Source organism: Leucoraja erinacea, chromosome 5, assembly GCF_028641065.1.
Source record: "Leucoraja erinacea ecotype New England chromosome 5, Leri_hhj_1, whole genome shotgun sequence".
In the NCBI taxonomy this organism is placed as follows: domain Eukaryota; kingdom Metazoa; phylum Chordata; class Chondrichthyes; order Rajiformes; family Rajidae; genus Leucoraja; species Leucoraja erinaceus.
In genome coordinates, this window is record NC_073381.1 from 74,424,092 (window position 1) to 74,983,467 (window position 559,376).

At 43.0% G+C, this 559,376-nt stretch overlaps 7 protein-coding genes across 23 annotated transcripts in view; 4 read left to right on the top strand and 3 right to left on the bottom strand.

Moving 5' to 3' along the window:
• Positions 1-19,731: 19,731 nt before the first annotated feature.
• Positions 19,732-25,776, bottom strand: slc35d3 (solute carrier family 35 member D3). Its single transcript, XM_055635925.1, has 2 exons — positions 23,155-25,776; positions 19,732-21,094 (listed from the first exon to the last, which is right to left on the bottom strand). The coding sequence occupies exons 1-2, from the start codon at positions 23,588-23,590 to the stop codon at positions 20,358-20,360; spliced, it is 1,173 nt and encodes a 390-aa protein (XP_055491900.1). The 5' UTR covers positions 23,591-25,776; the 3' UTR covers positions 19,732-20,357.
• A 12,346-nt stretch (positions 25,777-38,122) lies between these two features.
• On the bottom strand, positions 38,123-114,219 carry pex7 (peroxisomal biogenesis factor 7). 2 transcript variants are annotated; one of them, XM_055635922.1, is made up of 11 exons: positions 113,303-114,219; positions 106,972-107,029; positions 104,834-104,984; positions 95,754-95,831; positions 90,500-90,608; positions 71,399-71,505; positions 71,164-71,277; positions 62,103-62,158; positions 44,756-44,855; positions 39,079-39,185; positions 38,123-38,610 (listed from the first exon to the last, which is right to left on the bottom strand). In XM_055635922.1, exons 1-10 carry the CDS (start codon positions 113,424-113,426, stop codon positions 39,117-39,119), a joined length of 966 nt encoding a protein of 321 aa, XP_055491897.1. In that variant the 5' UTR covers positions 113,427-114,219; the 3' UTR covers positions 38,123-38,610; positions 39,079-39,116. The 2 variants fall into 2 exon arrangements, with proteins under 2 accessions (XP_055491897.1, XP_055491896.1); XM_055635921.1 differs by having other exon boundaries at positions 38,123-39,185.
• Positions 114,220-130,554: 16,335 nt separating this feature from the next.
• On the top strand, positions 130,555-290,925 carry LOC129697414 (mitogen-activated protein kinase kinase kinase 5-like). Its single transcript, XM_055635926.1, is given in 30 exon segments — positions 130,555-131,013; positions 131,015-131,327; positions 157,450-157,589; positions 162,125-162,148; positions 165,316-165,509; positions 172,490-172,658; positions 174,753-174,859; positions 193,460-193,630; positions 197,326-197,438; positions 203,696-203,855; positions 205,516-205,669; positions 207,088-207,195; positions 207,316-207,365; positions 208,871-208,966; positions 210,186-210,267; positions 223,365-223,498; positions 230,461-230,588; positions 232,929-233,065; positions 235,965-236,070; positions 243,671-243,828; positions 246,428-246,605; positions 247,957-248,134; positions 250,779-250,947; positions 268,025-268,210; positions 270,018-270,123; positions 272,018-272,276; positions 275,486-275,598; positions 277,271-277,383; positions 288,744-288,820; positions 290,017-290,925. Coding segments are annotated over 30 exon segments (4,062 nt in total). The 5' UTR covers positions 130,555-130,968; the 3' UTR covers positions 290,111-290,925.
• A 14,201-nt stretch (positions 290,926-305,126) lies between these two features.
• On the top strand, positions 305,127-410,086 carry LOC129697415 (ensconsin-like). 8 transcript variants are annotated; one of them, XM_055635929.1, is made up of 20 exons: positions 305,127-305,336; positions 364,024-364,113; positions 367,161-367,235; positions 371,358-371,521; positions 374,891-375,008; positions 375,697-375,783; positions 377,010-377,120; positions 379,232-379,321; positions 380,958-381,080; positions 384,063-384,211; positions 390,313-390,449; positions 390,800-390,978; positions 395,478-395,637; positions 398,131-398,314; positions 400,679-400,780; positions 401,925-401,975; positions 402,055-402,121; positions 406,239-406,380; positions 407,554-407,786; positions 408,094-410,086. In XM_055635929.1, the coding sequence occupies exons 1-20, from the start codon at positions 305,285-305,287 to the stop codon at positions 408,102-408,104; spliced, it is 2,325 nt and encodes a 774-aa protein (XP_055491904.1). In that variant the 5' UTR covers positions 305,127-305,284; the 3' UTR covers positions 408,105-410,086. The 8 variants fall into 8 exon arrangements, with proteins under 8 accessions (XP_055491904.1, XP_055491909.1, XP_055491902.1 ...); XM_055635927.1 differs by lacking the exon at positions 305,127-305,336 and adding an exon at positions 338,178-338,548; XM_055635928.1 differs by lacking the exon at positions 305,127-305,336 and adding an exon at positions 338,185-338,548 and having other exon boundaries at positions 384,087-384,211.
• LOC129697417 (uncharacterized) lies at positions 410,082-452,905 on the bottom strand. 3 transcript variants are annotated; one of them, XM_055635938.1, is made up of 14 exons: positions 452,677-452,904; positions 449,566-449,685; positions 442,446-442,565; positions 434,599-434,718; positions 431,949-432,071; positions 428,206-428,288; positions 424,967-425,092; positions 424,627-424,672; positions 422,574-422,707; positions 420,956-421,084; positions 418,984-419,098; positions 417,527-417,661; positions 413,732-413,857; positions 410,082-412,316 (listed from the first exon to the last, which is right to left on the bottom strand). In XM_055635938.1, the coding sequence occupies exons 2-14, from the start codon at positions 449,660-449,662 to the stop codon at positions 412,159-412,161; spliced, it is 1,512 nt and encodes a 503-aa protein (XP_055491913.1). In that variant the 5' UTR covers positions 449,663-449,685; positions 452,677-452,904; the 3' UTR covers positions 410,082-412,158. The 3 variants fall into 3 exon arrangements, with proteins under 3 accessions (XP_055491913.1, XP_055491911.1, XP_055491912.1); XM_055635936.1 differs by having other exon boundaries at positions 452,348-452,903; XM_055635937.1 differs by lacking the exon at positions 417,527-417,661 and having other exon boundaries at positions 452,348-452,905.
• Positions 452,906-467,607: 14,702 nt separating this feature from the next.
• Positions 467,608-511,097, top strand: LOC129697418 (bcl-2-associated transcription factor 1-like). 4 transcript variants are annotated; one of them, XM_055635940.1, is made up of 14 exons: positions 467,696-467,751; positions 469,578-469,641; positions 480,682-480,829; positions 484,279-485,190; positions 486,068-486,796; positions 492,835-493,007; positions 494,915-495,019; positions 499,085-499,190; positions 499,412-499,496; positions 501,747-501,928; positions 504,063-504,246; positions 505,359-505,514; positions 506,401-506,613; positions 510,669-511,097. In XM_055635940.1, exons 3-14 carry the CDS (start codon positions 480,720-480,722, stop codon positions 510,678-510,680), a joined length of 2,967 nt encoding a protein of 988 aa, XP_055491915.1. In that variant the 5' UTR covers positions 467,696-467,751; positions 469,578-469,641; positions 480,682-480,719; the 3' UTR covers positions 510,681-511,097. The 4 variants fall into 4 exon arrangements, with proteins under 4 accessions (XP_055491914.1, XP_055491917.1, XP_055491916.1 ...); XM_055635939.1 differs by lacking the exon at positions 469,578-469,641 and having other exon boundaries at positions 467,608-467,751; XM_055635942.1 differs by lacking the exons at positions 469,578-469,641; positions 506,401-506,613 and having other exon boundaries at positions 467,608-467,751.
• A 16,447-nt stretch (positions 511,098-527,544) lies between these two features.
• Positions 527,545-559,376, top strand: part of mtfr2 (mitochondrial fission regulator 2) — a 95,526-nt gene continuing 63,694 nt past the window's right edge. The window contains exons 1-7 of one of the 4 annotated variants that reach the window (XM_055635945.1): positions 527,545-527,675; positions 533,544-533,680; positions 534,108-534,212; positions 538,217-538,335; positions 538,910-539,130; positions 539,552-539,879; positions 539,958-540,138. In XM_055635945.1, the coding sequence (XP_055491920.1) occupies positions 533,618-533,680; positions 534,108-534,212; positions 538,217-538,335; positions 538,910-539,130; positions 539,552-539,879; positions 539,958-540,138 (1,017 nt within the window). In that variant the 5' untranslated portion in view covers positions 527,545-527,675; positions 533,544-533,617. Of the gene's footprint in view, positions 527,699-528,607; positions 528,650-529,167; positions 529,404-533,543; positions 533,681-534,107; positions 534,213-538,216; positions 538,336-538,909; positions 539,131-539,551; positions 539,880-539,957; positions 540,139-559,376 lie in introns of those variants that run through there. The other 3 variants (XM_055635943.1, XM_055635944.1, XM_055635946.1) reach the window with 3 other exon arrangements.

A 559,376-nucleotide genomic window follows, 5' to 3' on the forward strand; every position in this document is an offset into this window, starting at 1 on the left:
AAGGTTTCCGTGCGGTTCCCGGAGGTTGCAGGTGGTTGCCAGAGGTTACAGGTAGTGGAAGCAGGTAGGGAGACTGACAAAAACCTCCGGGAACCTCCGGGAACCGCACGGAAACCTTGGGTGGGGCACAAAGTCTCCAGAGGTTTCCGTTCAGGTTTCCTAAGTGGGACAGGGGCATAAGGGTCTGTAGTATAATTGGCTTTGGTAAAATTGGAAATTATAACTTGTCCCTAGTGTGTAGGATAGTGATAAATTGCAGGGATCGCTGGTCGGCGCAGACTCTGTGGGCCGAAGGGTCTGAAGAAGGTATCGACCCGAAACGTCCCCCATTCCTTCTCTCCAGAGATGCTGCCTGTCCCGCTGAGTTACTCCAGCGTTTTGTGTCCATCTTCGGTGGGCCGAATGGCCTGTTTTCGAACTGTATCTCTAAACGAAATGAAACTAAACTAAACTAAAGTCGATATAACACCCAATTCTTCTTTTTGAATCTTCCCTGTATTGCCTGGCTATCTGTGTGCTGATTGCATTACTTCTCAGAGATGTTTCTAAGAGCTTGATACTCTCTGTGAACCAAATAACATCTATGGAAATCATTTATCACCAAGTCTGCTTAAACATGCGCTTTTCCATTGGACACTTAGAAGACACACCATGCCTATACCACAGAGAGGCTAAACAAAGGATTTAAGAGACACCCCTTGGCATTGTTAGTACAATCTATGTTGGTACCAACATTCGGAAGCAGGCAACTGTGGTATTTATATTCAATAAGAACAATTGGACTGAGATAGACAACTGTGCATTCATCTGTCTTAATTTAAAAAGTATGAAACATCAGGTTAAAGCTGCACGTCAGCAACTATTAAACCATTTTCATGAAGGCTTTACACAGGAAATGTCCCACACTACCACCCTTTCCTCGACCGCATCCCAGCTGCCTCATGATGCCAGAAACCAGGGTTCGATCCTGACCTCACATCCTGCCTTCATCCCACAGATTTGCAGGACGATTAGCCTCTGCAAATTGCCCCGGGTATGTGGGGAGAGGATGAGAGTGGGATAACATAGATCTAGTGTGAACGAGTGATCGATGCTCAGTGTGATTTCGACAGGCCCACGCTGTACCTCTAAACAGAAAAAAACAAAGCTCTTGCTTGGATCAACAAGACAATTTTTTTGAAGCTGTTGTGGCTTAAGCAGACAGTGAATCTAAAACAAAAAATTATGGAAGCACTGAGGTCAGGCAGCATCCATGGGAGAGAGACAAATTCAATATTTCAGGTGAAGGATTCTTCACCAGAACTGAGAAGTGAAAAAAACAAGAACATTTTAAGCGCAGTGAGGGAAATTGGTGGAGAAAACAAAGGGTACAAATTGAAGTTTCCAATGTAAGAATTACTTTTGACAGTTAGAGACAAAAGGGAAAAAAACAACATAGAAAAGTACATATTTTCACAGTCTGAAGAAGGGTCTCGACCCAAACATCACCAATCCATGTTCTCCAGAGATGCTGCCTGACCTGTGGACTTACTCCAGCACTTTGTGTCATTTTGTGTAAACCAGCATCTGCAGTTTAATTTTTCTACATTTTGACTAAATCTCGCTGGATCAAGAATCGATTCTGGAGTTCAAAAGGGTGGTTTGGCCAGAGACTTGACCAGAGATGAAGTAGGGTTAGGTTCTTCCCTGAAATTTGGCCCTGACACAGTTTCCAAGTTGATAAACTGGATTCGTCAACTGTTGATGCTGGAAGTCGAGAACAAAAACAAAAAATCCTGGAAATACTTGGTTATTCAGACAACATCCATGATCAAACAGAGTAAATGGTTAATGTTAAGAGCTGAGCAATAAATCTGGAGAGGGTAAGAAGCTGGTATTAAAGAGTATTAACTGTCAGGGGTTATGGAGCTAAGGCAGGAGAATGGAGTTGAGAGGGAAAATTGTTTGAGATGAGCCATGACTGAATGCCGGCGTAGACTTGATGGGCCGAATGACCTTATTCTGTTCCTAGAATTTATGAATTTATGAATTATAAGGAGTGGTTGGACAAACTTAGATTGCTTTGTCTGGAGTTTCAGAGGCTGAGAAGTAACTTCATACATGTTTATAAAATTATGAGGCATAGATAGGATGGATAATCAGAAACAAGGGTAGAAATGTCAAAAGCGAGAGGGTATAGCTTTAAAATGAGAAGGGGAAAGTGTAAAGGAGATTGTGGGGCGAGCTTTTTTACACAGAGAATGGTGGGTGTGTGGAACGTGCTGCAATAATGAGTGGTGAAAGTAGATACAATAGTGGCATTTTAAGAGGCTTTTAGATAGGCACATCACTCTCAGGGAATGGAGGGATATGGATCACATACAGACAGAGGGGATTAGTTTAACTTGGCATCATATTTGGTACAGACATTATGTGCCACAAGGTCTATTGCTGTGCTGTACTGTCCTATATTCTATGTTCAGTTAATAATGTTGAATATTGCTGACAGTTGTTTATTTTCATTACTAATGTGTCCATTCTGAGATTTTGAAAAGATTATACAGAATTGTTCATGATTTTATACGATACTAATGCCTCAAGTCCCTTTGCTCTCTGGTAATAATTACGTGCCCATTATGATAATTGATGTAGCAACGATTCCGCCTTTGATTCCCACAAGATCAGTGTCCATCATGTTTTGTGATGTCCCTTGAAACCCTCTTTTAATACAACAGGTAATGTGTGACAGAACATAGAACAGAACAGCACAGGAACAGGCCCTTCAGCCCACAATGTCCATGCCTAACATGATGCCACTTGAAACTAATCTCTGCTTGCACATGAACGTCATTGACATCATGCAATGATTGCTTCACAGGGCAAATTTGATGTTAAAAATATTAACAGGAAAGATGCATTTCTTATAGAATTTGAATCAGAAAATAAAGTCAAACAAAACCTTTCACATGTTGTGACCATTTGTTCTGCACACCACAGTTGGCAGTGCCAATTCTACAGTCTCTCCTTTTTAACAATAAAATCTCTTTTTTTTTTGTTCAAAACACTATTCTTTCTGGACCACATTTTTAGTTGCTTCCCCAACAAAAGCTTCATTGTCCTATCTATGTTGCTGACTCCGAATGGACCAAGACATTTAGATCTTTCCTTTCCTACCCCGGACCCTCTCCAGTTACAAAGACAGCAACAACGGGAAGGAAACATACCCTCCAGGTCTCATGCTCAAAGCAACAGTGAACAGTATCTGTTCCCACAATATCGTCTCACTTTACATGTACATCTCTAAACATTCCCTTTCACTCCTACACTTGAATAGCCACCTCGCCCATGATGCTATTGTCAGTTTGTCCATATTTCCTGCAGTCATTGCATTAATATACAATTAAAATAGCAGCACCCAGTGGAAACGCACACAATCACAGAGAGGATGTATAAACCCCAGCCCAGCACACAAGGTCAGGAAAAATGCAAGAGCAGTGATGATTGCAATGTTATATTCTGAATCTCCTCACCTTTAGTTTAGTTTAGAGATACTGCGTGGAAACAGGCCTTTTGGCCCACCGAGTCTGCGCCGATGAGCGATCTTTGCACACTAACACTGTCCTACACACACTAGGGACAATTTACAATTATACCAAGCCAATTAACCTACAAACTTTTATGTCTTTGAAGTGTGGGAGGAAACTGGAGATCCCGATGAAAGCTCACAGGAGAACATACAAACTCCGTACAGATGGCACCCATAGTCAGGTTCGAACCCGGGTCTCTGGAGCTGTAAGGTAGTAGCTCTACCTCTGCGCCACCGTGCTGCCCTCAATCACCTGCCTCACTCAGAGATGCACACTGACTGACCAACACACTTTCTTCATGCCCCTTATTTGATCTGCACCCAGATCAATTGCAATCTATCTGCAAAACAACTGACAGGTGCATGACATTCTTTCTTTAAAGGAAGAAAGATATGTACCATTATTATCTACTGATAATTATATGGTCCCATTTCCGAGATTCAGTAAGAGTTTGTGATGAACCCCGGGCAATTTCAGGTGACGAAATCCATAAGATATCAGCGAGAAAAATAAGCAAGATTCCACAACCTCGCTATCAATGGAAAATAACAAATTTAAATGATTTTTTAACAAAAAGTCAGGTGATGTGTGATTTTTAAAACTGCAACACAGTAAACACTAATATAATAGTTCAGGTGATGTGTGATTTTTAAAACTGCAACACAGTAAACTATTAGTGTTTTTTGACCTAAAAATCTCTGCTTTTTTTTGGATCCTTCAGTATTAAAAAAGTCCTTGGCCATTTTCATATTCTCTGAAATTAGGGCATCTTGGGACCCGATATGCCTTTGCATCCATGACTCAACTCACAAAGCTGTGCATCGAGGACAGTCAATTTAATCAGATAAAGCCCAAAAGAAGTAAACTTTCTTAAAAATTAAGAGATTGAATGAAATTTTTCAGTTTTGCATTATAGATCAAAAGCTGAAGGACATTCGGAAACAATTATTGAAGCATTCGAAACAATCTTACTTGGATGACCTGAAATTAAAGCATATAATTAGTTAGTTACCTAATTGTAGCTAAATACAAAATTCAATTATTAGATCTAAACATCTATCCATTTCTTAAGAAAAGGTTAACATTTTTAAATAGCCTATGTGTCCAAATAACATTCACACAATAATTCACAATATAACATGATTTTTAAATCTCATTGTCATGAATATATAGGCCAAATGGAAGGAATTTAGTGTTTAATTCCCGTAAATTAATGACAATTTTTTAATCATCTTGTGAGCGAGATTTTGTGGAAAACGATGGATTGGAACGTTGCGGTTTACGGTGAATTTAAACCCCATATCAGCAGGAAAAACACTGCTGGTTCGTATATTTACATAATCACCTTTTCGCTGATGAAAATTTGATTAAAGTAATCCTAAGAAGCAAGTTTATATTTAAAATAAACGACTTACCTTATGTTTTGTCCCGTATGTGAGATCCGTCCCGTTGTCGGCGTTGACGGCGTTAGAAGTCGCATTTATATTTTACTCCAGCGATTTAATTTCCCGCGGTTTAAAAAAAAATTCACAGAACGGCAGTTGGAACGATTATTCAGCATTAGGTAGTAGCTCGAGAAGAAATATATTGGACAGGCAGGAGAAAACGGCATTATAACCCCGCCCACCCTCTCAAAGGCGCCAAAGTCGCACACACGGCCAGTGACAGAACTGCAGCGCCGCTGAAGGTAAGTTTTGTAACATACCTACTCTATGTTATCCCACTTTCTCATCCACTCCCTACACACCGGGGGCAAGTTACAGAGGCCAATTAACCTACAAACCCATAGTTCTTTGATAGATATAGATAGATATGCCATTTATTGTCACTATACATGTACAATGAGATTAAAAGCAGCTTGTACTCAGTGCATACATATAATTTAGTACAAAAAACAAGAAACAGAAAACAAAACAAAAGTGGGAGGGGGGGAGATAGGTGCACAATTCTGCGGCACTATATACATATCTATAAAGGCAAAATGGTGAAGAATGAATAGGTAGTATTCTTAGGCAGATGTTTAAAGATTATATTAAATATTAAAAAAAAATTAAAAACATATTAAAAATTAGTTACAATACACATTACAGTTCCAAATTTCAGTACGTGGATAGAATAGATGGAAGTCCGGGTGTTGGGCTGTGAAGTCAGTGCATGTGTGAATTAAGAGTAGTTATGACTTTCGGAAAACAACTATTCCTGAGTCTATTTGTCCTAGATTTGATGCACCTATAGCGCCTTCCAGAGGGCAGCAGGTCGAACAGTCCAAACGCAGGATGGGAGCTGTCCTTGATGATATTCTTTGCCCTGCTAAGGCAGCGGGAGGTGTAAATATCCATCAGGGAGGGGAGAGGGCAACCAATGATCTTCTGTGCTGTCCTAGTTACCCTCTGAAGCCTCTCCCTGTCTGCCATGGTGCAGCTGCCGTACCATGCTGTAATGCAGTATGTCAGCAGGCTCTCGATGGACGAGCGGTAGAAGGTCAGCAGCAGGTAAGAGTCCAGGTTGTGCTTCCTGAGAACCCTCAGGAAGTGCAGCCGCTGCTGAGCCTTCTTGATGACCGCTGTTGTTGTCTGTCCAGGAGATATCAGCAGAGATAAGGACGCCGAGAAACCGGAAGGTGTTGACCCTCTCCACACACTCGCCGTTGATATGTAGGGGGACTAAGTCGGTGCTGTGCCTCCTGAAGTCGACAATGAGCTCTTTTGTTTTCCTGGTGTTCAGAGCCAGATTGTTTTCTGAGCACCAGGTTGTCAACTTCAGGACTTCCTCTCTGTAGGCTGCCTCGTCTCCCTTTGAAATAAGTCCGACTACAGTAGTGTCGTCAGCAAATTTGACGATGCGGTTGTTGTTGTGGGCCGGACTACAGTCGTAGGTGTAGAGACAGTATAGGAGGGGGCTTAGCACACAGCCCTGTGGGGAGCCGGTACTAAACCTGTGAGTGGAGGAGAGGTGGGGGCCGAGTCTCACAGTCTGGGGCCGGTTGGTGAGGAAATATTTTATCCAGGCACATATGAGAGTGGGGAGGCCAAGAGTGACCAGTTTATCAATGAGAATGTCCGGAATGATTGTGTTGAAAGATGAGCTATAATCCACAAAGAGCATCCGGACGTAGTTCTGCCCCTGCTCCAGATGGCTCAGCATAGAAGGATAGGGAAGGAACCCGGAGCACCCGGAGGAAACCCATGTGGTCACAGGGAGAACATGCAAATGCCAAACAGACAGCACCGGAGGTCAGGATAGAACCTGGGTCACTGGCACTGTGAGGCAGCAACTCTACCATCTGTGCCGCTGTGCAGCCCACAATAATAACACAAGATCTGACCTTGGTGCACTTTGAAGTTCATGGATCCAAGATGGTGGTGATGGAAGGTAATGGGTAATGTCAGCGGCACTGAAGGTCAGTGAATTCACTTCCCGCTCTCTCAGAAAGCGTTCTGTGATCAGGTTGGGAGGCTGAGTACAACGGCCTCAGTGCCCGGTAGTGGACGGGCACCCGCGGCAGCCGATGGACGGCATGATGTTGGCGATCACGGATCATGATGTTGGCGATCACGGGTCGTGATGTTGGCGATCACGGGTCATGATGTTGGCGATACACGAATTCCACACGAGGATCCATTTAACTCGTGAGTAATATGATTTGTGGGAAGGGACTGCAGATGCTGGTTTATACCGAAGATAGACACAAATTGCTGGAGTAACTCAGGCGGTTAGTCAGTATCTCTGAAGAAAAGGAATAGGTGACGTTTCAGATCAGAAACCTTCTTCAGACTGAAAGATAGAGAAGGCCAGAGCAAAACAGGACCGGCAACAAAGCTAGTATTTTTGCCAGCAACAATACCTCAGGAAGGGTGGCGATCATAATGGTCCATTGTTGGCTGGGGAAGATGTGATAAGGACCAAAGATCCTATAGCAAGCAAGATAGTGCACGCGATGAAAAAGACGTAGTACGGTCATGGGTAGGTTCATGGGTAATCTTCGGCACCATTTCCATAACCGCCTTCCGTCTCCGCCATAGCGGAGCAAAGATACTAGTGCGTAGACGGAAGCCGTTTACGGAAACATCCTCGTAAAAATCAAAGATCTTTGCTAAAAATCTTCTCCTCATTTTCTCTCTGCCTCTCTGCCCCGTTAAAGAGACTCACTGACGGGGGATAGAGTGCGGGCATGAGATCCGAAGCTACGGTTTCTTCCCCCATCACGCTCGCTGCCCGCCGCCCAAACTCCGGACCGGTCTGCTCTTTTTGCGGAAAAAATAACCAACTAATTTTGAAAAGGCACAGCGGAGACAGGAAGAGGGAAGCGTGGATTGGAAAGGTCTTCCCTTGTACACTGCCGTGTGGCCACAGCCTCTTGGCCCTCAGTGCCCCCTCTACCCTTGCACAGTCCGATCCCAATCCCGGGGCTTTGAATCCAAAACATTAAAAAAGAAAATTAACAGAATTATAATTTTTTAACATATTAATCATTAACAAAAAGTAACAGAATTATGAATCATGAATCTAACACTAGTTGGAACTTGCTTACACTTTGTGGGATTCCGTACCACAGAGGGCAGTGGAGGCCAAGTCACTGGATGGATTTAAGAGAGAGTTAGATAGAGGTCTAGGGGCTAGTGGAATCAAGGGATATGGGGAGAAGGCAGGCACGGGTTGTTGATTGGGGATGATCAGCCATGATCACAATGAATGGCGGTGCTGGCTCGAAGTGCCGAATGGCTTCCTCCTGCACCTATTTTCTATGTAACTCTATGTAACTATATCACACACACAAACTGTTCCCCCCACAAAGCTGATTACACTGCGAGAGGGATATACAAAGTCGAGTCGGGTCGGGTTTACTGAAATGGCCGTTGAAAAGGCTGATGTTCCGCTCCGTTGCGTACTACACATCAGCCCAATGGTTTTAGCATGAGTGCACTATCTTGCTTCCTTTAGGATCTTTGATAATGACAGGAATACAAGGATGCGAACAGTGGAACTGGTAGGATAACTAGGGTGGGGAGGTGGAGTGAGAAAAAAAGAGAGAATGCAGGAATTACTTGAAATTAGAGAAAGCAGTGTTCATACCGCAGCTTTGTAAGCTGCCCAAGCAAAATATGAGATGCTATAATATGATTTGACTGGATAACATACAGACCAAGCTATTCACGGTTCTTAGTACACATAACAACAATACATTAAACTAGCTATGCTGATTGTAAATTTAAAAAAGGAACTGTAGATGCCGGTTTACAAAAAGATTGTGAATTTTGTGTAAATATTGCCGTGTAATTGTAGTGTACGTCCGGGATCACTAGAGGGAGCACTGTGGCCTGTTTCTATTCTATTCTAGGTGTAAAAAGGAACTGTAGATGCTGGTTTAAACCAAAGATAGACACAAAAAGCTGGAGTAACTCAGTGGGACAGGCAGCATCTCTGGAGAGAAGGAATGGGTGACGTTTCGGGTCGAGACTGGAAGAAGGCTCTCGACCCGAAACGTCACTCGTTCCTCTCTCCAGAGATGCTGCTTGTCCCGCTGAGATAATCCAGCTTTTTGTGTTTATCTTCTATACTTTTCTAATTGTCAATCAGCACCCTAACTTGCAGCTACAGATTGTATTGTTCTTTAACATTCTCTTCACAACTTGCAGGGTCAGTTGTCCGTGAGCTATTTTCCATCTATACAACGTTACAGGCCGATGCTGTGGCAAAATTCAGAAGTGTAGCCTGAGATTACATGTAAAACTGTGTTAATAATAATAATAATAATAATAATAATATTTATTTATATAGCACTTTTCAACAAAACCAGTATTTGAACCAAAGTGCTTTACAGAGATTGATTAGATTAATTGAACAGATCAATGCAATAAATCCATACAAATCAAAAAAAGAGAAAAAAGAGAAAAAGAAAAAAGACATAGAAACAGTACACTATAGAAATCAACATGAAACGTCCCCCCACAGCAGAATTCACTGTGAGGGAAGGCACCAAAAATATCCAGCTCTCCCCCTCATAGTCCACCCGAGGTCGGGGCCTATATCTGGCCTCCTCAGCCAGCCCAGTGTCTTCAGGCCCTCTTGCCGTGAAGCTGGATCATCGGCGTCGGTGAACATCCATCAGCGGCCAGGACTGAAGCGGCCGCTTCCCCCCCGAAGACTGCAACGACCAAAGTTCACAGGCCGCGCCGGCCGAACCCCCGACACTGGCGATCTCGGATCCCAGGCTCCGCGGTGCTGTCAACGGTCACAGTGCCCCGGAGATTACCGCAAGGCGACCCGGTAAGGCATCGCCCGCTCCTTGTAGATGTCCCAGCATCTACACCGCCGTCGAAGCTGCAGTCCCCGCAGGAAACGCCGCTCAGCGCTGCTCCAGTTCGACTAGGCCGCACAGAGAGGACGAAGATGCGGTTCGGAGAAAAACCGCATCTCCGACCAGGTAGGACTGGGATTAAAAATAATTTCCCCCTTCCCCTCCCCCACCCACCACATAAAATAAGACCTCCAATAAACACCTGATATGAACAGGACTAAAAATAAAAATAAATAAGGGTGAAAGGACGGACAGCAGGAGGAGCGGCCATACACAACGGCGCATCACCCCCGCTGTCCGCCATCTTAACACTCGGATTCGGTCACCATTTGTGATGAAAACTTTCCCAGACTGCCAAAGATATTGTACTAGTGTGGAATAAGTGGCGTCACGGTTAATATTGTGGTCAAAAGGCTTATGGAACATTGACCTTCGTTAGTCAGAGTATTGAGTATAGAAATTGTGAGATCATGTTGCAGTTATATAAGATGTTGGTGAGGGAGTATTTAGAGTAGTGTGTTCAGTTCTGGGCACCATGTTACAAGAAAGATGTAGTCAAGCAGGAAAGAGTGCAGAGAAGATTTACGAGGATGTTGCCAGGCCTCTGGGGCCTGAGCTATAGTGAGAGGTCAAGCAGGCTGGGACTCTATTCCTTGGAGCGCAGAAAGATGAGACTTATGGAGGTGTATAAAATCATGAAAGGAATAGATTGCGTAAATGCACAGAGCCTCTTGCCTAAAGTTGGGGAATTGAGAACCAGAGGACATGGGTTTAAGGCGATGATTTAATAGAAACCTGAGGAGTAACTTTTTCACACAAAAGGTGGTGTGTGTGGGACGAGCTGTCGGGGGAGATAGTTGAGGCAGGGACTATCACAACATTTAAGAAACATTTAGACAGGTACATGAATAAGATAGGTTTAGAGAGTCATGGGCAAATGCAGACAGGTGGGACTAGTGTAGATGGAACACGTTGGTTGGTGTGGGCAAGTTGAGCCGAAGGACCTGTTTCCAGTACCAACCCCCCACTCCCTGTAACCCCCCCCCCTTTACTCTAACTCTATGTCCTCTAGTTGTATCTACCTCCAATAGGGGGGAGATTTTTCTTCAGTATTCAACGAGCTGACGAATGCCTACAATAATGGTCAATTGTTTCATTTAATTCTTGCTTTATGCATGAAAACCTGTCTCGTGGACCAGCTTCTGTTGTGGAGCGAAATGTGTAGCTTTTACTCCTTCACATATAACCATTGCTCATAGGAGATAGTGGTTATGTAATTCTTCACCACCAAGGCTTAGAATGGCTCGGAATACATGTGATCAGCATGCAGTCAAGGTATAGTCAACCACTTTGTTGAGTGGTGTGGGCTGAATCACCTGTAGCTCAACACCGATAAGACTAGGAGTTAGTGTACCAAGGAGTACAAATACCTTGGAGTGTACCTGGACAGTAAACTGGACTGATCAAGGAACGTTGAGGCCCTGTACAAGAAGGGACAAAGACGGCTGTACATTTTGAGAAAGCTCTATTCCTTCAACATCTGCAGCACTCTTTTACTAAAAGATCACCTATTTAAGTCAGAGATGAGGTAAAACATTTTCTCTGAGAGGGTCTGATAAGGACAAGGGCAGCAGGTGCATGGAAACTCTATAATCTGCATGTTTTTTAAAGGTCACATACTATCCTACTTTAGAAATATCTCATTGGTCCTTCATTGTCACAGGGCAAAGATCATGTGAGTTCCCACAGCAGCAGTGGAGTTGCTGCCACACAGAGCCAGAGTCCCAGGTTCGATCCTGACTATGTCTGTATGGTGTTGGTACATTCTCCCCATGACCTGTGTGGGTTTTCTCCTGGAGCTCTAGTTTCCTCCCACATTCCTAAGACATACAGGTTTGTAGGCTGATTGGCTGAATATGATTGTAAATTTCCCCCAGTTTGTGTAGGATAGTGTTAGTGCGCGGGGATCGCTGGTCGGCACGGACTCGTTGGGCCGAAGGGCCTGTTTCCTTGTTCTATCTCTAAACTAAACTAAACTAAACAGTTCTGTTGGACTACCGTAGTTCCCGAAGATGGTTTTCAAAGAGTGATTAGGGATGGCCAATAAATGTTAGCCTGGACATCCCAAAAATAAATTAGAAAATCTCTTTGCAATTCCCTTTTTCACAAAGTGGCAGAAGCCGTGTCTTTGAATAATATTGAGACAGCTAGATAACTATTTGATAAGCAAAGGTCTTAAATGTGCTGGGCCAGACCTCATAAAAAGTTGAGGCTAAAACTAAATGGTGGAGTTGGCTACTTGGCCTACTCCCATTCCAATTTGTATCTTTTATATTTGTGCAAATGTACTGCTCCATGTAGTTTACATCATCCTACTCTCTGTTCTCCTGTTTGTAATAAACACCAATCCTCTTCCCCAAGCTGGCATACACTAGTTGGCCTTTGATGGCTTCCACTTTAGCAATGTCATGATTTTAAAATTCTCATCCCTGTTTTCAAATCCCTCACAATCTCTGGAAACTCTTCCATCCTGTTCAATGTCTGAAGGGGATGGGGACAATGAATGTGACCTTACTTGGTTGTACCAAGGACACTGGCCCTCAGTAGAAATAGTTAGAATCTCTCCATTGAGTTACCATTGACACACGGCTGTGCCAGACAACGGGAAGAAAGATACACACAAAATGCTGGAGTAACTCAGTGGGCCAGGCAGCATCTCTGGAGAGAAGGAATGGGTGACGTTTCGGGTCAAGACCTGAGAAGGAGGTGTGAGGATTATGTGTCTGGGCTCAAAGTAAACATTCCATCTTACTGCTGTCAATTAGCCTCCGAAAGGGTGTTTAAATACAGCAGGAAGTAGAAATTTTGACAGAAACTACACATCATGTCCATAGAGAAATATAGAAATATTCACCAGGAATGGACAATAATAACCATATATCGAAGAAGAGTCCCGACCTGAAACGTTACCTTTTCATGTTCTCCAGAGATGCTGCCTGGCCTACTGAGTTACTCCAGCACTTTGTGGGGTTTTTTTGTAAACCAGCATCTGCAGTTCCCTGGACCTACAATTTAAGTGCATCGGCAATGTGTTTGACAGGCTAGATCGACTGTGAAATTATCCCACACTTGGAATTCCTGTATGCTTCCTGTATGCAATCTTTCACAAAACATTTCACTTGCAAAGCAAGACTCAAGAGAAACAAACAAGCAAAGCAAAAGTATATTTTATTTATTTTGCCAAAAGGTTTGACCCTCTTAATGCATAGAAAAGGAATTGTGGACCTGAAATTACTTTTCTCACAGCAGATGTAAAGAATACAGGTGTTAAACACAAACAATACATAGTGAAACCAAAATGGCCTGAGCAACTTAATGGCAAAGTTTTAACAGGACAATTTAACCTATGAATAATTTGTATTCAATAATAAAGCAATGGAGACAGTTTGTTTCACAAACACCATGATTGCAAACGCCCTAACTCGAAATATTTCATTTTGAGACAAAATCCATTGTAAAGAATATAAAATATTTTAAAAGATTAAAATTGAGAACATGTACAAATAAACGTTTTTGTAAAGGCTAGTGTATTTGCCAATATGCTTTGTATTTAGAAATATCGCATAATATAATTTATATTCAACTGAATCAAGCTCACGGCTGCACACACATATCTCCATTTTTGCATGCTTAATTGTACACACACACTCTCACTCACTAATTTTATTTCGCTCCACATTAACATAAAGCCCTCCCTTTAATTCATTTGTGCATGCAAGCATACAGTGCAGACAGAAAGTGATTAAATAACTTCAACGTTCCTTTTGTATCATATAATGACGGAACAATGATACCTGGCAGTGAGCACCATTTCCCCGAATTCACACAATACTACATATTTGTTCATTTCGCAGATGAGATGGCTTGGAATTATGGCTGGAGGCACAAGAGACTCCGGCACTGGGATCTTGACTCCAAACCCTTCTTCTGCACTGAGAGAGTGGAATGGTGATAACCCGTTCAAAGAAGGAGCAAGTTGGACAATACTTGGCATGTTATGGCTGAAGATAGACACAAAATGCTGGAATAACTCACCGGGACAGGGGGCATCTCTGGATAGAAGGAATGGGTGACGATTCAGGTCAAGACCCTTCTTCGGACTATAGACCAGGTATAGATGAATGCAGGTGAGGATGGGTGGATGGGTGGATGGGTGGCTGGGGTCAGGTATGGGAAAGAATGGTGGAGATAACAACAGAAGCTGGGATGTGATAGACGGAGGTAACCAGGGATTGCAGGTGCTCAAATCCGATGGGAAAAGAAGAGAGAGTTTGGGACCAAATAAGGGAGGAGGTGAAACGCGGATGGGAAATGTGGATAAGGAACCTGGTGAAAGGAGTGTGGGGGTGATAGGCAGATGATGTGCATGAAGAAGAAATTGGGCGAAGGATGGAAGCATATATTGAGAGAACATTCTTCAGCGGTCGCCCAGAGCTATATGGATAGAACTTCGAAATAGGAAGAGCATGATTACATTGATGGTACTGTATTGTAGGCCTCCCAATAGTCAATGTGAATTAGGTAAACAGATGTGTACGGAGATTACAGATGGTTGCAAAAATAATAGGATGGTTTTAGAGAGAGATATTGGCTTCCTTTATAATGAAGGAGCTGGTTATCAACTTGAGGAAGCAGGGTGGAGTATGTGCCCCTATCAGCATCAATGGGGCCAAAGTGAAAATGATGGAGAGCTTTAGGTTCCTTGGAGTGAATATTACCAATGTCTGCCGTGGTCCAAACATATATTGAAGTGGAGGAAGAAGGCACGTCGACGCCTCTACTACCTCAGGAGACTGATGAAATTTGGCATATCTCCATTGAACTCTTATAAAGTTCTACGGATGCACCATAGAAGGCATATAGTCAGGTTGCGTCATGGCTTAGTTTGGGCACAGCTCCATACTTAACTGCAAGAAGTTAAAGACATTTGTGAAAATTGCCCAATCTATCACACTGACCAGACTCCCCACCATCAACTCCATCTAGATATCATACTGCTTCAAGAATGCAGGCAAAACAAAGACTTTTCCCAACCCTGTCATTTATTTTTCTCCGCACTTCTACCGGGCAGAAGAGACAGAAGCTTGCACCACCAGATTCAGGAACAGCTTCTTCCCTTGTGTTATCAGACTTCTGAACTGTCCTTCTATAACCTAGGGTACAGTCAGATACTCCTCTACCTCATTGCAGACATTGGGATTTATCTTTTTTCACCACAATGGTGAGAACCATATGGCCTAAGATAGACACAAAATGCTGGAGTAACTCAGCAGGACAGGCAGCATCACTGGAGAGAAGGAATGGGTGATGTTTCGGGTCGATACCCTTCATCAGACCACTCTCCTTCACTACCTATTGTATTTGTATTTGGCTTGGTTCTATTTGGGTGTAGTATTATTTGATTTGATTGCGTGCAAAACAAAGCTTTTCTTTGAATCTTGGTGCACGTGACAATAATAAACCGAAGCCTAAATCTAAATCTTGATCAACTACATTGCATCGGGCTTGATCAGAATGAAATAGACACAAGCTCGCAGAGGTCCAGTAGGAGAGTCTGTTTGCAGGTAAGGGGGTCGCGAACAAAAGTGAGAGGATTTCAAAAGTAGGATAGCAAGAGTACAGGGGCAGCATGTTCCTGTTGGAGTGGAGGGCAAGGCTGGCAAGTTTTGGGGACCCTTGGTAACGAGAGATGTTCAAGCTCTGGTCAGGAAAAAGGTGACATATTTTAGGCAGGTTTAGGTTCAAGTCATTTATCAGTTTAAGAGGTGTAGGAGTCCACGTAAGGAAGGAATCAGGAGGGCAAAAAGAGGCATGAAATGGGGCTGGCAGGCAAGATAAAAGAAACTCCCAAGAGATTCTACGGGTATATTAAGAATAAAAGTGTGACGAGGGAGAGAATGGGTCCTATATAGATCAGCTGGGCTGTCTTTGTGCAGAAGCTCAAGAAATGGGGGAGATATTAAATGAATATTTCTCATCTGTTTTTTATTGAGAAGATTATGAAAACTAAGGAATCGAGGCATAGCAGTTGTAGTGTCTTCGATTATTTACAAGGAGATATTAGTGACTTAAGGTGGACACATTCCCATGGCTTGATCAAGACATCTGTGAGTATAGGTAGACACAAAATGCTGCAGTAACTCAGCGGGCAGCAGCATCTCTGGAGAGAAGGAATGGGCGATGTTTCGGGTCGAGACCTTTCGTCAGACTGTGAGTACAGGTGCGTGGTTCCATGGAACCATGTGAATCAGGTGGATGGTATGGTAACGAAGGCTTTTGGCATGCTTGCCTTTATTTGGAAGAGTATTGATGCTGCTGGTCAAGTCATTCATGAGACTTATTTCATTGGAGCATAGGAGGCTGAGTGGTGACCTTATTGAGGTTACAAGATCATGGGAGGCATGGATAAAGAGAATGCTCACCTCTTTTCCCCAGGGTAGACGATTCTAAAACTAAAGGTTATAGGATTAAGGCAAGAGAGGAGGAACATAAGAGGGACCTCAGGGTCACCTTTTTTACTCAATACCTGGAGTATACTGACAGAGGAAGCTATAGAAACAGATAGAGTTATGAGGACATCTAAGCAGATGTATGGATAGCAAGGGTTAGAGGGCTCTGAGCAATCTGAATGCAAATGGGGCTAGCCCAGTATGCTGACTTGGTTGGCATGGACAAGGTGAGCTGAAGGCCCTTTTTCAATGCTGTACAGCTCCATGGTGGTTTGTGGGAGGGTCCAGAATGGGTAGGGGGACTGAGGAGGGCACAGGTTATCTAAAATTGGAGAATGTAGTTTATACCATTGCGTTGTCGGCTACCAAGACTACCTGATGGCATGAACACTGCGTTCTCTAATTTTAGGCAACCTGCCCTCTCCACACCCCCTCCTCAGTCCCTCTGTCCACTCAGATCCTTCCACACGTACCTTGCTCTTGCCCCCTCTCACCCACTCCCTCACCCACACCATACGCCCATCAACTCTACACACCTCCCATTGAGTGTGCAGGAAGGAACTGCAGATGCTGGTTTATACCAATGATAGACACAAAGTGCTGGAGTAACTCAATGGGTCAGGCAGCATCTTTGGAGAAAAAGGACGGGTTGAAGAAGGGTTCTGACCCGAAACGTCACCCATCGCCCATCGTTTTTCTCCAGAGATGCTGCCTGACCTGTTGAGTTACTCCAGCACTCTGTGTGTACCTACACGTCTCATTGACCACCCCCCCCCCCCCCCCCCCATTCCAACCAAATCCCCTTTCCTGTTCCAATCTATCCACGGCATCTCCCATATTTGATCCCATACTCCATCAGTATGGATATCAATACTCCATCAAACATTCCTATCAGATTCCATCATCTGTAATCCTTTAGTTACCTCCATCTATCAGGTCTCTGTTGTTATCCCCACCCTTCTCTCCCCCTTCCTGACTCTATCCACCCCTCCTCACCTGGTGTCTGCCATCTTTAGCTTGCCAGCTCCCCACCACCACCACCTTAACACTGTAATCTTCCCTTCACCCTTTCAATCCTGAGGAACGGTCTGGACGTGGGAAGGTCATTTCCCTCATCGGAAAATTGACAGACACAAAATGCTGGAGTAACTTAGCGGGACAGGCAGCATCTCTGGAGAGAAGGGACTAGGCCCTTCTTCAGACTGGTCTCCCATTCCTTCTCTCCAGAGCTGCTGCCTGTCCCGCTGAGTTACTCCAGCATGTTGTGTCTATCTTCGGTTTAAACCAGCATCTGCAGTTCCTTCCTACAACATCCCTCCTCGGAAATGCAGCTGTCTGATTATTAGCGGGATAATGCACGGCGTGAACTAGCTGATCCGGGTGCAATCTCGCCCCCTGTGCATTCACAAAGGAGTCGCAATCTGATAATTACCTTCAGGAGAGAGATCCAAGCTCCCAAAGAGCAAAATAACACACAAGAGTTACATTGCAAAAGTAAAAGTCGTTTTTTCAGCCAATGTTTAACACCAGACAAGCAAGACAAGGAGAGACTGCATCAAATGATAAACACTGGGAATAGTAACTAAAGACAAAAGACCAAATAGATACTTGTCTCCTACTCCCCATAAATCTTCGGGTTGGTGTTGGCCCCTTGTCAAAGGCGAGTGTGACAGAAATTGCATTGGGAAGTTCAGACGGCATTAGATTCGAATTTCAGGATGAAATTTGCTGCCTTTGCAGACATTCACGTGCATTATTCATTTTATTTTTGCATTTCGCATAAGCTCCGTGGGTTAAGGGGGAGTCACCACCAAGGAGAATGTTTGTTGGACTCTTGAACCGCTGCTGTGTAGATGATGGATATTCTCTCACTAAATGCCAGGGCAGAGGGCGGGGGAGTTGTGTATCATGTCACCTGCTTGGGCAAGTATCTCGAAGCGGTCGGGCTGGAATCTTGCCCGGACTGATCTGACCCCCGGCGAGTAAGATTCAGCATAATCATGAAGATATATTACATTCATATCCCTATTCCGAGTATAAATTGCACTTTACGTTGGGTTTACACCTCTGAGAAAGCACAGTGCGGAATCCGTGCTTGGTGCTATTCTGTCAGGGGCTAGGTCATTCTCACGTTACGAGCTGACGCAAGAGGTAAATTCGTGGTTGAGCACTTTGAAAGATCAAGAGTTTAACCGAGTTTTACACCTTTACTGAGAAATGCACCCAGTGCGAGTTACTCTTTAGCTAATCCTGTTGAAGTTTGTTTTAATAAGCAACAGTATGTTTTAATAAGCTGTTAAAGGGGCTTTGTTTTAAAGATAGAATTCCGGCCGCATCTATTGATGTGACCTCACGTTTGATATGTTTTAGCTGAATTTACGCATGTGCACACACACGGGAGATGAAATCTTTGAATGAGAGGATGTGCACACGGATGGGGGGGGGTGGGGGGGGGAATGCGCGGGCGTCATTAATCTGTCTGGGGTGACATGGCTCATGGGTTAGGCTGGGATCATTCTCTGCGGGGTGATCTTAGTGCGGGAGACAAGTGCAGGAGAGGTGCACTGACTGTGTGGGCAGAACTTTGGAAGTGATTGCCCACCAGTCTCAAAAACCGCTGTGTCTCCCTGTCCCTGGGATAGTAGGGGGCGATCAAACAGCACAATACCCCCCCTCCCCCTCCAACTCCAGAGGAATCCGCTCCCCGATGGGCCGCTACGGCGACAAGTGGCAGTTCGCCCACAGCCCGAGCTGCGCCCCCTCATCCGCCACCCCAAGAACAAGACGTACATTGCACACCATCAGCTTCTGCCCCTACGGGGAGCATGTTCCCCTGGAGTTGGAGCGGGGCTGGGCTGGAGTTGCTGCTGACTGTGGGTCTCTGGGATCTCCGTGCTTGCAGTGGGCCTGGGGGTCGGTGTCCCGTTGGTCCTGACGTCTCCGGCCACCCCCCTGGACAGGAGCTGAGACTGGGGACTGTACCGCCCTTGCCCCCTCCCTCTGCAACTGCGAACAACCCCACTCTCCTGCTCACCTGCAAGGGCGGTACAGTTCCCAGTCTCAGCTCCTGTACCGGAGACGTCAGGACCAACAGGAACCCGCTCCCCGATGGGCCGCTACGGTGACAAGTGGCAGTTCGCCCACAGCCCGAGCTGCGCCCCATCATCCGCAACCCGGGTTCCTCTGGAGTTGGAGCGGGGCTGGGCTGGAGTTGCTGTTGGATGTGGGTCTCTGGGATCTCCGTGCTTGCAGTGGGCCTGGTGGGCCTGGGGGTCGATGTTCCATTGGTCCTGACGTCTCCGGTGACTGGCATAGCTCTGCTGGCATCGCCGGCGTGAAGACAGTGCAAAGCCCCCGCGCCGGTGCAATGGGCGGGGAACTGGAGAGGGGAGGAAAGGGGTCACACACATGGCCGGGAAGCAGAGGGGTGTAGGTGGGGGTGGTGACAGATAGGGCCAACAATGAGTGGAGAAAGGCAGAAACACCGACGTGCAAAGGAGACCTACAACAGTGCATGATCTCTCTCGCGTTATGGCAGGTGACTATCGCTGGGAAACTGAAGGGAGCGACAATCTGCTGCTGCCTGCCCGCTGAGTTAAAGAGTTCCCACGGTAGACTCACGATACACTGAGGTAAACGCACGGGCCACTACGCTCTTAAATCGAGTTAAAATGTTTCAATTATTAACCACAAGAGTAAAAATTGACGCGTGGAAAATTTCAAACACGTTTGATTTTTTGCAAGAGTAGACAAGTTACACGAGAACCTGCCATTAGCGTCACGATGCACTACGTTGCGTCCACTAATGCCGTACGTTAATCGTACGTTGTTACCACGAGGTTTAACCCGGTTACTTCTTGTGTCAGCTCGTAACGTGAGCATGGCCTTTTATAGGCAGCAGGAGCTACTCGTGTCAGCACAGGTATCAATGGTCTGTATTTGGCTCTTCACAAAGCAACGGAAAGTGAGGTCCTGGTGATTGATTTACTGGGGATCCTGAGCTGAAAGGTCCTTTTTGAATACCCGTAAATGTCTTAATAACCTCCAGACGCCGACGTAGTTTTCCGTCAGCTGGTCGCGCTGGTGTCCCGGCGCTTCTGTGGACTCGCTCCCATTCTCCCTGGGCTCTGTCTCGGCATCTCCCCGAAGTTCAAACTCCTGGGCTGCCCCTGCGGGAGATGCTGTCTCTTCCACCTCGTCCCCTTTGATCAGTTCTTCCAAGTCGTCGTACTTGGCCTGCTGCCTGGTGTCGAAGTATTTGGCCGCGCAGTAGGTGACGGAGCCCACCGTGTTGACCACCACGCCGGCGATGAACAGGGAGGTGGGCTCCACCTCTTTGAAAGCCAGCATGCCCACCGTGATGGTTGCGACGCTCTTCACCACGCCGACGAAGCTGGTGGTGACGGCCGAGTTGATGTAGGTGCAGTGCAGGGTGGTGAAGTTCATCAGGCAGCCGAGCAGGATGCAAGAGGCGAAGGTGCAGCCGACCGCAGGATCCTGCCAGCCCGGGTACGACCAGATGTGGATGACATCCATGCTGGCGAAGCTGCATAGTAGCAGGATGGGCGAGGCGGTGACGGCGATGGTGTACTGGGCGGTCAGGGGCCCGTGGGCGTGCTCACCGCTAGTCTTCTGTATCACCACCAGGTAGGCAGCGTGAACCAGCACCGCCAACACCCCGGTCACGTAGCCAATGGGCTCTCCCGTGAGATCACCGGCCCCTAGGGGAAACGACAGGCTGGTGAGGGAAAAATATCTAATAGACTCCGGCCTTTGGGTAGGGAGGAACTGCAGGTGCTGCTTTAAACCGAAGACAAGACACAAAATACTGGAGTACCTCAGCGGGGCAGGCAGCATCTCTGGAGAAAGGGAATAGGGTCGAGACCCTTCTTCTGAAGATTGGGTTCCGACCAGAATTGTCACCTATTCCTTTACTTCTGAAGAAGGGTCTAGACTTGAAACGTCACGTATTCCTTCTCTCCAGAGATGCTGCCTGACCCGGTAAGTTACTACAGTATTTTGTGTCTATCCAACTTCTGGCCTTGGTTCCAACCCTCGACAGTCCCCCCTGTAACCTGCCACGTTGCTCCGCCCCTCTTCTCTCCCAGCCCACCCCCTACAATCAGTCTGAAGAAGGGTCCCCACCCGAAATGTCACCTATCCATGTTCACCAAAGATGCTGCCTGATCCGCTAGGTTATTCCAGCACCGCTCACAATAAATGTCACCGGCTGCATTTCAGCGCACTGGCGTCTCAGTACGGAACATGCATAGCGAGAATAGACACAAAATGCTGGAGTAGATCAGCGGTGCAGGCAGCATCTCTGGAGAAAAGGAATAGCTGACGTTTTGGGTCGGAACCCTTCTCTCTCCAGGGTCTGAAGAAGGGTTCCGACCCGAAACGTCGCGTATTCCTTTTCCCCAGAGAGAGATGCTGCCTGTCCCACTGAACTACTCCAGCATTCTGTGTCTATCTTCGGTGTAAAACAGCATCTGCAGTTGCTTCCCACACACGCATGGCGAGGAACGGCAGATGCTGGAATCTCAAGCGCATCACAGTGCAAGAGGAACTCAGCGGGTGGGGTTAGGCAGCATCTATGGAGGGTGTTGGTGTTCCCGATGTGTCGTCTGTCCATTTTCATCCACAGATCCTCCCGGACCCGCCGAGTTCCTTCAACACCTAATGTTTTGCGCAAGCACCAGTCGAACCAGTAACTGGGGCAGTGTTTAATTTATCTAAGCTTACTTTAGAGATATATCATGGAAATTAGCCCTTCGGTCCACCAAGTCCACATTGACCATGGATCGATCATCCGTTCATACTTGTTCCATGTTATTCCACTTTCTCACCCACTCCCAACACACCAGGGGCAATATACAGAGACCAATTAACCTACAAACTCACGCGTCTTTGAGATGTGAGAGGACCGGGAGGAAATCCACGCATTCACAGGGAGAACGTGCAAACTCCACACAGACAGCAGCCGAGATCAGGGTCGAGCCCGGGTTTCTGACGCCGTGAGCCCTACCAGCCGCACCACTATAATAATGATGGGCAAATGGATAAATGTATCTATATATAATGTCGATTTCTCTCCGTTTTAGTCCTGGATGTCTCTGGGAATGTGTTCATGCAACTAGAGGTGTTCTCCAAAGATGCTGCCTCGCCCGCTGAGTTACTCCAGCACTTTGTGGTTTTTTTTGTAAACCAGCATCTGCAGGTCATTGATTCTACCAGTTGAACTATTCGATCTAGTTGATAAGTCTGATTTATTTGATATGTTCCGTTATCCTGGAGCTATACAAGAATGTCTATCCAAAGTTTTGGCGCAACTCTCGCGATTGCAAATTAACCTTCTCTAACGCTCACTTTCATGAATAAACTGAACGACACGCGTCTTCTGCAAAGTCAACGGCGAGAGAATAGACACGGAATGCTGGAGTAACAGCGGGATAGGCAGCATCTCTGGCTAGAAGGAATGGGTGACGTTTCGGGTCGACACCCTTCAGGCTGAGGGAGACACAGAGATAAGGAAGTGCAAGAGATCAAAAGAGATGCAGACCAAGGAAAATGTAGAATAGACCACTGTTAGCTAGGAGAAAGTGGCAACAAACAACAGATATACCATGTAATCAGGTGACAGTCAGACCGGTCGGATAACTGGGAATGGGGAGGGATGGAGAGAGGGAAAGCAAGGGTTATTTGAAGTTGGAGAAGTCAATATTCATACAGCTAGGGTGTAAGCCAGGGAGGGTGGGGAGATTGCCACGGGGTTACTGACCTGCCAGCGCGGCTCCGCAGGTAGTGAGCAGGACCGCTGCACTGACGCCGATGGAGGGAACGCCATTCTTGAGAAGGCAAACTCCGATGATGAGAGTGACGAGGGGTAGGCAGCGCTTGAAGACAACGTACATGGGGAGGCTGAGTCCCCGGAGTGACCACAGTGTCAAGCAAGACTGCAGGGTGGAGAGCAGCGTGACGCTGGCGAAGACCTTGGCCAGGCTCAGGCTGAAAGGCGGCACATCTATCTTGCCCAGTCTTCTGAGGATCTCCAGGGTCAGGGCGGCCGTGCTGCTGGTCAGACACTGGACTAGAGTCAAAAAGATAAAATCGTACCGAGAAATCAGAATTTTCAGCAGAATGTTCAAAGATCCGGAAAACACTCCATGGGCAACAGCCACCGAGATCCCCAGAGTCCGGCCTTTACAGGGCGGCATGATGCTTCGGCTGTGAAACCAATTTGGAAAAGGGTCTCTCTCGGCAGTACTTTAGCCTTTGGGCACCGATCGCCACGGACACTGAGCTCTGGCACCGCCTACCTTCTCTCTGCCTCCATTCATTCAACTAAAGGCGGGGGCGGGAGGATTTACCGGACTGGGGTTGAAACTGAGCTGGGGTTGAACACTTTATTAATGACCGCCCATTCAAAAATGCTGCAAAGTCAAACGCAAACGATCCGGAGTGCTGACGCGTGGAAACCAGTTGCATGTGCACTTTTCCCCCATTTATTTAATTAAGTGAGTAGCATTTTTTTCCTCTGCATTTCGTTTCGTCGCTGTATGGTACGACTAGCGGTGAGTCACTGCCCAAGGGTCGCCTCCTGTCAACTAAATGCAGAAATCATTCACCACTCTTAAAACCCCCCGTCCATAAAAAAAATCGACGCAGAATTCGATGTTTGGTTGAAATAAAACATAGCTCTAAGTGCACAAGATGTCAGGCGCTGGTCAGAATCCAGCCTCTGACAACTGGTTAGCATAAATGATTATCTCACATTAGCTGAGTAGATTTTCTCCACGCGAAGGTAACACCCTGCGGGGCGTTAAACAGGGGTCTGAGCCACATAGACTGGAGGCGCGTTAGAGCAGATTCTCCTGCAATCGGACATTAGTGCCGCTTATTTCCATCAACTTCTGTATTTTGTAACAAAACGTTGAAGTAGTGTAAAGCGCTGTATGTTATAAACGTTCTCCCAAATGTGTGCATATATGTATAATTGATTTATAGAATGAATGGAGGATTTTGTATAAGCATCATGTAGAGAAATATGGAGGAAGGAACTGCAGATGCTGGTTTAGACACAAATGCTGGAGTAACTGACCCGCTGAGTTACTCCAGCATTTTGTGTCTACTATTATGCAGAGAAATCTACCCAACACAATATCTGACTTCGATCATTAGATGAAGGAAAAGCAAAAGTGAAATGTACACATTTAAGAATGATTTTGCACATGATTTGGAATCCAGAAATTACATTATTGGAGTCAAATATCCCTTTACTGAAATTGTTTTTTTTATTTTGGCGGTGACTATCTATCTCAGTTCCTTTAAGTGGGAGCCCATGTTACCACATTTGCTAACCTACCGTCGCAGCTTCTGGATGAACAGATAGAAGGGAAGATCTGCACTGCGAATTCAACAGCTCTCATTAGATTTCCACGTTGCTTCCTGACGTATGCGTTGGACATTAACGGAGTGGTGATGTTAATGGTCACTGCCTCTGCCGAGCTTTATTTCTTAGCATCATTAATCACCAAGGCAATTTGGCTAGTCTTGCCTCTGCTGATTTTTAAGGAAGGCTATCAAATTATTAGCATTGCGCACCCAGACTCCATGGCCGCATCTGGGTTCAAACCGCTTCAAACCACCTTCGCTTCTCCTGAGAAACTTTTCAAAATGCCACAATTTTCAAGCAAATTCCCAAATTTAACCCGAATATTTATTCTGTAACAACGGCTTGGTACTCATTTGTGGTCGTAGTACTTATTAGGGGCAGCCCTAAAACTAAAATTGTTTTGGTGCAGAAGATTATTTAACCCATAGAGTGCATGGTTGTTCCAAGGAGAAAATTTCTCAACCCTTTGAGTAAATCTCCATTGCATTTATCGGACCCTCACAAGCTTCCTGAAGTGCAGAAGACACTTATTGACTAGTACGGGTGTCAGGGGTTATGGGGAGAAGGCAGGAGAATGGGATTGAGAGGGAGAGATAAACCAGCCAAGATTGAATGGCAGAGTAGACTTGAAGGGCCGAATGGCCTAATTCTGCTCCTATAACTTATGAATTAATGAAGTTAAATTTGAAAGCAATATAGTAGTGTAGTTGTGATCTAATGTTGTTTATACAAATTCACCGATGCCTGGGTGAGGGTGTCTGATGTTTAAAGACCCAAAACACCCAATGACCCCAGGTTACATCACTGATGATGTGTTCAAGAGACGTATACATCAAGAGATGTCTTTTTTTATCAATCAGTGTGCTGGCTAAACCAGTGGCGTCCAGGAATAGACTGGTTGACAACCAAGAATAGGGTGGTGACGACTGGAGGGACAGTGAACAGCTCGGAAAGGGGGTGGCAGCCCAAACCGCATCCTCTGAGAGGAGGAGACCCAATCAATCTACAGATCAACTCATGAAAAAATATCCCCAGGGGTGCCTGGGGGGGGGGGGGGGGGGGGGGGGGGGGGGTTGGGATGAGCACCCCAACTTGATGGATCAAAGGTTAACGACTAATGGCAATGGACAACCGACTATGTGTATGAAATGCAGATATGGTAAGGTCTGCAAAAGCAGCCGAGGCCTGAAGATTCACCAGACCTGGATGAAGTGTTTGGAGGGACTGGGAGTGTCACATTGCACAGGTATTTTACCTGGAGAGACGCAGGAGGAGCCAGGCCCGGAAGCACCCCATAGAGCCTGAAGCCTCCAAGTGGCACAACTAGTCCCTCAGAACAGACCTCCAGAGAAGGTTGGAGTCAAATGGCCTCAGGCCTGCAAGACGGCAGTCTGGCATCAGTTCGACGAGGACGTCGACAAGGTGCTAGTAGCAACAGTGAAGGGAGGCGTGGACCGAAGGCTGCGGACGATGACGACAATCATCATCAGCCTAGCTGTGGAAAGGTTTGGAGCAGTGGAGAAGAAGCCGGCCAGAACACTTTTCACCATGAACCAACGAGCAACAAAGATCCACAAGATCTGACAGGAGCTGAAGTCCCTCAAGAAGCAAAGAGGCCAGCGAAGAGCAACGTCCCCCCCTTGGTTGAACTGCAAACCACTCTGAGGAAGAAGCTGATGACCCTCCGTAGAGCTGAGTGGCACCGAAGACGCCAGAAGGAAAGAGCCAGGAAGCGAGCATCCTTCATAGGAGTTTGGCTTGGTCTAAGGAGGAGATTGACCGGCACATCCAGACGACCTACAGTGACCCCATCAGGGAGCAGGAGCTGGGCCAGTGCAACATCCTGATAAAACCACCTCCACCCATCAAGGAGTTTGATAGTAGAGAGCCACTCCTAAAAGAGGTCCAGGATGTTGTGAAGAGAGCATGATTTGGCTCAGCCCCTGACCCAAGCAGAGTCCCCTACAGGGTCTACAAGAACTGCCCTTTGTTACTAAACGGCTGTGGAAGATCCTGAAAGTCATCTGGAGGAGAGGGAAAGTGGAGCAACAGTGGCAATTCGCTGAAGGAGCATGGATCTCAAAGGAAGATTCCAAGAAGATCGATCAGTTCAGGATCATCTCCTTGCTAAGCGTTGAAGGCAAGATCTTCTTCAGCATAGTGGCGAGGCGGCTGACCAACTTCCTCTCCAACAATGGCTACATCGACAGCTCAGTGCAAAAGGGAGGCTTATCTGGAGTGCCGGGGTGTCTAGAGCACACGGGAGTGGTGACCCAGCTCATCAGAGAAGCCAGTGAGAACAAGGGAGACCTGACAGTGCTCTGGCTTGACCTGGCCAACGCCTACGGCTCCATCCCGCACAAGCTGATCCAGACAGTCATGACCAAGCATCATGTGCCGGGCCAAGTGGCAGATCTCATCCTGGACTATTACAAGCAGTTCAGCATGAGAGTCTCATCAGGGTCAGTAACATCAGAGTGGCACAGACTGGAGGTTGGGATCATCACAGGCTGTACCATCTCTGTGATCCTTTTTGCCTTGGCGATGAACATGATCGTCAAGTCTGCTGAGCCAGAGTGCCGGGGCCCTCGGACCAAGTCAGGAGTGCGCCAACCACCAATCAGAGCCTTCATGGACGACCTGGCTGTCACCACTGAGTCAGTGCCAGGAGGTAGGTGGATTCTGCAGGGGTTGGATAAACTGATTGGATGGGCAAGGATGAGGTTTAAGCCAGGAAAATCAAGGTCACTGGTGCTGAAGAAAGGCAAAGTCATGGACAGGTTCCGCTTCAGCATCGAAGGGACACCAATCCCAACTGTCTCTGAAAGGCCAGTGAAGAGTCTTGGCAAGGTGTTTAACAGCAGCCTGAAGGATACAACATCTGTCCAGGCAACCTGTCAGGAGATGGAGAGTTGGTTGAAAGCAGTGGACCGGTCGGGGCTTCCCAGCAAGTTCAAGGCATGGATTTACCAGCATGGTATCCTGCCAAGGATACTCTGGCCACTGCTTGTCTACGAAGTCCCAATCTCCATCGTAGAGAGGTTGGAGAGGAATGTCAGCATCTTTCTCAGGAGGTGGCTGGGATTGCCCAGGAACCTTAGCAGCATCGCCCTTTACGGAAATAACACCAAGCTCCAGCTGCCCCTGAAGTCCCTGGAGGAGGAGTTTAAGGTGACTCGGGCCAGAGAGGTGATGCTGTACAGGGACTCCAGCGACCCCAAGGTGGCTCAGGCAGGGCTGGAGGAGAAAACTGGGAGGAAGTGGAGAGCCGGCGAAGCCGTGCTGCAAACAAGAGTCTCGGATACGCCAGAGTCCTGGTGGGAGCAGTGACTCGGGGAAGAGCGGGCCTGGGAATCTTCCCAACTCCCCAGTTTGACAAGGCCAAGGGGAAGGAGAGGCGCAGGCTGGTCCAGGAGGAAGTGAGGGCAGTGGTGGAGGAGGAGAGGTGTACCAGAGCAGTTAGATTGGGGCAGCAGGGGGCCTGGACAAGGTGGGAGCAGGCCATGGACCGAAAAGTCACATGGACTGAGCTCTGGCAGGCTGAACCACAGTGCATCAACTTCCTGGTTCAGTCAGTGGATGATGTCCTGCCCAGCCCATCGAACCTCTTCATTTGGGGCAAAGCGGAATCTCCAGATTGCCCGCAATGCTCAGGCAAGGGGGCGTTGGAACACATCCTGAGCTGCTGCCCAAAGACTCTTGGGCAGGGCCGGTACACATGGCGTCACGACCAGGTTCTTAAACCCCTTGCAGAAGCCATCAGCATGGGAATCAGCAGCTGCAGACGAGAACGGCCCACCACCCAGATGATCACCTTTGTGAAGGCCAGAGTGCAGCTGCCAAGAATCACAGCAGCCAGGAATCCGTCAGCAATCCTGGCGACTGCGCAGGACTGGCAGCTTTCCGTAGACCTGGTGAAACAGCTGACGTTCCCACAGCACATTGCCACGACCACCCTGAGGCCAGACATCCTCCTGGTCTCAGAGGCGACCAAAAACATCGTCTTGTTGGAACTGACAGTGCCGTGGGAGGACCGTCTGGAAGAGGCCCACGAGAGGAAGATGGCCAAGGCAAGGTGTATGCCCATCGAGGTTGGCTGCAGAGATCTTGCAGGGCCTTGAATGCATTCGGCATCAACGGAATGGAGAGAAGAGCCATCAAGAACACCACAGTGGCAGCGGAGAAAACCTCGAGATGGTTCTGGATCAGGAGAGGAGGTCCATGGGAAAGAGTGAATGCCACCTGAACACAAGCTGTGGTTTGATCAACCACGGCTGGGTCGCCTGGGTGAGGGTGTCTGATGTTGAAAGACATGAAACACCCAATGACCCCACGTTACATCACTGATGATGTGTTCAGGACCATCAAGAGATGTATTTTTTTTTAATCAATCTCACTTGTAGTCCATTTATTTTATTATTTTATTCTTATGGTCCATTTGTAGATGTCTATTTCTGAAATCTCGAATCCCATTTGATTTGCTAACTGTTATCTCAACATGTCCCATTTCCAAGGAAATGTGTATATAGGAGACACGGGAAACTGTAGATGCTGGAAACCTGAGCAAAACACAGTGCTGGAGTAACTCAATGGGTCAGACAGCATCTGGGGAGGGAATGGAAAATAGATGATTCAGTCTGGTATATACACACAATTCCTGCAAGTTCTTTAAAACTGTTCTATCTATATACTCTCATTTTGTTTCCTGCCAAAATGTTTCACTTCTGCAAACGGCCTGCTGTTGCTGTCAGCCTGTGTTATCTCGCAATAATCCAATACAACATTTCTATTGAGTTTTATTTCTTGATGCATGGTGCACATTGTCAAAGGCTAGACAAAGGCTACAATGCAACAGGATGGATTGGACGCTCTACTGGGGCAGCTCAGACAGGAATGAGACAACCTTTTGGCGAAGATACTATCTCACACTGGGAACACTCAATTAGCATCAGTGGAGAAACAGAATTAGTTACAGATCAATGATCCCTCGTTGGAACCTTTTCTAATGAATGATCGTCAAACAGAACTATCCCTCGGCATAGCTGCTGCTTGACCTGCTGGGGATGGTTCAGCATTATTCTGTTTTACAACAATTGTCTTTTCAGCTGGGTCATTACCTAGTTTCTAAAATGATAATACTATTCAAGTCCATGTCTTATTTAGTTTAGAACATAGAACATTACAGCACAAGAACAGGCCGATTCTAGCCTGTCCAAACCCTTAACAATCTATGTGCCGATTCAAAAGTCCCTTAAATGCCATTATTGTAGCTGCCTCCACAACCACCCCTAAAATCGCATTCCAGGGGCTCAGTGCCCTCTGTGTAAAAAAATGGCCCCGTTCAGCTCCTTTAAACTTTGCTCCTCTCACCTTAAAGCTATGCTCTCTAGTATTTGATTTTTACATTCAAGGAAAAAGGTTCTGACTGGCTACCCTATCTATGCCGCACAGAATTTTATATACTTCTATCAGGTCTCTCCACGACAATAGACAATAGGTGCAGGAGTAGACCAATTGGCCCTTCAAGCCAGCACCGCCATTCAATGTGATCATGGCAGATCATCCCCAATCAGTACCCCGTTCCTGCCTTCTCCCCATACCCCCTGACTCCGCTATTTTTAAGACCCCAATCTAGCTCTCTCTTGAAAGCATCCAGAGAACCCATCTCCACTGCCCTCAGAGGCAGAGAATTTCACAGACTCACCACTCTCTGTTAGAAAAAGTGTTTCCTCGTCTCCGTTCTAAATGGCTTACTCCTTATTCTTAAACTGTGGCCCCTGGTTCTGGACTCCCCCAACATCGGGAACATGTTTCCTGCCTCTAGCCTGTCCAAACCCTTAACAATCTTTCAATGAGATATCCTCTCATCCTTCTAAACTCCAGAGTGTACAAGCCCGGCTGCTCCATTCTCTCAGCATATGACAGTCCCGCCATCCTGGGAATTAACCTTGTAAACCTACGCTGCACTCCCTCAATAGCAAGAATGTCCTTCCTCAAATTAGGAACGACCTCCAGTGTTCCAGTGAAAACAACCCAAATCTGTCCAAATTTTTCCTGGAGCTAATACTCATTAATCTATGCAAAATTTTGGTAAACCTCCTCTGCACCCTTTCCAAAGCCTCCACATCCTATCCTTAATGGGGTGACCAGAACTGCACACAAGACTCCAAATCCAGCCTATTCAGTCCTATAAAGCTGCATCACTACTTCCTGACTCTTGTACTCAATGCCTTACTATAGACCTTCTTTACAACTCTATCTATTTGCACTTGCACTTTCAAGGAGTTATGCACTTGGACCCCAAGATCCCTCTGTACAACAATGCAGTTAAGGGTCATGCCATTTATTGCATCTTTTCCCTTTGCATTTGATCTCATTGAAGACCAGTATCCTGTGTGCAACACCTCACGTTCGGATTCAATCCATCTGCCATTTCTCCACCCATTTCTGTAGCTGATGTACATCCCGCTGCATACCTTGAAAGCCTTCCTCACAGTCCATGACCCTAGAAATATTAGTCATTTGCAAACTTACTAAACAACCCATCTACATTTGCATCCAAGTCATTAACAAATACCACAAAGAGCAGAGGTACTAGCACAGACCCCCACGGAACTTCAGTTAACAAACCGTCACTTTGAGGCATTCTTCAAGATGCAACATGTGTAAAACTCAAAAACGTTTATATTTAATATTTTGAAGTGTTATCTTTAATCAACAGGTGAGAGGGTGATAGTCGACGTTTGCTGTTACAATTGGATTTTAATTAGAGATATAGTGCCGAAACAGGCCCTTCGGCCCACCAAGTCCGTGCCGCTCAGCGATCCCTGCATATAAACACTATCCTCAGGACAATTTTTCCATTTCCAAAGACGTACATACCTGTACGTCTTTCAAGTGTGGGAGGACACCAAAGATCTCGGAGAAACCCCACATGGTCGCAGGGAGAACACACAAACTCCGTACAGACGCACCTGTGGTCGGGATCATACTCGGGTCTCCAGTGCTGCAAGCGCTGTAAGGCAGCAACTCTATCGCCGGTGCTGAGGACATCCGTGTTTGTAATATGTATGGATGACTGGAACGTGGGTGGCAAGGTCAGTAAATGTTTGGGTGACGCAAAGGTTGGCAGCATTGTTGATGGTCTTAGTGCTGCAGAGAAATATCAATGCGTTGGTGAAATGGGTTGAATATGGAAGATACAGTTTAATTGAATCAAATGTAAGATTACATATTTTGGGAGCACAATGAGGCTTGGACATGCACCATGACCAGTAAGGTCTTAGTGAAAAATTCAGAAGTGAGGGACCTTGGAGTGCAAGTCTATAGATCTGCGAAGAAGGCAACATGGATTGATAACGTGAATGGGAAGACAAACGGGATACTGGTCTTCATTGGTGGGGTCTACCCACAGGCAGGTCATGCTCCAACTTTATAAAATCTTGAGGTGGAGTATTGCATTTAGTTCTGGTCAATAAGGCACAGGAGGGGTGCTGGAGAGGGTGCAGAGGAGATTCATCAGCATGTTGCCTGGGATGGAGCACATCAATTATGAGGGGACGCAAGGGAAACCAGGTCTGTTCTTCCTGACTGCAGGAGGTTAAGAGAAGAGATGTAGAAAATTGCAAAGGGTATACACAGGCACGCTCCAAGAAACTTTTCCCCTAATCAGAGGTAGCTAAAATAGGGAACACAGGTTTAGTGGGGAGATATAGAGACCTTTCTTCACCATGACAGTAGCAAGTACCAATAATGCAATGTCTGAGAGAATGGTTGGAGCTGGATGCCAAGGTGGATAGTTCTGTCCTCCACCATGCACTGACATGAAACCTGCTGGAATCAAGTCTCCTTCTGCATCAAACTCCTCCAGAAACCACCCTCTATGGTCAGATCATCCTTCCATCAAGTTACAGCACAGTAGCGGAATCGAGAACCAGAGGAAATAGGTTTAAGGTGAGGGAGAAACAATTTAATAGGAACATTTTTCTATTAGGGGTAACCTTTACCACACATAGGATGGTGGGTGTATGGAACGAGCTGCCGGAGGAGGAAGTTGAGGCAGGTACTATCCAGGGCCAGATTTAGATGAAGAGTGGGTGTATTCCACATGAGGCCCCTCCCAATCCCTCACCCCCACGACGCGAGGAAGGTGGAAGAGTCCACCAGATTGACACAGATGTGCAGCCGAGCGTGGCCAATGAGATAAGGGCTGGAAAGCTGCGCTTTTTATATATTGGCAGTGCTAGTGTCGAGTTATCGGTTTAAAACACTATTATTCAGAAATTGAGGGCAAGGAGAATTACTGAGGTGTTGTTTAGAGACTACAGTGCGTTGTGACAGCATATGTCAGAAAGGCCTATGACAGCGTCAAAAATATTAAACACCAGGCCCGTACAAATCTTTTCAAAAAGGGGAGCGGCATGGCAGGATTACAAAAATGTTATGTGAAATAAGTGCACGCAGTGCATATCACAAGCGCAGACACTTGCGGCCCTGTAGCGGGCCCTGGAAGCTCTGGGGTTTTAGATGCTCCCTGGTGCATTTTTGCACCAAATTTATGGCCAATATTTCAGAAATAATTTTGGTTGAGTCAAAAGAGTAATGAGTGGATGGAATGGGATGATTGAGGTCATTGTTGTATACATTTTTTAAAATCAAGAATTGAAGCTGTCCTTGGTTTAATAATCAAGATGTACTGTAAAATGTTATGTAAAATGTTATAAAGGAGCATGCAAACATTGCAAATATAATACTGTAAGTTTTTGCAGTAAATAAAACCTTTTTTTAGAAAATGTTTCTTTGTTGATTTGATTGCCTGTTACTGTTCGACTGTGTTAGTGTATGCACATTAAAAATGATGCAAAATGAAAGTCGAAAGCTATGGAATACATATTTTTCAGTATTATCAAGGAAAAGAAAGCAGTTCCAATTGTTTGATATTATTCATATGGAGAGGAAATATAATTGCTCCAAAACCTACCTTAATTTTGCAATCTCACTAAAGATAATCCCCCTTTCCCTCTCGCCCTCCCCCTCTCTCTCTCCCCCCTTTGTCCCAACCCCCCCTTTTCCCCACTCACAACCCCCCCTCTCTTTCCCTCCCTCCCCCTCTCTCTCCCTCCCACGCAGAGAGGCTCCGACTCCGCGATGCAGACACAGCAGCCCGCCACCCAGCCCGGAGAAACGGGCACTCCCGCAACGCAACATACCACTACTTACCTGGAGTAGACACCTAGGATCTTTGGTAGACACGAGGCATCGAGGTGATTGTATGGAGTGCAAATGGAGATCTGAACCCGCCCGGGCCCACTGCGCACGCGCGGAGAGACAGCGTCAGGTGCGGATGGTCGCAATTTTTTCACCCACAACTTCCAGCGGGCCGGAACCAGAATTTCGGGTAATTTCCGTCAAAGTGGAAACGCTGATAGCGCTCCAATTATTTTTTTTCTCAGGATTTTTTTTACTCTGGGAACAAAACACCTTGGCCGGAGGCCCCCTAGATTTTGAGGCCCTAGGCTTCAGCCTATAGGTAAATCCGGCCCTGCCGAGGCCCCCCTAGATCTCGAGGCCCTATGCTTAAGCTTGTGAAGCTTATACATAAATCCGGCCCTGGTACAATCGCAACGTTTAAGAAACATTTGGACAGATACATGAATAGGACAGGTTTTGAAGGATATGGGCCAGGCGGAGTAGATGGGAGACATTGGCCAGTGTGGGCAAGTTAGGCCAAAGGGCATGTTTCCACACCGCAAGGCTCTATGACACAGGAGGCTAGTTGACCCATTAATCCCTTGTTGGCTTTCTGAAAAATCTCTGCAAGCACAATCTGTTCAATCCTATTCTCCAGCACTACAATTATTAAGTACCAATCCAATTCCCTCACATTGCCCTGGTTCTTTTACCAGATGTGTGCCCATTTTCTTGATGCTTCAGGCACCTTGTCCAGAACCTCCACGATTTTAAACACCTCAACGAAATTAAAATATAAATTTTGCCGTTCAGTGACAGTTCTAACATCCTGCACTAATAACTATTTCACAGTCCTGACTGGAATCCTCTCCCACAAGTCCAAAATAAAACAAGCTCAAAATGCAAGTTATACAGAGCACATTTCCAGACCTAGATCATATTTCTATTGTGTTTTCGTCTTTGCAATTAATATTCAAAGCTGCTGTGATTTTTTTTTTTTAATTCGTATTCATATTGTGCTATTCAAATCCACTTCCTTTCGTTACAATTTTACATGTCAAATCTTGTAATAGCTGATTCCAGCTTTACTGGAATGGTTCTATTATAACGAGTTTTGATATCATTATCTTACTTAGACCAGTGCTCCTAATTGGCCAGGATAGAAAAGATTATGGTCTCTACTGACAAAGAAATGTCAGCCAAGTTAATGTTTGGTGAACATGCAGTTCAATTGGGTCTACTTCCTGCATGAAAAGGCCGAGCTCTTCTAATGGTTAATTTCCATTGCAACCTAAAACATCCCCAAATGGACAGACTAAGGAACAGGTGCAGGATGTAAAAGACATTAGGCATGTTGCCTGGGATGGAGCACATCAATTATGAGGGGACGCCAGGGAAACCAGGTCTGTCCTCCTTGACTGGAGGAGGTTAAGAGGAGACATGTATAAAATTGCAAAGGGTACGATCCAAGAAACTTTTCAGAGGTAGCTCAAATAGGGAACATAGGTTTAGTGGGGAGATATAGAGACCTTCTTCACCATGATAGTGGCAAGTACCAATAATGCACTGTCTGGGAGAATGGTTGGAGCTGGATGACAAATATTTAAGAAGGTTTAAGTCCAAGTGCTGGGCAATGGGACTAAAGTGTGTGTGTGGGGGGGCACTAGTCAGCGTGGATGAGTGGGGCTGAATGGCTTTATTTCATACTGTACAACTCAATGATGATATAAATTAATCAATCTATTCATTGCAATCGATCTTAAATTCTGTTTCTTCACTCACAGTTCATGTTCACATTTATTGTCACATGCACCGATTAAGGTACAGTGATATTTGAGTCACCATACAAGTAAAAAAAGAATGCAATACACAATAATTTTAACATAAACATCCACCACTGTGGAATCAACATTCCTCACTGTGATGGAAGGCAATAAAGTTCAGTCACCTTCCTCCCTTGTTCGCCCGTGGTGGTCAGGGCCTTGAACCCTCAGCACTGCCTCAGCTGACGGTCCGCTGTTCAACCCCTCGCATTGGGATAATGGAGACTCCAGCATCGGGACAGAACGGAAACACATGGAGCTCTCCTTTTTCATACTTCACGGTTAAATTCCACAAGTCCCCCCGGTCGGAGAACTTCCACGGCGATCCTCGGCAAAAGATCGCAGCTCCGCGATGATAAGTCCGCGCCGCGCTTGTGGCTTGAAGCTCCAGGCCGGTCTCCAGGAAAGGCCGCACCGATCAAGTTGTTAGGCCGCGTGGAGGGGATGGAGACGTGACACGGAGAAAGATCACATGTCCATCGAGGTAAGTGACTGAAAACGGTTTCCCCCTATCCCTACTCCCCCCCCCCCCCCCCCACACATAAAAACATACCGAGAAACATTAAAACATACATTTTGGACACACTAAAAATAACAAAAAAGTCGAAATAACACACAGGCTGCTGGCGAGGCTGCCATCTTGGCGCCACCCGATGACGAATATTTCTAAATAAACGAAAAAAAGCATGAGTTTTGACTGGATACTGTGGGGTGCGGATGAGCAAATCTTAAGCAATTTGTGGAACAAAAGCTAAGAATCTGAGAGATAGATAAACTGAGAGATGCCATTTAAATGCAAAATCTAGCTCCATGTAGGTATGTTACAAAACCTACCTGAATCGTCATTGGGAATCTGCCCAAAGCCATGTCCGCGATTTTGGCGCTGTTTGGAGGGGGCGGGTTTAAAACGCGATTTTTACTAGGCTGTTCTAATCGCAGATGTTCAGCCTAGTAAATCATTAACGAAAAATCGCTGCAAGACCCGGTCGCAAAAGCTATTATTAGTTTTATAGGCCTCGAATAATAATTATAATAGTTTTAAAAGCTCTCTTTCACTCCGCAACCTCTCGCAGCCCCAGGGTTTTATAAAGCAAACAATTAAAGGTATGTACCTTATTTTTACATTAAATGGGGCATGTATATAACCCTGTATATAAAATTTTCTATAGCGAGTAGTTCATTTTGGGCTTTTTATATCCCGCAGTATTTTTCTCGGCATTTGAGGGCACAAATCCAGCGCGATGTGAACGTTCTAAACCAGCGCGTTCACAGGAACCCACTAGAAAGCCGATTTAAATGGGCATTTATTTACAGCAATTGAACACTAAATTCCTTCCATTTGTCCTAAAAATTAATGTAAATTAGATATAAAAATCATGTTATATTGTGAATTATTTGTGAATAATCTTTGGACACTTAGGCTATTTAAGAAATGGATAGATGTTTATATCTAGTAATTGAATTTTGATTAAACATGATTTTCTTTTTTAGTATTTACTATTTGTTTTAGCGTTTAACTTTATAATCTCTACCTTTTTTTCTAAAATTGAAAAATTGAGGAAAAACAACGTGTACAGAGTTGCTTATTGGTTGCAGTCTGAGGAGTATGATGATGCTACTGATTATGATATGCCAATGTACCAGCTAGCAGCTGATCTTCTCCATAAAGACTTGGTCTTTTGCTAGAAATTGTAATTTATTTACCTATCCATAGCTGACTTACAGCATATTATACAATAATATTAAAGTTCTGATCTTGAGAATATCACATTTTTGAATTTTCAAGGCAGTCTGGTTGTTTATTACCATTTCTGTCACATCGGTCAATTTTGTAATTAGCTACAATTAGGTAATTAGCTAATTATATGCTTTAATTTCATGTCATCCAAGTAAGATTGTTTTATATTTTTTCAGAATGCTTCAATCTATGATAGGTGAAAATTTCATTCAGTTCTCTTAATTCTTAAGAAAGTTACGGCCTTTTGACTATCCAAGATCACAGCTTTTTTGTAATGTCCATTGAAAATCAATAGGGAACAAGATGCTAATTTCCGAGTATGAAAATGGCCATAACTTTTTTAATACTTGAGATATGAAAGTGAATTTGGTGTCAAATTAAACTTGTTGTTATGCTTTATCTGATGGGATAAATTGCAGACTTGATTTTTAAAATCTCAAAATTTTGTAACATTGCTACTCCATGCTGCCTCCTTTGGCAAAACATCTATCTTTATAATTACACCTCAGAATTGCCTCAATGTATTTTCCTTTTTGAAGATACTTTATAAATGTGAATTGTTGTTTCTAATAATTAGAAAAATATGGACAAGTTAGTCTGAAAATGTGAGTCACCTTGATTCTTATTAACATATATCCACTTCACGTCAGTGTTAACGATCACAACATCTGTAAATGGAACGGGACAGGACAGGACAAAATCATTTCTGAATAACAAAAAGTTCTTATTCAGGCAAGAGTTTAAATTAAGATTTTTTTTCTCCATTCAATCATAATGAAAAAGTGTTGATAAAATCCCAGATCATAACAGTTCCAAATCAATTTCTATTGAACATCAGACAAAGTGCTTGAAGAACTCGGTGGCAGGCAGCATCTATGGAGGTATGGACAGACAACATTTCAGATCGGGAACCTTCTTCAGACTGAGACAGATGACGTTTTGGTCGGGACCTTTCTTCAAACTGAGCAGATTCTTGTGGCCCCATTTTCTATTAAAACTAATCTTGAATCGCAACCACACATCCCTCCATGCACCAAAGCCTGAAAGGAATCCGGTCACAGTAATCTTAAGGCAGTGTGTTATCTTCACCGTCTGGATCAAGTCCCAAAGAAAAAAGAATAACAATTTTACCCTTGGTTGGCCCAAGCATTAGGGAGAAATATACAAATTGAAGTACAAAATATATGTTCAGATTGCCATATACTTTCAAAAACTTAGCAATGGCTGGCCACTAATAAATTCACACAAGAAATAAATAGATGAACTAACAATGTTGAATTTTATCCACCATTTCCTCAAATAATCTGAATGATGGGCAGATTAAATGGAAATTTGTAGATCACATTGCTTAATCTTTATAGTAATTTAAATTACAAGGTATTAAAATGCAAGAAAAAATATATTTCTTCTAAGTGCTACTCAGCACATGCCCGAGACATGAAACTGTACATTTAGCTGAATATATATTATATTACTTTAGAACTTTTCAAATTCACTAAATAGCTAATGCCCTCTCTGAGTTTCAAACAACTGCATACAAAGAAATACATCAAACAGTACTTTTGGGAAACAGAACATGATGTCCAGTGATGCCAAATTTAATGATCAACTGAAAGGCAAGATGGAATATAGATCTTCACGGTCTCATCCCACGCACAATCAGCAACCTGCAAGTGCGAGAGAACTCCCAGTTAGACATTTTTCTAACGATTGGCATTACCAATCAAAGAATGGTTAATAAAAGAACAAATCAAACTATGATGATGGCAACAACAAACTGAAATTTGAGATGTATCATGTCCAGTTGGAGTTATTCATAAATAAAACTGAAAATAGACTTTGGAAAAAAATTGACAAATTAGTCAACCAGCTCAGTTGCTTATGAATCTAATTGCCATGAGCTCTACTGGATTAGCACAATAGCAGCAAATATCACCAACACTGATTTCATGCTGATTTATATCCTTGCACAAACAAACAGAAGGATGCAACAGATTGACTTAAAAAAGAAAAGGTAGACAAAAATGCTGGAGAAACTCAGCGGGTGAGGCAGCATTTATGGAGCGAAGGAAATAGGCGACGTTTCGGGTCGAGACCCTTCTTCAGACTGTCTGAAGCAATGAAAACAGTTATGAATGAGAAGGATTAATGTAATTGAGCAAGCCTTTGATCACATTAAATCCAGCCATGTTCCTTGCCTGATATATACATATGTTGATTGCGATCAATATTTTCCTTGCTTACTATCTTGTGAATCCCATTACTGTATTAAACATGCTACAAAAAGGAAATTATTGCAGGAGGCCACAGCCAGATATATCAGTGGCAGTGGGAGGAAAATATAAGTTGCAGGCAACAGTATGCTCAGATCACAAGTATCACAGCTGCCCCACAAAGTGCTTCACTCCTCGTTTTTTTCTCTCCATACTAAGGAAACCAAGTTGTGGATATAAAATGCAGTACACTAGATTGGAAGAATGAATCACTGCCTCAATTCAGCCCCGGGACATTAGGAAGAGGAAAAACTAAAAAAGGTGCAGCATCCCCTGTATTGCATGGGGAAGTGCCTCAATGAAGGAGTGGTTAACGAGGACAGAAGAGGGGGTGAGGAGGATATGAAGAGAATGATCCCTTCCGAAAAATGAAGGAGTAGGTGAGGGGGAGGAAGTTTCTGAAGGTGGAACCTTGTTGATGATGGATCTTTGGAAGGATGATCTGCTAAATGCAGAGCCTGGAGAGGCAGAAGTTGAAGAATGGGGAAACTCATCATCCATCTTGGAGAACTAGTGACAACGGAGGTGAGGGGGAAGAAAAAGGAGATGGAGGGGGTCAAAGAGCTATCTCATCTATGGCAGCGAGGAAGCCACTGTGCAGGGAAAAGGGAAGATACCAAAGAGGCACATGTATGGAAAGCGTCATCACTGGAGATTGAGGAAGTGGGAGGATGTAATGGAGTTCTTACAGGGGAGGGGACAAGGGAGAAGTATATTCAAGATAGCTGTGGAAGTTCTGTGGGCTTGTAATGGAAGTTTTCCCTAAACTATCCCTTGAAATGGGAGACAGAGAGATCCAGGACAGGAATTAGAGTTGTGAAGCTGAGAACAGGGTAGTCATTAGCAGCCAAACCATGGCATTTTAATTTATGTGCACATGCACGCAGGAACATTGACGCAATTACAAGTGTACCAGAAAGAAGTTGAGGGAGAGAGGACAAATAAGAGTAAAGCAAATACTGTTCCACATATCCCATATAAAGGCGACACGGTGGCGCAGGGGTAGAGTTGTTGCCTTACAGTGCTTGCAGCACCAGAGACCCGGGGTCGATCCCAACTACGGTACTGTCTGTAGATTGGTTGGTACGTTCTCCCCGTGACCGTGTGGGTTTTCTCCGGGATCTTCGGTTTCCTCCCACACTCCAAAGGCGTACAGGTTTATCAAGAACAGTCTAAAGAAATTCCACATCACATCGAGCAACTGGCAACACATTGTACTGGACAGGCGCTCCTAGAGGAAATCCATGCAGGAAGGAGCTGCACGTCACAAAATTCTGCCGTGTCACAGAAACAAAGTGACAGCACTGTAAGGAGAGAGAGAAGGGGGCCTGACAACTACCAACCACTGCCAGTCTCCACTGCCCACGTTGCACCAATGTGTGTGGATCGCGGATCAGCCTCTACAGACTGCAGACACAAGTAGACAACCCTATGGAGAGGGCAGTCATACTCATTTCGAGTGACAGCCGATGATGATATAAAGACAAGACACAGCTTGAGCCTAAACGTGTTCTGTGAGTGACATGTTAAATGAAAGTCGTATAATTAAAATTTTTAATTGAACATATTGTCCATCTGTACATTTTCATTTGAGGGATCCTTTGAATTGGAGGTCTTTATAATAATAATAATAATAATAATAATAATAATAATTTTTATAGGCGCCTTTCAAGAGTCTCAAGGACACCTTACAAAAATTTAGCAGGTAGAGGAAAAACATGTAAGGGGAATGAAATAAATAGTAGAGACATGATTAGTACACAAAGTAAAGACAGAATTCAATTCAAAACACAATATGAGGCAATTAATGCACAGATGAAAAGGGAGGGGGACGTGGGGCTAAGGATAGGCAGAGGTGAAGAGATGGGTCGTGAGGCGGGACTGGAAGATGGTCAGTTGGGGGAGGGAGTTCCAGAGCCTGGGAGCTGCCCTGGAGAAGATTCTGTCCCCAAATCTGCGGAGGTTGGACGTGGATGGAGAGGAGACCGGCTGATGTGGATCTGAGGGACCGTGAGGGTTGGTAGGGGGAGGGGAGGTCAGTGAGATATGGGGGGGGCAGATGGTGGAGGGCTTTGTAGGTGAGGATAAGGATTTTGTAGGTGATCCGGTGGGAGATGGGAAGCCAGTGAAGTTGTTTGAGGACTGGAGTGATGTGATGCCAGGATTTGGTGTGGGTGATGAGTCGGGCGGCTGCGTTCTGGACCAGTTGGAGTCGGTTGATGTAGGTGGAGCTGATGCCAAGGAGAAGTGAGTTGCAATAGTCCAGTCGGGAGGAGATAAAGGCATGGATGAGTCTTTCAGCAGCAGGAGGTGTGAGAGAGGGTCTGAGTTTGGCGATGTTGCGGAGATGAAAGAAGGAGGTTTTAATGTCATGGCGGATGTGAGGCTCAAGGGAGAGGGTGGAATCAAAGATCACGCCAAGGTTGCGGGTCTGGGGAGATGGGGAGACAGTGGTGCCGTCGATGGTGAGAGTGGGGTTATTGATTTTGCTGAGTGTGGCTTTGGAGCCTATGAGGAGGAATTCTGTCTTATCCCTGTTGAGTTTGAGAAAATTATGTTGCATCCAGTTTTTAAAGCTGACAAACAGGAGTTGATATGGGAGAGGGGGGTTGTGGGGGGATTTGGTGCCGAGGTAGATCTGGGTGTCATATGCGTAACAGTGGAAGTCCAGGTTGAAGTGGCTTTAGTCCATTTATAAGCATCCATCAGTGTATAGGCATTATGAAGTATACATCCAAAGCATGTAACAATCTGCAAGTTAACACTTCTTGAAACCTGAACATTCACACCCAAATCTAATCTTTCATTCGGACATTAGTAGATTGGAATCAGTCTGGTGCTAACTTCCTTCTAAACATTAGCCCAAATTAATATCTGAATTGGAACATGTACCTATTTCATGTTAATTGAGTACCACTCTGCTGATTTTTTGATAACGAGCAATTTCCTTCTATCACAGAATATGTTTCAGCAGGGTGACAAACTCCTGCACCCAATTCCTCGTCCAGTGACACAATGAATGCAAAACATAACAAGAAATAACCTGGGAAAATATTTAAAACATTGAAGTATTACAACCAGGCAACTCCTAATCTACATTCCTAATAATTTCCCAGCTATATCACAAACGCTCTGTTTTTCTTCACTTATCATTTTACTGCCTTACAAAATGTGCCAGTGGAATCTAACCACCTACACTTATCTTAATCATGTTTGTTCATTTTGATAAGTCTGCAGTGACTGTTGCCAACAGTTAGATCTCCATTAATTAATTCAGGAGCACTACAACTGATCCATTAACTGATTTAATTCTGCTTCCACGGCTGCTGTCTCCAATTCATCAGCATTCTTTATCCTCAGCCCCTAGGGAGCTTTCACAGCACTCTTGGGACAATCTGATGAAAAAAATAATCTCTAGATTATGGAGCTAATTCACTAACTTTGTGTTCTTTCCTCGTTTTGAAGAACAGGAAAAGGCTTTAAAAAACAAAAAGTGCTGGAGTAACATAGAGTGCAGGTACTATCATAACATTTATGAGAAATTTGGAGAAGTACATGGATAGGATAGGTTTAGAGGGTTATGGGCAAAGCGTAGGCAGGTGGGACTAGTGCAGATGGGGAATGTTGGTCAGCATGGGCAAGGTGGGCTGAAGGGTCTATTTCCAGACTATATGACTAGAACTGAGAGGGTCAGGCAGTATCTCTGAAGAATATGTGTAGGAAGGAATTGCAGATGCTGGTTTGCACCCAAGAGAAACACAAAATGCTGGAGTAACTCTGAGGTACAGACAGCATCGCTGGAGAGAAGGAATAGGTGACGTTTCGGGTCAAAACGCTTTCTTCAGACTGGACCCGAAACGTCACCCATTCCTTCTCTCCAGAGATGCTGCCTGTCCCGCTGAGTTACTCCAGCATTTTGTGTCTACCTCTGGATAATATGGATAGGCCACAATTTATGTCGGGACTCCTATTCAGACTGATTGTAGTAGTGTGAAGAAAACTGGGAGAGAGGCAGGGGGCAGGACAAAGCTTGGTAAGCGATAGGTGGATACACGTGAGGGCGGGTTTTGATAGGCAGATGGTTGGACAAAGGCCAGAGATGAAATGACAAAAAGTGTGAGATAAGGATAGGAGAGGCGTTACAATTCTGTTTTCTGTGCACACAGACTTCACTTCCAACTAGGCACAACGTTTGATGTGATTGTTATTCTTGTCATGTTGTCAAGCAAATACTCAAGTGTATCTACAATTTCTTTGTGGTAATAGCGATAACATCTTACACACAATTGTACATCAACATTAACGTGCAAACAGCCCAACACCTATTGAGGTCTTTGTATTCACTATGAGACCGTTCAGGTGATGCATGACTAGTTATAGCTTTCCAGAATTGAGCAGCTGTTCCAAATTGTAGAGATTGTTTATTTCAAGCAGTCAACTATATGTTCTAAAGCTCATTATTAAGTGACGTTTTGTAAAGTATATCATTAATGGCTTTATTTTTTCAGTTTCCTCCTGTGAAAGCTAAGTCCCTTGCTCAAATAGTAAATGCCCAACATGTGCCTTATGAGCTAATAACAACAGGTTGATATCGAAGGCTTCATAGCCAACAACTGTTGTGTTATGCTCCATGATATTCCACTAGGAACATGATGGAAACACATCTGGGGTGGAAACCATGAATCATTCTCCCACTGCCTCGGAGTATCGCTCCAATTGGCCAAACCACACGGGCAAATCCAAATCGACGTGTAGCCCACCAAGATATGACGGAAACCAAATTTAACTGTGAAGTCACAGAAGGCATTCAAGCTGAAAATATGTGCTGTTTTCTTTCGGCTCAATATGTTGTTTCCCTTCAACATTTTGGCTCTGCTATTTGTTTCAAACCAGGGATCTGGAGCTTGTTTATGGGTTTTAGATTAATTCATTCTGATCATCCATAGAAGCAATTAGTCACGTACCTGACCAGGGATATGCATGCTGAAATCAAGCCCACATACAAACTCTGTGTGGTGCTCCAGTGTTTCAAGCACTGAGTCAGGCTTGGAAAGGTCCCAAAACCTATGAATGAAAACAAATAAACGCAATTAAAGTAATTGAATGGACTTAAAACTGTTTTTCAAAGTTATGACGCAGTTAGTATTCCATCGAACAATCTGATTTATGTGACATGCAACTGGACTGCAACTATTGAATAAACTGATATAATGGGTGCAACTGGTAGAGCGGCTGCCTCCCTGTGCCAGACACCCAGATTAGATCCTGACATTAAGTGGAGTTTAAATGTTCTCCCTGTGTCCGTGTGGGTTTCCTCCAGGTGCCCCGGTTTCCTCCCACAACCCAAAGGCATGGGGGCTTGTAGGTTCATTGGCATCTGTAAAATTGCCCTGAGTGCACAGTGAAAGAGAAAGTGGTATAACATAGAACTAGTGTGAACAGGTAATTAATGGTCGACTTGGACTTAGTGGGCTGAAGGCTCGGTTTCCATGCAGTATATCTAATGAACACAGGCACCGTACATGGCAGCTGCGCCAACAGCCCGCCTCGTCTTTTTCTACGTTTGTTCTTTTGGTCAGTGTTTACTTGTATGTTTTAGTGTATCTTTATTTCTTGTATTATGTGTGTGTGTGTGTGGGCGGGGGGGGACTTTTTAAATGCGACATTTTCATCTGGCGGTCCTTTTGTTAGGGATCGACTGCGGGAGCTCAAACTGCAGGAGCTGTAACCGGCCTGATCGTGGAAGCTTCGATCGCTCCAATGTGGGAGCTTCGATCGCCGACTGCGGGAGCTGCTCTCGCCCCGACTGTGGAAGTTTCGATTGTCCCGACCGCGAAAGAAAAGGAGGAAAGAAAGTATAAGTTTTGCCTTCCATCGCAGTGGGGATGCGAGTTGGACGTGCTGCCTGCACTGGTGAGGACTCGGAGGGAGTGCTGTGAGTGCAATGATCTCGGTGTTTTGCAGGGACATCTCTCCATGAGGACATCCCGGAGACTAGTGCGAGTGTGGACGGCTTTCTGATTGTTCGGGCTGACAGCGACTGCAGAGAGAGTGACAGCGGTCGGTACAACTCTGGTCACACCACAGGTGAAAGACCATGTGTGTGGCCCGGACATTGAACTGATGGCTGTGGGTTTCCGCTTATGTTGTGTGCCCTGGGGCCATTTATGTTTAATTTTTATGTATCATGTTGATTTTTTGGTACGACTGTTGGCAAATTAAATTCCTTTTTATGTTTACATACTTGGCTAATAAATTAATTACAATACAATGTGTTGACCCCCTCAGAGATAAGAGCAGAAATGATTATATTTCCGATCTATCCCATTAAAATGTTTTAAGACGTATGTTTTCTTATACAACAATGAAAGGCACCAATATCTGTTCCTTAAGTTGAATCTATAGCCACATCCAAGTCTTACTACATTGACTTGCATACTGAAAAAACATTTAAAAAATATTTTCAATTATAAATTGGCGTGATAAGATGTTACTGTTAATTATATCATTCAGTACTCATCCGCAGTTGCATAGTGGTGTGTTGGTGGATCTTCCTCTTGACTCACAGTTAGTAGCATTATGTGACTTAGTGTCCTAGTAGAACACTTCAGAAAGATTATTTTGTGTAGATTGTTGAGTAAAGGGGCTGTCCCACTTGCGTGTCCTTGGCACGCAAATTACGTGACCTCGTCATCGCGTTGAGGCGCACGGGCATCGTATGGCCGCGCTGGACCGGTCCCACTGAGAAGTGCGGAGGGATATGTAGTTGTGCGCGATATCGCGCGGGGCTCCAAAAACTTTGTACAAACAAAATCTTTGCACGCCAACGGCATGTCGCGTAACTGACGGCCAAAGTGGGACAGGCCCAAGATCCTGGCTCGACGCAAATTATCACCTCCAACAGCAGCAGAAGCAGGCAAACGATTGCCGAACTCGACCTGGGGCTCACGGCCATTGCAGTTCGGATCCGCCCCCATTCTACTCCCAGAGCGGGGCCAGAAAAATCGAAGATAGACGCAAAATGCTGGAGTAACTCAGCGGGACAGGCAGCATCTCTGGAGAGAAGCAATGGGTGACGTTTCGGGTCAAGACCCTTCTTTCAGACTGAAGAGTCTCGACATAAAACGTCACCCATTCCTTCTCACCAGAGATGCTGCCGGTCCTGCTGAGTTACGCCTGCATTTTGTGTCCATCTTCAAATGATGTCACGCGCTCCAGCTGTGCGGGCGCAGGAAATCGCTCGCAACCTTCGCGCCTCAACACGACCGCGGGGTCGCATAATTAGCGTGCCAAGAACACGCAAGTGGGACAGGGGCTTAAGATTATTTTGGCATTTGATGAATTCACTCAAGTAAAGAGCAGGTTGCTTACTTTTCTGGTCATTAATTAGACTGGATAACATGCAACAAAAGCTTTTCACTGTACCTCGGTACACGTGACGTCAGCAGATATATTTAAGGCAGGGATAGATACATTTTTGACTAGTACAGGTGTCAGAGAATATGGCAGGAGAATGGGGTTAGGAGGGAGAGACAGATCAGCCATGATTGAATGGCGGAGTAGACTTAATGGGCCTGAATGGCCTAATTCTATTCCTATCAATTATGATCTTATGAATACACTTTTTTTAAATCAATGTAAATTTACAGCTGTATTTCCAGATTTTCTAAAAAAATCTAAAGATATAAATTGCCCTGATGGGAATTGAATTTGCATGCTCAAGAGTATCTTAAGGGCTCTAGAAGCAAGATGGTTTTGGAACACAGATACTATAAAGAGCCACCTCCCAGCTGATGATACTGCAACCATTTTAGATATTTTTCCAAAATCTTTGCAGAAAGTATGTTCACAATTCATTTCTATTCTGATAAAAAATTTAATATAATAATAAATATAATAATTAGCAGATGCAGTTGGATCTGTAATATTCACAACCATGAACACATTAAGCATAATTTTAGACTTTCTTGTAGTGTACTTTGAAACTAATAAAATAACGATTACACAGCTGGCAAGGAATTGTTAATTAGTAGACCAAGCCCATTTACTTCCATTTCCACAATATTGCCTGACTTGATCCTTGCCTCAGTTCAGTAGCTGCTAAAGTACACAATCATCATTTTGTTATTTCTAGATTTAACCATTTTAATGCAAAATGGTCTGGCTTGATTGATTCTACCCTTTGCAGACTTGATGTCATTCAAAGTTACTGCCCATGCTAAATCATGGTATATATATATATATATATATATCACCCTGGTGTTCATTGATAAGTGGCTAATCAATACCCAAGTTATGGCATTCAAATCTCTCATCATTGTTTCTCTGCAATCTCCTCTAAATAGTTTAGATGAATGCCCTGAACAGCCGGGCAAGTGGGCTGAAGAATGGATAATGGAGTTTGATGCAGGTAAGTGCAAGGTGTTGCAGTTTGGGATGTCAAACCATGTTGGGGCCTTCATTGTGAATGGTAGGCCACTGGGGTGTGTTGTAGAGCAGCAGGAGTACAGGTCCATAGTTCCCTGAAAATGACTGGAGGTAGATAGGATGGGGAAATAAGGCTTTTGGTACGTTGGTTCTGAGTGTCGAAGTTGGGACGTTATGTTATATTTATACAAGGTGTGGTGAGATATTGGTGAATTCTGGAGGCTGAAGGTTGATGTTAAAGAGGTGTACAAAATCATGAGGGGGATCTCCGAATACAGATTTGAAAAATTCTCTTTTAAGGGGCCTTCTCTTCTATTTCTACTTTCCACTTTTTATTTATTTATTTATTTTTTATATACACACTTCACGTTTTTCTACTCTCTACCATCTATTTTTCCACTTTTTCCTCTTTCTATTGTTTTCTTTTTCTTGTCTTGCTTACTTCCTTTTCATAACATAAAACTAGAGGTTGTACATAGAATGGATTACGGTATGACATAGTTGGCACTTAAAATTAGGTTCCACTGTACTGTTTTGTACTGTATTAACTTCTAATAAAATAAACAAAAAAACAAAAAAATCATGAGGGGGAATAGATGAGGTGAACATACAGTTTTTAATCCAGGGTGGGGTAATTAAGAACTAGAGGACATATGTTAAGGTAAGAGGGGAAAGGGAGGAACATTTTTTTCACTCAGAGGGTTATGGGTATATGGAATGAGGTGCCAGAGGAAAGAGTTAACACAGATACTCTGAACCACATTTAAAAGACACTTGTACATATACCTGGGCAGAAAGGTTTAGAGGGATATGTGCAAACGTGGGCGGAAAAGACGAGCTTAGATCGGCCATTTTGATCAGCAAGGACAAGTTGAGCCGAAGGGGGCATTTCCAGTGCTGCAGGACTATGACTTCAATTGTCCTTTTTCGATTATCTCTAAATTTAACTGCTCTATAATTGCAGTCAGACACTCAACTTTATAGCCCAGAGCTCTGGTATGTTTTCCCACAAACCTCTTGTTTTCACTTCTACAATATGATGCTCCAAAAAAACAATGGTTTACACCAAACTTTTGGTCATTTTACCAAATATGTATTGTGGGGTTTATGTCAAATTTTATCTAATAATGTTCCAGGTAAACGGATCTGGATATTTTGCGATGTTAAAATAAACACAAGCTGTTTTGCACTTTACATTTGTTTACTTGAACAGATGTGGGGTGTTCCTCAAATATCTAGATTTAAACCGATCCCAAGATAATAATAATAATAATAATACGTTTTATTTGTATAGCGCTTTTCAAGGACTCAAAGTCGCTTTACATTGTGAGTCAAGAACAAAACAAAATGGAGCAGTAAGACAGAGATGCAAAGGGGAGGGGGACATGGGACTAAGGGTATGCAGAGGTGAAGAGATGGGTCTTGAGGCGGGACTGGAAGATGGTGAGGGACTCAGAAGTTCTGATCAATTGTGGGAGGGAGTTCCAGAGCCTGGGAGCTGCCCTGGAGAAGGCTCTGTCTCCAAAAGTGCAGAGGTTGGATTTCAGAATGGAGAGGAGACCGGCTGAAATGGATCTGAGGGACCGTGAGGGTTGGTAGGGGAGAGGTCAGGAGGTCAGTGAGATAAGGGGGGGGGGGGGGGGGGGGGGGGGGGTGGTGGAGGGCTTTGTAGGTGAGGACCAGGATTTTGTAGATGATCCGGTGGGAGATGGGAAGCCAGTGAAGTTCTTTGAGGACTGGGGTGATGTGGTGCCAGGATTTGGTGTGGATGATGAGTCGGGCGGCTGCATTCTGGACCAGTTGGAGTCGGTTGATGTTGCTGGAATTGATGCCATAGAGAAGAGAGTTACAGTAGTCCAGTCGGGAGGAGATGAAGGCATGGATGAGTCTTTCAGCAGCGGGGGGTGTGAGAGAGGGTCTGATTTTGGCGATGTTGCGGAGGTGAAAAAAAATGATTTTTTGACAACATGGCAGATGTGAGGCTCAAGGGAGAGGGTTAAGTCAAAGATCACGCCAAGGTCGCGGGCCTGAGAGAGATGGGGAGACCGTGGTGCCGTCAATAGTGAGAGTGACATTGTTAATTTTGGTAAGTGTTGATTTGGAGCCAATGAGGAGAAATTCTGTTTTGTTACTGTTTAATTTAAGGAAGTTGAGTTGCATCCAAGATTTGATGGCTGACAGGCAGGAGTTGATATGGGAGAGAGGGGGGTTGTGGGGGGGACTTGGTGCTGAGATAGATCTGGGTGTCATCAGCATAGCAATGGAAGTCCAGTTTGAAGTGACGGAGTATATGACCAAGGGGGAGGATGTAGATGATGAAGAGGAGGGGACCGAGAACAGAGCCTTGGGGAACACCTTGAGTGACTGTGGCTGTAGCAGAGGTGTGGTTGTGGAGAGAGATGAAGTGGGATCTGTTGGAAAGGTAGGAACGGAGCCAGCTGAGTGCAGAATCTTCAATGCCAAGGTCTTTAAGTCTGGTAAGCAGGATGTTATGGTTCACGGTATCGAAGGCCGCACTCAGGTCGAGGAGGATGAGGATGTTGAGGGAACCAGTGTCAGCAGAGGTGAGGAGGTCGTTGAGGACTTTGAGGAGAGCAGTTTATGTGCTATGGAGGGGGCGAAATCCAGATCGGAGGGGTTCGAATAGGTTATACGCGAGGAGGTGGGAATGAAGTTGCGACGCAACGATACGCTCCAGGGTTTTTGAAAGAAAGGGGAGGTTTGAGATTGGGCGGTAGTTAATGAGAGAGGAGGGATCAAGACCAGGTTTCTTTAAGATTGGTGTGACAGCAGCAGTTTTGAAAGCGGAGGGGACCATTCCTTGAGACAATGAGGAGTTGAAGAGATTAATGAGGTAGGGGCAGAGAACGGAGAGGCAGGACTTCAGCAGGGGAGTGGGGAGTGGGGAGAGGGTCGAGGGAGCAGGTAGTGGGTTTGGAAGAGCTAATGAGTTTGGAGATTTCAATAGGGGTGACCAGGTCAAACTGGGAGAGGAAACAGTGTGGAGGAGGGGTAAGGAGGTCAGTGGAGATGTTGAAAGGAGGGGCCTTGGTAGGTGGTGGAGTAGATGCTGGGGAGTCGGGTACAGGGGATAAAGATTGATAGATGGTGCTGATTTTGTCAGCGAAAAAGTGGAGGAATGAGTTGCAGAGATCCGGAGTAGAGGTAGGGAGAGTGTTGGCTCGAGGCTTGAGGAGGTTGCCCACTGTGGAGAAGAGGGTTCTATGGTTAAGGCAGGGATCAGTGAATATGGAGGAGAGGTAGGCAGATTTTGCAGCAATGAGGGCATCTTTGTAGTCAGTGAGGTGGAGTTTGTAAGCTTCATGGTGGACTGTGAGAGATGATTTATTTGTGAGTCGTTCAAGTCGGCGACCAGCCTGTTTCAGTTTACGAAGTGCAGGTGTGTACCAAGGTGAAGATGTGTTAAAAGTTACGGTTCTTGTTTTGAGGGGGGCCAGAGTGTTAAAGGAGGTAGACAAGGTGGAGTTGAGATGGTTTGTGAGATCATCAGGTGAGATGTGGGTTGAGTCCAGGGGGAGAGTGGTGGAGAGCAGGTCAGAGAGATGGTGGGGATCGATGGATTTTAGATTACGGAAGATGATTTCCCGGAGGAAGCGGGGGCGAGGTGTCGGAGAAGGGATATCCAAGGTAGCCAAAAATGCAGGAGAAACTCAGCAGGTGAGGCAGCATCTATGGAGCGAAGGAATAGGTGACGTTTCGGGTCGAGACCCTTCTTCAGATATCCAAAGCATCTTCAAACATTAGCTTCAGATTTCAGGGTATAATATGAATCCGATAATCCAGCACTGTTGAGTCTTTGGCAAGTTTTAAACCCCATTGGATATTAGGCACATTTCCATTTCACTTTTTTTTATACTACACGTGAAACATCTAAAACGTATTTTATATTTTCTTGTGGACCCAGTGAGTTTAAAGGAAGCAGAAAAATATTCAAGAATTTTCTACCCTCTTTCCCATCGCAATCCAACTTACTTACTTGTAGGGGGGGGGACGGACAAGTTCTAGAGCCCATTCCTGGCTCCTGAAGTACATCCTGACTCTGACTACATTCCAGACTCCCAGCTCAGGCCACGCACGCTGCTGTTAGTTTAGTTTATTGTCACCTGCACCGAGGTACAGTGAAAAGCTTTTGTTGGGTGCTAACCAGCCAGCAGAAAGAGAATACACGATTACAATCAAGCCACTCACAGTGTACAGATACATGATAAGGGAATAACGTTTAGTGCAAGGTAAAGCTAATAAAGTCCAATGTAAGATAGTCTTCTAGTGGAAACAAAGAACTGCAGATGCTGGTTAATACTCAAAAAGATACTAAGTGCTGGAGTAACTCAGCAGGTCTGGAGAACATGGATAGGTGACGTTTCAGCCCCTGACCTTTATTCAGATTGGAGAAGGGTCTCGCCCCAAAACGTCACTGATCCATGTTCTCCAGAGATGCTGCCTGACCCGCTGCGTAACACCAGCAATTTGTGTCGTTTCATGCTGCTTTCTAGTCCTCCAAGCTCACATTCGTGAGCAATGAGTGAAACAAATGCTATTTCATTAGGATTCCTGAACAACTAGATGCCAGATTATTGGAGTTTACCTATCACTGCCTCCACTGAACTGAGACTAAAATAGTAATGTTTATCATTTAACAGTGCAATAAGCTTTGGGACTTTATGAACAAGAACTGGAATACAAAATGTTGACATGTTATGAGATTCATTGCCTTTTTCTCTTTGTGCATTTGGCTAATTTATTTTCCTTCCTCCATTGATTTATTTCCGTATTGAACACAGCCAGCTGGATAAGCACTTTTTTTCAATTGAGTTAAGTACAAGAGCATATTATGGATTTTCTTACATGGAGTAGGTCCAAAAATCCACAATTTGCTGTGCAGCATAGGACAAGACAGCTTTTCAGAGCTCCCCAAGTGAAACTTTTACAACCATGAGATATTTAAGCACCTGTCACCACTGAATATTGAATGTTCTATGCTGAAGAATTTAACTCATGCACCCCAGCTGACTGGAGCCATCATCAAAATGTGTAAAGACGCTTTTGTCTTGAGCATTATTAAGTTTTTATCAGTTCTTTTCTTCAAAATTATCAATTAAAAGTTAACTGCACTGTAAAATATAAATAAATCCTTGCACTCTGCATGTTAATTAATTCAGCCTATGTGATATCAAGGAAGGCAGAGTATTGAATACAGCAAAGGCTGTAGAATGAGTGTGTACTGACATCTTGTGTTCTGGAGTCAGCTCCCCTCAACCCAATCTGTTCTACAGTTGCAATACTGGCACCCACCCTACTAAGTGGATAATTGCCCAGGTATATGCCCTGTTCACAAAAAGGTGGAAGACATTTAACCCAGCTAATTACCAGTGAAACAGTCAACTATCAATCTTTTACATGAGGGTTCGGAGATAGAGCATGGAAACAGACCCTTCAGACCACCGAGACCGCGCCGACCAATGATCACCCCGTACACTAACACTATCCCACACACTAGGGACAATTTACAATTTTACCCAAGCCAATTAACCTGCATCTTTGAAGTGTGGGAGGAACCCAGAGTACCAGGAGAAAACCCACAGGCAGAACATACAAACTCCGTACAGACATCACACGTAGTCAGGATCGAACCTGGGCCTCTGGCACTGTAAGGCAGCAGCTCTACCGCTGCTCCACCCTATGCAAAGTAATGAAGGCTGTTTTAATGGTGCAATCAAGTAGCAGGGGTGCAGCAATAATGAGACGAGAGCAGGTCAGAGGCTAGAAATCCTACAACGAGTAAATCGCACCCTAACTCACCTCACTAAGCATTTAGTCCGTCACCCATAAGTGCACCATTTACAAAGCGTACAGCAGTAGCTCTCCCCCGCTGATCTGATAGCATCTCTCAAGCCCATGAGCTCTCCCATGCAGGAGGACATGGGGAGCAGGTGTACAGGAACATCACCACCCGCAGGTTTCCCTTGAAGTCAAACACCACCCTGACTTGCAAATCTCTCTCTGCTGGGAAAGGTTCAGGAAGGCAATTGACCACGATCTTCTCAAGGTTAATTTGGATTACGCAAGGAATGCTGGCCTTGCCAGCAACATTCAGATCCATGAATTACAATTAAAACATGATTGAGAGGAATTTCTTTTGAATGAATGAATACTTTGTCACAAGTCACAGTTAAATTCTTTGCCAGGTATGCAAATAGTTGCCACATAGAGGGCGTTTACAAAGTTACAAAGTACCCCTGTGCCAGGTCCTCATTTGTTCTCTCACCCTCCCTCAAGTCGGTCCCGCCATGCTGGCAAGAAAAAGTTTTTGCAAGAAAAGTATCAGAACCTTTTGCTGCATCTCATGCCCTCGCGTAACCTGCACCTGACATTGTAATGGTCTCGATTGTACAGGCAGCCACATTGGGAACACATGAAGTAAGACGAGGTGCACGTGAACAGCGACAAGACCAATCGTAGACTTGGCAACCATTTCACTGAACACTTGCGATCGGCCCGCCGAGGCCTGCTGTATCTACCAGTTGCTAACTTCTTAAACTCCTCTTCCCATTCCCATACTGACCTTTCTGCCCTGGACACCCTCTGTTGCAAGAGTGAGGCTACAGGCAAACTTGAGGAACAACACCTCATATTTTGCTTTGGTAGCGTGCAACCCAATGATATGAACACCGAAATACCCAATTTTAGGTAACTGTAAAACCTTCCACCTCTCCCATCCTCCCACACATTCCCCCTTCTTCCCCCTTCCCCCCCCACCCTCTCTTGTGCCCTACCTAGACTCACACCTATTTCTCACCTCCCTCTCTGCCTCTGCTTACATTCCTTCCTCAAGCTTCACAATTTGCAACCCTTCAATCCCCCTGTCTCACACCTATCCTAGAATCTATCTGTACACTGTGAATGTTTAGATTGTAATCACGTATTGTCTTTCTGCTGACTGGTTAGCACGCAACGAAAACTTTTCATTGTACCTCAGCACATGTGACAATAAACTAAACTGAACTGAAGAACATGGAAACAAGCTCTTTGGTCCAACATGCCCACACCGGCAAACATGCCCCACTTGACAAACCTGCCTGCTTTTGGCCCATTTCACTCTAAACTTATCCCATCCTTGTCTAAATGTTTCTTAAACGTTGCAATAGTACCAGCCTCAACTACCTCCTCCGGCAGCTCATTCCATACACCCACCAGTCTTTGTGTGAAAAAGTTACCCCTCAGATTCTTATTCAATTCCACCCCCCCATCATCTTAAATCTATTGGTTCTGGAGGCCCAGGACACAAAGAGCAGTAAGGGAATGATGGGGAGTTAAAATGGGCCTCCTCCACTATCAGAGTGCCTAACTTTGGTGTAAATCAGCATCTGCAGGTCCTTCTTACACTAAACATTGAAGAATTTGAAGCTCTAGATAAAATGTTGGAAATGAATATGCTTGTGTACAATGGTGCATGGTCATAATGGGAATGATGAATGAACAGGCCATATAGGAATAGGATTAGTGCTGCTAAATTCCGGATTCAGTGAATAATGTAAAGAATGAAAATCAATATACAACTAAAAGAACGGAAGTTAAACAAAATTTATTTTATTAAGATCAATTTTTTAAAAATCGGTTTGCACAAAATAAAACATGAATTTGAAACAAAGGTAGACACAAAATGCTGGAGTAACTCAGCGAGTCTCTCTTCTTCAGATTGAGGAAGGGTCTCGACCCGAAACGTCAACACATTCCTTCTCTCCAGAGATGCTGCCTGGCCCGCGGAGTTACTCCATCATCTTGTGTCTACCTTCGATTTAAACCAGCATCTTCAGTTCTTTCATACATATTACAGGTGCACAACCTTTTATCCGGAGTTCCGGAAACCGAAAAACTCCGAAAACCGGCCATTTTTTCCAGGATGTCTTCTGCACACCAAAGCTCGCGTTTGGCGCCAAACTTGACCCGAAACGACCCACGGTCAACCCAGGTCTGTACTACTGTAGCGGCTGCCTCCTCCCCGGAGACCGGGGAGACACTTAAACATCTGTAAATCATTGCTTAAATGTTAGTCAGTTAGTTTGGAGGGCTTTTATGTGAAGGGGGGGTGAAGGGGTAAACTTTAATTCTTAGTCCCCTACCTGGTCGGAGAGGTGGGGAGCGGTCAATGCCTTACCGGGTCGCCGTGCAGTAAGCTCCGCAGCGCTGGGGCTGCGGGCGTCCGGCCGCGGGCGGCGCCGGTTGTAGCTCCGACCCCGGCAACTCTACCCCTGGCTGCGAGGCGCTCCAAATCCAGCGCCGCCCGCGGCCGGACGCCCGCAGCCCCAGCTCTGCGAATGTTGGGAGTCGGCGGCGTCGCAGCGCTGGGATACCAGCGGGGAGCGGGCAATGCCTTACCGGGTCGCCGTGCGGTAAGCTCCGGAGCGCTGTGGCCGCCGACGCCCAACATTCGCGGAGCTGGGGCTGTGGGCGTCCGGCCGCGGGCGGCGCTGGATTTGGAGCGCCTCGCAGCCAGGGGTAGAGTTGCCGGGGTCGGAGCTCCAACCGGCGCCGCCCGCGGCCGGACGGAGCAGCCCCAGCTCCGCGATGTTGTGAGTCGCCGACCAGGTAGGGGACTAAGAATCAAAGTTTCCCCTTTACCCCCCCCCCCCCCCCCCCCCCCCACCACCACCACATCAAATCCCTCCAAACTAACTGACTAACATTTAAGCAATGATTTACAATGATTCCCCGGTCTCCGGGGAGGAGGCAGCCGCTCCAGACTTTTCATGCTGCCCGCGCTACCTTCCTAATCTACGCTAAAAATCTTCCATTCGGAAATCCGAAAATGTCCGAAATCCGACAAGTGTCTGGTCCCAAGGCTTTCGGATAAAAGGTTGTGCACCTGTAATTTGAAACAGTTGGTAACTTTTTCGCACAAAGCGTGGTGGGTGTATGGAATGAGCTGCCGGAGGATGTAGTTGAGGCTGGTACTATTGTAATATTTAAGAATGGGTTTATGCTAATCTACCAGCACCGTGAAGGTGCTTTAAAATATCAAACAATAATATACTGCATCCAGTACTGCCTCTCTTTATGAGGCTACCATTTAAAAACTGATGTGGAAAAAATGACTAAGTTAAATATTTGGCATTGGTTTTACACAATATCTATTTGCTCGCACCCTTGTCCCTGTCCTGGATATCATGATGTCGCAATTCACTCTAAATGTACCATTTTCCTCCCTTCAATTTCCCTCTACCACAAGTTCCTTCTGAAACACACTGATCTCCTAAGAAGCTGATGTGAAATGCCTCTGAAACCCGTGAAGTTTAATAAGAAATACAAGTAATTCTTCAGCAGATCAATTACAATAGTGAAACAAACATACATGTCCATAATAGGAGTTGATGACTTGCTCTCTTAAGTCTGCCCCACCATTCAATATAATCATATAAATCTCACTGAAACTTTTGATAGACACAGCATGCTGGAGTAACTCAGCAGGACAGGCAGCATCTCTGGAGAAAAAAAATGGTTGGTTTCAGGTTGGGACCTTTCAACTCCACATTCCCATCCATTTATAGTATCAATTTTATCCTTTTTTTATTGTATCCATTTAAATCAACTTAAAACTAGGTAGAAATAACGAACTGCAAATGCTGATTAATGCACAAAATGACACAAAGTGCTAGAGCAACTCCCGCAGGATCTCTGGAGAACATGGATAGGTGACGCTTCGGGTCGGGACCCTTCTTCAGATCTGTACAGTTACTCCAGCACTTTGTGTCGTGTTCCCTTAAAGCTAGGTGCCGATGCCACTGGTCTGCGAGCTATTCTTCACCGGCTGCAACACCGTCCAGTTGATGCAGCTACTGCTGCGGCTCACGTAGTAGTCCCTGGCCGACTGTGCTTTCTCAAGGCTGCCACAACTGACAGGACCCATTCGGTCACTGTGGGGCTCCCTCCGGAGATGCTGCCAAGTACTCATTCAGTTATTCCATTGTTGTGCTTTAGTTTTTTTTGCACTACTTCAGATTGTACAAACAATCTTTGTACCATTCTGCAATTTTGCATTTGTCATTGTGTTTATTGTTGTATCTACCATTACTATCTATACTGTGTACTCTAGAGATTCTTGCAAACAGAATTTCTATGCACCTGGTAATATGACAATAATCTAACGTGAAACTGAATCAGATGTTGGCGTAGATTGCTCCTGCTGTTTACAGGTACAAGAATGATTTAAGAATAATGATGCCAAACTGAATTCAGATTTATAATCCAAGTTTATTTGCTAAGAAATATTTGGAGCAGAAAATGTAGAAATAATGAGATCATAATGCTAACATTAATGATGTGTTGTCAATTTAAGATGGCTGCTAGAGTGCATAACACATCTTGTAGCATAGCTTGTTGCAATTCCTACTCTGCATGTCAGCACTTCTGTGTTTCTACATGTTTTACATCTAGCTTCACCACTTAGATGCCAAACTTCTACAATATTTGTTTTTTTAGAGTCACAGTCCCAGTCACGTTCATATTATCATAAGTTTAAGCTATGCCTCAGTCATCAAACAGCATAATTCCATGTAGAATATCAAGATTGCATACATATAAATCATCAAACAACAATCATAAATGATTTCAGGAAGCTAAATCATGCAAAGAATAGTCTTTAGAAGATAAAACTCTAAGCATTTCAAAGGGTCTGTGGAAGCTGGAAGTTATGTTAATTTCATACTCTTTTCTTAATCTTTAGTAATTGTCTAAATTAAATTTCTGACCTGAATGAGGCTATATAGACGGAGCTGAGAAATAAAAAGGGGATTTTCACCTTGTTGGCCCCAAAATAACTAATAGGAATTAGAAGAACAAATATGCCGGGAGATTGCAGGCAGCTGAAGGACTAATAAGGTTGTCATAGTAGGGGATTCTAACTTTCCCAATATAAACTGCAACTGTCATAGTGCCACAACCTTAGACAGGGTGGAATTTATCAAATGTTTTCACAAAGGTTTCCTCAGCCAATAAGGGCCGTACAAGGGAGAGGGCAAAGCTTGATTTACTCTTAGGAAATTATGAAAGGCAAGTGACTGAAGTGACTTTTGGCACCAGGGACCACTTTATTAGCCCTAAAATAGTCGAGGTTAGTTTAGTTCAGAAATACAGCACAGAGACCCACCGAGACCACGCTGACCAGAGATCCTGGGACACTAACGCTATCCTACACACACTAGAGACAATTTACAAATTTACCAAGCCAATTAGCCTACGCTATAGTTATGGATAAAACAGGGCAGGTCCACAAGTTAAAATTCTACAATGGACCAAGGCCAACTTTGGTGGTATTAGACAGGAAATTGCTAAAGGTACACAAAAAAGCTGGAGAAACTCAGTGGGTGCAGCAGCATCTATGGAGCGAAGGAAATAGGCAACGTTTCAGGCCAAAACCCTTCTTCAGACTGATGGGGGGTGGGGGGCGGGGAGAAGATAAGAAAAAGGAGGAGCCCGAAGGCTGGGGGATGGGAGGAGACAGCAGGAGGGCTGAGGAAGGGGAGGAGACAGCAAGGACTAACAAAATTGGGAGAATTCAATGTTCATGCCCCCAGGATGCAGACTCCCCAAGCGGAATATGAGGTGCTGTTCCTCCAATTTCCGGTGTTGCTCGCTCTGGCCATGGAGGAGACCCAGGACAGAGAGGTCGGATACGGAGTGGGAGGGGGAGTTGAAGTGCTGAGCCACCAGGAGGTCAGGTTGGTTATTGCGGACCGAGCGGAGGTGTTCGGCGAAACGATCGCCCAACCTCCGCTTGGTCTCACCGATATAGATCTGCTGACATTTAGAGCAGCAGATGCAATAGATGAGGTTGGAGGAGATGCAGGTAAACCTCTGTCGCACCTGGTAGGAAATTGTTAAAGTTGATTGGAGAAGGTTGATTGGGGTTAAAGGGTCCAGAATCTGGGATGCATTGACAAGTGTGATGACAGAAGTTCAGCGCTTGCATGTTTGTGTTCGAGTGAAGGGCAAGGTAGGTTGGAGAAAGCAAGCTTGGATAACAAGAAAAATTGAGGCTCTGGTCAGGAAAAAGGAAGCAGCATTGGACAGGTATAGGCAGCTGGGATTAAGCTCATCACCAGAGGATATTTGGGAACTAAGGAGCATGCTTACAAAGGAAATTAAGAAGGACAAAATATTGGCGGGAGCTAGCTGTGGCAGACAATAAGAAAGAAAATCCAAAGAGATTTTATGTTCATTAAGTGAAATAGGGTAACTGTAGAGAGAACAGGACCTGACCTACTGAGTTACTTCAGCGATGTGTTTTGACCATTAGGACATGGATCAGATAACTATTTATCTTTATCCAAATGGTATATTATTCTTGCATACATCAGTTCCTAAATCAGTCCATTTGGAAGATGTTGATTGTGCACAAATCATTCTTTAGTAATCTTGTTCCCAACATAACAGAACAAAGACAGTCTAATCATGCCCACCACTGCCAGCCACTCCGATTGTTCAGTTATTCAGAAGACTGACTCAAGATTACAAGATTACACTGTGAAAATTGCTCCTTTGTCAGAGTAGAACCTAAGATACCAAATATTTCAATGGGGATTTATAAGGACATAAAATGTATGTCACTTTAAAATGTTAATTATTGCTGTTTTTAGTTAACTTCATTTTTATGTAATACAATTTTTTATTTTAATTATCTATTCCAATATTTTTCAAATATTTGTTAATGTTGGAAACAGTTAAAACCTATCAACGTCACTCCAGCTTTAACATCTGAAAACGCCTGTTCCCACCTTTGCTGGCTATCAAAGGCATTGTGGAGGCAAGTTTTCTCTTTGAGCTACCCAAGGCTCTGCTGCCATCTTGACCATAGAGGGCCAGTGGGATTACTGATGCCCATCCAAACTGGCCAGTGTGGACACAGATGCAGAGAGAGATTCTGGACCCGAGCATTCCAGCCCAATATATAATGTTCCCATAACCTTTGACATCCTTACTAATCAAGAAACTATCAATTTACACTTTAAAATTACCCAATTATATTCTTTGAACCTGTTATTGACCCATTAAAAAGTCAACCACTTTGTTTTGCCTGGGGTCACTCATTGATCAGAGCAGGTAAGGATGAGACATTTCCTTCACAGATATTATTACTGAGACTAGCCTTTGATTCCAAATCTATTTACTTGAATCCAAATTCTCCAATTGCCATGGTGGGATTCAAACTAGTCTCCAGATCATGTGATTTGGAGATCAAATGATTAAGGGTGGCGCAGCGGTAGTGCTACTGCCTTACAGCGCCAGAGACCCCGGTTCGATCCTGACTACGGGTGCTTGTCTGTACGGAGGTTGTACGTTCTCCCCGTGAGCGTGAGGGTTTTCTCTGAGATCTTCGGTTTCCTCCTACACTCCAAAGATGTACAGGTTTGTAGGTTAATTGGCTTGATGCAAATGTAACAATTGTCCCTAGTGCGTGTAGGGTAGTGTTAATGTACGGGGATCGCTGGTCGGCACGGACTCGGTGGGCCAAAGGGCCTGTTTCCGCGCTGTATTTCTAAAACTAAAAACTAAAATCGAAAGGTCAGGCATTGGAATAATAGTCCTGTAACTTAACTGCTGTGCTAAGGTATCCTTAGATTCCATTCATGAAAATCACAAAGGAGCAAAATATTGCTTGCAACAATGTCCTGGAAAACCTTTCGAAATTTAGTTTTAACTTGAGATGTTCATCAAAAAAATCACATTCATAAACAAAGAAGCAAATACTAACTAAAGTCGATGAACAGTATTCAACAAATTGCCATTGCTTTCACTGAAGAGGACTGAATTGGGATTAGAGTGAGGGAACAAGAAAATAGATGAAGAAAAAAAATGAATGTCACTTACCTGACGCTGAAATCATATGAGCAGGATGCTAATATGTTTGCATGGAAGGGTGAAAACTGCAAAGGGAAAAACTACTATTAGTGTAATGTTGCAATATTTTTGAAATTTCTGACCATATACTGACATTTAAAATTTATGTGCACAATTTTATCCTGCAATATTTAAGCATTTTACATCTAAAATTCTTAATTTGTTGATATTTCTGCTGTACCCTTTCCTCTATTTAGTTTAGCTTAGAGATACAACATGGAAACAGGCCCTTTCTGCACACTGTTTCCGCACCGACCTGCATTCCCCACACATTAACACTATCCTATACCCACTAGGGACAATTTTTATATTTACCAAGCCAAATAGCCTACATACCTGTTCGTCTTTATAGTGTGGGAGGAAACAGAAGATCACGGAGAAAACCCACACAGGTCACGGGGAGAACATACAAACTCCGTACAGACAGCACCCGTAGTCGGGATCGAACCCGGATCTCTGGCGCTGCATTCGCAGCAACTCTACCACTGCACTACCGTGCCGTAATATCAGTATCAGTATCAGTATATCTTTATTGTCATTTCCTGAGTACTCACATACCCAGAGGAAACAAAAAAACGTTGCTCAACCAGTGTCCATTCAGTGTGCAGTACAAATAACAACAAGTAAATAGAAATAAAAATACATATATCATGAACAAATTAAATTAGACACTCTATTCTCTACTAAACATCAACAGGCGTTCCGATCGACAGCTGCTGCAGTGTGTCCAGGTTGATGGTTGGTACGCGATACTTTGGCAGGGGGCTAAGTCCGTTTATCAGTCTTATAGCCTGCGGGAAGAAGCTGAGGAGCATCCTGCTGGTTTTGCAGCTAATGCTTCTGTACCTCTTCCCAGATGGCAGGATGGAGAATATGTGATGCGATGGGTGGTAGGGGTCTTTGATGATGGAGATGGCTCTGTTGATACATCTCTTCCTGTATATGTCCAGCAAGAAAGGGAGCACCAATAATCCTGCTGGCGGTCTTCACAATCCTGTCAAGTTGGTGCCGTTCGTACGCCTTGCAGCTCCCGAACCAGGAAGTGATGCCGTTGGTTAATGTGCTCTCGACTGTCCCCCTATAAAAAGTTCGTAGATGTGTAGTGGGGAGACCTGCTTTACGTAGTCTTCGGAGAGGGTGTAGTCGCTGCTGGGCTCTCTTGACATATATAAAATGTTACAGTTCACAACATTCATACATTGAACATGATTACCATGTTCTATAAACCACTGGAGAGAAAAATTACTTTGAAAAATGTTCCATTACAATCCATGAAAAATGCATTCACGCTTTGAAATTCCTTATCACTTACTTTCTTCCCTCGAGCCATATCCAAGCTCCATCACTCTCTCTGTGAAAGTAGCAACGCTTAGCCATCATTGGAAGTGATGCCTATATATCCTGGGATTGTACACTGGTACCTTACTAAACACACACTATGTAATAATACAAACAAGAATGCTTGTGGAACTGGTGTTGAAAGGGGCAAATTGTTGCAGTACCAATTGCGTGATGCATCATTGTTAGAGCTAATGTCCCAAAAGCATCACAGTTTGCACTTGCTCAGCTGGGAGCCTAGTGCTAACACCTGCCTTCCCCACTGTGCTGTGCAAGATGGCGGGGGAAATCCCTGCCCTCTGCTGTGCTTCAGCAGCAATGAATCGCCTATGGCTCAGTGCAAACAAGCGGCTGACAGGTTTAGGGGAGATGGCAGGCACCCACCACCCTTTATGTGGAAAAGGTTACCCCTCAGATTCCTATTAAATCCTTTCCCCTTCATCTTAAACCTATGTCCTCTTGTCCTCGATTCAACTACTCTGGGCAAGAGACTTTGGCATCTACCCGATCTATTCCTTTCATGATATTTTCTATGATTTCATTACTTGAAAGGAACCTCTGCCTCATCTCCCTATGTTTGCCTGCACAGCACTCCCCTGCAATGGCTCTCAATGTTGAACTGCTGTCTGCCTGCCCAATACCAGCTCCACACCAACCATGTGATTCATTGCTGTGGGAGCACTAACAGTAAGCGGGGGTTCACACCAAGTTCCCAACAAAGAAACCTGTATTAGCTGGCAATGCAGGAATTTGTGCTGGGGTCCTGGCACTGGAGGGGAATAACAGAGGGAGATCAGGATGCCATCTCAACGGCACTTCACTCCGCCCTCTCCCACCTCGACAACAGAGACACTTACGTAAGAATGCTGTTCATCGATTACAGCTCAGCATTCAACACCATTATTCTATCAAAACTGATCACCAAACTCGGTAACCTGGGCACCGACCCCTCCCTCTGCAACTGGATACTGGACTTTCTAACCAACAGACCCCAGTCTGTGAGGTTAGACAAGCACACCTCTTCAACCCTCACCCTGAACACCGGCGTTCCTCAGGGCTGTGTGCTGAGCCCCCTCCTCTACTCCCTCTTCACCTATGACTGCACACCTGTACATGGTACTATCATCAAGTATGCAGATGATACAACGGTGATTGGCCTCATCAGCAACAACGATGAGCTGGCCTACAGGGAAGAGGTCCAGCACTTAGCAGCATGGTGCGCTGACAACAACCTGGCCCTTAACTCCAAGAAGACCAAGGAGCTCATTGTAGACTTCAGGAAGTCCAGAGGCGGCACGCACACCCCCATCCACATTAACGGGACGGAGGTGGAACGTGTTTCTAGCTTCAGGTTCCTGGGAGTCAACATCTCCGATGACCTCTCTTGGACCCACAATACCTCTACTCTGATCAAGAAGGCTCATCAGCGTCTCTTCTTCCTGAGGAGACTGAAGAAGGTCCATCTGTCTCCTCAGATCCTGGTGAACTTCTACCGCTGCACCATCGAGAGCATCCTTACCAACTGCATCACAGTATGGTATGGCAACTGCTCTGTCTCCGACCGGAAGGCATTGCAGAGGGTGGTGAAAATTGCCCAACGCATCACCGGTTCCACGCTCCCCTCCATTGAGTCTGTCCAAAGCAAGCGCTGTCTGCGGAGGGCGCTCAGCATCGCCAAAGACTGCTCTCACCCCAACCATGGACTGTTTACCCTCCTACCATCCGGGAGGCGCTACAGGTCTCTCCGTTGCCGAACCAGCAGGTCGAGGAACAGCTTCCTTCCGGCGGCTGTCACTCTACTCAACAACGTACCTCGGTGACTGCCAATCACCACACCCCGCCCCCGGCCCCCCCCCGGACACTTATTATTTTTTATTCAAATCGTTTGCTATGTCGCTCTTCAAGGGAGATGCTAAATGCATTTCGTTGTCTCTGTACTGTACACTGACAATGACAATTAAAAATTGAATCTGAATCCGAATCTGAATGTGAATGTGCACTGGGATCTCAACACACCGCAAGTCAATGTCTTTTTAAAGAACAGGGAATTCACAGTATGAGTGTTCACACTGGAACAGCACTTGCAGCGCTGGAGACCTGGGTTCGATCCTGACTACGGGTGCTCTCTGAACGGAGTTTGGATGTTCTCCCTGTGACCTGCGTCGGTTTTCTCCGAAATCTTCGGTTTCCTCCCACAGTCCTGGTAGGCTTGTGTCAATGTGCGGGGATTGCTGGTCCGTGTGGACTCGATGTGCCGAAGGACCTATTTCCGCACTGTATCTCTAAACTACCTGGTAAACTACACTGGCAGACCAAGAGCACTGTAACACCTCAGCATACTGTGGAATCGTGTAAAATACATTTCTGGCACAAATGCTCTTGATATTCCATTATGATTAACAACTTCATTAATTAACACAAATTGAACTCTTATGTTCCATTATTTTTAAAATTTTCAAATATGCTCACCTAATTTGCCTTTAAATTTCCTTGTGTAGATAATAGGCATATTTTATTCTAATGCTGGAGTTCAGTCACATCATTAAGACAGGATGAAGGGACCATTACTTAGCATTTGACATAATATGCGTCACAGTCTTGCAACGTGTGAACAGGCTCTTTGGCCCAACTTGCCCATGTCGACCAACATGTCCCATATACAATAATCCCACCTGCCACCGTTTGGTCCATATGTCTCTAAACCTATCCTATCCATGTACCTGGCTAAATGTTTCTTAAACGTTGAGATAGTACTTGCCTCAACTACCACCAACAGTAACTCGATCCATACCACCCACCACGCTTTGTGCTTTTTAAAGAATGGAGTTCCTAGACTATGGTTCTGGACAACATCAGGGATAAGACCCAACATTAGGAGAAACAAAAAACGATTGCTAGATGATTTCCACTCTATCTTAAATCAATAGCAATAACGTGTGGATTTTAAAAAGCTATTGATCATAAATTTCCAGTTAAAATGACAAAGAGAAATTTGGATGTAAGGGGAGAGGAAAACAAGAACTGACCCAATCATACAGCTCATTCTCATCTTCTATCCAGAAGGCTTGACAAGATGACTTAAATTTACACATCAAGGCTCACAACTCAGACTATCAAGTTCATAACTTTGTAAGACTTAGTAACTTGATATTCTGAGCTGAAAAGTGTGCTGTGTAAGTTTAAGTCATCTTGCATATTTCAGATAGAAGATGAGAAAGAGGTCTATGGTTGGATCTCATGAGAGTTGGAACAAAAATGTCAAGTGGAAAAGTTGTCTTTTATTCTTGGGACAAACTTGTGCTATTTGGAGTTACGAGATGTGTTGGAAAGAACTGCAGATGCTGGTTTAAATCGAAGATAGACACAAAATGCTGGAGTAACTCAGTGGGACAGGCAGCTTCTCCGGTGACAAGGAGTGGGTGACGTTTCGGGTCGAGACACCCATTCCTTCGCTAACCCTAAGCGACAGTCTTGCCACTGCTACATGGGTGGTTTTAAACTGAATAAGGGGGGGGTGGGGTGTCGAATGGGATAGTGGAGGATGGAGTTAAAGGGAAAGGGTTTCTTAAATGTGTGAGCGTAGAGACAGAGGGGTGTAAAATGAGGGTAGAAGCAATAGGTAGCAAGGTGAAAAGTAAAAGTGGCAGGCAGACAAAACCAGGGCAAAAATCAAAAAGGGCCACTTTTCAACATAATTGTATAAGGGGTAAGAGTGTTGTAAAAACAAGCCTGAAGGCTTTGTGTCTCAATGCAAGGAGCATTCGTAATAAGGTGGATGAGTTGAATGTGCAGATAGCTATTAATGACTATGATATAGTTGGGATCACGGAGACATGGCTCCAGGGTGACCAAGGCTGGGAGCTGAACATCCAGGGATATTCAATATTCAGGAGGGATAGAGAGAAAGGAAAAGGAGGTGGGGTAGCGTTGCTGATTAGAGAGGAGATTAACGCAATGGAAAGGAAGGACATTAGTTTGGAGGATGTGGAATCGGTATGGGTAGAGCTGCGAAACACTAAGGGACAGAAAACGCTGGTGGGTGTTGTGTACAGGCCACCTAACAGTAGTAGTGAAGTTGGAGATGGTATCAAACAGGAAATTAGAAATGCGTGCGACAAAGGCAAAACAGTTATAATGGGTGACTTCAATCTACATATAGATTGGGTGAATCAAATTGGCAGGGGTGCTGAGGAAGAGGATTTCTTGGAATGTATGTGGGATAGTTATCTAAATCAACATGTAGAGGAACCAACGAGAGAGCAGGCTATTTTAGACTGGGTATTGAGTAATGAGGAAGGGTTAGTTAGCAGTCTTGTTGTACGTGCCCCCTTGGGCAAGAGTGACCATAATATGGTTGAGTTCTTCATTAGGATGGAGAGTGACATTGTTAATTCAGAAACAATGGTTCTGAACTTAAAGAAAGGTAACTTTGAGGGTATGAGACGTGAATTGGCCAAGATTGACTGGCAATTAATTCTAAAAGGGTTGACGGTGGATATGCAATGGAAGACATTTAAAGACTGCATGGATGAACTACAAAAATTGTTCATCCCAGTTTGGCAAAAGAATAAATCAGGGAAGTTAGTACATCCGTGGATAACAAGGCGAAATCAGGGATAGTATCAAAGCGAAGGATGATGCGTACAAATTATCCAGAAAAAGCAGCACTGGGAGAAATTCAGAGACCAGCAGAGGAGGACAAAGGGCTTAATTAGGAAAGGAAAAATAGATTATGAAAGAAAACTGGCAGGGAACATAAAAACTGACTGCAAAAGCTTTTATAGATATGTGAAAAGAAAGAGATTAGTTAAAACAAATGTAGGTCCCTTGTAGTCAGAAACAGGTGAGCTGATAATGGGGAACAAGGATATGGCGGACCAATTGAATAACTACTTTGGTTCCGTCTTCACTAAGGAAGACATAAATAATCTGCCGGAAATAGCAGGGGACCGCGGGTCAAAGGAGATGGAGGAATTGAGTGAAATGCAGGTTAGCCGGGAAGTGGTGTTGGGTAAATTGAATGGATTAAAGGCCGATAAATCCCCAGGGCCAGATAGGCTGCATCCCAGAGTACTTAAGGAAGTAGCTCCAGAAATAGTGGATGCATTAGTAATAATCTTTCAAAACTCTTTAGATTCTGGAGTAGTTCCTGAGGTTTGGCGGGTAGAAAACGTAACCCCACTTTTTAAGAAGGGAGGGAGAGAGAAAACGGGGAATTACAGACCAGTTAGTCTAACATCGGTAGTGGGGAAACTGCTAGAGTCAGTTATTATTAAAGATGGGATAGCAGCACATTTGGAAAGTGGTGAAATCATTGGACAAAGTCAGCATGGATTTACGAAAGGTAAATCATGTCTGACGAATCTTATAGAACTTTTCGAGGATGTAACTAGTAGCGTGGATAGGGGAGAACCAGTGGATGTGGTGTATCTGGACTTCCAGAAGGCTTTCGACAAGGTCCCACATAAGAGATTAGTATACAAACTTAGAGCACACGGCATTGGGGGTTCAGTATTGAAGTGGATAGAGAACTGACTGGCAAACAGGAAGCAAAGAGTAGGAGTAAACGGGTCCTTTTCACAATGGCAGGCAGTGACTAGTGGGGGTACCGCAAGGCTCAGTGCTGGGACCCCAGCTATTTACAATATATATTAAAGATCGGGATGAGGGAATTGAAGTTAATATCTCCAAGTTAGCAGATGACACTAAGCTGGGGGGCAGTGTTAGCTGTGAGGAGGATGCTAGGACACTGCAAGGTGACTTGGATAGGCTGGATGAGTGGGCAAATGTTTGGCAGATGCAGTATAATGTGGATAAATGTGAGGTTATCCATTTTGGTGGCAAAAACAGGAAAGCAGACTATTATCTAAATGGTGGCCGATTGGGAAAGGGGGAGATGCAGCGAGACCTGGGTGTCATGGTACACCAGTCATTGAAAGTAGGCATGCAGGTGCAGCAGGCAGTGAAGAAAGCAAATGGTATGTTAGCTTTCATAGCAAAAGGATTTGAGTATAGGAGCAGGGAGGTTCTACTGCAGTTGTACAGGGTCTTGGTGAGACCACACCTGGAGTATTGCGTACAGTTTTGGTCTCCAAATCTGAGGAAGGACATTATTGCCATAGAGGGAGTGCAGAGAAGGTTCACCAGACTGATTCCTGGGATGTCAGGACTGTCTTATGAAGAAAGACTGGATAGACTTGGTTTATACTCTCTAGAATTTAGGAGATTGAGAGGGGATCTTATAGAAACTTACAAAATTCTTAAGGGGTTGGACAGGCTAGATGCAGGAAGATTGCTCCCGATGTTGGGGAAGTCCAGGACAAGGGGTCACAGCTTAAGGATAAGGGGGAAATCCTTTAAAACTGAGATGAGAAGAACTTTTTTCACACAGAGAGTGGTGAATCTCTGGAACTCTCTGCCGCAGAGGGTAGTCGAGGCCAGTTCATTGGCTATATTTAAGAGGGAGTTAGATGTGGCCCTTGTGGCTAAGGGGATCAGAGGGTATGGAGAGAAGGCAGGTACTGGATACTGAGTTGGATGATCAGCCATGATCATATTGAATGGAGGTGCAGGCTCGAAGGGCCGAATGGCCTACTCCTGCACCTATTTTCTATGTTTCTAACTATAAAATATATAACCATTGTTCGCAAAAGGAGATCAAAAGAGACTGCAGATGTTGGCACCTGGAAAAAATAATAATGCTGGAAGAACTCAACAGGTCAATAAGCATCTGTGGAGAGTTACAATGGCCTCCATAGTGTTTGGGCCAAAGACCCATCATTTATTTAATAAAATCTGACAATGTGCACTTTAAGCACATGTGATTTTTTTCTATCACAAATCTCAAATTGTGGAGTACAGAAGCAAATAAAGAAATGATGGGTCTTTGTCCCAAACATTATGGAGGGCACTGTATGCGGGATATTTGCTTCCAGTAAAACTCTTTCTGTTCGTGTGTATAATTTCAAAATAATAGTCTAAAGCAGTGATCCCCGTACAGGGCCGGTCCCACCAGCATGCGCCTGCACGCGGCGAGCGCAACCAAACCGGAAGCGGGGGCCGCGCGGAGGTCGAGTGAGTGACGTGAAGTTCGAGCGAAGCCCGCGGGAAGTTCGCGCGTGACGTAAGACGTCAAGACGCTGTGTACTGCGTCGAGACGCTGCGCACGCCCGTCGAGGCGGTGCGTAAGGTGTCGAGGCGGCTGCAGACCGGCAGGCCGTTACCACGCGGAATTTTTCGGAGCCCAGCGTGATGTCGGGACCAGCTCCGCACAACTCCATACGGCTCCGGCGATCGAAGTGGGACCAGCCCCGCGAGGACGTATGGCTCAAGCGACCATGTTAGGTCGCACTTGCCGCATGGAGTCGCATGCTCGTGGGACAGGCCCTTTAATGTTTACAAAATGGAAACGGGTGACAATCTGCAATGAGAAAACAAGTCATAATATCAGCATCATACCCTTCAAATAGGGTCTCGACCCGAAACGTCACCTATTCCTCCATTGATGCTGCCTCACCAGCTGAGATTCTCCAGCATTTTTGTCTACATTCAAATAATCCAAATCTCTTTAACTGCTGATTCTCAAATCACTGTACACATAATTAAATTAAAAAACACCCGTAGAAAATTCATTCATCAGTGACAACTTATCGTGGTTCACCCGAGTATGCAGAACAAAAATAAATGTACTTACTTTGACTCTTCGTATGGCATAGGAATGGCCAGCAAGGTGATGTACTGGCTGCCGGATATTTCTGAGGTCCCAACACCGTAAAGTGCAATCAACTGCTCCAGTAACAATCAAGTTCTGGGTTAAACAGAATATTCATATTCTTTAGACCAATTTTACATTGCTATCTTGACTAACAATTTTGGCAACTAGCAAAGTACAATTGGTTTATTTAATTAAATGAACTCTACAATCTTACCTGATCATATTTATTCCAGTCACAGGTCAAGATCTCTGCTTGGTGAGCTGGAATTATTATTCTGGCTCCTCCTGTATTTATATCCCAGATTCGGAGAGTATGATCACCTAAGATTATAAATTCATAAATTATGGGAGAATTAGGTCATTCTGCCCATCAAGTTTATTCTGCCATTCAATCATGGCTGATCTATCTTTCTCTCTCCACCCCATTCTCCTGCCTTAACCCCTGACATTCAAACTAATCAAGACTCTGTCAATCTCTGCCTTACAAAATATACAAATATACAGTGTTTTTTCATTTTACTTCCAATCAAATCAAAATTAGATTTAGGTTCAGGTTTATTATTGGCACTTGTACCGAGGTACAGCAAAAAGCTTTGTTTGCATGCTATCCAATCAGATCAGATAATACCATCCATACACTCAGGTCAAACCAAAGAACAATAGGTAGAGCAAAGGGTCAACATAGTGTAGAATATAGTTCACAGCATTTTAGTGCAACGGTTACATGCACAAAGTCCAATATTTGCAATGAGGTAGAGGTGATATTGGGCAGTACAGTAGCTATTGAAGTACCGTTCAGAAGCCCGATAACTGAGGAAAGAAGCTATTCCTGAGTCTGATGGTGAGTGCTCTCAAACCTCTGTACCTTCTGCCTGATGGGAGCAGGGAGGAGGCATGACTGGGGAGGGACAAGTTTGAAGCATTTGAAGAATTGCCATTCCCAATGGCAACATCTTTAAACTCATCCTTAACCTGTTCACTGTTAATTTTTTCTTCACTATTTGGCTATGACCCATGTATTCTCGTGGGTGGCACTGAACAGGATAAACAAACAAAAGTAAAGTGCAGAAGATGTCTGTGCAAATAGTGATAGCACTACAGCTGATAAATTCTACATTCATACCAAGAAAAACAAGTCTGACTTGGAATTTTTCAACAAGAATTACTGATTCTGAGAATCTTACAACTACAGATGCTGGAAATCTCAAATAAAGACAGGACATGCTGGAAACATACAGATTACGCCCAGTCTGCAAGAAGAGAAACAGTTGTCATTTCAGTTCTGGGATCCTTCTCAGCACTCGGGTAGAGAGACAACATGCTAGTTTTAGGCAGCAATGGGAGGAATGGGTAATGGGGAAAAAAAGGACATTTGTTTAAATATAAGACCTCCACAGCTGATGACAGAAGAATTCTCTTGATAATAAAGAAAAAATCCCAAACACCTGTCCGACAGATCAGAAACACTCTTCAGGAGTCAGATGTGGATTTGTCAATGATCATTGTTCGCAGAAGACTTCATGAACAGAAATAGAGAGGCTACACTGAAAGATGCAAACCGCTGGTTAGCTGCAAAAATAGGATGGCCGGGTTACAGTTTGCCAAGAAATACTTAAAAGAGCAACCACACTTCTGGAAATAGGTCTTGTGGACAGATGAGATGAAGATTAACTTATATCAGAGTGATGGCAAGAGCAAAGTATGGAGGAGAGAAGGAACTGCCCAAGATCCAAAGTATATCACCTCATCTGTGAAACATAGTGGTGGGGGTGTTATGGCCTGGGCATGTTTGGCTGCTGATGGTAGTAGCAAAATGAATTCTGAAGTATATAGACACATCCTATCTGCTCAAGTTTAAACACCTCCAAGACCAAGGAGCTGATTATTGACTTCTGGAGGTCCCATAATGGAGAATACGCCCCAATCTCCATCTACGGGGACAGTGTGGAGAGAGTGTCCAGCTTTAAGTTTCTGGGCACTCACATTTCAGAGGACCTCACATGGTCCACCAACACCGCTGCGCTGGTCAAGAAGGCACAGCAACGACTGTTCTTCCTGAGGACATTAAAAAAGACTGGTCTGCCCCAACAGCTGCTGACAACCTTCTACCGCTGCACCACAGAGAGCATATTAACGTATGGCATCTCTGTGTGGTATCTCAGCTGCATGGAGAGGAGAGCTCTTCAGCGCGTCGTCCACAGAGCGCAGAGGATTATTGGGACACAGCTACCAGCCTTGGAGGGCATCTACCACACACGGTGCCTCAGGAAGGCCGTCAGCATCCATAAAGACTCCTCACACCCTTGTAATGGACTGTTCAAACTACTTCCCTCCGGCAGACGTTACAAGGCCTTCTACGCCCGAACCTCCAGACTCAGGAACAGCTTCATTCCCAGAGCTATAGTGGCTCTGAACCGGCCCTGCTGAGTGCCCCCCATCCCCCCTGGACTGTCTCCTTCGGATGGTCACGTCGCACAGACACATCTGCACTTTAGTCTGTTGAACAGTTTTGACTATTTTACAGTTCTTTTTACAATCCATGTTCTCGGGGTATCTAAATCTAAATTTTATTAGTTATTTATGTTATGACATCGGATGGAAGCTGCATACCAAATCTCGTTGCTCTTATGTGCAATGACAATAAAATATATTATTATTATTATTATTAAAACTTATTGGCTGGTGGTTTATTCCACAGCAAGACAATGATCCCAAACATACTGCTAAAGCAACAAAGGAGTTTTTCAAAGCTAAAAAATGGTCAATTCTTGAGAGGCCAAGTCAATCACCCGATCTGAACCCAGTTGAGCACGACCTTTATGCAACAAAATACTAAACGTGACTACTTTCATTTACATAACATTGCTGTGTCCCAAATATTATGGTGCCCTGAAATTGGGGTCTATGTATAAACACCGCTGTAATTTCTACATGGTGATGTGCACTTTAACCACGTGTTATTTTTTCTATTACAAATCTCAAATTGTGGAGTACAGAGGCAAATAAATAAATGATGGGACTTTGTCCCAAACATTATGGAGGATGTCCTCTGGCCCTCGATTCGCCTACTCTGGGCAAGAGATGTTTATATCTCACCTTTACAACTCAGTATTAAATTTTCTAACTTTTGGTAGCTCACTCTTTCTGCCTGTAATGGAATACCCATTTCGAACTGTGATCATTTTGGCTCAGTTTTTCTTTTTTGTTCACAAGTTATAGGAGCAGAATTAGACCATTTGGCCCATCGAGTCTACTCCGCCATTCAATCATGGCCGATCTCTGTCTCCTAATTCAATTTTCCTGCCTTCTCACCATAACCCTTGACACCGGTTCTAATCAAGAATGTGCCTATCAATCAAGAATTTGTCTATTTGGTTGGACATGTCCAATGGATTTACCAATAGCACTCCATCACACAGACAATTAAGCTTAATTTGAACGCAAGTATATTTAATTGCCATATTAACTCATGTAAGGAACTGCAGATGCTGGTTTAAACCGAAGATAGACACAAAAAGCTGGGGTAACTGAGCGGGACAGGCAGCATCTTTGGAGAGAATGAATGAGTGACGTTTTGGGTCGTTTGAAGAAGGGTCTCGACCCAAAACGTCAACCATTCCTTCTCTCCAGAGATGCTGCCTGTCCTGCTGAGTTACTCCAGCATTTTGTTTCTACCTTCAATTTAAACCAACATCTGCAGTTCTTTCCTACCTATTAATTTGAAACGGTTGTATGGGTTTATGCTAATCTACCATCATCGTGAAGGTACTTTAAAATATCGAACAATAATATACTGCATCCAGTACTGCCTCTTTGTGAGGCTACCATTTAAAAACTGATGTGGAAAAAATGACAAAGTTAAATATTTGGCATTGGTTTTACATAATATCTATTTGCTCTCACCCTTGTCCCTGTCCTAGATATCATGATGTCGCAATTCACTCTAAATGTACCATTTTCCTCCCTTCAATTTCCCTCTTACACAGTTCCTTCTGAAACACACTGATCTCCTAAGAAGGTGATGCGAAATTCCTCTGAAACCCGTGAAGTTTAATAAGAAATACAAGTAATTCTTCAGCAGATCAATTACAATAGATTAAACGAACATACATGTCCATAATAGTTGATGACTTGCTCTCTTAAGTCTGCCCCACCATTCAATATATGGATCTCACTGAAACCTTTGATAGACACAATGTGCTGGAGTAACTCAGCAGGACAGGCAGCATCTCTGGAGAGAAGGAATTGGTGACGTTTTGGGTCATTTGAAGAAGGGTCTCGACCTGAAACGTCACTTCTCTCCAGAGATGCTGCCTGTCCCACTGAGTTGCTCCAGTGTTTTGTGTCTATCTTTGCCATATCTGGTTTCACCCTTGAGATATTCCTATTCTAACCCTAGCCAATCCCTCTCTAATACCTAAAACAAACTTCCTAAATGTCAAACCAAATACAACTGCAGATGTTGGAAATCTCAAATAGAAATAGGAAATGCTGAAAAAACACAGCAGGTCTAGATAGCAAATGCAGATGAAGAATCAGTCTGTGTTTTATATCTATGGCCAATGTCAGAACTGAGAAAATGGACAGATAAAATGTAAAGACAAGGAAGTGCAGATGCTGGTTTATACAAGGTGCTGGAATAATTCAGCAGGTCAGGCAGCATCTCTGGGGGAATAGGATAGGGACAGTGGACTGTAAATATTTAACGGGCAGCTCATCAAAGGACTCTGACACTGCCTGGCTTTAGGTTTCTCCAATGTACTATCAAATTATCCCATCACTGAACACTTAAAAGATAGTTTTCTATCAGTGCTAAAGTGTACAAAACTCCTGTTAGGATTTTGCTTCTGTAAATCTCTGGATGTGGTAACAGATCAAACACAAAAGGATAGATATTAGTTTGGTGATAAATTGCCAAGAGGTTTGACAATTCATTCAGGCCAAGGCAAGATCCATTTATGAGGATAGTGAAAACAAAATGTTGGTGACATTTTGTGATAGAGTGAGAATTGAAGGAACCAATACAAGATAAATTACTTTAGAAACAGAAAACAACAAAGTTAGAGATTAAAGATAAACACAAAGTGCTGAAGTAACTCTTCAAATGGGCAGCATCTCTGGACAGAATGGATAGGTGATATTTCAGGTCAGAACACTTCTTCAATCTGAAGTCTGATGAAGGGTTCCAAGCCAAAACCTTTTTCTCCACTGATGCTGCCTGACTAGCCGAGTTACTCCAGAACTTTGTGTCTATCTTTGGTAATAACCAGCAGCTGCACTTCCTTCTCAGAGTTTGGGATTAACCCGCAAAAGTCCAATCATAGGTCCCACCTTTCTTGTACTTTTTCACACATCAATCTTTTAACCTGCGCAGTGAAACCGAGTGTCATCCCTTGGATGCTATCCCATCTACACGTCTGACATCATTATGTTGCTCATTGGTGCGTACATGTTGCATTTGTCAAGGCTACATTGCGTATGAGATCTTTATCACCAATTCAGAGGGAGCTTGGCAGCATTGTACATTCAAGAGAGCTGCAGTTGTAGATCAACTTCCTTGGCATGGCTATACAGTAAATAAAGGTCCTGAAATGAATCTAATCCGCAGGGTGAAATTTGTTATTCCTTCCATTGTTTCACAATGTTTATCCAGTTTAAACTTCTCCCCTCCTCTATTGCTCTTTCAGATATGTGAACACGTCATCTATATCACAAGATTGTCAACGAGATTAAGAAATGCTAATTTATAAAGGAGTACAAAATATTTGAGGGTCCAATCAACTGACAGGGGCTTACAGCTCCTAACAGTGCATTTATCAGATATCTCAAGAAAACAAATATTCTGGGAAAACAGCTTTTCACCTAGGTTTCATCTGGAAACAATAATTTAACATATGCCTACATGTGCTGCAAGATGTGCACTTGTTATGAAAAGCTACTGGTGGCAGCTTTGATTGTAGCTGTGAGGAGAAAAAATACACCACACACATTGTCAAAGCTGAACCAATGATCAATTTAGTCCAAGTGGTGCAATAACGAACACGGCAGTACTCCAATCTGCTTTTTAACCATTTACATGCTGGTAAACAATCAAGGAGGGGGAGGGCATTGGCAGAATGCATTTTAGAACTTGCCATTATCAGAAAATACTGAAGGATATTCTTGATTTTCAATAGAAGGCAATTCAAACTGAAGGAGGGTGATTTATTGATGCAATGATGATGTTATTGCTATAATGGAGGTAAGCGCTGGTAAGGGAGAATCCAAGAAACAGATTCACGATAACTATGAGCGTAAACTGCAATTGCTGGTTTAGTCAAAAGAACACAGAGTGGTGGAGTAACTCAAAGGGTCTCTGGAGCATATAGATAGGTGACGTTTCAGGTCAGTGCCCTTCTTCAGACTGTTGCCTGTTCTGTCTGAAAGGTCTCGACCCAAAACGGTATCCATCCGTGTTCTCTAGAGATGCTGGCTGACCCACTGAGTAACTCCAGCATTTTGTGTCCTCAGAGTAACTATGACTTTAATTTATATATCTAACGAAATGCAAAAGGTCAAAGAGCAACAGGCAGCATTGTAGCAGAGACACTGCACAAATGTTAACTTCAGCCCATCCACACGTGTTGGCACTGGGTGGATGGGAATGGATCTAATGTCCCATTTAGTGAAGACATTTCAAAATTAACTTTTTTTTATTGTGCAAGCACTATCATTATAATCTCAAAGATTTAAGTTATCCAGCAAAGCCTAATTAGTTGTGGTCTATCAGAAAGTGTCAGTACATTCATTTTCATTTAACGAATATGGATCAATGATGTTTTATTGTCACGTACGCACTGCAGGACGTACTCAGAATGTCACCAGAATGTGCACCTAAGATAGCAATGACATGGCAACCTGACGGAAGAAGGAAAAGAGGCCGATCAAAACTCACATGGAGGCGAACATTCCAGAAGGATTTGGAAGCCCGGGACGCAAATGGTGGAAGACGTCGCACATAACCGAACAGAATGGCAAAAGCTTGCTGTGCAACGCACTCAGTGTGGGAGGAACTAAGTCTAAGTCTAAGTGCACTGCACAGTGAAATTCTTTTTGCAGATATCACACATGCACAAGTCACCATATTTTGGTATCATTTATAATAATCCCACGTGCTTCATCTCAAGTTAAACCTGTCATTTTATTTTTCAAGTCGTCCTGCTTGTTCTGCTATCCAGTGGGGCGGAACATTTGTAGCCCGTCTGCCCTGGACCATGATGTTTATTACTACTACAGGATTCTGGTTCACAAGTACATAAAAACATGGGCTGCAACATGGCGCAGCTGGTAGAGCTGCTGCTCCACAACGCCAGCAAGCAAGGTTCAATCCTTACCTCGGGTGCTGTGTGGAGTTTGCATGTTCTGCTGGTTGCTCTGGTTTCTTCGCACACCACAAAGATATGCAGGTTACTGGGTTAATTGGCCACTGTAAATTGCTGCTAGTGTGTCGGTATAAACCACCAACTGTAGTTCCTTCCTGCAAATATTTATTGCTGAGCAAAATGGCATGATACACATAAAGCTGCAAAAGGCAAAGGGCCTGTCCCACTTTCACAACCTAATTCACAACCTTTTTTACTCGTGGACATTTTTCATCAGGCTAGAAAAACGCCCCAACCTACTTGATGCCACGAGTACCTACAACTAGCATCACGACCTACCTACGACCTACCTACGACCTCGTGACAACCATGCTGCGAGTACGAGTCAAGGGCAAACTCGGCAAAGGTCGTGAATTAGGTCGTGAAAGTGGGACAGGCCCTTAACTTTCTGCATAATAAACATATTTTGAGTGACATGCAGGCACTTTTGTATTTGAAGCTATTTCATTAGATGAAACGTCAGGGTGTTGGAAAAATTGAACGTGACCAGACACAAAGTAAAAGATATTTAAGGAGAGAAGTCTCTTTCAAATTTCATTCTTCTACCATATTCTTCAGGTGAAATTCAAAAGAGAAAATCGTGAGCATTGAAACAGACTTTAAACAGGCGTCAGGCTGTGAATGGAAAACAGATTTACAAATGGATTAATACTATGCTTAAGGGAATAATATTATTCCCTTAAGCGCGGTCACTGATTCAAATGTCAGATGGAAATTGTGATGATCCTCAGAACTTACAGACGCAATTCGACATAATTTTTTTAAGCACGTATAAAAAAAGGTAGATATATTTCATACCAACAGAACACACGTAGCTTCGACAGCTGCAGGCTAAAAAACGAGTGGACTACCAAATAGGTTACTCAGTAGAACAAGGAACAGCAATGTTAACATACCAACAAAAGACACAAAATGCTGGAGTAACTCAGCGGGTCAGGCAACATCCTTGGATAACATGGGTGGGTAGTAACTCAGCAGGTCAGGCAACATCCTTGGATAACATGGATGGGTATCATTTGGAGACAGGATCGTTCTTCAGATCCACTTGCTCCAGCCAGGGCAGTCTGCAGGTCCCCTATAACTGAGCAACTTTTTCCACACAGAGGGTGGTGGGTATATGGCATGAGCTGTCAGAGGAGTTTGTTGAGGCAGATACTATAACAACATTTAAAAGACTTTTGGACAGGTACATGGATAAGAAAGGTTTAGAGGGAAATAGGCCAAATATGAACAGGTGGGATATGTAGATGGAGCATGTGTGGGATAGAACTACAGTCGTGTAGGAAAGAACTGCAGATGCTGGTTTAAATCGAAGGTAGACAAGAGTCTCAACCCGAAAGGTCACCCATTCCTATTCTCCTGAGATGCTGCCTGTCCTGCTTAGTTACTCCAGCATTTTGTGTCTACCATGGAACTACAGATGCTGGTTTAACCGAAGATAGACACAAAATGCTGGAATAACTAAGCAGGACAGGCAGCATCTCTGGAGAGAGGCATGGGTGACATTTTGGGTCGAGACCCTTCTTTAGACGTGGGTATCGACGCAAAACGGCACCCATTTATTGTCTCTAGTGAAGTTGGGGCATCTTAGTTGGCATGGGCAAGTTGGGCCAAAGGGCCCGTTTCCATGCTGTATAACTCTATGGCTCTGTGAGACACAAGGGACTGCAGATGCTGGAAGTTTGTGCAAAAAGCAAATGCAGGAAGTCAGCAGGTCAGGCAACAACTGTGGAGTGAAATGTACAGACGTTTTCAGGTTGGGACCCATCTTCAGGACTGGATTCATAGCTTGGCCTCAGATAGACAATAATCGATAACCATATGAAGGTGTAGTTTCTGGTGGTCAAGCCTTGTTTGAAAACCATGCAAAAAATAAAATAAGAAAAGGGTTCAACCCAAAACCTCACCTTTCAAGAGTCTGAAGAAGTGTCCTGACCTGAAACATCACCTGTCCATTTTCTCCACAGTTCCTGTCTGACCTGCTGGGTTACTCCCATCACTCTGTGTCTTAAAAAAACCCCATGCAGCTTGACTTTGGAAGATTGTTTTAATAAATCAACATTAACACCAGACAAGTCCATGTTCGAACAGTAGCTGAAATTAAATTTACTGAGTATCACCTATTTCGAATGATTAATTAATAAGGGGAAAAAAACTTAGAACTAGGGTTGATCGTTACTAATTCATTCATCACACCAACACAGAATTAAACCATTACTCGTGATATTTTAGATTAAGCAGTTTACAGAATCTATTTAACAAAGCGTGAAAGCTGAAACTGAAACCAATAGAAAAGGTACAACATCAGGAGCATGATGAAAAGCAGATGGGAGTGAAATTCATGACCTGGGGCAAACTCAGACAATTTGCAAAGACAATTCTCCTGTATCCTCAGCTTTGATGCCACTCAGAGTTCAACTATATCTTTATAACATATGTTTTTCCACAGTGCACAATGGATTAAGGGGCAGGCAGTTACAGGTCATGTTACAATCAAGCCCTTAAGCCGCACATCCACACCTTTGTCTCCTCTTCATTAATAAATAATACCATAAACTGTGACAAGAGGATGATTATTATTTTTTAAACATAGAACCACAGATAATAGGTGCAGGAGTAGGCCATTCGGCCCCAAGCCATCAGCGCCATTCTATATGATCATGGTTGATCATCCAAAAATCAGTATGCCATTCCTGCTTTCTCCCCATAGCCATTGATTCATGTAGCCCTAAGAGCTAAATCTAACTCTTTCTTGAAAACATCCAGTGAATTGGCCTCCACTACCTTCTGTGGCAGAGAATTCAACAGATACACAACTCTCTGGGTGAAAGTTTTTCCTCATCTCAGTCCTAAATGGCCTACCCCTTATTCGTAAAATCACCATAACACGTACAGTTCCAGTCAGATTTGTCTAAAATTGTCCAATAGTCTACCCCAGTTACAATACAATAATACAATACAATACCATTTATTTGTCATTTGACCCTCACATGAGGTTCAAACGAAATTTGGTTTCTGCAGTCATACAAGAAAAGAACCAAGACACACACCAACACAATTTACACAAACATCCATCACAGTGAATCTCCTCACTGTGATGGAAGGCAAAGTCTTGTCTCTCCCCTGCACTCCATTCTTCTCCCGACGTCAAAGTCAAAGCCCCCGGCGGGCGCTAGCAAGTCTGCAGCCATTTAAAGCCACGCCGGGCGATGTAGGGCCCTGCTCCGTGTATTGATGTTGGAGCCCCCGGCGGGCGCTAACAAGTCCGCGGCAATTTAAAGCCGCGCCGGGCGATGTAAGGCCCTGCTACAGGTCACTCTCAACCCCGCAATTCGAGCGGGAGAAGTCGCCGTTGTCGGTGCCCCGCAAAGCGGTCTCCCAGCGGGGACTCGCGAGCTCCCGGTGTCACCATCCACCGGAGTCGGGTCGCAGCCGCGCGCCACCACAGCTCTCCACGCTCCGAAGCCGGGCAGCTCCACGATGGTAGGTCCGCAGCTCCGCAGGCTCCGTGACTTGAGCCCCCAGGTCGTTCTGGTTGGAGGCCGCTCCACGGTGCTAGGCCCCAACGACAACGGAGACCCGACAGAGAAAAAGTCGGGTCTCCGTGCAGGGAAGAGATTTTAAAGTTCCCCCCACACATACACATTTAAAAGCCCACTACAAACTATACCCTTAACGGGACAAAAAAAAAAAAACACAGACAGACTGCAGAGGCCGCTGCGACGTCGGTCGCGCCGCCCACAACAACAAGTGATATTAACTACTAACTCGTATTATCAGCGGCAATTAATAGATGGTGCAGAATATGTAGGAAATTCATTAATACTGCTGGACTATTTCTGTCCAATAACTTCCATAAATATACATACAATAAATTTGTACCATGTAACGTGATACCTTCTCACATTCAATCAGATTTGAAAAATAAAGCATTGGGAAATTACAATAAAATATGGGTAGATAATCCTCAGATGCAAAACTGCTGGAAAAGATCTCAAGGTCTAATACATCATTGTAGAAAAACATCCAAATGTTGCAGTGGTAGAGTTGCTGTTTTACAGCGCCAGAGACCTGGGCTCAATCCTGATAACAGGTGCTGTTTGTATGGAATTTGTGACCACATGGGTGCTCCAGTTTCCTCCCACACTCCAGAGACGTGCAGGTTTGTAGGTTAATTGGCTTTGGTAAATATTGTAAATTATCCCTAGTGTGTCGGATAGTGCTGGTTTTCGGGGTGATCACTGGTCGACATGGATTCAATGGGCCCAATGACCAGTTTCCACAATGCATCGCTAAAGTCTAAAACAAAGTCTAGTCTAATCCAATAACCATTGGGCTAGAGTTTTATCATCAGTAGGGCAAAAGAATAATAGAAGAGTTCATAAGTTCATCAGTTCTAGGAGCAGAATTAGGCCATTCAGTTCATCAAATCTACTCCGCCATTCAATCATAGGTGATCTACCTTTCCTTCTCAACCCCATTATCCTGCCTTCTCCCCATAACCCCTGACACCCGTATTAATCAAGCATCTATCAATCTCCACCTTAAAAATATCCATTGATTTGGCTAGAAATTCCTCCTCATCTCCTTTCTAAAGATACTTCCTTTTACTCTGAGACTATGCTCTCTGGTCCTGGACTCTCGCACTAGTGGAAACATCTTCTCCACTTCCACTCTATCCAGGCCTTTCACTATTCGAGAATGGGGAATAAGAGAAAGGGGAGATCGAGAAGGGTTTAAGAAGGAACTGCAGATGCTGGAAAATTGAAGGTAGACAAAAAAGCTGGAGAAACTCAGCGGGTGCAGCAGCATCTATGGAGCAAAGGAAATAGGCAACGTTTCGGGCCGAAACCCTTCTTCAGACGGATCGAAAAGGGTATTTGAAGCCTTTGTGAATATTAGGAAGGATGACCGTTTTGCGATTTAGAAGCATTAAGGAAATCATGAAAGTGTGCTTTGAAGGACTGCTGGAGTTCAATACGAAAGCTAAAGATATAATTGTTGGGGTTTGGGAGGGCTGGCAGGAGATACTTCCCACAAGGATGCACCGATTTAGAGTGGCCTCAGTTATAATATACGTAATCTCCAGTACATCCAAGATCCACTTGCACCATGCACAATTTAATTTACATTACCTCTAATCAAGGAGATCTATACGTTTTCAATCTATGGACAATTTGTCAGGCCACATATTTTTGCCAAAAAGTATTTTGTTTCGTTTAGTTTAGAGAGACAGCGCGGGAACAGGCCGATCCTCGCACATTAACACTATCCTATACACAATAGGGACAATTTACATTTATACCAAGCCAACTAACTTACAAACCTGTACATCTTTGGAGTGTGGGAGGAAACCAAAGATCTCGGAGAAAAACCCATGTGGTCACGGGGAGAACGTACAGCAAACGCTGTAAGGCAGCGACTCTACCGCTGCATCACTATGCCCCCCTAAATATTTTATTTCTAAAATATATTTAAATTCCAAAAGTTTAAAGGAAGTTAGAGTTGCAGAGAACCTTATGTTTATCACACTTATATACGTCATTGGAAAACCCTGACTTTGCAGAAGAATTTCAAATGCCTTAAAATCCATATTCAATTAATCATCCTTTCCTTTCAAGAAATCAAAGCAAATATGAGGTTGATTGTATTCTTGTATGCTTGTATTCACTGGAGTTTAGAAGGATGCGGGGGGGGGGGGCTAATTGAAACATATACAATTATAAAAGGACTGGACAAGCTAGACGCAGGAAAAATGTTCCCAATGTTGGGTGAGTCCAGAACCAGGGGCCACAGTCTTAGAATAAAGGGGAGGCCATTTAAGACTGAGGTGAGAAAAAAACTTTTTCACCCAGATAGTTGTGAATTTGTGGAATTCCCTGCCACAGAGGACAGTGGAGGCCAAATCACTGGATGGATTTAAGAGAGTTAGATAGAGCTCTAAGGGCTAGTGGAATCAAGGGTTATTGATTGGGGGCGATCAGCCATGATTGCAATGAATGGCGGTGCAGGCTCGAAGGGCCGAATGGCCTTCTCCTGCACCTATTTTCTATGTCTATGTTTGTATGATTAATTTTTAACAAACTCATAACAATTAATATTTTGTTCTTCAAAAACACTTCAGAGAAGCCTGACAGATGGATAATCTAAAGCTTGTTCATACTCACAAAAATATTTGGCTGAAACAAAGAATGCACATTTGAGATAGATATTTGTTTCTGAAACAGCAACTCTGCAAACCTGGCGCCATCATGTGGTATAAGCCAAGCAATGCATCCCAAAAGCAAAGTTGTGAGATTTAGCAACTTACATTTGTTATTCACCATCAAGTCAATTGAATTTTGAGTGTAGAGGCCTTTATCCTGCCTAGATAAAAGATCAGTTCCTATTCCTCAAGCTTTCGATGTGTAACATAACAGGAACAGCACTTATTTCCTGTCTGGGCATATCGAAGTGGTGTGGCCTCAATATTGAATTAAATCATTTCAGAATAACCTGCTTTTCATATTACAGGTGCACAACCTTTTATACGGTGTTCCGGAAACCGAAAACCTCCGAAAACCGGCCATTTTTTCCAGGATGTCATCGGCACACCAAAGCTCGCGTTTGGCGCCAAACTTGACCCGAAACGACCCACGGTCAACCCAGGTCTGTACTACTGTAGCGGCTGCCTCCTCCCCGGAGACCGGGGAGACACTTAAACATCTGTAAATCATTGCTTAAATGTTAGTCAGTTAGTTTGGAGGGCTTTTATGTGAAGGGGGGGTTGAAGGGGTAAACTTTAATTTTAGTCCCCTACCTGGTCGGAGAGACGGGGAGCGGTCAATGCCTTACCGGGTCGCCGTGCAGTAAGCTCCGCAGCGCTGTGGCCGCTCAACATACAGCTGGGGCTGCGGGCGGCGCCGGTTGTAGCTCCGACCCCGGCAACTCTACCCCTGGCTGCGAGGCGCTCCAAATCCACCGCCGCCCGCGGCCGGACGCCCCCCACCCCAGCTCCGCAAATGTTGGGAGTCGGCGGCGTCGCAGCGCTGGGATACCAGCGGGGAGCGGGCAATGCCTTACCGGGTCGCTGTGCGGTAAGCTCCAGGGCGCGGAGGCCGCCTTCTCCCAACATTCGCGGAGCTGGGGCCGCGGGCGGCGCTGGATTTGGAGCGCCTCGCAGCCAGGGGTAGAGTTGCCGGGGTCGGAGCTACAACCGACGCCGCCCGCGACCGGACGGAGCCCCCAGCTCCGCGATGTTGGGAGTCGCCGACCAGTTAGGGGACTAAGAATTAAAGTTTCCCCCTAAAGTTTCTCCCACCCCACCACCACCACATAAAATCCCTCCAAACTAACTGACTAACATTTATGCAATGATTTACAATGATTCCCCGGTCTCCGGGGAGGAGGCAGTCGCTCCAGACTTTTCAAGCCGCCCGCGCTACCTACCTAATCTACGCTAAAAATCTTCCATTCAGAAATCCGAAAATGTCCGAAATCCGACAAGTGTCTGGTCCCAAGGCTTTCGGATAAAAGGTTGTGCACCTGTAGTGCCTTGTCTAGCCAGATCCAATGCGTTCATCCACATTAACTCAGTCTTTCTCTCTCCACCGATGTTTAGTCATTTCTTGGGTCTCTCTGCACTCTCTTTTGATTCAGATTTCCAGCAACAGCTCGATTCAGCTACTGTTCAAATATATTGTTATTGTTTTTAATTCAATAACCATGTTATCTATTAACTAGATGGCTTAGAAAGCATTGACGGTCCTGGTTTTAACCCAATGACAGAGATCGAGTCTCTCTACCTCATACTCTCTCTGCAACTTCCAATGAAGGGTCAACGACTTGAAACATCAATGTCATCGATTGCTCTTACAGAAAGCATATGGCCAACAGACACTCTATCTTTCCCATCCCACCATCAGTCCAAACCAGTTATATAATTCCATACAACGCCTCCACTGGTACTTGTGAATAGACACAAAATGCTGGAGTAACTCAGCGGGACAGGAAGTGATTCTGGAGAGAAGGAATGGGTGACGTTTCTGTCTGCGCTCAGCGGCACCGCCATTGCGGCTCCCAGCGCGGGCCACCTTGCGTCACCACGCCTGGGCGCCGCAGCCATGGGCCCGGGAGGTACCGGAGATGAAGGAAGTGCAGGCCGGTTGATTATGGGGGAAAAAAATACGCCTGCGGGCCAGATGATTTCGGGCTACGGGCCGCATCCACCCAGAGGCCATAGGTTGCCAACCCCTGCTCTACAGAATGCTGCATGATCTGCTCAGTATTTCTATCCTCTGTTGCTTTTTGATATTAATAGTAAGATTAAACGAGTACTTACCAGTGCGAAGTTTGATCTGTATTTTATGAGGAGTTACGATGAGGGATTACGTGAAGAACCCGCTCAGTGCGCAGGTGCGGCATACTTCGAAGCAGCGGTGTGGAATCACAGATAGACACAATATTTGAAGTAAACATAGTAAAGATTAAGGAGACATCAGTTTACTAGTTTGATCTATGTAATGAGGGTGGGAGCGGAGGGCACGTAATCCCTCATCGTAACTCCTCATAAAATACAGATCAAACTTCGCACTGGTAAGTACTCGTTTAATCTTACTATTTTACTTCGGAGTCACGTGAGTGACTACGTGAAGATTTCAAAGGTCTGTGATTTCAAACCGTGTAACAGTTTTATTTCACTCACTGCCGAAGTTCTTGAGGGAGGAAGTGTTATCGTAATCAACCAATGGATCTGCTTTCACAAGAAACAGAAAGGTATTTATTAACAATAACAACATAAATAGCTCCCCTGAGCTTAAATTAAATGTTTGCAGTTTGTAATATTCTGTCTGCAATTAAGTCAGGCTTTATCAACGGTTTACAATAAAAATATTCTGAACGTCGTTTCCCTCGACCATCCTGCCGTATTGAGAATGTGGTCAACCGGGACGTCCATTCGTTCAGCTGCCGATATCGATGCTGCCCTAATGGAATGGGATTTAAATGTATTATTGTCTATTGCGGCAGCTTTCAGTACCTGTTTGAGCCACCTTGAAGTGGTTTGGCTCGTTACCCCGTCTTGGGGTTTCTTGTGGTTGATCCATAGGGCTTTTTCTCTCCCTCTGAGATTGTGGGTTGTGTCTATATATTGTTGTAGATGGGTCACCACACTCAACCTAGACTCTGGTGAACTGGCGGTAATATGCCCAATTTGAATTCAATTTTGTATCCACTAATACTGTTGAGTATATATTTGTTATTTGTGACAGTACCCCATGCTTTTTTAAAACAAGTGTAAATGCCCCCCAGTTAGTAGAGCACCCTTATTTTGTGTAAGCTGGCAGGAACCAGACTACCTACCTCCATGTTCATTGTTTCTTCATGAAGGCTCTGTTTTGCTGGTATGCTGGTGCTGTCGGTGGGGCGGCGCATTTTCCCTGGGGTCCGCTCCGGGCCCATGTCTTAAAAAAGACCTTTGGGGGTAATAAGCAGCGGTCCCCGAGCTTTCACCAGTCCTTGGATGTGGGTGTTGACTGGTGGATGCCGAGGGGTGCTGCCAGCTGGGTGTTGGATGAGATGTCCTGCTCGTTCCCGGGCCTGCCCTCATGAGGCCCACAGGTTTAGCTGCCTCTCTTTCCGCTGCAGCGGTTTTGCATAGCCCCGCATATTTGGGGTTGAGGGCAGGTCTTATATTGTCCTGCCTTAGATTGTTGATCTCATATTGTGTATTGCACATTAGTGCTAATACTCCTGTTGGCAGGTGGTCATGTTAGTATGTTCCGTGGAAACGAGCAAAGGCGGTGATTTCGATGTTAGGAGCTTCAGAATTCGCTGCTTTTTTAGCTCTTGACTGCGAATCTGCTGACCCAGCTGCCTCCAGATTTGACCGTTGACACTCTTTACTTTTAGTGCCTCTCAATTCTCTGGCGCTGTACTCTTCTAAAGCTTCTAGAAAGGCCGTCTCCTGCAGGGCTTTGTTGGAAAGATGGTTGATACTGGCTGCCATCTGGGTTCCAGTAGTCTTCCTGCGCGTGGAGGTGCCATATAGTGGCCCACGACACCCAGCAGCTCTTCATGATCCTGCTCCCCTGGCATACTCCTGCTCTCGTCCGCCTGCCCTTATTGTAGACCAGCCCAGCCCTGGTCTCCCTTGCTAGCCTCAAAAGAGGGAGCAGAGGGGTACTGTAAATATTGTGGAGGAGGCATATGCCCTACCTCCGTGAGATCGTTTTTCCTGAGGTTTGGTCTTATACCCCTCCTCTTTGACCAGCCTAGCTCTGGTCCCATCAATCCCTCGACAAGGGAGATGGCTAGTGCAATAGCACTGGGGTGGGAGTGTTAGCTCCCTTGGCATTCAGCCAGTGACCCCTCGTCTTTCTGGAGTTTGTTAGCTCCATGACCTCCTCTGTCTTGGGGAGACAGACATACTTGTTTTTTGCTGTCTCCAGCCTGTTTCCAGAGCTTGAGGAAAGTTGGTTCTGTAGAACCTGTATTTTTGGTAAGGTTTGTCTTACCTGTTGATAGAGGCTGCCTGCCGTTTTCGGGCGGCATTCTAGCGGTTCCCGGGCGGCGATTCTCCTTGTCGGGAGTCTGCAGGGGTTGCCGGTCGGGTTTTAAATTTCCCTCCGGTCCGCTGCTGTTAATCAAACAGCTGTTCAGCGGACCGGCATCAGCGCAGCTCCCTGTCAGAGGTCCGCAGCGTGTGCGGTCCCGTTTACGCCTATCCACCTCCACTGTCGGCTCCTTCGCTGGAGTCGAACGGGGGCCGCTTCCTCTGCTGCTTTGCTCCCCCTGGAGCAAAAAACCACAAGGCCCGATTAAGGTAAGTACTTACCTAACGTTCCTTATTTCAGGCTAGTTGCAGGAGCGCCCGACTCCCGTCTAGGCCGCCGTTGCACAGCTGGACGTAATGCCGCACCTGCGCACTGAGCGGGTTCTTCACGTAGTCACTCACGTGACTCCGAAGTAAAATTAATGTTCGGGCTCTAATCATGTTTAAAATAGCATCAAAAGCCTATTCTTGTTAAACCTATTGTGTTCCCGATGTTAGGGAAGTCCAGGACAAGGGGTCACAGCTTAAGGATAAGGGGGAAATCCTTTAAAACCGAGATGAGAAGAACTTTTTTCACACAGAGAGTGGTGAATCTCTGGAACTCTCTGCCACAGAGGGTAGTTGAGGCCAGTTCATTGGCTATATTTAAGAGGGCGTTAGATGTGGCCTTTGTGGCTAAGGGGATCAGAGGGTATGGAGAGAAGGCAGGTACAGGATACTGAGTTGGATGATCAGCCATGATCATATTGAATGGCGGTGCAGGCTCGAAGGGCCGAATGGCCTACTCCTGCACCTAATTTCTATGTTTCTATGTATTGGTGTGCAAAAGGATTACGGCATTAAAAAAAGTAAAGAATTCAAGGATGTAATAAAAATTAGATTATGTTCAAACAGTTTTGTCTCCTTGAAACCCAAAGAAATGTAACCAACTTTGAACACAGCTACATTGGCGAATAATTTCCCATTTTAAATAAAATATGCAAGTAAAAAGTTTAATTCCAAATAAGTAGTAGATCTTCTTCAGAGTCTGAAGAAGGATCCCGACCAGAAACATCACCTATCCCTGTCCTTCTAAAATGCTGTCTAACCCGCTGAGTTACTCCAGCACTTTGTTTTAGCTGATCGTCATTATTGATACTAGCACATTGTATTGCAGTGACATTACACATGATTTATACTACACAAAATTGCTGCAACTACAACTTACATATCATCTATATTATAATATCATATTTCAACAGATAAACACTTTCTTTAAACATTTCCAAACATTTTTCCAGAGGGGTGAAGTGTTGGGATCCGGAATCCGAGTTGCATATCATATAAATATTTAAATATATATACGTAATGAACAAATATGTACCTGCAGCTGAGGCAAAGCAGCCTGGTATATGCGGTGACCAGATCGTGCTGTAAATCACACTTTCATGTCCCCGAAATGTAGAAAGAGATTCTTTTACCAATGGGTCCCACTACAGAAAATAAAAGCACTGATCAATTTCTCCATACCAGACATAATTAAGACAAATGTACAATTCCCACACTCTATATATGTACAATGTCAGAGAATCTGAGGCTAGAGTTCAAATGAAAGGCCTTTATTTGGTAAAATGAGTTTAGCAATTGTTTTTGGACCATTTTGAAACAAGAATGACAGGAAATCCATGTGTGATAAACAACTTTAGAAATGGAAGCTTCTTTAAAATGTATAATGACGGTCCACAACAAATCTTCAAGGAAAGGTATTGAACGGATCTTTCAGCCAAACGGCTGTCTTGTTTAATAAAGCAACTATTAGCTTTGGAAAGAAACATAGAAAGTAAGTGCAGGAGTAGGCCATTCGGCCCTTCGAGCCAACAACGCCATTCAATATGATCATGGCTGAGCATCCAAAATCAGTATCCCGTCCCTGCTTTTTCCCCATATCCCTTGATACCGTTATCCCTAAGAGCTAAATCTTGAAAACATCTAGTGAATTGGCCCCCACTGCCTTCTGTGGCAAAGAATTCCACAGATTCACAACTGGGTGAAAAAGTTTTTCCTCATCTCAGTACAAGATAAATTCTAGTTATAGCCAGTAAAGCTTATTTTACCAATTTATTTGCTGTAGCTAGAATTCATCTTGTACTAAATATAAGCTTCTTTTACCAACTATGTTTAGGAAGAAATCTAATGTCTGTGTTCAGGATTGTGGTGAATCGTACATCACTTTCGGTTATGTTGCTTTTTCGTTGTTCCATCTCAAATAAACCCACATAATGGTCCAAAGCCAATGCTTTCTGAAATCAAGAGGAGTTCATGTGGTAGCACATGGCACAATCCTATTACCTGCTAACTGAGTGTAGGTTCCTTTATATTATATAGGTTTAAATTTATTATTGTCACATATATTGAAATACGGTGAAAACCTTTTAGTTTAGTTTATACAGCACAATAACAGGCCCTTCGGCCCAACGAATCTGCGCCAACCAGCGATTCCCGTACACTAGCACAATCCTATGCACTTGCTGAAATTTACAGAAGCTAATTAACCTATAAACCTGTACGTCTTTGGAATGTCGGAGGAAACCGGAGTACATGGAGAAAACTCATGCGGTCACGGGGAGAACACACAATCTCCATACAGACGGCACCCGTAGTTAGGCTCAAACTCAGGTCTCTGGAGCTGTAGAGGAGCAATTCTACTGCTGTGCACCGTGCCGAATATTATGCAAACAGATTAGACAATACTACACATGAATATAAGTATAAAAGGTAGAGCAAAGAGTACAGAATATAGTATCTCGACATTAAAGTGTAACAACTCCATAGGAAAAAGTCCAACATCTGAAATGAGGTGGGTTGGTAAATCGGGACTGCCCTGGCTTAGAGAATCTTACTAGACTAAGTGGGACCCGTTGGGTCCCAGCATCACACGGGATGGCTGGTCCCCCAACGTAATATTCCAACTATCCACCAATTCCAATATTGGTGGCCAGTGGGAGGGGAGGCTTTCTGAGGGGCTAGTATGGGTGTTGTGCGCTGAAGGGACTGTTTTCCAGAGGGCTAGTATGGACATTCAAGCAGGGTGCAAGGGCACCAAATTCAAGTACAGTTTCATACCATTTCAAGCAGGGTGCAAGGCCACTAAAGAAAGCAAGTTGTGACCTCACCCTCCCACATCTTGCAGAGACCGAGTCACTTCCGGGTTTTATAGTACCTCCCCCCTCCCAGCAGAAGGGGCGTGGCTTTCATGGCGTGAATGACAGGAGAGAGAATCTCAACATTTTTTAAACACTAATAACTCTTTTATTTTTCATCGATGGGAAAAATCCTCGGCACCTGATGAGCGGAGGGGGACTCTGAGTAAGATGGCCAAAAATCACAGCCGTACGTAGTAGCGCTTTTTCTAAAATCAATATAAAGCGCAAACAGGAAGTGGTCAAGATTAGACTTTTGATTATATAGAAGGCAAGGCAGCTCTAATTGGGCAAGGCAGTCTAATTGGGCAAGGCAGCTCTAATTGGGCAAGGCAGCTCTAATTGGGCAAGGCAGCTCTAATTAGGCAAGGCAGCTCTAATTGGGCAAGGCAGCTCTAATTGGGCAAGGCAGCTCTAATTGGGCAAGGCAGCTCTAATTGGGCAAGACAGCTCTAATTGGGCAAGGCAGCTCTAATTTGGCAAGGCAGCTCTAATTGGGCAAGGCAGCTCTAATTGGGCAAGGCAGCTCTAATTGGGCAAGGCAGCTCTAATTGGGCAAGGCAGCTCTAATTGGGCAAGGCAGCTCTAATTAGACAAGGCAGCTCTAATTGGGCAAGGCAGCTCTAGTTGGGCAAGGCAGCTCTAGTTGGGCAAGGCAGCTCTAATTTGGCAAGGCAGCTCTAGTTAGGCAAGGCAGCTCTAGTTAGGCAAGGCAGCTTAGGCAAGGCAGCTCTAGTTAGGCAAGGCAACTCTCATTAGGCAAGGCAGCTCTAATTAGGCAAGGCAGCTCTAATTAGGCAAGGCAGCTCTAATTAGGCAAGGCAGCTCTAATTAGGCAAGGCAGCTCGCTTTAGCACTTTCAAAACCGAAGGCAAGGCAGCTTGCTTTAGCACTTTCAAAACCAAAGGCAAGGCAGCTTGCTTTAGCACTTTCAAAACCAAAGGCAAGGCAACTCGCTTTAGCAATTTCAAAACCAAAGGCAACACAGCTTTAGCACTTTCAAATCAAAACACACTTTTGCATTTCCAAACTACATTTTCAAACCACATTAAGGGCAATGACAGGTCAGTAAAACCACTCACAGTTTAGTAAACATGTGTTCAGTGTTATTCACAGCTAAGACTGAGAATTGTGACCTCTCGCTCCCCCATCTTGCAGAGGCACCTCTACACTTCCAGGTTTTATAGTCCCTCCGGAAGGGGCGTGAACATCAGGAGAGAGAATCTCAATATTTTTTAAACACTAATAACTTATTTTTTTTATCAATGGCAAAAATCCGCTTGTCCTGCGCAGCGGAGGGGGACTTTGAGTAAGATGGCCACAAATCACAGCCATAAGTGGCAGCGTTTTATCTAAAATCAATATACAGAGCAACAGGAAGTGGTCAAGATCAGACTTTTAGTAATATAGATAGATTGTAACAAGATCAAATTGTTGAGGTCCTTCTGCAGTTGTACATGGCTCTGGTGAGACCACACTTGGAATATTGCATGCAGTTTTGGTCTCCTAATTGGAGGAAGGTCAATCTTGCTATTGAGGGACTGCAGCATACGTTCACCAGGTTAATTCCCAGGATGGCGGGACTGACATGATGAAAGAATGGGTCAACTGAGCTTGTATTCACTGGAATTTACAAGGATAAGAAGGGATCTTATAGAAACTAAAAATTCTTAAGGAATTGAGAGTAAGGAATAGCACCTTTGCAAGAAGCAGGGTGGGATGAAGTGTAGACCAGATAACTGTGAGAGTCCATAGGTTTGTAGTGGACGTCAGTCGATAGTCTGCCCCGTGATGGAGACATGGATCAAAAAAGTTGAGAAGTCTGACGAGGTAATTGATTTACTCCAGCACTTTGTCCATTAAAGTCGGAATGGGTATCAAGGAGAGGGGTGGGGGGGTAGGAACAGTGGTTGTGGTGGGATTAGAACGTGGAGGTGCTGGTATACCCATTAACCTCCTGCCCTTGCTTACAGCAATGGTCATGACTTGAAGTTCTGAAGTATCTTGTAAAAAGCAGACAATACCTTTTTTCCCTTTCTATTCTGCAGAAATGAACCCCTAAACAGCTAAAACATTTCCAGTAAATTAGTTTAGCAATGTCCGACCCTTCATGTACAATGAAATTATAAAATTTGATGCTCAACAAATTCAAAACTAGATTGCAACTAATCATTCCACTGGCACTCTGTTGATGGTAGTATTTTTAAAAATCAAGGCAACTTCAGTTAGATGATCAAACTTTGTGAGATAGTTTCCTAAATGCAGAGGACACCAACATCAATCACCCATCCTCACTAGTTCTATGTTATCTCACTTTCTTATCCACTTCCTACAAATTAGGGGCAATATTACAGAGGCCAATTAACGTACAAACCCACGTCTTTGGTATATTGGAGGAAGTCGGAGCACCCGGACAAAACGTAAATGTCACAGGGAGAACAAATAAACCACACAGACAGCACCCAAGGTCAGGGTCGACCTGGGCCTCAGGTGCAGTCAGTCTGCAGCTCTACCACCAGTGCCATTGGGCCAGAGTTTGTATGTTTTCCCTGTGACTGCTTGGGTTTCCTCCATATTATGCTCCGGTGGTGTCCTCTGAAACTAAAACCAATGGCAAGATCTTTTGACAATTCAAATTGCTACAAGGTCCATAAGGCTGTGCATGGGCAAAGCCTCTGCCTGCATTACCCGAGGCATAAGGGCCTGTCCCACTTGCATGCGATTGCATGCGTTTGGTGTGACCAAACGGAGGCGGAGTTCACGCAAAGTTCGCGCTAAGTTCACGCGTGACGTCATTTGCGTCATGCTTACCAATTAGGTGGGCAGGAGGTGGGCCGAATGAATTTGGGCGTCGCACAGCGTCGGGCAGTGACGTCTTAACGCAGTGCCACGCCAGGCGGTGACGTCATCGCGCAACGCCACGTGCTAGGCGTACGCCGTCAAGATTTCTGACACTGACAGATTTTCGGAGCCCCGCGCGATGTCGGGACCAGCCCCGACCAACTCGGCGTTTCTAAGTGGGACCGGCCCCGCGCGGCTATACGGTGCCCGTATGCCTCAAGCGACCACGAGGTCGCGCAATTTGCGAGCCAAGGTCGCGTAAGTGGGACAGGCCCTTTACTCTCTGCTCGTCCACCTCGCATAACTGTAGCAACAAAGACTCAAGGTTACTGAGAGTCAAGCAACCATAAGAGGTCAGTGCAGCTCAGGGCTACCACTGGGTGGGGGAGCTCATGAGCTGGTTCAGTCCATCTGTCTGACTGCGTGTCAATTATTGTGGGCACTCCTCTCTCCGACAAAGTATGGCTTTGTTACATTTGTTTTTGAAGAGTTACTTGAATGTAATTTTCATTTTTGGTATGTTCAAAATAAAAACCCTGGAAGAAAACCAACATGTCCCCATTTTTATCAGAATAAAAAAAATCAGAATATACTTACTAATTTGATAGTTTGATCCCACGATCCAGAAACAACCAGATGCTCTCCTCGTGTTTGACTCCAATCCACACAGTAAACCTGCGACAGCAGAGGGGAAAAAACCCACCAAATAGTTAAATAAGCAAAATGAAATCATTAGTAAGTGTATCAGCAGTTATGGGTCCAGTGGGTTTCCTTCACGTGCTCCAGTTTCTATTTGCTACTGGATATATTCAGTGTATACAGAATTTTCTGTTTTATTTCAGGTTGACTACATCTGCGTTTTTTTGCTTTTGCCAAAAAACACTGATCAGAATGGCCTCAACAGCAACAACACAGGTGGACAGAGCAGCAATCAAAGAGGATGATCATTCTATGCCCTTTGATCATAGAGGATATTCCACTATGATATTATGAGAACTTGAGAGATTAATTCACAAAACTTATTTGGGAAATTAGTTTACCAATGGATAAGTAATGATAAACTGAAAATATTTCCCAATACAATACACATTTCATTTTGCATAGAATTATTTTTAATGTTCTGAAAGAATAACAGCAGAGAAAACAGGTTCAAAATTCACTGCACTTAGAAGGTTGTAAATATGAAATGTTTTATTTGAAAGGTAAAACATATAGCTATAGGTGAGTTAACCTACATCTGCTGTTGGCCGTCTAAAGCTGTTCTTCAAGTGAATAAAGTTTCCACTATACTGCACTTAGCCAGGATTAAGGTCAAGGAACCAGGTTTCCGACAAAATACTACATGGGCCACATTAGAACATGTCCTAGCCCTTGTGAACAGCAATTTCAAAACAACAGTAGATGTGCCTCATTGGCAAGGACAGAGGACTGGTTAGGTACTGGTAGAAGCAATTGTTTAGGTACTGATTTAAGTCATTTTCAGAATGGCAAATTATTACTAGTGTGATACTGTGGGGATCAGAACTGGACCCTCCGTTTTCAATATTTCTATTAATGATTTGGATAATAAGATAAAAGACTAACATCCCAGTTGCCTGATAATACAGCTAGGCGAGAAGGTAAGTTTGAGGATACAAAGAGTCTGGAGAGAGATAAAGCCAGCTTAAGCTGTGAGCAACAATTTATAAATATGAAGTATAAAAAGAGGTTATTGACATAGGAAAAATATTAAAGGATAACACAGTGAGAAACTAGTAAATTGAGAGTGATCGAGAAATACAAGTTCATGATGTGCAGGTTTGCAAGTATTAAAGGCAGTAAAATGTACTCTTTGGTGGTCGGAATGCAAAAGCAAGGAACTCTTGCTCGGTTTCCCAGGGATTTGGCAAATCCACATCTGGAGTAGAGGGTAAAGTTTTGGTCTCCATTTCTGAAGAATAATTCTGTGTTTTTGGAAGTTTTTAAAAATGTTTCAGTGCAGTACAAATTTACTGGATTGATGTCTAGGATTAGGGAATTTATCAGAAGAAAAGAAACTGAGGAAGGTTGGCCAAAATTTGCTGGGGTTTTGGAGAATGAGATGTGACTTCACTGAGAAATGCATGATCCAAGAGGAATTGTTGGGGATGAATCAAGGAACTGTTTCCTCCAGCTGGAGAAACTTGAACAAAGGAGCATGTTATCATGATAGGGATCAGCCATTTGGAAATGCAACAAGGAGAAAGCTCCTTTAAGCAGAGGAGCAATAATCTGCAGAATTTTCTGCAGGGGTCTGAAGAAGGGTCCAGTCTGAAACGTCACCCATCCCTCTTCTCCAGAGATGCTGCTTGACCCACTAAGTTACTCCAGCACTTTGTATTTATCTGCAATAATTTTATCACTGTTATGGTTATTCAATCATTGAATATATTCAAGATTTTGATAAGTAGATTTCTGTGCACCAAGTTTATCGGTTAGGCATATGGACTTAAGATATGGAATCAGCCGCAGTTTTATGAAGGTCAAGGCAGGCTCACAAGGGCCAAATGACCAACTCATGGTTCACTGTCTTCCTGCGAACATTTGTTTACCATTTCCTGCCATCCAAAATGACCTACATATTCTTGTTGTTTCTTTTTATTAACAAAACCTCAATTCACACTAATACATTACCACAAACTGTAATTTTGTGAAACAACTTGTGCGTCATATGATCACGCATTACGAAAATCCAAATACGTTACACCAACTGGTTCCAATTTAACTAGTGTGCCATGTACGTTCTCAGAAAGTTAATAGATTTGTCATACACAACTAGCCTTTCATAAGGCTGACAGCCTCATTATATTGTGATTTTCCACTTTCCACTTTCCCTTATCGTGTCCTAAATAACAGATTGTAGTATTTTCCCTATTACTAACAAGCCCAGTTTTTCTCCTTTCTTTCTTGCCAGCTTCGAAGCCACAAGAGCCACATTAAAATCTAGTGAATTCTGCACAATCAAAATAAATGTATCTATAACACCTGCAGCTATCTATTATAAAACCTCAAGAAATGGCCATTAAAGTTAAATAACTGAAGAGTATCTTTTCCTTTTATTTTACCAACTGAATATTTCTTCCTGATTCTCATCAGTCTCATGATCCTTACAATGTACCTTATCTTCATGTCTCCTCATGGAATGACAGGATGCAAAATACTTATTTGATAGAACAAAGAATCCCTCCCCTGTGACCTACACCATCAATATCTTGGAAGGGCTCATGCTAAATTTCAGTCACCTTCAGTAACCTGTCTTTTCTTCTTTCTTCTTTACTTTACAATTCTAATTTCTCTCTCTCTCAATTTATGGGTCGGCTTTTGCCGAGTTTTCAAACTTTCCAAATTCTCAGTGTTACCATCTGAGTACCAACATTGTTTGCCTATTCTAATCTAATACCTTGTCTTCGCCAGTTGGCCACATTGAACACTTACTGCAAGTGGAGCTTTTATTCCAAGAGAAGACACAAAATGCTGGAGTAGCTCAGCGGCTCAAACAGTATCTCGGGATAGGTGACGTTTCAGGTCAGACAGAGTTCTTATTCCTGATGGGAATGTATATTAAAGATGGACACAAAATGCTGGAGTAACTCAGGGGACAGACAGCATCTCTGGAGAGAAGGAATGGGTGACGTTCCGAGTCGAGACTCTTCTTCAGACTGATGTCAGGAGAGTGGGCGGAACAAAGATAGAATGTAGTCGGAGACTGGTAGGAAAACTGTGAAGGGGAGGGGATGGAGAAAGAGGGTTACTTGAAGTTAGAGAAGTCAATGTTCATACCGCTGGGGTGTAAGCAGCCCAAGTGAAATATGAGGTGCTGTTCCTCCAATTTGCGCTGGGCCTCACTCTGACAATGGAGGAGACCCGGGACAGAAAGGTCTGTGTGGGAATGGGAGGGGGAGTTAAAGTGTTCAGCATCCGGGAGATCAGGTTGGTTTAGGTGGACTGAGCGGAGGTGTTCAGCGAAACGATCGCTGAGCCTGCGCTTGGTCTCGCTGATATACAAGAGTCCACACCTGGAACAGCGGATACAGTAGATGAAGTTGGAGGAGATGCAAGTGATCCTCTGCCTCACCTGAAAAGACTGTCTTGGACAGAGTCGAGGGGGGAGGTATAGGGACAGGTTCCATCTCCTGCGGTTGCTGGGGAAAGTACCTGGGGAGGGGGTAGTTTGGGTTGGAAGGGACAAGTTGACCAGGGAGTTGCAGAGGGAACAGTCTCTGCGGAAAGCAGAAAGTGGTGGAGATGGGAAGATGTGACTAGTTGTGGGATCTCGTTGGAGATGGCAAAAATGTCGGAGGATTATATGCTGTATGCGATGGCTGATGGGGTGAAAGGTGAGGACAAGGGGGACTCTGTCATTGTTACGAATGGGGGAGGGGAAGCAAGAGCAGAGCTGCATGATATCGAGGAGACCCTAGTGAGAGCCTCATATATATTGGAAGAGGGAAACCCCCGTTCCCTAAAGAATGATGATCTGGTGTGGAACACCTCATCCTGGGCACTGATGCGTTGTAGAGGGAGGAATTGGGATTAGGGGATAGAGTCTTTACAGGAAGCAGGGTGGGAAGAAGAGTAGTCTAGATAGCCATGGGAGTCAGTGGGTTTGTAATAGGAGTCAGTGGGTTTGTAATAGTCTGGCTCCTGTGATGCAGACGGTTTCTGCAGTTCTTGCCTACACATTTTGTCAGTTACAATATCCCCTTTTTTGCTTTATTTGGGGAGATTTTATATTCTGTTCATCTTTTTAATACTTTTCATTTATCCTGTTTTCTTCCCTTATTGTGTTCTGTTTAACTCCCTCACTATTCCTCTTTCATTTGAACCTACATTCCCTTATTTCTTTTGTCATTGTCTACTATTTTTCTCTTCGTATTTCTTTCATTGGTTCACAAACTCAACAATTGGACATGGGCATCCCTTGCGGTCTCCTATTTGACAATACTTTGTTAACAAATCCACATGCAGCAAATTTCAGCATAATGGAATGATTATGATTATTTCGCGTCAATCAAAGCCAAACCAGCCGTTACAACAATTTCTGGCTCGCTTAAGTGAAACCATTTCAAACGTCTCTACACCGAGAGAGTTCAGGAATAAATAGTAGTAGTATATATTTTATTTCAAACATGTAAAACAAAAACATTTAAAAACAAAGCAAAATAACAAAAAATGAAATGATTAAAACTATACACAACCCATTGAATAACTTCTCATAAACAACACAAATTAAACCGTACATATTCGAAAAGGAGTAGGAGAAAGTAGACACTTATTTATTCCTACCCCTTCTCCGCTACTCATCAATTAATTCACAAACTTTATCTCATCTACATACATACATATACATAATTGTGATGTGGAAGGAAAATGATACATGGTTTTTAAATGTTTTTACAAATAAAGAACTGAAAAGTGTGGCGTGCAAAAGTATTCAGCCTCCTTTACTCTGATACCCCTAAATAAAATCCAGTGCAACCAATTGCCTTCAGAAGTCACCTAATTAGTAAATAGAGTCCACTTGTGTGTAATCTAATCTCAGTATAAATACAGCTGTTCTGTGAAGGCCTCAGAGGTTTGTTAGAGAACATTAGTGAAAAAACAGCATCATGAAGCCCAAGGAACACACCAGACAGGTCATGGATAAAGTTGTGGAGAAGTTTAAAGCAGGGTTAGGTTATAAAAAAATATCCCAAGCTTTGAACATCTCACGGAGCACTGTTCAATCCATCATCCGAAAATGGAAAGAGTATGGCACAACTGCAAACCTACCAAGACATGGCCGTCCACCTAAACTGACAGGCCGGGCAAGGAGAGCATTGATCAGAGAAGCAGCCAATGGTAACTCTGGAGGAGCTGCAGAGATCCACAGCTCAGGTGGGAGAATCTGTCCACAGGACAACTATTAGTCGTGCACTCCACAAATCGAGCCTTTATGGAAGTGTGGCAAGAAGAAAGCCATTGGTGAAAAAAAGCCATAAGAAGTCCCATTTGCAGTTTGCCACAAGCCATGTAGGAGACACAGCAAACATGTGGAGGAAGGTGCTCTGGTCAGATGAGACCAAAATTGAAGTTTTTGGCCTAAATGCAAAACGCTATGTGTGGCGGAAAACTAACACTGCACATCACCCTGAACACACCATCCTCACTGTGAAACATGGTGGTGGCAGCATCATGCTGTGGGGATGCTTGTCTTCAGCAGGGACAGGTAAGCTGGTCAGAGTTGATGGGAAGATGGATGGAGCCAAATACAGGGCAATCTTGGAAGAAAACCTGTTAAGAGTCTGCAAAAGACTTGAGATTGGGGCGGAGGTTCACCTTCCAGCAGGACAACGACCCTAAACATACAGCCAGAGCTACAATGGAATGGTTTAGATCAAAGCATATTCATGTGTTAGAATGGCCCAGTCAAAGTCCAGACCTAAATCCAATTGAGAACCTCTGGCAAGACTTGAAAATTGCTGTTCACAGACACTCTCCATCCAATCTGAGCTTGAGCTATTTTGCAAAGAAGAATGGGCAAAAATTTCAGTCTCTAGATGTGCAAAGCTGGTAGAGACATACCCCAAAAGACTTGCAGCTGTAATTGCAGCGAATGGTGGTTCTACAAAGTATTGACTCAGGGGGGCTAAATACTTTTGCACGCCACACTTTTCAGTATTTAATTTGTAAAAAAATTTGAAAACCATGTATCATTTTCCTTCCACTTCACAATTATGCACCACTTTGTGTTGGTCTATCACATAAAATCCCAATAAAATACATTTACGTTTGTGGTTGTAACGTGACAAAATGTGGAAAAGTTCAAGGGGTATGAAAACTTTTGCAAGCCACTGTATATTTACAAATCTATATATTTATACTCATATAATATGTATATATATATACACATATACATATATATACATTTACATATATACCAGGCACGTGCCGTCAGGGTAGGGAAGGTAGGCACTGCCTACCCTGACTAAAATTATAAAATGGCAATTACTAAATATAAATAGTAAAGGCATGGGAGAATTATGCCTAAAATTATAAAATGGCAATTACTAAATATAAATAGTAAAGGCATCGGAGAATTATGCCTATCTAAGAGATCGATTTTAGGTAGGCATAATTCTCTGTGCCTTTCAACTGCAGCACTTGTAACCCTTGAAGGTCTGTGCAGCCCATGTGCTGTCAGCGCTGCTTCAAGCTGTCATTTTCAAGCGGGACTGAAGGCAGCTGAAATTCTGCTTTTGCAGCCCTGCGCAGGCGCAGCTGCCTACAGCGCAGGTGCAGCAACAGTTTCTTGGCGGGATTTTCAAATATGGATTGTCATTATTTTAAGTCATTATTTTAAGTGTATCTTAGGAAACAAAGAGAGAAGAACGGAGTTTGTGTGCCGATAATGTGGTAAGTACATTTGTTGGTGCTTTATGTTTTTAAATACCGTATTTCCCGGGGTGTGGGGGGGAAAGAGTTCCTTTCACAGCGTTTGGGGAGTCTGGCTCGGGGTAAAGTTGTGGGGAGGGCACGAATGTTGTGAAGGAGGGGGGCGGGATCAAGCCACTTGCGATGCTCCTTGCACGGAGCCACTACATTGAGACCGGGGGGAGGGGAGGGAGAAGTAGTTTGGGTGGCTGTGAGCAGCCGCCGGGCCGGACAGCGGAACCAGCCGTCACCTCAGCTCCTTCTGCCGGCCTCTGGCAGCTCTCCGTCTAAAAACCTCTCTCCAGCCGCTCGCTGGCCTCACTCATGTCAGATGCTTCCCGCAAATTCTTAAATTCAGACAGCGGGATTGAGGTTACTCAGCTGTGGGAATTTAAGGATTTGCGGGAAGGGGCTGACATGAGTGAAGTCGGCGAGCCGCAGGTGAGAGGTGTTCAGATGGAGAGCACTGCCAGAGGTGAGCGGGCCGGCAGAAGGCGCTGAAGTGGCGGCCAGTTCTGCTGTCGGGTCCCGGCGGCTGCTCGCAGCTACCCAAGCTGCCTCTATACCCGGCTACAATGCGGTGGCTCCGCGCCCGGAGCGCCACAGCAGCGGTGAGTGAGTGAGTTACTGGCATTATCCCCGACCCCCTCCTTCTCAACACTCCTGCTCTCCCCGCAACTTTACCCCTGGCCAGACTCTCTCTGAAAGGAACTGTCCCCCCAATTGGTCCCTCGAACAAGTGTTGTCATTCAATAAGATGACAACTGATTCAACTATGCTCCCGTTTTTCCCACCATCTCTCTACCTGCCATCACCCTTCACCCCCCCACCCATTCAGTAATTCAGAATAAAGGAAACTTGGAAGCCTTGGGCAAATTAAATTGTTACCGTCTTTATTTTTTATTTTTACTGAGAGAACAATCTGCTCTGGCACGGTTTAATTAAAAAAAAAAAGCCAACTGACTGCCTACCCCGAGTAATCACTCACGGCACGTGCCTGATATATACATATACACACACACACATATATATATATGTACCGTTAAAAGTCTCGACTTGTGTGTCTGTCTGTCTGTCTGTGATCTTCAGGAGCTACACCAAACGATACACAATAGCGCAACATTTTTTGCGGAATCTTACTCTGCCTTTTCCCGTCGTCGGTTTAATCAGGTTTTCTTCAGATTTAAAGTTATATTTCACGTTATTGATATTTCAAGGTTTAAAAAAAGCTAACTTTAACAAGATTTTTACTGTTAAAATCCTTGCTACACCAGCTTCCAACAGACTTCGATACAAAGTTGCAATACAGGAACACTCTGCTGCCACCAAGTTTTCACCTGAATGGGATATCACAGTCCTCCACCTTTTGCAACAATGTTGCCATCATGCAACACTTACTCCAGCATCTGGCAGCAGGTGCTTCAACAGGAGGGGGAGGGTGAATTCCTATTGCAGTTGGCAGACAGGGGAAGTGCAATTGGAACTTACTCCAGCACCTGGCAGGACAGGAGGGGGAGGGTGAAATACTATTGCAATTGGAGGCATGCAATTGCAATGTTTTTTAAGTCCAGTACTGGGGGAGGCAGGGGAGTGCTGGAATCTTACGTTCAGCAACGGGTTGAGTTGAAAGACCACGCCCGTGGGGGCTACGGGTTAGTGGTGCAATATTGTGTTGGGGGACCAGGCCTTCTCCCGTGTGACAGGGATCCAAACGGGGGGGGGGGGGGGGGGGGTGTGTGTGTGTGTGTGCGTGTGTGCGTGTGTGCGTGCGTGCGTGCGTGCGTGTGTGTGTGCGTGCGTGTCCCCATATATATAAACTTAACCGTCATCACAGCCCTTCCTCATTCTTTTACCTCTGGAAATTATTTTTTTTGCACTTCTTAAACTGTGTAATGTTCATGCTTTGCATGAGTTCGACATCCAAATCATTCCACAATTTAACCCCACAGATTGAAATACACATACTCTTCATAGTTGTACGAACACAAAGTTTCTTTAAATTAAATTTTCCTTTCAAATTATAACCACCCTCACTGTTAAAGAACATTTTTTGTATATTACCTGGGAGTAAATCATTTCTTGCTTTGTACATTATTTGGGCGATTTTAAATTCTACTATATAGGGTAGCAACACATAACCTATAGGGTAGGCTACATAGAACCTTTTACCCAGAGAATTCCGGTTAAGACAACAATTCATTCAAACTGGAAGTTCACCAGATCTACTTTAAAAATTTCACGTTTACCTCTTGAGTATGTTCTTTGAAGACTTGTAGGGGTTCAGAAGGGCCTGCTGTGTCCCATATTTGCAGCGATCCATCACCACTACCAGTGACCAGGACATGTTCATTGTTCTCGCTCCACGTAACATCAAAAAGACTATCATTCCAGTCAAAACTAAACAGAAGGATAATTTATTTACATCTGGCTCTATAAAGATCATTTTATTTCTTTGTGAAAGTTCTGAATAACAGGGTTAATGCACTCAGAAGGACTGATTATCTATATTACTAAAAGTCTGATCTTGACCTCTTCCTGTTGTTCTGTATATTGATTTTAGAAAATACGCTGCCACTTACGGCTGTGATTTTTGGCCATCTTACTCAGAGTCCCCCTCCGCTGCGCAGGGCAAGAGGATTTTTCCCATTGATGAAAAATAAAAGAGTTATTAGTGTTTAAAAAATGTTGAGATTCTCTCTCCTGAAGACCACGCCCCTTCCGGAGGGACAATAAAACTCGGAAGTGTTTAGTACCTCAGTCAGTCTCTGCAAGATGGGGGAGCGAGAGGGTCACGTCTCTCAGTCTGAGCTGTGAATAACACTGAACACATGTCTACTAAAGTGTGAGTGGTTTTACTGACCTGTCAGTGCCCTTTATGTGGTTTGAAAATATAGTTTGGAAATGCTAAAGCTGTGTTGCTTTTGGTTTGGAAATGCTAAAGCTGTGTTACCTTTGGTTTGGAAATGCTAAAGCTCAGTTGCCTTTGGTTTGGAAATGCTAAAGCTGTGTTGCCTTTGGTTTGGAAATACTAAAGCTGTGTTGCTTTTGGTTTGGAAATGCTAAAGTTGTGTTGCCTAATTAACGCTGCCTTGCCTAATTAAAGTTGCCTTGCCTAATTAAAGTTGTGGGACCAGCCCTCCCGTGTGATGCTGGGACCCAACGGGTCCCACTTAGTCTAGTACAAGATAAATTCTCAAATAATACAAATATTTATACCTATGACAAACGGGTACAAAAAAAATGCAAAGTTGCAGGAAATCTTGTTTACCTAAGAAAGTAAGGGGCTTTTCAAAATGAATATATGTCACAAAATGGAAAATCAAGGATAAAATTGTGTTGTAACTTGGGAAACCCATTTCTTTAAGGGTGAACTTCATGAAGAGAAAGGTAAATCTAATTGATCCAAGCAATTTTATAACAGTTTCTTCTAATGTAATTCACTTAGCCTCCCAACTCCTTGATAGCTCCAGGAGCAAAAGTATCTCCTAAACCCATGGCTCAAAGTACATTTCGCCTTCATCTTCTGATTTAGTGAAAACACAACTAGCAAAATGCGCAAGAAGCAAGAATGCCTCAAGGCAGGAATGTTAGATTTCCATATCAAGCCTAGAATGTTATGGAAAAATTATTAAACATTTTTAAGTAATAGTTACTCATGTCTACGTTACACATTACATTAGAATTACATTACAGCAAGTTTGAAAATCTTGTCCAATCTCTGATTGTCCAGGTATGGTCTAACATTGAAAAAAATCCATTAAATGTTGCTTTCTTGATAGCCAGTTAGTTCATTTTATCTTGCAATAAATACTTGGTAAGGATCTCAATGTTACAACTGTTTTGATTGTGCCAGACTGGCAGATTTTCCCGATGTTATTCCTATCGCTACCCCCACTTTTACTTCCCTGTTTTTTTTTTAATGTTACTCGAAGGTTTTATATAATTTCCAGTAAACCTGAAAAGTTTAAAGGGGGCATGGGAAATGGGACCCCAGTGAATTGTAGGGGAGCACAGGAAAAGTTAGTTTCAAGTGTGAGGAAACGTACACTTAATCATGATTAAACTGGATTTCAAGGTGAGAACGTGAATCTCAGTGAAATGCAGGAAACATGACCCAAGTAAATTTCAAAGGAGTGCAGGTACCATCATCCAGTGAGTCAGATGACAAAATAACTGAACCTCTGAACATTCAGATAACAGATTATCAGAGTTTTACTGTGGTTGGCATTACAATTATAACATTCATCACTTGCCTTTTGATAAAAATTAGGCCGTAATGAAGAAAAGCCAACATTAACTTTACATAAAGCAGAAACCCAAATGTTATCATTTTATTGTCCCTGCCAACATTTAGGACATTATGGAAACTTTCAATTTGCAGTACCTCCTGAATATGTGAATTCCAGTTTCCGTCTGTTCCAGCACCACTAATGTTCCACATCCTGAAAAGCAGTGCATGCAAAATAGTCAAGTACAGGCAACCACTGGAGCACCACAAATGAAACATGCAGGCAAACCCCATATTTGTGAGGTTGCACTCCTAGAAAACAAATGAGAACCATTACACAAAGCTGCATCATCGCTGAACATATCACAAAATGCAAGTTGAATTGATCTATTTATCTATGTATCCATCAATCTACCTGTTTATCTATCTATTTGCCTATACATTTATTTATTCTGTTATTTACTTACCTAACTACCTAACTACCTACCTACCTACCTACCTACCTACCTATCTATGTAGCACAAATCCAATGTGAGCTAAATTTATTCCCTTTCTTAATTTTTTGGGGTATGCAAATTCTACAAGAGTAAATTTCTGTAACACAGGGGTCAACTGTATTTATTACCACTGTATTAAAAAGCCACATTCAACTTATACAAGGATCTGAGATTTTTAAGTACTACAAAAATTTCTATACCTCAATTTCGCAATAATTTCAAGCTACAGTTGTTTGCATCATGCAGCCAAACTGCAATGAGTTTGTTAATAATGCATTTTGTTGTCTCTGTACTGTACACTGACAATGACAATTAAAATTGAATCTGAATCTGAATAATCTGATAGCGACAGAATTGTAATACAGGTGCACAACCTTTTATCCGGTGTTCCGGAAACCGAAAAACTCCGAAAACCGGCCATTTTTTCCAGGATGTCGTCTGCACACCAAAGCTCGCGTTTGGCGCCAAACTTGACCCGAAACGACCCACGGTCAACCCAGGTCTGTACTACTGTCGCGGCTGCCTCCTCCCCGGAGACCGAGGAGACATTTAAACATCTGTAAATCATTGCTTAAATATTAGTCAGTTAGTTTGGAGGGCTTTTATGTGAAGGGGGGGTGAAGGGGTGAACTTTAATTCTTAGTCCCCTACCTGGTCGGAGAGGCGGGGAGCGGTCAATGCCTTACCGGGTCGCCGTGCAGTAAGCTCCGCAGCGCCGTGGCCGCCAACTCCCAGCTGGGGTTGCGGGCGGTGCCGGTTGTAGCTCCGACCCCGGCAACTCTACCCCTGGCTGCGAGGCGCTCCAAATCCAGTGCCGCCCGCAACCGGACGCCCACAGCTCCGCAAATGTTGGGAGTCGGCGGCTTCGCAGCGCTGGGATACAAGCGGGGAGCGGGCAATGCCTTACCGGGTCGCTGTGCGGTAAGCTCCAGGGCGCTGAGGCCGCCTTCTCCCAACGTTCGCGGAGCTGGGGCCGCGGGCGGCGCTGGATTTGGAGCGCCTCGCAGCCAGGGGTAGAGTTGCCGGGGTCGGAGCTACAACCGGCACCGCTCGCGGCCGGACGGAGCCCCCAGCTCCGCGATGTTGGGAGTCGCCGACCAGGTAGTGGACTAAGAATTAAAGTTTACCCCTTCACCCACCCACCCCACCACCACCACATAAAATCCCTCCAAACTAACTGACTAACATTTATGCAATGATTTACAATGATTCCCCGGTCTCCGGGGAGGAGGCAGCCGCTCCAGACTTTTCAAGCTGCCCGCGCTACCTACCTAATCTACGCTAAAAATCTTCCATTCGGAAATCCGAAAATGTCCGAAATCCGACAAGTGTCTGGTCCCAAGGCTTTCGGATAAAAGGTTGTGCACCTGTAATTGTAATTTTTCTACATAAATATTGCAAAAAGGTATGCACATTAAAAAAATAAGGCAATATTCAATCCAGTTTACCACACTGTATCAGGTTAAAACTTTGTATGGTTCCCCGAACCAAACGCCAATGATTTACCTCCGGCAGCCACATGGCCTGAACATAAGCAAGCAGCTCTTTTATGCCTAACCAAAACCAAAAGGATTTTTTTCCATATTATAAATTTATATGGCTTTTAAAAGAATTATGAGATGCATTTTCTAATATCAATAGTTCAAAACCGGACAATCCCAACACAATCATTTACACTTATTTCAAAATGGGAATTTTACGTAATGATATCCCCAAATAAATAATTGTTCAAATAGTAAAGAAAAAGTAAACTAAATTTAGAAATATAGAACAATTATACCTAAAAATGTACTTAATTTATAATTAATTCATTTAATTTGCTGAAACTAAACATTCACGTGGGGAAAGCAATTGAGGTCCGCAAACTTGTTCCATCATTCAGTTAGATAATGAAACTCAAGTTTGTATCATATCCTCACATACCTGCGCAAATAAAAATCAATCAATTGCAATCTTCAATGCTGCAACTGACCCGTTATTTATAACCTTCTTGTAAAGACAAACTTTCAATTCTGCTACCCTGTATGAAGAGAACTTCCTATCAATCATGAAAGGCCTAGCTCTAATCTTACTAAGCCCACTCACTATGTCATTCCTGTGAGAAACTAGAACTATCTACGTAACCTGTCTTGATAAATTATCTTTTAGAATTGGTTAACATTCTGGGGAGCTTGAGGGCTAAGACTCATTTAGGTAAAATAAACCAGAAGACAAGGAAGGGAAGAATTTTAAATTGGGATGGCTGAAAACAAGACATTCAAACAATCTAAAGCAAGTATTGAGGACACAGAGATAGTCATAAATCTGGTCCATTAATCCTGAAGACACAATTTTGAAAACAATAATTGTTGCCACTTGTGAGCACGATCAACCTAACTCCTTCTAGCACATTCTCTGAGGAGAAAGGGAGTTGTGATCCGACCAAATTTTATCCTGCATATATCATAAAAAGATTAGTAATAGAACGGGAAAACACTATTTTCATTTTGGATTTCAAGCATCTATGCTTTTCTGCCTTCTATTTAAAGTATGACCAATATCTTGGTCTGAGATGCACACCTAAAGTCAGGTAGATTATATAAATTCAAGTCTTCCATTTCTCGTTTTGTGATTCCACTTCTATACTGTGATTCTTTACTAGTGATTGCAGCGTAGGTTTACAAGGTTAATTCTCGGGATGGCGGGACTGTCGTATGCTGAGAGAATGGAGCGGCTAGGCTTGTACACTCTGGAGTTTAGGATGAGAGGGGATCTTATTGAAACATGTTCCCGATGTTGGGGGAGTCCAGAACCAGGGGCCACAGTTTAAGAATAATGGGTAAGCCATTTAGAACGGAGACAAGGAAACACTTTTTCTCACAGAGAGTTGTGAGTCTGTGGAATGCTCTGCCTCAGAGGGCGGTAGAGGTCAGTTCTCTGAATACTTTAAAGATAGAGCTAGATAGGGCTCTTGAAGATAGCGGAGTCAGGGGATATGGGGATAAAGCAGGAACAGGGTACTGATTGGGATGATCAGCCATGATCACATTGAATGGTGGTGCTGGCTCGAAGGGTCGAATGGCCTACTCCTGCACCTATTGTCTACTGTCTATTGTGATCAGATTTGAGATTTCAGTCACGTGCAACAAAAAAGTCCCTAATGTGTAGGAAGGAACTGCAGATGCTGCTTTAAACTGAAGATAGACACAAAATGCTGGAGTAACTCAGTGGGACAGGCAACATCTCTGGAGAGAAGAAATGGGTGACGTCTCAGGTCGAGATCCTTCTTCAGACTGAGAGTCAGGGGAAGGGGAGATCAAGGAAAATGTAGAATAGATAATTGTTGGCTAGGAGAAGGTAAACAACAAAGCAAACCGAGATAAAATGTAACCAGGGACAGTTAGACTGTTCGAAGAACTGGGAAGAGGAGCTGTTCTTCCAATTTACGCTGGGCCTCACTCTGACAATGGAGGCCCAGGACAGAAAGGTCAGTGTGGGGAGGGGGAGTTAATGCGTTTAGCAACCAAGAGATCAAATAGGTTTAGGCAGACTGAGCAGGTGTTTAGCGAAACGATCGCTGAACCTGCATTTGGTCCACACCTGGAAAAGCATATACGGTTAATTGAGGTTGGAGGAGGTGCAAGTGAACCTCTGCCTTACCTGAAAAGACTGGTGGGGTCCTTGAACGGAGTCGAGGGAGGAGGTGTAGGGACAGGTAAAAGTACCAAATATGATCCCTGCAGGATTCGGCTTTGGACCAACACCAACCATTGCTAAACACAAAGTGCTGGCATAACAGTGGGTCAAGCAGCATCTCTGGCGGAAAAGGATGAGTGATGTTTCTGGTTGGGAGCCATCTTCAGGTCCAACCCAAAATGTCACCCATCCTTTTTCTCCAGAGATGCAGCCTGACCTACTGAGTTACTCCAGCACCTTGTTACTATCTTTGGTATAAACTAGCATCTGCAGTTCTTTGCTTCTTCCTTCAGCTGCTCAAAATAAACAGAAAACTATTAATATTTTGAGTGAAAATAAATCCCATGTTAATGCCTGTCTAATGATAATCATTGTTGCATGCTTTATTTCACAGCACTAAGCTATGGATGGAAAATGTTGCAATCTGACAGGAGCTGTCCATCAAACCTTCATACAACAGATTAATTATAGCAAAAGCATTAACATACTTATTTGGACATCCGATACATACACAAAGGCAAGAATAATAGATGATGACATGTTTCAGAGATGTGTTTGTAATAAGGACTGAAACAGGCCGTTTGGACCAAATGGTCCTTTTCAGTTCTATGTTTAAACGCTGCATCCACAGACACAATGTCTGTCTAATAATCAAGTTTGATATTCCTACTGCGCATTCCCAGGTCATTGGTCACTAGCTATAAACATTGTTGGGTGCGGATCTGCATTTTGTTATCTTTGGTTATCAGACCTTAATTTCAGCGAGCGAGTTGTGCTTTGTGCTGCTCCGTGGGGTCGGGGTCCATGGTCGGGGTCGGGTCTCCGGCGCCGTGGGTGCTGCCGAGCCGACGCTGGGCGTCCCCATCCCCAGTTGTCCCATCCCCAACTGGAGGCGGCTGGAGGTGGTGGGTCAGGCTCACAGCCGGCACGGGGGGGCTCAGTCCTGGGGTGTCGGGAGCCAGTGGCAGTCGGTTTGCCCCCTCGGTGGAGGGCATGAGACATTACAAGTAGTCATTACAACTACACTGGAGCTCTTCGTGTAGTCTTCCGGCATCAAAGACCCTGCTGTCTTTAAACGCTGCATCCACAGACACAATGTCTGTGTAATAAGCGAGTTCGATATTCCTACCGCACATGCCCAGGTCATAGTTCACTCGCTATAAACATTGTCAGGTGTTGTGAATCAGTCGGAGAGGTTTGGTGGCGGTGGGGATCAAGCGGCGGCCACCGGCGGGAACGCATACGGCGGGCCACGGAACATTTCCTGAGAAGGGTCTCGACCAGGAACATCACCCATTCCTTTTCTCTGGGGATGCTGCCGATCCAGCCGAGCCGCCGCAGCACCCCGCGTGCACCCCCGCCGACAGCCCGCACTTGGCCCCCGCTGGCACGTTTGGCTGGTGGCCGCTGAGTGGGGCGGGGGACCCGGCCGGCCAAACCTCCCAGGCGCCGACAGAGGCTGAGCGCCGGCCATCGGCGGGGGTGCGCCCGGGGTGCTGCCACTGCTCAGCTGGACGGGCAGTATCCCCGGAGAAAAGGAATGGGTTCCTCGGGAGGAGGAGCCAGGCCGGGCTGGAGCAAGCGCCTCCTCCCCCCCGCCCCGCCCCAACCACGGGCCTGTGGGCCGCCGCTCTGGGGTCACCCTGGAAGTCTCCGACCACCCCCCTGGGCGAGGACGGGATACCCGGGGGGGGGGTCCAGCGGCAGCTTGGCAGCATCCGCGGCACTGGGGAAACGGGCTCGATGCAGGCTGTGGATGAGGCGCGTGTCTGTGCAGCCTCGCACCCGTTCCTCAGATTAAACATATTTTTACACATAAATCATGAATAAAGATAAGAATTTACAGTTTTTGCAGCCAGCGCCTCGTTAGCTTTTTCTTTATAACGAGTGACCTTTAACAAATCCCATGATTCCTTGCTTTTTTTGGAATACCGAACTCGCTTATTGCCAACCAAGATTATTTCTTAAAATATCATATGGGATAGATAAACTGTACCTGACCACACTGAGCACAGAAACAGGCATTTTGGCCCAACTTGGCCGTGCTGACCCATTCACGAGTCCCACCTACCCGCGTTTGGCCCATATCTCTCTAAGCCATTCTTATGCATGTACCTGTCAAGATGTCTTATAAATAGTTATGTAAAATACCAATAAATCCAAAACAAGAATAATCCTTACATAAATTAATCGAACTGACTAGATAAACTGTTTGGGGGGCTGTATATACAACTTCATTTTGCATGAGTTTCTTGTTCTTAAAGCAAAATGCCAAACTTAATCACAAACGATCTCTTGTGTGTCGGCCACGGTACCTGCGATTCCGTAGTACTGGGAGGTAGCGCAGGCCACTCTGGAGGGAAAATAGGGAGATATTTCTACTGCATAACCGTGCCGGGCTGGCACCCGGAAGGTTTTAATCAATGCAGCGTCCGTCATTCTTCATTGTTAAGTGAGCAGTGAGTGAGAGAGAGAGCGAGCACTATGTAACCTGCAGCACTGCCCGCGATCCACGTCTGCTGCAACGCACTCTGGCGACTTAGTTGTAAACAAAGATTATAGCTCCTCTAGTATCTTTGGTCGTAAACACGCAACAGAACGCGGACCCAGATCCGGCGGCGCGCGGCTCCGACAGAACGCGAGCCCAGTTGAGGCGGCGCGCGGCCGCTGCTGTAGAACGCGGACCCAGATCCAGCGGCGCGCGGCCGCTGCTGTAGAACGCGGACCCAGATCCGGCGGCGCGCGGCTCCGACAGAACGCGAGCCCAGATGAGGCGGCGCGCGGCCGCTGCTGTAGAACGCGGACCCAGATCCGGCGGCGCGTGGCCGCTGCTGAAGAACGCGAACGTGAACGCGGACCCAGATACGGCGGCGCGCGGCTCCGACAGAACGCGAGCCCAGATGCGGCGGCGTGCGACGCTGCTGCCGAACGCTAATCAGTGGTGCTGGCGGTCGCACGGCGAGGGGTAGGGTCGGGTTGCTTTCATGTAATTGGTGTTAACATTGTAAAATTAAAAGAGCCTTGGCATGAAAGGCAGCAACAAACTGTTCATTTGGGCTGTTGTCTGGAAAAGGTCTTCTCTCCAGCGCCTGACCCGCTGAGTTGCTCCAACATTTTAGTGTCTCTTCGGTGTAAACCAGCATCTGCAGTTCTTTCCTACACAATGCTCATTTAAGGGCTGTCCCACTGCGGCGACCTAATTGGCGAGTTTAGGAGAGTTTGAAAAAGTCATGTTGAAGACCTCCTTTGACTATGTTGAAGACTAGCTTCGATTAGCTTTCAGAAAATTGGACACCGAATAGTGGAGAGTGAAGACGATCTCCTTCGACCTCCCTTCGACCATGTTGAAGACTATCTACGACTGCCTTAGATTACCTTTGACTACACTCGATTACCTACGAATAACATGCCGACCTACTACGGCCTACCTCGACTAAACCTACGAGTAAAAAAATATAGATTTTTTCTATGGCGACCTTTTTTTACTCGCGGGCATTTTTCAACATGTTGAAAAATATGCCACGACCGAGCTGTGGTCTTGAGTACGCGGGGACTACTGTCGAGCATGAAGGAGACCTCAAGGACCTCCTAGGAACTACTGTCGTCAATGCTACAAGTATGTCGAGGGCAAATTCTTCTGAACTCGAGGATAAGGTTGCCGCAGTGGGACAGCCCCTTTAGTGTATGTAATCACTATCAGCTATATTAGACGTAAGAAAAACAGGACGTTCACAAGCAAAGGCATTTAATAATAGGGAAAATAAGCGAGATTTAACTAATGCTTGCTGTTTCCAAAGTTTGGCTCAGAATTGCTCACATTTTAACATTTACTGTTTATTTATTTATTTATTTTTAAAATTACTATTGCACCTCATACTTGTAATAGGTCCAGAAACATAGACCACGTCTTTTGGAATTGGTCTACTTTACCTGCTAAGAGGAATCTCATCTCTTCCAGATGTAATGTTTCAAACATATTTGATATCCACATTTTTATTGTTGGTGTGGGCGCATTTTTCCAGAATTTAAGTATAAGCTTTTTTCCCATTATTAGCCCGTAATTAAATAAATTCTTCTGAAACACGTTTAGTTCAGGGTTACCTTCCGATATTCCAAAAATAATCCATTCTGGTTTTGGTACCAGTTTTATTTTGATTAATTTTTTAAAAATATCAAATATTTCATACCAGAATTTTTGGATTTTTGTACAAAAAACAAAAGAATGCGCTATGGTAGCTTTTTGGCACAGGCATTTATCACAGATTGGTGAAACATTAGGAAAGATTTTATTTAATTTAGTTTTTGAATAATATAATCTATGTAATGTTTTGAATTGGATGAGCGTATGTCGTACGTTGATCGAACATTTATGCACCTGTAGTAAATGATTATCCCAGCTCTCTTTTGAAATGTTTATAGCTAATTCTTGTTCCCAGTCTCTTCTAATTCCATCTGTTGTGGGTATTTCTATGTTTAAAATGATATTATATAGGTACGATATTAGATTAGCTGATTCCGCCGTTGTCTTCATTGCTTCATCCAGTAAGTCGGAAGGCAGAATAAATAATATATTTAAAATAAATAAATAAATAAATGGTACCAGGACCTGGTAACGGGAGGTAAAACAACAAAAATAGACTTGGTTGGTAGTCCCCTTTATGCGGAGTTTAATGTTATAATAGAGCGATTGTTCCTACTTTCTTTTTCTTTCTTTTCTAGGGTCTACTTTCTCACTTTACTTCCTTCTCTAACTTCTTTTCTAAGGGGCTTTCTTTTCCCAACACTCTTGTACTTCACGACTATTTCACACTTTCTTTACTTTCCTTACTTCTATCTTTTTCTTAAAGCTCAAAAAAACATTTACTGAACCTAATTTGGAATCTATAAATACCTCCACGCCATACCAATGTAGTGGAGTCTTTCTCATCCCCACCGCCCACCCCCCCCCCCCCCCCCCCCCCCCCCAAAAAAAATATTCAACATATAATAATCAACTGTACAAACAGGTCATGGTCCTTGGCATACATATCGATATGTTCACACAATATTTACAATATGTCAGCCTAATGATTTCTTGCCAAACACAGTCGTGAGTGAAGAGGGAGTAGAGCATGGGGCTTAGTACACAGCCCTGTGGTGTGCCGGTGCTCAGGGTGATAGTGGAGGGCAGGTGCGGGCCCAGTCTCACTGCCTGCGGTCGCTCCGTCAGAAAGTTCAGGATCCAATCGCATATCGGCGAGCTGAGGTCTAGCTGGTGGAGTTTGGTGGTGAGCTTGGTGGGGATGACCGTATTGAATGCAGAGCTATAGTCAACGAAGAGCATCCTCACGTACGTGCCCTGTCTGTCCAGGTGAGTCAGGACAGTGTGAAGAGCCAGAGAGATGGCATCCTCTGTTGATCTATTTGCCCTGTATGCAAATTGATGAGAGTCCAGTGAGGCAGGGATGCTGGATTTGATATGGGAGAGGACCAGCCTTTCGAAGCACTTCATTGGGATTGGAGTTAGGGCAACCGGGCGGTAGTTGTTCAGGTTGGTGACTTTGGACTTTTTCGGCACCGGCACTATGGTGGCTGTTTTCAGGCACTTGGGGACCGTTGCCAGAGATAGAGATAGATTGAAGATTCTCGTGAATATCTCCGCCAGTCCTTTAGTACCCTTCCCTGTACTCTATCCGGGCCTGTAGCCTTGCGTGGATTAATCCTATGCCGAGCGCACTGTACCTCCTGAGTGCTCAGTGTTAAGCCCTGTCCCTCTGCCATGGCCGGGGTTATTCCACTCCTCCTGGTGGTGTTGCCAGTTTCGAACCGGGCAAAGAAGGTGTTCAGTTCGTTGGCCAGTGTGATATCACCATGGGGGCAGGCGGGGCTGCTCTTGTAGTCAGTGATGTCCCTGACACCCTGCCACATGCTTCTGGTGTCCGCGGCATTGAAGTGATCTTCTACCCTTTGCCTGTGGATGTCTTTGGCCTTTTTTATGCCTTTGTTCAGGTTTGACCTGGCCGCACTGTAGGCAGAAGTGTCCCTGGATTTAAAGGCATTGTTGCGTGCCCTTAGCAGATCCTGAACCTCCTTGTTCATCCAGGGTTTCCGGTTTGGGAACATCTTTATTTGCTTGTCCACTGTGACAGTCTCCACACAGCAGTTGATGTAGGAGAGCACAGTGGATGTGTACTCCTCCAAGTCTACCTCTGTACCACTGGTAGCCTGTTGTTCAAACAGGTCCCAGTCGGTGCGATCAAAGCAGTCCTGGAGTTGTAGAGTGGCGTCCTCGGGCCATATTTTGACCGTCCTTATTGCAGGTTTGGTCTTGCGGATGAGGGGTTTGTATGCAGGCAGTAGAAACAGTGAGAGGTGATCGGATTGTCCCGGGGTGGGCAGGGGAGAGCTCTGTAAGCGTCCTTGATGTTGGTGTACACTTTATCCAGTGTGTTTGAGCCCCTGGTAGGGCACTGCACATGCTGGTGGAATTTGCGGAGTGCAGCTCGTAGGTCGACCTGGTTAAAGTCCCCTGCAACAATGAAGGCACCGTCGGGGTGAGCATCCGGCTGCTTACTGATGGCCGAGTGCAGCTGTGCTAGTGCTAGGTTAGCATTAGCCTGTGGTGGGATGTATATGGCCATGATAATAACCACAGTGAACTCCCGAGGCAGGTAAAACGGCCTACGTTTAATCACTAGGTATTCCAGGTCTGGGGAACAGTAGCTCTCTATTGCAGTGTGGTTGGTGCACCAGTCATTGTTGATGTGGATGCAGAGCCCGCCACCCTTGCTCTTCCTTTGTTCTATCAGCACAATGCAGTGACCGGTTGGTTAGGTCCACAGCCCCATCGGGAACCAGCGCGCTGAGCCAGGTCTCTGTGAAGATCAGCACACAGCAGTCTTTCAGGGATCGCTGGGTGTTGATCCAGAGCCTTACCTCATCCAGCTTGTTGATAAGTGACCGGACACTCGCGACAAAGACGCTTGGGAGCGATGGTCTTTGTGGAGCCCTCCGTAGCCTGTCCTGCACCCCCGCTCGCTTTCCATGTTTCTGCTTTCGCTCCCGGCGCTTGCTCCGTCTCCTACCCTCCGGAGTGGTGATCCAGGGGGCTGTTCTGCTCAGCTCCATCGGGATTTTGGTGAGGTAACTGTAGTACTCACAAGCCAGTTTCTCACAGCCGCGTCCGATGTTGAGCAGCTCTGTGCGGCTCCATGTGCGACCTGTCGTGATTGCGATGCGGCTCCTGGATTTCCTCGTCCTGGAGGTGAATTTTTTCCTATGGTTTCTGGGGTTTGTAAGGGTTCTAGGGGTTCTGAGGTTTTTAATTACCTTACTTTCACAGCCGCGTTCGGTGCCGGGCTGCTCCCAGTTAACTCGGACTTGGGAGCGCAAAGCCGCTGCGTCTGAACACGCCACCATATTTTCCAAGCACCCGTTCACACTAGTTCTATGTTATCCCAATTTTGCATCCATTCCCCACACATTTGGGGTAATTTACAGAAGCCAATTAACTTACAAACACGTCTTTGGGCTGTGGGAGTAAACCGGAGCAACTGGAGGAAACTCTCACAAGTCACAGGGAGAATCTGCAAACCCCATTCAGACAGCACCCGAGGTTTGGATCAAACCCGGATATCTGACGCTGTGAGGCAGCAGGCCCTGGAGTTTAGCGCTAGAAGGGTACAATACTGTGACATTCCCCCACTGAGCCTTGCAAAGGCCGCACAGAACTTTGCTGCATCATACAGCATGGGTCTGCAGCTTGGAACTCGCCAATTGGTAACATTTGCTTGCAATGTACTCCAAACGCTGGAATGTGCAGAATAAACACAACGCTATTTGTGCAGAACAAAGTGCACCATTTCCAAGTTGATAATCTTCCAGCAGATTCAACATGTGACTCAGTTTGCATCTCTGGGAACAGATGCCAGAATCCTTTGTAACACAGCAGGTCGGAATGAACTTGAACTTGCATCCCCTTCCAGGTCTTACAAACAGAAACAGAAAATGCTGATAATACTCAGTTGGTCGGGTAGCAACTGTAACAAATGAAGTAGAGCTAACATTTTAGTTTAGAGACCAGTTTGAGATGAATTCAGTGGAATATTCTGACAGAGGTTCCTAACCTGAAAGAATGACTGTTTCTCTTCCCACAGACACGGCCTGACCTGAGTATTACCACCTATTCCTGTTTTTATGCCTTTGACATTCTGCTCGGGTAATCATCTGTCAGGATCTACTGGCTTCTACTGCCAAGCCTTCAGTTCAATTCAATTCAGTTTAGTTTATTGTCACCTTTAAGGGCCTGTCCCATGATGCGAGTCACCCAAGAGCTCTCCCGAGTTTTAAAAAAATCAAACTCGTGGTACCTCATCACGGGTATTTTTTTACTCATGGAGATGCACAAGAGGCGCAAGACAGACACCATTGTGCAGATGCTGAGAAGTGTGTTCAGCTCTGGCTGAACAACTTCTAATCTTGTGTGTGGACTCGATAAGAAGAAGATTACACGCCGCTACGAGACATCCACGAGCTCCAACGTACCTGCTACGTACATTCTACGTACTTACCACGAGTTTGATTTTTTTTTTAACTCGGGAGAGCTCTTGGGTAAACTCGCATCATGGGACAGGCCCTTTACTGAAGTACAGCGAAAAGGTTTTGTTGCATACTATCCAGTCAGCAGAAAGACAATACATGATTACAATCGTGCCATTTACAGTGTATAATAAATGTTGCTGTAGGCGTAGAGATTTAACAGTGTGGAGCGATTGTAATATGTGATTGTAGATCTGCTTCTGTGGTTAGCACGCAAATAGTGCCTGGGATGGGCACCACCTGGGATGGGCACCACCTGGGAAGGGACATTTCCTGGACACTCCATTCAGACCATTGACTGGTTAATTGGTTGCTATATATTGCCCCGAGTGTAGGATGCAAAAGTGTGGCAATGTCAAACTAATGTACGGGTGATCGTTGGTCGGCATAAAATCAGTGGGCCAAATGGCCTGTTTCCACACTATATCTCTAAACTAAGCTAAACTAAACTAATCATATACATGCGCGATATTCTGTCAAAGACCTTCTCCTGATCCAAAATGATGAGGCAATTTATTTTCTGATGCAGGGGGGAATAGTCAGTGTCTCTTTATCATCTTCTGTGCGTGCTAGTGTCAACTCTCTTTCAGACTGTATCTGCAACAGTAACAATGACAGCATTGAACTGGAAGGTGAATATGAAAGGTTTGTGAACATAATCTTTTTAACCGATCACAAGACTAGTAATAATAATAATATAATAATAATATAATATATTTTATTATCATTGCACATTAGTGCAACGAGATTTAGTATGCAGCTTCCAACTGATGTAGAAGAAAAGTAAAATAAATAAGCTGTGTGACGTGACCATCCGAGGGAGACAGTCCAGGGGGGATGGGGGGCACTCAGCAGGGCCGGTTCAGAGCCACTATAGCTCTGGGAATAAAGCTGTTTCTGAGTCTGGAGGTTCGGGCGTAGAAGGCCTTGTAACGTCTGCCGGAGGGAAGTAGTTCAAACAGTCCGTTACAAGGATGTGAGGAGTCTTTATGGATTCTGACGGCCTTCCTGAGGCACCGTGTGTGGTAGATGCCCTCCAAGGCTGGTAGCTGTGTCCCAATAATCCTCTGCGCTCTGTGGACGACGCGCTGAAGAGCTCTCTTCTCCGCCTCCGTGCAGCTGAGATACCACACAGAGATGTCATACGTTAATATGCTCTCTGTGGTGCAGCGGTAGAACGTTGTCAGCAGCTGTTGGGGCAGACCAGTGGATATTATTTAAATTTCATACTTAAAAATAGATAAAGAGACCCACATTAATATTCTTACAGGCTTTTCCACTGAACGAGTTACTGCTACAGCATGGAAAAAGCAGCAACCAAACTGTGCACAGCAAGTTCCCAGAAACAACAACCCAATAGGTCAAATGTATTTAGTGACATTGATTGCATTGAAAATCTTTGCCAGAGGTCTAGGGAGAATCTAGCTTATCACTTTGCCTTCGACAAAGTGTTAAGGCAGGTTACACCCATCTAAAAATAGAAAGATTTTTAAACTGAATCCAAAACATGATATCTCTGACATTATAATAAATCTCTGACTACCATTTACTTATTTACTAATCGTCTAATATACCACCACGATCAAGATCTTCAGTGTAAACCAGCATCTGCAGTTCCTTCCTAAACATAGTAGCACGATCTGCATCCTTTAAGAGGAATGAGAGACTCCAGCACTTCACTAGATGTGGACTCTCCATCAACTTCTCTTTTGAAAGGCAATTCTGATAAGATCTTCAGATGCAATTAACAGTCCTTTACATTTTATTTTAGTTAAATACTGAAGTTGAATCACAAAATATCTACTCGTCATGGGTTTATTAACAGAAATTGGTTCCAGTTCCTTTACAACAAAATAAAGCTTTCAAGCCGCCTATACATAGTTGCCAATTGAGACAACTAGGAGTGGCCAATGAAGAAACCCCCAAGTGATATGTAATCATAAGCAATATGAAGAGAATGAACATGCTGTGATTTAACTCTGGCAACTTCCATTAGACACAATTATGCCTGGTAATGTAACAAAGAAAACTAATAAGAAAGTAGAAATAATGATCAAAGAAATGATGGAGGTGGCTCCTAATTTTTCACATGATTTTAAATGAAGACAGCACTTTCTTCTCTTTATAACACAAGAAATAGAGTAGAACTTCTGTGTCAATATTCTGAACATGGAGAGGATAAATATATTTTCACAAACTACTGGAGCGGCATGGTGGAGCAGCGGTGGAGTTGCTGTCTTAAGCCCCTGTCGCACTTAGGAGACCTAAACAGCAATCTCTGGTGACCTTCCCGCCACCCAAAAAAAAAATCAAGGTCGAGGTGACCTGCAACCTCCTACCACCTCCCACATATATGTTGAAAACCTTCCTCGACTATGAAGAAAACCGGCTTCGACTAGACCTGCGAGTAAAAAATGATCTATTTTTAAAACGGCAACCTATTTTTAGTCGAGGCCGGTTTTAAACATGATGAAAAAATTAGCAGCAACCTAGATGAAGCCTCGACCACGCAGAAACCACTTTCGACCATTACGGAGAGTGGCCAAATCCTCCGGTGACCTCATGGAAACCTTGGGTTGCGGGCAAGGTCACCAGAGGTTGCTGTTTCGGTCTCCTAAGTGGGACAGGGGCTTTAAGGGTCTCCCACTTTCATGACTTAATTCACGATCACTGACGACCTTAAATGGTCTAAAAAATCAAGGTTGCGGTAACCTACGACCTCCTATGATTATGTCTACGGCCTCCTACGACTATGTTGAAGACCTCCCACAATTATGTTGAAGACCTCCCACGACTATGAAGAAGACCTCCTTCGATCATGTACGTTTTACTGCTGTTTGCTTCAGCAGCCTTTTAAGAAAGGCAGAAGGGGAAGAGCAAGGGTGAAGAGGAAGCACAAGAAGAGGTCTCAATGGGTGAATGCAGATGGTGTGATGGACTGTCCCAGTACACCAGCATTATCACCTCATGTGGCATCACCTCCTGACACTCCTCCTCTTGGGTGGGCAACACCTGCATGGCCGGCTTTTTTGAGGGCTGTGCTGTCTTTTTGATGCCATCTCTAAAACACAAGTCTCCTCTCCAAAAAACTCTCCAGCTATGAATGAACATGTCTTGGAGTGACAGAGGTCACGTTTTTTTTCTACAGGCCATTTTTTCCCACCCCAAAGCTATTATCTTAGAATGCCTCTGACCACCTACGACTACCTACGACTAGCATCATGACCTACCTCCGAGTAAAAAGTATCAATTTTTTCCATGCCAACCTTTTTTTTACACGTGGACATATTTTAATCATGCTAGAAAAAACGCCCCAACCTACTTGATGCCACGAGTACCTACGACTAGCATCACGGCCTGCTACGACCAACCTACGACCTCGTGATGACCATGCTGCGAGTATGAGTCAAGGGCAAACATGGCAGAGGTCAGAGGAAAGTGGGACAGGCCCTTAACTGCACCCGTGACCCCAGTTCAATCCTGACTACGGTTGCTGTCTGTACATAGTTTGTACGTTCTCCCCGTGACCTGCGCGGGTTTTCTCCGGGATCTCCAGTTTCCCACCACACTCCAAAGACGTAGAGGTTTGTAGGTTAATGAGTTTGGTGTAGTTGTAAATTGTCCCCAGTGTGTGTTGATAGCGTTAATGTGCGGGGATCGCTGGTTGGAACGGACTCTGGACTGTTTCCGTGCTGTATCTCTAAACTAAACTAAACTATGGTACTGCAGTAATAGCTGCAAAGTGGAAGTGCAGAATTGTACATTGATCAAGTAGAAACAAGAAACTGCAGATGCCGGTTATAAAAAAAAAGACACAAAGTGCTGGAGTATGTCAGCAGGTCAGGCAGCATCTCAGGAGAACATGGATTGGCGATGTTTTAGGTCAAGAGCTTTCTTCAGTCTGAAGATGGGTCTCGACCCAAACCGTCACCTATCCATGTTTTCGTGAGATGCTCCCTGACCCCCTGAGCTACTCAGGCACTCTATGTTTTCTTTTGTACTTTGATAATTAAAGCTATGTATCTTTTAGTGTCTTAATGCCTTAAATGACTAAATCCGTCACAATTTGTCAAAATTTGAAAGGTTCTTTTGTACAGAAAACTCATGTCTCTGGCATGTCTAATGGATACAATGAAATTTGTTAACTCCATTCACAACATAACATAAGAGGAGAGCAATGTGATGTACGTATTGTCTCTGCTCTTTGGACATAGTTATTATACCTGCTGATCAATGTGAGGGTCGACCCATTCATAAAGGATCTTTTAAACAACTTTTTTTTTTCTGAGACGTCTCTCTTAAGTATACTTCCATTTTATTAAAAACGTTTAGAATTGAAGATGTTTCCGTGATGAAACAATTGCTTGTTAATTTCTTACATCTGCATTATCGATCAATGTATATACTACATGCTGAACTTGATTTTGTGTTTAAGAAGGAACTGCAGATGCTGGAAAATCGAAGGTACACAAAAATGCTGGAGAAGCTCAGCGGGTGCAGCAGCATCTATGGAGCGAAAGAAATAGGCAACGTTGCCTATTTCCTTCATTTATTTCCTTCGCTCCATAGATGCTGCTGCACCCGCTGAGTTTCTCCAGCATTTTTGTGTACCTATGGTTTTGCATTTCCTGTGCTTAGTGATTTAGATTTAGATTTAGTGATATAGTGATTTAGATTTAGTGATATAGCCACATGTTTAGAATCCAATGAATAAATGCAATGGTATACTAAGCATTAAAAAAATAAAATGATACATCTTTAATTTTTAGACATACTCAGTATTTTTATTTATTTCAGAGCAGAGGCTGAAGGGCTCTAATCTGCCCCACTGACACTGATTTGCAGCTTTAGTAGATATTTAGGAAAACAGCATGGAAACAAACTCGGGCTTTCTGAGTCTATGCCAACCATTGATCACCCATACACTAGTTCACCCCTGACGGTAGGCGGCGCGACTCTCGTCAGCAGCAGCCTCTGCAGCCCGTCTGCGTTTTTATTATTTTTTGTCTATGTTTTTATGTAGTTTTTGTTATTTTTTGTTGGGGTGTGTGTGGGGGGGGGTGGGGGGGTGGGGTGGGAGGGAGGAGGTAACTTTTAAGTCTCTCCCTGCACGGGAGACCCGACCTTTTCTTTGTCGGGTCTCCGTTGTCGTTGGGGCTGCAATGGGGAGCGGCCTCCAACAGGAAGACCGGGGGCACTGGTGCCGACTACTCACCTCACCGTCGCGGAGCTGGCCGAGTCCAGAGTGGGTGGAGCGGTGGTGGAGCGCTGCTGCGGCCCGACCTCCGGAGATTCGGAGGCTGCAACTGCGGGTCTGGCGGACGGCGGCACCGGGAGCCCGCGGGTCCCTGGAGGGAGACCGCTTTTCAGGGCTCCCGCAACGGCGACTTCTCCCGCCCGAGTTGCGGGGTTGAAGAGCTCCTGGAGCGGGGCCTTACAGCACCGCCCCGCGCGGCTTGGAATGGCCGCGGGACTGTGCGAGCGCACGCCGGGGCTCTAACATCAAGACCCGGTGTGCGACCTTGCATCACCCGGCGTGGCTTTAATGGCCGCGGGACAATCGCCATTGCCAGCCGGGGGGCTTTGACTTTGACTCTGACATTGGGGTGGGGGAGTGCAGTGGAGAGATAAGTTTTAAAGTTTTTTTGGCCTTCCATCACAGCGATGTGATGGATGTTTATGTAAATTATGTTGTGTCTTGGGTCTATTTGTTTGTAATGTATGGCTGCAGAAACGTCATTTCGTTTGGACCTCAACGGGTCCAAATGACAAATAAATTGAATCTTGAACTTGTGTTATCCCACTTTTGCATCCGACACACTCGTGGCAATTTACAGAGGCCAATTAACCTACAAATCTGCACGTCTTTGGAATGTGGGAGGAAACCAAAGCACCTGAAGAAAACCCCTGTAGCCACAGGGAGAACGTGCAAACTCCACACAGACAATGCCTGTAGTCCGGAAGTGGCGGCGCTGTTGAACGGCTGCGACTCGCCTGCAGTCCGTCTGAATTTACTTGTTTTTGTTGTTTTTTTTTCTTGTTTTAGTTAAATTTTTGGTTATTAGGTTGTGTTATGTGTGGGGGAGGGGGGGGGCTGAAACATGGTTTTCTGTCTCTCCCTTCGGGGGAATGCGTCTCTTCTGTCATATCCCCCCTTCTCTGCCTCCGTCTGTGCTGAGGCCTAATGGTGGAGCTGGTGGCCTCCAACCTGCGACCGACCTCGAGGCTCCGGAGGCAGAACCAGCCAGGACTCACCAACACGAGGCTGGCCGAATTCGGAGCTGTGGCGGCGTTTGGGCGCTCCTGTGGCAGCGGCACGACTCGGGGCTGAGACGTGGCTCCGGCGAGGGCGGCCCGGCGCGGGGCTGAGACGGTGCTCCGGTGGCTTAGGGGGCGTTCCGGTGGCGGCGACATGAATCCGGGGCTCGGCCGCGGGCCAGTGGACGACATCGTCGGGAGCTCGCAGGTCACAGGCTGGTGCCTGTTTTCCGGAGCTCCTGTGGCAACAGCTGCGTCCGCTGGACTGGAGGGCGGCAGCTTCGACCACCCCGGGCCGCGGAGCTTGAACCGGCCCATTTGCGGAGCTCGGTGAGCCGCGGGACTGACTTACCATCGCCCGGTGGGGTAACAACATATCGCCTCAGCGCAGAGGGAGAATGAGGGAGTAACCTTAAGACTTTTGCCTCCATCACAGTGAGGAGATGCCTGATGAACTCACTGTGATGGATGTTAATTTGTGTTTATTGTGTGTTTTGTTGTTTATTATATGTACGGCTGCAGGCAACGACATTTCGTTCAGACCGAAAGGTCTGAATGACAAATAAAGGATCTAATTAATCTAATCTAAAAAGGATCGAACCTGGGTCTCCGGTGCTGTGAGGGAGCAACTCTACCACCGCACCACTGAGCCGCTCTAGGAGAGAAGAGAACCAGCACTGCTGTTTATTCATGATTGCTGATCAGTTCCTGATGGAAAGTTAGCATGTACTAACATAGATGATAATAGCACTGAGTTCCAAATGGAGGCCTTCCCTTCTATGTGTAGTTACCTCCAGGATGCCAAAGAACGAAGCCTGGAAAAGTTGAAGGGTTTGAGGGGAAGGAATGCATTCTTTAATAATAGTTTTTCCTCATTCCACACAGTATCATAAACTACTTCCCCAATCCTTTCCACTCATCACTTTAATTTCATGTTTCATGTATTTTGTGTTTTTATGACTGTTGGCAGATCAATTTCCCTCTTGGGATAAATAAAGTTCTATCATATTGAAAGTATGTGGGATTTATGAAAAGTTATCAGTGAATCAAATTACTCATCTGCTTTCAGGTTGCCCAATATGATTTATTTGTCTAATGTGTGGAATGTGTCAGCAATCTTTCTCAGCATCACATCTGTCAACAATTCCCTCCTCATTAACCTTTTTAAAAACTACAGATTAACAATCTCACTATTATATGTAAACAAAATTAATGCAGTCAGCATGTGTCGACAACTGTACAGACACAGTCTGGTGTTCAAAGTCAGCTTTAATCATCAGTCATAATGGTGCAGTTACAATACGTTGTTAGTTCATCTCTACCACTGGTGTCATTACGTAATATGGGAAGAGAGTGTTAATATAAAGTGTACAGTAAGGTGGAGTTAGTGGTAGTACATTACTCTGATTGGTTCACATGCAATAACCAATCTACATCCTTCCCCGTTGAGAAAAGAGAACAGATGTTAATACGCATGCGGTTAAACATACTCGCCGTACCTGTCAGGCGGTCTGCTAACCCAACCCGAACACATATGGACAAACCCTTCCTCCTCCGTTCCTGAAGAATTAGTAGGGGTGAGTGGTGGAGAACCCGAGATGGAGAACGCAGCCGGAGAGCGTGTAGTGGAAAGGCTGGGCGAGCATGCAGGACGAGGCGCACTGGGGGACGAGGGATTCGAACAAAGCAGAGAATGCATGCCGGGGTCTGGGACGGACAACAGCAGCAGGTGTCTTGATAACCAACGGCGGTGCATGAGGACCGGGAGGAGCTGGTTGCGGTTCGTTCACGGGCAAAAGATGTTGACGGCTGCACCAATACAGAACACCATCGGCGTTGACAAGGTAGGAACACAGTCTGGTATGTCCAACTGCCGTCTGCAGGCAAACAACTTGACCTTGCAGTAACGGTTTAAGTTGTTTGCTCGACCTGTCATAGGAGCGCTTCTGGATCATGTTTCTCCTGAATGTGCTTCTGGACCGCAGCTGGTTTTAGCTCCTGTGGCTTCAGCTGTTGCTGGGCGATGGGGAGCTGGGGCCTTGTCGTGCGAGACATCAGGCGCTGGGCGGGAGAGCCTAGAACACGTAGAACCTGGAAATGGTTCTCAGGTTTAACAGATCCAGGTAGACGTCAGAATTGTCAAGAAGCAAACATTCCATTAGCTGTTTAGCGCTCCTGACAGCACGCTCAGTGAGGCCGTTGGATTGAAGGTATTCAGGGCTGCTGGTGACATGCTGAAAGTTCCAGTGTCTGGCAAAGTTTATAAATGCCTGGCTGGTGAATTGTCTTCCGTTGTCAGTTTGCGGTCGAACCGGTACACCGAATACAGAAAAATGTCCCTGAAGCTTCTGTATCACCATCTCAGACGTAATGGTAGGCAGCAGATCAAGTTCAAACCAATTGGAATAGGAATCAACTGGGACTAGATAGTGTTTACCTTGCCATTCAAAAATATCCGCAGTGAGGGATGTCCAAGGTAGTGCTGGGGTGGGTTGTTTCAGCAGAAGAGCAATCTAACCAAGACCTCAATGGTGGAACAGGCGGAGGATGATGGCTGACTTTAGTGGAGCATCACAACGGCTGGGAAAGCGGATGAAGGCTGCAGCAGAAAAGGGTCCCCGAACGTCTTGGACTCCATGCCACTGGATCCTGACCCAGATCTGTCAAGGATCATGTGGTGGCTGTCTGACCACCAGTCTCCCCATGTTAAACAAAGTGAGGCATAGCATCCTAATGAGGACAGTCATACTCGTTTCGAGTGACCGCCGATGATGATGACTAGAGCCAGGATTTTGCCATAAATGCCATGTGCCTTTTCATGCCGTTTTTGATGATTTCACCAGGATAATGCCTTTTTCACAATCGGTTGGCTAAATCAGCCTTTTTTTGCCGTTTGCTAAAAGGTTGTGCTATATTCTAGCTGTACCGTGATTACAATGGTGTTTTCTATGTTAACACGTTAATATTAATGTTATTATTAACGTGTTAACATAGTATAACTTACAAGAAAACTTCCACCACCGGGGCGAAACCAAGGACGCTACCGTCAGTCATTCATTCGATCGTGCCACTGCCCGCTGGTTCAGTCTTTTCCAAGATCTATTTAAGAAAGTACTGCAGATGCTGGAAAAATGAAAGGTAGACAAAAAATGTTGGAGTAACTCAGCGGGTGAGGCAGAATCTATGGAGAGAAGGAATAGGCGATGTTTCGGGTTGAGACACTTCTTCAGACTGATGTGGGGGTGGGGCGGGAAAAAGAAAGGAAGAGACAGAGACAGTAGGACTAGAAGGAGAGCTGGGAAGGGGAAGGGGGAGGAGGGAGAAGCCAAGAGCTATCTAAAATTAGAGAAATCAATGTTGTAACCTGTCAAAGAGGATTCTCCTAAACCTGTCAAAGAGGATTCTCCTAAACTTCTACAGGTGCACGGTAGAGAGCATTCGGACTGGTTGCATCGTGGCCTGGTTCAGCAACTTCCCAGTTGCAGTCCCAGGAGCAAAAAAGACTACAAAAAGTTGTGACCATTGCCCAGTCCATCACCGGTTTTCACCTCCCCACCGTCGAAGGGATCTATCGTACACGCTGCCTCAAAAAGACACCCAAAATCATCAAAGACCCACACCATCCTAGCCACACACTCTTCTCACCACTGCCATTGGGAAGAAGGTACAGGAGCCTGAAAACTGTAACGTCCAGGTTCAGGAACAGCTTCTTCCCTAGTTAAACACAACAACGAATAAACTCTGAGCACTGAACTGTAAAAGACTATTAATATTGCACTATATTTGTTATTTATTGAACTTTTTTTTCTCTTCCCCCGTTATGTACTATGTTTACATATTCACATATTCTGTTGTGCTGCAGCAATTAAGAATTTCAGTCCCATCCGGGACATATGACAATAAAACACTCTTGACTTGACCTGACATTTTGTGTATAATCATTATACCTTGGCTTCACCAAATAAATACATCATTAAAGCCTGACTTAACCAAGGGAGAACCCACGTTCTATCCTGATATCTCAATGACCTGATCTCAGCCAATTCATAAGAACAGGAGCAGAATGTACGCCACCTTTCAATCATGGCTGATCTACCTCTCCCTCTTAACCCCATTCTCCCCATAGAAGGCTTCTCCCCATAACCCCTGACACCCGAACCATCATATCCTTAGTCCTAGCATACCCTAAAATTCGCATTGATGGCCAGGTTAGTCGGATGGGGAAATAACAACCAATCCCCATAATTGAACACACCCTGTCTAACCGCACACAGAATAAATGATTATTATGTTTTAAAGGTGTCTCCTCCTGAATCGTGTCTCACCAGGAAGCCACACGGTAGCGGGGAGAGGAGGAGAGTGCGGAAGGCCATTGGGAGGCGGAGCGAGGCTCGTCATCGTTTCAAATATAATTTCGATGGATTTTCTGATGGAGTCCTCTGGGAATGTAGTCGAAACTCTGAAAAGGGCGGGAGCTATTGTAAATAGCCCGTGTAAATATTGACATTTCTGGTTGAGTTGCAATTGGAACGTCAGATGTCTTTGTCGGTTTCCAAATACTGGAAACAATGTTAACCAACCGAAACCACTTCATACTTTAAACAAAACTCTTGCAAGGGTAACAAACTAAAAATTGCAATAAAAAAAAAACAAGTCTGAAGTATGACGCGAATGTATAAAACATTCCACTAGAGAATAGTTGGAGGCGGCTTATTTGCAAAGTTCTTGTTCCCTGTGATTTTCCCACGCCCCCTGCTGTACTGCAAGCAACCATTAGGTTGCATCAAGTCCCCTATTTTGGTAATCGGAAGGCCCCTAAAACTAGACTGAGAACTGACTCGCCTGCGCTTGTCAGTGGCACACACACACACAGTCCGGAGCAGATGAAGTGCTGCATAAACATCGCCGACTTGGACTCCAGCGCTCGGTTGCTAACTTTGAAATTTGTGCGTGTTTTTTTTTTTTAATTTTGCAAATTAATGCAACTGATTTGTATTCCCGGAAAGAGCGGAGGATGCTGAGGAGGAACTGAGGAACGATCCTTTTTTGTTCAAAAGTCTCTCATGTGGGCCAGAGGAAGCCGGATCGGTAGACTCGCTGTGTTGTTGCAGGCAGAGGCTGTTCCCTCGGCGGCTCAGCTCGCAACATGAATGCAGACAGGGACAGCTTCTCGGCGGCGGCGGTGGTAGCCCCCGGCTCCCGCTGAAGGAGTCTCTGGGACAATGCTCTCCCCGGCCTCCAGCAACGTCCCAGCCGGCACTTACTGGCAGGACCACACGGCGGCCGCCACCTCGCCCGCCTTGGTGCCCGTAGCCCGTCTCAAGAACCGGCCGACCACCGTGGTGTACGTGGTGAACGAGGCGGCCGCGCTGCAGGTCGCCGAGAGCCTGGCGCTGCAGTGCCTGAGAGAGGCATGCGAGGGAGTCAGCGCCGACCTGCAGACCTTGCCTTTCGAGAAGCTGGACTTCGGGGAGACCGCCGTCCTCGACTATTTTTACAACGCAGGTAAGGCGAGTGAGAGCGGAGAGCTGCCGGCGCTACACGCTCTATACGTGAAGCTTGCTGGCGTTTACAGCTCTCTGTCTGTCTCTGTCTCTCTCTGTCACCACAGCCTCCTCGCATAGTCCAGTGAAAGTTCACGGGCAAGAACATGCTCAGAACACCATGGTGACCCTTTAACATTACCCACAGGGTCATGCCATTCACCTAGCCGATACCACTGATACAGTAAGCAGCGTGAGATCAAACTCTTGCACGGACTATCGCCACGTTTAAGAAACATGTAGACAGGCACGTGGATTGGACAGGTTTAGAGAGATATGGGCCAAAAGCAGGTGGGACTAGTGTAGGTGGGATATGTAGGGCGGAGGGGGAGTTCCTCCATCCGAGAGAGGACAGTTTAACGTAGGAACACTCACTCAGTAATGCGCTGTTGCGTTAGCTGTGATTTAAAAAAAAATGTATTACTCTCCAGAGAAGTGCATTAAAGCCGCAACTTTCACTGCCTTTTCGACGAAAGTGTTAAAAGTAAGTTGGATTCACTTAAAACTCGTCGGATCGACTTTTACTCGGCTGGTGCTGATTTGTTGGGACTCCGAACCCAGTGTGTGTTTTAACTTGTTTGGCACAGGGCCGCCTGTCTAAACGACACCAAGCGATTGATGTCAAGGGCTTAAACGTGTTTCCACACACTCGCCTTTTTTTCAGAAAATTGCAGCAACAGCGATGATGACATTGGAGAATGAAACGAGACAGGTTGGAGTTGAATGAAGTAGGCGAAGCAGAGAGAAATCACGAGAAAAAGACTCGCTCGGCTCAATGTATTAATAATAGTAAAAAAAAAACTGGCCAGCCCAGTCCCACCTTCACCCAGTAAATTAACAGCGAGACTGCAATAAATTCGGTAACATTGTGTTCCTGTCTTCTGTATTTGTTCTGGAGATTGATGAAACTGACCCAACCTTTGGCAGAAGTAATTGGTTCTAGGCTGGTGTATGAAGCTATAGCTGGATTTTTTTTGTGCCCTTGATCCAGATTTAAGACAATTTTGCTCTGTATCTAAGATTCTTGCAGAGGCAGCACAAACTAATGCAGGGAGATTCGGCTATAGGCTCAGGGATTAAAGGATAGACACAAAATGCAGCGGGGCGGGCGGCATTTCTGGACAAAAGGAATAGGTGACATTTCGGGTCGAGACCCTTCTTCAGACTGAGTCAGGGGAAAGAGGAACAAGAGATATAGACGGTACTAAGGACAAATTAATGGAAGATATCCCTATATCTCCCTTTTCCTTGACTGTCAGTCTGAAGAAAACCAGTCGACCCGAAATATCACCTATTCCTTTTCTGCAGAGATGCTGCCTGATCCGCCGATTTACTCCAGCCTTTTGTGTCTGTCTTCGGTTTAAACCAGCATCTGCAGTTCCTCCCTGTACAAGGTATGTGCCGTTTTGTGTGTGTTAGGTGGTATCCAGTTAGATTAACAATCACACAAGTTTCCACACACACACTTACTTCAGCAAATAGCGACCAAGGCAGTGCAGGCAGTGATGGGGGGAATTGATGAGGTTATGAGACACATTGGAATTGAAGCAAGTGAATCATGGAAAATTAATAACTAGGAAGACATCCATTTGGCCCATGGAGTCTGAACCAGTTGGAATGGAACTTGTCAGCTTACTCTTCCATCTTTAGTCAGTGGGTGATGAGTGTGAATTAATTGCCACAGAAGGTTGTGGACGCCAAATCGATGGATATTTTTAAGATGGAGATAGACTTGATTAGTATGGGTGTCAGGGGTTATGGGGAGAAGGCAGGAGAATGGTGTTGAGAAGGAGGGATAGATCAACCATGATTGAATGGCAGAGTAGACTTGATGGGCCAAATAACCTAATTCTGCTCCTATCCCATATGAACATCCTTAGCGCTGCAAGACACAGCTGCTCAAGTGAACATGAAAAAAATTCTGAAACATAATGAAAATTCTACTTGGATGAAAACGTGTTTCCTTATTCCCCCTCTAACCTTATGGCCAATTCCTTTTAATTCAATTGCCTCTGCTTTTAATCCCATTGCTAAAGAAACAGGGTTCTTCGTTCTCCCTTTAACTAGGGCCCTCATAATATTATATCCTTCTATTAAATCTCCTCTCAGTTCTGTAGCCAGAGGGTGGTGATTCTGTAGAATTTATTACCACAGACAGCTGTGGAGGCCAATATATTGGTTATTTTTTAAAGCAGACGTTGATAGGTTCTTGATTAAGAAAGGGTCCCAAAGGTTATGGGGAGATGACAGGAGTATAGGGTTGAGAGGGGAAAATAGATCATCCATGATTAAATAGTATAGTAGACTCGATGGGCTGAATGGCCTAATTCTGCTTCTATGTCTTATAGTCTTATCCTCTGTTTCAAAATAAATAACATATTCATTCTTTATGCTGCTGCAAGTAAGAATTTCATTTTTCTGTTTTTAGTACATACAATAATGAACCACTCTTGGCTCTCTTTCCTCATAACTTGACCATAATATATTTTAAATTATCTCTGCACACTCTCCAATGCAATCACATATTTCATGTAATGTGGTGATCACAGCTACGTATAGTACTCTAGCTGTGGCCCATATAATATTTTAGCCAGTTCTAACAGTCTCACTGCTTCAATATTCTATGGCTGGTCTCATAAAGGTAAGCATTGTTAACCTTCTTGTTGACCTATCTTCTACCTTTAAGCATCAGTGGACATGTGCTCCAAGGTCTATTTGCTCTTACAAACCACCTAATTGAGATGAGAAAAACATTTTCCACACAGAGAGTGGTGAATCTCTGGAACACTCTGCCACAGAAGGTAGTTGAGGCCAGTTCATTGGCTATATTTAAGAGAGAGTTAGATGTGGCCCTTGTGGCTAAAGGGATCAGGGGGTATGGAGAGAAGGCAGGTACAGGATACTGAGTTGGATGATCAGCCATGATCATATTGAATGGTGGTGCAGGCTCGAAGGGCCGAATGGCTACTCCTGCATCTATTTTCTATGTTTCTATGTAATATCCTTTTATTTGCTGAACACTTCCATGCCACATTGCAGTTCCTCAAATGCATGACCTCATATCTCTGGATTAAATTTCATTTATCACCAATGGGCATGGCTGATCGAAACCTTATTATTTCATACAATCCTAAGCATTCCATGGCTGACATTTGTATCATCTGAAAATGGTGTATATATTCCCTTCATTTCAGTTCAAATCAGTTATTTAATAAAAAAGCAAGGGGTCAAATGTTGAACCTCACTGGTAAAAGTGTTCAAGTCACCATCTCCATTCAACCATTATCAAGTTGAGTTTATTGCCATATTCACGGGTACAATGAAAATCTTACTTGCAGCAGCATCACAGGCACCTGGAATCAAACAACATACAAAAACATAAAGCATGTATATTTTAAATAAATTACCCACACATTCTTGACTGCTTGACTGGACTTAAGCTGATCTTTTTGTCATCTTTCACTGAACCAATTTTAGATATAATTTCACAGTCATCCTTGGATCCCAATGAATTTTGCTTTTTGGAAGAGCGTGCCTGTGGGACTTTGTCAGAAGGTGATATCAAACACTCTGCCCTCACCATCCCTCCTTGTTACCTCCTCAGAATATCCAATAAAGTCATTCAGCCAGGGCCTCCCGTTAACAAATCCATGCTGATTTCCCCAGATCATTCTGTGAAGACTTATAATGATCATTTGAATGGATTCCAATAACCTGCCATGACCAAGTTAAATTAACTGGCCTTTAGTTACTTGATTTATACTTTTCCTATCCTCTGACACTACTCCTGCAACCTGGGACAATTAAACGACTGTATCAGACCCATTGCAGTCTGAAGAAGGGTTCAGACCTGAAACGTCACCTATTCATTTTCTCGAGAGATGCCGCCTGATCTGCTGAATTACTCCAGCATTTTGTGTCTGTCTTCAGTATAAACCATCATCTGCAGTTCCTTCCTACACATTTCCACTGCAGTTTCTCCCTTTCTGTTTTTAAGTGGTGGAGGTTTATCTTATTGCTAGTGCCTTATGTGTAAAGTTTAAAATTGTGTGAGAAATTCAGTTTTACTTTTTAATTGCATGTGATCATAAGGAGATTCAATGGGGATTATTTGCAAATTTTCAAATTGCCCATCTCTCCATATGTTCCTCTCCATTATTGGTGTTTCGGGATCATATGTACACTTAAACCACTGAAATAGTGGAGGGAAGGAGGGAGGAGATTTGAATCACCCTTAGCCGGTAGCCAGAAAACATGCATTCTGTGCAGGGACACATAATTATTTCCTATCAACCCAACTCAATAGCAATATCACTCCTAAAACAACCAGTTGCTCATGCTCTCCTTTTGAACGAGGGACATTACTCTCCCCTACAGCACCCATACATAAACCATTGGCTGCTGTTGGGGAGGAAGCTGAAGTGTGAGACAGGGTCCTAAATACAGTCTGAAGGAGGGTCTCAACCTGAAACGTCACCCATTCCTTCTCTCCAGAGGTGCTGCCTGTCCCGCTCAGTTACTCCAGCATTTTGTGTCTATCCTGAATGCAATGTTGGTCTGCTGTTTACAACCCCTTAAGTCTACACAGGTTTTAGTAGCATCAGTATTAGTGGCGTTAGTTTATACTTTAAAAATAGGCAAATAAACATTGTGTTGTTTTGATATGTTACTTCATGGCCACCTCCGTTCCAGTGCTTCAGACAATGTTTACTGTTCACATCCACTGTGATTTAAGTTCACTTGTCTGCCCTGAAAGTTGGGCACCCACATGTAGAATTAATTCCTGTATTTAGCCCATACTCAACAATTGTGTAGTGGAGGATGGGAGGGGTCGTGTGTGGGGAATAGTTACGGGAAGCGAGACCATGTTTTCCAGGGAGATCTGGAAAGATAAATATTTTTTTGTGTTAGGTTGGCAATTTACTCCTTTTAAATAATGTTTGAAACATACATAAAGCCACAAAGCAGGCAATAACCACTGTGAACTGCTTTTCTCTTTACAGGAATAGCTTTGTATAATACAGTCAAGTTATATTTTATTCAGTCCATTAGATATTTGTACGTTTCAACATTTGTATATGTTGTTCAATTAAAATGTTGTCCAAAGTATTTGGACTGAATTTATTCTTTAAATTAAAATTGTGTGGATGTACTTTGCGGTTGGCATCTAATTAAAAGTGGCTAATGATTTTGGGAGGAGCTAGATCAAGAATGAATATGAAATTAGACTGTCAATCTTTTTCTCAGAGTGGAAAGATCAAAGACTAGAGGACATAGGTTTAAGTTTTAGGGTTTAGTTTAGAGATACAGCGGGGAAACCGGCCCTTCGGCCCACTGAGTCCGTGCCAACCAGCGATCCCCGCACACTAACGCTGCCCTGCACACACTAGGTAACACGTACAATTTTTTTGACCAAACCAATTAACCCACAAACCTGTACGTCTTTGGGGTGTGGGAGAAAACCAGAGCTGTAAGGTAGCAACTCTACCGCAATGCCCCCGTGCTGCCCGAAGCGAGGGGCAAAGTTTAAAAGTGATGTGTGGGTGAAGTATTTCACACAAGGGGTGGTAATTCCCAGCGCTGGTGGTGGAGTCTGATAAAATAGTGGTATTTGAGAGGCTTTTAAATATGGAGCGAATGCTGAAATATGGATCGCGCAGGCAGATTAGTTTATCTTGGCTTCATGTTCGACACAAACATTGTGGTTGAAGGGCCTGTTCCAGTGCTGTACTGTTCTATGTTTTATGTACATAACATAGGAGGATTTTTAAATCGACACAGCTGGACAAGCAGCCAGCGTAACTGAACAAACACAGAGATAAGTGTTGAACCTTCACTTTGTACCCAAGGAAAAAAATAATTGTCTCAAATACCCTGGATAGTTTCCACACCATTTTATGTTACACATGAATATATGGAATGCCGGATGAGAAAGATTGAAACTAGTTGGGATTTCCTTAGACTTAACTTTCATGAAACAATTTTCTGATGTAAACTAAATGGGATGAATGGAAAGATGGTGTAGGTAAATGGTTTTTAGCGGACTTTGTTTTTAAGTTGTCTTAAGTTTGCCACGGAGAGAGTGATCATTGAATGTTTAGCAACGCAAAGGTCAAGGTTATTTTTCTTTCCCCTGATTCTAGTCTGAAGAAGGGTCTCGACCCGAAACGTCATCCATTCCTTCTCTCCAGTGATGCTGCCTGTCCCACTGAGATCCTCCAGCATTTTGTGTCTACCTTCGATTTAAACCAGCATCTGCAGTTCTTTCCAACACATAAGATTGAAAGTAGTTCTATATATAGTTATGTGGTAAATTGTTCATGTCTTGTTGCAATGAAAGCTAGATCTTTGTTCTGTTGAACGATGGAGCTGATAGCATGTGTCATTTTATTATTGTACTTTATGGACAAGTTGCATTTTTTTAAATGCATCTTATTTTCTGAGGTATATGTCTCAATTTGTAACTGTTGTTAATCCACAATCATCCTTTAAATCATTTTGAAAATTTGTGTTATGCAGTTGATTTGGTGTGGTGAAGTAATACATCTGTTTATTTTTCTACTTAAGTTTTTTATGGTTGTCACCTTTTGTTTAACATTCAAAGTATTTTACTGAAAAGGCAGTAAAGGCTAAAAAAGAACAATCAATGACATTCATTTTCAAACAAGTTAATGCCCAGAGGAATACGATACAATTGCAAAAGCTTGCAATTATACAAAAACAGGAGTTGCTGGAAGCGCTGAGAAATGACTGAAACTGATGGAAGCATTAACTCGTGTCTGTGGGTTTTGTGTGGGAAATGGCCACGCATGGTGCCAGAGCCCCTGTTTGCTTTCTTTCTTGCCTGTGTGTGCTTGTGCAGCTGGGATCTGTGACACGGTGCTTCAATTGCAGGGCTCCTTTTGACACAGAGAAATCTGTTTACTGATCAGACATTTTATTCTTCATGGTCAGTCAGTTAAGATGGTATGCATTTTTAACATTAGTAAGGAAGGTTTTTAAATTATACTCTTTTAGTTGTATGATGATTGATTTGTTTTTGACAGTATTTGGAAATATTAATGTTCATCTGATTGGAGCTGTGTGTGGTTTATACTTTACGCATGCCGTTTGTTTTAAAAATCAATAGTTTGACTGGCTTGACTTGAAAACCTCTTGAGACTTTGACCCACATTGCCTGCCAATAGCTAATTTGCTAATATGTACCTACCTTGAGAAAACCTGTACCTGGATTAGAAAGAAGGAACTGCAGACACTGGTTTACACCAAAGGCTACAAAGTGCTGGAGTAACTCAGTGGGTCAGGCAGCATCTCTGGAGGACATGGATAGATGACGTTTCAGGTCGGGACCTTTCTTCAGACCCGAAACGTCACCTTTCCATGTTCTCCTGAGATGCTGCCTGACCCACTGAGTTACTCCAGCATCTTCTGGTCTGTCTCTAAAGCTACTTGTTAAACTCGCATTTTGGTCTGACAATGCGTCTTCAATCTGAAACTTTAAATCTGTCTCCCTTCTCACAGATGCAGCCTGAGTATTTTCAGTGTTACTTTTTAATATCAAAAATTTGTTTTTCGTTCATTGTATCTACAATTAACGTAACTATCATGGCACAAGGCACATTTATTTTAGTTTGAATCAGAATGCAGTTATCTGGTCCATGTTCGTCTTGGTGTAAACTTGTTTTGGGTATACCTCAAAGCTGTGGTGTCACTGAACTCATTTGCTCTCAATTTGTTTTCAACTTAATCTATAACTTTATCTTTCTCCACTGCTCTACCTCGTGTTGCCCTTCACCTCCCTCTTTCTTGTAGACACAAAGTGCTGGAGTAACTCAGGCAGCATCTCTGGACAAAAAGGATGGGTGATGTTTTGGGTCGGGGCCCTTCTTCAGACTGGTCAGACATCTCCCATTCTTTTTCTTCAGTGATGCTGCCTGACCCGCTGAGTTATTCCAGCACTCTGTGTCCATCTTCGGTATCAAGCAGCATCTGCAATCCTTTTCCACACCCTCTTCCTTAAGCTGTTCCTTCGGCCATTCCAGGTCTGAGCTGGCTGAATGGTCCTATGTACGATTCACAGATATTACCACTGGTGAATTGGATGGAGCTTGACTGGGTGGGTAAGATTTGGGATTATATATATTCTCCATTTGATATTTATCCATGGCCTCTGCATATTCCTGCTTAGAGATTCGAGATACTGCATCTGCATTTTTAGAGATCTTGTACCAGGGATTCCCATAAATCAATGATGCTTTTTTAACCAGGTTTTTAACTCACTAAAGAGGGCAGAGATCATTGCTCCTCAGCAAAGCATGGGCTTGGTACCAGGTTTGAAATCCCCTTTGAGAACTCCTTTCCTTGGACAGTGGAGGTTGCGCAGCCAGGTGCACCGGAGGTGAAGGTGAGCCTCCTTGATATCTGCCTTCACTGATATGGAAAGTTTAGTTTAGGTTTAGAGATACAGTGCGGAAACAGGCCCTTCGGCCCACCCAGTCTAGCTATCCCCGCACACTAACGCTATCCTACACATTAGGGCCAATTTACAATTATACCAAGCCAATTAACCTACAAACTTGTACGTCTTTGAAGATACTAGAGATCCCAGAGAAAACCCACTCGGGTCACGAGGAGAACGTACAAACTCCGTACAGACAAGCACCCTTAGTCAGGATCAAACCCGGGTCTCTAGAGCTGTAAGGCAGCAACTCTACCACTGCGCTACTGTGCCACCCTATGATCTATGTTCTCCAGATCTTTTCATGGATCTAGATTGTTGGCCAATGAAGTTGCTGTAATTACAGGGAACTTCATCACAAAAAAAAAATCCTCCTCAATTATCACCTACCAGTGGTTGATGATCTCCTGAAATCAGAATTCTGCCCGTCATGATGTCCAATGGGCATAAACGTTACTGCTGGAAAAATCCAGGACATTGTAGAGGGGAGCATCAACTACTGCACATTGGCTTTTTCAACCTCACAAAAGCCCTTGACTTCATCAATAAGCCAGGGATTGTGGGGATTCTTTCCCAAATATGCTGCCCTCAGAAATGTACTACCTGTATTATTATTCTGTACCTGCACTGTTAGATGAAACACAGCTGAGATCCTAACTTTTGTGATTTAGTCTTGCTGCAAAATGGAGCCAGACCGCTTTTCAATCTGTATTGCTGTTGTTCTATACCAACCAGCTCCATGCTGCACTGGAATAAGGCTTGTTGAGTGAACAGCTATTTTTTGTTTTCATCCTTTGTTGCCTCCTTTACTAGTGGAGATGGGATATGTTGGTCGGCGTGGGCAAGTTGGGCCAAAGGGCCAATTTCCACCCCATATGACTCTATGACTATTTACCCTTATGACCTAAAGAGATAACCGTGTTGCACTAATTCTGGTCCCCAACCCTTCCCTGATTCTCTTTTCTATATCACTGGTGGTTGTGCTTGGCGCTAAAGGCATGAAGTATGAAACTAAACCTATGAGACTGCCCTGAGTGTAGTTGTAGCTTCAGGCTAAATGAAACTAAATATCTTATGGTGCTTAGTATTAAATTTCATTTGATTAAGTTCCTGTGAGTTGGTCATTGATGATTGAATGGAAGTTTTTTTTATTGCTTCCGTGTATCATCTTACTTCAGCATCGATGATCTGTGTGCTGTACCTCTATTTCTATTACTCTACTTGTAAATAAAGGCAAAACTCACATTGCCTGTGGGGGTCTGACAGTGATAACTGTTACCAAAATATCCCAACAGCACATATACATCAGTAGAGGAATGATTAGTTGTCAGGTTATTAATGTCTTTGTTTTTAAACAGAAGTACTGTTCCACTGCTGCCATTAGAGACGGTCCAGAGGTGGTTTATTAGAATAATTCCTCCTATCTTGCAAAACATACTTGGACAATAAAGTATTATTGTATTGTAATCCCGGGGGTGGAAGATTGCAACTTTCATGTGATCCACCTTGTTTCGACTAATGCAATTAACTTGACGTGCACAAACGGAAGATCAAATAGAACAAGTTGTCCAACAACTTTAGGCTGTGCACGCCACATGGAAGAAGAAGAAGAATTAGTATTGTAATCCTGGGGATGATTGGGTTAACATATGAGGAGCGTTTGATGGCTCTAGATCTGTACTTGCTGGATTTTAGAAGGATGAGGGGGGGGGGGGGGCTCATTGAAACCTACCAAATAATAAAAGGTCTAGATAGAGTCTAGAAGCAGAGGGCATAGTCTCAGATTAACCTTTAGTAGCCTCAGACGTACCTTTAGAATTATGAGGAGGAATTTCTTTAGCCAGAGGGTGGTAAATCTGTGAAATTCATTGCCATGGAAGGCGTTGGAGGCCAAAGTATTGGGTATTTTTAATGCAGAGATGGATAGGTTCTTGATTGGGAAGGTTATCAAAATTACGGGGAGAAGGTAGGAGAATGGGGTTGAGAGGGAAAAAATAGCCATGAAAAATACAGTAGACTCGATTGGCTGAATGGCCCAATTCTGTTCCTGTAACTTATGATCTTATGACATGATCTTGTGGTTTTGAGTGGTTTCATAAACCAGAGATTGGTATTGATAAACCATTAAAAGTAATCTATCCTGGTGTCTGCCTGGCTGAGAAATCAAACAGTATACATTAATTTTTATATATTGAGTGTTTTGCATCATGCTGGTTTGGAATTTCATGTATGCAATCTAGTACAGGATTGTTATTCAAATGCATCTTTGCAACGGTGTGAAGGCTAAACGTGAAATAGAACGCATGAAATGAAGTACAAAATGAAAATAAGATCATATCTTCCCACATGCAAGATTTCACATAACATTTCAGCAATTAATATTCACTTCTCACAAACCACATCAGGCCGTAAAAAATATGTGGATTTCACACTAAAGGCAGTTGATCCGACTACATCTTTGAGTCTAACACCCACTTATCAATATTGAAAGGTTAATCAAACACAGTCAAATTGTGCTCGGTAGGACCGATGTGAAACCAGCAGAGTCTGCAAATGAAACTATCTTCCACCACCAATTGGTCTGTCTTCTTTCGTGTCCACCATCTATGTTTCAAATGTTGGGCCAGGCTCTTGCACAGTGGACAGCCTTCTCATTTGCCACCGCTGGATCTTCCAGGCAGCATTGTTCACCAAGAAGTGGGCATCTTAGTAGGTGTGGCATGGGTTGTACAGATGTTCCTCATTCACATTCTGTGTCTGCCGCATCTGCAAAGCCCCATTTGCTCATATTGGTCTTGCATTGGCCCATCCCTGTACGAAGCCAATTGAGGGACCTCCAGATCTTCCAGTCACACCAGTGATCAGGTGGTAGCTGTTCCTTGGTTGGGATTGGCATCTTTACGTGGTTGTGGTTTTCACTGCGGTTCTTTTCCCACAAGGCTAGTCGTTAAATTGTTCTGTAAAATAAACGTATTCACTTCCTTGGGGTTGGAGATTGCAACCTTCATGTGGTCCGCCCTGTTTCGACGAATGAAATCAACCTGGCGTGCACAATCAAATAATATCAAATAGAACAAGTTGTCCAACAACTTTAGGCTGTGCACGCCATACGCAAGAAGAAGAAGAAGATTCACGTCCTTTTCTACCCTGCTACATGACTTCATAAGTCATAGGGGTAGAATCAAGCCATTTGGCCCATTGAATCTACTCTGCCATTCAATCATGGCGGATTTATCTTTCCTTCGCAACCCCATTCTCCTGCCTTCTCCCCATAATCCTTGACGTCACAACGAATCAAGAATCTGTCAATCTCCGCCTTAAAAATACCCAATGACTTGGCCTCCACAGCCGTCTGTGGCAATGAATTCCGCAGATTCACCACCCTCTAACTAAAGAAATTCCTCCTCAACTCCTTTCAAAAGGAACTTTGTATTTTTTAGATCCAACAGTAAAACTGCACTGTGACTAGAATGTAAGTTAATAGCCAGACATGCCAGTTACCCAAATATTGCAGTCATAATGTCCCATTATGTTTTCATTTACTACTTGGCCACGAGTAGAAAAATGTGGTATTTTAAATCAATCCTTACATTATTAAAACTGTGATACTGCAAAAATGTCTACTTGGGTGAAACGAGAATGTGCTTAGGTTTATATGCACCATTAGCATTTTCAATGTAATCATTCATGAGTGGGAGGAGAACGTACGATGACTACTGAGAGCTGTACACTGTGGGCAGAACATTAATTTCAACCAATTAGCAATGCTAATGTAAAGTTATTTGGCATTTATGAAATTGAACAACAATTAAGGATACATAAAAATAAGAATTAAAAATTAAGTCATGCCTGGCAGTGTTGGAGCTGAATATTTAAGAAAGGGTAAAAAGAGTCTTAAAACCTATTACAGAGTTGATGTGTATCAGCTTTTCCCTTTGAGAATAGGGAAGATTCAAGCAAGAGGACATGACTTCAGAATTAAGGGACAGAAGTTTAGGGGTAACATGAGGGGGAACTTCTTTACTCAAAGAGTGGTAGCGGTGTGGAATGAGCTTCCAGTGGAAGTGGTGGAGGCAGGTTCGTTGGTATCATTTAAAAATAAATTGGATAGGCATATGGATGAGAAGGGAATGGAGGGTTATGGTATGAGTGTAGGCAGGTGGGACTAAGGGGAAAAAAAGTTGTTCGGCACGGACTTGTAGGGCCGAGATGGCCTGTTTCCGTGCTGTAATTGTTATATGGTTATATGGTTAAATGAAATAAATACTCTAGACATGATCAAGTGTTTGCCAGTGGCCCTGCAATTTCATCCCTAGCTTCCCAAAGTATCTGAGGAAACACAAAGATATTTGTATCATCAGTAGCCATGGGACAGGTGCCAGAATACTGGAGCATGGCTGAGTGTTGTGCCTCTATGTAAAAAAGGCTGCAAGGAAAAACCGGTGAACTTCAGAACAGTGAGCTTTCCATCAATGGTGGGTAATTTATTTGTGGGGATTATTGGAGATAGGAAGTACATGCATTTGGAAAGCACTGATGTGGGATAGTCAGTATTTGACTGAGTTATTTGAAGTGACCAAAGAAGATCAATGTTGTCTACGTGGACTTTTGCAAAGTCTTTGACAAGGTACCTCCTGGTCGGGTGGTCTGGAAAGTTAGATGACATGGGATCTAAGATGTTCTATTTTGGAAGGACAAACTAGGGCAGTGAATGGTATGGCCCTGGGGAGTGTTGTAGAATAAAGAGACCTGGGGTTGCAGTTAATGTGTAAGAAGGAACTGCAGATGCTGGTTTAAACTGAAGATAGACACAAAAAGCTGGAGTAACACAGTGGGACAGGCAGCATCTCTGGAGAGAGGAATGGGTGAAGAAGGGTCTCGACCCGAAACGTCACCCATTCTTTCTCTCCAGAGATGCTGCCTGTCCCACGGTGCTTTTTGTGTCCATCTGGAGTTGCAGGTACATGCTTCCATGAAGATGGTGACACCGATGGACTGGATGGTGAAGAAGGTATTTGAAATGCTTGCTTCATCTGTCAGGGTAGAGTGCAGGAGTTAGGATGTCATTATACAACTGTAAAATACATTGATAAGGTCACAGTATACAGAGTCCTGCATGCATTTCTGGTCTCCCAGCTATAGGAAGAGTGTCATTAAGCTAGAAAAGATGCAAGAAAGATTTACAAAGATGATACCAGACCTGGTAGGTTTGAGTTATAAGGAGAGGTCAATAGGTCAAAAGCCACAGTTTTTCCTCTTGGTTCTTCTTGGTTTCTTAGTCCTCCAAAATATTCCAAATGGAATTTAAACTGGAGATGGTGGAGGGAGGACTTAAGCCAGAATGGTTATTGGGAAGAAAGAGCTACCTTAAATTTAGTTGCATCTGGTTGGGTAACTATAGTAGGGTGGAGATTATTCCATGCTTTAATTGTGCGGGGGAAGAACAAATTGCTGTATACATCTGTCTTAGTAGCTGGAATCACAAATTGGATCGAATGCCCTAGTTTTCTCCTAATTGGTTTGGGTTTGGTGTAGGTCTTGTAGTCTATGTCGAGCTGACCATTTAACATCTGGTCAGGCGAATGAGGACATGGGAGGAAGATGAGACGGAAAAGATTTAAAAGTTACTGCTTTGCAGACCATTTCCATTCAGTCTGCAACTAATGTTTTCAAGAGAGAGTTAGATTTAGCTCTTAAGGCCAAGGGAATCCAGGATATGGGGAAAAAGCAGGAAGGGGGTACTGATTTTGGATGATCAGCCATGATCATATTGAATGGCGGTGCTAGCTTGGGCCAAATGGCCTACTCCTGTATCTATTTTCTATGTTTCTACGACCTTGACCTGTCGCTTTAGTCCTCCCTCCCAATCTGACCTCGTCATCTCTGACCTCGGTATGTTCCAACATTGTGTTCCAAACAAAACTCTACATACATTTTTCTTCTTGTGTTCAAGAACAAATGAGAGACTTTTACTCTTTAATTAAAATAAATATTTTGTTCTATAACAATTTAAAAAAAATCTTTATTTAATATTTCATACATTATTTAATATAAAATATTCTTTATATAATATTTTGCTTTATTTAAAATAGTTGCCCTTTATTTAAATTTTGTTATCATTATGTTCAAGAACAAAAGAGCATCTTTTGAGTATGGGAAGCATCTCATCTTGTGTCTGTCACCGCGTAGATGTCTAGTCTCAATATTTATTGCCAACTTTTTCTGTTCTTTCTCCGCAATTTGCTGCTGTCTTTGCTCTGTGGTTCCGGCATATTTTGTTTTTGGATTTCCAGCAACTCCCTGTAACCACCTAGCAGTCCCCATTCATCTATTGTATAGGAAGGAACTACAGATGCTGGCTTCAACCGAAGATGGACACAAAAAGCTGGAGTAACTCAGCGGGACAGGCAGCATCTCTGGAGAAAAAGGAATGGTGCCGCTTCTTCTGAAGAAGGGTCTCGACCCGAAATGTCAGCAATTACTTCTCTCCAGAGATGCTGCCTGCCGCGCTGAGTTACTCCAGCTTTTTGTGTCTACCTCCCATTTATCTACTAATCTGACAGCTCAGAATGCACGGACATCTCCTTTGTTCTCTCCTCCACCATAAGACATCCATGTTTTCTCACTTCTCTAGTTCTGCGGAAGCTTCATTGAACTAACAAGTTAACTCCATCCACAGATGTACCCGTTTTTCCAAAGAGCCGGCACAAAAGGAATGGGCAGAATGTTCTCCTTATGTCCAGTTCCAATCTCTCCTTCTATAAGTAAAATATAATTACAACTCAGAATATTTACAATCTGTTTCTAAATTCAAGAATTATTTAAAAAAAAAAATGTTTTATTATATTACCCCAAATTATTCCAGCCCTTTAACAGAAGCTATCAAATGAGAAAGATCGGAACAAGTAACTTCAGATACTGGTTCACACAACAGGACACATAGTGGTGGAGTATTTCAGTGGGTCAGGCAGCGTCTCTAGAGAACATAGATAGGTGACGTTTCAGGTTGGGACCTTTCTTCAGACTGATAGTATGGGTGTGGGAGAAGAAAGCTGGGAGAGAGGAGAGGCAGGACAAAGCCTGGCAAGTAGTAAGTGGAGGAAGGAACTGCAGATGCTGGTTTTATTCAAAAATAGACACAGACTCAGTGGGACAGGCGGCGAGAGAAGGAATGGGTGACGTTTTGGGTCAAGACCTTTCTCAGTCGACACAGGCAAGAGGGATTTTTTGATTGGCAGATGTTTAGAACAAAAGCCCGAGATTGAAGCAGAAGATGTGAGACAGGATTGAAAAGTTGCAAACTGTGACGTCAGAGATGAAATGAGAAAGGTATTATTGCTCCTCCTTCGATATAGCTGCATGCACTGCAGCATTTTGCTACACAATGTCCTCCAATACATTTTGTTGCATACTTTAGTGTTTCTTGTTAGGCTGCACATTGAGAGGGTGTCCTCATCGTAGATACACTTTGCACATGCATGGAAGGAGCCTGGTTCAACAGTACCCAATGGCCCCTGAAATTAGTATAGGTTATCAAGGAATAAATCACATTGTTAGTTCCTTCCCAACACAATTGCACGCTTCTCTACAATGATTGAAAATGAAAATCATAAGATCCTCCAACTGCTTTGCATAGCGATCCAAAAGCTTTATCCATTTCTTTGTTAATTTATTTGAAGGTCACTGTCGCCCTTCCCATTCACTCCCTCCACAATCATTTACACTTGTTGGCATCACATCTAATTTACCTCTGTTCCAGGTGTATTTATTTAACTACTTTTTAATTTTTCTGAAGGCCCGAAATGTCAACCATTCCTTTTCTCCAGAGACGCTGCCTGATCCGCTGAGTTACTCCAGCATTTTGCGTCTATCTTTGAAATGTTCTATCTGTATTCTTGCTCAATAATCTTTATCTTAGTGTAGCATGTAAATTTGAGCAGCTGCAGAAAGCAATATAACAGTAGTTTAGAACCTGTTCTCCCTACTCTTGTGAAGGAACCTTGTTTTACAGCTAAGGCCGTAAGTGATAGAAGAATTTGGCCTATCAATTCTACTCCACCATTCAATCATAGCTGATCTATCTCCCCCTCCTAACCCCATTCTCCTGCTTTCTCCCCATAACCTCTGACACCCGTACTAATCCATAATCTATTTATCTCGGCCTTAAAAATATCCACTGACTTGGCCTCCACAGCCTTCAGTGGCAAAGAAATATAGAAACGTAGAAATAGGTGCAGGAGTAGGCCGTTCGTTCCTTCCAGCCACATCCCTTGATTTCCATTGCTTACAGCTTAGCTCCTAAAAAGTAATTACTTTTTATTATTTGCATCTGAAGGGTTAAGCAATCTTTCTGCTGCCTTGCTGCACGGTGAGCGGTTAGCAACCTCCACTGTGTCAATGACTAACCCCACCCAGGGTGTGGCATCCATACATGTCTAGCATCACATCCGTTTCTCACATGCCAGCCTCATAACAACGATACTGTTACTGGTACAATGTTTTTTAACCTGCACTAAACGTATGATCTATTTCTGTTGAATCTGACAATGATTGTTCCCAGCACAAGTTGTGTCGTTTGTAAATGAGGTGTGGAATAAAGTATGTGAATATAAAGCATAGGGAAGTCTTCGGACAAAATGTTGTCATTGAATATTAAAGTTTAAACATCACAGTGCAGAGATGGTAAGAGCTGGTATGTGCTTTATAATGCAACCAGTAAGTCGGCATTGCGGCACAGTGGTGCAGCGGTAGAGTTGCTGCCTTACAGCATCAGAGACCTGGGTTCGATCCTGACTACGGGAGCTGAATGTATGGTTTGTATGTTCAGCCTGTGACTGCCTGGGCTTTCTCTGGGTGCTCTGGTTTCCTCCCACACAAGCCCATTAACCTACAGGTCCTAAATTGTCCCTAGTGTGTAGGATAGTGCTGGTGTACAGGGTGATCACTGGTTGACGCTGACTTTGTGGGCCAAATGGCCTGTTTCCACACTTTATCTTTAAAATCTAAAAATGTAAAGTCAAAAGGCTCTGGATTGGCAACTGATAGTGTCTTATTTAAAGGCAATAGAAAATATTTTACAGACAATGGTCCCTGGCTCTCCAGCATTGACTGAGAGGGAGAGATAGTAAGAACAATAACTGCGATCACCCTACTGCGCATTGTGGATCATGATCAACTTTGATCTGGGGATTGTCATCCTGATCAGGATTTAGAGCAGACTAATGAGGAGGTCCTATGACATTTCCACCTTCACCAAGCTGGATGACCTTGTGTCAGCACAGTGGAAATAGACACAAAATGCTGCAGTAACTCAGCGGGACCTGCAACTTCTCTGGAGAGAAGGAATGGGTGATGTTTTGGATTGAGATCCTTCTTCTGTAACTGGGAGTCAGGGGAGAGGGAGACACAGAGATAAGGAAGGGTAAGGTGTGGAAGTTCAAGGAAAATTCAAGGAATCAGTTCAAATAAGTTCAAAGACTAGATCATTATTAGCTGGGAGAAGATGACAACGAAACATTTAGAGATGAAATTTAATTAGGACAGTCAGACTGGTCACAGAACTAGGAAGGGAGAGAGAGAGAGAGAGAGAGGGAGGGAAAGCAAGGGTTACTTGAAGTTAGAGACGTCAATATTCATACTGCTCTGGTGTGAGCTGCCCAAGTGAAATATGATGTAATGTCGGTGGTGAGGAACAGCTTTTCAATTAGTGTAGAAACAAGGAACTGCAGATACTGGTTTACACAAAAGGGTACAAAGTACAGGAGTAAACCGGGCATTTTTAGGCAACCCCCTCCCCTTTCTCCTCCGCTCCTGTGCCCCAACTGGACTTGTACTTATTTCTTCCCTGCCCCATCTCCTACATTCCTTCCTCTGACTTTACAATTTGCAACTGTAGTCTGTCCTTACCTTCTCCATCTGGTTTGGCTCAGCCATGACATCCGGAGGCTGCATCGTTCGATCAGCAGAAAAGATTGTTGGCTGCAACCTTCCACCCCATCAATGAACTGTACACTGCAAAGGCCAGGAAGCGAGTGGGTAAGATCATCTCTGACCCATCTTACCCTGGCCACAAACTCTTTGAAGCGTTTCCCTCTGGAAGGTGACTCCGGACTGTCAAAGCCGCCACAACCAGACGTAAAAACAGCATTTTCCCACGAGCAGTAGCTTTACTCAACAGCCGAAAGTATGGAGCTTCCTTTTGCTCTGGTATTTAATTTCATTTTTCACATGTTTAAATTATAATGTATTATACTTAATTGTCTACTGTATATCATGTTGTTACTTGCGAGCAAAGCACCAAGGCAAATTCCTTGTATGTATGCATACTTGGCTAATAAAATGCATTCAATTCAATTCAATTTAATCAATCAATCTGTCTCATAGCTGCCCATCTGCCTGTTACAAACACCCCTCGTCTGTGACAACCTACTACCTGCCATGCTTTATCCTGTCTCTCGTTTTTACCAGATTTCATTTCCTCCCTGCCCACCCCCTCCATAATTAGTCTGAAGAATGCTCCCAAACTCAAACGTCTCCTATTTGTGTTTACCAGAGATGCTGCCTGACCCCTGACCCGATGAGTTAGTCCAGCACTTTGTGTCCTTTCTTCAATGTGTAGGCTTTGGGCATGAACATTTAAGCGTTGGGATTTATGATTGGGTTTAACGTACGCATAATGCTGCTCGTGCTTTTGGAATAATACGGTAAAACTACCCTTTTCAATCACATTGGCCACAGAAGAGCATTGGCAAGATGTGGTCTCATTTTGAGTATGGAACAGGAAACTTTCAGAATGCAGCTTCTGTGTAAATTGTGAGCATTAGGCTGCTGGTTAAGAATTCTCTATGTTTGAAATCAACCACGCTTGAAGTAAAGGTACGGCACAAGGAACCACAGATGCTGGTTTACAAAAAAATAAATAAGGTGCTAGATTAACTCAGCGGGTCAGGCAACATCTGTGGAGGGCATGGACTGGCAATGTTTTGGGTCGGGGCCTTTCTTCTGACTCGGAAGAAGGGTCCCAAACTGAAACGTTTTCCTGTCCATGTCCTGCACAGATGCTGCCTGATCCACTGAGTTATTCCAGCACTTCCTGTTTTTTTACTCGTGCTTGAAGCAATCTGCTCTGACTAAAGTAGAAATATTGTTTTTGATAATAGTGCCGAAAAAGATGTCAGAAAACAAGCTTTCTTTAGTATTGTGGAAGAAAACCATTCTCCTCCTGTCGGGGAATCTTACCATGTTGGCAACTCGTACCTCCATCTATTATGGTGAAGTGGGGATGCAATATCACCAAAGGAAGATGAGTTAGTTATGTCTTGTAGATTAAATGGCTCTTTTCCAACACAGATCTAACTTCCTATGAAAGTCATGCAGAGGAAAATAACCTAAGAAAGTTATTAAGTTTAGTTTAGAGATATAGCACGGAAACATGCCCTTCAGACCACTGAATCGGCACGGACCAGCCATCGCCACAGACTGACACTATCCAACATGCACTAGGGACAATTTACAATTTTTTACCAAGCCAATTAGCCTACAAACCTGAGGTGGATACAAAATGCTGGAGTAACAGCAGGACAGGCAGCATCTCTGGAGAGAAGGAATGGGTGACGTTTCGGGTCGAGACCCTTCTTCAGACTAGTTAGGGAAAGGGAAATGTGAGATATAGATGAAGATGTAGAGAGATAAAGAACAATGTATGAAAGATATGCAAAAAAGTAAAGGATGATAAAGGAAACAGGCCATTGTTAGCTGTTTGTTGGGTAAAAATGAGAAGCTGGTGCATCTGGGGTGGGGGAGGGATAGAGAGAGAGAGGGAATGCCAGGGTTATTTGAAGTTGGAGAAATCAAATTCATAATACTGGGCTGTAAGCTGCCCAAGCGACCTACAAACCTGTACATCTTTGGGGCATAGATGCACCTGCAACTTCTGAATTGCAAGCATCTTTAGAATTGCATACAACCAAACAGCAAACAAGTATCATCATGCTCACATGTATAAAGTATGGATGAGATTTTATCATCATGCTCTTTGCTGTTCTTCAGTGGCGTCAAGGTACAGTCAAGGAATCAGAGGCAACAGTGGGGCTTGAGTATATTGTGATAATGTGAGCCTCTGACTACAGAGCTGGCCTTCATCCTCGAACCACACAATCCACCAAGGTTCTGCCTTCGCTGTTGGTTTGGGGCCAACATGGGGCATGAAGATTACATGAGCTGGTGTTTGAGAGTGCCAGCGGGTGAGCCCACATGCACTGTCACTGTTAGAAACAAAGACAACAATGATGTCTAATTTGACAGGCCCCTTGTTTCTGGGCCTGGAAGTTATGGAGTGAACCCTGAGCAGAGAAGTGTAGGTTGACATTCCAGTGTGGTTGTGAGAGAGTGCAAATCCATCAGAGGTACCTTCTTTATGGCAAAATTATTGAAAGGTACAGCATGAAAATACGTCCTTCAATCCATTGAGTCTATGCTGACCACTGATTATCAGTTCATACAAGTTCTATGTTATCCCACTTTCTCATCTACTCCCTGCAAAATAGGGACAATTTACAGTCACACCCACATGTCTTCGGGATGTGGGAGGAGCCTTAGGACTCGCTTGATCTATTTGAGGTGAGTGAGTATAAAATCATGAGAGGAACAGAGTCTCTACCCTGGGGTAGGGGAATTGAGAACCAGAGGATATAGGTTTAAGATGAAGGGGAAAAAGATTCAATAGGAACCTGAGGGGTAACTTTTTCACACAAAGCATGGTGAGTGCATTGAATGAGCTGCCAGCGGAGATAGGTATTATAGCAACACTTAAGAAACATTTAGACAGGTACATGGATAAGACGGGTTTAGAGGGATATTGGCCAAACACAGGTAGGTGGGACTAGTATATATAGATGGGATATGTTAACTGGTGTGGGCAAGTATGGGCAAGGAAAAAAAGCTGGAAAGAGGAGGGGCAGGACAGAACATGGCCAGTTGGATATGCAAATATTTGAACGAAGAGCAAAAGACGGGTATAATTTCATTAATTTTCATGTCTGGCCCTTAAAAAAGAAAAACTCCAGCATGTTGTATCTCCTTTCAGCACAAGATCAAAGAGATGGCATGAAGTATATTAACTCGACTTCCATCTATGCAATCTGTCCCAATTGGATATTTCTCATTGTCTGAGAACAGCTGGATGTGATGATCTAGGATCTCGGGTCACTAGCATATGTACCGATAGGATCAGTATTCAGTACCTTGCATTCAGGCACTCGACAGGTGGGTGGTGGAAAGCAGAACTCTCACAATATTGAAAAGTCTTGTGGCTGTGACTGTGGATTGATGCCGACAGATGCAAAAGTTCTTTATTAGTTTCGTTTATTGGCATGTGTACCGAGGTACAATGGAATGCTTTTGCTGTGTGCTAACCAGTCAGCAGAAAGACAATACATGATTACAGCATATAATCCTCCAACAGGATCCCACTACTGGCCACATCTTCCCATCTCCAGCCCTTTCTGCTTTCCGCAGAGACCGTTCCCTCTGCAACTCCCTGGTCAACTCGTCCCTTCCTTCCCCAGGTACTTTCCCCTGTTACCGCAGGAGATGCAACACCTGCCCCTTTACCTCTCCCCTCAACTTCATCCAAGGACCCTGACAGTCTTTTCAGGTGAGGCAGAGGTTCACTTGCACCTCCTCCAACCTCATCTACTGTATCCGCTGTTCCAGGTGTCAACTTCTTTACATCGGCGAGACCAAGCGCAGGCTCGGCGATCGTTTAGTTGAACACCTTAACCTACCTGATCTCCCGGTTGCTCAGCACTTTAACCCCCCCCCCCCCCATTCCCAATCTGACCTTTCTGTCCTGGGGTCTCCTCCATTCGCAGAGTGAGCCCCAGCACAAATTGGAGGAACAGCTCCTCATATTTTGCATGGGTAGCTTACACCCCAGCAGTATGAACATTGATTCCTCCAACTTCAAATAGCCCTCGCTTTCCCTCTCTCTCCATCCCCCTCCCCTTCCCAGTTCTCCACCAGTGTTACTGTCTCCGACTACATTCTATCTCTGTCCCGCCCACTCCCCTGACAGGGTCTCGACCCGAAACATCACCCATTCCTCTCTCCTGAGATACAGCCTGTCCCGCTGAGTTATGCCAGCTTTTTGTGTCTACTTGATTGCAATTGATCCGTTCACAGTGTGCAGGTACATGATAAGGGAATAACATTGAGTGCAAGGTAAAGCCAGCAAACTCTGATCAAAGATAGTCCGAGGGTCACTAATGAGTTCGGTAGTTGAGGTAGATTTTTTCGACACAAACAGCTCTTCTGGTGAATCTATTTTTCTTTTTCCAATTTAACTTAACTCGTGTTTTATAGTTTTCAAAAAAGTCAACAATAAACGATTAACCACCATTCCAATAGCTATAATCACCTCTAGTTTCCCTCTCCCATGACTCAGTTTGAAGAAAGGTCTCGACCCGAGACGTCGCCTATTCTTTTTCTCGAGAGATTCTGCCTGACCCACTGAGTTACTCCAGCATTTTGTTTCGCTCTTCACCATAATTACCTAAGAGGAGTTAGGTAATTATGGCGAAGAATTATGGTGAATGTGGGCAGGTAACTTTGTAGATTTACACTCTTCTATTGGGATCACATCCCACTGACAGAACTCCTTTGAACATTCAAATGTTGGTGGTGGACACAAGAGACTGCAGATGCTGGAAACTGAAGTATTAAAAGCAATACGTCTGGAGGAACTCAACGGGTCAAGCAACATCTGCAAGAGGGGAAAGAGCAGTTGATATTTCAGGTTGAGACCTGACATCAGAACTGAGTGCACTTTCCATCTGGTTCCATCCATCCATCATCCTTAACCCCTCCTCAGTCGCATACTGGCAGTGAAATGTTGAAACGAGGAACTGCAGATGCATGTTTACAAAAGAAGACTTATAGTGCTGGAATAATTCAGCGGGTCAGGCAGCTTCTCTGAAGAACTTGGACTGGCGACGTTTTGTCGGCTTCTTCAGACTGATTGGAGGGGAGGGTAGAAGAAAGCTGGAAGAGAGGAAGGGCAGGGCAACACCTGGCAGGTAATAGGTTGATACAGGTGAGGGTTTTTTTAAAAATAGCAGACAAAGACAAGAGACGAAACGATAGAAGGTATGAGACAAAAGGATTGAAGAGTAGCTAGAAGAAGGGGATGGGGTGGAGAGAAAATGGTGCGAGTCCTCGTGGGGCACATGGGAGGAGGGGTGGATTTTGGAGGAAGAAGGGAGAGGGGGAGGATTTTGTAGTTACATAAAATTGTAGAATTCCCAGGTGGATTATGTTCCAAGTTCCTCCAGGTTGCATGTGGCCTCACCCTGGGTCTATCGGATCTCCCGGTTTCCAACCATTTTAACTCCTCTTCCCATTAGAAGCAAGACCAAGCTTAAACTTGGCGACCGTTTCGTCGAACACCTGCGCTCGGCCCTGCTTACACCAAGGCGTACGGGATCTCCTGGTTGCTAATCATTTTAACTCCTCTTCCATCCCCATGTAGGTCTTTCTGTCCTGAGCCTCCTCCATTACCAGTGCCTGATCTCATCATGAGAGGCTCAGTGAGGATGATTAACATGAACATTGATATTGCTGTTCACTGCATAGTTACATAGTACAGAATCATAATGTCCTCCCACATTCAATGACTGGTTTTGATGGCCTTAATGTATCAGTGGAAGTTACATTATGAACAGATTTGTTTTTATGACTGGTTCTCATTTTGAATTAACAAAATTTAATGTAATTAAGTAGCTCCGCATATTCCATAACTGCTCAAAGATGTCCCCAGCAAGAAATATCAAGATCAGTACTTGAATGACTAATGCGTAGAAAGTTAAGACCAAGTGCCAGTATCCTGTGCTGAATGAGTCTAAATTATATGTGTGAACTTTAAAAATGATGATCCTGGGGCAGATTTGTGAGGAGCCTCTATCTTCAGCACAAGTGCCTGACTTATGCAACATCCAAATGCACATGCCTAACAGGAATTTGAATTAAAAACTTGCTTAGCATTTAATTATCTCCAAATCAGGTTTGAAGTAACAGCAGATAAACACAAAATGCTGAAGTAACTCAGCGGGACTCGCACCATCTCTGGCGACAAGGAATGGGTGACATTTCGGGTTGAGAACCTTCTTCAGACAGTCTGAAGAAAGGTCTCGACCCGTCCCGAAATGTCACCCATTCCTTCTCTCCAGAGATGCTGCTTGTCGCACTGAGTTACTTCAGCATTTTGTGTCTATCTTCGGTTTAAACCAGCATCTGCAGTTCCTTCCTACACATGAAGTAACATCAGAATATGTTCCCAGACCTCCCGTTTTAAATGGTGAAAAATGTTGACTGGAAAAGTTGAGAAAGCTGATGACATGTCCATGGGACAGGCGCTGGGTGCCATGAGAGAATTCTTTGAGTAACAATAATAAATATTGATGTCGGGTGAGTTCCTACTTTGGATTTCTTTAGGAACTAATCTAGTGGTATTAATCGGAAATCCTTCACTGCCTCTAATATTGTGCAGTACTCTTTCATTAAATAATCTCAATAGAATGCAGCTCTAAAGTTGATTTGGGTTGCATTAACCTAGATTGGTTATGCTCCAAGTAATAAGAGCTGGTTCCTGCTGTTCAATCTCTTTGCTTGACATTGTCAGGTATATCCTACGATCGTTAGGATATAATATCCTATGTTAAATAGGTGTAATGTGAGGGGGGGGGGGAAATTTAATAGGAACATGCGGGGTAACTTTTCCACGCAAAGGGTGGTGGGTGTATGGAACGCGCTGCGAGAGGAGGTAGTTGAAGCTGGGACTATCGCAATGTTGAAGAAACATGTAGACAAGTACATCGATAGGACAGGTTTGGAGGGACGGACCAAATGCAGGCAGGTGGGACTAGAGTAGATCGGATGCTGTAAGACCCTATGACTCTATGCGTGCGATAGAACTTTTTAAAAAACTTGTTTGACTGTTGCCCCTGGTTACGCAATGTGGCCAAAAAATCTCACTTTATGTGTATCTAGTTGGAATATTTGCTTGCAGCACTCTTTAAAATTGCATCTGGGAATGATGGTGATTTTTATTGAATAATGATGAGAATGATGGGTCTTTAGCGCATTCGACCAAATAATCAAATCTCCAGTATTTGAAGCCCCGAATCTGCTCTGTGTTCTGTGCGATTGAGTATTTTCTTCCCCCATACATAACTACTTGTTCGATGCAGGCTGGTGAGAGCTCGTAACTGCCAAAGCTCCATTACATGCAGCTGTGCTGATTCATCTCTGAGTAGAATAAAAACAAGAATGTGTGAAATCAAAGCAATCTTTCATGCTAATACAGAAAGAGGCTCTCTCAGGCAACTGGATGGAAGAAAAATCAGAGCAAGATTAATTTTCTACTGTCTATGACGGTGACATTTAGAGCTCCCATTGTCTTCAAAATGCTTCCAGTGGCGCAGAATAAATTCTTCCCATGGGTTCTGAATGATCTATGCATATAGTAGAGCTGGAACTCTACCAAGGTTATGCATCTTTTCCTAGTCGGTGAATTAATTTTTAAACTGTAGTTAATCGGGACATTATTGAATTTGTCATTTGTTGCTTGCAGATATCGCAGTGGTGGAGATGAATGATGCTTTCCGTCAACCTTCCCTGTTTTACCATCTTGGAGTGAGGGAGAGTTTCAGCATGGCAAATAATATAATTTTATATCGTGATACAAATTCAGACACACTTCAGTCCCTGCAGGTAAAGCTACTTGGAACTCACTCATATCTTCCAGCGCATTTTGTTGTAGATAATAAAGTACAAAATTGGATTCTCTAGCATGCTTAATAAATATGTGTTAGGCTTTGTTTATATATTAAAATAGTGGCAACATTCAAATTGAGCTGAATGACTAGTTAAACATTCTAGTATTAACAAAAATAATGAGTTGGATTGCTTGGGTCACTATTATACCCTAAATAACATTTAATAGATCCTTATAAAACTGTTACCATTAGCAATGATACTATGATTTTTATCAATAAGGTGCCAAATTTACCTTGTGTAGAAAGGAACTGCAGATGCTGGTTTACACAGAAGATAGGCACGAAATGCTGGAATAACTCAGCGGGTCAGGCAGTATCTGGAGAAACGGAATAGGAGACGTTTTGTGTCGAAATCCTTCTTCAGATTGATTCACCTTGTTGTGTTGAATTAGTTAATCAGATACCATTGGACTCAGGGCCCTGTTGTAAAATGTAACTGCTTTTAGAAAATACCATTAAGGAGTTATAAGTGATTTTTACAATGCAGTCGCTGAACTTGTCTGTAAAGTCCTGCAAGTAGTATGAGAGGAATTTGGCAGTGCATCTGCTCGTTTTCAATAGGTAATTGTATTGAAAATAGCACTAACAGCCATGTAAACTAATAGTCTTGAGGCAAACATTTTTACGAAGCCAGAAAAGGTGAGGAAAAATATAAGGAAAATGTTTGAAAACCATACTTGGACAGTTGGTCAGAGGGGGAGTTAAAGTGTTTGGCAACTGGGAGATCACGTGGACAAAGGTGGACTGAGCGCAGTTGTTCAACGAAAGATCGTCCTAATTGCACTTGGTCTCGTTGAGATTTAGGAGTCCACACTGAGAACATGGAATACAGTAGATGAGGTTGGAGGAGGTGCAAGTGAACCTCTGTATCACCACCTATGTCTGCAGGAAGTGGGTCCAGCTGCAGTTCCTCTCAAACCAGCTGGATCAGTTGGAGCAGCAGTTGGACGCCCTGTGGAACACAGAGACAGAGAGGTTTCACAGAAGATAGACACAAAAAGGTGTAGTAATTCAGTGGGACAGGCAGACCCGTCTCGACCCGAAACGTCACCTATTCCTTCTTTCCAGAGATGCTGCCTGTCCTGCTGAGTTACTTCAGCTCTTTGTGTCGATCTTCAGTTTAAACTAACATCTGCAGTTCCTTCCTACACATAATTTCACAGAGATTAAGATTCAACCAGATCGATGCATGATTGCCAGGAGAGGCAGGTAGGTAGTGCTTGAGTCTCCTGTTACTTTTTGCCTCTCAAATAAGTATAATGTTTTGAATGTAATCATGAGGATGGTCCTTCAGGGGAAATTTAAAGCGACAATGGCAACAGATCCAGTTCTGTTTTAACAGCACAGTAGGGCTAGATCGGGTCAAACAATAGTGCTAGGGGACTCTATAGTCAGGGGGTATACGCCAGTATTTCTGTGGCTGCAAGTGAGGCACCAGAATAGTGTCATAGGGTAAAAAAAAAGGAACTGCAGATGCTGGTTTACAAAAATAGACACAAAGTGCAGGAGTAACTCCGCAGGTCAGGCAGTGTCTCTGGAGAAAATGGATAGTTGATGTTCCGGGTCGGGAACCTTGTTCAGACTGATTCAGATGAACTGGGTGTGGTGTACATAGGGTTGCCAACTGTCCCGTATTAGCTGGGACATCCCGTATATTGGGCTAAATTGGTTTGTCCCATATGGGACCGCCCTTGTCCCATATTTGACTGCTAGTACTCGGGTCGAGGGGGCTGTCGGGTCGCTGCGCCTCGCCCATGGCCCCGTCGGTCAGCAGCCCGGCCAGCTGTTCGACCTTTGGACCTTCGCTTACCGCCGACACCACCACCCCTCCTTCTCATGGCCGATCATCGGTTCATGAGTTGGATGGGGTGCGGGACGTTGCGTGCGATGTCGAGCGCAATGTCCGGCGCTCGGGACAAAACTCTGCGGCTGGCCCACCGGCTGGGCTCTGTCTGCAGTCCAGCACTCGGGGCCAACTCATCATTCACCCAGCCACGGCCGAATCGGTCAACGAATTGCCATCGGGAATTTGTCCCTATTTGACCATTTACTTATATGACCATTTGTCCCGCATTTGTTGATATTGGGTCTCGTAAAGAGCATTAAGCCAAATGTCTGCAAGGTGGGATGGAATCTATCACATGGTATTGAGAATGGCAAGAGGGGTAATAGTTTGGGCCTTGACAAATGTTTGCATCCTTTCTAACCATGAGCACCCAGCGCACTGTAAAGTTGCCAATGTTGTTCCTTTGATGGAGCTGCGGATGGTGAATTAGACTGTCAATGGATATAGCAGGATACAGATCAGTTACAGATAAGGGCAGGTAAATGGCAGATGGAGTTTAATCCAAGCAAGTCTGATGTGCTGTACTTTGGGAGGAAATTATAGAGTTAATGGAAGAAACCTGCACTGCACTGATGTACGAGGTAACCTGGATTTCGTCCAGTTTCCTGAAATTAGCAAAACAAATAGAGAGAGTAGTAAAAGAGCCAAATGTACGCATGCCTTCTTCGGCTGAATATTGAGTACGAGTCAGGAGGTCAAGTTGCATCTCTATAAAATTTTGCTTAAGGCACATTTAGAGTATTATGTGCAGTTCTGGATACCCGTTACAGAAAGGATTTAAGGAGCTTTGGAGAGTGTGCAGAAGAAGTTTACCAGGATGCTGCCTGGATTAGAGGGTATTAGCTGCAAGGAGAGGATGGATAATGTTGGATTGTTTTCTCCGGAGCGTCAGAAGCTGAGGAGAAACCTGATAGATGTGTATAAAATAATGAGAGATATAGATAGGGTAGACAGTCAGAATCTTTTTCCCAGGTTGGAAATGCCCACCAGCAGAGGGCATAGCTAAAAGATGAGAGGGGGAAAGTTTAATGAAGATGTGCGGCGCAATCTCTTTTTGCACAGAGAATGGCGAGGGCGTGGAACGCATTGCCGGTGGTGGTGGAGGCAGCAGATGTGATAGTGGCATTAAAGAGGCTTTTCAATAGGCACACGAACACACAACGAATGAAGGGATATGGATCACATACAGGCAAGAAGAGATTACTGTAGTTATATTTGGCATCATGTTCGGCACAGATGCTGAGACCCGGGTTCGATACTCACTACGGGTGCTGCCTGATTGGAGTTTGTACGTTCTCCCCATGACCTGCGTGGCTTTCTCCAGGACCTCCGGCTTCCTTCCACACACCAAAGATGTACAGGTTTGGAGGCTAATTGGCTTTGGTAAAAATTGTAAATTGTCACTGGTGTGCATAGGGTAATGTTAGTGTATGGGGTGATCGCTGGTCGGTGCGAACTCGGTGGGCCAAAGGTCCTGTTGCTGCATTGTATCTCTAAACTAAACTACACTAAACAGGCATTGTGGTCTGAAGGGCCTGTGGTCTGAAGGGCCTGGTCTTGTGCACTGTTCTATGAGAAAAAAACATTTTTATGCTGATGTGCTTGGAATCTGGAAGATGCAGTTTGCAGATTGAGGGAGGGTCTATTGTGTAGGTGGAAAATGCCATCTGTTTTTCCGTCACATTTAAAAGTTAATATTCTATGAAATGTTGCTCATATCACCTGGATACTTTCCAGCTACATTTCCAAAAAATAGATCTCACTTTTTTTGGCTGAATAGAAGCATGAAATCGAATTATCGATCGTTTGCTTGGAAGATTCAAAGTGCTAGAGATCCGGTTACTTATTTTCTGAAGAGTAATCTTGGTTGCCATTGCTGGAAAATGTAGACAAAATGCCTAAGACACCTTGAGCACTCCCACTCATTTTGTTAAACATCTGGAACAAGAACATGGAACCTCTGAAATATTTTTTATTTAAATATGGCCCCCACCCAGACATGGCTTAAGCCTTGGAATTGAGTTTGAAGTGGAAAGGTTTTAATTCAGAGGAGGTTATTAACAATTCGGGCAAAATTATAATACCTCTTGTTCATAGGAAACAAGATATTTGATATTTGAAACAAGATATCAGACAATAATCCTGTGTTTTAGCAATGCAACAAAGGGAGAACAATAGCCTTTGGACTCTCGGAAGTCTTCAACATATCAAGATCCACTTTCAAAGGACGGGATTAATCACATTACAGTAAACACCTCGTACAGTCCTCTTCATAACTGATTTTGGTTATAGTTAACTGTCTCTTTAAGAATACAGGCTGCTAGTTACACTGTGGAGGCTGTTGAAATTGAGAAGACATTAACAAGGCATTGACATTATCAAGGCATAGAAATTGACAAGGCATTGAAATTGACAAGCAATCGTTCCGATCCACACTTAACTCTATTAAATAATGTACCAAACGCAAACGGCCATTAGAACAAAAATACATTTTTGGTTGTTAAAAATAATTTTATATTTAAAAACAATTTGTTGTTTCACAAAATGACCGCTAGCAGTTTGGAGTGAATCCCAACCATAAAAAATGTTTTATGCTAATATTAGCTGATTTGTTTTTTTTACAGGAGATCATATGTCAAAAGAAAAACGTAAGTGCAAATTTGGCATGACTTATTTAAATAGTTGCTTGATGGTGCACCCTTTAACTCTGATATTTCAGTGCTATTTTCAAGTACTGGTTGTAGTGAAATTAATGACATGCTGGGCTTAATTTGCAATAAGAATCATTATATTATGATATCAAAACATTATTACAGAACTATTCAAAAATAACGCTTAGGAACGGGAAGTAAAATTACCCAAGGTTTATAATATAGCTGTAATAATATATAATATAATACAGTCTTTACAGCATTGCAAAGGTTTAAGTTACTGCAGAAATTGAGTAAGAATCTAGCTGAAAATGTGTGTCTTTTAGATACTATTAAATTCAAAATTAAAGGTTAATATGCTGGAGTTTAGTCTTTGCTGTTCTGGTGTTGAGCATCACCTTGGCTGCATGTAGGAACACAGATATGTTGAGGACTACACATTGATATGAGATTGTGACTGATTTTCTAAGACTAAAATACAGCAGGTGAGACAACAGCTGTCGCACCCGGGCCTCTCCCTCTTCTCCCCTCTCTCATCAGGCAAAAGGTATAGAAAAGGTATAGAAGTGTGAAAATGCACACCTTCAAATTCAGGGACAGTTTCTTCCTAGTTGTTATTAGGCAATTGAACCATCATCCAAATTCAGTACCACATTCCTGCATTCTCCCCATATCCCTTGATTCCACTAGCCCTAAGAATTATATCTAACTCTTGAAAATATCCAGTGAATTGGCCTCCACTGCATTCTGTGGCAAAGAATTCCACAGATTCACAACTCTCTGGGTGAAAAAGTTTTTCCTTATCTCAGTCCTAAATTACCTATCCCGTATTCTTAATCTGTGACCCCTGGCTCTGGACTCCCCCAACACCAGGAATATTTTTCCTGCATCTAGCCTGTTCAATCCCTTAAGAAATTTATGTTTCTATAAGATCCATCTCTGGGTAGAAGGAATGGGTGACGTTTCGAGGATGAGGCCCTTCATCAGACTTCACCCATTCCTTCTATCCAGAGATGCTGCCTGTCCCATTTTAGGGGAACAGTCGTGTTTCAGATTAATATAGGAACAAAAAAACAATGTATAAATCTGCCCCAGTGATGAATTTATCTCCAAATTGGTTTGCTCTTTCTGAAATGAAAATAAGCAATTAAAAGAGCATTTCAAATTTAGCAAAATTAACTCCTATTATTGGTGAACCAAAAGTTATTTTCTGTTGAAAGCTTGGAGACTTGAAACATTAACTCTCCACGGAAGCTTAATGGCCAGCTGTGAACATTTCCAGAATTTCCTGTTTCAGTTTTAAAATGTGGTTTAATTTTCAAAAATAGCTTCTGACACTCAGTTATTTTTAGACCAGGGTATGAAACAAATGTTTTAAAAATTCACCAACTACTCTTCAATTTCAAAGAATGACTGCATTTAAACTGAAGACAAAATGAATTCATGACATTTGTGAATAGTTTTTAAATCCAATTCACATACTTAATACACTCAAAGACAAAAACAAGTCAAAATGTACATCTCTTTGGCCACTCTGGCTTTATCATCAGTATTTGCAAGATTTAATGCTCCTGCTTTTCTAGGAGAATTTTATACAAAGTATTATCAATAAGTATAACACCCACTTTTCAAGAAATTGATTATGAAGCACTTAGGGGGTTGGCCTGAGGTCATGAAAGTTACTATATAAAGTAGAGTCATTTATTTTCCTTTTCTTTCTGATCCTTAAAGCTAATTGTATAGGCTATCTGTCTATCCTTGTGCCTGGTTCGACTGCTCAGTTGGGCAAAGATAATTTAATCGAGGGAAGTTTGAGGTGGTATCTTTGGGAAGTTGCAACAAGGCTCAGTAAATGAGGTTACAAACAATTCATTTGAGTAGCATTATTGTAACATGGCATGCCAGGTTTATAAGAGCATGCCAAGTGCTGCATCAGAGACTAACTTCCTGTTTATTTGACATGCCTGATCAGATTAGAATAGATGTCTGCTTCAAGGTCATATTCTGAATGAAGAAAAAGTAAGATGGCATCCTGATCTTTGATAGTTGACCTTCCTATGTTCAATTAAATTAGATTTTACAAAATGGAAAAATGTGAGATATTGTTGCTTTACATTAACTGACATTCTTATAGTAATGTTTTTAATAAAACTAATTTTTGGAATTGTTCTGCTGAATCACATATGTTTTGAATCCAGTTGATAAATAACATGGTTGTCATAGTATTCATTAATATCTTGTTTTATTTTTAACAGGGCATTATATAAAGTTATTCATGTTTAATACTGTTGTTGTGCTTCCCAGAAATATTGTCAATATCTGGCTCCTTTAATATTATTTCATGAGATAAATGATTACAAACCCTCTTATAATCCATAATTAAGGCTATTGGCCTCACAATATTCACCTGTGCTTTCAGATAGTTTGGAAACAGTCTAGTCTATATGTTGAAAAAAACTCTTTTGTAAGTAAGGCTAATTGCATTGCTTACAAATACATATTTTTAAAGACCTCAAATGTTCCATACTGAATCCAGAGTTTGCATTTAATATGAGGCAGACATAAGAAGACATTTTGCTGATTTTTTTAAAATTTTATTCATTACTACAAACTAATTCTGACAATTGTAATTGTCTTCGCTGCTTGATGCTTGCATACATTGTGCAAAAGCATCTAACCAGGCAGGCTGAGATCTTCTTCAGTGATCCTGTTAAACACTGCAGTGGATTGCTAATTTGTGAGGCAGGCTTGGCAGTAATTTGCTCAACCTTTGTCATATCTCCATTGCCCACCTCAGAGGAAGACAGATGCAGTGATGCATTTCCCTGATAGTATTTCAGCAGCCTCTTCATGAAAGCCCACATTGCACTTTCAATAGAGATTTTTTTTTGCATCTAGAATGTTAATATATGGTTATGTGGAAATAACTTTGTCAGCGGCAAACCGTGGCGGCACTTGTGTACTGTCTAGGTGAGGTCTGCTCTCTGATTCTATCGGGTTATATGGAAAACAAAACATTTCACTGCACCTAGGTACATGTGACAATAAAGTATCACTGAATTGAAATGAGAGGGAATTTGGAAAAAGTAGTCATGCTAGTAAAACACAGCAAAATAATTGAGAATATGTTGGTGACAATGGTGTAACTATGCCTTTTGTTACAGACATCGTGTGGAAACTACAGCTTTATACCATACATGGTGACTCCACACAACAAGGTATACTGTTGTGAGAGCAGCTACATGAAGGGCTTGAGTGAGCTAATGCAGCCCAACTTTGAGTTATTGCTTGGCCCTATCTGCATGCCACTGGTGGATCGTTTTGTTCAGTTGCTGAAAGCTGCACACAACAGCTGCTGGTAGGTGTTTCTTTACATATACATCATGTTTCTGCACCTTAAAAAAAAAAAGTGTCATCAAGCAGGCCTCTGTTTTTGCTGCGTTGGTTTTCACATGTTCCCATGATCGGCTATCTGGAATGAATGTGCTTATCTGTGGAATGATTCTCCTCAATGTACCAACGTGATCATCCGGTGCCATTATATTCTACATTTGTTCTAAAGCTCTGAATACTGAGCTCTGAGGTGGAGGAAAGGGCACTGAGATGAGAAATATAATAGAGTTGTTGATGGTTTTGATACTGATTTGGGTTTCCCTTCATTGGTGTTTGATTGTTGTAATCTAAAGGTGTAAAGAGGAGAGCTGTATGCAAGTTTTATTTTAACCCTCCACTCCTCCCCCCGCCCACCTCATCTTCTGGGTCGCTTAGCTGCCCGCACAAAGATGGCAAATAACATTTATATTTTCCAAGAAGATGGATTGTGATGAAGGTGCGTGAGGATTGCTGGAAGAGTAGGAGCTCTTTTGCATTTGAAATCACTTCTCAGAAAAAAAAAACATTATTAATTCCTCTACCCTTTCAATCTCCTTCTCCGCCTAGTTTTCCATTACCATCCATTATCCTGGAGTGTACTGAGCACAGTTGAACCCATCTTTTCACATCTAGCAATAGAATCAGTTCATTTTAATTTCTACCATTGCAAAGACACAAACCATATTTCTTATGTTAGACACAAAATGCTGAAGGAACTCAGCGGATCAGGAAGCTTATCTGGAGAAAGGAAATCAGTGACGTTTTGGTTCGGAGCCCTTCATATTTCACAGTCTGAAGAAGGGTTTCGACCTGAAAAGTTACCCTTTCCTTTTGTCCAGAGATGCTGCCAGCATTTTGTGTTTATCTTCAGTATAAACCAGCATCTGCAGTTTCTTCCTACTCACAATATTCCTTCTGTGGTAAACTATCCCTCGAGGCCTTTCTCAACCTTAGCACGCCCTTTGACACACTTGATCAATCCATCCACTTGCTTTTTTGTCCAGCTGGGTGGAGTTGGTCCTGTTTAGTTTCATTCCTATTCATCAATTTGTGGCAATGACATTTCCTCTCCCATGTCATCACTCCCAAGGATTTATATTTAACCTATTCTTATTTCTAACCAAGCACTACTGTACATGAAATAATTTAAGGAAACAACGTCATATTCCACCTGTCATATGTCTTGGACTTGGCTCGGTCGCCCTGTTTACTTGATGAACAATACCGAGCAAGAACAAGTTCGCTAAGCTGAATAGTCAGAGTATTCCGGGCATCTGTCGAAATATTCAATTGAGATACATTCTTTTTCATTTTGTGTTATGTTCTGCTTTCTGTTTTCCAAAGAGAAATGCAATAGCTTCCATTTCTAGGTAAATGTCATTTTACTCCAGATATTTGGCAGGAAATTTACTCCAGAAATTTAGCAAGTTGTTGGTACCCTGTTGTGGCATCAATCTAGTGTATCCAGAATTTCAGCACATCTCTCTCAACCCCCTTTGGAAACCTGGCTCCTTGTTCACTGCTATCATCTGAGAAAACTATCTGAAGCTGTGCCAGAGGTGAGAATGGAACTGAACTTCGATACACATGTTATCTACTGCGATGCCTATTTGAATACTGGAACTTATTATTTGAAAGTTGATCAGGATAAGAGCTGCATTTCATCAGACATCAAGTCTAATTTCAGTCCTGCTGATCTTCCTGTTTGGGTTTCCCCCTCAACAACTCAATGCCTGTCACGGCACCCCTGAACAGAAGCATATTGTGATGCTTATCCCAGGGAAGAAAATCCCACCTAAACTTCTTTTTGTTTAGTTAACTGCTTCCCTTCCCTCTGGCCCAGCTCCAGATAGATCCCTCAGATGATAGTAGTGAACAAGGAGCCAAGTTTATGAAGGGGGATGAAAGAGGTGTGCTGACATTTTGGGTGAACTAGATTGCTGCCAGAGTGCACTGCAGGTGAACCTGCCTGTTTAATCTTGGTATAATTGTTTATGACGTTTTCTTAATTTCAGAACACAGTCAGGGTAGTGTTGACCAACTATAAATATTGCTTCTACATTTCCTTCATCTACGCTAATGCACCAACTATTTAAAATGTCAGATTGTCACTAGGCTGCGTTGGCTGTTTTCTTCCAAGTCCATTGTTTGAAAATCCCTTTTCATTTGAATTCATAATTGCGAGCATGTGGGAGGATAAAGTTTCAGCCAGGCCACATTCATATCAAAAACAACTCAAAGGTCTTTACACAGTTTTTAAAAACTTTTAAAACATGGTGGGGGAGTCAAAAGCTTAGTTTAGGCATACAGAGTGAAAACAGGCCCTTCAACCCACCGAGTCTGGGCAGACCAGCGATTCCTGCACATTAATGCCCCTGTCTCACTTAAGAAACTGAACAGAAACCTCTGGAGACTTTGCACCCTACCCAAGGTTTCTGTGCAGTTCCCGGAGGTTTCAGGTGGTTGCCGGAGGATGCAGGTAGTGGAAGCAGGTAGGGAGACTGACAAAAACCTCAGGGAACCTCCGGGAACCTTGGGTGGGACGCAAAGTCTCCAGAGGTTTCCGTTCAGGTTTCCTAAGTGGGATGGGCATAACACTATCCAACACACACGAGGGACAATTTACAATTTTTACCAAGCCAATTAACCTACAAACCTGTACATCTTTGGAGTGTGGAAGGATACTGGAGCACCCGGGAAAAATCCACGCAGGTCATGGAGAGAACGTACAAACTCCGTACAGACAAGCACCAGAGGCAGGATCGAACCCAGGTATCTGGTGCTGTAAGGCAGCAACTCTACCGCTGCTCTTTGTTGTCAGTTCTTTGTTGAATGCAAAGCACTTGGGGATGTCGGAAGGTTACGATGGGTATTGTAGATGCATGACATTGATTTTTTTTTATTCTTATCCAGTTCTAAGATGTCTTGCAGTGGAAGATATTGCTGTATTCGTAAGCAAGCTGAAAAAGCAAAACAAAAACTGTTGATGCTGGAATTCAGAAATAAAAATAGGAAATACTGCAAATATGCAGCGATTGAGACAACATAAACGGAGAGAGAAACAAGAGCTAATGTTTCAGCTTGAAATGACCATTGAGTACATTGAACTGTTTTGATTAGCCAGCCACACTCATTGACAGCAAAGTTTGTTTTGATTGATGTGTTGATTTGGCAGAATAACAAGAACTGCTAATCCAGTTACTTAAATGCAAGAGATCTTTCAATATGGGAATGACTAATTGTGATCATGAATATCATTGTTGTTTGTTGAATTTGCTGAAAATAGCTGGAGTATTGGTGTTGCCATCTTTGAATGCTTGAAAGGAAAGCCATCCAGATTTCACTTTCCTCACTTGTCCATTTGGCTCCTCCTTGATGATTTACCATTACATTATGGGGTTTGGATGAGGATGGGATTGGGCTGAACAGAGCAGTGACTTGCTGGCATGCTTGGATGGCCTGTTCTCATGCCTTGCTAAGCTGGCAAATGAAAAATAACCACTCTGATTCCAGGCCTGAAATGTGGAGCAAGGCCAAGATTCGTTCATCAGGAAACCAGAAGGTTGGTGGGGATGAGTGAGAGGTTGGAGGAGGAAGTGCCAATTCAAGAGTATTTGAAACCAGGGCTGGCCTTCGGAGGTGCAGGGCCCAATTGGGAAAAAATTTCGTACAAATATAAATAGATAATTATAAATAAGTCGCGTGTCGTGAGTAACATGACAATTCGGGGGAGATTTCCTTTCACAGCGTGTGGGGAGTCTAGCCAGGGGTAAAGTTGCGAGGAGGGAATGAGCGTTGAGAAGGAGGGGGTCAGGTTCATGCCTGTAACACTCACTCACCGCTGCCAAGGCGCTCCGGGTGCCACCGCATTATGGCCAGGGAGGGAAACAGCTCGTGTGGCTACGGCCAGCGGAACCGGCTGCCATCTCAGCGCCTTCTGCCGGCCCGCTCACCTCTGGCAGTGCTCTTCGTCTGAACAATGAGGGGACCAGCTCAAGAGTAAAGATCATAGAACGGAGTGGGTCAGCGGGTGATTGATAACACCACAGCGGGCAGTGGAGCTTACTCCTGTGTCACCGCGAACAAGGGATCAATTGAGGTTACTCGCACTGACATATGGAGTAAGCTCCACCGCCCGCTGTCATGTTATCCATCGCCCGCTGACCCGCTCTTGAGCTGGATGATCCCCGGCCGACCCCCTCCTTCTCAACGCTCCTGCCCTCCCCGCAACTTTACCCCTGGACAGACTACCCACACGCTCTAGAAAATCTAAGGTAGACAAAATTGGTAGAGAAACTCAGCGGGTGTAAGGCAGCATCTATGGAGCAAAGGAAATAGCCGGGTCTGAAGAAGGGTTTTGACCCGAAACGTTGCATATTTCCTTCGCTCCAGCATTTCCTTCTCCAGCATTTTTGTCTACCGCAAAACGTCAATGATTCCAGGAATGCTGAGAGAGTTAGAGAGAGAGAGAGGGGTGGGGAATGGGAGAGAGAGATGGAGTGCACGGGAGAAAGAGGGAGGGAAAGAGCGAAAGACAGAGAGACACAACGTGGGTCGGTAGGTAAATTGAATGACTAATCTGCTGCAGACCAAGAAGAAGTTCTCACTCATGATCAAAGATCTTATAGTGGAGCTATAAGATCTTTGCTCATGATGGTGAGTTTTAAGAAATTCAATGTGTCATTAATGCATCAATCTACATTCCTCAATAAAATGTAATTATGTTTTGAAGAAGTGTTAATGACGCCGCATGAAGTGTATTCAAAGGAACGCAGCGTCATTAATACTTCTTCTAAAACACAGCGTCATTAATACTTCTTCTAAAACATTACACATTTACTGAGGAATGGGGATCCATGCATTGATGAAGCATTGGATATCTACTTGTTAACACAAGTGCTACAGTCGTTAACACATCGTTTGTGTCTGATAGCCGTACAGCGCTTGTATTCCATGTACAAAACCATGTAAGTTTTGTAAAACAATCCGTATGGCGAATGTTTTTTTTTAAAACTTTATTTAACAAAGCTAATTTGTATTTCCATATGAAATATGGAAAATTAACGCTGGGCCGCTCTTGGGCGAGGGGTTCAATTCGGAAAAATCGGTCCAATCGGCCTAGGGCCGGCCCTGTTTGAAACTACCTTTGCTCCCAGCAGGAATAAAGAACAAAACAGGTTATATTTCACTGCGCTATTAAAGGACTCATGCTGGTTAGTTACAGGATCCTTTTTCAAAAAGGAGATTATGTCCCCACTGAAACACCCTTCCCGTAACTGAAATGTTGCCATTATCTCCCTTAATTTAGCTGCGATCTATCTGACATTTTTTTTACAGATGAAATATGTTGACATTTAAGACACCGTGAGCGGTGTTACATCAAAGCTGCAGAAAGTATCAGCACGTCAGCCACAAATTGCAAAAGATCTTCATCAAACATCAGAGGATTAGAGGCAGTAGTTTAAGGGAGGTGGTCAGGCAGGTAGTACAGGATTCTCCTGTGGCTATCTCTCTCTCTGTCAAACAAGGAAACAGTTTTGGATAGACACTGGATTAACTCAGCGGGACAACCAGCATCTCTAGAGAGAAGGAATAGATGACGTTTCGGGTCGAGAAGCTTCTTCAGCCTGAAGAAGGGTTTCAAACCAAAACATCATCCATTTCTTCTCTCCAGAGATGCTACATGTCCCTCTGAGTTACTCCAACATTTTGTGTCTATCTTCGTTGTAAACCAGCAGTTGTGAATTTGTGGAATTCCCTGCCACAGAGGGCAGTGGAGATCAAATCACTGGATGGATTTAAGAGAGAGTTAGATAGAGCTCTAGGGGCTGGTGGAATCAAGGGATATGGGGAGAAGGCAGGCACGAGTTATTGATTGGGGACGATCAGCCATGATCACAATGAATGGTGGTGCTGACTCGAAGGGCTAAATGGCCTCCTCCTGCACCTATTTTCTATGTTTCTATGCAGTTCCTTCATAAACAGTAGGGGATACTATTGTGGCTGATGGCCTCTTGGGGGCAAATAGTAGCTGCAGACAGGACAGTGGCCATATGTCTGCTCCGTTGAATAACACACCAGAGCTAAATCTGAGGAGCGCAACAGTGATAGATGACTCTATAGCCAGGGGTGTGTTGCCTCATGGTACCAGGGTCAAGGATGTCCCAGTGCCCACAGAGGGGAGAGCAAGCAGCCAGAGGTCGTACCTACTGGTACCAATAACTTGGATAGAAAGGGAGATGAGATCCTGTAAAGAGAATTTAGGGAATTAGGTATTAGGATAAAAACTCACAACATCTAGGGTTGTAAACACAGCATTATGACACATGCCACGTGCTGGTGAAGCGAGGAATCTAAAATACCTTCACACGGTAAAACTCTGAGACAGCAAAAACTAGGCATGTAGATGCCAGTGTATCATTGGAGCTATCAAGTGGGCATCGTCTTTCATGAGTGTTTCATTGAGTTAGGCCCACAACATCTCAGGTAGGCTCAACAGTTAGTTCTTGCGTCCCAGAATTACCCCACCCCAATACCTGCTCTCACATCATGTTCAGCACAGGCATTGTTAATCATTAATCCTCCATTTTCACTGTTCTGTGAACCTGCATGCTGTTCAAATGTCAAGTGTGTTTATTTGTCATAAGCACCAGATATGAACTGGAAAATGAAATACTTACTTGCTGCAGCTTAGCAGGCACATTCATTCTGTCACATTAACTGCAGTTTGATAATGAATGGTTGTGGATATACTTTGCTTGGAGCAACATCTACTCAGGAAAATGCCCATCTAAATGTCTTGAACGGGAAATGTGTTTCAATGTTTAGATTAAAAATCTGTTCATCATAGTTTTTTATCGTGTATGACATTTGGAAGTCAATGTTGAAATGTGAGGATATCTTCAAACGACAAGCAAGTGAAAGAATTGCCACCCAAAATGATCATTGTCTGCTTGTGATTTACAGTCAGTACTTCAGGGAAACCATCTTGAATGACATCCGGAAGGCCCGTGAGCTTTACTGTGGTAAAGAATTGGCTGCCGAGCTTGGAAGAATAAGGAAACGCCTGGACAATGTTGAAGTTCTCTCTGCTGACATTATCATTAATTTGCTTATCTCCTACCGTGATATTCAGGTACATATTATGCAAGGAATACACCAACTTTTCATGGCCATTTATCTTTCAGGTGTCAGGGGGTTGTGGGGAGTAGGCAAGGGAATGGGGTTGAGAGGGAAAGATAGATCAGCCATGATTGAATGGCGGAGTAGACTTGATGGGCCGAATGGCCTCATTCTGCTCCTAGAGCTTATGATCTTAATATCTAAGGCAATACTTTCAAATACTTTTCAATAAAATCAGACTTTCATGAGCATTTGCTGCATTATAAATAAGCTCCACAACCTTGTCTGAAAGAAAATTGTTTTACATCTGAATGTGTTTTACCTTACACCAAAACCAGGAGAAAAAACAAAATTGTAAATAGGAGCAGTCTATGGAAAGGAAAACCTTGTCTATTATCTACTTGACCAGTCTGGAAACCAGTCGCCTGGGCTCCAGAGTACCCGCTGAGCTTCAGGTTTTGTTTACCTTTGATTTTCCAGCATCTGCAGTTCCTTCTTGAACAACATGGGAGAGTACAGCTTCCGGTGTGGTGTCTCACTACTGTCTGGCAGCCAGTGACTTCTGATTGAGAGAAACAACTGGCTGAAACACATATTGTGACTCCTGACAATGCAAATTTAAGAGGCTTTTTGATAGGCACATGGATATGCAAGGATATGGACTTTGTGCAGGCAGAGGGGATTAGTTTAACTAGCATGATGTTGGGCATGGACATTGTGGGATGAAAGGGCCTGTTCCTGTGCTGTACATGTCACTGGCGTTATGAGGTAGCAGCTTTACCAGCTGTGCACAGTGGTGCCCCCGACGCAATGGGAAATAGGAGTGGGATTATGGATCAGCCATAATCTCAATGAATTACAAAGAACAGGTTGGCAGGGAGCAACATCATGGAATATGGAACATGGAACATAGAACAGTACAGCACAGGAACAGGCCCTTCAGCCCACAATGTCCATGCCCAACATGATGCAAGTTAAACTAATCCCCCTTTGCCTGCACGATCCATATACTTCCATTCCTTGAATATCCATGTGCCTATCTGAAAGCCTCTTAAATGCCCCTATCGTATTTGCTCTCACCGCCACCCTTGGCAGCATGTTTCAGGCACCCATTGCTCTCCTGAAAATAACTTGCCCCGCAAATCTCCTTTAAATGTTGCCCCTTTTACCTCAAAGTCATATCCCCCTTGTCATTTGACGTTCTAATATTTCTCTGCAAGAGAAGAAGTTCCCAGAAAAAATAGACACAAAAACAGCTAGATATTTCTGTAAAGGAACATAACCAATCTGCTTTTAAAACGTCTTTTATTTTAAATTAATAGCTTAGCATTATATACTCCAGATGAAGAACGATTTAAACAGGAGGTGCGTGAAATATTAGAGCCCAAACTACTGTAGCAGAAAGTACACTCCAGTACCTTTTCCCAAAGTAATTTTGACTTGATGTTTAGTTTAGTTTAGAGATACAGCGTGGAAACGGGCCTTTTGACACACCGAGACCGCACCGACCAGCCATCCCCGCACATTAACTCTACCCTAATCACACCAGGGACAATTTTACATTTATACCAAGCCAATTAACCTACAAACCTGTGCGCCTTTGAAGTGTGTGAGGAAACCGAAGATCTCACAGAAAACCCACGCAGGTTACGGGGAGAACGTACAAACTCCGTACAGACAGCACCCTTGTCCAGGATCGAACCCGGGTCACCGGCGCACTACTGTAGCTCTACTGCTGCGCCACCCTGCTGCCCAAGCATTTTCTGCTTCAACGAGGCGAAATGAATGTGATGCAAAAAGAGAAATAGTATTTGGGTGACAATGGGGAAGTAATCTATTACAATTCTGTGGGCACGGTTGAGGTTACACACTTGCAGGTTGCATTTCACTGGTCACAGGTATGAGCTTTACTGATGACTGCGATCGAGTTCTTGATACAGATATACTATAAATGACTATAAATACTATATACTAAATACTACATACTACACACTATATACTAAATGCTATAACCTTCAGTCTAAAAGCTTGCATTTGTAATATCACAATGCACTGAGCCACTAATATAATATTATATTAGCTTTGCATCTGATTTTCTCTCCATAAGGACTATGATGCCATTGTAACATTGGTGGAGACTTTGGAAAGACTTCCAACCTGTGATCTGGTGGACAATCTTCACATCAAGTTTCATTATGCCTTTGCGCTAAATCGGTAAGGCAAACCTTTAAAACTTGCTAACATAGCTCTGTGATTTCAAGGAGATTATATTTTTAAAGGAGTTTGTTACTGAATTCTCATTAGTTTTAGTTTTATAGGAACTGTTCATTTTTTATTTGATAGTGACCTTCTCTGCCGATAGGTGGTAATTTGTCATTCAAAGAATGTTTTCTCAGTCTTTCACTGCACCGTAGATCTTATACAGTGTACTTGCCGGTAGAGCAGACAAACCAGTGAAAGGAAAGCATTGTGCTTCTCTGCAATAGAATGATAATAAAAGAACTATCTTGGAAATCTTGTGAGAGTACATTTCAAGATTTCTGCGTCTTTTAAGATGTCCTGTGAAAACATACTTTAAAGTGAGTAAGTAACTATTAACGATTTAAGCTACGTGGATCTGTTTCGATTAACAGCAATAAAAATGTAGAAACATTGAACTGCAGATGCTTTGTTTTAATCCCAAAGATAGACACAAAGTGCTGGAGTAACTCAGCGGGGTCAGTCAGCATCTCTGGAGGGAAAGGATAGATGACGTATCAGGTTGGGACCCTTCTTGAGACTGTCTGAAGAAGAAGGGTCCCAACCTGAAACGTCACCTATCCTTTACCTACAGAGATGCTGCCTGGCCCGCTGAGTTACTCCAGAACTTGGTCTCTATCTTTGGCAATATCAATGCCTTGGATAAGAGCACCAAGCACAATCTATTCACAATTGCTGATGCTACAAAGCCGGGTGGCAGCATGAAAGTTTGAGGAGGATGTAGAAACATCAAGGGGATACAGTACAGATAGGCCAAATGACTAGTTATTCTACCATGCATAATCCCTTGTAGGTTATGCAGAGTGAAATATTTGAGGTCCCCTCACTGGGCTCAGACCGGGATGTGCTGCAATTTAGGTATTCCTGCTCTAAATAAGTACAATTGTTTAACATTGTTGTGGTCCCAGTGTAGTCTATACAATCTGTCCTTGTGATGTTACACTTTGCATCTTGATCTCATCCCGGTGATATATTCTCTGTAACTAGGACATAGTTCAATTCCCGCTCACATTTATTGTCACATGCACCAATTGAGTTACCATACAGCCATACAAGTAAAATGAACACAGCACCCGATAGAGTTTAACATAAACATCCATCACAGTGGAATCAGCATTCCTCATTGTGATGGAAGGCGATAAAGTTCAGTCAATCTTCCTCCTTTGTTCATCTGTGGTCGGGGCTTTGAATCCTCCGCAGTCGCCACTACGGACGGCCCGATGTATAAGCCCTTTCGTCGGGATGATCGAAACTCCGACGTTGGGACGGATCAGAGCACACTCCGTGGCTTGGTTCCCGAATCGGCCGATTCTTACCAGAGACCGCGGCTTCATGATGTTAAAGACCACGGGCCAGCGGTCGGAGCACTTCTTCTGGCGATCCCCGGCAAGGGATCCAAGGCTCCATGATGGTAAGTCTGAGCCGCGCCCGCGGCTAGAAGCTCCGAAGACCGCTGCAGTCAGCAGGCCCCCGCGGTCGAAGCTCCAACACTGGCGACACTCGGCAAAGGATCCCGGGCTCTACGATGGTATGTCCGCACCGCGCCTGCTGCTGAAGCTCCAGGTCCGTCTCTGGTCTGGAAAGGCCGCACCAAACCAGTTGTTAGGCTGCGGAGGGGGGTGGGGGGGGGTCGAAGAAGCGACAAGGAGAAAAGTCGCATCTCTGTCGAGGTAAGTGACTGAAAACGGCTTCCCCCTATTACCCCCCACCACCCTCCACGTAAGATATACCGAGAAACATTAAATCATTCATTTAGATCAGTGGTTCCCAACCTTTTTTTGGCCATGCCCCACCTAATCACCTCTAAAATCCTGATGATTCATGGATTCATGGATGGGGGGGCCATGTGGTGATATATAATTCTTATCATTTAAAAAGTGAACTCCGTTTCAGCTGAAGAAGCTTAAAACGCCAATAGCTTGGTTTAAACAAGCGTGCATGAAGAGCGATGGCGCGGTGATTATGTAATAACTGCCCAATAAAGACCTTTTTTGCCCATAAAAAATTATTTACTCAAAATAACATCTGAAACATAAACTACATATGTTTACCTGATGGAAAATCCAAAAAAATAAAAATCGAAAATTTGGACCCAGACCTCCTCAGTCACGCTCAATTGCCCCCCCCTTAAAAATCAAATTGCCCCCCTGTGGGGCGTACGCCCCACGTTGGGAACCACTGATTTAGACGTACTAAAAACAACAACAAAAAGTCGAAAGGACAGATGGGCTGCTGGCGAGACTGCCGCTCGAGACGCCACCCGATGACATAGTTATCTTTTCATGAAAGTTTACATAAATCCTCCTTCTAGTCGCATATTTTACCTATCCCTGTGTAGACTCTATATCTACTCTCTGTTTCTTTCCCTTTGTTCTACCCATTAGGCTGGATTGTATTTACGTATGGCATTATCTGATTTGGTTGGATAGCATGCAAAACAAAGTTTTCTACGGTGTCTCAGTACATGTGACAATAATAAAACAGAAACCTAAAAATGATTCTATTGTTTTTTTTGCCTAATAGCCTTTTGTGATTCATATCTTGTGATACAAGAACTGAGTCAAGAGCAACAGCAGTAAAGCTGCAGGATTCATTTAAACTAATGTATCGAATTCTACTGGAGACTGGCCAATGTGATCGTGAAGCACAAGTCGTCTGATGACTGATGCTACACACTGGGAGGATAATGTTTGATTATGATTTAGTTTGAAACTTCAGCACAGTATTTTATCCCGTATTACAGCAATTGTTTTATTCATATCGTGTTTTACTGTTGAATTTAGTTTAATTAGGGAGAGTCAGCACATCTCTTGTGCCGACACATCCGTGTATGAATAATCTTGGCTTTCTCAGTAAGTGAACATCACCGAGATATTTATCCAGCGCTGAATGAATTGTTGGATGTTTCCTGTAATCTGATACCGCTATGCTGATTTATGATGCCAGTGTTAATTTGGGTCGAAATATTTCAAGGCTAGGTGCCCCAAATAGAACATTTCAGGCTGTGAGTATTCGATTTCACAACTGTTTTATTTCAGAAAACTATCCCCGTAACATGGTGCCAGTAACCTTTCCAGTACTTGGCATTAGTTTAGTTTTTTTAGTTTAGAGATACAGCGTGAAAACAGGCTCTTCGGCCCACCGAGTCCGTACTGATCACCCTGAGCACCAGAGACAATTGTACAGAAGCCAATTAACCTACAAACCTGCACGTCTTTGGAATGTCAGAGGAAACCGGAGCACCCGGAAAAATCCCACGCGGTCACAGGGAGAACATGCAAACTCTGTACAGACAGCACCCGTTGTCAGGATCGAACCCAGGTCTTTGGCGCTGTGAGGCAGCAGCTCTCCTGCTGTGCCACCCAGAGTGTTGACTGCTGAATGCTGTTGAGTTTTAATCAGGAGATTAGTCCATTCAGCAAGATCATATGTGATCCCTCTACCTCAGCGTCATTTTCCTGCCAATCTCAATTTTGCAAGAAATCAGTGACTGCTGAGGTAGAGAGCTCCAAAAATTTACCACACATTGAATGGAGAGAATTCTCCTCATTTCATTCCTAAATAGCTGCCCCAACTATCTAGACTATTTTGATCAATTTTTAAATGAAGCAAAACAGAAGTTAAAAAGTAATCACCAGTGCCAATATTAGATATGTAATCACCTGGTTACCTTTAAATTAATTTAACCCCTTTGTTATTTCACAAATATTACTTGCAAGAAACAACGGGATTGAAACACCGACAAGTGAATTTCAATATCATACACTAAAAATTAACTGCACTTCATTTTTCATCCTCATTTGAAATGAATAGGCAGGGATGCAAATGTAAAAATATTAAAGATGCTAGGTATCTTAAATAGAAATGTTAGAAACTCAGCAGACCAGGCAGTAACTGTGGAGATAGAAAGGAGGTTGATGATTTGGATGTGAACTGAGTTATGATGAAAGGTCTCCACGGATGTTGCTTGACATGATACATGGCAATTCATTTATATCATTATTTATGTTAATGTTCATGACATTTGCTCCAGCTTACACTGATCAGTTGCCCCCCTTGCTTCCTGCAGTAATTTACTTCTGTGTGAAACATCTAGAAGATCTAATACCTATCCATACTCTTGCATTAGTTTGAATTGGTGGGTCGATGGCAGATAGAGTTAGCAGCTTCAAATTCCTAGGCATTAACATCTCAGATGACTAAGCCTGTGCCCAGCAACTCTACCGCCGTGCCCCGAGCAACACGGTGGCGCAGCGGTAGAGTTGCTGCCTTACAGCGAATGCAGCACTAGAGACCAGAATTTGATCCTAACTATGGGTGCTGTCTGCATGGAGTTTGTACGTTCTCCCCGCGACTTGCATGGGTTTTCTCCAAGATCTTCTGTTTCCTCCCACACTCCAAAGACGTACAGGTATGTAGGATAATTGACTTGGTATAAGTGTAAATTGTCCGGAGTGGGTGTAGAATCGCTGGTCCACGCAGACACGGTGGACCGAAGTGACTGTTTCCCTGCTGTATCTCTAAACTAAACTAAATAGATGCAATCATGAAAAAGGCATGCTTGCATCTCTAGTTTCTTAGAGGTTTAGAGATTTGATATGCCACCGAATACTCTAACAAATTTCTACAGATGCACTGTAGCAAGTATCCTGGCTGGCTGCATCACGTCCTGGTACAGCAATTCCAATGCATAGATCACAAGCGGCCACAGAGATTTGGGGACTCAGCCCATACATCACACGCAAAGCTCGCCCCACCATCAAAAGCATCCACCTGAGGCACTGCTCCAGGAAGGTGGCATCTTTCTATAAGGATCCCCTTTATCTAGGCCATGCCCTTTTCTTGCTGCTATCTTTGGGAAGGAGGTACGGATGCCTGAAGTAGCACACCACCAGATCACCAGGATTAGGAACAGCTACTTTCCTACAACAATCAGGTTCTTGAACCCACCTGCCCTCATCCTACTTTGGCAAGTGAACACGTCAACCACTTCTTCCCTTATCATGGACTTGTTTTATAATTGTACTTGGCATTAACGTCTTGTTTTTTTGCACGGTCTTTGTTCTTTTCTCTGTCATTCAGTATTTGTGTAATTTATGTTTAATTTGTGTTTTGTGTGTTGTCTGATTCTGTGTGCCTGTGATGCTGCTAAAAATACGATTGTCATTGTACGTGTACATCACAGTGCTTATGCATTTGACAATAGATTTGACTTGACTTGAGTGACATCTATCCCAACTGCGGTATTAAATGCAATCTCCTTTTACACATCTCACTTTTGTCAGTACTGGCATTCTGAAGGGTGGTACTTCTGTTATAAAGCATTAGTACGTTTTTGTAGCACATTAGCAGACCAATATCCTAATGGAATCATATTTGTGCGGCAAAGTGGTGCAGTGGTAGAGTTGCTGCCTCACAGTACTAAAGGCCTGGGTTCCATCTTGACCACACAAGCTGTCTCTCCCGAGTTTGTTTATTCTCCCTGTGAGCGCTTGGGTTTCCTCTGGGTGCTCCGGTTTCCTCCCGCACTTCAACGAGGGGCAGGTTTTGTAGGTTAATTGATTTCTGTAAATTGTAAATTGTATCTAGTGTGTAGGATAGTGCTAATGTACGGGGTGATCGCTGGTCGATGTGGACTCGGTAGGCCGAAGGGTCTGTTTCCACGCCGTATCTCTAAACTCTACCGTTCTATGCATTGGAATGCATTTCGTTGTCTCTGTACTGTACACTGACAATGACAATTAAAATTGAATCTGAATCTGAATCTATAGCTTACACTAAGCTTCTCACACTCTTCATAAGTCTTAGCATAATGCTGTTCTTCCTCTTCCATTTGTGTTTTCTTTTTTTTTTCATTCTTGCAGGACTAAGTCTAGAACTTGCTTAATTTTCCATTGGCTAATAGCATTAGCTAATCATCTCCACAGAAACTCTGCAAATTTTCAATATCTTGATCTGTGAACAATTTCTGACCCTTCAACAGCTTAAGTTTAAAAGTAAAACTACATCAAAATATTAATCTTTGGAAGATAGAACGATGCCTGATAAGCCCCCTGTTTGTTGATTATATTGTATAAGTAAAACTTAATCAGCCAATGATGTACAATGTAAAAATAATATTAAAAATAATATTTAAAAAAAGTCACGTCCTTTAAAAGATCAAATGTAAATAACAAACTAAAGATAGCTGCATATTAGAGTGCCTAAGTGATCATGCATTTACAGACCTGGGCTTGTTCAGCAACATTCCATTGACTAATTATTTCTTTAAAGCTTCCCTTTGCTATTGATTCTGGAGGAAGAGTTTGTCGTGAGTCATAAATGTGTGATTTATGTAATTTAACCTCTTCCTTTCTCTCTCTTCCTCTTCAATCTTTGAACACAATCAGACCACAGTCTCCTCCATTCTAATTGCTACGCATTGTCCTCGACACTAGCCCCCTTCTGCTAGTTTGCCGAGTTAACGAAAGGGCCTGTCCCACTTGGTGAATTTTTTCGGCGACTGCCGGCGTCATTGACTGACGTATAAGAGTCGCCGAAAGATTTTGAACATTTCAAAATCCAGCGGCGACAAAAAAAATGTTGCGATACTTGAGGAAACACCGCGCGCAATACGTCCTCGCGCCGCATCACGCCGCGACTTTTTCGGTGACCTGATACATCAGTCAATTATGCCGGCAGTCGCCGAAAAAATCGCTGTGGGACAGGCCCTTTAGTTTAATAGGAATCTGAGGGGTAACTTTTTTTATGTAAAGGATGGTCAGTGTATGGAACAAGCTGCTGGTGGAGGTAGTTGAAGCAGGTACGATTGCAACTTTTAAGAAACATTTAGACAGGTACATGGATAGGAAAAGTTTTAGAGGGATATGGGCCAAGCACAGGCAGGTAGATTAGTGTAGATGGATTGGACAAATTGGGCCAAATGGCCTGGTTCCACACTGTATGACTCTATATCATGTTGGTTGGCTTGCTGGCTTCCAGGCAAAACACAGTGGATGAAAATGATGAGGATGTCTTAGAATGTTATAACATTAACATTATAATGTTATAACATTATAATGTATTATAATGTATTATAAATCTTGCCCATTGATATCATACTGACTCCCAGGGATTAATGCTATTACAGAGTCATAGAGCCGCAGAGTGATACAGTGTGAAAACAGGCCCTTCGGCCCAACTTGCCCACACCGGCTAACATGTACCATCTACATTAGACACACCTGCCCTTGTTTGATCCATGTCCCTCCAAAACTGTCCTAACCATACAACTGTTTCTTAAACGTTGCGATAGTCCCTGCCTCAAATACCTCCTCTGGCAGCTTGTTCCATACACCCACCACCCTTTGTGTGAAAAAGTTACCCCTCAAATTCCTATTAAATCGTTTCCCCTTCACCTTAAACCTATGCCCTCTGGTCCTCGATTTACCTACTCTGGGCAAGAGACTCTGTGCATATACCCGATCTATTCTTCTCATGATTTTATACATCTCTATAAGATCATCCTTCATTCTGTGCTCCAAGGAATTGTCCTAGCCTGCTAAACCTCTCCTTATAGCTCAGACCCTCTAGTCTAAGCAACATTGTAGCGGTACCTAGTGGTAGGGTGGGGAAGTCAGAACCCTCGTCATTGATCGGCACGGTCACGTGACTGCGAGGGTTCGTTTGAGGGCTTTTAGCCAGTTATTCAGCACTCCTCACAGCGTTTGTTACCTAAGGCAGGCACGAGTTTTAGTTCCGTTTTTTCTGCGAATAAAAATGACTTTGCTCAACCTGCCTGGTCTCGTTTCAACATCCTCGTAAATCTTCTCTGTATCCTTTCCAGCTTGACAACATCTTTCCAAAAATGTGGTGTCCAGAACTGAACACAATACTCTAAATGCGTCCACACCAACGTCTTATACAACTGCAACATGAGCTCCCAACTTCTATACTCTATACATTAGTATATTTCTACACTAATTATATACTATTCTATACTGTACTATTCTAAACTATTCTATACTATACATTAGTATACCTCCTTATTTCCTTGTATCCTGCGACCTACTCTCTTTCATACCTGCCAATATCCCTTTGACTTTATCCTAAAACTAAGGATGATTTACCAAAGCCAGTGAACACTGTGTCTCTGGGATGTGTAGCTGTTGTATCTGGTGGCAGGCAGTGCAGTCACAGGGTAAACATGTAAACACAGCTGTCTTTGCAAAGACAGCACCTGAGTTCAGGATCCAACACAGGACCTTGAGTTGTGGTTCAATTCTCCTCATCTGGACAAAGACAATCTTTGGTTGTTTCACCTTTTGCAGAAGCACCACATTCCCGAATTCAGAACAGAAAAATGCATAAACTTAAGCCCCCGTCCCACTTTCCCGAGTTACTCACGAATTCTCCCAAGTTTTCCCCTTGCTTCAAACTCGGAGAATGTCTGTAGCGAGTCCGTCGTAGGCGTCCGTAGATATTTCGTAGCAGCTCGTAATGCCAGCCTTAGGTACTCGGGGCATCAGGTAAGTTGGGAGGTCTTTTCAGCATGTTGAAAAATTTCCACGAGTAAAAAAAATAGCCCCGAGTACCTATAGCTGGCTAGACCGTAATTCTCCGAGTTTGTATCAAGGGGAAAACTCGGGAGAATTTGTGATAAAACTCAGGAGAGATCATGTACAGTACACAATCTGAAGAAGGTTCTCGACCTGAAATGTCACCTATTTCCTTCCCTCCATAGATGCTGCCTCACCCGCTGAGTTCCTCCAGCATTTTTTGTCTACCCTAATCAATCAATTTTCTATTGCTGCTGCAGACTCTTTTAACCCAAAGCCTTCAAACCTGATGACAAAACTATCAGGTGGCACCTTGATGGGAAAAGTTGGAAGGGGCGTTTTTAGGCACTGGGCCTGTATTCGCTGGAGTTTGGAGGACCTCATTGAAAAGTACAGAATAATGAAAGGCTAGGATAGAGTGGATGTGGAGAGAATGTTTCCACTAGGACTAGACATTATAGCCTCAGAATTAAATGATGTTCTTTTAGGAAGGAGATGAGGAAGAATTTATTTAGTCAGAGGGTGGTGAATCTGTGGAATTCTTTGCCACAGAAGGCTGTGGAGGCAAAGTCAGTGGATATATTTAAGGCAGAGATAGATAGATTCTTGATTAGAGCAGGTGTTGAGGGTTAATGGGAGAAGGCAGGAGAATGGGGTTAGGAGGGAAAGATAGATCAGCCATGATTGAATGGCAGAGTAGACTTGATAGGCCGAATGGCTTAATTCCTCTCCTATCTCATGACCTTATAATCTTATGAAGTGTACACCAGAGATTCCCAGCAGTTGGTAGTTTGAACACTGCTTGACTTAATATATTTACCTGGATCAGGGGCAGTTCAGAGCTTCTAGAATGTGGACCAGACTTTGAACTTTTCTTTGTAAACAGCAACTGTGCATTTGTGGGTTGTGCAGTAGAATTTCACTTTGGTGTGCATATATGACAATAAACAACCACTGAACCACTGCATATAAACCCCGTACACTAACGCTATCCTACACACACTATGGACGATTTACAATTTTACCAAGCCAATTTGCCTACAAACCTGTACGTCTTTGGAGTGGGAGGAAACCGGAGATCCTGGAGAAAACCTATGCAGGTCATGGGGAGAACGTACAAACTGCGTACAGACAGCACTCGTAGTCAGGATCGAACCCGGGTCTCTGGCGCTGTAAGGCAGCAACTCTACCGTTGCGCCACCGTGGCATCCAATATACAGTAGTATTATACATCAAGGTGTTACAGGTTGCATGGTGAACTGGTGGTCGATGACATTTAATGATACCAAATGCGAGGTGTTACATTTTGTTGGTAAGAATGAGAAGAGGCAATATAAGCAAAGCAGCACAATTCTAAGTGGAGTACAAGAAGGAGGAGATCTGGGGATATTTGCACCGCTGAATGTGACGGGGCATGTTGAGAAAGCGAGGTGTAGAAATAGAGGTAAAGAGTTCAAAAGCAATGAAGTCATAATGAGCCTTTATCATGCATCAGCCTCAACCCCAGTATTGTGTCCAGTTCCAGAGACCACGATTTTCAAAAGGTGTGAAGCTTTAGAGAGGGCGCAAAGTGATTTGCCAACATAATATCAAGTATGAGACTGGTTAAGTGAAGAGATGACATGGGACATTCACTTTGGAATAGAAGTTTGCAAGGAGATCTTTTAGAATGATTTAAAATCATGAGGTGACAGGGTAGATAGAGAGAAACTGTTCCCATTACTGGAGGTTTCACGGACATTAGGGCCACATACTGAATGTGATTGGGAAAAGAAACAAAAGTGTCCTTTACACAGTGAGGGAATAAAGTTTGGGAAGCAATCCCAAGGGTAAGGGTGGGGGGCAAATTCAATTGTTACATTCAAAAGATATGTCTCTGAACAAAAATAACTTGCTGGTTTATGGGGACTGAGATAAGATGCATTGTCCTTACCAACACCTGGTCCAGACTCAATGGGCCGAATGACTTCCTTCCATGTTGCACCCATTCAGTGATTCTGTTATCTCATTTTCTCTGAAGCATGTAAAGGCACTCATGATATTCAGTTCCAAAGTTTTGATAATTTGCACTGCTGAGGTCTAGCTGGATGCATCATTGGCAGCTATTTTCATGTCTCGCTAATGATGACATGTGGTTTTAAGTCACTGAGATATGTAATAGTCTTTCTGTTGAGTACCTATAAGACACTCAAGAATTTGGTTTGGCCATGCAAAACAGATGTTGCAAAGCGATACCACTTGCTTCCTGTTTTGTAATATGCGTCATATTCAGATTTTTTATACTTGTCAATTAATGTCAATTTGACCTTTGTCAATGGCTAGACAGTCTTACTCTTATATAGTCCTTTCAGAAGATCATAGTCTTTCCTTGAAGAAAGTAATCATTGGATTGATAGTAAATTGAAGCTGCATGCTTAAAATGTTTTGATATTGCTCATGGTTTGCAATGTTGTACCAACTCAAATGTTTTAGTTTAGTTTGGAGAGACAGTGCGGAAACAGACCCTTCAGCCCACCATGTCCGCGCCGACCAGCGATCCTCATACAATAACACTATCGTACACACTAGGGACAATTCACAATTTTGCCAAGCCAATTAGCCTACAAACCTGTACATCTTTAGAGTGTGGGAGGAAACGGGAGATTGCAGAGAAAACCCACGCAAGTCACGGGTAGAATGTACAAACTCTGTACAGACAGCAACCATGGTCGGGATCGAACCCGGGTCTCCGGTGCTGTAAGGCAGTGACTCTATTGATACACCACCGTGCCACCCTTTTTGAAGGGAAATGTTAGCGTTTGACAAAACATTGACAAAGTTACAGCATTCAAGTAAATTCCCTGTGAGGACTTTTACTTTGAGCTTTATGACCATTTTACTGAGTTTGGGTAGCTGTGTAAATTATTAATGATGGTGCACATTGGTCACACAAGCGTGCAGTTAATTTAGTTATAAAATAAACTGCTGAAATTGGAAGTAAAAACAAAATCAATAGAAATAAATTCTCAACAGTATGACCACACCTCCAACTTTCGTTCAAGTGCAAATTTTGAAATGCTGCCCACGCACTCTTGCATGTAATTAATACATGCAATTATAAAATGCTTACCTCTGGGAAACACGTCTATCATCTTCAAGGCCAAACTCAAATAGTTACAACAATTCTCTGCTTTTAGAGGTGTATAAAATCTGGAGTAATTGAAGGAGTCTTTTTCCCTGAGTAGTGGAATGAAAAACTATAGACCATAGATTTAAAGTGATAGGGTAAAAATTTAATAGCAAAGATTTAATAGAGTGGGTTAGCATAAGATGAGCGTATGACAGCACTGGGCCTCGACTCGCTGGAGTTTGGAAGATTGAGGGGGGGGCCTCATTGAAACTTACACAATAATGAAAGGCACAGATAGAGTGGATGTGGAGAGGATGTTTACACTGGTGGGAGAGTCTAGGACTGAGGGCATAGCCATAGAATTAAATGGCGCTCTTTTAGAAAGTAAGTGAGGAGGAACTTCTTTCGTCAGAGGGTAGTTAATCTGTGGAACTCATTGCCACAGAGGGCGATGGAGGCCAAGACAGTGGAATTTTTTAAGGCAGAGATAGACAAATTCCTGATTAGAACGCGTGTCAAGGGTTATGGGGAAAGGGTAGGAAAATGGGATTTGGAGCCAGAGATCAGCCATGATTGAATGGTGGAGTAGACTCGATGGGCAGAATGGCCTAATTCTACTCCTATAACTTGTGAACGTAGTTGAGGCAGGTAAAATAAAATCATTTAAAAGACATTCAGGCAGGTACATGTCAAGAACCATACGTTTAAAGGAGAAAGATTTAATAGGAACCTGAGGGGCAACTTTTTCATTCAGATGGAACAAGCCATGAGAGGAGGTATTTGAGGCAGCTACTATATCAGTGTGGGAATGGGAAGGGGAATTAAAATGTTTGACAACCGGGAGATCAGGCAGGTCCAGGCAGATTGGGCGAAGGTGTTCAGCGAAACAATCGCCCAGTCTACGTTTAGTCGCCGATGTATAAGACTTCACATCGTGAACAACAGATATGGTAGATGAGGTTGGAGGAGGTGCAAGTGAACCTCTGCCTAACCTGAAAGGACTGTCGGGGTCCCTGGACAGAGTCGAGGGAGGAGGCATAACGACAGGTGTTTCATCTCCTGTGGTTGCAGGCGAAAGTACCTGGGGGTGGGGGGTGGTTTGGGTGGGAAGGGATGAGTTAACCAGGGAGTTGCGGAGGGAACGGTCTCTGCAGAGGGCTGAAAGGGGTGGAGATGGGAAGATGTGACTAGTGGTGGAATCTTGTTGGAGGTGGCGAAAATGTCGGAGGATTATGTGTTGTATGCGACGACTGATGGGGTGAAAGATAAGGACTAGGGGGACTGACCCTGTGCGACTAGGGGGAGGGGGAGCAAGGGCGGAGCCGTGGGGTACAGAGGAGACGTGTGAGGGCCTCATCTATGATGGGAGATGGGAACCCCCATTCCCTAAAGAATGAGGACATCTCGGATGTCCTGGTATGGAACACCTCATCTCAGGCACAGATGCGGCATTGACGGAGGAACTGGGAGTAGTGGATAGTGAAGCCTATGGGCCAAATGAGGGGTAAAAGGGACTAGCCTAGAGGGGGCGTCTTGGTCAACATGGGCATGTTGGGCCGAGGGGCCTGGTTCCGTGCCATATAACCATATGAAAATTGCCCAACGCATCACCGGTTCCACGCTCCCCTCCATTGAGTCTGTCCAAAGCAAGCGCTGTCTGCGGAGGGCGCTCAGCATCGCCAAGGACTGCTCTCACCCCAACCATGGACTGTTTACCCTCCTACCATCCGGGAGGCGCTACAGGTCTCTCCGTTGCCGAACCAGCAGGTCGAGGAACAGCTTCTTTCCGGCGGCTGTCACTCTACTAAACAACGTACCTCGGTGACTGCCAATCACCCCACCAACCCCCCCCCCCGGACACTTATTATTTATTTTTTATTCAAATCGTTTGCTATGTCGCTCTTCAAGGGAGATGCTAAATGCATTTCGTTGTCTCTGTACTGTACACTGCCAATGACAATTAAAAATTGAATCTGAATATAATATAACCATATAACAATTACAGCACGGAAACAGGCCATCTCGACCCTTCTAGTCCGTGCCGAACACATAATCTCCCCTAGTCCCATATACCTGCGCTCAGACCATAACCCTCCATTCGTTTCTCGTCCATATAACTATCCAATTTATTTTTAAATGATAAAAACGAAACTGCCTCCACCACCTTCACTGGAAGCTCATTCCACACAGCCACCACTCTCCGAGTAAAGAAGTTCCCCCTCATGTTACCCCTAAGCTTCTGTCCCTTAATTCTCAAGTCATGTCCCCTTGTTTGCATCTTCCCTCCTCTCAGTGGGAAAAGCTTATCCACGTCAACTCTGTCTATCCCTCTCATCGTTTTAAAGACCTCTATCAAGTCCCCCCTTAACCTTCTGTGCTCCAAAGAGTTAAGCCCTAACTTGTATGGCTCCATGACTGCGAGCAGGTAGAATTTATTTAGACTGGCATCATGGTAGGCGCAGACATGATGGGCTGAAGGGACTGTCTCTGTGATGTAATTTTCTATGTTCCGTATAATTGTATGTGTTAGTAGCAAACCCATCCTCAATGTGTGGGTGAGATGCCTCCGTGTGCCACTGTAGCCTATGAGGTTATGCTACTCCCACAGAGTCTCCAGGTAGGGAGTGCTAGAATCCCAACCTGCAACAATTAAGGCTCGATGATCTTACAGAGGTGTACAAAATCATGAGAGCAGGTAGATCAGGGTGCACAGGGTCTCTTGCCCAGAGTTGGGGAATTGAGAACCGGAGGACATAGGTTTAAGGTAAGATTTATATAGGAACCTGAGGGTAACTTTTTCATGCAAAAGAATAGTTGAGGGAGGATATATTGCAAAGTTTAAGAAACATTTAGACAGGTACATGGATAGGACTGGTTTAGAGGAATATGGACCAAATGCTGGCAGGTGGGACCAGTATTGATTCCCAGGTTCTTCCATTGAACAAACACCTTATCTAAAGTAGACGGTTTAAACGAGGGATTATTTGCAATAGGAAGAAGGAGAGACATATTTCTCAATTTAAGACTGAATTTCATCTGTTTCCAGATACGGATAGTACTGTGTATTATTGGATTTTGCTCATGCGTTGGATGTATTGGAGATAGGAGGATCAAGCCTATACTAAAAGGCAAACAAACTCCCCTTTCCATTTTTAACCAATTTACATGTTGACATGTATCGTCCAACCAGAAAGTTATATATTTAATATTAGTTGCCCAGTAGTGAATAAAGAAAATTAGGTAGAGCTAATCCTCCATTTTCTTTGGATTTGCACAAATGTCTTATGTGTAATCTGTGGGTTTTGTAGTCCCAAATAAAGTTAGTGACAATAGAGTCCATTTAAAAAAAAAAAGCTTTTAGAGAGATACATCGGTATTGATTGAAATAAATATAAAAGTTGCAGAAGGAAAATCATCTTTATGGCATGTAATCTACCAATAAGGGAGATAGGAAGTGTTTTCCAAAAATGGATGTATGCATACAGTTTAGTGATTAATGGTAGAAAGTTTATTTTAAACCGAGAGGAATACTTTCTAGTCACGTAAATTCCAAGAAAACTGAACTTTTCAGTAACATTTCTGAATGGAAATTGGTGGAGTTGAGAAGGGTCTTGTTCTTTTATTGGCATGATTTAACTTTTATTCCAATTTATTCTGTATTCAGAAAAAGAACCAAATTGTTCTATAATGTTTAGAACATTTGGAATACTAACTTGGGGATTAGTAATGTATAAAAGTACATAATCTGCATTTAATGAGATTTTATTGGAGGTATATTTGGTATTATATCCATAAATGCCTGAATGGTACCTGATACTCTCGGCAAGATGTTCTCTGGCTAAAGCAAATAACATTGGAGAAAAAGCACGTCTGTTACCCCTAGGTAAGTAAACTTTAGGTGGAAGCATTTGATTTGTCTGTATTTGTCAGTGTATAAAAGCTACACCCATAAAGTAAAGTTTTCTCCCAATTGAAATTTTTCCAACACTGTGAAAAGATAAGACTATTCCATTTGGTCGAAAGCTTTTTCTGCATCTAGAGAAATAATTGTTAGATCTTCATTTGGCATTCTCTGAATATATTATGTTAAACAAACGTCTCAAATTATAAAATGAGTGTCGTTTCGGTATAAACCCAGTTTGATCTGGATGTATTAGTTTACCGATAACTAAGCTTAATCTACGAGCCAATGTCTTAGCTAGTATCTTCTGATCCATATTTAAAAGGGCTATTGCCCAATAGGATCCAAGCTCCTAGAGTTTTTTTTATCTTTTTTTGGATCCATTAATGTAATAGTTAATTCAGCAGGAGTTTGTGGTAAAGTCTGTTCTTTAAATGCTTGAATATAATGGGCTTGTAAGCGTGGAGAAATTAAATAATTACACTTTTTATAACATTTGTTACTAAATCCGTACGGGCCAGGGTTTTTTCCACTTTTCAATGATTTAATAGTCTCTACGATGTCTGTTGTTGTTATCTCTGCGCCTAATTCATCCCGTCCCCCCTCATTAAGAAATGGAAGATTGCAATTCTCATGGAAGCTTTTCATCTTTGCAGGATCGACTGTTGTTTGTTGATGAATATAGTGTTTGGTAGAATTGTAAGAATCTTTCATTAATATCTTTAGGCAATGTAAGCAGATCTCCTTTTTCTGATCTAATGTGTATTGTACGGCCATTCTCTAATTTGCGGAGTTGACGTGCTAGTAGCTTGTGTGGTTTATCACCAAATTCAATTTTTTTTTGTTTAGTATTTTGAAATACCATAATAATTTTTGCAGCGAGAATCTGGTTCAATTTAAATTTTAATGCAGCTATCTTATTATGTTTTGCAATGGTTGGGTCAGCCGCGTTTTCTACGTCTAACTGTTTTGTCTGTGTTTCTAATTCCAATTATTCAGTCTTATTTTTCTTGTTTTGAAAAGCTTGGTATGCGATAATACAGCCTCTAACATAGGCTTTAAAAGTTTCCCACAATAAAGATGGAGAAAGACCGGGGGTGTCATTTGTCTCAAAAATGTTTTCATCTGTAGCTTCAGATAGTCACAATAACTTGTCTCAGCTAGTATTTGTGGGATAAATCTCCAAAACGGTTGTTTATTATACATTCCTTCCAATTTTACTGAAAAAGTGAGAGGCCAGTGATCCAAAATAATAATGGTGTGATATTTTGGGTTGTAGTTAAAAGGAATAATTATGGCATCAACTAAGAAATAGTTAATTCGTGTATAAACTTTATGAACACCTGAATAAAAAGAATATTCTCTTCCAGACGAATTGGCAATCCTCCATATGTCTCTTATGTTTGTATTGATTATATAGGTGTTTAAAACATCACTCGATTTTGATGTACTTTTCCTTTGAAGTGAAGATTTATCCAAGTATTGATCAAATACACAATTTAAATCTCCCCTAATTATCAAATTATCCTGACCAGAGTGGGAAATTGTATTAAATATTTTATTACAAAATTGGGGATTATCGAAATTAGGAGCATAAATATTCACCATGGTCATGGAGTTGAATACAATTCCCCGGATATTATAATGTACCTGCCTTCCTTATCAGCTATAGTGGATTTGTGTTTGAATGGTATACCTTTACGAATTAGAATTGCTGTTCCTCTTGCTTTGGAAGAAAACATAGAGTGATATAATTAATAGATTTTAAATGGGCTAATACTTTACCCTTTTAATTGGCTCATTAACGCCCCTAACATTCCAACTACAAAATGTGATTCCTCCTATTTTCCTCGCTACATCATCTTGCATTTTAAAGCTTACATGGTCTCTTTTGATTTAAATGGTCCAACACATTATTTGAAATATTTCCTTTAAATGCTGGGTGGGTGAGCCCTATCCCCCTTTCCCCTAGCCCCCAGAGATAACTCAAAACAAAATGTGCATTAGTAAAGATAAGATAAGATATTTAGTAAAGAAATTAGAAAGTGAAAAAGAGAAACAACAGAAATTACAGCATAAAAGAATGCTGCTGGTGAATACCACCCAACGGTGGTTGCGTTAGTGAAAGCTTCCGTAAGATAGATAATATTAAATAACTCCGCACCTTAGGGAGTTAATAAAAACTAAACAGAACATACCTTAAAAATGTTTAACAATATTTAAATCCGTCAGGGAATCAACATTCCCAAGAAGTTAAGTATCTTGGTGAGCTCTAACTAAGTAGTTGAATCTTGAGAAGTTTAACTAACATACGGCACTTATTACTTAACTTTCTATTAATACTGTTTTGCCATTTTAACCGACTCTTAAGCCAGTAGATTTATAACAACATATTGATTACAAACACAGTCTCACACACTCATTTAACTAGGTATTCACACTCGGTTAACTAGGTATTCATAAAGCATTTTGCAATGGACTATTGCATTTTAAAGTTACAATTAATGTCTTTGAGTCTGTAAGTTCATTTTACAATTTTCTTTGTATCCTGCGTTGAACTCTTTGTGATTATACAAGAGGTTGGGAATGCACGGGTCGATGATTATTGTCCAGCATCTGGCTGATCTCATTCCAAAGGAATTATCACATTCCTAAACACCTCGCTGTCTTATGTTTGCAGGGCCCTCCAGATTACTTTGTGTTTATTGATTAAAGATAGCCACCCTTCTTTACCACATGTTCACCACCACTGCAGCAGTTCCACATAAAATCTATTTAGAGTGCTATTGTGATGTATAACATTTTTAATATTATAGACAGGCATTCTGATGTTTCAGTCTAGACTTTCAAAGGAAACTTTTATTGAACATGGATCTTAGCAGACATTTCCCGCTATGTACAATCAGAAAATTGACTCGCTTAGCTTCTGATTGCATATTTCCATCAAAACCACTGTAATTCTCCAATCACCTGCCCATAATTTCATGGATTGTTATTTTTCTTTTCAGGCGAAATCGTGCAGGAGACCGACAAAATGCCATTGCTATATTACTGCCAATGGTGCAGTCAGAGGAGCAGGTTCCGTCTGACATATATTGCCTTTTGGGAAGGATCTACAAAGACATGTTTCTGGACTCTGTCTTCCAAGACACCGAAAGCCGAGATAATGGAGTTCTCTGGTGAGCATCCACCCCCCACTACTTGCAACACAAATGTACCATGCTTGATGCAGTTTGGGCAAAATGGACATAAGAACAGCCTAGTTCATTTTGTTTTACTCCATAGAAAGATGGAGGAAGGAGCCATTTTTACTTTACGGCGTGAAAGAGAATGGTAGTAAAGAAGTAGGGAAGGCATAGAAAACCTATCGTGTAAAATTAAGTTGATGTGCACCACTCCGTAGAAGGTTATTGGAAAATGGACTGCGGAATGTCATTGGATGTATGATGTTTCTCCATCTGAATGTCACGCTAATGCATGGAGGCATCTGGACATGCACGGTAGCAGACAGCAGCACGATGTAGCTGCAGAATAAATGTGAGATCCACCTTGGGGATACTGAGAGACCCAGACCTGATGGGAAATGTACAACACAGGAGGCCATGTTGCAACAAAAAAAAAGTGGCTGGAGAAACTCAGCGAGTCAAGCAGCATCTGCGGAGGGAAATAGATAGTTGACGTTTCAGTTCAAGACCCTTCATCTAGACATTATCTATTTCGCTCCATGGATGCTGACTGACTCACTGAGTTCCACCAGCTGCTCTCCTTTTTTTGCCACGGATTCCAACAGCTACAGCCCAGCTGGTAGAACTGACACATCACAGGGCCAGTGACCCTGGCCTCAGGTGCTGTCTATGTGGAGTTTGCACGTTCTTGTGATCACATGGGTGTTCTCCAGGTCCTCCCACATCCCAAAGATGTGTGGGTTTCTATGCTAATTGACCAGTAAAATTGCTTACAATATGTGTAGGGATTGGATCAGCAAGTGGGATAGAACTAGTGTGAACAGTGTAGAAAGGAACTGAGGATGCTGGTTTAAACCGAAGATAGACACAAAATGTTTTGGGTCGAGACCCTTCTTCAAACTGAAGAATGGTCTTGACCTGAAACGTCACCCATTCCTTCTCTCCAGTGATGCTGCTTGTCGCGCTGAGTGACTCCAGCATTTTGTGTCTATCCATTGTGTGAACGGTGGTTGATGTGGACTTGGTGATTGAAGGGCCTGTTTCCATGCTATTTCGCTAAACTAAACTGCATACATTTGCTTTATATTTGCAAAATGATATATAAATCAGGAGCAATGATACCCATGGATTGAATAGGTACTGGTAGATTTTTTAAAGGATTTCTTTAATGTGTAGAAGGATAAGCATATTTATCGTGCTGTCATTATCCTACCTTTTGCTTCCATTTAGATTGAACATGTTAGATTAAATAATATCAGAGGTTATACTTGAGCACGAACTGAGGGCTTGATGGATTGATGAGTAGACAAGCTTGTGCTCATGTTTCCTCATTAGTTCTAAGTGTTTATTGATAGGCATCGGGTGCTTAAAGGCTTAATGGGACTGTCAAGTTGCCGGCAGTCGCCTGAAAAACCGGCAACTGGACCGGCGACTGTCAGAGTGGAACGAACACACACACACACACACACACACACACACACACACACACACACACACACACACACACACACACACACATCGCTTCCTTCACCAGCCCGTTATGCAGGCGGGGGACAGGGCAAGCGGGGGGAACGCTGTCTAAAAAATGAACACGGTGCAAAGCCAAGGTGAAACAGACACACATCACGATGAACAGGAAGGTTGGCGCTGTATAAAGACGGCTACAGCACAGTGTACGGTAAGTCCTTGAAGAGAGAGGGGGGAGAAGTAGTGGAGCTAACCTTTAAGAAGCCAGTGATACACGGCTGTGAAGCTCGGCAGACATTAACATTACCGGTCGGTTATCCTTAGTTCTGAAAACTACTGTTTACCTTTTTTTCCACAATGAGTCAATGAAATTCACCGGTCAGCACCGGATACAACCAACGAGAACCTTCGACCTCCTGGCGACCCACTAGGACCTCCTGGTGACCACCTACGGCACGAGAATTTTCGCTACTCTCCATGGCGGCTTCATTCTAGTCGCCGCTAATTTTACAACATGTTGAAATATTCACGGCGACCATAATGAGGCCGCGACTAGTTCCCAGAATGTGGGAACTCCTCACGACCATGAAGGCGACTCCCCGGCAACTACCCGCGAACATGTGGCAACCATGTGGCGACTGCATAGTCTCTTGCAGTCGCCTACGTGGGACAGGCCCATAAGGATCTCTCTGCATTTATGGGATTTTATGAATATTCATATTCTACCGCTGCTGAGACTTGGGTGGAAGTTCAACCCTAGCTGGATATAAAAATTCTCTGAAATTCATGTCTAGTTTAGTTTAGTTTATTGTCATGTGTACCGACATACAGTGAAAAGCTTTATGTTGTGTGCTATCCAGTCAGTGGAAAGACAATATGTGATTACAATCGAGCCATCCACAGTGTACAGATACAAGATAAAGGGAATAACATTAGTGCAATATATAGTCCATTGAAGATTTAAAGATAGTCTGTGGATCTCCAATGATGGTAGGGAATTGAAGAATACAGTTGAACAGAGGGATCTGGGTATAACCGTGCATAGTTCCTTGAAGGTGGAATCTCATATAGATAGGGCGGTAAAGAAAGCTTTTGGTATGCTAGCCTTTATAAATCAGAGCATTGAGTATAGAAGCTGGGATGTAATGTTAAAATTGTACAAGGCATTGGTGAGACCAAATCTGGAGTATGGTGTACAATTTTGGTCGCCCAATTATAGGAAGGATGTCAACAAAATAGAGAGAGTACAGAGGAGATTTACTAGAATGTTGCCTGGGTTTCAACAACTAAGTTACAGAGATAGGTTGAATAAGTTAGGTCTTTATTCTCTGGAGCGCAGAAGGTTAAGGGGGACTTGATAGAGGTCTTTAAAATGATGAGAGGGATAGACAGAGTTGATGTGGACAAGCTTTTCCCTTTGAGAATAGGGAAGATTCAAACAAGAGGACATGACTTCAGAATTAAGGGACAGAAGTTTAGGGGTAATATGAGGGGGAACTTCTTTACTCAGAGAGTGGTAGCTGTGTGGAATGAGCTTCCAGTGGAAGTGGTGGAGGCAGGTTCATTGGTATCATTTAAAAATAAATTGGATAGGCATATGGATGAGAAGGGAATGGAGGGTTATGGTATGAGTGCAGGCAGGTGGGACTAAGGGGAAAAAAAGTTGTTCGGCATGGACTTGTACGGCCGAGAAGGCCTGATTCCGTGCTGTAATTGTTATATGGTTATATGGTTAATGAGACAGGTGGTACCTCAGGATCACTCTCTAGTTGATAGGATGATACAGTGGCCTATTGACAGCAGGGAAGAATCTGGAGGTATACACTTTCACACTTCTGTACCTCTTGCCAGATGGGAGAGAGGAGAAGAGGGAGTGACTGGGATGAGACTCATCCTTAATTATGGCGGTGGCCTTGCCGGGGCAGCGTGAAGCGTAGGCGGAGTCAATGGAAGTGCGATGGTCGGGGCTGTGTCCACAATACTCTGCAATTTGCAAGCATAGTTGGCACTCTAGACGACAGATGAATTTGTAGAGAATGGAATTCTTTTCAAAGCCTAAATTAGTTTGGAGCAAATAATTCTTAACCACAGACTATTGGCATTTTTCAAGTTGTATCTATGCACATTTACTAACAATCGGCGAGAGATTAAATGCTGAGAGTTTTTTTTCTGAAGTTGATTTACTATGTCAAACTCTTTTAACATTTGAACGTCTGTTTAAGGTACGGGAAGGCTTTTGAATCCGAGCCAACGATACATTCTGGGATAAATTTAGCCGTACTTCTCCTCGCAGCAGGGCACCAGTTTGACACATCCTTTGAATTACACAAAACGGGTAATTAGTTTTGCTTTCTGTGTGTATAGATTTTTTAATAAGTTATTTAAGAACACTGCAGCTGGCCATGATTGAACATTGAAAATGTTGGTTCTCATTGGATCTGTTTTTCTCTTTAAGGAGCATTATCTTGGTAAACACAATACCTCTCACTCCTCTTTCCCCCCCCCCCCCCCCCCCCCCCCCTCAAATCCCAAGCATCTTTCTCCCCCCACAACCTCCACCCCACACATCCCACCCCCTCGCCACTTTCTTCGGTCTCAGCCAAAACATCACCTCTCCATGTTCTCGAGAGGTGTGACCTGACCTGCTGAGTTACTCCAGCACTTTGTGTCCTTTAGCTAGTGCAATACATTTCTTTATCAAAGTACGAGTAATACTGAGTGGTCATAGAGTCATGGAGCACAGAACCAGGCCCTTCCTGCTACTGCTGACTCAGTTGCCCCATCTACACCAGCCCCACCTGCCCATATCCTTCTAAACCCTTCCTATCCATGTACCCGACCAAATGTTATCTCCTGCCTCAACTACCTCATTGGGCAGCTCCTATATATCCACCACCCTCTATGTAAATGCAGAGAGCATATTAAACCTTTCAGCACCTAATGCTTATCTTTAAACACTCAAAACCAAAGAGGAAACATGAGCACGTGCTTGCCCACCCAGCCAATCAATTGATTCATCTGCGTTCCACTCCAACTGTGTAAATAGGGAGAGGAAGTTTGACGCTGTGCTTGAGTGTTGGCCTTCTGATCTTGATTTTAAATTTGTTCTCAAAATGATGCACTTTGAATATGTCTGAAGAAGGGTCCTACCTGAAAGCTTGCCTATCCATGTCCTCCAGACCCACTGAGTTTAGTTTAAAAATCCAGAGTGGACACAGGCCCTTTGGCCCATCAATTCCACGCAGCCCAACCATCAGAGGAAGGAATGTGGGTGGAGGGGGAGCAGAGATATAGGTGCAGGTCCAGGTGGGGCACAGGAGAGGGGAGAAGAAAAGGGGGGTGTGGGGGGGGGGGGGGAGAGGAAGGAGGGGGGGGGGAGAAAGGAGGGGGGGGGGGGGGGTTGTAGTGGTCAACTGCATGCGGAGCTGTGAGGCAGCTCCTTCACAAGCAGTGCCTCTGTGCCCTCCTGTGTTCTTTGTCAGCAGGTCTCAAAATCTTCTGATAGTCAGCTCACAAGGATTGAAATGCTTGGAGCTTGTGTTAATGCAGGTTGTGTTGCTGCATTTCTGTTCAGCTGCCGGAGAGCCCACTGATTGTACACATCTCTGCAGAGAGTGTTATTGTGTAATGGTCCGTGCAGATGTCCGTGCTGACCAGGAAGATAGGCCCAAGCTGATGTGTTGCTGGAGTTTAGTTCAGAGAAACAGCGTGGAAACAGGCCCTTCGTCCCACCAAGTCCGTGCCGACCAGCAATCCCCGTACACTAGCACTATCCTGCACTCACGAGGGACAATTTACAATCTTTACCGAAGCCAATTAACCTACAAACCTGCACGTCTTTGGAGTGTGGGAGAAAACCGGAGCACTCGGGGTAAAGACCCATGCAGGTCACGGGGAGAACGTATAAACTCTGTACAGACAGCACCTGCAGTCAGGATCGAACCCGGGTCTCTGGCGCTGTCAGGCAGCAACTCTACCATTGCGCCACCGTGCCGCCCTGTGATTTAAATGGACAGAACAACATCATGAAACGGAGCCAGAATTATTTTTCTCATATTATCAGGTGCTACTGAGCAGAATTCCTGAGTACATGCAGCAGTACGGCGCAGAAACAGGCCCTTAGGCCCACATTATGCCAAACGTAACGCCAAGTTAGGATACTTGGGACAAGTGCTGAGTGCCAGAGTACACCAAGAAGATATCCTGAGGGATTAGCGAGCCAAGCAAAGCACTTCCTTTCCCTTCCATCTTCTCCCTGATCTGCACCATCACTATCCCCCAATCCCGCTCAGAAACATTTCAATAACCTATCCCCAGAGTCAATGAAAAATGAGTTTCAGCAGAATGCAAAATGCATCTGCAGAACTAAAAATAAGTTTTCTCAACCACAAACCCCGGAAACGAGAGCTTGTGAAGTTTGACAGACTTTCTTGTTTGCTCTTGAATCAGCAGAAAATATGTTCAGTTTGTTCCACTGTTGAGCGTGTCAAATTGTACTTCTACATGTGTTAAGAGAAGAGGGCAGGAGAATTAATCTGAACGGGGATGAAGTACGACACGGGTGTTAGTGCAAAACAGATGGGGGACTTTTGTTTCCATTGAAACCAGTGATAAATCAAGGAAAATTGGACAGTTTATCATGGTTGATCTGCTGCTGTCTGCCTCCTGCCATTGCCAAGGTTTAATTTCACCCCAATAAGTTCATAGGTTTTGTAGCAGAATTATGCCATTTAGCCCATCAAGTCTACGCTGACATTCAATCATGGCTGATTTATCTTTCTCTCTCAACCCCTTTCTCCTGCCTTCTCCCCATAACCCCTGTCACCTGTGCTACTCAAGAATCTGTCAATGTGTGCCTTACAAATATCCATTGATTTGGCTTCCACAGCCATCTATGGCAATGATTTGATCAACTCCGCTGCATGTTGCTTATCGGGAGGTATAGATTTATAGAAGTATGGATTAGTTGCAAGGCAGATGGAGGCCATTTGGCCCATCATGTCTGCACAGGTGTTGTTCCAGAGCAAATCACTAGCTCCTATCACTAGCTCCTTCGGACTTTATTCCTTGGAGTACAGAAAGCTGAAGAGTGATCGATAAAATCATGGGGGAACAGATAGGATAAACACATTTTGCCCAGAATATGTGAATCAATACCCAGAGGACAAAAGTTTAAGGTGAGAGAGGAAAGATTTAATAGGAAGCCGATGAGCAACTTTTTCACACAGTACATGGAATGAGCTGCCAGAGGAGGTAGTTGAGGCAGGTACTATCACAACATTTAAAACTAATTTGGACAGGTGCATTGATAGGATTGGAGGGATATAGGTCAAACGCAAGCAGGTTGGACCAGTGTAGATGGGGCATCTTGGCCGGCACGGTCAAGTTGGGCCGAAAGGCCTGTTTCTGTGCCGTATGAATCAATGACTATAACCCCACTGTGTTTTATTCATATCTTGAGAGAGGAGAACTTCTTCAAGGAAGTTCTCCTTTTACGCCGCATCTGCTCCACGGATGAGGCGTTCCACACCAGGACATCTGAAATGTCCTCACTATTCAGGGAACGGGGGTTCCCCTCCTCCACCATAAATGAGGCTCGCACCAGGGTCTCTTCCATACCCCGCAACACTGCTCTCTCTCCCCATCCCCGCACTCGCAACAAGGGCCGAGTCCCCCTAGTCCTCACCTTTCACCCCACCAGCCATCACATACAAAAAATAATCCTCCGTCAGTTTCGCCACCTCCAACGTGACCCCACTACTAGCCACATCTTCCCATCTCCCCCCATATCTGCCTTCCGCAAAGACCGCTCCCTCCATAACTCCCTTGTCAATTCTTCCCTTCCCTCTCGGTCCACCCCCTCCCCGGGCACTTTCCCTTGCGGCCGCAGGAGATGCAACACTTGTCCCTTTACCTCCCCCCTCAACTCCGTTCAGGGACCCAAGCAATCGTTCCAGGTGCGACAGAGGTTTACCTGCATCTCTTCCAACCTCATCTATTGCGTCCGCTGCTCTAGATGTCAGCAGATCTATATCGGTGAGACCAAGCGGAGGTTGGGCGATCGTTTCGCCGAACACCTCCGCTCGGTCCGCAATAACCTAGCTGACCTCCCGGTGGCTCAGCACTTCAACTCCCCCTCCCACTCCGTCCTCCGACCTCTCTGTCCTGGGTCTCCTCCATGGCCACAGCGAGCAGCACCGGAAATTGGAGGAACAGCACCTCATATTCCGTTTGGGGAGTCTGCACCCCGGGGGCATGAACATCGACTTCTCCCAATTCTGTTAGTCCTTGCTGTCTCCTCCCCTTCCTCAGCTCCCCTGCTGTCTCCTCCCACCCTCCAGCCTTCCGCCTTCCGGCTACTCCTCCTTTTCCCTTTCTTGTCCCCACCCACCCCCACCCCTGATCAGTCTGAAGAAGGGTTTCGGCCCGAAACGTTGCCTATTTCCTTCGCTCCATAGATGCTGCTGCACCCGCTGAGTTTCTCCAGCTTTTCTGTGTAACCTGTGTTTTATTCATTATATATTTGTTCAATTTCCTCTTGAAAGCCACAATTGAATGTGCCAACATCATCAGCAGGTTGCAAATTCCAGGATCCAATCCAGCAAAAAAGAGTAGTTCTTCACTTCACTTTTAATTCTCTTCCCCTTTATTTTCCAGCAGTAACTTCTTGTAATTGAGCCTTCTATTAAAGTAATTATTTTTTTAATTTTCTATTCAACTGAAGGTTAACTGCCACTCAATGTCCACTTGGTTTAGACTCCACACAATTTTAAATATCTCTATCAATCTGCCTCTCAGCCTTATCCCCAGAGAGAACAGTTCCAGATCATCAAATCTGTTCTTGAAATTGTGATCACTCATGCCTGGAACTATTCCCATTCATCTTTTTTTGGACCCTGTCTAATGCTCTCACCTCTTTGTTATAAATTCTGGTGACCATAATTGAACGCAATAATCCAGATGAGGCTGGACCTGTGATTTTTGACCATTCAGCGTGACTGTCCTGCTTTAATATTATTTGTCTCTAATTATAATTAAAATCCAGGATAGACACAAATTGTTGGAGTGTTGAATTCAGCGGGTCAGACAGTATCTCTTGAAAAAAAGGATGGGTTACGTTTCTGGTCGGGATCCTTCTTTGGACTGAAATTAGAGGGGAGGCATCTGAAGAAGGGTCCCAGTCTGTGGATCCCTTTAATAAGTGAATTGAGATTTATCATGTGTTCCATATACAACTAAAAGCAGGGGGAAGTGGGCACTGTGTTATCTGTTCCGCTTAAAATATTGGTTACAGCACTTGCCATCATGTCCAATGGAAGGTAGGCAAAATAGAAGATTTTAATGCAAATTGCATATGTGCACATGTTTAAGTACACAGGTGTTTCAGTCTGTAGTGAACTCAAATATTGTGCAGCAAATGCAAAAAGATTGCATTGGAATTGTTTCCCATGCCTTGCATTTTAGACTATTTTATACTTTGAATTCTGGCACTATTTGAGTCTCTTCAGAATATTAGGGCTCAGAGTAACTTACCATGTAACCCTTGCGATTGGATCAAAGGTAGTTATAAAGCAATGGATCATATTTGTTATTGATATGACAATTTTGCTTTTTGGATAACTAGCGAATATTGTTGTAATTAAATATTATGATTTCATTTCTATGGTCATCTTGTGGTTTGAAATTTCTTCTAATGCCACACATTGATGGCAATATCCCACATAAAGCTACGGGGGAAATGAAATGTTATCTTTGTGACTGCTGCCAGTATTACAAATTACAGACTCTTTGTTTGAAAAGGGTCAAGTGGTCATAAATTTAAAGTGGAAAATTTGATCACATATATTCTCTCAAAGAAACCTCTTTTGAAATATATTGTCATTGTCTTTCCATTTTGACCACAAAGCTGTAATAAATCAGGCATGTGTTTCCTCTAAATTGGGCAAGTGATCATCAAAATGTGATTCAAGAAATTGGTGGCATGGTGGCGCAGCAGTAGAGTTGCTGCCCCTTTTACAGTGCTAGAGACCTGAGTTCGGTCCTGACTACGGGCGCTGTCTGTACGTTGTTTGTACTTTCTCCCTGTGGCCACGTGGGTTTCCTCCGGATGCTCCGGTTTCCCCTCACACTCCAACAAAGTGCATGTTTTTTTTTTTTGTTTTTTTTTCTCTTTATGTACAACTACTACGGACTGACGCAAAACTGCATTTCGTTGTACTGATACTTGTATTTGTGCGATGACATTAAATTGAATTGAATTGAATTGAATTGTAGGTTAATTGGCTTCAGTAAAAAATGTCCCTAGTGCGCAGGATAGTGTTAGTGTACTGGCAGATCACTGGTCGGCACCGAAGGGCCTGGTTCCGTGCTGCATATCTAAAGTCGAAGTAAAATTGTTCAGCATTTAAATTGACATCCTCCAAATGAATTGCTTGAGTTGAACTTTGAAATGTGTGGCTACACTGAAAGAATCAAAAGACTTCAAATATTCATGCCCCTCCAATTTTGCTTAAGGGGAGTTCCTTTACTGTAACACAATGTGCCTAATTTCTGTATTTGATGTTAACATCAGTGATACTTTTATTTATGCAGGTGTGAAACTCAGCAGCCTACTGGGGAAGAAGGGAAACTTGGAAAAAATCCAGAGTTACTGGGATGTGGGCTTTTACCTTGGTGCCAGCATGTTAGCAAATGATCCTCTCCGAGTTATTATGGCTTCTGAGAAGCTCTTTAAACTCAAGGCGCCTGCCTGGTAAGTTTAGATGCCTGCAGAATTCGAATAATAGGCCTGTTTTGTAAGGAGTCTCATAAATATAAGACATAGGAGCAGAATTAGGCCATTCTGTCCATCGAGTCTGCTCCTTCATTTGATCATGGCGGATCTATTTTTCCCCCTCAACCCCATTCCCTTGCCTTTTCCCCGTAAACGTTGATGCCCTTACTAATCAAGAACCTATCCATCGCTGCTTTAAGATGCATAATGACGCCCTCCACAGCTGTCTGTGGCAATGAATTCCACAACTTCCTCACCTTCTGGCGAAAGACATTCCTCTTCATCCCCATTATAAAGTCCTTTTGTTCTGAGGCTGTGCCTTCTGGTCCATGACTCTTCCACTACTGGAAACATTGGGCCCCGATTGGGCCCACTGTGAAATGATGAGGCGCAGTAAGTGAGTGTGGAGTTACGGTGCAGGGGGATGTAATTGAGGCTTTCTCATTGACTTGTTCATGACTGTACCTTTGAGAAGTCCCGGGGTAGTGTGTGGTTGAAGCAGTTACTGCAACTGTACAAGTGGCAATCTGCACTTCAGTTTGCAGTTCAGTTCAGTTTCATTTTAGTTTAATGTCACTTGTACAGTGAAAAGCTTTTGTTGCATGCTAACCAGCCAACGGAAAGACAATACATGATTACAATCGAGCCATTCACAGTGTACAGATACATGATACAGGGAATAACGTTTAGTGCAAGGTAAAGCCCGTAAGCACAATGAAACTGCAGGATCAGACTAATATTGATAAGTACAATTCTATTACCATGCCTTTATTAACATTTAGGCTGTTAATCAAGGTGCGGGCAGATGAGACATACATGCATAGATTTAAAAATAAATATCCAAATCTTATGGGAAAGAAATATCCATAACACAGTACAAAGTGTATCAAAATGTAATGAATGGAATTGAGGCAAAAGGGATATGGTTGCTGCAAGTTTCTAATCTGTCTGCATTAAACATGGCAGCTGGTGAGTTGGGACTCGGTGTCATTAAAGAAGAGTGGTTTGGTCAGAACAGGTACCTCTGAATAGAGTGCCACAGCCTACCAGCCACCAGGCAGAAGCTACAGTGGTCAGCCGTACACTGGCTTCAGTGGAGATCAGGAACTGGGCCTGACAGGTTTAGGAACACCACACAACCCTGTTATTGCTGTTGGGACAAAACCTGTGGAAATACTTAACAATAGAAAGAAGGAGGTGGCCAAATTATAGAAACGGGAGAAAAGAGTAAGTAGGAACAGCTGATATTGTTTTAAATCGAAGATAGACACAAAAAGCTGGAGTAACTCAGCGTGACAGGCAACATCTCTGGAGAGAAGGAATGGGTGATGTTTTGTCTTTAGAGAGAATAAATATTTGTTTGTATCTTTAGATAGAAGAAATATTGTCTTTAGATCTAAATTCAGTTCAGCTTAGTTTATTGCCACGTGTACAGAGGTACAGTGAAAAGCCTTTGTTGCGAAAAGTCACCCATTCCTTCTCTCCAGAGATGCTGCCTATCCCGCTGTGTTACTCCAGCTGTTTGTGTCTATCTTTGCCATAAACCTATATGAATTAGTCTGTGAATGGAACTTAAAAATAATCTGTTAGCATTTATCTTTTCCGATCAGTTTTTGATTGCGTTTTTCTGTACTCGTAGGTATTTGAAATCTGTTGTACAAACTATCCACATATATCAACGGTTTAAGAAACAGACTCCAGAGCAGCCGTTCGAGAGTCAGGACCTGATGGACTTCTGGATGGACTTCATTGTCGAAGCAACCAATGAAGCTTTGTCTTTGGTTCGATTTCCAGTATGTAATTTCACTGAGAGTTTTATTTTTTACTGAAGCACATGCATTCTAGTGTGTATACCTGCATTCCCTAAGTACAGTGTAGGAAGGAACTGCAGATGCTGGTTTAAACCGAAGATAGACACAAAAGGCTGGAGCAACACAGCGGGTCAGGCAACATCTCTGGAGAGAAGGAATGGGTGACATTTTGGGTCGAGACCCTTCTTCAGACTGAAATACTCCAGCATTTTGTGTGCATCTTCCCTTAGTACAGTATATATGAACCACACTTTTATATTAAAGCCTTCTAGAGTCTGCAGCTTTCTAATGCCATAGGTATCAGAAGCACCCAACTGGTGACCTCCAAACTTAACTCCACTGAAGTCTGTGGAGGCCAAGTCTATGTATATTTTTACGGCAGAGATTGATAGATTCTTAAAGGGTCTCTACCCGAATCATCACTCATGCCTTCTCTCCAGAGATGCTGCCTAATCCGCTGAGTTAATCCAGCATTTTGTGTCTACCATTGATAGATTCTTGATTAGTATTGGTGCAGGGGTTATGGGGGAAAAGGGAAGAGAATGCGATTGAGAGAGAAGGGTAGAACAAGCATGATTGAATGGTGGAGCAGACATGATGGGCCGAATGCCCTAATCCTGCTCCTGTAACTTTTGAACTAATGAAGCATGCAGAATGTGGAGGAAATCAATGGCATTGAGTGCCCAGATTTGTACTAAAAATGCAGTGGCCAAAAGTGTATAAAATTCTTCTATTTATTCATTTTTTGAAATCTGCCCATTGGTAGCAAGATTAGCAATTATTATTCAGACCAATGGTTATGTCAAGTCATTCCCGATAGGGTGCTAAATCAGTGCAGGTTGCCTGACTGATGCATATGATGCCTGATTTTCAATCCGTTCAAATCCATGGCATGCCAGATGCATGACAAAGCTGCCCCAGCATTTTGGTTACTGATCGTCGATAGCAATGTCATTCAAGATTCAATTAATGAGTTAATGCTTGTTATATTATATGATAAAACTCTGCAGGATGCCGGGAAAATTAGCATGATGTGTTTGTGTTTTGGTAAATGAGTAGCAGCGCATTCACACCAATTCTCGCACATCTATGTCTATTGATGGAGAACTAACTGGTGATTCAGATATTTTCAGTCTGAAGAAGGGTTTCGGCCCGAAACGTTGCCTATTTCCTTCGCTCCTAGATGCTGCTGCACCCGCTGAGTTTCTCCAGCAATTTTGTGTACCTGGTGATTCAGATATTTTGCAGGTCTGTTTGAATGGTGAGACTGGGTAATGATACTAGTTCATGAATACTCATGCGTGCAGAAAAAAGGTGTTCACAGTACTTTTAAAGTCTTGAACATGGTACTATTTAAACATATGGAAAAGATTCCCATATTTTTACGTTTGATTTGCTAGGTTTTAATTTTGGAACCAACCAAAGTCTTCCAGCCTGCTTATTTATCCATAAACAATGAGGCAGAAGAGAAGACTGTGTCTATTTGGCATGTATCACCCAGTGATAAGGTAATATGTTGCGCTTGGCTCAAAGGAATTGAATGAATGAATTTATCGCTGTTCATTAAATTCTACCTATAACGTGTGTTTGTACATCTTGTATCTTTCTTCCCGCATGGGGAATCACAGAATGCCATATATGAGTGGAACTTCAATGCTACTTCAATCAGGGGTGTGAGGTAAGTAATTGACTGATGTCAATGCCCAGTGAGCTACAGTGTTATGGTGGCGAATGTCATGCAGTTTGGTTGAATTTAGTTTAGTTTATCGAGGTATAGTGAAAAACATTTGTTCCGCGCTAATCATGTGTTGTCATTGGAAAGACAACACATGATTACAATCCAGCCATCCGCAGTGTGCAGATATGTAAACAACATAATAATTAAATGCCGCTATTGTAAAATACCTTTTTTTAAAAAATAAATATTGATAATATATTATCATGTAGAACCATTGTTAGGAATATGCATTAATTCATTCATTTGCATATGTTGCTCAAGAATCAAGAGAGTCAAGACTATTTAATTGTCAAATTCCCAACAATAGAACAATGACATTTTTACTTGCAGCAGCATAACAGGCCTAAAAATATTCATCCAGTCCCCTCAAGTATATATGGCTACATAGTATACAATCCTAAAGATAAAATGCAGCAAATTGACACAGCTCGGCTGGCTTCACAATTAACAACTCGTCAATCCTCTTGTCTCACTCCCTCGGTTTTAATCTCCGGCCTTTGTTCCATCCATCTGCTTATCAAAACCCTCTCTTGCCTGTGTCCACTTATCATCTGCCACATTTGGCACTGCCTCTCCTCTCCCAGTATTTATCCCCGCCCGCCCACTTCCCTCCTCCCATCCCCATAATCAGTCTGAAGAGAGTTCCTGACCCGAAACATCGCCTATCCATGCTCTCCAGAGATGATGCCTGACCCGCTGAGTTACTCCAGTGCTTTGTGCACTTTTTTGTAAACTAGCATCTGCAGTTCCTTGTTTCTGCATTTCGTCTCAGCTTCTTCATTAGTTCCCATCAAGTCGGTGATCTCTACCATTCAGATAGAGAGACATCGGCAGAGAGCCTACGGAAATGCCAGCACCTGCAAATTCCCCTCCATATCAAGCTTTGTACTTTCCCAGGATATTCAAAATTCAAAAAGTGATGATAATGTAATTTTGTCTCTATACTTATATTTGTGAATGGTTTTTTTTTAATGATTTTCATTAATCCAGCTAAGATAAAACAAGCAAAAAGCAACCAAATGTATTAATTAGTTTGTGGAAGGCTTCTAAGAATAATAGATAAACACTCAATACACTAGCAGGTATACATGCAAGAGTAAGATTTGGGCTGCCTCTTCCTAGGGAAATAATCAATAGAGATCCCATTTTGATTAAACATATTCATTGCACTTTCCTCCTCTCAGTTAGGCCACACTGTTAACATGGAGAGTGGAAGGAGAAATGAGAGAACTGCAGAATAACATTTTTATAATGGATGAGTTACTAGAGTGTGGATGAGTCTTGTGTGAACCACAGGTCGTTCAAAAATGAAAGAGAGTGCAATTTAAGTAGGTGTGTGTGTGATCTGTGATCTAAGTTGTGTGTTCTGAAGATTAAGGTAAAATGGACGACTGAATATTGACCTACTGAAGTAGCCTTAAAATTGTCCTTTTCTTCTGTTTCAGTGTTTCCAAATGTGATGAACGCTGTTGCTTCTTGTATGTTCTGCATAATACAGATGACTTTCAGATATACTTTTGCACAGAGCTTCATTGCAAAAGGTGTGTATTCAGTTCCATGAAGTCCCAGATCCTTATCCACAAATCATGTGCAAACTAACTGACTAAATAACTAACTGAACACGTGTGTTGATCTCAGCTGATTTCCTCCTTTCCCTGTCTTGAGATTAGAAGTTAACACTGCAGGGAGTAATCACTATATATAATTGGATGAAATGTTGTGCCATTCAGGCTCAATAATTATGTTTTTGTGTAAAAGTAAAATTCTACTTTTCAGTGAGCTACTGGTTTAATAATTTGGAGTCCGTCATTTGCAGGAGTGAATCTTTATAGTCTGTCCAAATCTATCTAAACTATGCTACTGGAAAGTTAAAACAGAAGTGGACTTGTTAATATATTTTTAAGCTTCCATTTTAATTACATTCCCCGTTTCACCCACAGGAGATTAAGAACTATTGGAAGAAAACTGGACAATTAGTTTATTGTTGACTAATCAGAATTTGCGGTTAAATCCTTCTGAGAAATTAATATGGAGAAAATAGTTTTCCAATAAATCTAAAGATGAATGCTGTCAAAGGCTTTGAACTTTTCATGAGATTAAAATCACTTATCTAATATGGTCAACATTTTAACAATGCAGACCAAATATAGTCATGGAGCAACATGTTAATGTTTTCTGTTTAATTGGGGAAAAACTGTTTTATTGGCAATAAAATTACTGTTTTGTAACTACAAGTTCAATGAGAATGTAAAGAGAAACTGTATGATATTGTTTCGAGAAACATAATTTAGCTTCATCCAGCACCACTGGCCATGCACGTTTAAATACATCTGAGTTTGACACAGCGTAATATTTTGCCAAAAAAAAATGTTTGCTGAACAGCAAAATGATTTTGTTTCAGTAACATTTTCATAAGCTGTTTAGTGGTATCTTGTTTTCAACGTGATGTGATGTGATGCGTAATGAAAAGTGTAGGTGGCAAATTGCAGAATGATGTGTTATTGCAAGGAAGGGATAAAGCAAAATACTTTGGCTGCTGGAAATATGAAATAAAATAAATTGCTGAGCAAGTTAGGCAACAGGCACGGAGAGGAAAGCAGATTTAATCACAGGTTGATTGGAAGTGCTATTGCTAGGCAGGATTTCATTTTGCACAATAACAGATTTATGGACGATTGGAAGAACATTGAAATGACAGATTTATACTTTGAAGATTTGAATCAATTTGACCATAATCTTGGTGGCTTGATTGCTTTTCAGATTCTGTGAAATGGTGAACTGTATAACAGATGAGGTGGGGAAAGGTGCTGAAGAAGGAGACTCTGAGGGAGATGCATTGGAGGTAAGGCAGATGTTTTATTTAAAATACATCAGAAAATGCCCAATATATTCACCTGCAACTGTGGAGTGAGAAACAAATTAGCATTTCAGGATTTCGTAATGATAATGCGAATATATCAGACCTTTGCACTGCCTATTGATACTCAATTGAATGCACAAAGATACCTTTTTGGTCCATCGCGTCTGCCCATCTCTTTGAAGGCTCACGACCCTGATAGATAGTTACATTGAGAAAGTAGCTGAAAAGGTCAAGTACATGGTGGTCCCACTGATTCCAACAATTCTTGTAAGTTTCTTATAGAAACTTACAAAATTCTTAAGGGGTTGGACAGGCTAGATGCAGGAAGATTGTTCCCGATGTTAGGGAAGTCCAGGACAAGGGGTCACAGCTTAAGGATAAAGGGGAAATCCTTTAAAACCGAGATGAGAAGAACTTTTTTTCACGCAGAGAGTGGTGAATCTCTGGAACTCTCTGCCACAGAGGGTAGTTGAGGCCACTTCATTGGCTATATTTAAGAGGGAGTTAGATGTGGCCCTTGTGGCTAAGGGGATCAGGGGCTATGGAGAGAAGGCAGGTACGGGATACTGAGTTGGATGATCAGCCATGATCATATTGAATGGCGGTGCAGGCTCGAAGGGCCGAATGGCCTACTCCTGCACCTAATTTCTATGTTTCTATGTTTCTAATAGGAGTCGTAAAAGCAGCTTTGATGTTGTAACTCCAAATGTTGCATGGCCCAAACAGTGCAAGTGAGGAATCCCCAATGGCATCAGCCGGCTGTGGTTCCTGTCGTTGTGGAATAGATGCCAGCGAGGGGAGGATAGGGGTTGACCATCGGGAGAGATGAAAGCCGAGAGATTGGGTTGGCAGTGGTGGAGGAAAGCTGGCAATGGGGATAGATGGGGAGGGGCTGGGTAGTGAGTGGGTGGCGCAGCGGTAGAGTTGCTGCCTTACAGCACCATACACCCGGGTTTGATCCTAACTACATGTGCTGTCCGTAAGGAGTTTGTACGTTCTCCCTGTGACCTTGTGGATTTTCTCCTGGTGCTCCGGCTTCTGTCATTTCTGTCATTCAGTCCCACATGATTCATCCATTAGAAATACTCATCGGTAATGATTAACATTAGTACTAAAGGACAGCACGGTGGCGCAGCGATAGAGATGCTGCCTTACCGCGCCAGAGACCCAGGTTCGATCCTGACTATGTGTGCTGTCTGTGCGAAGTTTGTACGTTCTCCCCATGACCTGTGAGGGTTTTCTCTGGGTGCTCCAGTTTCCTCCCACATTCCAAAGACGTACGGGTTTGTAGGTTAATTGGCTTCTGTAAATGTTTTATTGTCCCGGGTGTGTAGGATAGTGCTAGTGTACAGGATGATCGCTGGAGTCGGTGGGCCGAAGGGCCTGTTTCCAAGCTGCATCTCTAAAGTCTAAAGAGGGAGCTGAGACAGTGGGCTGTCTGCTTGCCCACAGACCCTTAAACAGGATGCATCCCGTCAACTCTCTCCCCATCCCTTCCACCTATATCCATCTCACTGGCTTTACATTTCACTATCCTTCACTCCATATCTGATCGCTTTTGTCTCCTTTTCATCTCTAGCCTTTGTCTACCCATCTGCCAATTAAAATCCCTCGCCTGTATCAACTTTTATATGTATCCACCTATCAGTTGCCAGGCTTTGTCCTGCCCACCCATTTCCAGCTTTCTCCCCCCCTAATATTGATCATGCTGAAGATGGGTCCTGACCCCGAAACGTTGCCTATCCATTCCCTCCAGAGATGCCGCAGTTACTCCAACACTTTGTGCTTTAGCTCAATTCCACCTGGTTTTCAGAGAGGAATCTGAGAAAACCACTCCTGATCTGTCAGCATTTTCCTTCTGGATTTCTTAACCCTGAGGAAATCCAATCAATACCAATTAATTTTAGCTGAGGCTTGCAACAGGACCCATTCCAGGGAATGTGTAGGAAAGATCTCCAGGTGCTGGTTTAAATAAAAGGTGGACGCAAAATTATCAGGAAGTCTGTAATGAATTGGTAGTGAACATTACCTGGAAATGGAAGGTAGACACAAAATGCTGGAGTAACTGAGCGGAACAGGCCGGGACCCTTCTTCAGAAGCAGATTGTATTAAATTACTTAGCAGCCTGGTCTGAAGACCCTTGCCGTTTTTTTTCGCATGCTTGCAGGGAAAGAGCTTGAAGGCTTTTCCAGCAAGTAACGAATTATGTATAGAAAATACAGCTACCCATGCCATGATGGCTGGATAATTGTCCCTGGATATGTTTATCACTGAGCTATTCACATTCATTGCCTCCTGAGGACTGACGGGCTCATCCATTTGCTAAATTGCTCATCCAGTGCTCTGTATCCTGCCTGGTCTCATATGTCCTGAATCCTGTCCACTGCCCTGAGTTAACGGTTAAACTGCATGTGAGACCTTTCTGGACCCGGGTTGTCATGGTGGCGCAGCGGTAGAGTTGCTGCCTCACAGTGCCAGAGACCCGGGTTCGAGCCCGACTACAGGTGCCGGCTGTACGGAGTTTGTACGTTATCCCCGTGACCGTGTGGGTTTTTTCCAGGATCTCCACTTTCCTCCCACGCTCCAAAGACGTACAGGTTTGTAGGCTAATTGGCTTGGTATAATAGTACATTGGCTCTGGTGTGTGTATGATAATGTTAGTGTGTGGGGATCGCACTCAGTGGGCCGAAGGGCCTGTTTCCACCCTGTATCTCGAAACTAAACTAATCTAAAACAGTTCTGCATGCAATTAACCATTTATTGTCTCCATGTTCTCTTAACACTTTCAGTATGTGTTCAGTTGAACTGACTTATCGTCCGTCACTAACAAACAGTGCCATGTTGGCAGTGGGTGCTGTACTCTCATTTAAAACCCCACTCATCTTTTAAAACCCTACTCACCCCAACCACAGCTCTGTCTAATCCTTTACTTTTAGAATGGAAGACCAGTAGTGCCAATTAATGAAGGTGTATGTTCCTGGCATATATTAACCAGCTCTCAGCACTGCAGAAGGGATTAGTTGTATTGTGTGGCAAGACCTTCCACCGACTGGGCTTGCTACTGGTTTGGCCTTGGAGTTAAATTGTATGGAGTTATAAACCCAACTCATTATTAGTTTAAAGGTAGACACAAAATGCTGGAGTAACTCAGAGGGACAGGCAGCATCTCTGGAGAGAAGGAATGGGTGACGTTTCGGGTCGAGATCCTATTCCGTTATTAGTTTAGTACAGAAATACAGAGTGGAAACAGGCCCTCCAGCCCACTGAGTCCGCGCAGACCAGCGATCACCCCATACACTAGCATTATCCTACACACTAGGGACAATTTACAATTATACTGAAGCCAATTAACCTACAAGCCTGTATGTCTTTGGAGTGTGGGTGGAAACCGGAGATCCCGGAGAAAACCCACGCAGGTCATGGAGAGAACGTGCAAACTCCGTACAGACAGCACCCATGATTAGGATCAAACTCGGGTCTCAGTTGCTGAAAGGCAACAATTCTACCACTACACCACCGTGTTTCAGGATTTACTTCAGGATCTCGATTTGAAAGCTCATTCCTGCCATTTTGTCCTTCAAATACATATAAAAGGCATCTGATAATGCATGTGTTCTTCTTGTTTCACACCAATTATTCCTCAGTCAGATTTCCATCAACTAAGTCTGGACTTTGTTCGAGTGAATAGTCCTCTCATAAATTTGACCTAAACTGGAATGACATTTGCCCTATTTTCTGACATTGTTTATCATGAGGTATCTGAAAAAGGTCTGTGACCCGAAACATTAACTCCGTTTCTCTTTCCACACGGTACTGCCTGATCTGCTGACTATTTCAGTTTTTATTTTATAATCTTGAGGTGTTATTATTTTTTACAGTTTTCTTTTCACTGTTATTCACAGCGATTTAATATAGAACTATAGAAAATAGGTGCAGGAGTAGGCCATTCGGCCCTTCGACGCCAGCAACGCCATTCAATATGATCATCCAAAATCAGTGCCACCGTTCTGGCTTTTTGCCCATATCCCTTGATTCCCTTAGCCCCAAGAGCTAAATCTCTCTTGAATTGGCCTCCACTGCTTTCTGTGGCACAGAATTCCACAGATTCACAACTCTCTGTGTGAAAATGTTTTACCTCATCTCAGTCCGAAATGGCCTACCCCTTATTCTTAAACTGTGACCCCTGGTTCTAGACTCCCCTAAAATCAGGAACATTTTTCCTGAACCAGCCTGTCCAATCCCCTAAGAATTTTATGTTTCTATAAGAATCCCTCTCATCCTTCTAAATTCCAGCGAATACAAGCCCAGTCGACCCATTCTTTCATCATACGCCAGTCCCGCCATCCCAGGAATTAACCTGGTGAACCTACGTGACACTCCCTCAATAGCAATAATGTCCTTCCTCAAATTAGGAGACCAAAATTGGACACAATACTCCAGAAGCGGTCTCACCAGGGCCCTGTACAACTGTAGTAAGACCTCCTTGCTCCTAAACTCAAATCCTTTTGCAATGAAAGCCAACATGCCATTAGCTTTCTTCACTGCCTGCTGTACCTGCATGCTTACTTTCAGTGACCGATGTACAGGCACACCCAGGTCTCTTTGCATCTCCCTTTCTCCTAATCTGACACTATTCAGATAATAAATTCCTGTTCTTGCCACCAAAGTGGATAACCTCACATGTATCCACATTATACTGCATCTGCCCACTCACCCAACCTATGCAAGTCACCCTGTAGCCTCATAGCATCTTCCTCGCAGCTCACAGCTCAGAGATGTTACATTTATTTCCCTCATCCAAATTGTTAATATATATTGTAAACAACTGGGGTCCCAGCACCGAGCCTTGCGGCACCCCACTAGTCACTGCCTGCCATTCTGAAAAGGACCCGTTAATACCTACTGTTTACTTCCTGTCTTCCAACCAGTTCTCTATCCATGTCAACACCCTACCCCCAATACCATGTGCTCTACTTTTGCACAATAATCTCTTATGTGGCACCTTGTCAAAAGCTTTTTGAAAGTCCAGATACACCACATCCACTGGCTCTCCCCTAAACATACTACTTGTTAGATCCTCAAAGAATTCCAAAAGATTTCCCCTGCATAAATCCATGCTGATTTTGACTGATCCCATCACTGTTTTCCAAATGCGCTGCTATAACATCTTTATAATCGATTCCAGCATCTTCCCCACTACCGATGTAAGGCTAACTGGTCTATAATTCCCCGTTTTCTCTCTGCCTCCTTTCTTAAAAAGCGGAGTTACATTGGCTACCCTCCAGTCCACAGGAACTGATCCAGAGTTGAGAGAACATTGAAAAATGATCACCAATGCATCCACGATATCTAGGGCCACCTCTTTGAGTTCTCTGGGATGCAGACCATCAGGCCCTGGGGATTTATCTGCCTTCAATCCCACCAGTTTACCTAACACCATTTTCTTCTTCTTCTTGCGTTTGAGGCAGCAGAGTTTATGTAGCCAGTTCAATGTCCTGTTGTCGAGGGCCGTGAGGTCTACCTCTCCACCATGGGGGCGGAGGACAGCAATGTTGAAAACGACGTGCTGCGCTGTTTGTTGGTCTGCTCCACACAAGCAGGCTGCTGATGAATGCAGCCCCCAGCGATGCATGTTGGCGTTGAACCGGCCGACTCCGGGAAAGGCCGTTCCAATCCATGCTGTTAAGCCGAAAGTGGAATTTGAGAGATTTTCAACTGTCCAAGCTACTCATTCAGGCTAATACTTCCATGAGTTAACTTCTGAAAATAAAATAAAAGGGAATAAAATATGCTTGACATTTGTGTGAGAAAAGGCATCAAATTTGTTTAGATCACTAAGCATAGAGGAGATAAAAGATGACGAATGAGGGGGAGAAAAATTATATGTTAACTGGTTTTGTAGAATTGCCAATAAATGTGCTTAACGTACTGAGCTGTGAGAGAAGAGGTGGTCTATTATTCGCAACAGCATGGAGTTCTTGATTTACTGTTTTTTCTAAATCTTGTACTTTATCTTTCATCCACAGGCCCTTCAAAACCATTCAAGTAGCTCAAATAGCTGTTCATACTCATTAGTCAGGCAAATATTCATGAATGGATTCCCAATTATCTGTCACTACAAATAGAGATGCTAAAGCAAGTCTTGAAACGCATGCACTCAACTAACATGGGGGGGGGGGGGGGGGGGGGGGGGGGGGGGGGGCAAACTGGCCACAGCAGCATGACACAGAAAGTAATTCGAGTGAGAGAGGAAAAGAGAAATGTAGGTATCACAGGGGGATAGCATAGTCAGGGAATTAGACAATGTTTTCTGCAGCAAAGTCAGAGTCCTGAAAGCTGCATCTCTTGCTTGGTGTCAGAGTTAAGGACATTAGTTTAGTTTTGTTTATTGTCACGTGTACCAAGGTACATTGAAAAGCTTTTGTTGCGTGCTAACCAGTCAGCGGAAAGACAATACATGATTACAATCGAGACATTCACGGTGTACAGATACATGATAAAGGGAATAACGTGAATAATGTTTAGTGCAAGATAAAGCCAGTAAAGTCTGATCAAAGATAGTCCGAGGGTCTCCATTAGAAATGTATTTTGATTCACTGGACACTGGCAAGGAGACTGTGGTCTTTTGGGATGGGCTACAACTTGAACTTGTGATGCATATAATCTCTTGCCCAACATAGGTGAATCGAGGACCAGAGGACATAGGTTTAAGGTGAAGGGGAAAAGAATTAATAGGAATCTGAGGGGTAACTTTGTCACACAAATGGTGGTGGGTGTATGGAACAAGTTGCCAGAGGAGATAGTTGAGGCAGGGACTATCCTAACATTTAAGAAGCAGGTAAACGGGTACATGGATAGGACAGGCTTGGAGGGATATGGACCAATTGCTGGCAGGTGGGACTAGTGAAGCTGGGACATGTTGGCCGGTGTGGGCAAGTTGGGCTGAAGGGCCTGTTTCCACACTGTAATACTCTATGACTCTAACTGTGTAGGCAACAGTTTGTTGGTGAATGGCATAACCATGAATATTGATAGGGCTTGAAACTAACTAGGAGAGGGGAGTGTTCCAAGAATGGTTTAATAAATCAGGAAGAAATGAAGAGCAGTGATGCAGGATGACAATTAGAATGTGATAAACCTGGGCGGAAGATGCAAATATGCAAAGTAGAACACATCCAGAGTTGCAAATAACTGTTTAAAATAATCAAAGCTTAATATTCTTTATTTGGATGCAGGTAACATTTGCAACTACGATGAGTTGATAGCATAGATAGTAGACAAATGATTATGATGTAACGTGTGTGCAGAGTGAGTGGGGGTGGATGCGCAGTGTTTTAGGTTATACACGTCCCAGAGGCAAAAAGAGATATGATGATGCTGCTGATGATATTTTATGGTCACTTGTACCTAGCGAGAGAGACGCCACAAAGGCGCTGACAGTTACACATAGTACTCACCCCTCCCCCTCCATCCCCACTCCGGGCCACAGAAGGCTATGGAGGCCAAGTCGGTGGATATTTTTAAGGCAGAGATAGATGGATTCTTGATTAGTAGAATCCAAGGGGAGGGGAAGAACAATGGAGGACCCGGCGTGGGGGGACTGTTGGGGGAGGGAGAAAATGGGGAGCCGGCGTGCTTTGTAACTATGTCAACGCCGTACGTGGTTGCTAAATGTATACATTGTGTAAGCAAGCAAAGAATCTCAATGTGCTTCGTCACATGTGACAATTAAGTATTCCTACTCCTTCCTAGTACGGGTGTCAGCAGTTATGGGGAGAAGGCAAGAGAATGGGGTTTGGAGGGAGAGATAGATCACCCATGATTGAATGGCGGAGCAGACTTGATGGGCTAAATGGCCTAATTCTACTCCTATCAATTATGACCGTGTCATCTTATGACTCTTCAAGGCTGCGACCCGTCCTAGTCCTCAGCCTGACCTGACCTTGAGGCTCTGATCCCGACCCGTCCTCTTTCCCCCCCACCGACATTACACTAGCAGCCTCCCACAGGGTGCCTTGTTAATCATGGAAAGTACCAGAGCAGGTATGAGATGTGATATAAAGACAATGGATAGTTTTGTGGAATCGCTTTGGGTTTGAAATGACCAAGTGCTTGGATGGGAATGGTCCGTGCACCCCGAAAATATGGCCTCTCAATAGGTCAGAGCATAACGTGGGAAATATCAAGGACATGTTTGAAGCGATCAGCAATTATCATGGGAGAGATTTGAATCTACATATTGATTGAACAAACTAAACTGGCAAGGTTATCATGAAAGAAGAACTTGTGGAATGCGTCAGAGTAGCACATTGCAAAACCAATCTGGGAGTGGGCTATTTTAAATGTGGTCTTGTCTAAAGAGGAAGGGAATAAGGGATCTTGTGGTTAAAGATCCCTGAGGGCATAGTGGCCGCAAATATTTTAAAAATCCCCGAATGCATCTTGAGAATAAACACCATCGATCCAAAACAAGTGTCGTTTTTCAATTGAAATAAAGGCAATTCTAATGTGGAGTAGGAGGAGTTGTCCAAGCTAACGAGCTAAGAAGCAGGTCAGTTAATGAGCAGAGGCAGATATTCAAAAAAACAATCTGTAATGCCCAGCAACTTCAGCCCAGTCAAAGAGAAGGACCCCATGAAACAGTGGCACAATCTGTGGTTATCAAAGCAGGGAAAGGATATTGTTGAATTGAAACCACAAGGTGCACAAAGTGCTAAAGGCTTGCGGTAGAAACAAGGAACTGGAGATGCTAGTTTATACAAAAGAAAGACACAAACAGACTCTGAAGAACGGTCCTGATCTTAAACGTCACCCATCCTTTTTCTCCAGAGATGCTGCCTGACCCGCTGCGATACTCCTGCACTCTGTGTCTATCCTATCTTTATGTGTTCTTGTATGTAACTTCGAACACATCTAACATAATTCCCCATGACTACAATCTTCTTATGAAAATATCTCAATTTTTAAAAGTCTTACTTCAGAATTGTACTTCACTGTATCAGGAGAAATCCACTGTGTTTTTCGTGAACACCATGACATGTTTTGATAGCATTGCTGTTGTGTGATTTGCGGTATTCTAAATAGCATTCTGGCAAGTTATTGTCTTACATACAAGGCTAAATGTATCTACTGGCTTTTGGATCCTACACCCTGTGATTAAACCTAGAAACCCATTAGTTTTGCTTTATGGCCTTGGCTGGGTTCTGAGTTTGTAGCCTTGTCCTTCTGCTCAGTCTGAGCTTAATAACATCAATTCAGAACGCATTTACTGACGTTAACCTTTTGCCAAGTGCCAATCTCATTGCACTGACAGTCCATGCACTGACACAGTATTCCAAATGTCTATTTTTGATAGATTGCTCCTTTAAACTCGCACAGATTCACATTTACTTTTGATTCTTTAAAACTACAAACCAACAATTTTGATTCATTGTAAATTTGCTTATAAGTCCATATTCAGATATTTCATGAACCAAACGAACAAGACACTTTTTGTTTAATTCTCTTTGAAATCTTCACTAATGATCTCCTGCATGCTTGGCCAGCAACCTATTTCTGGCAATCATGCCTCAACGCATCGGACAAGATTATGTGTTTACAACCAAGAGCAGGATTTCGATCCACAGCCATCTGACTCAGGCACACGGTTGCTGATAATTGAGCCAAGTAAATGTTTTTTTCAGGAAGATTGTATTTTGTCTAAATTTGTATCCATGAACTCAGTCTTTATTTATGTACATATGTACAGTCATACAACATGTCCCATCTGCACTAGACCCACCTGTGTGCATTTGGCCCATATTCCTCCAAATCTATCCTATCCATGTACCTGTCTAAATGAATCCTAAACATTGTGATAGTACCTGCCTCAACTACTTTCTCTGGCTGCTTGTTCCATGCACCTACTACCCTTTGTGTAAAACAAAATAGTTGCCTCTCAGGTTCCTATTAAATCTTTCTACCCTCACGTTAAACCTATGTCCTCTGGTACTCGATTACCCTACTCTGAGCAAGAGACTGCATTTACCCTCATTCCTCGCATGATCTTGTGCCCCTCTACAAGATCACCCCTCATCCCCCTGAATGTCTGAGTCTGCTCAACCTCTCCCTATAGCTGAGGCCCTCGAGTCTGGCAACATCATCGTAAATATTTTCTGCACCCTTTGCAGCTTCCTATAACAGGGTGACCAAAACTGAACACAAAACTCTAAGTGTGGCCTCACCAATGTCTTATAGAACTGTAACAAGACCTCCCAACTTCTATACTGAATACTCTGACTGATCAAGGCCAAGTACTGAAAGCCTTCTCGACCACCCTATCTACTTGTGATGCAACTTTCCTGCACTCCTGGATCCCTCTGCTCTTCAACACTCCCCAGAGCCCTGCCATTCACTGTGTAGGTCCTGCCCTGGTTTGACTTCCCAAAATGCAACATCTCACACTTATCTGTGTAACTACATCTCCATGAACCATTTCTCAGCCCACCTGCCCAAGCAATCAAGATCCTGCTGCAATTTTTGACAACCCATCTACCATACTACCACTTTAGTGGCATCTGCAAACTTAAGATCCACAAATGCATGCTTAGAAGCGGAGGAAAAAGTCCCCAAATACTTATGTCCAGTATGGGATTACTTTGTTAATTTATTTCCAGTTATTGAGCCCAATTGACGTTTGTGAAAATTGATGTAAATGGGACAGTAGGGTGGAATATTGGGGCTTCTCATGAATTATCAAATAAGGACCAGTTTATGGAAGCCTACCATAGTAGATTGAAGCATCTCCCTGCAACACATTGTTGGCCTCTTTCCTACATTAATTAGGATCCTAATGGCAAGAAAAGAAAATGCTACAACTACACTACAGGTTAAACAACATTTTATGTCAGAGATAGAAAGATTCTTGATTAGTACAGGTGTCAGAAGTTATGGGGAGAATGCAGGAGAACGGGGTTTGGAGGGAGAGATAGATCAGCCATGATTGAATGGCGGAGTAGGCTTGATAGGACGAATGGTCTAACTCTACTGTTCCTTATGACCTTATTTTAGGGAGAGAAACATAACAAGCATTTCAGACCAAGTACACTTCACCAGAACTGGAAAAGCGAGGAAGCAAGCACGTTAAGTTGCAGAGAAATGGCAGGTGGAATTTAGCTTTGAAACCATGAGCCATTGCAGTTTTGAGAGAACTAATCTGACTAGGACATACACAATGAATAGTATGAACCTTAGGATTATTTATGAGAAGAGAATCCTAGAACAGGTCAACGAATCCTTGGAGGCAACAATATAGGTAGATAATGTGGTGAGGAGGGCCATTAAATATGCGAGCAGAGGTTTTGATACAAATATATGTTCGATCGACTCTTTGCCTACTATGCATTGAATGCAAAACATAGAATTTTACTGTTCCAAGTGCATGTAACAATAACGAACCAATCAATGCTATTGGAAGGATGCAACTGTATTGGAGATGTTGTCTTATAGGAGGGGTTGAATTATAAGAAGTGACTGGATATGGTGGGTTTGTTATGCTTTGAATGGAGAAGGCTGATTGAGGTATATAAAGCTGTAAGTGTAGCTCGTAAGATATTTCCCCTTAGCAAAAATGTGTACAATCAATGGGCGCAGGTTTAAGGTGAGGAATAGGAGATGTGGAGAGGATTTAAGGATGAATTTTTTCACCCAGAGTGTGGATGGAATCTCCGTTTTCCAGCATTTTGACCTTAGCTTTAGCGTTTCAAGCATTCATCTAAATACCTAAATGTTGTGCGTGAAGGGGTGGCAGAGACGGGGTTCTCTCACAACATTTGAGAAGTCTTCAGATGAGTGGTTGAAACGCTAAGGTTCTGGACAACACATTGAAAACAAAATTAGTGTCGAGAGATAGTCAAGGACATGAAGGGCCAAAGAGCCTGTATTCCTGCTGCATAACTGTGACATGCACTGGAAATCCAATCGGGTAACTACTGTGCCAAAGGGGATTAAAGATAAACAGTTGTTTTTTGTATATGGAAACCGTAGAAACAGGAGCATTGTTTGCTGCAGCTGGCTCAGCCTAACCTTGTCTTGGCAACACTGCCTATGCCCCGCTGAGCACCACTATGCTGTTATCACAGCTGTTTGAGGCTATTGCCATTCACATTGTGACTGCTTTATTGGATGTGTCCCAGACTTCAATAGCAGCCGCAATTGACTTAACAGTTTAGTTTAGTTTGTCAGGTGTACCGAGGTACAGTGAAAAGCTTTTGTTGTGTGCTAATCAGTCAGTGGAAAGACAATACAAGATTACAATCAACCCATCCACAGTTACAGATACATGTTAAAGGGAATAACGTTTCGTGCAAGATAACGTCCAGTAAAGTCTGATCAAAAATAGTCCGAGGGACTCCAATGAGGTAGGCAGTAGCTCAAGACTGCTCTTGAGTTGTTGGTAGGATAGTTCAATACCCGTCATTCAGTTGATGTTCCGAACATAGCACAGATTAGTTTCCAGATTCACATTTGCTACCATTAAGTTAATTAATGTCGTCTATTATTATTATTAGTCTGGAATATACCCTAGCAATATTTTTATTGTGTTCCCATTATTAATGTACACCACAAGAAGTAAGTTAGAAAGGGCAGTGAGCATTTGGCATTGGCAGTGCCTGCACTTGTAAGGCTTCATACACAGATGTACAAGGAATAGAGGGATGTGAATTATATGCAGGCAGATACGATTAATTTATCTTCACATCAGGTTTAGCACAGACATTGTGGGCCGAAGGACCCAGTCCTTTGCTATAGTTAGTTCAATGTTCTTGCATGCTATTCATCCTAATTAAACAAATGGAATAGGTATTGTTGTTAATGAATACCATAAAACATTTTATTATTATTATTATTATTTTGATAAATGGTCTAAAAATATATTGGAAAATCTGCGTAATGGAGATATCCATAGATTGAGTCTTTTGTAACCTGCCGAGGCTTTGTATATGTTGATGTTGGTCATCAAGCTGTACAAGCAAAGTTAAATTCAACTTGGAGGAAAATGTAAACTGAGAATGCTTACTTTCATTTTCTTGTGCCTACAGTACGACTATGAATATGATGAGAATGGTGAGAAGGTCATACTGGGCAAAGGGACATTTGGAGTTGTCTACGCAGGTAGAGACTTGAGCAATCAGGTCAGAATTGCCATCAAAGAAATCCCGGAGAGGGACAGCAGGCAAGTAACTGACTGGAGAGAGGAAACAATTGCCCACGGATAACGGCATGAATGAAGAGTGTGGAGTATCTTTCAATTTAATGTTTGGTATAGGTTTCTTGTGATGACTGATGTGCTGGTAATGCTGTTAACAGCATGACAATAAGGTGGAAGGTTTGTCCCTGAGGGGCATCCAAAATATCGCTGTATGATGTGCAAATTATCGAATTTCACTTTAGTTTATTGCCACGTGTACCGAGGTACAGTGAAAAGCTTTTGTTGCCTGCTATCCAGTCAGCAGAAAGACAATACATTATTACAATTGAGCCATTTGCAATGTTTCAATACATGATAAGGGAATAACGATTAGTGCAAGGTAAAACTGGCAAGGCTGCTGGCCCTGACAATATTCCACCTGAAGCCCTGAAAGTAGACATAGACTCATCACAGACATGCTCTATGGATTTTTTGGGATAATTTGGGCAGAGGGATACATCCAAAAAAAGGTGACGTAAGAAAATGTGACAACTACCGAGGGATCACCCTACTTTCTGTACCCAGTAAAATTCTCAACCGGGTCATCCTCAACCGTCTATAGGAACCTGTAGACAAGAGGCTACGGGACCAGCAAGCAGGATTCAGGAAGGATCACTCATGCACAGACCACATAGCAACATTACGCATCATCATTGAACAGTCTATTGAATGGAACACATCCCTGTACAATAAACTTCATCGACTTTGAGAAAGCGTTTGACAGCTTAGACAGGACCACACTATGGCGCCTAATGGACCACTATGGAATTCCCACCAAGATCATAAACTTAATCAAGAACCCGTATATGTGTGTTATGATTGTGTTTATAATTTGTTTGGTTGTTTTGTTGTTTGTCTTTTGCACAAAAGTCCGCGAGCATTGCCACTCTCATTTCACTGCACATCTCGTATGTGTATGTGACAAATAAACTTGACTTGACTTGACTTGACTTGTATGATGGAACCTCATGCAAAGTTATGCATGCAGGCCAGTCAAGCAGGGATGTCTATTGTCAACATCCCTGTTCCTCCTGGCAATTGACTGGATCATGATGGAAACAACTGAAGGGAAAAGAAATGGAATTCAGTGGACAATGTGGGAGCAGCTCGATGATCTTGACATTGCAGACGACATAGCTCTCTTTACACACAAACAGATACAAATGCAGGAGAAGACGGACAGACTCTCACAAGCTGCAACTAAACTTGGTCTTACACCCAATACAGCAATGACATAGGTGATGAGGATCCACTGCAAAACCAGCCACCCTATCCTTATGCACAGCACTGCTCTAGAGGTCTTAGAAACATTCACATACCTAGGACAGTGTTGTGGACATCACTGGAGCGGCAGAGGCAGACATAAAAAGTAGAATCAATAAGGCTAGGGTGGTGTTTAACATGCTCGGGTAGATCTGGAGCTCAAAACACATCTCAATCAACACCAAAATACGCATCTTTAACTCAAATATGAAACAGGTGATGCTGTATGGACCAGAGACATGGAAAACAACAAAACACACTACAAACAGGCTGCAAACATTCATTTACACCTGCCTTAGGAGAATACTTAACATCTGGTGGAGAGACATAAGCAATGTGGACCTGTGGAAAAGAACAAGCCGGGAGACCACTGACTTACAAATTCGAAGGAGAAAATGGAGTTGGATTAGACACACCCTCAGGAAACCTGCCACAAACATCACCCGGCAAGCCCTGAAATGGAACCCTCAAGGAAAAAGGAAAAGAGGTTGCCCCAGGAACAGCTGGAGAAGAGGTGTCCAGGCAGAAATGGCTGAGAGTGAGCTCAACTGGGGAGATCTCAAAAGAACTGGCAACAACCGAGTGATGTGGAGGACATTTGTCAATGGCCTATGCTCCCTCAAGGAGCAAAGGGCTTAAGAAGAAGAAGAAGAAAGCCAGCAAAGTCCAATCAAGGATAGTCCAAGGGTTACCAAAGAGGTAGATAGTAGCTCAGCACTGCTCTCTGGTTGTGGTAGGTAGTGTTGGTCAGGGCCGTGCCACAGCAATATCCAACAATGCACATTGCTCATCACACTGAATGACCCTGAGGAGGGTGCAGAGGCAAGTCTGAACCAGAAGAGAGGTTGGGTAGGGGGTCAAAGATTAGATTATGACCTGAGATGGATTGGAGGCTGAATCTTTAGACTTTAGAGATACATCGTGGAAACAGGCTCTTCGGCCTACCGAGACCGCACCAACCAGCGATCATCCCGTACACTAGCACTATCCTGCAGACTAGGGGCAATTTACAGTTTTAAAGAAGCCAATTAACCTACAAACCTCTATGTCTTTGGAGTGTGGGAGGAAACTATAGCACCCGGAGAAAACCCATACGGTCACAGGGAGAATGTACAAACTCTACAGCGCCCGTAGTCAGGATCAAACTTGGGTCTCTGGTGCTGAGAGACGGTAACTCTACCCCGGCACCACTGTGCCGCCCAGTCAGAGATCAAATTAGGGCCTGGGTAAGAGATAAGAGTCGTGGTAAGATTGACAAACGAGAACAACCCACAACCCTCCCCCAACCTTCCTCATATCTCTGCAAATTAATTTGAGTAGCCATCGGGCTCCCTTTTAAACAATACACCTTCACCCACCTCCACTAACACATCATGACGGCTATTTTTGATCCAAACCATTCACTGTGTAAAAAGGTTTTTCACTCATGTTACTTTGGTTATTTTCATCACATTCAGTATATGTGCCTCTTAGTTCTTGATTTCTCTGCCCAAAAAAATGTTTCTGGCTATCTATGTCCTTCATGGTTTGAAATGGGTCCAGCAGATCCCCATCCAGAGCTACTCTGTTCCAAGGAGAAAGCTCCCAGCATCTCCCAGCTATCCTAATGCATAAAGCTCTCGTATGTTAGAAATAGAAATATAGAAACATAGAAAATAGGTGCAGGACTAGGCCATTCAGCCCTTCGAGCCTGCACCGCCATTCAATATGATCATGGCTGATCATCCAACTCCGTATCCTGTACCTGCCTTCTCTCCATACCCCCTGATCCCTTCAGCCACAGGGGCCACATCTAACTCCCTCTTAAATATAGCCAGTGAACTGGCCTCAACTACATTCTGTGGCAGAGAATTCCAGAGATTCACCACTCTCTGTGTAAAAAATGTTTTTCTCATCGCAGCCCTAAAAGATTTCCCCTTTATCCTTAAACTGTGACCCCTTGTTCTGGACTTCCCCAACATCGGGAACAATCTTCCTGCATCTAGCCTGTCCAACCCCTTAATCTTTTGTGTCATTAAAGTTTGGTGTTTCCATTAAACACATGGGCGCCTGTTTCCAACACTTCTTTTAGATAGATAGGTAGATAGATAGATAGATAGATAGATAGATAGATAGATAGATAGATAGATAGATAGATAGATAGATAGATAGATCCTTTATTGTCATTCAGACCTTTCAGTCTGAACAAAATTATGTTGCCTGCAGTCATACACAGAATCAATAATAACAAAACATACAATAAACACAAATTAAACATCCACCACAGTGAGTTCACCAAGCACATCCTCACTGTGATTGAGGCAAAGTCTTAGTCTCCGTCTCTTCCCTCCTTGTTCTCCCTCTGTGCTGAGGCGATCGATCCAGGCCGAAGATGCCGCTCTCCAGTCCAGCGGACCTCCATGGTGATGTCGCCGCCGCCGAAAGCCGGAACGCCGTGCGGCCCGCCACAGCATCAGCTCCGAGCAGCCGTCCTTCCACAGCATCAGCTCCGGGCAGCCGCCCCAGCTCCGGGCCGCCGCTCCAGGTCCCGCAGTCTCCCGCTCCAGGTCCAGGTCCCGCAGTCTCCGTCCTCTCCGGGTCCCTCCGGGCAGCTGCCCAGCTCCAGGCCGCCTGCAGTCTCCGCCCCGCAGTCTCCGCTCCGGCCGCCGCCCCAGCTCCAGGGTCCCGCTGTCTCCGCTCCAGGTCCAGGTCCCCGCTCCGAGCAGCCGCCTCAGCTCCAGGCAGCTGCCCCAGCTCCAGATCCCGCAGTCTCAGCTCCGAGCCCTGCTGCATCAGCTCCAGGCCACCGCCGAAAGCCAGAACGAAGTGTTTCTTTTTCATGTTCACTCAGCTGTGATAATCTTCAACAAAGTGGACCCATTCATAGACCAGCAAGTCTCAATGCACCTCAAAGACAATCAAATACTTCTGCAAAATAATACAAGTTGAAGCCAGCTGCAACATGCAAATATAATGGTGTAAAGCAACACAAACAGCAGTGAGATCAAGAGTCATGTCACGAGTGTTTTATTGTGTAGGAAGGAACTGCAGATGATGGTTTAAACCGAAGATAGACACAAAAAGCTGAAGTAACTCAGTGGGACAAGCAGCATCTCTAGAGAAAAGGGACAAGTGACGTTATTGTCATATGTCCCCGATAGAACCATGAAATTCTTACTTGCAGACAGAATATGTAAACATACATATGTAAACAAACATACATACAGTACATACTCAGTATTGGCTGAGGAATAAGTATTTGGCAGGACACATGGACAAACATTTGACTGTATTTCAAAAGCTGCCCTGTAATCTTTTATACCCTTCAAAGAGGCCAAACAACCCCTGGTTTCATTTTTTGTCAAGTGGTAACACTTCTGTCAGCGTGATGTTTCACTGAAGTGTCGGCTTAGATTATACTCAATTGACTGGAGTGAGAATTGTAGCCATGACTTTCTGACAGCTAGGGTGGATGTTATGGTGTGGCAAGTCTAGAGCCAAAGGGCTGTGATGAAGGAGTTTACGAAGAAGAGTTACAATGGATTTTGTTTAAAGCATTATTTTCTTTGTTATGGCTTGACCAGCAGATTCCATTTTAAGCCAATTTCTTTCTTCTTCCTAGATGGTCCCTCAGAATGGAGGATGACTTTCAAGGATGATTGGGTTAACATATGAGGAGTGTTTGATGGCTCTGGGCGTGTACTCACTGGAGTTTAGAAGCATGAGGGGGATTAGATTGAAACTTACTGAATAATGGAAGGCCTGGATAGAGAGGATGTGGAGAGAATGATTCCATAGTGGGAGAGTCCAGGACCAGAGAGCAAACTAAAAGGACGTACTTTTTAGTACGTGAGATGAAGAGGAATTTCATTAGCTAGATGGTGGTGAATCTGTGGAATCTATTGCCACAGACGGCTATGGAGGCCAAATCATTGCATGTTTTTAAAACGGAGATTGATAAATTCTTGATTAGTAAGGGCGTCAAAGATTATGAGGAGAAGGCAGGATGATGGGGTTGAGTGGGAAAAATAGATCAGCCATGATGAAAAGTATGCTCAGTGGCCCGAATGGCCTAATTCTGCTTCTATGTCTTATGATCTTCTGACTTGCTTCCACTCTTGTGTTGATTTGAAGGTGGCTAATGACACCAATGTAGAAATCCCAGATGAGACAGGGGATGTAGGTGCATTTATCCTTGCGATGAATTTGGAGGATTTTGCAGACATCATTGGTATTATTTTTGTCCAGAGCATTGAGATGTTTGTTATAGTAAGTCCAGGTTTCAGAAGTATATAACAGCAAGAATGATAGCGTGTATGCTGCTAGATAGCCAAGACAAAGGTACATTTTCATGGGCAAAAAATTTGTTCCAAACCTCCCTCCTGATTGTTCAAGTTCAAGTTCAAGTGAATTTATTGTCATGTGTCCCTGTATAGTACAATGAAATTCTTGCTTTGCTTCAGCACATAGAACATAGTAGGCATTTGGACCCTCTGCGTCAGGGCTCTCTTGATGGAGTCAAAGGCTTTTAGTGAGGTTGAAGAAGCCCATGTGTGATGGTTCTTGCTGCTCTCTGCATTTTATATTGTGTTGTCGCACAGAAACAGTCTTGTCCACCATGCCCCTGCACATTGGAATCTATTGGTGCCCGGAATGACTTTGAGCCCCACCGCGGGGCATGGACTTAACATCGTAGCTGATCCCTTGCCTGGGATTGCTCCAACCGCGGCCTGCGGACGTTACATCGAGAGCTCGCAGCCTCAGGAGAGGCCGAGTCGGGAGCTCAAACGACGCAGAGGTTCGACACCCCGACCCGGGGTCCGAGCTGACATCCCCCGATGCGGAAGCTGAGAGCCCTGACGCGGAGGGTCCAAATGCTGACGGCATTGGGAGTCAAGATCGTTCCATCAACGGAGGGCTCGAGGCCCACGGCCGAGGGAGAACAAAGAAGGGAAGAGATTGAACTTTTTTTCGTCTTCCATCACAGTGAGGAATGTGGAGGAGTCACTGTGGTGGATGTTTATGTTAAAATGTATTTTGTGTGTTCCATTGCTTTTCATTTGTATGACTGACTTGGCAAATGAAATTCCTCGTATGTTGCAAAACATACTTGGCTAATAAAGTATTATGTATTGTTTTGTACAGAGTGGTTCAGGGAGCAGGTCTTAAGCCCCAGTCAGAGCCTCTTAAAGTGGACCATGATGTTAACAAGGTCGTAGTGAAAATCTTTTGCTGGCTACACTGACATAACAAATTTGTAATAAGGACTCAGAGATAAATGCTGACAGATCTGCCAAATCCTATTAAACGTTGGAGCAGGCTTGAGGGGTTGAAGAGCCTATTCTTGCTCATATCTTGTATGTTTGTGTGTATTGAAGGCTCAAATTTGTGGCTGCTTAATGATGCAATCTACTTAAAAAACAGGATCAAAATTCACAAGAAAATGGTGCTTTATTGAAACCAAAAAACTAGAGCTTTCTGGACTGTCTCTACATAAGAATTGTTTAATGATCATTTTAGTTTAGAGAAGGTTTGTTTGCATTCTGTTCAAAGTGGGCTGTTCTGAATCCTGGATCACCAGCATCATATGCGTTTTAGAGAAATGTTGGATTTATAAAATAAAAAGTTTGATCTTTTTAAGTTAGAAAATTAAGTGAGGGAAACATTATTTATATTTATTATTATACCTCTCAAAATGTTTTCAGATATTCCCAGCCCCTCCATGAAGAAATTGCACTTCATAAGCACCTCAAACACAAGAACATTGTGCAATACCTGGGCTCCATTAGTGAAAAAGGCTTCATTAAGATCTTTATGGAGCAGGTTCCTGGAGGTAGGTTTGTTTGCATTCTCTTTAAAATGAGCTGTTCTGAATCCCTGATCACCAGGGTCATTTCGGAAAATGTTGGATTACATTAAAGAAAAAGTTTGATCGTTATTCAAACTGAGGTGGATGAAACATTAAACGATACCTTAGGACATTTTTTTAAATGATTTCGCCAATATTTTGATGTTTGGAAGAGGCTGGTGCTTTGACTCCTGACAGATATCTGTGACTTCTGCCATGTACGTGCTTTAAATCTGTAGTTGTTAGATTGTGGCTTCATGTCATGGGATTCCTAGTCTCGTGGTCTGCACACTGTACTGCCACCATATAATTAGATTTAGAAATGATCAATGAATATTACTTTAGTCTAGACTCTAGAGGTCTAATTCTAGAATTGATATGTTTAAAATAGGACTGATGTAAAACAAACACTTTTAATGGATCCCCTTCTTCTCTTGACTGCAATCATTCATTGGCAGTGTTACTAGGAGAGTAGGGTGAATGCTCTGGAAGTCCTACTTAACTCAAATAAAACATAGAAATAGGTGCAGGAGTAGGCCATTCAGCCCTACGAGTCAGCACTGCCATTCAATATGATCATGGCTGACCATTCAAAATCTGTACCCCGTTCCTGCTTTCTCCCCATACCCCTTGATTCCATCAGCCCAAAGAGCTATATCGAACTTCACTGAAAACATCCAATGAAGTGGCCTCCACCAACTGACAACCGAGTAAGCATGAGGTGCCTTTCAGCTGTTTATTAGACTGTTGTGTGTGCAAACTCAGTTTTCCTTAAATCAGACTAACACCACTTCAGAAGCATTTATATTATTAGTAAAGCACTTTAAATGCTCTTGACGTATTGTTTACTCTTATTTTGTGGCAACGAAAACTCAGTTGCACACAGAACGGTCCTATAAACAGCTGATATGCCAGCTCATGCTTATTTAATTGTGGGTAACGTTTTGGGTCGAATCCCTTCCGAAGAAGGGTCTTGACCCAAAACCTCACCTATTCCTTTTCTCCAAAGATGCTGTCTGACCCCGTGATTTCATACAGCCTTTTGTGTCTGTCTTCGGTTTAAAGCAGCATCTGCAGTTCTTCCACTCATACTTATTTAGTTGGGTTGCTTAAGGAAAACCAGTGAAGTAAGTAAGTGAGTAATTTTTATAAATTAAATCAAATCACGTTGAAGCCAAAGTGCTTTACAGAGTAGATCTCCTGGAGCACTCAGCCCTGCCCTCCTAGAAGAAGCGCTAATGATTCCTTGCCTCCAAGAGAAGTAGGGATTCCATTAACACAATAGCATTACGACACCATTCCCTATATCATAAGGACAGCACAAGGCAGCATACATTAATACGATACGATAGAACTTTATTCTTATAGAAACATATAAAATTATTACGGGATTGGACACGCAGGATGCAGGAAACATGTTCCCGATGCTGGGGGAGTCCAGAACCAGGGGCCACAGTTTAAGAATGTGGTGTAAGCCATTTATAACTGAAATGAGGAAAAACCTTTTCACACAGAGAGTTGTGAAAAGGCAGTGGAGGCCAATTCACTGGATGCATTCAAAAGAGACTTAGATAGAGCTCTTAGGGCTAAGGGAATCAAGGGATATGGGGAGAAGGCAGGAACGATGTACCGATTGTGGATGAATAGCCATGATCACATTGAATGGCGGTGCTGGCTTGAAGGGCCGAATGGCCTCCTCCTGCACCTATTGTCTATGTATCTATGTAACTTGAATGAGTAGTTGGATCATCCCACAGTTCCAGGCATCCGTTTGACCCTGACCTGATGTGATGGTTTTGCATGTTCACCCTTTGACCACCCGTGTTGCCTCGTGCTCCGCTTTCCTCCCGCGTTCCAAAGACCTACTTGTGTAGATTATCCCTCGTGCAGCTGGGTGGGAGGTAAATCAGTGTTGATGGGCGGGTAAGAGAGAATGGGTCGCAAGGGAATAAGTGGGGGAATAGGATTGATGGGAGTGCTCTGAAAGCCGGCATAGATTTAATGATTAAAATGGTCTCTGTTGCAAAAATAAGCAGCGTTGTAGATCGGCAGACGTGGTGCATGGCATGTCATGTTTAATCATAAAGAGTTGAACAGTCTGCTTTTAATTTCCATGTATGTTCTCCTGTTTGCCTTTGTAATTTCAGCTGAATATTTTCTGATGCCGAAGAAATTGCACATCCCGTTTAAGCACATATTTTAGCTGTTGCATAAGAACTTTCGGTCAAATTCGAGTAAATGATTGAACGAAGCGCTAACGAAGTTCATGTATAAATAATTATTTTTCATTGATGATTCTTTTTTTGCCTTTTTATAAATGAACAGGTAGTCTTTCCGCTCTCTTACGATCCAAATGGGGTCCTTTGAAGAATAACGAACAGACCATTGGCTTTTACACCAAACAGATCCTTGAAGGACTGGAATACCTTCATGACAATCAAATAGCGCATCGAGACATTAAGGTATTGATTATCCAGAAAATCCATCACTGAGTTCCCATTCTAATTAATTCTGATTCTTCATTCCCCTACTCTGGGTGAAAGAATCTGTGCATTTACCCTGTCCATTCCTCTCATGATCTTATACACCTCTAGATCACCCCTCATCCTCCTGCATTCCAAGGAATGAAGTCCTTCACTGCTCTCCCTCTCCAGGTAGCTCAGGAACTCTGTCCGTGGCAACATCCTTGTAAATCTTCTCTGCACCCTTTCAAGCTTAACAACATCTTTCCTATAAAAGGATGGCCAAAACTGAACGTAATATTCTAAATGTGGCCTAACCAGTGTATGTTTCAACTGTAACATGCCTCCAAAACCTCCCAAATTCTGTACTGGATACTCTGACTGATGAAGACATCTGTATCGAAAGCCACCTTAACCACCCTATCTACCTGTGATGCCACTATCAAGGAACTACTGTATGTACAAGATCCACCTAGATCCCTCTGCTCTACAACACTCCACAGACCCCTGCCTTTCACTATGTAGGTTCTGCACTGGTTAGACTTCCCAAAATGCAACACCTTGCACTTATCTGTATAAGCATACCTGCATTAACCATTCCTCAGCCTACCTGCCCAACAGATCAAGGTCTTGTTGCAACTTTTGATTACCATCTTCACTATCTACAATACCACCCAATTTAGTGTCATCTGCAAACTTGCAAATCATGCCATGTATATTCTCAGCCAAACCATTGCTATAGAGGACAAATAGCAATGGGCCCAGCACCGATCCCTGAGGCACACCACCAGTCACAGGCCTCCGCCTACTATGGCAGAGTCAGCTGTCATGTCACCTGAAGCTGGATGTTTGCATCAACCCATGATCAATGCAGTCACAAGGGTCCTCTTTCTTGTCATCACTGCCAGAGCCTAACCTGTCAGAGCACCTTTCATAGTTAAAATCACCCACTCTGACACCGCTATAGAGGCTAAAGTCTTTTGAAGTTTGAGTGTTTACAGATGAAGCATTGACTCTTTATTCATTCAATCTGCAAGAAAATGTTGAATGTCTTGTCTTGTTTGGCCTGGCAGGAAGGCAAGAATATTTCCCTTTCAGACAAATTTGCCTTTTAAAAGCAAATTCAGCCATCGGTTGTGTTGCTGAAATAGCCTGTTGTTTTTGTTTCTGAATGTGCAGTTAATGTGCATTACACTTCTCCTTTCTTTGTTCAATTGCAAGTATAGAACAGCACTTTGTGTCCTTTTCCTTTGGAAAATTGCTCAGGGCTGCCCAAATTCCTTCATCTTCAGACCTTTGCCAGCTTTGGAGATGTGAGTTTGTCCTCTGTACTCATATGTGCTCTGATCCCCTTCAGTTTTTCCTTGTTTGTTTGTGCTTAATCCCCAGCCTCATCCTTTGTTTCCTATAAACTGTTTTTACTTTATGTTCATTTATCCTGCTTCCCCATATGGGGAGTTTAAGATTGGCCTCATCTAGCAGTAAGCCCACACTTCCTACATTGTAAATATACATCTGTGTCTAGTTGAAAAATAACATATTTATTGTAAAAGGAATGAAATATTTTTCAAAATAACCTTGAAAACTAAATGATTTTAGTTATAAATGTATAGAAATCCTGTCAATTATCTGCCAATTCTAAAGTCACAAGCACCATATATTTAACGATCATTTTAAGCAATTTGTTTATTTAAACATATAAGGTGGCATCAATGCTGGTAAATTCTTCCTTACCATTTTTAACTTTTCCTTTTCGCAGTTCAGTCTAGTTTAGTTTAAACATACAGCGTGGAAACAGGCCCTTCAGCCCACCGGCTCCGTGCCGACTAGCGATCCCCGCTATATCCTACGCACCAGGGACAATTTACAATATCACCAAAGCCAATTAACCCAAAAGGCTATCCATTTTTGGAGTGTGCGAGGAAAACGGAGCACCCAGGGAAAACCCGCACGGTCAAAGGGTTACAAAGTCTGTACAGACAGCACCTGAGATCAGGATCGAACCTGGGTGTCTGCCGCTGTAACGCAGCAATTTTACCGCTGTGCCACCGTGCCCCCCTTTTTCCTTTTTTAAATGAGCTAATTTTGTGAATCTCCTCGACTATCAGTAGATAGGGCTAGTTTTAAACAAAAACACAAATTCTGGAAACACCCAGTAGGTCAGGTAGCATCTGTGGAAAGAGAAGCAGTCAACATTAATCTGCTTTCAGAGTGAGAGGTTAGAGGATGAGATTTAAATGCTTTGCACACTCTGTACCTTTAAGAAAATCTCTCCATAAGGTCCACACACACTTCTAACTGTGTAGTAACTTTTTTCTACCCTTATTCTTTATCCTGTTCATTTATAGTTTGCTGGACATTGCAAATCAGACTTTAAAAACATCAAAATGAAAAAGCTATTTAAAATTAGACTTTCTGAATCTAAATCCAAAGTGTGGGAAATGATATATAAATTAATCTTACTTGACATCCAAAAATTGTCAATAAAATTGTTAGGTTTAAGGTGAAGGGGGAAAGATTTAATAGGAATCTGAGAGGTACGTTTTTCACACAATGGGCGGTGGGTGTATGGAACAAGTTGCCAGAGGAGGTAGTTGAGGCAGGGAATATTGCGACTCTTAAGAAACAATTAGACAGGTATATGGACAGGACAGGTTTAGAGGGATGTGGGCAAAATGCAGGCTGGTGGGACTAGTCTAGGTGGGATATGTTGGGCCAAAGGGCCTGTTTCCACGCTGTATGACTATGACCCTTTACCACAGGTTTGTGTGAGGATCGTTTAATAATTGCCAGATGTCTTTTACGCAACAGGTTGGCTGCTACACTAACAGAACATATTTGAGAAATGCACAGATATTCCTCCCATTATTAACAAAACATTAACTGATTTTTCCCCCAGGGCGATAATGTGCTGATCAACACCTATAGTGGGATCTTGAAAATTTCTGACTTTGGAACCTCAAAAAGACTGGCAGGAATCAACCCCTGTGCTGAAACATTCACAGGTATGTAGCGATGAAGCATTTGTGGTTAGGAAGCTTTAGTGGTTACGGTGTTTTTATGAAACATGGCTGGTGTAATTTTGAAGAAAGGTCATGCAGTGGCTGCTTTTAAAATATGAGTGAGTGGGCAGAACAAATGAGGGAGTAGGCAAGCAAAGCATTCATTTAGAAACTGCAGGTGAAGGTGAAATGCCGTGGGGGGCGAGGTTCCAATATTGGTTTACACCACATAATTGAGATGCTATCTGTGCCATTTACTTCATCACCATCCTTCGTGTATCTTAACTGTAAAAACTGCAGTTTTGTGAAATTATTCATCACCAAAATTAATAATTTTCATACGTTGCCACCTCACTGAAATGCTGCTGCTGGAGCTGAGCTGCAGCTTGAAGATTTCAGAGGTTTTTTTTGGCGGTTGTCAAGGAGTCAGAAACGTAATAGGACAGAATGTGATAGTTGCAGCAATCAGCCGGTGTGAGTCTTGCTGTCTGTGTTGACAACAGCAGTAATGTCAGGAATGTGCCTGTCAGCTGCATTCACCTCATAAAATGCAGTTTTGGACTCAATACCGATGAGTCATTATTTCAGAAGTCATAAAAGCATGAGACAAATTGGTAGCTGTTTAAAATGGACATGTCGCGGGGGAGAAACAGAAGGATTTTGTTCAACAATGCTATCAGATATGGACGAAGTGCACGCTCAGAGAGTGGAATCTCATTGCAGGCAATCTGGCCATAGCCCAAAACCTGGCCTTACTGATGAAGATATTGGCTGCAAGGATATGTCAAAAGAGTTTAGTTAGTTTCAATTGAGTATATTGTCACGTGTACCGAGGTACAATGAAAAGCTTTAGTTGCGTGCTAACCAGTCAGCGGAAAGATATGAATACAATCGAGCCATCCACAGTGTACAGATATACTGATAAAGGGAATAACGTTGGAGAATAAAGTAAGAGATTGTATTCGATTGTTTGCTTCACGGGGGAAATTTCACGTAGTTGAATCATTGCAGGCAACAGCTGAAACACAGATGATTTTTCCTGTGGATCTGATAGTCACACTTCCATTAATCTTTCATATAACTTGGTTATTTAAAGTCAAATCAGTCATTGTCACTTAATAACACGTCTGTGGACAGCAAAATGGAGTGGGCCGAGAATTTCAGTTGTGCAGCACTTATTTAATTATCATTTATCCTGAATTGTTCAGGAGCATCAGTAAGCCGGATGAGCTGATGTAGTTTGCAAATAATAAGTCGGGTTGGTGATGTGACCATACCAGTAAGGATTAATTTGCCTTCACCCCTGGAATTGTTGCATGGAGAAATATTGCGAGTTGCAGCATTTATATGGTCTGGGTGTGCCCGTGAGAGACTTTCTCCAATTTGCAAAGACCAACACGGATTTCCCACATGGGGTGTTATTCGAATGACATTTCATGTGCTAATTAAAATTGTTATGAGCATTAAAGAACCAGGACCTTGAGAAACTCGGTTCTCAAGACTTTGGACTATCCTTGATCCGGCTTTGCTGGCTTTACCTTGCACCGAACGTTCTTCCCTTATCATGTAAATATTATACACTCGATTGTAATCATGGATTGTCTTTCTGCTGACTGGATAGCATGCAACCAAAGCGTTTCACTGTACCTGAAACTGTCCTGTAAGCCTGCACCTCCATTCCATATGCTCATGTTGATCTGTCCCAACCCTCATCTTCTCTCCTGTGCTAGTTCCCCACTGGCCCTCAATTCCCAAATCTCTCAAACATGTATCTGCTTTCACTTTATATGGGCCCAGTGATGTTGCCTCCACAAATCTCAGTGATTCACTGCCTTCTGCAAATAGTAGCTCTTACATACCTCAGTTACCTATAACTGCCCCAAATCGTGCACAAAAGAGCACAAAAGTCCTGACGTAACTCTGCGGATCGGGCAACACCTCTGGAGAACATGGATAGGTGACATTTCGGGTCGGGACCCAAATCTTGTGTTTTCCCCCGAAGTGGTTTTGTGAATATCAGAGAGTGATTGTCATGCAAAAACTGAACGAGATTAAGTGGGCGTGTGCAACTTCTTTATAATTTCCCTCCATCCTATCATTGCTCCAATGCACCCTCTAGAGTAATAGCACGCAATTTACATGTGTATGCAGCTGGGATACTGAAATAATGTAATGTGTGAAAGCTGGTGAATATCAGCAAATCGTACATGCATGCAGCTGCATTGTTGCCATTGGTGGACACAGAAGCAGCCATTGCCCACATCAGAAAAGATTATCCAAAAGTATACATTTTTTTGGACATTTCCAGCAATTGCCTTTTGTGCATCCATTGTTTAGATTTGTTTTGTTCTGTATTACAGCCAACCATAGTATTGTGAGCACACGAACCAGCACACATACAAATTAGGTGCAGGAGTGTGCCTCTTATCCCTGCACGACCATTTAAATGCCTCAGAGCTAATCTAATTGTAAACCAAAGTCTGCATTCTTGTCAACTCACAAGAAGATAGACACAAAATGCTAGAGTAATTCAGCGGGACAGGCAGCATCTCTGGATAGAAGGAATGGGTGATGTTTTGGGTCGAGACCCTTCTTCACACAGTTACCTTATCCCACTTGCTCATCAAGCCTTAAAAACATTCAAAGACTCTACTTGCACTATCATTTCAAGAAGAGAATTCTAAAGAATCATGACCCTCTGAGAGAAAAAAATCTCTTCAATATTAATCCCCTTATTTTCTAACAATGATTTCTATTTCTAAAATGTGATGGAAACAGGATGGAAAGCAAGGAAATAGTTGATATATTGTAAACCATGAACCAAAGTAAACTGCTTATATATTCATATACAAACTGTGGGATTTCAAGTTAAGTTTATTGTCATAGGCATGAGTGCAGTGAGGTCCTGGTACGATGAAAAATCTTGCTTGCAGCAGCATCAGAGGCATATAGACTCACAAAAACAAATCACATAAATTATACATCAATTACCCATATTCTAAAAGAAGATTGGGAAAACAACAAGACATCATTGCAAAAACATAATTAGGAAAGAAAACATTATAAATTTTGGTGTGATATTTTTGATATATTCACAAATCTATTTAAGATTAAAATGGAACCTAATACTGAAAAGATTATATTTGGAGTAATGGGAGCAAATTATATCCCAAAATTCATTCTTTAATTATGGGTTAATAACAGCAAAAAAAATTCATACTTAAATTTTGGAAAAATGCTACTATACCAACGCTTAAAATGTGGATTAGTAATATGTTGGACTCAGCACACTTGGAAGAAATGAGACTCCTCCTAATAGATAAACGACCAATTCTTGGTCTCCATTTATTGATTTCTTGGATTCATGTTGTGCAACAGTATCGTAAAAATTAAAGGTTTCAGGTATGGGTGAAAAATGATCAATAATATAAAAACTCATCTCCTTGCGGCGATTTGATAATCTCCCTCCTGCTTTCTTTTCTTGCTTATTTCTTTTCCCCACTATCTCTTTCTTCTTTTTATTCACACACACACACTAGACTTTCCTCTTTCTTTCTTATTTCTCTCTTTAAAATTTTATGTTAACATAATTTTGGGAACCTGTAAAAAGGTACCATTGTATTGTACTTCTAATAAAATAAAAAAAATAAAAAATAAAAGAAAACAAGTCCATAGTTGTGCAAGGGGGCAATGCATAGTATGCCATTATCAAGATAGGATTACTGTTGTACAGATAGACACAAAGTGCTGGAGTAACTCAGCGGGTCAGGCAGCATCTCTGGATAAAAGGGATAGGTGACAAACACTTTGTGTCTATCTTTGGTATAAACCAGCAATTGCAGTTCGTTGTTTCTATGTTTTTACCATTGTGTAGGTTGTTTCACAAACCAGAAAGTTGTAGGAAAGTAGCTGTGCCTGAATTTGGTGGTGTGGGACATCAGGCTTCTGTAACTCCTGCCCATTAATAGCAGTGAGAAGAGGGCATGACCCGGATGGTGGGGATAATGCCATCTTCTTGAGGCAGCTCCTCAAGTAGAATTGTAGATACTTTTGATGAAGGAAGGGGATGTGCCACGATGAACTAGGTTGAGTCTAACACTCTGCAGCCTCTTGCGTCCTTTGTGTTGGAATTGCCATATCAGGCTGTGATGCAACCAGTCAGGATACAGTGCATCTGTAAAGGTTTGTTGAGTATACGGGAACGTGCTGAATCTCATTAAACTTCTGAGACAGAGGCCTGGGGCACCTATGTGATTGCATCTATATGCTGGGCCCAGGACAAGTCATCTGGGATGTTCACGCTCAGAAATCTGAAGCTGCTAACTCTCTCCATCACTCACCCATCAATATAAACTCGTGACATGCCTGGAAAATGTCGCCTAAGTGGGACAGGCCTTTACGTTTGTCTTTAGAAGAATTCTTTGTCTCCATTTGTTACTTTTTATATTGATTAAGTTCAGATTCTTGATTAGTACATGCGTCAGAGGTTATGGGGAGAAGGCAGGAGAATGGGGTTAGGAGGGAGAGATAGATCAGCCATGATTGAATGATGGAGTAGACTTGATGGGCTGAATGGCCTAATTTTACTCCTATCCCTTATGACCTTATGAAATTCAAAAATGTAGCCACATTTCTGCACTCAATTTACGGAATGTTCTGGGGTGAAGGGAGAGGGATCAGTATTCTGTGGAAGTATATGAAATGTTCACTGTGTCTTTGGTCAAGATGAATTTTACAGTCAGGGACATTTGTACTGATGTACTTAAATAATAACATTACTATTTCATGTTGTAAAATAAAATGATTCTCTCATTGGAAAATTGGATATCTTGCTTTAAAAAAAATGTTTTTCAGCATTCAGGGCACAGCGTGAAACATTTGCAATGTAAATCCATTTAGCAAGTATATTCAAATAATTATTAGCCTCCAGTTGACATTGCAAAATTTCTCACAGGCTACATTGTTGATTGCTTTGACGATAGGCACAAAATGCTGGAGTAACTCAGCAGGTCAGGCAGCATCTCTGGAGAAAAGGATTAGGTGACGTTTCGGGTTGAGACCCTTCATCAGACTGCTGATTGCTAATTACTTTAACTTTGGCAGGGCTTGGTGAACATTCTTTAGGATGCATTTTCACTCACCCTGACCAGAAACCTCGCTGTCATTTAAAAATAAACTGTTGCTGAATGGAGACAGCCTTAAATCATTGTGAAGTCCAATGTCTGCAAGAGTGGCCTGGACACTGTGCCAAATCATGTGATTGGCCCAGTAAATACACAATCTAGCAAAGATCTAACAATTCGTATTTTTGGTGAAATTTTATTTCATCGCATGTAAAAATCTAACATTAGATTTTCCAGGTAACTCCATCACACAACAATTATCGAGATATGAAGTCAAATTTGCTCACCCCTTGGAGAAACATCAGGGCCGTTCTGAAGAGATTTTGAAATAGCAGATAATATGGGGGAAATGAAGTAGATATGTAATAAAATCACAGAAAAATATAGGCCTGAAGATAATGAAATATGGATTTGGAGGAATATAGCAAAAGAGTACAATGCAAGGGATTGAGGTAAAAGGAATACTGAAAATATTGTCGTGTGGGATAGAAAATGAGGCTGAAATATCGACGTTGGGAAGCAAGGATTGACAAAGCCCAATGGGGGGAGTAGTGTACAGTAGTAAAGGTGGGCTGGGTCTATTTTAGCTGGCAGTGAGGGAAATAGATCAGCCATGAGTGAATGGCGGAGTAGGCGGATTGGGCCAAATAGCCTAACTTTGCTCCTATGACTTATGAACGTACGACTTTATGAGCTAACATTTTGCTTTGCTTTTTAAGAGTTCAGAGGGCAGGTGAAGCGGATTGTAGATGCTGATAAAATTCCCAGCAAAGGGTGGGCAATGTGAGAGGTGGGAGCGGCAAACATTGGGAGACTTATGTAAACATTGGAGATGCTGTTTGATGTAAAAAGAATACATGGATACTCTCTAATTGGGAGTGGAGAAGAAGAAGCTCCCTCAATGAGCTGGATGGGGATAAGGAAGGATTGGTTCAATGGCTCTTTATTGTCACATATTCACAGCACAGTGAAATTCTATTGCACAACCACAAATGCACGGTCACCACAATTTTGGCGCCGTTTAAAAATAAAAGGAAAAATAGATATATTTGCTAATTTTTGCATATTATTACTTAAGGGGCAGTAGAATCAAATGGTTGGTCATTGTTCAGAGTGGGGAAAGTCTAAATATTTGATAGTGTAAACTACAAAGAGGCAGGCATAGCTGGGGCCCATCCGGATGCCCATGGCTACGCCTCTACAAAGAGACAGGCCCATATTTGAGGAGTGAGTGTTCTACTGTGAACCAGGGCAAGGATTACTCAAGGACAATGATTACTCTTGTGGAAGAAATGGAACTGAGGTATGAAGACTAGATCTCAGAGTGTGTGATGCAGTCGGACTGTGTGATGTCCAAAGTTCTGGAGACAATTAAACTATTAACAGACAATACAGTTTCTTGGACTACATGCTAAATCCCCTCAAAGTTTCTGTGAATCTATCCAACTGCTCAGTCACGGGGTCAAGTGGGAAGTTGTAATTTGACAGGACTATAACATTGGAGAAGCACAGACCCTCTTCCCATTAATATGGCAGGTACATGCCCCTCCAAAAGCCAAGAGGACTAATATCTCCCGATCATTCTGCATTTAATTAAAAACAAAATACCATTGTGGCTTTATTAACAATGGCCGGTGTCTTGGAAATGTAGGCCAATCTACAATGACACATAGTGCTGTAAACATGCAACTGCATGCAGACAGCAGTTGGATTTCTGGCATTAGCCTGCAGGATATTTTACAAGGCGTTGGGGAGAGGAAATGGGGTGGGCGGGGATATGCTTGGGCGACATGGAGGAATGAATCAGATCCCAAGTGAAGCATGACCAAGTGTGGGAAGTGAAGATTAGACTGTTATGTAATGTTTGATCTGTCATGTAATTCTTATCTTTGGCATCAGCTAGAAGCGCGAGACTCTTTTTAATAGACGCAAAAAGCTGGAGTAACTCAGCTGGGTCAGGCAGCATCTCTAGAGAAGAGGAATAGATGGCTTCTTGGGTTGAGATGTATCTTTAGACACAAGACGGGTCGACCCGAAATGTCACCCATTCGTCTTCTCCAGAGACGCTGCCTGACCCACAGAGTTACTCCAGCTTTTTGAGTCTATCTTCGGTGTATAATAGCATCTGCTGCTCCTTCCCACACACACACTCTTTTTACTATGTGCTTGAGAGAGATGGCGAGGGAAGACAGGGTATTTATAAGTTGCCAGATAGTCATGAAAGCCTGCGGAGAAACAAACCCACTACTTCTCACCCAGAGTGATCTTCATGTGACTTCAGTTCACACAACTGGGTTGTTCTTGAGTGTGTGAAAGTGATAGTTTTATAATGAATGCTTTTGTCTCAAGCCAGCTGGTGAGGAGCAACAGAGGAGGCCACACCACTGCTCTTCCCATCCTAGAACAAATGTAGAGGGAAATAAGCCCAAGCAAAACCTTTATGCATCAGCTTAATTTAATTTTTTTACTTTACTGTTCAGGAACACTTCAGTACATGGCACCTGAAATAATAGACAAAGGACCACGAGGTTATGGGAAACCTGCCGACATCTGGTCACTGGGGTGTACAATTATTGAGATGGCCACAGGGAAACCTCCATTTTACGAACTGGGGGAACCTCAGGCTGCGATGTTTAAGGTAAGCTGTTGGATTTATGAAGTGAAATGTAGGATAAGGAACGAATAGTCCAAACTTGTGCAAAGCAGAAATGTTGCTACGAGGTACACAGAAGATGCCAGATACACAGAAGAGGCCACTCGATATCGGCAATGAGAATGAACAAGTTTATCCCCTCCAGCTCCAGCCTCCTTTCAGAACTAAACAACAAACTCACAACTGCACAATGGCGTACGGCAGAGTTGCTGCCTCACAGCGCCAGAGACCCAGATTCAATCCTTACTACGGGTGCTGTCTGTAGGGGGTTTCTATGTTCCCCGTGACTGTGTGGGTTTTCTCTGGGTACTCCGGTTTCCTCATACAATCCAAAGATGTACAGGTTTGTAGGCTAATTAGCTTGGTAAAATTGTAAATTGTCCCTAGTGTGTGTAGGATAGTGTTAGTGTGTGGGCATCGCTGGTCGGTGTGGACTTGGTGGGCCGAATGGCCTGTTTCCATGCTGTGTCACTAAATTAAACTAAACTAAACAGGGTGGCACGGTGGTACAGCGGTAGAACTGCTGTCTCACAGTGCCAGAGACCCTGCTTCGATCCTGACCACGGGTGCTGTTTGTGTGGAGTTTGTGCATTCTCCCTGTGACCGTGTGGGTTTCTCTGGGTGCTCTGGTTTCCTCCCACATTCCAAAGACATGCAGGTTTGTAGGTTAATGGGCTTCTGTAAATTGTCCCTCATGAATAGGATGCGAAAATGGGATAACATAGAACTAGTCCGCATGGTCTGGCTGGACCGCAGGGCCTGTTCCACCTCTGCATCTCTAAGCTCGAAAGAAGTAAAAGGGATATTAACCATTTAAATTGTATATAAAAACCAAAGTCGCAGACGCTGGCAATAGGTAAAATGGTGAAACTATACCGGGAAAGTGTATTGTTTGTTTACTTTTCGTTACTTTTCGTTCAGGATGATGGCTGACCCACTGAGCTACTCCAGCAGACACTGCCTGACCCACTGAGCTACTCCAGCAGACACTGCCTGACCCACTGAGCTACTCCAGCAGACACTGCCTGACCCACTGAGCTACTCCAGCAGACACTGCCTGACCCACTGAGCTACTCCAGCAGACACTGCCTGACCCACTGAGCTACTCCAGCAGACACGGCCTGACCCACTGCTACTCCAGCAGACACTCCCTGACCCACTGAGCTACTCCAGCAGACACTGCCTGACCCACTGAGCTACTCCAGCAGACACTGCCTGACCCACTGAGCTACTCCAGCAGACACTGCCTGACCCACTGAGCTACTCCAGCAGACACTGCCTGACCCACTGAGCTACTCCAGCAGAGATGCTGCCTGACCCACTGAGCTACTCCAGCAGACACTGCCTGACCCACTGAGCTACTCCAGCAGACACGGCCTGACCCACTGAGCTACTCCAGCAGACACGGCCTGACCCACTGAGCTACTCCAGCAGATGCTGCTTGACTCCAGTACTGCTTTTGTAAACCAGCATCTGCAGTTCCTTGTTTCTTCACAAGTTCGGTACTTTACTGGCATCTGCCTGGAGTCCCTCTGGTTTTGCTTGTGCTTGCTATTCTGTGGCCTGGCTGCAGCTATTCCTATTAGTGTAGCTCACAGCAACCCTCTCCGTTTAAGATGTAGAAACAAGGAACTGCGGATGCTGGTTTACAAAAAAGGACACAAAGTGCTGGAGTAGCTCAGCAGGTCAAACAGCATCTCTGGAGTACATAGATCGGTGATGCCGTGGGTTGGGATCCTCATTCAGACTCCATTTAATATTGCTTGTGTTTCTCTCGAATTGTAGACAAACATTGTCAAGTTGCTGTCCCACGAGCAGCAATTTAACCTTGTGGAGGCACAAGAGACTGCACATGCTGGAATCTGTCGCAAAAAAAAGAGGGGAGTCAGACAGAACTCAGCAGGTCAGGCAGTATCTGTGGAGGAAAATGAACAGTCAACGTTTTAGGTCGAGATCCTTCATCTAAACCTAATTATGCCCCACACTACCTCCCATCATCTCTTTATATACATTTGATCTTGATATAAGCTACTTTCCCTCTATTCTTTACTCTGGGTGAAGAACTGGGTAATGCATTGGTAACATTGATAAACACTTTCCAGTGGCCCATTCACCTACTAGTTTTGATGTCTTTGCACTGACTTCCATCAATCATCAGGTTTAGTTAAGTTTAGAGATACAGCGCGGAAACAGGCCTTTCTGCCCACCGGGTCCGCGCCAACCAGCGATCCCCGCATATTAACATAATGCTTCACACTCTAGGGACATTTTTTACATTTACCAAGTCAATTAACCTACAAACCTGTATGTCTTTGGAGTGTGGGAGTGTGGGAGGAAACCGAAGATCTCTGAGAAAACCCATGCCAAGCGTCACGGGGAGAACATACAAACTCCGTACAGATAACACCCATAGTTGGCATCGAACCCGGGCCTCTGATGCTGCAAGCGCTGTAAGGCAGCAACTCTACCGCTACTGTGCAGCCCTTCAACATAAAGGTCTCCAACATATATTTTCCGGAAAACACAAAGAAATTGTTTCCATCTTGCATGCCGTTATTTTATAACTCGCTTTTCTTTTCTGTAGGTTGGAATGTTTAAAATTCATCCAGAGATTCCACAATCCATGTCACCGGAAGCCAAAGAATTCATTCTTCGTTGCTTTGAACCAGAACCAGATGCGCGTGCTACTGCTGCAGAGTTGCTATCAGATGCGTTCCTGAAGGTCACCAGCAAGAAGAGAAAGACCGCATTAAAACAACAAGGTAAACAAATCAGAAACACCAGGCTAATGTTGTCGTACCATTCTCACAGTTCAGATTGTAAACTTGCTTTTTTTTTTTTCAAACCTTCTTTTCATATCTTCAGGGCTGTTTTATGTAGTAAGATGTGGAAATAAGGGGTGGAAAGCTCAGTAGTGCAGCGGTAGTTGCTGCCTTACAGCACGAGAGACCGGGTTCGATCCTGACTACAGGTGCTATTTGTACGGAGTTTGTACGTTCTTCTTGTGACCAAGTGGATTTTCTCTGGGTGCTGCTGTTTCCTCCCACGCTCCAAAGACATACAGTTTTGTAGGTTAATGGCTTTGATAAGATTGTAGATTGTCTCTAGTGTGCAGGACAATGTTGGTGTATGCAGTAATCTCTGGTCGGCTCAGACTTGGTGAGGCAAAAGGTCTTGCTTTCACAAAGTATCTCTAAAGCCTAAAGTCTAAAAAGAAGTGGTTGCAAGTAAGTGGTGCCCCTACTGGGAAAGTAGGAGAACATAGAACTTGGTTTATTTAACTTGATTTATTGTGTGTACACTTCTATTTTCAGTCTGCAAGAAGCCCTTAATTAATTTGGATGTATTCTCAGTACAAGCTGTCCTCTAGATTCAGAAGTTTTGCAAAATGTTACTTGGGGCATGTGGAATGAAACATCCTGTTCCTCAATATGAACACCGTTACTTCCATTGACATTATAAAGCACATTGCCATTTCTGATTTTTTTGGGGCTTTTTTTAAAGAGATGCCAAGTGAGGTCATTTTGCCAGAACCATAGGCGTAGTCTCACGGATTTGTCTGCTGTGAAAAATGCACCCTTTACTAACAAAAAATAGTTTTAATTTGTTTGTCATTGTGAATTTTTTAGCCCATGAAATCAATGGTTCAATTGTTCCTTTATTGTGACGTGTAGCAGGTACAGTCAGAGTCTTCCAGTGGGGAAACTGGCTTAACCTGCCCACACCAGTCAACATGTCCCATCTATAATCCTACCTGCCTGTGTTTGGGAACTAAGGGGGGGGGGGGGGGGGAACCATTTGGGGCAAAAAAAGTTACTTTGTAACTTTGTCAGTGCCTTCTACGTATGCATCTCGCTGTGACTTGTCATGTGTGACAATAAAAGTATTTAATCTCATGTAAAAGTATTTCTCATCAGGTTGGAGTTGTGTCATCCCAGAACATGAAGAACGGGGTTGATTATTACTAAATACCAGGAGACATGGGGGCAGTTAAAATACATTGAGAGTCATTGAACGATTTAAAGGGCAGCAGCATAAATATGGACATGTGTGGCTTCTCTTAGCATCTCCTGCGATTCTATTTTCTTACTGCTCCATTTATTTCCAACACAGATTATCTTCGCAGCATCTCCCTTCCAGTTCCAGTTGTTGTGGAGGAATTGAGTAGCGGCAGTGAATTTGGCTCAGTTTCGCCAGACTCTGACATGAAGCAGGAACCTTTCTTGTTCAAAATGAGGGCAAAATCCTGCATTGAAAAGGAGAGCAAACCAACAAGACAATTGCTTCTCAGGTAAATACAATACCAGCTATTCTTACAAACCCATTTGGATTCACTTCAGTGTTGCTGATCTTATTTGTCAGGAAGTGAGGATACAATTGTCTTTTCTCAAGATAATTTTTCTTATTATTCTTGGGTTCTGTTGTTTTCACTACAGTTTTTGTAAGCTAAATGTGTCATGTACGTGCACTAACATTTGTATTATATATATATGAATAACTGTAGACAAAAATTTCACGCAGTTTTGGTAGAACCCTATATTTTGTATGCAGCCCAGCTGCACGGTTCTGCACGGCAGTAGTGCAGGGACCACACAGTGGCACAGCGGTAGAGTTGCAGCCCTACAGTGCCAGAGACCCGGGATCGATCCTGACTGCGGGTGCTTATCTGTACAGATATTATATGTTCTCCTCGTGACCTGCGTGGGTTTTCTCCGGATGCTCAGGTTTCCTCTCACACTACCAGGTTTGTAGATTAATTGGCTTAGTATAATTGTAAATTGTCCCTAATGTGTGTAGGATAGTGTTGATGCTGGTCGGCATGGACTTGGTGGGCTGAAGGGCCTGTTTCCACGCTGTATCTCTAAACTAAACTAAAGCTAATGTTACAATTTATTGAGGAGAAGGATATGGAGAGTCATTCAGTGATGTAATTTTCTGTAACTCAACCTCCTTTGTTCACCTGGTTCCATGTGCACTCTGACCTTATTCATCAGTTGAGTCTGTGTTCGTTGATCTCATTTGCCTATTTCCTAATGCTCACTGACATCATTCGCCTTTTGCTTCTGTGTTCTCTCTGTCTCGAAGGGAGCATAAAAAGTCAGTATGAAGCATTGCATACTCTCTAGAGGAGCAATTTTATGTTTGGCTGGTTTAAATGGTTTAACCTGCGACTCTCTGTCGCTGGGCGTTATAAATTGCATTCTTAAATAATTTATTTCTTGCGCAAAACACAAAGTGCTGGAGCAATTCAGCGGGTCAGGCAGCATCTCTGGAGAACATGGATAGATAACGTTTTGGGTCGGGACTGAAGAAGGGTTCTCCAGTGATGCTGCCTCACCTGCTGAGTTACTCCAACGCCTTGTGTTAATTAATCCATGTTTTCTGACAATAAATTGGAATTAAAATCTTTCATTTGAAGTAAAACAAATCATTTTAAATTATGTCTCTGATTTCCATTTCAGTGCTGAGTGATAGATAAACAGTAGGCAAAGGTGACTAATTTAATGCACAGTTTATATTAGAGGTTGGATTAATAAACTAACAATTCAGACTCTTGGGCTAATAAATTAAATATCTGAATTCAGATCCCACCAGAACAGTTGTGGAATTTAAATTCAGTTAATAATCTGGAATTTGGGATAGCATCAACAACTATCCTTATCAAGGGTGACCATGAAAACCACTGGAGTTAAACTGATCAGTATAGTTTAATCTAGAATACATCACGGAAACAGGCCCTTCGGCCCACCGAGTCCGTGACGTCTAGCGATCTACACACACTAACGCTATCCTACACACATTAGGGACAATTTACAATTGTACTAAGCCAATTAACCTACAAACCTGTATGCCTCACAGCGCCAGAGATCCAGGTTTGATCCTGACCTAGGTTGCTGTCTGTGTGAATTTTTTACATTCTCCCTGTGTGACCGCATGGGTATTCTCCAGGTGGTCCGGTTTTCTCCCACATCCCAAGGATGTGCAGCTCTGTCGGTTAACTGGCCCCTAATTTGCAGGGAATGGGATAACATGGAACTAATGTGAACGGGTGGTCGTGTGGACTCGGTGGACCAAAGGGACTGTTTTTTCATGCTGTTTCTCTAAACTAAACCAAACTGAAATCCATTCTAGTCACTAAAAGGAGCATAATGCATCATTATTTATTTCTTAACGTAAAAGAATAAATTGTACAAGAAGCAAGTGAGTTTGTGCCTTCTGCTGATCCAGTGTGAGGGAAATGAATGCTGCTGGTTCTGCTCTATTGCCAGTCTACGAACTCAGCTGAACTTGTCAGCCGGCCTTATTTAAATGCCGACAGTGGTCTGTAGGCACGTAATGGGCAGCCGACTGGAAGTCGCCAACCTGGGAAGCCAATAGGTTAGCACTGTTCAGCAGACAGCTGATTATTTTTCTTTTTCGGTGTCTCCAGAAAGAGCATTGAAAATTGGCAGGAGACATTTATGAGCTTGTTGGAATTGGTCCTTTTAACTTGAATTCTTGTTTCCAAGTTTTCATGATGCAGGAATTAATTTCTTGGCTAATGCTGAGACTTGGCATTGCTCTCAGTAAATTGTTGATATTTTTTCAGTCTATGAGATCCTGTAATTGGAGGGCTAGAGAGGAATTACTGTGGAGCCTTCAGACTGAAAACAGCAGGAGCTGTGTATTGGCGTACACTATACATTCTCAGCTGGATGATGAATGCTGACAATTTCTGTAGGGACCAGGGTGCCGGGAAGCAGTTGGCAGAGGCCAAACACATCATTAACTCGTGAATTATGTTTTGATTACAAATATCCCCCATGCAGAAAGTTCCCATGAGTGAGGTCTGTCAAGAGCATTTCATATCAAGTTTCATGCGATGATTTTTGCTTTTTATGCTGGTGTCTTCCCGTTTCTTCAAACTGGTTATCTTTATTTGTTTCCACTTGCAGTATCCCCGATGACCATTTTGAAGATCACAGTGCACCACCGTCTCCTGAGGAGAAGGACGCCGGGTTCTTCATGCTGAAGAAAGACAGCGAGAGGAGAGCCACTTTACACCAGATACTCTCAGAGGACCAGGACAAAGTTGTGAAGAACCTGCTTGAATCTCTGATGCAGGTAAACACCCATTTCCATGAACTACGGAGAAAGCTTTATATTTCAAATTATTTTCACCCTAAAACTTGGATATTCCATGCCAAAAGTTAGGGGGGGGGGGGAAATCAGATACATAATTATAGCTCCATCCACTTCGTACACCAATCAAAAAAAATACACACATAAAGTGCTGGAGTAACTCAGTGGGTCAGGCAGCATCTTGGGGAAACATGGAAAGGCAATGTTTTGGGTCAGAACCCTTCTTCAATCTCACTCCCACCACCCTTCTTCACACTTCTTACTCCCACCACCCTTCCCTGTGCCACTTTGGAAGTTCCGTTGGCAACGGTAATTAATTTGTTACTTTATCCCCACACAAAATCAGCCAGGGTCATTGAGAAGTGTGTAGAGGATTATGTCAAAAATTGTTTCAATATCCCTAATCTTTTCGGGGGGGGGAATAGACTGGCTGGTCTGTTTTTTTTAACATACGTTGACCCTTCACTTCAAGCTAAAAGAGTTGTCACCTTCCCTTTCGAAGATTTTTCACGATTCTCCGAACTAAAAGATTTTTCACGAATCTCCAAACTACTTTTTTACCCCATCAAATATCATCGTAACCCATTCCTTGAATTTTCCCATGCCATTCTCATTGGATGCATGATGATCATGCTTCCAGCAAGAAACTCTGTGGAGAACATATCTCCAATCGGAATAAATTGGAAGCTGACTGATTTTCGTAGTGGTGAAACATGATATTTTGTTTAAATCATGAATATCTTGAGCTCTTTTGTGCTGGAAGTTTTATTCAGGTAACAAAAACTAAAGGAAAGATAGACTATTTCAGATCACAGTCCTCTTACTCAAGAGCAGTAATGTCTCTAAAGCCCTATTAAGTGGCCAAGAGTATTGTTGGATAAAAAGAAACACATGTTGGAAAAATATGCAGATAATTAAAACTTAACACTCTAAGAACAGGTAAGAACTATAACAATATAATAACTTAAAGGAATAAAAGGAACCCTATTTTTAAAATACTGACAATACCCATCCGTGGAAAAAGACACAGAGTTAATGTTTCAGTTTGAAGGCCATTTGTCAGAACCCTATTTTATTAATGGTGAGATTGTGAAACCTAAACATTTAATAGGACCCTGATTGTATTATCTGATTCTTTGGATAGCATGCAAAACAAAGCTTTTCATTGTACCTCAGCAAACGTGACAATAATAAACCTAAAGCTAAGATGGCGGAGCAGGCTTGAAGGGTCCAGGAGTCTATCACTCCACCATTTCCATAGGAGCAAGAGTAGGTCATTCGGTGCATGAACCTGTTCCTCCATTCTATAGGATTTTTAGCTGATCTTCTTTCTCAAAACCATTTTCTTGTCCTCAGCCCGAGGAAGCATCTTTCCCACTTCCACCTTGTCAAACCCTGTCAGAATTGCATACTTTTCAGAGATCAACTTCCATTCTTCAAAACTAGGGAAGAGAGGCTTAACCTACTCTATATCTGCTCATATGACAAACCTGCCATTCCAGGAATTAGTCTGGTGAACGTTTATATGCACAAAAGGCATAGACAGCAGTTCGCTGATGTGTTATTTTAAGAACTGACATTCTTAATGACTTCTGTCCAAGTAATGTTCCTGAGAGTTGAATATTAGACAAGAGCTGGGAACTTTGCCAGGTCATCACATGCAGGACATCAATATCACTGCTGTTCCATATGTTTGTAGTATGTTTCTAATTCAAACAGGACAAACTGATAGCAACAGTGTTGTAGTGGAACAACAACTGTAATAAAAAGCATTATACAATGGGCCACGGTCACTTCATACTCTCTTTGTATTTCTTAACAGAACAGGTTGTTACCCTGAACACAAGTCAATTGATCTCTGTTCCCATACAATAAATAAGTTTAGTTTAGTTTAGAGATACAGCATGGAAACAGGCCTTTCGACCCTTCGAGTCTGCGGCAACCATCAATCCCCACACACTAACACAATCCGACACACACTAGGGACAATTTAACCAAGCAAATTTACCATGAAACCTGTACGCCTTTGAAGTGTGGGAGGAAACCGAAGCCCCCTGAGAAAACTCTGCAGATCACAGGGAGAATGTACAAAATCCGTGGGCAGTGGTAGAGTTGCTGCCTTACAGTGCTTGCATCGCAGGAGACCCGGGTTTGATCCCGACCACGGGTACTGTCTGTGCGGAGTTTGTATGTTCTCCCCGTGACCATGTGGGTTTTAGAAACATAGAAACATAGAAATTAGGTGCATGAGTAGGCCATTCGGCCCTTCGAGCCTGCACCGCCATTCAATATGATCATGGCTGATCATCCAACTCATTTTATTTTCTCCGAGATCTTTGGTTTTCTCCCACACTCCAATGACGTACAGGTTTGTTGGTAAATTGGCTTGGTAAATGTAAAAAAATTGTCCCAAGTGTGTGTAGGATAGTGTTAATATGCAGGGATCGCTGGTCAGCGTGGACCCGGTTTGTCCGAAGGGCCTGTTTCCGTGCTGTATCTCTAAATTAAACTAAAGTAAACTCTGTACAGACAGCACCTGTTGTCAGGATCGAACCCGGGCGCTGTAAGGCAGCAACTCTACCACTGCGTCATCGTGCTGTCCTATTTATAACACCACTATTTGAAATCACCAAAAATTTGGAAGAAATTAATCTCTAATGTTTTTCTTTTTTACTCTCTGAGGGCAGTCGTTTTAACTGCAACTTCTTCTCCACATTGAATGGTTTGATATATATTGTCATCATTGTCAACAGTGAGGAATTTATTTTATATTACCCCATTTGGGAACTATCTCAAAGTGAAAGACAACCCTAAGGGGATGCCGGAGTAGGAAATGGTTTAACTCGGCTTGTGTATATATAGAGAACATTTTATTTGTGGACCAAAAACAGACAAGCTCTTCGCATACACCACGAAAACAAGGCCTGTGTAGTCTATCAGGTACAGTCTTTTCGCTGACTGGATAGTACGCATCAAAAAGCTGTACACTGCACTTCAGTGCATATGACATTAATAAATTAAACTTCACCCCAACTTGTCCATGCCAATCAGATGCGCCGGTATAGATTTACTAGAATGTTGCCTGGGTTTCAACAACTAAGTTATAGAGATAGGTTGAATAAGTTAGGTCTTTATTCTCTGGAGCGCAGAAGGTTAAGGGGGGACTTGATAGAGGTCTTTAAAATGATGAGGGATAGACAGAGTTGATGTGGACAGGCTTTTCCCTTTGAGAATAGGGAAGATTCAAACAAGAGGACATGACTTCAGAATTAAGGGACAGAAGTTTAGGGGTAACATGAGGGGGAACCTCTTTACTCAGATAGTGGTAGTGGTGTGGAATGAGCTTCCAGTGGAAGTGGTGGAGGCAGGTTCGTTGGTATAATTTAAAAATAAATTGGATAGGCATATGGATGAGAAGGGAATGGAGGGTTATGGTATGAGTGCAGGCAGGTGGGACTAAGGGAAAAAAAAGTTGTTCGGCACGGACTTGTAGGGCCGAGATGGCCAGTTTCCGTGCTGTAATTGTTATATGGTTATTATATGGTATATCTCGAAACCTTTCCTATGCGTATTAAACTGGTCTGTTGTAAAAAAATATTGATTTTAAATCATCCATCATTGCAATTGTTGCTTCAGTTTTGTCTATAGTTTTCTGTACAATTTGTTTCTGAAAAGTATCCACCATAGATGCTGCCTCACCCGCTGAGTTTCTCCAGCATTTTTGTCTACCTTTGATTTTTCCAGCATCTGCAGTTCTTTCTTAAACATTAAATACTTTTACTCTCTGTTCAGCTTTCAGCCACGAGGTGCACCAAAATTCAACTCTGACTGTTTCACTGCCCCTTGAACTTTGGTGTCTTGTGTACACTTAGTCATCTTTGACTTTGCATAGCACCTCATCGTTTATAAGCGTTGTAAGCAGCAGTGCCTTGGCATTGATCGTCAGGTCACCTTCCTTACAGATGCATACAAATAAACAAACGTAGTCGTGAGAGTAAAAGAAACAAATGACCCTCTGACTCTGTTGCAAAATATCACAGTCCAACTGCGATAGATAATCCCCTTGCTTTCTCTCCACCAACATTCCCTGGATGACATGAGCAATTGAGACTGGTCAGGAAAAAGGAGGCCTGGGGTCAGGTAAAGGCAGTTGGGATCAAGTGTACAGTGCATTCAGAAAGCACTCAGACACCTTCACTTTTTCCACATTTTGTTACGTTACAGCCATTCTAAAATTGATTAAATTCATTTTTTTAAATTATCAATCTATACACAATACCCCATAATAAAAAAAAGTGAAACGGGTGTTTAAACATTTTTGCAAAGTAATTAAAAATAAATAACTGAAATATCACATTTACATAAGTATTCAGACCCTTTATGCAGTATTTTGTTGAGGCACCTTTGGCAGCGATTACAGCATCAAGTCTTCTTGGGTATGACGCTACAAGCTTGGCTCACCTGTATTTGGGCGATTTCCATTATTCTCTGCAGATCCTCTCAAGCTCTGTCTGGTTGGATGGGGAGCGTCGTTACACAGCTATTTTCAGGCCCCTCTAGAGATATTCGATCGGGTTCAAGTTCGGGCTCTGGCTGCGCCACTTAAGGACATTCGCAGACTTATCATGAAACCACTCCTGCGTTGTCTTGGCTGCGTGCTTAGGGTCGTTGCCCTTTTGGAAGGTAAACCTCCGCCCCAATCTGAGGTCGTAAATGCTTTGGAGCAGGTTTTCATCAAGGATCTCTCTGTACTTTGCTCCGTTCATCTTTCCCTCGATCCTGACTAGTCTCCCAGTTCCTGCCACTGAAAAACATCCCCACAGCATGATGCTGCCACCACCATGCTTCACCATAGATATGGTATTAGCCAGGTGATGAGCGGTGCCTGGTTTCCTCCAGATGTGATACTTGGCATTCAGGCCAATGAGTTCAATCTTGGTTTCATCAGACCAGAGAATCTTGTTTAGGTGCTTTTTGGCAAACTCCAAGCGGGCTGTCATGTGCCTTTTACTGAGGAATGCCTTCTGTCTGGCCACTACCATAAAGGCCTGATTGGTGGAGTGCTGCAGATATAATTATCCTTCTGGAAGGTTCTCCCATCTCCACACAGGAACTCTGGAGCTCTGTCAGAGTGACCATCGGGTTCTTGGTCACCTCCCTGACCAAGGCTCTTCTCCTCCGATTGCTCAGATTGTCCGGGCAGCCAGCTCTATGAAGAGTCCTGTTGTTCCCAAAGTTCTTCCATTAAAGAGCCAACTGTGGTCTTCGGGACCTACATTGCTGCAGAAATTGTTTTATACCCTTCCCCATATTTGTGTCAACACAATCCTGTCTTGGAGGTCTACGGACAATTCCTTCGTCTTCATGGCTTGTTTTTTGCTCTGACATGCACTGTCAACTGCGGGACATTATATAGACAGGTGTGTGCCTTTCCAAATCATGTCCAATCAATTTAATTTACCACTGGTGGACTCCAATCAGTTGCAGAAACATCTCAAGGATAATCAATGGAAACAAGATGCACCGAAGCTCAATTTTGAATGTCATAGCATAGGATCTGAATACTTATGTAAATGTGATATTTCAGTTATTTATTTTTCATTACTTTGCAAACATTTCTAAACACCTGTTTTTGCCTTTATATAGTGAGGCATTGTGTGTAGATTGCTGGAAAAAAAAATAATTTAATCCATTTTAGAATAAGGCTGTAACGTAACAAAATGTGGAAAAAGTGAAGTCTGAATACTTTCAGAATGCAATGTATTCCTGGAGAAGTTTGGCGGATTGAGGAACACACTTTAGAAAGAAATCCGGAGGCTAAAAAGGGGACAAATAAGCTTATAAGTACATAAGGGAATAAGGATAATTAGAGAGAGAATAGGGCCTCTCAGGAGTCAAAGTAGTTGCCCATGTGTAGAATTGCAGGAGACGAGCAAGGTCCTCAATAAATATTTCTCCTCTGTTTTTACCGTGAAGACTAGGGAACTTGATAAAGTTAATGGAGATGTCTTGAGGGGACAGTCCATGTAACAGTCGAGGATGTGCTGTATGTCCTAAGATGTGTGAATGTAAATGGATCTCCAGGGTCTGATCAGATCTAATCGAGGACACTAGGAAGCTTGGGAAGAAATTGCGGGAGCCCTTGCTGAAATATATAAATAATCCTGAGACATGGCGGAAGATTGGTGGATGGCTAATGTTGTACCTCTATTTTAGATGGGCAGCAAAGAAAAACATAGAAATTATAGATTGGTACGGCTAACATCTGGGAAAGTTACTGGAGAGGATTCTGAGGGAGATGTACAAACTTGCATTTGGATAGGGAAGGGTTTATTGGGTATAGTCAGTTGGCTTTTGTATGTGGGATGTCATGTCTCACAAATGTATTTGAGTTTTCAAAGAAGTAACCAAGAGGGTTGACCATGTCAGGGTGATAGATGTAGTCTATATGGATTTGAGCAAGGCCTTTGATAAAGCTCCACATGGCAGGCTTCTCTGAAAGAAGGGTTTTGGCCTGAAACGTTGCCTATTTCCTTCGTTCCATTGATGCTGCTGCACCCACTGTGTTTCTCCAGCATTTTTGTGTACCTTCGATTTTCCAGCATCTGCAGTTCCTTCTTAAATTCTCTGAAAGGTTAATTGCTTGTGATCCTGGGAGAGATAGTTAACTGGATACAGAATTGGCTTCCGGGAAGGAAACAAAGAGTGTGGTAGAAGGTCTGGAGGCCTGTGACTGGTGATGTGTCTCAGGGCCGAGGAATGGCAAATTGAGTTTAATTTGCATAACTGAGCTGTTGAATTTTGGGAAGTGGAACCACAGCAGGAACTTCGCAGTGAATGGTAGAGCTCTGGAGAGTGCTACAAAGCAGAGAGACAGACCCAGGATTAGAAGTACATAGTTCCCTGAAAGTGCATTGTAGGTACATAGGGTGATGAAGAATAATGTTGGCACCTTGGCCTTCATCTGTCAGGGTATTGAGTATAGAAGTTGGAACATTATGTTACAGTTGAACAAGACATTGGCAAGGCTACACAGACTATTGTGTTCAGTTTGGTCACCATGCTGGAGGAAAGATGCCATTAAGCTGGGAAGGGTGCAGAGAAGATCTACGAGAATGTTGTCAGGACTCATGGACCTGAACTGTGGGGAGAGGTTGGGCAGGCTAAGACTTTATTCAGTAGGAGCGCAGGAGGCTGAAGGGTGTTCTTCTAAAGGTGGAAAATATCATGCGAGGAATAGATAAGATGAATACAGAGTCTCTTCCCCAGGATAGTGGAATCAAGAACTAGAGGGCATAAGTTTAAGGTGAGAGGGGAAAGATTTAATAGGAATCTGAGGTGAGTTTTTTTATAGAACCTGAGGAGCAACTGGGTGTAAGGATCGATATGCCAGTGGAAGTAGCTGAGGCAGTTTTAAAAACAAAGTTAAAAGACATTTGGACAGATACATAGATAGGAAAGGTTTAGAGGGATTTGGGACAAACATGGCAAAAGGCACTAGCTAGGATGGGATATCATGGTCTGCATGGACAAGTTCAGCCCAAGAGCCTGTTTCTGTACTATATGACACTATGACTTAATCTCCCGGGAGAGATAAAACCAACCAAAACACTTTGCTGTTTCAGGAGGAAAATAAATCCAGGAAATACTTTTATAAAGCAAGTACATTTAGAACAATTTCCAGGAGAGCAGTGGCAGTAAGAAAAAATACCTATGCTCTACCAATATTCTGTAAAATGTATCATCAGACATAGCTAGGAACCTGATCATCTCCATTCCAGAAAATTCATTTTCAGTGCTTGAGGGAAATAATAATTTTTGTAGAAATAAAGTAAATGATCTCCATTCTTCTTCAATGCTCACATATTTTGAATGTCTGGCCACACCCTTGCTCTTTTCTTTAGTTCTTTCCAAACAACATCTCAAGATAATCTACAAAACATTGTCCAATCCATCATTATCATATAAAAAACTCAAGCGAATATCCTCTGTCAAATATTTCTAAAATGAAAAAGCCCGTTTCTCCGAGCTTGTAAAGCTTCTTACGGACATTGAGCCGCCAGCTCTTCTCGGAACCTTTTCCAAGAATGTCAATATAATTCAAAGAGTGAAACGATCAAAGTGTACTTGGTAATCTGGATGAAACCTAACTGAGATCTTATCTTAAGGACAATATTTTTCAATACATCCGAATATTTAATTGAAACTTAATAATGAGAAAAAAAATAAAAGCAGGAATACGCTATAAAACCCATCAAGCCCAATCCACTGTTCAATAAATTAATTAGCCCAACGTGATCAGTCTGAAGAAGGGTCTTGACCCGGAACGTCAACTACCCATGTTCTACATAGATGCTGCCTGACCCGATGAGTTACTCCAGCACTTTGTGTCCTTTTGTGTACTAATCATCTGCAGGTTTTTTGTTTCTATACCTTGAGCCTTTCCCGTTTTGCTACCGATCCTCAAGAGGAACATTTGCTGTTGCTTTGCCTTACTGATGAGAAATCTCAACATATTCATATATCAGATTCAGATTCAGATTCAATTTTAATTGTCATTGTCAGTGTACAGTACAGAGACAACGAAATGCATTTAGCATCTCCCTGGAAGAGCGACATAGCAAATGATTTGGATAAATAATAATAAGTGTCCGGGGGGGGGGTGGTGATTGGCAGTCACCGAGGTACGTTGTTCAGTAGAGTGACAGCCGCCGGGAAGAAGCTGTTCCTCGACCTGCTGGTTCGGCAACGGAGAGACCTGTAGCGCCTCCCGGATGGTAGGAGGGTAAACAGTCCATGGTTGGGGCGAGAGCAGTCCTTGGCGATGCTGAGCGCCCTCCGCAGACAACGCTTGCTTTGGATATATTTTTCACCCAGGTCTTTTTCCCAACAACAATCAAAAGCTTTGAACCCACTGTGGTATTACTTTGATGTTATGTTTGCTCTCATACGTTTCCTGATATATTTGTTGTATGGCTTGTGCTATCTGCAGCCAAGTTCCCTCCATATGTCTGTACAAGATATATTCTATCCATAGAAATTCTGTTATTAACAAGATCAAACATGTACTTGAAGAATGCTGGTAAATGTGTTTAGGCTGAAAGTCACTTGCTGTGGCTTACATATTAAGGTGCTTCATTGGACCCCAACACTAACAACATCTCTTGCACTTTATTCACAAAGTGCTATGGGGGTCAATATAGATTAACTGTCACTGGCATCATTGAGAGCTTAAAGGGCCTGTCCCACCAACATGCCCTTTAGTGGTCGCTTGAGGCGTGTGACCTCGCGGGGTCGGTCCCACTTTGATCGGCGGAGACATAAGGAGTAGTGCGGGGCTGGTCCTGACATTGCGCGGGGCTCCGAAAATCTTGCACTGTCCGAAAATCCCATGCGACAACGGCCTGTTGGCTCGCAGCTGCATTGAGGCCGTACGCAGCGCCTCGATGGGCGTACGCAACGTCTTGACGTCATACGCAGCGTCTTGACGTCGTACGCAGCGTCTTGACGGAGTACGCCTTGCTTGATGATGTCACCGCCCGGCATGCTGTTGCGCGATGACGTCACCGCCCGATGCCGTGCGACATCCAAATTCAGTCGCCCGCCTCCTGCCCAGCTGATTGGTGAGTTTGACGTAAATTACATCAAGTGCGAACTTTGTGCGACCTTTGCGCGTACTTAGCGCGAACTTAGCATGAACTCCACTTCCGTTTGGTCGCGCTAGACGCATGCAATCGCATGCTGGTGGGACAGGCCCTTAACACATTCTCAGTGCAAATGGTGGCTGCAATTAGTAGAACCCAGGAGCACAACATAAACTTTACCTTCCAGTATCTTAACATAATTTAATAGTTGGCTATATGCTCCTGCTAGAAAATCTACAAATAAAATACCCTGCAAAATATTTTTCTAATCCTAGATGTGCCTTGTAATAAATGTCTTCAACCTTGAGTACATTTGTTTTGTGCTTTGCAAAATGCTTGATAAATGAAAACACAGCGTCATGTTTATGAGTTTCCAAAGGATACCAATGAAAAATCCGCACAAGCGCAAAAATTATATTTGTCCACATGAATTACAAATCTTGAGTCCATAACCGCCATACCTTCGTCATAACATTAAACCCACCACCATCACCATTCAAGGAGATACACCATGTACCCAAGCTTATGATGTTTAAGTATAGGTTAGTAAGACCAAGGGATATGTAGTCCCAAAGGTACTGTATGTGGCAAACAGATATTTAAATTAATTAAGATCATTGCTAAAAAGCATTGTAATGTGTCTGAAGAATGAACGATGCGATTATAATGAGGGACGTCGCGCTTGAAAAGACGCCATCATTCAGCAATGTCTGAGTCATAGATCAGAGGGCTCGGGTGGTGACAAGAATTAGCCATAACGTAGATAACTGAGGCACAAAATAATTAAAGAAAATAAAACCCGATAAACTTAGCGGAGTAGGACCGAGTCACGTTCTGACACCATGTAACTATGTGACTCAACCACACGTTAAGATACAACACATTTTGATTAAGGCACATACAGCATAGGATCTACAGTACATTTCAGCTCCGAGCTGCGACATCTACAACTAGTTTCTTACTATTATAAAACACGTACTAGGCGGGGCTACTACTAACAAGCACTATGATTGGCTATCATGCAATAGCCAATCTACAATTCTTTTAGCCCAAAGAGCTAAATCTAACTCTCTTGAAAACATCCAGTGAATTGGCATGCACTGCCTTCTGTGGCAGAGAATTCCAGATTCATAACTTTATGGGTGAAGAAGTTTTTCCTCATCTCAGTCCTAATTGGCCTTCCCCTTACTCTTAAACTGTGACCCCTGGTTCTGGGGTCCCCAACATCGGGAACATTTTTCCTGCATCTAGGCTCCCTCATCCTAAATTCCAGTGAATACAAGACCAGTCGACCCATTCTTTCAACATATGTCAGTCCCGCCATTTCGGAAATTAACCTGGTGAACCGACGCTGCACTCCCTCAATAACAATAATGTCCTTCCTCAAAATTAGGTGACCAAAATTGTACACAATACTCCAGATGTGCTCTCACCAGGACCCTGTACAACTGCAGTAGGACCTCCTTGTGCTTAAACTCAAATCCTCTTGCAATGAAGACCAACATGCCATTAGCTTTCTTCACTGCCTGCTGTACCTGCATGTTTACTTTCAGTGACTGATGTACAGCACACCCAGGTCTCATTGCACCTCCCCTTTTCCTAATCTGACACCATTCAGATAATCTGCCTACCTGTTCTTGCCACGAAAGTGGATAACCTCACATTTATCCACATTATACTGCATCTGCCATGCGTCTGCCCACTCACCCAACCTATCCAAGTCACCCTGCAGCATCATAACATCCTCATCGCAGCTCACACTGCCAACCAGCTTTGTGTCATCCACAAACTTGGAAGTGTCACATTTAATTCCCTCGTCTAAATCATTAATGTATATTATAAATAACTGGGGTCCCAGCACCGAGCCTTGCGGCAACTGACTAGTCACTGCTTACCATTCTGAAAATGACCCGTAAATTCCTACTGTTTGCTTCCTGTCTGCCAACCAGTTCTCTATCCATACCCTACCCCCTATACCATGTGCTCTAATTTTGTACACACATCTCTTGTGTGGAACCTTGTCAAAGGCTTTTTGAAAGTCCAGATACAGCACATCCACTGGCTCGCCCTTATCCATTCTACTTGCTACATTCTCAAAAAATTCCAGAAGATTAGTCAAGTATGATCTCCCCTTCATAAATCCATGCTGACTTTAACCGATCCTGTCACTGCTTTCCAAATGCGCTGCGATAACATCTTTAACACGGACAGAGTGCAGAAAATCCTCAAGGGCGAAGGTGAACAGCCGGAAGTGGTAGTGCATGTCGGCACAAACGATGTCGGAAAGAAAGGGAAAGAAGAGAGCTCGGAAAAATGCTGAAAAGCAGGACCTCCAGGGTTGTTATCTCCGGTTTGCTTCCAGTTCCCCGTGCTGGCGAGAGCAGGAACAGGGAGATACGGGACCTGAACGTGTGGCTGAGGAACTGGTGCACGGGGCAGGGATTTAGATTCTTAGATCACTGGGATCTGTTTTGGGGTAAGGGGGAACTGTACAAAAGGGACGGATTGCATCTTAACAGGTGGGGAACCAGCATTCTGGCAGGCAGGTTTGCCACTGCTACACGGGTGGTTTTAAACTGAATAAGTGGGGTGGGGTGTCGAATGGGATAGTTGAGGATGGAGTTAAAGGGAAAGGGTTTCTTAAATGTGTGAGCGTAGAGACAGAGGGGTGTAAAATGAGGGTAGAAGCAATAGGTAGCAAGGTGAAATGTGGCAGGCAGACAAATCCAGGGCAAAAATCAAAAAGGGCCACTTTTCAACATAATAGTATAAGGGGTAAGAGTGTTGTAAAAACAAGCCTGAAGGCTTTGTGTCTCAATGCAAGGAGCATTCGTAATAAAGTGGATGAGTTGAATGTGCAGATAGCTATTAATGACTATGATATAGTTGGGATCATGGAGACATGGCTCCAGGGTGACCAAGGCTGGGAGCTGAACATCCAGGGATATTCAATATTCAGGAGGGATAGACAGAAAGGAAAAGGAGGTGGGGTAGCGTTGCTGGTTAGAGAGCAGATTAACGCAATAGAAAGGAAGGACATTAGCTTGGAGGATGTGGAATCGATATGGGTAGAGCTGCGAAACTCTAAGGGGCAGAAAACTCTAGTGGGAGTTGTGTACAGGCCACCTAACAGTAGTAGTGGAGTTGGGGATGGCATCAAACAGGAAATTAGAAATGCGTGCAACAAAGGTAAAACAGTTATAATGGGTGACTTCAATCTACATATAGATTGGGTGAATCAAATTGGCAAGGGTGCTGAAGAAGAGGATTTCTTGGAATGTATGCGGGATAGGTTTCTAAACCAACATGTAGAGGAACCAACGAGAGAGCAGGCTATTCCAGATTGGGTATTGAGTAATGAGGAAGGGTTAGTTAGCAGTCTTGTTGTGCGTGGCCCCTTGGGCAAGAGTGACCATAATATGGTTGAGTTCTCCATTAGGATGGAGAGTGACATTGTTAAGTCAGAAACAAGGGTCCTGAACTTAAAGAAAGGTAGCTTTGAGGGTATGAGACGTGAATTGGCCAAGATAGACTGGCAATTGATTCTTAATGGGTTGACGGTGGTTATGCAATGAAAGGCATCTAAAGACTGCATGGATGGACTACAACAATTGTTCATCCCAGTTTGGCAAAAAAAAAAAAATCAGGGAAGGTAGTGCATCCGTGGATAACAAGGGAAATCAGGGATAGTATCAAAACAAAAGATGAAGCGTACAAATTAGCCAGAACAAGCAGCCTACCAGAGGACTGGGAGAAATTCAGTTCAGCAGAGGAGGACAAAGGGCTTAATTAGGAAAGGGAAAATAGATTATGAAAGAAAACTGGCAGGGAACACAAAGCTGGGGGGCAGTGTTAGCTGTGAGGAGGATGCTAGGAGGCTGCAAGGTGAATTGGATAGGCTGGGTGAGTGGGCAAATCCATGGCAGATGCAGTATAATGTGGATAAATGTGAGGTTATCCACTTTGGTGGCAAAAACAGGAAAGTAGACAATTATCTGAATGGTGGTCGAATAGGAAAGGGGGAGATGCAACAAGACCTGGGTGTCATGGTACACCAGTCATTAAAAGTAGGCATGCAGGTGCAGCAGGCAGTGAAGAAGGCGAATGGTATGTTAGCATTCATAGCAAAAGGATTTGAGTATAGGAGCAGGGAAGTTCTACTGCAGTTGTACAGGGTCTTGGTGAGACCACACCTGGAGTATTGCGTACAGTTTTGGTCTCCTAATCTGAGGAAAGACATTCTTGCCATAGAGGGAGTTCAGAGAAGGTTCACCAGACTGATTCCAGAGATGTCAGGACTTTCATATGAAGAAAGACTGGATAGACTCGGTTTGTACTCGCTAGAATTTAGAAGATTGAGGGGGGATCTTATAGAAACTTACAAAATTCTTAAGGGGTTGGACAGGCTAGATGCAGAAAGATTGTTTCCGATGTTGGGGAAGTCCAGAACAAGGGGTCACAGTTTAAGGATAAGGGGGAAATCGTTTAGGACCGAGATGAGGAAAACATTTTTCACACAGAGTGGTGAATCTCTGGAATTCTCTGCCACAGAAGGTAGTTGAGGCCAGTTTGTTGGCTGTATTTAAGAGGGAGTTAGATGTGGCCCTTGTGTCTAAAGGGATCAGGGGGTATGGAGAGAAGGCAGGTACAGGATACTGAGTTGGATGATCAGCCATGATCATATTGAATGGCGGTGCAGGCTCGAAGGGCCGAATGGCCTACTCCTGCACTTATTTTCTATGTTTCTAAAAGACTCAAGCATCTTCCCCACTACCAATGTAAGGCTAACTGGTCTATAATTTCCCGTTTTCTCTCTGCCTCCTTTCTTAAAAAGTGGGGTTACATTGGCTACCCTCCAGTCCCCAGGAACTGATCCAGAGTTGAGAGAACATTGGAAAATGATCACCAATGCATCCACGATTTTTAGGACCACCATCATGGTGTACTCTGGGATGCAGACCATCAGGCCCTGGGGATTTATCTGTCTTCAGTCCCAACAGTTTATCAAAGACCATTTCCTGACTAATATGAATTCCCTTCAGTTCCTCCCTCCCACTAGATCCTTGGTCCCATAGTATCAGACCACCAGGGGCGCCGGGGGAGATGGCCGCCCTGCCGGCAGTCTGTTCGTTTTTTCATCTTTTTAAACATATTTTAGCGTTTGTTGAAAGTGTATTTTAATGTTGCTCGGTTTGTTTTGTGTGGGAGGAGGGGGGAGGGATCGGGGGAAACTTTTTTTACGGTTCCTACCTTCCCGGAGATGTGATCATTCTTCTCCGGGATCTGCGGCCTTCGATTTGATGGAGTTGGAAGCCTCCAAGGACTGTCGTGAGTCCCACCGCGGGGCGCAGACTTACGGAGCGGATCCCTTGCCTGGGATCGCGACCACCGCGGAATTAGCACCAAGGGTCGCAGTCTAGGGTGAAGCTGGTCGGGAGCTCCAACGCCGCAGAAGGTTCGTCCAGCCCCGAAGCAAGGTTCGATCGCCCGCCGCGGGGGAGCTGACATTCCCCCCGATGCGGGAACCGATCGCCTCGACACGGAGGGCCGAATGCCGCCGGCTACGGGAGTCAAGACCATCCCGTCAACGGCGGCTCAAGGCCCACGACCAAGGAAGAACTAAGGGAAGAGACGAACTTTATTTTGCCTTCCATCACAGTGAGGAATGTGTAGGGGTCACTGTGGTGGATGTTCATGTTAAAATGTGTTTTTGAGTATTCTGGTGCTTTTAATTGTATGACTGACTTGGCCAGTGAATTTCCTTGTATGTTGCAGAACATACTTGGCGAATAATTTCTGATTCTGATTCTGATTTCTGGGAGATTATTTGTGTCTTCCTCAGTGAAGACAGAACCAAAGTACTCGTTTAACTGTTCTGCCATTTCTTTGTTTCCTATTATAAATTCACCTGTCTCTGATTGTAAGGGACCTACATTTGTCTTCACTAATCTTTTCCTTTTTACATATCTAAAGAAATGTTTAGAGTCCATTTTTATATTTCTCCCAAGCTTTCTTTCATGTTTTTTATTTCCCCCCTCTTAATTGACCCCTTTGTCCTCCTCTGTTGAGTTCTAAATCCCAGTCCTCAGGTTTGCTGCTTCCTCTGGCCAATTTATATGCTCTTTCCTTGGATTTAACAATATCCTTGATTTCCCTCGTTAGCCACGGTTGAGCCAGACAGACATGACCAATTTTTGGAGTTCATCTATGTGGTCTGTAAATCTTTACCATTGCATCTCCACCGTCAATCTTTAATTTTGATTTTATTTCAGATTTTCCGCATCTGTAGGTTTTGATTTTCATTTATTTTCGGTAGTAAAACCCAATTAGAGAGTGTTGACACAGTCATAGTTCCAAGCTTCAGCTGTCTGATACGTTATCTTGATGCTATCCATTTGTGAACAATGTTTGGCCCAACTCGCCCACACCGACAACAATGTCCCAGCTACACTAGTCCCACTGGCCTACACTTGATCCACATCCCTCCAAACCTGTCCTATCCATGTACAGGTACCTGTCTAACTGTTTCTTAACTGAAGCGATAGTTCCAGCCTCAACTACCTCCTCTGGCAGCTTATTCCATACACCCACCACCCTTTGTGTGGAAAAGGTAACCCATTGGATTCCTATTAAATCTTTTCCCCTTCACCTTGAACCTATGTCCTCTGGTCCTCCATTCCCCTACTCTGGGCAAAAGACTCTGTGCATCTACCCGATCTATTCCTCTCATGATTTTGTATACCTCTATAAGATCTCCCCTCATTCTCCTGCACTCCATGGAATAAAGACCCAGCCGATTCAACCTCTCCCTATACCTCACATCCTCTAGACCTGGCAACATCCTTGTAAATCTTTTCTGAACCTTTTCAAGCTTGACAATATATTTCCTATAACATGGTGCCCAGAACTGAACACAATATTCTAAATGCGGTCTCACCAATGTAGCTTATACAAGTGCAACATGACCTCCCAACTTCTATACTCAATACTCTGACTGATGAAGGCCAAAGTGCAAAAAGCCTTTTTGACCACCTTATCTACCTGCGACTCGACCTTCAAGGAACCATGCACCTGTGCTCCTAGATCCCTCTGCTCTACAACACGACCAAGAGGCCTACCATTTACTGTGTAGGTCCTGCCCTTGTTCGACGTCCCAAAATGCAACACCTCACACTTCTCTGTATTAAATTCCATCAACCATTCCTCTACCCACCAAACCAATCGATTGTCCATCGATTAATCCATAGGAAATGAGAATAGCCATCACCAAGGGCATGCAATATCCCCCAAGCATTTTTTATGTGAATAGTCCACCCAGGAGTAGTGGAACAGGAAAATCTGCCTCTATGAATCTGCCTCAAGATTCACTTGTTCAGTTTAGAAAGCTAATCAATACATGTTTTCTTCATTTGTAGGGTTCTGAAGAACCAAAACTGAAATCTGAACATATCGGTACCCTTGTTGTTAGTTTAAGGGAATTTGTGAGATCAACTGATCGCAAAATCATCTCAGCCACCCTTTCTAGGCTGAAGTTGGAGTTGGACTTTGACAACCAGGCAATCAACCAAATTCAGGTGGTGCTGTTTGGTTTCCAAGAAGCTGTAAGTTGAAATTTATCTATTTTAATGTGAAATTGCTTCTAGAAAATGTCTACATGTCTGCTGGTTATGAAATGATTTTGATCTGCCTCAGCCTGATTAGTTGTTGGCATGGGTTTACAGAATTCTGCCAAGTGCACCAAGGTCCCAGAACGGCTGGTCATATAAATGAATGATCCTGTGATGGTATTATTGAGCATGCGTTTCCATGATAATGATCAAGTATATAGTTAGATGAAATCAAGGTTTATGCAGTTTTTAAAGTGGGGTATAGTAATATTCCTGTTAAATCCATGCAACTTATTAGTATGTGACTTGCTGCTTGCCTGTGCAAGGAACACCACACTCAGTGAAGTATTAGACTGCAATAGACATTAGGTGCAGGAGTAGGACATTTGGCCCTTCAAGCCAGCACCGCCATTCAATGTGATCATGGCTGATCATCCACAATCAGTACCCCGTTCCTGCCTTCTCCCCATATTCCTTGACTCTGCTATTTTTAAGAGCCCTATCAAGCTCTCTCTTGAAAGCATCCAGAGAACCTGCCTCCACCGCCCTCTGAGGCAGAGAATTCCACAGACTCACCACTCTGTGAGAAAAAGTGTTTCTTCGTCTCTGTTCTAAATGGCTTAATATTCTTAAACTGTGGCCCCTGGTTCTGGATTCCTCCAACATCGGGAACATGTTTCCTGCCTCTAGCGTGTCCAAACCTTAACAATCTTTGTTTTGTGCATTGACTCGGCATAATTCTGCATAATGTCATATTACTTGGCCAATCCATGACAATGTTCTGGATTGGCCAAATAATTCTGGAGTTCTGGGTAATACAGAAATGGACAGAGAAACTATATTCTAATTTTGTTTCAGATTTCCACCATCTGCAGATTTTGATTTTCATTTATTCTGGATAAAGGACCTAATTGAGTGATCTGACAGAAATACATTTCCAAGCTTCAGCGTCGTAATTGTGTTGCCTACATGTCTGAAACATTCAGTGTTCTACTTCCTCGGAATAACAGAAATAACATTCATAATAAGAACATTTGGGCAAAAACTATTATTTGTTATTAAATATGAATTTAGATTATTGTTATAGATTATTCCTTCAGATGCACTTGACTTTTCTTGATAGTTAATGGGTGATAATGGGGTCACACATCCATTCACATCAAGGGGGAAAAAAACTAACGTGAATATGTTACATTTTCAAACAACGTCATCAGTCACTTCTATGAAATTTTTTCTTTATCATTTAAATTCAATTTCTGTATTTTCGTTCAAAGCTTCCAAATGTAGCATATTGAAATTATTTGTTGTATTTCCATTATTGAATTTCTAGAATTTGTCCTCCTTCATTTGATAACAAATATACACGTTGCATGTCAAACGATTGGGAACTAAACAAATCTTCAACATTGACCATCAGCTGAGAAAGTTCTATGTTTTCACTATCTAAGGTTTTCATTGTATTTCCTCAGTCTGAAGCAAATGATGCAAAATTGCCACAGGATAGCACCAGCATTAACATTGGGGCCGAACTACATCCAGATCCACAAATGTAGTTGACTCAAAAACGCCCACTGAAATGGCCTTGCATTCCATTCAGTTCGAGGGGCACTTCAGGATAGGCAAAAATGCTGGCCATTCCAGTAATGTTGAGATTCCCACCAAAAGAATAAATGAAGCAAATTTTAGGTTTTTCTATTTGCTGCTTTATAGGTTCAGTTTTTTTTAATGGTCATCTTGTTGTGATCAAAAGGATTTAGAGCAGACATTAACAAGCTTGTTTTCTTTTATTCTGTGATACAAGGTAAATAAGGTCCTGAGAACACACAATATTAAGCCTCACTGGATGTTTGCTTTGGATAACATAATTCGCAAAGCTGTGCAGACAGCTATTACTATTCTTGTACCTGGTGAGTCATTACAGTCCCAGCAGGTGTCTGGGCTATTTAAGAATCGTTCTCTTTCAAGTTTTCGTAAATCTACCCCTATGAATTAAGCTAATTGGTATTTCCACCATCACCAGCTGCTGTCACAAACAATCCATAATGATCTTTGTGTCATTTTTTTAAAAGTTGCCTCATTGTATGGATTAATTGATTTAGCGGAAATATGAATTGTATTAATACTTAAAAGGTTATTTAGTAATGTTTAAATGGATTGCACAGCAGAAGCATTGTTTCAAACTCTTCAACTCAGATGTAAAAGTGTCCGATTTCAGATGATACTTGTAATATGACCCCGATTTCCTGAAGTTATCCATTTCACACCACTGATATCATCCATTCATATTATGAAAGCAACCTTTTTTTAGTTACAATGGCACAACATGTTGGCCATTATGGAATGCTTAAATATGTGCTCTTCTCATGGGGAGAGGAGATCCAAAAAGGAAGAGATTCCCAGATTTCTGCTGTTCATTTATGTTTTCCTTGATAATTGCCGCCACTGAGTTCTGATACTATCCTTTTAAATTTTGGAACAGTGCAAACATGGCCTTATGGAGATCAAATTGTGGACATCATCATCACCATCAAAATGCTAATATACGTTCATAAGTTCTAGGAGCAGAATTAGGCCATTCGGCCCATCACGTCTACTTCGCCATTCAATCATGGCTGATCTATCGTTCCCTCTCAACCCCATTTTTCTGCCTTTGCCCCATAACCCCTGCCACTCTTACTAATCAAATGTCTCTGGCTGCAAAAGTGGGCCACCGAAACACTCATGCAGATGAAATCTCCTAACATTGAAGTTTAAATTGAATATTAAAATGGGTTTAATCAAAAGCATTTGCAATTGTTCTTGCTAGAAATTCTCCAGTCATTTTCCCAATGTTCATAACTTTAAAACATTGATCAATTTCATTAAACTGGAGAGAGAGTGCAGAGAAGATTGACAGTGATGTTGCCAGGACCTGTGGGCCTGAGTTATAGGGAAATGTTAGGCAGGCTCGGACATTATTCTTTGTAGCGCAGGAGGATGAGGGATGATCTCAGAGAGGTGTATAAGGTAATGAGGGGAAAAGATAGGGTGGGTGCACAGAGCCTTTTACCAAGAGTTGGTGATCAAGATCCAGAGGACATAATTTTAAGGTAAGAGGGGAAAGATTTAATAGGAACGTGAAGGACAACTTTTTCACAACTTTGGTGGGTATATGGAACAAACTAACAGGGGGGGTATTTGAGGCAGGTACTAAAACAACATTTAAAAAACATTTGGACAGGTACATGGATAGGAAAGATTTAGAGGGATATGGCTAAATGCAGACAGGTGGGACTAGTGTAGATGGGGCATTTTGGTCGGGATGGGCAAGTTGGGCAGAAGGGCCTGTTTCCATCCTGTATGAACATATACCATATGCATACTTATGATATGCATATAATGAATATATGCGTGAATATGAATGATTCAATTCATATATACATCAAATGTGCAATTGATATTGTATATCAATATAGATGAATATCTGGTAGACACAAAATGCTGGAGTAACTCATCGGGACAGGCAGCATCACTGGAGAGAAGGAATGGGTGGCATTTCTGGTCGAGACCCTTCTTCAGACAGTTCTTTCCTGCAGATGAATATCTATATCTATATTCATACACACACACACACACACACACACACACACATTACTACATTTTAATTTTGTCTTGCATAAAGGAGCTATAATTTAATCTAATTTTGATTGGAACTGAGCAGATCAGAAGCACAACTTGTTGATTTTTAAATATATATTTCAGCCTGTCATTTGTCAGACAAAGATTATCAGGTGACGTATGTTTTTTTAATACCTCACACAGAACTGAGACCACATTTCAGCCTTGCCTCTGGGAGTGATGCAGCAGACCAAGATGAAGCCGATGTTGAGGATGATGATGATGATGATGATATTCACAATGAACCGGCCCGCTGTGAAATCCAGCAGCCAATTGCTGTTAACGAGGACAGAATACCAACTTCAGGTGTGAGCACCCTGAGTTCAACAATGTCGCATGATTCTCAGTATCTACACAGATCTTTGACTGTGCAATTGGGAAGACTTAAATTGGAAACCAGCAGGTAAAAAAATTGACTTCAAATGTTTTAATAAGCAGTTGATTTAAATTGTATCTGTTGTATTTGCACACATGAAACAGAAATTGTTGGAAATATTCAATGCATCAGACAGCATCTTTGGCGAGAGCAGAGTTACCGTTTCCGTACAGTGACTTTTAACTGTTTATAAGACCGTGGGGCCCATTGGGTCCTGTCACAAGGGAGGCCTGGTTCCCCAAAGCAACCGGTTCCCCTAACGCAATATTCGACCACTCACACATAGCCCCCAACTGTGCAGGGATGGCGCATTTCCCTTTATTTTAAACTTTAAAAAAAAATGCAATTGTTCCTGCTAGGGCCGCCAGGGCTCAGTCTCCTGGGATTGCAACATTGTAGCGGGCAGGGCTACAACCCCATTGTGACGTCATAGCTGTAACTGCCAGTGCAGATGGAAGGAATTTTTCTCAGTGGGATTTTGTAAAGTTAAAAATGTGAATAACTTGTAAAATATAACATCAATCTGAAAGAAACTTGATTAAAAAAACACACCACAAGACAATTGTGAGTAAGGTGGTGCAAAAATTGTAGCGCTATTGGGTACTGTTTGGCGTAATTTCAGGATCTCATTCACTCACTCACTCACACGCAGACATCCAAACAAACAAGATGAGAGTTTTAATAATATACTAGACCAAGTGCAGACCCGTTGGGTCTGTGCCCCCAACGCACCCTAGCCGTACCCGTAGCCCCCACGGGAGGCGTGGTCCTCCAACTCAACCCGTTGCCGAAGGTAAGATTTGAGAACTCCTCAGCAAAGATCATAGCCTCCCCTAGAGTTGAAAAAAAATCCCTATAGCACCTCCCCAATTGACCCTTCCCCTCCTGTCCTGCCAGGAACTATGATAGCAACATTGTTGCAAATGTCGGGTGCACTTGCTGTGAGATGCCATAGAGCTGAAAAGTTCAGAGTGTTCCTGTCTTGCAACTCTGTATCGAAGTGTGTTGGAAGCTGTGAGGAATGATTTTAACAGTAAAAACCATATAAATTCAAAATATTTTTAAACATTTTCAGTAATGTCGAGAAATAAAGCATGAAATTTTCAGATAAGTCGTTTTGGACTTGACGGGAAGGGGGGGGTGTGGGGAGGGGTGGTCGTCGCAGTCGCAGCTCGCACTCTGCTCGCCCCACACCTTCAGCTTTCGGCCTCACTCAGCGGGTCCCGGTCCGGCTCCAGCTTCACTCACTGGCTCCCAGTTCCACTCAGCTGCTCCCAACTCGTCATGCTGGTCTCTGCAGAAGCAGCCCGCACGCTGCTCACTCCCCGCATTCGCTCAACACTCTCTGCTTATTCCGCTCCTTCAGCTATATTCTCCTCGTCGCTGGTGATTGACAGCGGGTGCTGGACGGGGCGGATTTTACGGTTTTTAAACCTTCGTAACTTTTGTACTATTCCACTGATCGGAACAAAACTTGTTGCATTTGCAGCAGAGGAGAATGGCAAATAAGGTGGCGAAAAATTATAGTGCTATCGGGTACCGTTTTTGCACAAATTTAAAAATAACACAAACCGGAAGAGGACAAGATGAGAGTTTTATAAGTATCTACTAGACCAAGTGGGACCCGTTGGATCCCTGTCACATGGGAGCCCTGGTCCCCAACGCAACCCGTTCCCCATCGTAATATTCCACCACTCACCCATAGCCCCCATGGGAGGCCTGGTCCCCCAACGCAACCCGTTCCCCAACGCAATATTCCACCACTCACCCATAGCCGACAACTGCGTTGGGGCTGCTCATTTCACCTTATGCACCCTGCCTCATATTTAAACTTTAAAAAAAATGCATTTGCACTTGCTAGCTAGCAGAACTCAGTATACTGTGACTTCAAAAAAAAAAGGCATTTGCACTTGCTAGGGCTAGCAGGACTCGGTGTACTTGGATAGCAACAATGTTGCGAGCAGGGCTACAATCCCATTGTGATGTCACAGCTGTCACAGGGAAAAAACAGTTATTTTCCAAGTCTCTTCCGATTTTTGAACATTTTGATTAATAATTCGAGAAAAGGTACATTCATTTTTCATATAAGGCAATTTTTGACAACGGGATAAATCTCTACCAGAATATGTAAAAAATTAATGGCTAGAGCGTCATTTTCTCAAGAAGATGTGATTGAGAACACACACACACACACACACACACACACACACACACACACACACACACACACACACACACACACACACACACACACACACACACACACACACACACACACACACACACACACACACACACACACACACAGTTTTTATAGTTATAAGGATAGATTTAAAAGTGTGTGCTCACTACATGGTTTATCCCAAATATGCACTCCTGCAGTGGATAATAGATCATAGAGTCGTTGAATCATACAGCATGGAAACAGGATTTTTCAGCTCAACTGTCCCATCTAAGCTTATCCCATTTTCCTGCATTTGGCCCATATCCCCCATCAATGTACCTGTCCAAATGTCTAGGAAGGAACTGCAGATACTTGTTTAAATCGAAGATAGACATGGGTGACGTTTCGGGTCAAGACCCTTCTTCAGACTGGTTGGCGATAAGGGAAATGAGAGATATAGACAATGATGTAGAGAGATAAAGAACAATGAATAAACAATATGCAAAAAAGTAACGATGATAAAGGAAACGGGCCATTGTTAGCTTTTTGTTAGGTGAAAACGAGAAGCTAGTGCGACTGGGTGGGAGAGGGATAGAGAGAGTGGGAATGCCGGGGCTACCTAAAGTTAGAGAAATCAATATTCATTCCACTGGGCTGTTAGCTGCTCACGCCAAATATGAGGTTCCTCCAATTTGCGTTTAGCCTCACTCTGACAGTGGAGGAGACCTAGGACAGAAAAAAATCAGTGCGGTTATGGGAAGGATAATTAAAGTGTTTAGCAACCGGGAGATCAGGTAGGTTCGTATACCTGCCTCAACTACTTCCTCTGGCAACTTATTCCATATATATCCACCATCCTCTTTTTCACAAAAAGAATAACTTCAGTTCCCTTTAACAAAATTGATCTGCACCAGGATAAAATTTGTATTTATTGCATATGTGGCTTTTAAAACATTGAAATGTAATCTGCAAACCAGTGGAAAGCATGAGTTAAACATGGGATTTCAAATTGTGGTCCATTGGAACTGCATTTTATAAAGAATTGCTAATGTTTTTACATTCATTTAAATAGACTTTTAGAAGAGCTCATTCAGAAAGAGAAGGACTATCAGATTCTTCTTCATCAAGCCATTGAAGACAAGGAGCAGGAAATTAATTTGCTCAAATTGAAGTCACAACCAATAGGTAACCTTTGAGTAAAATGATCTTCAATAAAAACATTATTTTATTACATGTTCTTTGTATGTATATCATTTCTATGCCTCTCCTTTTTGATTGTTGGTTTCTATTTGGTTACAAAAAGGGTAAATGAAATTTGTTTGGCTCCAAAGTGATGTAGCTGAGGAGACCAAAGTCAGGTTTAGAATTCCTCTCTCATTAATAGTAGATGCCAAGCCAGGTTTCCTGAATGCAACATGTCTGGTCCACTTGGGATTCATCAACTGCTTTCTCTAATCAACACAAAGAAGGAAGCAGAATTTAAGTTTGATGTGGAACCAGGAGAATGTGTCACAATAGCTGAAAATTACTTCTCTATAGTGGCACCTAATCAATTCTCAATGCCTCACTATTTGACTAAATATGCACCCATTGCTCAAACCATATTATCTAAATGGTCATATTGCACTGAGTAGCTCTGGCTGCACTCTGTATATTGACAGAGGGCAGTCGGAATGCAAATACATTAATTGTGTCAGTTCTTAGTTAGCCTTCCCAGTTACAATGGGATTTGGGGGTGGTGGGGGGAGACACAATCCTCTCCTATTTCCACATAGTAGGTGATGTGTGACCATCAAGAATAGAATGGAAAAACTGTGAATTTCCTCATTCCCTTTCTACGTGAACCAACTAGCTGAATATTGAAAGCACACCATTGGCTCTACTTCCTTAGAAGGCTTAGGAAATTTGGCATGTCCCCTACTACAGATGCAACGTAGAACGCATTTTATCAAGATGCATTACAGCTTGGTTTGGGAACAGCTCCATCCAAGACCGCAAGAAATTGCAGCGAATTATGGACGCAGCCCAGACCATCACACAAACCAACCTCGACTCAATTTTTACCTCACACGGCCTTGGAAAGGCCAGCAGCATAATCAAGGGTGAGTCACATTCTGGCCACTCTCTCTTTACCCCTCTCCCATATGCCAAAAGGTATAAAAGTGTGAAAATGCACACCACCAGATTCAGGGAGTTTCTTCCCAGCTGTTATCAGGCAACTGACATCATACCCCAAACATATAGCAGTGCTGAACTACTATCTACCTCGTTGATGACCCTCGGACTATCCTTGATCGGGCTTTGCTCGCTATACTGCACTAAACATTATTCCTTTATCATGTATCTATACACTGTAAATGGATCGATTGTAATCATGTATTGTCTTTTTGCTGACTGGTTGGCATGCAACAAAAGCGTTTTACTGTACCTGGACACGTGACAATAAACTGAACTGGACAGGCAGCAGCAACCCCTCCATTGAGAGCCTTCATACAGACAGACGGTCAATGTACACCACTACATATTTAGTTTGCTTTAGCGCCAGAGTATATTGACACTTATTGTATATCTTAGGGGCTTAATTCTCACATTGCTCGAACAAACTGTTAACAAATGTTTAAGATCTCAGAGTACTAAGTAATTCTGCCAGATATATCAGGAAGATATTAAAGAGAAGAAGTTTCGGGTTTTTTTAAATGATGGATGTGGCATTGCCTCTTTAATATTGCAAGGTTTTCCCTTACATATTTCATTTAAAAAAAATGCATTTCTTGATTAAGCTAAAGCTGGCCTTCATTCTATAAAGAAATATTGTGATCTTCCTTGATGCGCTTCCTTCTCTTGCTTTTCTTTGTAGACTTACCGATTCTTTCTGTATGTCACTACAATTCTTCGCCAGTAAACTCTGGAGACCCTGAACTTATTAGCTGGTTGAAAGAACATGGAGCCGATGAAGATACCGTAGATAAGGTAAGAAAGATCTTCAAGTCGCTGGTTTATGAAGTACATTACACATCTGTATTGAAAGATGATAACAAAGGAAAGAGTGGAGGCAGAGGTCATGCATTTCTAAATTAATATTTAATGTGTATCGTCACAGAATATTATGATACAGATTTAGAATCATAAAATGGTTGCACCAGCGAAGGAAGCCTTATGGCCCATCCTGTCTGCACAGCCTCTCCACTACAATTTTCTAGTCCCAGCCACAGGTCCTTCTTCTGTAGCCTTGAACATTTTCTTAACCACATAGGACATGGGACAGTGTAGCACAGGATTTGGCCCTTCTTCTGTAATCATGCTTATTTTTCTTAACCACATAGAACATAGAACAGTACAGCATAGGAAAAGGCAGAAAAGGCCCACAATGTCTGTGCCAAAGATGATGCCAAAGATGATGCCAAGAACAACTCTTATCTGCCTGCATATAATCCACATTCTTCCATTCCCTGCATATTGATGTGCCTATTCCAAAGCTCTTACCTATTCCCTAGAGGGGACACGTCCCCCCCATTGATGTGCCTATTCCAAAGGGAGACATGGCACAGACATCATCAAGGCAGGATATCCACCCCCCCCCCCCCCCCCCCCCCCACGGGTGACCAGAGGTCGGCAGTCAGACGCAAGCTGTACCCCCAGGCCCACAGCCAGCGCAGAGAAACAGCGCTAAACCAAGCTCAACTCCACCTGTCCCGCCAGGTGGACTTGCGGGAAATATGGCCAGCATGGAGAAGCAGCGCTGGTGTCCCGTCAGTCCAGAAAGGGCTGTTGGTTAACCGGTGAGACAGGCAGAGTTGAGCTGCATTTAGCACTGGATTGAGCCTCCGAATTCTCGCGCGTGTGTGTGAGTGTGCGCATGCGCGCGGCCGCCAAAAAATTGTGTCCGCCGTCCCCTCCATGTTTTGATAGCGAGTTCCGCTCTTGATTGTATCTGCCTCTATAATTATCCAATTCCTTCTTGAAAGGTATTGTGGAACCCACCACCACTATATTTGCAGGCAGTGCATTCCAAAGTCCGATCATATGCTACGTAAATAAAGGTTTTCCTCATATCACTTTTAATTCTCCTCCCCTTTAATTTATACCAGTGATGTTTAGTCCTCGACACCTTCACCAACAGGAACATCCTTCCAGGATCTACTCCATTTATATATTTCGATCAAATCTCCACTCAACTCTTTCTTCTCCAAAGACAGTCCCAGGCTCTCTAATCTTCTTGTAACTCATCCCAGAAAACATTTTCATAAAACTATCCTGGACTTTTCAAACATTTTCCCATTCTTCCTATAATATGGCAAACATTGTTGGTGCGGAAGTAGAGGTGGTCGATAGCTTTAAGTTCCTTGGAATAAATATCACCAGAAATGTGTCCTGGACCAGCCACATTGAAGCAATGGCCAAGAAAGAACACCATTGGCTCTACTTCCTCAGAAGATTTCTCATGTCCTCAAGAACCCTCACCAACATCTGCAGATGCACTGTTGGAAGCATCTTATCGGGATGCATCACAGCCTGATTTTGGAACAGCTCCATCCACGACCGCAAGAAATTGCAGAGAGCTGTAGGCGTAGCACAAACAATCACACAAACCAGTCCCCCTTCCATTGACAACATCTACACCACACTGCCTCAGCAAGGCCACCAGCATAATCTTACCTCAGTCGCTTCCTCTTCTCCCCTCCCCCATCACCCATGAGGTACAGAAGTTTGAAAGCGCATATTTTCAGATTCAGGAACAGTTTCTTCCCGGCTGTTATTAGGCAACTGAATGGTTCTCTCATCAACTAGAATGCGGTCCTGACCTCCCATCTACCTCATTGGAGACCTTTCTTGAATCAGACTCTATTGGACTTCAATATTATATCTTTGCACTAAATGGTGTACCCTATATCCTTTATCTGTGCAATGTGAACATCTTGATTTTATTCATGTACTAGACTAAGCGGTACCCGTTGGGTCCCAGCATCACACGGGAGGGCTGGAAACACAACACAATATGACACCTCTCCACCAATGCCAATATTGCTGGCCAGTGCCCCCCCACTGGCCAGCAATATTGGCATTGGTGGAGAGGTGGCATATTGCTTTCTGTTGCGCTAGTATGAGTGTTGGGGGCCGAAGGTACTGATTTCCAGAGGGCTAGTATGGAATTTGTGGGCCGAATGGATTTTGGGCTGGCAACACAGTCACTGAGGGCTGGCAGCTCAGTCACTGAGGCCTGGCAGTACAATCACTCGGACCTGGCAGGCTGGCGGCTGAGAAACTGCCAGAAATTCTGCCCAAAACAGGTGACAGACTGTAAGAGAGAAGGGGGAAGAGGGTGGACTGAATGGATTATTGGGCTGGCAGTTCAGTCACTTACTGCTGGTGGGATGGCAGTTCACTAACTCGCGGCTCGTGGGCTGGCAGTGCAGTCGCTCACACCTGGTATGCTGGCAGTTCACTCAGTCACCCCACCTACCCACCCCCCCCCACCCCACACTCTGCTCCTTGCCATTCCCCTCTCACCCACACATTCAGTGCATCTCCAAACAACCTCCCCCCCCCCCCCCATGCACTCTTAGTGGCTCTCCCACAGAGCAGCCGTTCCTGCCTATTAGGTTCTATTGTGATGAAGAACACACAGCATTAAAAGTGCAAAAAGGCTTTATTAAAGTTTAAAATGTGAATGACTCTTAAAATATAAGAACAATTTCAATTTTAAAGATGAGATTTATTAAGTTTTTACTTGTTGTGCCTTGTTGTGTTCTGCTGTTCACTGCCTCTTGATGACTATTTCCTGTTGATAAAAAGAGACAATTTTAATATAGAGAAAGTCAGCGGTCAAATTTTAAGAAGGAAAATCTGAGAATATCTCAGAAGTCATCATTCAACGAAGCACTCTATTAATGACAAGATTCTTGGGCGATGTTCCATCCTTCAGGAAACCTTTGACATTTCCCTTCATATTTCTGTTGAGCTAGTATGTTGGGCCAAAGGTACTGGTTTCCAGAGGGCTAACCATATAACCATATAACAATTACAGCACGGAAACAGGCCATCTCGACCCTTCTAGTCCGTGCTGAACACATAATCTCCCCTTGTCCCATATACCTGCGCTCAGACCATAACCCTCCATTCCCTTCCCGTCCATATAACTATCCAATTTATTTTTAAATGATAAAAACGAACCTGCCTCCACCACCTTCACTGGAAGCTCATTCCACACTTATCAGCCACACTTATCAGCTAGTATGGAGTTTGTGGGCGGAATGGATTTTTGGGCTGGCAGCTCAGTCACTGAGGCCTGTACTGGCAGCTCTGTCACTGAGGCCTGTACTGGCAGGGGGGGGACACACCAAAATGCTTGGTGTTGCTGAAGACCTGGAAGAGTTCTGTCCATAACTTCAAAGCATTCTCTCCTAATCATTGGACATTCATCACAAACAATGACTTTCACTTGCCTCGTGAAATGTGCCGTCTTAGAGTTCTTCTCGATGTTGCACAATGTATCCTCGGCCACTTGGATGGGTATCTTGAATCGAGAATGTGTAGTTCTTCCACCAGGCAGAAATGTAGCTGCTATCCTAGAGGATACTACAGCAATAGCCACATCACCTTGACCTCTAACATTTCCTGACATGATGTTGAAAAAGCACCCTAAAGACAATTTCAGTAGTTAATGAACACTGAAGATTTTGTGCAAAACATTTTTTTGAGGTAGGGGCTGTCAGGGTGGGGTGAGGGGTGGTAAACATTGTGCAGCCAAGGGAGGGGCACAGCTTCAGGTGGGGGTTCTCGTGAGCTGATGAGAAATGGGAGGGGGGGGGCTCATGCAGGGTATGAGGGCGGCTTCAGTAGGGGGTGCATCCTATAGCCAGGCGGAGGTGGGGCATGTCAGTGGAGGAAAGGGGGCAGTGAGCGATTTACTCATGACCTGTGGACTCACTCACTGCCTTGGGATTAACTCATGCCCTTTAGACTGACTGACTCTCACGGCTTGTGGACTGACTGATGCCCGACCTCTGGAGTCACGTCCGACTTTTGTAAACTGAAAACGGTAACATCTACATTGAGGAACAGTTTCTTCCTGACAGCCATCATGCTATTAAACTTAACAAATAAGCTCTGAACTACGAAATACTATATGATTTCACACACATATATATTCACACGCACTCACACACATATGCACACACACACACACACACACACACACATTCACTCCCACACTTATTCAGACACACACACGTACACACACACACATATTCACACACACATATTCACACGCATATTCACACACACCTTACACACGCACACACACACACACACACACACACACACACATATACACACACACACACCTATTCACACACACACACACACACACACACATTCACACACACACATATTCACACACACACACACACTCATTCACGCACACACAAACTCAATGACACTCACATTCACACAAAGACCCACACTAACACATAGACTCATACACACACACTCATACACACGGACTCACTCACTCACACACACAGACACACACACACACACACACATATATATATACACAGACTCATCCCTCACCTCAAGACACTGCCCTACGGGTGGTAAATGTCGTGCAGCCAAGGGCAGCTTCAGGCGGGGGTTGTCGTGAACTGATGAGAAGGGGGTGGGGTGTCCTCATGCAGGGGATGTGGACGGCTTCAGTAGGGGGTGCATCCTATAGTCAGGCGGAGGGCAGCGTCTTGAGATGGGGGATGTCAGTGGAGGAGGGGGGCAGTGAGCGATTTACTCATGACCTGTGGACTCACTCACTGCCTTGGGATTAACTCATGGCCTTTGGACTGACTCTCACAGCTTGTGGACTGACTGATGCCCGACTTCTGGAGTCACGTCCGACTTTTGTAAACTGAAAACCGTGACATCTACATTGAGGAACAGCTTCTTCCTGACAGCCATCAAGCTATTAAACATAACACACACACACATATTGACACACACACACATATATTGACACACCCACACACACACACACACACACACACACACACACACACACACATAGGGAGGTTTCACGGCAGTCGGGTCATGCTACACCAAATGGATTACACGCGATGTACTGCTGGTAGGCACTTACCATTGTTTCCAATTCCATCTTCCAGGGAGATGCTTAGCGAACATTGGCCGTTTGCTCACTGCATTTCATCAACACTAAAGCATTATTTGTGTTTTTTCTTGATTCCTTTGGCAACTAAAAAGTTTCAGAAGTAATAAATCTGGCTGTATTTTTTATTTTTTTTTATTTTTTAAATCGCCCATGGTTCTCAAGTAGGTTTTTACGTACAAAATGAAAACGCATCTGAAGAAAAATTTACAGCCAGTTTTATCACTTCTGAGAATTTTTAGATACCAAAGGAATCCAGAAAAAACACGTATAATGCCTTACTGTTGATGAAATGCAGTGAGCAAACACGATAATTCCAATATTTTCAATTACGATATCTGCACAGCCAATGTTTACCAAGCACTTTAGCTGCTGTTGTCCCTTCAATTCTCGCTTCTCTTTACCTACATTTCATTTCACGTTTGGAATTCTAATGTTGGGTACATGTTTCTCACACTTACCACACTTTCCACTATTTTTTTCAGAGCACAAATTTAACATTTTGGCGGTTTTTAACAGATAGGAAAGTACACGTTTCTTGCATTAATAACATATACTGGAAGTGACGGATGTCTTCCAGATGGATTTAGCGGCTCCGTGCGTCAAGTCCTATGACCTTGTGACCTTATGTGCAACCCCCTTTTCACACACACACATATATCCACACACACATATATCCACACACACACACACATATCCACACACACACACACACACACACATACACACACACACACACACACACACACACATATTCACACACACATATTCACACACACACACACACACACACACACACACACACACACACACACACACACACACACATTCATACACACACACACACCACACACACACACACACACACATATTCACACACACACACACACACACACACATATATATTCACACACACACACACATATATATATTCACACATATATTCACACACACACACATATATATATTCAAACACATATATATTCACACACACACACACATATATATATATATTCACTCACACACACAACACTAAAATACACTTAGCAAAACGAATATTCAAATCCTGCTGTAGAGTCTTTTGCTGAAACAAAATGCTGCTTTTAAATAACGTCCAACAAACACAGACTTACCATAGAGAAAGCAGCCGAATATTTGAACGAATCTTCAAATCCTGTTGTAGTCTGTGGCTGAAACACAATGGCAGCTTTTGCTGCAACAAACACACAAACATTTACCAGTTCTGTAGAATTATTCAATACCTCGTGCACTCTGTGGGCAGTGCCATCTTGCCTCCGACCTGAAATTACGTCATCACCGCCATCTTGCCTCCGACCGGAAATGACGTCATCGCCGCTGGGTTGCCGATCACCGGAAATGACGTCATCGCCGTCGGCTTACCGATTCCCGGAAATGACGTCATCGCCGCCATCTTGCAACCGCCAAAATCACAAAATGAGCGCCAATTTTAAATTTAAACACAGTTCTGGTCCAAATATAAAGCTTTATTCGTGCATTACTCGCCTGAAAACGTTGCAACAAATGCATTTCAATTTACATGAACATTTCAAAGACATCATGCTTTAGTCACCTGAAAACGGGTGCAACCATTTTAAAACCCAAGAGAAACAAATTTGCAAACGCTTTATAACAATAACAAATGCTTTTTATTTTCAATACACATTTCAAACACAATATAGATAGACAAATTTACAAATGGTTTTTATTTTCAATACACAGTTCAAACACAATATAGATAGACAAATATACAAATGCATTTCATGTTCAATACACATTTCAAACACAATATAGATAGACAAATATACAAATGCTTTTCATGTTCAATACACATTTCAAAGACATTATAGATAGACAAATATACAAATGGTTTTTATTTTCAATACACATTTCAAACACAATATAGAGAGACAAATTTACAAACTCTTTCCAACAAAATGCCAAGAAACTTCAGACCATGGTGAATGGTGAACACCATACATATCAATTGGCTGAAAAAGCATATGCAAGGGACTCACCTTGGAGTAGAGCTGCAGCTCAGAGAGCCGTGACCCTTTCACTTTGTGGTCCGGCAGAAAGTGATTGAAGCAGGACACTTCCAGGTTTTATACCCCCTCCCTCCCCCTGCTGCCAGCGGGGGCAGCAGAGAGAATGGGAAATGTTGTAAAAACATTAATATCTCGGTCATATTTCATCGACGGGAAAAATCCTCGGCACACATGCAGCAGAGGGGGGCTCTGAGCGAGGTGGCCAAAAATGACGGCCGTAGGTGGCGGCGTTCACTCGGAAATCGCAGCACAGATCGCCAAAAGCGGTCAAGAACAGAGTTTTAGTAATATAGATAGTAATTTTTTTGACTGGATAGCCCACAAACAAAGCTTTTCAGTACCATGACAATAATAGTAAACTAAAATAAACTAAACAATATGGCAGTCGTTTATAAAGATTCAGCATGACCTCCCCGCTTTTACACCTTGTATCACTATGGGAAAAAGTCCAATATTTTAGATGCATATTAACCACTAACTAAATGCTTAGATTTAAATTGCTTACTAGTATTATTGGAAAATTACAGACATTTTCTTCACCCAGGGAATATGAAACCTACTGTCTAAAAGGGTGGTGCAGTGCTAAGAAATAGTAAGATTAAACGAGAACTTACCAGTTCAAAGTTTGATCATTATTTTATGCGGAGTACGTTGAGGGAATACGTGAAGAACCCCGCCAGGACGCATGCGTGTCATTCTTCAAAGCAGTGGTGTGAAATCACAGATAACTGTAATGACTTAAACATAGTAAGATTAGAGAAAGAAATACCAGTTGAGTATATGATCATGGGTGGGAGCGGAGGGCACGTATTCCCTCAACGTACTCCTCATAAAATAACGATCAAACTTCGAACTGGTAAGTTCTCGTTTAATCTTACTATTTTACTTCGGAGTCACGTGAGTGACTACGTGAAGATTTCAAAGCTCTGTGATTTCATGCCGTGGAAACGAGTCCATGCATCACATCTGCCTTAATGACTGTAGGAGGAATTGTGTCAACATAATTTAGACATGAATCCAACATTAAAATCCATGAAATGTATTAACACAAATTATAACCCCTATTTATGGGGTAAATTAAATTACAGAACTTAAAATTGTTTCTGCAAATGTTCCAGGTTTCATGACTGGTTTATTATAAAATAGTTGGAATGTGTTTTCCCCTGACTATCCTGCTGCCTTGAGGATTTGGTCCATTGGTCCATCCAACTGCATAGTTGCCGATGTAGCTGTAGCCCTGGTGGAATGAGATTAAAAAATATTAGTATCCACCCAGCCTGTGTTAGAACCCGTTTCAGCCATCTTGAGATAGTCTGGACCGTCACTCTTTTGTGTGGTTGCTTATGGCTGACTAAAAGTGCCTTCTCATTGCCTCTGATGATTTTCATTTTCTCCATGTATAATGACAAATGTCTTACTATACAGAGATGATCATCCGTTGGGTAAGACCTAAATTCTATATTGAGGCCCGCTGATCCCTGTCTGTTCTGCTTTACTAATTCATAAATATGAAACGTAATATTTTCAGATGAAGAAGTCATGTTGTCCAGTCTTAATTTATGTAATGACTGTACCCTTTGTGCCGTGACCAATGCCATTAGCATGACTGTTTTTAATGTCAGTCTATGTAGGGACAGAGCTGTTGCTGGAGACCAATTCCTGAGCATCTTCAGGACAATACATCCCATATTTGGGAGTACCTGGTTCTTGGGGGATTGGTATTAAAAATTCCCCTCATAGGTTTTTTTACCAGTGGGTGAGTTCCAACAGAGTGACGCTCTGTTCCTTACCATAGATAAGTTGATAAGGCACTTCTGGCGCAGTTGATGGCACTATAACTGAGCCCCTCATCATAATGGAGGCCTGCCAGGTATTCCAGAACAGACGGGATGTTCATATCTCTGTAGGTGATGCTGTTTTTGTTACAATACATCTCCCACTTCCTGATATAGACCAGATACTGTTTTTTGGTGGACTGTCTTTGGGCCGCCGAAATCATGTTCACTGTTCGGTCCGTCAGTCCCAGCTGTAGTAGAGGTATTTTTACACTCTACAAATTAATAAATTCAAATAGTTATGGCATGGGTGGCTATCCCTTGTTACGGGATGAACCAACAAGTCTGGTCTATTCGGGATGGTGATACATGGTTTTAATACCATGTTCAGTATCACTGGGAACCATGGTTGAGTAGGCCAATCGGGTACTACCAAAATACCATACGCAGAGTCCTGCTGTATTTTCCTTAATACCCGACTGATGAGGCAGAAAGGAGGGAATGCATAAATGAACAATTTCCCCAATGCAGCGAAAATGCATCTGTCGCCGCTGCCCCAGGGTCTGGTTCCCATGAAACATTATTTGATAACTGGTGATTAAGCCTGGATGCGAATAGATCGATATCTGGTGTCCCATATCGTGCTGTAATATCAGCAAATACTTTTTTATTCAACATCCATTCGGTGTTTTCATTAAATTTGCGTGACCTGGTGTCTGCCACTAAATTTAGTCTTCCTGGTAGGTAAGTGGCTGATATCCAAATATCTCTCTGGATACACCATTGCCAAATTGTATTAGCCAGATTGTCACATGGTGTCGATTTGTTTCCACCCATGTGGTTGATATATGCTACCACGGTGTATTGTCAATCTGTAGTCTAACATGCTGGTGATATGACCCAATACAATATGACTTTAGGCAATAGAATGCACCCAACATTTCCAGGTAGTTTATGCCCAATGTGAGTAATAATAATGCCTCCTGAGCAGTCCATCTACCTCCACAGCTGGAGATGGAATTGGTGGCACCCCAACCAAGTGCACTGGCATCAGTTTATAGCACCATTGAAGGGTTACTGATAATGATTGGATTGAAACAAAGCCAAATGTTATCTATCCACCATTTTAGTTACATTATAGCTTTGATTGGTAGCTTCATTGGTCTGTCAAAATGACAGGCTATGTCTGGCGGCTATGACCCGAGTCCGGGGTTCAGCCGCGGGCCAGCGGCTGCGTCCGCTGGACTGGAGGGCGGCAGGTTCGACCACTCCGGGCCGCGGTGTTTGAGCCGGCCCGTTTGCGGGGTTCGGTGAGCCGCGGGACTGTTTGTGCCATCGCCCGGTGGGGAATCGCCTCACCGCAGAGGGAGAAGAGGAGGGAAGAGACTGCAGCCCTAAGATTTTTGCCTCCACCACAGTGAGGAGGTGCTTGGAAGATACACTGTGGTGGATGTTAATTTGTGTTTAGTGTTGTTTATTATTGTATGATTGCATGTATGACTGCAGGCACGAAATTTCGTTCAGACCGTAAGGTCTGAATGACAATAAAGGAATTCAATTCAATTCAAAAAGTAACTCTTACCTGCTGGTTCCGGCTTTTTAAAACTGCCGCTGCGGGGGAACGTCGTTCCACCCCGTCTGACGTTTCGCAATGCGTGTAGCGATATGACACGCATGCGTCCTGGCGGGGTTCTTCACGTAGTCACTCACGTGACTCCGAAGTAAAATATTTCAGTTTTTCTTGTGCGCTCTAACTAGCACTTCTAACAGTCGTACCGAAACGTCAATCTCCTTTGCTTCATTTTGCCAGTTTTAACCATTTTAACCCCCCGCCCCCCACTGATGTTGAGCGTCTACCACTCTCGACAATCAACGAATGTCGTGAAATGCTCCCCATCTATTGGCACAAGGGACTTCTTATCATCTTGTCCTGTGTATTTGATTCTGCCAGTTGTAACCATTCCATCAATCCAGTAATTTCTCCTTGAAATTACAAAGGCTGGCTTACTTTGGCAAAATTAGTTACATGCACATTGAAATAACTATTGCTTAGGAAATGGATTATCTCAGAATTGCCAAAGGAGGGTGCCAAGTGAGATTATTATCCGTATTCATATGATTATTTTATGATAACCACCGCCTCAAATCTACCATTCAAGTGAAACACACTTACTTTGGAATGTAATAATCTGTTCTCAGATGCTATAAATACTTATTTATTATTAAATGTAATTGTTAATGGAGATATTCCAAATTTGTAATTCAAATATATAATATGTTCAAGATAAGTTGCCTTATTATGATCATGACATTTATTTTATTTCTTATCTAACTCAGTTTGTGGCAGATGATTATAATCTGCTGGATGTTCTTAACTACATGACAAGAGATGATCTGAAATGCTTGAGGATAAGGTAATTGATTTATTTTACTCTGTTTAATTAGCAGGGGCCATGCGTGGGAATAGTAGTCAGGGAGGTAAGGCAAGGAATATAGGTGCAATTACATGAAAAATCGCTTCCACTGCACAGCATGAACATTGTTTAATACAACCTATTACTGGAAAGTGTAAAATTAAAGTAAGCCAAATTTATGTATAAGTACAGTGAGGTACAGGTACAATGAAAATCGTGCTTACAGCAACATCACATCATTCAAGCATCATAGTCCTATACCATTGGATTATCCAAAGAGGAGCATTTTCCATCAACTAGTCAATATTTCTTCCTTATCTACTACACCTGAAATCTATTTTTCTTTCACATGTGATTGAAGAGTGAGAATACTGCATGATCTACAAATAACTACCATTGGTCTTCACCTCAAAATTTAACAAAATAATCCATCCTCTATTTTGTCAAACCACCACTCTATTCCTGCTGTAATTTTTCGAACCCAATCCTCAAGTACATTTGCCTTGAAATGCTAGTACGCCGTATGGATGTGCTAATTTGGCATTGCAATACTATTTCAGGCAATGGCCTGCCACTGTTAATTTCAATTGCACTAATATATGAGAGTTGCAAAATGTGCTTTTTGGGATTCTGGCTGGGATTGGAGGTGGGCAAGAGGACTGGCGGTCAGAAGGTGAGACTCAGGACCTGGAGACGAATTGAAGCAAGGGAAGTGTCTAGGATGGGTGGCACAAAGGCATAGTGGAAGAGTTGCTGCCTTACAGCACCAGAGACCCGAGTACGATCCTGACAACAGGTGCTGTCTGTACAGAGTTTGTACGTTCTCCCTGTGACCAAGTGGGTTTTCTCCGGGTGCTCCGGTTTCCTCGCACACTCCAAAGACGACAGATTTGTAGATTAATTTGCTTCAGTAAAAAATTGTAAATCGTCCCTAGTGTGCTGGATAATGTTAATGTAAGGGTGATCGCTAGTCGGCACGGATACGGTGGGCCGAAGTCTAAAGAAAAAAATGGGCCAAGGGGAACTGTTCTCATGGATGCATTAGAAAAGCATGTGATATATTTATATAAGGACTCTGTGGTTCGTACACAGAAATCTTTAGATGCAATATTTTATTAGCATATTTTCTCTGGAACATACTACAATTGAAGGCCAATGAGCATCTGACTGATCAATGATTGTTTTTCCTTTCCCAGGGGTGGAATGCTTTGCAAATTGTGGAAAGCGATCAATGAGAACAGGAAAAAAAAAATCTACTTCCCCACTAGGTCACATGCAAAGAACCTGTAATGGGACACACAAAAGCATCTCTCAATGAGATACTAGCACTTTAAAATAAACTTGATAATGTAAATATGTGGGTTGTTTATGAGTCTGCTGCAATTATCGCTATATACCTGAATGCTGACAAATGTGTGTGTTACCAATTAGCTGGCCGTTATTATTCAAAATAATCATATTTGATAAAGAAATTAAATTGGTATTTAAGGAATCATTTTCCAACATTTAATGTTCACTAGTGGGCACTCGAGAACATATAATGGATACTTGTAAAGCAGGCTGTATATAATTGTCCAGTCATTGCCTAAAAGATCTGCAAACATCCTGAAACTACAAAGTATGTACACTCCCAATAGGTGAGACTATATTTGGGGCTCTATTTTTGACTTTCTTTTAAAAATGGGGGAAAACAATTGTGCACTAAATTCTGTTTTTATACTTTTTGTGTACTTATTGGATGATATTTTGCTGAACTACTGTTATGGATGTTGTGCAGAACTGCACACATTGTAACTTTTTAACTATGTCTAGAATGCAGCTCACTGTCAAGTCGTCTTAACATTTTTCTGCAGTTGAACAATCTAAATTACTGAAGTAAATTTTGTAAATGTACAAAGATTATATGAAATTGTCCAGTTTTTGTAATATAAATTAAATAGCTTTATATTGTATATGTGCAGTTAGTCTGTTTCGTTTTGAAAGATGTTGAAACATGTTTAAATCATCTTTCTGGGATTCACAGTTTATTACTGATTGTGCAACAAATAGCTTGTTTTAAAGCTAAAACAAAATTGATAGCCACTTTTAGAAATAAATTAAAGTAAATTACAAACACATTTTGTATTATTGCATGGCCATTGTTTGTATTTGGTAAAGTTGCCAAATTACAGAATTGTTACAGCTTAGGAAGTTGCCATTTGGCCTAGAGTATCTCTATCGGAGCAACTCAGTTGTCCCACTCCACCACCCTTTCTTCATTGTTCTGAAAATTATTTTCATTCACAAATTTATGCTTCTTCCTTCAGAATGCCATGCTTAAATCTGCCGCCACACTTGAATCTCCTTCCATTCAAACCCATGGCAGTACATTTCAGACATGAACCACTCTCTGTGCGGATATTTAAAAAAATTCTCATGTTACTTTTGGGTCATTTGACAATCGTCTTAATCCAATGTACCCTGGTTCTTGAGTCTTTAGGCAACCTCCTCTGTATATACCTTACCTGATTTTAAATATCTCCATCAGATGCCTCTCAATCTGCTCTTTTTCTGAGGAAAACAACCCCAGGTTTACTTTGTTTTAGACTTCAGAGATACGTTGGCCCGCTGTGTCTGTGCCAACCAGCGATCACCCATCCTACACATTAGGAACAATTTACTGAAGCCAATTAACCAACACACCTGTACATCTTTGAAGTGTGGGAGGAAACCAGAGCACCCGGAGAAAACCCACACAGTCACAGGGAGAATGTACAAACAACAAAGGTTATGGGGAGAAGGCAGGAGAATGGGGTTGGGGGATGGGCCGAATGGCCTAATTCTATTCCTCTCACTTATGATCTTATGACCTTTTAACACCCGTATTCAGGAACGAGCATGAGTCTCTGGCACTGTAAGGCAGCAACTCTACCGCTGCACCACTGTGCTGCCAATTCTCTTCAGAATGTTCTCTTCAGTCCACATAATTAAACTTCCACCTTTGAATCATTTTGGTAGGTTCTGCACCCTGTCAAAATCATCACCATCTTTTCTAAAATACGAGACCCACAACAGCACATAACATTCCAATTGTTGCTGAGCCAGTGTATTTTTAAAGGGATATCATTACTGCTTTTTATCACTTTTTCAATTTAGCATGTGACTTTCAATGAACAATGCCCATTTATTTCCAATTCTTTCTGTTCTGGTATCTATCTTCTATCTTTACATAACTAAAACTCTGATCTTGTGCTCTTCTGGTTTTGCGTTTTTTTCTATTTGCGCAAAAACTGTACACGATAGCGCCACATTTTGGGCCACCTTCCTCACCAGTCTCCTCTGCTACAAGGGCAACGTTTTGTTCTGATCGAAGGTATATTTTAAAAGTTATTAAAGTTTTAAAATGTTAACAACCGCACATGCGCAGATTGGTCTCCTCTCCTGTCAGTCACCGCCACACAGATTGGTCTCCTCTCCTGTCAGTCGCCGAGACGGCGACACCCTTCCAGCACCATCGCCGCACTGATTGGCCAGGACCACTGTCAGTCACGGGTGGCGCACGACAAGGAGTATATAAAGGTGAAGGAGCGGAATGAGCATCACGAATGCTCCGCCGGCTGGAGCTGTGTCTGTGGGCGCCTACGTGGTGCCGAGTGGGTGAGTGGCCGAGCCCGCTTCATGGCCTCCGTGGTACCCAGCCGCGGGCGCCGTTGACCGTTTCATCCGACCCGGGCTTCTTCCCGCGAGGCCTCGGCCGGGTTTCTATGCGGCGATCCAGGAGGCATCATGACGATGGGGCTGCAGCAGTGGGACCTGGCGGCGATGGGGCTGCGGCAGCTGTGGGGCCTCACAGCGGTGGGGCCACGGCGGCGGTGGTGGGACCTAGCTGAATTTCAAAATCCGTATAGAAATCTATCTCCTTTTTTTTTTCATTTTTTTCCCTGTCTCATGTCTGGTGGGGGAGGAGGGGGAATAGAGGGAGAGGAGGGGGGAGTGGGGGGGAATAGAGGGAGAGGATGGCAGTGGGGGAGGTGAGGAGGTATATGGGGGGGGGGGAGATGGGGGGGGTGTGTAAGGAGTGGGTGAGGGGATAGGGGATAGAGTGATAGGAGGGTGGTAGGGAGGGGAGTGGAGTTATGGAGGGAGGGAGTGACAGGGTAGGGGAATGAGGAAGAGGTGAGGGAGGGATTGGGGAGGGGAGGAGGAGAGGGGAAAGATCCTGGAGAGGTGAGGAGGGAGAGTGGAGGGATTGAGGGAGAGGAGGTGGTAGGGAGTGGGGAATAGAGAGGAGGGCGGTGCGGGAGGTGAGGAGGGATAGTGGGGGGGGATAGGGGAGGTGAGGAGTGGTGGGGGATAGAGGGATAAGGGGGTAGGGAGGAGAGGGAGGGAGGGAGTGACTGAGGGTAGGGAAAAGGAGAGGGAGGGAGAGGTGAGGGAGGGATTGGGGTTGGGGAGGAGGAGAGGGGAAAGAAGAGGAGGGGAGGGAGGGGAGGGAAAGGGATGAGGCAAAATGAGATGCACCTGCACAGTTGGGGTCTATATGTCAGTGGTGGAACGGGTGAGTGGTGGAATATTGCGTTTGGGAAGCAGACACAACGGATCTGCACATAGTCTAGTCCCTTTAAAAATTGTGCAGGTTTATATTTTTTTCTCTTCTGACCAAAATGTGACACTTCATATTTCTCAGCACTTAATTTAAGTTGCCACCTAGCTGCCCACTACATGTATATATTCTTGATGTATTATTTTATTTCTCACAGTTCACTATGCTTCCAGATTTTGATTACCTCCAGTGTTGGAAATAATGTCATAAACACTGAAGTCTGAATCAGTAATATATATCAAAACCAGTGCTGCTGGTACTAACAGTTGGGAAACTCCACCGCACACTTCACTTCAGCCTAAAAACAATCTTCCATCACTATTCTATATTTCCTATATACATATTGATACAGTGTGGAAAAAGGCTCTTCGGCCCAACTTGCCCACATTGGCCAACAATGTCCCAGCTACACTAGTCCCACTTGCCTGCGCTTGGTCTATATCCCTCCAAACCTGTCCTATCCATGTACCTGTCTAACTGTTTCTTAAACAATGGGATAATCCCAGCCTCAATGACCTCCTCTGGCAGCTTATTCCGTACACCCACCATCCTTCATGTGAAAAAGTTATTCCTCGGATTCCTGTTAAATCTTTCCCCTTCACCTTGAACCTATGTCTGGTCCTCGATTCTCCTATTCTGGGCAAGAGACACTGTGCATCTACCTGATCTATTCCTTTCATGATAGACAATAGACAATAGGTGCAGGAGTAAGCCATTCAGCCCTTCAAGCCATTCCATGTGATCATGGCTGATCATCCACAATCAGTACCCCATTCCTGCCTTCTCCCCATATCCCCTGACTCCGCTATCTTCAAGAGAACCGGCCTTCACCTCCCTCTGAGCCAGAGAATTCCACACTCACAACTGTGAAAAAGTGTTTCCTCATCTCCATTCTAAGTGGCTTACCCCTTATTCTTAAACTGTGGCTCCTGGTTCTGGACTCCCCCAACATCGGGAACATGTTTCCTGCCTCAAGTGTGTCCAAACCCTTAATAATCTTATATGTTTCAATAAGAACATCTCTCATCCTTCTAAATTCCAGAGTATACAAGTATATTCCAGAGTATAAATTCTAGAGTACACATTTTGTACACCTCTATAAGATTACCCCTCATCCTCCTGCGCTCCATGGAATAGAGACACACTCTACTCAACGTCTCCCTACAAATCACATCCTCGAGTCCTGGCAACATCCTCGTAAATCTTTTCTGAACCCTTTCCAGCTTGACAACATCTTTCCTATAAAATGGTGCCCAGAACTGAACACAATCTTCTAAATGCGGTCTCACCAACATCTTATACAACTGCCCCTCCCCCCACATAAAACAATCCGGAGACCATTTACACAGACTTTTAAAACGCACTAAAAAAGAAAAAAGACGAAGAAACAGACAGACTGTTGGCGGGCCAGCCAATCGTGCCATGCCCCTGTTGGAACTATCTTCACTATCTGCAAAAGCACTCACTTTTGTATCATCAGCAAACTTGATAATCTTGCTCCATGTGTTCTAATCAAAATCATTGATGTAGATGACTGAATTTAGGACTGAAATGAAATGTATTCACAGAACCAGTTGTTGGTGTTTGTGATTCTCCACTCTGGATGCTAAGCCACTGAATTCATTAATAAAAGAGAGTGATACAATTATGGATATTGAGGGGAGGGGGGAGTGGATATTGGGGTAATGTAGGAAAATGGATCTGAGGTAGCAGATCATGCATGTCCTGCTGAATGGTGAAGCAGGCTCAAAGGGACAGATGGCACCTTTTGCTCCTAAGTCTTGCACACATGATAGGGCAGTGTTGTTATTGTTTGGTGAACTGATCTCTAATCTCAGAAGTTGAATGTCAGTTCTCTGACACTGGCTCAAAGCTTCCTCTGGAACTTGACCCTACTAATGAACATCAGACAATTGTCTCCCAGGCATCATTGACTTCATCTTATGGAATCATGGAGTCTCAAAACACCTAAATAGGCCCTAAATAGGCACCTAAATAGGCCACAGCCTACCAATACAGGCATTTCCAATAAACCCAATTTATTTTCCCCACATTCTCATCACTTCCTTCCAGTTTCTACCACTCACCTCCATACTGGGAGCCAATAAAGCAACTTACAGCATCAATTAACCTAGCAATGAGCATAGAGACACATTTTCATGGAAGGCACATTAATAACCCAGAAATAAAATCTTGGCTTTTTCTTTGGCAGCTAGCTCGATGATTTTAGAGCACACCATTGAGGGATTTTTGATGATAAGGAAGCAAAAGCCTTTTGGCACCACAAAAAAAATTGACAGGTCATCAGATCTATGCAAACAAGATAGGGAGATTTATTGGTTTGGCAATTAATTGCATTTAATTACAGATTTTACTGCAAACCAAATAATTGAACTTCACACAATAAAGAATGTGATACAAAAAACAATCGGGCTGTGTCTGGAAAGAAATTCCGATTGCATTCCAGCTGCATTCTCAGACCTGCACCGTCGGCCCGTGAAAAAATTTCCTTTGGGTCTCTGAGCAAACAAAGGGTGGGGTCGTTTGCAGTCAACCGATGATGGCAGTAAGATAAGTAAATAACCAAATAATAAATATTTTATTGCTTAAAACTAATCTTGCAAGCTAAAGGGAATTCTTTGCTTTTCTTTGTTCGGCAGGCATACTATATCCACTTAATTATATCCACATAGATTTGTAAACATTTCGGATCCTGTTTGAAATAATCTATTTAGGCCAAGACGTGAACCACTTGGTATATAATTGTTTTAACACTGATAATAGAACAATGGATTTATTACGTAATTTCGCCAACTCCAACGGGATCCTGCACCAAGTCACATCTTCCCTTCTCCACCCCTTTCCGCTTTCCACGGAGGCCGTTCCCTCCACATCTCCTGGGTTCACTCTCCCACAGGAGATGCAACACCTGTCCCTTTACCTCCCCCCTCAACTCCATCCAAGGACCCCAACAGTCTTTTCAGGTGAGGCAGAGGTTCACTTGCACCTCCTCCAACCTCACCTACTGTATCCGCTGTTCCAGGTGTCAACTCCTGTATGTCGGCGAAACCAAGCACAGTTTGGCGATCGTTTCGTTGAACACCTCCGCTCAGTCCGCCTAAATCTACCTGATCTCCTGGTTGATCAGAACTTTAACTCCCCCTCCCATTCCCAATCTGACCTTTCTGTCCTGGGCCTCCTCCATTGTCAGAGTGAGGCCCAGCGCAAATTGGAGGAACAGCACCTCATATTGTGCTTAGACAGCTTACAATAGCGGTATGAATATTGATTTCTCCAATTTCAAGCAACCCTTGCATTCCCTCTCCCTCCTACCCTCCCCTCACCCTAGTTGGCCTGCTAGTTTCACTGTTCATATCCCTTCGTTATCACCTCCTCCACAGTTAACAATGGACCATTGTGGTACTTGAGTTACTCCAGCATTTCATGTCTATCTTCAGTGTATACCAGCATCTGCAGTTCCTTCCTACACAATGAATTTATTGATTGGTTTGTTCAGTTTATTTGTCACCTTTGATTAGAAGGTTGTATTTTCAAGCATATACTGTAACCCAGTTTAGTTCTACTGTAGGTAGACACAAAATGCTGGAGTAACTCAGCAGTACAGGCAGCATATCAGGAGAGAAGGAATGGGTGACGTTTCAGGTCAAGACCCATCTTCAGACTGATGTCAGGGGAGTGGGTGGGACAAAGATATAATATAGTCGGAGACAGTAAGACTGGTGTGAGAACTGGGAAGGTGGTGGGAATGGAGAGAGGGAAAGCAAGGGCTATTTGAAGTTAGAGAAGTCAATGTTCATACCGCTGGGGTGTAAACTACCCAGGCGAAATATGAGGTGCTGTTCCTCCAATTTGCGCTGGGCCTCACTCTGACAATGGAGGAGGCCAAGGCCAGAAATGTCAGATTGGGAATGGGAGGGGGAGTTAAAGTGTTGAGACCAGGTAAGTTAAGTGGGACTGAGCGGAGGTGTTCAGCAAAACGTTCGCTAAGCATGTGCTTGGTCTCGCCGATGTACAGAGGTTTGAAACATAGAAACATAGAAAATAGGTGCAGGAGTAGGCCATTCGGCCCTTCAAGCCTGCACCGCCATTCAATATAATCATGGCTGATCATCCAACTCAGTATCCTGTTCCTGCCTTCTCTCCATACCCCCTGATCCCCTTAGCCACAAGGGCCACATCTAACTCCCTCTTAAATATAGCCAATGAACTGGCTCAACTGCCTTCTGCGGCAGAGAATTCCAGAGATTTACCACTCTCTGTGTGAAAAAAGTTTTCCTCATCTCGGTCCTAAAAGATTTCCCCCTTATCCTTAAACTGTGCCCCCTTGTTCTGGACTTCCCCAACATCGGGAACAATCTTCCTGCATCTAGCCTGTCCAACCCCTTAAGAATTTTGTAAGTTTCTATAAGATCCCCCCTCAATCTTCTAAATTCTAGCGAGTACAAACCGAGTCTATCCAGTCTTTCTTCATATGAAAGTCCTGACATCCCTGGAATCAGTCTGGTGAACCTTCTCTGTACTCCCTCTATGGCAAGAATGTCTTTCCTCAGGTTAGGTTGACACCTGGAACAGCGGATACAGTAGATGTGTTTCGAGGAGGTGCAAGTGAACCTCTGCCTCACCTGAAAAGACTGCCGGGGTCCTAAGATGCAGTCGAGGGGGGAGATAAAGGAACAGGTGTTGCATCTCCTGCGGTTGCAGGGGAAAGTATCTGGGGAGGGGTTATTTTGGGTGGGAAGGGATGGGTTGACCAGGAAGTTGCGGAGGGAACGGAAAGCAGAAAGTGGTGGGGATGGGAACATGTGGCCAGTAGTGGGATCTCGTTGGAGGTGGTGAAAGTGTTGGAGGATTACATGCTGTATGCGACGGCTGATGGGGTGGAGGAGGTGAAGACAAGGGGGACTCTGTCCTTGTTGCGAATGGGGGAAGGAGGAGCAAGAGCGGAGCTGCGGGATATCGAGAAGACCCCAGTGAGAGCCTCATCTATGATGGAAGAGGGTAACCCCTGTTTCCTAAAGAATCAGAACATCTCTGATGATCAGTGCCGTAGGTGGCTGCTATTTGTATACATTGTTTATGCGAGCAAAGAATCTCACTGTGTCTAGACTCATGTGACAATAAAGTATTCCGTTTCCTATCTAGTATGGAAAACATCATCCTGGGCACAGATGCGGCGTAGACGGAGGAATTGGGAGTAGGTGATAGAGTCTTTACAGGAAGCAGGCTGGGAAGAAGTGTACTATGGGAGTCAGTAGGTTTGTAGTAGATGTCGGTGAATAGTCTGTCTCCTGTGATGGAGACGATGAGATCCAGAAACGGTAGGGTGATGTCGGAGATTGTCCAAGTGAATTTGAGTGCAGGATGGAAATTCGTTGTGAAGTTGATGAAGTCAGTGAGATCTGCATGGTTGCGGGATGCAGCACTGATGCAGTCATCAATGTAGCGGAGGTAGAGTTCGGGGATAGGGCCAGTGTACACCTGGAACAGTGATTGTTCGACGTACCCTACAAAGAGGCAGGCATAGCTAGGGCCCGTGCGAGTGCCCATACACTCCAACGGTATGAACATTGACTTCTCTAACTTCAAATAACCCTTGCTTTCCCTCTTTCTCCATCCCCTCCCCGTCCCCAGTTGTCCGACCAGTCTTACTGTCTCAGACTACATTCTATCTGTCCCGCCCACTCCCCTGACATCACAACGTCACCCATTCCTTCTCTCCAGCGACATTCTCGGCAGCTGCACGCACACAGACCCGTGCCTCATCCGCAGCCAGGATCGAACCCAGATCACAAGCACTGCCGAACCGCACGGGTCTGTGTGTGCAGCTGCCGAGAATGTCTCTCCGCCAGTCCAGTGTCTTTTTTGTGTCTTTCGGAGGAAACGTACCATAAGAGTTCTTACTTACTAATGCAGCCACACCAAAATAATACCACTGCAGATTAGGAGTCATAAAATCATTACGCTTTTTCTTATGCACTTATCTGAAAATGGCCATGCTTAAATAATGGCGCCATCGTTTAAGAAAATTTGCTAACAACAACAACATTACAGAGAAAAAAAACTAAATGACACTCACATCAGTTTCTCAGACAGTGAATTTCCGACCATTTCTAAAACCAGCCATTGGAGTAAAATTACATCTGAACACTGCCAGGAACAAAATGGCAGGTTGGAGAGTACAGGCACTATAATTAGTTGGCTGCAGTGATGGAAGTTGGGGGGGGGGGGGGGGTACGCAGGGGACGGCTCCTGGTCTGTTCCCTCCCCGTGTTCTGCCAGGCCCAACACTCTGTGTTTTTTGTTTGGTTCTGGAGTTGAAGGTGGACACAGAGGGCTGGGGTGGCTCAGCAGGACGGGCGAAGCTCTGGGGAGTGGGTGGTGTTTCGGGTCGAGAACCTTCTTCAGACAATCATAAGTTCTCTCACCGATGAGAGTTCAATTCAGTCTGAAGAAGGGTCTTCTCTCCAGAGTCGCTGCCTGCCCTTCTGAGTTACTCCAGCTTTATGTCTATCTTCAATTTCAGAGTTAAATAAAAAACACAGAGTGCTGGAGGAACTCAGCAGGCTAGGCGGCATTTGTGGAGGGAATGGATTAGGAGTTGTTTCGGGCCAGGGTTCTTCTTCAATAGGAAGGAACTGCAGATCAAAGATACTAGAGCGGATACTACTATCTTTGCAGCAGATCAGACATGACATTCTTCCGATTTAAATCGGAATTCTGATTTTATTGTTTTCCTATTTGTCAATTTGTGCCCAAAATACACAATAAACAAGTTATGCATTCTTGTACTCTTACATGGGTATGTCCGCACTTTTAAAAAACTCCCCCCCCCACTTCCATCCCAACCTCAGCCTCACGGACCTTAGCGTACCCCTAGTTCCTAAAACCCATTTCCATCACTGGTTGGCTGTGTAGCGCTTCTGCCCGTTGAGAGGTTCTGACAGCAGAGTAAATAATGCAAACCTTTCTTTTATTTTAAAAGGTAACACCTTTGTTTTGATACCTGTCAGATATATATAAGGTCTATTAAAGTATAAATTTAAATAATAAATTATTCACCATGCACTTTTTGGGCGTCTATGGTACCAGAAGAGCATGGATACCTGCCTCAATGAATACCTTCCAGCGGCACTTACATCCACTGTAACAACGTGCCTGGAAAGGTTGGTTATGGGTCCAATCAATGCATCAGAAATGACCTGGATCCCATTTAATTTGCCACAACAGGTCAACAGCAGGTGCTTTCTTACCAGATTTCCATTCTGCTTTGGACCATCTGTATAACAGGACTATGTCGGTCAAGCTGCTGTTTGTGGACCACATGTCGCCATTTACAGTAAATACGCCCAGGAAGCTGAAGCTTTTAACTTTATCCACTATTATTCAATCAATGAAGAAGTAGTTCATGGATCCCCGGCTTTCTTCTACTGAAGTTATATCCTTGGTAATGGTGAGAACAAGATTGTTGTTCTGTCACCATTCAATCAGATTATCTGTAGTCTCCCCCCTGTAAATCTGTCATTGTTACTCATTATTAGTCCAACAATGGTGGTATAATTGACAAATTAAAAGATTAAGGAAACTTATTGATAATGACATCTCCCGCTACCAACCATCAATCTTGAAACTGTGTGCTTGGTCCCCTCCTCTGTTTACACCCTTGACTACGTGGCTGAGCATGACACCAAAGCAATTTATAAATTTGTTAATGACACCACTGAATCACGGGTGGTGATGAGTCAACAAGCAAAAAAGAGATAGCACACCTTGTGGAGCGGTGCTGCAACAACAATCTTTTGCTCAACATCAATAAAATCAAAGAACTAATTGGGTATGAAGGAACTGCAAATGTTGGTTTAAACCGAAGATAGACACAAAAAACTGGGGTAACTGAGCGGGACAGGCAGCATCACTGGAGAGAAAGAATTGGTGATGTTTCGGGTCGAGAACCTTCTTCAGACTGAAAGTCATGGGAAAGGGAAACGAGAGATATCGACGATGATGTAGAGAGATATAGAACAATGAGTGAAAGATATGCAAAATAGTAATGACGATAAAGGAAACAGGCCATTGTTAGCTGTTTGTTGGGTTAAAACGAGAAGCTGGTGCGAAGACAAGGGGAGGAATGGAGACAGAGGGAATGCCGGGAATACTTGAAGTTAGATAAATCAATATTCATACCACTGCCCAAGCGAAATATGAGATGCTGTTCCTCCAATTTTCGTTTAGCCTCACTCTGACAATGAAGGAGACCTAGGACAGAAAGGCCAGTGTGGGAATGGGAAGGAGAATTAAAGTGTTTAGCAACCGGGACATCAGGTAGCTACAGGCAGACTGTGTGAAGGTATTCAGCGAAACGATCGCCCAGTCGACGTTTGGTCTCACCAATGTTTAAGAGTCCACATCTTGAACAACGGATACAATAGATGAGGTTGGAGAATGTGCAAGTGAACCTCTGCCTAACCTGAAAAGACCGTTGGGGTCTCTGGACAGAGTCGAGGGGGGAGGTATAGGGACAGGTGTTGCGTCTCCTGCAGTTGCAGGGGAAGGTTGTAACAAATGTCAGTTGATAGTTTATCTCTTGTGATGGAAACTGTGAGATCAAGAAAGGGGAGGGAGGTGTCGGAGGTGGCACAAGTGAATTTGAGTGCAGGATGGAAATTGGTGGTGAGGTTAATGAAGTCCACGTGTTCTGCATGGGTGCAGGAGGTAGAACAGATGTAATTGTTAATGTAACGGAGATAGAGTTCGGGGATAGGGCTCTCCGAAACCTATGTCCAAGATACCTAACAAGCCCTTCATCTCTTTGATGACTTCCGCTTTTGGAGCCCCCACTCCCTCATCTTTACTATGGATATTCAGTCACTCTACACCTCCAGCCCCCAGCAGGAAGGCCTTAAAGCCTTCTTCTTAAAACTATCCAATTTCCCTCTACTAACACTCTACTCCACCTAGAGCTGCTGGTCCTCACCCTTAACAACTTTTCCTTCGATTCCTCCCACTTCCTCCAAATCAAAAGTGTAGCTATGGGCATCCTCGTGGGCCCCAGCTATGCCTGACTCTTTGTAAGGTACTTTGAACAATTCCTGTTCCAGGTTACACTGGCCCTATCCCCAAACTTTATTGCAGAACTCATGGACTTCATTAACTTCACCACCAATTTCCATCCTGCACTCAAATCAACTTGGACCATCTCTGACAACTCTCTCTTCTTCTTAATCTCACAGTCTCCATCACAGGAGATAGACTATCGACTGAGATCTGTTACAAACCTGTTGACTCCCATAATTATCTCGACTACACTTCTTCCCACCCTGCTTCCTGCAAAGTCATCCCCCTACTCCTAACTCCGTTGTCTACACCGCATCTGCACCCGAGATGAGGTGTTCCATACCAGGACAGCCGAGATGTCCTCATTCATTAGGGAACGGGGGGTGGGGGGGGGGGTTCACCTATCCCATCATAGATGAGGCCCTCTCAGTACCCCACAGCTCCGCCCTTGCTCTCCCTCCTCCCAATCACAACAGCGACAGAGTCCCCCTAGTCACCCCCTTAAGCCATTGCATGCAACACATAATCCTCCGACATTTTTACCACCTTCAATGGGATCCCACCACTAGTCACAAGTTCCCATCTCCACCCCTTTCCGCCTTCCGCAGAGACTGTTCCTTCTGCAAATCCCTAGTTAACTCATCAATTCCCACCCAAATCACCCCCTCACCAGGCACCTTCCCCTGCAACCACAGAGGATGCAACACCTGTCCCTATACCTCCTCCCTCGACAGGGACCCTGACAGTCCTTGCAGGTTAGGCAGAAGTTCACTTGCATTTCCTGCAACCTCATCTACTGTATCTATTGTTCAAGATATATCCATTGTGTCAAGATATGGACTCTTATACATCGGTGAGACCAAAACGTAGACTGGGCGATCATTTCGTGGAACACCTTTGCTCAGTCCGCCTGGACTTACCCGATCTCCCGGTGGCTAAACACTTTAATTCTCCTTCCCATTCCCACACTGACCTTTCTGTCCTGGATCTCCTCCATTGTCAGTGAGACTAAATGCAAATTGGAACAGCATCTCATATTTCGCTTCGGCAGCTTACAGCCCAGTGGTATGAATATTGATTTATCTAACTTCAAGTAACCTTGGCATTCCCTCTCTTTCCATCCATCCCCCACCCTAGTCACACCAGCTTCTCGTTTTCACCCAACGAAGAGCTAACATTAGCCTGTTTCCTTTATCATCATTACTTTTTTGCATATCTTTCATTCATTGTTCTATATGTCTACATAATCGTCTATATCTCTTGTTTCCCTTTCCCATGATTTTCAGTCGGAAGAAGGGTCTCGACTCGAAATGTCAGCCATTCCTTTTCTCCAGAGATGCTGCCTGTCCCACTAAGTTACTCCAGCTATTCCAAGGACCTAATTGGTGACTTCAGAGAGGAGAAGTCAGGACCACACGCTAGTTTTCTTTGGTGGGTCAGTGGTGGAGAGAGTTAACAGCTTCAAATTCCTGGGCATTATCATTCTGGATGATCCTGGGCGCAGCACTGAGATGTAATCACAAATAAGGCGTGAAGGCGCCTCTGCTTCCTTAGAAGTTTGAAGAGATTTGACATGTCACTGAATGCTCTAACAAACCTTTGCAGATGAACAGTAATATTGTGACTGGTCGCATCATAAATCTGGTAATGTCATTCCAATGCACAAAGCTACATAATGTGATGGACTCAGTAAGATTTTCATTTTTTCGGTATATCACAGTTGTTAAACTCGACTTGACCTCACTTGAGTTTCCATCTCTGAATTTATTATGCAGATTTTTAAAACATATATGAAGGAGTGTTTTGTTTGCCCTATGGTTGCACTCGAGACTCGTGCTGGATTTTGCTGCCACTTGCAAATTCATTTTGATAGAATGTGGTCGGATCATTTTAGTCATTGAACTATTCATAAATAACTACTGTAGTTGCAGAATCTGATGTATTAGTTGGTGATAGTTCTTGAACTGATGCTTAATAAAGAACTGCAGATGTTGGAAAAATCGAAAAAAAAGCTGGATAAACTCAGCTGATGAGGCAGCATCTATGGAGCGAAGGAATAGGCAACGTTTAGGGTGGAGCCCCTTCTTCAGACTTGGTGAACACGTGGTTAGATTTTGATTGATAAAATAAAGAATAGATTTGAGATGAAATGCCACCTGAAATGGTCTTACCACAGTTGTTATCTGACCTGCTGAGCATTTCCAGCATTTTGTTGTCTAATGTTGGTATTTAGGCAGAACTATTTTCTTCCGATTCTAACTGATGGACTCTAAAAAATGACTGCCGGTATACATTCAAAAATTAAATAATGCCACCAGCGAAGTGTTAATCCAGTATTTGAAATGCATCCAAGTAGTTTTTTAGCTCATCTGTTAATATATTGCGCACCAATATGTGTGTGTTTCTCGTGACCATGTTTTATCTTACTTTGTTTCATAAATGTGCTGCATGACTCGTTTATTGCGTACTGTTACTGTTATTACATGTGCAATACGTTAATGCATCATATTGATTCTTGCAACATCCATCCAAAGTCCTGAGATATATTTATGTAATGATCGCTGTTATCCACCAACCGTGTCACTTCTTTGTGATGTGTTGGTGTAATACCAGTTGCTACCTGGAGCTGTGTGACCCGCGCATGATGTGTCTGTGTAGTGCATGCTGCTAAGCCCGCCCGCCCGCCGTTACCTGTTGGTCTCTATGCATCAACCTGCTACCTGTCTCAGACGAAGGCGGGGCCCGTGTTCTCACTGGTTGAATCTCCCGCCGCCCCAAGGTGGGTTCGCCTGCTGCTGACGTCAGGAGCAATGGCGGAGGCGGAGGGAGTCGCATCCCGAGTGGATGGCGGCGACGGCGCCGGTGAGTTTATGGTTGTCCTCGACATGTACAATCAGGGCGAGAACGCTTATGTGAAGGAGAGAAGGTGAAAGTTTTTGGGCGAGGGGGCTGGAGGGAGAGCGGCAAGGAGGAGGGAGCAGGTGGCGAGGCGAGGCGAGGCGCACCTGAAGCCGGTGTTGAAGCGGGGCCCGGGAGGGACGGGACGGGACGGGACTGGCGGTTGGGCCGTTTGTCTCGAGCGACCACTTGTCCACGTGACGGCGCGTGGCACCAGGAACTGGCGGAGCTCGCGTCGCGGGCAGTCCCGGGGCACGCGGGCAACCTGGGCTCTACAGCCTGGCAACTGCAACTAGTCCCGGGGGCAACCTGGGCTCTACAGCCTGGCAACTGCAACTAGTCCCGGGGGCAACCTGGGCTCTACAGCCTGGCAACTGCAACTAGTACCGGGGCACGGAGGCAACCTGGGCTCTACAGCCTGGCAACTGCAACTAGTCCCGGGGGCAACCTGGGCTATACAGCCTGGCAACTGCAACTAGTCCCGGGGCACGGGGGCAACCTGGGCTCTACAGCCTGGCAACTAACAACTGGGCTATACAGCCTGGCAACTGCAACTCGTCCCGGGCGACCTGGGAGCCGCAGCAAGTCCGGGGGACGCGACCTGATCTGGGAACTGCAGCTAATCCCGGGGCATGCGACGGACCTGGGACCAGCGTCGTTGCAAAGAGGAACAACAAGTGACACAAGAAAGGGAAAAGTAATTGAAATAGCCCCAATTGAGTCGTGACTTTGTTTAACGCCGTTTTAGTTAACGCTGTCTCCTTTCCAGCAATGTGCCTTGCTTGATTGAACTGTCTTGAGGACGAGTTAGCTTTTCAATTAAATTCTGTTTGAACATATTTCTTCACAAATACAATGGGGGGAAAAGAAGCTGTTGAAGACGTTTACGTTGTTTTGTAAAAAATGTTGAATACCCATGGATTAAATCATCGACTGCTTCACGTTTATTCCACTCAATAAATGAAAGTGTCAGGCTTTCGTTGTATAAAGATTATATCGTCACTCTGTGCAGCGACGTGTATCGTTCACTTTCAATGTTTTACCTGGCGCTGGGTTTAGGATGAAGGGTGCGGCTGGATATATATGTGATGTTGCCTGTTCTATCAAGCTTAGTAATGTTGAGCATGAACCTGCCGAATGCTTCCTGCAGCTGTATTAGAAAACGTGAACACCCAAATTCCTTGCCACATAATCATTCTGAAACCGCAGTATTTTGTATCGCGGTGCGTTGAAAGTTGGTGGTTAAACAAGTATCATTAGAAATTAAGTTTAACAACATTGTGAATTGAATTCCACGGAACCGCGGAGAAAATTCCGGACAGTAGAAAGTGTTCTTGATTTTTATTTGGTGTTTATATTCATTCGCCTGAGATAAAATGTAGCTTCTGAGATGTATTGTAGAGTATCGTGGAAATATAAATGCTGGAAATCCATACCAAAAATGCTGAAAACGCTCAGTGTGCCATGCAACATTCATGGAAAGAGAAACAGTTACACTTTCGGGTCATAATGTAACGTTTCCCATATAGCACCCGCATTTTGCATGTTCAACAGATAAAATACACCCTTTCACGAATAACGAGACGAGCTTTCCCCTGTCATTTTCAAGTTTGTCTGATAGTATTTGGTCTGATAAATTCGAGGAATCAGCAGTAAAGATGCAGTTCTGAAAAAAATAATATGGTAGTAAGGAGTAACTGCAGATGCTGGTTTACAAACGATAAGCCACACAGTGCTGGAGTAACTCAGCAGGTCTGACACCATCTCTGGAGAACATTGCTAGGTGATGTTTCGGATGGGGACCCTTCTTCAAAATATGATAATTAGGCTTGCACCTACTTGCACCTAATATTTTCCATTTATATTTTCAAAGATGTAAAACATTCTGAGTTAATATTGAACAACTCGGATTATTGTATAGGAAAGAACGACAGATGCTGGTTTAAATTGAAGGTAGACACAAAATGCTGGAGTAACTCAGCGGGACAGGCAGCATCACTGGAGAGAAGGAATGGGTGACGTTTCGGGGTCAAGACCTGTCTTCAGACTGATGTCAGGGGAGTGGGCTGGACAAAGATAGAATGTAGGAGGAGACAGTAAAGGGGAGGGGATGGAGAGAGGGGGAAAGTAAGGGATATTTGAGGTTAGAGAAGTCAATGTTCATACCGCTGGGGTGTAAACTAACCAAACGAAATATGAGATGCTGTTCCTCCAATTTGAGCTGTGCCTCACTCTGACAATGGATGAGGCCCAGGTCAGATTGGGAATGGGAAGGAAATTAAAGTGCTAAGCGATCAGGTAGGTCAAGGTGGACTGAGCGGAGGTGTTCAATGAAATGATCGCCGAGCCTGTGCTTTGTCTCGCCGACCTACAGGAGTTGACACCTGCTACAGCTGATACAGTAAATGAGGTTGGAGGAGGTGCAAGTGAACTTCTGCCTCACCTGAAAGACTGTCAGGGTTCTTGGCATACATCTCCTGTGGTTGCAGGGGAGAGTACCTGGGGGGGGGGGGGGGGGGTTTGGGAGGGAAGTGAGAAGTTGTCCAGGGAGTTGCGGAGGGAACTGACTCTGCGGAAAGCAGAAAGGGGTGGAGATGGGAAGATGGGAAAATAAATTGGACAGTTATATGGACGGGAAAGGAATGGAGGGTTATGGTCTGAGCGCAGGTATATGGGACTAGGGGAGAATACGCGTTCGGCACGGACTAGAAGGGTCGAGATGGCCTGTTTCCGTGCTGTAATTGTTATGTGGTTTATATGTGGCCAGTAGTGGGATATTGTTGGAGGTGGCGAAAATGTTGGAGGATTATATGCTGTATGCGATGGCTGATGGGGTGAGGACAAGGGGGACTTTGTCCTTGTTACGAAGGGGGGGGAGCAGGAGCAAGAGCTTGATATCGAGGAGAGCCTCATCTATAAATTATTTGCATACTTTAGTTTAAACGTTTGATTTTTGATTTTTTTAAACAGCTTTTGCATATCCCTTTGAAGTCTTTTACAAACATCTAGTTTAATAATCAACAAATTTGGAAATATGTCATTTGGTCACTCTAGTTTAGAGATATGGCGCAGAAAGAGATCCTTCAGCCCACCGGGTCCACGCCGACCAGTGATCCCTGCACACTTAACACTATCCTACACGTATTAGAGACAAATTACAATTTTACCAGTGCCAATTAACCTACAAACCTGTATGTCTTTGGAGTGTGGGAGGAAACAAGAAAACCCGCACAGGTCACGGGGAGATCATATAAACTCCGTTTTCAGGATTTAACCCGGGTCTCTGGTGCTGTAAGGCAGCCACTCTACCACTGCACCAGCGTGCCTTGATGCTGATATTATGATATTCTGATTCCTACAATATCCCACTGACCACAGCTACCCGACCTGGGAACAATATTTGTGTTACCACTCTTCCCATCTCATAACCAATTGTCCTACTTTATAGTATCCCCACCTCCTTGTGTTGTAACCATGTTGACCAACCGCATGTGTGGGACTTTATCACATGCATTCTGAAAAATCAAATTCAGCACCGCCATTCATTCCCCTAATCTATTCGACTAGTAGCATCATCAAATAACTGCAGAAAAATTGTTAAACGTTCATAAGACAAGATTGACTCGGCTCAATCTTTATTATTCACTTCAAGATAACAAGGTGTTCTGATGAGTGTAGTTTTCAGTATTTTTTCTACCTCTGATGTTAACAGTAGAGGAGAAATAAGGATGATACTGACAAGGCTGAATTACAAAGCATGAATTGCAGATCACTAGCACAGCTTTGGTGTGAGTTGAGTGGAGAATGGTAACACTATCCATGAAGTCTGAGCTGGAAAATTAGTGTTTTTATATTAAAGTGTGGATCACACTTTTGAATGTTGATGGCCATCACTATGAGTAGCAATGTTACAAAATTTTGAGATTTAAAAAATCAAGTCTGCAATTTATCCCATCAGATATTTTGACACCTAGTTCACTTTCATATCTCAAGTAATAAAAAAAGTTATGGCCATTTTCATACTCGGAAATTAGCATCTTGTTCCCTATTGATTTTCTATGGACATAACAAAAAAGCTATGATCATGGACAGTCAAAAGCCCATAACCTTAAAAATTAAGAGAACTGAATGAAATTTGCAGTTATCATAGATTGAACCATTCTGAAACAAATATAAAATAATCTTACTTGGATGATCTGAAATTAAAGCATATAATTAGTTAGTTACCCAATAGTAGCTAATTTCAAACTTCAATTACTAGATCTAAACATCTATCCATTTCTTAATAAATGATTAACATTTTTAAATAGCCTAAGTGTCCAAATAATATTCACAAATAATTCACGATAAAACATGATTTTAAAATCTCATTTACATCAATTTATAGGCCAAATGAAAGGAATTTAGTGTCCAATTGCTGTAAATTAAAGTCCATTTTAAATCGGCTTTCTAGTGGGTTCCTGTGAACGCGCTGGTTTAGAACGTTCACATTGCGCTGGATTTGTGCCCACAAATGCCCAGAAAAATACTGCAGGATATAAAGAGCCCAAAATGAGCGACTCGCTATAGAAAACTTTATATACAGGGTTCTTAAGAAGCCCCTTTTAATGTAAAAATAAGGTACATACCTTTAATTGTTTGCTTTATAAAACCCTGGGGCTGCGAGAGGTCGCGGGTTTAGAGAGTGATTTTTAAACTACTATAACTATTATACAAGGCCATAAAAACTAATAATACCTTTTGCGACGGGGTCTTTCAGCGATTTTCCATTAATGATTTACTAGGCTGAACATTTTCGATTGCAACAGCCTAGTAAAAATCGCGTTTTAAACCCGCCCCCTCTATAAACAGCGCCAAAATCACACACACGGGGCTGGGACAGATTCTCAACGACGATTCAGGTAGATTTTGTAACATACCTACTATGAGGCTTAATGTTCATACAACAACTTGTCCTCAATGCAATAAAATATTCCAAAGAGTTTTGCGGGAACCTTATCAAATACAATTGGACACTCAACCATGAGAAATTTGGACTATGACCAATATCCAATGTATGGTTAAACGTAGGTATTTTAGGGGAGTGATATTGATGGGAAAGCAGAGACCAAACAGAGGCTGGGCGATCGTTTCGCCGAACACCTCCGCTCGGTCCGCAATAACCAACCTGACCTCCCGGTGGCTCAGCATTTCAACTACCCCTCCCATTCCCCATCCGACCTCTCTGTCCTGGGTCGCCTCCATGGCCAGAGCGAGCAACACCGGAAATTGGAGGAACAGCACCTCGTATTCCGCTTGGGGAGTCTGCATCCTGCGGGCATGAACATTGAATTCTCCCAATTTTGTTAGCCCTTGCTGTCTACTCCCCTTCCTCAGCCCTCGGGCTATCTCCTCCCATCCCTCAGCCCTCGGGCTCCCCCTCCTCCTTTTTCCTTTCTTCTCCCCGCCATCCCCCATCAGTCTGAAGAAGGGTTTTGGCCCGAAACGTTGCCTATTTCTTTCGCTCCATAGATGCTGCTGCACCCGCTGAGTTTCTCCAGCATTTTTGTGTACCTTTGATGGGAATGAAATTGGGCTTAAGCGGCTGAAGGCAGGGCCACAAATAGAACTGAATTAATGTTGGACTCTGAGGCAGACAGAGATCATGCAGCTTAAAGGAGGTTATAATGAAATAAGGATCAAGGACATGAATGCCTTTATAAACAAGATGACCATGTTAAAACCTGACAGCTGAAATGGAAACTAGTGTATGTCAACAAACATAAAAATGGAGGAGCAGAATTTTGGACATTTCAGTAAATGATTAAAACGGTAATTTACTGCAAGATTGCATTGAAATATTAGACCTGGAGCCAACAGGTTCAGGATGAGTGTTTCAGTAGCAGAGGAGCAGAAACACATTTGTATTGTAATGGGACAGGTGTATGTGGCTTCAGTAAAGAAGTAGGCATCTGTCAGAAACGTATTACTTTAACTTGGGTTAAATTGAACACTTGGAAACTGTTAAGGGCCTGTCCCACTTATGTGATCTTGGCACGCAAATGACACAACCTCGTGGTCACATTGAGGCGCACGGGCATCGGATGGCCGCGCGTGGGCCGGTTGTGCGCTACATCGCACGGGGCTCCGAAATCTTTGTAGTGAACAAAATCTTCGCGCGCCAACAGCTTGTCGTGGAACTGACAGCCAAAGTGGGACAGGCCCAAGACACTGGCACGACGCAACGTCTCACCTTCAACAGCAGCAGAAGCAGGCAAACGATCGCCGAACTCGGCCTAGGGCTCACGGCCATTGCGGACCCGGATCCGCCTCCACCTACTCCCAGAGTGGGGCCAAGAAAATTGAAGATGGGCACAAAATGCAGGAGTAACTCAGCGGGACCGGCAGCATCTCTGGAGAGAAGCAATGGTTGACGTTTCGGGTCAAGACTCTTCTTTTCAGATTGAAGAAGATCCTCGACATGAAACATCACCATGCAGAGATGCTGCCGGTCCCGCTGAGTTATTCCAGCTTTGTGTCCATCTTCAAATGACGTCACGGCTGTGAGTACGCATGTAATTGCGTCCGACCTTCGTGGGACCATCGCGGCTCAACGTGACCACGAGGTCACGTAATTTACATGCCAAGGACACGTAATTGGGACAGGCCCTTAAGCTTTTACCATTCCAGGATGTCCCTTGGAACTTTACAACTAATGAATATTGTTTGAAAGGTCGACTCTCTTTTGGAAGTAAATAAAGTCAAGTCAATTTAGTGGGTAAAAAGCCGGCATCCAAGGTCGATAATGAATGCAGTGATCAATCAAGCTGTTTTAATTAGGTTGTGCCATGTAATATTGGCTTGGTTGTAAAAGAAACGACTTATTCTTGAATGGTGCCTTGTGAGCTTTTATATGTCAAGTTGGTAGGACTCAGTGTTATAGCCCGTTCAGATTTATGTAAAAATTACTGCTGAGAATTAATTCTCATTGTTAAGAATATTAATAACCTGTCCTCAAAGATCTGACTCTTTTTGGGAGGGATTGAAGAGAAAAGGAGGAAGTGTTTTGTGTAAAAGGGAACAATCCTGTGATGTCATTCTACTTGACTGGGTGGTTGTCACTGGTTAGAGACTTGTACTTTAATTGCCACCAGGTGATTTGAAAGTGGAAAGCCTCATAATCAGGTTGAGGTGCACTGGTCACTTTTTTACAGTTTCGTTTAGAGATACAGTATAGTAGTTTTAGATAGTTGGTTTTCAGTGACAGATCTTATTGCCAATCAAGGTGTAAATAAAGTAAAACTGTTGAAACTAGTTGCTGATTTCATTTTGAACTTTGGATTGTGACTGATCTGGAGTGAAAGGAGAAATGCTTGTAATCATTTTTTTGTAGGGAAATAAAATCTTAAAATTTAGCATTTATGCGGATTAATTACCTGTCAAGCAGTGTCCATATACCTGTTTTTAAAAATATATAAAGGTGCAATTAAAAATGATACTTGCAGTTCAAATGGTTGTTACATAAATGCTTGTCAACTTTTTAAGGACAGTTTTGTAGTAAAGTTCTTAGGTTTCTATTGTATGCAACTCATTTTTGAAAAAGTCCAATTTATGTTCTTGAGTGTGATTCTTGGGTAAAATGAGGTGAGTGCTGAATTCAGCATATTTCCCAAAAGTTTAACATTGAAAAAATAAGAAGCTTATTATGTTAAAATGAAAGTCATTTTACAAAAATGTGGTGCATCTTGTTTATATGGTGACCATGTAGCAGTAAAAGAACTGATGGGAACAGATGTATTGTACTAGAAGTACTTGTAAACTGGAACTTCCTATTTTAAAAAAAGTACACACTGCAGAAATAATTTGAATGAATAACAAGTTATTTGTTTTTTCAGTTCATCACAATTTAGGTTTTTTTTTTAAACTATGTAGTGGGATGAGTATTTTGACTTCCCTCATGGACAGCAGAATTTTTGGTTAAAGCTTTGGGAGGGAACTTTACATATTTATGTAAAAATGGTTCTTTGCTATGGCACTGGGATATTCAGAAAAAAGGAACTGTAGATGCTGGTTTACAAAAAAAGATACAGGGTGCTGGAGTACAGGGGACCATGACCCCCTCTCCCTACTATTCTATTAGCCAATATTCAGTCACTTGATAATAAAGTGGAGGATTTAAGGTCAAGGCTGTTTAATCAAAGGGAGATGAGGGAATGTTGTGTGCTCTCACACAGATATGGCTCACTTCCAGCTGTCCAGCCTGAAGGCTTCTCCATATATCGAATGGACTGAATGCAGGCCTCGTGGTAAGGGAGAGGTTGGGGTGTCTGCGTCATGGTCAATTCTTTGTGGTGCTCAGATGTGATAGACCTGTCTAATAACCTGGCGGTGAAGTATTGTCCTTTCTACCTCCCGAGGGAATTCACCTCCTTCATCCTGACCACGGTGTACACCCCAGGCAGACATCCGTTTGGCACTGTACCCTCCCGCACGCTGAGGCAGGGAGGAGGGAGGGAGGGGGAGGCCTCGGCGTGCCGGAGGGTTTGCTTTTGAAAGCGCCGTTAGCGGGTTTGCAAGCAGCGGCCCTTATCAGGGCGGGCAGGGTGTGGGAGGAGGAGATGGAGCCGCTGTCGCGGCCGCTGCTGCCGCTGTTCGGGACCCGTCATTCGCTCCGCCCCTTCGTCACCACGCACCTAGTATCTTTGACCCGCACGACAGCTGTCGCCGACACGAAACGTTGCATTCCTTTTCTCCAGAGATGCTGCCTGACCCGCGGAGTTACTCCAGTTTTTTGTGTCTATCTTCGGTATAAACCAAGTTGCCAAGCTGGGCAAAATGACTTGCCGTTTAGGTTGCCTGGCGGCACTTTGGGTGGTCAGTGGCACCCAGGCAACCACTAATTTCGAGCCCTGCACTTGTCAGCAAACCCAGAAGCCTTTACTATCATAGCCGGTGACTTCAACATAGCCAACCTGAAGAAATCACTTCCAAACTACCACCAACATGTTTCCTGCAGCACAAGAGGATTAAACACCCTTGACGATCGCTATATGACCATCAGAGATGCCATTAGCTCCATCCCTAGCCCTTACTTCGGGAAATCCGTCCAATCAACTGTGTTACTACTTCAGGGCTCGGAATTAGCGGTTGCCCGGGTGCTAATGACCACCTAAAATGCCGGCTTGGCACTGCAGATACTGGTTGATACCAAGGATAGATCCAAAAAACTGGAGTAACTCAGCGGGTCAGGCAGCATCTCTGGAGAAAAGAAACTTGACGTTTTATGTCGGCGGCGACTGTAGTGCGAGGCAAAGATACTAGGTGCGGGGTGACGGAGGGTCGAAGCAAATGACGGGCCCCGCTCAACAGCAGTGGCTCCACCTCCCCTGCCCGCCCTGATAGCGACCGCTGTGTGACACTCCGCCAACAGCGATAAACGCTTTCAAAACAAACCCTCCTGTACGGCGAGGCCTGGAGGGAGGAAGAAGGAGGAAGCAAAGATCTTATATCTCCTGCACCACTCGGCCCCGCACCTTCCTGTTGGCTGGCGGACGAGGGGAGGCGGTGGCGAGGAGATCCCAACTGCCTCCCCCTTTGGTGGCGGTGGACAGGTATGGCCAAGGCAGCGGGGTGATGATGCCAGTGTTGTCCGAGGAGCGCTGATTGGGGCTCTCTCTCTCCCCCTCTCTCTATTCCCCCCTCTCTCTATTCCCCCCCTCTCTATTCCCCCCCCTCCCTATTCCCCCCCCCTCTCTATTCCCCCCCCTCTCTATTCCCCCCCCCCTCTCTATTCCCCCCCCTCTCTATTCCCCCCCCTCTCTATTCCCCCCCCTATTTCCCCCCCCTCTCTATTCCCCCCCCTCTCTATTCCCCCCCTCTCTATTCCCCCCCCTCTCTATTCCCCCCCCTCTCTATTCCCCCCCCCCTCTCTATTCCCCCCCCCTCTCTATTCCCCCCCCCCTCTCTATTCCCCCCCCTCTCTATTCCCCCCCCTCTCTCTTCCCCCCCCTCTCTCTATTCCCCCCCTCTCTATTCCCCCCCTCTCTATTTCCCCCCCTCTCTCTATCCCCCCCTCTCTATTCCCCCCCTCTCTCTCCTCTCTATTTCCCCCCCCCTCTCTATTTCCCCCCTCTCTATTTCCCCCCTCTCTATTCCCCCCCCCCTCTCTATTCCCCCCCTCTATTTTCCCCCCTCTCTCTATTTTCCCCCCTCTCTATTTCCCCCCCTCTCTATTTCCCCCCCCTCTCTATTCCCCCCTCTCTATTCCCCCCCTCTCTATTTCCCCCCCCCCCCCCTCTCTATTCCCCCCCCTCTCTCTTCTCTATTCCCCCCCCTCTCTATTCCCCCCCTCTCCCCCCCCCTCTCTATTCCCCCCCCCCCCCTCTCTATTCCCCCCCCCTCTCTCTTTCCCCCCCCCTCTCTCTTTCTCTCCCCCTTCTCTATCTCTCCCTCTACCCTCTCCCTTCCCTTTCTCTCCCCCTCTCCCTCTCCCCCCCCCCTCTCCCCCCCCCCCCCTCCCCCCCCCCCCCCTCTCTTTCCCCCTTCCCCCCCCCCCCCCCCCCCTCCCCCCTCCCTCCCCCCCCCCCCCTCTCTCCCCCCCCCCCTCTCTCCCCCCCCCCCCCTCTCCCTCCCCCCCCCCCTCTCTCCCCCCCCCCCCCCCTCTCTCCCCCCCCCCCCTCTCCCCCCCCCCCCCCCCCCCCCCCCCCCCCCCCCCCCCCCCCCCTCCCTCTCCTCCCCCCCCCCCTCTCTCTCTCCCCATCTCTCTCTCCCCACAGCCTATTGCATTTTATCTGTTTATTTATTGTGTATATATATGGTCTATAGTGTATATAGACACACTAAACATTTATCTCCCATTCTGTATTATGTTTACTGTAGCAAGCAAGAATTTCATTGCCCTATCTGGACACATGAAAATAAAACTCTCTTGATTCTTGACATAAGCAAAAAAGGGTTCTTGGGGGGGAAAAAAAGCTGTCTTAAATTTAGTTGCGTCTGGTTGGTACGTATGGTAGGGTGAAGATTATTCAATGCTTTAATTGTGCATGGGAACTCCATGGAGTAGCCAGCATCTCTGGATAGAAAAAATTGGGTGACGTTTCGGGTAGAAACCCTTCTTTACATTTCCTCTGGTTTTAGTGTTTTTAGTTTAATTTAAAGATACAGCGTGGAAACAGGCCGTTCAGCCCACCGAGTCCACGCCGACCACCGATCACCCGTACTCTGGTTCTATCCCACACATCAGCGACGTAAGTCAAGAGTGTTTTATTCTCTTACGTCCCAGTTAGAACAATTAAATCCTTACTTGCAGCAGCACAACAGAATATGTAAACACAGTTCTCTGTAAACAATGTTATAAACGAGAAAACAAAACTCCATACAGACAGCACCCCTATTCAGGAACAATTCCGGGTCTCTGGCAATTTTAGGCCGCAAATTTATGACCAATGTACTGCCCCAATAGCCTTGAACTGAATTAAAACATACAGTAGCTGTAAAGGGGGACATAGCGTCACTTAGAGATTTAAGACATGAAAATGAATAGTTTCTTTTTTTTTTTAGTAACCAAAGTTATCAACGTAGAATTTTTTGTGTGTTGGAAAATAAAATATAGTTGCACAGCTGGTGGACTTGCTGCCTCACACGCCAGAGATCTGTGTTCGATCCAGTTCTTGGGCACTGTTTGTGTTGAATTTGCACATTCTCCCTGCAAGCATGTGGGTTTCCTCCCACATCCCAAAGACGCATTGGCTTTGTAGGTTAACTTGTCTCTGTAAAATTGCCCCTAATGTGTTGGGAGTGGGTGAGGAAAGTGGGATAACAGAACTTGTGTGAATGGGTAGACAAAAATGCTGGAGAAACTCAGCAGGTGAGGCAGCATCTATGGAGCGAAGGAAATAGGCGACGTTTTGGGTCGAGACCCTTCTTCAGACTGATGTCGGGAGGGGTGGGGGGGGGCGGGAAAAAGAAAGGAAGAGGCGGAGACAGACAGTAGGCTGTGGGAGAGCTGGGATGGGAGGGGAAGGAGGGAGAAAGCAAGGATACCTGAAATTGGAGAAGCCAATGTTCATACTGTTGGGGTGTAAAATACACAAGCAAAATATGAGGTACTGTTCCTCCAATTTGCGGTGGGCCTCACTCTGGCCATGGAGGAGGCCCAGGACAGAAAGGTCGGATTCGGAATGGGATGGGGAGTTGAAGTGCTGAGTCACCGGGAGATCAGGCTGGTTATTGCGAACTGAGTGGAGGTGTTGTGCGAAGTGATCGCCAAGCCTGCGCTTGGTCTCACCGAGGTTGATCATACGCTGAATAACCATGTTTTTGTTTGGAAGTGGAAAGAGATAATAGAAATTGCATTCTTTGCAACATGTAAAAAGAGATGAGGTACTGTATTGTAATTTTGCTACATGTCATTGTGGTATATATCATGTCTTGATTGGTGAATGTGTTTAGTTTGTGACTTTATTTGAAGCAGAAATAATATGTGAATGCTTCATTGGCCATAATTCCGACTGGTAACTACGCACTTCGTCCGAGCACATTATCGCACGCGTCATGCAAGCCGTCTTAAATGACCACCTAAACTGTCATTTGGAAACCTAAAAAGCTGCCGAGGTTGCCCGGCTGGCAACAGGGAAAAAAAGATTAAGCGAGAGCCCTGCCCTTACTAATTAGATCGGATGCTGTCCCCAAGGTTAAATTGGCCCTTGCAAGAACTATTTAAGAGGTCATGGGTAGCAGTTGGAATTGCATGGCAAATTAAATGGCAGGCATTTGGAACCTCGAGGTCATGCCTAGGATTAAAGGTCAAGTCAAGTGTGAGTTTATTGCCATGTGGCGTGGCGGCGCGACTCACCCATTGCAGCGGCCCGTACAGCCTGTCTGTCTTTTTTTTTTTTTTTTTGTCTAGTTAAATGTAGTGTTGGTGTTTTTTTAATAGTGTTTTTAACTGTGTATATGTGGAGGGCGGGGGGAGGGGGAAACTGTTTAAAATCTCTTCCCTATACGGGAGACCCGACCGTTTCCCTGTCGGGTCTCCGTTGTCGTTGGGGCCTAGCACCGTGGAGCGGCCTTCAACCTGGGTGCTCGGGAGACTGCGGAGCTGCGGACTTTCCATCGTGGGGCTGGCCGGCCTCAGAGCGTGGAGAGCGGTGGTGACTCGCTGCTGCGACTCGACTCCTGGGGCTCGGAGGCTCCAGCAACGCAGCTGCAGGTCCGGTGGACTGGGACATCGGGAGCTCGCGGGTCCGGGTGGAGAGACCGCTTCCCGGAGCTCCCGCAACGCGACTTCTCCAGCCCGTGTCGCGGGGTTGGAATGACCCGGAGCGGTGCCGTACATCGCCTGGCGCGGCTTCATGGCCGTGGGACATTACAGTGCCCGCCGGGGGCTCCAACTTTGTGACTTTTAGACCGGGATTGGGGCTGTACATCGCCCAGCGTGGCCTAAAATGGCCGTGGGACATATCATCGCCCGCCTGGGGCTTCGACATCGGGAGAGAAATGGAGAACAGGGGAGAGAAAAGACTTTGCCTTCCATCACAGTGGGTTCACTGTGATGGATGTTTGTGTGAATTAAATTGTGTGTATGTGTAGGAAATTGTCTTTGTATGGCTGTGGAAACGGAATGTTGTATTGTATTGTATGTGTCCCTGTATAGGACAATGAAATTCTTGCTTTGCTTAAGCACACAGAAAATAGTAGACATTTACTACAAAACAGATAAATGTGTCCATATACCATGATATAAATATATACACACATGAATAAATAAACTGATAAAGTGCAAATAGCAGAAAGTGGTATTAATAATCACAGTTTTGGCCGAGCCAGGTTTAATAGCCTGATGGCTGTGGGGAAGTAGCTATTCCTGAACCTGGTTGTTGCAGTCTTCAGGCTCCTGTACCTTCTACCTGAAGGTAGCAGGGAGATAAGTGTGTGGCCAGGATGGTGTGGGTCTTTGATGATACTGCCAGCCTTTTTGAGGCAGCGACTGCGATAAATCCCCTTGATGGAAGGAAGGTCAGAGCCGATGATGGACTGGGCAGTGTTTACTACTTTTTGTAGTCTTTTCCTCTCCAGGGCGCTCAAATTGCCGACCCAAGCCACGATGCATCCGGTCGGCATGCTCTCTACTGTGCACCTGTAGAAGTTAGAGAGAGTCTTCCTTGACAAACTGACTCTCCGTAATCTTCCCAGGAAATAGAGGCGCCGATGAGCTTTTTGATAATGCGATAAATCTATTTCGTAATGCGGTTGCCTAGTCTTTATATTGATTCTCCAGTGTAGAGACCACATCATGAATGTTGAAATCACACACTAAATTAGAGAAAGTACAATTGAATCACTGCTTCATCTGGAAGGAATGCTTGATTCTTTGGATGGGAGAAAGGGAAGAGGTAAATGGGCACGTGTCGAAGCACCTTCCTTTCCAAACGCAGGAGATATGAGAAAGGACGTAAATGATAGAGATGGAGATGAGGCACAGAGAGTGGTGAATCTCTGGAATTCTCTGCCACAGAATGTAGTTGAGGCCAGTTCATTGGCTATATTTAAGAGGGAGTTAGATGTGGCCCTTGTGGCTAAAGGGATCAGGGGGCATGAAGAGAAGGCAGGTACAGGCTACTGAGTTGGATGATCAGCCATGATCATATTAACTGGCGGTGCAGGTTCGAAGGGCCTACTCCTGCACCTATTTTCTGTGTTTCTATGTATGAGACCCAAGGCTCATGGTTTTTGGAGGACTAGGCATCATGCTGTGCTGAAAGTATTGGAAATGAAAGTAGATGCTTCAAAGAAAGTGAAGACTGCTGGTGTTGGGGTGGTGAAGATGGGAGAAATCCCTTGCAATGGCTGGAAAAAGAGGGATTCAGTCCAAAATGATGCGATTGAGACCAATGATGAATAGGAAAACCATAATAAATTAAACTGGAAAGGGAGAACAAAGAAACTGGGGTGGCGCAGTGGTAGAGTTGCTGCCTTGCAGCGTTAGAGACCCAGGTTCCATCCTGACTACGGGTACTGTCCATACAGAGTTTGTACGTTCTCCCTGTGACCACATGAGTTTTCCCGCGCGCTGTGGTTTCCTTCCACACTAGTAGGTTAATTGGCTTTAGTAAAGATTGTAAATTGTCCCTAGTGTGTAGGATAGTGCTAGTGTACAGCATTTGCTGGTTGGTGAAGACGCGACAGGCTGAAGGCTCTGTTTCCATGCTGTATCTCTAAACAAAACTAAAAGATTCAACAATTTTGACGAAAGCTCAGGATATGCACGTCCCTGTGAGAGTGAAGGGCGGCAGGTAAAGGTAAGGAAGCTTGGCTGACGGGAAATAGAGGCATTGGTTAAGGGATAGGTATAGGTAGCTGGGATCAAGTGTATCCCTGAAGGAGTTTCAGGAACAAAGAAGCAAAGTAAAAAAGGAAATCCGAAGGGCAAAAAGGGACCAGGAGATAGCTCTGGCAGATAACATTATGGATAACCCGAAGAGATTTTATAAATACATATGGGGGGGGGAAGGGTAACTAGAGAGAGTGGGATAAAGTGGTCAACTTGTTAAAGTTCATTTCTTAAAACAGCCAACTCGCAATAAGTTAGGTAAAACCAACAAGCTTTACTGATCATTGAGCCGGTGAGAGCGTTAGAAGATACAAAGCCAAGTAGACAGCTGATACTTGGCTCTCCCTGGGCTCTAATGAATGAAGACATACAGCATATTTTATACTATTTTGGAAACATAGTCACATGTTCATACAGAATGTCAGCAATGATGTTTAATACAAATCAATCACAGCACTACCCATTCAAAGTATGCTTGTCACTGATACAACAGTCTTGCCACCCTGTGCTTCTATCAATCATAAAACTGTTGATCCCAAACATTCGAAAGCAGAAGTTAGTCAAGAAACACAACCATTACAATTTTGTCTTAACAATATAATCTCTGAACGTTAGCTACCCACAGAAATTCATGTTGGCAGAGAATACCAATTTCTCAGGAAGCTCATCCTCTCTCAAGGCTTCTGTAAACAGAAGCTTGAACCTTCCCAGGAATTAAATTCCTCTCACCATTGTGAATGGTGTTCTACTTGGCACATAACAGGAACCAGCTTGAATGGCAGTTTGAAAGCTGGCCTCCAATTTCCTGATTCCCACATTTCTGCAAACTTCAGCTTATTTCTGCACCCAGAAAAAGTTGTGTTATACTCAGGCTATACTCAAGCTAATATTTTACTTAATCCATTCTAATTATAAAATATTTCATTATTAACTAGTATATTATCAAACTCTGTGGACCCACAGAAGATGGGCAAGGTCCTCCGAGTATTACTTCTTATTATTTACCGAGGAGAAAGACAGGAGGACGGAGGAATTAGGGGCAGTCAATGGAAGCGTCTTGAGAGGAGTCAGTGTTACGGTCGAAGAAGTGCTGAACATACCATAGTGTACGAACATAGACAAATCTCCCGGTCCTGTCATGTATATCTGAGGACATTGTGGGAAACCAGAGAGGAACCCTGATTGCGGGAGCCCTGATTGAAATTTACGAGTTGTCTTTAAATACAGGAGAGGTGCTTTTATTCAAGAAGATTTGCAGGGGAAATGTTGGGAACGTTAGGCCAGTAGGCTTAACATCTGTAGTTGGAAAGTTACTAGAGGGTATTCTGAGGGATAGTATATACAGGCATTTAGACGGACCAGGGCTGATTAGGGAAAGTCAGCATGGTTTCGTACATGGGAGGTCATAACTCACAAATCTGAGGGTTTTTTTTAAGACGTGGCCAAAAAGGTCAATGAGGGCAAAGGTGTGCAGATATATATATTTGGACTACAGTAAAGCATTTGACAAGGTTCCTCATGGTAAGCTGCTGTGGAAGGTTAGATCGCATGGGATCCAAGGAGAGATAATTGAAAGGATAGAAAATGGTGGAAGGTTGCTTCTCTGACTGTAGGCCTGTGACTAGTGGTGTGCCCCATGGTTTGGTGCAGGGCCTGTTACTGTTTGCCATCTATATCAATGATTTGGATGAGAACATACATGACAAGATTAACAAGACGGTACAAAAGTGGGAGGATTTGCAGATAGTGAAGTTGGGTGTGAAAAATTGCAGCAGGATCTTGATCAATTGGCCAAATGGGCTGAGAAATGGTTGATGGAATTTAATGCAGAAAAATGGGGTATTACATTTTGGGAAGTTGAACATGGGCAGGACCTATACAATAAGATAAAAGTTTATTAATCCCCAGAGGAAAATTGGTCTGCCAATAGTCACAACACACAACAAGGTACACAAAAACTTGAAATTAAAAGTGAAAACAAAAGAAAAAGACATGCGACTGTTGGCTGGCTGCTGTGTGCACTGTGCCTTCACCAGAACAAATGAACAAACAAACAAACACAGACTTATCCACCGGGCAGAGGGTTCTGAAGTAGTGCCTCCCCCCTCCCCCACACCAGCTCCCCCTTTGTTTTCCCACCATCCCCCATTGTTCTCCATTGTTCTAAAGCGATCCCCCCATGGTCCTCATTGGTATGCTGGGTCCCCATTGTCTTCCCCTTCACGCTCATCGACCGCTGTTCGCAAGGCTGCTTTTGAGGCTCCCTTTGCTGGGGTTCCTGTTGCTGCCGAGGTTCCCATCATTGCTGCCACTGAGGCTGTTTCAGCCCAGATGGGCCTCATTGCCCGGCTTCGCCGCAGTCACCTGGGGGGCCTTTCCGGGAGAGTTCCAGTCGGCCACACGGATCGGGCCCAAGCGGCTCCCCAGGCCGCTCCCGCCGTGCGCGTAGCTTCCCAGGACACAAGGTATGGATTTGGGTGGTGTTGTGGAGCAGATGGATCTTGGAGTGCAGGTGCATAGTTTGTTAAAGGTGGAGTCGCAGGTAGATCGAGTGGTTAAAAAGGCTTTTGGCACATTGGCATTCATGAGCCAGAGTATCTAGTGTAGAAGTTGGGAGATCATATTGCAGTTGTATAAGATGTTAGTGAGGCTGCATTTAGAGTATTGTATTCAGTTCTGGGCACTGTGTTATAGAAAATATGTTGTCAAGCTTGAATGGGTACTGAGAGGATTTAAGAGAATGTTGAAGGATTAGAGGGTCTGAGCTAAAGGCAGAGGCCGAGTAGGCTGGAACTCTATTCTTTGGAGCGCTGGAGGATGAGAGGGATGAGTTTATAGAGGTTTACGAAAATATGTTGTCAAGCTAGAATGGGTACTGAGAGGAATAAGAGGAATAGACTCAGTGTCCTGCCCAGAGCAGGTGAATCGAGAACCATAGGTTTTAGGTGAAAGGGAAAAGATTTAATAGGAATATGATTTCACACAAAGGGTGGTGGATGTATGGAACAAGCTGCCAGAGGTGGTAGTTGAGACAGGGACTATTCCAACATTTAAGAAGCAGTTAGACAAGTACATAAATAGCACAGGTTTGGAGGGATATGGACCAAATACTGGCATGGCTGGCACCAGTGTAGCTGGGATATGTTTGCCAGTGTGGGTAAGTTGGGCCGAAGGGCCTGTTTCCACACTATCACTCTGACTCTATGACTCTTATCAGGCCTTGAGGGTTTGATTCTTGGGAATGCAGCGATGATCTTTTTTCCCCCTGAAGGTCTGAGGGGGTAACCTTGGAATTATGCAAAATCATGATATGTTGATATAATGTGAATGGTCAAAGTTTTTCTCCCAGGGTAGAGCACTCCAGAGCCAGGGAGCGTGGGTTTAAAGTGAGAGAGCATAGACTTAAAAGAAACCTGATTTCTTCAGTGCATGGTATGTAATGGACAAGTTGGGCTGAAGGGCCAGTTTCAGATTCTATGAATGATTATAGTAGTGCTAATTACTAATTCTGACCTTCATATATACAGAAAATGTTTGGTTTAGAAGTCAGAGCATTTCTTGTATTAAATAGGATGTCATAAAATGAGTTCGATAAAAGTGCTGGAGAAACTCAGCGGGTGCAGCATCATCTGTGGAGCAAAGGAAATAGGCAAAGTTTCGGGCTGAACCCTTCTTCAGACTGATGTAGGGTGGGGGGGGGGGGGGGGGTGGTAGAAGAAAGGAAGAGGAGGAGCCAGAGGGCTGAGGGAGAGCTGAGATGGGGAGGAGACATTATGGGCTACCGGAAATTGGAGAAGTCAATGTTCATGCCGCTGGGGTATAAACTGCCCAAGCGAAATATGAGGTGCTGCTCCTCCAATTTCCGGTGGTGCTCACTCTGGTCATGGAGGAGGTCTAGGACAGAAAGATCGGATTTGGAATGGGAGGGGGAGGGCTAGTAGGGTGGAAGGTGAGGACTAGGGGGACTCTGCCCTTGTTATGAGTGGGAGGATGGGGAGAGAGCAGTGCTACGGGGTATTGAAGAAACCCTGGTGAGAGCTTCAACTATAGTAGGGGAGGGGAAACCCCGTTTCCTGAAGAATTAGGACATTTCCGATGCCCTGGTGTGGAACACCTCATCCTGGGAGCAGATGCGGCGTAGACGGAGGAGTAGGGGATGGAGTCATTACAGGAAGCAGGGTGGGAAGAAGTGTAGTCTAGATAGCCAGTAGGTTTATAGTGGATGTCAGTCAGAAGTCTATCACCTGCGATGGAGATAGTGAGGTCAAGAAATGGTAGGGAAGTGTCAGAAATGGTCCAGGTGTATTTGAGTGCCGGATGGAAGTTAGTGGTGAAATGGATGAAATCAGTGAGTTGTGTGTGGGTGCAGGAGGTAGCACCAAGTGGTAATCGTCGATGTAGCAAATTAGTTTAGGTTAGAGATACAGTGCGGAAACACGGCCACCGAGTCCACACTGACCAGCGATCCCTGCACATTAACACTATTCTACACACACTGGAGACAATCGTACATTTACACCGAGCCAATTAACCTACAACCTGTACGGCTTTGGAATGTGGGAGGAAACCGAAGATCTCTACGAAAAGTCACGGGAGAACGTACAAACTTGATACAGACGAGCACCCGTAGTCAGGACCGAACCCGGGTCTCTGGCGCTGTAAGGCAGTAGCTCTGCCGCTAAGCACCCGTGCTGTCATTAGCTTAAATGAATTTCCTTGTAGTGAGACTTGCAGAACAATGGTTTGATGCGAGCTTTTAGAATGTGGAAATGAAATGATGCTGACTTTGTATTGGCATTGTTACATCTCTATATAACTAAAAGTCTTCGTCTTGTTTGTGCCCATGATGTGTCTCTATGTGTGTCAATCTGGTTAATTCCTATCTTCTTCCAAACGCTAGGCCACTATCTTCCCATTTTCACAGATCCTACTCATATTTTTCCCATGTTGGCGATAAACATCTTCCCATCGTATTTCCATATATATTTCCGAAGTTATTAATCGTTGAAATTTTAAAAACAGCCCGATTTCTTCAAACTCACCCATTTTGGGGTGAAATAATCTGAGTCACAATGTATTCACAAGGCAGGACGGGTCACTCCGGGAGGGAGGGGCACTCCAGCGCTCAAAGCGGGGAGCACAGCTCCACAACTGCTCTTCCAGAACATTCTTACTTCGCTGACCTCGCCCGCTGAGTTTCTCCAGCATTTTTGTCTACCTTCCCTGTCATTAACGATAAGCTTTTATACATTTTTAACATTGCGCAATTCTTTCAATAATACTTGCTTTTTAAAATAAAAATCGCTATTGCATTGATTGACTTTTATTTTAAATGTTTCATTTTTTTAAAAACCATTTTATTTTAAATGAGTTGTATTTCAATTTTAAAAAAGACCGCCATTTTATTTTAAACGAGTTGCATTTTAATTATTACTTCACGATTTACATCACCGCCCATCCCTCCCTCCCTCCCTACCACTGCGCGGCGCTCCCTCCTCACCATCCACCCCTCCCACAGTGCGGTGCTCCCTCCTCACTGCCCCTCCCTCCCTCTTTCCCAAAGCGCGGCGCTCCCTGTTCACCGCCCCTCCCTCCCGCTGCGCGGTGCACTCTCCTCACCACCCCTCACTACCTCCCACACACTTCCTATCGCGGACCAAATATGATTTGAAAGTAATATGGCCAACTCTCAACACCATGGTAAAGGAATTCAATCCCACTTACAGACCAGCTTCTAAAGTTGTTCAAGGTCATTCTCTAACTTCACATTCCTGACAACAGCTCAGAAACCATAGAGACTTCGATGCACATAGTTCTGAAATTTGCTCTGAACAAGAGGACCAAAATTGCAAAGCAATAAAATTATCCCTTCCACCCAACACACACCCCTCCCCTGACCAAACACCTCCCCCCCCCACACACGCCCCCCTTCCCCCACTCCCCCCCCCCCCCCCCCCCCCCCCCCCCCCTCCCCTCCCCTCCTGCTCCACACACACCCCCCCCCGTTGCGTTGGGGTAATGGGTGAGTGCTGGAATATTGCATTAGGGGAGCTGACCCAATGGGTCTGCACCTGGTCTAGTTTCTATTATTAATATATCCTGATAAAGAAATAAGAAAGATTGTTTGTGGTTTCCAAGTAGCTCATATTATGAATGTAATTGCAAATGTTGCACAGTACTGTCGAAATGCATATCAGTTGCTTTGTTATTTGTACACTAGACCAAATGCGGACCCGTTGGGTCCCGTTCCCCCAACGCAATATTCTACCACTCACCCATAGCCCCCAACTGCACAGGCGCAGCTGACGTTTTTAAAGTTTAAAATCACAAAAACTTGTAACATATAAGATCAATATGAATGCATCTCACTCTCCCTCTTCTGTCCCCTATTCTCCTCCTCCATTATCCCCTCCCCCCCTCTCCCCACCCTCCATCAACCCTCCTCTGTTTCCTCCCCTCAACCCCTCCCTCCCCTCCCCTCCTCTCTCCCCCTCCCCTCCTCCAATACCTCGCCATCTCTATTCCTACCCTTATCCTCCTCCATTCCATTTCAACCCCCAGCTCTCCCTCCCCCTCACCCTCCCTCTTATTTCCCCTCTCCTCCACCCCTCCCGCACTCCCTCACCTCTCCCTCCCTCTCCTTTCCCCTACCCTCAGTCACTCCCTCCATAACCCCTCTCCCCCGTAGCCCACCCCCCCCCCACTCTCCCTCCTCACCTCCCTTACTGCCCACCTCTCCCTCTTTCCCCCAGTCCCTACCTCCCCAACTTCCCCTACCTCTCCCTCTTCACCTTGCAAGGATCTCGATATAAACCAGCCCCATCCCCGTTTGCTCCACCACGTCAGTGATGAGGTAGTTGAGGTGGGGGCTGTCAGGTGGGACGGGCCGAGTGGTCGGGAGCCACGGGGAGAGGCCAAGGCTGCGGCCTAGTCCTAGCCCGCATCCCGCTCCTCTCCCTCCCCGCGTGCCCGCTGCAGTAAGGCCCCAGTCTCAGCGCCACGGTCATTTCAAATCTTGCATGCGCGGGGAGACTTTCAGTTATTTTTAAATCCGCACGCGCGGATATCCTCAGTCACTTTCTCCCTCCACAACCCCTCTTCCCTCCCTACCCACCCCTCTCCTCTCCCTCTATCCCTTGCTCCCCCACACCTCGCCTCCTCCTATCCCTTTTTATTCTTTAAAAAAACCTATACACAGTGTTAGCTGTCAATGAAAACAGAGGAATTTGATTAAAACTGATTTTTGTTTTTTGAAAATCGTGATTTTATTTGAAATGTAAATGAGACTCGGGACCATTTTGATGGCGTTGTGAAGCGGCTGACGGGCAGGGCAAGTGGAAACGTTAAAAAGTGGCCTTTGTTAAGTTTAAAATGTCAATAACTTGTAAAATATAACGTCAATCCAAACGAAACTTGGCCCTTTTGTATCCCAGGACAATGGTGAGTAAGGTGGGCCGAAAATTGTAATGTTGTCGTGTACCGTTTTGGCAATTACACATGCATACAAACAAACAGAGTTTTAGTAATATACTAGACCAAGGGGGACCCGTTGGGGGGAGGGGGGCAGCATGCGGCATCACACACACACACACACACACACACACACACACACACACACACACACACACACACACACACACACACACACACACACACACACACACACACACACACACACACACACACACACACACACCACACCCACTAACTACCCTCTTGATATTATATTAATATTATTCATTTGCTCCTATTTCCCCATAACGGGCCTATCCACTGATGCATAGCCCGCAACTCGCTGGCATGTCTAGAGAGAGAGGGGGATAGAGAGATGGTGCAGAGTCAAAGAAAGAGGGACAGAGAGTGAGGGGCAGAGACAGAGGGAGAGGGAGGTAAAGGAGAGGGGGTGGAGGAGAGGGAGGTTGGGTGACGGGGCAGGTGGGGGGAGGGGGGAGAGATGGGGGGAAGAGGGGAGGGGAGGGAGGGGGTGTAGGGGAGGGCAGGGGGTGGGAGGTAAATCTCTACCGGAATATGTAAAGATTTCAACGTTAGCTCGTTGGGTTTTCAAGGAGATGTGAATCAAAGAAAAAGAGATGAGCAAACTAACAAATAAATAAATAAGTATGTAACCATCCAAGATCAGAGTTTTATATTATAATAGATACTAGACCAACTGGGACCCGTTAGGTCTCTGTCACACGGGAGGCCTGGTCCCCCAGTATAACCCGTTCCTCAACGCAATATTACACCACTAACCCGTTGCCCCCACGGGAGGCGTGGTCCCCCAACTTAACCTGTTCCCGAACATAATATTCGAGCACTCCCTTGCCTCCCCCAGCACTGGACTTTAAAAAAAAAAAAAAAAAAAAAAAATCCCAATTGCATTACCAATTGACCCTCCTCCTCCTGACAGGAGCTATGATGGCATTGTTGCAAATGTCGGGTGGAGGGCTGTGAAATCCCATTCAGGTGAAAAGTTGGAAGCACAGAGTGTTCGTGTATTGCAACTTTGTATCGAAGTTTGTTGGAAGCTGGCAGGAAGGATTTTATTGGCTTTTTTAAACTTAAAATGTCAATAACTTGTGAAATATAACATCAAATCTGAAGGAAACTTGACAAGGCCGACGACGGAAAAAAATCGGAGTAAGGTTCTGCAAAAACCTCAGCGCTAAAGTGTACAAATGTTTTGGCGACAATTGTTTGGAGGGACAAATGTTCCTTGTTGTTGAAAACCGACTCTGCACATTGAGTTGTCTGCACGGTGGCGTAGCGGTAGATCAACTGCCTTACAGCGCCAGAGACCCTGGTTCGATCCTGACTACGGGTGCTTCCCTGTACACAATTTGAATGTTCTACCCGTTTCATCCCACACTCAAAAGACGTTCAGGGTTGGTTTGATATCAATGTTTTTCAAACATTTATCGTTTGTAGGATAGTGTTCATGTGTGGGGAGCAGCTGGGCTTGTACACTCTGGAGTTTAGAAGGATGAGAGGGAATCTCATTGAAACATATAAGATTGTTAAAGGCTTTGACACGCTAGAAGCAGAAAACATGTTCCCGATGTTAGGGGAGACCAGAACCAGGGGCTACAGTTTAAGAATAAGGAGTAAGCCATTGAGAACGAAGACAGAGAGTGGTGAGTCTGCGGGATTCTCTGCCTCAGAGGGCAGTGGAGGCAGGTTCTCTGGATGCTTTCAAGAGAGAGCTCGTTAGGGCTCTTAAAAAATAACGGAGTCGGTATATGGGGAAAAGGCAGGAACGGGGTACTGATTTGGGATGATCAACCATGATCACATTGAATTGCTCAAATGGCCTACTCCTGCACCTATTGTCTATTGCACCTATTGTCTATTGTAGAACACAACACACACGCACACACACACACACACTTTTATATAGATAGATATAGATTTGACAATTCCAATGCGCTCTCAGACTGGTTTTTGTTGATTCCATTATCGACCAGGCTTCTTTTAATAAGTTCTCATTATTTTCTAGTTCTTCCAAATCCACACACTTGGTGCTGCAGATGTAAACACCTCAATTTTCTAGTCAACTCCAGTCCTGAGTCCAGCAGCTTTATCTCCAGATTACAATTTTTTCATCATTAGCCTTATCTTCAGTTGTTAGATTTTAGGTCCTAAATTATTTTATGCCTTCTCTTTTTCTACCCCTTTGCTCCTTTTAACATGCTGTTACAAAGTCAACTGTTATCTGTCTTAAATATTTCCTTGGCTGGTTTGGTTTTCATGTTATGCCAATTACTATGATTGTTGTGAGGCAAATGAAACTTTACACTACTCGTAATTTACTTAACTTTATTTAAGCTTTACATCAGAATGTATGTAACTTGGAAATCCACAGAATGAAAACAGTTGATCTAAACATTTGATAACCGTAGCAGCTGGCATATTTGGACAAGGAAATGCAAATGGAAACCTCAAATATTCATCAACTAAGTTAAGTATATAAACATTTTGAGAGGATGGTAAAGGCCCTTTGAAGTCAATACTCAAACGTTTCATAGGTTGAGTAGCTTTGATCAATCTTCCTTCTTCAGGACGGAAGAATCTTGGTTTTAAATCAGCACAGATTCTACGTGAAGCACACGTCATCTTCACATCTTCTGTAGAGAAAGGTAAGTTTTTGGAACGAACATAGTGTAACGAAAGAGTGACTCCAGGATGACACAGCCCACTGTGAAGATTAGTGAGTGCAGAAGAATGAACAGGCACAAAATGCTCGAGTTAATGTATCTGGAGCAACATTATCCTTACCAGGGCGATATTCAATTGAATAACTATATGCAGATAATTCAATCCTCCATTCATGAATTTTACTGTTTTTAAACTTTGTTCGTTTCCGATTATCCAGCATAAAAGCTACTGAACGCTGATCGGCTTTTAAAGTGAAGTGCTGGCGAGCAAGGAAATGACTCAATTTTCTCACTGCTTCAATAATTGCTGTGGCTTCCTTTTCGACGGGTGGGTAGTGCAATTCACTACCTTGGAGAGTACAAGACATGAAAGCCACTGGTCCTCCTCCTTGATTTAATGTTGCTGATACTGCTAAATCAGAGAGAGGCATCACATTCAACAACAAAGGGGAGATCCTCATCGATGGCGTGTAATGTCGCAGATTCTAATTGTTTCTTTAAAGAAGTAAAGGCACCAATTGCTGCAGTCAAGGTGGAAAAATCTTGCTCTAATCAAAGGTTGAATTTTGTTAGAAAAATTTGGTATCCATTGAGCACGATATGCAAACAGGTATCTCATTGAGTGGCCACAGTCTTTCTGGATCAGGCTTGATTATATAATTTCCAACCCAATAATCAAGAATATTAATTGATGACACTGATGTTATTGACTTAGTCTCATTTAATGTTATATTGTTATTCTACATTCTAAAAATCTGAGTGAAGTTGATGACCAGCTATTGAAACACCATTATCTCCTGAAGCTCCACGGTCATCAAGACGTACTAAACCTCCTGACCGTCTCAACTTATAAATAGGAGGGGAGAATGAAGTGGGCGTACATGTGTTGTACATTTTCATCATGTTCAGCTTGGTCTTTTCCAGCAATAGTTATATTATCAAGATAAGGGAAAGTATCTTTAAGGTTTTCCTGTTCAACAAGTTTGTTCATCTCTCTCTGAAAAACAGCCACGCCATTAGTTACACCAAAAGGAACTCTGCAGAAGTGGTATAATTTCCCATTTGCTTCAAACGCAGTGTATTTCTTCTCTGATTCTTTCAAAGGAATCTGGTAGTAAACACTTTTTAAGTCAAAAGTCGAGAATATCTTGTACTTAGCTAATGTATTGATAATCTCTTCTATACGAGGTAATGGATATGCATCAAGCTCCGTGAACTGGTTTATAGTTTGAGAGTAATCAATACAGAGTCTCTTTCTATGTCTCTCCAAGGGGTCCTTAACCACGACTACTTGTGCCCTCCAAGGGGAAGAGCTGGGTTCTATGATACCTTCTGGTAAAAGATTAGTTACTTCTGTGTTGATAAAGTTCCTATCAACTTTACTAAAATGTCTTGATTTTGTAGCAATTGGCTTGCACAGAGGATAAATTAGTGAATAATGAAGGACATTCAACTGAAAAACCGGATGCAGCAGAAAACCACACAATACTGGTGGCTTTGACAATACAAGATCAGGCATAGTTCCTTCATACATTATTTGAAGTGATCTGTGCAGTTTCTGAAAATCGTGACCTGGAATTATATCAATATACAAAATTTTCAAAATACCAAGACACACAGATTTATAGCTTGTTTTGTTCAGAATAAAGTCTACAATACAAGATCCAATAATTTGAGTATTGAGAGTTGTCAGAGCAATCGAGATTTCTCTATTTGAAGTAATTATGGTTAGATTTAGTCGAGACACAACTTGTTCACGTATAAAACGTTTTGAACTGCCAGAATCAAGTACAGGTGCACAACCTTTTATCCGACAGCCTTGGGACCAGACACTTTTCGTAATTTGGAATTTGTCGGTCTTCGGAACGGAATTTTTTTAGCGTAGATTTTAATGGCTGGCTCGGTGGTAGAGTGCCCGGCTCATATCCGCAAGGTCGCGAGTTTGCGCCTTGATCCCGGCAGTTCCTCGGTCGCGAGTTTGAGTCTTCAGTGTAGTTTTTTTCTTGCAGAATAAATGTCTGTATGAAATGCAGTGTGTTGAATGAGTTCCTGAATTTGTAAATGTGACCGCAGCATTGAATCACCTCCCGCACTCATGTCACCCTAGCGGGGCTACATGCCCTAAGGCGGCCTAAGGCGACATTTTCACACTCTTATATCCGTGTGCAGCAGAGGCGCCAAACGTGAGCTTTGGTGTGCAGACATCCTGGAAAAAATGTCTGGTTTCTTCCAGGTAGGCGATATACCCTCCCGCGCAATATACCCTCCACTTCTCTTTTTAGTTCCCCTTTTTCCAGGACCGACCTGAGGTTCCGCTGTCACCTCTGCGGGCCACCCTTGGTGAACGCTCACTCAACTTTGTCTTGGGATTCCTACTCTCCCGGTCAATGTACCCTCACCTTCTCTTTTATGAATGGGGATTTAGTTCCCCTTTCGTCGAGGACCGACCGGAGGTTCCGCTGTCACCTCTGCGGGCCGCCCTCGGTGAACGTCCTGTTTCCCTGTCCCTGGGATAGCAGGGGGCGATCAAACAGCACAATACCCCACTCCCCCTCCCCCTCCCCCCCACCCCAGAGGAATCCGCTCCCCGATGGGCCGCTACGGCGACAAGTGGCAGTTCGCCCACAGCCCGAGCTGCGCGACCTCAAGAACAAGATGCACCTTACGCACCATCAGTTTCTGCCCCTCTGGAGTTGGAGCGGGGCTGGGCTGGAGTTGCCTGATCTGGGATCTCCGTGCTTGCAGTGGGCCTGGGGGTCGGTGTCCCGATGAGGGGGCACAGCTCGGGCTGTGGGCGAACTGCCACTTGTCGCCGTAGCGGCCCATCGGGGAGCGGCTTCTGGTGGTCCCGGTGTCTCCCGCTAGTTTGCAGTTTTCCTCTGGAGTTGGAGTGGGGCTGGGCTAGAGTTGTTGCTGGCTGTGAGTCTCTGGGATCTCCGTGCTTGCAGTGGGCCTGGGGGTCGGTGCCCAGCCCAGCGCCGCTCCAACTCCAGAGGAACCCGGGTGGCAGATGAGGGGGCGCAGCTCGGGCTGTGGGCGAACTGCCACTTGTCGCTGTAGCGGCGCATCGGGGAGCGGCTTCTGGTGGTCCTGACGTCTCTCAGCTCCTGTCCAGGGGGATGGCCGGAGACATCAGGACCAACAGGAACCCGCTCCCCGATGCGCCGCTACAGCGACAAGTGGCAGTTCGCCCACAGCCCGAGCTGCGCCCCCTCATCTGCAACCCGGGTTCCTCTGGAGTTGGAGCGGGGCTGGGCTAGAGTTGCTGCTGGCTGTGAGTCTCTGCTGGCTGTGAGTCTCTGGGATCTCCGTGCTTGCAGTCGGTGTCCCGTTGATCCTGAAGTCTCCGGTCACCCCCCTGGACTGGAGCTGAGACTGGGAACTGGACCGCCCTTGCCCCCTCCCTCTGCAACTGCAAACAACCCCACAGTTCCCAGTCTCAGCTCCTGTACAGGGGGTGGCCGGAGACGTCACAGCCCGAGCTGCGCCCCCTCATCCGCAACCTCAAGACCAAGACGTACTTTGCACACCATCAGCTTCGGTCCCTACGGGGAGCGTGTTCCTCTGGAGTTGGAACGGGGCTGGGCTGCTGCTGGCTGTGGGTCTCTGGGATCTCCGTGCTTGCAGTGGGCCTGGGGGTCGGTGTCCCGTTGGTCCTGACATCTCCGGTGATTGGCACTGGCTCCGACGTGAAGACAGTGCAAAGCCCCCGCGCCGGTGAAATGGGCGGGGAGCTGGAGAGGGGAGGGAAGGGGTCACACACATGGCTGGGAAGCAGAGGGGTGTAGGTGGGGTGAAACTTAAGGGAGCGACAATTTGCTGCTGCCTCCACGCTGAGTTAAAAAGTTCTCATGCAAGACTCACGATCCACTGTGTATCGTGAGTCTACCGTGGGAATTTTTTAACTGAGCGGGCAGGCAGCAGCAGATTGTCAATTATTAACCCTCCCGCGCAATATACCCTCACCTTCTCTTTTATGGATGGGGATTTAGTTCCCCTTTCTTCGAGGACCGACCGGAGGTTCCTCTGTCACCTCTGCGGGCCGCACTCCGTGAACGTTTTCAAGGACCTTTTTTCAAGGACTGAAAAAATGTCGCTATTCGGAGATTTTCGTTATTTGGATCTTCGGATAAAAGGTTGTGCACCTGTAGTACATTGGGGTGGGAGATTGCAACCTTCACGTGGTCTGCCCTGTTTCGACGAATGCAATCAACCTGGCGTGCACAATCAATTAAGATCAAATGGAACAAGTTGCCCTGCAACTTTAGGCTGTGCACGCCATATGCAAGAAGAAGAAGTAGTACATTAAGTGTATGGCCATTGATGGATACCGTTGTAGCTGCATGAGACCAGCTCTGAGGAAATGTAGCTGTAATTGCACATAAAGAAGGCATAAACATGGCAGCAATCATACTTTTAGTAGTTGCTTTGGACGGACTTGCATCTAGAATAATGTCCCTTCTTGCTACAACTATTACAAGTTGCCTCTCGAGATGGGCATCTCTCTCTCTTATGAATATTACCCCCGCAAAAGAAACACGAATAATTATATGCTGTAGCAAGGGCACCTTTATCAGTAGAAATTGTTTCAGCTTGCTCCATATTAGTACTTGGGTGAGATTCTTTTGTAGTAGTTGCAGCGGAATACACATTAGATGAGCCATAAGCATCTGAATTTTTCTGAGCCAAGCCTAATGAGTAAGCTTGATTGTAAGCTGACTGTAAATCCAAGGTTTTTGTTTTCTAATAGTCTCTGTCGTATTAAAGGCGATGCCAAACCATTGATAAAACAGTCTTGAATAAGTTCCTGTCGATATTGATCAGCCGTAACTGCTTTGAAGTCTTTACTAAGTCTTTGAAGTTCTTGTAAAAATGTATCAAGTGACTCACCAGGTTTTTGTTTCCAAGTAGCAAGGAGGTGTTGAGCGAATATCACGTTGGGTGTCTTAACGAAGAGTCTGCTTAGTACATCAATAGCAGAATCATAAGTTGTAAATTGATGTAATCTTAGACAACAGAAGAGACTGAGCTTATTAATGTCCTGAATCTGTCTGGTGCACCATTGCCACACTCAACAAAGAAGTTATTTAGTATACGAAGCCAGTGCTTCCAATTCTTTGCAGCAGCAGCAGGTGAGTTGGGATCCAGATCCAAGCGTTATAATTTCAATAGTTTCTCCATCCCGATGTCGCACTGCTTGACTTCTGAGATTGAGTTCCTTAAATTGTTGTGAGGCAAATGAAACTTTACACTACTCGTAATTTACTTAACTTTATTTAAGCTTTAAGCAACTAATTTCTTTAATACATAAACTGAGAAACGTCTGGCAAACATGGCTGATTCTGCAGGCCTTTCCCGCCCAAAATACCCCGCACATGCACACACTCTGGAAGAGCCCCGCACATATGCCCACTTCAATGATATTGGGAACTTTCTGACTATATGATTTTACTAAATGAGCAAATGCATTGTGGTGATTGAGACTTTGATCTTCACGAGGTTAATCCTCAATTTTGTACCCTATGTAACCAGCATATTGAGAATATAATAGAACATTTATTTCAGTAGACTTCATAGTTATAGTGAATCTTGATACTTGTGAGTGCTTTGATTTTGATCAAAAGAAAAGTTGGGTTGAAAGGTTTTTAGAAACATAGACATAGAAACATAGAAATTAGGTGCAGGAGTAGGCCATTCGGCCCTTCGACCCTGCACCGCCATTCAATATGATCATGGCTGATCATCCAACTCAGTATCCCGTACCTGCCTTCTCTCCATACCCCCTGATCCCCTTAGCCACAAGGGCCACATCTAACTCCCTCTTAAATATAGCCAATGAACTGGCCTCAACTACCCTCTGTGGCAGAGAGTTCCAGAGATTCACCACTCTCTGCGTGAAAAAACGTTCTTCTCATCTCGGTTTTAAAGGATTTCCCCTTTATCCTTAAGCTGTGACCCCTTGTCCTGGACTTCCCTAACATCGGGAACAATCTTCCTGCATCTAGCCTGTCCAACCCCTTAAGAATTTTGTAAGTTTCTATAAGATCCCCTCTCAATCTTCTAAATTCTAGAGTGTATAAACCAAGTCTATCCAGTCTTTCTTCATAAGACAGTCCTGACATCCCAGGAATCAGTCTGGTGAACCGTCTCTGCACTCCCTCTATGGCAATAATGTCCTTCCTCAGATTTGGAGACCAAAACTGTACGCAATACTCCAGGTGTGGTCTCACCAAGACCCTGTACAACTGCAGTAGAACCTCTCTGCTCCTATACTCAAATCCTTTTGCAATGAAAGCTAACATACCATTCGCTTTCTTTACTGCCTGCTGCACCTGCATGCCTACCTTCAATGACTGGTGTACCATGACACCCAGGTCTCGCTGCTTCTCCCCCTTTCCCAATCGGCCACCATTTGGGAAATTTTGTTAATTAATTTAATAGAAACATAGAAAATAGGTGCAGGAGTAGGCCATTCAGCCCTTTGAGCCTGCACCGCCATTCAATATGATCAGGGCTGATCATCCAACTCAGTACCGTGTACCTGCCTTCTCTCCATACCCCCTGATCCCTTTAGCCACATTCCTTGAGCCACGTACTCAAATCCTTTTGCTATGAAATGGTATTTAATAGTATTTAATAGGGTTTACTATTCTTAATACAATAATTTTTGGCAAGTAATATGTGTAGAGTGTAAAGGCTATGAATGCAGCTAGTTGAGCCTTGTCTTGTACTTTATAACATTTTTGAGCAGCTTGGAAGCTGATTTTTGCAATGCTTTTGCAGAAAAAATGAATACCACTTGATTTGCAACGTCTAAAAGCAAATTGCAGGAACAATGCATTAAATTTCAAATCTAGTTGGTCTTAGTTGAAATGAATAGCGTTTTAGCTTGCTTGAAGTGGGTTTTTTTTAATAACCGTGCTCCGGCAAAGGTGATTATTTTTTTTCCATTTACTGAGCAGCTGGTTTGTATGTGATATCTTCAGCTTTTTAGAATTCTTCCTCTATCCAGCAGTCAGCTGTTTATGCAGGCATTATTTCATCCTAGAACAGCCATGGCTGAGGGGAAGGGCAATGCTGTTAATTTGATGGTGCTTATTCGTGAATCAGCTGAACACTGAAAATGATGTAGCTGCATTCTGGCATATGTGACAGCAAGCTGATGAGACATTTATGGTCTCATTGCCTTTGTGTATGTCACTGTTGTTGTGGCAATTGTTTTAATAGGTGTGTTCTTCATTTTCTTGTGCATCATTTTTTCCTTTAGCAGCTTTAACTGCTTCTGCAGGAAGGAGAAAGGCGTGAACCAGGATCTAATTGTGAGCATTTGATGCAGGTCAAAGACTAGAGAGATAACCTGCTAGAGCAGTACTTAATTAGATATGGAAGGTGGGAAGCTGAAGGCCCTAAAAGCTTTACTAATTGTTGGTAATTGTCAGCTGGCATAATTCACCCAGAAGGAATCTATACTGCGTGTGCAGATGAACGGAGGTTTGGGGTGGTGGTGTTCTTTTAAGTCCATGTTACTAGGCTGCTGGATCAGTGGCTGTGTTATAGTGGCAACGACAGTCATAACAGCATGCCGGGCTCAACCACTGTCGGTAAACAGAGGTTGAAAAAGACAAGTGCGAAATCAAAGCTTCATGGTTTATTCACTATTGATGAAGAAGATGAGCTCTGCAGAATAAGAAATTCCAGAACAGAAGAAGGTATGTGTCAGTTTGGACTGTAAACTACGACTGGAGGCTGATTTAATCTCTGAGATTGTCAATGCAAACTAATGCAAATTAAATTTTGCAAATGTTTTAGTGCCATGGTGTGCTCTATTGAACTGAGTATTATCTTTTTATTTATCTTAATTTTTTAATATAATGGTGAATAAAATGAATCATAGTATACATTGCATAGTATACAATGTAATGATGCCTATTACCTTTTCTACAAATAAACATTTGTTTTTTTGGAGAAAGATGTTAATATGTTGAGCAAATATGAAAGTACACTTTTATTAAAAAAATTATGGACCATTCAGTCTGGTAAAATCCTGTTATTCAGAATCTGATGATTAGCCTTTAACAATTGTTTATCTTCAGCAGCAGTGCCCTTCAGTGATAGCTCTGTCAGTATGATAGCATTATGCAATGTAATTGGCTCTTTGGTCGACACAGAACTACAAATTACAACATACTGCTGTTTTTGTCTAGCAATGCAACTGCAGTGCATGAGTGCTCTGGAATATTCTCGTTTTTTGTTTGACCTTCATTCTCTTCCCATGATTGTTTAAATTTGGACCTTTATTTACTGGGTCACCTCATTTGTCAAAACTCTTTTGGTGCTCTACAATGTAATACTAATTGCGTTGCAGAGAAACACCATTTTAAAGTATTGTTTTTTAAACGGCAAAATGAAGAATTAATTGTTTACCTAAACCTTCATTCCTGCTTATTGTATAAGAATATCTATCATATACCCCATTGACTAAGCTGGCAGTTCCTCTTTGAATGCTATCTATACCGTTAGAGGATTTAGATGCTCAGTGTAGTTATTGATTTTGATTTATCTTGCCAATGCACTAGATGTGACGACTTAAATGTATTTTATTCATTAATTCAGTTGCCTCTTTTGAAGTTCCAACATTGTGTTTCTTGAGCAAAGGTTTCTTCAATATATTGTACACAAATATTATCCATAAGCTCTTAAGTTTGATATCTGCTTTTTATTGAAGTAAATTGCTATGCTAGGTTCACCAAAAAAAATCAAGCCTGAATAGCCTGAAATACTCAATTTTTCTCTGACTGCATGATTTGTTTTTAATTAATGTTATGGCAATGGTATTTGATTTTGACATAATGCTTTTGTTTGCCATTACGTTCAGATTTGGTTGTACTTTTATCATTGGACTAGTGTGTAAAAGGGTTTTTATTTCTTTACTAGCAAAGGTTGTGGAAATATTTCTATTATGTCAAATTTCAGGTGTGGTCCTTTACCGTTATGAAGAATCTTGTGGAAAGGCACAACTGTGATTTGTAGGAATAGGACTAAATTTAGCCAAGAGTGATAAACAGATTTATTAATTCGCAGTGTTGTAGTTGTAGTTTTATGTGAGAGAAAAGTGTGCAAAATATGCTTAATAGTTATAACTTTGACAATGGGAGAGTTTTTAAATTCACGCTAAATTCCGGTCATAATATTGCTGCTGACGCACTTCATTTTTTTCATTGTTTGACTTGCAAAACAGGATGATTATATTGATCAAATGCTGCCTAGGGGGCAAAGTTTGAAATGCCTGCGTTGGACTCTAACATGAGGAGTATACTTCGCATTAGTAACGTATTTTTATAATCTCCAATCCATGACGGAACATAAAGCATTGCTGTTAAATATCTGAACGGTAAAAGTTTCAACAAAACCTGCGTGGCGTTGCATTTTCTATGGCCATGAGATTGGCAACATATGATGGGCACATATACCCAAAACTCACATCTTTACTTTTTAAGCTAAAACATGTCCATTTCATTTTTCTCCAATGGTTCTGGATATTTTTTAATGCTTTTCTTTTACTAGACTTTGATGCTAATGATTTAAATGTCTTCAATGTTAACTAATATACTAATGGGAATTGATGGAATTAATACCATTAACATCCAATGCTCTACAAAATCTTCCAGTCCTAAACTATCCACTGACATAAACTTCAAACCCACTGTCTCCCGCAGCTACCATGACTACACCTCTTCTCGCCCTTCCTCTTGCAAGAGTGGCATCCTATACTGTTTCTCAGTTTTCACTGAATGTGCGTTCAAGGTGAAGCTTTCCACGCAAGGACATCCAAGAAGTCCTCTTTCCTCAGTACGTGCGGGTTTCCCCCTCTTGTTGTGGATGGAACTCTCACCTGCGGTTCCTCTGTTTCCCCCAATTCAGCTCTGACTCCCTCTTTCCCAGATTGAACAAGGTTAGAGTTCCCTGGTCCTTGCCTTTCATCCCATGAGCCTTGCTTCCAACACCTACATTTTTGATATTTCCTTCATCTTCAATGCAATCCCACCACCAGTCACATCTTCCCATCCCTGCCCCTTTCCATTTTCCACCGAGACCTCTCTGCGTAAAATGCTCATCTCTTCCCGTCCAGGCACTTTCCTTGCAGCTGCAGGGGATGCAGCACCTGTTCCCACACCTCCATTCAAGGACTCCCAACAAGCTTTCCAAGTGAGACAGAGATTCACGTGCACCTCTCAAACCACATCTACTCACAGAATATGTAGTAATAATAAATAACATGATAAACGGGAGACAGGAAAAAAAAAAGTTCACACACACACTGAACCTTTTTTTTCTGTCTCCTGTTTATCATGTTATTTATTATGATTACACATTCTGTTGTGCTGCAGAAAGTAAGAATTTCATTATTCTATCTGGGACATATGACAATAAAACATTCTTGACTCTTCACCAATCCTATAACCACTCAACCAGGAGAAGATGCCAGAAACATAAATGGATTCTGCCTGACCAGGTCAACTTTCTTTCTCCCCTCCCTAGCTCTGACAGTAGAGCTAATGAGGTTGTAGTCTTTAATAGCCTGATGCCTGTAGGGAAGAAGCTGTTCCTGAACCTGCACATTACATTTCTCAGGCTCCTGTACCTTCTTCCCGTTGGCAGTGGTGAGATGAGTGTGTGGCCAGGATAGTGTGGGTCTGATGATGTTGGCTGCCTTTTTGAGACAGTGACTCCGATATATCCTTTCGTTGGTGGGGAGGTCCGAGCAGGTGATGGACTGGGCAGTGTTCACAACTTTTTGCAGTCTTTTCCGCTCCTGGACGTTCAAGTTGCCGAACCAGGCCATGATGCAATCAGTCAAAATGCTCTACTGTGCACCTGTAGATGTTCAAGATAATCTCTTTGACATACTGAATCTCTGCAATATTCTCAGGAAGTAGAGGTGCCGATGTGCTTTCTTTATAATCAGTATGCTGGGTCCAAGAAAGACCGTCGGAAATATGCACGCCCAGGAATTTGCTCTCTCCGTCCCATTGACATAAACCAGGTTCAGGAATAGCTACTTCTCCACAGCCATCAGACTATTAAACTCAACTCGTACAAAATCTGAACTTTAATTAGCACACACACACACACACACACACACACACACACACACACACACACACCACACACACACACACACACACACACACACACACACACACACACACACACACACACACACACACACACACACACACGCATATAAGCACACACACGCATATAAGCACATATATATGTGTGGGTCCTCAACCTTCCTCTTCCAAAGTCCACAAACAGTTCTATTGTTTTACTGATATTGAGAACCAGGTTGTTGTGCTGGCACCATTTGGTGAGTGATTGGTAGTGTTTGATTTTTAAAATTGAAGTGCTGTCTTAGAAGCCAATGAAGCTTGTTAATCGCAGTCAATGGTTAAATTGGGATTGGATAGCCACGTTTTGTATATGGTCAAGTTTAAAGGCTATTAAAAGAAAAGTTCAGTAGCATTTGATGGTCAATTTTAAGAAGCAATACCTATGAACATTACAGCGACTGATTAGTTGAAATTCTGCTCATCCAATACAGAAAAATAACATGAAAAATCAGAGACGATAGAGGGTTTGAATGAGGTGATGAGGTTGAGCTAAGTCTTGTCAGCAGACATGGATTTTTTTGTTTTCCAGGCAGGTTTGTGTATGAGAAATTAAGAGATCACTGTGTTTCGGAAGTGAAGGCATTGTCATTGCAGTAGTTTTGGTCTCCTAATCTGAGGAAAGACATTCTTGCCATAGAGGGAATACAGAGAAGGTTCACCAGACTGATTCCTGGGATGGCAGGACTTTCATATGAAGAAAGACTGGATAGACTCGGCTTGTACACGCTAGAATTTAGAAGATTGAGGGGGGATCTTATAGAAACTTACAACATTCTTAAGGGGTTGGACAGGCTAGATGCAGGAAGATGTTGGAGAAGTCCAGAAATAGGGGTCACAGTTTAAGGATAAGAGGGAAGTCTTTTAGGACAGAGATGAGAAAATCATTTTTTACACAGAGAGTGGTGAATCTGTGGAATTCTCTGCCACAGAAGGTAGTTGAAGCCAGTTCATTGGCTATAATTAAGAGGGAGTTAGATGTGGCCCTTGGGGCTAAAGGGATCAGGGGGTATGGAGAGAAGGCAGGGATGAGAAACTCAGTTGGATGATCAGCCATGATCATATTGAATGGCGGTGCAGGCTCGAAGGGCCGAATGGCCTACTCCTGCACATATTTTCTATGTTTCTATGTCTATGTTTCCAATAGGCGAGATGGATTAATACATAATCATTGGGGGGTTTTTATATCCATAATAGCAACTTAAATGTGCCAAATAAATTTAAATTTGCTAACAAAAGATTTAAATTAGACTAGCTTGTATTTAGAAATTGATACAAATGTAATTTAATTTGAAATGTCGTAATTTTACCAATCTATCAAATTCCTATGAAATGTGGGATTTGTTATAAAATAGTATCACTTGAGTTACAAGTGGTTACTTAATATATATCAGAAGTTAAGTATCTAGAGCTTTCTCAAGCCCCTGTCCCCGCTTAGGCGATTTTTTAGGCGACTACAGGCGACTAGGCAATCCGCCACATGGTCGCGGGGTGACACCTGTATGGTCGTGAGTAGTCTCCTCAAGTCGCTTAAAGTGTTGTAATGTTTTTCTGGTCGCCGCTGGAATTTGAATCGCCCCATGTCTTATCCTGTCGTAGGTTGACGCCAGGTGACGTTGGTTGTCACTGGGTGCTGACTTCGGTGAATTCCATTGGCGACTACCTACGTCAACCGGCGACTGAATAGTCTTCAGTTGTCGCCGACAGGGTCGTTGCTTGTCGTAGCTTGTCGCGGGTGGACGTAGGTTGAGTTCGGTTATCGTAGGTTGTCGTCTGTGTGGTCGTAGGTGGACGTCCTAATGGGTCGCCAGTTGGTAGTTTGCCTTAGCTTGACGTCGACTAGGTGGTAGGTTGTCGTATCTTGTCGTAGGGGGGCTCCTGTCGCCGCTTTTTCGGCTACTTGCTACGACTGTGACAGTCGCCAGCAGTCGCTGAAAAAAGTCGCCTTAGTGGGATAGGCACATAACATCCAAAATTATATAAGACTCAAGGTAAGCTGCTTTCATGGTTGTCAATACTTCAGGCAAAAATATCTAGTCCAAACCTAAGTTTTAGCTACAAACCTGAAACTTTATTCTTGTATTACATTTACTCGATTACATAAATTAATAGCATTATAAAATTGCACCCTATTTTGGACACTGGAAAGATGAATGATGTCATTGGCAATCGCAAAAAAATGTGCGAGTGTTAGGATGAAAATTAATTGCTGAATTTTTATAAATTAATGCAAGATTTAGAATAGCTTATCCAAAAAGTGTCTAAAATGTATGCCTGGATGAAAATATTAATACTTTGGTTGAGTAATAGACATTTTTATTAAGCAGGCTGTTGATTTGAAATATTTCAGCTACTGGATGCTGAGAGCTGACCTCTTTCATCTTGAATCATTCACCTTCTTTTCCCATTGGTCATTCATTCCCCTGGTGCTGCCAAATTTCACTGGCCCATTAATGTGATATCCAACGTCCAGCTGTCATCTTTCTATGTATGGGAGGAAGCGATAATTACAACACTATAATGATTTACACTTCAAAAGTACTTTGGTTGTAAAATGTTTGAGGAAATCATGAAATGTCATACTCATTGTATTTTTATATAGAGCAAGACTTGTTTTACATGGAGAGGCATGGGAAGAGAAAGGGCAGTTGTAGCATTCAAAGAACTTCATCTAACAAAAAAAAAATGCTGTGAGGCGAATTTGCAATGTGCAGTCTGATGAATTGTTTGTGGCATAATATGCCTCCCCAACCCCCACTTCCCCATGGTGAAGTCTATCCATGTGGAGTGACAGCGCAGGAGATGTAGTTTTATATTCTATAAATTGTAACTGTCTCAAAAAGGAAGTGAAATTGAATCAATTTTTGTAGTCATTCATTGCACAATATCTATATAACTGAGCAATTTCTAGCAATGATTGGATCAATTGGCCAATTAAATTGCTCACATTTTGACATATTTCCCAATTGCCGTGTCCTTCCTTTCAATCAATTGTAATTAAAATTTCAAAAACACGTGCACCAAGAGATTTGGGGAATTTGTATTTTGGGTTCATGACTATCACTAGAATCATAGAGGCATACAGCACAGAAACAGGCCCAAAACATCCATGCTGACCACAATGACCCATCTAAACTAGTTCCAGTTGCCTGCATTTGGCCCATATCTCTCAGAACTTTCCTATCCACGTACCTGTCTTTTAACTGTTATTATTATTATACCTGCCTCAATTACTTCCTCTGGCACATCCAGCACCCTCTGTGAGGAAAAAGTTGTCCCTCGGGTTCCTATCAAATCTCTTCCCTCTCACCTCTACCTGTTCCTGGTTCTTGGTTTCCCCAACCCTGGGAAATGACTGTGCATTCACCCTTTTTATTCTCCTCATGATATTTAACACCCCTATAAGATCACCCCTCACCCTCCTGCACTCCAAGGTTATAAGGTCCTAGCCTACACAACCTCTCCCTATAACTCAGGCCCTTGAGTCTTGGCAACTTCGTCATAAATCTTATCTGCATCCTTTCCAGCCTAATGGCATATTTCCTATAGCAGGCTGACTAAAACTGAACACAATACTTCAAGCAATCCCAAAGTGATGAGGTCAATGTGCCAAAAGCCACCTTCACCATCTGATCTACCTGTGATGCTACTTTCAGTGAACTATGTACTTCTAAACCCCTATGGAAGTACAACACTTCCCAAGGCCCCATTGTTCACTATGAAGGTCCTGCCCTAGTTTGGATTCCCAAAAATGTAATAGCTTACACATAATCATATCATTAAATAATTGAAGACTGCCTTATCCAGCATGGTTAAAAGCTACATTTTCTGCTACTTGAAGTAGTTAATGCTAACAGAAAAGTTGAATGTGTACATGAAAGAGAAAGGAATCAAAAATATGCTGATTGGATCAAATTAATTTTTTAAAACTATGAAATGTAGTTATTGCTGGCATTGTTGCGTAGGAAGGAACTGCAGATGCTGGATTAAACCGAAGATAGACACAAAAAACTGGAGTAACTCAGTGGGTCAGACAGCATCTCTGGAGAAAAGGAATAGGTTACGTTTCGGGTCGAGACCCTTCTTCAGTCTGAAGAAGGGTCTCGACCCGAAATGTCACCTATTCCCTTTCTCCAGAAATGCTGGCATTGTTGTCCATCCCTAATTGTTACTAATGCCAACTTTGTACTTAAGGAATACATTAAATATTAGATGCGATGAACACAGTAGGAAAGGCTGCTTGAATGGATCTTTGAAAGCGAACCAATTGGCATCTATATGTGAACTATCTCTGGCTTTTAAAATGGAATGGAAAAAATTGGCAAGGAATTAATTGTTTTCTGATCCTTCATGACTGCGGGATTGATGCTAGAAAATTGAAGGATTGATATATTTGTGCATTGCTAGATAACACAGTGGCGCAGCGGTAGAGTTGCTGCCTTACAGTGCCAGGACCCATAGTCTGGATTGGGTTTGGTCCTGACTAGGGATGCTGTCTGTATGCAGTTTGTACATTCTCCCTGTAACCATGTGGGTTTTCTCCGGGTGGTCCGATTTCCCCCCCCCCCCCCAACACCAAAGACGTAGGTTAATTGGCTTTGGTAAAACAAATTGTAAATTATCCCTGGTGTATAGGATCATTTGCACAGGGTGATCGCCAGTCAGCACAGACTCGGTGGGCCAAAGGGCCTGTTTCAGTGCTGTATCTCAAGAATAAAGCAGTAATTGGAAGCCAGTTTTACATGGTGGGCAAATGATTGGAATCCATCCTAAGGGATTGTGAAAACGTTCATTTAGAAAGATGTAAATTAATCATGAGCACCCAGTGTAAATTTCTTCGTGGAAGTTCATATCGGACTAACGTAATTAAAAATCTTTTGGACGTAATGAGGAAGAAGGCAGTTCATTTGGCTTTTTCAGCATGGATGTTAGTGTGGTTTTTAAATAAGATTTGCAAGACGGTCTATATTAAAAAAATATGAAATTGCAAGGAATCCCAAATAATGTAGCAATTCAAAGCTGACAAACTATGAAAATCAAGGGCAATGGTTGATGCATGTTTTTTTTGTGACAAAGGCCATTACAGTGTGTATATCAAATGGGCTCTGTACTCAGTCCTTGGCTTTTTGCAACATGAATAATTTAGATATGAATGTAGGGGATATGATAAATGTTTGCAGATGATTCAAAAGTGGCCCTGTTATTGACGGTGAGAAGGAAAGCTTTAAAATACAAGAAGGTGGTATGGAAGAATGGAGGTGGAGCTGCTCACAGGATGGTGCAAATCCCACAAACTCATTCTCAACGTGGGAAAAACTAAGGAGATGGTGGTTGACTTCAGGAGGGCGGGAAAACAACACCATACATCTCTGCACATCGATGGAGCTGATGTGGAAAGGGTCAGCAGCGTGAAGTTCCTAGGACTCCACCTGTCAGATGGCCTGACGTCCACGACCAACACCACAGCACTGGTCAAGAGAGCCCAGCAGCGACTACACCCTTTCCGAAGACTACGGAAAGCAGGTCTCCCCACTACACACCTACGAACTTTTTATAGGGGGACAATCGAGAGCACATTAACCTACGGCATCACTTCCTGGTTCGGGAGCTGCAAGGCGTACGAACGGCACCAACTAGACAGGATTGTGAAGACCGCCAGCAGGATTATTGGTGCTCCACTCCCTTTCCTGCTGGACATATACAGGAAGAGATGTATCAGCAGAGCCATCTCCATCATCAAAGACCCCTACCACCCATCGCATCACATATTCTCCATCCTGCCATCTGGGAAGAGGTACAGGAGCATTAGCTGCAAAACCAGCAGGATGCTCCTCAGCTTCTTCCCGCAGGCTATAAGACTGATAAATGGACTTTGCCCCCTGCCAAAGTATCGCGCACCAACCACCAACCTGGACACACTGCAGCAGAGCCACTGTCGTGCCGCTGCCGATTGGAACGCCTGTTGATGTTTAGTAGAGAGTAGAGTGTTTAATTTGTTCATGATATATGTATTTTTATTTCTATTTATTTTTTACTGCACACTGAACGGACACTGGTTGAGCAACGTTTTTTTGTTTCCTCTGGATATGTGAGTACTCAGGAAAATGACAATAAAGATATACTATACTATACTATAAGATATGGTCAGTGGGTAGAAAACTGGCCAATGGGATTCAATCCAGAGAAGAGCTACAAGGCTATGAGTACTACAGAGTGCATGTCCACTTATGCTTAAAGGTAGGAGGACACTGTCAAAAATACATAGGGGATGCTTTCCTTTTTTTAGGTAATCCATAGAATTTGTGAGGAGAGGGATTATACTAGAACTGCACATGTTGTTAATAGACATAAAATGCTGGATAACAGGTAGCATCTCTGGATAGAAGGTATGTTTTGGGTTGAGACTTCTTCAGACTTTCTCCATTCTGAAGAAGGGTCTCGACCTGAAACGTCACCCATCCCTTCTATCCACAGATGCTGCCTGTTCCACTGAGTTTCTCCAGCATTTTGTGTCTATCTTCGGGGTAAACCAGCATCTGCAGTACATTCCTATACACACATAGTTAGTTAGACCACAGATAGAAGACTGCATACAGTTCAGGTCACCACATTAACATGAAAGATGTGATAATGCTGGAGAGAGCACAGAGAAAATTTGAGGATGTTGTCTGGACTGAACACTGGTAGCTATGAGCAAGACTGGATCAGCTAAAGGCACCACAGATAGCAAAGGTCCAAATCTGGAGCAACAAACAATCTGCTGGAGTAACTCGGCAAGGTATATAGTATCTGTGCGAGGGAAAGGATTGTTGGACGTTTCGGGTTTTTGATAAACTTTTCAACCTGTTGCAAAGGTAAAGCTTATCTAGGCCTCTCAATTTTAAATGTGTGTTAGAGTAAAGCAGAGGGGTAAAAAAAAATGAGGGATGTGAATTTGAAGTAATTGATAGAATTTAAGAGGAGGCGAGAAAAGATCTTTATCTTTCGTGAAACATTTTGTTTCAATGAGTGGGAGAGGCAGTGTTCTTCTGGGGTTATGGGTTTAGTGATGGAAGGTGGGATTTTTAAGTAATTCTGTGAACAACCAGCCACAATTGATTGAACCACAATTGAATTATTATTTGGAAAGATGAGGTCCTTAGATTTACAGAAATTGTGTGGGATATTCAGTACATGAATAGTATGAGGAAACTGTAGGTGTTGTCCTGGGGGGTGGGGTATAAAAGGATATTGTGAGGGAATCTGATAGAGGTATTTGCAATTATGAATGGAATAGTCCTAGTAGGTGGAGTGAAATTGTTCCCAGAAGGGAGCAGAAGGATCACGAACAAATCATAGAAGATAGATGTAAATGATCGAAAGTGATAAAAGACCTGTGGAGTATCAGTAGTTGGGATGTGGAATTTGCTGCCAGTTACAGTGGGGGCTGATGCATCTGTGTCATTCAAAAGAGAGCTAAATGAGTCTGACAATGGAAACAGCTTGCAAGGCTATGGAGGAGACGACCGAATGTTAGTGTTGCTGTTGCATACGGCTGGCATGCACACAGCAGGCTGAATGGCCTTGTTGCTATCCATGTACAGGTGCACAACCTTTTATCCGGTGTTCCAGAAACCGAAAAGCTCCGAAAACCGGCCATTTTTTCCAGATGTCGTCTGCGCACCAAAGCTCGCGTTTGGCGCCAAACTTGACCCCAAACGACCCACGGTCAACCCAGGTCTGTACTACTGTAGCGGCTGCCTCCTCCCTGGAGACCGGGAGACGCTTAAACATCTGTAAATCATTGCTTAAATGTTAGTCAGTTAGTTTGGAGGGCTTTTATGTGAAGGGGGGTGAAGGGGTAAACTTTAATTCTTAGTCCCCTACCTGGTCGGAGAGGCGGGGAGCGGTCAATGCCTTACCGGGTCGCCGTGCAGTAAGCTCCGCAGCGCTGTGGCCGGTGGGGCAGCGGGCGGCGCCGGTTGTAGCTCCGACCCCGGCAACTCTACCCCTGGCTGCAAGGCGCTCCAAATCCAGCGCGGCCCGCGGCCGGACGCCCCAGCTCCGCGAATGTCGGGAGTCGGCGACGTCGCAGCGCTGGGATACCAGCGGGGAGCGGGCAATGCCTTACCGGGTCGCCGTGCGGCAAGCTCCGGAGCGCTGTGGCCGCCGACACACAACATCGCGGAGCGTCGCTGGATTTGGAGCCGCGCAGCCAGGGGTAGAGTTGCTGGGGTCGGAGCTCCAACCGGCGCCGCCCGCGGCTGGACGGAGCCCCCAGCTCCGCGGCTCCAAATCCAGCGACGCTCCGCGAATGTTGGAAGAAGGCGGCCACAGCGATCCGGAGCTTGCCGCACGGCGACCCGGTAAGGCATTGCCCGCTCCCCGCTGGTATCCCAGCGCTGCGACCAAAGATCCTATAGCGGAGCTCCTCTAGGATCTTTGGCTGCGACGCCGCCGACTCCCGACATTCTCGGAGCTGGGACGTCCGGCCGCGGGCCGCGCTGGATTTGGAGCGCCTCGCAGCCAGGGGTAGAGTTGCCGGGGTCGGAGCCACAACCGGCGCCGCCCGCGGCCGGACGGAGCCCCCAGCTCCGCGAGGTTGGGAGTCGCCGACCAGGTAGGTAGGGGACTAAGAATTAAAGTTTCCCCCTTCACCCTTACACCACCACCACCACATAAAATCCCTCCAAACTAACTGACTAACATTTATGCAATGATTCTCCCGGTCTCCGGGGAGGAGGCAGCTGCTCCAGACTTTTCAAGCCGCCCGCGCTACCTACCTAATCTACGCTAAAAATCTTCCATTCTGAAATCCGAAAATGTCCGAAATCCGACAAGTGTCTGGTCCCAAGGCTTTCGGATAAAAGGTTGTGCACCTGTATTGGTTTCTTTATTCCTGCAGCAGAAATGTGCATTACACAACTGCACCTTGTACTTGAACCATTAAAACAAAAATAAAAGTTGGATACTTTAAAGGAATAGTCAATTTTTGTCTTTGTACTTTTCAGCATTGCACTTCTAAAATGGTTAACTAGGCTGCACAAACATGCGTGGAAGGTTTAGTGAATGTCCAGGATATACCTAACAGTTGTCTTTGCGAGCACACAGTCATGTGAACTGCATTTCTAGCTAAACCAGTAATCTATTTGCATGCAGCTAAAATATGCAACAGTACATCGCCTGACAAGTTATTTCGGTCACATAGGCGTGGAACTAAGCAGAAAACACTGGGCTTCAGTAAACATTGTGACACGTCAGCAGATCCCTGTGCAGCAAATTATTTTAATAAATGCTGGAATCTGGCGCAGAAATTTTTCAATAAAATGAATTTAATTGTTCAAAAGGATCACTGGCTTATTGTTCATTGGTATAAGAGAAAAGCAGGATAAATGCTCAGAATAGGAGTAAATCCTTTCTAAATATTTTATTTAAACAAATCTATCAGATATGTTCAGGTCTAATTTCTATATTTGGGAGGAGACCGTTGATTTATTTGTTTGCAGGAAGTGCTTGCTAAGGTGTAGGAACCATTTTTTGTTGATCTTTAATTTCACCTGAACTGAGGATAAATTTAAGAATTTAAGAGGATGCTGTATACGACGGCTGATAGGGTGGAAGGTGAGGACAAGGGGGCTGATGGGTGGAAGGTGAGGACAAGTGGGCTGTTGGGGTGGAAGGTGAGGATAAGGGTCCTTGCCTTCCACGCCATCAGTGGTCACATATAGCATATAATCCTCCAACATTTTCACCACCTCCAACAGGATCCCACTACTGGCCACATCTTCCCATCTCCACCCCTTTCTGCTTTCCGCAGAGACCGTTCCCTCCGAAACGCCCTGGGCAACTCGTCCCTTCCCACCCAAACCACCCCCTCCCCGCCGGGTATTTTCCCCTGCAACTGCAGGAGATGCAACACCTGTCCCTTTACCTCCCCCCTCGACTCCATCCAAGGACCCAAACAGTCTTTCCATGTGAGGCAGAGGTTCACTTGCACCCCCTCCAACCTCATCTACTGTTCCAGGTGTTCAACTTCTCTACATCGGCGAGACCAAGCGCAGGCTTGGCGATTGTTTCGCTGAACACCTCTGGTCAGTCCGCCTTACCCAACCTGATTTCCCGGTGGCTCAGCACCAACTCCCCCTTCCATTTCATAGACATAGAAAATAGGTGCAGGAGTAGGCCATTCGGCCCTTCGAGCCTGCACCACCATTCAATATGATCATGGCTGATCATCCAACTCAGTATCCTGTACCTGCCTTCTCTCCATACCCCCTGATCCCTTTAGCCACAAGGGCCACATCTAACTCCCTCTTTAATATAGCCAATGAACTGGCCTCAACTACCTTCTGTGGCATAGAGTTCCAGAGACTCACCACTCTCTGAGTGAAAAGTGTTTTTCTCACCTCGGTCCTAAAGGATTTCCCCATTATCCATAAACTGTGACCCCTTGTCCTGGACTTCCCCAACATCAACCATGATCATATTGAATGGCGGTGCAGGCTCCTGCACCTATTTTCTATGTTTTTATCGGGAACCGTCTTCCTGCATCTAGCCTGTCCAACCTCCTAAGGTCAGATTTCCAATCTGACCTTTCTGTCCTCAGCCGCCTCCATTGTCAGAGTGAGGCCCAGCGCAAATTTGAGGAACAGCACCTCATATTTTGCTTGGGTCGTTTACACCGCAGTCGTTCTCTAACTTCAAATAGCCCTTGCTTTCCCTCTCTCTCCGTCTCCTACCCCTTCCCAGTTCTCCCACTAGTCTTTTGTCTCCGCCTACATTCTATCTTTGTCCTTCCCCGACATCATTCTGAAGAAGGGTCTGGACCCGAAACATCGTCCATTCCTTCTCTCCAGAGATGCTCCCTCCCCCTCAGCATTTTGTGTCTACCTTGGATCATCTAGCAGTTGTATAGCTTTCGTTACTGAGATAACCCCGTTTATTTCCCTAACTGCCAGATTGGAATCTGAACTTGTCATTGAATAAGTAGCCCAAAATTCTTATCTATTGTTCCTGTGCTTAACTACAACAGTGACAGGCTTAATCATTGCCTTTTCACTTCGAAATGTCTTGACTTTATGTTATAATTTCAATTACTTGTCCTACACTGTTTTGCAGCTAAGTAATTTTTTTCGAAATGTGTTTGTACCTTGTGACTGCTCTGCCCTGTCTATAGGGAGGTTGCACGTAAGGTCATCAGGTCAAAGGGCGTGACGCACGGAGTAGCTCAATACTTCTGGAGTACAAGGCAGCTTCCGGCATACATTAGTAACACACGAAACACGTACGTTCTTACCTGTTAAATATCCGCCAAAATTGTATATTTTTGTGCTGTAAAAAATTGTGGAAATAGGGGTAACCGTGAGAGGAAACCACCAAATTCACTGCTGCTCACTGACTTGCGAAAGAGCACTGTGCCGGCAGATTGATGGCAAGTCCCGGGCCACGACCGCCCGGAGGGTAACTGAGCCCGAGCACCAAAGTGTAAGCAGCCGAAGGAGCAGCTCCCTCGGGACAGCCCCCGCTCTAGTCCTGGGGTCAGCGCTGTCCGGCCACGGCTGCCCTCTGCCCTATCTCCCCCTGTGTGACCGTACTTAACAGGCTGTGAGTCGGCAGCGCACACACGGGTGGAGCGGGGCCGTGGCTCCAGGCAGTGGACACACGGCAACGTCCCCGTCAGCTACAAGAGCATTGGGGACAGTCTGGTCCCTCTGCCCACCCAGTCACTAACCACCCTGCACCGGCACCAGATCCCGACCCCCACACCGGGATGATTCACCCCCTGGGATGCTGACCCACACCCCAGGGTGATTCACGACCCCCAGACCCCGACTCGCATACCGAGATGATTCACCCCCTGGGACCCCGACCCACACCCCAGGGTGATTCACGACCCCCAGACCCCGACTCGCATACCGAGATGATTCACCCCCTGGGACCCCGACCCACACCCCATGTGAGGGTGATTCACGACCCCCAGACCCCGACCCACGCACCGGGTGATTTTCCTCCCTCCGCCGATGTCGGCCAGTGGTCTGCGAGAGTGGAACCAGTTAGCGTGGAGCCTGGATGCTGGGACAGGCCCCTGCTGTACTGGCAGCCATAATAAGTGCTTACCTGACGTTCACCGCTGTACTCCAGAAGGCGTTGCGTGGCAACGGTACGGATCACGGGTCGTGACCTCGACTGCCGAGCAAACTCCCGATATCCACCAGCTTTTTAGATGTTTGATTCCTCTGCTCTGATTCTGACCTTTTAAGCCATCCTTCATTTTAAACACTCCATGTTGTCATGGCCCTAGCTACCTTGACTTGGAGCTCCAGTTGTAATTTAATTGCAAATTGGTCCTTTGTGGCTTTTTGCCCATTAGCTTTTTGTTCCACCATGCAATTTGACCAGAGTGTTGCGAAGTCATACAGCACTGAATTTTACTAAGATGCCCCATCTATGTTAGTCACTTGCCTGTGTTTGGTTTTATATCCCTCTAAACCTAAAGTTACAAGAAGAATGTAGGAGGGGTGAATAGGATTGATGAATATCTGAGGGCAACGTCATGGTGATAAACTGCTGCTGACTCCATCTGGTTGAAAAGCTAATGACGGAAGAGTATTTTGTGTGTAGTTCAACTTTTTTAAATTTGGTGCGAACATGGAGAAATAGACACAGCCCTTCAAGTAAGCTGATCTGTCCTTTTTGTCGACGCTTTGCCGTTCATTCAGAATATGGCTGATCTTTGACTTCACCTCCACTTTCCTCCATTGACCATATCCCTCGATTCTTGAGTATGCTGATGGAGACTTTCAAAGATTCAGTCAGCTCTGGCTGAAGAAATTGCTTCTCATTGCAGTCCTGAATAAATGACCCATTTGAGATACCATCCTCTTGTTTCAGAGAAGTAAAGAAAAAGTTATTCAATTCAATTCAACTTTAATGTCATCGCACAAAATACAAGTATCAGTACAACGAAATGCAGTTTTGCGTCAGTCCGTAGTAGTTGTACATAAAGAGAAAAAAACAAGAAAAAAAAATAGAAAGAGAGAAGATACAGAATAATCAGGAAATACAGAATGATTAACCACAGGGGGACGGAGGGACCAGAGAAGTCTATCGTCGGGACTCCGAGTTCAGCAGTGTGATTGTGTTGTTATAGAAGCTTTTCCTCATCCTGCTGGTACGTGACCTGAGGCTCCTGTACCGCCTCCCTGATGGGAGGAGGGCAAACAGTCCATGGTTGGGGTGTGAGGGGTCTTTGATGATCTTCCCAGCCCGTCTCAGACACCGTTTTCGGTGGAGGGCATCCATGGCAGGGAGCGGGGCACCGATGATGTGCTGCGCGGTTTTCACCACCCGTTGTAGTGCTTTCCTGTCCGCAGCAGTGCAGCTGCTGTACCATACCGTGAAGCAGGTGGTCAGGATACTCTCTATGGTACAGCGGTAAAAGTTGGTCAGGATCTGGGGGGACAGGTGGGCTTTCTTGAGCCTCCTAAGGAAGTAAAGGCGCTGCTGTGCCTTTTTGATCAGCTTGGAGGTGTTGAGAGTTCAAGAATCACTGTCTGAGAGATTGATAGAGGAGAAAAACCATTATCAAGCTATTAACAAAACTTGGATTTGTACCAGAAGAACCGTGAACTGCAGGGTTTACAGATTTTGTACTGGAAGTGGGGAATAAATACTTTCTGAACTCGTAAAAATAATTGGATACATTTACTTGTAAATGTATTTATTTATGTCAGCCCAACACAAAGTGAAAATAATGCACTGAAAAAAGGTATGGCGTGTTTGAAAATCTTTTCCCTTTCAAGATCGGAGAAGTTTACTTCAGAAATCAGAGTAGAAAAGATAAAAGGTCCTGTGTTTCGAGCAGGTCAAAATAGGATTTAGGATGCAAGCTATCTGAAAGCAGAGGATAAAAGATGGAGTGGCCTGAGCAAATAATTGCAGTGCATCTTGTATGGTACATAATGAAGAGAATGAATGGGTGGTGTATACAGGGCCATTCGAGCTGGCCATTTATCCTGGACAGTTGATGTTCTGGTGTGGTTTGGAGCTGTACTCTTCCAGGTAGAGTATTTCATCATGCTCTTGACTTGTACTTTGTAGTTGGTGATAAGGCCTTGGTGTTTCAAGAGAGATGATTCACTTGTTGCAGGATATCCAGCCACTGACCTGCTATATGTCAGAAAGAACTGCAGATGTTGGTTTACACTGAAGATGAGCACAAAGTGCTGGATTAACTCAGTAGGTCATGTATCATCTCTGGAGAATAGGAATAGTCTGAAGGAGTGTTTCAACCCAAAGTGCAACCTATTCCTTTTCTCCAGAGATGCTGCCTGACCTGCTGAGTTACTTCACCATTTTGTGTGTATTTGCTATTTATGTGGCTGGCCCGGTTTGAGTTTCTGGTGAATAGTGACCCTCAGGATGTTAATGGTAGGGAAACACCATGATGGCAAAGTCATTAAAGGTCAAGCTTGGTGATGGCCTCTCTCTTGTTGGAGATGGGCATTGCAAAGCATTTATTGATACGAATGTTACTTGCCTCTAAACAGCCAACATTTGACCAATTTGAACATCAGTCTGAAGAAGGATTTCGGCCCGAAACGTTACCTATTTCCTTTGCTCCATAGATGCTGCTGCACCCGCTGAGTTTCTCCAGCATTTTAGTGTACCTAACATTTGAACAATGTCTGGGTTTTGTTCTGGGCAGGCCTTGGGACATAGAGCAGAACAGCATCAGAATAGTACAGTCTAGGGACAAGCCTTTGGCCCATTACTTAATTTGCGGAGGATTTAAATGAAATTGATCATGAAGCAAACATTCTGCTGCCCCCCCCACCACTTTTACCTCAATCTCACCTTCTGATTGAAGTGTGTTAATAGAAGAACCAGATGATGGTTGGCTGATGGATACTGCTTTGAGGAACTCCAACAGTTACATTCTGGGGCTGGGATGATTGACCTCCATCAATCACAATTATCTTCTCATAATAATAATAATAATATCTTTTCTTGCCATTGCACATGAGTGCAACGAGATTTGGTATGCAGCTTCCAACCGATGTCAAAAAAAAAGAAATAAAATAAACTGTGCGGCGTGACCATCTGAGGGAGACAATCCAGGTGGGATGGGAGGCACTCAGCAGGGCCGGGTCAGAGCCGCTATAGCTCTGGGAATGAAACTGTTTGAGTCTGGAGGTTCGGGCATAGAAGGCCTTGTAACGTCTGCCGGAGGGAAGTAGTTTGAACAGTCCATTACAAGGGTGTGAGGAGTCTTTATGGATGCTGACGGCCTTCCTGAGGCACCGTGTGTGGTAGATGCCCTCCAAGGCTGGTAGCTGTGTCCCAATAATCCTCTGCGCTCTGTGAACGACGCGCTGAAAAGCTCTCCTCTCCCCCTCTTGCAGCTGAGATACCACACAGAGATGCCATATGTTAATATGCTCTCTGTGGTGCAATGGTAGAAGGTTGTCAGCAGCTGTTGGGGCAGACCAGTCTTTTTTAATGTTTAAGAAGGAACTGCAGATGCTGGAGAATCGAAGGTACACAAAAAAGCTGGAGAAACTCAGCGGGTGCAGCAGCATCTATGGAGCGAAGGAAATAGGCAACGTTTCGGGCCGAAACCCTTCTTCAGTCTTTTTTAATGTCTTCAGGAAGAACAGTCGTTGCTGTGCCTTCTTGACCAGCAACGTTGGTGTTGATGGACCATGTGAGGTCCTCTGAAATGTTAGTGACCAGAAACTTAAAGCTGGACACTCTCTCCACACTTTCCCTGTAGATGGAGACTGGGGCGTATTCTCCATTATGGGACCTCCTGAAGTCAATAATCAGCTCCTTGGTCTTAGAGGTGTTTAGTGACAAGTTGTTACGTGCGCACCAGTCAGCCAGGTTCTGCACCTCCGCTCTGTATTTTGTTTCATCACCGTCGGTGATCAGCCCAATCACTGTTGTGTCGTCTGCAATCTTCACGATGGTGTTGGTGTCGAATGCAGGAACACAGTCATGAGTGAAGAGGGAGTAGAGCATGGGGCTTAGTACACAGCCCTGTGGTGTGCTGGTGCTCAGGGTGATAGTAGAGGACAGGTGCAGGCCCAGTCTCACTGCCTGTGGTCGCTCCATCAGAAAGTTCAGGATCCAATCGGATATCCTTTGAGTCTTTGTTGAGGGCATGCTTCAATGATGTGTTGCATTGTTTGCTGCTCTCCACAAGCACACCGTGGGGTTGGACTGCTGCCCCATTTGTGAAGTCTGGCCAAGCAGGGGCCATGTCCAGTACTGCTGTAGATTTGGGAGGAACAACAGCAGCAACAGATTAGCAAGAGATACGACTGATTGCTGTAGCCCAAGTGGGAGGAGAGGGGTGAAAACAGTTGAAAACTGAGGAATTTGCTTTGTAAGTTGGTAAATCAGGCAATTTATCAGTCAATTTAAGCAGGACAGCTCTTTGCGAGCGGCAGTGAGTGAGTGGCCTAGTGAGGGAAGTGCCCTGTGAGAAAAGTGTGAGTCTTTGGCTCGAGAGTCTTTGGCGAGGAGGCCGAGGAGAGGAGACCACGCAATACGCTTGAGAGGTAGAGACAAAAGAAGGAGATGTCAGGCAAGCTGATTCAGTGCGATGCTTGCAGTATGTGGGAGGTCAAGGACACCGCTGGTGCCTCTGGCTGCTACAAATGCGAAAAATGCATCCAGGTAGAGCTCCTGAAGGGCCGTGTTGGGGAACTGGAGAAGCAAGTGGATGACCTCCGGTTCGTACGAGAAACGGAGTCGTTCCTTGACAAGTCCTACAGTACCATTGTTACACCTAAGGTACTGGAAGAGAGAAGGTGGGAGACAGTGAGAAAGGGAGGGAAGCATGGAATGCCAACGTCCCCGGGTGATGTACCTCTTGTAAACCGGTTCATCCGCTTAGAAGCTGTTGGGACAGAAGACGTGAGCGGCGGACTGGCCTATGATGCGAATAGGGCTGTTGAGCCAAAACCAAAAAGGCCTAAGGCAGGCAAGGCCATTGTAGTGGGAGACTCCATCGTGAGAGGTACGGACAGGGGTTTCTGCGGCAACAGACGGGATGCGAGGATGGCGTGCTGCCTTCCCGGTGCCAGGATCCAGGATGTCACGGACAGAGTGCAGAAAATCCTCAAGGGCGAAGGTGAACATCCGGAAGTGGTAGTGCATGTCGGCACAAACGATGTCGGAAAAAAGGGGATGAATATTCTGCAACGTGACTTTAGAGAGCTCGGAAAAATGTTGAAAAGCAGGACCTCCAGGGTTGTTATCTCCGGTTTGCTTCCAGTTCCCCGTGCTGGCGAGAGCAGGAACAGGGAGATACGGGACCTGAACGTGTGGCTGAGGAACTGGTGTACGGGGCAGGGATTTAGATTCTTAGATCACTGGGATCTGTTTTGGGGTAAGGGGGAACTGTACAAAAGGGACGGATTGCATCTTAACAGGTGTGGGACCAGCATTCTGGCAGGCAGGTTTGCCACTGCTACACGGGTGGCTTTAAACTGAATAAGGAGGGTGGGGTGTCGAATGGGATAGTGGAGGATGGAGTTAAAGGGAAAGGGTTTCTTAAATGTGTGAGCGTAGAGACCGAGGGGTGTAAAATGAGGGTAGAAGAAATAGGTAGCAAGGTGAAAGGTAAAAGTGGCAGGCAGACAAAACCAGGGCAAATATCAAAAAGGGCCAATTTTCAACATAATTGTATAAGGGGTAAGAGTGTTGTAAAAACAAGCCTGAAGGCTTTGTGTCTTAATGCAAGGAGCATTCGTAATAAGGTGGATGAGTTGAATGTGCAGATAGCTATTAATGACTATGATATAGTTGGGATCACGGAGACATGGCTCCAGGGTGACCAAGGCTGGGAGCTGAACATCCAGGGATATTCAATATTCAGGAGGGATAGACAGAAAGGAAAAGGAGGTGGGGTAGCGTTACTGATTAGAGAGGGGATTAATGCAATGGAAAGGAAGGACATTAGTTTGGAGGATGTGGAATCGGTATGGGTAGAGCTGCAAAACACTAAGGGGCAGAAAACGCTGGTGGGTTGTGTACAGGCCACCTAACAGTAGTAGTGAAGTTGGAGATGGTATCAAACAGGAAATTAGAAATGCGTGCGACAAAGGCAAAACAGTTATAATGGGTGACTTCAATCTACATATAGATTGGGTGAATCAAATTGGCAGGGGTGCTGAGGAAGAGGATTTCTTGGAATGTATGCGGGATAGTTATCTAAATCAACATGTAGAGGAACCAACAAGAGAGCAGGCTATTTTAGACTGGGTATTGAGTAATGAGGAAGGGTTAGTTAGCAATCTTGTTGTACGTGCCCCCTTGGGCAAGAGTGACCATAATATGGTTGAGTTCTTCATTAGGATGGAGAGTGACATTGTTAATTCAGAAACAATGGTTCTGAACTTAAAGAAAGGTAACTTTGAGGGTATGAGACGTGAATTGGCCAAGATTGACTGGCAATTAATTCTAAAAGGGTTGACGGTGGATATGCAATGGAAGACATTTAAAGACTGCATGGATGAACTACAAAAATTGTTCATCCCAGTTTGGCAAAAGAATAAATCAGGGAAGGTAGTACATCCGTGGATAACAAGGGAAATCAGGGATAGTATCAAAGCGAAGGATGATGCGTACAAATTAGCCAGAAAAAGCAGCATACCGGAGGACTGGGAGAAATTCAAAGACCAGCAGAGGAGGACAAAGGGCTTAATTAGGAAAGGAAAAATAGATTATGAAAGAAAACTGGAAGGGAACATAAAAACTGACTGCAAAAGTTTTTATAGATATGTGAAAAGAAAGAGATTAGTTAAAACAAATGTAGGTCCCTTGCAGTCAGAAACAGGTGAGTTGATCATGGGGAACAAGGATATGGCGGACCAATTGAATAACTACTTTGGTTCCGTCTTCACTAAGGAAGACATAAATAATTTGCCGGAAATAGCAGGGGACCGCGGGTCAAAGGAGTTGGAGGAATTGAGTGAAATCCAGGTTAGCCGGGAATTGGTGTTGGGTAAATTGAATGGATTAAAGGCCGATAAATCCCCAGGGCCAGATAGGCTGCATCCCAGAGTACTTAAGGAAGTAGCTCCAGAAATAGTGGATGCATTAGTAATAATCTTTCAAAACTCTAGATTCTGGAGTAGTTCCTGAAGATTGGCGGGTAGCAAACGTAACCCCACTTTTTAAGAAGGGAGGGAGAGAGAAAATGGGGAATTACAGACCAGTTAGTCTAACATCGGTAGTGGGGAAACTGCTAGTCAGTTATTAAAGATGGGATAGCAGCACATTTGGAAAGTGGTGAAATCATTGGACAAAGTCAGCATGGATTTACGAAAGGTAAATCATGTCTGACGAATCTTATAGAATTTTCCGAGGATGTAACTAGTAGCGTGGATAGGGGAGAACCAGTGGATGTGGTGTATCTGGACTTCCAGAAGGCTTTCGACAAGGTCCCACATAAGAGATTAGTATACAAACTTAAAGCACAAGGCATTGGGGGTTCAGTATTGATGTGGATAGAGAACTGGCTGGCAAACAGGAAGCAAAGAGTAGGAGTAAACGGGTCCTTTTCACAATGGCAGGCAGTGACTAGTGGGGTACCGCAAGGCTCAGTGCTGGGACCCCAGCTATTTACAATGTATATTAATGATCTGGATGAGGGAATTGAAGGCAATATCTCCAAGTTTGCGGATGACACTAAGCTGGGGGGCAGTGTTAGCTGTGAGGAGGATGCTAGGAGACTGCAAGGTGACTTGGATAGGCTGGGTGAGTGGGCAAATGTTTGGCAGATGCAGTATAATGTGGATAAATGTGAGGTTATCCATTTTGGTGGCAAAAACGGGAAAGCAGACTATTATCTAAATGGTGGCCGATTGGGAAAGGGGGAGATGCAGCGAGACCTGGGTGTCATGGTACACCAGTCATTGAAGGTAGGCATGCAGGTGCAGCAGGCAGTAAAGAAAGAGAATGGTATTTAGCTTTCATTGCAAAAGGATTTGAGTATAGGAGCAGGGAGGTTCTACTGCAGTTGTACAGGGTCTTGGTGAGACCACACCTGGAGTATTGTGTACAGTTTTGGTCTCCAAATCTGAGGAAGGACATTATTGCCATAGAGGGAGTGCAGAGACGGTTCACCAGACTGATTCCTGGGATGTCAGGACTGTCTTATGAAGAAAGACTGGATAGACTTGATTTATACTCTCTAGAATTTAGAAGATTGAGAGGGGATCTTATAGAAATTTACAAAATTCTTAAGGGGTTGGAGAGGCTAGATGCAGGAAGATTGTTCCCGATGTTAGGGAAGTCCAGGACAAGGGGTCACAGCTTAAGGATAAGGGGGAAATCCTTTAAAACCGAGATGAGAATAACTTTTTTCACACAGAGAGTGGTGAATCTCTGGAACTCTCTGCCACAGAGGGTAGTTGAGGCCAGTTCATTGGCTACATTTAAGAGGGAGTTAGATGTGGCCCTTGTGGCTAAGGGGATCAGGGGGTATGGAGAGAAGGCAGGTACGGGATACTGAGTTGGATGATCAGCCATGATCATATTGAATGGCGGTGCAGGCTCGAAGGGCCGAATGGCCTACTCCTGCACCTAATTTCTATGTTTCTATGTCCAGTCCTGAATCTATTCAGCGTCGTCCACTGCTTCCTTGCGAGATTGGTGTCAGGGACTGGTAGGGTGGGGTCTGACACCAGATGTTTATTTGGGACGTCCTTGGACTCCCATTCCTTTTTCCAAGCTGATTGGATGGTGAAATCAGCTGGTGGTGGGTTCTTCCAAATTGGTCGTCTAGATGGAAGTCGAGCAGTGGGTGGGTTGAAGATGTCCATGTGACTTGACAGGTGAGGGGAGTTTTTGGTCTTTTGGATCATCCTTTGAGTGAGGACTACTCGCCGGATGTGTGGAGGGGCTATGTTGGATAGGACAGGTAGCCAGGGGAGTGGTGTTGAGTGGATTGTTCCTGTGATGATCCTCATTGTTGAGTTCAGTTGAGTGTCCACATGGTGTGTGTGGGATGACCTGTGTGTGGGAAGGCTGCTGCCACCCCCCCCCCCCCCCCCCCCCCCCCCCACTTTGAGCCAGCAAGCTTACTGAGGAGATTGTTTCTGGACTTCACCTTAGCTGCTGTTCTTTTGAGATGTTCCTTGAAGGATAGGGTCCTGTCAAGGGTCACTCCGAGGTAGGTTGGAGTGGGGGCATACTTCAGTTTGGTCCTGCTCAGATAGATGTTTGGTTCTCTTGTGGCTTCTGCATTATGGAGATGGAACACACTGGAGACCGTTTTTTCTGGGCTTGGTTTTAGGTGCCAGGTTTTGCAGTACTTGTCCAGTTTAGCAAGGTCTTCCTGGTGTGGTTGAGTGGACCTCATGAAACCTAAACTGGGCATTAATGAATATGCTAGACAGTAAGTGCTGGGATTTTTGCTGAAGATCTATATGTAAGTGAGAATAAAGTGATGTGCTCGTACGTAGACATTTTATACCGGTCCGGTGTTGCATGTGTGACTAATCTTTCCTGCTCTACGGTATCAAAGTAGAACATCGATAGGATTTTTAAAAGCTGTATATTTGCAGTGGTGGGATGGTTTTGAAAATGATAATTTTATGCCTGTTTTGGTGCCTGATTCCAGTTCTATCTGACCTCGTAGCTGTGTGCTGATTTAATCTTCCCAATGATTGGACAAGATTAAACCAGAAATCTTCAGTGTCTAAAAAGATTAAGATTAACCTGTGGAAAAGTTGTGTTGAGGCATTGGGTGGCCATTTTCATATGCAAATTCTTTTATATCATGGTCGTCTGGTAAGTATAGAACATTCTCTTGGGAAGATTGTGTGTACCACATTCAAGTGGTTGCTAGGAAGCAAATGTCAGCCTAACAATCACTTGCTATATATCTTTCATCCCTTAATGTATTGCATTACGCAGACTGTCCTGCCTTTCTGGCTAATGCTGATTTATTGGGCTAAAATTCTCTCAACAAGCAATGTTAACCTTGTTTAATTTTGTTTCTTTGTTTCACACTCTAGCTTTGGAGGCACAAGTGAAAGGGGAGGACAAAAAAAGCAGTCACCTGACTTCTACATTTGGGCAAAGTGTAAACTCTGGACCTAAACAAGGTGTGTGACTTTTCTTTGCCAAACACCATTCGTGATTTTAAATCTTAAATGTAAAGTTGATTTCCAAGTGTTATTTTTCAGATTTCATAAGCTACTTTCTATCAAACATAGAAATTAAAAATAGATATTAAAAATTGTTTTGTATCTCTAACCAGTCAGCATTAATAACAAATAATAAAGATGTACATCACTGCTCCATTAACACGTTTTTTTACCTATTTTGCTTTGTCTTGCCCTCCCTACTGCCTACTCTGTATCTAAAAACACACATTTAATCCTCTTCCCCAGTTCTGATGAAGGATTTCCTATCATAGTTCATAAATTCATGTTATAGGATCAGAATTAGGCCATTTGGCCCATCAAGTCTATTCTGCCATTCAATCATGGCTGATCTATCTTTCCCTCTCAATCACATTCTCCTGCCTTTTCCCCATAATCCTGATACCCATAATAATCAAGAATCTGTCAATCTCCGCCGTAAAAAAATTCAGGTGACTTGACCTCCACTTCCTTTTGTGGCAATTAATATTACAGATCCACCACCCTCTGACTTAAGAAATTCCTCCTCATCTACTTTCTAAAGATACATTCTTTTATACCGGGGTTATGGACCTCTGGTCCTCGACTCTCCCACTAGTGGAAACATACTCTCCATATCCATTCTATCCAGGCCTTTCACTATTCGATGTTTCAATGAGGACCCTCCCTCATCCTTCTAAACTCCAGCGAGCACAGGCCCAGTACCGTCAAACGCTCATCATATGTTAACCCAATCATTCCTGTGAACAGAATGTTAATTCCGTTTTTCTTTCTGCAGGTCCTGTCTGGCCTTCTACATGTTTTTAGCATTTCTATTTTTGTTAATATTAAGTTGTTTTGTAAATTAGTTTGTTACTTTATGGGAGATGTGGATTTTGTTAGCTAAGTTGATGCTTATCGTCTGTACCTAATTTAAAAAAAAAAAAAAAAATTCTTGAATGCTCTCGCTAGCAATTTTACCGCTATGGGTCAGAAGCTGTGCTTGAACCAGAGTGGCTGAAAACCAGCAGATTTCTTGCTGTGAACCAGATAGCTAATGACAATTACTGAATTTGGAAAAGCAATTGAGCAATTTTGTTTTTAACTGTGAGGGCAAGAGGGTTGGCAAATGCTTGAAATATACACAACGTAACAGCAGAGCTGATTGATTACTCCTAAAGAGGGTCACAATTTTATCGCAGGAAATAAGTAAACTGGGAGAATTTGAGAAAAATAATTTAAATACAATTATTTTTTTTTGCGGCCCTGTGCTGAAGATCCATATAACTGAGGAATGAACAATATAACAGATTATGCAGCATCAAGAGGATATGATAAAAAAAAATGTTGCTGTTGGATTGAATAGAATGAAAGGTGACACGTGGATTAATACTGGAAACTAGATTTATCATGGAGATTTTTATGATGAATGCTGAAATTTCAGTGGGGGGACTGCCATGAGGAACAATGGGGACCAGGTGTGGGGGGGATCGCCGTGAGGGACGGTGGGAGAACAGGGAGGAGCGGGGGTGGGGGGGGAGGGGGGTAGGGCATTCTAGTTTAGAATCCTCTGCCTAGGGGATAAGTCTGTGTTTGTTCATTTGTTCCGGTGAAGGCGCTGTGCACACGGCAGCCAGACAACAGCCGCTTGTCTTTTTCTTTTTGTTTTCACTTTTAATTTCAATTTAATTTACTTTCTCATCCACTCCTTCTATACAAGGAGTAATTTAGAGGCAAATCCTACAAACCTCCACATCTTTGGGATGTGGGAGGAAACCATAGCAAGTGGAGTAAACCCACGCAGTCACAGGGAGAACGTGCAAACTCTGCACAGACAGTATCAGAGGTCAGGATTAAACCCTGTGAGGGTTTACACTCTACTAGCTGTGCCACTGTGCCGCTCTCAATGTATTAGATACTCTTGAGAGGAGTGATTATTGGCCTGAATTTTGTTGATTGGCACCTGTTGCCTGCCTCTACTCATTTTATACCAAGCTTATCTTCTCTGTATCAGGAATGCAAATCTCACTGCTAGTCACGGACCTGATTAATGCCAGAACCTTAAACATGTTGAGTTGACTTCAGAACAAGCATCACCCAAAAGATTCAACTGGTTGCTATTGACAGTCTGTGAAGCATTATAGAAACATAGAAAACAGGTGCAGTAGTAGGCCATTCGGCCTTTTGAGCCAGCACCGCCATTCAATATGATCATGGCTGATCATCCAAAATCATTACCCCGTTCTGGCTTTATCCCCTTATCCCTTGATTCCCTTAGCCCTGAAAGCTAAATCTAACTCTCTCTTGAAAACATCCAGTGAATTGGCCCACACTGCCTTCTGTGGCAGAGAATTCCACAGATTCACAACTCTCTGGGTGAAAACGTGTTTCCCCATCTCAGTCCTAAATGGCCTACCCCTTATTCTTAAACTGTGACCCCTGGTTCTGGACTCTCCCAACACCGGGAAACATTTTTCCTGCATCTACCTTGTCCAATCTTCTATGAATTTTATATGTTTCCATAAGATCCCCTCTCATCCTCTAAATTCCAGCAAATACAAGCCCATTCGACCCAGTCACTCACAATTTAGTCAGCTATTAAAGTGGTTGGCTTCACAGTATTTCTCAATGCCCCACTTAGCAGTTGAACTATTCAAACTATTTTAATCTTTAAAACGGGAGATGCACAAGACACAAACAATTTCAAAATGTAACTAGCCTAATTCATTGCCCTATGTGCAATCTTACAATCTCTATTCACGTGAATCAGATTGCAGATCCTGGCACAGGATCCAAAAGCAAATAGCTCAATGCAAGTGCTCAAATCTTGGCAGGTTCCTGCATTGGCATTAGTCTCTGAGGCTGACTGAGTATAGCTAGGAAGCAATATGGATCTGCTGGCAAAACTCAGCAAGATCCATGCTGTTGTGACCTGCCATAGTATAAATGTATTTAAAAACTCTTGAACAAAGAGGATAAGCTTACGAAAGTAATGCTTCTGGAATTTTAAAATTTTGCTTGTTTTATAGATCATCCTGTTCTTCGTGTTGATGACAAGCAAAGGCTTGCCAAGGAACGCAGGGAGGAAAGACAAAAGCAGCTAGGTAAGAACATGCACTTATGTTCTTCCAAACAAATATTTTCCCAGAAGAGAATTATTGGTATGTAAATAGTATTTGTAGAAATGTTTACTTAAAATTGGTTAGCAATACTGAGCCATATTTTCCTCTAAAGCCTGACAAACAGGACTTACTGTTCTTTAATCCTGACCTTGGCCAGCTAATTTCCATGAACTTTATTACACAGTAAGTTATTGTGCATGTGATATAAATACTATGGTGCCCTCTACAGAACATATTTGGCCTGTATGAATAGGGCAAGCAGCTGTGTTTATTAACCAAATCATATTAAAATTAGAAATAAATATTATCATAATGAATTTGGTGTCAAATCCAGTACAGAGGAAAGGAGAGATTGAATTGAAAAAAATCTTTAGGGGGGGGGAAAAAACAGAAATTGAGAGCTGAAAGAATACGACCACATATGAGATAAGTTACTTTTCAATGCCAGCGAAGTTGGTCGTATCGTTATTAAGATTTCACGGAATCTTTCAGTATCTGGATATCACAGCTCACTTTGTTAAAGGCACAAAGGGGAAATTTACCAGACCCAGAAATGCTATTAGTCGCTATTGGTATATTAAGAAAGATGGCAGTTAATTTACACAGTAGGCTTCCTCAAAAGGCAATGTGGTACCCATTTTTTTTAAGGTTTGAAAGAAATGTTGGCCTGGGTCCCTAGAACAAGTGTTACTTTTCTTTGCAATGGAACCTTTGGATCTTCGCATCACGAGAGAAGACAGCAATCCCAAGTTGTTAAAAAATATTGTTCCATCCATATTTGCAATGTCAATTTCAATAATTCTCAGGGTAATAACATTGTGTTAGATTAATTTGTTTCCGTGGACTGGCCGTGAAATATCTTCCAACATAAAATTGCCAGTAAGAATACCATTTTGTCAAAAATGCTTGCAGGAATGATGATGCTGAACTTTTTGAAAAACCTGAGTTACTGATTATTTTGGTGAATTTAGCAATTTGAACTTCACGGAGCTAATCTTATTTGCTAGTCTTGCCTCGATATTCATATTATCCCCGTCTAATCCAATTCCTTTCTAAAACTTTGGAACGGAGAAAGATTTCTCGGCTAAAAAAAGTGGGTAGTCTCCAATGTGCTGCTCATTGGGCTGCATGGTGAGTACACGGCAGCCAGAGGCGCAGGGTCGGGTGGCCATTGTCAGCTTTGGAAACATGAACTTCAATTGGAATATTTGGTTAAGTCCCGGCATTAGGTTCCTTCGATAGCAGCTCCAATATTGTGGCACATCTTTAATCCTCCATTCAAATGTCAACTTAAATTTTGTTCAGAAGCCTATAGAGTACATCCTTCTGGTCCCTAGGCAAGAATACTACAAAATAAATCGCATTTCTGAAATCAATTAGCAATCTGAAAAATATTTGATATACGAGAGACAATGTAAAATATGTCAGTAAACCATTTCTTTTCAGAAGCAAATCATTTGAAGATTGAAGGCTATAATAATAATAATAATAATAATAACTTAATTTCGGACTCGAGGTCCAGACAAGGACAACATTACATAAAAATACATTGCATATAAAAACATAAAATACATATAAAATCTTAGTATATCACATAAAAGCATCATAAATTATATATTAAAAAAAAAACACAATACATGATTTAAAATCCAGACTAAAAAAGAAAAATCAGTGTCCTACAACGAGACAGCGATACCTGTGTCTCCACAACTGGGATTCATAGCGTGGAGTGCTAAACCTTATGTTTGACAAGGCCACTATAATTACATTTTTAGAGTCATTTATCCTGCAAATGAATTTATACATATGATTTCTTAGGGGGGCTTCTAAAGTACTGACTCCTGCAGCCACAAACATGTTACTAGCACTACACCATCTCGGTTTCCTTACCAGTGTTCTCATGGCATCATTGTAGGCCACTACATTTAGTCTCTGAAAACTTGTCTTTCCGTAGTTCGACCACAGGTGCGCAGAATAGAGTGGTGTGCAATATGCTCTAAACAGCGACATCTTCACCACATCTGTAGACGCACCAAACTTATGCCAGGGAACATTTGCCTGTACATACAGCATACATCGTTGCCTATAAATATCCTCATCTGTCATTTGTTCTGTAACAAAATGCCCAAGATATTTTACCTTATTACAGACACTAAGATTATTGTCAGACAATTTTAAAATCAGGAAATTTTAGACATTTATCCTCTTGGGTTCTACCAATCATGCATCCAGTATTACAGGCTTTCAATTGTTTGGACAGATCATTAATATAAAGATTAAAAAGGACTGGGGACAAAATTCCCCTTTGTCTAACACCATTGCTAACCCCAAATGGCCTGTAATTATTTAGGCTGCCTACTTTACCAGCTTTGTCCTTAATGATTGGCACTAACAGAACAGACAACATTGAGTCTGGTAACAAGCCATGAATCATAAAGCAGTAAAACAAATAGCAAGGAGAAGAGCTATCTTCATACTCGTATACTTAAGATGTTCAGCAGAAATATGATCCAAGCCACTTGCTTTGTTGTTGGACGGCTTGTTCATGGCATGATACACCTCGTGTGACATAATCACCATTGAGCCATTACTCTCAATATTGTCCACCCTATACAAATCACCTTGGACACAGTTGAATAAAGTACTATAATGTTGTCGCCATAACTCCGCGATATTAGCTGTTCCGGATTTTCCATCTACAGTGCATGGTAGAGATGTTTTGCATCTGTTAAGAGCTCTCACTTCTTTCCAAAATTCAGTAGCATTGTTACTTAGCAGCATCTTAGCCATGGAATCAGCCCTCAAAGCTTGCTCATTTTTACAGATGAAGCGAACAGCATACATATCTTGCATTAGTGAGCTTCTTGTACTCAAACACAGGCCCCTGTCTGGGTCTACCTGCCATAGCCCATGATTTAGTGGCTTCACGGGCTTCAGCATGATACTCAGCTACATACTTATTCCAGCCAGGCCTGATGTTATGTATCTTATTTTTATGCTTGCAGTAGGGCTTACTGCCTACATATAAAGTGCTTACTATATCATTACACATAGAGCAGATATCTCTCCTATGCTTCATATCCTTACAATTAACATTACTACACATTATTGCATCTTTAGGTAGATGAATATTGCTTAAGGATTTATCTGTATGGGCACAATAGGCTAAGATGCCTTCCTTAGTGAGAGTTGACCAGTCCAGTTTTTCTGTGTTAAAGCTATTTCTATCTCTGGATACCACAGGTATGTGTTCACCATTTATTGTCACAGCAACAGGTATATGATCAGTCATTGTTGCCCCGTACAGAATGCTCATACACCCCAATGAGGCATGTGCATCAGCTGTACTAATACAGTGGTCCAGCCATGATGTGGTGTACCAGGCCTCACTAATATAAGTATAACTATCTGTAGGTAAAAAGCACTTTGCTTGACATTAAATTATTATCTTGACAGAACTGAGCCATATTATTGGCAAATAATGACTTTCTATCTGAGATATCTGCATTCATATCCCCAATTATTGTTTTGAATAAAGGAATAGATGAAAGCAAGCCTATTTAAATATTCATCCTCATTCTGATGGCATTCATAGGGTGTATACACATTCAGGATAACAAATGCCTTGTCGTTGTGAGCAAAGCATATTGCAATATACCAGTCATCATCAAGCCGAACCACATTTATGGATGAGTCAAGCTTCTTGTTCCATAGAATAGCCACACCCCCTGGTATCCTACCTCTGACTATTCCCATGTCAGTTGTAGACTTCCCAGCCCCATGAAAGTTGTCATTGAGAGAATTGAGTTTGTCCAAGTCTTGCTTCGCTAAGAATGTCTCTTGCATACATAGTATGTCACAGTTCTTCATAAGGTTGTCAACAACTGAGCGGCGAGCTTTATCCCCTGCGCTCTATATCAGGTAGTTCATCCATTTTTGAAATTTTAAACCGAATGAATTATCACTGTCCTGTTACCTACGCGTATGATTACTGTACAAATAAACCAAGGTTCATGCAAACGTGCACATTTTATTCAAATGATTTTCAGTATTCAGGTCTGTTTTGGAATAATGTAATAATTAACAAACCATTTTATTATATAGCTGCAAGAGAACAGCTATTACTTGAAAAAGAGCAAAAAGCAAGGCATCATTATGAAAAACAACTTGAAGAACGCAAAAAGAAAATTGAAGAACAGAGACTAAAAGAAGAAAGACGACGTACTGCTGTTGATGAGAAACGAAAACAAAGACTTCAAGAAGAAAGAGTATGTTTATTATGAACAATTACAATTGCTGTTCCTTCTATTTATGATGTTTTTAAAACTGACTAGACCAAGTGCAGACCCGTTGGGTCTGTTTCCCCAACGGCGTTTGCAGGGGAGGGGCTGTGGCATCAAACTCACATTAACCACCCCCCAAATACACAGGTGGGGGGAGGGGGGGGTGAGAAGAGAGGAGGGAGGGGAGAGGAGGAGGAGGAAACTGGACAGATTTGGGAGGGAAAGGAGAGCGGGGTAGGGGGTGAGGAGGGGGGATGGGGGGGGAGAGATGTGGGGGAGGGGAGGTAGGGGAGGGAGGGGGAGGGAGGGGGGGGAGGGGGGGGGGAGAGGGGGAAGAGTGGGGAGGGAGAGTGGAGGGGGAAGGGGAGAGGTGGAGGAGTGGGGAGGGAGGAGGAGAGGGGTAGGGGGAGTGATGGAAGAGGGACAGAGTGGTAGGAGGAAGGGGGCGGGTGGAGAGATGGAAGGGGGTGGCGTAGAGAGGGAAGGGGGATGGGGGAGAGAGGGATGGGTGGGAGGGAGAGGGGTGAGGAGAGGGAAACATAGAACCATAGAAATTAAGTGCAGGAGTAGGCCATTCGGCCCTTCGAGCCTGCACCACCATTCAATATGATCGTGGCTGATCATCCAACTCAGTATCCTGTACCTGCCTTCTCTCCATACCCCCTGATCCCTCTAGCCACAAGGGCCACATCTAACTCCCTCTTAAATATAACCAATGAACTGGCCTCAACTACCTTCTGTGGCAGAGAATTCCAGAGATTCACCACTCTCTGTGTGAAAAATGTTTTTCTCATCTCTGTCCTAAAGGATTTCCCCCTTATCTTTAAACTGTGACCCCTTGTTCTGGACTTCCCCAACATCGGGAACAATCTTCCTGCATCTAGCCTGTCCAACCCCTTAAGAATTTTGTAAGTTTCTATAAGATCCCCCCTCAATCTCCTAAATTCTAGCGAGTACAAGCCGAGTCTATCCAGTCTTTCTTCATATGAAAGTCCTGACATCCCAGGAATCAGTCTGGTGAACCTTCTCTGTACTCCCTCTATGGCAACAATGTCTTTGAACATTGGGCATTGTGACATCACACAATGGAACGTTGACCAGGGGCTGGGGCTCCTGCAAAGGCATATGTAAATGAATCTAATCCGATTGGACATATGTGAACATTGGGCATTGTGACATCACATGATGGAATGTTCACCAGGGGCTGGGGCTGATTCTATGGGTGAGATACCAGTTTTTTTTTAAATATTGGGGGGGGGGAGAAGGATTTGATTAAAACTGTGTACATAAACACGACGAAATGTAATCAGGAGTTTCTATAAGATCCTCCCTCAATCTTCTAAAATCTAGCGAGTACAAGCCAAGTCTATCCAGTCTTTCTTCACAAGAAAGTCCTGACATCCCAGGAATCAGTCTGATGAACCTTCTCTGTACTCCCTCTATGGCAACAATGTCTTTGAGCATTGGGCATTGTGACATCACACAATGGAACGTTCACCATGGGCTGGTGCTCCTGCAAAGGCATATGTAAATGGATCCATTCCGATTGGACATCTGCGAGCATTGGGCATTGTGACATCACACGATGGAAACGAATCAAAAGGCAGAAAGGCAGCCGGACGGACGGACGGCAGGCGGCAGCCACAGACTTTTATATAATAACTAGACCAAGTGCAGACCCGTTGGGTCTGCTCCCCCAATGGTGTGATTCCCCCAACCCAATATTCCACCATGCACCCGTCTCCTCCAATGGAACTGAAGCCATTGCCAAATGTAAGTTTCCAGCACTCCCCTGCCTCCCTCAATTGCACCTCCCCTGCCTGCTGCAGCAGTGAAAAGTTCAGTGTTCCTGTCTTGCAACTTTGTTTCGAAGTGTGTTGGAAGCTGACAGGAAGGAGCAGCGAATCAAAAGGAAGAAAGGCAGCTGGCAGCCGGACGGCAGGCGGCAGCCACAGACTTTTATATATATACTAGACCAAGTGCAGACCCGTTGGGTCTGCTCCACCCAATGGTGTGATCCCCCAACCCAATATTCCATCATGCACCCGTCTCCTCCAACGGAACTGAACCCGTACCCAAATGTAAGATTCCAGCACTCCCCTGCCTCCCTCAGCAGTGGATTGAAAAAAAATTCCAATTTCACCTCCCCTGCCTGCTGCAGCAGTCCCAATTGCAATACCAATTGGCCCTCCCCCTCCTGTTGAAGCACTTGCTGTGATATCCCATTGAGGTGAAAAGTTCAGAGTGTTCCTGTCTTGCAACTTTGTTTTGAAGTGTGTTGGAAGCTGATAGGAAGGAGCAGCGAATCAAAAGGCAGAAAGGCAGCCGGATGCCAGGCGGCAGCCACACAGTTTTAATATATAACTAGACCAAGTGCAGACCCGTTGGGTCTGCTCCCCCAATGGTGTGATTCCCCTAACCCAATATTCCACCATGCACCCGTCTCCTCCAATGGAACTGAACCCGTTGCCAAATGTAAGTTTCCAGCACTTCCCTGCCTCCCTCAATTGCACCTCCCCTGCCTGCTGCAGCAGTGAAAAGTTCAGTGTTCCTATCTTGCAACTTTGTTTCGATGTGTGTTGGAAGCTGATAGGAAGGAGCAGCCATCAACGAATCAAAAGGCAGGAAGGGATCCGTACTGCAGGCGGACGGGATGGATTTGAGTTTTATATATTAACTAGACCAAGTGCAGACCCGTTGGGTCTGCTCCCCCAATAGTGTGATCCCCCAACCCAATATTCCACCATGCACCCGTCTCCTCCAATGGAACTGAAGCCGTTCTCAAAAGTAAGATTCCGGCACTGCCCTGCCTCTTTAAAAAAAAATCCAATGGCACCTCCCCTGCCTGCTGCAGCAGTGAAAAGTTCAGTGTTCCTGTCTTGCAACTTTGTTTCGAAGTGTGTTGGAAGCTGATAGGAAGGAGCAGCCGTCAACGAATCAAAAGGCAGGAAGGGATCCGTACTGCAGGCGGACGGATGGATTTGAGTTTTATATATTAATAGAAGATAGATAGAGAGATAGATAGAGAGATAGATTATTGTTTACTGATGATTTTGATTTGTCCAAATCTTCACCTTTTTAAAAATCAGTGTTACTGTTTGGATCCTAGTCTTTGGTAACCATGAAGGAAGGATCCATATTAATATAATAAATGGGAATTATAAGCATGCACGATTCTGGAAAGGAGGGAAATTGCTATTTTCCCAGTTCCATTTAATAGCAGTATGGTTTAATTATTTAGATTATCATTAAAAATCCCATTAACTTTATAATTGAATGCAGCTAATCGTGTTTCAATATTTTATGGAGTAATCTATATAGTAACTATTTTAAATTAAACCTTTCTTCTTGGAGGAGCGACATGAAGCAGTTGTACGTCGCACAATTGAAAGAAGTCAAAGAATAAAACAGAAGTCCAACAGGTGGTCATGGGGTGCAACCCTACAAGGCACTGCTACCATCAACAGAGATGGTATGTTATATGTTCCAAATCTATGTATGGTATGAATAAAATATAGTAAACAGTTCGCTGATATAAATTGAATACAATAATTTTCCTTTGATTGAGGAAAATGTTCCAGCCAAGTATTTCCTAGAAATGAACATACCAAAAAGTGAGTTTTCAAATGGTTTGACATATATGTAGAAATAAGGCACTGCAGATGCTGGTATATTTTTTTTTAAAAGACACAATGTGCTGGAGTAACTCAGTGGGTCAGGCAATCTCTGGAGAACATGGATAGATGATGTTCTGGGTCGAGACCCTTCAGACTGTTGCTTCAGAGATGTTGCCTGAACTGCTGAGTTACTCCAGCACTTTGTGTCTTTTTTACATAAATGTTTCCCACAAATCCCGATGACAGTAAAAAAGAAAATGCCTTGCTGTAGAATTCAGGGAAATGTGTTGGTTCCACTATTAATGTTTCTTTTTTGGGAACATTTCTGTCCTGTACTAGTTAGCATCTTGTGATTTCAATAATTTAGATTGGCATATATTGTCCCATACCTTACTCCCAAATTTTTAGTATTCAGCTTTTTGATTATTCTGTGAAGTTTTCTTTTATTTACTTACTGGTAATTCTATCATTTATGGTTTAATTCTATCATTTTTACATTTGCACTAGAAGTTCTTCATGGTTTTGCATCTGTTCCTTGTCCAGGTGATTTTGTTGAATCTTCATCCTCCTATCTTGATTTAGCAGGCCTAGATTGCCACTCAAGAAAAATGGGTGGCACTCCTGAAGATGGTACAGAAACATGACATTTCTTTTCATTTGTCTATCTTGACACGATAAAATTACCATCCAAATAATCTGTTCGTGCATGCTTTGTGTTACTTTTTAGAGTAACTGCTTTGATGTTGTTTCTCAAATTTCTTGCTTCTAATATTAATGTTTAGAGTTGGCCAGTGTTTACCAGTGTGCAGAATCTGAAATAGAAGTTTCATCCTGCATATAATTTAAATTGCATTTCAGTAAAATGGAAGAAGTGTCATGACTGTTCTAAGAAATCAAGAATATTATCTGCCCCCACGTCCCCACACCCCTTATGTGAAAAACCTTCAGTCTTAAACTTTAAATTGGATGAAAAAAACATTCTATTTTAAGGAACTGAAACCTGCCCTTTTATTGATTTAAAACCAAATAAAACCAAATCTTGAAACCTTGAGCTTGGCTCTCTGCGTCATTCACTTAAATTGTGTCTTAACTCCATTTATTTATCATTGTTCCGTTATTTCTTAATACATTTGGGAACAGAACTTTATTGAATGTAATTTTGAACATTTTCAATTGTTCTACCCTTGATGGTTTTATTTGGCAGAAATGGTCCCGATACTTAATACCTTTTAGTTTAAAAAAAAAATGCTGAATAATATTATGGATGAGCTCTAATTTTGAGATTCTGCCCTCAGGTTCTGTACTTAGCCACCTTTGTCTTTATCAGTTTCAACAAATCTTTTAATCATCTTTACAATCTCAATCACATCTCTCCATCATCTAACTTGAAGCTATTCTATGTAGCTGTTACCATTTAACCCTTCCCAACCATGAATCTCTGCAATTAATTTGTGCTCCTCATAAGCACCATGCATTCATTTTGATGTGAATAAAATAGGGTATACAAGATATGGTCTCACCAGGATCCTCATCTTGCAGAGGTCAAACAACTATACCGCTTTTGTTGACCCTCAATTTATATAGGCAGTTGATTATCTGCCAAGAAATTTTACGTGACTGAATTTCTTCAAAATTCCTCCTCATTGTTAATAAATAAATTCAACTGAACCATTTCTGTGTTCTACAAATTGTTCAAATCTTGGAATACTTAATCTTGGAATTTTATCTATAGAAGCATGATTAATAACTCGCCTATTAACAAGGACCAGAAATATTGCATTGGTCTTATAACTGTAAAGTTTGGGCCTCATCACGATGCACACGCAATCAACTATGAGTATTTCCATTTGTTTCAGATGCAGATCGGCGATCAGTATCCACAATGAACCTTACGAAACATGCTGATCCAGTCATCAACAAGCGGTTATCATCATCATCAGCAACATTATTAAATTCTCCAGACAAAGGTAATCAGTCTAATAATTTCAGTTTCAAAATTTAAATGAAAAAAAATAATAACAATGTTTCTTTACCATTGGAGCTATTCTCTTTTGTCACAAAAACATGTTTTTTTATATTGAGAGTAATTGGCTTATCAGAATAAATATTTAGAAATATAGAAACATAGAAAATAGGTGAGGTAGTAAGTCATTCGTCCCTTCGAGCCAGCACCGCCATTCGATATGATCATGGCTGATCATCCAAAATCAATACATCGTTTCTGCTTTTTCCCCATATCCCTTGATTCCATTAGCCCTAAGAACTATATCTAACTCTCTTGAATGTATCCAGTGAATTGGCCTCCTCTGCCTTCTGCAGCAGAGAATTCCACAGATTCACAACTCTCTGGCTGAAAAGGTTTTTCCTCATCTCAGTCCCCTTATGTGACCCCTGGTTCTGGACTCCCCCAACATCGGGAAAATTTTGCTGCATCTAGCCTATCCAATCCCTTAAGATTTTTTTTTGTTATGATAAAATCGCCTCTCATCCTTCGAAGTTCCAGTGAATATAAGCGGTTGATCCATTCTTTCATCATATGTCGGTCCCGCCATCCCGGGATTAACCTGGTGAACCTAACTGCACTCCTTCAATAGCAATTAGTGAAGACTGAACCAAAGTACTTGTCTAACTGGTCTGCCATATCTTTGGTTCCTATTATAAATTCACCTGTTTCTGACTGAGGAACCTACATTTGTCTTCACTAATCCTTTCCTCTTCACATATCTATAGAAACCGTTTCAGTCAGTTTTTATATTTCCCGCAAGCTTTCTTTCATATCTCCCTCTGAATTAACCTCTTTGTCCTCCTCTGTTGAGTTCTAAATTTCTCCCAGTCCTCCGGTTTGCTGCTTCCGCTGGCCAATTTATATGCCTCTTCCTTGGATCCCTATCCCTAATTTTCCTCGTTAGCCACGGTTGAGCCGCCTTCCCTGTTTTATTTTTACCCCAGAAAGTGATGAATAATTGCTGTAATTCATCCGTGCGATCTTTCAATCTTTGCCATTGCATATCCACCATCAACCCTTTAAGTATCATTTGTTAGTCTATCCGAGTCAATTCCCGTCTCATACCACCAATGTTTTTTTAAAAATTCAGGACCCTTGTCTCTGAATTAACTGTGTCGCCCTCCTTTTAATGTATAATTCTACCATATTATGGTCACTATCGCCCAAGGGGCTTTGCACAACAAGATTGCTAACACTACTCCAACAAGTGTTTTCTGCCCATGGCTATTTCGCACTCGACCCATACTAATTCGACAGCATCCAAGCTAATGTCTCTCCTTACTATTGCTTTATTCTTCTCTTTAACCAACAATGCCACTCCACTTCATCTTCCTTTCTGTCTATCCTTCCTAAATTTTGAATTTCCCTGCATGTTGAGATCCCAACCTTGGTCACCCTGGACCATGTCACTGTAATCCCAACAGTATCATATCCCTTAACTACTAACTGCACATTCATTTATAATATGATAAATCTAATATTTATGTAACTTCATAAAACTGAATTAACGTTGTTTGTTTTTATTATTATTGGATTGGGATATTGTATTTTTAAAGACAGGAAATATTTAAATGACCTATAAAGTGAAATTTGGATTATGCAATATTGTTTTGAAAGTCTGAAATTTGATTGTTCGACATTGCTTGTTAATATCTTTGCACCATTATTTGTCCACCAATTTTACTGTATTTGTAACAATTAATTGATGTGATTCATTTTTCTCAGCCCCCCCTCCTTCCCTTCCCCTGAGGACATCCGTCAACTGGTCTTTTGTAGACCTGCAATTTATTTTTATGTACACATGTATAGCTTTGTGCTAATGGTAATCGTTGAATATTTTGTCTTTGCAAATTTGTTAATATTTGTGGCTCTCAGCAAAAGCGTACTTGAAGTCTCACAAAACATTTTCCAGAATAGTAATCTCTTCTTTGCCAATTTGGAAAATATGTATTTTACGATTGTCTTGGATGTTACCTGGAGACCAATTTTCAGCTATGAGACATTAATGGAGAGGGTAGGACATTTGAGGAGATTAGGAGAGACGGCTTAACAGCATATTTAATTTTTGTCCAGCCATCAAGCAAAGGATTTCATCCTTTAATAAACAGCCCTGTAAGCCACGTTCAACTACGCCTGAAAAGTTCAGCTCTGATTCTAAACAAGGTGTTTCTAAGACATGAATGAATTTTGTATTTGTCACCAACTGCTCATTAATTGAAACATGAGTTCGGTTGTGAAATTATCTGGGAAGCACTTCCTTTTACATTCGTATAGCAAACCAATCAACTTTTTAAAAATAGGTACTGGTTGCTTTTCATCTTAGTCTTGTATATTAAAGTTGCTTTAGTATTTCTGCCAGAATGCCATGCTTCTACAAACCTAATTATAACTGGTTTTACAGCTAGTCAAGTTAGGATTTATGGAAGATCGATTGAAAATTTCCGAAACCTATTATTTTTTTTCGTGTTTTTTTTAATTGAAACAATTAGCTGTGCAATTTCAATAAAAAGATTCAATCTGTTGAATATTAGAACCTTAGGTAAGGTTTGAAAAACAGTAATATTGGAAGACCAAAGCTATTTGGGTAGTCTAATACTTCAAGTACCACTTCAGCATCTATCCTCTCCCATCATCCCATCTGACTCCCTTTTTTCTGTACCTGAAAACCAAAATACCAGAACAATTTATTTGGACAACTATGCCTCCAACTAAATGCCTTCCCCTTTTTTTAAATTGTTGGGCACTGTGCTGAAATCCTGGAACAAGACTTCGGCCTGACACTATAGCTCTATTTAAATTTTAAATCTTGTATTAAAAAAAAAGATATGTACATGAAGCTAAACATAAATGTTAGAGTTATAAATTGGACATTAAATGTAATTCAGACAGATTGCTTAGAGTTTTTTTTGTTTTCTAATTTTCTCATCTGGAATTATTTTTTCCAAACATATATTTTTAAATTATTGAAAATCTGTGATTAATGGTTGTAGAAGTTTGGTGTACTGCAGAAGTCATAAGTAAATGTACCTTGCATGTAAGTGTAGCCAGCAGCATTTATCAAACTGTGCATTTGGATGATTGTTATATTGGGGTTTTCATTAATATATTATTGTGCATATAAGCATTAGATGATTGTGGTTTATCAAAGATAATACAATTGGATTTAAAAAATTCAAAAAAAAACTTCATATGTGTAGCAAAAAGGATTTGATTTCCAGACTAGTTTCACATCGTGATAGTAAGGCTCAAAGCGTAATTTTAAGAAGGCTTGAGTGTGGCGACTAAAAGATGATGCATTAATGTGATAATCCCTATACATTGCTCTGCATGAAGCAAGCCTCATTTTGCCTGTTCTATAAATTGCTTTCAGTTATTTGTATGCTTACAAAGTGGTTTGACTTATTGGCATGTTGGTAACTTTATTATTTTTTAAAATTATTATTTTGGGCTTGCTGATGTTTGATATTTTGAAGCATCTAATATGTCACGTTATGCTTGATTTGTTCTTAAATTATAACATATCTTGTCGGCATGCCTGCAGAAGCGTTTCACTGCTATGCCTAACAAAACATGTTGACTTGTATCAATGAAGTTATTCACTTCATAGTTGATATCAAAACATTTTAACTAACCAATGCCTCAATAATGCATTTGACCATTAAGGCATGGAGTAACTTGGCAAGTAATTTGCTTTGTTCAGGCCTCATTATGATTGCTCCAAGTTATTTTTGTCGCACAATTTTTAAACTTAAAATGGATTGAAGTATTTGATGCATAATTGTCAATTTATTTTGTACAGCTCGGCGGTTGCAGCTGAGTGCCTGGGAAAGCAGCATTGTCACTCGCCTTCTAACTCCTACTCACTCATTCCTAGCTAGAAGCAGGAGCACTGCTGCCTTGTATGGAGGTGGTCTAGATGCAGGTAATTCATTTTTGTCCAAAATTATAATACTGAATTACGCTGATCTCTAATTGCCAATTTATGTATAATTTATATCAGATTGATCAAATTAGGAAATATATTGGCATTTGCTATAATTATGGACAGTTTAGGAATATAATTTATTGTAACTGGACACTAGCAGAAAGTCTTAACTGCATGCCGAATGCATCAATTCAATTCTAATTGTTAATGTTTGATTTGTTTTTAAATGCAAAGTATATTTTCATGTATGAACTCGAGCTTTTAGATTTGAAATCTGAAGGAGATTTGCATAGAGTTTGCAAACAAACTAAATCTGCTGTTTGTTTACATTGAAAAATGTTATTCCAGGAAAAATGCAGTGCTAATCAGATGTGATTCAAATAATTATGCAGAACATTGACAGCTCAAATTGGGATTTTTCCAATTTGAATCACTGAGACCCATAATTGGGAAGAATGATGAATTAAATAATATGAATTAACTGTTCCTTTTTAGTGTTGGTTTTTTCTGGTCCTGCTGTGGCACAGATAAAGATTCAGTGGTTTGGAAAATCGAAAGCCTATCACACTATTTTCTGTGTATTTATTTAAGATGATGAAAAAGATTGTGTATGAGCAAGTACTCTCATTTTGAATAGTTTATGCCATTAATGCATAGAATTAAGTGGAAAAGTAATTTAAAACATATCATGCATTTTTGAAGATCTTGTCTGAAATGTACTTGTATGATTCTTATCAGTGACCAAATGCAAGAGGACAAGATGTTAAATCATTCTTTTGAGGGTTCACTGTTACTTGAAAATCAGCCTCTATTTATATTAGATTAAGGAATACACAGTTGTGTGGTTTTCCATGATCAGGTATTCGACTGTCAAATAATCTATTTGCATGGATATTCAAGAAGTTACTCCCCGGCTACTGGAGGAGGCAATTGAGAAGAGTCCTGACAGTAGTGAGACCACTCTGTAGGTACCACGGTTGGACTTTGCCCTTTAGGTTGGCAGAACCATCTGAAATACTTGAATGAAGGTTAAATGTGATAGAACTGGGTTTGAAATTAATTTTTAACGGGTAACATTCCCCCCCCCCATAAAAATAAAAAGAGAAAGTGGTGGTAGTCACATCAGACAGCATTTGTGGATTGAGGAAACAATTAATGTGTTAAAATGAGATTTTATCTGCAATGTTCAGCTGTGTAATAATTATCTGAAAGTGGAATTAAAATTAACTGGAGAAGTTCTGAAATTTTCATTCTGCTAAAAAAACATCACGGCCAATGTTCATCTGATTAGCATATTTATAAAGCAATCCGTAAGCGCACCAAATACAATATAATCCAGTTACAAAATCCAACATCTCCTGATTGGGTGTATTGCTTTATTAAAAAATGGGCCTTGGGATTAAATAATTTTGAAGTGTGGGACTGATGCATGTTGACTACATGAACTGTGCATGTTGCAAGTTGGATTTCAAATAAGTGTGACTTTAATACCAAAATTATATTTGAAGTTTTTTATCTTGAGGTTCTATTTTAAAGTTTTAATTTCAATGCTGTTATCTACTGTTGCTCTTTATACAAAGTAAGACCTATTCTGCTTATCTTTCCTAGCAAAATCTGTTCTTGTTCTTTCCTCCAATACACTGTGCTATTGATTTGCAGTATCTGCTTTCTTTGTGCATTATATATGTTGACAGCTGAAAGGATGCAATATATACAAAAAAAATATTAAGGCAGGTGTAATCGAACACGTGATGTAGGATCACGTTGAATCTGGCAGAAATGTCAGAGAATTATGTGTTTGATGCGGAGAATGGTGGGGTGAAAGCTAAGGACCAGTGGAATTCTATCCTTGTTCTGTCTGGGGGGGGGAAAGGAAAGTGAGAACGGTTCTGCAGGACACCGTGGAGACATGGGTGAAGGACTCTTCTCGGACAGCAGGGGGAAACCACATTTACTATAGAAAAAGGACAGCGTATGTCCTAGACTGGAAAATATTAATGCCCTTAATATTTTTTTCAACCAATCAGCTGCCTGTAATACTATTTTGTCATTGTTGTTTTGTGTGTTTGCGTGTACTTCTTGACTTTGTACTGAAAAACCAAGACCATTTCTGTTTTGTTGGATAGATTGGAAGAGTTGATGCCCACCCTCTGCCTCATAAAAAAATAGCTATTATTGCAGTTAAGCTTGACATAAATTTCTGCATCTGAAAATTGTACATAATTATCATTTCTAGTGGCAATCCGTAAGCGCACCAAATTGGATGTTCCAAAGCGCACCAAAACAGGACGTAATTGGTATCCATATTCTGGTATCCATAACTACAGTGGAAATTTAGAAATTGCCCTGCCTCTCCCAGGGGCTTCATTATACTGATACTTTGCCGAGAAGCCAGTGGTGTGAGGTTATTACACTTGTGTGATAGATACCCGCTAAAGACCCAATGTTCTTGGCGCTTGTCATTTGAAGATAGTACATTTTTTTGCGAGTTGATCAGTAACTGCTGAACCCCTCAAGTTTGGGTTGTATTTCCTGCTGATTTTAATTATTGGAAGCTTATAAAAATAAAAAGATTGTTTTAACTGGTCTCAAGAAGGATTATATTTGGTAACGCTAACATTTATTGATTTCCTATTCCTCACGTCTCAAACCCACTTTTCCTTCTATACCATCTCCATTACATTGCATACCCTGTTATCATATTCTCACTCATGTAGGTGGCAGTCTGCTGATTTCAATTTCCAGTGTTTGAAATTCTAATTATAAGAAAACATTAATCTGTCAATTTTGCTTCCTTTTTGCCTTGTGGACATCTTTCAGATGGAAACAAAACCATCTTTCAATTTCAGCAAGGTGGATTTATGAAACATCAGAAATGGTTTTGGTGACTTTCTTTTTGCATTCCTTTCAAGCTAATGCTTGCTATCTTTTCTCCTCTTACTCTTCAACTCCTTCCTACAACTTCTCATAATACTGCAGTTATCCCAATTTGTCCTCGTTCAGTATCTGCCAGCTCTCTTACTCCACCAACCTGCAAGAATCTGCACAGTAGGATGTCTGACTGGCCAAGGTACATTGTTACCACACATGATATGCATGGACGAAGCAGATCAGCTAATCCTGCAAAGGTAAGCAGATGTTTATCAAAAAAAGCTTTTATTATTGTCAATATTGATGCCTTGAATGACTATTCATTTAAATAGTTCTCAATATTTAGTATTCATGAAAGAATGATTAATTCCAATGGTATTGCATGAAAAAAATCATTTGTTTATAACATGAAGCATAACCTCCAACAAAAGTGAACAAAGAGTGTTAGAATACTCAGCATCCGTGGACGGAGGAACAGTTAACACTTGTTAAATGGTGTTTTCAGCATCCATTTTTATTACAGATTTCCACCATCTGCTTGATTTCCAACAATGATATTTGTTTCAATAAATTCTATTCAAAAAGGTATCTACTTAGCCTGTAAATTATTGATCCATTTAAGTAAATTGACGTATGCAGCACTTTTTTAGAGGCAAGCGAATAATATCTAATTGTTGCTTGTAGGTTATTAAGTAGATCCAATGCTTGGGTGAGACATAATGAATTGCTGATTTCATTGGCAAGCCCAACATCCAACATTGAATATCCAGACAAAATGGACGCAATTACAATTCTAGTTGTCACGTAATAGGAAGGATCGATGTTTCCTGGATTGGAGATTACTAGCTATAAGGAGTGGTTGAACAAACGTTTCTGTGGAGCCTCAGAAGCTGAGGGGTGACCTGATGGAAATAAAATGATGAGAGGCATAAATAGGGTTAATAGAGTATTTTTCCCAGAGTGGAAATGTCACATACTAGGTTTTGGGTGAGATGTAAAAAGTTAAAAGTATAGGTAAAAGTTTGTTTACTGCCGCATTACACAAAGAGTGATAGGTGCCTGGAATGCACTGCCACTAGAAGAGGTGGAAGCAGATATGATAACAGGGCTATGGGCCACATGCTGGCTGATGGGATTAATTTTGATTGGCATCATAGTTGGCGCGAGCATGGTGGGTCGAAGGGTCTGTTCCTGTGCTTGTTCCTTCTTTGTTTCTAGGAATTTCAGTAAAGTCAAATTTAAGATAATCGACTGATAATTAGAGGGAAAAAAGGAATACATTCTAAATCATGAAAACTAAGAATCATCATGTCCACAGACATTTTAGGAATTTATGTACATTATTAATATGTCAAACTAGTGAAGCCAATCTTGCAATTACTTTTTAATAACCTAATGAAGTCGAATCTTTGGCCCATCAGAAGATAGCTGGTTGCTTGAAGAGAAATCCGTTCATTTCTTTTCCTACAAATTATTTTTCCTCATGTCCCCAAATTTCTTAAATTAGTTGATTAACTCTGTTGTATTAAAGACTAAAGTCATAGATCATAACCTAATTGTATTTCTCTTACATATTTTCACTGTATGCATTCATCTCATAGCCATTGATAACCATTTTGATAATTTGTACCTTGGTTCTCGTGTTGCTTATTAAAGGGAACATTTTTTTCTCTCTTTTGCCCATAACTTTTGCATCCTTATCTGTGGTAACCAGCATTAACCAGGAATGAGTGGGTTAGCACATGACGAGCATATTGACAGCACTGAGCCTCTACTCGCTGGAGTTTAGAAGGTTGAGGGGGAACCTCATTGAAACTTACAGAATAATGAAAGGCATAGATAGAGTGGATGTGGAGAGGATGTTTCCACTGGTGGGAGAGTCTAGGACCAGAGGTCATAGCCTCAGAATTAAAGGGCACTCTTTTAAAAAGGTGAGGAGAAACTTCTTTAGAGGGTAGTTAATCTGTGACACTCATTGCCACAGAGGGCTGTGGAGGCCAAGTCAGTAAATATTTTTAATGCAGAGAAAGACAAATTCTTGATTAGAACGGGTGTCAAGGGTTTTGGGCAGAAGGCAGGAAAATGGGATTAGGTGGCAGAGATGAGCCATGATTGAACGGCGGAGTAGACTCGATGGGACAAATCGCCTAATTCTTCTCCTATAACTTGGAATTACGTGTGAACATAGTAGGAGGAGTTCGCTCCTCCCTGGAATCTGCTCACCATATGTATTGTATTGTATTGTATTCAAATTTATATATGACATGATCCTGGCTGATCTGATCTGCTCAACTTTGCATCTGTATCTTCCCATAATAATCTTTTATCTCCTTGGTTAACAAAGCCTATATTATCTCTGCCTTAAAGATTGTAAGACTGCTTTCATTGCTTTTTGAGGAATCGTTTCAAAGCCATTCAACCCTCAGAGACAAAATCTTTGATGTTAGCTTTCCTAATTACTAGCTGTACCTGTGCACTCGAGTTTTGGATATCATGTCTGTTTTTGCAGGAAAATAAAAACTCCATATTATATTCTATTTGGCTAATCTTTGCCTACTCACTTAACCCATTATATTCCTTTTGTGGTCTCCATGAGTCATTTTTACAATTTGATACCAGTTGTCAACCCAGTGGATTATATAGGTTTGACATGAAATTCTCTACAATTATACTCTGTGGTTTTATTCAAAATGCTTAGGATCCCATAGCAGATCACCCAGGTCCCTATGTTCAGTGTATGGCGCACATTGGAACTGTGTCAATTTGTATCTATAGTTTCTTTTCTTACTGTCAGAGTATATCTCGTCACACTTCTCTGTATTGAAGTTTTGTCTGTCCAATCTGATGACTTATCCAAACAGTCATGTTCTCCTTGCTGTTGTGTTATTTACAGATTTTAAACCATTACCCTGAACCCATACCCAAACCATAAATATATCACCAAGAAGCAGTGGTGCAAGCAAAAAAAACAGAGGGACCCAGTGGGTCAAGCAGCATCTGCGGAGGGAATGAACAGATGGAGTTTTGGTTTCATACCCATCTTCAGACTGATGGCGAAGGGGGCAAAAAGTTGGAAATGTGTTTGGGACAAAGCCTGGCTAGTGATGGGTTGATGCAGGTGAAGGGGTGTGATTGACAGAAGGGTGCAATAAGTGACTACTAGAGGTGAAAAGGAGACAAAAAGGGTGAGATAAGCAAAGAAGAATGGTGAATTGAAAATCATTTCAACTCAAACTTCACCATGTGCCTTATGTTTTTAATCTTCAGATCATTGTTTTTCAAAGCACAACCACCACTGACGTTTTTAGAGACATTTTTGCAGAAGAGGAGTAATTTCCTGGAAATCTGGCACCCACCTTTATCCAGGGAGATTGACAAGCCTATCTTCACTTGGGATTTCCTTTGTAGGCAACTTGACTGAACTCATTGGTCTTTCTGATACTTCCTCATCAACTTTAACTGAAGCTACCGCTTGCGTAGCTTACAGCCCAAATGTATGAACATTGAATTGTCCAATTATAGGTAACCCCCCCTCACCTTTTTTCCTTCCACTCTTCCCATTGCCCCACCTTAGTGTGCACCCATTTCTCCCACTATCCCAACCACCTTTCACCCACACCCCTCCCCCTGCCTCCTATATCTCGTCTGCTGGCTTCACATTTCTCTCCTCTTCTCTCCTTATATTACACTCTTTTGTCTCTTTATTTACCTCTCACCTTTATCCACCCATCTGCCAATCAACCCCCCCCCCCACTTGTATCCGCCTATAACCTGCCATGTTTTGTCCCACCACCATCCCCTTTTCAGCTTCCTTTCTCTTCCCTCCCCCCCCCCCCCCCCCCCCCCCCCCCCCCCCTCGTTCCCCACTACAATCAGTTTGAAGAAGTGTCTGAGTCATGACATTTCCATGTCCTCCAGAGATGCTGCCGAACCTACTGAGTTACTTCAGCACCATTTTTTTTTTTTTTGTAAACCAGCATCCGCTGTTCCTTGTATCTACAAACAACAGTTGTGAATGATTGATTTTGGACTGCAGGCAAGGGGATCAATGTTGGGGCCAATTACTTTTTCTAATTTAACGACGTAGCCATAGAAGTGCATGCCCAAATAACTAATTAAACAGATCAGAAAACCTGGCAAGAGTGGGTAGTGAAAGGGCCAGTGGAATGAGCCGGCACAATTTGGATGAAGTTAAACACTGCGAGACCTGCTCTTCGACATTTTGGTGAATGAGGAGAGTTAATACAGAATAAAGGATACTGTTGTAAAGTTGTAAAAAAAAGTCTGGGAGAAGTGGTACCTGAAGGTATGAATGTACAATTTGAATGTGTAGCGCTGGTTAGGAAAGCGGTTAATAAGGCTGTACAGTTTTTATGGAGACATGAAGCATAAAAGTGAAGAAATAATGTTAACCCTCAATAAAATACTGGTCTGATCTCAACTGAAAATTTACTTTCAATTCTCGATTGCCCGGAAGAAAGTGAACGTGTCAGAGTGTAGCAAAGTAATCTTTATGTCTGTGAGAGTTATGTCTGGGGTAAGGGGCCATAGTTACAAAGTTAGGTTAGAGAGGTTGTGATTATTTTCTTTAAAAGGCTGAGGAAGAATTTGATGGAGGTATATCAAATGGTGCAGCTGGTGCAGCTGCTGCCTCATAGCACCAGAGACCCAGGTTCTTTCCTGACCTCGGGTACTGTCTGTGTGGAGTTTGCACATTCTCTCTGTAGCTGTGTAGGTGTCCTCGGGGTGCCCTGGTTTCCTCCCACATGCCAAAGACATGCCGCTTTGGAGGTTAATAGGCCCCTGTAAATTGTTCCTTGTGGACTAGAAAGTGGGATAATAGAATTAGTGTGAATGGGTGATGGATGATTGGCATAGACTTGGTGGGCTGATGGGCCTGTTCCAATGCTGTATCTCTAAACAAAACTTCTTAAAAAAAAAATAGGGATTGGTATGGGGTGGAGAGGGAGGGTCACTGTTTCCTTTAGTGGGGGGCTCAAGTACTAAAAAAAAGGGGAAGAAAATTAAGGCTAAGTTTAGGAAAACTTTTTTTATGCCGCATGTGATAGGAATCTGCACTATCTGCAGATTTCTTGGTGACCTTTGAAGTGGTGCAACTGTAGAACTGCTGCTTCACAACGCCAAAGACAATCCTGACTATGCAAGGGCTGTCTATGCGGAGTTTGTATGTCACCCCCGTGACCACGTGGGTTTCCCTCAGATGCTCCGGTTTCTTCTCTCATCCCAATTACGTGCACGTTTGTTGGTTAATTGTCATCTGTAAATTGCCACTAGTGCCTCGGTCATAGAACTAGCATACATCATCGCTGACTGCGCGGATTTGGTGGGCCGAAGGGCCTGTTTCCACGTATTCTTCGCTTTCCAAGTTCTGACAAAGTGTCATCCATCTGAGACTGCTGCCTGATCTGCTGAGTGTTTCCAGCATTTTCTATTTAAACTTCAGAAATTCCTGCCCTCATTTATGCCGTTACACTCTTATGTGAATCATTATTGATGCAATTGAAGTTCCTAAATATCAGTTTTTGCACGTCTCTAGTTTCCTGCATTTGTGCACTAATCTGCCCTAGGTTGCTATTTATGCTTTCACAGGCAGATAGAATTAAATAAAAAATATATATCTTGCTAATTCTTCAGAAGTCTGTATGATATAAACTCTTGATTTCTGTTATCAAATAATGATTTCTGTCTTGCCATCACCCCTCCCCATGTCCAAACCGCAGCAGAACATTCTGTCCTGTACCTAATCCTGGCACCAGGATGGAACCATAACTTCGTTGATGGTTAAAGAAATGCCTGTTGCTCTTCGTGCCTGTGCAATTCAGACAGCTTTATTTCTACCCTTTGCTGTTGTTGCTAATGTGGAGTCTTGTACTGTATTCTTCTGTCCCACGGTACTGTATTCTAGACAACACTCCAGGTGTCTTTAGACTTTAGAGATAAAATGTGAAAACAGGCCCTTTGCCCCACGGAGTATGCCGACCAGCGAGCACAACGTACAGTAACTGACACTATCCAGAGATAATTTATAATTTTACAGAAGCCAATTAACATACAAACCTGGAACCTTGTACACCCAGATGTTCACTCGCACATTGATTTAGCCTGTAATTTCTGTAATACCTAAAAACAAGGAATTTAAAGTTTTATAAATTAATGTTTCTTTGACAAAACATCAAGATGTTCCGCAATAATGACTTGGCGGCAGATTTGTAGGTAGTCTGTAGTGATGTAATATTTTAGCTAATGTTTAGATTCAAATGTTTGTACCCATTTTTTCAACTGTAATGTTATAAATGGTGGTAATACTTTTTCTTGAAATTATATTTAATTGTCTTAGATGGATAAAAGAGAAAAAGAGAGAGAAAATGAAAGGGAAAAGAATGCAGTTGTAGCTCTTACTACAAATTCAACAGGAAGGAAGTCATATTCTCCCATGACTGGGAAAAACAAGTCACCAATGCCATCCGCAGTCCGGTAAGGAAAGTGCAAGTTTATTATACTAACTGCAGCAACTTTATTGAGCTGGGTTTCAAAATGTCAACATTTATTAAACAATGCAAACGTATATTAAACCTCTAATTTGGAGCAAAATGTGTGGGGATTGTTTTTTTGTTGTTTTGTTTTTAAAGCTTGTCTAAGATGTTTATGTAATTATGTACAGTGATTCTTGTACTGAACTGTATTCAAAAATGAATTTCACTGTACCTCAGTACACCTGACAAATAAAGGATCATTGAGAGTAATTATGGTTGGGATTTTTCTTGGGTTTTAAACTAGGCAACAAACTTTTCCATGTTTCATATATACATTTTTCTTTATAATAGATTATCGTCAAAAACATCGTCTGCAGCGAATCCAAAATTGCTTATTTCACCACCTGGCTCAGTAAAGAATTCTTCAATTCTGAGACCACCTTCACCTGGAAATGTTCGTCCAACCAAAGCATCTGAGTGTGAAATAAAGGAGCAAGAAGAAGCTAGTTCAAAAACTCAAGATAATACAGGTAAACCTTCACATCCTAGAGATGTGATAGATTCATAGAGTTATACAGCATGGAAACTAGCTACGTGGGCCAAGTCATCCATGCTAACCAAGATTCACCCGTGTTTGGTCTATATCCCTCTAATCCATACCTCTCCATACACCTGTCTAAATGTTCTACACATTGTAAATTGTCAGGTCCATCACTGGTGGTCATTGTCAGGTTACAGATCTCCCCACCATCGACGAATGCAAAGCCATACTCACGGATTAAACTGGAGGCTCATGTATATGTTAGGCATGTGTTGCAGGACTTGCATGTCATCGATACTTATAAGGTGAAGCCAAGCAGATCAGGCAAAGCATAGAAACATAGAAAATAGGTGCAGGAGTAGGTCATTCAGCCCTTCGAGCCTGCACCGCCATTCAATATGATCATGGCTGATCATCCAACTCTGTATCCTGTACCTGCCTTCTCTCCATACCCCCTGATCCCTTTAGCCACAAGGGCCACATCTAACTCCCTCTTAAATATAGCCACTGAACTGGCCTCAACTACTTTGCTTCACTCCTCGACAGGCTGGATGCTTTCCATGCTCGCAACAAAAGGGGTACCAGCAATGTATCTTCACAGCCCCGCGGCAATCCAGAAAATATTGATGTCAGAAAATACTTCCGTAGGGTGAATCATCAGAACGTTTCTGGCCCTGAAGTGTCAGGAAATCCGGCATGTTATCGAATACTCAATTGGTCTTCAAGTGTTGAACATTCGAAATTCGAAAGTTCAAGAACAAAGGAATTTGCGGAAAATGGTGGACATTGTCATGTACATCATGGTTACTTGTTTCCCCACCATCCAAGGGATTTACAGAAAAATCATCAAAGATCCACACCACCCTGGCCACCCTTCTCGCTGCTACCATCAGGAAAATTGTACAGCGGCATGATAATCTTCTAAGTTCAAGAGCAGCTTTCTCTCAACAACAATTGGGTTCTTAAATCATCCTGTACAATCCCACCCTCTAACTATTTTGTCCTATGTACCGTAATTTTTACACTATCCTTGTCTTGGTTAATTAGAATAACTAAATCAGACTATGTCAACTATGTCAGACTCCCTTTCATATACTACAGCTCTGCCTTTAATACCATTATATACCATCCAAGCTCATCACCAAACTCACAGGATGGGGTCAGCACTCATCTCTGCAACTGGATCCTCGACTTCCTAACCAACAGACCCCAATCAGTGAGGATAGGAGACAAATCATCCTCTACAATTATCCTCAACACTGGTGCTCCGCAAGGCTGTGTTTTCAGCCCCTATCTTTATTCCTTGTACACCCACGACTGCGGCCATGTACAAATTTAATTCAATTTTCAAATTCGCAGATGACATCATCATTGTGGGCCAGATATCATATAATGATGTGACAGAGTAGAGGAAGGAGATTGGGAACCTCGTGTACTGTTATTGGGACAAGTTCAAAGTTCAAATTTATTTGTCACATGCACCATAAGGTGCAGTGAAATGTAATTTACCATACAGCGTTACAATTAAAAAAGGACACAATAATAACATAATTCAACACAGACATCCACCACAGCATTCTTCACTGTGGTGGAAGGCAATACAGTTCAAACAGTCCTCCTCCCTCCCTTGTTCACCCATGGTCGGGGCCCTGACCCTCCGTAGTCGCCGCTACGGATAGCACGATGTTCAAGCCCGCTGGTCGAGATGGTCGGAACGCCAACGTCGAAATAGGTCGAGCATCCTAATTGGCCACCTCCTTTCCTGAGACTGCGGCTTCCAGATGTTGTAGGCCACAGGTCAGCGGTCAGTGCGTTTCTCCGGAAATCCTTTGCAAAGGGGCCTGCGATGTTAGGTCCCCACTGCACCGCTACTGAAGCTCTGGACCCGCGATGTTAAAGTCCAGCTGTGCCGGCGCTAAAGCTCTGGGCCCGACTCCGGGAAAGGCCCCACCAGACCAGCTGTAAGGCCGCGAGGAGGGGGGGGGCGAAGAATCGACAAGGAAGAAACAACGAACCTGCTGCAGGCGAGGCAGCCGACTCACAGCGTCACCGGAAACCTTTCTCAACATCAGCAAGACAAAGGAGATAGTGATCGACTTCATGAAGCAAAGCAGTACACATACCCCAGTTTGTATTGATGGTGCCGAAGTAGAGTTGGTCGAAAACTTCAAATTCCGAGGAGTCAATGTCACCAACAACTTCTCCTGGACCGCACATAATGAAGAAACAAGCAAGAAGGCACACCAACGCCTTTACTTCCTTAGAAGGCTCTGGAAGTTTGGAATGTCCCCTACAACTCTCACCAACTTCTCCAGGACGTATCACGGCCTGTTTTTGGAACAGCTCCATCCAGGACCACGAGAAATTGCAGTGAATTATGGACGTTGCCCAGACCATCACACAAATCAACGTCCTTCCTATTGATTCAATTTATACTTCACATTGCCTCGGCAAGGCCAGCAGCATAATCAAGGACGAGTCGCACACTGGTCACTTCCTCTTCTCCCCTCTCCCATCAGGCAAAAGGTATAGAAGTGTGAAAACACACCACCTGTTTCAGGGAACGCAACCAGCGAGCAGTGCTGAACTACTATCTACCTCTTTGATGACCCTCGGACTATCCTTTGCTAACTTTATCTTGCACTAAATGTTATTCCCCTATCATGTGTCTATACACTGTAAATGCATTGATTGTAATCATGTATTGTCTGTCTGCTGATTGATCAGCAGGTGACAAAAGATTTTCATTGTACCTCGGTATGCGTAACAATAAACTAAACTGATAACTGAAACGTTTGCTATTATATCATGAAAATAGTTAACAATTTTCTTTTATGAAAACTTAGGCTGGGAATAAGTGAGCTTGGCTTTGTGCTAGGACTGGTGGAGTCCCCAATGCAGAGGATACTAATGAGGTCCACTTTGTAATGTTTAAAACAGTTCAAAGTTAATTCACTGTTGGATTTGTGCAAGTGTTAATGCAAATCTACAATCCTTCCAGGAAAAGTTGAGGTTGAATGTCTCAGATGCTATTACAGTTTCCTTTTGGACTCTAGTCTGATTTCAGCGATCAGAAGGAGCTGAAAAATCCTTAAATTTAGTTCCTTCCAGAAATTCATCTCCATTTTACATTTGCCCCATGACCAAATGCAAGACATGAATTTTAGCAACAGATTTTTTTACTGTAATGTTATACCTCACCTCCAACACATGACTTGTGTTGGTGAAATGATCTTAAGATTTAATGGAAACCATGTAACTTTGCACAACTACCACCCTGAACCAAGATTGCTCAATTCTCATGGTCGAGTTGCAGTGTGTAAGCGCGGCTAGTTTTTGCATATGCATGGATGCTGAACTCCATGCCATTGCCGACTTGTTGATTGAAACGTGTAAAAGAGTTAATGTCTTCTACCAATCTGTTCAATGTTCAGGGTAAGAATCTGGAACTTGTAATATTCCTATACCTTGAAAGTCACCTCTTCATAATGACAGACGCACTATGAAATGCATCACCATCTTCCATGCACCAGCACAGTCTTTGGACAATTGCAAAAAGGGTGTTGGAAGATCAAGAACTCAGACCTGGCCCAAAACATGTGGACTAACTGACAGCAGTGATCTTTTCATCTGTATGCGTCAGGATTACTGCATTAGGCACTTCATGGCACTGGAAAAATACCATTACCGCTGACTCTGTAAAATCCTGCACATTTTCTTGAAATAAAGAGGAACAGTCATGGTTATCCTCTCGCATATTAATATCTCCAATATTGAGGGGGGTTTTTTTGCACCCAGAGCTATGCTGGCAGACTATAATGTTTGCATTTAGACACAAGAAACTACAGATGTTGAAATCTTGAGCAAAACGTAGATTTCTTGGAGGAACTGAGCATGTCAGTCCCTATAGTAACATTTGTGGAGGGAATGACAGAAGATGTTTCGTGTCGGGATCCTTCAGATCGATGGAGAAGTGGAGAGAAAGCTGGAAAAGGGGTGGGGGTTGGACAAAGCTGGGTAACGGATACAGGTGGGTGGTGTGGGGCAAGATGATTAGTAGATGGGTAGAGATACTGACAAAGACAAGAGATGCAAAGCAGACAAATAGGTGTTGGATAAAGATAGAGGGAGAGTGAAATGTAATGCCGGAAGGTGACAAGCTAAGGCTAATGGCAGAGGTTGGTATGACAATGGGATCCCACCACCAGTCACATTTTCCCATCTCATCCCTTTTCTGCTTTCCATGTAGACCATTCTCTCTGCAACGACTTGGTTTCTTATCCCTTCCCAGCGTGGGAAAGTATTGAGGCCAAGATCATTTACAGTTCTATTGAATAGCAGAGGAGGCCTGAGTAGTCAATTGGTCTACTCTTCTACTTATATTTGTGTTTTTTGTAAACTGGAAAAGCGCGGAATCAATCTGTGGATGATTGATTATTTAAGAGAATGGATTTATTTTTAAACGTTATTTATTTTCTATTTGTCTAGAAAGCATTCCGGTCACAGTTCGTGCTACTCCCGGTAAGGTCTCAGCAGGTACCACTGATTCAGCAGAGGCCACAAGGCTTCTGACTGAGAATCGGCGAATAGCACGGGAACAGAGGGACAGGGAGGAAGAAGAGAAAAAAGAACAAGAGGAGAGAGAAAGGTACATTATTTTTTTTCGTGTATGTCAGGGGAATTGCTTTGTTCTGTCTGAAAACAATTCTAATATAATTTTGTCAAGTAAGTGGGTTTGGAGTTTTGAGAAATCCAGCCTTTTGGATCATAATTGGGAGCTTGGTGTTTGCCTAATTAGCACCAAGGACTAGTTTCATCTGTCACTCTGCTCAAGGACTTGTATTGGTTTTCAGTCCAACAAAATTCTTACCCTTGTTTTCACATCCATGCCTCGCCTAGAACCTCCCTATTTCTGTAGACGTTCCAGCTCTACAAAGTTCTGAGCTCCTCAAGTATTTCAGTAATTTCGACAGTCAAATCAAATCAGTAACAAAATCGGCCTACTATCACCTCAAAAACGTAGCAAGATTAAGAGGACTCATGTCAGTTCAAGACTTAGAAAAACTTGTACATGCCTTTATTATTAGCAGGCTAGATTATTGTAACGGTCTCCTTGCAGGTCTTCCGAAAAAAACTGTCAGGCAGCTACAGTTTGTTCAGAACGCTGTTGCTAGAGTTCTAACAAAGACCAAAAAATTTGAACACATTACACCAATTCTTAAATCCTTACATTGCCTCCCTGAATGTCAGAGAATTGATTTTAAAATCCTGCTGCTCACCTATAAATCACTACATGGTTTAGGACCAAAGTATATCACTGACATGCTTCCACTATATAAGCCTTCTAGACCGCTAAGATCTTCTGAAACCAATCTGTTGTGATTCCCAGAGTAAATACAAAACATGGGAAAGCAGGATTTAGTTATTATGCAACAAATAGCTGGAATAAACTTCCTGAAGATTTAAGACTTGCCTCAGCTTTGACCACTTTTAAAACGAGACTGAAAACTTTTATGTTTACTTTAGCTTTCAGCTAAATCTTAACTACATTGCACTTTTAACTTTTGCACTTTTTATAATGCATTTTTAATTTTACTTTTCTTTTCTTATGTGAAGCACTTTGAGTCTGCCTCGTGTATGAAATGTGCTATATAAATAAAGTTGCCTTGCCTACTTTGCTGATGGTTGTCATACCTTAAGCTGTTTAATTTTTGGAATTAGCTCCCTTAAAGCTCTCAAACTCCTTCATTGCGGCACGCCTTAAAACGTATCTTTGTCCAAGCTTTTTGCCTCTTGTCTAAATAGCATTGTCCAAACTAAAGATTTTTAGGACCAAATTAGCATGTTTTACTGGGTTAATCCTCTAGCTGCAATGTATTCATGAATTGCTATTGGTTTTGAAACAGCCATTAAGACTATTGCGATATTTACAACTGTTAAGAAAAATGATTTTTTTTTAAGAACTTAAGTTCATTAATAAAAATAAAAACAATATACAAGGATTTCTGTTTGAAATCCATGGTAAATATTTCTCATCTGTATTTAGTGTGGAGAAAAACATGGGTGCTAGGGAACATAGAAAAGGTAACAGTGACGTCTTGTGAGCACACCTTACAGAAGAGGAAGTTCTAGAGGTCTTGAAAGGAATTAAAGTGGATAAATCCCAGCGACATGCTCAAATATATCACTGGATATTATGGGAAGCTAGGGAAAATATAGTAGCGCATTTGGAAGATATATTTGTATCATCGTTAGCTATGGGTCAAGTGCCAGATGACCTGAGGGTAGCTAAAGTTGTGTCTCTATTTAAAAAATGCTGCAAAGCAAAGCCAGGGAACTATAAACATTTGAGCCTAATATCAGGGGTGGCTATGTTTTTGGAGGGGATTCTGAGAGAATGGATCATCGTGCATTTGGGACAGTCCGCATGTTTTATGTGGGGAGAATTCGCATCTCACCAGCTCAATAAAGTATTTTGTTGAAATGACCAAGATGATTGAGGGCAGTGTATTAGAATATGTCTGCGTGGATTTTAGCAAGGCCTTTGATAAGGTACCACATAGTAGGCTAGGATTAGATCAAATGGGATCCAGGGCAAGCTAGCAAAATTACAACCTACATAATTATCTTGAAGGTAAGAAAGAGGGAGATGGGAGAGGGTTGTTGTTCCAAACAAGAGACCGATGTCACACAGATGTTTGTGCTGGATCAGCTATTGTTTGTTATTTAAATTAAAGATTGGAAATGAATGTAGTTGACACTAAATTTGATGGTATAGTGGACAGCAACAAAGGTTATCTATAATTACACCGAGGTCCTGATCAACTGGGCCTATGGGCTGAAGAATTGCAGGTGGAGTTTAATTCTGACTAATGCAAGATGTTATATTTTAGTAGAGCAAACCTGGGCAACACCTGCACCATAAATAGTTAGGCCTTGAGAAATGTTATTGCTCAGAATGACTTGGGGGTGCAGAAAGATTGGTAGATGGTGGTGAAGAAGGCATTTGACACACTTGCTTTCATTGGTCAGTGTAGGTAAGGCAATTTGGACCAAGGACCAAGACCTTAGAAAATAATTTTCACTTTGATGCTCTTAATCTGCATATGTCTGAGCCAATGTTTATGTATTGCTGTTAAAGGCAAATGAAGGAAGAAATGCTGCGTCGTAAAGGTGAAGAGAAAGTGCGTCGTGAAGAGGAAGCTCGGAAACTTGGAGAAGAAAAGACACTTCAAGAACAACAGCAAAAAGTTGAAGAGGAGCGTCGACTTCTGGAAGAAAAGGCTCAAAGAGACAGAGATGAAAGAGAGCGATTGCAGAAGCAAGTGAGTTCATTTTACAAATTCTGTACGTGAGATTTGTATGCTTTCAATGCCACTGTAGGCACAAATCTTCTAAATTGTGCAAAAGCAAAATGATCCTGCACCACAATACAATTTCTAATCACCTCAATGTTAATGCCCCCGATTGGCCTGAGGGAAATTGTAAAAATGCATCTGCACGTAAAAGTTGCTTTAAGCATTGAGGATTGTTGCCATGATCAAATAATAATATTCCCCATATCACGATTAAATAAATAGTTATGGACCAATCCAGCCTTTTAGTATTTATTCCCCTGACAGATGTAAATTATGCTCCGTAACTTGTCTGGTTTTTCTTTTATGTATTGTGGATAATTTGCAGCTAATGCTTGCTGCAACCAGGCAGTCAAACTGATCATGGCCCAAAATCACCTGGATGGCTACTGGCAGCTATTGGCATCTGATGGTATGCTTGTCTCACAGTAGGTTGCACATTGTTGTTGTGCAAAATAGTGAATAATTATTATGTGCCTTTGCAAAATTCGTGCATATTTTTTAAATTGTGGTTCCGTTTTGTTGTGTAGTGAGAGCTGTTTAAGTAATATGTCTGCATCATTTAATACGTCTTGAGTATTACATAAAAAGATAGGAATTAATCTAGCCATAGAACATACAATAACTCTTCCTTTGGATAATAGGCAAAGATACTAAATTGGTCATTGCACTAAGATGATTTCAGTATAATGCAGTACCAGGCAAGTATGACAAGGTGCTGCAGCATTAGTGTTGCTGCCTCATGGCGCCAAGGAGGTAGGTACAATCATGATCTCTGAATCTGCATATTCTTTCCATTTCTCTACAATTTTTCTCCACATGTTTGGGTTTGTCTGCACAGCCCAAACTAAGCTTGCAGATTAAATGGCTAGAGTAAATTACCCATTTTGGTTAGCTGCAAAAAGAATCAAAGGTGCATTGGTGGGCATGTTTCAGATGAGAATAAATTATGGGGTACAGGAAATAAAGAGAAGGGGAATGAGACTTAAGGAGGTAGCTTCCTCTTTCTTTGTGGACTGTTGGCTCTCCTAATCGTTAGCAGGACTTGGAGAAGCAAATATGCAGTGAGATCACTGATGGGTGTAGGAATAATAGGATTGTAATAGTATATAGATTGTAATGGATTTGGTCCTTAACTATTTAATCGTGATATGGGAATATTATTATTTGATCATGGCAACAATCCTCAATGCTTAAGCAATTTTTATGTGTAGCTGCATTTATAGTAATAGTAAATATTTCTTTCTTCCTTCCCTCCCATTACAATTACTGGTCTATTATCCTTGGTTCTGAAAATAGCTGCTTATGTTTTTTTTCCCCAATGAGCCAATGAAACTCACCGGTCAGCACCAACTACAACCTACGAGAACCTTCAACCTCCTGGCAACCCACGGACCTCCTGCCGAACCACCTACGGCACGAGAATGCTCGCTACATGTTCAAAAAATTTGCAATGACCATAATGAGGTCGCAACTATTTCCCAGAATACGGGAACTCCTCATGACCATGAAGGCGACTACCCGGCAACCACCCGCGAATATGTGGCGACCACATAGTCTCCTGCAGTCGTCTAAAAAGTCGCCTAAGTGGGACAGGCCCATTACCGGAAGACTGGAGAGTGGCGAATGTTGTGTCTTTATTTAAGAAGGGCTGCAAGCCTAGGCCACGGGTCTACTGTGGTGGGAGAATCCAGGAGTGGATTCTGAGATGCAGGTTCTATATACATTTCAAAAGGCAAGAACTGATTAGGGATGATAGACACAAAAAGCTGGAGTAACTCAGCGGGACAGGCAGCATCTCTGGAGAGAAGGAATGGGTGACGTTTCAGGTCCAGACCCTTCTTCAGACTGGGCTTAGGAATAGTCATGTATCCCAATGGGATATAGGGATAGGGATAATTAAACTGATTAGGGATAGTCAGTATGGATTTGTGTGTGGGAAATCATGTCTCTAATTTGATTGTGTATTTTGAAGAGGTATTGATGGCAGCACTTCTCTGTTAATTAAAGTCATCTTATGCACCATTCCTCTATATTCATATTTTTCATTTATTACATTTTCTAAATACATTATAAAATAAATAATAACATAAAAAAACAAAGGTAAGATTAAATAGGAAATACAGATAAAAAACGCACGTAGATCTGAACGAGCAGTTCACCATCTGAATGGGGTAGACATAATGGAGAATACAAAGGGACAGTGATATTCCACTTCGTCAATTACGTTGTTTATGATTAGCAGCCTGAATTTCTATCTTCAGTTTCAGTTTAAAATCTCTAAGTACCTATGGCATTTTCAGGGTTGATTTTGTACATTTCATATGTTTGTAGAAAGAGGAAGATGATCGTGCTCGAGAGGAGGGCGAGAAGTTAAGGAAAGAACGTGAAGAGCATTTTCAAAAGGAAGAACAAGAACGCATGGAAAGGAAAAAGGTAAGATTTGACATTAATAAAAAGTTGGTTTGCATCCACTGTATGGTACGGACTGTCAATTTTTTTAATACAGCTGTCGACCACCACCCTTTGATTTTCGGGTAATTTCCCTAGATAACAGTGTGTAGGCAATGAAGGGATATGGATCATGCGCAGGCAGATCAAATCCGTTTTATCTTGGCAGTGCGTTTGGCACAGAATTGTGGGCCGAAGGGCCTGTTCCTGTACTGTACGTTTTTGTTACGTTTCCTTGGCCTACATTTGAATTATTTTGTTCATTTTTACCCCAAAGGCTGCTGAATCATTAAAGTTTGCTCAAACCTTTACATATTCCCTTGGTAGATGCAAGAAATCCTTCATATTAACAGTCATGCTCATTGAATTTATTAAGCAAGTAGAAGAGGCTGCAAAAGAGTAAATGTGTTCTAGATTTTGGGGGGGTAAGGGGGAAACCGCTTCGATCGCCTCCTCCATGGAGAGGTGACTTTTTCCAGGTCGCCTCCCCCATGGCCTAACATCAAGGAGATTTCCCGGAGACGCACTCGGGGCTTCAGCGGCGGGCGCAGCGTGGACTCTCGTCGTGGAGCGGGTGAGCCCTCGCTGGAGGGGAGCACTCCGTTTCGCTGGCCCGGGGCAGCTGGCAGCCTGAAGCCACGGTCTGCAGAGTTCCAGCTGGTGCGGCGTCTACAGCCCGGGATCCCTCGTGGGGGACCCGGGGCGGGAAAAAGAAGCCACCACTGCCGGCCTGCGGCCAAACGTGAACTTAACATCACCCCTGGAGGGGAGCTTTGACCGCCGGCCCTGCAATCTACGGTGCTTCTGGCTGCGGCGGAGACTTTAAATCTCGACCGTCGGCCTGCGGCCTACACCAACTTAAAGCCGCGGTCTCCGGTGAGGAAGAGCCGATCCTGGACTGACTCTGGACTCTGGTCCTGTCCACGGGGGGGAAATGGAGGAGGATTGGCCAAATTTTGTGCCTTCCACCACAGTGATGAATGCTGTGGTGGATGTCTGTGTTACATTTTTATTGTGGTTGTGTGTTCTTTATTATTGTATCGCTGCTGATAACTCAAATGGAATTAACACATTGTGATAAACTTATGTATAAGGGATTTATTGTATTGATTGAATTTGTATTTTTCAGAGACTTGAGCAAATTATGAAAAGAACAAGAGGATCCAACACTCCAGAAAAGGTATTCTCTCTCTACCTGCCACAAAGATTGTGTTGCTCCATTTACAGTATTTATTCTTACTGGTGTTTTATTTTAACAGGCGGATAATCAATTGTCTACAGAAAAGGGAAATGGGGAAGATCATAAACAAGCAACACCTGATGAAGGTAATGTCTAAGTACTAATATTGCATTGCTGAACAGGTTGTGAGTTATGCAATTAATCTTTATTATGACTATGCTCAAGTCCTCATTGTTCTTCTATTATTGTGCCTTGTTGAAATAAACAAAGATGTTCCATTTTAATGGCACTTTCTTATGGATGAGCGGTAGATATTATTGGTGAAGAAATTTCCATTGGAGACAAGAAAGATTATAGTTGCTGTTAATTGGAGGACGTCAGTGAGCCTGACAGCATCGGTGGAGGCAGAGGAACGGTCAGTGTTTCTGGTCTAAAATCTGCAATATGGTATGTTTTAAACTACAATTTGAGAGGGAGAAGGGGAAATTGGAAGTGTCGGTATTATAATCGAACCAAGGGGACTATGGAGCCATGAGGGAGCAGCTGGCCAAAGTTGACTGGAAAGATACCCTAGCAGGGATGACAGTGGAACAACAATGGCAGGCATTTCTGGGAATAATTCAGAAGGTGCAGGATCAGTTCATTCCAAACAGGAAGAAAGATTCCAAGGTGAGTAAGGGATGTCTATGGCTGATAAGGGAAGTTAGGGACAGTATAAAAATAAAAGAGAAGAAGTGTAACATAACAAAGATGAGCGGGAAGCGAGAGGATTGAGAAACTTTTAAAGAGCAACAGACGATAACTAAAAAGGCAATATGGGGAGAAAAGATGAAGTACGAAGGTAAGCTCGCCAAGAATATAAAGGAGGATAGTAAAAGCTTCTTTAGGTATGTGAAGAGGAAAAAAATAGTTAAGACCAAAGTTGGACCCTTGAAGACTGAAACAGATGAATTTATTATGGGGAACAAGAAAATGGCAGATGAGTTGAACAGGTACTTTGTTGTGTCTTCCTTAGTGAAGACGGATCCAATCTCCCTGACGTACTAGTGGCCAGAGGATCTAGGGTGACGGAGGAAATGAAGGAAATTCATATTAGGCAGGAAATGGTGTTTGGTAGACTGATGGGACTGAAGGCTGATAAATCCCCAGGGCCTGATGGTCTTCATCCTAGGATACTTAAGGAAGTGGCTCTAGAAATCGTAGATGCATTGGTGATCATTTTCCAATGTTCTATAGACTCAGAATCAGTTCCTGTTAATTGGAGGGTTAATGTTATCCCACTTTTTAAGAAAGGCGGGAGAGAGAAAACTGGGAATTATAGACCAGTTAGCCCGACATATCAGATTGTTAAGGGCTTGGACACACTAGAGGCAGGAAACATGTTCCCGATGTTGGGGGAGTCCAGAACCAGGGGCCACAGTTTAAGAATAAGGAGTAAGCCATTTAGAACAGACGACGAAACACTTTTTCTCACAAATGGTGATGAGTCTGTGGAATTCTCTGCCTTAGAGGGCGGTGAAGGCAGGTTCTCTGGATGCTTTCAAGAGAGTGCTAGATAGGGCTCTTAAAAATAGCGGAGTTGGGGGATATGGGGAGAAGGCAGGAACGGGGTACTGATTGGGGATGATCAGCCATGATCACATTGAATGGCGGTGCTGGCTCGAAGGACCGAATGGCCTACTCCTACACCTATTATCTATTGGCATCGGTGGTGGGGAAGATGCTGGAGTCAATTATAAAAGATGAAATAGCGGCACATTTGGATAGCAGTAACAGGATCGATCCGTCAGCATGGATTTACGAAGGGGAAATCGTGCTTGACTAATCTTCTGGAATTTTTTGAGGATATAACTAGGAAAATGGACAAGGGAGAGCCAATGGCTGTAGTGTACCTGGACTTTCAAAAAGCATTTGATAAGGTCCCACATAGGAGATTAGTGGGCAAAATTAGAGCACATGGTATTGGGGGTAGAGTGCTGACATGGATAGAAAATTGGTTGGCAGACAGGAAACAAAGAGTAGGGATTAACGGGTCCTTTTCAGAATGGCAGGCAGTGATTAGTGGAATACCGCAAGGTTCGGTGCTGGGACTGCAGCTATTTACAGTATACGATCAATTATTTAGATGAAGGGATTAAAAGTAGCATTAGCAAATTTGCAGACACAAAGCTGGGTGGCAGTGTGAACTGTGAGGAGGATGCTATGAAGATGCACGGTGACTTGGACAGGTTGGGTGAGTGGGCAAATGCATGGCAGATGTAGTTTAATGTGGATAAATGTGAGGTTATCCACTCTGGTGGCAAAAACAGGAAGGCAGATTATTATCTGAATGTTGTCTAGTTGGGAAAAGGGGAAATACAATGAGATGTAGGGGTTCATGTGCATCCGTCACTGAAAGTAAGCATGCAGGTACAGCAGGCAGTGAAGAAAGCAAATAGTATGTTGGCCTTCGTAACTGGAGGCATTGAAACATAGAAACAGAAATTAGGTGCAGGAGTAGGCCATTCGGCCCTTCGAGCCTGCACCACCATTCAATATGATCATGGCTGATCATCCAACTCAGTATCCCGTACCTGCCTTCTCTCCATACCCCCTGATTCCCTTAGCCACAAGAGCCACATCTAACTCCCTCTTAAATATAGCCAATGAACTGGCCTCAACTACCCTCTATGGGGGAGAGTTCCAGAGATTCACCACTCTCTGTGTGAAAAAAGTTCTTCTCATCTCGGTTTTAAAGGATTTCCCCCTTATCCTTAAGCTGTGACCCCTTGTCCTGGACTTCCCTAACATCGGGAACAATCTTCCTGCATCTAGCCTGTCCAACCCCTTAAGAATTTTGTAAGTTTCTATAAGATCCCCTCTCAATCTCCTAAATTCTAGAGAGTATAAACCAAGTCTATCCAGTCTTTCTTCATAAGACAGTCCTGACATCCTGACATTGAGTATGGAAGCAAAGAGTCTTTCTGCAGTTGTGCAGGGCCTTGGTGAGACCACACCTGGAGTATTGTGTGCAGTTTTGGTCTCCAAATTTGAGGAATGACATTCTTGCTATTGAGGGAGTACAGTGTTCACAAGGTTAATTCCCAGGATGGCGGGACTGTCATATGTGGATAGAATGGAGCGGCTGTGCTTGTATACTCTGGAATTTAGGATGAGAGGGGATCTTATTGAAACATTCTCCTCACATTTTTCCTATTGAGTCGAGAAAGATCTTCCCGTCGCATTCTCACCTATATTTCTGAAGTTTTTAATCGTTTAAAGTTTTAAAAACAGCCCGAAAAACTCACCCTTTTTGGGGGGAAAAACCCCGAGTGACGTCACAATGCACTCGCAAGGCAGGATGGGATGCTCCGGAGGGAGGGGCACTCCAGCGCTCGCGTGGCGAGGGTGGTGCCGCGGGCCGTGGCTGGAACCGAGTCTGGTAATTGAGTTGGGTGTGAGAGCCAAGCCCGGGACTTGGGATGGGGGCGTGACCGGGGCCGAGAAAGAAGCCGCCGCTGGATCCAAGGACAAGCCTGGGTCCGGGGTCAAGGACGAGCCTGGAGATGAAGTTGGGGTCTGACCTACAGCCCAGGCAGCGGCTGTATGTCATGTTGTTACTTGGGGGCGGAGCACCAAGGCAAATTCCTTGTATGTGAATACTTGGCTAATAAACATACTTACTTCTTACTTACTTAAATAAGCAGCTGTCCCCATTTATTGGTAGGGATGCATTTTATGAAATGGCATGATCACGGGCATCACTTTATCCATTTGTGCCTTTCATTTTTGGATCAGGTGGGATGAATTGCATTGTCTCTTGTGGTCCAGTCTGACAAAGCTAAAGACTATGAAAGCATTTGATAAGTTGGTTGTAAAGAAAATATTTTAATTTACGAGGCAGACAAATTAGTGATCATAAGAGAATCAATTCTTCCCTCCCCCACCTTCCAACCAAGAGTAGATTAGATGTGGAACTTTCTATCGTGAGGCAATTAAAGCAAACAAGCTAGTCATGTTTTAAGAGAAACCAATTGGGATAGATGATTGAAAGTAAATGGAAATTAATGTTACATTGATGAATGGAGAGCAAAGAAGCTGCTGTGCAACATAATTTCCAATATGGATGATGGATGACAAAAGTTTGTTTTGTGCTGTAAATATTAGTTCTAAGTAATATTCTTGCTATATCCAAAGTTCTGCATTGTACAAATGTTCTATTGTTCATGTAATTTATTTTGTCATTTCTTAAGTAGCTGATATAATGTTTTTACTTAATTTCAGAAACCAGCCAGAATCCCGATTTCATAACAGAAACAAAAGTGACAACTACGATCCCTGATGAAGTAACTAACAAAGAGTCGGTAATTCAAGAAATGAGCAATGACGGAGAGTTTGCAGTTCATTCTCAAACAGATATACAGTGGTAAGAGGAGTACTAATTCATTACACAAGAATTGGTTTCTGATACATAAATCTGTAATCCAAATTTTGTACTAAAATATACAAGATATGCGTAAAGTGCAGTGTATTGGATGGGTAAATTGCGGAATGCTGGTCTACTAATTTTAATTCCTGCATCAGTAAAAATGTTAAATCACTAAAAACATAACTCAAAAAATGGGGAGAGCCTCTATAAAAATTTGGGGGAAATGTCATTCAGCACAATGATTTGAACAGAGTAAATTTGGGCAGCGCAAAATCTTTTACAGGGAGTTATAATTGAGATATTCAGAAATTGCACTTGTGAAAGTCCTAACTTGTAGGTCATATATTTGAAGGAAAAACATATTTGTGATAGTATGGCACAGTCATAGCTACACAACGCATGTGATTACTAATTCTGCAAATCTGCAAAATGATCTCATTCACATGATAGAGACAAAGGAGCATAACTGTCCAAAGATAGACACAAAATGCTGGAGTAACTCAGCGAGACAGGCAGCATCTATGGAGAGAGGGAATGGGTGACGTTTCAGGTCGAGACCGTTCCTCAGACTGAAGAAAGGTCTCGACCCGAAACGGCAACCATTCCATCTCTCCAGTGTAGCTGCCTGTCCTGCTGAGTTACTCCAGCAATTTGTGTCTATCTTTGATTTAAACCAGCATCTGCATTCCTTGCTACAGCATAACTGTCCATTCAGTTGCATCATTTCATCCTATTTCAGATATTCCCTTTGTTCTATGCTTTGCCTTCCCAAACCTTCTTTGGCACTAAAATTAATTTGCTTTCTCTTTTCCGTTCTGATAAAGATTCTTCAACGTGAAATGCTGCTTCATCTTTCACAGAAGCTACCTGATGTGCTAACTTTTACCAGTTTTTTCTATTTTTATTTCTGATTTCTAGCATCTACAGATTTTGTTTTAAATTCTCATTCTTATACTTTGGCTTTGCAAAGAAAAGGTTCCACAAACTAAAACTAGATTGCTCTACTTTCAAAATAAAGCATCTTTGGAAGTGTACATTTTCTGACAGATTAAGCTTTTTAATCATATTGGTCCAAATAAAATGTCAACAATCACGACAAATTGTCTGCAAATCTGGTATCCGTGTATGTAAAATACTTTACAGACCCTTTTTTAATCTCTTATTCTGTAGTCCTTCTGCTCAGAACATCATTAGAGAGAATGGTGTTTCCACAGAGGATGAAAGCTTTGAAGATTACATTGATCTTGCATTTGGAATGTCTACCAGAGTAGCCACAGAAACCATTAATGACGATTGTAAGGATGAAGTTGGAATTCCAGTGAATCCAGTTATTGCATTTGAGGAAAATGGATCCATGGAGTTATTAACCAAAGTAGATGGCATTCAAACTCAGCAAACAGCAGGTATGCTAGTGTTGAAAAGTTGAATAAGGTCATAGCGTTGATGTTGTAACTCCCATGATGTTGATCCAAGTGACTAATGTCCCTTTGTTTAACTTAGCATTATGTTCGGCATGAACATTGTGGGCTGAAGGGCCTGTTCCTGTGCTGTATATGCTGCTATTCCTGCTAAGCTCTATATTGTTTTTAAACTTGATTATGAATATATTGGTTATGAAAAATTGTGTCTTTAAACATTTGATTCATGTCTGAATTCAGATTTGGTCAACTTACATTAATTTACGAACTGTGTTTTACGTTTGTGTTTCAGAAGTGATTTGAGAATGTTGAGCAGGAACAACGAAGTGTGGTCAGAGAGCACATTCACAATGATTGGAATTCTTTTTGCTTCACATCATAAAGGATTGCAGTGCCGCCATTTTAAGATCTAAAATTGGAAACTAACCACAACTGTGAGAACGGGAATATTAAATATGCAAAATGCGGGTAGAGAGATTCATCATTGCTAACTGAACTTCTAGATAATTCTGATCACTGGTTAATCGTGCTTAGTATGCATTGTATATAAACTGCTTTTCCAACATGCTGCTTCAGGGAATTGGCATTCTTTATAATGAGATAAGAATGACAATTGCAAATTTGTGATTGTGCAGGGAAGTACCTAAATTAGCAGTACCTTTATTTGTTTTGGAACCCTATTACTTGAATAAGCCTTGTTGTGCTGCAAGTAGTTGATAAAAAGCATCACATAGTTATTTACCAATTGCCACTGTGATCTCAGCAGAGTCCCATGTAATCCCTTAAATAATAAGTAGATCAGTTTTAGCAGTTTCACTGTTACCTCCTTTTCAGAATTTTTTAACACCAGCTACAAAAAATAATGTTGAAAATAGCGCATATAAAATTGAATTTTAATAGCAAATCTGTAATTGATAAATAAAGTACCTATTTTACACAGATTGGTAATTATCAAAGCAATTTTGAGGCCAATTAATCACAATGAAGTATCTCTAATATATTACTACTGATTCAACTTGTGAATGGACAAGTGGTTGTAATGCCTTATGGTCCGATAGAAAATATACTGGGAAATTATGTACTTAAATGCACGCTTTCAATTGCCTTATCATATGAGGCAATTTAAAATGTTTTATTAAGTATTTGTTTTTGCTTGTTTCAGAGCAAGAAACCTGGTATTAAAGATGGCATTCCTCTCTGTGACTTTCACTTACTAGATTTGGAGGCTTTAAATTTAATTCATTTGTATGTTACTGCACCAATGAAATTCATAATGATCATCTCAAGTTTGCTGCTAGAAAGCATGACTATTAAACCTTGCACTTTTCCCCTTTTTTAAGTACTACTGAAACTGAAATGATTGCAGACTGGATTAAATATAACCAGGTATCAGCTTGTTTTTCTGCCCAGGCATTATGAATAAAACACCTTCATGGAAGGATTTGCATTTGTTCAGAACATGAAATTAATGTATGCAGTAGGGTAATTTAAGGCCAAATGGTGTATATTTTGTAGTAAACCGTTCGTCTAAGATTTGAAAACCTTCATCCATCCAGAATTATAAGAAAAGCCATTTAGTGAGTTGTTTAATAATCATTGTATAGCTGCATATTTTCTATTTTTTCTGTACTCTCGTATCTATGTATATAGAAATTATTTAAAAATTACATTCTTAAATTTGTTTTTGTTGTAATCTGTGTAGATTATGTACAAAAACATGCTTTTTGAGTTATTATGTTAAATTCTAAATAGATTTGCAGTTGTAAAGGGATAGTTGCCTCTAAACTGATCAGATGTGATTTATTGCTAATTTTTACAACAGGAGTGTTTCAAATTTAATTTTTCTAATCCAGAGAATGCTGAAAATTTGACTTTTTGTATCTCTTGTGGTTTAAATATGCTGGACTAAATGATTTTTAATATTAATTTGAGGATGGCCAGCATCTGTTAGACAGTTTACTATATGAGAAATTGCAATGAAAGCTCAGTAAAATCTGCACAGGTTTGAAGAGAAATGACCTTTCATCTTCCATAGTTCTGCAATTCACCATCCCACCTGAATTTTGTTATCTGAAAAGATCAAAATTTAAAGGAGACCAGTTTAATAATTTACACAAATAAAATGCAATAAAATAGTTTCTGTAACAGTCTGTATGGCAACATCGATTTGTAGTGTACCTGTTTGAAAACATTGTCTTGATTGCACTTTCCACCATTTTGAATGATGCACTTGGATTACAAATTACACTTTTACAAAAATGACGAAAATAAAGAAGTTAATTGTGTTCATTGTGGGTTTTTATAATACACATATGCTGAAAGATGCACACAAATATCAGTTCACATTCAGTCATTTTGTGTCTTCACTGTATTTTCATGTTGCTGCATGATATTCCCTGCTTGTAAGCCCTTGTATTTTCCATGGCAGCATACTTTGAGCAGTAGAATCGATAAACTAGACTTTATCCATTGTTTCCCTTTCCAGAACATTGACAAGCAAATGGCTATAATATCAATGGTTGTAGTATCACTTGTTGTGCAAAGCAATACCACCTACTAAAAAGTAATTTTCATATTTTAATCAGTAATTAGGCAAAGAACATAATCACATCAGAATTATTGTTTTAACACAACATAGTATCGTTTATTGTCATTTGAACCTCAAACGAAGTTCAAACGAAATTTGGTTTCTGCCGTCATACAACAAGAAAAGAACCAAGACGCACACCAACACAATTTACACAAACATCCATCACAGTGAATCTCCTCCTCACTGTGATGGAAGGCAGTCTTGTCTCCCCCCTGCTCTCCATTCTTTCATAAAAACATGCTTTGAAAAATTAATATCTTGACCCAATATTTTTTGTGTTCTGGAGGTTTACCTCTACAGCAATGTTCATACCCATGCCCCTTCATGCTCATCATATTGCCAATCAGGTATTTGCATCTGTTCAAAGTATACATACTGAATGCTGCAAATTGACTAATTAAGTTTGAGATTCTTTTTCATTTCTTAATAAAAACGAAAACACCATATGCTGTTTCTTTAATGATGCCAGTTGGGAGAATATTACGTGAAAGCTTTTACAACTTAAATTAATTCTATTGTATCATTGGTAAATCATAAAAAAGCAGACTCAATTCAAAATTAAATTCTCATGCCTTTTGTTTAATTTGGTCAACTTGTATTCAATAGACTTCTAATATACCTATGGTGTCAGATATTAGCCAGTATTGTAGATCTATTCATCTTTCTGCGACATGTCCATTCCCATTGATCATTTCAACACACCAATAAAGGTGTAAATCTCTGGAAACATTGACTCTTAAGTGCACTGAGATATTATTGCCGCAGGTTTAGTAATGACACTGACTGAGACCACTTGCTATTTCTACCCTTTGTAAATGATGGGTCAGTAATTTTCTGGAGCATCTTCCATGCTTTTCATCACCATCTTATGAGGGAAAGCAAAGTCATGGAATGTAAAAACATAGAAAATAGGTGCAGGAGTAGGCCATTGCTGAGTGTAACTGACACTCAGTTGTCAACAGCTGCACAAGTAGTACCAATGGTGAGAACAGAACTGATTCAGCTCTAATTTTAAGCTCACAACACAACATGGTCTACATAAAATGAGAATTGTGCTGTCACTGTTTTGAGAAATTATATCATAAGTTTTAAGTTATTTTCTGAAATATACAGCTTTCCTTTCAAAATTTGCAATAGGTACAGAATGGTGTGAAGCTTAAGAATATGTAGTTATAAAAAAAATGTCAGTTTAAAAATAATTATACGGGGGGAAAAAATTAGGAGCTTAAAAGTTTAGAAAACAGTTTTGGACCAAGGCTACGTTTATACAATTAGCTTTGTTGTATGCTAATCCTGTTATGCAGTTCATCAACTTTGTGCAAACCTTTAATACTAAACTCAGTAATAACTATTAAAATCCACACCCTGGTTTATGGAGCAAAGTAATATGTTATTACTCAGTAATATGTGTATTATTAGAGTAGAATTGAAATGTTCTGTCCTAAATTGCGCTATTATTATGAAACCATCATCTTGACCCAATCTCTTATTCTATTATTGCTATTTGTGGGTAAATAAATTATCTTGCTTCCTACTACAAAATATTAAAAGTATGAGAGAGGAGGAAAAAAAACTTAGTCCCTCTCTCATGAATATTATTTCAAAATTGCTTAATGAATGCACCAACTTTTAAAATTTACTAATACCATTTTTAAAACAAGCATAATTGTCAATACTTAATGAACCTCAGGTAAACGTAGGTCCAAAAGTGTTCCTTTGCTTTTTCCTGTGTTCTTCATGTTCCAGCTGACTTCAAAGTTGGTAAACTCAAGTATTCTCGTTGGTTTTTTGATGTTTTTGCTGTTCCTCGTTGTTGTGGAATAAAACCGCTTGGAGCAGTTCTTGTGTTTCAGACGTTTGCTGACAAACCCTTCTCAGTTGCACCGTCAGTTCAGTTTCATCAAACACTGCTACAAAATAAGGATCTGAGAAATTAGAAAATGTGAATTAATTGAAGGCTATTCAAAAGAACATGGTTTTAATTGTTTGCAGCCTATTTTACATCCTCTAGAGTGATGAGTCCGTGAGTAAATGCATTATGACGTGGAAAATGCAAGTTCAGTCTCTGATTGTTCCAAGGAGATGGGTGAACTACCTTCTTGTACGAATTAAGTAGAATAAGCAGTTTGATGTAGCTAATTAATTTAAAAGCAACTTCAGAGGACAGTCCAGAATTAATTATGTAGGTGCTGGCTGGAGATACAAACAAAATACAGTAAAGCTCTGAAAATTTGCCATCCCAAAAGCTCAGCCACAGGCATTCAAGATAATGTTTACAGTACTTTCCATTTCCGTGGTTCCACCCTTCCGTTCTGTTTACCAGGGACCCAGTTCTCATGTTCACTTTACACTCATCCTAGTTCCCACATACCATTTCCATTTGCTTAATTTGTTAGAAAATATCATACTTTGTAACATCTTTAAAAAAGTGTATCTGGAAATGACATTCAATAGCCTGAAAAATCTGCCAATCCAGCACCACCAAAGTCCCAAGTGTGCTGGAGGATCTGAATTCTCCTGTTTATTAGATTCATTTACAGTAAATTAAGCAGATTGATCCTATTATACTTTAGGGTGCAGAAATACATAGAGAGATTTCCGATGGGTGGCAGCATACACACAAAAACTTTTTTGGAATGAAAAGAAGCAAGACTGATCCTTTTAATCAGATGCCTCAATGACAAATATAAATAAGTAGTAAGATTAAGATTGTCTACTTGACATCCTTAATAACATTTTCCCCACCCCTACCCCACATCATATTCATGTCATATATTTGTATGACAATCCCTACCCCAATCTATATGTACCATCTACTTTAATTTCAGACTTCCTCAATCTCCTGCATCATCCCAGTGAGATCCACCTCGCATACTATTTCTCAGTAACCTTTCCCCCCTGTCGCAATCACGTACACCATTACGTGTCGCAATCACGTACACCAACACAGTTGACAGCTGTGATAGGAATGAACTCGAGCTTTCCTTGGGATCCAATGAAATCTAGTCCATCTGAATTTTCCACCTGAAAAGATAGTGAAAACTGATTTGATAAATAATTTTAAAAGCAAAGAAGGGTTCTCACTTAAGCAGATGAAACAAAAAAGGCCAAATAATAACGCTTGTTTCAAAGAGCCAGTGCAGATAGTGAGGAAGATTTGTTAGTTTCTATGAATATCTGAAATCTTTTTTCCATGTAATAAAAAAGTACCATGTAATGAATAAGGCAGTGTAACCAGGAAGAATTCAATCAGTGTAAAATTTAATCTCAAGTAAAATAAGTAATATCAAATAAAAATCTACAAATCAACTTGTGGAAGATGAAAGTTGCTGTTTTTCACCTTTATTTAGATTCCGTAAAGTTAAAAGGCCCAGATGTTGAAATCTAATTTCTTGATGTTGGAGGAAATGTAAGATGTAATCAACAATCTCCTTCGTATGTGGTCTCAACAACAAGGTAAACATTTCTGTATTGGAGACAAATTACATGAAGAATTATCCTCAGTCGCTGAATTCTCTTTTAAACACATTCATGATATTGAAATGATACACCTACTGACAAGTATTGAAAGAATAACATTGTTACAATATTGACTAATGACCTCTGTTCAGTCTTAGAGGCATACGGTATTGGAAAGGGCTCTTTGGTGCAATGCGTCGTGTTAAACAAACTGCCGGTTGCATTTGACCCATATGGATTTTAACTTTTTACATCCATGCACCTATCTAAATATCCTTTAAACGTTGCAATTGTGCCCGCCTAACAATTCCTCTGGCAGCTCGTTTCACAAAACTGGCATCCTCTGTGGAATAAGGTGTCCCTTAGGTTCCTCTCTAAACATTTCCTCCCTCACCTTGAATTTCTGCTCTCTAGTTTTAGTCTCTCCTACCCTGAGAAAAAGAGTGATTATTCTCCTTATCTCGGCCCCTCATGATTTTTTTATACCTTTATACAGTCACCTCTCAACCTCCTAAGTTTCAGGAAATTGTTTCAGCCAGTCCAGTTTCTCTTTATTACTCAATCAAGCTCTCCAGTTCCAGTATCATCCTTTTCAAATCTGCACCCTTTACAGCTTAATCCTGTACCTAGGTGACCAGAATGGCACACTATACTTCAAGTATGATCTGGACAATATCTTATTGGGATGTAACATGATGTCCAACTCTTGTATTTAATCCCCTGACCCATGAAGGGAAGCGTGCCAAATGCCTTCATCGCCCTATCCCTGTCACAGCTTCCAGGGAATTATGTACTGGTAACCCAATGCCTCCGTGTTCTACAGCACTTTCCAAAGCCTGTCACTGTTTAAGTCATGCCCGAATTTAAGCTACCAAATTGCAACACTTCACATTTATCCATATTAAATCAGATCCGACAAGCCTTGGCCCACTTTCCCAGTTGTTCCAGACCCTGTTGTCATCTCCGATAACAAAGATTCACTGTCTACCATACAACTAAATTTCATGGTATCTGCACAGTTACTAACCATGCCCACTACATTATCATTCAAATCACTAATATAGATGATAAGTAAGTGGTTCCAGCATTGATCCCTGCAGCAAATCTCTGGTCTCCAATATGTAAAACAAGCCTCCATTATCACCCTCCGACTTATCACTAATCGCCTACCATTTGAGACCTTGTCAAAGGTCTCGCTAAAGTCCATGTAGACGATGTCTACAGCCCTGCTTTCACCAGTCCTCTTGGCCCCCTCTTTTAAAAAAAACAATAAATACGCAAGATACTATTTCACACATGGCTATCCCTAATCAGTTTTTGTATTTGCTAAATGCAGGTAGATATTTTCACTGAATCCCCTCCAGTAACTTTTCCACCACTGGCATTAGGCTCAACAGCCTGTAGTTCCCTGGCTTGTCCCTGCAGTAATTAAATACATTCAACATTAGCCACCCTCCAATCTTCCAATATCACATCTGTGTTGAACAACGATACAAATATCTCTGCCAGGGCCTCAGCAATTTCTTCTCTGGCTATATGACTTAAGATATATACCTGTCAGGCCCTAGGGATTTATCCACGGAATGACATCCAGCACCTCTTTGTAATACAGTTTTGTTCCAGGATATTGTTGATGGAATTTAATACAGAGAAATGTGAAGTGTTGCATTTTGGACAGTCTTAACATGGGCAGGACCTACACAGTGAATGGTAGGGCTCTGGGAAGTGTTGTAGAGCAGAGGGATCTAGAAGTGCAGGTACATAGTTCCTTGAAGATGGTGTCACAGATAGATGGGGTGGGCAAAAAGGCTTTTGGCACATTGGCATTCATCAGTCAGAGCATTGAGTATAGAAGTTGTGTGTCATTTTGCAGTTGTATAAGATGTTCGTGAAGCTAAGTTTATAGTATTGTATTCAGTTCTAGGCACCATGTTATAGGGAAGATGTTGTTAAGTTGGAAAGGGTGCAGAGAAGATTTACAAGGATGTTGCCAGGACTTGAGGGTCTGAGCTATAGGAAGATGTTGAGTAGGCTGGGACTATTCCCTGGAGTGCAGAAGGATGAGAGGGATCTTATAGAGGTGTATAGAATCATGAGAGGAATAGATCAGGTAGAAGCCCAGAGCCTCTTGCCTAGAGAAGGTGAATCAGGAACCAGAGGGCATAGGTTTAAGGTGAAGGGCAAAAGATTTTATTGGAACCTGAGGGGTAACCTTATGCAACAAAATACTAAACATGACTACTTTAATTTACATGATATTGCTGTATCCCAAACATTATGGTGCCCTGAAATGTGGGGACTATGTATAAACACAGCTGTAATTTCTACATGGTGAAACCAAAATGTATAAAAATACCCTTTAATAAAATCCCACACTGTGCACATTAACCACATGTGATTTTTTCTATTACAAATCTCAAATTGTGGAGTACAGAGTCAAATAAATAAATGATGGGTCTTTGTCCCAAACATTATGGAGGGCACTGTACCCGATCTATTCCTCTCATGATTTTGTACACCTCTATAAGATACCCCCTCATCCTCCTGCATTCCATGGAATAGAGACCCAGCCTACTCAACCTCTCCCTATAGCTCACACCCTTTAGTCCTGGCAACATCCTCGTAAATCTTTTCTGAAAACTTTCCAGCTTGACAATATCTTTCCTAGAACTGAATCTTTGCTGAGAACTGAACACAATATTCTAAATGCGGTCTCACCAACGTTTTACATAACTGCAACATGACCTCCCAACTTCTATACAGCAATAAGAGGTCCAATGTTTCCCCTTATCTAGAAGGGCCATTTTCAAAGAGACGTATTATTGATAACTCATTACTAAATTAAAGATGTGAAATTTAAAAACATTATTAATTTAGTTATTTTAGTTTAGAGATACAGTGTGGAAACAGGCCCTTCCTTCGGCCCACCAAGTCTGCACCGACCAGCGATTCCCACACATTAACACTATAACTAACACTATCCTATACACTCTAGGGACAATTTTACATTTATACTAACCCAATTAACCTACAAACCTGTACATCTTTGGAGTGTGGGAGGAAACCGAAGATCTCGGAGAAAACCCAGGTCACGGGGAGAACGTACAAACTCCGTACAGACAGCACCCGTGGAAGCACTCTAAGGCCGCAACACTACTGCTGCGCCACCATGCCACCCTTGTATTCTAGAAAGGCTCATGTAGTTCTTCCTCAAATTTGGTGCTATACATTTGAGGCACAATGTAAGACAAGAGAAAGTTGTTCACAATTCCAAAAGCTAGAGGTGAAATATTCCTTGCTGATTTAGCAAACTGATAAGTAAATGGAATTTGACATTTAAGAGAAGCGTTTCAACTATAGGTGTGGTCTGATCAGGACTTCATGGAGCTTGTTCTGCAATCCATTTGCCTTAACCTGTTCACTGCCAAGTTTTTCTTTCACTATGAACCATGACCCGAGTGGTGGCACTGAACAGATTAATGTTTGGGCATAACATTATGTTTGAACACAGCATGCCTCAGTTCACACTTATTACCGTGCTCACAATTCTTAACTCAGAATTAATCTTTGCTGTTTTTTGGAAAAGAAAAGTTTTCCACCAATTATTTTTCCTACAATAAAGACTAAAGTAATAGTCTAAATTCATGTTTTCATTTAACCATTAACATTTCTTTACCATGTACTCCAAGGTGGCAGATTATACATGCTGCTTGGAAGGAGAGATCATTATTTTCAGACTGAGCCGTGAGAATTAGTAGATGAGCTACTGTGTTCACATCTAATTCTTGTATTATTAGTGTTCTTATTGGTTCTGGGGGGGAAAAAAAAAAACAATCTATTCAACATCTATAATATCCTGATTGCATACATTCACATCTCGCCACAAAAAATGCATTGAAAGAATGCCGTTTAGCTCAAAGCAATTCAGCTGAGTCATATGAGTGGTTTGCTTTGCTACCTTTACTGAGTTCATCCAGTACTTTGTTTTTTGCACGAGGTTAGAAACATAGAAAATAGGTGCAGGAGTAGGCCATTCAGCCCTTCGAGCCAGCATCGCCATTCAATATCATGGCTGATCATCCAAAATCAGTACTCCGTTCCTGCTTTCTCCCCATATCCCTTGATTCCGTTAGCCCTAAGAGATATATCTAAAGGGCCTGTCCCACTATATGAGTTTACCCAAGAGCTCTCCTGAGTTTTAAAGAAAATCAAACTCGTGGTAAATACGTAGAATGTACGTAGCGGGTACGTCCGAGCTCGGGAAGTCTCTTAGCGGCTCGTAATGCTAACGGCAGGTACTCGTGGAAACGCGGTAAGCTCATGAAGTTTTTTCAACAGTGTGAAAAATGTCCACGAGAGCCCCGAGTACCTACGAACGGATATTACCGTAATTCTCCGAATTTGAATCGGGGAAACTCAGGAGAACTCTTGAATTACCTTGTACAGTGGGGCAGGCCCTTTACTCTCTCTTGAAAACATCCAGTGAATTGGCCTCCACTGCCTTCTGTGGCAGTGAATTCCTCAGATTCACAACTCTTTGGGTGAAAAGATTCCAGCATCTGCAGTTCCTTTTGTCACCAATTTACATTTTTTGCTTTGTTGCAAACATAAATAGGAGCAAAAGGAAAGAATTTTAAATTTATTTATTTCTACTCTAAACACCCTACGTTTAAACGCAAGATTCAATTTCATTGCCGTTTTCATATGTATCAATATAAATAGGTGTTCAATTAGATCAAGGCCTTCAGTACCAGTACCAAATCAGAAAAATACAGCAAAGAAACTGGTCATCATCAACAGATGTAGCCACCCTTATCTCTTTTCATTTACGTTTTGCCCTTTAGTGTTGCTTCACATTGCACTGCCAATTTCAGCGATCAATTCACTTATACCTGCTTCTCCTATGAGGTGAAATCGAGTTTCAATGACCACTGCTTTTAATCCTTTTCTAATCTAATTAAAAATATACTTGCATTTCTGAGGGGTTTATGCAGTGATGTTCACTTTACTCTAAGAGATTGCATTAACAATTTAATTATATTATATTAAATGCTTAGCTTTCAAAAAAAAATATCACAGTCTCTGCTGATATAAATTGCTGCACAATCACAAAGGATGCAATAATATCCTCACCTTGCTTTGTGAGCTCAGCAATGCAAGCTGTCACATGCACCAAGGTCTCAGTGTTGACACTAAAGTACCTGAGGGCCTGGAGCAGAGCTGCAGCACATCGACTGTCAATAAAAGCCTGAAACACACAAAAAACGTTATTTAATTCATCAAAATCCAAAATTAGGGGCAAGGACTGTTGTGCCCCTTGGTTTCGTTATCCTATGGTAATCCTGTGGGTCTCCCAGAACTACTGATTTCTCCAAATATTAAGCATGGTGGAAAAAAAGAGGTCCACAATTTCCCCACCTGATTTTCCGCACTACTCCCCACCACCATTAACACCACCCCAACAATCCCCAGGCACAAAGAAAATCTAAAAAGTTTGCAGAAAACGTCCTAAGGTTGTAGAATCGCACATCACAGGAACAGACAATTGCACCCGTGACATCCATGCTGACAATCAAACTACCTATTTATATTAATCTAATTCACCAGCACTTGGGACTGTGGCCTTGACAATTTGAGTTCTCATAGAAATATTTAAATGTTGTGAGATTACCTGCCTCCACCACCCACTCAGAAAGGGCTATCCTTAATTCCAACTTTCTTTGGGGTGAAAAACGTCTTCCTCAGATCCCCTCCAAACCTCTTAAGGGTCTGGTCCACTTGACGATTTTTTCGGCGAATGCCAGCGTCATATCAGTGTCGCCAAAAGATTTTGAATATTTCAAAATCCAGCAACACTTGAAAAAACTCTGCACGTCATACGTCATCACGCCGCATCACACCACAAATTATTCGGTGACCTGATACGTCAGTCAATGATGCCGGCAGTCACTGAAAAAAAATCGCCAAGTGGGACAAGCCCTTTATCCTAAATCTGTGCCCTCTAATTTAAAAAATGTCTGCTCGTTGAAAAGTTTCCTATGTATTTTATCTGTGCCTCTCATAATTTTATATTCTTCGATACCCTCTCCAGTTCACATCCTTTCTATCGTGCGGCAACCAGAACTATGCATATGCATTCAAAGAGTCATAGAGTGATACAGTGTGGAAACAGGCCCTTTGGCCCAACTCGCCCACACCGGCCAACAATGTCCCAGCTACATTAGTCCCACTTGCCTATGCTTGATCCATATCCCTCCAAACCTGTCCTAACCACGAATCATCTAGCTGAGACTTAACCATAGTGTAACAATTAGAAAGGTGTAACAATAAATATATATGTGTAGAAATGAACTGTAGATGCTGGTTTAAACCAAAGATGGACACATAAATCTGGAGTAACTCAGCGGAACAGGCAGCATCTCCGGAGAGAAGGAATGGGTGACGTTTCGGGCCGAGACCCTTCTTCAGACTGAGAGTCCCATGTCTTTGGGTCTCGACCTAAAACGTCACCCAGTCCTTCTATCCAGAAATGGTGCCTGTCCCGCTGAGTTACTTCAGCTTTTTGTGTCTATCGTCATAATAAATATATATACTTAGGGTAAACAGTTCGGGTCCCAGTATCGATCCCTGTGGCACACCACTGGTCATAGACTTTCAGTGACAAAAACAACCCTCCACCATCTGCTTCTGATGCCAAGCCAATTGTGGATTCAATTTGTCAACTAAATTTGATCTCATGGGCTGTAACCTTTCTGACATGGGACCTTGTCAGAGACTTTTTTGAGGTTATGTCAGCCACAGTCCCCTCATCAAAATATGCATGCTATTACTTGTTCCTGCTCGCTGACAAAATTCATTAACGCTCCAACACATAGTGTAACCGATCCTCAATTTATTTGAGGGAATTTATTTATTTGCATTCTCCAACATGTTCACTATTTGTGATTTCCCTCCTTCAGTGCAGTGCATAAGCTGGTGAATATAACATTAAGATTCAATCCCTAGACTGCTGCTTGGTTTTCTATTATTGTTCCTGCAATCACAATTCAGAAATTGTGCTTTGTTCCAAGGAAAACTGGCGTACCTTTAAATTGCAGGAACTTACCTGCTGAGTTTCACTTCTGGCTAATTTATGGATGATGGTAGCACCAAGATAACTGATTCCAGGATTTGTTTTGTGAACTAGCAGTAGCTTTCCTAAGGTGTTCAAGATATTTTCTGACATAATAGCATCCTGTAAATAAAATAAAACTTTTCATCAACTAAAATAATATTGTACCACCTAAGCTTCATAATTTCATTATTTTCTTTAGAAATCAAGCCATTTATTTTTCAACAATTCATGTTAATACTTCAGATTTGTCCAAAAAAATAAATAGGAATATAAGACTTGGAGTACAACATTCAGCCACTTGATATTGCTTGTTCATTTACTGGTCTATGGTTGAGTCACTTTGTGTCAGTACCCCTTAATATCACTAAATGGCAAAAATCTATTGACTAATTAATTGTCACTGTTAGCCTTTTCCTTCTGAGTACGAGTAAAACCCCAGTAATCTGGCCAACTTGGGACTCCGGTGGTGCTGGATTGGCATTTTTTCCACACTATTGTATATTATTCAAATGAATACCCTCATCTATTGCAGGTGTTCTAGGTGCCAACAGCTCTACATCAGTGAGACCAAGCGCAGGCTTGGCAATCGCTTCGCCCAACACCTCCGCTCAGTTCGCATTAACCAACCTGATCTCCCGGTAGCTCAGCACTTCAACTCCCCCTCCCATTCCGAATCCAACCTTTCTGTCCTGGGCCTCCTCCATGGCAAGAGTGAGGCCCACCGCAAATCAGAGGAGCAACACCTCATATTTCACTTGGGCAGTTTACGCCCCAGCAGTATGAACATTGACCTCCAATTTCAAGTAGTCCTTGCTTTCTCCCTCCTTCCCTTCCCCTTTCCAGCTCTCCCACAGCCTACTTGTCTCCACCTCTTCCTTTCTTCTTCCCGTCCCACCCCCCCCCCCATCCCCACATCAGTCTCAACAAAGGTCTCGACCCGAAACGTCACTTGTTCCTTCGCTCCATAGATGCTGCCCCACCCACATTTTTATCTACCTTCGATTTTTACAGCATTTTTGTCTACTTTCCGATTGTTCTTTCTTAAACAACCAGCACTTTGTGTCTATGTTTGACCTAATCCTAGTTGGATTAATTTCATACTCAACACCCAAGGGATATCAAAAATTATTGGCCAGAACAGTGTCAACATTATATACTTCCACCACGTAATTTTACATTATTTTACAGAATAATCTTCCATTGCTATCAGCCTCACCAATATGCTTAACCCCCCCAAATCCATAACATCCATGCTCTTCATCACGGGTTTAAGAGTTTTCCAAGCGTGATTAGCTCACAATCATGGATGATTTTGGGCTCTGTCTACTCAACTTGAGGTTGTTAAATCTTATGTGAACTTTCAGTAGAAAAAGGAGGTTACTCTTCAGCTTGGACAAAGAATACCTGCTCATCCACAACATTAATCCAGAAATGTTATTTTTTATTGCCTCTGGTAATTCTCCCATTTCTAGCAGTCCAAATGAAATGCTTCTAAAGATTAATAATAGTAGTCATAAGATATTTTTTGTTGACACCTAACATGAAAGAAATGATTGATAATTATACTCCATGAATCTGTTGAAAGTCTTCAAAAGTAAGTGTTTCCTACCATGTTGGAGTGGTTGTCTGCCAGAGTTCTGAGTAAGGTCAGGGCTGCTTCATTTACATTGACACTGGGGAATTTCAGCAAATCATGCAGTTGAGCCAAGCAGTTCATAGTCACAATGTCCGCTTGAATGTTTTCTGTCGTGAGGAAAAGGATCATCAATTATATTAGTAAGTGATAGGAGCAGAATTAGGCCATTCGGCCCATCTTCTCCGCCATTCAATCATGGCTGATCTATCTCTCCCTCCCAACCCCATTCCCCTGCCTTCTCCCCATAACCCCTGTCACTCATACTAATCTGAATTAATTCTGAATTTGAATCTGCTAAGATGTTACCTATGATCATTGGTTGGGTCCACACACTCCATGAAAGTACGTAGCTTGATCTCTAACCTGGCCTGAGTTAGCCTAATTCAACTAGTTGGAAATGGGAAAATTCCAATCCACATTCATTTACTTTAGATGATGGTGTTAGCCAGAGGACATATTGATAATGTATGAAAATTATCAGGGCTTGTCTTGTGCACTACAATCAACCAATCTTCAGTAAGAATATCTACCAGGATATGATATTGACGAGATATCGCTACCAGTAGAATATATTTTTTTGATACAAGCCCTACAGGAGAAAATGGACAGGAAAATTTAAAAAGCTTTTCTCGGATGAAAATGTTTCCTTTTCATAGTGGGGTGAATCAATAAATAAAATAAGATTTGAAAATTGTTGGAAAAAAGCAATAGGTCAGACAGCATGTGTAGAAATGGAGAGAGAGTTAACATTTCAGGTCAAAGGCCCTGCAACTAGAACATCATTTATCAGCCACAGTGCTCTCCACCCATCCACATCACACACATTTAGCCCACCGGCATATCCCCCCCAACCCTCCCTCCTCCTTCATTTGGTTCTGGTCCCATTTGTTCTTAACCTCATCCCTAATGGCTCCCATATTCACCTTCCTTAGCAGATTCTCATATTGGCAACTTTTATGTTCCTGCTTGTCACCTTCCAACAGCTATCTCCACCTTCATCCTCGTCTCCCCTACCTCACTTCATATTTGCATCATCCTCCCACTTAGAGAGTATTGAGTCTGTGGAATTCTCTGCCTCAGAGGGCGGTGGAGGCAGGTTCTCTGGATGCTTTCAAGAGAGAGCTAGATAGGGCTCTTAAAAATAGCTGAGTCGGGATGTGGGGAGAAGGCAAGAATGGGGTACTGATTGGGGATAATCAGCCATGATCACATTGAATGGCGGTGATGACTCGAAGGGCCGAATGGCGTGCTCCTGCACCTATTGTCTTTTGTCTATTATTTGAAAATATCATACTCATGTTTATTCTCGGGATGGCGGGACTGTCATGCTGAGAGAATGGAGCGACTGGGCTTGTATATCCTGGAATTTAGAAGGCTGAGAGGGAATCTTATTGAAACATATAAGATTATTAAGAGTCTGGACACGCTAGAGGCAAGAAACATGTTCCCGATGTTGGGGAGTCCAGAACCAGGGGCCACAGTTTCAGAATAAGGGGTAAGCTATTTAGAACGGAGATGAGGAAACACTTTTTCACACAGAGAGTTGTGAGTCTGTGGAATTCTCTGCCTCAGAGGGTGGTGAAGGTCGGTTCTCTGGATACTTTCAAGAGAGAGCTAGATAGGGCTCTTAAAAATAGCAGAGTCAGGGAATATGGCGAGAAGGCAGGAACTGAATGTGGATGATCAGCCATGATCACATTGAATGGTGGTGCTGGCTCGAAGGGCCGAATGGCCTACTCCTGCATCTTTTGTCTATTGTTTATCTCTTTCTAACATTGACAATCAAATTTCAATCTCTTAATTGCTTCAACTAAGTTTTCTCACAAGCTTTCATTTGCAGGAAATATGTAATTAACTGATTCGAAATCAATTTAAAGACTGTACAACTATCCTTCCTTATGCAATTGGGACACCGGATTCAATCAGGATATGCGCTGAAAAAATTAAGTGTAAAAATATTCCTACGATTTGATTTATAGAAGTTAAAATATAATGATTTATGTTGAATGTAAAATTGACCACCTACTATTTAGAGACAAGTTCCTGAGGCAGTAGCATGCTTGACAGCAAACCTGTGGGAAATAACAAAGTGATTACAAATGCTCGAGTCGATTAATTGTTGATGAATCAGGATAGTGCTGTAAAAACATGAGAGCACTTTTTTATTCTAAGGACTCTAGTCCTTAAACCTCACTCTTTTAATCAAGCCCTTCACCTTCTCCACTTATATCTCCTCACATGGCTTGGATATATATTATTTTTGAAATATTTTTCTCCAGACGTACTAAAAGATGTGCAATAGCTTGTGATTTATTTTATTTTATGTTTTGCAATCATGAAGCAATGGATTGAAAAAAACAGCTTACCTTTTCCACTGAGGAAGACATGAGAGACAGTAGCATCTTGAGAAGAATGCCATCCCCTATTTGAAGCATGGATTGATGGTGATGTGGGTTGGTTGCTATGTTGCTCAATGCAGCACAACTGTAATACTTTGAGTGAAAAGAATATGTGATAAGAATAGTACCACACTAATTTCACCATATTGAATAATTCCACCAGGTGGCACCGTCAGCGATGGCAGCCTCGCCACCGGTCTGTCTGTCTTTACTTTTTTGTTATTTATAGTGCATTTTTAAAAGTATGTGTTAATGTTCTCTGGTTTGTTTTATGTGGGATGTGGAGAGATGGGGGAGGGGTTCGGGGGAGACTTTTTTTCAATCTCTTACCTTGCCGGAGATGCGATTATTTTCCGGATTGTATCTCCGGTTGCTCTGCGGCCTAACATCATGGAGCTGGAGACCTTGCTCGAGACTGACTTTGAGCCCCACCGCGAGGCCGTGGACTTACCATCGGAGCCTACGATCCCTTGCCTGGGACCGACGCTCCAACCGCGGCCTGCGGATTTCAACATTGAGGAGCTTGCAGTCTCGGGTGGAGACTGATGTCGGGAAGCTCCAAAGTCACAGGAGGTACGGCCAGCCTCGACCCGGGGTCCGATCAGCCGGCACGAGGAGCTGAGATCCCCCGATGCGGGAGCTTGATCGCCCCGACGTGGAGGGCTTGACTGCCGGCCAAGATCGTACCGGCAACGGAAGGCTCGAGGCCCATGACCGCGGGAGAACAAAGAAAGGAAGAGATTTACCTTTTTTGCCTTCCAGTGAGGAATGTGGAGGAGTCACTGTGGTGGATGTTCATGTTAAAATGTATTTTGTGTGGCTTGTTGCTTGTTATTGGTATGGCTGTATGGCAAATCAAATTCTTCATATGTTGCAAAACATCTTGGCTAATAAAGTATGATTATGATTATTTTTATGATTATGATATGGTATCTGGTATATCTAATTCACTACTTGCCAATGACATAAATATAGAAAGAGCTTGCTATTCCTTTCAGTTGATCATGAAACATTGAGAAGTAATATAAAGAGAAAACTATGAAGCCTAATTAAACGGGGTGAATATACCTACTACGCACATATAGGTGCCTGACAGATGCGATTCCTGTTCAAACTATTGTTGTAGAAAGTATGTATAGCGGACAAGTTGTACTCAAACAAGCGACTGGTTCCATACACTGCATTTACAATTCCTGCAAAGGGTGGAGTTTAAATACTCAAGAGTCAAAAGTGTCATATGTGCCAGACAGAGCAATGAAATTGTTACTTGCAGCAGCACCACAGAATATCTAAACATAGTACTCTGTAAACAATATAATAAACAAGAAAAACACGTTCAGTGCATGTGCATGTACACATATATATGCATATGTACACATATACATTGCACAAATATATATATTACATGCATATATATGTGTGTGTGTATATACAGTATATAGGCATATACACATACAAACAAACAAACATGTTTGATGTGCACAGCCCCTTGTGATGTTCTCCAGATGATAGCTTCAGTCATGGCATACCACAGTAGTAGCCCATTTCCTATGGATCAGCACATGGATCCCATTGCCACAGGCTGTCAAATAGACAACAGTCTGTGTAGAACATGCAGGTTGGGGTTCTCATGTTTCCTAATACATGAAAATCACACAAACGCTTAAAGCAAAATGTCTCCTTTATACATTTCATTGTAATGGTAAGGAACACTGACAATTTTGGCTTATTTGGCAACTGGCATATTAAATAGTTGATGAAGTGACAAAAGAGATTTGATAAACAACAGGATTTACATGGAAAGGACAAGTTTGGAGGGATATTGGCCAAACTCAGGCAGATGGGACTAGTGTAGCTGGGACATGTTGGCCGGTGTGGGCAAGTTGGGCCAAAGGGCCTGTTTCCACACCGTATCGCTCTATGACTCTATAAAGAAGGAACTGGGGATTTTCAAGCTGTGAGTGACACGTAACTGAATCAAATCTGGAGAGACTGCTGATTTTGTGCAATTAAACTTTTCAAAAAAAACATTCAAAATTCAATTTAATTTCCTGGTGCCTCTGTTAATGGCTCCAACAGATTGCAGTTTAATGGTAAAGTCATCATAACCTCCAAGAAAATCCCAATAATTGACTCAAATTTCACATTACTCGTGTCAATGCTATATAACGTGTACTGGAGAACTGAATCAAAGAAATGCAAACAAATAAACTCACTAGTTATCAGAGACCACTAGAAAATAGAAGGTGACAGGTAAGAGGGAACCAGTTCAGGTTTGTATTGAACAGATTTTTTGAAGCAGATTACTTGTTAGGTTATTTCAGACAATTGAGAGTCAACTGATCTGATGTGTATCTAAGTTCATAAGTTCTCAGAGCAGCATTAGGCCATTTGGCCCATTAAGTCTATTCCCGCCATTCAATCATGGCTGATCTATCTTTCCCTCTCAACCACATTCTCCTGCTTTCTCCCCATAACCCCTGACACCCTTACTAATCAAGAATCTGTCTATCTCCACTTTAAAAATATCCATTGACTTGGCCTCCACAGCTGTCTGTGGTAAATATCACATAAAGATTTTGTGTGATCTAGTATCCAGACCAAGTAAGAGAGGTAAGCTCACTTTCCTTAGTAAACCTAATCTAATATGAGTCTTCCCAAGTCTTCCCGAGTACCTGTTGTTAGCATTATGAGCCGCTAAGAGACGTCCCCGAGCTCCGACGTACCCACTACGTTCATTCTCCGTGTTTACCACAAGTTTTTTTTTAATAAACTCGGGAGAGCTCTTGAATGAACTCGCATCGTGGGACAGGGCCATTAAAGATGCTAGGGGATATTCCTGGGACATACTAAAATCTTATCATGGAATCCAGCAGAATTGATATCAGTTTCTAACCCATTCCAAGAACAGCAAATGCAGCATGGTTTGATAATAGAGATATTTTTTTTAGCCAGCAACAGGGCAGCAATGAGTGATGTCTATGAACATCCAGCATCACTGTAAATGACTGATCCCCCATTTAAATAATCAAACGCTTGTGATGCTATTAGCAATAGCCTATTATGGGAAATTGTTTCAATAATCTAACCTTCCACAACGAGTGGAAGATTAAAAAGATATATATATTTTATTATGAACTCCATTATTGTATCTTTGCTCTTATTTGGTGCTTAGGTGTAGAATAAGATCGTCATTGATTATTTACCTGGACCTCTGAGTCAGGAGATTGTAAATGAAGGATCAAGACAGGGAGAGCCTTTTCTTTGCAGAGCAAATGTTGAATCTTTTCTATAAAATAAAAGTTGAATTTATTTACAGCTACTAGGAATGAACATTTGACAATTTCTTTAAAATTCAGTCATGAGTAATTCCTTTTCTCTAAACAAAAGATTGAAGCCATTATCTTCTTCCCTATCACAAATATCCCATCCTCCCTCAACTCCCACCAGTAACAGTTTGAAACTCAATGTTCTATTTAATCTTGAATTAAATTTAAGAACATATACAGTGGCTTGCAAAAGTATTCATACCCCTTGAACTTTTCCACATTTTGTCACGTTACAACCACAAACGTAAATGTATTTCATTGGGATTTTATGTGATAGACCAACACAAAGTGGCGCATAATTGTGACGAGAAGGAAAATGATACATGGTTTTCAAAATTTTTTACAAATAAAAAACTGAAAAGTGTGGCGTGCAAAAGTATTCAGCCCCCTTTCCTCTGATACCCCTAAATAAAATCCAGTTCAACCAATTGCCTTCAGAAGTCACCTAATTAGTAAATAGTACACTTGTGTGTAATCTCAGAATAAATACAGCTATTCTGTGAAGGCCTCAGAGGTTTGCTAGAGAACATTAGTGAACAAACAGCATCATGAAGCCCAAGGAACACACCAGACAGGTCAGGGATAAAGTTGTGGAGAGGTTTAAAGCAGGGTTAGGTTATAAAAAAATATCCCAAGCTTTGAACATCTCACGGAGCACTGTTCAATCCATCATCCGAAAATGGAAAGAGTATGGCACAACTGCAAACCTACCAAGACATGGCCGTCCACCTAAACTGACAGGCCGAGCAAGGAGAGCATTGATCAGAGAAGCAGCCAAGAGGCCCATGGTAACTCTGGAGGAGCTGCAGAGATACACAGCTGAGGTGGGAGAATCTGTCCACAGGACAACTATTAGTCGTGCACTCCACAAATCGGGCCTTTATGGAAGTGTGGCAAGAAGAAAGCCATTGTTGAAAAAAAGCCATAAGAAGTCCCATTTGCAGTTTGCCACAAGCCATGTAGGGGACACAGCAAACATGTGGAGGAAGGTGCTCTGGTCAGATGAGACCAAAATTGAAGTTTTTGGCCTAAATACAAAACGCTATGTGTGGCGGAAAACTAACACTGCACATCACCCTGAACACACCATCCCCACTGTGAAACATGGTGGTGGCAGCATCATGCTGTGGGGATGCTTTTCTTCAGCAGGGACAGGGAAGCTGGTCAGAGTTGATGGGAAGATGGATGGAGCCAAATACAGGGCAATCTTGGAAAAAAACCTGTTAGAGTCTGCAAAAGACTTGAGACTGGGGCGGAGGTTCACCTTCCAGCAGGACAACGACCCTAAACATACAGCCAGAGCTACAATAGAATGGTTTAGATCAAAGCATATTCATGTGTTAGAATGGCCCAGTCAAAGTCCAGACCTAAATCCAATTGAGAATTTCTGGCAAGACTTGAAAATTGCTGTTCACAGACGCTCTCCATCCAATCTGACTGAGCTTGAGCTATTTTGCAAAGAAGAATGGGCAAAAATGTCAGTCTCTAGATGTGCAAAGCTGGTAGAGACATACCCCAAAAGACTTGCAGCTGTAATTGCAGCGAAAGGTGGTTCTACAAAGTATTGACTCAGGGGGGCTAAATACTTTTGCACGCCACGCTTTTCAGTTTTTTATTTGTAAAAAAAATTTGAAAACCATGTATCATTTTCCTTCCACTTCACAATTATGCACCACTTTGTGTTGGTCTATCACATAAAATCCCAATAAAATACATTTACGTTTGTGGTTGTAACGTGACAAAATGTGGAAAAGTTCAAGGGGTATGAAAACTTTTGTAAGCCACTGTAAGAGCAAGACATAGAAACATAGAAAATTAGGTGCAGGAGTAGGCCATTCGGCCCTTCGAGCCTGCACCGCCATTCAATATGATCATGGCTGATCATCCAACTCAGTATCCCGTACCTGCCTTCTCTCCATACCCCCTGATCCCCTTAGCAACAAGGGCCACATCTAACTCCCTCTTAAATATAGCCAATGAAGTGGCCTCAACTACCCTCTGTGGCAGAGAGTTCCAGAGATTCACCACTCTCTGCGAGGCCCCAAAATCTGTTCTGCTATTCAATAAGATCAAAGCTAGTCTTCGATCCTATCCACTTTCCTGACCAATCTCCAAACACCTTGATTCCCTGGGTCTAATCATGCTCTGATTATTCTGACTACTTTTCCCCTCTTTCATGTAACGTCCCTACTACTTTATTCCCCGCTATGTTGGTTTATCCATGATACAAGTCCTTTACTATGTCTTTGTAGAGGAGACACAACGATTCCAATACATTCTTGGCTGGTCTCCCCCTCTGGGTCATATCTTAAACTTCAGCTCATCTAAAGTGTGCCTGTCCATGTTCTAATGTGCACCATTTATCCATCATATTTTGTCTTTTGATCTAAAGTGGCACTCTGGCTCTGTACTCAAGTCTCGCTATAGCAGCACTCATAGAGTCATACAGTGATACAGTGTGGAAACAGGCCCTTCGGCCCAACTTGCCCACATGTCCCAGCTACATTAGTCCCACCTCGTGTTTGGTCCATATCCCTCCAAACTTGTTCTATCCCTGTACCTTTCCAACTGTTTCTTAAACATTGGGATAGTCCCAGACTCAACTACTGCCTCTGGTAGCTTGTTCCATACACCCACCACCCTTTCTGTGAAAAAGTTATTCCTCAGATTCCAATTAAATTCCTCGATTCCCCTACTCTCGGTAAGAGACTCTGTGCATCTACCCGATCAATTCCTGTCATGATTTTATACTCACTCAACTCTGTTATCTACTCTTGCAGGACAAATCCCAGAGAGCTCTGTATTTCTCCAACTTCATGTTCTTGAGCATAGCTCGCCCTGTTTACCCATCCATTTGAGGGTGTGCCTCAGCCCCTTAGGGCAGAAGTTTTGGCAAAGGGGTGTGTAAGAATTCTAAACTTGTCACCTTTTGTAAAGCACATCCAACATACATATTTTGGACATATAAATACATATTCATGCATTCTTTACATGCTTAACCATTGCCTGGTATCAAGGGCATGCCATTGTACACATCCCTGAGTTCTGGAGTTCCTAATATAAAATTCTGAAGAAGGGTTTCGACCCGAAACGTTGCCTATTTCCTTCACACCATAGATGCTGCCTCACCCGCTGAGTTTCTCCAGCATTTTTGTCTACCTTCCTAATATAAAATCCTGCTTAAAAGCTGCATGAAAACTTTTAATCACCTCTTTCCTTATTTCAACCTTTGCTCAATGTCAATTTTTATTTTGATTAGATTCTGTGAATTACATTGGGAGCTTTCAATCTGTGACGGGAGTATTTTTATTGAACAAAGAAATGACAAAAGGCAGAAGCTGGAAAGTAGTCACGGTGACCTACTAGCTGATGAGTTACTTATGTTTTCTTTTTATGGGCTAAGGTTCAGCAGACAGATCAAACATTCTGATAAAAATTGGCACTTTCTGTATCACAAGGGTGAATACAATAACTTGCAATGTTAGTGCAAGGCTTGTCATTTTGTTGATCAGTCTGAAGAAGGGTCTCAATCCGAAACGTCACCTATTCCTTCTTTCCAGAGATGCTGCCTGTCCCGCTGTTACTCCAGCATTTTGTGTCTATCTTGTCATTCTGTTTACCTGATCTTGAAAGGTTGAGGATGGCGCCCACTGCATTCTGTTGCACTCGAGGATCATATGACTTTGCAAGAACCAGCAGAGGATTAATTCCCCCTTCAGAGGCAATAACTTCCCTGTTGAATGCTGGCAGGTAAACAGCAAAGAGTGAAGTCAGTAAAATATCTAATAAAAAATCTAGTCAAGAGTCAATGGACATGAAGTGTTAACATTTTAACATGAAGCATTGCAAAAAATTTCAAAGTGAGGGCTCTTATTTAATTTATAAATTGAATGAATGATGATGGCGCCAGCAATGGTTGCCTCGCCAACAGTCTGTCTGTCCTTCCTTTCCTTTGAGTTTAATAGTTTGTGTTAAGTGTATGTTTTTAGTTTTCTTTAGTTTGTTTTATGTGTAGGGTGGGGGAGGGAGTTGGGGGAAACTTTTTCTAAGCTCTTACCTCGACAGAGATGCGATTTTTTCCCGTATTGTATCTCCGTCCGCACTGCGACCTAACATCGAGGAGTAGGTGGCCTTTGCTGGGGATCGACGGGAGCTCCACCGCGGGACCTGTGGACTACCATCACGGAGCCCGTGATCCCTTTGCCAGATATCGACCTCGGAGCTCCTACCTTGGGGAGCTTGTGGACTTTAACATCACAGAGCCCGTGGTCTCTGGTCAGAGACCGACTTCGGGGACTCCAAGCCGCAGGAGTTTCGACCACCCCGACATGGGAGTTTCGATCACCCCGATGGAGTATTCGACTGCCCCGATCGCGGGAGTATACGAGGCAGCAGATTGGACTTTTCCTTTGCAGTGAGGAATGTAGGGAATCCGCTGTGGTGGATGTTTATGTTTTATTATGTTTTATTAACTTTTGTTAATTGTGTGTCTTGTTGCTTTTTTTTTCATATGGCTATATGGTAATTCACATATTACTGTACCTTAATTGGTACATGTTACAAAAGTCCTTTGAATCCTTTGATATTGTATGCACAGGAAGTAGCTTGGTAATGGGAATAGCGCTGAATCAATATTCAAACCAACTATCAACATTCTGTACTAAAACAACACCTTGGGTCTTGCTAAATTTCCATACAAATGAAAATGATAATTAAAAACTGAAATTATAATATTGACAAACCATATTACTCCACAGCCCCTAGGATAGTGACAGATGCCATTATGGTTCCATTTTGTGAATGTACATTTGGTATATATTTACATAGTTAAGTTGTTAGTTCATCCAAAATCTAAATATTTGGGCCAATGAAGTTATATAGGAAGGATTACAAAGAATTTTAGTATATATTTATGGTATCTGAACAGTGGAGAAATTAGAACAGAATTGTGTTATGGTCTCAGTGGGCTCCAATGGTTGAAATGTACCAGAGACATTTTATAAACTACAAATATTCAAACAGCGACACAGGTGCTGGGGTAACTTAGCGGGTCAGGCAGCATCCCTGGGGAAAATGTATAGGTGACATTTTGTGTTGAGACCCTTCTTTAGACTGATCAGACCGACACAAAAAGTCACCTATCCGTGTTCTCCAGGGATGCTGCCTGACCCGCTGAGTTACTCCAGCATTTTATGGCTTTTTTTGTATACCAGCATCTGCAGTTCCTTGTTTCTACAAGTATTCAAACAAACTTGGCATTTTGCTGTTCTGTCAGGATACAAGAACATATGGTATGCACAATAACAAATGAACATACAAATTAGGAGAGGAAGAGCACCACTAGACCCTGGAGGTGGTCTCCACCATTTTATCAGATGAGTTTAGTTTAGCTTATTGTCACGTACAGGTACAGTGAAAAGCATTTTTGTTGCATGCTATGCAGTCAGCGGAAATACTTTTCATGATTATAATCCAGCTACCCACAGTGTACAGATACATGATAAAGGGAATAACGTTAGTGCTAGATAAAGTCCAGTAAGGTCCAATTAAAGATAGTGCAAGGATCTCCAATGAGGTACAGTAGATAGTAGATGGTGATAGGATAGTTATTATTAGGATAATTGTAGTTAATCTAATTGTATCTACTACACATTCCTCTATAACCTGAATAACGTTTTACCCCTTTCATATGTAGAATCTATGTACCTCTGGTTTAAGATTATTGAAATAATCTGTGTCCATTGCCCTTTGAGGAAGAGAATTCTAAAGGTCAGCATGTAAATCAGCAGAACACCTGTACCGAGGGCTCAATCGTGACCTTCTATACTGTCTGGATGGTGTTCACGTGTGCGTGAGAGCACGTTGTGTTCTCCAAATCCCTCTCATGTCCTAAAGGTGTGCTGCAGGGTTAATTGGTGAATGTAAATCACCGCTAGTAGAGGCACATGGAATTGGGGCGGTTGATAGGCACATGAGGAAGAACAAGTTATAAGGGGCATTAATGCAACCACATCTGAAGTGATTGCCCCCTGTAACTGAAGCATAACCACTCTACTTTTGTATTTAATTCTTCCAGCAACAAACAATGACATTATGTTAGCTTTCCAACTTACTTACTCTATCTGCCGAGGGGCATCTTTTCTTTCAGCAGTCCTAACACAAAACTTTGGGCACCTACTATCTTTTTCTCTTTAGCAATTCTGGCATGCTTATTACTGAATCATATAGAAAAGTGCCCTCTATTTGGTTGAGTATTTTTAGTAAACCTACCTGAGGTGGCCAAAGATGCGATGCTTGCACAAGAGTTGCACTGTACAGTGGCATCTCCAGAACCAAGCAGTTCCAGTATAGGTTCCAACAGCCCAATCTGCACCACTGTCTCTTTGTTCACTTAAGAAAAAAGGTGGAGAAAAACAACAGGTGTAGGGAGGTAACCAGATTCAATAGACAATGGGTGCAGGAGTAGGCCATTCGGCCCTTCAGCCCTTCGAGCCTGCATCACCATTCAATGTGATCATGGCTGATCATCCCCAATCAGTACCCCATCCTGCCTTCTCCCCATATCCCCTGACTACGCTATCTTCTCATAATGAGAATGGGCTCTCAAACATCGACTGGTGTTGACGAGGGACAGGAAAGTATTTCAGGTATTATTACTATAAACCCGTACTTAAAGTAAAAATGAAATTTAGCATGCATTTGGTAATCAACTGTAGTTAACGAAATGACTTAAACACTAACACTAGAGATTAAATGCAGGACCGTGCCCATTTTTTTTGCATGAAACAAAAACAAGTAATGTTAGGAGGACACACAATCTATTTAGAAACACTGCCAGCTGAGCCCTTGTCACCTGAGCTCTGAAATATAGGAAGTCACACTGACTGCAGATAATGCAGCTGCTTTTCTTTTGGCGGCTGCCAATAAAACTCAATTTCTCGCAACAATGCAGAGGGAAAAAAAAAAATGTGAAGCCAGAATGCCGAGCCTGGCCCTTGTGTGAACTGTTTGCACTGTTGGTTCCAGAACAAAAGAACTGCTCTCTCGCAACTTAAAAAAAATAAATCCATATTTACACCCAATATAAATGACATAGTTTGAGCCTTTTGACCAGGATTTCCTCTATTTTAAATGGTCCCAAGCCTGGTGCAAGCTGCCCCAACCTTGATGCTCAGTTTCATATCAATATCTTTCAAATGGTGGAAAGTTTAGACAGAAATTAAGGGAGCACAGGGTGACTGACAAGACATGAAAGAACAGGCAGGTAGCTCACGAGATTCTTGAGGGCATCTTGCCCTCCAAACAGGACACTCGCAGGGGTGAAGATTCCCTGGGGAGTTCTGTCAGAGCCAAAACACAGCATCACAGCTCATTTTAAATAGAGAGGGCCGAGAGAGATCAAACGAGTAATAGATTAGGATTTTATAATAATAATAATAATATACTTTATTATGGACTCGAGGTCCAGACAAGGGGCAACATTACATTAAAAAATGCATTGCATATTAAAAAATATCATTAAGTACATATAAAATCTTAGTATATCACTTATAAAAGCATCATAAATTATATATCTTTTAAAAACACAATACATAAGTAAAGAATCCAGATTAAAAGAATGATCAATGTCCTACAACGAGACAACGATACCAGTGTCTCCACAGCTGGGATTCGTAGCGTGTAGTGCTAACCCTTATGTTTGACAAGGTTAACCCTTATGTTTGACTAAGTTAGGAGCAGCAGGCAGGTGGAACTGCAAAGGTGGTTCCAGGATACTATGCTGCCTCCGTGCTCACATGATCAAGGATATCACAACAGCTGCAGAATATTAGATTTATATAGAACAGAAACAGGCCTCATGGCTCAGTGAATTCATACTGACCGCCAAGCATTGCTTCAACTATTCCCATTTTATTCTCCCCACATTACAACTCCCCAAATCTACCACTCATCTACCTTGGAGCGCAGGAGGATGATGGGGTATCTTATAGAGGTGTATTAGATCATGAGAGGAATAGATTGGGTAGATGCACTGACATTTACTCAGAGTAAGGGAAGCAAGGATCAGTGGATGACATAGGTTTAAGATGAGGGGGGGGGGGGGGAGGGGGGGGGGGGGGAGATGAGAATTTAACAGGAATCTAAGAGACAACTTTTATTTACACAAAGGGTAGTGGGTAAGTGGAACGAGCTACCAGATGAGGTAGTTGAGGCAGGTACTATCAGAAAGTTTAAAAACATTTGGGAAAGTACATGGATAGGATAGGTTTAGAGGGATATGGGCCAAACCCAGGCATCGTTTGGTCGCTGTGGGCAAACACAGACACGTTGTGCCCACACCGACCAACATGGCCCATCTACACAAACACAGGGACTAGTGTAGATGGGACATGTTGCTCATTGTGGGCAGGTTGGACCTGTTTCCATCCTGTATGACCCTATATGAGGGGCAATTTACCATAACCAATTAAACTACCAATTCTGGGGTGTGGGAGGAAACCAGAGTACCTGGAAGTAACCCACATAAACTCCACAAATCCAACACCAGAGGTCAGAATTGAACCTGAGTTGCTGGAGCTACGAGGCAGCAGTGCTATTAGCTGTGCCATTGTGCTTCCATGAACAGGAAGTGGTTCTGGGTGGTTGGCGTCTGGAACAGAGCCAATGATACAGGTAGCAAAAGAGATGAGGTCCGACAGCCATATTTTAAAGAATTAGGAAAGATATTAGGAAATTTGCCTCAAAGGGTAGTAATCTCTGGATTGTACTTGGTGCCATGCCCCACGGCAGGGCAGGAGTCCAGTGAAGACTAATATGCTGCTGAAAAGATATTTGCGAGTAGATTTACAGTGGATACTGGAGGCATTAGAACAAGTTCTGGAAAAGGTGTAATCTCTTTGCAGGTCAGATGAACTGTGCCTTTACCAAGCTGGGACCCCACCCCAGTATGCTCGTGTCTTGGAAAAGGTGGGGGCAGGTTGTATTGGAGTTTCCTGGAGCTTTTATGTTTTTAATTGCTTGATGGGAGATGGAAAGCAATTTGAATTCAGGAGATCAGTAGCAACGAGTTTGCAAGTAAGACAAAATCAAATTTGTAAAATAAATCAAGTTATTCTTGCCAGACCAGAGGAAAAGATTGCAGTAGTTACGGCAGATTAGCTAAGGGCACATACATGGCCACAGGAAGTTTAATACGCATTTCTTAGCAAATACTGCAACATGGCTTAAAGGAGCAGAAACAGCAGCTTATTGTTCTTCATTAATTACTTTCAAACAAGATGAAAGAGCTCATTAAAAAGTAGGAGAGGGATTGAAATATAGTTTCATGAGGAAAAATTGCAGTGAATAGGGATGAACATTAAAAGAATCATCAAACAATCTTTATGCATTGAACTATAATACTGGGAGTATAATCAAAATAATCCAAGCGAGAGAGCAAACCTGTAGGCAGATTTCTGACATATTGAAAACTGAGAGGAGATAATTATTATATTATTACGCAAACAATTAGCGTGAAAGATATGGAGATAAGGAATTTTTTCGAGAGTATTTTGTAGTTATGTTCATAATGTTCTTAGGTTTAGCGTAATTATGGAAAAGGATAAAGGTAAAATAGTACGAAATCATCTGGTGGAGTAAGGCCAATTGTGCAGGTACTAAGAGGTGATTCAGTGAAAATTGACAGGAACACAATTACCTAAAGGTGAGTCATGATCAAATCGGTGGGAAGCTGACAAGAAAGAGGTTCTTGTCTCAACAAAAAAAACAAAGGTATTTTGTTAAGTCTAGAGTCATTGGGTTACACGTAATATAAAACAAATATAGGAAGCTTACATCAGATATCAAAAGTTCAATGCCACACAAGAGTATAAAAATATAGGGGATAAATTAAAAGGGAAATTAGGAAGGCAAAAAAAAAAATGAAAAATACTAACAAATAAAAGAAAATACAAACATGTCTTTCAAATACTGTAAACCCTTGTTTTATTGGACCTCTCTGCAATATATGTAGGTTATAGCGATGGACCTACTGACAGCTGCTGACGCCACGCCCAGCTCGCGCCGCCTGGCTGGTCGCTCACAGCCCCCGCTGCCTCCACCACACCTGGCTTGCTTCGGACATCCACGCCAAATTTTCTGCTACCACCGCCGGCCCACACAGCTTCCTTGGCTGCTTCCAGGTTGCTGCTAACACCACCGACCTTTACCTGCACTCCAGCCACCTGTGGGCTGGGACCATTGGCTATGCCGATCCTCGTCTCTCCCCCGGCCACCAGCAGGCCAGGGCCGTCATCTCACCTGGATTCCAGGCCCAGTTCCAGGCCCAGTTCCAGACCGAGAGACTGAAGAAGGGTCTCAAGAGAGTCATAGTCATACAACAAGGAAACAGGCCCTTTGGCCCAAGTTGCCCACTCTGGCCACATGCCCCATCTACCCATCCCACCTGCACGGGTAGGTTATCCCTCCAAACCTACCCGTGCACCTGTCCAAATGTTTCTTAACGATCGTATCTGCCTCAACTACCTCCTCTGGCAGCTTGTTCCATATACCCGCCACCCTTTGTGTAAAAACATGACCCATTAGGTTCCCATTAAATCTTTCCCCTTCACCTTGAACTTATGTCATCTGGTCCGCGATTCCCCTACTCTGGGCAAGAGATTCTGTGCATCTACCCGATCTATTCCTCTCATTATTTTGTACATCACTATAAGATCACCCCTCATCCTCCTGCACTCCAAGGAATATAATCCCAGCATTTTCAACCTCTCTCTATAACTCAGTCCTGCGAGTCCTGGCAACATCCTGGTACATTTTCTCTGAACCCTTTCAAGCTTAACAACATCTTTCCTATAGCATAATGACCAAAACAGAACATCTATATTACTAAAAGTCTGATCTTGACCACTTCCTGTTGTTCTGTATATTGATTATAGAAAAAACGCTGCCGCTTACGGCTGTGATTTTTGGCCATCTTACTCAGAGTCCCCCTCCGCTGTTCAGGACAAGAGGATTTTATCCATCGATTAAAAATAAAAGAGTTATTGGTATAACCTCCCATGACTCAATTGAGTCCATGACTCAATACTCTGACTGATAAAGGTCTCAACCAGAAACGTCACATATCCCCATGTTCTCCAGAGATGCTGTCTGATGTGCTGAGTTACTCCAGCAATTTGTGTCCCTTACTGTATTAATCAGCAGCTGCAGTTGGTTGTTTCGATTGCTTACACAACGATAATATCATATCAAGATATAGCGGACAATCAGCAATAAGAAGACCAACCCCCCCCCCCCCCCCCCCCCCACCGAGGGTACATAAGGATCATAAATAGCAAGAGAATAACTGAGGAAAGAATAGGACTTATGAAGGACCACAAAAAATTATTCAGAAATCGAAGGTACAAAGGGACTTGGGTGTAATGGTGCAGGATTCCCAAAAAGTTAATTTGCAAGTTAAATCGGTAGTAAGGAAGGCAAACACAATATTAGCATTTATTTTGAGAGGACCAGAAACCAAAAACAGGGATGTAATGCTAAGGCTCTATAAGGTGCTGGTCAGACTGCATTTGGAGTATTGGGAGCAATTTTGGGCCCCTAATTGGAGAGGATCCAGAGGCAGTTTATGAGAATGATCCAGGAATGAGTGGGTTAACAACTGAAACTTAGCGAATATTGAAAGGCCTGGATAGAGTGGACGTAGAAGGATGTCCCCACTAGTGGTAGAGTCCATGACCAGAGGTTAGCTTCAGGATTAAAGGATTTTCTTTTCGGAAAGAAATGGGGAGGAATTTCTTTAGTCAGAGGGTGGTAAATTTGTGGAATTCTTTGCCACAGAAGGTTGTGGAGGCCAAGTCTGTGGATAGTTTTAAGGCGGAGATAGATAAGATTCTTGATTAGTACAGGTGTCAGGGATTATGGGGAGAAGGCAGGGGAATGGAGTTAAGAGAGAAAGATAGATCAGCCATGTTTGAAAGGTGGAGTTGTCTTCATGGGCCGAATCGCCTAATTCTGCTCCAATCCCTTATGAATTTATGAACCTATGAATACATGGAAGCAGTGGATGCAGGCAAGATTCATAATGTATACTTTGCCGCTGTCTTCACAAAAGAGGGGGATGATGTTGATGTTTTGTTAAAGAGAAGTATGAAGTATTCGATGGGATAAACACAGTAAGAGACAATGTTTTTAGGGATTTGGCATTTTGAAAATGGACAAATCACTAGGCTTGGATTAAATGCATCCCATGCTGTTTAAAAAAAAACAAAGGAGGAAATGACAGAAGGTCTAACTACCATTTTGTATTTCTCCCTTATTGCAGAAATGGATGGCTCCAGATAATTGGGAGCTCACATTGTGGTAGCGTGTTTAAAAAAGGAGGAAATATAAGATAAGTAATTACAAGTCATTTAATTTCATATTGTTTGTGAACAGATTATTGGATTTAATTCTCTGAGGTAATTTAAGGCAATTTAGTAACTGTCAAAAGAGATTTATTTGGTAACATCATGTCTGACTAATTGAGCTTTCTGAGGTGATAACAAAGAGGGCTGATGAGACAGTGGGTTTGATATAATCTATATGAATTTCAGCAAGACCCAGGTCTTTCAAAAAAATGCCAGGCAGGTCAAAAAAAGTAAAATCTAATTGTATTCATGGGAAGGAAGCAAATTCTATTCCTAACTGCTCCATTAGCAAAGTATAATGGATGATGGTGTTTTTATGAAGGGCACTTCCTGTGGATTTTCACTGGGGTTAATATTCAGTCCCCTGTTCTTTGGCTTGTTTATCAATGATTTAGATCAAAATGTATGAAACATAATAAAGAGGTTTTTAGATGACGGAATGTCAAGCTGTGTGGTTGGCAGGAGCCAGAAAAACTTTAGACTTTAGCTTTAGTTAGTTGGACAGAAAAATGTGAAGAAGTATAAGTTCTCATGCTTGTTGACAAGGCAAGGAAATAAATAAGAAATTTGAGGAGTGTGGCAGATGAGAAAGTAGAAGAACCAAAGTGTGTATTTTTGCAATTCATTAAGAATGGAAGGACATGTTGGTAGAGTGGTCAAAAGGTGAAAGGAATAACTTATTGCAGAGATGGTTACAATATGAGTGCACCTTACAGTGTTGGTCACGTTACAAGAAAGATGCATTTAGCGGAAGGAGTGTGCAGAGTAGATTGGATAGGCTGGGGTTGTTTTCTTTGGAAGTCAGGAGAATGTGAAGACTTAAATGAGGTGTATACATTTTTGATGGGCTTAAATAGAGGAGGTATCTCTTAGCAGTGGCGTCAAAAGCCCAGTGGCATAGATTTAGCCAGTAGAATGATTACTGGGATGATGAGTGTAATGCACTTCTGCTGGTTGTTGCATAGTGGGGAATAAAGTGCATTTCACTACCTGAATGAGTGGTAAAGGCCTTGTCAAATTTAATAAATACTTGGATGTGGAAATACTTGACTGCAGAACCAGTGCTGTGGACCTAGGTGTTAGAAGGTGCGATAACCCTGCTAAGCTTTTCAGATTTGCGCAGCTGTGATGGGCTCAATGGCTTCATTCTGTAGTAAATGATCTGATCCAGTAGTTCTAAACGTTGTAACTGTATTAAATCAAATTTGTACCCATTGTGTTTGCCCATTGATAAATGCTTTTGCAGCAAGTCTGTCTTATGGACTGAATGACAGACCCATTGTACCCCACAGTGAACTGAGAGATTGGGACAAGAGGAACAGGGGGTTGTTGAGGATGTTATCTCAATGTTAGGTTAACGTTAACGGCACCTACCGTTATGGTGACAAAAACCCATCTTTTTTTCCCATGGATCTCACTTGGCTTGATTGCTCTTCTGCCTCTCATGCGTCCAATGCCCCATTACCCTAAACCTTTTAACTCACCAGTTAATTTTCCTGGGAATATTCTTTCCTGGCTGTCTTTCCATCCTAGATATTAAAGTCTAGACAAACTGTTGGCAGATCAGGTTGTCTATTTTTTTGCAGAATAAATTGCACAGCTTGCTAATGCTTCCAACCAATGCTTTTAAAACTTTCAAGATCAGTTAAGAGGCATATATATAATGCAATTTTAACAGGCACAAACATCTTATCCCTCAACTGGCCGACTCACCATTACCCTCCACCAAGAGGTTGACCAGAGAGAGAGATGTCTTTCTTTGCACTTCCAAATCACTGGACTGTAACAAATTATGATATGGCTCCAGGTATTCTTCAGGCAACTCACTCTTCACTGGTAAAAAATAATTGATAAAAAATTAGTTGTATAGATACATAGATACATAGAAAATAAGTGCAGGAGTAGGCCATTCAGCCCTTCGAGCCAGAACTGCCATTCAATGTGATCATGGCTGATCATCCATAATCAGTAACCCGTTCCTGCCTTCTCCCCGTATCCCTTGATTCCGCTAGCCCTAAGAGCTCTACCTAACTATCTTTTGAATGCATCCAGTGAATCGGCCTCCATTGCCTTCTGAGGCAGAGAATTCTACAAATTCACAACTCCCTGGGTGAAAAAGTTTTTCTTCATCTTAGTTCTAAATGGCCTACCCCTTATTCTTAAACTGTGGCCCCTGGTTCTTGGCTTCCCCAAAATCGGGAACCTGTTTCCTGCAGCTAGTATGTCCAATCCGTTAATAATTTTATATGTTTCTATGAGATATCCTCTCATCCTTCTAAATTCCAGTGAATACAAGCCCAGCTTTTCCATTCTTTCATCATATGACAGTCTACCATCCAGGGAATTAACCTCAATAGCAAGAATATTCTTCCTCAAATTAGGAGACCAAAGCTGCACCCAATACTCCAGGTGTGGTCTCACCAGGGCCCTGTACAACTGCCTATTTGCTCCTATACTCAACTCATCTATGAAGGCCAAGGTTAGCTTTCTTCACTGCCTGCTGTACCTGTTTGTTTACTTTCAGTGACTGATGTACTAGGACACCAGGTCTCATTGAATTTCCCTTTTTCCTAACCTGACACCATTCAGATAATAATCTGCCTTCCTGTTCTTGCCTCCAAAGTGGATAACCTCACATTTATTCACATTAAACTGCATCTGCCACGCATCTGCCCACTCGCCCAACCTGTCCAAGTCACTCTGCATCCTCATAGCATCCTCTTCACAGCACATTCCCACCACTTTGGTCAATCTACAAATTTGATAAAAATTTTACTTTTCATTCCTTCATCTAATGTATATTGTAAATAGCTGCGGTCCCAGCACCGAGCCTTGCGGCACCCCACTAGTCACTGCCTGCCTTTCGGAAAGAGACCCGTTAATCCCTTCTCTTTGTTTCCTGTCTGTCAACCAATTTTCCATCCATGTCAATACTCTACTCCCAATACCATGTGCTCTAATTGTGCCCACTAATCTCCTGTGGGATCTTATCTGACACCATTCAGATAATAATCTGCCTTCTTGTTCTTGACAACAAGGTGGATAACCTCATATTTATCCACATTATACTGCATCTGCCAAGCACCTGCCCACCGATCTTGTTACTGCTATCCAAATGTGCCACTATTACTTCTTTAATAATTGACTCCAGCATCTTCCCCACCACTGATGTCAGGCTAACTGGTCTATAATTCCCTGCTTTCTCTCTCCCTCCTTTCTTAAAAAATGGGATAAGACTAGCTACCCTTCAATCCACAGGAACTGATCCCGTATCTATAGAACATTGGAATATGATCACCAATGCGTCAACAATTTCTAGAGCCACCTCCTTGAGTACCCTGGGATGCAGATCATCAGGCCCTGGGGATTTATCAGCCTTCAGTCCCATCAGTCTATGCAACATCATTTCCTGACTAATGTGAATTTCTTTCAGATTCCGTCACCCTTGATCCTCTGTCCCCTTGTACATCTGGGAGATTGTTTGTGTCTTCCTTCGTGAAGACAGAACCAAAGTACTTGTTCAACTCGTCTGCCATTTCCTTGTTCCCCATAATAAATTCACCTGTTTCTGTCTTCAAGGGACCTACATTTATCTTAACTTATCTTTTCCCCTTCACATACCTAAAGAAGCTTTTACTATCCTCTTGGCTAGCTTATCTTCGTACTTCATCTTTTCTCCCCGTATTGCCTTTTTAGTTACCTTCAGTTCTTAAAAGTTTTCCCAATCCTCTGGCTTCCCGCACATCTTTGCTATGTTATATGTCTTCTCTTTTAGTTTTATACTGTCCTTGACTTCCCTTGTCAGCCACGGTTGCCTCTTACTCTTAGAATCTTTCTTCCCCTTTGGGATGAAATGATCATGCATCTTCTGGATTATTCCCAGAAATTCCTGCCAGTGTTGTTCCACCATCATCCCTGCAATAGTCCCTTTCCAGTCAACTTTGGACAGCTCCTCCCTCATGCCTCCATAGTCCCCATTGTTCAACTGCAATACAAAGGGCCTGTCCCACTGCGGGGACCTAATTTGCGAGTTTAGAAGAGTTTGCGTTCGACTCAAACTCGCAGCATGGTGGACACATGGTCCTAGGAGGTCACTGTAACTCTCCTTCATGCTCAAGGGAAGTTCCCGCATACTCGCGGCCTCAGTTTGGTCGAGGAAAAATTTTTCAGCATGCTGATAAATTTTCCACAAGTAAAACTGGTTCGGCATGTTTCTTTTGAATTCGTAGTGCAGTGGTAGTGGTGTCACTATGTAGTTATAGGCAGTCGAGGTAGCCGTAGGCAATCTCCTTTGCTGACTGGGCATTTAAATTGGCTCATAGGTGTTTCCAGAACCAAGGAAAACCGACCGGTAATGTTAAATGCCCGCTAAACATTATTAAAAGTTGTCTGGCTTCTTAAAAGTGTCTCCACTCCTTCTCCCCCCCATTCTCCCCCCTTTTTGCCCCCCTTTCCCCCCTTTTGCCCCCCTTTTCCCCCCCTTTTCCCCCCTTCTCCCCCCCCCCCCCCCCCACTTTCTAAAGGATTTACCGTACACTGTGCCAGCCGTCTTTTACCTTCCTGTTCACAGCGGGTGTGAATTTCAGACAGCGCTCCCCCGCTTTCCCTGGCCCTCACCTTTGCGATGTATTTGTGTGTCTGTGCTGACGGTCGATCCAGCTCGAGGTTTTTCAAGCGAGTACCCTCGAGCTTGAAGGTTGAAGACAATTGCTGAAAAGTCACGTTAGTGGGACAGGCCCTTGACACTTCTGATTTTAACTTCTCCCTCTCCAATTGCAGATTAAAACATCATATTATGGTCACTATCTCCTAATGGTTCCTTTACCTTGAGTTCCCTTATCAAATCTGGTTCATTACACATCACTAAATCCAGAATTGCCATCTCCCTGGTAGGCTCCAGTACAAGCTGCTCCAAGAATCCATCTCATAGGCACTCTACAAACTCCCTTTCTTGGGGTCCAGTGCCAACCTGATTTTCCCAGTCAACCTGCATGTTAAAATCTCCCATAACCACTGTAGCATTACCTTTATTACATGCCAATTTTAACTCCTAATGCAACTTGCACCCTATCTGCAGACTACTGTTTGGGGGCCTGTAGATAACTCCCATTAGGGTATTTTTGCACTTACAATTTCTCAGTTCTATCCACAATGAATGCACAATGTGCAGATACACATGTGTATCTGCACAAAATCTGGACAACTGCGATTTTATTTTGTCCATTCTTTGACTCGAATGCCCCGGATATTCTGAAATTCCTCTGGAGGATCATGAGGGTTGCGTGGGAAAAGCAAGTTATCCCCAAAGCCTGGCGAAGAGTGCTGATCCCAAAAGAAAAAAAGCTGTTCACCATCGAACAGTTTTGGCAAATAAACCTTCTTAACATAGAAGCCAAGATCTTTTTCAGTGTGGCGGCGAAAAGACTTACAAAGTATCTGATTGATATGTCAATCCAAAAGGCTGGCATAGCAGGCTTCTTGAACATACCAGCGTCATATGGCAACAAATCCAGACTGCTAAGAAAGGATGAAAGAATCTGCATGTCTTGTTCCTCGACCTGGCCAACGCCTATGGATCAGTTCCTCATTCGCTACTGTAGACTGCTTTTGAATTATTTCAGGTGCCTGCAATAATAACAAATCTGGTAAAAATCTACTTCCAGGATCTTCAATCTTGTCTCACAACATCAGACAGCGTGGCAACAACTGGAAGTAGGCATCATGGCGGGGTGCACCATCTCCCCATTGACCTTCACTATGGCAATGGAGCTCAATATCAGAGCATCAAAATGGGTTGCAGGAGGAAAACGGCCACAGTGTGGTCAGCGATTGCCACAGATATGAGCCTATATGGACAATATAACAACACTAACAACAACTATTCCCTGCACCAAGAGATTTTTGGGAAAACTTCATCAAAACATCACATGGGCAAGGATGAAGATGAAACCCAGCAAGTGCAGAAGCATCTCCATTGTCAAAGGTCAAGTCAAGGATCAAAGATTTCATATTGACGGAATACCTGTTCCAACTGTTTCAGAAATGCCAGTGAAGTGTTTGGGCCGATTGTATGATGCGAAGCTGAAGGACACCGAGCAGTTTGAACAACTCAAAAAGGATATCATCACGCACATAGCTCGCATCAACAAGACCTTGCTACCAGGAAAACTCAAGCGGTGGTGCTTCCAATTTAGCATACTACCAAAATCATGTGGCCTTTAACTATGTATGAAATCCCCATAAACAAAGTGAAAAAGCTGGAAAGAATAATCAGCACACATGTGAAACAGTGGCTTGAACTTCCACGATGCTTAAGTGCTGTCTGACTGTATGGGAGTGGCAAATTGGAATTACCCATTGCAGGACTTGTGGAAGTGTTCAAATGCACTAAAGCAAGATTGGTCATGACCCTCAGTGAATCTGAAGATACTGTTATTCGAACAGCTGCCCCCAGTGTGGCAACGGGGAGGAAGTGGACCCCATCTGAAGCCGTTCAGAGCGCTGTCTGCTCTTCATTTCCGGGATGTGGTTGGCCAAGTCCAACACGGGAGAGCCGGGCTCGGGCTCGTCCCAAAAGCTCCTCAATAGCACAAGGCAACATCAGTGCAGAAGAGACGGCTCATGGTAGAGGAGGTGCGAAGACGGGAGGAGGCAGAGCAACACGCCAAGGCCGTCTCAATGGCCAAGCAGGGCCAATGGACTAACAGGGAGAGCCTGGAAAAGAGGAAACTCAGCTGGCGTGACATCTGGCAAATGGAGGGATCTCGGCTAATTTTGTCATCAGAGCCACTTATGACGTTCTACCATCACCGCAGAACCTGAAGCAGTGGTTTGGAGAAGACCCCGCTTGCTCCCTTTGCCAAGCACCCACATCACTAAGGCACATTTTAACAGTATGCACTATGAGCCTCGCCCAAGAGCATTACACTTGGCGACATAACCAAGTTCTCAGACAGCTGGCATCAATCCTGGAACAGAGGCGAACGATCACAAATCTTTTCACACAAACATCGGCAGGAAATGTCCACTTCGCAACATTTGTACCAGCAGGCCAACCTCCAGAGCACCAGAGAACATCAATGGATGCAAGCATTCGGCAGCCTGCTCGGCATTGGAAATTGGACGTGGAATTGGAAAAAAAGCTTTGTTTCCCCCAGACATTGTGGCTACAACACTCCGGCCAGACATGGTCCTGTGGTCCACAACAGCCAAGTTGGCATACATTGTGGAATTGACAGTTCCATTGGAAGATGGTGTTGAAGAAACTTATGAGAGGAAAAAGACCAAGTACTCTGAATTGGCGACTGAAACTGCCCAGAATGGCTGGAAGACCAAGATGTTCCCTGTAGAAGTGGGTTGCAGGGGATTTGTTTCTACATCTACGACCAGGTTATTAAAGAAAATGGGGGTGAGAGGTCGCTCCCTCCAACAAGCAATCAAGTCATTATCAAAAAGCAGCAATTGGCTTTGGATCAAAAGGAAAGATAACAATTGGGCTGCAAGATGAAGACAGGAGGGCATGGAACGGAGGGGGATGTACCTGGGACCCAGGTATCACCGTTGAGCCCTCTGGAGAAGTTGTGGGCTTATCAATGAAACGTCAAAGAAGGAGGGTGCCCACCTGATAGAAACATAGAAAATAGGTGCAGGAGTAGGCCATTCGGCCCTTCGAGTCAGCACCGCCATTCAATATGATCATGTCTGATCATCCAACTCAGTATCCTGTACCTGCCTTCTCTCCATACCCCCTGATCCCTTTAGCCACAAGGGCCACATCTAACTCCCTCTTAAATATAGCCAATGAACTGGCCTCAACTACCTTCTGCGGGAGAGAATTCCAGAGATTCACCACTCTCTGTGTGAAAAAAGTTTTCCTTATCTCGGTCCTAAAAGATTTCCCCTTTATCCTTAAACTGTGACCCCTTGTTCTGGACTTCCCCAACATCGGGAACATTCTTCCTGCATCTAGCCTGTCCAACCCCTTAAGAATTTTGTAAGTTTCTATAAGATCCCCCCTCAATCTTCTAAATTCTAGCGAGTACAAACCAAGTCTATCCAGTGTTTCTTCATATGAAAGTCCTGACATCCGAGGAATCAGTCTGGTGAACCTTCTCTGTACTCCCTCTATGGCAAGAATGTCTTTCCTCAGATTAGGAGACCAAAACTGTACGCAATACTCCAGGTGTGGTCTCACCAAGAGATACAACTGCAGTAGAACCTCCCTGCTCCTATACTCAAATCCTTTTGCTATGAATGCTAACATACCATTCGCCTTCTTCACTTCCTGCTGCACCTGCATGCCTACTTTTAATGACTGGTGTACCATGACACCCAGGTCTCGTTGCATCTCTCCCTTTCCTAATCGGCCACCATTCAGATAATAATCTACTTTCCTGTTTTTGCCATTTGCGAGAGAAAATAATCTAAGTCTATCCAACCTCTCCTTGTCGCCAATATCTCCAAATCCAGGCACCATTCTGGTAAATCTTTTCAGCACCTATCCAAAAGCTCCACACCCTTCCTGTAATGGGGCAACCAGAACTGGTAATATATCTTTCTGTGCTCTAATGAGACTGCAATTAATTTTGTTATTTTTGATCACAAAACCAGTTCTGATCCCAATCCCATGAACCCTGTTTTTACTAGTGCTGTGTCTTCCTCTTCATAACATCCATAGTCAGATCATAGCCCAGAAAATTGGATGCAAATATGACACTTTGTTTTGTGTTTCATGAGACTATTGCTAACTATCTGGGCCTAAAATGCAATGACTGGTACATTTAAGGTATCTGCAGGTTATCTCTATTTTTTTTTACCTAAATAACATACTCACATTCCTCACTGATGTGTAAATAGTAGAGAGCAGCTGATTGTTGTAGACTTGGATTTTCAGAAGCAGCTAGTGTTTGCAAAGCCTTCAAGCTTTCCATATCAATCACATTATTTTCTGAGGCTGCAGAAACAAACATAAACAAGCCGATTATTTTAATGAATTGGTGCCTTGAGTTATGTGTATCCAATTGATTCATGTTTATGTGAAAACCTCATGATTGCTGTTTAATAAAAGTATTATTCTGCTTTCTGAGCATGAATTTTTTACCAAATACCGTTTTCTCGAAGGAAACATTCCCCAGTTTCTAAACATGTTCAGAGCAACATGAAATTCAAGGAGCATGACTCAATTTGTGCAAAATAAATGTGATAAAACAGGCCATTAATTTTCTTAATTAGCTGTAAAAACAGTTTCGCAGATCCACCAAATGCTGTACGCAGCCACCAGTGACTTTTCAGCTTCGAAGAGATTTCATGATTTAATATCGACCCTTTCAGCAACAGAAGTCAGCACAGATTTGCTGCATTTTCCCACAATATTTACCAGTGATTCTAACACACGAATAAATGAACTTTGTAATTTTTAAACTGGGGCTAAATAAATGTCTTCTCATTTTATCTTAATAAATCGCATATTATGCGATGGGAACCAGCTTTAAGAGTTATTGATCATCTTCAAGTTCTGGTGATGTTTTGACATTGATCAAGCTAGATTCACAATGTTACATAAGCAGTCATTATGTTACGCAATTCAGAATGGATCAACGATCCAGATATTTGAGGGGGAATGTTGATGCTGCTATTGAGTAAAAAAAATCTGATTAATAGAATGAACCAAAAAACCCACTGTTGCTGGCCAAATGTGGTAAAGGAACAAGAAATTCAATTTAGTTTAGTTTAGTTTCGAGATCCAGACACGAGTTACAAGAAACAGGCTCTTCAGCCTACTGAGTCCGTGCTGACAAGCAATCACCCCATACGCTAACATAATCCTACAGCATATGGACAATTTACAGAAGCCAATTAATCAATAACCCTGTACGTCTTTGGAGTGTAGGAGGGCACCGGAGCACCCGGAGAAAACACACGCGGTCGCAGGGAGAACGTTAAAACTCCATACAGACAGCACCCCGTTGTCAGGATCAAACCCGGGTCTCTGGCGCTATAAGGCAGCATTTCTACCACTGCGCCATTGATTCATGATCTCATCTCTATAACTTTAAAACTCTCATCTTGTATGTGTGCGTGTGAATATGTGTGTCTTTATATTTTCGTCAAAATGTTACGTGGTAACAATACCATTTTTACATATTCTGACTCACATTTTTCCCCCTCTAAGCAGTGATCAGCTTCACTTCAGATTTGATGATATATTTCACGACTTATTGGTGAGTAAAGTTTAAAAAAAAAGACAAAACTGCCTTTTAAGCTGATGATGTCACAATGACGTGGGTGTTTCACACACAGAATATTCCATGAGCTTTGAATGATGTGAGGGGTAGGGTCGCATTAAATTCACTTTCCGCGTTTTCCGATCTGGGCTTCTACCTGCGAAGCCCCGGCTGTGGTTTTACGCGGCCATCAAGGAGGCATTGAGACCGCGGCAGTGAAGGAGACATCGAGTCTGTGGTGGTGAGGCATCGCGACGGTGGGGCCTCGGGGCGACGGTGGGGACCGGGCCTGTCGGTTGGCCCAGCGGAAGTTGAGCTGGGGTTGCTGCTTCTTCTCCGCGCTAGCTGTGAGTTTGGGGCCGCTGGTGTCGTCGGTCCGGGGCTGTCGGTTGGCCCGGCGAGGGTTGAGCTGGGGTTGCCAACATCATCAAAGACCCACACCTTTGAGCAGCCAACCACTCACCCCCCCCCCCCTCCGCTGCCTCAAAAAGGCAGCCAACATCATCAAAGACCCACACCATCCTGGCCACACGCTCATTTCACCATTGCCACTGGGAAGACAGTACAGGAGCCTGAAAACTAACGTCCAGGTTCAGGAACAGCTTCTTCCCTACAGCCAAGCAAGCAAGAATTTCATTGTCCTATCAGGGACATATGACAATAAAACACTGTTGACCCCTGCCCCCACCCCATACCCCTCCTCCCATTCCCCCTTGGCACCCCCTTGCGCTCATCCCCCCCTATCCCCCCTCCCCCGCCCATCCCCCCCCCCCCCCCCCCTCCCAACGTGGGAACGATTGATTACCTCCCCATAATTTTCCCCCGGGGGGCGCCCTCCCCCTCCCCCCCGCCCCGCGAATTCCCCCCCCCCCCCCCCCCTCACCCGCGCACATGGGGGACAGGCACCCAACTGGTCCCAGTTGGTCTAGTAACTCATAAAAATACATGCATCCTAGTTGAAAAACCAAACTCTGGCCAAAGACAGCCAGTGTATGATAAAGTTAATAAATGTAGCCTTAGAAAATATTTATGTCTGAAGCCATACTAAAAGGCAGGTTTTCACAAATCTACGTCAATACTTCATTTAAAAAAAATTCAACATAATAATTTCTTGTACAACCGTGACATGAAAGCACATCACATAGAAGCTACAATGATGGCAAAATGTTCTAAATCTAGCAAATTAAATGGTTAAAATCTCCTCCAATTATGCACAGTAATTACACTGGAAAACAAAGAGTGGAAATAATAAAAAATACCTGTAAAATTCTACAGTGCAAAAACTTTTTTTTTTAAAACAATTCCTGTTGGGAATTAGGCCAAAAGATCCTAATAAATCCAAACAAGGTAGAAAATCAAGCCTATTATAATGTAATTAATCTCGAAGTTTACCTTCCTCAATGTGTTGTAAAAACTCCTGAGCAGCCTCTTTTTCATGTTGTTGCAGAACGGGCATGTTACGATGGTCTGACTTTGTTCTTTTCCGCTTCAGGCAGGAACAAAACTGTATATTCTTGAAGAACTCTTTTATTTTCTCCAGGAGATCTTCGGAAGCCCTCTCTATCCACTCCATAAAATTCTTCAGGTGCTGCCTACACGAGTCACAAATCGTTGCCATGTCTTGACTCTAACGTCGTCCGCTCACCTGTGACTTCAGTTTTCAAATAGCATACAAAGCAAACCCGCAGGCAGAAGAGGAGTCGACATTTCTAATTGCTTACCCGAGCGAGTGTGAAAAGAGTTTTCAAACTAATAACATTCATATAAACATCACTGAAGGTAGAGAATCACAAAGTTCCCAATGCACACAGCTTCTAATGGTTTGACTTCAGCTTGCTTCCTTTGTTTCAGTCACACACTCCCTGCTCCCGTTTATAGAGAGTACATTTGTAGTGCAAACATAACAAAGGCCAAATGGAGCTCTTCTGTTAATAACGTGGGCGTGGTCTGAACTGGGCTCATGTCACAGGGAGGTACAAACTTTCATGAAAATCCAGCTCACACGTAAGAAGTAAAAATGTGTTGACATTCAGTTGAGAACCTGACAATCTGCAATTGCTTTCAGAATAAATTTGGCTTTAATAAATCTTGATCCTCTTTTTAACCCCTTTTAGAATTCTGAACAAAAGTTAAAAAGGAGTGTAATATAGAATCATGTGCTCGAGTGAGAGAAGGGTATCTCTGGAGAACATGGATAAGTAACATTGTGAAGAAGGGTCCCGGCCTGGAAATATCACCGATCCATGTTCTCCGGAGATGCTGCTTACCCCGTTGATTTAATCCAGCACTCTTTGTCCTTTTTTGTAAACAACATCTGCTGTTCCTTGTTCTCGCTCTATTGATATGTTTTTTCCAAAGTTGTGTAAGATGCTGGTTCAAATCGAAGGTAGACAAAAAAATGCTGGAGTGACTCAGCAGGACAGGCAGCATCTCTGGAGAGAAGGAATGAGCGACGCTGCCTGTCTCGCTGAGTTACTCCAGCATTTTGTGTCTCCCCTATCTTTTATGTAGGTTATTATCCGATCAACAATAGGATGAAAGTTGTTTTATGGGAAAGGAGCCGTGCCTGGATAACATCTCAGTCCCAGAGCGTCGCGATCTACAAGGGGAAGCTACCGAGCCAGGCTCTGCTCGGTGAACCTGGGGGACCATGGCATAGAAGGGGGAGCTCGCTGAACCGACCCCTGCTCGTTCCTCGAAGGTCAGAGACCACAAAGATGGAGCCGGCAACGATGACGGATGTGACTGGTGAGGAGCTTTGCCGGTAGGAGGAGAGGTAACTGGGGTCTGCCCTATCATGCCCTCAAGATTGGCTGCAAGAAACAAAGATGGATGGACGAGGTGAGGACGTTAATTTGCAGGACTACCCGCACGTCCAGGGGAAGGCGATGGCTGGATCCTCACAGAAGCCTAGACCTTGCCTGAAACGAGCACCGCTCATAATACCTAGAGCGTGGACTGGGCTTTGTATTTCTGCGCAATTTGCTAATCGGGGTTGTGTTTAGGTATGGCCCTGCTCTACTAGACCATTTGTAAGAATACAATTGCACTGTGTATTTGCACTTCGCACATGTGACAGTAAAAGCACATGTAGGAAGGAACTGCAGATGTTGGTTTAAACGGGCAGGTTTAATGCTGGTTTAGACATAATTAAAGTCTGAAGAAAGGTCTCGACCCGAGATGTCACCCATTCCTTCTCTCCAGAGATGATGCCTGTCCCACTGAGTTACTTCAGCATTTTGTGTCTACCTTTCAGATTAAAAGCACCATTGAACCATTGACTTTTTTTTCAAAAACATTCCACCAACAATAGTTTAATGTTTGTCAGGTATGAGTAAACCATTTGCTCTGTCACCTTTCTAAAGTGCTTAATTTCAGGAATATTTAAAAATATTTCTGCGATTTCAATGCTGCAGCAAGGGACTTTTGGACTGATGGTTATACCAATTTAGTGATGGCTTCCAACATAGTTATATTTAAAATCATGGGACAAATTCCACGAGTTGGATTTTTATACCCAGTGTTTTGACCAATAATTATCACTCAACCAACATTACTAAATACATTTACCTAACATTAATTATCACATGAGGCGCGACGGTCCCATGACGATCCCGCAAAGGTCGCGCGCGACGTAATGCATCTGCACAGCCGTCTGGAGCACGTGACGTCATTTGAAGATGGACACAAAATGCAGGAGTAACTCACGGGACTGGCAGCATCTCTGGAGAGAAGCAATGGGTGATGTTTTGGGTCGATACCCTTCCTCAGACTGAAAGAAGGGTCTTGAACCTTTCATCCGTTCATCCGTCCACGGATGAACACGGAGGGGAGGCTGGCTGGACTATGGTGCCGTCCTCACCTGGGTGCCATTTATGTTATGTTGTGTCGTGGACTTCTGTATTTGTGCTTTTTTTAAAATTTTAATTCAATTTCAATTTTATTTTTAATATGTTTTATTATTTATTTATTATTTATTTTTATAATTTCTTTGTGATTTTTTTTTTTTTTAATGATACTGCCTGTAAGGAAAATTCATTTCGTTGTCTCAAATTGAGACAATGACAATAAATTGAATACAATACAATACAATACAATTGACCCGAAACGTCATCCATTCCCTCTCTCCAGAGATGCTGCCGGTCCCGCTGAGTTACTCCTGTATTTTGTGTCCAATTTCAATTTTCTTGGCCCCGCTCTGGGAGTAGAAGTGGGGGCGGATCCGGATCCGCAATGGCCGTGAGCTCCAGGCCGAGTTCGACGATCGTTTGCCTGTTTCTGCTGCTGTTGGAGGTGAGACGTTCGGCCTGTCCCACTTTGGCCATCAGTTACGTGACAGGCCGGTGGCGCACAAAGATTTTGTTCGCTACAAAATTTCGGAGCGCCATGTGATATCGCGCACAACTCCATACTCCTCCTCGCTTCTCAGAGGGACCGGCCCCGCGCGGCCACACGATGCCCATGCACCTCAAAGCGACGATGAGGTTGCATAATTTACGTGCCAAGGACACGTAAGTGGGACAGGGCCTTTAGGATAGTCAGATGTTAGGAAAGGTTCCAAATACCTAAAAGGCTTTTTTGTTAAACTTGGAGCCAAAAATGTTTTTGGAGATAATAAGCTCACGATGGGAGGCTGGTTTTAAAGAACCTGCGCTGCAACACTTCCTGAATTGTTGCTGCTGAACCTGAAATGCCCTGAGGTAATTTTCTCACTTCTGTCTGACTGGGCAGCCTTTCGTGTTCGTTTTCTAGGTTTGCCCAAAACTTGAAAGTCTTTATAGTTTACAACAGAAGTCTTTAATGTTTCACTCAATGCTGGCAGCAAAACTAGTCACAATGTCTGCACACACACTGTCTGCCCACAGGATAAACTATATACAAAACATCTCCCTTTGTCCTGTGCAGCGCCACCTGCTCCACAGGAGGAGCAACGGGTCCTCCCACCCCACACAGTCCACCAAACATCACATTCCCCCTTTCCAGTTTGAACATCTCCATTTGGCTGGGCCTTGTTTCACTCTTTTTTTCCCAGCTGTTTATGCGTTTCAATACTCTTGCTAAAGGCTCAAAATCAACAGAGTTTTCCTCAGTTCTCTTTTGAAGAGATATCAGTATTTGTTTTATCTGTATGCTGTTATTTCTCCACTTGACTGTATTTGTTCTCGGCGGTCGTCAGCGTTTTGGATGTGAGCGCGATTGGTTCTTCCATGCCGTTCGAGATATGCGAGATACGCCATTTATTGTCACTATACATGTACAGTGAAACTGAAAGCTGCTCGTACTCAGTGCATACATACAATTTAGCACAAAAAAAAGGCAAGAAACAGAAAAAAATGTTTTTGGAATAGAAGGAGACGATGGGGGGGGGGGGATAGGTGCACAAATTCTGCGGCGCTACATACATATATACATATATACAGATGGAAGTCCGTGTTGGGCGGTGTAGTCAGTGCATGTGTGAATTTGAATTTATAGTAGTTATAATTCTCGGAAAGCAACTATTCCTGAGTCTGTTTGTCCTGGATTTGATGCACCTATAGCGCCTTCCAGAGGGCAGCAGGTCGAACAGTCCAAACGCAGGATGGGAGCTGTCTTTGATGATCTTCTTTGCCCTGCTAAGGGAGCGGGTGGTGTAGATGTCCATCAGGGAGGGGAGAGGGCAGCCAATGATCCTCTGCGCTGTCCTGGTTACCCTCTGAAGCCTCTCCCTGTCTGCCATGGTGCAGCTGCCATACCATGCTGTAATGCAGTATGTCAGCAGGCTCTCAGCGCCGTTCAGCGCCGTTTGTGAGATTACTGCTCCAAGACCAGACGGCGATGCATCGGCAGCCAACGAGATCGGCTTCGATGGGTCATAGTGGACAAAACGCGTCTTCTGAGCAAGCATCTCCTTCAACCTGATGAATGCATAGTCACACTCTTTGGACCAGTGCCATTCGACGTCCTGTTTTTGCATGTTATTCTCGCACTTGTTGACCATGTTGCAATCCGTGGTCGATGACAATGCCATAGTTGATCCATCGTAGAGCAAGGCGTTCATGTCAAGCTTGAAAGCATGGATCCAGTCGATGGCGCACAGGGATGTATCTTCTTTACCAACGACGATCAGCGACAACATCTGTGTCATACCATTACAGGAAACGGCGACAATGCATTTGCTTTTCATGGGAATGTGCTGTATCCGAAATGGCAGATGTTGGCTGGTGTCAGTTTCGGCGATCCGATCCTCTCCCAGATGTCCTTACCCACTAGCGACACAGCCGCACCAGTGTCCACCTGGAACTGTAGATCGACGTTCGAGACCCGCAACGAAATCCTCGTCTTGTCGGTGATCATCGACACACCGAGCACTTCAATAGAAATGGTCTCCATGAATAGGTCGACTATGTTTTGTGCTTTCTTGCCCTTTTGCAGCTTTCCTATGAATTTTCAATAACAGGCATAACAAACGGATTTGATATACGGGCACTCACGGTGATGATGAGCAGTCGAGCCACACCAGTAGCAGGGTTTTGATCTTCCCCCCCACAGGGGAAAGGCTCTTCTGAAACTGTCCCACCTTCTCCAGATTTGTTCTGGGTCGATCAAGTGGTTTCTGGCGTTGCGGACGAGTCTGACGAACTGTATGCACCTCCTGAGGGAGCTTCGACGCTGTTTCGCCGGCCATTTTGTGCAGTTCTTTACTCAGCAGCTTGGCCATCTTTGCACATTGCAGCACATTCTTCAATGAGGCGTCCGATTCCTTGAGAAACGCCTGCTGGATGAATGCGTGCCTGCAGCCCATGACCAGTCTATCCCGCAACACATTGTCTTGGCACTTTTCGCAGCATTGTGTTTTAAAATCACATGCCTTTGCTTGGTGTGAAGTTCGGCAAGAAATTCGGTAATCGATTGTCCTTCCTGTTGCACCGTCCTGTAGAAATCAAGGCCGAGATATGAGGAAATTTCAACTTTGTTCGAAATGCAGCTACAAAGCCGTTGTGATTTCAGCATATGAGACTTTAGTTACTTCTTCTGTAAGTACATTTTGAAGCAGTGCAAAAGTTTCTGGAGACATTGATAAACACAAGAGAGCCTTCTTCCTCTGGTCAGTCGTAATTGCCATACTTTCAAAATAAAACTCAGCGCATATTAAATACGGCGACCACCTTTCTCGCTCGGGATCAAAACGATCAAATTGCTGAGATGTTAGTTTGTGCTGTTTTTTATTTAATAAAAAAATAGGCTCTTATCTGGGTCTTTGGATGCCATCTGAAGAATCCCACTTCTGACACCACTTTCGTGTTCGTTTTCTAGGTCTGCACAAAACTTGAGAGTCTTTAGTTTACTCAATGCTGGCAACAAGACTGGTCACAATGTCTGCCCGCATACTGTCTGCCCATAGGATAAACTATATACAAAACATCTCCCTTTGTCTAGGTATGTTACAATACTTACCTTCAGCGGCGCTGCATTTCTGCCACTGGCTGTGTACGCAATTTTGGCGCGTTTGAGGGGGGGGGGGGGGGGGGGTGATTTCTACCGGACGTTACAACAGGGTTTTCAATCGATTACACTACCTGGTCCAGGATTATATTTTGTTGGAATGCAGGTTTTGGCTGAAGAATCGTTCCGACGGCCGTTCTATGTGTTTTAAAAAAAAATTAGCCCGACAAGTTAATCGCTGGAGTGATTTTAAAATTAGCTTCTGAAGCCGACAACAGGGACGGATTTTATGTAGGGGACCGGTAAAAGAAAGTAGTTTATTTTTATGTATAAAAGTGTTTCTTAAGATGCATTTAATTCACATTTTAAGTAGCAAAATGGTGATTTAGTCCCCATATGAACCGGCAGTGTTTTTGCTACCGATACAGGTTTAAATCCACCGCAATCTCAACGTTCCAATTGATCGCGTTCCAGAAAAATCCACTCGCAAGATGATTTAAATGGCCATTAATTTACAGGTATTAAACATTAAATTCCTTCCATTTGGCCTATAAACCCATGACAATGAGATTTAAAAATTATGTTATATTGTGAATTCTTGTGTGAATGTTATTTGGACACTTAGGCTATTTAAAAATGTTAATCTATTCTTAAGAAATTGATAGATGTTTAGATATAGTAATTGCATTTTGTAATTAGCTACAATTAGGTAACTAACTAATTAAATGCTTTAATTTCAAGTCATCTAAGTAAGATTGTTTCATATTTGTTTCAGAATGCTTCAATCTACAATAACTGAAAATTTCTTTCAGTTCTCTTAATTTTTAAGAATGTTATGGGCTTTTGACTATCCTCGATCACAGCTTTTGTGTTAAGTCAATGAAAAAGCAATAGGGAACAAGATGCTAATTTCCGAGTATGAAAATGGCCATCACTTTTTTAATACTAAAGATATGAAAGCGAATTAGGTGTCAAATTAAACTTATTTTTATGCTTTATCTGATGGGATAAATTACAGACTTGATTTTTTAAATTTCAAAATTTTGTAACATTGCTACTTTATCCTGTGCACTTTGCAACGGGTCCTCCCACCCCAAACAGTCCACCAAACATCACGCAGCCCAGTGAGTTAAACTGTGTAGGAAAGAAGAAGTGTCTCGACCCGAAACGTCACCCATTCCTTCTCTCCAGACATGCTGCCTGTCCCGCTGATTTACTCCAGCATTTTGTCTACCAGTGTGTTAAACTGCTTTATGGTCCCTACAAAGAATGACAACCCTTCTGCTTACACAAAAGAGCAAGACTGTGTCGAAATGAGATAATTAAAGTGTCCAGAAAAACAGGCTTGTAGTAGGGAAAAAAAGCTACTAATATCAATATAATTCCCATTCTATCTGGTTTTCTATGATATAAAAATACAGATATTCTGGCTTTGAGATGTTGCTCCAAACTTCAACAAAGAAAGATTAAGGATTTGTTTCATGTGAACCAAAATATGAACTCAATGAACTGTAATCTTTTTTTTTGCCCATTAAGTTCATGTGATAGGAGCAATATTAGGCCATTTGGCTCATTGTCTACTCCGCCATTCAATCATGACTGATCTTAACCCCATTCTCCTGCCTTCTGCCAATAACTCCTGACACCCATACTAATCACGAATCTATCTATATCTACATTAAAAATATTCATTGACTTGGCCTCCACAGCCTTTTGTGGCAATGTACTCCACAGATTCACCAGCTTTTGACCAAATAATTTCCTATTTTGATCATGTGAAATGCCTGCACTTTTCTAACTATCTCTATTCTGGAAACGAATGGAAAGCATTTCATTAATTGGAAACTTTTTCTCACTTTCTTTATCAGATTTGCTCTGTCCCACAACTGCCCCATCCCTGAAGGAATCTTACGACAGCTAATGTTTCTGTCCTAACTTTGGCTTTTTAATGGCTACTAGACCAAGTGGGAATGGGTCCCTGTCACATGGGATGTCTGGTCTCCCAACACAATCCTTTCCCCCCACGCAATATTCCACCACTCATCCATAGGCCCCAACTGTGCAGGGGTGGCTCATTTCACTCCAAAAAATGCTGCCAGGAAATAAAATTGGAATTTAGCCATGATCATATTGAATGGCGGTGCAGGCTCGAAGGGCTGAATGGCCTACTCCTGCACCTATTTTCTATGTTTTTATGTTTCTATGTTTCACTTGCTGCCAGGACTCAGTGTCCTGTGATTGCAATATTGTTGTGAGCAGGCCCAGCAAAGATTTTGATTTTGGACACTGAGAAGTTAAGTTAAAAGTAACATTTTTTAAGTTTTAAATGTGAATAACTTGTAAAATTTACCAACAATCTGAACGAAACTTGATACACCACACACCATGACAATGGTGAGTAAGGTGGTCCAAACATTGTAGCGCTATCGTGTATGGTTTTGGCATAATTTAGGGCATGAATCGGACGCACGCGCACACACAGACAAGATGAGATTTTAGTAATGGACCAAGTGGGACCCGTTGGGTCCCTATCACACAGGAGGCCTGGTCCCCCAACATAACCCATTCCCCAAACACAATATTCCACCACTCACCTGTTCCCCCAATGCAACCTGTTCCACAATGCAAGATTCCACCACTCACCCATAATACCCAACTGCGCAGGGACCACTCATTTCCCCTTATCCCCCAGCACTCCCTCCCCCTCCTCTTCAGCCTCCCTCTTTTTAAACTTTAAAAAAAGGTGCAATTGCACTTGCTGTCAGGACTTTAAAAAATAATCCAGTTGCACTTCTCCTGCCTTCCCCAGCACTCCCTCCCCCTCCTCTTTTTAAACTTTAAAAACTTGCTGCCAGGATTCAGTGTTCTATGATTGTAACATTGTTGCATGCAGGGCCAGCAAGGATTTGGATTTTTGAGACTGAGAAGTTGTGAAAAGTCAAACTTTTAAAGTTTTAAATGTGAATACGTTGTAAAATACACCATCAATCTGAATGAAACTTGATACAACACACCACAGGACAATGCTGAGTAAGGTGGTCCAAAAATTATAGCACTATCATGTGTACCGTTTTGATGTAATTCAGGCCTTGAATCTATCCACCTCAGCCTTAAAAATATATAAAAATATGGCCTCTACACCCTTCTGCGGTAAAGAATTCCACAGATTCACCACCATCTGACTAAAGAAATTTCTCTTCATCTCCTTCCTAAAAGAACATCCTTTAATTTCTGAGGCTATGAACTCTAGTCCTAGACTCCAACCCCCCTAGTGGAAACATCCTCTCCACATCCACTCTATCCAAGCCTTGCACTATTCTGTATGTTTCAATGAGGCTCCCCCTCATTCTTCTAAACTAGAAGCGAGTACAGGTCCAGTGTGGACAAACACTCCTCACAGGTTAACCTATTCATTCCTGGGATCATTCTTGTAAACCTCCTCTGGACCCTCTCCAGAGCCAGCATATCCTTCCTCTGACATGTCTTGATTACATTGACGTAATTGGGCTTTACATTGGACTGTGAATTTGGCTACATGACTGCAAGAACTAAATAAGCTCTGTAGCCATCAATGCCAGTTTTGAATAAATCATTCATTAAAAAATCTCCTATTATTCTCTGCATAATGTAATCTTTAAACTGTTATTGGATTCATGTTTGCATATGATCAAACAACTATTCAAATTGTTTAAATATAAACAGTCATAGTAGAAAAAGGTGTTTCTATGCTTGAAAGGCAGTGACATAAAACCTGATGAATTAATGTCAGTACTGGCATTGTTCATGTTACTGCCAGGGTTTCGAACAAACGTTCATTTCTCCCACTTGGACTGGCAACAGGCTTGTGTGGTCGATTTGGGTATCGGCCTACCATCCCCACCCCCGCTTAGTTGCTCTAACCATATCCAGATCTCAATATAAAGTAGCATCTGCTGTAGGGTCACAGAACAAAAGATTGTTTTGTTCGAAAACAAAATGATTGCTTATTGGAGTGTGCGGCACAGGGAGTAATCCTGAGATTACAACCCTGAAGGACTTTTTTTTTAGCTTTCTACCTCACCTCCTACACTTTTTGTGCAGGACCTACTCTCTCCCATTTGCCTATATCATTTGTTTCTATGTGGTTCATGACCTCTGGCTGCTCTCCCTCCCTTTTCAGAATGTTCTGTAGACTTTGAAGCCTTTGCATATGTAATAAGCACCTTAATTTCCATTTGAAACTTCCATGAAGATTTGCTTGGCAGTATCAGGACTGACGGCCTTAGTGTTCAGTAAATGTACAGTTCAAGGCTGAAACTGTCAAGGTGACATATCATATTACACTCAACTGAGTGTGGAGCCAAGAGGGGCAGTAATGTTTTACTTCCCCCACAATAAAATGCTCTGTTCCTGTGCAATACTGCTCTACGTTATACAGAGATTAGTAGAGTTTAGAGATACAGCGCGGAAACAGGCCCCTTGGCCCACTGAGTCCGAGCCGACCAGCGATCCTCGGACACTAATACTATCCTACACACACCAGGGACAATTTACAATTCTACCAAACCAATTAGCCTGTACGTCTTTAGAGTGGGGGAGGATACCGGAGAGATCCTGGCAAAAACCCATGCAGGTCACGGGGAGAACGTACAAACTTCGTAAGACATTAGGGTAGGCACAAAGTGCTGGAGTAACTTAGTGGGCCGGGCAGCATCTCCATCTCTGGACAAAAAGGATGGGTGATGTTTTGGGTCGGGACCCTTCTTCAGACTGAAAATAGAGGGAGGTGGGGGGGGTGAAGAAGTGGAGGCGACAAAAGACCAAGACCAATCATGGCCGGCTACAAATGACCTCAGGCAGGGCGGTGCCCGGTAGGTCCATTGTTGGCCAGCAAGAAGAAAACAATGTGGGGAATTATGGAACTGGTTAAATGACTAAGGTGGCAGAAGGTGAGGAAGCGGAGGAGGGGTGAAGGGAGTGTAAGTAGAAATTACCTTAAAATTAGAGCATTCAATGTTCATACCGTTGGGTTGTAAGCTAACCAAGCGAAATATGAGGGGCTGTGCTCCAGCAATGGAGGAGGCCCAGAACATAGAAGTCAATATGGGAATGGGAAGGGGAGGTAAAATGGCTGGCAACCAAGAGATCCTGTAGGCCGAGGTGGAAAGAGGGCCAACTTTCAGCGAAACGGTCGCTGAGTAAGTTTGGTCTCACAGATATATGGGAGCCCACATCGGGAACACCAGATGCAGTAGCTGAGGTTAGAGGAGGTACATGTGAGAACCTCTGCCTAACCTGAAAGGACTGTCGGTATCCCTGGTTGGAGTTTAGGGAGGCGGTATAATGATAGACGTCACATCTCCTGCGGTTGCATAGGATAGTACCTGGGGAGGCGCTGGTTGGGTGCGAAGGGATAAGTGAACCAAGGAGTTGCGGAGGGAGCAGTCCCTGCGGAAGGCGGAAAGGGGTGAAGATGGAAAGATCTGATTAGTGGTGGGATCCCTTAGGAGTTGACGGAAAAGTTGGAGGATACTGTATTGGATGCGGAGGATGGTGGAATGAAAGGTGAGGACCACAGGAACCCCGTCGTTGTCTGGGGGAGGGGGAGTGCGAGTAGAACTACGGGACACAGAGGAGACATGTGTGAGGGCCTAATCTATGGCAGAAGGGAGGAACCCACGTTCTCTGAAGAATGAGGACATCGCGGATACCATGCTGGGGCCTCAAATAAAAATGCAGGGATTGGAGAGATACGGATTATGTACAAGCAGAGGAAATTAGTTTATCTTAGCATCATGTTCGGCCCATACCGGCCCAGGGACTGTTCCTGTGCTATATTGTTCTGTTCTAATAAGCTGCAGGAAAAAGGAATTCTAAGCCATGAAGTGATCATTCTTACCTCATTCTTACCACTGGTACAGCCAATTGGAGCATTTGTGGGTTCTCCATTAGACACACAACTTTTGTTGGCATCAATCTGCACTGAGAATGTGTCTGCTGCAGGTGCATTGGTTCGGATTAAAGTTGACATGTGGGTTAATTTTTGCAGGCAAATTTGAGACCATGCTCCGCAAGTATTCTCGACTGATACATTCAAAAGTTTAATTGAGGTGCAAAGATCAGAACAGTGGTCTTGAACTTCTACAGGTGTACAGTAGAGAGTATATTGACTGGTTGTATCACGGCCTGGTTCGGCAACTTGAACGCCCAGGAGCGAAGAAGACTGCAAAAAGTTACAGGAGTTGCTGCCTCGAAAAGGCAGCCAGCATCATCAGAGACCCACATCACCCTCATTTCACCCCTGCCAGAAGGAAGTAGTTATAGGAGTCGGAAAACTGTAACATTAGGAACAGCTTCTTCCCTCCAACCATCAGACTATTAAACACAACAGCCTCCAAATAAGCTCTGAACTACATGTTCTTGGGAGCATTGGTTTTGTCCTTTGTCTTATTATTGTGTGTTTGTTTTTATGTATCTATATATATATATATATACACACACACATAAAACTCTGATCTTGGATGTGTATTTATTTGTTTATGTGTTTGTGTGTAATCACATCTTCGCGAAAAAATGATGCGGTAACGATAAAATGTTTACATATTCCGGTAGAGATTTTTCCCCGTGGATTCAAAACCGACTTTTCCGAAAATTCCACGCTTTTATTTCTCGAGTTATTACTGAAAATGTTCAAAAATCTGACAAAACTTTGAAATTAAAATGACTGTCTTTCGCTGATGACGTCTCAATGGGTCAGCGTGCCCTTCTTCCTCGCGCTGCGTGTGACGTCACCCCCCCCCCCCACCCCACGACCTCTCCCTCCTCCCCCCCGTTATTCAAGAATCTGCCCACCCCCGCTCCAAAAGACGCAGAAAGAACGAGCAAGTCGGGCCCGCCACGCTCGCCGTCCGTCCTGCTCGTCGAGTCCACGTCCCCTCCTCTCTGCCCTTGTTGAAGGGGCGGGACCAAGTTGCCGGGTCCTCGGGTCAGGTCCTGTCTCTCTGCCCCCCTCTCTCTCTCCCCCTCCCTCTCTCTGCCCTCCCTCTCTCTGCCCTCCCTCTCTCTGCCCCCCTTCTCTCTGCCTCCCTCTCTCTGCCCTGCCCTCTCTCTCTGCCCTCCCTCTCTCTGCCCTCCCTCTCTCTGCAGCCCTCCCTCTCTCTGCCCTTCCTCTCTCTGCCCTCTCTCTCTGCCCCCCTCTCTCAGCCTTCCCTCTCTGTCTCTCTGCCCTCCCTCTCTCTCTCTGCCCTCCGTCTCTCTGCCCCCCATCTCTCTGCCCTCCTCTCTCTGCCCTCTCTGCCCTAAATCTCTCTCCCCACTCTCTCTCTCTCTGCCCTTCCTCTCGCTGCACTCCCTCTCTCTCTCTGCCCCCTCCCTCTTCCTCTATCTGCCCTCTCTCTCTCTACCCCCCTCCCTCTCTCTGCCCTCTCTATCTCTCTGCCCCCTCCCTCTCTAGCCATGCCTGCGAGTTGGGGGTATGCATGAGTGGATAGGGCAGGGATGGGGTAAAAGGAGCGAATTACTAATATTAATATAATATCAAGGGGGGTGGTTAGTGTGTGTGTGGAGGTGGATAGTGTGTCTATGACGCCGCAGGTATGTGTGTGTGCTTATATATACATACATATGTATATATATATGTATATTTGTTTATATATGTCAGATAATCCATCTGCTCAATCCATCTGGAGGACATCCGTAACTTCCGGTATATGTTATTAATGCAGGAAACGCGTACTTTTCTACCTGTTAAAAACCGCCAAAATGTTAAATTTCTGCGCTGTAAAAAATTGTGGAAGTCGGGGTAAGTGTGAGAGACATGTATCCAACTTCAGAATTCCAAAAGTGAAGCGAAATGAAGGTAAAGAGAAGCGAGAGCTGAAGGGACAACAACAGCTAAAGTGCTTGGCGAACATTGGCCGTGCAGATATCGGAATTGAAAATATTGGGAATTATCGCATTTGCTCACTGCATTTCATCAACAGTAAGGCATTATTTGTGTTTTTTCTTGATTCCTTTGGTATCTAAAAAGTCTCAGAAGTGATAAATCTGGCTGTAAACTTTGCTTCAGAGGCGTTTTCTTTTTGTATGTAAAAACCCACTTGAGAATCATGGGCGATTTAAAAATTTTACAGCCAGATTTATCACTTCTGAAACGTTTTAGATGCCAAAGGAATCAAGAAAAAAACACAAATAATGCCTTAGTTGATGAAATGCAGTGAGCAAACGGCCAATGTTCACCAAGCACTCTGGCTGTTGTTGTCCCTTCGCTCTTGCTTCTATCTACCGTCATTTCTCCTCACTTTTGGAATTCTAAAGTAGGCTAAATGTCTCTCACGCTTATCCCGATTTCCATAATTATTTACAGTGCAAAAATTGACAATTTCGGCGGGCTACGCTGGAAACAATGGTAAGTGCTTACTTGCAGTTCATCGCGTGTACTCCACTTGGCGTAGCGTAGCAACAGTACGGGTCATGGGTCATGACCCGACTGCTGTGAAATCTCCCTATACAAATATATATGTATACATAGAAAAACGTGTGTACGTTCATATATATACTGTATATATACACACACTGAACTTTGCCTTTTCATTTATTATATTGTTTACAGTGTGCTATGTTTACATATTCTATTGTGATGCTGCAAGTAAGAATTTCATTGTTCTGTCTGAGACATACGACAATAAAACACTCTTGACACACTCGATTCCCTGGATTTCTTTGCACCTCTCACAAGGTGATGATGCCTTCAGCCGCGGGTGTCAGGGACCGGGACACCCGCCTCCGTCAGTCCGTGTAGAGCTCCGCTCTCCTGGCAAGAGCTGGAACTGCAGTGGGTTGGCCAGCGGGGGAGACCGGGCCAACTGCCACTGAAACTCCGTGTAGAGAGCGCCCCTCCCCTGGCAAGAGCTGGAACTGCAGTGGGTTTGGCCAGCGGGGGAGACCGGGCCAACTGCCACTGAAACTCCGTGTAGAGAGCGCCCCTCCCCTGGCAAGAGCTGGAACTGCAGTGGGTTGGCCAGCGGGGGAGTCCGGGCCAACTGCCACTGAAACTCCGTGTAGAGAGCGCCCCTCCCCTGGCTGGAGCGGGAACTGCAGTGGGTTGGCCAGCGGGGGAGACCGGGCCAACTGCCACTGAAACTCCGTGTAGAGAGCGCCCCTCCCCTGGCTGGAGCGGGAACTGCAGTGGGTTTGGCCAGCGGGGGAGACCGGGCCAACTGCCATTGAAACTCCGTGTAGAGAGCGCCCCTCCCCTGGCTGGAGCGGGAACTGCAGTGGGTTTGGCCAGCTCTCGTCAAAGGAGAAACCAACGCTGCCCGATCTGATCGCCCCTGTTGTTCGGGAGTCAAGATGGCGTCCGGTAGCGTTTGATGGATGCCAGGAATTGGCAGGTTTGTGCCAAGACGCGAGATCAGATCTAGCTGCCCCCGCAAGTCGAGGGTGACCGAGTGATTGAGTAAAATAAGTCGGTTTAATGGTGGGCTGTGAGGGTAATAATGGCTCTACCCGCTCCAAGGCGCAGCGCCGTGCGGGGCAGACGGTTCAAAATGGCTTTTCTTCGCCTGCGCCAGGAGTCGATTTTATGGCGAAATAAATGTCCCACCGGCTCCGGCCGTCGTCTGGGTGTCGGGGAGCCATAGAAAGTTCAATGTAAACAAAATACGGGTTTGTCTTGACAGGTAGCAACCAATTTTTCCCTATCGTCGACGCGCTCTGTTGCTGTAATTGGCGTTTATTTGCGGCTGCCAGGGCCTGGTTTCAAGGGCTTGCTCTCAGTTTTGGGAATTGTTATGTTTAATAATTCCATGTACACTATGGAAACACAAGCCTGAGTTTATTACTATCTAGGACTTCAACCTCCGTCAACAGGCGGTTAGAATCGGCGTTTAAAATACTTTTGTTTCATGTGTAATACGTACAGTTTGATTAATTTCACCAATGGTCGCCAGGACGAAAAGTGTTATCTATGGCGATTAGGAATGTTTGCCTACTAGTTTAATTTTTTTACCAATGGCGACGGTCATAATTCATGTTCTTCACATAAATGTTCGTGATTGCGGAGTTACTAAGCCAGAGACTGCAAATAGGCAGTCAATTCAATTCAAAATGTATACTTCTCCCTCTTGAGTAGTCTTTTTCCCTTTGAAAATGAAGTTGTGATTTTTATTGCCTTCATTGGGTAATTATGCTTTATTGTGGTTATTTTTAGGAATTAATTTTAGCCATTTAATTTTGTTTTTTCTCAACCCCGAGGGAATAATCTCTGCAATGTTTTCCGGTACGTTAATCAGTAATTCAAGGATACGATAGCTCTTTATTTACAGGTGAAATGATAAAGATCAAATTGAAATTTTAAAAACGTTTTCTATGCTTTATTGGTTTGGTTATTGTTCTCTACTTAAATGTTGTGTCGGGTGAAAACACTGGACTTCAGCACCATGGAAACGCAAGCAACATTCCATGGAGGGAGAAGGTGTCATCATTCTTAATTCGCCCAATAGGAATAATTACTGTAGGCCCATAGTGGTAAACAATTAAAAATAAGTCTAAAAATAAAGGGCAGCCTCCTCGCATGTCATGGTGAAGGGACAGTTTAAAAGAAACAAATTCTTTATGCAATATAGGAAAAGCAGGGCTGGATATTTATAAGAGTTTAATTAATGAAATCAACTCAAGGATTAAAACATTGATTAAAACATTGGGCCTGGATTAATATATGCGCAAACTTTTCTCAGTCCAAAAATAAAGAGCTGCCTTCTTTCCTTCTTTTACTAATACCTAAAATATTGCCCTTTTATATACACCATTTTTAGCAATAATTTAAATTAAAAAAAAAAATTAAATATGTTGCCCAATAAAATTTTAGTATTTTAATTCTTAAAAGGAAAACAGAACTGTTTTGAGTGGTGGTAGATATTAAATCAAATGCATATAAGACGTTTTCTACTAAGATTTGTGCATTTAGATAAAATTGTGAGAAAAGAGTCACATCATGGGCAGTAAGTGATTTTCTATTGAACAATCGATCAGGTTTTGATCTATAAATGACAATCGTCTAATGAGTGTCTCGACCCAAAACGTCACCTATTCCTTCTCACCAGAGATGGTCCCTGTCCCGCTGAGTTACTTCAGCATTCTGTGCTTATCCGCAAAATTGTTGATATGTGTGATTGGGACAAGCTATTCATTCTGGAAGCTGAAATCTCTTTTTTTCTAGCCTATACATATTCATTAAAGTTGGTCAAGAATGGAAACCTGGTCATGTTTCATGCCATAGTACGGTTAGTACTTTTATCTGCAAGTGAAGTAAATTATTTCAACAGTGTCTAAGAAATAGGATTGTCAGTTTGCATGGCATAAGTACTCAAGATATACGCTGAGCCATTGAGAGAAAGCTCACCTTTTCTCTTAACTTTTCTATTTAAAATTGAATATGTTTTTATCCAATATCTCCAATTGTGTGGTTGGTGTTTGGGAACATAAAATTTGTCATAACTGGGGAACAGAGAAAACTTAGTTAATGAACATTGGTATGGGCATTGTTTCATTTTTTAAATCTCTTAACCTTAAAGCTTGAATGATTTTAGGAAATGTACGTAAAACAACTTGTGCAATCTTTAATTCAATTCTATGGGAACTGTAAAATTATACTATTATGCTCGTAATGTAGATTTATTTTTTAAATAAAAAGTGCTGTGCTGTATTAATGTATCATTTGTTTTGGATTGGAAGGGTGACAAAAGATTTTGGTTGGTTAAAGGCAGAGTTAAAATCCCATTTGGAATCTTTGCTCAAGCAGTGGAACAACTGAAGTATCAGGAAGGGATGTAAAATAGAGTTGGACTTTTCAGGTTCAAAATTCCATTGAGAAATCTCTTCAGGTTTTTGTTCTTGGCATTAAATTGAATTGCACAGTGCTAGGTTTGCAGCGGTTGTGATAATTGAAAATGGATAATTGAAATAATTGAAAATGGATATATTGATTTATAATGATAGATGATCACTGTGGATGTAAAAATAAAAAATGTTACGTTTTTAATGCCTGTGATTACGTTTCAAAGTACAGCACAGTGATCCAAATTTATTTCTGAGATAAAGTTACAATTTAATGGCAATGCACCAGTGGGAAAATATCAGGTATCAAACATAAAAAGTGGCGGGAATACATATCTGAATTGTCTATCCAATACAGTACTAGAAATTTTGAAGTGAAATTTCTCAATTAAGATATGTTCATTTCACGTGAGTTTCTTTCAGAACTCTTTCCCTGAATCTAATGAAATTCATGTACTTAATATTCTTCATGTTTTTCAAAGTATTTGAGTGATTTAATGTGCATTAATGCTCCATTTGAAATTAATAATTCTCATTAAAATAATTAGTTCTCTCAAATTGAAAACCACATGAACAAATTAGTTTCTTTCATTGTTGCGTGAGCTTTACCCTGACATTACAGTTCCTTGCAATCAGGTTGTTGAACTGAAGCATTGATTTGTTTTGCAAATAAAAATAATACTGTTGAACTGTTTTCTATGTTGAACTGGCTTTCAAATTTTAAATAAACTGGAACTGTTGAAGTTCCAATCATTCCTCCCTCATGGACACATTGATTTCCCCTGAATGAAAGGTGCCTTAAGACATGCAAATATTAAACAAACACAAAATTAGTCAATTGAAAGTGGTGGAAAGCTTTTGTTGAATACAACATCTCAATATATACTCAATAAACATACTGCTGGCTATTTTAAAGATGGTTCACTGGGGGGGGGGGGGGCAGGGGGGGGGGGGGGGGAGGTGGTAGCTATCTTTGTAGATGACAGCATTTATGGAATATTTGGATAATTTAGTTTTACATTCTTTTAATTACTTCGAACAAAATGATATTTGAAGGGCATTCCAATTTCAACAATTTTAACTTAGTTTTGGTCAGTTTGGTTTCTATTTACTACATTTTTTTCAAACTACTCAAGCTAGATTAAGGTATAACATTTTGAACAACAATGATGTATTTGGTTGTAATAAGTGATAGGAGCATAGTTAGGCCATTCGGCCCATCAAGTCTACTCCGCCATTCAATCATGGCTGATGTACCTCTTCCTCCGAACTCCATTCTCCTGCCTTCTCTCCATAGCCCCTGACACCCGTACTAATCAAGAATCTATCTCTGCCGTAAAAATATCCATTGACTTGGCCTCAGCTTTCTATGGCAAAGAATTCCACAGATTCACCACTCTCTGACTATAGAAATTCCTCCTCATCTCTTTCCTAAAGGAAAGTCCTTTAATTCTGAGGCTATGACCTCTAGTTCTAGACCTTCCCACCAGTGGAAACATTCTCTCCACATCCACTCTATCCAAGCGTTTCACTATATGCTAAGTTTCAATGAGGTCCCCGTTCATTCTTCTGATCTCCAGTGAACACAGGCCCAGTGGCGTCAAACGCTCCTGGGATCATTCTTGTAAACCTTGTACGGTACAGTAATTAAATTGATAATGTGGGGGAAAAGTAAAAAAAGATTGATTTATTAAAACAATAAATTGACTTGAATGTCAAAGTTTAAAGTCTTATCATATTGTCCAGTTATTAAAATAAATACAAAAAGTACCCTTTGTCTGCAGAAGTAAAACCTTGGATGACCATTCAAAAGAAACAACCTACATTTTCTAAGTTGTAATGTAACTTTTTGTGTCGATCTTCAACAACAAACTACCAATGAGGTGTTGGCAAAAGAGCTTTTTAAGTGATTTATGAGGTAATTTTAGTAATGCAACACTTAGTTGAGATTTTGTTCCAGCCTGTAATCTGATTGTAATTGATTAGAAATGATTTACCACAATTATATAGGACCCTGGTGAAACTGCATCCAGAGTATTGTGTGCAGGTCTGATCTCTCTACCCAAGAATGAAAAAAGTTGTAGAGGACGTGTAGTGAAGGTTCACCTAATTCATTCCTAGTTAATTAATTGCAAGAGGAGAAATATTAAGCAGATTGGGCCAATATTTTTAAAAGAACAAAATAATTTAATTGAAGCATAGAATATTTTTTTACAGAGCTCAACATGATCGATGTGGACTTAATGTGTTCCTTGGCAGAGTATTTATTTCCATGGATCACAGCATTGTCATTTAAGATGCTGGGGATTCATTTTTTCTTCGCAAAGAGGATAGTGAATCTTTGGAATTTTCTGCCCTTGGGACTATTCCTTGGAGTGCAGGAAGATGAGGGGTGATCTTAGAGAGGTGTATAAGATCATAATAGGAATAATCGGGTAGATGTACAGAGTCTCTTGCCCAGAGTAGGTGAATCGAGGACCAGAGGACATAGGTTTAAGATGAAGGGGAAAAGATTTAATATGAATCTGAGGGGTAACTTTTTCACACAAAGGGTGGTGGCAGGACTCGAAATTAGCGGTTGCCCGGGTGCCAATGGCAACCTACAGTCCCACCGGGCAACCTAAAAGCCATGCCATTTTGCCCGGCTTGGCAAGCACCCAGGACACCTATCGTTTAATTCTGAGCGGGCACCCTCTCGATCTCTCTCTCTCTGTCACTCTCCGTCTCCGCCCGCCATCCGTCTCGGGTCTCAGCTCGCTCCTCATCCGCTGGCACAGCAGGCCGCCTTATACATGCGCACTGCCACAGCCTGCACATCCTCCCCCTGCACATGCGCACATCCTCCCCCTGCACATGAAAACCAACGCAGAATCACTCCCTGGAGCTGGAGTAACTCCCTGGAGTAACTCTTCCTTCTTGGTTTCCTGTTCTTCCAAACATATTCGAAATGGAATTTAAACTAGTGGACCCACCACCACCAAACTCCAAACTCTGAAAAATAACAGCCTGTTGCATTTTATTTGTTTATTTATTGTGTATATATATGGTCTATGGTATGCAGACAAACTGCACGTTTATGTCCTGTCCTGTATTATGTTTACATCAGGCACGTGCCGTGAGTAATTACTCAAGGTAGGCAGGCGGCTTTTTAAAAAAAATCTTAAACCACACATGCGCAGATTATTCTCTCCTTAAAAATAAATAAAAATAAGTAGCAATTCAATTTGCCCAAGGCTTCTAAATCTCCTTCATTTTTTAATTACTGAATGGGTGGGGGATGGAAGATGAAGGCAGGTGGAGAGATGGTGGGGAAAACGAGGGCACACCGGGACGTTGAATCAGTTGTCATCTTATTGAATGACAATACTAATTCAAGGGACCAATTGGAGGTAGAGTTCCTTTCACAGCGTGTGGAGAGTCTGTGCCAGGGGTTAAAGATGCGGGGATGGCAGGAGTGTTGAGAAGGAGGGGGTCGGAGATCATATCAGACTCACTCACCGCTGCCGCAGCGCTCCGGGCACGGACAGCAGAACTGGCCGCCACTTCCGGGGAAGGAAGCAGATCGGGTGACCGAGCAGCCACCGGGACCCGACTGCAGAACCAGCTGCGACTTCAGCGCCTTCTGCCGGCCCGCTCACCTCTGGCAGTGCTCTCCGACAGAACACCTCTCACCTGCCGCTCGCTGGCTTCACTCATGTCAGTTGCTTCCTGCAAATCTTTAAATTCCCACAGTCGAGTAACCTCAATTGGTCCCTTGAGCGCGCTGTTGGAATTTAAGGATTTGCGGGAAGCCGGCCGGCGAGCGGCAGGAGAGAGGTGTTCAGACGGAGAACACTGCCAGAGGTGAGCGGGGACCAGCAGAAGGGGCTGAAGTGGCAGTCGGTTCTGCTGTCTGGTCCCGGCGGCCGCTCGCAGTCACCCGAGCTGCTTTCTTCCTCGGAAGTGACGGCCAGTTCTGCTGTCCGTGCCCGGAGCGTCACAAGTGGGTTACTGGCCCCGATCCCCTCCTTCACAACGCTCCAGCCTTCCTCGCAACTTTACCCCAGGCCAGACTCCTCAAACACTGTGAAAGGAGCTCTTCCCCCTACTCACCCCTGGAAATACAGTATTTAAAAACACCAAGTACCAAGAAATGTACTTACCACGGTATTGGTACACAAACTCCATTCTTCTCTCTTTGCTTCCTAACATACCCTTCAGATAATGGCAATCCATATTTGAAAAACCCACTAAGAAACTTGCGCTGCACATGCGCAGTACTGCAAAGGCAGAATTTCAGCTCCGCTTGAAATTGACAGCTTCAAGCAGCGCGGACGGCACGTGGGCTGCACAGACCGTCACATGTTACAAGAGCTGTGGTTGAAAGACACGGAAAATTATGCCTACCTAAGAGATCGATCTCTTTGATGGGCATAATTCTCCCATGCCTTTACTATTTATATTTAAAAATTACCGTCATCATTTTAGTCGGGGTAGGCAATGCCTACCTTGCCTACCCTGACGGCACGTGCTTGGTTTACATATTCTGTTGTGCTGCAGCAAGCACGAATTTAATTGTCCTATCTGAGACACATGACAATAAAACTCTCTTGACTCTTGACTTGGACGGAAGCAAAAAAAGTTTCTTGGGGAAAAAAGAGCTACCTTAAATTTAGTTGCGTCTGGTTGGATGCCTATGGCAGGGTGAAGACTATTCTATGCTTTAATTGTGCGGGGGAACTCCATGGAGCAGCCAGCATCTCTGGATAGAAGAAATTGGGTGACGTTTCGGGTAGAGACCCTTCTTTAGATTTCCTCTGGTTTTAGTGTTTTTAGTTTAATTTAAAGATATAGCGTTGAAACAGACCCTTCGGCCCACTGAGTCCACGCCGACCACCAATTACCCGTACACTAGTTCTATCCCACACATTAGCGACGTATTAACTTACATCGCTAATGTGTGGGATAGAACTGGTGTCAAAAAAGAGAGTCAAGAGTGTTTTATTCTCTCATGTCCCAGTTAGAACAGTGAAATCCTTACTTGCAGCAGCACAACAGAATATGTAAACATAGTTCTCTGTAACAATATTATAAACGAGAAAACAAAACTCCATACAGATAGCACCCATATTCAGGATCAATTCCGGGTCTCTGGCAATTTTAGGTAGCAACTTTATGGCCAATGTACTGCCCCATAGTCTTGAACTGATTTAAAACATACAGTGATTGTAAAGGGGGACATAGTCACTTAGAGATTTAAGACTGAAAATGGATAGTTTTTTTTTAGTATAATTTTTTTGTATGTTGGAAAATAAAGTATAGTGGCACAGCTGGTGGACTTGCTGCCTCACACGCCAGAGATCTGTGTTCGATCCTGTTCTCGGGCACTGTGTGTTGAATCTGCACTTTCTCCCTGGAAGCATGTGGGTTTCCTCCCACATCCCAAAGACGCATTGGCTTTGTAGGTTAACTTGTCTCTGTAAAATTGCCCCTAATGTGTTGGGAGTGAGTGAGGAAAGTGGGATAACAGAACTTGTGTGAATGGGTAGACAAAAATGCTGGAGAAACTCAGCAGGTGAGACAGCATCTATGGAGCGAAGGAGATAGGCGACGTTTTGGGTCGAGACCATTCTTCAGACTGATGTGAGGGGGTGGGGAGGGGGGGGGGGGGGCGAGGGAAGAAGAAAGGAAGAGACGGAGACTGGGCTGTGGGAGACTTGGGAAGCGGAGGAGAAAGCAGGGACTACCTGAAATTGGAGGTCAATGTTCATACCGCTAGGGTGTAAACTGCCCAAATGAAATATGAGGTGCTGCTCCTCCAATTTACGGTGGGCCTCGCTCTGGCCATGGAGGAGGCCCAGGACAGAAAAGTTGGATTCGGAATGGGAGGGGGAGTTGAAGTGTTATTGCGAACCGAGCGGAGGTGTTGGGCAAAGCGATCGCCAAGCCTGCGCTTGGCCTAACCGATGTAGGGCAGCTGACACCTAGAGCAGCGGATGCAATAGATGAGGTTGGAGGAGGTGCAGGTGAACCTCTGCCGCACCTGGAAAGACTGCTTGGGTCCTTGAATGGAGTCAAGGGGGAAGGTAAAGCGACATGTGCAGCATTTTCTGCAGTTGCAAGGGAAAGTGCCAAGAGAGGGGTGGTTTGGGTGGGAAGGGACTAATTGACCAGGGAGTTACGGAGGGAGCGGTCTCTGCCGAAAGCTGACAGGGGAGGAGGTGGGAAGATGTGGCCAGTGGTGGGATCCTGTCGGTAGACAAAGCTGGAGAAAATCAATGGGTGAGGCAGCATCTATGGAGCGAAGGAATAGGCGACGTTTCGGTTCGAGACCCTTCTTCAGACTGATGTCGGGAGGGGTGGGGGGTGGAAAAAAGAAAGATGCGGAGACAGTAGGCTGTGGGAGAGCTGGGAATGGGAGGGGAAGGAGGGAGAAAGCAAGGACTACCTGGAATTGCAGGAAGGAACTGCAGATGCTGGTTTAAACCAAAGACAGACACAACATGCAGGACTTTAGAACAGTCTGACTGTCCCTGATTAGATTTTATCTCTGTTTGCTTTGTTGTTGCCTTCTCCTCACTAACAATTATCTATTCTACTTTTTCTTGATCTCCACCCCCTTTGTCTCGTTCTCACACCTGACACTTCCTTATCTCTGTCTCCCCCTCCCTTGACTCTCAGTCCGAAGAAGGTTCTCGACCCAAAACGTCACCCATTCCTTTTCTCCAGAGATGCCGTCTGTCCTGCTGAGTTACTCCATCATTTTGGCCTGCCCTTGTATTGTACTTGTACTTGTACTTCACTCCCTGATTTCCCATATTTGACAGGTGGAGCATATTATTTTACTGACTGTCACAAATGCCCCTTTAATACACACTTAAAATAAATTAAGGAGAAGTAAAGCCTTATCTTCTATGTGCTCAACCTGAGAACTGGTCCCTACCTGTACTTGAAATTTTAAACTACTCTAGCTCCTCCTTTCTGCTGCGAATACTGCCGGCCCCGGAAAGTACCATTAAAACCATGTGGAATTCTCTGCCACAGAAGGTAGCTGAGGCCAGTTCATTGGCTATATTTAAGAGGGAGTTAGATGTGGCCCTTGTGGCTAAAGGGATCAGGGGGTATGGAGAGAAGACAGGGATGGGATACTGAGTTGGATGATCAGCCATGATCATATTGAATGGCGGTGCAGGCTCGAAGGGCCGAATGGCCTACTCCTGCACCTATTTTCTATGTTTCTAAAACAGTGGATGGTGAAATAAAGAAAAGGAACACTGATTGCAATTAACCAAACGATTTAGATGCATCTTATCATAATCCAGTTGAATAACTTTGGAAGTGTAAATAATTAGGTTACTTTTAACATTAGATCACTGCTATATTTTTTCAATTAATTTTTCTATGCCTAAACTTGGCCTCCAGAGAGTAAGTTCTCTGATTGAAACAAGGATAAGAATGACGTTCGCATTTCAATTATGTAAAGAGTTAAAATGATATTGCATCACTTTGTGTCCATTAATACAGCTGATGTATGCTATCTGATACAAAACTTTTTTTTGGAAAAGAATCAATAGTCATTTTCAATTTGCAGGGGGAAAAAACACATCGAAGAACAAAGTATCACTATCTCAATGCCGATTTATCGCACCACAAATAAGCCAAGGTCTGATCTCTAGCTGAATTGCAAAAAAACGTTTGCGTGAATTCATCCATATTCCTTATTGCCTCTATTTTGTCAATGTAACCTCCCCTTGTGTAGATCACCTTCTGTCACAACTTATCTCGCAATCACTGTTACGTAAAATTCCTAATTGTTCAGACTTCAGCCACATGTACTTATCCTTTGAATGCCTCTTAGCCTTGCTGATTTGAAATAGTTTTCTCTTTATTTTAATTTAAAATTCATATCTGTGTTAAGAATGTTACCACAAATAACTTGGGCAGCCTCATACATTTAATCTCTTCTGTTCTTCAGTTCTTTAACTTTGACGTTCGTGTCCATTCCTCGGCTTTTGTTGTGAGCAACACTGATGACCTATTTTAATAATTTTTCTTATCTGACCTTGGAAAACCTTGAAACCCAGTTATTTCAACCATCCCAGAGCTCCCTCTGTTAATGAAACATGAAATCTTCATTTTCTGAAGGATCTCAGCATTTTTTCTCAATCTCACAAATACTATTTAATATATTATGTTAATTATAGTGGTGTTAATTTGAATTTGAAATCTTCAGTGGAGATGTCACAGTTTTAGCAGCAGTTACACATTGTAAGTTGTACATTGTAACATTCCTAACCTTGTAGAGCATGATATTTGCGTTCCAACTGGCTGAATTGATATGTTTTATTTCTTGGCTAAATATTGCCAGGTCCCATTTCAAGAATTAAATGTTGCGCAGAACATAATCCTTAGGATGAAGTTGGTATAATTTATCTATTCACGATCCCATGGATTATTTGAAGAAGGAATTATTTTTTTTCAGTGTTTTGTTCAGCAATGTCCCTCAACCAGTACCTACCCAAAATTACAATGGTTCAACATCTGTTCATTGCTGTTTATCAGCATGTGCAAACTACCTGTTTTATTGAAGGTAGACACAAAATGCTGGAATAACTCAGCGGGTCAGGCAGCATCCCTGGGGAGAAGGAATAGGTGACGTATTGGGTCGAGACCCTTCTTCAGACTGATGTCAGGAGAGTGGGCGGGACAAAGATAGAATGTAGTCGGAGACAGTAAGACTAGTGGGAGAACTGGGAAGGGGAGGGAATGGAGAGAGAAAGGAAGGGCTATCTGAAGTTAGAGAACTAGATGTTTATACCGCTGGAGTGTAAACTACCCAAACGAAACATGAGGTGCTGTTCCCCCAATTAGCGCTGGGCCTCACTCTGACAATGGAGGAGGCCCAGGACAGAAAGGTCAGATTGGGAATGGAAGGGGAAGTGCTGAGCCACCACGCGATCAGGTAGGTTAAGATGGACTGAGCGGAGGTGTTCAGCAAAATGATTGCCGAGACAGCGCTGGGTCTCGCCGATATAGAGCAGTGGAACAGTAGATGAGGTTGGAGGAGGTGCAAGTGAACCTCTGCCTCACCTGGGTCCTTGGATGGAGTCGAGGGGGGAGGTAAAGGGACAGGTGTTGCATCTCCTGCAGTTGCAGGGGAAAGTACCCGGCGGGGAGGGGGTGGTTTGGGTGGGAAGGGACGAGTTGACCAGGGAGTTTCGGAGGGAACGGTCTTTGCGGAAAGCAGAAAGTGGTGGAGATGGGAAGATGTGGCCAGTAGTGGGATCCTGTTGGAGGTGGCGAAAATGTTGGAGGATTATATGCTGTATGTGACGGCTGATGGCGTGGAAGGAGAGGACCCTTATCCCCACCTTCCACCCCAACAGCCCAATTGTCCTCACCTTCCACCCCATCAGCCCCCTTGTCTTCACCTTCCACCCTATCAACCGTCGTATACTTGCACCGTCTTGAGTTTTTAAGTTTAAAAACGTATAGTTTCTTGTAAAATATAACATCAAACGTGAAGAAAGTTGATATGAACGACCATGGGGAAAAAGCTGAGTAAGATTCTGCAAAAAATTTCACGCTATTGTGTACCATTTTGGTGTAGTTCCTTGATCTCACAAACAGACAGAAAAACAAGACGAGACTTTTAATTGTATACTAGACTAAGTGAGACCCGTTGGGTCCCATGTTCACACGGGAGGGCTGGTCCCCCAAAGCAATATTCCACCTCACAGGGGGGGGGGGTTTCCAGAGCGCTAGTATGGGTGTTGTGGGCTGAAGCGACTGGTTTCCAGAGGGCTAGTATGGACATTGTGGGCCGAATGGGTTCTTGGGCTGGCAGCTTGGTCACTCAGACCTGTTGGGCTGGCAGTTCACTCACGGCTATTCCTTGAAATTCTATTTCAAGCGGAGTGCAGGCCACCAAATTCATTTCATACCATTTCAAGCAGAGTGCAGGCCACTAAATTCAAGATTTTTCAAACATTCATAACTCGTTTATATTTCATCGACCGGAAAAATCTTTGGGGCTGCCTCAGCGGAGGAGGACTTGTGAGTAAGATGACCAAAAATCATAGCGATCAAGGGTAGCGCTCTGGAATCCCCTAGCCATCTCAGACTGTCAATATTTATCTCCAAATGCATTGTCTATATTTTTGTGTATTCCTCCAAGAAGATTCAGTAAGATGCAGCCTGAATTTAATGATGAATAGATGATGGCACACTTGAAAAATATCTGTGATGTACTGAGCAGTTAGTGAATCAGTAGCAAATCGTTTCCACCTGTCACAGCCGCTTCCTTGAGCAAAAAAAAATTGAATCAGATTTGTGACAACAGGAAGCATGAGTATGTATGGATGCAAAGTGCATGATATGTGGAAGCATAACCCTTAAATGAGCATAGCTTTTCAAATTTAGCTTTAATTAATGAGACGCTCTAGTAAGTGCAGTTAATGGTTTAACTTAAGATGTACAGTAAAATGCATGACTTCTCCTGTTTGTAGGTGAGCAATTTTGTTGAAAGTAGTACCTGAAGATCAGCATGGTTCGATCTAATTCAAGATCTCATTCGTCGAGATCAAGGTCTCGATCTTGCTCCAGTTCTAGATCAAGATCGAATTCCAGATCCCGTTCTAGGAAAAAGAGATACAGGTAATGATTTTAGATGTGTTTACTTACTCTTGCTTATAATAATTGTTTAGTTTCGTGTTTTGTGGGACTATTAGTTTAGTTTAGAGATACAGCGCGGAAACAAGCCCTTCGACCAACCGAGCCCACAACGCCCAGCTATCCCAGCACACTATCGCTATCCTACACACACTTGGGACAATTTACACATACACCAAACTAATTAACCTACATACCTGTACGTCTTTGGAGTGTGGGAGGAAACTGAAAATCTCGTCGATATCCCACGCGGTCATGGGGAGAACATACAAGCTCTGTACAGACAGCAGCCGTAACCGGGATCGAACCCAATTAAGGCAGCAACTCTAACCGCTGCGCCAACATGGCCGCCCAGATTATCTATTCATTCATATCCATCAACACTTCTATCTTAAAAGTTTTGGATAAGTATTAATGATAAGAATTGTAGCTTCCAAAGATTTAAGAAACTTTGATTAAAAAAAAATGGAATTTGGAAGAATGAAGCTGAGAATAAGGGTCATTACCCAAGGTCAGGATGTAGTCCTATGTGCAGATTTTCTCTCATGTCATACAAAGCACAATATCTCCATGTGTATTTCTTACTGGATAATTTTGGTCTCAGTACAAAAGAGTAATTGTAATCAATAATGATATTGAAAAGAAATATCTGTAATCATTTAATTGAAGAATATGGGGAAAAGACAAGGCCGCGATCTAAACAGTTTATTGTCGCAAGATGGACCAAATTATCTTTTATGTTGCAAAATCCTGTCTTGGTAACTTCTAAGAGCAACGGGTTTGTTTTCTGGATACAGTATCACAGAAACTGGGTATAGGCTGCTGATCACTTGGCTTTTTTCTTTTTTTCAACAAGATTCCATTCAAATCACAAAAGTGAGGGGTTTCAGCTTGTGTTGTACAGTAATGCTATAGAATTTCTATTCATGTAGAATTTTAAAGAAACATAGAAACAGAAATTAGGTGCAGGAGTAGGCCATTCGGCCCTTCGAGCCTGCACCGCCATTCAATATGATCATGGCTGATCATCCAACTCAGTATCCCATACCTGCCTCCTCTCCATACCCCCTGATCCCATTAGCCACAAGGGCCACATCTAACTCCCTCTTAAATAGAGCCAATGAACTGGCCTCAACTACCCTCTGGCAGAGAGTTCCAGAGATTCACCACTCTCTGTGTGAAAAAAGAAAAAAAGAATGTTACTATGATTTAGGTATTTGTTTAAGGATTTGGATGCAAACTTAATATACAGTGCATTCAGAAAGTATTCAGACCCCTTCACTTTTTCTAAATGGATTAAATTCATTTTTTTTAATCATCAATCTATATACAATACCCCATAATAAAAAAGCGAAAACGGGTATTTAGACATTTTTGCAAAGTAATTAAAGATACATACCTGAAATATCACGTTTGCATAAGTATTCAGACCCTTTGCGATAACACTCAATATTGAGTTTAGGTTCATCCTGTTTCCATTGATTATCCTTGAGATGTTTCTACAACTAATTGGAGTCCACCAGTGGTAAATTAAATTGATTGGACAGGCACACACCTGTCTATATAAGGTCCCACAGTTGACAGTGCACGTCAGAGGAAAAAACAAACCATGAAGACGAAGAAATTGTCCATAGACCTCCGAGACAGGATTGTGTCGAGACACAGATCTGGGGATGGATATAAAACAATTTCTGTAGCATTGCAGGTCCCGAAGAGCACAGTGGCCTCCGTCATTCTTAAAGGGAAGAACTTTAGAACTACGACTCTTCATAGAACTGGCCACCTGGCCGAACTGAGCAATCGGGAAGAAGGGCCTTGGTCAGGGAGGTGACCAAGAACCCGATGGTCTCTCTGACAGAGCTCCAGAGTTCCGCTGTGGAGATGGGAGAACCTTCCAGAAGGACAACCATATCTGCAGCACTCCACCAATCAGGCCTTTATGGTAGTGGCCAGACAGAAGCCATTCCTCAGTAAAAGGCACATGGCAGCCCTCTTGGAGTTTGCCAAAAGGCATGAAAAACAAGATTCTCTGGTCTGATGAAACCAAGAATGAACTCTTTGGCCGGAATGCCAAGTGTCACGTCTGGAGGAAACCAGGCACCACTCATCACCTGGCCAATACCATACCTACGGTGAAGCATGGTGTTGGCAGCATCATTCTGTGGGGATGTTTTTCAACGGCAGGAACTGGGACACCAGTCAGGATCGAGGGAAAGAAGAACAGAGCAAAGTACAGAGAGATCCTTGTTGAAAACGTGCTCCAGAGTGTTCTAGACCTCAGACTGGGGTGGAGGTCCATCTTCTAACAGGACAACGACCATAAGCACACAGCCAAGACAACACAAGAGTGGCTTTGTAACAAGTCTATGAATGTCCTTGAGTAGCCCAGCCAGAGCCCGGACTTGAACCCGATTGAACATATCTGGAGGGACCTGAAAATAACTGCATCGACGCTCCCCATCCAACCTGACAGTGCTTGAGAGGATCTGCAGAGAAGAATGGGAGAAATTACCCAAATACGGGTGTGCCAAGCTTGTAAGGAGAGGATTTAAGGCTGTAATTGCTGCCAAAGGTGCCTCAACAAAGTACTGAGCAAAGGGACTGAATACATATGTAAATGTGATATTTCAGTTATTTATTTTTAATTACTTTGCAAACATTTCTAAACAGCTGTTTTTGCTTTATTATGAGGTGTGTGTAGATTGGTGATTTAAAAAAAAAGAATGTAATCCATTTTAGAATAAGGCTGTAACGTAACAAAATGTGGAAAAATTGAAGGGGTCCGAATACTTTCTGAATGCATTGGTAAATAAGATGCAATAACTGTTTAAACAAGAAGCATTTATTGTCTTAAATGTCCAGGCAGTGAAATGCTTTGTTTTGCATTCAACCCGGTAAAGTCGTACAGCTGGCCTCGCCTAGGCAGTACACGAGTGTCGCCACGTGTCTGGCGCTGACAGAGTTGCAAAATATCACCTATCATTATAATTTATAGGTTCTCCGTATCTATATAAATTAATTCTCATAGGCAACAGAATTAGTCCTTCCCCTCCCCCGTTAATAATCTTTTTTACGTTCATCAGGTGGCTGACAACCTCTAACACTACCTTTGGGATATTTCAGCTGTGCTATATTTAATGTGTTAGCGAGCTGATTACAGAATTTTTTATAGTAGGTTAGCTGCTGTTTATCCACTTGCTCTTCAATCCAGGAAGTAAAACTACCCTTGTGAGCTTTATGACATTTTCCTATGATTTTAAGCCCTTCTGCTGCAAGTTAACATGGAAATAAAGTTAATTCTAGATGTCCTTAAACTTGAGTCAAGAAAGATATTGTAATGAAAAGCATTGTATTACATTTAGTGTTTTTATTCTGCACTGTTCCTTGGATTAAATAATGATAATTTTTGTGACATCTTTCCTGTGGATTCTCAGCTCTAGATCCCGTTCTAGATCCTACTCTCGATCTCGCAGTAGAGATCGTAACTATCCCAGAGAATATCGAGATTATCGTGGTAATAGAGGAATGAGACGTCCCTATGGTCATCGTGGAAGAGGGAGAGGCTATTATCAAGGCGGACCCCGATACTATCGAGGTGGTTATAGGCTGAACTGGCAAAATCGAAGACAGTCTCGTAGTCCACGACGAGGCCGTTCAAGGTCAAGAACGCCAAAACGTCGATCGATATCTCAACGATCCAGAAGTCGATCTCGCCGGTCATCCTCTGCAAGGTCTCCTGGTTCATCATCTTCCCGTTCTTCTTCACGCCACAGTAGATCTCCGGTGACTTCAAAACAGCGCAAGCCCACAGACAAACGCAGAAAGAAAACTGATGGAACTGTTTCACTAGAGGAGTCTGAAAAGAACAAGCAAACAGAAAAAGTTGGAACAGATGTTAAATGTGATACTGATTCTACTAAGGTCCACAGTGAATTTCGTAAATCTCCTCCCATTCGAAGTGAAAGCTGGGCAGGGCTTTCAACCTACAATGACAATAGTCCAAGATCCCGTCACAGTTTATCTTCACTTCCTAGTCCATCTAGCCTCAGTCCTACACAATCTATTCCCTCCCATCACAGTTTCTCACAGGCTGGGCCACCTAGACTGAGTTCATCTAAGGCCAGTCCACCGTCCTCAAGTTTGCAGCACAGTCCTGAACTGCACAGCTCCTCAGGTCATAGTGCATCACAATACAGCCCTTCTCAGTGCAGTCCAATACGAAAAAGCCCAACAAAAGTAGTTTCATCTCAACTCAATGTTCCAAAGGAAGAAGGTCGACTGAAACAGTCTGCTTTTTCTGGTGACGCTGCGGACATGGAATTGTCCAAATCCAAGTACCTGAAAAGGTAACTGATTATTTGTTTTGTATTGCTCTATGAGGACAATTTTTTGCTTTCAAAAGAAGTTTAGTTTAAACATTTAAAGATTGTTGTTGTATGTAAAAGTGATGTTATCAAAATGATTGCAAATTTGGTGGATTCCTTTTTGCTGAATATCAATTTTACTTTTAGTGAACCAGATTTTTAGTGCTTGCATTACTTTCTGCAATCTACATAGTCTGGAATTTTTTTTAAATCAGCAAATTCAATCATTTGTTTGTACATAAACAATGTTAGTAACATTGGCCATAAAACTACCAGATTGTCAAACAAACTGATCAGTTCACTAATGTCCTTTAAGGAAAGAATCTGCTACCCTTCTGGCTTTAAGTAACTCCAGACTCACCAATGTGGTAGATTCTTAATTGGCTTCTGTTTGAGTCAGGGATGAACAATAAATCCTGTGGATAAATTAATAATAAAAAATAAACTCCTACTTATATTGTGCAACTCTTAACAACTAATTTATTTTATTATTACCTCTGATGGAATTCATTCTAGGCATAAAATGCTGTTGTCTGTGGTTACCATTGATCATTATTTTATGTAATTAAGAATAAGTTGCACAATTAGTTTGCATAAATTGGAGGAGCTAGGAAATCATCAAATTAGTTCTGCATATAGAATTCTAATAATCAAAAGGGAATAATTTTTACCAATTAAATAGTTCTACATGTGGGTAACATACATTACAGAAGTGGTAGAATTATGTAAGCCACTCGAACCTTTTATTCTGCTATGACTTCAGTTCCTATTTGAACAGCTTTCAAGCTTTTAAAATTCTTAAATGGACTTGTAGCCGAATATGTTTCGCATTTTACATTGCTTTTTTTTCTCTAAATAGGTTTGCCGAGAAAGAGGAGAGTAGAACCTTTGTGCTGGACAGAGGAGATGGAAGAGAGAAAGATGCTCAAAAGGAAAGGGGCTCAGAGAAAGACCGGGCAAAGGGAAGGGAATGGGGGGGTAAAGTAGGAGTAGATTATAATAGCCTTAAAGGTGAGTACTTTAAGAAGGAAACTGACAAAATGTTGTATTTAACGGAGTCTCCAGAGAGACGTAGACAATTTCTTTTGGTTGGGTTGGCTGAAGCGGATAGTTGTAGACCTAAATTTCAGTACACTGTGACCAATCAGAAGGAAAAGGGTTATGAATCTCTTTGGAATCTTGGCTATGAGGAAAATAAATACAAAACAAAAATTGTAATCAAAGGAGCAAAAGACCACGATAGGTTTGGAGATGAAAGATCGTTCAAATTTAATGTGGCTAGCTTTTCATCTAGTGCAATTAAAGAGAAGCTTAGGGATGAAGACAAGTATGCAGAGAAAAAATATGAGGAAAGAACAGCAACAAAGAAAGAATCTATCTCACCTGATCCGATGAAAGGTGAAAAGTTCAAAGAGCTCTATGATCCATGCTCTTCATTGCCAGAACCAAAAAACACGGATGTCAGAGAAAGGGATAAAATGTCTTTTACAGAGGAAAGTCCATCAAGGATGAAAACCTTGCCCACTACATCTGATCAACCTGAAATGAAATTGAAAATGTCTGCCCTTCAGTTTGAAGATTCTTGTCCGTAAGTCTGTTCTCATTACATTTGTGTTTTTGCATAAGATTGTTTTTGAATTGTGGTATGCTGCTTATAAAATACAATTTATCTAACCAATATTTTATTTACTGATTAGTTAAAATGAAAATGTGATATTATCTCCATCTTATTCCTTTTAGTTTGGATTAAAACTTGAATGAATAATAGTTAATAAGACATGAATGATGAGCAGTGTTTTAATGATAATTTGTTTAATCAAAAAATGGTATTTGAACTAATTGCAAAAAATTGTAAATTTTCCAGAAAAAAGTGGTTTGTCTATTGATTTGATGTGCAATGTTCTATGTCTGTCACCCATGCCATTCAGTGTACAAACCGAAATGACAGATCTCCAACTAAGTGTTTATTTAAGTGATATCTTATCTGGCACTTCAAAATCAGCCTTTATGTAATTAAATTATGCCGTTATTTGGAAAGTAAAGCATGCAAAACGGTTGGGCAGGAGTAGACTAGCTGGTTCATTAAGCCTGCCCATACCATAGTGACTGAATAATAATGACTGTTTTTGACCATCCAGTTTCTGGAATAAAGTAATTTTGTTGGAGAAGCCTGAAAATAGAAAACATGTAAGGTCAGCAAAGCGTAAAATTGGTGTTTTGCGGTACAGTGGCGCAGTGTTAGAGCTGCTGGCTCAGAGTGCCAGAAACCTCAGTTCAGTCTTGACTACGGTGCAGTCTGTGGAGTGTGCACAATCTTGCAGTCACCGTGTGGGTTTTCTCTCTGTGTTCCGATATCCTCCCACATTCGCAAGATATCCAGGTTTGTAGGTTAATTGGCTTCTGTAAATTGCCCCATGTGTGTAGGATGCGAAGGTAGGATAACAGAACGAGTGTACGGGTGATGGGTAGTTAGCGTGGGCCAAAGGGCCTGTTTCTACGATGTATCTCCAAACTAAACCTAATATAAACCCACTGACTCCCATGGCTATCTGGACTACACTTCTTCCCACCCTGTAAGGACTCCATCCACTACTCCCAATTCCTCCGTCTACGCCGCATCTGCACCCAGGATGAGGTGTTCCAAACCAGAGCATCGAGATGTCCTCATTCTTTAGGGAACAGGGATTCCCCGCTTCTATTATAGATAAGGCTCTCACCAGGGTCTCTTCTATACCTCTAACTCTGCTCTCACTCCCCATCCCCCCCACTCGTAACAAGGGCAGAGTCCCCCTTGTCCTCACCTTCCACCCTACCAGCCGTCACATACAACAAATAATCCTCCAACATTTTCGCCACCGCCACGGGATCCCACCGTTGGCCACATTTTCCCATCACCTCCCCTATCGGCTTTCCGCAGAGACCACTCCCTCCGTAACTCCCTGGTCCATTTGTCCCTTCCACCCAAACCACCTGGCACTTTCCCTTGCAACCTCAGGAAATGCTACACTTGTCGTTTTACCTTCCCCCTTGACTCCATCCAAGGGCCCAAGCAGTCTTTCCAGGTTCACCTGCAGCTCCTCCAACCTCATCTATTGCATCCGCTGCTCTAGGTGTTAGCTGCTCTACATCGGTGAGACCAAGCGTAGGCTTGGCGATTGCTTCCCCCAACACCTCCGCTCGGTTTGCAATAACGACCTGATCACCACTTCTCAGCGGCTCAGCACTTCAACTCCCACCCCTATTACGAATCCGACCTTTCTGTCCTCGGCCGCCTCCATGGGCAGAGTAAGGCCCACTGTAAATTGGAGAAGCAGCACCTCATATTCTGCTTGGGTAGTTTACACCCAGTGGTATGAACAGTGACTTCTCCAATTTTAGGTAGTCCCTGCTTTCTCCTACTTTCCCCTCCCCAGCTCTCCCACAGCCCACTGTCTCCGCCTCTTCCTTTCTTCTTCCCGCCCCCCCCACCTCCACATCAGTCTGAAGAACGGTCTCGACCCGAAACATCGCCTATTTCCTTTGCTCCATAGATGCTGCCTCACCTGCTGAGTTTCTCCAGCATTTTTGTCTACCAAAACTAAACCCCATATGTGATTAAAAGCTGTTTCCATTTAATCTGTCCCTCCTTCATCAAATATTGCAGCTCTGTCTTAAGAGAAGTAGCCTCTATTCTTCTGCTTTGCCATTCTCTGGAAAAGGAATCTCCTAATAACCCTTTTATTTTTACATTATTTAAATTCACTTGACCTATTTCCTCACAACAGATTAATTTAGAAAAATACATTTCAATCCCTCCTTTATTATTTATAGATCTGCAGAAAAAAATACCTTAGACTTTCTTATCTTTAGAAAAAATATTTTAATATCTGTCTTCTAGAAGTCATGCTAGTCCAAGGTAGACAAGCCTCATTTCACATGTAGAATTCAAACTGTGACATAAAAGATTCAAAGGGAATGACAATAATGTGCCAGGGAGGAAAGACCTCCAATATATCAGTATCCTTCGTGGATTTTGATTACTGCTGAACAAATGAGAATTGATGAGTTGTTGCACAATAGGTTTTAGATACTGCAGCACCTCATTTTAATGTGCTAATGTAAGGAACACTGGGAAATGTCATTTCACATCACAAAAGAGTGGGAGTTGGATATTTAAAACTACTAATATTTAAAGGATGTTAAAGATTGTTATACTCGTAGAATTAATGTTTGTGCAACTAGGACAACTTGGCCATGTGGTTTTAGGAGTGAGTTGAAAGGAAAAGTACAAAAACAAGACGAAAGCAAGAACAAGTTTGATTGAACTAATAAATCTGATAAGGGTACTGTGGAAGAGGAATTTATGGGAAAATAGATAAAAGTAAATGCCAGTCGATCCAGTGCCAGATACTTCTGCAGCTACTTCACAGCAGCGAAAATTATCGTAGTTACAAACAGAGATCCCAGGAGAAAGATGAACCATGTGGTATTGGTTTGTTATTGTCAAGTGTACTAAGATACAGTGAAAAGCTTTTGTTTGTATGTTATCCAGTCAAATTGAATCATACTACACAACTGGTTGCATTGTGGCCTGGTTCGGCAACTTGAACGTCCAGGAGCAAAAAAGACTACAAAAAGTTGTGACCACTGCCCAGTCCATCAACCGGCTTTGACCTCCCCACCATCAAAGGGATCTATCTTAGTCGCTGCATCAAAAAGGCAGCCAAAATCATCAAGGACCCACACCATCCTGGCCACACACTTATCTCACCACTGCCATCAGGAAGAAGGTACAGGAGCCTGAAGACAGTAATGTCCAGGTTCAGGAACAGCTTCTTCCCCACAGCCATCAGGCTATTAAAGACAACAAATAAGCTATGAGCTCTGAACTGCAAAAGATTATAATTATTATTTGTTATTTGCACTATATTTGTTATTTAATTAATTTTCTTTTTTTTCCCCCGTTATATACAATGTTAACATATTCACATATTGTGTTGTGCTGCAGCAAGTAAGAATTCCATTGGCCCGTCCGGGACATATGACAATAAAACACTCTTGACTTGACTCTTGACAAGAGTGCAATCAAGCCATAGAAAAATATTCTATGTAGTGCAAAGAGAAAAATACCAGCATGAGAATATAGAGGTACATCATTACAGCATTACAATCGCAGAGGACATGTCCAGGGTTTCACAATCGGAAGGGTTGAAAGATCAGGGCTACATGCCAGCTGATTGGAGGCCTGTTCAGTAGTCTGATAACAGCTGTTCCTGAATCTGGTAGAACATGCTTTCAAGCCTTTGTATCTTGCCCACGGAAGGGCGGGGGGGGGTAATTATTGGGGTGAAAAAGATCCTAATGCCCCTGTCCCAATTAGGAAACCTCTGGAGACTTTGCGCCCCACCCAAGGTTTCCGTGCGGTTCCCGGAATTTTTTGTCGGTCTCCCTACCTGCTTCCACTATCTGCAACCTCCGGGAACCGCACGGAAACCTTGGGTGGGGCGCAAAGTCTCCAGAGGTTTCCGTTCAGGTTTCCTAAGTGGGACGGGGCATTAATTATTTTAGCTACGATCCCAAGGCAGTGTCAGGTGTAGATGGAGAGATGGAGTCTGTGGTGGTTGGTCTGTGTGATGGACTTGGCTGCATCCACAATTCTCTGCAATTTCTTGTGGTCTTGGGCAGAGCTGCTGCCAAAACAACCTGTGATGCATCCTGATAGTATGCTTTCTCTAGTGCAGCTGTAGAAGTTGAGAGTCATTGGTGACGTATCAAACTCCCTTAGTGTTCTGAGGAAGTAGCGGCATGATGTGCTTTCTAACGTCAATGTGGATGATCCGGGACAGATTGTTGCTGATATTTATGCCTAGGAACATGAAGCTTTTGACCATCGCCACTTCAGCACCATAAATGCTGATTGATGCATATACTTCACCTTGCTTTGTGAAGTTAATAACTAGCTCCTTCATCCTGGTGACACTGAGGTAGAGGTTTGTACTCTTGATATTAAGCCCTCTATCTCCTTCCTGTACTCCCTCTCTCTCTCTCGTCATTGTTCAGGATCTGACTCATTACAGTAGTATCTGCAAACTTGTAAATGGAGTTAGAGCAGAATCTGCCACACAGTCATGAGTATATAGGCAGTATTGTATGGGGCTGAGAATGCATCCTTATGGTGTACAGTTGAGAATTGTTGTGGAGGTTATTTTGTCATCTATCCTCACTGATTGAGGTCTGGGTCAGCAACTCAAAGCTCCAGTGGCTGAATCCTTGTTCCAGGAGTTTGCCGATAGGTTTGGATGGTTTATGGTGTTCAAGATGGAGCTTTCATCAATAAATAGGAGGCTGACGTAAGTGCCGTTGATATCCACATGTTCCAGTGATGAGTGTACAGCCAGGGAGCTGGTGTCTGCCGTGGACCTATTGCAACAGTTGCACTGCATTGTTAAACTACAATGGATCTAGGATGTCTGGAAGGCTGGAGTTACTGTGCATTGTGACCAGCCTCTTGAAGCACTTCGTCATGGTGTATGTCAGATCCAATGTGTGATTAACAAAATAGGTCAAATAAAATATTAAATCAAAATACAAAGTGGCAAATGCTAGTGGCAGATCAGAAAACCTTTTTCAGGAACCAGAAGCAAGAGACTTAAAGGCCAATAAGGAGAGAGAATATTTTGAGAGAATGCAATATAAAATCAAACAGCTGGTGCCCGAAACAAAAGCTTTTCATTGAACCTCAATACACGTGACAATAAATTAAACTCAAACTTAAACTGTTGATGAATAGAAAGGACGAGGGATAGCTAAGATCAGTGGGAAAATTGGACAATGAGACTGGAGAAGTAATAATGGATGTATGGTAATACTCTACTGGACTGTTTGTAAGAAAATAATTTCACTGTGCGTTTGCAATTCGCACGTAATAATGAAAGCACCATTGATAAAGAAGTAAGTTCTGTTTCAGGTCACAGAGGGTGCAGGTAAGAATTTTTGAAGAACTCTGCATGCTGCAACAAAGAGAAACTTCACAATGAATATGAAAATATAGGCACAGCAGTAACCTAACTCCATTATGGAAGTTGTCCAATTTACAAATTAAGGCCCAAATTATTACTCAATTTCTACTTCATTTTCATTTATATCATTCCCTCTTTCTCACTCCACCTCCCATACTCCACGACCTCGGAGTTAAATTGGAGATATTTTCCAGCTGCCTTTTTTAATTAGGAAATGTAGAGCATGATTTTAATCATTCTCATTATTACTCTGGGTAAAACAAAGATTTTTGTTTTGTCTATGAAATGTGGGAAACCGTAGTAAAAGATAACTTGTGGATTTTGCCTAGTTGTCTTGGAGGCATTAAAAGTCACCTTTTGTAGCATGACCAAATCTTGAATAGATCATATCAGCTTGGAGGTGATTGGTTCACTTACTGAAGGACATTAGCGAAAAAGTTTTATATAATAACAATTTGAGTGCTTTTTGCTAAATTACCTTATGAATATCTGCTCAAAAGACAAGACTTCTATGCCTGCTCAGAAACTACTTCAGTGATCAGGAATATACATTGGTACCTACGTACTTCCGCATCCAAAAACGGCACACAGCAAATTCAATAGAATAGTTTTTTTTTTTCCTTTGCAGACCCGGAAGTTCTGTGACAACTGAAAGACAGCTTTCCAGTGCTCTTGTCCATTCCAGCACGAAAGAGCAAGGATTCCATTCTATCTTTGATCATCTTAAGTTGCCTCAGTTTTGCCGAAGTTCTTCAGAATCATTTATTCACCATATTGTGACCCTGGTTCATCATGTTAAAGGTATGTTGGTATCTGGATAGAAACATCATTCAACATGCTAGAAGCATTTTAATATTTTTCAAAATATTTCTTGCATCAGCTTAAAATTAAAGTAATTAGATTTAAATTGTTAACTTTTTGTTTATTTTTGATACTGTTCCGTTTAGAAAAAGGTGTATGTATGTAACTTTATTTCCTGAAAGGCAATCTTAGCTCCTGGCACTGGCGTCATATGAACAGTCATTTATTTTGGTCTGAAACATTGTTTTCCTTGAAGGTAGGAGGAATGGAAATAAAATTATAACTTAATATTTGCTATATTGAGTGAACTAATTTGATGGTCATGAATAAATTGCAAGCTTTTACTATTGTTGAGAATTATCAGTTAAGGAATAATCTCTTTGCAATTCACTTCTCACCCACAAATCCTTTCTTCGTTTTTCAAAAGCAACATAATTTGGATATTTAGACAGATCCTATGGGAAGAAAGAGAAAATGCTGAAAATACTTGATTAAACAAAGCCTATGGGATATGAAACAAAAAATAATGTTTTCAGATCAATAACTTTTAATTAGTATTGGGGTAATTCCTTTTTTACACTCGTAATGTTTCAAGTCAGAAAAAACTCCTTGGGTCTAGACTCTTTTCATCATATAGAAAGATATAAAGTAAATGCTGGTCGGTTATTCTATATGAGGTAACTGTCATACCCAGGTTTAATGCCATCTGATTGGGTAAAATACACAAGGATTTCTGGCAGCATCCTTCTGTTGAGGAATGTTTAGATAGCCATAGCAAAATACTAATCCCATCGCTGTTAGCTACATACTGTTTAGAACTCTTGCACCATTGAACAATCTTGACCATTTGTGCTTTCTGAATTAGACTTTCCTATTTTAAATTGAGAAAAATAGTACTGCATTGTCTCAACAAAAGGAATTCTATTTTGTATTTTAATTTTTTGTCATAGCTGGCTTTCTGAATTCAAAATAAGCATTGTGAGAGGGGTAATATTTAGCAAATTTCTCTACAAAGATTTAAGGCTGCATAACATTTTTGTAAGTAACATATAATAATCTTGAATTGTAAAATTGTTGGAATAACAGTATTGGGATTTCAAAATTGGGATGTAGATAATACATTGTTTCTTTGAAAATGAAGGTAATGACTGAGTCAGATGAGAAGAACATTGTGTTACAGAAGAGAGCCCGCTTTTGAAGTAAAATGTGTTTCAAACACTTCCCTGGTTAGTTTTGTATAAATGCTGACATTTTGAGAAGCTAGATATGACTCCCTTAATATTGATTTAAGTAATCAAATGAATAGAGAATTACTTTGATTACTGATTTAAGGATAAATGTGGTCAGAAGTCTGATCAAACACATGATTTATTTTCAAAACTAGTTGGCATTCTACCTTTTGCCTCTGCAGCATTTATTCTTCAATATCATTTTTAAAAAGTTATGTTTATTTATGACTTCTGGGATTCTGATGTGCACAGTGGCTACATGACAATTCCATTTGGAGAGAAATGCTTTCAGTCAACTAGTCACTAATCTGGGTTCCATGTAAATCCCAGATTCTTCATTTCTCTCCACTTTTCATCATAACTGCACAGCAAAGCTGTTATGTTCTCTGTAATGTGATGCTTGTAAACTAGTATTAACAATTTAGACAAAACAAAGCTCTCGGCATGGTGTCATTTTACAGGTACATCTATCATCACATCATTTAGTTTGATTAACAGAAAGTCTAAAACTCTGTTTCAGTGGCACACTGTTGAAAATAAATTTTATCAACATTTTGGCTATACACCGGTTTGAAATAATTTGATTTTTTAAAACTTTGGAATAAATTATTTTTTAATTGACTTCTAATTAGCTGTACTTGTAGGCTGTACTTTTTCAGTTTCCTCATTTTTTTCCAGGAAGGTGGCTTATATTGGAAATATGTACTTTATGTGAAAGTGAAACTATTGATTTGAAGTTCCCTGATGTGCCAGACAAAATTTGGAAGAAGATAACATTTCAAAGTATTTGAAATTATATAACTGCTAAATATAATATTGGTGTATGTATGTTATTACAATAACTAATTTCATTGAGAATATTTATGTCAGATAAACTGCTTTGACTTATAGTTACTATACTTTTCTGTTTTAAATTCTGTTTTAATCCAAATAACTGAAGGGCAATGACTAGATGGGGAAAATCTCAAAATTTCAGAAGATGGGTAAATTATGGTTGATGCTTGATTACTTAGATCATTTTAATATGACGAGTAGAAACTGCAGAATGCACATTACTTTGCATCTAATTTTGTTTGCTGCTGAGAAGATCGGAGATTTTATTATTGAGACATAGCACATGGAATATTTTCTTTAAATGGTATCATCTATGTATTGTGGTTCATTGGAATTGAAATGTAAAATTTTGTCCTTGTATCCTTACCACTGAAGGACTAATTTACCATTATCGATAAAATAACCCACTAACATGGGTTAGTGTCTTCTGGAAGCAAGGTGTAGGGGGTGTGCTGGTAGTTGCAGAATGTGGGGGGCAGAAAGGATGCTGACTCTGTTTTGGTTGTCAATAGCCAGTGGATCTTTGTGTTTAATATAATAACTCCAAAATTCAGTGATAGCTTTTACAAAAGTACTGCAAATTCAGGATTCTGCCTGATTTGTTTTGAAATGTATTGACATTTCATATAAAGTTATGCTTGCTTCGTGGCTGCCAAATGGAATTGTTCAGCAATTCAGAATTATTAGTTGTTTCTTTTTTTTTAAATGACACAATGTTGTTTCATTCCATTTCCTACCATAACAAAATTGTGCATTATTTCAAAGAACTATCTAAATAAACGAGATGGAATTTCCATCTTGGTGGAGTAAAAAAAATTGAATTCCCATATGTACGAGTACACGTTAGTATATTTCTGAAGTATTATCGGCAGTTATTAGTAAAATTTTCAGTGGCTTCTGTTATTAGTTTTATTAGTGAAGCAATTCGTAACGACACTGTCTTTGGTTCCTTGCCAATGGTAAAAAGAGTATTCATATTGAGTGCTTTAGCTGCACACAATGTAAATTGCTGTTTTCACTTACATTGTTGTAAAGATTGTAGGATAAAACCTTTACATTTGTAAACTATCATTTACATCATTGGAACAGAATTTAACCAGCTACACATAATGCTTCTTCCAAAATGTGATGTTCTACATGGCATTAAACACAGTATGGACATTACAATATTTATTACAACTGTAAACTGTGATTCTTTTTTACAATTGGTGATTGTAAGGTATTTGATAGATGATTTCTCATTGAATATGCATTAAGCAATTTTTAATAATACTAGGATTTATCTGTAAAACCAATTTATAATGTATTCTTTATAATGTTGCACTTAACATTCTATATAACAACATTTAAAAGACATTAGGACAGGTACATGGATAAGGAAGGTTTAGAGGGATATGAACCAAATGCAGTCAGGTTGGGCTAGTGTAGATGGGGCATCTTGGCCAGCATGGGCGAGTTGGGCCAAAGGGCCTATTTCCATACTGTATGACACTTGTCTCCATGGCCCAAAGCTAGCGATTGAAATGCTCAAATTATGCTTAAGACCATGAATTGTGTAATAAATGGAATGTGGTGCTTCAGATTACTGAGAATACCTGAAGTTTTTTTTTTAATGTTTGTATAAATGCTCACCTCTAATGTAGGTGTCTGAACAAATTTATGTCATTATTGGTGACACAAATTTGAACCTCCAGCCAACATTTCACAAATCACAATTGAATTGGACCATGGTAGGTGGAACTACGTAGGTATAAAATCCTAAACTAAAACATCAATTTCGTAATGACGATAAATAATTTTTTTAATGCATTTGCTTTTAATTGATAATCTGGGCACAATCCTTTTTTCAGCTTGCCAGTATATAAATGCACTGTGAATTGAAGTGACCTCACTATTTAAATTTTTCTTAATCACTAGTTGTGGTTTGTAGATTTAGTTGTTACTTCATGCATATGCAGTTGGAATACTGAGGAATTAATATCTCAATATATAAACTTTTTTTTAAACTGATAGATTTCAGTAAAATGGCATTCAATTTGTTTAAAAATGAGCTTTAAGGTAAAGTACAGCAAGCAATTTTAGTTCACTGGGAATTTTTTTTGTTTACCCTGTGGCATAAAACAAATTCAGGTAAGAAATTGAAAATATGAATAGAGGAACATCAATATTAATTTTTGCACATTGGAATGTCATTTTCTTTATCAAAGGGATTGCTGTTCATAGAGATTGAATAATTACAATAGTATACCATTGAGCAATTAATTAGCTTCAACTAGTATTACAGGAGAAAATATAAAATATATCTTCTTGGTAGATTAAGCAAGAACTTGCATTGACCTAGCCTGCATGGCTTTAAATGTTTTTTTAAGCCACTTTGGTATGAGAGTCTAATTTTCTTGTGGTTCAGAAAGAACAAACATTTTTTTTGGTAGCCAGAAGGTACTTTCTTTAGGCATTTAGAAACATCCCCAATTTTGACACACACGTGCTCATTAAGATAAATCATCCTGTAAAGGTTATTAACCAATAACACCAACTTTGAAAATGGAGGTGAGATGTAGGAGAAAAAAAATGTTTTGTTTTTTTCCTCTAGCTGCAGCTTATCAAACCTAACTATCAGCTATCTGTAAATAACTGTTGGATTTTTTTTGTTTTATTTTTCTGTTTGTGAATAACTGGAACATTGATTCAATTAGAGAAAATATTTCATAAACAATAGCATATGTTCTGAGGAATCTTTAACATTACACTGCTTTGAAACCAATGTAATTTGATATGCTCCTTCCCTGCATGTACAATATAATCGTATATAATATGCTTTCTATCATTTTGCTGTTTTTGAACATCATGCTTGACATAAACCTACAGAAATGCAGAGAAAACTTGCCCCGCCCCCTATTTTAACCAATATTACAAATGTACTTGAAATTGATCCTTTAGCACTTTAAGTCCACCAGTCTTTAGTCAACTTGATCATTTTCTAGTGAAACAGTTATAAAAATCAAATACATAATAATGTTAGTACACCAATACACTGTAACAGGTACAACTTTTGTGCTGAGCTAAAAGCCCAGTGATGTTTTCTTTTTCATTGCAAATAGGTCATGGCAATCCTGGGATGTGTTCATGTATTGAAATGCCAAGTCCCATGTTAAAAAATATAATAACGGTTGAAAGCAAAAAACACAGGCAAAGTTGAAGCTTCTGTCTTCCTGGAAAAAAGGCTTATAACTGAATTGCTAACAACAAAATTCCTCTGCACTCCTTGTTGGGTTTCATGGAATTATGATCGAGGCACTACTGTTGTAGTGACCCATTGAAGTGTTTATGGTTGGTTGTGAGGCAGTTTCTGGATTTAAGGCGGTAAGTTTTCCCATAGATATTGTACTTGTGATTTTATTAACCAGTTTTTTTTAATTCCATAGCCAAATTTGAAACAGTTGCATTTTTTGTCATGTTGAGAAAAGGATATATTGTTGATCAAAATAAAATTAGCATTGGCATTGCTAGCTTGAAAAGTCACCTGGGAGTGGAATATATTTTTTGTTTTTGAAAAGTTAGTGCACATGATAAATCATCCAGATCCAAGATAGGTTTTCAACAGTGGTTTTGAATTGCATCTCAATTCTCAAAGTAGTATACTATATGGGTGAGGCAATAGAGAAAAAAAACTTGCATTGTAAATAATGGTCTGTTCACTGTAAAATCAAAATGCTGCATTCTTTCTTTTGTGTAATGCAGCTATTGAGTTAAAGGCAGTTGGAACTATTTGTGCTGTTATACATTATATTGTGAAAATTGTTTGCTTAATATATATGTCCGTGGTACAGATTACCACAATGAGTCTAACATATACAGCTAAGAAAGTAAACTTGCAGCGATAACATTTACTGCATGATTCCACTGATCTTTTGCATTTGCCAGGTTTTGGTGTGTGTAACAGATATCTCAAAAATATTGTGCCGAATATGAAATTGAGCTAACTGAGTACAATTTCTTCTCTAAACTCAACAGAGCACTATTTCAAGTCAACGGGGATGACCCTAAATGAGCGCTTTACATTGTATCAGAAGACATCAGAAGATCATGGCACCAGGCCGAAAAGCCCCGAAATCCACAGGTACAACTTTTCATGCTTATCCTTTTAGAACAAATTGTTCCAAAAGATTTTGTTTTTAAAAAGTAATTTATTTATAAAAAAAATAGCACTTTACTCCAATGGCAATCTCAACCTGAAGAAGCGATTGCATGTTGTTGGTAAGGGTGGAAATGATAGGAAGAATGCAGCTCAGTCTTTGCTCCGGCATTGAGAATTCACACAATGTTATTGTTGACTTTCAGGAGAATTGATATTTCTCCCAGCTCTCTACGAAAGCATACTCGCATGACAGAGGGAGATATGAGCTCCAAGGAAGAGAACCGAAAGGTGACCGTTTCATTTACAAGTTTTCAATTTATAAGCAAGACTCCATCATTTATATATTTATTTGCATTTTTTAATAAAATATTCTGGTTAAGAATTGTTGGAAAAAGAAAAAGTCAGTAAATTAAAAAAGTTTTAAAAAAAGTTTATGAACAGTTCAACCTGCGTATACTTTGTGGTTAGAGGCTCCATCAGTTAATTTTAGAATCACAAATAATTTTGTGGGAAAAAAAAGTTTGATTTCTCTTAAAGCTCCCACTTCCAGGCATATGGGAATGAACAACACTGGCCAAGTGAGATTTGCCAACATTCCGCATGCATAGAACAATATCCCTCAATTTTATTAATATCCAATAATCCATTGATGTATTTCCCTAAACATGTTCAGTATCTGAGCCTCCACAGCACATAAGAGAATTTCAAAGATTTTCCACACTCTGCATAAATAAATTACTTATTTGTCCTCTTCACCGCCCACACTACCTTCAAGTTCATGCTATTAGCAAACATGGATATCTATATTACTAAAAGTCTGATCTTGACCACTTCCTGGTGTTCTGTATATTGATTTTAGAAAAAACGCTGCCATTTACGGCTGTGATTTTTGGCCATCTTACTCCGAGTCTGCGTAGGACTCCCATCAGTAAAAAATAAAAGAGTTAATAGTGTGTAAAAAATGCTGAGATTCTCTCTCCTGAAGGCCACACCCCTTCCGGAGGGACTATAAAACCCGGAAGTGTTGAGTGTCTCAGTCAGTCTCTGCAAGATGGGGGAGCGAGAGGGTCACGTCTCTCAGTCTGAGCTGTGAATAATGCTGAACACATGTCTACTAAACTGTGAGTGGCTTTACTGACTTGTCAGTGCCCTTAATGTGGTTTGAAAATATAGTTTATAATGCTAAACCTGTATTGCCTTTGGTTTGGAAATGCTAAAGCTGTGTTGCCTTTGGTTTGGAAATGCTAAGCTGTGTTGCCTGATTAAAGTTGCCTTGTCTAATTAAAGTTGCCTTGCCTAATTAAAGTTGCCTTGCCTTCTATGTAATTAAAAGTCTAATCTTGACCACTTCCTGTTTGCGCGTTATATTGATTTTAGAAAAAAACGCTACCACGTACGGCTGTGATTTTTGGCCATCTTACTCAGAGTCCCCCCGCTGCTCATCGGGTGCCGAAGGTTTTTCCCATCGATGAAAAATAAAGGTTATTAGTGTTTAAAATATGTTGAGATTCTCTCCTGTCAATCACGCCATGAAGGCCACGCCCCTTCTGGTAGATGGTGGGGGGAGGGTCTATAAAACCCAGAAGTGTGGGAGTGGCTCAGTCTCTGCAAGATGGAGGAGGGAGAGGTCACGACTCGCTGTCTTTAGTGGCCTTGCACCCTGCTTGAAATGGTATGAAACTGCATTTGAATTTGGTGGCCTTGCACCCTGCTTGAAATGGTAAGAAACTGCACTTGAATTTGGTGGCCTTGCACCCTGCTTGAAATGGAATTTCAAGGAGTAGCCGTGAGTGAATGAGCTGCCAGCACAACAGGCTTGAGTAAATGCCTCCAGCCCAAGAATCCATTCGGCCCACAATGTCCATACTAGCCCTCTGGAAACCAGTCCCTTCAGCCCATACTAGCGCTCTAGAAAGCCCCCCCCTTTGTTCTTGGCACCCCCCTCTAGCAAAGCAAGTCATGTTTCTAGTCCACCCAATCCATGATTGCATTGTATGATGCCACCTCGTGAGTGCAGCCGGTGGCTACAGAATTTTCCGCGTCTCGGTCTAGTAGGATTCTGGTTTTCTGGCATTTGCTTGTGTATTTGTGTAGGCATCAGCACTTCAATCTTTTCAAAAGCATTTAGCCATATAATTTTGTATAGCTTTGCATTCATTTTGGACATTTGTTAATTGTTCAACATGTTTCTTTCTGTATGAAAGGTGAATGTGAAATGATTAATGTAGTTTATTTATCCTAATTTCAATTTCAATATAAACTTCAAATGTGTATCATTGCTTCATAGCTTCTGTTCACCCCATTTTTACTATTTCAAATTCTTTATTATTAGAGAATTCCAATTGGTATCCTATTGCATTTTTCTCTCGTAGTGTCTCATCTGTTTAATTTAGTTACCTTTTGTATTAATACTGTATATATAAAGTAATTATTTTAAAGAATTTAAATGTTGGTGCCATTCTAATTTGGGGCATATTAAAGGTTTCTATTAATCATTGCTTATGGATTCAGTGCTTTTCCCCCCCACAAAATAATCAGGCAGAAAAAAAATTGAAATGTGATGCAGCTGACCTGCGCCATGATATTGATCGACGTAGAAAAGAGAAAAGTAAAGAACGTGAAGGTTCGCGAGAATCCAGTACATCAAAGAAACCTCCGTTAGAAAAATCAGGGAAAGACCAAAAAGAGTACAAAGATTTCAAATCCTTCAAGGAGGGAAGGTGAGATTGTCCTTTTAAACTTTTAATTCTGGTCAAAAGAGTTAAGTGTGTTTTATTGTCATATGTCTGGAAACTGAATAATGCAATTCTTAGTTGCAGGAACAGCACTACACATACAGTGCCCTCCATAATGTTTGGGATAAAGACCCATCATTTATTTATTTGCCTCTGTACTCCACAATTTGAGATTTGTAATAGAAAAAAATTGCATGTGATTAGAGCCTTTTATATGCTGAAGAGAAAAACTGAAGGGGACCAGCCCCCAAAACAAGCAACAGCTAACGATGGCTGCTAAACAGGCATCACCAGAAAAATCAACCAGCAACTGGTGATGTCCATGAATCACAGACTTCAGGCAGTCATTGCATGCAAAGGATATGCAACAAAATACTAAACATGACTACTTTCATTTACATGACATTGCAGTGTCCCAAACATTATGGTGCCCTGAAATGGGGAGACTATGTATAAACACCGTTGTAATTTCTACATGGTGAAACCAAAATGTATAAAAATGCCCTTTAATAGACTCACAATGTGCACTTTAACCATATGTGATTTTTTTTCTGTTGCAAATCTCAAATTGTGGCAAATAAATGAATGATGGATCTTTGTCTCAAACATTATGGAGGGCACTGTATGTAAACATAGTAGAGACAAAAACCTGAAATAACTCAGTGGGGCAGGCAACATCTCTGGAGAGGAGGAGGAATGGGTGACATTTTGGGTCGAGACCCTTCTTCAGAACTGCATCTGCAGTTCCTTCCTATATATTATGTAAATATAGTACTCTGTAAACACCACAATATTATTTTTTTTTAAAACAAGTAATAGTGCAAAGACAAAATAATGCTACCAAGTCTACGTAGTTCAGCGCTTTATTGGACGTTGTAGTTTTTAATAGCTTGATAGATGTAGGAAATAATCTGTCCCTGAACCTGGATGTTACAGTTTTCAGACTCCTGTAATTTCTTTCCGATGGTGAGAGTGAAATGATGGTGTAGGTCTCTGGTGATATTGGCTGCCTTTTTGAGCTAGCAACTCCAGTAGATCCCATCAATGGTGGGGAGGTCAGTACCTGTGATGAACTGGGCAGTTTCACCACTTTTACAATCTTCTTCATTCCTGGGCGTTCGAGTTGCCGAACTAGGCCATGATGCAACCCGTCAATATGCTCTCTACTGTGCACCTGTAGTAGTTCAAGTGAGTATTCATTGACATACTGAATCTCCTCAATCTTTTAAAGAAGTGGGGTCATTAATGGGCTTTTGTGACAATTCCATCAATGTACTGGGTCCAGGCCAGATCTTCAGAAATATGGACACCCAGGAACCTGAAGTTTATTTGCACATGAAGCTTTAGTATGGACTTTTAACATTAGTCAGTGGCAAGGATATTTGCCATAACGAGGATTTAATTTTCAAAAGCAGACCTTTCAGTACAAACAAAATCAGAATAGTCTGCAAACTTTGATAATGGCAAATTAACTCAAACATGGAGGTCACTTGAAAGCATGATTGTTCTAAATTTCTTGTCTGAATATTTATGTGGAACTGTACTAAATGTCAACACTCCTACCAATCTAGTCAAGTAGTAATGAATGAATACTTTATTGTCACGTGACAGCCACGGTGAAATTCTTTGCTTGCATACCCAAGGTGTGCAAATAATCGCCACATAAATGGCGCTTACAAAGTATCCTGCACTAGGTCCCCCTTTGTTCCTCCCCCCCCTCCCTCACGGCGGTTCCTACATTGTTCTCCCACCTCCCTCACGGCGGTCCCCCAATGCCGGGTCCTCCTTTGATCCTTCCCCCAGTGGCAGCGTCCTCACTCCCACGTGGTCCGTCCTCGTCAATTGCCCACATGGACCACTGCTCAGACCTCTCCACTATCACTGTGGAGCCCTCTGGACGCTTTCGTGGCGCCGACCCAGGCCCGAGCCGCGGACTTCGTTGGCCCGGGTGCCAGCCGCGGGCTAAGATGGTAAAGGGCAAATAGGACTTTCAATTGGCTTCTCTATCTTGAATAGTTGGTCATATTATTTGCTGTTGTTACCAAAGGACCAGTGTCTGATACTGAGTGTGTGGTCTTTGGTGTGCATTAGTAATTTTTATAAATATTGTTTCCTTCAGCAAGTATAGAAATAAAGATCGGGATCATTCCAGTTGCTCCTCACCATCTTCACCTTCACCTGAACCCCAAGAGGACCGAGAAGTCAGAAAAGAAAGGGATGAGGGATCAAGTGGTTTTAAATCGTTCCAAGGACACACAGATGGTGCAGTTTTTCAAGGGCGAGGAAGATCCAGAGGAAACTTTGTAAGTGCAATGTGGTGCTGTAATTTTGATGTTGAACAAATTAATTAATACTTGATACTTTCAATTTACCATGTGGTTTCCACTTTGTTTCATTTGACAACTGAACAAGACAATTCCAATGTTCTTTTATATTTTAACTCCCATTGAGCTAACCAGTGAGTCAGGCAATTATTAGCCATTGGAAATTAAAAATTGGCTGATTTTTGACTTTGTACAATTCATCATGATTTGGTTTCCTTCGAACCAGGATATGGTTTATTTTCTGAAGCAGATAATACAGATGCCCACTTGCAACATCAGGGAGATGGGCCTCAAAAGAGGTTCCTGAGAGGAAATGAGAGTTTAGGATGGCAAGTTCATGTACAGCATTTGGATAAGAACATACATTTATTTGCATAGTCTTTTAGTTTTGATAAAATGACAAAGACTATAGCTATTTGCCAACTTGCTGAAGATGTTTGAGTTTCTGGAGATTAATTTATTTTTACTCTAATGTGCAAGATGTAAAATTGATTAAGAATGACAATATACCACTCTGTATTAGGAGACTGTGTAATTCCATTTGTTTCCACTAACAACTTCCTTCCTTAGAAACATTGCTATACAAATGAACTTTATTCCACAATAACCAAAATTGAAGCAAGAGAGTAAGTTGTAAATTTCACTTTCTTTATGGTTGGTTGCAAAATATACGTTCCTTCTCTAGTTTATGAAGTGAACAGCAATCTGCAAATTATTGGCATAGAATATTTTGAATCGTTGGTGTACTTTGTTAATCTATTTGGACCATGTCATTATCTCTTTAAAAATAATAATTTTTAGGATTAACAAACCATTAAATTTAACACGTAAATATAAATCAAATAGGCATTTTAGTAACATGCTTTCTATTGTATATTTTGAATGGCAAGATACAGATGAATGATTCAAATAGCACATGAGGATGTTAACATTAGAAGTTTACTGGAGTATTAAAAAAAAAAACATATTTTGGCAACATTTTACTTAGTTGCTCTTTATCCTTCCACCAACCCATTTAATTTCTCACTGAAATAATTGCAGGAAATGCTATTCATGAAATATCTAACAGATTATGTGCTTTGAACATTTAGCAGTTCCGAATAAAAGGTGGCAGAGGGAGAGCCAGAGGAACTTTCTCTGGTTTGAATACTGTTTCCACCAGTACTACAAATCCAAATTTTCAAAAACGACCCAAGGAAGAAGAGTGGGATCCTGAATATACTCCAAAGAGCAAGAAATACTTCTTGGTGGGTATTGGCATTGCCTGCTCTTCAGACTTTGCTGTTTTCTCTCCCTCCCTCAAACAATCCCACTACAATTAATGCACATAAATATACACTTTCTCACATTTAGCTAATGATTTATTGTGTAAGTGGCATTTGTTAGCATTCCTCCTTAATGAATATTATAAATCTGTTTTTAACAGCCCCCATTCATTTCCATTATATTTTTATTCAGTCATTGAGAGACACTGCACATTATTAAGATAAAAGACTTGAAATGCCAGTTCAGAATTATAATATATTAAAGCAGATTGTGATAAAAAAGATTTAAATTATGTAATGCAAACATTTAAGAAAACTATTCACCAGCATCAATGTTGCTGCTATAATGCATGGATCATCAAATAAGGCATGGTTCCAGGATGGCTAAAATTCTCTGTTCTTTCTGGTGAGACCATATTCTTGGCTTTAGCTACAGCGGGGCTCTTAAATATTCTAATCATGCAAACTAGAACGTAGATTCCCTCTATTACTTGAACTTACTGATGGTCTCTGAATTTTCAATGCTTTGTTTATACATGTTGCAGGAAGTCTGTTCGTATATTTATGGTAATCCTGATTTTATCCTGAACTATCCTGACAGCTAAATGTGCTCATCTGCAACCTTCTGCTTAGTGTTTCCATTTGCTATTCAGATGCATATGTAAAACAAGTGGCAGGTTCTGGTGCATATTTTAAGATTTAGTTTAGATTATTACAGTATTTGGTACTTTTGGTATTTTTAATGGTGGCTTGCATGTGCCTTTTCTTATCTGTATGAGTAAATTGTAATTTTGGGGAATTCCAGCAGAAAAGACATAACCTGATAAACTGGTGAAGTATTTCCTGTTCTTTTCTCTCTTCATGGTAGCATGATGACAGAGATGATGGGGTGGATTACTGGGCCAAAAGGGGAAGGGGGCGAGGTACTTTTCCAAGAGGACGTGGGCGATTTATTTTCAAAAAATCGAGCAGCAGTCCAAAGTGGACACATGACAAATATCAGGGAAGCGATGAAAAGGAGGAAGAAAATGGAGGAATAGAAGATGAAGAGGAGAGAAAGGAGAGACACAAAGAGGAAAAGGTATATCTTTTGATGAGAGCTGGATTAATGCTTGGATTTTCTAAGATTTGTGTTTAAAGATATTTAGACAAGCATATTTTTGTTGTAAATTTCCCTTTGCACAATCACCTACTGTTGGGAAGAGAGGTAGTCCAACGCATCACCCCAGGAAGACAGTAACCGTAGTAGTTGTTTATGGTCAGCAGTGTCAGAGGTCTAACCATTTGAATGAGAACAGTCTATTTCATTAAAGTGCTTAAGCTGGTAACTAGGCCAAGAATTGAAAATTTCACTGATAAATGGATTTGTATTCATCAAAGATCATGCTATATAAAAGTAATAGTGCATAATCTTTTGTTGGTTCATTTCATAACGCATATGAATGCAATTCAACAGTCAGATACGTGAATTCAGTTAAGAATCTGCAGGCAGTGATTTTAAGGCTATGTATGAGTAAATACTGCAAGCTGTTCATGCTGTCAGCAGAAACATAATTGTATTCATATCCTTTGGGCAAATGTTTGCATGATGTTTCTTTAAACTCTGAAAATTGGTAACAATTTGTTTCCAAAAACAGCATAATTTCAAAAATCCAATATATTATCTCATCAATTTTTGACTTTTTGCCAGTTTAAAATATTCCATATTTGTATTATTTCAAAATGGTCAGATGCTCATTTAAGGTCAATTTGAACTTGTGCAGAGTATCACAATGATTGGATAGCCATGCCGCACTATATACAGTTGATTCTAACTGCTTTTTGGGATATTTATTTTTATGCTGACCAAATACTGATGGTTGTATGAAGTGCCAGCAACAGTGGTAAACTTTTAATTGAGCAACCTTGCGAATTAACATTTGTCAAGGATGTCATGTAAATGATGTGAAAATGAAATCGGAACCCTGAATAAATGTGGAAATAAGAATTATTCATACAAGTTGTTGGCTTACCCACAGTATCTAATCGTACAGGGAATGAGGTTAGTAAGGCAGGGATATTAATCAGTGAAATTAATGTAAGCAATGTTATTTTGAGTTTATTTTTAATATTAATTAAGTTGGGGTTGCTAAACATAGTTATATAGTGTCCTCTATACAACACCCCATGCACATTGCCATGGATCAAAACTAACAATATTGTTCATACGCATTGGTAACAATTGACATGCATTTTGCCTCTTTTCAGCAAGAATGTAAAATAAGTTAATTACCAATTTTTTAGCTTGTTAGATTCTAGTATTATAATGATCCTACTTTTTTGTTACATTAACTGATTGGCTGTCATAAATAACAGTGGATCAATTTAAATGGGTCTTTTTATCGTCCACACACAAGATTAGAAGTTGTTCAGCCAGAGTTGAACACGCTTCTCGGCATCTGCATACAATGGTCTGTCTTGTCGCTTCTTGTGCATGTTTGTGGAAAGATTGGTGGAAATCCAAAGATTTCTGTAAATTGTCCTTAGTGTGTAGGATATATCTACTGTATGGGTCGGCATGGACACGGTGGGCCGAAGGGCCTGTTTCCATGCTGTATCTCTAAACAAAACTGATCCTTCTGCATCCTAGTGTTCAATGTATTGTAGCACTTTATGTTCTTGTTTCTCATTTATTCAAGTACTGTTACTTGTTCCCAAAAGCAGCTCTCCCACATTATCACTGCCACAGCTCTTAATTACCTGGGTACTTCTGGGCTGCAACTCCATCTCACTCTAGTTTCAGTCTCAAGTAGCCTCTTTCACAGTCCCAATTTTTGAATTGCCTCAAAAGATGGATAGGAAGCAACAGTTATATCACAAGTTCAATAGGTTTCTCAATTTTTTCAATATTTTAGGAAATACTCTCGTTAGTACTGGGGGGAAAAATGCAGTACTACATTTGACAGCCCTGATCTAGATATTATCATGCAGAGCTTTGCTATTGCAAGCTTAGGCATCTATTTTACATTCCTTTAGACTTTAGAACGTGTATACATTTAAAAAAAAATAGATTTGCAAAAAATTGATAAAGAAATGAACTGGAAAAGTTACATTTGAATTGTCTCCTTTTTCTAAATGATGAGTGGTAGCACAATTAACAAGCTATGTTAACAACATTTAGTATTGAACTGTTAACTCGAGTTATTGAGTATCATTTGCATTAACAAAGTTCTCCAATATCACCTCAAGAATTAAGTTTGCTTAATTATCTTTCCTGCGGTTTTGTTCTGAAAAATTCAGTTTTTAATAAATGCATGTGTTTACTTTGTCGCTGAAATAAATGATTGAGGGATATGGTCTAAACATTAACCCTTTTCAAAGAGTCATAGAGTGATACAGTGTGGAAACAGGCCCTTTGGCCCAAGTTGTCCCAGATACACTAGTCCCACCTGCCAGCATTTGGTCCATATCCCTCCAAACCTGTCCTATCCATTTCCTTCACCCTTTGCATCTCTACTGACTCTTCAGGATGAGTTGCATAAGTGCTAGTGCATGTGCAGTTCATTGCCCTGAGTTTTAATTGTGTGTGGTTGGACAGGCATTGGTAGGTTATTTGACCATATAGAGTCAGAAAGATGTTCACTCTGCACCTGATTCTCTCAGACTGACCCCGAGGAGGCCCCCGACTCAAAACATCACCTATCCATGTTCTCCAGGAATGCTGCCTGACCTACTCTAGCTCCAGTTACTCCAGCACTTTATGTCATTCTAACATCTATACATGGTGTTTTACTGTGAGATTTGCTGGATACAACAAAAAGGGAGAATACTAGGGGTTTATTTTTGAATTTGGTTGCTAAATCCAGTTTTAGTTTAATGAAGAATAACTCAATAAAATGTGAAATTTCCTTCTTTGCTGGAAAATATTTGAAAACCATTTGCAGTATCTTAGAAATAAATGTTACTTTCAAATATTGAATCAACCTTATTTACCTTGTCCATTGTTTGAATAAAGCAATTCATCCTGGAGAATATTGTAAGACCTAAAATAACAAACCATCGACCTCAGCATAAAAATGGAGTTACATGTTTAAAAGTTGTAGGTAGACAAAAATGCTGGAGGAACTCAGTGGGTGAGGCAGCATCTATGGAGCGAAGGAATATGTAACACCTATTCCTTCGCTCCATAGATGCTGCCTCACCCGCTGAGTTTCTCCAGCATTTTTGTCTACCTTCGATTTTTCCAGCATCTGCAGTTCTTTCTTAAACATGTTTAAAAGTTGTTATACATTTGGTTTATTTTTAAACTACAAATACCCCTTTCTAATAATGGTAGTTTAAGATAAAGCAATTTTATTTTGAATTATGCTTTCATTGATTATTTAATTACAATAAATGCAGTGCCATACAATTTCTGTTGTCAAATTGACATAATCAACAACAGAAAGCACTTTACTTCCTTTGCAATAAAAATGAGTATGACTGCTTTGTTTTTACATTAGTGTTCTCTTGATTTTGGCATAATTTGTTCTTGACTAGTTACAACCGTGTTAAACGAATTTACACGATTATTTTAATCAGTCGTGTAGAGATTAATCATTTATCAAAATGTTTATTGTAAAAATATAAACATAGCTGATTCAGTTCAAATTGTTGTCTGATACTCATTTCAATAATTAGTTACACAACCATACCAGTAGCAAAACATTGAATGCACAACAATTTGTCTTGAGTTCTGAATAAACTGGTTTTCATAACTCAAATTTGCATAAAAATTGAGAATGTGCTCCAATCTATTTTGTGATTTTTAAAAACCAGTTTAAAGAAAATGTAACAATAAATATTTCTGCACTAATGTGCAATTATGATGAAAATGTATTTAAAATATGTGCATATTATTCTAAGAATGTTGTAGGAAGATGCTGGCAGGCAGTTTTAATGTGTGAGCACTAATGATACTTAAACTACAGGGTCAATAGCTTTTTGAAAAAATAATTTCTTAGGTTAACAGTGAAAAACTTAAATGTAGAGAATAAAATCAAAGAAATAATTAAACTTTTGCAAATAGATTATTTCAAATTCAACAGCGACTTAGATTCTTTTGATAAATGAGGGTTTTAATACAATTTTGCATTCATTTTTTCTTTTTTTCCATAGGAACACGTTTAAATATGTCGCAGCACAGGAATTGAAATTAATTCCCTGGAATTATACAACTGGATTTTCCATCTCCTGTTCTTAACTCATCTTTTGATTTTTTTTTTTTTTTTGGGGTCTGATGTTAGCCTTTAATTGAATTCTAATGTTGATTGTATAGTCTTGGTAAACCAGAATTCAAAACCTTTTAGTTTTGAAGGGTACGATGTGTGAAATGTCTGCCTTAATTGTTGGCTATTAACTATCTATTATATATCAGTATTTTTTAGATATTGATAACTGCATGGCTAGTTGATGTATGACATAAAAGCACAGTTTAGAAAATGAACATCTTGTATTTGAAGAAAAATATGGGGATTTTTTTTATTGTGAGTAGCTGTATTTAGTCATTTTGTTCTCTGCTTCTCAAATAATATTTGCTTAATGAAACATTTGTCTTGTCTCTTCCTTAAATACTGCTTTTGTTTCAGTCCACCCAATTTGGTGTCCTTGTGTAACTTGTCACTGGTGCAACACAGGCTGCTTTCTTTATTCTGTTTAGAGATATGTTTGCATACATGTAAATTAAATAGGGCGCTAACTTCTCAAACAGGGGAGATAGTTTAGTCACTTATTAACACTCTGGAATTCAAACATATTGTGTAGATTCTCATGTATGGTGTAATTTTCCAGACGTCAGGCTGAGATTTTATTGACATTTTTTTAATATATGCTGGCCACGTGGTCCTCGATGCGCAGCAGGCTAGTCTGGCCTACTGGGCGGGTTCTGCTCTGCGACATGGGTCCACTGCAGCGGCGGGGGAGTTGGGCATACCGGGCCAGCCCTTGTGTCCGGCGTAGTCAGACCTAGCGGGTGGGTCCTCTGTCTCCGGTGTGCAAACTGGACTTTCTGGGCAGCTCCTCCATCTACGGATTGCAGCGCTCCCCGGGAACTCCCGTTGCACGTGTGGCGTGTCTTCGCGATCTGCTGGCAGACGGGCCAGATCTTGGTTGGCTCCACACCGGCGACTTGGCCCAGCAAGGCAGTGCAGCGCTCGCCAGGAGCTCCATTCTGCACTGGCACAGCGCTGTCTTTTAAATGTTGAGGGTGGCACAGCAGTAGAATTGCTATATCGCAGCACCAGAGACCGGGTTCGATCCTGACCACGGTTGCTGTCTGTACGGAGCTTGTACGTTCTCCCCGTGACAGCATGGGTTTTCTCCGGGTGCACTGGTTTTCTCCCACACTCCAAAGACATGCAGATTTGTGGGTTAATTGGCTTCAGGTTAAATTGTAAATTGTCCCTAGTGGGTGGGATAGTGCTCGTGTGCAGGGTGGTCCCTGGTTGGCGCAGACTCTGTGGGCCAAAGGGCATGTTTCTGCGCAGTATCTCCAAAGTACAAAGTTAAGGAAAATGATGGGGAACAGTGTTGCGAACTGCTGGTTGAAATTAGACTGAGGTCAGGAACCATCCTAAAATCTAAATGATTGTAAAAAAAATAGTAGTTATAGGCCATGAAGTTAATTGAGTAGAACATAAGCAATTATAATCTTAAACAACTAGATGGATGGCAGAATGGTTCATCTCATAGACCTGCTACATCACAGCAGCAGAGGGGTTCAATTCCAGATTTTTCACATTCTCCCTGTGGGAGAAATCCCATGGATTTCCTCTGGGTGCCATGGTTATCCCAAAGACGTTCAGGTTGGTAGGCTAATTGGTAAATTGTGCCCTCATCTAGGGAGAGTTACAAAAGTATGGAGAATAAATAAATTAATACACGATAGGATTACTAGTTTGTTTAGTTTAGAGATACAGCGCGGATACAGGCACTTCGGCCCACCGAGTCTACGCTGACCAGCGATCCTTGCATATTAACAATATCCTACACACACACACACACCAGCAACAATTTTTTTTTTTTACATTCACCAAGCCAATCTACCTACAAACCTGTGCGTCTTTGGAGTGCGAGGGGAAACCGAAGACCTCGGAGAAAACCCGTACGGTCACGGGGAGAATGTACACAATCCGTACAGCTGGGATCAAACAAGTGTCTCCAGCGCTGCAAACTCTACCACTGTGCTGGCCATATAAATGGGTCTTTGATGGTCAACATAAACTTCCAAATTTCATGTTGTGGGGGAATGGCCTTGAGGTACATATACATGGTACATGGATAGGACAGATTTGGAGGGATATGGACCAAACGCAGGCAGGTGGGACTAGTGTAGCTGGGACTTGGCTGGTGTAGGCAAGTTAGGTCGAAGGGCTTGTTTCCACATTATCACTCTATGACTACAGGGCAGTCATTACTTTATGTATCCAAAGCAGAAGGGGGACCTTGATGTTGTGTTAGCTACGTGGGTAAAAGAGTTAAAAGCATAGCTAACAGTCTTAGTAATGTAGTACTTGAAGACATTTGTACTCACACCTGTTGTGTTGCAACCCCACCCCCTGAACCACCACAATAAAGTTCAGATTTTTAAACCATTGGGATCTCTTCTGGGGCAGGACCTGTAGAAGAGGAATGGGTTGCAGCTGAACTGGAGGGGAACCAATATCCTGGCAGGCATGATTGCTCGTGCTGAACGGGTGAGTTTCAATTGGCAGGAGGGTGGGATCCTATGTAGGACTGACAATGGACAAAAGGTGCAAGAGTAGGCCATTCGGCCCTGAGCCAGCACCACCATTCACTGTGACCATGGCTGATCATCCCCAATCAGTACCCCATTCCTGCCTTCTCCCCATATCCCCTGACTCCGCTATCTTTAAGAGCTCTATGTAACTCTCTTGAAAGCATCCAGAGAATTGACTTCCACTGCCTTCTGAGGCAGAGAATTCCACAGATTCATAACTCTGGGTGAAAAAGTTTTCTCGGTTGGTCGGGTGCTGCGCGCCAGCAGCGTGTTTGTTATTTTGACTTGTGTTTTATTTGGTGTGCCTAAATGTTAGTTTTGGTGTGTCATGTGTGGGGGTTGGGGAGGGGGAAACCGCTTTTGGTCCCCTCCTTGACGGAGAGGCGACTTTTTCCATGTCGCCTCCCTCGCGGCCTAACAGCTTGGATTGGAGCGGCCTTTACTGAGGTCGGGCCCAGAGCTGCAGCGGGCGAACCCTTGCTGGGGGTCGCCAGAGAGGAATGCTCCGATCGCTGGTCTGGTGACTTTGGCATCATGGGGCTGTGGTCTGCGGAGCTTCTAGCCGTGGGCAGGGCATAGACTTCCCATGTGTAGTCTGGGTTCCCTTGCCGGGGATCACCGGAAAAGAGCTCCGTCAGCTGGCCTGCGGCCTATAACATCCTGAAGCCGCGGTCTCTGGCAGGAAATTGCCGATTCGGGCATTCCAAGCCATGGAGTGTGTTTGACCGTCCCGACGTCTGAGTTTGGATCATCCCGACGAGAGGGCCTGTACATCTGGCCATCCGTAGAGGCGACTACAGAGGGTTCATGGCCCCGACCACGGATAAACAAAGTAGGAGGACTGACTGAACTTTGTTGCCTTCCACCACAGTGAAGAATGCTGTGGTGGATGTTTGTGTTAAATTCTATTGTGTATTGAGTGTTTTTCTTAAGTGTATCGCTGCTGGAAAATTAATTTCACTGCACCTTCCTGTTCATGTGACGAATAAATTTGACTTTGACTTTTTTCTCATCTCAGTTCTAAATGACCTACCCCTTATTCTTAAAGTGTGGCCCCTGGTTCTTGACTCCCCCAACAACGGGAACATGTTTCCTGCCTCTAGCGTGTCCAATCCTTTAATAATCATGTATGTTTCAATAAGATCCCCACTCGGTCTAAATTCCAGTATACAAGCCCAGCCGCTCCATTCTATCAACATATGACAGTCCCGCCATCCCGGGAATTAACCTCGGTGAACCTACGCTGCACTCCCTCAATAGCAAGAATATACTTCCTCAAATTTGGAGACCTAAACTGCACACAATACAGTGCATTCTGAAAGTATTCAGACCTCTTCACTTTTTCTACATTTTGTTACGTTACAGCCTTATTCTATAATGGAGTAAGTTCATTTTTTTTTATCATCAACCTATACACAGGACCTCATAATAAAAAAAGCGAAAACATGTTTAGAAATCTATTTAAAATAAATAACTGAAATATCACATTTACGTAAGCAGACCCTTTGCTATGACACTCAAAATTGAGCTTTGGTGCATCCTGTTTCCATTGATTATCCTTGAGATGTTTCTACAACTTGATTGGAGTCCACCAGTGGTAAATTGAATTGATTGTACATGATTTGGAAAGGCAAACACCTGTCTATATAGGGTCCCACAGTTGACAGTGCATGTCAGAGCAAAAACCAAGCCATAAAGACGAAGGAATTGTCCGTAGACATCCGAGACAGGATTGTGTTGAGACACAGATATGGGGAAGGGTATAAAACAATTTCTGCAGCAATGTAGGTCCAGAAGAGCACAGTGGCCTCCATCATTCTTAAATGGAAGAACTTTGAAACCATCCGTTCTCTTCATAGAGCCGGCCAAACTGAGCAATCGGGGGAGAAGGGCCTTGGTCAGAGAGGTGACAAGAACCCAATGGTCACTCTGACAGTTCCAGAGTTCCTCTATGGAGATGAGAGAAACTTCCTGAAGGACAACTATATCTGCAGTACTCCACCAATCAAGCCATTATGGTAGCGTGGCCTGCCAGAAGCCACTCCTCAGTAAAAGCCACATGATAGCTCACTTGGAGTTTGCCAAAAGGCACCTGAACAAGATTCTCTGGTTCACACACACCCGAGCAGGACCTCGGGAAACCCAGTGGCAGACCAACGTCCCTGTCACTCAATAGCCGAGGGGGATGATCTAAGGAGTGGCCTAACCCCCAGGGACCACCACAGGACCTCCCCACCCCCCACCCCCCCCCCCCCCCCCCCCCCCCCAGAACCCGAGGCACAAAACAGACAGGAGGGTGCACACCATGCCCGGCACAGGAACAGGCAACTGACCAACAGGTGCAGGAGCGGAGTAGCCACTGGAGGAGGTATCCTAGACGGAGGGCACCCTCGCTTACGGAGCCGCGCTACCAGCACCGGCCGATCAATGTCAATATGCGCCGGCTTCAGCCGCGCAACCGAAACATTCTCATGCTGATCCCCCATGTCCGGGATGAATGTAGACGAGCCATGCTCTAGGACTCGGAAGGGACCCTCGTACGGCCGCTGGAGAGGTGTCGGATGAGCATCCCTACGAAGGAAGATGAACTGGCAGTCCTCCAGAGCAGAGGGAAAGTGCGGACGGAAGGACCCGTGACGAGACGTGGGCACCGGCGCCAGCTTGCCCACCGTCAGCCGAAGACGTCGCAGATTGTCTGAAGGCTGCTCCACCTGGCCCCGTGCCGGCGGGATGAACTCCCCGGGCACCATCAACGGAGACCCATATCCCAACTCGGCGGAGGAGGAGCCCAAGTCCTTTGGGTGCGGATGCTGATCCCCAGCAAAACCCACGGACGAGCGTCCACCCAGTCCGGATCATTCAGCCGTGCCTTCAGGGCATCCTTGAGTTGGCGGTGAAACTGGAGGCGTGCCATGGCCGACCACAGTTCCGACGTGAACTGAGGCCCCCGGTCGATGTTATGCCCAGTGGCACACTGAACCAGGTGATCCAGTGCACCACCAAGGCTCGAGCACGTGGCCATTGAGGAATCAGGTAGCGGAATGGCTTCAGGCCACCGCGTGTTGCGGTCCACCACCGTGAAGCGATATGTCATAGGCGGCAGCGGCCCCATGATGTCCACGTGAATGTGGTCAAACTGCTGCCAAGGGATGGCGAACTCCTGCAACGGCGCACGCTCATGTTGCTGCACCTTGGCGGCCTGGCACGGGATGCAGGTGCGCGCCCAATGTCCAACCTCCTTCCGCAGCCCGTGCCACATGAAGCGGGAGGCTACAAGGGCCATTGTTGCCCTGATGGAGGGATGCGCAAGCCCATGGAGCACCTCAGGCAATGGGGACGATGGGTCACGGAAGTCCAATGGAGACATCGCACAGCAGCGTTGCGTCCCCATGACCACAGACAATGTCTTCCAACTGCAAATCCCGATACCGCCGTGCGATAGGCGGCCATCTCCTCGTCGACCAGCTGCCTAGGCGGAATAATTGATACCCTCAGTGACTTGGAGAACCGCAGGTCTTGATAAGGCGTCGGCCACCCTGTTGTACTTGCCCTCGACAAAGCGGATGGAGGTGGTGTACTCTGACACATACGCCAACTGCCTCTGCTGCTGGGCAGACCACGGGTCTGAAACCGTGGCAAACGCGAAGATTAGCGGCTTGTGATCCGTAAATGCCGTAAAAGGCCTCCCCTCCAGGAAGTAGCGAAAGTGGCGTACCATGGCTCTGCCTGATGTCTGTCTCTTCGGTTTTGCCTCAACGTCACCTTTTGACCTGCCCCACGTTCAGAATGGCAGTGTCTTCTGTCCTGACAGCTTCCAAGCGGGTGAACCTGTTTTCAAGAGGTACATCCACTGGTGTCTCCTGCACAGCACGCTTCCTTCCCTTCCTCATCGTCACCCCTCTTCTCTCTTCGGTATATTTGGTGTAACGATCTCGCTGTAGGTCCTGTCCTGGAAACGCTCGTTTTCCAGGATGATCCTGAGATCATCCAGTTGCATCTCCAGTGCTCCAATACGGTCCTTCAGGAGCTGAACCCGGACACACTTTCCACAGTTGTAGTAGCCAGAGACATCATCAGTGACCCTGACCTCCCACATCCTGCAAGCCTCACACTGAATCAGCTTACCCACCATATCTTCGCCGAATCTCGTCCTCTCCAATTTTTGGCTTAGTCTCCTCTCCTCAGACATCTCCCTGAAGACTCTTGAGCCAAAGACTCGCACTTTTCTCGCAAGCACTTTTCTCGCAAGGCACTTTTCTCGCAAGCACTTTTCTTGCTGGGCACTTTTCTCGCAAGGCAGCTCCCCGACAGGCCGCTACCCTAGAGCAAACCTTGCTTATATTAGCTGATTAATTGTCTAATTTACCAATTTGAGAATTAATTCCTCAGCCAATCCCTACACTCGTTCACCTGCTGCCGACCTTGAAGGTATGTGTTCTAGGCTGGTCCCGGGCCAGTTTTTAAACCAACCACTACTGAAAAGAAACACTGAAAAAATTCCCAAGAGCTTACCTCTCAGCCATTCCCTCTGACTCAACTACTTCCAGCCAATACTAGCTCTCACTGCTTCCGACTGCTGCTTCTCTCCCACCTTCACGGTAGTTGAGGCAAGTGAGAGGCTGGAAGTCTGTATGGAAAGCTCAGTGGACAAAACAGGTATGTGCATGGCAGGGAGCAAGGAAATCCTGTTGGATTGAATTGCATTAGTTGTAATGCGAGAGGTGACGGGCAAGGCAGGGTATAGGTAGGTACATATGACTGGGACATGGTTGCCATTTTGGAAACCTGGCTATGGTCATAAGTGATAGGAGCAGAATTAGACCATTCGGGCCATCAACTCTACTCGGCCATTCAATATTGGTTGATCTATCTCTCCCTCTTAACCCTTCTCCCCATAACCCCTATGGAATATGAGGGACAGGACAGGCAGCTTAACTTTCCAAGGTACATGTGTACAGAAGAGATAGAAGTGGGGGTAAAAGAGGAAGGGGGTGTTGCTTTATTGATTAAGGAGAATTTCACGTCAGTTTTCTGAGATTACATTATTAATGGTTTAACAGATGAGGCTATATGGTTGTGTAATTATGCTCCTGGAGCTAAACCCCTTAGTCTAGTTCAGTAAAACACAGTCAAGCACTGGACCACTAAACTTTTATTTTATGACACAATAACAAATTCCCTATACGATACCTAGCCACACCGCGGGATCGATCCTTGTCTCTGCTTGTCCAAGCCCTTCAGCCTCGTGCAAGCAGATACTTCCAAAAGGTTACGGATAATGTTGTGGATAATGAAGAGGATTTCCAAAGTCTACAGAGTGATTTAGGCCATTTGGAAAAATGGGCTGAAAGATGGCAGATGGAGTTTAATGCTGATAAATGTGAGGTGCTACACCTTGGCAGGACAAATCAAAATAGGACGTACATGGTAAATGGTAGGGAATTGAAGAATACAGTTGAACAGAGGGATCTGGGTATAACCGTGCATAGTTCCTTGAAGGTGGAATCTCATATAGATAGGGTGGTAAAGAAAGCTTTTGGTATGCTAGCCTTTATAAATCAGAGCATTGAGTATAGAAGCTGGGATGTAATGTTAAAATTGTACAAGGCATTGGTGAGACCAAATCTGGAGTATGGGGTACAATTTTGGTCGCCAAATTATAGGAAGGATGTCAACAAAATAGAGAGAGTACAGAGGAGATTTACTAGAATGTTGCCTGGGTTTCAACAACTAAGTTACAGAGATAGGTTGAATAAGTTAGGTCTTTATTCTCTGGAGCGCAGAAGGTTAAGGGGGGACCTGATAGAGGTCTTTAAAATGATGAGAGGGATAGACAGAGTTGATGTGGACAAGCTTTTCCCTTTGAGAATAGGGAAGATTCAAACAAGAGGACATGACTTCAGAATTAAGGGACAGAAGTTTAGGGGTAATATGAGGGGGAACTTCTTTACACAGAGAGTGGTGGCGGTGTGGAATGAGCTCCCAGTGGAAGTGGTGGAGGCAGGTTCATTGGTATCATTTAAAAATAAATTGGATAGGCATATGGATGAGAAGGGAATGGAGGGTTATGGTACGAGTGCAGGCAGGTGGGACTAAGGGGAAAAAAATTTGTTCGGCATGGACTTGTAGGGCCGAGATGGCCTGTTTCCGTGCTGTAATTGTTATATGGTTATGGTTACGCAGTCCCAAGCGCTCCTCCAGAAGATTGATAACGAACCTCGTGGGGGTTACCTTTTATAGGTCATCGAACCCTGTGGGGCAGATCTACATGGGGGTGGTACCCCTACAAACCAATCACAGATATCGATTACATTAAGGTTTTATTGACAGTTCCCCTATTACAAAGCATCCCATTACAATGTTTCTACAGAAGCTTCTGGAAGGAAGTCAATCAATCCAGTAATGCAACATTCTCCTGGGGAGTATAAACAATTCAAACAAGGCTTCACACTTCAGCCAATCATCAAACAGTAACACAAACACATTGCAACATTATTGACAGTATTTACAATCCTTCTGTAGCCAGCCTATCATGCTAATGCAGTTGCAACACCTTTGGGGTTCTCTGCAAAGTACTCATACATATTAACAATAGTGAGGACATCTGGACCTCGCCTTATCTGATAGTTCAATCTAGGACCTAGACTTCCTGGCACCAATTTGCACCTCTCAGCTTTGCACAGAAATTGACCAAACGGGTTTTGCAGATGCCCTGATCTTCCATTTTATATATCTCTATTTTAGCCCATATTAACAGGTGGAGCTGAGAAATAAAAAGGGGACGATCACCTTGTTTAAACGGTACCATAGCCCTAAATAGTCAACGGGATTTAGAAGAACAGATATGCCAGAAGATTGCAGAGAGCCACAAGAAAAGTGAAAATATGAGAAAAAGAGTTTCAGAAAAGGGGAATCAAGAACTGGAGGACATAGATGAGGGGAATTTTTTTTTAAATGAACCCGAGAGGCCACTTTTCCACACAGAGGCTGGTGGGCAAGTGGAATGAGCTGCCAGAGATAGTTGAGGCAGGTACAATACTGTAACATTTAAAAGACATTGGACAGGTCCATGGATAGGAAAGGTTTGGAAGAACATGGGCAGGTGTGATTAGTGTAGATGGGGCATCGTGATCGGCAAGGGCAAGTTGCTCTGAAGGGCCTGTTTCTGTACCGTATGACCAAGATAACACATTCTGGAAGGGGATCCAGAAAGGTAAGTGAATATGTTCAGGAAGGAACTGCAGATGCTGGAAAATCAAAGGTACACAAAAATGCTGGAGAAACTCAGCAGGTGCAGCAGCATCTATGGAGCGAAGGAAATAGGTAACGTTTCAGGCCAAAACCCTTCTTCAGACTGAATATGTTGGTTTCCGACGGGAACGGTGATGGGCGCACCACACATCTGTCCTCCAGTTCCTGCGGTCTTCTGCCGCTGGAAGTATAGGATTTTGGTGTGTGTGCTTTATCAACATTGCAGATGCCCTGCTAGAGTCATTTATTAAAGATGGGACAGCACACATTTGGAAAGTGGTGAAATTGATTGATTGATTGATTGATTGATTGATTGATATCTTTTGTTTTCTTTTTTTTCGAACGATTAAAAAAAAAAAAGAAAAAAGATGAAAATTAATAAATAAAAGGAAAATTATATATATACATATATATATATATACATAAATACATACACACATATATACATGTACATATATACATACATACATATACACACATACACATATACATAACATATATGTACATACATAAATTAAAAAATCAAAAGCCAATTTCAACATAATACACATTAGACTCGTTCGAAAAGGGATAGGAAGAAGCCTATGCTTGTCAAGTCCTACCCCCCATTCTTCACCATTAACAAATGCAAAATTCAATAAAATAAAATAAACAGACAATTCAAATAAAACTACTCCAATCAAGCCATTAAGAAAAAAAGAACAAAAAAAGAAAAGAACAAAAAGAACAAGCACCATTAACATCTGTGAGATTTACATTCTCCTTCCTCATTACTGTACTTTTCAAAGATATATCTTTTGTACATTTATTTAAATTGCATTATATTCATACTTTGTTTAATCGTTTCGTCAAGACCATTCCACAAAACCACTCCACAAATGGAAATACACATACTTTTTAAATTGGTCCGAGCATAATGCTTTCAAGTTTAGTTTCCCTCTAAAGTTATAACCCCCCTCTTTGAACAGTTTTTGTATGTTTACAGGTAGCAGTTTATTTTTTGCTTTATAAATTATTTGTGCAGTCTTAAATTCTACCAGATCCTTAATCTTTAAGGTGTGTAATTTTAAATACAGTATATTGGCGTGTTCATGATATCCTACATTCTTTACTATACGAATAGCTCTTTTTTGTAGTGTGCTTAATGATTGTAAGGTGGTTTTGTAGGTGTTGCCCCATACTTCCACACAGTAATTTAAATACGGTAACACAAGTGAGCTGTACAGAATATACAGTGCTCTCTCATTCAAAACATGCCTTGCTTTCCCCATCACTCCAATACTCCGTGCTACTTTTGCTCTCACATGTTTTATATGGGGTTTCCAGCAGATTTTGAGATCAAGAATCACACCCAGAAATGTATTTTCATACACTCTTTCTATTTCAACATTATTTATCATTACTTTTACTTGTGTATTTATTTTGCCTTTTCCAAACAGCATAAGATTGGTTTTGTTTAAATTTAATGATAATTTATTCAAATCAAACCATGTTTTTAGTTTACTTATTTCTGCTGTGACCACCTCCAAAAGCTGCTGCAAATTGTCCCCATCACAGAAAATATTAGTGTCATCTGCAAATAACACAAATTTCAAGAGGTTTGACACCGTACATATATCATTAATATACAAAATAAATAATTTGGGGCCCAAAACCGACCCCTGTGGGACTCCACAAGTTATTTCTAAGCATGTTGATTTGCAGTCCCCTATTTGCACAAACTGATGTATTTTACTTATGTAGTTTCTCATCCACTCTAGTACAACCCCTCTGATTCCATACTTTTCCAGTTTTTTGATTAGCAAATGATGATCAATTGTATCGAATGCTTCTTTCAAATCTATAAATACACCCACTGCATATTTCTTGTTATCTATAGAACTGGTAATGTCTTCAATTAACTCCATTAATGCCATGGGTGTCGATCTGTTTGACCTGAATCCATATTGACTATCAACTAGCAATTCGTGCTTCTCGATAAAGTTATCTAATCTACTTACATACAGTTTTTCTAATATTTTTGAGAACTGAGAGAGTAACGACACCGGCCTGTAATTTGTAAATTGATTTCTGTCTCCAGCTTTGTATAGTGGGATGACTTTGGCAGTTTTCATTTTACATGGAAATACACCAGTTTTGAAAGATAAATTGCAAATATAAGTTAAGGGTTTTACAATTACACCAATGACTACCTTGATTAAAGCCATATCAATGTCATTCCAGTCAGTAGACCTTTTATTCTTACAATTACTAACAATGTCAGTAATCTCCTTTTCATCAGCTGCTTTCAAAAACATTGAGTTTGGGTTGCTGTCTAACAAATCCACAACCTTCCCCTCTCCTTCTTCTGACTGTGGATTATCAATTTCTTCTGCCAGTTTTGGTCCCACACTTACAAAAAAATTGTTAAACCCATTAACCACAGCATTCATATCGCTTACAGTTGTATCATTGTCTTCAAAATACTGAGGGTAGTTTATATTCATTGATCCATTCCTGATAATATTATTTAACACATTCCATAAGCCCTTGATATTATTTTATTATCATTTAATATTTTATTATAATAATCTTTCTTACATATCCTCATAATACTAGTCAATTTGTTTTTGTATCTTTTGTATTTACTTTCTGCTTCTATAGTTCTGAATTTTATGAATTATTTATACAAGATATTCTTTTTTTTGCATGCATTTTGTAGTCCTTTTGTCATCCATGGCCTATCTATATATTTTTGCTTCTTGTTGTGTTCTTTCAAAGGACAGTGTTCATCATATAACGATTTAAATATTATCAGGAATGTTTCATACGCTTTGTTGGTATCATTCTCTTTAAACACTTGTTTCCAATTTTGGGTCAGTAATACATTTCTAAATGTATTTATAGATTCTTCTGTTCTTACTCTCCTGTATCTAATCTTATTAACATCCTTACACTTAACATAATCACAAACAAACATTACAAAACCGGCAGATGGTCACTGATGTCATTTAGTAGTAACCCACTGTTTGTAAATATGGACTTCTGACTGACATCCACTATAAACCCACTGACTCCCATGGCTATCTGGACTACACTTCTTCCCACCCTGCTTCCTGTAAGGACTCCATCCCCTACTCCCAATTCCTCCGTCTATGCCGCAGCTGCTCCACGGATGAGGCGTTCCACACCAGGACATCTGAAATGTCCTCATTATTCAGGGAACGGGGGTTCCCCATCTCCACCATAAATGAGGCTCGCACCAGGGTCTCTTCCATACCCCGCAACACTGCTCTCTCTCCACATCCCCCCACTCGCAACAAGGGCAGAGTCCCCCAAGTCCTCACCTTTCACCCCACCAGCTGTCACATACAAAAGGTAATCCTCCGTCAGTTTCGCCACCTCCAACGTGACCCCACCACTCGCCACATCTTCCCATCTCCCCCCATATCTGCCTTCCGCAAAGACCGCTCCCTCCATAACTCCCTTGTCAATTCTTCCCTTCCATCTCGTACCACCCCCTCCCCGGGCACTTTCCCTTGCAACCGCAAGAGATGCAACACTTGTCCCTTTACCTCCCCCCGCGACTCCGTTCAAGGACCCAAGCAATCGTTCCAGGTGCGACAGAGGTTTACCTGCATCTCCTCCAACCTCATCTATTGCATCCGCTGCTCTAGATGTCAGCAGATCTATATCAGTGAGACCAAGCGGAGGTTGGGCGATCGTTTCGCCGAACACCTCCGCTCGGTCCGCAATAACCAAGCTGACCTCCCGGTGGCTCAGCACTTCAACTCCCCCTCCCACTCCGTCTCCGACCTCTCTGTCCTGGGTCTCCTCCATGGCCACAGCGAGCAGCACTGGAAATTGGAGGAACAGCACCTCATATTCCGTTTGGGGAGTCTGCATCCTGGGGACATGAACATCGAATTCTCCCAATTTTGTTAGTCCTTGCTGTCTCCTCCCCTTCCTCAGTCCCCCTGCTGTCTCCTCCCATCCCCCAGCCTTCGGGCTCCTCCTTTTTCCTTTCTTGTCCCCGCCCCCCCCCGCCCCCCATCAGTCTGAAGAAGGGTTTCGGCCTGAAACATTGCCTATTTCCTTCGCTCCATAGATGCTGCTGCACCCGCCGGGTTTCTCCCGCTTTTTTGTGTACCTGTTTGTGAATATGTTATCTATTAGAGTTGCACAGTGAGATGTTATTCTACTTGGTTTGGTGATAAGTGGTAAAAAACTCATACTGAACAATACATCGATAAATTCATCAGTCTGTTTTTGTTTATATTGTTAAGAAAATTATTTTCAGGGTCAATATCTTGTTCAAAATCATGCATATTATGATCAGTGAATTTAAATGATTTAACGTTCCACCCATCACAGTCATCATTGTTCCTTTCATTTCCTGCTGTTGTCAAGTTTAAACAGTCAAACTCTTCACAAGAGTCCATGGTCATAATAGTTCAAGTCAATCGTTCACAGTCACTGTTCTGGAGTCACTGGTACTTGTCCAGCTCCTCCATGTATCTTATGGTCAGCACTTTAGCCTCCTCTGGCGACCCGTTTAGCTTTATGAACACCTTACAGTTTGTTGTCCAGGTTGACTGGATTTTTTTCTGCTTCCTTAGGATGCGTGCGCTTCTGGCAATATCTGCATTTTTTTTGTAAGGTGCTCATTCACATAAACATCAGATCCCTTGAGCTTTTTCCCTTGTCTGAGCAATGCATTTTTGTGTTTTCTGTTCGTAACACGAATTATTATGGCTGGTTTGACACTTTGGTTTTTTCGAGGTAAAGGATGACATGCTTCAATGTCTGTGTTGGATATGGATATGCCTTTGCTATGAAAGAAAGCAGTTACCTGTTGCTCCACGGAGTCCATGTCTGGAGCGGTGGGCTCCCCATCGGCCGTTGCTGTTACCGCCCTGGCGTAGTACCAGGGCCAGGTCTCCAGTCCGCTGACAATAATGTCATTCATGCGGGTGTACTGCTCCAGGTCTGTTACATGGCATTCTAGGCTGGCGATCATTTTATCCTTCTCCTCATTTTGTTTTTTCAGTTCTTTAATTTAATAATCATTGGACAAAGTCAGCATGGATTTATGAAAGGTAAATCATGTCTGACGAATCTTATAGAATCTTTCGAGAACCCGTGTGGGTTTAAAACCAATAATGCATTGTTGCAAGTATACTGTGATGGCTCAGGTTTTTTCCAACATAGACACTAAGTGCTGAGGTAACGCTGAAAAAAGGTTCAAACCCAAAACGACTATCTATTCTCTGCAGAGATGATGCCTGCCTGAGCCGCTGAGTTATTTCAGCACTTTGTGTCTATCTTTGGTATAAACCGGCAGCTGCAGTTCTTCGTTTCTACATTCAGGTTTTATCAGGTTTACCACAAAAAAACGTCAGGTCGGGGGGAGTTCCCCCCCGTCACCGGACCATGTAATCCTGTGCTACCTGCTCCATGGTCGGATAGTTGGCGACTAAACCGTCTCCCCCACTTGGTTTGCCAGGTGAGGAGGGGGCTGCAGACCTCCAGCAGGACCAAAAACAAGACCCGTCAAAGGGCGGATGATCTTCGAGCGAGCCAATGGCCATCCACATTTTAGTAGAAGTTGCGATCACTGTCGTACATAGCATTGTCAGAAATTATGATAGAAACATAGAAAATAGATTCCAAGGTAATGGAAACCCAAGCCCTAACCCTAGCCCTAACCCCAACCCTTGCCCTAACCGTAACCCTAACATTAGGTTGATAGGCTTGGTATAAGTATAAATTGTCCCTAGCGTGTGTGGGATATCGTGCGGGGGGTCGCTAGTCAGTGTGGACTCGGTGGGCCGAAGGGCACTGTATCTCTGAGCTAAATTTGACACAGAGGCCCCAGGCCTTGGACTCAAACCCCCAATGGTCTGCCTGCTCCTCATGGGAACTAAACTGTTGGCCCCGAGTTGTCCCAGATCTCTCTTCCACTGGTCTCTCCAAACCCCCAGAGGCAGCGGGCTTTTCAACTGGATACAGGCAATGTTGTCAATGTACCAGTGCCACCCACCTGCTCCGGCCACTGAGTCTAAATACCCACCACCCATTTTGAAACAAGACGAGGGGGCGGAGTAGGCGGGGGATGTTGTTCCCATCATCAATGTTACTAAAACAGATGATGTGGCCTTTGTGCAGTACTATTAGTGGGATCTAGCTCACAGGCTGGGTCCACAAATGGGGGCAGTGGGTGGGGGTTGGAGAATGGGAGAAGGGGGGGAGAAGGGGACGGGAGGGGAGAGGGTTGTTCAGTCTACTCACTGAATCCATCCCTGTGAAAAGTTATAGAGACGTGATGGGATCTGGAAGCGGACAAATACATCTATAAATAAAACTGAATGACTTTTCATTTGCACAATTTATTTTATTGTATTAATTTTAATATATTAATGTTTAAAATCCATGCATTGAAGGAAGAATATTTTATAGCCCATCTGTGGTCCCTAACCCTAACCGGGCGTCACCCGCATGACAGCATACGTCAGCGTGTATGTCGTGCCACTCGACGGTTTTACGGGCGTCAGCCACTGACGCTCCGCAGTCGCCGAAAAGATTGCAAAGTGGGACAGGCCCGTTAGGCTCTTTAGCAGATTGTGATAGCAGCTTTGCCACTGATCCGGAGTCTGCGATGATTAGCTAGATTATATTCGTCCACATTTTGCGGACAGGACAATCCGCAGTGTAAAAAAAAAAGTAAAGTAGCAAAACATAGAAAACTAAAAAAAAATCGTTTTCCAGCATCTGCATTGGAATTATAACATGTTGCAAAGTCAGGCGGCGTGAAGGGGAGGGGGGGCGAGAGAGAGAGGGTTAACATTAAAAAAAAACCCCACACGGTGCTGGAGTGACTGAGCCGCCGGACAGCGTCTGTCGGGACCAAAGATCATCGAGCGGATCAAAGCTCTAGCATGTTTGGAGCTGATCTTTGGTCGGGACCACAGGCTGCGGACAGGCGGCGGGGCCCGGAGGCTCGCGCTTCCTGTTGCTGCGCAACGTATCCGCAACAACCCGTCTCCCCATTGGTCAGCTCCCGTATAGCTTCACCTGACCAATCGTGGGAGGCTTCATGGGAAGGTGCCGCCTTGTCGGTTACTGGCTGGAGATTTGAATTTCAGTCGGAGGAAGAGGCGAGAGTGGGCACAGAGTGGAGGTGAGAGTGGGCACAGAGTGGAGGTGAGAGTGGGCACAGAGTGGAGGTGACACAGAGTGGAGTGGAGAGTGGAGGTGAGAGTGGGCACAGAGTGGAGGTGAGAGTGGGCACAGAGTGGAGGTGAGAGTGGGCACAGAGTGGAGGTGAGAGTGGGCACAGAGTGGAGGTGAGAGTGGGCACAGAGTGGAGGTGAGAGTGGGCACAGAGTGGAGGTGAGGTGAGAGTGGGCACAGAGTGGAGGTGAGAGTGGGCACAGAGTGGAGGTGAGAGTGGGCACAGAGTGGAGGTGAGAGTGGGCACAGAGTGGAGGTGAGAGTGGGCACGGAGTGGAGGTGAGAGTGGGGACAGAGAGGAGGTGAGAGTGGGCACAGAGTGGAGGTGAGAGTGGGCACAGAGTGGAGGTGAGAGTGGGCACGGAGTGGAGGTGAGAGTGGGGCACGGAGTGGAGGTGAGAGGGGGCACGGAGTGGAGGTGAGAGGGGGCACGGAGTGGAGGTGAGAGTGGGCACGGAGTGGAGGTGAGAGCGGGCACAGAGCGGAGGTGAGAGTGGGCACGGAGCGGAGGTGAGAGTGGGCACAGAGTGGAGGTGAGAGTGGGCACAGAGTGGAGGTGAGAGTGGGCACAGAGTGGAGGTGGGGGAGGGCACAGAGTGGAGGTGAGAGTGGGCACAGAGTGGAGGTGAGAGTGGGCACAGAGTGGAGGTGAGAGTGGGCACAGAGTGGAGGTGAGAGTGGGCACAGAGTGGAGGTGAGAGTGGGCACAGAGTGGAGGTGAGAGGGGGCACAGAGTGGAGGTGAGAGTGGGCACAGAGTGGAGGTGAGAGTGGGCACAGAGTGGAGAGAGTGGGCACAGAGTGGAGGTGAGAGGGGGCAGAGGGTGGAGGTGAGAGTGGGCACAGAGTGGAGGTGAGAGGGGGCACAGAGTGGAGGTGAGAGTGGGCACAGAGTGGAGGTGAGAGTGGGCACAGAGTGGAGATGAGAGTGGGCACAGAGTGAAGGTGAGAGGGTGCAGAGAGTGGAGGTGAGAGAGGGCAATGAATGGAGATGTGAGTGCCGGTGGGGGGAGGTGAGGGAGGGGATGGGGCAGGTGTGGGGAAAGGTGGAAAGGAGATGAAATAGGATTGTTTTGTAATTGTTTAATGTTTTACGCGTCATTCCTAACTCACTGTATGTCATATTGTCACTTGTGGGCGGAGCACCAAGGCAAATTCCTTGTATGTGAATATATTTGGCCAATAAACTTATTCATTCATTAGAAAAGAGGTCTCGGGCAAACGAGAAACTCAACCCTGCCTGCCCGCCTGCTCCACTGTTCAGTGTTGCAATGCTGACCTGCCCCAAGGGCTCTCCTCTTCCACTCGTCGGCACAGAGGTAATTTTCTATGATTCATCTATGTTTGACCTCTAGCTCGCCAGGTGCTGATTTCTGCGCTTCGTTTTGCCCATTGGAGCCCTGGTTCTTACAATACGATAGAACTTTATCCCAGGAGTGGCAAGGATTGGGGATGTGTGAAGATTGTGGGGGAGGGGGTTCAGTCTACCCCACCCCACGACTGAAGGGGATGGAGTTGTACAGTTTGATAGCCCCAGGGAAGAAGGATCTCCTGTGGCATCCTGTCCTGCATCTTGGAGGAACCAGTTTGCTGTTGAAGGTGCTCCTCAGGTTGATCAGCGCATCATGGCGGTGGTGAACTGTATTGTCCAAGGTACTCTGCAATTTGAGGAGCATCCTTTCCTCCAAGCATCCCCTCCTTGCACCTCTATAGCACACCACAGAGCTGCCAAGTAGTATGGGTTTTCCCTATTTTGTACGGAAATGCAATAAGAATACGGATGTACGGATTTGCTTTGTAAAATACGGATTTTTTAAAAATCGGCCCGACTTCCTGTTTCATCTTGCTGCTTAGAAAATGCAAGGATATAAAAAGTCATACCGTAACTCTAAAAATTATAGCAGATTAAATCTGTTAGTATTTTAAATTTCAAGATCTGGATGGTTATTTTTGTAAGCTTTGATCTACTTGTCCCGCTACATGTTTAAACCGCTGTCAGTTTAGCGCGACAGCGCTATGGGTTCTAATTATAGCGTTACCAGTTGGAGCGCTATGGGCTTTACACATAGCACTATGGCCACAGCGTTATGCGTCACAGAGGGAAAAAAGGGAGAGAGAGAGAGGGAAAGATAGGAAGGAGGGAGGGAGAGGGAGGCTTCCAAAATGGCTTCTACATCATCTGGTGCTGAAAGCAGGAAGCAGCCGTTCAAACAGAAGTATACAAAGAGATGGCAATGAATGCACTGTTAAGTAAGGTGCGTAGAAGACATGTCAATTGGTAGCAAAGTTATGCATTCTTGTACTCTTACATGGGTAAGACCGCATATTTAAAAAAAAAAACACATTTTTTTCAGCAAAATGGCACTGCGTAAAAATACTGATATCCTCAGCAAAATACTGATTTTCAGGTTCGAGAATACTGAAATACTCTGACAACTTGGCACCTCTGACACCAGGACCTCCTGACCCTGCGCCATGTTTCACTCACCGGGGCTCCTATACCCAAATCACCTATCTATATCTTGTTGTAGCCAGTCCTCGCATTTTTTGTATCGTCAAGCTTGGACAACTTGCACTCTTTCCCCATCTCCAACACGTTGATCTTGAGTGCAAACAATTGAAGGCCAAGCTTTTTGATATGATAGGTTAATTTCTTCCTTGCTTATAGATTCCAAGTTCTTCCCAACAATGGATGTTAAGCTAATGTTTGGAACAGAATGGGTTATTTAGGGGCAGTCAACATGGCTTTGTATACAGCAAAGCAGCATGTCTTACTATCTTGATTACATTTTTTAAGGAGGTGATCGATGAGGGTGAGACCAAATATGTTGTCTACATGGATTTTAGTAAGGCATGTGATAAGGTTCCCCATGGTAGGCTGATCCAGAAGATTATGATGCACAGGATTAACTGCTGGGGATGTAAATTGTGAGGAAGTCTGTCAAAGTATATAGCGAAATATCGATCAGCTACAGAAATTGGTGAAGAAATGGCCACGTTTAGAATATTGCATGCTGCTCTGGTCGCCCTTTTACAACAAGGATGGGGAGGCTTTGGATAGGCCTGGATTAGGAGGTATTAGCCAAGGATTATAGAGCAGAGCAAGATAGACCACTCATCCGAAATCCAATGGGCTGACGTGTACTACTTAACGGAACGTCACGGCTGCCATTTGTTTATGCCAAACGCGACAACTTTGGTAGCGGGGGCGGACTCCACAGTTATACAATCTGCTCTTACATCAGGTCGCAGGGAGGACGTTTCCTCCACCCCTGAGTTGATCCAGGACTGATTCTCGGTCCCCCCTGTTACCAGATGAAGGCGGCTGGCGGGAGAGCCTCAAGCATCTGCCCGCGGTCTGCGCTCCTGAGGCAGCGGGCAATGCTTCTCTAGTATCTTTGGTGTAATCCGTTCCAAAGATCGATCCGCTCTATCATCTTTGGTGTAATCAGTGTTGTAGGGAACTGTTTTATATAGCATCGATCACTTCACATATTTAGTTAATATTATTGTAAATTGCAGCTCAATAAAATGGCGTCATGTCATGCCCATGTCATACTACGCTTTTTTCGCAGAGTGGCGCATCTTGCTCTGCTCTATAATCTTTGGTATTAGCTACAGGGAGTGATTGAATAGATGGATTGTTTTCTCTGAAATACTGGTGGTTGAGGGGAGACCTTGGAAGTATACAAAATTATGAAGGGAATTGATAGGGTGGACAGTAGCAATCTTTATCCCAAGATGGAAGTATCAAAGAATAGTGGGCGTAGCTTTAAGGTGAGAGTGGCAAAGTTTAAAGGAGATGTGCAGGGTAAGCTTCTTTACACAGAGGGTGGTGGGGGAGGCAGATATGATAGTGGCATTCAAGAGGCTTTTAGATGTGTACATGGATATGCAGGGAAAGGAAGGATATGGATTATGTTTGGTAAGATAAAAGTTTGACCTGGCCTCATGTTTGGCACATATTGGGGTCAAAGAGTCTGTTGTTGTGCTGTAAACTTCTATGTTCTATTTCTCTAAGACAGTTGGACGTTGGGCCTGGATATTGGAAAGGGGGTAGTGTGGGGACAAAATGGGTGGAGAGGGGAAACAAAGAAGTGAGAGGAGCTGGGAATGTGGGGATAGAAGGGTATGGACTATTAAACAATAAGAAATGGAACAGGGGTAGGCTTTTCAGCTTCTTGAGCCTAATCTGCCTTTCAATTGGATGATTATTAATCCAGCATTCCTCGTCCATCTTGCTGCCCCTTCCTCATATTGATTAGAAATCCATCTATCTCAACTTTTGGTGTACCCCCACAGCTTTCTGTGACGAGAGAAAAGTTTCCTAAACAACCGTTTCCTCACTCTGAGAACGTTCCCTTTGGGTCTAGACTGTCAGCGTTTATCTTCCTTAGATCCATAAATATCCCATGTGTTCAGTGAGATGTGGAAGGGGGCAGAAAGTGGTGGTGGATAGGTGGGAGAATGTTACGGTTGCCTGGGATGGAACGATTCAATATGAAGAGAGATTGATTGGTTTGGGTTGTTTTCTTTGGAGCAGAGGAAGTGAATCTGGGACCCGATTGAAGTATACAAAATTCAGGGATACACGGGTAGTAGGAAATAGAGTGGTTGAAATCTGGAATCAAGTCAAGTCAAGTCAAGTTTATTCGTCACATACACATACGAGATTTGCAGTGAAATGAAAAGTGGCAATGCTCGCGGACTTTGTGCAAAAAGACAAACAAACAAACAACCAAACAAACTATAAACACAATCATAAACACACACATATTCTTTTACATATTAAATATTGTGGGCGGAAGGAAAAACGTTCAGTAAAGTTAGTTCCTGATGAGATAGGAGTTTACAGTCCGAATGGCCTCTGGGAAGAAACTCCTTCTCAACCTCTCCGGATGACACTGTCATAAGGAATAGGAGTAGAATTAGGCCAATCGGCCTATCAAATCTCTGCCAGACTATAGAAAATAGTCTGAGGAGGTAGTAGAAGCAGAGACTTGCACAACATTCTAGAAGTATCTAGACAGGCACTTGAATTGCCAAGGCATGGAAGATTACATGCCAAAAGCAGTAAATTGAGATCAGCACAAATGAATGCTTGATGATCAGTATGGACATGGTTTTGCTGAGAATCCCATCTCTGTGCTCTAGGGCATAATGACGGGTGTGTGTGTGTGTGTGTGTGTGTATAAGAAGATTGGTGGGGTAAATGGGATGGCGATGCAGGTGAGGGAGAAGGGTGGTATTATTAAATGGTGGAGCGCATTCGAAGAACTGAACAGATTACGATTTATTTTACTCGTGTTTAATGATTGTCGCTAGTAGAATCAAACTTCAAGGAGAGACAATCACTTATTTTGGTATAAAATGGGTATAACTAATAAAAAGGAAATTTTGATTATCCTTTTTCTTACATTATGCATATTCTGTTATATAAATGTGAACGTTGAAATGAATTGCAGATTCTCAATGTGTTTGAACATCTGGAAAAATATTGATGTGAAGTGTTCTCAGTTACAATTTAATAACATTTGGAAGTGCATTGTTATAAAGTGGTGATTTTATTTGCTTATGGATTGTTCTTGCATCTGCAAGTCTCAATAAATTTTGCGTGATTTGTCCAGAGGTTTTGTCATGCCTTAAATCTCCTTTGTTAAGTAAAGCAATATTGGGAGTAAATTCTTCTAGACATTAGTTTGAGATATTGCACCATGGGGGGACTAATGCCATGGATGATGTCTTGCTTTTTAATTACGCCGTAAATTTTTATTTATAAATTGTTTTCTTCAGTTTTAGAGAGATTTCTCCTGAATTAGTTCTTCTGATTCAATGGAAACAGAGTGGCGAATGCTTTAAATCATCTCATGTCTCATCTCGTAAATTTTATATGTGAAGTTCTTGAGTACTTTGGAATATCTTCTGACGTAGTAAGTTGTAATTCTTGACTCTTCATTAGATGTTAGTTTGTCACACATTTTAAAATAGTTATCATTACTTTTGTTGTTCTTATGTATTACACAGTTTCCCACTCAAATGTATACCTAAAATTCAGTTCCTTTTGCACACCAGCAATCTCTGAAATGTTGTTAAATATAAATGAAAGGAATAGATGCTGATGCTAAGGCACTAAAATACAACTAACTTGGGTCTGAATGTATATTAGTTTGTATAGCCCAGTTTGAAGTCTATCATTAAGATGTCATCATTTTAGAAGGTAATTTTTGGAACGGTAAAAGAAAATAGTCTTTAGATAAAGCAGAAGCTCCTTGTGTTTAAAATTTGGAATACTATTGTATGACTGTTAAAACAAAATGAAAACAATGAAGCATCCTAACATTTATCATTTCTAAACAGCTCAAATCACTATGGCAGAGCAAACCATATGGCCAGTCTCGTAGCATTGTACGAAGGATAGGTTCAAGTCTTCCATTAAATTGTTGGCCCAAGGTCCGCTTTCAGGTCAGAAATTATGGTATCTGGAAACAAAGTTGTTTATATTGATATTTTTTGCAGTATATTTCACTTTTAATTTTACAGGTATTTTTTTTCCCCAACCTTGTGATCAATTCAAATATTGATAGACATGCCAAATTTTAATCTTCTAGTTTTACAATTATTTTAAAACTTTTCAGTTGTTTATATTGTGGATTGTGAATCATATAATTTTCACTGCTTAGAACGAGCTATTCAGTTCTCTAAATACATATATGTTTTGTGTTAAGAAATCCAATACCGTTACCTTGCTCGTTTCATATTTTCTTGGGGAGAGTAGTTTGGGAGCAGAGGTCCACATCTGTCGTGTGAGTCGTTTCAAGGCCAGCTGATCAGTTTTGAAGTTTGCCGTTGAGAAAGAGAAACAAGGCTGGCATGCTTTAGGAGCTTTGGATGATGAGGAATGTTGTACATTTAGTCAAAAAGAGAAAGGTTTAGGTTTATTATTGTCGCGTGTACAGTGAAAAGCTTTGTTTTGTATGCTACGCAAACAGATCGGATAATGCTATTCATGGTGTCAAATTCAAGTACAATAGATATAGCTAAGGGGAAGATATAGTTCTCGGCATTGTAGTACATCAGTTTCACGGACTGCAAGAGTTAATAGTCAAATCTAATAGGGTTCACAAAATTGAGTCGTTGTAATCGTTCTGGTTACTAATATAAGATGGAAACTTACTATAAAGAACGCATGGTCTAGTAGAAAAAAGAATGGCTCGGTGCCAAGTCTGAATGACTGCAAATTATATGGAACACAATATGGAGGAAAGGTTGTTTTTTTAATAAAGGCATTAGGATGGAAACTTGCGTAATAACATGTGCTTCTTTCAAGGCCATAAAGAAGGCAAGATTGAAATATAGCTGATGCTGCAGAGATAAGCAATAACTTGTTATTGCATGAGCTTGATTTGGACCCCACTTTTCCTATATTCTGAAAGGCTATAGAATCTTTCAGTCATGCCATGCCATATTCAGACTTGGTAGGAGTGTTTTACTGATAAGGAAAATGTATAATTGTACTGACGTACCTTTGTTCTGAGAATGGAGCCCGGGGACAGACTGAGCAACGTTTGTGCTCTTTGTAATTCCCGCTACTCCCGTCTGACGAATCGATTAATGATTGGCTTGGTTTACCTTTAACCAGTTTGTTGTTGTCCGCTTTTAAGAAAGGAACTTTGACAGACAGAGTCTAATACCTGCAATGAGTGGTGAATCAGACAGCACCGGAAGGACGATTCCGACATTTGATAACAGAGGGGAATGAGCTGTTTCTGAGTCTTGTGATGCGTGCTTTCAAGCATATGTAAGGTTTAGAAAATTGAAATCAGACAGGTCCCTAAAGGAATATAAAGAAATCAGGAAAAAATAAAATAAAAAACAAGGAATCGGAAAGGCTAAAAAGGGGCCATGAAATATCCTTGGTGGAGATGATCCAAAATGTATGAAAATCCAAAGGCTTTTTATACATATATTAAAAACGAGAGGTTGGCACTGGAGGCAGAGGAACCAAATGAGTTATTTTGCTTTGGTATTCACCAAGAAGAGCGCCTGGAATAGTGGGATACACAAATATTCTAGCGCATGCTGGTATCGACGAGAAGGATTTTCTGGATATCTTGAAGAATATAAAGCTGGAAAAGTCCCAGAGTCCCAGGGCCTGATTGGATCTGTTCCATGTTATTGAGAGAGGAAAGAGAAGAAATTGTTGGGGCCTTGATGGAGATCTTTGTATCCTCTAATCAGGTGGTGAGTGCCTAAAGGATTGGAGGGTGGCAAATGTTGTTTCTTTGTTTAAGAAAGGGAGAAGGGATAATCCAGCAAATCACAGGCTGGTCAGCCTTGTATCAGTGCCAGGGAGCGATTGGAGAGGATTTACTTGCATTTGGAAAACATGGAGGGGGGGTGGAGGGCTTATTAGTGATAGCAGAATTAGGCCATTCGGCCTATCAAGTCTACTCTGCTGATCGATCTCACCCTCCTAACCCAATTCTCCTGCCTTCTCCCCATAACCCTTGACACCTAAATCAGTATGGCTTTGTGCAAGGTTGATCATGTTTTATGAACTGGATTGAATTTTTTGAGGAGGTAACTAAGATGATTGATGTGAGAAGGGTAGTGGAAATTATATACATGAACTTTGGTAAGGCATTTGACATAATTCCTTAAGGAAGGCCTATCCAAAAGATTAAGACATGATGACTTTTCGCCCATGTTTTTGTGTATTTTTGCTCTACCTACCTTAATTAATCACCTTTTTTGTAATTTCCTAAAGAAATTTGATTGCCATACTCCTCACAAAGCCATGCTGACTGTCCTTAATTAGCCTATAACTTCCAAATAAGAGTAAAAGCTACCCCTAAGAATCCTCTCCAGTAGCATCCCTACCACGGATGTGAGGCTCACTGGCCAATAATTTTCTGGTTTATCCCTATAAATAAATAAAGGAACAACTTTGGTCACTCTCCAGTCCTCAAGGACCTATTTTCTGTTGTGCTGCTGGCAAAACTTCTACAAGTGCACAGTAGAGAGCATGCTGACCGGTTGCATCATGGCTTGGTACGGCTACTTGAGCGCCCAGGAGCAGAAAAGGCTGCAAAAATTTGTAAACACTGCCCAGTCCATCGGCTCTGTTCTCCCTATCTCAGCGCAGAGGGGGAAGAGGAGGGAAGAGACTGCAGACCTAAGACTTTTGCCTCCATCACAGTGAGGAGATGCAGGGTGGACTCACTGTGGTGGATGTTAATATGTGTTTATTGTTGTTTTTATTGTATTATATGTATGACAGCTGCAATTTTGTTCAGACTTCGGTCTGAATGACAATAAAGGCTATCTAATCTAATCATCGAGGGGATCTATCGCAGGCGCTGCCTCAAAAAGGCTGCCAGCATCATCAAGGACCCACACCATCCTGGCTACACACTCATCTCTTTGCTGTCATCAGGTAGAAGGTACAGGAGCCTGAAATCTGCAACATCCAGGTTCAGGAATAGCTGCTTCCCCACAGCCATCAGACTATTAAATACAACTTCAAACAAACTATGAACTATAACAGCCTATTGCACTTTATCTGTGTATTTATTTATGTGTTTGTGTGTGTATGTATATATATATATATATTCTATGGTATATGGTCACACTGATCTAATCTGGATTTATGCCTAAAATATTCTGTCGTGCTGCAGCAAGCAAGAATTTCATTGTCCTATCTGGGACGCATGGCAATAAACTCTCTTGACTTGACATGACTTGACGACCTCACCTGTGGTTAGGGAGGACACATAGATCTTTGTCAAGGCCTGTTATAGTGAGGGATGTAAAAGAGGTAGGAGAGCATTACAAATCATGGAAAACATCACACTCGGTCAGGATATACCAGAGGACTCACCAACTAAGCCATAGGGGTAGTGTTCAGAGATTTAGTAAAATGCCATCACTATAATGGGGTTAAACTATAGGTCACTCAACAGGCAGGGAAGATAGAGGAACAAATATAGATCATAGAATAGCGAACCAAAGTTTCTTCCACTTCTGAATTTGGCATGGTGATTAAAGATCTTAAAATACCCTGTTGATGATGATATTTTATTATCACATGTACTTGGGACAGTGAAATTCATTGTTTTGCTTACAATATACAAAGCAAGCAAAGAGCCGGCTGCAAAGTTGCATAAGTATTTAATTTCTTCCCGATGGTCCTAATTTATTCTCGCCGCACCACACCCCCACGCCGTTTTTAACAAATTACACACGAAAGTGTGAAAACGTTAAACACACAGATCAACGGGTAGTAGGCATTTGTCAATCAATCTCTCATTTTAAATATTTTTGTCAAATCTCTGAAATTTAGTTCCGGTTGGTGTTTTGTTAATTGTCCAGTGACATTTTTGTTAGAATTGTTTCTCTAATTCCCATTGTACATTTGTTTATAAAGGTTTGCATAGAATTATACATTTAACTTGGCCTTTTTGTAGGTTTTAGAAGGACTAAGTATAGCTCACTTGAATAGCTACACCTCTAAACCTATGGTTCCATCGTTGGCCGATGTAGCATGGATCGCTGATGATGATGATGACGTTTTAACTAGATTTAGGTAAGTATGTGTACTGCAGCTTTAGAATTATAAGGACATTAGCACATCACAGATTTTTTTCCTATTATTTTCATTATAGATAATAATCCAATAATTGAGGTGTAAACCAATAATTGGAAATGTATATTTGTCATTTGTTTCCACTTATTTTACCTGTAGATTCTTTATAATAGACAATTCAAAAATAATTCTGCTATTAAGAAACATGGTTTGAATTTAAAGTTATTCTGAAATAAACTATACTGACAAAAATTGTCCAATTATATGCTGATAACATTCTGATGTACATTTCAAAGATTGTCATATATCCCAAAATGGGATATATCCCAAAATGGAGCAATGGAATTCTTGCAGCAGCACAACATATGTAAACATAGTATTCTGTAAACACATTTCATGTAATAACTCTGTAAATATTTAGTAAATAGTCAAAGATTGCAAAAATTATCATCAAGCTAATAACTTGAATACTATGGATTAGGGTAACAGTTAATTTTCAAACATTAACATACTGAAAATCAGTTTTAGCATGAATTAATAATGAGAATGAATTGTTTGCTTTGTCTCACCCTAGGAATGAATGGCATCCTGCCAAAGCACAATGTAAGATCAGTTCTCATCACAAGTCGACAACTTCTGTAAATCATTTAAAAAAAGAGAGTAATGCTTGGAACCAAGGTGTATCAAATGAAAATGCCTTAAATAAGATTGCTCAACTTGAAGATGAATTATCATCCCTGAAGTCGCAAATGGCCATGATTATTTCAAAACAGGATCAAAGACCAGGTGCTGCTTGTAAGTTATGTGGATGATTACGTATTTGTTGGCAAGTACACAAAAGATATTTAGGGATAACTAAAAGATTACAAGAGGTAAAAAAAAGTGTGCAGGATTGGATTTTGTACGGTAGCATAATTGATGTGATTTTTTCCCCCTTACATTTGTAATGGTTTAAATCTGCAGGATATTTTCAAGAATGTTGCTTTGATCACTGAACCTTGAATACTATGATCAGTTCTGGCTACTGAAACATGAGAAATACTCAACGAATCTTTAATCTGTTAAAGTACCATTGAAACAACTACTAGAAAAGAGTCACCAGTCTAATCCAAGCATTGGCTTTTGCACTTCAAACGGAAACCATTAAAAAAAAAAACACATTATGACGTATATTGAATAATTTACTGCTTTTTGAATAGATTTTTTCTGCTCTTAGGTTCATCTCGATTGGAATCAAATGGTTTTGCCATTCCTGGTACTCCTACCTTCATTCCTCTTTCAAGATCAGCATCAACACCACTTGGTGCTTTGAAACATCCTTCAATGACTACTACTGAACCAAAGATGTTGCCGCCGCTGCCGCCTCCACCACCACTACCGAATGTTGTAGCAACTAAAGATCTCAATCGAAAATGCCAAGCTTCGAAGATAAATTCTAGTCATGTGACCATCAAAGCAAAGCTAATTGAAAAACCCTCAAAGTCCTTCAACATGATGGATGTATTGCAGGACATGCAGAAGATCAAATTAAGAATAGTAGAAAGGTATTTATTTTGTAATTTAAGGAACTGGAACATTTCAGAGATTTGGCATATATTAAAAACTTGTTCTTGTTTTTACAGGTCACCAGGAGGGACACCTATAAGGGAAAAACCAGCAAATAAAGCACACATATCTGATCCAGCAGCACTTATTGCTGATGCCTTAAAACGCAAGTTTGAACACACATACCTTAACGATTCTTCTGATAAAGAAAACGAGTCCTCTGAATTCTCTCCGCTATCGAGTCCAGAGACTTCAAAGGTAAGTTGATTCATATAAACCATTTAAGCTTAAAAATACTCAACAGATTAAGCAGCATTTGCTAATAGCATTCACAGATACTGCACATCTTGTTCAATGTTTCCTGTATTTTCTGGTTGTTAGATTTCCAGCATCTGAATTTATTATTGTAGAAGTTCTTTAACAAGGCTTTAAAGTTTTGTGTCATTATTTGTAACTAAATGCATGCTAAAAAAGGAAAGTTGAACAGTTTACCAAATTATTTATTATTTCAAAACATTGTGTTAACCTTATTAGAAGTTCTTTGATAGCAACGCAAATTGTGAAATATGGTCATCTTGCTTGTGACCTTTGGCTAAATTATATGTTTGGTTTGTGGCCCTATATTAGTCAGAAAGATTAGCTTCCATATGCATCAATGGCGTCTGAAAAGATTGGCCAAAACAAGTAGTTTCGCTGTTCTGTTGTCTGAAAAATGTACTCGCTTCACTCTTGAAAATAATTTATAAACTGCCTTGTTTTCTATATTTTTAGATATATTTTCTGCTTGACTAACATTTTTTTTGTTGTATTTTGTGAAATTCCCAAAGCTGAGGAAATATGACTGTCCACTAAAATGGGCATGTTCTTCCTATCTGCTCATACTGCAGCTGTTATAATTTGTGGTAATATTTAGGAGGTTTATATTTCATTTTTGATTTTTGTATCTGCTTGGGAATTCTGCAATACAGGTGCACAACCTTTTATCCGAAAGCCTTGGGACCAGACACTTTTCGTAATTCAGAATTTGTCGGTCTTGGGAATGGAAATTTTTTAGCGTAGACTTTAATGGCTGGCTCAGTGGTAGAGTGTTCGGCTCGTATCCGCAAGGTCGCGAGTTTGCGCCTTGATCCAGGCAGTTACTCGGTCGCGAGTTTGAGTCTTCAATGTCGTTTTTTCTTGCAGAATAAATGTTTGTATGAAATGCAGTGTAGGAGAGGTGTACTGACTGTGTGGGCAGAACTTTGGAAGTGATTGCCCACCAGTCTAAAAAGCCGCTGTGTCTCCCTGTCCCTGGGATAGCAGGGGGCGATCAAACAGCACAATACCCCCCTCCCCCTCCAACTCCAGAGGAATCCGCTCCCCGATGGGCCGCTACGGCGACAAGTGGCAGTTTTCCCACAGCCCGAGCTGCGCCACCCCAAGAACGAGACGTACCTTGCACACCATCCGCTTCTGCCCCTACGTGTTCCTCTGGAGTTGGAGCGGGGCTGGGCTGGAGTTGCTGCTGGCTGTGGGTCTCTGGGATCTCCGTGCTTGCAGTGGGCCTGGGGGTCGCTGTCCCGTTGGTCCTGACGTCTCCGGCCACCCCCCTGGACTGGAGGCTGAGACTGGGAACTGTACCGCCCTTGCCCCCTCCCTCTGCAACTGCAAACAACCCCACTCTCCTGCAAGGGCGGTACAGTTCCCGGAGGATAGCAGGTGGCTGGAGACGTCAGGACCAACAGGAACCCGCTCCCCGATGGGCCCCTACGACGCCCCGAGCTGCGCCCCGTCATCCGCAACCCAGGTTCCTCTGTAGTTGGAGCGGGGCTGGGCTGCTGTTGGCTGTGGGTCTCTGGGTTCTCCGTGCTTGCGGTGGGCCTGGTGGTCGACGTCCAATTGGTCCTGACGTCTCCGGTGACTGCACTGACCTGCTGGCAGCCATCGCCGACTTGAAGACAGTGCAAAGCCCCCGCGCCGGTGCAATGAGCGGGGAGCTGGAGAGGGGAGGGAAGGGGTCACACACATGGCCGGGGAGCAGAGGGGTGTAGGTGGGGTGAAACTGAAGGGAGCGACAATCTGCTGCTGCCTACACTGTGTATCGTGTCTACCGTGGGAACTTTTTAACTTAGCGGGCAGGTAGCAGCACATTGTCAATTATTAACCCTCCCGCGCAATATACCCTCACCTTCTATTTTATGGATGGGGATTTAGTTCCCCTTTCTTCCAGGACCGACCGGAGGTTCCGCTGTCACCTCTGCGGGCCGCCCTCGGTGAACGTCCTGTCTCCCTGTCCCTGGAATAGTAGGGGGCGATCAAACAGCACAATACCCCCCTCCCCCTCCAACTCCAGAGGAATCCGCTCCCCGATGGGCCGCTATGGCGACAAGTGGCAATTCGCCCACAGCCCGAGCTGCGCCACCCCAAGAACAAGACGTTATTCTTGCACACCATCAGCTTCTGCCCATACGGGGAGCGTGTTCTTCTGGAGTTGGAACGGGGCTGGGCTGGAGTTGCTGATCTGGGATCTCCGTGCTTGCAGTGGGCCTGGGGGTCGGTGTTCCATTGGTCCTGACGTCTCCGGTGACTGGCACTGTGCTGCTAGCATCGCGACGTGAAGACAGTACAAAGCCCCCGCGCCGGTGCAATGAGCGGGGAGCTGGAGAGGGGAGGGAAGGGGTCACACACATGGCTGGGAAGCAGAGGGGTGTAGGTGGGGTGAAACTGAAGAGAGCGACAATCTACTGCTGCCTGCACGCTGTTAAAAAGTTCCCACGCAAGACTCACGATACACTGTGTATCGTGAGTCTACCGTGGGAACTTTTTAACTCAGCTGGCAGGTAGCAGCATATTGTCAATTATTAACCCTCCCGCGCAATATACCCTCCTCTTCTATTTTATGAATGGGGATTTAGTTCCCCTTTCTTCGAGGACCGACCGGAGGTTCCGCTGTCACCTCTGCGGGCCGCACTCGGTGAACGTTTTCAAGGACCTTTTTTCAAGGACCGAAAAAATGTCGCTATTCGGAGGTTTTCGTTATTTGGATCGTCGGATAAAAGGTTGTGCACCTGTAGTATCAAAAAGAGGGCAATTTCCAGATGTATGCTGATAATAACTCAATAATCCTTGTCATTGCTACTTTTGACTATTCCAATGTCTGATACCCAGTACTTGATAGCAAAAAAAAATCTTCCAACCACACATTATGAAGATCAAGGTTCAAGAATATTCTATTGTCATATGTACTGGAACAATAGCATAACAGCAGCAGCATAAAAAGCCCAGAAACACTATGCACGGAGCTAATATACAACAAACAAGATGTTCAATAAATTAATAACCACAATACTCATACAAAGACATCCAAAGTCCTTAGTGCAACCAAAGACAGGCCATAGTTCATAGTTGAGGTTAATGTTCTGTAGTTTTCGAGGGCCAGGTGATTGTTGGGAAGAACCTGGTGTTCACGTTTTTACTGATGGTAGGATTGAAATGAGAGCATGGCCAGCATGATGTGGGTGGGCTGGGCAGTGCCCACCACTTTCTGCAATCTCTGTTGTACCCGGGCATTCGAGTTGTCGAACCATACTGATGCGACCAGTCCATACGCTCTCTCTACTTTTAGGGTTGGGTTTTATTATTGAGGTACCATGAAAAGCTTTGTTTTGCATGCTATCCAATCAGATAATGTTATATTTAATTACAATTAAGTCAAACTCAAGAACAATGAATACAACAAAGGGGAAGATAAAGAGTGCAGAATATATTTCTCAGCGTTGTAGCGCATCAGTAACAGACAAAGCTCAATGCTTGCGCTTTCAAACTTCTTTCTCTTCTGCCCAACAAGAGTGAGGATGAGGAATGACCAATGTGGAACAAGTCTATGTTGCCTGCTTTTCCACGGCAATGTGAAGTGTAGATGGAGGCAATGGTGGCAGTCTGGTCTGTGTGATGCACAGGAGTAGACTTATGATTCGTTGCAATTTCCTGCAGACTTGGGCAGAGTTGTTCCCAAAGCAAGCGGAGGTGCAACCCGACAGTATGCTTTCTATTGTGCGCTTGTAGTAGTTAGTAAAATCATTGGAGATATGCCGAATTTCCTCAGTCCTAAAGAAGTACAGGCAGACTGATCACGACAGATTGTTCGTAATAGTAACGTCAAAAATGTTCTCAACCATTTCTATTTCGCACTATTTCACACCAATGATGCTGACTTGGGCATGTTCTCCATCATGCTTTCTGAAATTGATAACTAGCTTTTTTGGATTCGTCAAGGGAGAGGTTGTCCTGGTATTGTGTTATATTTGTGTTATTAAGTTCTCTATCTCCTTCCTGTATTCTGTCTCGTCATTGTATGGACTGTTGTTTTACCATTCACTTTTCCTTGCTTTTATTCACAAATTAAGGTGAATCCTCAAATTTCAACGGACGTTAAAGTGTAATACAATTAATTAGATGGCATGTTGAACTTTGCAAAATTCAGACTAGCTAGATTATTCTCACATACAATCTACACTTATTGAAATAAATGATTTTAACGAAGCAGTGGGGAAACTGATTACAATTTTGTAAAATTAAATTTATCAAAATTTACGAATAATTGTTATTTATCTTTCTCCCATCCAGTTTGGGCAACATATTCCAAAACATGACAACCGAAATATTTTGAAGACTGGTAAATTAATCCAACCAGGAAATGTAAAAGTTGGTAAACATTGCTAATCAGTGAAAAGAAATGGGTAACACTGAAGGTGGTGCTTTGTAAAATAGATGAAAGTAATAGGAGCAATGCTTGTTAATCATTATTCCTATGTAAGTCATTCACTGAGGATAACCTGCTGTTAGTTAAGAAGACTAGCACAAGGTATTGTAAATTATACATATGAACTTAGCTAGAATTCATGAAATCTCATTTTTTAAGAAATTATTTTTCTTTCAAAGTGACCTTTTAAGTATATTCAGCTAATGCCGTGCCAGCAATCAATAATCTTTTTGATTTGTGTCTCTTATCTTTGGATTGTGCTTGTAAATTTTGTAAAGATTGGAGAATGAGTCTTCAGCAGTGTTCAGAGTGAAACAAGATCATGTCATGTAAATGTATGATTCAACAATTAAACTGTGTGAAAAATGCACTTACTTGCATTCATTTTTACAAATGTATTAAATGTAAAAGTTACCCCCCTCCCCTCTCACACACACACACACACACACACACACACACACACACACACACACTACACAAATTGAACCTTTGATTTACTTTAAACATTTTGCTTTGTATCAGGTGCATTTTTTGGTTGTGTGCAAATTGGTTTATTTCAGTAAATCTTATTTTCTTGGGAATCTGTTGGATGATGTGTTTTCAATTTCAATTTTTATTTAAAGGGGCAAAATAGTTCACTTTGATGGTTCATTTAAAAAAAAGACATGTAAAATGTATTTGTTAAGATACATTTAGATTGACTTGCAATAAAAGGAAGAGATGCGGGGGGGTGTGTGGGGGCGGTGAGGGAGAGAGCTCGGAGAAAATACGGGGGTATCAGGGGGGAGGGGGGCAGGAGCCAGCAAGGGGGACCAGAGGGGAAGCGGTTGGAGCGGACTCACAGTGGTCGCCGGAACACTGGTTGCTGGTCGTTCTCCTCCGCCGAGAGCAGATTCTCAGCTTTCCGTTTGGTGACATTTCCCGTGCCGTGCGGGCCGTTTCCAGTCCCTCCGAAAATTTTGTCCGGTTGGAAACTTCCGCTGACCATCCGCCGCTTCAGACGCGATGGCACAGGAAGGGGCGTACTGTCCCGCGTAGTGAAAGGAGAAAAGTCCAATCCACGCAGCACTGAACTGCAGGAGAGATCGATCTGCGCATGCGCAGTTTTTAAGATTTTTAAACCCTGCTAAAGTTTGCATTAGACCACCGATCGGACCGAAAATTGGTGCAATCGCAGTGCAGGAGAACCGTGAGTAAGCTGGCGAAAAATCGTAGCGCTATCGCGTAACATTTTTGCGCAAATAGAATGACAGTGCAACCGGAAGATAACAAGATCAGAGCTTTAGTTATGTATAGATGAGAATTTTATTTGTAAAGTGGGTCTTCACCTCTGGAAGCATACACTATAAAATCACATGAGCAACACAGCTTTTAGCCTGTCAAGACTGACCAGGATTAATGATACCAAAGTTCAAACAGGAAGCTAATATTCCATTTTTTATAAGAGGGTATTTGCATGTAGGGCTTTTTAAATAAGCTTTATGGGTGAATTTCTTTCCTACCACTAGAGTGATCAATTAGTTGAAAATTGGCCGGTTATCTCACGATTGTAAAATCTATCACCATCTTTAAAAGTGCATAAGCAATGCCTTATTAGGTCGCCGTGCGGCAAGCTCCGGAGCGCTGTGGCCGCCGACACACACATCGCGGAGCGTTAAATGTACCCAGGGGTAGAGTTTTTATGCCGGGGTCGGAGCTGATTGCCGAGAGCGCCCGCGGCCGGACGGAGCCCCCAGTCCGCGATTTGGGAGTGTCCAGGTAGGTAGGGGACTAGATGGAACCCCCTTCACCCCTACACATTCTCCAAACTAACTGACTAACATTTATGCAATGATTCTCCCGGTCTCCGGGGAGGAGGCAGCTGCTCCAGACTTTTCAAGCCGCCCGCGCTACCTACCTAATCTACGCTAAAAATCTTCCATTCTGAAATCCGAAAATGTCCGAAATCCGACAAGTGTCTGGTCCCAAGGCTTTCGGATAAAAGGTTGTGCACCTGTATGCTGTAAGCAATATGTTTCCAAATACACAGGACAAGATGTTAAAAAATCCAAAGTGCCAAATATCAACTTGCTCCCGGTGGTGATGGGAGCCGTATGCACTCAACTATGCTCCTCCGATGTTGAGAAAGGCTAGGCAGACACGTCATTGGGGTCATCAAGTGGGCACCTACTTTCTTCAACGTTTCGTTGATTGAACCCACGACGTCTCCAGTGGCTCAGCGGTGCATTCTGGCGTCCCAGAACCACCCCCCTCTGCATGTCTAGTCAGTTATTTGGGAGACCAAATGGGGTCTTTCCTCTTCAGCCAGAGCCACTGGCTACTCCGCTCTGCCACCCGTGATGTTTCTTTGATGGCCTGACATAGGGCTTGTCCGCTGATCCCCAGGTCCTTCATCAGTCTTAAGGGCCTGTTCCACGAGCATGCGACCTGCATGCGGCAAGCGCGACCAAACCGGAAGTGGGGGCTGCGCGGAGGTCGAGTGATCCCCGTACAGGGCCGGTCCCTCCTGCATGCGGCGAGCGCGACCAAACTGGAAGAGGGGGCAGCGTGGAGGTCGAGTGAGTGACGTGAAGTTCGAGCGAAGTCCATGGGAAGTTCGCGCGTGACGTACGGCATCGAGACGCTGCGTATGCCCGTCGAGGTGGCTGCGGGCCGGCAGGCCGTTGCTGCGCGGAATTTTTGAACACGGTCAGTTTTTCGGAGCCCCGTGCAATGTCGGGACCAGCTCCGCACAACTCCATACGGCTCTGGCAATCGAAGTGGGACCGGCCCCGCAAGGCCATACGGCTCAAGCGACCATGTTAGGTCGCGCTTGCCGCATGGAGTCGCATGCTCGTGGGACAGGCCCTTTACGGTTGATGTTGCCACAAACACTAAGTGTTGTAGTGTTTACAACATGAGGTTACAGCCTAATTGTAGGGAATAAGCTGATGTTACAGTTTTCAGGCTCCTGTACCTTCCCAATGGCAGGTGTGAAATGAGTGTGTGGCTGAGATGGTCTGGGTCTCTGATGCTAGCTGCCATTTTGAGGCGTGATTCCGGTCAATCCCTTGGATGGTGGGGAGGTCGGAACCCGTGATGGACTGGGCAGTGTTCACAAATTTTTCCAGTCTTCTTATGCTCCTGGGCATTCAAGTTGCCGAACCAGGCCCAGATGCAACCAGTCAATATGCTCTCCACTGTACACCTGTAGAAGTTCAAGAGAATCCTCTGACATAACGAATCTCCGTAATCGTCTCAGGGTTTAAATTGTCATTTAAGTTATGAATAATAGTTTGGTTTATTATTATCATGTGTAGTGAGATACATTGAAAAGCTTTTTGCGTGCTATCCAGTCAGCGAAAAGACTATACATGACTCCAATCAAGCCGTGCACAGTGCACAGAGTACATAATGTAATTTCTTAGAACTTATGATTTAAAATTAATGCAGGTGATTTGAATTTCTTGCTCTTGCCCCATAATCCACGATTCCCTTGTAGTCCAAGAATTCAGCTTCCGCACTTGTATCCCTTTGGGCACTAGAGAATTCCATGGCATCATAGGTGGTACAGGCTGAACCCGCTATGGCTGAATATTTGGGGCAATTGATAGAATGCAGATCCAGTCAACTGTTTTGTCCTAGAGTTTATACAAAGTTTGTCCTGTCTGTACAGAGTTTGTACGTTCTTCCTGTGGCCGGTTTCCTCCCACACACCAAAGACGTACAGGTTTGTAGGTTAATTGGCTTGCGTTTGTATACTTGGTATGGGTGTAAATTGTCCCTAGTATGTGTAGGCTTGTGTTAATGTGTGTGGATCACTGTATGGTGTGGACTTGGTGGGCCGAAGGGTCTATTTCCGCGCTGTACAGGTGCACAACCTTTTATCCGGAGTTCCAGAAACCGAAAAGCTCCGAAAACCGGCCATTTTTTCCAGATGTCGTCTGCGCACCAAAGCTCGCGTTTGGCGCCAAACTTGACCCAAAACGACCCACGGTCAACCCAGGTCTGTACTACTGTAGCGGCTGCCTCCTCCCTGGAGACCGGGAGACGCTTAAACATCTGTAAATCATTGCTTAAATGTTAGTCAGTTAGTTTGGAGGGCTTTTATGTGAAGGGGGGTGAAGGGGTAAACTTTAATTCTTAGTCCCCTACCTGGTCGGAGAGGCGGGGAGCGGTCAATGCCTTACCGGGTCGCCGTGCAGTAAGCTCCGCAGCGCTGTGACCGGTGGGGCAGCGGGCGGCGCCGGTTGTAGCTCCGACCCCGGCAACTCTACCCCTGGCTGCGAGGCGCTCCAAATCCAGCGCGGCCCGCGGCCGGACGCCCCAGCTCCGCGAATGTCGGGAGTCAGCGGCGTCGCAGCGCTGGGATACCAGCGGGGTGCGGGCAATGCCTTACCGGGTCGCCGTGCGGCAAGCTCCGGAGCGCTGTGGCCGCCGACACACAACATCGCGGAGCGTCGCTGGATTTGGAGCCGCGCAGCCAGGGGTAGAGTTGCCGGGGTCGGAGGTCCAACCGGCGCCGCCCGTGGCCGGACGGAGCCCCCAGCTCCGCGGCTCCAAATCCAGCGACGCTCCGCGAATGTTGGAAGAAGGCGGCCACAGCGCTCCGGAGCTTGCCGCACGGCGACCCGGTAAGGCATTGCCCGCTCCCCGCTGGTATCCCAGCGCTGCGATGCCGCCGACTCCCGACATTCTCGGAGCTGGGACGTCCGGCCGCGGGCCGCGCTGGATTTGGAGCGCCTCGCAGCCAGGGGTAGAGTTGCCGGGGTCGGAGCTACAACCGGCGCCGCCCGCGGCCGGACGGAGCCCCCAGTTCCGCGAGGTTGGGAGTCGCCGACCTGGTAGGTAGGGGACTAAGAATTAAAGTTTCCCTCTTCACCCCTACACCACCACCACCACATAAAATCCCTCCAAACTAACTGACTAACATTTATGCAATGATTCTCCCGGTCTCCGGGGAGGAGGCAGCTGCTCCAGACTTTTCAAGCCGCCCGCGCTACCTACCTAATCTACGCTAAAAATCTTCCATTCTGAAATCCGAAAATGTCCGAAATCCGACAAGTGTCTGGTCCCAAGGCTTTCGGATAAAAGGTTGTGCACCTGTATCTCTAAAGTAAATTAAAAGTTTCTTGAGTGTTGTTGGAGTTGCACTCATTTGGTCAAATTGTATTAGAAACATAGAAATTAGGTGCAGGAGTAGGCCATTCGGCCCTTCGAGCCTGCACCGCCATTCAATATGATCATGGCTGATCATCAACTCAGTATCCCGTACCTGCCTTCTCTCCATACCCCCTGATCCCCTTAGCCACAAGGGCCACATCTAACTCCCTCTTAAATATAGCCAATGAACTGGCCTCAACTACCTTCTGTGGCAGAGAGTTCCAGAGATTCACCACTCTCTGCGTGAAAAAAGTTCTTCTCATCTCGGTTTTAAAGGATTTCCCCTTTATCCTTAAGCTGTGACCCCTTGTCCTGGACTTCCCTAACATCGGGAACAATCTTCCTGCATCTAGCCTGTCCAACCCCTTAAGAATTTTGTAAGTTTCTATAAGATCCCCTCTCAATCTTCTAAATTCTAGAGAGTATATTTTTTTTTTTTTTTTTTTTTATTTTATTAGAAGTTAATACAGCACAAAACAGTACAGTGGAACCTAATTTTAGGTGCCAACTATGTAATACCGTAATCCATTCTATGTACAACCTCTAGTTTTATGTTATAAGAAGGAAGTAAGCAGGACAAGAAAAAGAAAACGATAGAAAGAGGAAAAAGTGGAAAAATAGATGGTAGAGGGTAGAAAAACGTGAAGTGTGTATATAAAAAATAAAAAAGGAAGAGAGAAAGTGGAAAGAAGCAATAGAAGAGAAGGTCCCTTAAAAGAGAATTTTTCAAATCTGTATTCGGAGATGTAGATCCATCCGCGTCATGAACTGAAATCAGCAATCTTTACGGTACCGCTGCATCACATGATTCCAAAAAGTCGATGAAAGGAGATCAACTCCTTAAGAATTGGTCATATTTATCTATTAGTCGGAGTCTCATTTCTTCAAGGCGTGCTATGTCCATCATATTCCTAATCCATATTTTAACAGTTGGTGTGGTTGTATTTTTCCAAAATTTAAGTATCAATTTCTTTCCAATTATTAACCCATAATTAAAAAAAACATTTTGATCTTTATTTAAATTGGTATCTTCTCCTATTATTCCAAATATAATCCATTCCGTTTTGGGTTCTATTCTTGACTTGAAAAGCTTTGTAAATATATCGAGTATATCACTCCAAAATTTATTCAACTTTGTACATCCTAGAGAGTATAAACCAAGTCTATCCAGTCTTTCTTCATAAGACAGTCCTGACATCCCAGGAATCAGTCTGGTGAACCGTCTCTGCACTCCCTCTATGGCAATAATGTCCTTCCTCAGATTTGGAGACCAAAACTGTACGCAATACTCCAGGTGTGGTCTCACCAAGACCCTGTACAACTGCAGTAGAACCTCTCTGCTCCTATACTCAAATCCTTTTGCAATGAAAGCTAACATACCATTCGCTTTCTTTACTGCCTGCTGCACCTGCATGCCTACCTTCAATGACTGGTGTACCATGACACCCAGGTCTCGCTGCATCTCCCCCTTTCCCAATCGGCCACCATTTAGATAATAGTCTGCTTTCCTGTTTTTGCCACCAAAATGGATAACCTCACATTTATCCACATTATACTGCATCTGCCAAACATTTGCCCACTCACCCAGCCTATCCAAGTCACCCTGCAGTCTCCTAGCATCCTCCTCACAGCTAACACTGCCCCCCAGCTTAGTGTCATCCGCAAACTTGGAGATATTGCCTTCAATTCCCTCATCCAGATCATTAATATATATTGTAAATAGCTGGGGGTCCCAGTACTGAGCCTTGGGGAACCCCACTAGTCACTGCCTGCCATTGTGAAAAGGACCCGTTTACTCCTACTCTTTGCTTCCTGTTTGCCAGCCAGTTCTCTATCCACATCAATACTGAACCCCCAATGCCTTGTGCTTTAAGTTTGTATACTAATCTCTTATGTGGGACCTTGTCGAAAGCCTTCTGGAAGTCCAGATACACCACATCCACTGGTTCTCCCCTATCCACGCTACTAGTTACATCCTCGAAAAATTCTATAAGATTCGTCAGACATGATTTACCTTTCGTAAATCCATGCTGACTTTGGCCAATGATTTCACCACTTTCCAAATGTGCTGCTATCCCATCTTTAATAACTGACTCTAGCAGTTTCCCCACTACCGATGTTAGACTAACTGGTCTGTAATTCCCCATTTTCTCTCTCCCTCCCTTCTTAAAAAGTGGGGTTACGTTTGCTACCCGCCAATCTTCAGGAACTACTCCAGAATCTAAAGAGTTTTGAAAGATTATTACTAATGCATCCACTATTTCTGGAGCTACTTCCTTAAGTACTCTGGGATGCAGCCTATCTGGCCCTGGGGATTTATCGGCCTTTAATCCATTCAATTTACCCAACACCACTTCCCGGCTAACCTGGATTTCACTCAATTCCTCCAACTCCTTTGACCCGCGGTCCCCTGCTATTTCCGGCAAATTATTTATGTCTTCCTTAGTGAAGACGGAACCAAAGTAGTTATTCAATTGGTCCGCCATATCCTTGTTCCCCATGATCAACTCACCTGTTTCTGACTGCAAGGGACCTACATTTGTTTTAACTAATCTCTTTCTTTTCGCATATCTATAAAAACTTTTGCAGTCAGTTTTTATGTTCCCTGCCAGTTTTCTTTCATAATCTATTTTTCCTTTCCTAATTAAGCCCTTTGTCCTCCTCTGCTGGTCTTTGAATTTCTCCCAGTCCTCCGGTATGCTGCTTTTTCTGGCTAATTTGTACGCATCATCCTTCGCTTTGATACTATCCCTGATTTCCCTTGTTATCCATGGATGTACTACCTTCCCTGATTTATTCTTTTGCCAAACTGGGATGAACAATTTTTGTAGTTCATCCATGCAGTCTTTAAATGTCTTCCATTGCATATCCACCGTCAACCCTTTTAGAATTAATTGCCAGTCAATCTTGGCCAATTCACGTCTCATACCCTCAAAGTTACCTTTCTTTAAGTTCAGAACCATTGTTTCTGAATTAACAATGTCACTCTCCATCCTAATGAAGAACTCAACCATATTATGGTCACTCTTGCCCAAGGGGGCACGTACAACAAGATTGCTAACTAACCCTTCCTCATTACTCAATACCCAGTCTAAAATAGCCTGCTCTCTCGTTGGTTCCTCTACATGTTGATTTAGATAACTATCCCGCATACATTCCAAGAAATCCTCTTCCTCAGCACCCCTGCCAATTTGATTCACCCAATCTATATGTAGATTGAAGTCACCCATTATAACTGTTTTGCCTTTGTCGCACGCATTTCTAATTTCCTGTTTGATACCATCTCCAACTTCACTACTACTGTTAGGTGGCCTGTACACAACACCCACCAGCGTTTTCTGCCCCTTAGTGTTTTGCAGCTCTACCCATACCGATTCCACATCCTCCAAACTAATGTCCTTCCTTTCCATTGCATTAATCCCCTCTCTAATCAGTAACGCTACCCCACCTCCTTTTCCTTTCTGTCTATCCCTCCTGAATATTGAATATCCCTGGATGTTCAGCTCCCAGCCTTGGTCACCCTGGAGCCATGTCTCCGTGATCCCAACTATATCATAGTCATTAATAGCTATCTGCACATTCAACTCATCCACCTTATTACAAATGCTCCTTGCATTGAGACACAAAGCCTTCAGGCTTGTTTTTACAACACTCTTACCCCTTATACAATTATGTTGAAAAGTGGCCCTTTTTGATTTTTGCCCTGGTTTTGTCTGCCTGCCACTTTTACTTTTCACCTTGCTACCTATTTCTTCTACCCTCATTTTACACCCTTCGGTCTCTACGCTCACACATTTAAGAAACCCTTTCCCTTTAACTCCATCCTCCACTGTCCCATTCAACACCCCACCCCCCTTATTCAGTTTAAAGCCACCCGTGTAGCAGTGGCAAACCTGCCTGCCAGAATGCTGGTCCCACACCTGTTAAGATGCAATCCGTCCCTTTTGTACAGTTCTCCCTTACCCCAAAACAGATCCCAGTGATCTAAGAATCTAAATCCCTGCCCCGTGCACCAGTTCCTCAGCCACACGTTCAGGTCCCATATCTCCCTGTTCCTGCTCTCGCCAGCACGGGGAACTGGAAGCAAACCGGAGATAACAACCCTGGAGGTCCTGCTTTTCAGCATTTTTCCGAGCTCTCTAGTCACGCTGCAGAATATTCATCCCCGTTTTTCCGACATCGTTTGTGCCGACATGCACTACCACTTCCGGATTTTCACCTTCGCCCTTGAGGATTTCTACCGCACTCTTGACATGTGCCTTGTAGACCATGTAAAAGTGGGCCAGGAGGTGAGTCACTAACTGCAGATAATTCAGCCTGTGAGCAACTGGTATTTAAGTGGCTGGTCCCCTCAATCTTCCATGTTTCAATGAAATAATATCTCCTAATGCTACAAGAGAGGTAGAAGGTGTAAAAGAGGTTTATTGATTAAGGAGGATGTCATGACTCATGACAGTGGTCTGAGATGACATTACTGATGTTTATCCAGTGAGGCTACATGGGTGGAGCTGAGAATTACGAAAGGGATGTTCACCTTGTTGAGAGTATACTACAGGCCCACGAATAGTGAGCAGGAATTCGATGCTAGGACATTGCAGGCAGCTGCAGGACAAATAAGGTTGTCATAGTAGGGGATTTTAAGTTTCCAAGCATTGACAGGGCCTGTCATAGTGCAAAAGGTTTAGACTGGGTAGAATTTGTCAAATGTGTTCAGGAAAGTTTCCTCTGGCAATATGCAGAGGGCCCAATGTGGTATAGAGCAACGCTTGATCTAGTATTAATAAATTGGGAGGAGCGAATAGATGATGTGTTTGTGGATGATCATTTTGGGACCAATAATCACTGTTCTATTAGCTTTAAGATAGTTATGGATAAAGATAGGGTGGGCCTGCTATTTAAAATTCTAAATAAGCGAGTTTGGTATTCCGACTACGCATGCCGAGGTCATAGGTCACTAGCTATAAACAGTCCCGGTGGTGCTGCGTTGTGTGCAGGCTTGCTTTTCATCCGTGGTCGTGGTGGGGCCTGGCTCATCATCGCTGTGGCCGCTGTTGTGTTGCTGCTGGGCCATCCCTGTCCCCTCCCCGGCGTCCCGCCCCTGTCCGGGGGGTGGCCCTGGGCTGGCGGGTCGGCCCTGGATTTCCAGCCGCTGGCTCCAGCTCGGCTCTGTCCCGCCGGATTGGCCGGCAGCCCTCCACCCCTTCCCTCGTTTGTCTTTTTGCGTTTGTCGTTTGTCTTTTTGCGTTTGTCGTATGTCTTTTTGCGTTTGTCGTATGTCTTTTTGCGTTTGTCGTTTGTCTTTTTGCGTTTGTCGTTTGTCTTTTTGCGTTTGTCGTTTGTCTTTTTGCGTTTGTCGTTTGTCTTTTTGCGTTTGTCGTTTGTCTTTTTGCGTTTGTCGTTTGTCTTTTTGCGTTTGTCGTTTGTCTTTTTGCGTTTGTCGTTTGTCTTTTTGCGTTTGTCGTTTGTCTTTTTGCGTTTGTCGTTTGTCTTTTTTTTTTCTTTTGCGTTTGTCGTTTGTCTTTTTGCGTTTGTCGTTTGTCTTTGTCGTTTGTCTTTTGCGTTTGTCGTTTGTCTTTTTGCGTTTGTCGTTTGTCTTTTTTTGTCGTTTGTTTGTCGTTTGTCTTTTTGCGTTTGTCGTTTGTCTTTTTGCGTTTGTCGTTTGTCTTTTTGCGTTTGTCTTTTTGCGTTTGTCTTTTTGCGTTTGTCGTTTGTCTTTTTGCGTTTGTCGTTTGTCTTTTGCGTGTGTCGTTTGTCTTTTTGCGTGTGTCGTTTGTCTTTTTGCGTGTGTCGTTTGTCTTTTTGCGTTTGTCGTTTGTCTTTTTGCGTTTGTCGTTTGTCTTTTTGCGTTTGTCGTTTGTCTTTTTGCGTTTGTCGTTTGTCTTTTTGCGTTTGTCGTTTGTCTTTTTGCGTTTTGTCGTTTGTCTTTTTTTTGTCGTTTGTCTTTTTGCGTTTGTCGTTTGTCTTTTTGCGTTTGTCGTTTGTCTTTTTGCGTTTGTCGTTTGTCTTTTTGCGTTTGTCGTTTGTCTTTTTGCGTTTGTCGTTTGTCGTTTGTCGTTTGTCGTTTGTCGTTTGTCTTTTTGCGTTTGTCGTTTGTCTTTTTGCGTTTGTCGTTTGTCTTTTTGCGTTTGTCGTTTGTCTTTTTGCTTTTGTCGTTTGTCTTTTTGCGTTTGTCGTTTGTCTTTTTGTCGTTTGTCGTTTGTCTTTTTTGCGTTTGTCGTTTGTCTTTTTGCGTTTGTCGTTTGTCTTTTTGCGTTTGTCGCTTGTATTTTTGCGTTTGTCGCTTGTCTTTTTTGCGTTTGTCGCTTGTCTTTTTGCGTTTGTCGCTTGTCTTTTTGCGTTTGTCGTTTGTCTTTTTGCGTTTGTCGTTTGTCTTTTTGCGTTTGTCGTTTGTCTTTTTGCGTTTGTCGTTTGTCTTTTTGCGTTTGTCGTTTGTCTTTTTGCGTTTGTCGTTTTGCGTTTGCGTTTGTCGCTTGTCTTTTTGCGTTTGTCGTTTGTCTTTTTGCGTTTGTCGTTTGTCTTTTTGCGTTTGTCGTTTGTCTTTTTTCGTTTTTGTTTGTCTTTTTGCGTTTGTCTTTTTGCGTTTGTCGTTTGTCTTTTTTTTTCGTTTGTCGTTTGTCTTTTTGCGTTTGTCGTTTGTCTTTTTGCGTTTGTCGTTTGTCTTTTTTTGCGTTTGTCGTTTGTCGCTTTTCTTTGTTTGTCTTTTTGCGTGTGTCGTTTGTCTTTTTGCGTGTGTCGTTTGTCTTTTTGCGTTTGTCGTTTGTCTTTTTGCGTTTGTCGTTTGTCTTTTTGCGTTTTTTGTCGTTTGTCTTTTTGCGTTTGTCGTTTGTCTTTTTTTTTTTGTCGTTTGTCTTTTTGCGTTTTGTCTTTTTGCGTTTGTCGTTTGTCTTTTTGCGTTTGTCGTTTTGTCTTTTTGCGTGTGTCGTTTGTCTTTTTGCGTTTGTCGTTTGTCTTTTTGCGTTTGTCTTTGTCTTTTTTGCGTTTGTCGCTTGTCTTTTTGCGTTTGTCGCTTGTCTTTTTGCGTTTGTCGCTTGTCTTTTTGCGTTTGTCGCTTGTCTTTTTGCGTTTGTCGCTTGTCTTTTTGCGTTTGTCGCTTGTCTTTTTGCGTTTGTCGCTTGTCTTTTTGCGTTTGTCGCTTGTCTTTTTGCGTTTGTCGCTTGTCTTTTTGCGTTTGTCGCTTGTCTTTTTGCGTTTGTCGCTTGTCTTTTTGCGTTTGTCGTTTGTCTTTTTGCGTTTGTCGCTTGTCTTTTTTGCGTTTGTCGCTTGTCTTTTTGCGTTTGTCGCTTGTCTTTTTGCGTTTGTCGTTTGTCTTTTTGCGTTTGTCGCTTGTCTTTTTGCGTTTGTCGCTTGTCTTTTTGCGTTTGTCGCTTGTCTTTTTGCGTTTGTCGCTTGTCTTTTTGCGTTTGTCGCTTGTCTTTTTGCGTTTGTCGCTTGTCTTTTTGCGTTTGTCGCTTGTCTTTTTGCGTTTGTCGTTTGTCTTTTTGCGTTTGTCGTTTGTCTTTTTGCGTTTGTCGTTTGTCTTTTTGCGTTTGTCGCTTTTTGTTTGTCTTTTTTTTGCGTTTGTCGTTTGTCTTTTTGCGTTTGTCGTTTGTCTTTTTGCGTTTGTCGTTTGTCTTTTGTCTTTTTGCATTTGTTTTTGTCTTTTTGCGTTTGTCGTTTGTCGTTTGTCTTTTTTTTTTCGTTTGTCGTTTGTCTTTTTGTCGTTTGTCTTTTTGTCTTTTGTCGTTTGTCGTTTTGTCTTTTTGTCGTTTGTCGTTTGTCTTTTTTCGTTTGTCGTTTGTCGTTTGTCTTTTTGCGTTTGTCGTTTTCTTTTTGCGTTTGTCGTTTGTCTTTTGCCTTTTGTCGTTTGTCTTTTTGCGTTTTTGCGTTTGTCTTTTTGCGTTTGTCGTTTGTCTTTTTGCGTTTGTCGTTTGTCTTTTTGCGTTTGTCGTTTGTCTTTTTGCGTTGTCGTTTGTCTTTTTGCGTTGTCGTTTGTCTTTTTGCGTTGTCGTTTGTCTTTTGGCGTTTGTCGTTTGTCGTTTGGCGTTTGTCGTTTGTCTCTTTTTGCGTGTGTCGTTTGTCTTTTTGCGTTTGTCGTTTGTCTTTTTGCGTTTGTCGTTTGTCTTTTTGCGTGTGTCGTTTGTCTTTTTGCGCGTTTGTCGTTTGTCTTTTTGCGTTTGTCTTTGTTGCGTTTGTCGTTTGTCTTTTTGCGTTTGTCGTTTGTCTTTTTTTTTTTGTCTTTTGTCGTTTGTCTTTTTTCTTTGCGTTTGTGGTTTGTCTTTTGTGTGTTTGTCGTTTGTCTTTTTGCGTTTGTCGTTTGTCTTTTTGCGTTTGTCGTTTGTCTTTTTGCGTTAGTCGTTTGTCTTTTTGCGTTGTCGTTTGTCTTTTTGCGTGTGTCGTTTGTCTTTTTGCGTTTGTCGTTTGTCTTTTTGACGTTTGTCGTTTGTCTTTTGTCTTTTTGCGTTTGTCGTTTGTCTTTTTGCGTTTGCGCGTTTGTCGTTTGTCTTTTTGCGTTTGTCGTTTGTCTTTTTGCGTTTGTCGTTTGTTGTTTTTTTGTCGTTTGCGTTTGTCGTTTTTCTTTTTGCGTTTGTCGTTTTGCGTTTGTCGTTTGTCTTTTTGCGTGTCGTTTGTCTTTTTGTTTGTCGTTTGTCTTTTTGCGTTTGTCGTTTGTCTTTTTGCGTTTGTCGTTTGTCTTTTTGCGTTTGTCGTTTGTCTTTTTGCGTTCGTTTGTCATTTGTCTTTTTGCGTTTGTCTTTTGTCTTTTTGCGTTTGTCGTTTGTCTTTTTGCGTTTGTCGTTTGTCTTTTTGCGTTTCTCGTTTGTCTTTTTGCGTTTGTCGTTTGTCTTTTTACGTTTGTCGTTTGTCTTTTTGCGTTTTTGCGTTTTTTGCGTTTGTCGTTTGTCTTTTTGCGTTTGTCGTTTGTCTTTTTGCGTTTGTCGTGTGACAAAAAGACAAACGACAAACGCAAAACAACAAACGCAAAAAGACAAACGCAAAAAACGACAAACACAAAACGACAAACACAAAACGACAAACGACAAACACAAAACGACAAACGACAAACGCAAAAAGACAATCGACAAACGCAAAATGGCGACGCAAAAAGACAAGCGACAAACGCAAAGCGACAAACGCAAAACGACAAAAGACAAACGACAAACGCAAAAAGACGAATGACAAACGCAAAAAGACAAACGACAAACGCAAAACAGACAAACACAAAAAGACAAACGACAAACGCAAAACGAAAACGACAAACGACAAACGCAAAAAGACAAACGCAAAAAGACAAACGACAAACGCAAAAAGACAAACGCAAAACGACAAACACAAAACGACAAACGCAAAAAGAAAAACGACAAACGAAAACGACAAACACAAAAAAGACAAACGACAAACGCACAAACGCAAAAAGACAAAGAAACACAAAATGGCGACGCAAAAAGACAAACGACAAACGCAAAGCGACAAACGCAAAAAGACAAACGACAAACACAAAACAAACGAAAAAGACAAACGTCAAACGCAAAAAGACAAACGACAAACGCAAAAAGACAAACGACAAACGAAAAAGACAAACGACACACGCAAAAAGACAAACGACACACGCAAAAAGACAAACGACACACGCAAAAAG

Excerpts from the sequence above, each read along its gene's own strand:
- LOC129697415 (XM_055635927.1), top strand. The coding sequence starts at position 338,419 with ATGCCGGGCTCAACCACTGTCGGTAAACAGAGGTTGAAAAAGACAAGT. Across the intron at positions 371,522-374,890 it reads AAAGACTTCAAGAAGAAAGA|GAGCGACATGAAGCAGTTGT; the intron begins GTATGTTTATTA and ends TTCTTCTTGGAG. Across the intron at positions 402,122-406,238 it reads ACAAGCAACACCTGATGAAG|AAACCAGCCAGAATCCCGAT; the intron begins GTAATGTCTAAG and ends ACTTAATTTCAG.
- slc35d3 (XM_055635925.1), bottom strand. The coding sequence starts at position 23,590 with ATGCCGCCCTGTAAAGGCCGGACTCTGGGGATCTCGGTGGCTGTTGCC. Across the intron at positions 21,095-23,154 it reads CTGCGGAGCCGCGCTGGCAG|GGGCCGGTGATCTCACGGGA; the intron begins GTCAGTAACCCC and ends CGTTTCCCCTAG.
- LOC129697417 (XM_055635936.1), bottom strand. The coding sequence starts at position 452,573 with ATGGCAACGATTTGTGACTCGTGTAGGCAGCACCTGAAGAATTTTATG. Across the intron at positions 425,093-428,205 it reads CTCCTGACTCAGAGGTCCAG|TATTACAGTTGTGCTGCATT; the intron begins GTAAATAATCAA and ends TTTCACTCAAAG. Across the intron at positions 412,317-413,731 it reads TTTACGGAATCTAAATAAAG|ATCCTTATTTTGTAGCAGTG; the intron begins GTGAAAAACAGC and ends CTAATTTCTCAG.
- LOC129697418 (XM_055635939.1), top strand. The coding sequence starts at position 480,720 with ATGGTTCGATCTAATTCAAGATCTCATTCGTCGAGATCAAGGTCTCGA. Across the intron at positions 480,830-484,278 it reads TCTAGGAAAAAGAGATACAG|CTCTAGATCCCGTTCTAGAT; the intron begins GTAATGATTTTA and ends GTGGATTCTCAG. Across the intron at positions 501,929-504,062 it reads AAATCCTTCAAGGAGGGAAG|CAAGTATAGAAATAAAGATC; the intron begins GTGAGATTGTCC and ends TGTTTCCTTCAG.
- pex7 (XM_055635922.1), bottom strand. The coding sequence starts at position 113,426 with ATGACGGACGCTGCATTGATTAAAACCTTCCGGGTGCCAGCCCGGCAC. Across the intron at positions 104,985-106,971 it reads GGAATTCACATATTCAGGAG|TTTTGACTGGAATGATAGTC; the intron begins GTACTGCAAATT and ends CCTTCTGTTTAG. Across the intron at positions 71,278-71,398 it reads ACTGGAATAAATATGATCAG|AACTTGATTGTTACTGGAGC; the intron begins GTAAGATTGTAG and ends TGTTTAACCCAG.